This window comes from Macaca nemestrina, chromosome 6 (assembly GCF_043159975.1).
Source record: "Macaca nemestrina isolate mMacNem1 chromosome 6, mMacNem.hap1, whole genome shotgun sequence".
NCBI classification, from domain to species: domain Eukaryota; kingdom Metazoa; phylum Chordata; class Mammalia; order Primates; family Cercopithecidae; genus Macaca; species Macaca nemestrina.
The window spans coordinates 42,368,624-42,938,949 of record NC_092130.1 but is presented as its reverse complement, the minus strand read 5'-3'; the positions used below and the strand labels follow the sequence as shown (position 1 = coordinate 42,938,949).

Below are 570,326 nucleotides of genomic sequence, written 5' to 3'. Positions count from 1 at the left end.
GAGATGCTCTCCTCCCTGTCCCCTCTTCTCCTGGACAGCCTCACTCACCCTTCTGGCCACAACTTCTGCAAGTCCTCAGAAAAGTCATCCCTGACCCTCACAACTTTGCACTCATGACAGCTGCACAATTGCTTGATGTCATCTTCCCACCTGACATTCAGCAGCACAAAGGCAGGCTCCGGGTCTGGGTCTGTCTCATTCGCTGCTGAACCCATAGTGCTGAAAAAAAGGGACGTAAGTACACAATAAATATTGAGTGAATTAATAAATACTCATAGCTCAATGTATTTGTTTCCTTCCCTTCTTCGAAGCAGAGAAGCTCCAAGGTTTATGTTGAATATTTTAACCCCCAAACACCCCTTGGATAGAAAGTAGGGACAGTGAGGGAATTACATGACCTTCCCACTCCCAGGTTCTTCTGCTGTGGTTTGAAGGTGATGTTGGAATAATTCCTCGTCCCAAGAAGAGGATTAATGAAATAAATGCATTTCTTGACACCATTGAAAGCAGCTCACCCAGCAGGGCTTGTAACTTTTGCGAACACGTCGATTTCACCCATTGATTATATGTATTCAGCAGAGCCAGGCTCACTCCATCTCCCTGCGTCCCTCACAGCCGTTTCCCACACCCGCCCCCACCACCAACAGACACACACACACATATGCCTTCTTGCTTTCTTTCCTCTATGCAGAGCCATGGTGTATGGACAACCCACCTTAGGAGGAATTGATTTTAAGCAAATGAATACCTCACAACGAAATGAAAACAAATACCAGAAAACTAATGGCAAAGCAACTACTCAGAAACAGAGAAGAGGATGCCCAAGCCCTGACTACAGAGGAAAAAATTATGAGGCCCACAAGACTAACAACATGGGCTGACATGCATGAGCACTTACGGCATGTCAGACACTATAGTCCTGTGTGTTATCTGATGTAATCCTCCTGACAATCCCCCATGAAATAGGCACTGTGAGAAGCCTCATGTTAAAAACAAAAGCCTGAGTCCCAGAGCTGAGAGATCCCTTATCCCAGATGACTCAGTGAGTAAATGGAAGAAGAGCCGGGGACTGCTTGACGTGAAAGCTCCCACTATGACCCACTACAGCACTCAGGCACACTGCTGCCACCGCCCATGGAACCCACGGCATTTCCCTTGATGTGCAAGCCTTATGCGCTTCATAGTCTGATGGAAAATATGTACACACCTGATCTCTGTTGGCTGAATAACAAGCCATCTGAGACTTGAAGACAGTTTTCTTTTCCTTACTCAGAAAGGCAATCCAGGTTCTTTTTCTTTTTCTTATTAGCTTTGTATTCATTTACAAAGAGAAATGCAACCACATGTTGGCATCAGGCTCCACGCACACTGCGAAGCTCTGGGATAGGCTGGCAGGGCCCTCCTTTCCTCTCAGGGTCAGTGCCAGATGGCTGCCTTTAGAAGGACTGCACAGTGTGGGTGCAATGCGGGCTCACGCCTTGAGGAATAGAAGATGGTGAGTGCTGAGTCAACAGAGTGTGGCTGTGCCCCACAGGACAAGGGTGCTGAAAGAGGCTCCAGCTCACTGAGGATCCCAGGACTGGGAGCAAAATGGAGTTCCTTGAGGAACAAGTGCCCCAAATGGCTTTCAAGCTGGGATGCAAACCAGAGAGCAAAACTGGAGCTGGAGGAGTCCCACACAGCCAGAAGGGCCCGGGAAACACAACGAAATGAACCCAACTTGTTTGCTGCGCCCCCTGAGAAGCCCCATCTCACTGGAGTGTTAACTTACTCAAAAGGGGTTCCAAAACCACCCACTGAGCTGGCATGAAGCAAAACCATACTTCCTGTAAATATTTCCTACCAAAACTTCCAAAACGGAATACAGATGGGTCAGCAAGGTTCTGCACACTAAATTGAACCGGCTCAAGCACCCGGGAATGAACAACACTGGAAAGGCATCAGTATTATTATTATTATTATTATTATTAATGCTAAAAACTCTTAACATGAGACGTACTCCCTTAACAGATTTTTAAGTGTAAAATGCTTAAATATTGTCATTTATAGGCCCAATGTTGTGCAGATTTCTAGAATTTATTCATCTTGCATAACTGAAATGTTATACCTGTTGATTAGCAACTTCCATCTCCCCCTTCCACCTGCCCTTCGCAACTGCCACTCCACTCTCTGCTTTGACGAGTTTGACTATTTTAGATTCCTCATATAAGAAGAATCATGCAGTGTATATATGTGTGTGTGTGTGTGACATATATATATATGTGTCACATTTTCTTTATTTACCTATCCATGAACATTAAGTTGTTTCCACATCTTGTGAATAAGGCTTCAATGAACACAGGAAGGCTAATATCTCTTTGAGACCCTGATTTCAATTCTCTTGGAAAAATACTCAGAAGTGGAATTGCTGGATCATATGGTAGTTCTATTTTCAGTTTTCTGAGAAATCTCCATGCTGTTTTCCACAGCGGCTACACCATTTTGCATTCCCACCAACAGTGTACAGGGGTTTCAGTTTCTCCTCATCCTCACCAACACTTGTCTTTTTTGTTTTTTTTGTAATAGCCATTTTGACAGGTGTAGGATGATATCTCCTTGTGATTTTCATTTGCCTTTCCCTGATGACTGGTGACAATGAGCATCTTTCCATACATCTGTTGGACATTTGTAGGCCTTCTTTGGAGAAACGTCTATTCAAGCAAAGATATGGAATCAACCCAAGTGTTCATCAACAGATGATTAAAGAAAATGTGGTGCATACACACACACACACACACACACACACACACACACACACACAAAATGGAATATTATTCAGCCTTAAAAAGGAATAAAATCATGTCTTTTGAAGCAACATGGATGGAAATGGAGGCCATGATCTTAAGTGAAACAACTCAGAAGCAGAAACTCAAGAACTGCATATTCTCACTTACGGTTGGGAGCTAAACAGGGTGTACACATGGACATAGAGTGCGGAACAATAGTCACTGGAGATTTAGAAGAGTGGGAGGAGCGTAAGGGATGAGAAATTATTTAATGGGTACAAGGTACAAGAATCAGGTGATGGTTACACTAAAAGCCCAGACTTCACCACTATACGATACATACATGTAATAAAACTGTACTTGTACCCCTTAAATTGATAGGATTTCATAATTCCATACCATGTAATTTTTCCTTAAAGTTTCACACATGCGGCTTACACAAGCAGGTTAGTTCACCCCTTTATAGACTGAGAAACTGAGGCTCAGAGAAGACATTTTAACCATTTACACACTCATCTCCACTAGATTTTTCTTAAGGTCAAAGCATTGGAAAGAATTCGCCTGGCTGCACACATATTTGCATAAAATTTACAGATGCCTCCAGCTATGAAAGACATCCTTGGGCAATTTGCAAGTTAAATTTGTATCATTTCACTCAAGGCATGAAGTGAAAAGGGAATTACCAAGCCAGGGAGAACTGCAGGGGAGACAGCAGGGGTCCCCAGAAATTCTCCCAACATCTTCAGTGGGAGTACACTAAATTCAAGAATTTAGCATCTGCTCAACAAAGGAATATTATGCAGGGCATTAAAATGATGGCTATAAAATCCATGAAGCAACATGAAACATAGAGTGAAAGAAAAGCAAGTTACAGAATTGGGTGCACAGAATGACTTTAGCAGGGGGGAAGGGAAGAGGAAAAGAACCGCACCAGGGACAAGCTGTGACTATGTTAGGGCACAACCATGGGGACTGTTCTTTTTCTTCTTCCAAAGGGTTCCTAGCATGGATGACCTCTACACAATTTTCACCCTCTCTGTGCCTCAGTTTCCTTATTTGTAAAGTGGTAATCATAATAGCACATACCTATCAGGGTTTTGAGAAGATTAGATCATATACATAGAGTGCTTTGCACCAAATATGACACATACTAAGTGCACGATTAATGTTGGATTGGCAATAGTGGCTGTTATTCTGTCAACTCTTAGCCCTCACTCTGACAAAGATGGTGGAGGGAGAACTCTGTTGGGAGTCAAGAGGCCTGGCTCAATCAATGCCAGATTTCCCTGGACGTTCCTAGGACTCAGTTTCTTCTCTTGCAAAATGAAGGGACAGGGCCATTGTACTTCTACCCTGTTGTTGCACTCTGTGAAAAGCTGTGTGGTGCCCTTTACATCTAAACTTGAAAGTTCCCTGTACTTTCAATCAATTACCAAAAAAAGGCTCAAAGAAATTAATGAGGGGCCAGGCGCGTTGGCTCACGCCTGTAATCCCAACACTTTGGGAGGCTGAGGTGAGCAGATCACATGAGTTCAGGAGTTCAAGAGCAGCCTGGCCAACATGGGGAAACCTCGTGGCTACTAAAAATACAAAGAATTAGCCCATGCCTATAGTCTCAGCTACTGGGGAGGCTGAGGCAGGAGAACTTCTTGAACTCAATTATAGTGAGCTGAGATCACACCACTGCACTCCAGCCTGGGTGACAGAGTGAGACTCTGTCTCCAAAAAAAAAAAAGATAGAGAAAAAAATTAATGAGGAAAATACGTCAATGGGAAAATGGGCAAAAGTCTTCAATACACAATTCACCAAAGAAATATAAATAACCAAACTGCCCAGTAACCAAAGTAAAACACATTGAGGTAATAAGTCACCAGTCAAATTTGCAGATACTTTTAAAAACCATTATTCTCTGGGCTGGCGAAAATGAAAAAAAGTTGCTGTCTTTGTGGGCTCATAAACTGGTACAGTCCTCTTGGAGGCCAAGGTTCTTGACATTTATGTTAAGAGCCATAAAATGTTTGTGACCCGTGACTTTGTAACTTCACCCATAGGAATTTAACCTGAAAGATAATTAAGAACGTTTACAAAGGCTTAGCAACAATTATGTTCTTCTCTAAATTATTTATAATAGTGAAAGCTCAGGAATAACCTAAATGTCTAGAATCAGATTGGTTCAATAAACTATATTCATATAATAGAACATCATGTGGCCATTAGAAATCTTATTATTTGAGAATATTTAAGAGCTGGGAAAGTATGACATTAATTGAGTAAAAATGACCAATTAGCAATATCCCTCTAGAAGCAGAGCCTGAGACAAGGATTCTTGAGGAAGTGATTGATTGAGAGCATGCTCTGAGAAGGACAGCAAGGGAAGCAGACAAGTTCAGGGGAAGAAAGCCAAGCAAAGGTGTGATCTCTGCTGGAGACCACTTCCATCCGGTCCCCAGGGAGCTCAAAAACACAGAGCTGGTGCCCCTTCTTGGTGCCCTTTGAGGGGTTGGTCTTTTGTTTCCCCCTGGCATTGGCTGATGGCTGCCAGGGTGGAGGGGTATGAGGATGAGCAGGGGTACTCTTTCTTCCACCCCTTGATTCTCTGACTCGTGTATTCTGTCTACTAGGGACACAGCACCATCTAATGTCTATTGGTTTAAGGTGTCTATTCACCCTAAAGGATCCTTTAGCCTTGCCCCATCCTTGCAGAATATCATCTCTAAACTAGTACCTCAGTTATATCTTCAAGAGGCTGTTTCAATCCTTAACCAGGCCAGCAACTTTCAGATGGTATAGTTTTTAAAAAGATCAGTGGATCTCATGGTATGTTCTCTCTGCTATACCTTCCTTGCCATAAAAGGCAATGTAATGTGGTATCCCATGCCAGTAGATCAGACACCGATTTGGTCCCTAGCATAGTGGTGCTGGCTGAGACACTGTGGGCAGGAAAGGCAAATCTGACCCCTGAATACGTGTCAATCCCAGTCAGAACAAAACATTGCACATTCCAAGTTGCAAGAGGTCTGATACACAAGGGCTCAGCAATGGTGTCTGTTTCTGGCAGATGGAACATTCAGCTGTGGCAGTAGCTAAATTAGCCTTAGGATAAGGGAACCCATATTGTTGGGACCATACATAGTTTTTATCTCTGCAACCATGGCCACTCCTTTCATCAAACCATGGTGCAAGAAATATAGATGGTATATATGTACAGATTAGTAAAATCATGTATTTCCTAGCTCTATGGAGAGGGTCTAGAACAAATGCAACCCAGGATCAATAAGAATACCCAGTCCCTAGGTCTTGGTTTCAAAGCACTATTCTATTCTAAGCACTATTCAATTAAAAGAACTAGGGTTCCTTGAAAAGTGCTTGATTTCAGTGCTAGAGCAGGAAAAATATGAGATAAAGCTGGAACACTTTTTGGTGATAGAAAGTCAGAAAATGCTCACAAAGGATGTGGATTTGTCAAAAGAATAAGGTCTAGATAAACAAACTGTGGTATGTCCAAACAATGGAATATTATTCAGTACTGAAAAGAAATGAACTGTCAAGCTGTGAAGAGACATGGAGGAAACTTAAATGCACATTACTAATCAAAAGAAGCCAGGCTGAAACAAGGCTACAGATTGCACGATATTTCAACTATACAAAACCCTGGAAAAGGCAAATCTATGGAAATGGTAAAAAGATCAGTGGTGTCCAGAAAACAGAGGGTAGAGAGGTAAGAATAAGCCGAGCACAGAGCATTTTAGGGCAGAGAAACTACTTTGTATGATACTGTAATGACGGCTACATGTCATTAGACTTTGTCTAAACCCATAGAATGTACTGCACCCACTGAAACATCATGTCTATGGATTTTAGATGATGTCAATGTAGATTCATCAATTGTAACAAACGTACCACTCTGGCAGGGGATGTCGATAACAGGAGAGTCTGTGCATGTGGGGGGACCAGGGAGTAGGTGGGAAGTATCAATGCCTTCTGCTCAATGTTGCTGTTAACTTAAAACTACTCTAAATAAGTGAAGTCTATTGAATAAAGAAATAAAAGAATAGAATCCAAACTAAAGGAGCTCCTAATGGTCAAAGCTAGAAAAATTTTGGAAAAAAAACATAATGATAGTATTGGATTTAACCCACAGAATAAATAAACATACAAATAGCGAAGAAAGGACAGTTCTTCCTTACAGTAGAATTCTAATTAATAAATGTAGAAGGAAAAAGGGAAATAGAAAATCATCATTAGGCAAACACTACAGTAGCTGTTGCAGACAAGATCTATCAATGGATGGTAAAATTAGCAGGTGACAGTTTGAAGAAACACAGGACTTGCATGGTCTCAAAGTATTTCCCCGAAGATATTTGTTAATTATAAAAGGAAGGATAGTAATTTTATTGTGGAGAAACGGTGCAGAAACCACCTTAACCAAGGGATGAAGGTCAAAATCACCAATAATAAGACATGCTGACATCATGAACCTCTTAATACAATTCACAGAGGATACTTCCTTAGTGTTCCTGCCAAAAATGCCCACCTCATTCCAAGCATGAGAAAACATCAGACAAACCCAAACTGGAGGCATTCCGCAAAATAACCGATCAGTATTCTTCAAAAGTGTCAAGATCATAAAAAATAAGACAAACTGAGAAACAGTCAAAAATTGGAGGAGACTAAAGTGAAATAACAACTAAATGTGGGATTATGGAACAGAAAAGGGGCATTGGTAGAAAATGGGTGAAATTCAAATAAAGTCTATAGTTTATAGTGTCGTACCAATGTTAGTTTCTGGCTTTGTACTATGGTTACATATGATGTTAACATTAAGCTAAGCTGAGTGAGGAGTATAAGGAAACTATATTATTTGTACAACTATTACATAAGTCTAAAATTAGTTCAAAATGAAAATTTTTAATCCAAATAATAAAATACACTTCACATTTTGTAAACTAAGGGAAAAAGAAGAAAGTATAGACCCAGATAATGCAAACTCTTTTTAACATTTCCTAAGCCCAAGCAAGACAAATAACTCAGGTAGATAAATAAAAAATCATGTCCACTCCCTAAACCAAACAGAAACTGTATTTAGAGTCTCCACATGCTGTGTTCTTCCATTAGCATGGATAATTGGAAATTGACTGCCTTTAGAAATGATGCCTAGTTTCTCTCTCTGAGTATAACACAAAATAAATTCCCAGGGCAATGGCCTATGTTATTGAATCCAACAGTAATTAGGTTAATGTATCCTATCTTGTGTGTGGAAGTGTAATTCAGGAGGTACAAATCTTTTATTGAACTCAAATTCAATAGTCATCTACAATCCCCCTACTTGTGGTGTGTACAAAGGTTGTAAGAAAATTACAAAAGGTGATACATTATATTTTTATTCTTATGAAGACTGGGTTTATTCACCTGACACAAGCCATTCATGGGGCACCCTTCATTTGCATAAAGGCAAATGTTCAGATGAGTAAATATCAGCACATAATAAATGGAGCAGAGACCTGAGACTTCTGCCTGCCCGGTATTCTTTGCTTTTTCTTCTGCTAAACATGCTCTGATTTTCCTATGAGGGGCCCCTCCTGCCCTCCCTCAGCCCATATGATGCAGGAAGGCAGGTGCCTCCCAAGCTGGACAAATGGCCCAGCCTGCCCAACAAGCATATGATTCTCCTGGCCACAGTCATTGGTTCAGGATGGGCACATGACCCAAGCCAGGCCAGTGTGGCTCAATTATAGGGCTTTCATTGGAATTAGTAGGAAAGAGGTGTCTTTTCACTGATGATGCTAAGATGACAGCCAGGAGTCAAAGGTGGCCATCCTGCCCTTCTTGGAGGAGATGTTGAACAAGGCCAGCAGAGAGAAAATCAGAGCTGAGGGGGAAGGTGAGCAGCCAGGTACATCTGTCAACACATTCCATTTAGTTTGTCTTTGCTTAAGTCAGCTTCAACTGGAGTATATATATACATCTTATTTGCAATCTCAGAACCCAGGTCCATGTCTGAATTCACTCACTCTGTTGTACCATTATAAATAATCCTATCTTTGTCGCTGTTTTAATTATCTTCTCTCCCTCTCTCTCGTGTGTCTAGTCTTCCCTCTCACCTCAGATCTCAACAAGATTTACAAATCACATCTCTTCCCAGAGCCATCAGGTGTCCCACCAGCCCCCTTCCCCAGGCATCACACATTTGAAACCTCTAACTCAGACTTTGAATGTTCTCTCGGCTCTAAAATAAATGGCATTTTTAAAAAGAGAAGAGAAAAATACAGGGAGAAAGACTTGCATCATTCTTCTGGGGTTACAATTGCAGGTTTATTCTAACAGAGGAGGCAGCCAGACTGGAGGTGCCAGGATCTGTGTTTTCAGGCCAGAGCCAACCAGTTCAGTCATCTCGGGCAAGGCCCCTGATGGCACCAGCCTCAAGCGTTTACATGATGAACGCCATGAAATGAAGGGTCAGGCTAGATGGGAAAGAAAGCTTTTTTCACTGATGGTGTTTAAACCAAGTCAGAGCATCTTCTAGAAGGGGAAGTTGCAGGGCCGAACCTATCTTCCAATGCACAAAGACACTAGACAGACCTGCATTTCCATGAGACTGAGTGGCAATGTTATCATTCGACCTTAACATTTACCCACCCTCCCCCATTAACCAGTGTCCTGTAGGGCAGAGACTATCTCCCTACAAAGAAAAATAGCAATAATGACAGCAGACACTGTCTATGCACCTCTCGTGTGCCAGGTGCTATACCAAACGTGCTTCAAATGGGATCTGAAGTCCTCACAGCAACCCTTTCAGGTAGGTCATCTCAGTTTTCTGTGTTAAGCCAGGAAACTGAAGTTGAAAGAGGTTACATAACTTGACTAAGATCCTACAGCTAGGAAACATCAGCACTGTTATTCTACCCCAGGTCTGCCTAGTCACAGAGCCTGTTCCCTTTCCTCTATGTCATGTTCCTCCACAGAAAAACTCCTGCCCTTCATCAGCCTCCACTTCAACCAGAAAAGCCACAAGCAGTAGCACTGTGTCCAGCTGGTGTCATTGGAAGTGGGCCGGGGGTGCTGGGTCAGCCAAGTGGAGAAAGGACACATGACCACCTCCAAGCCTTTCATCCATCAAGCCAAATAAAAAGACAGCATCCCAAACAGTTTATATTTAACAAGGATGAACAAAAAGTACACATTTACAGGGTGTACAAAGGAGCTGGTCACAGCACTATTTATAATGGGGAAAAAAGCCCATAATCATCTACCTGGGGAATGGCTAAGCCAGGTGTCACAAACCATTAGAATGCAGATCATATAGCCCTAAAACATGATATTTGCTGTTGTGCACATGAAACAAGATCAAGCAAAAAAAAATGCAGAAATCAAAAGAATAACATCAATTACAACAAAATAACTTTTTTGATCACCTATCATTTGCAGATGTAGCAACTAGCACATTACATAGATTATCTGATTGAATCCTCAGGTATAACTCTATGAGGGAGGTGTTATTATTTGTCCCCATTTTTCACATGAGGAAACTGAGGTTTAGCTTAAGCAAAATATTCAAAGTAATTAAACTGGAACCCATTTTAGAAACTAGGAAATTTGACTCCAGAGCCTTTTAAGAGTTTATCACTACTGTACGAAATGCACGTATGAACATGCATTCAAGGACTAGGTAGGAATTCCTAGATACACCAGCCCTTGCTAGGGTTCTGGGATACAAAATGAACAAAACAGAGAAGGGTATATTTCTTATGGCGTTTACCTTGTGGTGGAGATGGGAGACAGGTAAATGTGACTGGTGGAGCTAAGGACTGTGAAGAAAATCAAGCAGGGTTGAGGATGGGAGCGAGTGGGGAGGGTGCTAGTTTAAACGTTCAAATAGGGTGGTCTGGAAAGGCCTATTTGAGAAGGTAATATTTGAACAGAGGAAGTGAAGGTGGGACCCTGCCATGCAGCTGGGGTAGGGGAGAAGGTGGAAGTGAAAGTGCCCCAGGGGAGGAGACTTTGAGTACAAAGATGAGAAAGGACACACCTGGGTGTTCCAGAAGCAGCCAGAACACCCGTGTGGCTGCAGGAGAAGCAGGGATGATGGGAGGTGAGTTCAGAAGGGGCAGAGATGATGGGAGGCGAGTTCAGGAGGAGGGGCAGGGATAATGACAGGCAAGTTCAGGAAGGGCAGGGATAATGGGAGGCTAGTACAGGAAGGGTAGGGATGATGGAGGCGAGTTCAGGAGGAAGGGCAGGGATAATGACAGGCGAGTTCAGGAGGGGGGGCAGGGATAATGACAGGCGAGTTCAGGAGGGGCAGGGATAATGACAGGTGAGTTCAGGAGGGGGGGCAGGGATAATGACAGATGAGTTCAGGAGGGGGGGGGCAGGGATAATGACAGCGGAGTTCAAGAGGGGCAGGGGGGCATGGATGACAGGAGGCGAGTTCAGGAGGAAGGGCAGGGATGACGAGAGGCGAGTTCAGGAGAGGCAGGGATGATGGGAGGTGAGCTCAGGAGGGACAGGGATGATGGGATGATGGAGGCAAGTTCAGGAGGGGCAGGAATGATGGAGGTGAGCTCAGGAGGGGCAGGAATGATGGAGGCAGGTTCAGGAGGGACAGGGATAATGGAGATGAGTTCAGAAGAGGCAGGGATGATGGAGGCAAGTTCAGGAGGAGGTGCAGGGATGATGGAGGTGAATTCAGGAGAAGGAGGGATGAGGGGAGGCTAGTTCAGGAGAGGCAAGGATGATGGAGGCGAGCTCAGGAGGGGCAGGGATGATGAAGGCGAGTTCAGGAGGAGGGGCACGGATGATGGAGGTGAGTTCAGGGGGGCAGGGATGATAGAGACGAGTTCACAAGAGGCAGGGATGATGGAGGCACATACAGGAGGGGCAGGGATGATGGAGGCACATTCAGGAGAGGCAGGGATGATGGAGGCACATTCAGGAGAGGCAGGGATGATGGAGGCGAGTTCAGGAGAAGCAGGGATGATGGGAGGCTAGTTCAGGAGAGGCAGGGATGATGGAGGCGAGTTCAGGAGGGGCAGGGATGATGAAGGCAAGTTCAGGAGGAGGGTCAGGGATGAAAAGAGGCTAGTTCAGGGGAGGAAGGGATTATGGAGGCAAGTTCAGGAGAAGCAGAGATGATGGGAGGCAAGTTCAGGAGGGGCAGGGATGACAGAGGCAAGCTCAGGAAAGGCAGGGATGATGGGAGGCGAGTTTGGGAGGCACAAGGATGGAAGGGCCATGCAGCCATGGTAAGGCCTTTGGTTTTATGAAATGCGCAAGACCTTAAGAGAATTTCAAGCTGAGGAATGGCATGATCTGACAGGTTTTAGAAAGACTGTTCCAGCTGCTCTGGGGAGAGCAGACTGGCAAGTCAGGCAAGTGGAAGTGATAAGAATTGATGGGATCCTGGATATATTTTGAAGACCAAGTTGACAGAATTTCCTCATTCTTTGAATGTTGGATATAGGGGGAAAAAAGACAAGTCAAGGATGACTCCAAAAGGAGACCTACTGACAAGGATCCAAAGGAAACATATAAAGAATATTTTAAGGTAAAGGAAATTTTTCTGTAAAATATTTGAATGTATAATGAATTATATATCATTAGAATTTAAACGATAAAAATAATTTTACATAGATTCAGTAAAATGGTGGAGCTCCTGTGGAAAACGGTATGGCATTTCCTCAAAAAATTAAAAATAGAACTACCATATGATCCAGCAATTCCACTTCTGGGTATTCAACCAAAAGAATTGAAATCAGGAACTCAGGGCCAGGCGCAATGGCTCACGTCTGTAATCCCAGCACTTTGGGAGGCCGAAGCAGGCAGATCACTTGAAGCCAGGAGTTCAAGACCAGCCTGGCCAGCATGGCAAAACCCCATCTCTGCTAAAAACACAAAAATGAGCCGGGCATGGTGGAGGGCACCTGTAGTCCCAGCTACTCGGGAGGCTGAGACACGACAGTCCCTTAAACTCAGGAGGCAGAGGTTGCAGTGAGCTATAATCATGCCACTACATTTCAGCCTAAGTGACAGAGTGAGACTCTGCTGAAAGAAAAGAAAAGTAAAAAAGAAAAGAAAAGAAGGAAGGAAGGAGAAGGAAGGAAGGAAGGAAGGAAGGAAGGAAGGAAGGAAGGAAGGAAGGAAGGAAGGAAGGAAGGCAGGCAGGCAGGCAGGCAAGAGGGAAGGAGAGAAAGAAAGAAAGAGAAAGAAAGAATGAAAGAAAGAAAGAAAGAAAGAAAGAAAGAAAGAAAGAAAGAAAGAAAGAAAGAAAGAAAGAAAGAAAGAGAGAGAGAGAGAGAAAGAAAGAAAGAAAGAAAGAAAGAAAGAAAGAAAGAAAGAAAGAAAGAAAGAAAGAAAGAAAGAAAGAAAGAAAGAAAGAAAGAGAAAGAAAGAAAGAAAGAAAGAAGGAAGGAAAGAAGGAAGGAAGGAAAAAAGAAAAGAAAAGAAAACAGGAACTCAGATCCTTGTACACCCACATTCAGGCCATCCTCATTTATTCACAATAACCAAAAGACGGATGCAAACCAAGTATCCATTAACTGAGGAGTGGAGAAACAAAACTAGTCTATACATTGAATAGAATACTGCTCAGCCCTAAAAAAGGAAGGGAATTTTTTTTTTTTTTTTTTTGAGACAGAGTCCCACTCTGTGGCCCAGGCTGGAATGCAGTGGCATGATCTCGGCTCACTCTAACCTCTGCCTCCCAGGTTCAAGCAATTCTCATGCCTCAGCCCCACAAGTAGCTGAGATTACAGCATGTGCCACCACGCCTAGCTAATTTTTTTGTATTTTTCGTAGAGACAGGGTTTCACCACATTGGCCAGGCTGGTCTCAAACACTGACCTCAAGTGATCTGCCCACCTTGGCCTTCCAAAGTGCTGGGATTACAGGCGTGAGCCACCGCGCCCAGCCCAAACAAGAAGAAATTCTGACACACGCTACGACATGGATGAACGTTGAGAACATTATGCTGAGTGAAATAAGCCAGTGAGAGAAGGACAAATTCCACTCTCAACAGGTACCTAAAGTAGCCAGATTCATAGAGACAGAAAGTAAGATGGTGGTTGCTGGGGAGATTGGGGAGAGGAGGGAAGGATGAGTTAATGTTCAAAGGGTATCTAATTTTGGGTTTGCGAGATGAGAAAGTACAGTAGGTGAATGGTGGTGATGGCTGCACAACAATATAAATGTACTTAATCCCACTGAACTGTACCCTTAAAAATGGTTAAGATGGTACATATTTTATTACATGTATTTTACCACAAAACAATCGTTGAAGTCATCACCAACCTCCCCTCACCACAAAAAAATAGAGCCATTGCCCTGTGGAGGAGGGGCAGGACGTCCTAACATCTATTGTTAACAGTCCCAGAAATGGCCAGGGCATTCGGGTGGGGGAAGGTTGAGCGGGGGTAAAGACCTTGGCTTCTTTCTGACTGCTTAGGTATCTCAAAGAGAAACTGTAACAAACAGTGCTAATATATGGTGTGTTGTTTAAGTGTCTATTAGAAGAACAAATGACGGGTTCTATTCCAATTTAATGAGGCAGAGATCATCAAACACACACTTCAGGCTATAAAACATCCCTTCTCATTGCAAACTCCCCAGGGGAGGTTGCAGAATAGATGGGAGTTAATATCTGAAGATTAAATAACACGATAACAGATTCGGAATGTTTGACCTACTTTTTGAGAAATTAACAAAGATTGTTTTTACTCCTCACCTCATAATAAACAACCTAATAGGTCAGTGTTAAGTCCACTATCATGAGGATGGTGGTAAAGGGGGAGATACATGTATTTGCACCCATTTATTATAAGGACCAGATGGAATGTGGGGTCTCAAAAGCAGCTGAACACCCCCAAAGTAGGCTGGCAAGGACCCCAGTGTGTTCTGTGGTTCTCCCTCCAGGCCACAGGGGAGAGGAAATGGCTCCCTGTTTTACCATCCCTCAACTCATAAAAAGAGCCAGAAGTCCCACACACACACACATCTTGCTTCCCTTGGGCCTAAAAAGAGTGTATGTAAGGATGAATTCCATGCTTAAAATATTTGAAGTCTGTGAGGCCTCTCGAGGGCACCTCATCCATCTATAGATAGGCAAATTCATTCCAAAGATGACTGACCCAAGGTCAGACAACATGTGGAAAAGAGCCAGTTCCTTAGACTACCTGTGTGGCCTTGGGGAACGGAAGGGAATGAGAAAAGGAAAGGGGTCTCCACATTGCTCATCAAAACGAATGAGACTGTCGGTCCTCTCCGGCACAAGATCACTGAGGCCTCTGAATCTTAGTGTTTGCATGTAAAGTGGGAATAATAGTTACTTCATGGAGGTTCTTCCTTTTTTTGAGATGGAGTCTTGCTCTGTCACCCAGGCTGGCACAGTCTCAGTTCACTGCAACCTCCACCTCCCAGGTTCAAGCAATTCTCGTGCCTCAGCCTCCCAAGTAGCTGGGGTTACAGGCGCTCGCCTAATTTTTTTTTTTTTTTTTTTAGTAGAGATAGGGTTTTGCCCTGTTGGCCAGGCTGAGCTTCGTCTAAAAAATAAGACATATATGCTTATCCAGGTATGATTATGGATTATTGATTACATCATACTGTGTTCACCCATTTGAGAAATCTTTGCTGGTTCCTGGTTGTCTATGGGATAGAATCTAAATGACTGTCATCCAGACCTCATCTTAAATATGACCACATACTTCACCCAACCTCTCCTGACCCATTTCCTTTCAAGGTCTATAACCCTCACTGCATCCCTAGGCCTTTCTACCACATGTCCCTGTTCTATTCTCTTGATAGTATTACTGATTTTCTTATTTATTCACCTATCTTGCTTACTGCTGTATCCCAGTACTTAAAACCATACCTGTTATGTAGTGTTGTCCTCTGCAGTTGTGGATGACTTGGCTTGAAATTAAAGACCTTCCACAAGACTCTTTTGGGAATGAAATGATTCTCAAGGGACATTGTGACACCCCCTTTTCTACCTGGAATGGTTCAAATGTAATTCTGCCAGGGAGCAAAGAGCTGGAGCAGAAGACCTCTTAAGGCCCATTCTACCTTTTAGAATCGACCTCTCCCCATGTCTATTTGCCACTGGGAAAATCTATCCTTTGCCAGAAGAAACAATGAGACAGCAGCATGTTCCATTTCCCTGCGAAGCCTTAAGCCTGGGCAAAATTGTACAATCTAGTCACGCAGTTGAAACTCAACTCTTGGAAGGGAAGGAAGGAGAGAGCTTTTTATACTCAAGAGCTAAGACTAAAATACATAAAGATAAATAACAATGCTGGCAGTAAGTATAGGCAGCCTCTCTGACAGCGAAATTCAACTTTTAAAAATCAGGCAATTCTTCAAACTACAGCTAGACTTCAGGAAATTAGGGTTTGTGTTCAAGTGGGCACATTACAATTTCATAAAAATTGTCTTAGCTATTTCTCTGCTGTGGACTTTGGAAGATAATGACGCACTCAATGTTTCTGATTATGTTGCTGGGCAAATCAGAGATCATGGAATAATTGGAGATAACAGAGGCTGAAAGGCATTTGGAAAGAAGTAAATCAGAGGCCAACCTGCAAGAATTGTGTCCTCGGTTAATAGGCTGGGCCAGGCCTTCACACCATACCCCTGCCCCGCTCCTACCTCTACTTCAGATCCTTTCAGTCAAGTTCAAACAAAAAGGGCAGAATATCCTAAGTCTATACCTACCAAAATTGTTCTGTTTTGAAATAGGTGATGTTAAAGGGCAAAACCTCCCTGCTGTGTGACAAATGTTGTAATGGGTGAAAACAGCAGGCAGGCCCTTTGAGAGCAAAGGGTCACTGTGCCTTCCAAACCATGATTATTCCAAGCCAAGGATAAGAATGTTTAACAAGAGAATTAGGTTTTGTCTCCTAGCAAGTAGTCTCCACTAGTTTAAGTCCAGAAATGTCTTGCTTTAAGAAAAGCCAGCATAAGAAAATCATATCCTACAAACTTAAAAGTAGATAGAAGGAGGCCCAATGTCAACCTTCTCTCATTTCACCCAAAGGAAACTAAGGCTCCAACACACTGAATTCCATTTCCCAGGGGGTTCACCTGAACTCAGATGGGATCCAAGAAATTTTTACTCCCAATTACAGTGATCAACCATTCTGGTTTTCCCAGAACTGTACCCATTTTAGTATGGCAAGGCCCGTATCTGACTTCCAGTTTCTGATCCGACAGGTAAGGAGTTTGGAAGTCATCACCCTGTCTTAGTAAAAAGCTAAACGAACTGAAAAATTAATCATTCTTCTCAGATTCATCAGAAAAGGGAGGTTCATGGGGAAAACCACTGCCCCAAAAGTTGGACATACAGAGAGGCAGAGACAGAAAATCACAACGTACCAGAGCAGAAGCCCATGAGCAGAAACTTCTGTGGGAACCAGTACTGCAGTAGGACGACCTGAACTGTAATTGATGAATTGCTAGAGGCTCAGGGTGGACAAGCCTGAGAGTTAAAAATTACAGGGGGCCCCAGTTATAGAGAGGCCCTCACACTCCTGTGACTCTTATCTCTAGAAGTCTACCAGTTTCTCACAGGGAAGGCAGGAGAAAAATCCCCTCATGCTTACGGCAGAAAGAGGGGGAAAGCAGCCATTTTGAAATACACCAGGGAATTCTGTCCTTCTTAATAAGGCCTGCCCGCAAGACAAACTATTTTAGCAGAGCTTAACCTATCAGGGTTGTATCAGAGTCCAGGTTAACTGGGGAAAGGAAATACCCAACTGCATCCCACTGTGGCCTTCCTTGTGGGGGAAGGAGAATACACAACTCGGGCCACCTCTAACCATCCTGTCCCGCACAAGGTCAGGGACAGGGAACACTGGAGAACATTATGAAGGTCACAATCCAGGGGCACAGGCTCACTAAAAGACCACAACCCAATTATAGGACTATAGAGCACCTCCCCTAGTCAACACCTCACTACCACACATCTAAATGCCCATTTACCAGAGTTCCCTACATCCAGGTGTGGCTATTAAGAAAAAAATTGCAAGGCACACTAAAAGGCCAAAACCACAATTTGAAGAGATTGAACAAGTGTCAGAACCAAAGTCAGGTGTGGCAGGATGGTTGGAACTATCAGACAAGAGTTTAAGACGACTATGATTTATACAATAAGGATTCTAATGGAAAAAATAGACAATATGCAAGAACAGATGAGTAACATAAGCAGAGAGATGGTAATTCTAGGAAAGAACCAAACAGAAATGCTAGAAATAAATGCATTCTTACTAACAGGCGAGGCACAGGGGAGGGGCTCACACCTGCAATCCCAGCACTTTGGGATGCCGAAGAGGGAGGATTGCTTGAAGCCAGGAGTTCAAGACCAGCCTGGGCAACATAGTGAGACCCTATCTCTACAAAAATGTTTTTAAAATTAGCCAGGCATTGTGGTGTGTGCCAGTAGTCCCAGCTACTTGGGAGGCTAGGCGGGAGGACTGCTTCAGCTCCAGAGTTTGAGGCTGCAGTGAGCTATGACTGCGCCACTGCACTCTAGCCTAGGCTACAGAGCAAGAACCTACCTCTAAAAATAATAAAAAATAAAATAAAAACCACTGTAACAGACATGAAAAATACCTCCCATGGGTTCTTTTGTAGACTGGACATGGCTGAGGAAAGAACCTTTGAGCTTGAGGATATGTCACTAGAAATTTTAAAACTGAAAATCAAAGAGAAAAAAGACTGAAAAAAAGCAATACAGAATATCCAAAAACTGTAGGACAACTACCAATGATGTAATAACACACGTGTGATGAGAATACCAGAAGAAGAAAGAAGGAAAGGGAACAGAAGCAATATTTGAAGCAATAACGACTGAGAATTTCCCCAAAATTACTGTCAGACACCAAACCACAGAGAACACCAAGCAAGACAAATGCCAAAAAAAAAAAAAAAAACCACACTGGACATTTAGTTTCTCTCTTTTATTTTCTTCTTTTTTATTTATTTATTTTTATTTTATTTTATTTTATTTTATTTTATTTTTTGAGGGTCTGTCATCCAGGCTGGGCAATCACCACTCACTGTAGCCTCAACCTCAACCTCCTGGGCTCAAGCAATCCTACCACCTCAGCCTCTTGAGTAGCTGAGCGACAGACACATGCCACCACCCCTGGCTAATTTTTGTCATTTTTGTCTCGATAAACAAATACAAAAATTAGCCAGAGGTTCGCCATGTTGCCCAGGCTAGTCTCAAACTCCTGGGCTCAAGCAATTTTGCCACTTCAGCCTCCCAAAGTGCTGGTATTACAGGCATGAGCCTTAAATTTAAACCGCAGAAAACCAAAGATGAAAAACTCTTAAGAAACCAAAGGAGAAAAAAAAATCCTTACCTATAGAGGAGCAAAGATATGAATTCCATCTGACTCTTCGGAAAACATTCAAGCAAGAAGATAATGGGATGAAATATTTAAAATGTTAAGAAAAAAAAAAACTCACCAACCTAGAGTTCCATATTCTGTGAAATTATCCTTCAAAAGTAAAGGAGAAATAAAGACTTTCTTAGAAAAGCAAAAATTAAGAAAATTCATTACCAGTACACCTGCCTTGTAAGAAATACTAAAACCTCTTCAAAGAAGAAAATTATAAAGACCAGAAACTCAGATTTACATTTAAAAAGAAAGAACATTAGAGAAGGAAAAATTGAAAGTAAATTAAAGTCTCTTATTTTCTCATTCTTAATTGACCTAACAAATAACAGTTTGTTCAAAATAATAATAGCAATCATGTTAGCAAGGATTACAGCTTATGCATAAGTGAAATGAATAACAGCAATGATGCAAGAGATGGGAGGGAAGATATGAGTATTTTGTTATTATAAGGTACTAGCATTACCCGGGAAGCAATATAGTATTATCTGAAAATGAACTTGGATTCATTGTAAATGTATATTGCAAACTATACACCAACCACTTAAAAATTTAAAAGTATACGCTTTTTAGCATATGATGGACATGCTTAAAAAAAGACAGTAGAGTCACATAAAATGCTCAATTAAAACCAAGAAAGGTAGAAAAATAATGGAAGACAAATAGGAACAAAGAACAAAAGGAATAAATAGAAAAACAGTAACAAAAAAATGGTAGATACTTATCCAACTATATCAACAATTACTTTAAATGTCAGTGGTCCAAACACACCAATTAAAAGACATCATGGCTAGGCAAAGTGGCTCATACCTGTAATCTTGGCACTTTGGGAGGCCTAGTGGGGGTGGATCACTTGAGTCCAGGAGTTCAAGACCAGCCTGGCCAACATGATGAAACCCTGTCTCTACTGAATATACAAAAATTAGCCAGGTGCAATGGTGCGTTCCTGTAATCCCAGCTACAAGGGAGGCTGAGGCATGAGGATAGCTTGAACCTGGGAGGCAAAGGTTGCAGTGAGCCAAGATCATACCACCACTGTACTCCAGCCTGGGCAACACAGCAAGACTCTGTCTCAAAAACAAAAACAAAAAAAGACATCGTGCCTAAAGTTAACAATACTGTATTATAGACTTAAGAATTTACTGAGAGGGTAGATTTGATGTTAAGTATTTTTATCATAAATAATAATTATAATAATAAATAAAGAGGGTAGGAAGAAACTTTTGGAGGTGATGCATATATTTATGGCATTGATTGTGGTGATGGTTTCCCATGCGTATGCTTATCTTCAAACCCATCAAGTTTGTATACATTAAATACATATTTTTTGGCCGGGCGCGGTGGCTCACGCCTGTAATCCCAGCACTTTGGGAGGCAGAGACTGGCGGATCACGAGGTCAGGAGATCGAGACCATCCTGGCTAACACAGTGAAACCCTGTCTCTACTAAAAATACAAAAATTAGCCGGGCGTGGTGGCGGGCGCCTGTAGTCCCAGCTACATGGGAGGCTGAGGCAGGAGAATGGCGTGAACCCGGGAGGCGGAGCTTGCAGTGAGTGGAAATCGCGCCACTGCACTCCAGCCTGGGCGACAGAGTGAGACTCCATCTCAAAAAATTAAATTAAATTAAATTAAATTAAATTAAATTAATATATAAATATATATATTCGTATTATCAGAGATCAGTTAACTACATTTATATGGGTCCATATTCTGAGCTCTCCCTTCTGTTCCATTGATCTATTTGTCTGTTCTTCCACCAATACCACACTGTCTTGAATTGAATACTATACCTTTATAGTAAGTCTTGAAGTTAGGCCAGGTCAGTCCTCCAACTTCGTTCTTTCTTTTACTGTATATATTTAAGGTGAACAACATGATGTTTTGATATACAGTCATGTGTCACCTGACAATGGGGACGTGTTCTGAGAAATGCATCATTAGGCGATTTATCATTGTGAGAACATTATAGAGTGTACTTACACAAATCTAAATGGTATAGCCTACTATATACATCTAGGCTCTATGGTATAGCCTATAGCTCCTAGGCTACAAACCTGGATAGCATGTTACTGTACTGAATACTACAGGCAACCATAACATAATGATAAGATTTGTATATCTAAAGATATCCAAACATAAAAATGGTACAGTTAAAAAAAAATTACAAAAGATGAAAACTGGTACAATTGTATAGAGCACAAACCATGAATGGAGCTGCAGGACTGGAATTTGCTCTGGGTGAGTCAATGAGTGACTGGTGAGTGAATGTGAAGGCCTAGGACATTACTATACACTACTGTAGATTTTATCAACACTGTACATTTATGCCACGCTAAATTTATTTTTTAAGTTTTTTCTTTTTTCAATAAATTAACCTTAGCTTACTGTAACATTTTTATTTTATCAACTTTTAAGTTTTTTTCATGTTTTAACTCTTTTGTGATAACAACTTAAAATACAAACACATTTTACAGCCTTATTCTTTTTGTCTTTATTCTATAAGCTTTTTTCTATTTTTAGAATTTTTTAGTTTTTTGTAAACTTTTAAAACTTTTAAACTATGACACAAACATACACAGGGTAATTCCTCCACCATGACCAATATCGCTGTCTTCCACCTGCATATCTTGTCCCACGGAAAGGTCTTCAGAGGCAATAACACACATGGAGCAGCCTTCTCTATGATAACAATGCCTTCTTCTAATATGTCTTGAAGGATCCACCTGAGGCTGTTTTATAGTTAGCTATCTTTTCATAACTGGAAGGAGTACACTAAAATACCAATAAAAAGTATAGTATAGTAAGTACATAAACCACTAACATAGTCATTTATTATCATCATCAAGTATTATATACTGAACCTAACTGTATGTTCCATACTTTTGTACAACTGGCAGCACACAGTAAGTTTGTTTACACTGGCATCACCTAAAACACATAATGTGCTGTGCTACAACTTTATGGTAGCTACAAAGTCAAGGCATTATGACAGCTATGACTTCACTAGGTGATAGGAAGTTTTCAGCTCCATTATAATCTTATGGGACCACTGTTGTATATGTTGTTCACTGTTGACCAAAATGTCATTATACAGCACGTGACTGTAATGATCTTGAGATAGATAGATGATTGATAGCTAGCTAGCTAGATAGATAGATAGATACACATACACACATAGTAAAGTGATTCCTATATTCAAGCAATTTAACATATCCACCATATATCCAAACAGCTTTGTGTATGTCAATCAAACCTCAATAAAGTGGTTACATATACAAAAAAAAAAAAACAACTAAAAAGGTTACCAGGGTGGATGGAGGGGTGGGTTGCAGTCATGGAGGATGAGTAAGTCTAAAAGATGTGGTGTATAACATAAGGACTATAGTTAATAATATTATATTATATACTATATACTGGTAATTTGCCAAGAGAGTAGATTTTAGGCACTCTTAACACACACACAACACACACACACACAGAGAGTAACTATATGGGACAATGAGCATATAATTTGCCTAACCATACTAATTGCTTCACAATGTGTATGTATATCAAGATAACTATATCAAAACATCACATTGTACAGTTTAAATATATGCAATTTAAAAATAACCAAGTTTGGACTTTTTATAAACTTACTATAAAGGTATAGTATTCAAGACAGTGTGGTATTGGTGAAAGATTAGACAAATAGATCAATGGAACAGAGAGAGCTGAAAAATAGGCCCATAGATATATAGTTAACTTATCTTTGACAAAGAGGTAAAGTCAATACAATGGAGAAAATATAGACATTTTAACAAATGTGGATGGAAGAACCAGACATCCACATGCAAAAAAATGAATCTAGACACAGACCTTACAACCTTCACAAAAATTTACTCAGAATGGATCATACACCTAAGTATAAACTGCAAAATTATAAAACTATTTGAAGATAACAGGAGAAAATCTAGATAATCTTGGTAATGACTTTTTGGACACAATACCAAAGGCACAATCTATGAAAGAAATAATTGATAAGCTACATTTCCTTACAATAAAAAATTTCTCTTCTATGAAAGACGTGATCAAGAGAATGAGAAGACAAACCAAACGAGAAAAGTATTTGCAAAAGACGTATCTAATAAAGAACTTTTAATCCAAAATTTACAAAGAACTTGTAAAACTTAGCAGTATGAAAACAAATAACCTGATAAAAAATAAAAAGACCTGAACAGATACCTCACCAAAGATGATACACAGATGGCAAATCAATATATAAAAAGATGCATCAAATGTCACTAGGAAATTGCAAATTAAAACAACAATGAAACACCTCTACACACCTATTAGAATGGCCAAAATTCCAAACACTGACAATACCAAATACTGGTGAGGATATGAAGCCACAAGAATTTTAATTCATTGCCAATGGGAATGCAAAATGTTACAGCCACTTTGGAAGACAGTTCAGCAATTTCTTATATACTGTTACCGTAGGATCCAGCAATCATGCTCAAATGTATTTACTCAAATAAGTTAAAAATTTATGTCTACACAAAAATCTGTACATGGATGTTTATGGCAGCTTTATTCATAATTGCCAAAACTTGGAAACAAACAAGATATCCTTCAGTAGACGAATGTATAAGTAAGCAGTGCAGTGATACATCCAGACAATGGAATATTATTCAGCACTAAAAAGAAATGAGCTTATCAAGCCAGGAAAAGACATAGAGGAAATTTCAATGCCTATTGCTAAGTAAAAGAAGCCAATCTTAAAAGGCTATATACTATACAATTCTAACTATATAACATTCTGGAAAAGGCAAATCCATGGAGACAGTAAAAAGATCACTGGTCGTCAGGGATTTGGGAGAAAGGAGGGAAAAACGGGTGGCACACAGAGGATTGTTAGAGCACTGAAACTATTCTGTATGATACTATAATGGTGGATGCATGTCATTATACATTTGTCCAAAACCATAGAATATACAACACCAACCCTGATGTAAACTGTGGATTTGGGGTGATAATAACATGTCAAAGTAGGTTCATTGATTGTAGCACATGTTCCCTCTGTGGTGATTGTTGATAGTGGAGGAGGCTGTGCATGTGTGGGAAAGGAGGTAATATAGGAGGTCTGTGTACTTTCTGTTCATTTATGCTGGGAACCTAAAACTACTCTAAAAGTATTGTCTATTTTTTAAAGGGTCCTTATCCCAGGAAACCTCTCAGTCACAGACAAGGACAGTTGGTCACCCTATTCCCAAGCTGAGATAAGTTCTGCTTGTGCCTCACTCAGAAATGAGGGCAAAGTGTCTCTGAAACGATCACATTAGTTAATAGAGAAATGTGACTCGGCTTCTAGAAGTTGGAGTTCATGAGAAGTCTTCTGAAATGGGCTTATCATATAAAACAAGACACACCTATTCTCAAAATCCTCATAAAGCAAATATTTGAAAGCGGATTTCTCAAATCATGGGTTAAGATGAATTACATCAGTATCTCTGTCCTCAGGCTGTAAGCCATTCCCCAGGAGAGAGTGTCTCCTAAAATTAGTCTATTCACCTACACACACAAGGATTTATAGATTATTTTCGTACAAACCTTACTGAACAGAGGGAAAAAGATAGACTCACCTTCTAAAATACATGTTTTAAGACTTTTAGAGAAATCACATTCTATCTGTTAAAAAAAATCCATGCACCTGAGGCGCCCCCAGATCCTCTAAGGACTGTAAAATTTGCAATTATTGTATCAGGAGGTGGTGAGAGGAGGTTGGAGAAAGAGAAGAAATATCACAAGGACTCTTGGGTTGTGAAAACTGGTATGAAGAGTCAAATGGTCAACAAGCGAGGATCCCCATTCACCTGCACCTTCGCACTTGCTTTCCCCTGAGGCTGATGCACCTTGTGGGACCTCTGGGGACACCTTTTAGATAATGAGGTGTCTGCCCTTTCCCGTAGAATTTTCCCTAATCCTTTGTTTCACTCTAGCAGACATTCTAAATGAGTGTTCCCAGAAAATTTAAATTAAGCCCATCCCGCAAACACTGACAGTGAGGTGAGCAATTGTACTGATGAGAATGGCACTTCTCAAACTTCAACATGCCTTGAAAACACCTGGGATCTTGTACTGTGCATGTTCTGATGCTGTGGGGTGGGGGGTCTGAACTTCTGCATTTCTGACAAGCTCCCAGGTGATGTCAGTGCAGGAGTAGCAAGTCCCAGGAGTAGCAAGGACTAAAGGGTATCACCCCAGATGAGCCTGGGACTCGCCCTTCCCAGACAAACTGGATTCCACACACCTTTCCACCTAATTGCATTTTTATTCCTTGAGGTTAAGAAACTTTGTCATGAGGCTTTAAGATACCTTCTCTACACAGACAATTCCCAAATTCACATCTCCAGTCTAGATGTCTCCTCTCAGTTTTCAGACTTGTAAATCCCACTGTGTGCTTAATAGCTCCACTTGAATGCCTAACACACTCCAAACTTAATATGTCCAAAACTGAACTCTGGATCTGCTCCACCAAAAAAATAATTTAAACCGTGAATCAATCAAAAATCTGCTCCACCACTGGCCTCCCCCAACCCATAGAAGGAATCCCATCCTTCTAACTTCTCATACCAAAACCTTGGAGTTATCCTTGAATCCTGTCTTTCTCTCACACTCCCCATCCAACCCACCATTTCTCCTGCTATCACTCTGGCCTAAGTCATTAACATCTTCTGCCAGGATTTCTGCAGTAGTGTCCTAACCAATATCCCTACCGCTGCCCTTGCCCCCAGTCATAGGTTGAATGGCCCCAGAAAGATACATCCACATCTAAACCCCTGTAACCTGTGAATATGACCTTATTTGCACAAGACGTTTTTGCAGATATAATTGAGAATCTCAAGATGAGATCATGCTGAATTATCTGAGTGGGCTAAATCCAATGACAAGCATCCCCATAGAAGTAGGGTTGAGGGAGATTTGAGAGAGAGGATGGCATGTGAAGACAGCACCAGAGATTGGAATTATGCAGCCACAAACCAAGGACTATCTGGAGTCACTACTCGCTAGAAAAGGCAAAGAACAAGTTCTCTCCTAGTGATGGTTACTTTTACATGGCAACTTGACTGGGCCAAGGGTGCCCAGGTTTTTGTCAACATTACTCTGTGTGTCTGGTGAGGGTGTTTTGGATGAGAATAACACTTAAATCAGTAGAAGAGTAAAGCAGATTGCTCTCCCTAATGTGAGAGGGTCTCTGTCAATCAATCGAAGGCCTCAATAGAACAAAAAGGCTGACCCTCCCCCAGTAAGAGAACTCCTCCTGCTTGACTGATTGAGCCGAGACACTGGTCTTTTCCTGCCTTTGGACTCAAACAGAAACATTGGCTCTTCCCAATCTCAAGGTTGCCTGCTTTTGGACTGGACCGTACGCCATCAGATCTCCTGGCTTTCAGGCCTTTGGACTGGTGCTGGAGCTACACATTGGCTCTTCTGGGTCTCCAGCTTGCCAACTGCAGATCTTAGGACCTCTCAGCCTCCAAAATTATGTGAACCATTTCCTTATAACAAATCTCTACATATGTGTGTGTGTGCGCGCACGTGCATGTGTGTGTGTGTACACATACATACACAGAGGCTGACTCAATTTGGGCAGAGTTATAACCCAATAAATCCATTGTACATGGAAAATATTGTAAGTCAAAAATGCATGTAAGATACCTAACGTACTGAACATCATAGATTAGCCTAGCCTTCCTTAAATGTGCTCAGAACATTTACATCAGCCTGCTGTTGGGCAAAATCAGCTAACACAAAGACTATTTTATAAAAAAGTATTGAATATCTCATGTGATTTATTGAAAAGATCAAAATTCAAAGTAGGTTTCTACTGAATGTGTGTCACTTTCACACCATTGTGAAGTCAAAAAGTTATTAAGTCAAACCACTGTAAGTCAGGGACTGTCTACGTACATATATAAACACACACACACAAACACACACATACACACACACATACACACACCCTATTAGTTCTGTTTCTCTGGAGAATCCTGACTAATACAGCCCCAGAGGGAGTACACCTCTGCCAACACCTTGACCAGACCCCTAGCCTCCAGAACTGTGAGAATATATTTCTGATGTCTTAAACCACCCCGTTTGTGGTCATTTGTTTTGGCAGCTGCCGAAAACAAATACACGCCCCTATCATCTAATCTCAACTAGCAGGCAGAAGATTCTGTTGAATCAAAAGTCAGATCCACTGCCTTATTCATAATGGAAGCTCCTACAACGTCTTCCCATTTCATTCAGAGTAAAAGACAAAGTATGTGCGAAGCCCTGAGGAATCTGCTCCCACTCTCCCCGTTTCCTCTCTGATTTCCTCCCCCGCTGCTTTCCCTCCTGCCCCTCCACTCCAGCCACACTAGTCTCCTTGCTGTTCCTTGAACACACCAGTGATGACCCCACCTTAGTGCCCTGATCTTCTCCTGAGGTCTGGGTGGCCAATTCCTTCACCTCGTTCTAGTCTTTGGTTAAATTTCACTTTCTCAAGGAGGAGGTCAGGATAGACAGTATAAATGTCTTTTGCAAATAAGGTCATATTCACAGGTTACAGGGGTTTCGATGTGGATATATCTTTTGGGGGGGCATTCAACCTATGACTGGGGGCAAGGGCAGCAGTAGGGAGATTAGTTAGGAGGCTACTGTAGAAATCCTGGCAGGAGATGATAATGGCTTAGGCCGCAGTGATAGCAGGAGAAATGGTGGGGAGCTGAAAAGATTAATGACAGATTGGATGGGGAATGTGAGAGAAAGACAGGATTTAAGGAAAACTACAGGGTTTTGGTATGAGAAGTTAGAAGGATGGGATTCCTTCTACAGGTTGGGGGAGGCCAATGGCAGAGCAGGTATTTTATTGATTCACTGTTTAAGGTCAGGATAGACTACCTCATTGAGAAAGTGAAATTTAATCAAAGACTAAAAGAAGGTGAAGGAATCCTGATTTTTTTCTAAACCGTAAACCTCAGTTTCCAAATATTCTTATCCTGCTCTACTTTCTATTTTTCCATAGTACTAATCATCTTCCAACATATTATATAATTTCCATATTTACTATATTTATTATCTGTCTCCACTGGAAGACTATAAGCTCCCAGGTGGAAGGAATTTTTACTCCTTTGTTCACTAACATATCATAAGTGCCTTAAATAGTGCCTGACACATAGTAGGTATCCAATACACATTGAATGAATAAATGAATGAATGAATGAATGAATGAATGAAGCTTTTTCAAGATCACAGTAAATGGTAGAGTTGAGATTAAAACTTAAGACTGGCTCTAAGACCTATACTATTTCTAATCCATACCACCTCCCTAGATTGTTGTTACAATACTGCCCCTGAATTGCCTGCCTATGGACATCTTTGTAGGTGAAACACTAAGAGGGGACCCTCTTAGAATTCTCATTGTAAACATACTTGAAGAGAGTGCAGGGCAGACTTACCTTAGCCATGGCAGGAGTTACAAATCAGAGTAAGATGTTAGTTCTGTGTGTAAGGAGAGGAGGGTAGGGAATAATAGAGGTGATCATATTTGTTAATCAGAAAATAAACCAAAAGTAACTTAAGTAACTTCACAAGGCAGTGAATCAGAAATGCCCAAAACTGGAGAACAGTCAAAGGCCACTAAGACCAAACACCCACTAAAGGTTGAATTGCCTCTAACTCAATCCCACCAAGAAGGTAGCTCAACTCTTACCTTCAACTAATACCTTAAATTTAACCTTTCTTCCTTTTATTGAGTAAAATATGCCTTCTTAAAATATTCACCATCAACTCCTCTAAATCAGACCTTATTCCCATACATTAGACCTGGGGTCAGCACACTTTCCTTTGAAAAGAATAAGATAGTAAATATTTTAGGTTTTATGGACCATATGGTCTCTCTGGCAACTATTCAACTCTAGTATTGCAGCATGAAAGTACCCATAAGCAATATATAAAATAGCATGGCTGTGCTCCAATAAAACCTTATTTACAAAACCAGGAAGCAGACCATAGCTTGATGACCCCTGCATTAGACCACCCAGAACAAATTAAATCCCTCTTTCATAGGTCAGTCCTGCAGATACTTTACAATAAACTCAACAGCCCTCAATTCTCTGGATCAAATAAGCTCAATGCCTTCCCCCTCATTGGTAGGGTTTCCAGTTCCTCCAAGGGCCTGGACCCTCCTCCAACACACTCCAGTTTTCTGTGCATTCTCACTGGGGGATCCTGACCTGAGTAGGATGCTCCAATGTGTCCATACCACAATGGAAGAGGGCTGTCAGCTCCTCCACTATAGTCAGACCTCTAATGAAGGAGCCAAAGATCACTTTACTTCCCTGCATCCCACATCCCACTGTTGACTTAGAATGTCCTCACAATCACCTACAACCCCAAATCACATCCATACAGGCTAAGTCCTTCCTCCTCCACTCCGTGTTGGTGCCCTTGTTAGTTTAGGCCTTACCTTTTCCCCCTTAGCTTTTGCCTTGTTGAATTCCAGGCTTCAGCTCCCTCTAGTCGAGCTCTCTTTGACCCCTGAACCTGTCATTCAACATACTGGCCATCTCTCCCATCTCTGTTGCTGAGAAGATACTCTCTATCTTCATTCAAGTCCTTGATGAGAAAACTCTAGGAGGACATGTCCACTCTCTCCCATAGTCCCTGGCACTTCCACTGTCCTATGTATCCCCTCTGTGATTCAGTGACACCCAGAGTTATGGCTCCCCTGGTTGCTTTCTCTCTCCTTCAGATGCTGCATCACAGGGGTATAAACACCAGACAGGATAGAACGGATTTGTGTAGAACATGTGCCTGTATGTGTGGCATTCCGAGGAGAGAGGGAAAAAGGGAGACGGGCCTCTGCTGGATTCTGTGGCAAAAGATATGGTCGTTAAACTCCAGCACATTTGAAATCCAAAGATCTACCTGTACCCACTTGCTTGGAAAACAACATGATTGCAGTAATTTCACATGATTATCTCTGATGTGTTATGGAAATGTGTGATATCTCTGATGTGGAGAAAGTCTATATCAGTGGCCTTTCTCTCACTACCACTAAGTTATTGAAAATGGAAGTTTCCCCCATTTTCTAGACTGGCTGGGCTTTTACGAGATTGGGAATTTGTGTTTTTTCTTATTTTTTAAGTATTTTTAAGTGAAAAACAAACTGTTTTTCAATAGCTGTCAATCATTGACTTCTTTGTTTTTAGGTTGTGAACATTTAAGTCCCAGGAGAAAAGCAATTCAGAAGAAATGTTGGTCTCTCCCTTGTCAATATTGATCTCAGATCATCTCCGGTTTCAGGCTGCAAGAGAACCAGACTTTCAAAATCTGAGAGAACAGGACACTTGATTTTGAGGCGGGTGTTTCTGGGCAAAGGCCGGGCTACGACAGCCTCTGTCACTAAAACCCCAAAGTCTCTCAACCTCTAGTTTCCCAAAGCCTGCTTGGTGTCCTGAAGCTTGTTTATTCCCTTCAGCATCCACCACCTACTCTGATTCTCGGCATTTCCTTCAGCATTGATGTCCTCTATCCGCTCTGATTTCCTATCTAAATATAGAGTTGAAGAATTCTTTATTGTAGCCCTAAGAAGCGAGGCTCAAAATTCATTAGCCCTGAGCCGAGATGGGTGGTGGCCTTTATTTCTAGGTGAATAGACAGAGACAAGCTTAGAGTGTGTATATGTGCAAATGTGTGTGTGTTTCCAGCCACTTACCCAAATAGAATTTGGTATTCATGAGTTTTATATTTGTCTGTTTAAGGATGCTCAGACATAAATGGATCTTTAATTACACCGGTCTAAAAATAACCCATCTCCTTGCACACGAATCCCACCTTTCACCAAATTTGTTCCTACTAACATTAGCTTTTCCTGAACTTCCAGAGAAAAGCCTAGGGTGAGTCAGGAAGAAACTCCTGTGTGCAAAGGAAAGACCTCTCCTCAGCAGGGAACCCTCCCCCACTTTTCTGTGAGTTTTCCCCTTTCTAAGAAAAGTGGAGTGAGAGGAGCCAGCAACTGCCTAATTATGGCCTGCCCATCTGCTATTTGTGAATGTCAGTGTTTTTCAGGCTGAGTAGCTTCGCCTTAAAGGAGGGGTTGTCAGTAAGTGCAGAAAGGCTCCCCTCTGCTGCCCTGCATAGAAAGCATCAAACCCGGGTTTGAGGTGGGTTGTCTCTGGGCAAAGGCAGAACCATCAAGGCTCCTGTCACTCAAGCCCCAGGAAAGTCTCTCAGCCTCTGGTTTCCCAACAGCCTGCTTGCTGTGCTGAAGCTTGTTTATTTCCTTCAGCATTGATATCCACCAGCTACTCTGATTCCCTGTTTGAATGTAGAGTTGATTCTGGGCTAATGGAAAGCAGGGGAATTCCACTGTAAATGCCCATTAGATTTGTCACTGAGCTTCTTTCTGGAGATATCCCCAAGGCTTTTCTTCCTCTTCCTGTGCTCCCTGAGAACATGTGAGCACAAAACCGATCCCAGCTTCTATCCACACCATTCTATACTCTTAGCCTAGGCCTTTGAACCCTCTCCTTGCAAGCCTGGCTTCCTTTTCTTTCTTTCCTTATTCAAATCAACTCAGATCACCCAAGAAAGTGAGACAAGATTCCAATTTGTCTCCTTGAGCTTCAAACCTGAGACTTGTTCATTCCTAGAACTGAACGCCCTAATAGCTTGAGTACCATCACAAGCACTCCACGCTGCAGCAGAGGCAATTTGTGCTTCAAAAGTAATAGGGAATAAATTGCAGAAGAAATATTTTATGCAAATTAACCAAGCTTAACATTTTGATAAAGGGCTTTTTTTAAAATGAACCAAGGAATCCAATACTCCACTGCAAGTTTAACAAAAAGAAAATTTCAAATGCCTGAATTTTTAAAGTATGTGACAGCAAGAGAGATTTCGCCTGGTATGTAACACCAAGAGACATTAACCACCCATAAGATGGAACACAGGAGCCTAAGTGCCTAAAACTATTAGTTCAAAACAACATTTATGTGAACTTATGGATTAAGGTTTTTCAATAATTTAAATAACTCTCTCCTTTTCAGTGGACTCATCACTAAGCCAAAACATATTTGCTGTGAGATCAATGCTCAATTTGCATGTGAGCTTGGAACCTGCTATCAAATAGAAGAAGGAAGGAGAGAAGAACAAAGATTTGTTGAGCATGAACTATAGTCAGACCCTGTGCTGGGCAGTTCACATGCTATCTCATTAAAACAGGCATGCTTCCAGTCCCCTGAGAGAAAATGACAAAGGAACAAGGAAAAAGCCATATGCTGATTGTTCTGGGTAAAGACATTCCCTTTTGGAAAGAAAATGAGAAGGGTATAATTAATATCTTTTACACCCACACTCAGGACTCTTGAATAAGATGCTCCTTCATAACTGAAAAAGGTAGGTTGGAGAAAAGTTTTTAAAGGCCTGTGAATACTCCCACTTACACCAAATTCAGGCTTCCTGGAAGCCCCAAATCCACATCCCCACAATTCGCAGCTGAAAGTAGTCCACAGGAAGGGACAGGTTTCAGCAAAGGGAAAATACCTGAGTCTCAGCTCTACCTAGAAAGGTGTGGTTCCCAGGGTGCGTTCCCAAACCTGAAAGGCCTTGAAATTATTACAGGGGATCAAGCATCCTCAGGCACACCAAATTTGTAGACAGAATATGTATTTCACACACAGGTACACCATTTCCCAAAATGTATGTAAGTACTGTGGTGATTATTACAATGCAAATTCATTTTTTAAATATTTTTATTTCAATAGGCTTCTAAGAAACAGGGGTAAGCTATTCAGTGGTGATTTCTGAGATTTTGGTGCACCTATCACTACATTGCACCCAATGTGTCTTCTTTTATCCCTCACCCCACTCCTATGCTTCCCCCCAAGTCCCCAAAGTCCATTGTACCATTCTTAGGCCTTTGCATCCTCATAGCTTAGCTCTCACTTATAAGTGAAAACATAGGTTTCCCATTCCTGAGTTATTTCACTTAGAATAATGGTCTCTAACCTACAAAAAGACTTAGACTCCCACACAATAATAGTGGGAGACTTTAACACCACACTGTCAATATTAGATCAATGAGACAGAAAATTAATAAGGATATTCAAGACTTGAACTCAGCTCTGGACCAAGTGGACCTAATAGACATCTACAGAACTCTCCACCCCAAATCAACAGAATATACATTATTCTCAACACCACATCACACTTATTCTAAAATTGACCACATAATTGGAAGTAAAACACTCCTCAGCAAATACAGAACAGAAATCATACCAAACAGTCTCAGACCACAGTGCAAATTAGAACTCAGAATTAAGAAGCTCACTCAAAACCACACAACTACATGGAAACTGAACAATCTGCTCCTGAATGACTACTGGATAAATAATGAAATTAAGGCAGGAATAAATAAGTTATTTGAAACCGATGAGAATAAAGACACAATGTACCAGAATCTCTGGGACACAGCTAAAGCAGCATTTAGAGGGAAATTTATAGCACTAAATGCCCACAGGAGAAAGTGGGAAAGATCTAAAATCAACACCCTAACATCACAATTAAAAGAACTAGAGAAGCAAGAGCAAACAAATTCAAAAGCTAGCAGAAGACAAGAAATGAATAAGATCAGAGCAGAACTGATGGAGATGGAGACACAAAAGACCCTTCAAAAAATTAATGAGTCCAGGAGCTGATTTCTTGAAAAGATTAAAAAAATAGATAGACCACTAGCCAGACTAATAAAGAAGAAAAGAGAAAAGAATCAAATTACACAATACAAAATGATAAAGGGGATATCACTACTGATCCCACAGAAACACAAACTACCATCAGAGAATACTATAAACACCTCTACGCAAATAAACTAGAAAATCTAGAAAAAAAAATGGATAAATTCCTGGACACCTACACCCTCCCAAGACTAACCCACAAAGAAGTCGAATCCCTGAATAGACCAATAGCAAGTTCTGAAAATGAGGCAGTAATTAATAGCCTACCAGCCAAAAAAAGCACAGTACCAGATGGATTCACAGCTGAATTCTACCAGAGGTACAAAGAGGAGCTGGTACCATTCCTTCTGAAACTATTCCAATCAATAGAAAAAGAGAGAATCCTCCCTAACTCATTTTATGAGGTCAGCATCATCCTGATACCAAAACCTGGCAGAGACACAACAAAAAAAGAAAATTTCAGGCCAATATCCCGGAGGAACATCGAGGCAAAAATCCTCAAGAAAATATTGGCAAACCGAATCCAGCAGCACATCAAAAAGCTTATCCACCACAATCAAGTTGGCTTCGTCCCTGGGATGCAAGGCTGGTTCAACATACACAAATCAATAAATTTAATCCATCACATAAACAGAACCAATGACAAAAACTACATGATTACATTATTATCTCAATAGATGCAGAAAAGGCCTTCAATAAAATTCAACACCCCTTCATGCTAAAAACTCTCAATAAACTAGGTATTGACGGAATGTATCTCAAAATAATAAGATCTATTTATGACAGACCCACAGCCAATATCATACTGAATGGGCAAAAGCTGGAACCACTCCCTTTGAAAACCAGCACAAAACAAGAATGCCCTCACTCCCCACTCCTATTCAACATAGTATTGGAAGTTCTGGCCAGGGCAATCAGGCAAGAGAAAGAAATAAAGAGTATTCAAACAGGAAGAGAGGAAGTCAAATTGTCTCTGTTTGCAGATGACATGACTGTATATTTAGAAAACCCCATCATCTCAGCCCAGAATCTCTTTAAGCTGATAAGCAACTTCAGCAAAGTCTCAGGATACAAAATCAATATTCAGAAATCACAAGCATTCCTATACACCAATAATAGACCAACAGAGAGCTAAATCATGAGTGAATTCCCATTCACAATTGCTACAAAGTGAATAAAATACCTAGGAATACAACTTACAAGGGATATGAAAGACCTCTTCAAGGAGAACTACAAACCACTGCTCAAGGAAATAAGAGAGGACACAAACAAATGGGAAAACATTCCATGCTCATGGACAGGAATAATCAATATTGTGAAAATGCCCAAAGTAATTTATAGATTCAATGCTATCCCCATCAAGCTACCATTGACTTTCTTCACAGAATTGGAAAAAACTACTTTAAATTTCATGTGGAACCAAAAAAGAGCCCGTATAGCCAAGACAATTCTAAGCAAAAAGAACAAAGCTGGAAGCATCATGCTACCTGACTTCAAACTATACTACAAGTAACCAAAACAGCATGGTACTGGTACCAAAACAGATCTATAGACCAATGGAACAGAACAGAGGCCTCAGAAATAACACCACACATCTACAACCATCGGATCTTTGAAAAACCTGACAAAACAAGCAAGGGGGAAAGGATTCCCTATTTAATAAATGGTGTTAGGAAAACTGGCTAGCCATATGCAGAAAACTGAAACTGGACTCCTTCCTTACACCTTATACAAAAATTAACTCAAGAAGGATTAAAGACTTAAACGTAAGATCTAAAACTATAAAAACCCTAGAAGTACCATTCAGGACGTAGGCATAGGCAGTACCATTCAGGACGTAGGCATAGGCGAAGACTTCATGACTAAAACACCAAAAGCAATGTCAACAAAAGCCAAAATTGACAAATGGGATCTAATTAAACTAGAGAGCTTCTGCACAGCAAAAGAAACTATCATCAGAGTGAACAGGCAACCTACAGAATGGGAGAAAATTTTTGCAATCTACCCATCTGACAAAGGGCTAATATCCAGAATCTACAAAGAACTCAAACAAATTTACAAGGAAAAAACAACCCCATCAAAAAGTGGGCAAAGGCTATGAACAGACACTTCTCAAAAGAAGACATTTATGCGGCCAACAAACGTCTGAAAAAAAGCTCATCATCACTGATCATTAGAGAAATGCAAATCAAAACCACAATGAGATACAAGCTTATGCCAGTTAAAATGGTAATCATTTTAAAAAGTCAGGAAACAACAGATGCTGGAGAGGATGTGGAGAAATAGGAATGCTTTCACACTGTTAGTGGGAGTGTAAATTAGTTCAACCATCGTGGAAGACAGTGTAGTGATTCCTTAAGGATCTAGAACCAGAAATACCATTTGACCCAGCAATCCCATTACTGGGTATATACCCAAATGATTATAAATCATTCTACTATAAAGACACATGTACACTTATGTTTATTGCGGCACTTTTCACAATAGCAAAGACTTGGAACCAACCCAAATGCCCATCAATGATAGACTGGATAAAGAAAATGTGGCACATATACACCATAGAATACTATGCAGCCATTAAAAAGATGAGTTCATATCCTTTGCAGGGACGTGGATGAAGCTGGAAACCATCATTCTCAGCAAAGTAATACAGGAACAGAAAACCAAACACTGCATGTTCTCACTCATAAGTGGGGGTCGAATGAGAGAACCCATGGACACAGGGAGGGGAACATCACACACCAGGGCCTGTCAGGGGGTGGGGGCTGGGGAGGGATAGCATTAGGAGAAATACCTAATGTAGGTGACAGGTTGATGAGTGCAGCAAATCACCATGGCACATGTATACCTATTTAACAAATCTGCACGTTCTGCACATGTATCCCAGAACTTAAATTATATTTTTTTAAAAAAGAAAGAAAAGAATAATGGTCTCCAACTCCATCCAGGTTGTTGCAAATGCAACAACAATTATTTTATTCCTTTTTATGGCTGAGTAGTATTCCATTGTATGTATATACAACATTTCCTGTGTCCACTCATTGATTGATGTGCATTTGGGCTGGTTCTATATTTTTGCAATTGTGAATTGTGCTGCTATAAACATGAGTGTGCAAATGTCTTTTTCATATGACTTCTTTTTCTCTGGGTAGATGCCCAGTAGTGGGATTGCTGGATCGAATGGTAAATCTATTTTTAGTTCCTTAAAAAGTCTCCATACTGTTTCCCATAGTGGTTGTACTAGTTTACATTCCCACCAGCAGTGTAAAAGTGTTCCCTTTTTACCACATCCACACCAGCATCTATTTTTTTTTTATTTTTTAAATTATGGCCATTTTTGCAGGAGTGAGGTGGCATTACATTGTGGTTTTGATTTGTATTTCCCTGATCATTAGCGATGCTGAGCATTTTTTCATATGTTTGTTGGCCATCTGTATATCTTGAGAATCATCTGTTCATGTCCTTAGTCCACTTTTGATTAGATTATTTGCTTTTTTCTTGCTGATTTCTTTGAGTTCCTTGTAGATTCTGGATATCAGTCCTTTGTTAGATGCATAGCTTGTGAAGATCTTCTTCTACTCTGTGAGTTGTCTGTTTTCTGATTATTTCTTTTGCTGTGCAGAAGTTTTTTAGTTTAATTAAGTCCCATCTATTTATCTTTGTTTTTGTTGCACTTGCTTTTGGGTTCTTGGTCATGAAGCATTTGACAAAACTCAGCATCCCTTTACCATTAAGACCCTCACAAAAATCTGCATAGAAGGGACATACCTTAAGATACTAAAAGCCATCTATGACAAACCCACAGCCAACATTACATTGAATGAGGAAAACTTGAGAGCACTCTCCTTGAGAATGGGAACAAGACAGGGATGCCCATTTTCACCATTTCTATTCAACATAGTACTGGAAGTCCTAGACAAAGCAATCAGACAAGAGAAAGAAATACAGGGCATCCAAATCAGTGAAGAGGAAGTCAAACCGTTGCTGTTTGCCGATGATATGATTGTATACCTAGAAAGCCCTAAAGACTCCTCCAGAAAGCTCCTAGATCTGATGAATGAATTCAGTAGTTTCAGGATACAAAAATCAATGTACAAAAATCAGTAGCACTGCTATACACTGACAGTGACCAAGCTGAGAATCAAATCAAGAACCCAACCCCTTTTATAATACTTGCAAAACAATAAAATATTTAGGAATATACCTAACCAAGGAGGTGAAAGACTTCTAAAGGAAAACTATGAAATACCACTGAAAGAAATAATAAGTGACACAAAACAAATGGAAACACATCCCATGCTCATGGATGGGTAGAATCAATATTATGAAAATGACCATACTGCCAAAAGCAATATATATTCAATGCAATTCCCATCAAAATACCATTATCATTATTCACAGAATTAGAAAAAACAATCCTAAAATTCATATGGAACCAAAAAAGAGCCTGTATAACCAAAGCAAGACTAAGCAAAAAGAACAAATCAGGAGTCATCACATTACCCTACTTCAAACTATACTATAAGGCCGTAGTCACCAAAACAGCATAGTACTGGTATAAAAATAGGCACACAGACCAATGAATGGACAGAATAGAGAGCCCAGAAATAAAGCCAAATGCTTACAGCCAACTGATCTTTGACAAAGCAAACAAAAACGTAAAGTGGGGAAAGGATATCCTATTTAACAAATGGTGCTGGGATAATTGGCAAGCCACATAAAGAAGAAGGAAACTGGATCCTCATATCTCACCTTATGCAAAAGTCAACTCAAGATGGATCAAAGACTTAAATCTAAGACCTGAAACCATAAAACCTCTAGAAGATAACATCAGAAAAACCCTTCTAGACATTGGCTTAGCAAATTCATTTTTTAAAGCAACTGAATATGTAGGAGTTTTTGAGTCATTATATATTCTCCATCAACAGACCCTAAAAGTATAATCACTATCATATGGAGGCCTACAATTTTTTAACACTAAAAAGAGTATTTCAACACAATAAACTTAGAAAACAATGATCTTGAAAGGGCTTAAACAGTTGTCACCAAACTCACACATACTACTATGTGGGAAAACAAATCACAGTTCTACACTGCAACCTCATTCACTCTTGTTTAAAAAGAAATTTTAAGATACTTGACTAATCCTTTTTCCAAAATTAAAAGTTGCACATTAGGAAGGCAGAAAAACATAAAAGAAATGCTCAACTGATTTAACCTTGCAACTTTTTACAATTCCTGTGTATCACAAATTCTCCATAAAAATTAAAACCATAAACTGGAGGAAAGGTATACAAAATAAACATAAGCATAAGGGTTAATACCCTTAATATGTATATCAGTTTTTTTACCTATTTGATTGATCACAGATGCTCAAAAATTATAAAACTTAATAGCATCAATCTGGTGAGAAGGGATTTACACAGTCCTAGTTGGAATATTAACTACTACTTTCCTAGAAAACAAATGGCCAAATGCAACAATATCTTTTTAAGAACTAGCTTTATCAAAATATAATTGGCATATAATAAACTATACCTAAGTGTATTATTTGATAAATTCTGATATATATATATATGTACCCCTATGAAACCATCACCACAATCCAGATAGCAAACATGTTTATCACTCAAAATATTCCTTGAGCACCGTTGTAAACCCTCTGCACCACTTCTTCCCACTCTTCCATCCCTAGACAACTATTGCTATGCTTTCTGTCACTCTAGATTAGTTTGCATTTTTTGAGCTTTATATAAACAGAATCACACAGTGTATTCTCCTTTTTTGTCTGGTTTCTCTCACCCAGCAAAATGATTTTGGAATTCACCTATGTTGTTGCACATAAAAATAGTTGATTGCTCTTTATTGCTGAGTAGTATTCCATTCTATTAATACATTGCAGTTTATCTATTTATGCATTGATGAAATTTGGGTTTCTTCTAATTTTTGCCTATTACAGTAAAGCTGCTGTTAGCAGTTATGTAAAAGTCTTTCTGAGGACATATATTTCCTCTCTTCTTGGGTTAGTACCTAGGAATGGGTCATATGATAAGCCAACTTTTGGAGACACTGTCAAACTCTTTTCTAAAGAGGTTGTACCATTTTACACTCTCACAAGCAATGTATGAGAAGAGGAGGGATGTTGCTATCAGCAACAATTGGTATGGTCAGTCAGTGAAATTGGGCTTAAAAAAAAAACAAAGCAAAACTCTAGAATGTGATCAAATTAATCTCAAATCTAAGCATCTATCTTTTAAAAAAAATTAAAAATAAGGATAAAATACCCACAAATATTCATCACACATTTAATCAGTTTTAAAAATTCACATTGCCTGAATGTTAAATCATGAGAGATGAGGTAAATTAAAATTGTACATCTTATGATAAAACTCTATTCAATCATTTTGTAAAGTAGCTCAATAATATGAAATATATATTAATATATATTCAGTATGATTGAATTTTCATACATATGTGTAATGAGGAAGGGAGGAGGGAAGAATTAGATGGAAAAATGCTTATTCTTCATACTTGTTTGTACTTTCTTCTCCATATTTGTTTGTATCTTTCTATTTTCTAGGTAAATGTGTTTATTACAATCAGAAAAAAAAAAACCTTTTTTTGAGACGGAGTTTCTCTCTGTTACCCAGTCTAGAGTGCAATGACGTGATCTTGGCTTACTGCAACCTCTGCCTCCCAGGTTCAAGCAATTCTCTGCCTCAGCCTCCCAAGTAGCTGGGATTACAGGTTCCCACCACCATGCCTGGCTAATTTTTTGTATTTTTAGTAGAGATGGGGTTTCACCATCTCGGTTAGGCTTAAACTCCTGACCTCATGATACAATCGGAAAATTTTAAACTTTTTTTTTTTTTTTTTTTGAGACAGAGTCTCACTCTCTCACCCAGGCTATAGTGCAGTGGTATGATCTCGGCTCACTGCAACCTCAGCCTCCTGAGTTCAAGAGATTCTCATGCCTCAGCCCCCCAGGTAGCTGGGACTACAGTGGCATGCCATCATACCCGGCTAATTTCTGTATTTTTAGTAGAGCCAAAGTTTCACCATGTTGGCCAGGCTGGTCTCGAACTCCTGACCTCAAGTGATCCCCCTGTCTCGGCCTCTCAAAGTGCTGGGATTACAGGTGTGAGCCACCGCACTGCACCAACATTTTTTAAAAGAGTAAAAAAGTAAAAATGAGAGGGCAAGGCAAGTAAAAAAGTAAAAATGAGAGGGCACGGGAGGAGAGTAAAAAAGAGCAGGTGCAGAACCAGAAAAGCCCAGCCCCATGGAACACAGATTTTTGGAGGGAGGGAAATACATATGTCTTACCACAGGATTAATAAAAATTGTTCCTACTAATATAATCAATACTCTGATCACAAAGGCAAGGAAGTTTATAATATAATCTTAAAATATTTCCATCCAAAAAGAGTTGTTAAAGTAGAAAAGTTTTTTTCTGTGAAATAAATAAGTTCCTTGACAATGTCAGGTGCATGTAGAATCTATTACCGCTAAGTGGTGGCATTTTACACCATAAAGAAGTTTAGGAAAGATGTGGAATCTAATAGGTGTTACAACAGAAGATGGTCATGTGAGCACCCACTACCACCCAGCAAAGCTCAGGGCCCTGTGGCAACGGGAAATCCGTTTGAAGTCAAGGAGGGTGACAGCAGGGGGTTCTGCCCAGGAGAACTGGGAGACAGGTGTGAGAGTCCCATCAGACACTGGGCACCAGGTATGGTGTGACCAAAAAGAGACAGGAGTAGAGATGGTTGATGGACACAAAAAAAAATAGTTAGAAAGAATGAATAAGACCTAGTATTTGATAGCACAACAGAGTGACTATAGTCAATAATAACTTAATTGCACATTTTTAAATAACCAAAAGAGTATAATTGGATTGTGTGTAACACAAAGGATAAATGCTTGTGGGGATGGATACCCCATTCTCCATGATGTGATTATTATTCATTGCACACTTGTATCAAAACATCTTATGTACCTCATAAATATATACCTACTATGTACCCACAAAATTTAAAAAGTAAATAATTTTTTAACTTTAAAAAACAGAAAATGAAAAAGAGAGAGAGACTGGGACCTGGCAAGCCCATGCCTCATCTCTGGCCTAAAAGCTGAAAACTCTGCCCCCTTGGAACCACATCTTATTCCTCTTTGGGGAAGGTGGGGAATAATCATGGAAGACAATGGAAAGTGAGAACTAGCCTCATGGGTGGGTGACAGCAAAAGGTGGATACACTGAGAGAATGAAAGGGGAGACCCAAGAATCTAGCCACAGGCTCTAAGTTCAGCCCCTGAGTTGTTGGAAATTGGTGACAGTTGTTGAAACACACTCAGTGGATCTCAGAGCTGACCAGGCGGCTCTGCCCAGAAGGCCTTTTGGAGCTCAAGCATCATGTGGTAGGCTGGGAAATGAATGGCCCCTTCTCAACAGAGGGCTTCTAGATATTTCTACCCACAGAGTCACCTTACAAAGGAACACTCACACAAGAGCAAACTGCGAGGTGATGAGGTCCCAAGAGATGGGTCTACAGCAGTGGGCTTGAAAAAACTGGAATTCTAATCAAGAACTTCAGTTCTTTTGATTTGCTGGCTTTTCTTTGCCAAGACCCAGACTGAGATGCAGATTCTTGCTGGAGAGGGTTGGAGAGGGAGGGAAGGAAGGAGGCGGGGGAGAGAGAGAGAGAAAGACCCAAAGGTCTGGCTGATACTGAAAGCTGGGGGAAAAATTATCAGTTGAGTCTACAAACTCTTGAATTGAGTTTCCTTGAATCAAACATTCAGGGAGCTACTTTCATTATCCAAAAATTCCCCAGTCTCTCCAGTCTATAGATGGAAATGAAGGCACGTTGACCTTAAAAACAGATTCCCTACTCTTGTCCTATGCACTTACAAAAGTCCTCCGGTCCTTGGAGATCCTCCATCTCCTTACAGTCCCATGGAGTGTCCCTTGGCTCATAAGCCCATCTATCATCTGTGATCACTATGCAGGATCAGCCATCTTTCCTTTGCCTTATCTACATTCTCCCCTACACTCAACAAGAGAGTCTCATTTCTGTTGCTTCTGATAGTACCCATCACAAATACATCAACATATGCCAACATCCACTCCAGAAGTGCCTCTCCTGGTGTGGCACGGTGGCTCACGCCGGTAATCTCAGCACTTTGGGAAGCCGAGGCAGTTGGATCATCTGAGGTCAGAAGTTTAAGACCAGTCCGGCCAACATGGTGAAACCCCATCTCTACTAAAAGTACAAAAATTAGTGGGCGTGCTGGCTCATGCCTGTAATCCCAGCTACTCGGGAGGCTGAGGCTGAAGAATCACTTTAACCCAGGAGGCAGAGGTTGCAGTGAGCCAAGATTGTGCCATTGCACTCTAGCCTGGGCAACAGAGTGAGACTCTATTTCAAAAAAAAGTGCCTCTCCTGACACCTCCAGTGCTTACAGACTCATTCTGTCTTCTATACCCAAGTGGAAAATCCCCTTGCCCTGACTCTGCATCACTCTGTCGCGTGGGGACAGGGCATCCTTCAGCAGCTCCATGACTTATGGGGTCCTTTGCAAAAATGGCAACTTCAGCTTCTCTCCTTAAGCATTTTCACCATCACATTGAGGGACTGGGCTGAGACAACAGGGCATCCCTTCCGTCACCCTTCCTTCTCCCTCTGCTCCAGGTTCTCCCTCTACCAGAAGCCAGCCCCCTTCTTTTAGTTAAATCCAAAAATCCCCATAAACTGCAACTCATGCAAATAAAGAACTAAATAGGCTCGAAGTGATTATGTTTCTGAGACCTGTATTTTTGCTAGATTTCCGCTAGTCTACCTCTCCTCAAACCCAATAGGAGAAAACTGAATTCTTCCTGCAAACCTCTCCACCACTACCCCTTTTTCTCTTGATCCTCTCTCTCAACTCCACCTCTAGTCACCAAGTCCTAATGGGCTTTTCCTCTTTTCTTCTCTCATCTTCCATCCTCAGCACTGCCAGGCTCACATTGGGACAATGAGACAACCTCTAATTGGGCTCCAGTCTTTCTCTCTGTCTCTCTTTGTGGTCCATTGGACCAACACTCTGTCAGAGCAAGGCTGCTGTCTTAATCCTTTGGGCTGCTGTAACAAAATACCCTAGACTGAGTAATAGGTAAACAACAGAAATGTATTACTCACAGTTCCAGAGGCTGGGGAAGTCCAAGATCAAGGTGCCAGCAGATTTGGTGCTGGGTGAGGAGTCTCCATTGATGGCATCTTCTGTTTCCACACAGCAGAAAGGGCAACCAAGCTCCCCAGCCCTCTTCTATCACGGCAGTAATTCCATTCATGAAGGCTCCACCCTCACGACTTAATCACCTCCCCCAAGGTCTCAGTTCCTAATAACACCACATTGGGAATTAGGTTTCAGCATATGAAGGGGTGGGCAGGTGGGGGGGCCACAAACATTTAGACTACAGCTACTGCTAAAGCACATCTCTGGTTATAGCCCATTACACGCACACACACTCACACATGTGCACGCGTGCACACACACACACAAACAGTGATGCTGGACTAGACAGTCACCCCTGGAGCAGAGAAAGTCACGCTGCATTACCCTGTAAGCATCAGTAATAGTAGCCATTTCCCATGTCCCTGAATCAGGCACTCTAAATATCTTATTTTATCAATCCTTACCCAATTCTGTAAAGTAGTAGCTATTGCTCCATTTTATAGATAAGGAAAATGAGGCTCCAGTACTTACTTTGCTTTTCCTTTACAAACAGGGGTCTAAACATATTTGGGGTCTCAAAACACTGTGAGAATCTAACAATAGCAATGGACCCTGTGAAGGCCATCTGTGTGCCTCCCACTGCTGTGTCTGAGGTTAAGAATCACAGCTTGACTCTACCTTTCACTGTCCCCAGAAGCAGGCCTCTAGGATGTTAATTTTATTTTCACTTAGTGATCTTGGAGGTTTTATTTTCTTTTTACTTTCCAGCACCTTCTGTATCCCTGGAATGGGGTTAAGCATCCAGCACAGAACTCTAAAACATGAGAGAGAGAGAGAGAGAGAGAGAGAGAGAGAGAGAGAGAGAAAGAGAGAGAGAGAGAGAGAGAGAGAGAGAGAGAGAGAGAGAGAGAGACCATTATCCCTGACACTGTCCCTCAACTCCCCACAAAAAGCCAATTCCAGTTTCCCGAAATGTGTAAGAGGCATTTTCTCCTGGACAGCCAATGCACCTTTGAAACAGATGAGCAGAAGAGCGGCTGCAGCTGCATGGAAAGTAACCCACAGGGTCAAGAAACCAAGGACTTCCCTTCAGGAAGATCAGGAATTAATCTGATTGGTGTCAGAAATTCTTCCTCATAGCACCAAAAGAACAAGAGCCCTCCAGCTATATAATCACTAAAAGGCCTCCTCCAGCCCTGGGTTAATAGGCTGTCACTCAGACAGGTTAAGCCAGAAACCATCCACAGCAATGACCAAACAAAGCCTCTTCCTCTCCTTCTCACTCACTCATCCATCCATCTATACTTGCAAACATCTATAGAACACCTATTGTATGCCCGTGGGTTTAGCTGTGTCCCTGTTTTCAATGAGCTCACAGCATAGAGGGACAAATGATTAAATGGATAATTATAGTGCCACATGAATGTGGATAAGTGTACATTATAAGGGATGGATCAATCATGAAACAGCCACACAATAGAGTCCTATATAGCCATTAAAAAGAATAATAGAGCATCATATTCATATCATATTTCCATTGATATGGAAAGATCGCCACGGTATATTAAATGAGGAGAGAGGGGAGCAGATTGCACAAGAGTATTTACAGTACTTTACTCTCTTTAAAATTGTATTTTATACACACACAAATTCTGGAAAGATGTTCACCAAATTACTAGTTAGCTCTGGGTGGTTGGTTTTCGAGGGACTTTTATTTACTGTATTCTTCTTGTCTTTCTGTTTTGTTTATATAATTTAAATTTTTCTAAATGAAATAGCTTTCTACAATAAAAATAAGAGATATTCACCGCAGAAAATCAATGTGCTGAGTTCAGTAACGGAGACACTTGCAGGTGCGTCCTGCCCCCACCCCATCCCACCACTCACTTGGAGGACAAAATTCTCTAAAGATATCTGAAAAGTAAATGAAGATGTCTAGAGTTTTCTTCTGTTTTTGGTTAGCTGACTATTACAGATTAGAGTTTTCAATGCTAAAGATTTTGGAAAATAAGAAATGATACCAAATGGCCCACGATTACCTTCAATGGCAACAATGTATTTATTTCTCAGAAGTGAGTGTACTTGACAACCACAGCAGTTTTCACTGGATTTATTATTATTATTATTATTATTATTATTATTATTATTTTGGATGGAGTCTTGCTCTATGGCCCAGGCTAGCATGCAATGACACACACAGTCTAGGCTCACTGCATCCTTTGCCTCCCGGGTTCACGCCATTCTCCTGCGTCAGCCTCCTGAGTAGCTGGGACTGCAGGCATGTGCCACCACACCTGGCTAATTTATGTGTTTTTAGGAGAGACAGGGTTTCACCATGTTGGCCAGGCTGGTCTCAAATCCTTAACCTTGTGATCCGCCCTCCTCGGCCTCCCAAAGTGCTGGGATTACAGGTGTGAGCCGCCGCGCCCGGCCCACTGGATTCTTTAAGAACAGCAAACCACTCACCAGCACCATGCCTGGGCCCTCACGCCATCCCTCCAGATCCTGTCTGTAAAAGACACAGAAGTGGGTGAAAGGGTATGAACCTGATTCCGGACGACTTCTCCTGCTCTCACACTCATACAAGGTTTGGGTGTTAAGTTCATTTATTTACTTGACAAGTGCTTGTGAGCACCCCCACCCTTTGTATTTGGCGTCTATTAGGAGCCAAGGCATGGGGTAAACAAAACAGCATGCCGCCATCCCTGTCCTCATGGAACTCAGGATCTGGTACGGATAGGGGACTGATACAAAGTGACTCTGGAGTCAAACTCTCTGAGTTCAAATCCTGGCTCCTGCTTACTAGCTGGGTGGCCTGAGCATGTTAGTTATACTTTCTGGCCTTCTGTTTCCCTGTCTTACAAAGAAGCATAATAAACTCACATGGCTGTAACAGAGATTCCATGAGATGATGCACGTGAAATGCTTGGCACAAGGCTTGGCGCAAAGCAGCCCGGCTAAAGGCTAATTAATATTGTCATCAGCACTTACACTTGTAATGAGCTGTTGGAAAAGAAGAGTGTCCAGAGAAGGGACTGGGTGCTCTCAGCAGGGAAATCATTGAGCATCTCCCAGCACCGCTGCCCACCTTTCCCAATAACAGTGGTCCAGTAGGAGGAAAGAACAACTTGATCAGACTTGGCACCATTCCTCTCTCTAATTAAAATCATAGCCATCAGGAACCCACAGGACTGATGCAATTTCCTGACCACAGGGTTTGACTTGGGTAATCCGGAAAGGCATGCAGAGGCAGAATGCTAATACCTCCCATTCTAGGGAAATATATTGCAGGGGCCCCACCATGCTGACCTTTTCCGCATAGAGTATTTTGATTAACTGGCCACTGATTCCTCCCCTGCAGGTCTGGAAGACTATAAACAGAAAAACGGGTGAGTGGTTGGCCAGTCAGATTTTTGGTTCACTGAAAAGGTTAAGAGAGTGCAATAAAGCACAGCGACTGGAGGAGAGAGGAACCTCATCCGAAGTCACGAAAGGAGGAAGCCAGAAGGTGAAGCTGCCCCACACACTCAGCGCTGAAAGAGGCTGACATCTTTCCTTCTGGTCTTGAGCCAGGCTCGGCCTTTCTGCAGGCCAATTAATTCTAGACACAACATCTGCCCTAAATTCTTCAATGTAATTAGCGCATGTTATCAACAGGAAGCTGGTACCCGCGGGCACTTGAGATAATTGTTTCAACACTGGCATTTCTCTGCCTACCGTGAAAGGTCACTGCAGCCAATATAGCTCTGCTATCCCCCATTCCTTTCATTAAATGACAAAAAGCCATTCCTCGTTATTGCAGTTATGTCAACTCACGGGTGCAGGACTCAGGACATCCATGCAAAGGCTTCTTAGCAGTAAGCATGCTGCAAGAGTTTGCAATAATTACTTCCTGTGACTTCTGACATCACCAGTGTCACAACCCCTCATATAGTCCGTATTGCCTGACGTTGTCATATTGCCTGACATCTTTGGGCTGCTGGGGCGGCTGGGGAATGTCTGCACAAGGGATCCTCCTTTTTGCTGCCCCAGTTGCAGGAGACCTTTACAGATGGAGCACATAGAATGACAAACACTGGCTGTTTAGAGCAGTACTGAATGTTTTGCTCTGTCTTGTTACTTGACCTGTGGGTGCCGTTGGCTGAGAAGCACAGCTTAGTTTGCTGTGAATAGGACTTAGTGTGCTCAGGATGACTGCACTGGACAATTGCCACCAAGACTACTCAGGACGCCCCCACACATTCTCCAGGAGAGCAAGGAAAGTGGAAATCTTACAAAGTTTCCTCACCTCACCTTGCACCCATGCTGCAGCCACACTGAATCTCTCTTTACCTTTTTTTTTTTTTTTTGAGATAGTCTTACTCTGTCACCCAGGTTGGAGTGTAGTGCAGAATCTCGGCTCACTGCAACCTCTGCCTCCCAGGTTTAAGCAATTCTTCTGCCTCAGACTCCCAAGTAGCTGCGATTACAGGTGTCTGCCACCATGCCCAGCTAATTTTTTTGCATTTTTAGTAGAGATAGGGTTTCACCATGTTGGTCATGCTGGTCTCAAACTACTAACCTCAGATAATCCACCCACCTTGGCCTCCCAAAGTGCTGGGATTACAGGCATGAGCCTCCGCACCCAGCCTCCCCTTAGTCTTGCACAAGCCCCATTCTCTCACCTCTAGAACTGTCTGATCTTCCTTCTTCTCCAGGAACTCTTCTCTCACCCCTCATTTCACCCGGCTAGTGTGTACTCATTCTTCACCCTAGATAGCATTTCCTCTGGAAACCTTCCCTGAAGCCCCTGAACTAGGAAGGGGCCCTTCACCTTTGGCAATCTTGTTTCATGGTCTGTCTCCCACTAGTAGAAGAGCTGCGTAAGAGCAGGGGTCTTGCCTAACTTGTTCATTCTCCTATCTCCCATGCTTGGCAAGACATTCAATAAATATTCATGGAATGAAGCATGAACACATGGAGGGCATTCCATGCTGCACTGGCTGAGTAACATGAAATTCAGGGGGATATTAGTCCTCAGGGAGACACAATCAACACATTCTTGATTCCACAGCAAACAGGGGCAAGAAAAACCATACTGTGACCTGGCTGTCCCAGCACTAGTTTCCCAGCAGGCAGGAGCATCCTTCCCGGGAAACAGTACCTCTGTGTGGAAAGCTGACTGCACCCACAGGTCACGTAACAAGACAGAGCAAAACATTCAGTGCTGCTCTAAACAGCCGGCGTTTATTTGTCATCTATGTGCTCCATCTGTAAAGGCATCCTGCAACTGGGGCAGCAAAAAGGGGGCATCCCTTGTGCAGACATTCCCCAGCCACCCCAGCAGCCCAAAGATGTCAGCCAATGGCCACACCAAGTCATGGCTTAGGGAAGCTTTAGTGCCTCCCCCATAATCTCTATCAGTTCCCTGACAAGTCACCCCAAAATCTAAACAAAAACAATATTCTTGCTCTGCCTCCCCTCTCCCTCCAAAGAAAGATTCTGGAGATCCCACTACCCTCAGGATAAAGGCCAAAATCCTTCCTGTGGCCAAGCCCTGCTGCCTCTCTAGCCTCCCACACACATCCCCAGCCCTCATTCCCAGGGCTATGGACACACTGGCTTCTGTCCACCCACACCTCCTGGCTCTGGCCTCTCAAGGTTGACTCAGGCCTCTGCATCCTCTAAAGTGTTCCCTCCTTCCAGGACACCCACACAGAGGGGCAGAACCCCCAGGGCACCACACTCCTCCCACACGGGCTCTCTCCTGCTGTGACTCTACACTAAGTGTGTGCTTACTTGGTTTATTGCTTGCCTCCCCCACTAGACTGTCAATGTGAGGAGGGCAGGGCCAAGACTAGGTCGACTTTGGCTCATTTATCCGCCAGTACTCAAGTGGCATGCAACAAAATTCTGTGGAGAGAAGAAATGCATGAACTAACCTAGGTCAACATTACCCAAACTGCCTCTTAATGAAATGCCAATGAGAGCTTGTAAGTAAAAGTTTGAGAAATACGGTGAGCTCTCACCTCACAGTATGCATTTGCATAAGAAAAAAAGAACTCACCGTCCTGCAAGAAAGAAACCTGTTTAACTTTAATGCGATGTTTCCCAGCTTAGCTGAGTGTGAAATCCTGTTCTCCTCTCCTTCAGCATCCTAGAGAGTAGTGTGCCTTAGAACAGCAGTTTGGGAAACACTATCCTAGATCACGTTTCTGTGTTTAAATGTTCTGTTTAAACAAACTGGTAAAGACGCAGTTCTTCAAGATACTCTGAGCCACAGAGCCAGGTGAGGTGGGGCAGGGTCCGAGGTGCCCCTGCTTCCCGCCTGCCCGTCCCTACTCTGCCACGATGGCTTTGGGAAATCATGTTGCTACAGACAGAAAGCCTCACTTCCCTTGGGTTTAGGCCAGAACTAAGAACCAGGCTGGAACTTGGACAGGCATGGAGTAGGCATCTTTTCAGGTTCACAACTCCCTCCCACCACATGCTGGCCACTCAAAACAAGAACAGCAATTGGTATCAGCACTTTTCCAGTCATGGTTACTGATGTGATCCTTTTTGCCTTGAAAGAAACCTAGTAGGTAATTCAGATATAATTTTTCTTATTTAAAAGATTAGAGGAACTAAGACCCACGAGGTTCAAGCAACTTGCTCAAGGTCACTTGGCCCCAGAAGTTGCAGAACTTGAACAAAAGTACAAGAGCTGAGGCTCTTTCTTCTATGCCACAAGGTTATTCTTTCAAACTAAAACTATCCCTAAAGAGGCAGCTGCCGGCCAAGCAGGTCTGCGGGCGTCGAGAGAACTCCTTATGCTGGTGGATAACTTGGACTTATCACTGTGTGATAAGATGCCATAACTGGCCTAATGCATCTATGGCAGCGGCTGCCAACTGGTAGCCTCAGGGCTGGATCTGATGAGTGTGTTTTATTCAGCCACATAGTGGGGTTGTTTTTTAGTTACCCACATTTAAAATTCAAGAAATTTCACCTTACAATCTGGATGAAAACTCGGAGGCCTTCCCCCACCCTCAGCTCTGCGTCCTTGAGATGACCGACAGCTGGCGGGGCAGCAGCTTCCCTTTCCAATATTTGATTACTTGCAGGACCCTATAGCCATTCAAATGTTGCTCCCCTGCTTTGTAGATGATGGCCACTTGTTTCCAAGACCTCCAGACACAGAGGTGTGGCAGAGCAGGACAGAGGGATTGTAGAGAAAGAGGGAGAAACACCAAGAAGAACATCTTCTGAAGTTGGGGATAACAACCTCCACTAAAAATAAAAGCAAGCTTCTGCAACAGTGGGAAATTGCAAACATAAATTTCCTTTAACCAGCAGCCAAACATTTTAATATTTATGCCTAGATTTTCCCAGGCAATTTTAATTCACACTACACTCTTCCTACAGAAAAGAAAAAGGAAGACAGGGGGTACAGAATGTGGAAAAAAAATACTTAAAATGTCATCATTTAAGTGGAATTGAATCCTTTTCAAAACACTGTGTCCAGAGGAGCCGTTGCCTCGAGAGGTGGTTTGTCAGTTCTGTGCACCACTCAAAATCCATTGAAAGCTATAAAAAGCACCTGCCGTCTTCCACAAACTCCAGATTCATTTTCTCCAGGGTTGGATTCTAATGTGGCCCCTTTGCAGCAGAAGCAGAGCTGGGGGCGACAGCTGAGGAACTGCTCAGGCCTGTGACAGGCGAACTTGTTATATTACATTTCAAAGCCACACATTGTTATAAAGAGAGGCAAAGCCATCCAGAGATGCAGCATCTCAAACCCAACTTTGTCAGGCCTGGCTGGCAGCAGGGGGGAGAATACTGATGCAGAAATAGCCAAGCACACTTTTCAAGTTCTTCAGAGTTCAATAGGTCAGGTTGGTTCTTTCTTTCAGCAGATTCACCTCATATTGGCTGTGGAGTTGGCTGGCTGGGTTTTGTATGGGGGATGGAGATTAAGTTCTCCTCATCCCTCATACAAAACTCCCCAACACCCACACAAAAACCCTCAAATCAGCCCTCTCTCCAAATGCAGGTTTACCATTGTCTCCCTGCAAGGTGCCCTCCGCCATCTCTCCAACCCTCCCCACCCTCACTTTCCTCCCAACTGCTGGAGTCTTTGGCCTTTTTTTTTTTTTTTTTTTTTTTTTTTTTTGAGACAGAGTCTCACTCTGTCACCAGGCTGGAGTGCAGTGGCACGACTCAGCTCACTGCAACCTCCAACTCCCTGGCTCAAGCAATTCTCCTGCCTCAGCCTTCCAAGTAGCTGGGATTATAGACATGTGCCACCATGCCCAGCTAATTTTTGTATTTTCAGTAGAGACGGGGTTTCACCCTGTTGGCCAGGATGGTCTTCATCTCCTGACCTCGTGATCCACCCTCCTCAGCCTCCTAAAGTGCTGCGATTACAGGCATGAGCCACCACGCCTAGCCACCTTTGGTCTTTTTAACACATAATCTGCTGCCTGTCCTTTTTACATGTAGAGCTTTGTGACTTGCAGCTACACAGGCTGATCCCTGAGGGCACCGACAAGGCCTCCTGTTTCTCTTTGTAACACACATGGGGTAGGTGCGCAGTGGGAATGGCCACCCCTACGCAGCAGGCAGAGTGGACAGGAGGCTCAGGGCCCCAGTGTGGGAAGAAACAGCAGGAACTCAGACCTAGGGGACCATGTGGCTAGAAGGATGGCAGCTCAGTGGCCAATGGCAGAGGCTTTCCAAGCCGTTGGCACTGCCTGAGGCGAGGCAGTACCCAAGAATGGCTGAGCCCAAGTTTCTGCCAGCCTGGTGGGATGGGGACTCAGATTTACAGAAAATGAGACACATTACACCTCTGAGTTTGTGGCCTGAAACTCCCATCAGCCTCAAATCCAGCTGAAAGGATGACAGAAGGAACAAAGAAAGGAAGTAGAGATTTCGGCCTCAGTGCAGAGGAGGGAGGCATTGAGAACACACGGGAAGAAGGATGCAACACAGTCTCCAGGAACAAGGAGTGGCGTGCAGCTGAGTCCCAGATCTGAGCCTGGTGGTATATGTGCTTACAAAACCACAGTGCCTATTCAGACGTAACTTACATATTGATTTCAGCATGGACGTGGACTCCTATTGTCAGTCCCCCAGGACAAACCACTAAAACCCATCTGGGGCCAGGCGCGGTGGCTCACGCCTGTAATCCCAGCACTTTGGGAGGCCGAGGCAGGCGGATCACAAGGTCAGGAGATTGAGACCATCCTGGCTAACACGGTGAAACCCCGTCTCTACTAAAAATACAAAAAATTAGCTGGGCACTGTGGCGGGCGCTTGTAGTCCAGCTACTCAGGAGGCTGAGGCAGGAGAATGGCATGAACCTGGGAGGCAGAGCTTTCAGTGAGCCAAGATTGCGCCACTGCACTCCAGCCTCGGGCACAGAGCGAGACTCCATCTCAAAAAAAAAAAAAAACCATCTGGAAGCCCCAAGGGAAGTAGGGTGCCTTCTGAGCAAAGTCCCAGCCTGTATTAGTCCATTTTCACACTGCTATAAAGAACTGCCTGAGACTGGGTAATTTATAGAGAAAAGAGATTGAATTGACTCACAGTTCTGCATGCCTGGAGAGGCCTCAGAAAACTTACAATCATGTTGGAAGGGAAAGCAGGCATGTCTTACATGGCGGCAGGTGAGAGCATGTGATGGAGGAACTGTCAAACACTTATAAAACCATCAGGTCTCATGAGAACTCACTCATTATCACAAGAACAGCATGGGGGGAACCACCCCCATGATCCAATCACCTCCCACCGGGTCCCTCCTGTGACACATGGAGATTATAGGGATTACAATTTGAGATGAGATTTGGGTGGGGACCCAGAACCAAACTGTATCACAGCCCCAGGGGAAGATACTTGGGTACAAAACCATGTGGTGTCACACCACAAGTGACTGTCTCCCACAAAAGCCCCAGGACATGAACCAAACTTCCCAAACCTCCTTCACCAGCAAGCACGGTGTTTCACACATGGTTGAATGCAGAATGAATGTGTCAATCCATCAGTGACGCCCACATCTACCATCCATTCATTAAAGAAATATTTATTCAGCACCAGTTGCCTCACGCCACATGCACTGCACATGCACATGTTCCAGCACAAGGGACACAGCAGTGAACGAGGCAGACCTGGACAGACATGGTCCCTGCCTTCATGGATCTCTCCCTCTAGTTGAGGGAAAAGACCACCAAAAACTAACAAATGGATTATATTAGGTAGGGGCCGGGGCAATTGAAGAAAATTAAAGCAAGATGAGAGAGAAAAAGTTCTGGAAGAGGCTGGGCATGGTGGCTCACGCCTGTGATCTCAACACTTTGGGAAGCTAGGAGTTCCACACCAGCCTGGGTAACACAGTGTGTTCGCATTTCTACAAAAAAAAAAAAATTTTTTTTTAATTAGCCAGGCGTGGTGGCATGTACCCTTAGTCTTATCTACTCGGGAGGCTGAAGTGAGAAGATTGCTTGAGCCCAGGAGTTTGAGGCTGCAAGGAACCGTGGACACACCACTGCACTCCAGCCTGGGCAACACAGCAAGGCCCTGACTCAAATTTTTAAAAATTGGAAGAAAAGTCTATCTTGGTGGTCAGAAAAGGCCACCTGCAGGAAGTGTGGCACATGAGTAGAGACGTTTGTGAAGATCTGGGGGAGGACACTTCCAAGCAGAGGGAAGAGCAGAAATGAAACCCCTAAGGCAGGGGTGGGTATGGCAGGAACAGCAAGGGGGCCAGGGTGGCCCAGGTTGGGAGGGGCTAGAGGAGGTGGCTCATGGTGGCTGGTGGTGCCACTCACTCACTACAAGTGTGCTCACAGCAGGTGCTGCCTGTTATTCTTCTTTTATCCCCAGTACATAGCCCAGGAGGGAGATGCAGAGGAAGGTTGTAGCTTGACTTCTCCCACCCCTCATCTGAGCCTCTAGCACCACAAAGGCCCCACAAATCCTGCTGTTAAGAGAGAGCCCACAGAGTGTTCGTCCTTAAATGAGATAAAATGGAGTGTTTTCCAACCTAGAACTTTCTGAACATCCCCATCAGGGCCCAACATTTATGTTTGATATCAGCTCAAAGGAAATTTTCTCTTAAAGCATTAGTTACATCTGTTCTTCTATTTTTGCATCTAGGGGAGCAGGAAGCCCAAAAAAAAAGCCTTCGTTTAAAGAAAGATTCCGGAGGTTTCTTTCCCTCCTGCTTGAGTCATTGAAGTGATGCTGAGCTCCCCAGATGGAGACAGAAAGCGGGTAGAGAGATGAGAGAAAAATGCTATCGAGGTTGTAAATCAAGCCCTTGTGATTGACCGGAGGTACTGTCTGTGCCTTGGCTAGAGACCGAGGGACTTGCCACAGAAAGAGCAATAAGGCAAAGACAGGCCGGGAGCGGTGGCTCATGCCTGTAATCCCAGCACTTTGGGAGGTGGAGGTGGGCGGATCACTTGAAGTCAGAAATTTGAGACCAGCCTGGCCAACATGGTGAAACTCCGTCTCTACTAACAAAATACCAAAATTAGCTGGGTTTGGTGGTGGTCTCCTGTAATCCCAGCTGCTCAGGAGGCTGAGGTAGGAGAATCACTTGAACCTGGAAGGCAGAGGTTGCAGTGAGCCAAGATTATGCCACCACACTCCAATCTGGGTGACAGAGTGAGTCTCTGTCTCAAAAATAATAATAATAATAATAATAATAATGGAAAGATGAGGACAGAGGTCGAGGTCCATCCATCAGCCCCAGTGTCCTCCTGTTGTGTCCCCTCCACTCCTTCCCTAAGCTGCTGCCAGTCACACCTGATCACCTCCCTTGCGGCCATCGCACAGCCACAGCCTGTCTTCCTCCTGCGGGCTGCGCTCTAGGTGAGGGATGGCTCTGAAATGCAGAGGTGACCTTGTTGCTGTCTGTTAAAAACCCTTCAAAGGCTCCTCCCTCTTCTAGGGACAGAGCCCAAGTGCCTTTCACAGCCCAGTCCTCATCACCTCCCCATCACCGCCCAACTCCTGCACTCAGTCCAGCTGAGCCGACATTCCCAGAAGCCTGTGACTGTGCCCAGGGCAAGAGGTACATTTTGCAGGGCCCTGGGCACACACCCACATGCGTTTGTGAAACAAAAGTTTCTGGAAACAGTGATCTTTACTATGTACCGTGTACCCTGATATTTTCAGTTCCATCCATTCTATTTGTTTTTTAAAGCAGGTCATGACATAGTAAATCAGTTTCATGACTCACTAACAAACCATGAACTCCAGTTTTTAAAACCATATACTAAATGAATTTCTACCGTCCCTCTGAATCTTTTCTTCTTGCCCGTCTGAGATTTCATACACAGCACTCTTTCCCGTAGGATTCACTTTCTCTTCCTCATTCCCCCATTGGCTAATTCAGTTGTTTTCCGTCTTAGCTGCACATGAGAATTACAAGCGTGCCTTAAAATTATAACAATGCCTGGGCCCTATCCAACCCACCCCTCAACTCCCACTCCGAGATCCTGATTTAATTGGTCAAGGTGGTCAAGGTGGAACCCTGACTCCCAGGTAGTTCCTCATGGGCAGCCAAGGTTGAGAAGCACTTGGCCTGACTTCTACTTAATCTTCAAAATTTATCTGCAACATTCCCTCCAGGAAACTTCCTCTCCCACCCCCGACACACACACACACACACACACACACACACAAGTCCAGTTTTGATGGCCCTCCCACAAGCTCCTAACCCTCCGTGGTCCAGGCTCTGTAGCATCCACCACATTTTACTGTGTTTGGCGTTCTGTCTCTCTCCTTTAGGTGGTGAATGGCTTGAAGGCAGAGATGTGTCACATCTCATCTCTGTAAACCCACCATGCTTAGCGCACCAAAAGTGCTCAGTAAATATTTGCTGCAAGATCTTTGAGGCAGGTCCTATTTTACAGATAGGAAAATTGACATCCTGAAGGTTAAATAAGTTAGCCAATGCTGTACAGCTAGAAGTGTACAATGGGATTAGAACTCAGATCTGCCCAGTTCTGGGGTCAGAGCTTACTAACCAGCATGGGAGCCTCCTTTCATGCCCTCAACAGACCAGAGTCACAGTGAGTCCACAGACCCAACCCAAGCTGCTCCAGTCCTTAAGGATGAAGGTCCCAAGAAAGCCATTGGCTTTGCCAGCAGAACTATTTTTCCCCTGGCTCTTTCCTGGCTCTGGGTTCACACAGTCACCCCCCGCCCCCATGCAAGGGACTTGGTCCTCATCATCTTGCATTTTCACTCTGCACTCTCCCAACCCAGAGGCGCCAACCCAGCTCCCATACTCCTCATGCTGGTTGGACATTTCCAAATGGACATTCTCTCAAACAATATGACTCATCCCAAACTCAGTCTCTTCCTGCTCTTGTTCCCAAACAGTCTCACATCCCCCGCCCCCTCTCTCTTTTAATCCTTCCAATTATCTAAGTTCAAAATATCCCAACCCTGAATTTTCTACCTGGCCCCCTCCTCCTTACTCCCCTGTGCCATCCTGCTAGGTACCTGGGCTCCTCTATTGCTATTCCCCATACCCTACCCATTAACCTATCAGCCCATGGCCCTCCCATGCCATTCCCATGGTCAGCCTGCTCCCAGTTCATCACCACCGTTCCCTGGACTGAACATCGGTCTCCAGTACATCTCTCTGCTTCCAGGCTCCCCACACCTATCAACACCCCCAAACAGGATGCCTGACAAATCTTCCAAAGCCCAACTCTGGCCAGGTCCTTCCTTTATTCAGAATCCTCCAGTGAGCCCATATTAACCCACATTGGTAAGTAAAACCCAAGTGTCAAAGCCTACTAGTGTGAGCTGGTTGTAAGGGACCTTTCCAGCCATATCCCACCATGACTCTGCAACATGTGCCTGCACTCCCAGCTGATGACTCTGTCAGGCATGCCATTTCTCAGACCTGCCTCCTCTTCCACCCTGGTCCAGGCACCATCATCATCCAGGAGCAGGGCTCAAGGAAAATAACAACATCAGCAGGACCATCCTCACAAGCCGAATGATACAGGCATTAAGCCATTGCTGCCCATGTTAATTCCACGTCATCAAGTCATAAGTTGGGTTCATTCATGAGCTCACAGCAGAAAAAGGTTCTGCAGCCTCCCTTGTCCCTAGGGAGACTCATAACCAGAGCAGAAGTGGGAAGTCACCACCACATTTTCTGATCTACACCAAGTTTCCTAGAGGAAGGATAGGTAGGTAATGGAGTTTCCTACTCTTTTGGGCCCATGGGAGGCCCAAGGGCCATGGGAGTACAGAACCCTTGTCATATTAACTGTGAGAAGAAGGTGGGGAAAGGTTTCTAGTGGAGCCTTGGAGAAGGCAGGTGAGGGTAAGGCAGCACAAAATTGTGGGAGTGGGGAAAGCTGGCAGCCTTGGAGATGACACCAGGTCATGGTGTCCCTGTGGACTACAGAGGATGGAGTTTCTGGCCCCGGATATGCCCTCAAGTGACTTACATTTTCATAAGGGAAGGAAGTTATTCCAGAGTGTCTGTCTGATCTGGAGTAATTAAGGCTTAGAAGTCCAAGGAAATATTCATCAGAAGCACCTTCCCTTGAGCAGGGCTTTCTTTCCTCCTTAAACCTGAGAAGGCTGGGGCCTTCCTTCCCTCTACAGTCCCACCACACATGAGGAATCAATCCCTAGATGTCCCATCCCATGACCAGACCTCTTCAATTCGATGCTTGGGGGTCCCTAAGTCAACCCCTCCCCACCCCATAACCTGTCCCTGTTTCAAGTCTGATCCTCCCTTGCACAGTGAGCTGATTAGAGCTCCTATTTTGGCATTCCAAATGCCTAATTGGGAATAATTACGACTCTTAATTACACTTCAATCATTACGTACCAACACCACAGCTGTTTTTAAGTTTTATATTTCATTAAAGCAATGTTTTCAAGAGCCCATTTAAAAAGGAGGAAAAACTACTGAATAATCATTTATGTTTAAAAGTAAATAAGAGCAAATTATGATCATGTTTGTGAAACAAAACACTCTACCCAATCCAGTTAGTTATTAACCTAAAAATCTTTCTGAGTCACCTGGAGCTTTAGGTTCACGTAATAAGCTCGGTGACTCTGACTCTAAAATTCCAGGCTTCATTTCCAGTGGTAAAATGCTAGACCCCAAAGCTATAGAGTTTCCAACAAGGATGGCAATGACGAAAAAAATGTGGTCAAGGCAGAAGGTCAGGTAATCCAAAGCAAGACTCCCGAAGACAATAATAACAATTTCTTGTATCGATACAGCACTTCCCCCATCTTAGAATGTATATTCAGGTATATTTGTGCATAGGTCCAAGCCTCATTTTCTTTGATTGCTCTTAACCTTTTAAAGGTGTAGTCATGAAAATTATTTTCCCCAGAAAAATGCACATTCTTCAACCAAACACAAGATTTTTCACATAATTTTAAGAGGTTCACAAATTCTTACACAGGGTCATCCATGAATTTCTTAGGATTTGTGATTTACAAAGTCCTCAGTGTTCATTTGTTTTTTCTAGTAAATGATGAAAGCATGGAGGCACCGCAAATTATATGTACTGTGAAATTTCTAGGCATGATTCTTTACTATTCATTCTATAGACATTGACTGAGTGTCTACTGTGTTCCAGGCATTGGGCTGGTTGCCAGAAGAGATTAAAGATGTGGTGATGAATCAAACAGGGTCCCTTAAGGAACTCGCTTAAGTGGGAGAGGCAAGGGAAGGATGTAGGTCATGCTGAGGAGGAAGGAAGAGGAAGTACTGGAAGAATTTTGGTCCCTGGGATGCTGCCAAGCTGGGGCTGGCCTTCCTATAAAAGCTGCAGGCGGAATGGAAAGGCAGGGAAGTGCCCTGGCACCAAACACACAACAATGATATTAACAGCAAGACCTGAGTCCCATACAAGTAATTCCAACCCCTTGAAAGCAAGCTCATAAGCTTAACCCAGCAGCCAGGGAATGTGATAAGTTCATCCGTTAATTTCCAGGGGTGTGCTGAGTGTCTTCTGAAGACCCTACACACTCAGCACAGGAATGAGAATTCATGGCAGAGATATTTGCCGTAAGAAAGGCAAAGACTAAGTGCAAAGTATGTAGCTAATTCCATAGGTGGTGTATTTGTCTGTTCTCATGCTGCTAATAAAGACATACCTGAGACTGAGTAATTTATAAAGAAAAAGGGTTAATGGATTCACAGTTCCACATGTCTGGGGAGGCCTCACAATCATGGCAGAAGGCAAAGGAGGAGCAAAGACACATCTTACATGGTGGCAGGCAAGACAGCATGTGGAGGGAACTGCCCTTTATAAAACCATCAGGTCTCATGAGACTTATTCACTATCACAAGAACAGCAAGGGAAAGACCCACCCCCACGATTCAATTACCTCCCACCAGGTCCGTCTCATGACACATGGGGATTATGGGAGCTACAATTCAAGATGAGATTTGGGTGGGGACACAGCCAAGCTGTATCAGGTGGTTTATTGCACTGACTGCTCCCATGTGACATTCTAGTCCCCTAATTCAAAGCTAGGCTTCTGATGTTTACAACCTGTTATTTTGCCAAGCAAACATTTGTTTGTCTACTAACATCACTATTTTGTGAAAGACATTTCCTTATTATCTAAGAATAAAAAATAAAGGACAGTTTCATAATGAAGTTTCATAATGAATTTCATCACCAGAAAAAAAAGAGTTGGCACTTCACATCATGTGTATATCCACAACGCACACAAATACACAGTTTACATTTCCTTATTTTTCTAATTTTTCTAAAGACCAGAGAAATTTCATCACACCAGTTCACAAAAGGACATTTGGAAACCACCATAAGAATTTGGAAAACAAAGCAAGAGCAAAGTATCTGCAGAGAAATTTGCCTTGCCAGGATCAAAGAGAGAAGGTTTTCAGTGGCGGAACTGTCTGGGCTGGGTGCTGAAGGATGAAAGGAGTTCGAGCTAGTGGGTTGCTGGCGTCCTGTAGACACACTGAAAGTGAAGGCAGATGGGGAGAAGCACAATAGGAAACCTCATTAGTTTTGTCTACTAACAGCCCTTAATGTCCACGTCTAACTTTTGTGTCTTATACATGATCATTTCTAATCTGTTCTTTGTTCTCCAAAGGTAGACTTTCCTAACTAATGGACAAACATTTCAAGTTATTACTGGGTGGCCTTGTTCCCCAAACAGCAGTTCAGTTTTGTTAGCTTTACTATATTTGTGTGTTGTTCCTTATTTTTACCAACTCTATAATATTAGATTATAGGCGGATAAAACCAAAGACCTATTACTAGAGGAAAAACAGCATATAAGCACTGTACAGTTTAGAAAAAGATAAAGTTTATTTGATGATACGAAAGCAGAATAGTACTTGCTGGACCTAACCCAGTCAACTACATGTTTAATTTTGGAAAAAAACAAAAATATTTTTTAAAAATTTGACCACAAGCATTTGTCTCTTCTTCTTCTGAAAATCCCACTAAAATGATAGTAAAATAATTTTTTTTTTTTTTTGAGACTGAGTCTCTCTTGACTATCGTCCAGGCTGGAGTGCATAGGTGGTCTCGACTCACTGCAAGCTCCACCTCCCGGGTTCACGCCCTTCTCCTGCCTCAGCCTCCCGAGTAGCTGGGACCACAGGCGCCCGCCACCTCGCCTGGCTAATTTTTTGTATTTTTAATAGAGATGGGGTTTCACCGTGTTGGCCACGCTGGTCTCAATCCCTGACCTCGTGATCCGCCCGCCTCGGCCTCCCAAAGTGCTGGGATTACAGGCGTGAGCCACCGCGCCCGGCCAGAAAGTAAAATAATTTTAAGTATAAATAACCAAAGGAAAAGAGAGTGAGAGAGGAGATAACAGTGAATGAAAAATTTCTGCAAGGCCGGGCGCGGTGGCTCACGCCTGTAATCCCAGCACTTTGGGAGGCCTAGGCAGGCGAATCACGAGGTCAGGAGATCGAGACCATCCTGGCTAACATGGTGAAGCCCCGTCTCTACTAAAAAATAGAAAAAAATAGCCAGGCATGGTGGCGGATGCCTATAGTCCCAGCTACTCAGGAGGCTGAGACAGGAGAAGAATGGTGTGAACCCAGGAGGCAGAGCTTGCAGTGAGCCGAGATCGTGCCACTGCACTCCAATCTGGCCGACAGTCCAGACAGACTCCATCTAAAAAAAAAAAAAAAAAAAAAAAAAAAAAAAAATATATATATATATATATATATATATATATATATATATATTCTACAAACTAGGAATACAAATAAATGCAGGGTTGGTAACTTACACAGCAGGGCAGAGGAAGCTACTGCCAATGTGCCCACAAAATGGAGATCGCTATAATAAATAAGCTAATTCTTCCCTCGACACCTTCCAGAAAGCCTCAAGACTTAAGTTTCTATATGCAACAACAGACAGAAGGTTGGGAATGGGAGGCACAATGCTGAAAACAGGACTTATCGAAAGTCGACATACAGAAGTGCTATGCCCCAAGATTTCCTCTCCAACTCCACACAGCCCAGTGACTAATTCCATCCACCCTACTCCCAAAGAAACCAAAGGTTTATTCTTTGGAGAAATTAGAGAAGAGAGGCTCTGGACTCAAACCATCAGGCATACTAGAGATAACGGGAGGTTAATTTAAAGCCTGCAGTCCCCATTCCTCTGCTGCACTCCCAGAAAGCTGAGAATCAGGCATTTTTCCCCTAGGCTGCAGACAAGATGATTTTTATCCATAGAAAAGATGGCCAGATTCTTATATTTGCCTGATATTACTACAGTGAAGCCTACTAATTGACCAGTCTCTCTCTCTTACACATACACACATGCACACACATACCTACCTGCCAAAGAGCCTTTAAAAACCATAGTGTTAGATATTAACAGCAAACAGGATCACTTAATATTTGAGGAATCCCTCCAATGTGAAAGAAAAAGCAAAACAGGAAAAAGGGAAAGAATCAGGAAAAAAATGAACTAATAAAGAGAAGTAAATGCCTAAATTTTTAATAAAAAAATAAGATACTACATCCAAGAAACCAGAATAGGATCCTATCTTTTTTAAGGGAACAGAGTTCAGGAAAGAACTTTAAAATTAAAAATAAGATAGCTCAAATAAAAAAATTCAATGGAAGATTTGGAAGACAAAGATAAAGAATTTTTCCTGAAAGTTGTTTTTGCCTAGTTTCCACTTCTCTAGAAAGAGAGACCAAAGAAGAGGTGAGAATTGGACATGGGGTGCAGAAGACAATGGGACACTGCTTTCGAGTGAATGTTTAAACCTGAGATTTTATAACCACCAAAACTATCATTCCCCAGCCCTCTGCAGTTGAGAGTAAATGGAAACATTTCAAACTTGAACAAACTCATAACTTAAGCAGAGAATCTAAAGCAGAAAAGCTACAGTGTTCCCAAGTGATGAAGGCCTAGTGTATTTGTTTGTTTTCATGCTGCTGATTAAGACATACCTGAAACTGGGCAATTTACAAAAGAAAGAGGTTCAACTGAACTTACAGTTCCACATGGCTGGGTAAGCCTCACAATCATGGTGGAAGGCAAGGAGGAGCAAGTCATGTCTTACATGGATGGTGGCAGACAAAGAGAGAGCTTGTGCAGAGAAACTCTTGTTTTTAAATCCATCAGATCTCGTGAGACCCATTCACTATCACAAGAACAGCACAGCAAAGACCCGCCCCCATGATTCAGTCACCTCTCACCAGGTCCCTCCCACAACACATGGGAATAATGGGAGCTACAAGATGAGATTTGGGTAGGGACACACAGCCAATCCATATCAGCTACAGAATAATCAGTACAAGTCAGAAGCAGGAAGATGGAAATTTCCAAGGAGGGGGACTCCAGGAGGAAAACAATAACACAAAATTTGTAGAATATTGATATGTAGTTTGCCAAAAAAATAATTGATAGAAGTGTGACAATGTCTAATGAAAAAAAGGTATGTAAAAAAAGGTCTGGGAGTAAAAAATAGAAAAAGACATTAACTCTAGAAAATAAAAACCAAATAAAAATTCTCAATAAAAACCAAGTAAAAATAAAAAACAAAATAAAAATTCTCAAAGAAAGAAAACAACTGTAGTACTTTACCTGGCTTATCAATGAACAATCGTCATCATACCAATGTAACCATAGACTCCTAATTCAACCAAAATACATTATGTCATTTTACTGGGGAAGAGGCAGTGAGGTAGGGGTAGGTAAATAGAAGGGAGTGTGTGTAAGGATCCTAAACCTACCCATACTCTAATAAGAATTCAATAATGTCCAAAATGAGTGAGTCAAGAAATAGCAATAGTAGCGTATTATTTACAAATATGGAGGTAAGTTTCTAAAGAAATATTAAAGATGTTGAAAGTAGTGGACCCTGGAGAGGACTGAAAAGGATGAGGGTTAGGACTCTTGACTGCTACAGCCCATTGTGAGTTTTTAATGTATGAACATATATTACTTTAATAAAAGTAAGTTTTATTTTTTGAAATAACATACATGGCGCACTACCATACTATTATCAATAATGTTTAAATGCTTAAATATGTTAAATTTTTTGTGATCCTTCCTGTTCTCTGAAAACAGACTCCCTTATAACACATAAGTCTATTGTTCAACTTGGACCTATTTGATTTTCACCTGTACTTTCAGGCACATGTTCTGTACAAAGGCAGTGATTCATCTGTTAACATTTTTCTAGCACTCAGTAGCTAATCGCTCCCCAGCCCTCTGCAGTTCTGAGTCCAGGCTGGCACCTAACAGTTTCACAGTTGGCCCAGCCAGTCTGGCCTACAAGCTAATGAACCATTCATTGTGTCCTATGATAACAGCAGGCTGAGCCATGGTGTTCAACAGCTGGAGCCCTTATCAGCCCACCAGGTCAGGCCAATATTCCTGTCTCTTCAGGAATCCATCTGGCCTTCAGCAGAACCTGGGAAGTTACTGGTGCCAGCTTGCTTTTCTGGCTTAATGCTGAGGACCAAGTCCTCTACCAATACATCCTTCCTGGGAAGATAATGAAAGTGGTATTTTTCAAGGTAATAATTCCATAACTGTAATGATTAATAAACTTCCCAAAATGAGTGTCACATCTCACCAAGAAGCCAGCAGCAATTAGACTCCTACAATCTGTGAAGCCTTCTGGGGCTGGGGACCTGAATATCCACGACACCCGGACCCTCTTTCCTGCAGGTGTCAGAGGCTCTCCTTCTGTCCGACGTGGACACTAGTCTGTGTGATATGATCCTGCCATTGAGCAAACATCAAGAGGGCCAGACTTGACTTGGACAGTCTCTTTCCAAATCCAATCATGTCATAATCAGATTTAATTGAGATTAATAACCTCTCACAACTGGCTCCAGGTATTTCATCAACAGACACCGTGCTAAGAAAACTGTTTTGCCAGCCTCCAATCTGGCCAAACAAGCTCATCCCTCCTCCCTCCCGATACGGGCTCCCAGCCCATCAGACCACCAAACCCTTCAAAGAGAGAAAAAAGTACCAAGGGTACTTCAGGAGTCAAAGGATGAGAAAAGCAAATACAGAACTACTTCTGAGTCAGAAGCATTGAGATCCTGGCATGAACCTCTTTGCTCTGCTCCAATAGTCCCTATTGGGTAGAGGCAGGAAAGTTCTAGAAGCATTGTGGCCATCATTGTTCCTAGGATGGGCCCGACCTAGGCTTGTATGCACTGTAGCTAATGCTTCCCAATTCTGGCCACCTTGGTTGCTACACTGAACTAAGAGTCAACATCTTATTCATTTCCTCAAAGACATATGTTAAGCACCCACTATATGCCAGGCCCTGTACAGGGCACTATAATTTAGTGGCGACTAAGACAGAACAAGGTGCAGCCCGTGTGAGTTTAGAGTCTAGACATGGAGAGTGGCTAAGCCAATAATCTCACACATAAATATGGAAGGACACATTTTAATAAGGGATGTAAGAGTATGGGGATTGATGACAGAGAATAGAAAGGGAACCTAATGTAGATTAGGGGTCAGAGAAGGCCTCCCCACGGCCAGCTAAAAGATGACTAGGAATTAACCTGGTCATGGAAGAAAAGAACCTCCCAGTCAAAGGAACCATCTGTGCTGTGTCACTGGAATGGGATTATGACAAGTGGTTTGTGCAGCTGAAACAGAGCAAGAACGGGGCCAGGAGAGCTAGACGAGGCCACAGAATCCACAGAGGCTGGGCCATGGTAAAGAGGCTGGGCTTTGTCTGAAGCACAGTGAGAAGGTGCTTATGTAGGACAGCTCTTTCAAAGGCTTGGAGATGTGTGGGCATATATCTTAAAGCACAGCTCCTATGCTTCCCTTTTGGGAAACACCTTCCTAGAATAAAGTACATTCATTCATTCATCCAGCAAGAGTGTACCAAGGTAATAAGACAAACACACACCCTGGGTGAATCAGTTTCACATGGTCAATGGTGTAAAGTTTGTCCTAAAGAACTAATGGGTACTCCGCCCAGCAATGTGGAGAAAACACAGGCTCCTGCCCTCTAGGGGCTTGAGGAAAGAGGTAGGTCATCCTGTGATTTCCGCAGAAGAAAAGGCCCTTTCACACTCTTGTTCTAATCCGGTTCTTTTAACCCAGGATGTCAAATGGAAACAACAAAACAAGTTGAAAGAAATTGAACTTGCTCTTTGGAATGAGAATTCTGAAAATGTGCCCAGCAGTCCTTTTCCCATGAACACACACATACATTTGACTCTTGGCCTAGGGCATTCTTTGCTGAGGGGTGGTACAGATAGTCAGTGCTGTAAGAGTTAAGAAGAGGGCCAGGCGTGGTGGCTCACACCTGTAATCCCAGCACTTTAGGAGGCCAAGGTGGGCAGATCTCTTGAGGTCAGGAGTTTGAGACCAGCCTGGCCAACATGGTGAAACCCCGTCTCCGCTAAAAATACAAAAATTAGCTGGGTGTAGTGATGGGCGCCTGTAATCCCAGCTACTTGGGAGGCTGAGGCAGGAGAATCACTTGAACCCAGGAGGCGGAGGTTGCAGTGAGCCAAGATCACACCACTGCACTCCAACCTGAGCAACAGAGCAAGACTCTATCTCAAAAAAAAAAAAAAAAAGGAAAAAAGAGGAGGTGTGGATCAGTTCAGGTTTCAGATGGAAAAGCAAGAAATACCCCATCTAGTTTATCTCAGCCCTATTAACTCATACTTTGCACAGGAGCTATTCAAAAAGGTACTTTGAACACTTCAAAAAACTTCAACACTGAAGATGCTTTTTGATGGGGTTAGAAGGTAATAGCTTTAGTCCCAAGAGACCGCACTGGCACCAACAGTTGATACTGAGTCTTTAAGGTGACCCAACTCTTGGGAACAGCTTTTCAAAAAAATTGGAAATGGGACCCTACCTTATCCATTGCAACATGAATGCTCTGCCTATTACCCAAACTGCCAGGTACGAAAGGAGAGAACATGAGATGGCAGTCCCAGTGAAAGCTGCAATTACCCACGGCTCCAGCTCACCTTTGTCCTTCCAGTCTTGGCTGCTTTTCATCGCATGTTTTTCAAAAGCCATTGAAACTCAAGAGCTGGGCTGGGTTCCTGCCTGTTGCCAGAGCTCTCTTTTCTAAGCCTCCTGGGGAGGCCAGATGCCCCAAATTCTGGTCCTATCTCACTCCTCTTATCCGATGAAACTAGGTGGGGAGTCCAAAACCTCCCCAAAGTTTCCTTTGGAAAGTCAGATCCCAGGGAGCCTCTCTCTTCAGAGTGCGGGAGCACACTTTTTCTTTCTTTTTTTTTTTTTTTGAGATAGAGTCTTGCTCTGTCACCCAGGCTAGAGTGCAGTAGTGCAATCTCAGCTCACTGCAGCCTCTGCCTCCCAGGTTCAAGCAATTCTCCTGGCTCAGCCTCCCAAGTAGCTGGGACTACAGGCATGTGACATGCCTGACTAATTTTTGTACTTTTAGTAGAGACAGGGTTTTGCCATCTTGGCCAAGCTGGCCTTGAACCCCTGACCTCAGATGATCCACCCACCTCAGCCTCCCACAGTGCTGGGATTACAGGTGTGAGCCACCGTGCCCAGCCTGGGAGCACACTTCTATCAGTGGCTTTTCTCAGACTCAGTTCTGACCTGTCACTCCTACATTTAACACTCTTTGGTGACCACCAACTGCCTATTAGAGAGAGCCCAAGCAAGTTCCCTAAGTAGCATACATGGCCTTTTATGATCTGTCACCTGTGACCGCCACTGCCTCGTTTCCTCCCCTTTCTTCTCCTTCCCCACAACTCACATCCTTCCCACCCAGCAGAAATGCACCACTGGGGACAATCCCCGAGAATGTGCCCTAGGGTTTGTATGCCTGTGTCTTTGCACACCCTGTTCTCTCTGCCTGGCATACCTTCTCCAACTGCCTCATCCAGTCATAAAACTTCTTCTCTTGAAAAACTCACTTCATGTTCCCTTCTTTCTGAAGCCTTCTCTGATGACTGACCTCTTCCTCTATTGCCCAGTACGGCTTGTAACACCAAAAGGCAATTGTTAGTTTACAGGTCTGTCTTCCCCACTAGACTAAGTTCCATAAAACACAGACTAAAGGCCAGGCGCAGTGGCTCACGCCTGTAATCCCAGCACTTTGGGAGGCCGAGGTGGGCGGATCACGAGGTCAGGAGATCGAGACCGTCTTGGCTAACACGGTGAAACCGCATCTCTACTAAAAATACAAAAAATTAGCCAGGCATGGTGGCAGGCGCTTGTAGTCCCAGCTACTTGGGAGGCTGAGGCAGGAGAATGGCGTGAACCTGGGAGGCGGAGCTTGCAGTGAGCCAAGATCGCGCCACTGCACTCCAGCCTAGGCGACAAAGCAAGGCTCCGTCTCAAAAAAAAAAAAAAAAAAAAACACACAGATTAAAATTTCATCCTTCCCCAGGCCTTACCCGATACCTAGAATGAAAGGATATTTACAGAGTCCATAGTTAGGTATAACCATTCCCATTTTATAGATGAGAAAACTGGGGCTTAAAGAGAAAGAGTCACAATGCCAATTGGCAGTACATTTGGAACTAGAAATCAGTTTTCTCAACTCCTAATTCAGAGTGTTTTATACTAGGACTTCCTTCCCACATGGGGCAGGATACCTACCTCTACAGAAGATCAGATTCTCAACTTTATGTCCTACTCAGCCAGAGTTACATGACACAAAGGTCTCTGAGGTCAGGGTGTCAAAACCAAAACACAGGGCACCTCCTTGGCTTGCCATGTAACCTCATTGCCTTTTTTCCCCTTTCCAGGGAGCTCACAGACTCCCTGGCAGCAGCTTTGCTCCAGAGAACTAAACTCACCCAGGCTTCTGAGAGTCTATGGAAGACATCACTCTAAGCACTATTTTCCAAGGACTAGAACCTAGTTGGGTTGCCTCAGCCCTCTGTCAAAGGGAGAGGTTCTGCACAGGGACTGAAAACGTCTGTATCACTCACATTATCTTAACCTCCCAGAGTCGTAAGCAGGGAAGGCCATCAGATGGAAGCCTTTAATTACCTGCAGATGATCCCAATTAAGCAGCACTGCCTCCCCAATTAGCAGTCCCTTTCATTGAAAATCATTAGGCTTAATTTCATTTGCCAGGAAACACCTTAATCAAGCAAGCTCTGTCCCCAACTCCTGAGGCAGCCAGACTCCCACTGACGTCAGCCTGACCCTGTCTGGCCTGGATGATGATGCTAAATTGAGCTCTGAGTCAATTTCTCAATTAAATCCATCCCTTTAATTACACTGTTTTCTAACGTATAGCCAGACCAATGATCTGTGTTCCTTAAATTACTTACTAAAGGTAGAGCATGTTCAAAGAAAGCCTATCCCTAAAGGGGATAAATGTGTAAGCACACTCCAAGAAGATACCTCTTATAAAAAGTAAATCTGAAAAACCATAGCATGACAGCCACAAAGCACAGCCTGTGTTCAAAACGCAAGGCAGGAAAGCTGCTGGCGCCTTCACTGTCAAAACGGGAGGAGCTCCAGATTTCTTCTGGCCCTTTTTTCCTTCACTATGCCCCAAAAAGGTGAAAATTGAGGGAGAGAATCTTAGCATGCAAACCCTGCACTACCCTCTGGGGACTGTCACTGATGGTGTGTTTCTGTTCGGTGGGAAGAGTTCTTCCCAGGTGCAGATGCCCATAGGCAGCCATTTACGTTATCAGCCTTTGAATCCTAAACCTTTTACTCAAAAGGTGAGGGAGAGTGACTGCAGGAAGAAGAAAATTCAGAGTTGTGCCACCGGGACCACTATCAATGGAATTGCAGCCTATTACATGTCAGCACTAAAGCCAACTGTTGACCATCAAATTTAGAATTACTGTAGAGAACCTCCTTCTTGTGTCCAACTCTCTTATTCCAAATTCAGAGTGCCCATTCAGGGTTCAGGGTAAACCAAGGGGTCCATTTCCCCTGTCGACAACCAGCCTGAGATCCTTCACACTGTTGTGTTCCCAAAATGGTTTTCCTCCCCATCCTAGCAAGGCTCGCCCTCAGCTGGGCTGGCTTTTTCTTCCTTCTGCTTGATTCTCAGCAGACTTACACCTCCAGGAAACGGGAAAGGGAGGAAGAAAAGTACAAGATGGAATTGGTATAATCATAATTTAGAATCCCTGTAAACTTATCCACTAAAACCCTACAAATACATCTTAATTTTCACACTGAAATAGGTATGAAGTTCAAATCAAATTCTGTTTCCTTTAACTTTTTTCATATCCATGTTAATCACATTCCTGTGAAACTGAAGAGAGAGAAGTCCCCCTCCTTGATACTAAATTTAATATGGAGATGATTAGAAGTGCATTTGTCATTGTTGCCTGGAGAGCTTCATGCATTAGCCCTCCCCAAATCAGATTAACACTTAACCATTCCCTGCTGCTCCCCAAGTCCTCACTGCTATGCCAGGCCTCTACAATAATCACCTTCTATTGATTTTCCCCAAACTATTTATTTTTAAAACTTTATAGTCAGCTCACCTTAATTCATTCGTATTCAACTTTTGGTGAAAAACCCCAAACACTGGGAGACTCTGATCCTATCCCCTCTGGTTGAGATAGATATATGTATTTGTCTGAAGTCAATTGTTTTCTATTGACTTTTACCATTTCTTCCCTCTCTTTCCTAAAGACAAAACTATTTAGATCTGATCAAGCATCTGGCCTGTTAGATGAGCTACCCTTTCTCCTTTATAGAAATCCTGATTGAAAATGTGGCTGCTCTGATAGTGGTCTAGAAACATTTCCCAGGAGCAAGCCACAGTTTGTCACTGCATTCAGTTTCAAAGCATTTTGGTTGGGGAAAATGGATTCTTTAAATTTTCCTTAACAAAGTACCAAGTCACTCCTGAGAGTCCAGATAACCAGTGCCTTGCAGCCAGCACTGCTTGGGTCTCTGTGCTAGCATTAGGGAGTAAGCCAGGTAAAAAGCTTAGTGATAATACCAGAGGTGGCCATACTACTACTACTAGTAGTAATAGCTAACATTTGAGTCCTTACTGTGTTCCAGAAACGTGAAAAGTGTTCTCCCTACAATTGTCTCACCTATACAGTAGATATTATCCACAATTTACAGAAAAGGAAACTGAAATTTAGAAAAGTCAAGTAATTTCCTCAAGAACACACAGCCAGTGAGTGATTGTGCCCAGGATTAAAACCCAGTTTGTTCTATTTCCAAGTTGTCTGATACCTCAGAGTAGGTAAAGGAAGAATTAATATTGAGCTGAGATTAGCACCTATTATATAATAACCCTCTATTCCTGGTTGGCTTAGGTAAGTGCAAATTAATTCAATTTAGATCTGTCCCCGTACTCAGGTTCTGACATCCAGGTGAATTAATTCCCTCTGAGTCTTAGTTTTCTCATCTATGCAATGAAGACATTGGACTGAGTGATACCATGGGACACTCCCAGTTTTTACAGTGTGGGATTCTAGATAAATGTGATATAGACAGAACTATATATAGACATTTAATGCTGGAGAAGCCCTGGAGGTGATCTAATCTAGGTGTGTGAAATGCACAGCATACATGCTGCCTCTTCCCTCTGCTGTGCCCATGGTAGACATCACTAATGGATCACCATCTTCTTTCTTGACGAATCCAGTCATAACTTCAGAATTCTTTCCAGTTCTATGCTAAGTAACTGAATGAGACAACCGCACATAAAATAAACCTAGTTGCCATCCCAACTGTTAATCAACCTGCTCAACTTAAAAATGAGGAAACTGAGACACAGAGACGGTAAGGGATTCAATAAACATCTATTGAGCAATTGATATGTGCCAGATCTTGTGTTAAATTCTGAGAAAGAGATGAATAGTAATAGTCTTACCCTCTAACAACTTTCAGTTTCGTGACAGATGTAGGCTGTTAAACAAGCAGTTACAATACTATGTAATGAGTATTATTTGACCATCTGGGAAATTATCTAACCTGGACTGATTCACAGAAAGCTCCCTACAAGGAGTAGCACTTAAGCTGAGACTTGAATGGGAATAGAATTTTGTCAAATAAATACAGAGTGAGAGGGTCATTCTAAACAGAGAAAGGAGTCCAACAGTTCAAGAGAGCTCAGACTACTTAAAGAGTTGTAAGTTACTAAGGATGGATGGAGCCTTGGAGCATAAAATGCAATGAATTTGTGAATATTGGGCGGAAGGAGATCAGCAGGAGCCAGCCCATGAAGGGCCACACATACCATGCTACAGAGGCCATTCTTTACCCTGAGGGTGGTCAGAAGACATGGCTGCAAATTCCTTGACATTTCTCCCACTGAGAGGTCGTGTCTATATCCCCTCTCCTTGAAACTCAGCAGGCTTGTAACTGCTTCAACCAACAGTGTGGTATGGAAATGGTGCTACATGACTTCTGAGGCTAGGCCATAAAACACCCTGCAGCTTACACTTTGTTCCCTAGAGCTCACACTTGTGGAGCCATGAGCCACCATGCAAAAAGACCAACCACCCTAAGACCACCATGCTGCAGGGGCCACATGTATGAGCTCCAGCTGACAGCCCCAGCTGAGGCTAGCCTTCTGACCGTCCCCACAAAGTGCCACATTTGTGAGTGAAGCCAATTACCAGCTGAATACCACTAACTGACTCTGTTGATGCCCCATGGAACAGAATAGTCACCCAGCTGAGCCCTGCCTAAATTCCTAACCCACAAATTATAAAATATAATAAAATGGTTGTTTTAAGTCACTGAGTTTTAGGGTCTTTTCTTATGTAGCAATAGATAACCGGAAAAGAAAAGGAACATTGAAGGTTTTCAGGAAGGAAGGTGACATGATTAGATTTAGTCTGGAAGGACCACTTAGGCTGCTGTGTGGGGAATGGATTGGGAAGTGGGAAGAATGGAGCAGAACAATTCTTTGGGCTACTGCAGTTGTACATATAAGTGATGACCAGGACAGTGGCAGTAAAGTAAAGAGAAATGTTGACCTGATTAGAGATAAATGTAGAAAGTAGAGGCAACAGAATGCAGTGACTGACTGATGGGTATATGAGAGAGAGAAGAGTCAAGAAAATTCCCAGTTTTCTGGCACAGGTAATTGGGTGGATGGTGGTACCATGTGCTGAGAAGGGCACATGGAGAGGGAGATGAGTTTTCTTTTTGATGTGTTAGGTGAGATAGTGCAGGATGGGGTAGGCAAAAGCTAGGGAACTCAGGAGGTCCATCTGGGCTGGAGACCTGGATCTGAGAGCCATCCACTAAGGGATGGTGATTCATGAGAGGGATAGAATGACCAGGGATCTCACTGGGAGGAATGAGAAGAGGGAAACAGGGCAGAATCTTAGGGAGAGGCTGAGAATGAGCAGGGAAAGAGCACACTCTGATCCCTGAAGTTGTTCTTGGGTGATTCACTTCAAATTGTCTACTATCTTTCTTCTTCTGTCTCCTGTACCCTAGAAACTGTGAGTCTTTGAACATGGCAAACATTGAGGCTAAGGAAACTGTGAGACTAGACTCTCTTCCACTGTCACTCACCAGACTTGCATAAGCCACTCCATGCCAATTTATTTAATTTTAAAATACACTATTTTATTCTCCTCTCTCCATTCCCTCCAGCCTGATTGTTTTCTTTTAAAATGTTCCTCATTTCTCTCTCATTTCATTTTCTTTCATCTGCAACCTGCTATTAAGGTTGTTTTCCCCACAGCTATTTTGACACCAAAGCAGCTTAATCTGTTCTCCTAATTAGCTTGTGATACATACACAGAGTCCAACATCTCCTGTACAATAGCATTCTCTCCAGTCGTCTCCATGGCTCTCCACCTCCCTCTTTCTTCCCTGCTGTTTCATGGGTCCTCCAGCCAGACCTTTCTCTCCGTGTTTCCAAAGGCAGAAAAGCAGAGAAATTGCAGGGATGTGTTCTTACCCTCAGAAGTAATATATCTGTTGCAGGTGGCTGATCTGGGGATATACAATGTCACCAAGAACATGAGTTTTAGACTCTAGTGGACTGGAATTAAAACATACTGGTTTAGCTACTTGCCAGCCACATGGCCCTAGGCAAATAATAAACATCTTTTGAGCTTCTGTTTATTCATCTGTAAAATGAAGATGATATCAATACATAACTCAAAGGATTAAAAGAGAGAACTGTGTTAAGCTCCCAGCACTGAGTATGGCACAAGGGAAGCACTCAATAGCCAGTGGCTGTTAATAATACATTATGCTAAGGAAGCCTCTTATTACATTTGAGCTTTGGGGTTTGGTGCAAGGGTTGTTCTTGAGATGAGAGAACCAGATGCTTTCAGAACTGGTGCTGGGTGGCTTCCATGACCAGCTGCAGTTTCAGGAACCATGTTCACTGTCTGGAAATGTGTTGTGGTGTCTTCAGGCATGCCTCCACCTTCAGATTGCTAAAAGCTGTCAGCGTCCTTCACATAGACCCTTGGTCCACTTTAGGTTCCAAAATTGCCATTTTGAGGTACCATGAGTTGATGAAAATAGACATCAGCAACCATCTAGTCCAAAAATCAACCCTTACATGTGGGGAAAATAAATCATTCAGTTCGATGAACACCCGATCTACCCCATATTCCAGACTATTTCTTCATCCTAAGTGCCTCCTACTCAGCCTCCAGGATGTCAGTGCATTAAGCTGGTCAGCAAATATTTGATGTGCAAGGAAACACGCCAGGCAATGGGAGTAACAATAATCAATCAAGTGGGCAAAAATATCTGATCTCGTGGAACTTACATTCTACTCTGGAAAGACAGACCATCAACAAATGAATGAGTGGTATAGAGAAAAAGCAGATTCAGGCAGAGAGGGAGTGAGAGAAATAGTCTTTCAGTTTCTACAGAGACATCAGAGAAGGCCTTCTTCACAAGGGCTTTGCACAGAGGCCAAGGGAGCATGAAGGAGTACTATCTGGGGAAGATTGATTCCGGGAAGAGGAAGGCAAAAAAGGAAAGACCCCAGGTGGAGATGTGGTTGCAGACCAGCAAGGAAATTAGGGTGTGCAGTGGTATTATCAAAAGTGAAAGTGTAAAAAATGTCAGAGACATAGTAGAAGACCAGATCAGGTAGGAACTTGTAAACCATGGCAGCAAATAGGGCTCTAACTGTGGAAGGATAGGCAGTCAGTGTGGGCCATGACTATGAGAAGACTTAAGCTTTTCAAGGACCACTCTGGACGCTCTACTGAAAATGAATGGCACAGGTAGCAGGGAAAAGCAGGGAGGTCAGTTAGAAGGCTCCTACATTATTATCATTCCAGGAGAGAGAGGATGGTGACTTGGACCAGGAGATGGCAGTGGAGGTGAGAAAGGGGAAACTCAGACCTCACTTGCTACGGGAAGCCTCATCCTCTCTCCTCCTCTGCATTTGCACCACCATAGCACTTTCACCTGTATTTTAAGTGTCTTCTACCTCCACTGATTCTGAGCTCCTTGAAGCAAAGGCCATATTTCATGCATTTCCATCACCTCGGAACTTGACCCGCTGCTTAGTGCATGGAACACGGTCCTAATAAAATGAACAAATAATTGTTTTCCTCCAAACATGCCAGGTACCACAGGGATGAACATGAGTGGCCTGTGGCCCCAGAGAATGTAGCACTGGAAATTTATGAGATCCAAGAGTGACTCTGAAGTCTACGGTTTGTCATTTTGCTGAGGCACAAATTTGAATTATTTGCTTGAAGACTTGTCTGTAAGGAAAAGAGACCTCCCTGGTGATTGAGCCCCAGTGACTACCCAGAAATACACACCTCAATCCAACTTAGTTTTTCTCTCCTTTATTCTTAGTGGTATTTTGCCAGGGGGATGTTTAGTGGGTTCACATATTTCAAGATCCACAAAGATCTCCCACCTGAAAACCAAGAATCAATTTCAAGATGCAGTCTCTACCTTCATCAGGCTCATATTTTAGTTGGGAGGCACACATTACAATAAAATATAAGTGGAATAATAAGATGGAAAATATGGGAAGAAGACAAGAAGGATATTTAATATATGGAAATAATTGATGTATTATACCATATCAACAGAATTAAAAAACAAACACTATACGATTATCTCAATAGATGCAGGAAACGCATTTGGCAACATCCAACAACTTTTCATGATTAAAATGAAAACCTTCAACAAATTATGAATGGAAGGGAAAATCTTCAAAATGCTAAAGGGCATCTCCAAAAAACCCACAGCTAGCCTCATACTTAATGGTACAAGAACTGTATGCTTTCTCCCTAAGACCAGAAACAACAAAAGGGTATCCAGTTTCACCACTTTTGTTCAACATTGTGTCAGATGTCCTAGACAGAGAAATAAGGAAAGAAAGTGAATTAAAAGACATCCAAATTGTAAAGGAAGAACTAAAACTATATTCGCAGATTATATGATCTTAAATGTAGAAAATCCTAAGGAATCCACTAAAAAAAGTCTAGAACTGATAAATGAGTTCTGTAAGGTTGCAGAATATAAAATCAATATAAAAACTTAATTGTATTTCTACACATTAGCAATGAACAGTCCAAAACTGAAATTACAAACAAAATTCCATTTAAAATAGCACTAAGAAGAATAAAATATTTAGGAATAAGTTTAACAAAAGAAGTACAAAACTTATACTCCAAAAACTATAAATCATTGTTGGAAGAAATCAAGATCTAAATAAATGAAAAGATATTCCCAGTTCATGGAGCAGGAGACTTTATGTTGTTAAGATGGCAAGACTCCCACAAATTGATCTACAAATTCAGTGCAATTTTTATCAAACTTACAGATGGCTTCTTTTTAGAAATTGACAACATGATCTTAAAATTCATATATAAGAGACCCAGAATAGTCAAAACCCTCTTGAAAAAGAGGAATGAAATTGGAGGACTCACACTTCTTGATTTCAAAACATACTACAAAGCTACAGTAATCACAATCGTGTATTACTGGCATAAGGACAGACATATATAGATCAATAGAATAGAATTGAGAGTCTAAAAATAAATCCATATGTTTATGATCAATTAGTTTTCAACAAGGATCTGTGACAACTCAATGGGGAAAGAATAATATTTTCAACAAATAGTGCTGGGTCAACCGAATGACCAATGCAAAGTAATGAAGTTGGAGTCTTATTTCACATCATATGCAAAAAATAACTCGAAATGGATCAAATATCTAAATGTGAGAGCCAATACTATAAAATTATTGGAAGAAAACATAGGGGTAAATCTTCATGACATTGGATTAGGCAATGGATTCTTAGATATGACACCAAACGTGCTAGAAATAAAAGAAGAAAAGTTAGGCTAGGCACAGCGGCTCATGCCTGTGATCCCAGCACTTTGGAAAGCCAAGGAGGGAGGATCACTTAAACTCAGGAGTTCAAGACTAGCCCGGGCAACATGGCGAGATGCCATCTCTACAAAAAATTTAAAATTTAGCTGGGCATGGTGGTGCATGCCTGTAGTCCCAGCTACTTGGGAGGCTGAGACAGGAAAACTGCTTGAGCCCAGGGGGTCAAGGCTGCAGTGAGCCGTGATCGTGCCACTGCACTCCAGCCTGAGCTACAGAGCAAGATCCTGTCTCAAAAAATAATAATAATAATAATAGGCATTGGGCTTCTTCAAAAACATTTTTACTTCAGAGGACACTATCAAGAAAGAGAGAGACAACCAACCCATGGAATGGGAGAAAATATTTGCAAACTGTATCTGATGGGAAACTTATATCCAAAATATATAAAAACACATTTAATAATTTTTTAAGAAAACAAATAACTCAGTCAAAATGGGCAAAAATTCTGAATAGATGTTTCTCCAAAGAAGATGGCCAGTCAGCACATTTAAAAAGAAGCGCAGCATTGTTAATCATCAGGTAAATGCAAACTGAAATCGCCATGGGATATCATTTTATACCCAGTTGAACAGCTATAATCAAAAAGTCAGATAATAACAAGGTTGGTGAGGATGTGAAGAAATAAAAACTCCCATATATTTCTGGTGGGAATGTAAGATGGTGCAACCACTATGGAAAACCATCTAGAAGTTTTTCAAAAAGTTAAATGTATGGTTACCATTCCCGTAATTCTACTCCTAGGTATACACCTAATAGAAACTAAAACGTGTGTCCATACAAAAACTTTTACATGAATATTTATAGCAGCATGGCCAAATAGTGGGGGGAAAAACCTATATGCCCATCAACTGATGAATGGATAAACAAAATGTGGCATATCCTTAAAATGGAATAGTATTCAGTCATTAAAAGGAAGGAAGTACTGATACATCCAAACATGGATGAATCTTAAAGACATTATGCTAAGTGAAAGAAGCTGCTCATAAAAGAGCACATATTATATAATTTTATTTATATTAAATGTCCAGAACAGGCAAATATATAAAGACAGAAAGTAGACTGGTGGTTATTTAGGGTTAGGTAAGGTGGGAAATTGGGATATGATAGCTAAAGGACATGAGGTTTCTTTGTTAGGTGATTAAAAGCTCTAAAATTAATTGCCATGATGGTTTTACAACTCTGGACATACTAAGAAACCATCTAATGGTATCCTTTAAAAATTGTATGGTATGTGAATTATACCCCAATAAAATCTATTACAAAAACAAAGAGACAAGGAAGTAGAGTGAAAAAAATCTAACATGTTTAACCAGAGTTCCAAAAGTAGGAAAGAAGAGAAAATGAGTCAGAGGCAAAGTTTGGAGAGGATTTTCCAGAACACATAAAAGACACCAATCCACAGATTCAGGAAGCCCAACAAATCCCAAGAAGAATACGATTTAACACACACACACACACACACATATCTTAAAATGTGATATAGTGAAAGCACAGAACACCAAAGATAAAGGGAAAAAAACATAAAAACACTCAGAGAAATATGACAAAGGGGAATGAGTTCAACAGACAGCTGACTTAGCAACAAGGGAAGCCTGAGCATGGTAGAATTATATGTAAAATATACTGAAATAAAATTGCTACCAATCTAGATATGGATAAAATAAAGACAAATGAAAACTGGATAATTCAATTCTACTAGAAGAAGTTGACAGGGAGCTTTTTAGAGGAATACTTACTACAATGTTTGTGTGTAGTGAAAGAAGAGCTTTAGCACTGGAACCACAGGACCTGAGTCTGCATCCTGCCCATCACTATTGGAGAAAATAAGAATTGGGCAAGTCACAGAACTTCTTGGTAAATCAGTTTTCTTCATCTGTAACACAGAAATGTCTGTCTACTTATGGAACAGGGCTGGTACAAAGCTTGAATAGAATCACATATCCTAAAAGTCTTTGAAATCTGTAAAGAATGGGGCAACTTGATGTGTACTGAAATAAAATTACCTCTAAGACACTTTGTTAATTGAAAAAGAAAGTTGCATTGTGTTAATTGAAAAAGAAAGGGTATACAGTAGGCTATTACTTGTGTACAAAGAGGGAGAAATATGGTAGGTGTACACTTTTATGTGCATAGTATATTAGCATTCATGAAAAATTTATAACTACAGTTACCTCTGGTTAGGAGAAGTAGATGGCTGCAAACAGGAAAGAGAGAGCTACTTGAAATTTTTCATAATAACATTTAAAAATGTAAAACCATAAAAGTGCTAGACAAAGTATATGGCAATATATATTTTTATAATTTTTTGACTTTTATAATCTTAAAGTCAAAGGTTTTTTAAAATGACACAAAAGCAAGATATAAAAGAACAAATTTAACAAATTCAAATAGCCAAAATTAAATGTTCCTGCATGACAATAAAAACATCACAACATCTTTTGCACATTTTAAGTTTTATATTATGTAATTGCATGTATCACACGCCACAAAATAAATAAAATAATATTTAAATACTTCTGAATCTCTAATGTTACATGAACCTCATAAGATCTCTGTCCCTTTCTACATTACTATTAATTCCAGGACCAGATCCTCTGAGCAGCAAAGGATCTCAACCTTCATTCCTCAACAGAGGGCCTCCCCTAATCGTGGCTATTTGGGAAAATGTGCTCTACCCTATTGAATTATCCCTTATTCTAGGTGATGTTCCTGATACTTAGATTATTACTCTCCTAGCTCTGTGACATCCTTTAAACTACATTAGCTAATGGAAGCAAAATAGTGGCAGCCAATTTGCATGTCATTTGCATGTCATTTGATACTCTATTCCTGTGAGAACAAAACGTACCCCAGTTTCTCATCCATAACTCCTATAACTGTCCAGATGTCTCCATCTCAGGCGAGCTGACCAAGACCCCTAGGCAAACCCCTCACTAGTCTCCACTGAGGAATACACAGCCCCAAATCTGGTCCCAAAACTTCCAATCAAAGTCAACTCTGGCTTTTTCTTCCTTCTTAATCTTACCAGCTGTCACAGGATCCTCATTCCCTGCTAACAACTAGCAACTTTCTGACACAAATTTTGTCTGGAGTTGTTAGGCTCCTAGGAATAAAACATTTTCTTTCCTAGAACAACAAGAGACATATTAGTCCACTTTCAGTTCTGTAGCTTCTAAATGAGTATATAAACTTTTTCTACAGGTTTCAGTCTTGCCCTAAGGTGATGCCATTAAATGCGTTTTAATTAAACAGAATGGTGCATCTGGAGAAGCAAGCGTGTGTGTGGTACTGTCCATGGTTCTGGTCCTGCTTGCCAACCACTCCTAACCTGAGAGATCAATGAAAACTGAGCAACCTCTTCCAAGAATTCTAAATATATATAAAAGAAAGGCAGTGGCGGGAGAGAAGGCAAGCAGGAAAAGGTGGAGGAGGAGAAAGAGAGAGAGAGGAAAAAACAGGCTATTTCAAAAGCAGAGACCACTGAAAGATCAATTAGCAAAACGAAAAAGAAGGCTTCTGTTTTATTTTTCAACATAACTGAAATATGAACTACAAAATTGCTGAAGGAAAGTAAAAAGTTTATCAAGGATACTGAGATTTGTTAGTGTTGATACAAGCAAATGAGTTCTTAGGGCTGGATGAGAACAGCAGGTAGGTCAAGATGATAAGATTGAGTTGTACCAGAGTTTTTATAATTTTACTTTTATATCTTGCTGCAAATTAGGACTTATGTGTCACAATTGACATAGCTTCTTTCAGGCTCTTGTAAAAGTCCTCTCACACCTCCAACAGCTACATTGTTTTTCTCTTTGAGAGATTGAGGAGAACTCCTTTCCTTGTCCCCTCCTCCTCTGCTCATACTTCCCTGGGGTCAGCACTGACAGCATACACTGCCCAGAGTCACTCAGCCCTGCAGCTGCTGAACGTTGACAAACTGCCAGTTCTTTCGGCAGATAACAATTCTTCACAGCTTATTTTCAAAACACTTGAACTCTATAATGTATGCTCACTCTGCTACAAAGAATTACAGAAAATGAATACACTCCTCAATCCCAAGAAGCAGAATTATTCTTCTTGGACTGGTTGTTTACGTGCAGCCTGGGCTTCAGGGCACATGAGGAGAAACTGCGAAATTGAGGGCAATGTTCAAGGGGCTTGGAGTATGAGATGGCTGAGAACTGCTCGGAGCCTGGTAGGAACTTTGCTGCAAAGTAATCACAGGCACTGGCATAGAGGTGTCACCACTAGAAATCAAGGCCATCTGGAGTGTTCTGCATGGGAGAGAATTCTATTCAGTTCGCTTTAGTGGCCCTTTTTATTCTCAGCAGAATTTCTCAGTATTCCAGAATGTCAGAGCTAAAATAGTGCTTAAGTCCATTTTTTCCAAGCATGTTTTCCATTTACAAGCAAACAACAACAAAAACAACCCCAAAACAAACCCTGAAACCCAGAGAAGTTGGGTGACTTCCACAGTCACAGAATTAGAAGGAGATAATCGAGGCTGAAATCCAAGTCTCCGTTCCCAATTCAGGGCTTATTCATTACCCGATGATCACTCCAGACCTGCCTCTCACTGTCCATGTGTCCTTGAGTAAGCTAATTGATTACCTTCTCTGTGCCCAAATTCTCTCATCTATTCAAAAAGGAACACAATTAGCACCTCTCTTTTTGGGTTCATATGAGGATCAAATGAGGTAATTTATGTGAAATGCCTAGTCTGGCTCATAGTATTCAATAAATGAGAATTCTCATTATTATTACTAATGTTATTAATTTCCATCTTACCTATGAAGAAACTAGGTATTAGAGCTTCAAGAAGACTTGGCAAGAGAACAAGATTCTAAAATAATTGCTTTTGAATCCTAAACCCTAACTTGTTATAGAGACTGAGACTAGTTCTCTCAGGAACATGCTTCTTGGGATACATGTGTATCGAAGCCAGCAAGATCGCACCTCAGATATCCCCAGTGCCCCAGGCAGTGAGCTGAAAATGCCCCAACAGTCAGGAAGAAAACTGACCTTGAATTGTTCTTCACTCCCAGCTTCTTGATCCCCAGAACCAATGCTGGGCAATGAAGCCATCAGCAGACTGAAATCCTATATTTTGTGATCTGACCTGGCTGTAGCTTTAATTGCTCAAAATCCAAATTTCTGTTCATCCTCTGACCTTACTGATGAAGCACAATAAATGTTTGAGGATTAATACACATATTAATGAGAAAAAAGACATGAATTTACTAAGGATGCCTGGAAGATAAAAGAATAAATGTCATTAGAGGGAAAATATTAAAAGATGCAATTAACTATACATGAGAAAGATACAATTACCATTGCTGTTTTCAAAAAAAAAAAAACCTCATTACATGCATCAGATTAAATTGCCCCTTTTTCCTGTAAATAAGCCAGAGATTTGACTCCTCTGTAATGGAATTCAACCCTTAGTCTTGTGAATTAGGATCAGATTGTAATGCTCTCATCCAGTAAGTCTGGGATTATTTCCAGCCAGTTCAGCAGCTGCTCACTCTTGGTTATATAGATCACCACCAGAAGCAACATACAGGACAGAAGGGCCAGCTTTCATACAAATTAGGAAAAAGGGAAAAGAAAGGGGAAGATAACTTGCAGGTGGGAATCAATTAGACCGGCTCATGACCTGTACATACTTGTAGACTCACTCAAAGAACCAGATCAAACTCCAACTCATACTCCCACGCACAGCTCAATCCTGAAGACCTCGTTCCTCTCGCGGAAAAATCCATGTTAGGGCATGGAAGAGACAACACAGATAAGCAGAAAGGATGGTGCCTTCCACTTTCTGGGCATTTTAGATATTGCAGGCCCTTTAATGTACATGATTTTACCCAAGCTCTGTACCAGCCCTGTGAGGGAAGGGAGCCGATGTTCTCCAGTTAGATGTGGAAGCCAAGTTCCCAAGAAGTCCTGTGATTTGTCCAATTTGAGGATATTTTTCCCCAATAGTACCAAGGCAAGGATTCAAATTTAGGTTTTGTGGTTCCAGGGCTAAAGCTGTCCATTATGCACATATGAAAATGATATTGATACAAAAATTAGCCAGGCGTGGTGGCGTGTGCCTGTGGTCCCAGCTACTCAGGAGGCTGAGGCAAGAGAATCGCTTGAACCCGGGAAGCAAGGCCTACACTGAGCCAATATTGCCCCACTGCACTCCAGCCTGGGTGACAGAGCGAGACTCCATCTCAAAAAATAAAATAAAATAAAAAATAATAAAAATAAATTATATTGGAAATCCCTACAGAAATCTACCTGTCACCTCCATTTGGTAAGAGAAACCTAGCAGAATGTGGGAGTGGCATGCACAGAGGAAGGAAGTGAAATTGCCTGGGCATCTGCTGCAAGCCAAGGACTGCATACATCAAATCCTCACACCAGTCTGCAAAAGAGATGTTCATGTCCCTAGTCTACAGATCAGGAAACTGAGTCACAGCGAAGCAGAATGGCTCGCTTGGGTTTCAGTTTCTTCATGTATGAAATTGTAGGATTGAACTTAATGATCCCTCACTTCCCATTTACCTCTAGGAATCTGTGATTTCAAGAAATGGAAAGAAGCTGCCTCCACCGCACAGTGGAGGGGACCCATGTTCACCTTTATGCCACCCCTACCAGCTCACTCGCTGTTGTGTGGGGCCAAACCCCCTGTCTGAAGCCCTTGGAGACCAAGGAGAGGTGTCTTCTGAGAAGCAAGAAACCTAATGGAAGTTTCTTCTGTCTCTCTCCAAATAAAATATCCCACAGATCTCAGCACACAGCTCAGACCCACTAGCCTGTGGATTCCCATGGAAATGCGGCTCCCAGCCAAGCAGCCCCATATGCTGAGTGGGAGGCCCCCATACACACAACCAGAACAAACTTCCTGAGAGCCCCACAGGGCCACCAGATTTCTGTGTGCCTCTCCACAGCCCACCTGCCTCGGCCCTCCACTCCTCCCAGCAGGAACCCACAGTATCAGAGACCAAGTCACACTGCGGAGAGGATTTATGGAAGTGTTGGCCTGACCAATGTTAATTTCCCTTTCCTGACACTAATAACAGCAGCAGCAGCTACCATCTGTGCACCTTACCATGTGCCAAGCACTGTCCTGAGTGCTTTCCATGGCCTGCCTCTTTCAGTCCTCTCCACAATGCCATGCTTTAAGCACTATTATTATCCCTGTTTTACAGATGAGAAAACTGAGGATGAGAGGTTTTAACTGGCCTAATCTCACACCACTAGTAAGTGATGGATTCAGGAGTCATATCCAGGCTTTTCTGACCTGATAGCTTACACTTGTAACGACTCCCTCCAGGGCCTGGCACTGTGCCTGGTGCTCACCAAAGGCGTGATGAAAAGCCCGTGTGTCCATATGGCAGAAGGACAGGAAACTCTTCAATGGAAGAATGGTGGATCACATTGAGCTCCGGGAGGATATTCACACATGCTTGTGACCATGCTGCAAGAAAAGCAGGGAGGCCTGCACACAACACCGGGAAAAGTAGCACGACCCTTGCCGAGGATCAGAAATGAATAGGGACGTGGGGTGGGTAGTAGTCAACGTGAGCGTCTTCTTTCCTGAGCATCAATTTACTGTACAGTCAAAATTCACAAGGTTCAAAACATACAAGGGAATCATCTCCAGAGAAAGTCCTAACAGGTAGGCTCAATGTAGAGAAAAAAGAGAAACTTCCATTCATTCACTCAGTAAACAATCTTGAGCACCTACTGTGCACCAGTCTCTATGCAAGACATTCTCCCGGAGCCCACAGTCTGTTGGGGAGAGACCCTGCATAAAGCAACTTCAAAATATATGTCATTAATGACTGTGATGGATGCCATGAAGGAAAAGCAAATTGTGAGAGTATTTGATGAAGAAATCTGATTTAGTTTGATGGGGTCATGCAAGGCCTAACTTAAGGCATTTAAGCAGAAACATGAAAGGTGAGTAGGAGTTCATGGAGCCAAGGGAGAGTGGGGGTGAGAAAACATCACAGGGCAGAGGAAGAGCATAGGCAAAGCCCTGAGGTCTGAGTGCTGGAGGAAGGCTGGGGTGGCAGATGGAAGGTTGTTGCAAGGTGGGTAGGAGGAGATGGGCCTAAGAGACACAGGACCTGAGCACAAAGAGCTCTGGGGGCTGTGTTTGGAGTGGTTTTTTTTTTTAATGTGTCAGGTACCATGGCAAGTCACTAAGCTGGCAAGAGACAGGAGCAGTTTTCCATTTTGGAAAGGTCACACTGGCTGTTGTGCAGAGGATGGATGAGGGCTGTGGGAAGCTGGATGCAGAGAGACGAGTTATGAGGCTAATGCTTTCATCCAGGTAGGAGTGGAGGCTGGCCTGGAGAGGATGGTAGATTGAGGTGGTGGTGAGCTATGCAAAAAAGTCTGGTGACATTTTTGGTGGGGATTGGGGAGGGGGAGTAGCAAATAGGACAGAGAAGAGCTGGAGCCCAACACCTTCTCATCTAGACCTTGCATAGCTCTGGGGGCAACGGCCCAACATTGAGTTCTAGGAATGACGTTCCTGAGGCCTCAGCCTCTCCAAACACCACTCCCCTATACTGGAAAAAGCCAAGGGCAGCTCTGGGTGGCTGCTTCCCCAGCTCTCTCCCCGATGTGGGCCCCTTCCCCACTGACAGCTAAGTGGCTGTCCCCAACCAGAGCTCCCTGGGGCAGGGGAAGAAGGTGCACCCCTGAGAGGAAAACAGGTGAAAACAAACCTCCCTCCCTTGGTGGATGGGAAAAGATGTATGTCATCAAAGTGCTTCACAAAAGGGAGAAACAAGATATCAAGAGGCAGGGAAATCCAGCCCAAACCCAGCCCAAATCCCAAATAAATACTTTCTTTCTCTCTTTTTTCTTTTTTTCTTTTTTTTTTTTTTTTTGTTTGTTCTTTAACTTTGTTTAGAATCAGGGGGTTCATAAGCAGGTTTGTTACAAATGCACGATGCTGAGGTTTGGAATATGAATGAACCCATCACCCAGGCAGTGAGCATAGAATCCAGTGGGTAGTTTTTCCACCCTTGTCCCCAACCCCCTCTCTTATATTCCCCAGTGTCTATTGTTCCCATCTTTAGGGAGATGTGAAATCAACCCAGGTGCCCGTCAGTGGTGGATTGGATAAAGAAAATATGTTATATATACACCATGGAATACTATGCGGCCATAAGAATGAAATCCCATCCTTTGCAGCAACATGGACACAACTGGAAACCATTATCCTAAGTGAACTAATGCAGAAGCAAAAAACCAAATACCATATGTTCTCACTTATAAGTGGGAAATAAATGTTTTCTAATTAAATAAAAATCCTGATACTGTCAGAAATATATATCCAGTCATTTCTAAGTGCCATCCTTTATCTCCTCTCAAATCAACTTTTCTAGGCAGGATCCACAAACACATTTGCCCTTATCAAATGCTTGAGTTCAGAAAAGAAAAGGCAGCAATAACTCTACCTACAGAAGGTGCCATGCCCGATGGAGCCAACAGCTGAGGCTAAGCCCTCGTGGCAGCCCCGAGCCCTCCATAAGCGCACCTCCACTCATGCTTCACAGAGCAGCCCCCGGTTCTCTCACCCCCACATCCACCCCAGGCCTACTAATGATGATAACAACTATAATTTATTGAGCAGCTATTGAAAGCCAGAGCAACATTTCAAATAAGCCTTGTACACCAGATGAAGGATCTGAGACTCAGAAAGGTGAAGCAACTCATGAGTGACTCAGTTAGGACTCGAGCCCCAGGTCTGTCTGACTTCTGAGCCACATTCTAGCCACTTTGCTAAGCCTCCTACTGGGCCCCCTGGGCCATCTCTCAGATACTGTTGGCTAAGTCAGCTGAGGGGGGTGGAGGGATGAGGGAAGGGCTGACAGTTCCCTCTTCAGCAATGAGAATGAGAATGATGGTTCTTACTTCTGTCCCTGGCAGACAGCAAGCCTCCTGTTGCCTGCTGGGCTGTAAAACAGAGAGAAACAGCTGCAGAGCTAAAGGTCAAGGGTTCAGGTCCTGGGCCCCTGAGGCCATTGGAGTACAGCTCTCAGAAGGGGAAGACCCTGAGAACCCCGAATCCAGGACTAACGGTGACGGCTCTCCCTTCCCCTCTCCACCTGTCTCTAGGGCAGACTTCATTACCCTCCACTTCAAGTCTCACTGATCCCCAGGTTCCTCTAAGGCACAGAAAGGCAGTGGAGCACCATGTAATCTGGAGTCAGATTACAGCCTTAAGAATCTTGAGAAAAGCACTTCCTGTTTCTGAGTCTGAGTTTTCCCATCTGTGATGTGGAAATCACTGCGTGAGGCTGTTGCAAGGAATGGAGGAGATGATGCATGTAAAGCCTGGCACCCGGCAGGCTGTGTCAGCCGGCATCACACCTTCCACCCTGGAAGATGGTCCATCCATCTGGGAGAACGAAGTTGACCATGTCAGCTCTGCCAGGAGGCCTTTCTGGGGGCAGCTGTACCCACATCCATACGCAGGATGGGGCTAAGCACCATCCCTCCACCTGACCAGTATGGGAGCCTCAGGCCTTCAGGATCACCCTTTCTATGCAACAGACGTGGAAATAGAGTCTCAGAAAGATGAAGTGGCTTACTCAAGGCTACACAGTCAGTGAGGACTGCTCCAGGAATCAAGCCCTGATCCAGCGCATACGCCATTGTTTCACACCCTCTGTGTCTTTCTATATGGAGCGTGCCAGTGAGCACTTTGTCATTCATTTATGAAGTCCATATCTTGGGCCAGAAACTATGCTAGGCTCTGTCCTCAAAGATCTCACAGTCTTCTAGGGACAGACAAGCATGCCATCATGAACAGATGATTGCATTTGAGGGTAGAGGTACCTCACCAAGGGTCGGCACAAGGTCCCTTAGGGACACAAAGGAGGTAGCAATCAACCTTGCTAGGGAAGGAGGGTCAAAAGCAGAGGCTGCCAGGAAGTGGGGCTGCCTAAGCCAGGTAAACGAATGTGTCTGGGAAGGGCATTCCAAACCCAGGAATTTGAGAGCTACTTTGAGGGCAGCTAACTGGAGTGGCCACCTATGCCTTGTGTTCCTGTCTCTATGGGTCTGTAGGGTGCCCTGGTCCACTCTCCTAGGATTCCCCCTGATTAATCCACAGCAGCATTCCCCAGATCTTTCCTCAGACCACCTAATACTCACCTGACCACGAGGCACAGGTTTCCACAAAGTGCCTACCCTCCAGGAGGGCACAAAAGTCTGGGATTGCTCAGCTCCTGATGCTGGCTCAAGAAGCCAATGAGACTCAAGCAGCCTTGGCCTCAGCCTCACTTGGAACCCTCGCTCACCTTGTATTCCCTTCCAGGGCTGCTTCAGGGCTGGAAGCTGGGGACCATGGTGCCACCTGTCCTGATTTCATCAGATTGAGCCCTGCCACTTACCCCTAAGGGGTCTTCTTCTCCAGATCCCAGCTTATCTGGCTGATTTACTATTATCAACAACTACTATTATGATTTTGTAATGCTTCCTAGGCCACAGCAAAATTAAAATGAATATTCTGCCCAGGATCTGCATCTCACGGTAACACGTTACCCCAGAAAGATGGTGGAGTCAATCTCTTTCCTAACCTTCCTTGACCGAAATCTTCAGCTCTTCCTAGCTTGATAATATTTTCCTTTGGAGAAATAAAAGATCCTAAATGCTTCTACTCTGGAAAGCACAGATATTTCAGGATTATTTCAGGGACCAAATGTCTCTGTGGTAACAAGAGACTTTATTCCCCTCCAAATGTGGGCCTGTGATAATGATTAAAAAGATAGACAGGCTAGCTACTTTCCAGCAATCTATAAAGACTGCAGCAATATACCCCAAAGTATCCCCAGAGAAAAAAAGAGTGAGATTAAATAATTTGAAGATAATTTCTTCCGTGAAAAGAATAATGTTGCCATCAAAATGAAAACCCTTGTAATAAAACCAAATTATGCTGAGACTTTGGGAGCACTCTGCCTCTCTCCTACCATTTTGAGGCAGCGCTTCTACAAAAACAATGTGGAATTGTCAGCACAGGGTTTGTATGAGAGGCAGAGATAGTGAGGCAGACGCCCCTGCTGCCAGTCCCATAGTCAGCATGCTCCAACGGGATGGAACACATGGGTGCAGGTCTAATATTATTACATGCCAAGCAAGCAGGCAAAAAAAAAAAAAAAAAAAAAAACACTGCAATTTGCTCCCGGGCCCAGGTCTAATATTATGTGCTAATACTAAGTCTCAAGGTCTAACACTAACAGAAAAAGCCTGGTCAACACCTAAGAAGTCAAAACCAACCTCTCTCAGGGGCCTCAAGGAAATCAGACCACCAGGATCACGAGAAACTGCAGCACTTCTTTCTCTTCTCCAGTAAGGCCCAGTTAGGTGGGATGAAGCTTTCCCATTTGGTTTGGTGTCTGTGCATAGAATAGACCCAGAGGCAAATCCATGTGTGTTGGATCCCGGAAGGCTGAAGGCGGGAAAAGGCAGGAGATGGAACTTGCAGGGGAAGGAGAGAGACAGCTGACAGGGTTCCTCCAGAACCAACTTCTACCAGGCCAGGGATTTGGGCAAATCATCACCAAGGTTCTTCCAAAGAAAATTACATTTCTGTCCCAGCACAACATGTGAAAAGGCTGGAGATATTTTTTCTTTATAGTTAAGGATATGTATGAGATAGTCTGATCTAAAACACAGGGACACATCATAGTGATTGAGCAGCATGAGGTGATGCCTCTTCATCCCAAGCAGTTGAAACCAAAGTACAGCTATTGACACCTGAGGGCCAGACCCTCAGGTAAAATGTTTGCATGAATTGTAAGACACTGCAGACGGAGAAAACACACAGGAATGCTCAGTGTGGGTTCTAAACCAAAAGTCAGGTACACAGACTCCCTGGCTTACAGGATTTGGGTTGTGATGGGCAGCTTCTTACCAGGCAGTGAGTAGCACTTACCTCCTGATACTTCATAATTGATCTGAGCCTCAAAAGGGATAGAGGAAGGGGGTGTTGGTCTTTGCAACTAGCCAAACAGAGGGCAGTGAGAAAAGATGCAGAGCATGGCCTGAAGCTTCAGTATGACCCGGCACCCGAAGGATGCAGCCCCAGAGAGAAGTCTCTTTCCTCACATGCCAGCCTCTCACTCTTCAGCAGCTGCAGGCTTCCGTGTGTACCTGACTTTCTCCCCACTCTACATGTGACTGCTAGAGGCAAGTCTTAGTCATCAAGGGATACCCGAGTCCAGTGAGTAAACAATGAATACATCTCTCAGTCTAAGGCCCGAAGCCGGTGAGGTCAGTGCAACTTGACTTTGTTGCTCCCAGCTCTCCCGTGCCCATTCCTCCCCTGCTCTGCTGAGCTCCCTGCCTCTTTCAAATTTTGCTCTCCAGAAGGGACATTTGCTTACTTCTCAGGCAAATCTCCTTGCTCCAGGACTCCTGCGTTTTAAGCTGGGTGCCTGGGATGAAAGACGTTGTCCCTACCTGAGGGATGCCTAACATTTGCAGACTAGCAGAGGCAGGCAGCAGGTGGGGGGCGTGGAGGGTGCGAAAGAGAGATTGGGATTGAGATTGAAAAGCATCTGATTTAGTGCAAGTAAAACATAGGGAGAAAGCAGGAAAAAAGGCAGAGGAGCATATAAGCCCCAAAACAAAGAGCATCACATCCCCTGAGGGAGAGACCAAGGAGAGGACTAATCAAGGTTCTGATGCCAGACAGACCTGGATTCCAATCCTAACTCCGTTTTTTACTAGCATGCAATTTTGGACAAGTTACTTGACCATTCTGAGCCATTTCATCATGAGCACTATGGGGATGCTAATACCAGGTGCTCGGGACTGTTACGAGGAGTAAGTGAGCTGGTGCAGATAAATTATTCAGGGGAGTGCCTGGCACACAGAAGAAATTCAAGAGCTGGTAGCTGTTAAACTATTTGTACTTCTAAATCAAACAGGGGCCTCTGGTGTGCAAGTAAGGTATTTTCCCATGTTGCAGGGCAGAACTGACTATTAAAATCTTTGAGATCCTCTTTACAGGAAGACAAAAAAGCTTCTAGGATGTCCCTAAGATCTGGAAATAAAGGGGGAAGACGGCTCGAGGGAGGGCACAGATGGCTTGATGTTAGGTCTGCTCACATAACACTACACAGGGTATTATTTTTTAATTTCCAACTTGAAAAAAAATTGCAAATTTTACGCTGTTACAGGGACCAGGGTTGGAGGAAAGAGCCATAACTTGTTTCACTGTTGCATGTAGTCAATTTCATGCACTTAGAACAGGTGTAGCGTATTCCTAGTATACAACATTTCAAACCTCAGCCTCCAACATCTGGAACATCAGCACAATATATCATATTTGCACCAGACAGAAAAACCCAAGGGCAAGTGCTTAAAACTGAAAGGGCTAATCAGTTTCATGCCTGGTGCCAACTCCAACTGACTGGCAGGGGCGGCCTGGTGCCTTGTCTTGCAGGGGTCAGTAAGCCAGTGTCATCGTCGATTAGTGAGTGATGTGTGCCTTAGGCTCAGAATAGGATACCAGAGGCTTCTTGATATGTTTTTTATATCAGTAGAGTCTGTGCCAGTTCTCCAGACACTTAGGAAAACCAGTAATAATAACCACATTCTGCTAAACAGTTGCGACAGCAAAGAGGGTGGCCTGAGGAGAGCACTGAGGTCAGGAGGAGGATGGCCCAATGCTTAGAGCCAATCAGCAGAAGATGGAAAACAGAGTTTGAACAATTGGAATATGATGAAAGCCATCTTAACAAATAGCCACTTTGATCAAGGCAGTCCTTAGAAAAAAAACTTTTTTTTTTTTTTTGAGACAGAGTCTCACTCTGTTGCCCAGGATGGAGTGCAGTGGTGCAATCTCAGCTCACCACAACCTCTGCCTCCCAAGTTCAAGCGAAAAAAACTTTTTTCATCAGCAAATGTGGCAACAGTTTGTGCCTGAGAGAATAAAGAACCATTATCTGACAAATTTCCTAACTCTTTGCCATCCTTGTGAAAAAATTAAGACCAGATGGGGATAAGGAAAAGTGAAAACAGGTCCCTATCAACCTCCCCAAACCTTGATGAGGACTTTGGTTTAATTTCCAAATATTTGGGTTTCTTTTTTTTTTTTTTTAGATATACTATTGCTATTGATTTCCAGTTTAATTCCATTGTGGTCAGAGAAAGTATTCTGTATGACTTCAGCTTTTTAAAATTTATTGAGACTTATTTGATGGCCCCACATATGGTCTGTCTTGTACACACATATTATGGGAGATGGTTAAGATGTCCATTAATTCTTTACCTCCCAATGAAAGATGGAGTCTTTCTCCATACCTTGAGTCTGGGCTGGCCGTGTGGCTTGATTCGGCCAATGGGACAGTAGCAAATGCAACATAAACAAAGGCTCTAAAAGTGTTTCCACATTGGAGCTTGACCCCAAGACTGCCATGTGAAAAAGCCTGAGCTAACCTGCTGGGAGATGAGATGCCCTCTCCAATAACCTGCCAACCACCAGATATTTGAGTGATCCTACATCGTCCAGCCATTAGCTGATGTGCTGGCTGATGACAGATGCATGAGCAAGCCCAGCAGAGATCAACCGAGCCACATCAGACCAAGAGAACTGCCCAGCCAATCCTCAGAATGGTGAGAAATAATCAGTGATTGCTTCAAGCCAGTAAGTTTCGGAGCACTTTGTTATACCACAAAAACCAACAGATATGTGAGTATATATGCATGTTATACAATATACATACACACAGACCTCAATTCCCCTCTTTCTCTCCTTTTTTCTACTTTGCATAGCATATACTATGGTTAATTTCATATTTAGGCTTCAGGTTATATGATATTAAGGCAGAATTGTCACTAAACTAGAGGAGGGATAATGCCACCTACAGATGCAGTGACTGATGACATTTGAAGCTTTCCCTTTGTGGAAGAAGGGTAAGCGCGTTTTAATTTTCACAGAGGATAGCTGTACCAGGCTAGGAAGGAGCCAGTTCTCGCCATGGTTGTTTATGCGCATGGGAAGAAGGGTGTGTGCAGATGTTGAGCAGCCACATGGGAGGAATGTAGCAAACATTGAGGACTGATAGTTCCACAGGCTTTCTACCCCGCTCCTATTACCAAGAGGCTAGAAAGCTAAAAACCACATTTCCAGACTCATTTGCAGCGAGGGTTTCTGAATGCAGTTTAGCTTCTGCTACTCAGATGCATGGAAGCGAAACAGAGAGTGGGCACTGAGGATCTGTGGAGTACCCATGTTCCTAGTGTAGACTGTGGCAAAGGTGGGGACAGGAGCTGTTTCTAGTTCTGCAGGTTCCTGCCTGGGGCAGAGGCGGCACACCCCTGGCACCCTAATTCAGCAGTATAGCTTTGAGAGCCATGGCAGCCTACAAGTGTGTTTCTTTACCTCTCCAACAACTTCATAAGCCACTAAATATCCTGCTATATGTCTCTCTCTCTGCAACTGAGCCCTGACTAGGCAAGAACCAAGTCTACGTTTACCAGATTAGACAAAAATTGAAAAGTTTCCCTTCCCACAAGCCAGTAAGTGGGAAACTTGTGAGACAAATTAGAACACTATTAGAGACTGCATTTTTCTCTGCTCATATGACTATATTTTCATGTATGCCTGCCAAATATGTATTATCTCATTTAATCCTTCCAACAACCCAACAAGGTCAGAACTATTATTACCTCCACTTCAAAGATGAGGTAGCAAACTCAGAGAGACTGTGCCCAGGGTCACACTCAGAGCCAGGCTCATAACTAGACACTGCACTCCCAGAGCCCTCTTTACTACTTTGCTCTTTTGCCCCCCAGTTTTCCCCTCCCTGCTCTCTTGGCTACCACTCAAGTCCTCAGTGCCCTTTGCTTCCCCCACTGTGGAAATGTGCTTGGGCATTCACACCAAGATGGGAATAACCACTGAGGCTGTAACCTGGGCAGCAGGGGTGTTTTCATTTTACTAGCATCAACATCCTCCATGGCTGAGCTCTAAGGATGAAACTTCAGGCGACAGTAAGTAAGCAGAGCAACATGTGTGGGTCCTTCCTTCCTCACATGGGGGCATCTTGAAAATCACCCCCATAGTCCTGTTATCTGAAAAGTGCCTTTCCAGGTGCTCACTCTGTCTCCCTGCTAAACAGCTCCAACCCATGCACCTTCTCCCACCCTCCCTCATATGGAGAAGAATCTACCAAAAGCATCTCAGATGCCCCTGACAACACCCTCTGCTCCCCTACCCCTAGCCAGGGTGTATCCAAAAGGCACCAATATGGGACTTTGGAAAGAGCAGGTCTGACAGGGGAGTGAGTCGGTGGCATATATGTCAAGGATAACATCCTCGATTCTCCATCAGCCACAGTGATGCAGCCTCATGAAGAAGCCTGGGGAAAAGGGCAGTGAAATTGTATCTCCATCAGCCCTGGCTTCAATGATTGAAATCCATAACTCTCCCCAGATTGTCAAGGGAATGTGTTTAGGTGTGGGAACATCTGACAGGAAACTGAAATATTGATGAAGATAAGTTTACAATATTTTTGACAAATAAGATGCCTTCTGATACTAGATTTTAGTAGAAACAAGTTGTCAAAGTCTAAGCAAAAATTTGCATCAAAAAAAGATTAAAAACGAGGAAATGCTGTTTCTTCCATTAATTTTTTCCTGTGGCTTGGGAGAATACTAGCGCCGAACGTTCACAGTGGAACAGCATCTGTAGTAGATGCCAATTAATCTTTCAGGGGAAACAAATCTGTGAATGAGTGAACACAAAGTTGCTCAGAATCATAAGGAACATGGCCTCCAACCTGAGCTAGACACGAGTTCACATTCCTGTCCAAATCGTCACTAGTTGCCAAGCCCCTGTGCAAGCTATTTAACCTCTTGGGGCTTTGATTCACTCATTTAAAGGGGAGATAATAATGCCTGCCTCTTCGGGTTGTCATGGGAGTCACATGCTAAAGCGACAATCTGACTGTGCTACTTCTTCTACCCATAAAGCAGTGGATGCAGTGGTGTGTAACCCACATCCCCAAAGGCACTCACCCCTCTGGCCTGCTTACAGTGTTCATCTGCTAATGCTCACAGATGAGCTCCTCTGCCAAAGGGAGCTGCCTCACCCAGTTATATGACCTGTGGGGTTCGAGGGTGGGGGGATGCACATTCACTGACTGTTTTTTATTTGAGTCGTCATTTCCATGCCATAAAAATGCACCCTTTTAAATTACAATTCCGTGAGTTTGGGTATATTCACAAAGTTGTGCAACTGTCATCACTATCTCCAGAACATTTTCATCACCCCAGAAAGATATCCCAGATACACCAAGCCCATTAGCAGCCACGCCCTATCCCCCTCCCCTCAGCCCCCGGCAACTTCTAATCTACTTGCTCTCTCTGTGGATTTACCTGTTGTGGATTTTCATATAAATGGATGCATGAACCATGTGGCCTCCTGTGTCTGACTTCTTTTACTGAGCATGTTTTCAAGGTTCCCCCTTATGGCAGCATGTATCACAACTTCATTCCTTTTCATGCCAAATAATATTCCACTCTGTAAATATATGACATTTCGTTCATCCGTTCATCAGCTGATGAACATGTAGGGGTTTTCTTTTTTTTCACTTTGGGGCTATGATAGATAATGCTGCTATGAAAGGTCACATACAAGTTTCTGTGTGGTCACGTTTTCAGTTTCCTTGGGTATATACCTAGGAGTGGAATTGCTGCGCCCTATGGTAACTCTACATTTAACTTTTTGCAGAACTGCCAGTCCATTTTCCAAAGAAGGTGCACCATATTATTTTCCCACTAGCAATGTATGAGGATTACAATGCCTCCATATCCTTGCCAATATTTGTTATTGTCTTTTTTATTACAGCCATCCTAAGCGGTGTGAAGTGCCATCTCACTGTAGTTTTCATTTGCATTTTCCTGATGGCTAATGATGTTGAGCCTCTTTTCATGTGCTTATTGGCCATTTGAATATCTTCTTTGGAAATTAAATCCTTTGCCTATTTTAATTGGGTTATTTATCTTTTAACTGTTGCATTGTAAGAATTATTTATATTTATGGATACTACACCCTTATCAGATATATGATTTGCAAATATTTTCTCCCATTCTGTGGGTTTCCTTTTTACTTTATTGATGGTATCGCTTGAAGCACTGAATTTTTTAATTTTGATGAAGTCTAATTTACCTGTTTTTTCTTTGGCTGCCTGGACTTTTGGTGTCAGTCACTAAGTTTGCAAAGACACAAAGGGTTGTCTCCCTTGTGTCAACTCAGAACAACACTGAAAGGCCATCCAACTCCAGAGCTCCCCGTGGGATTTTCTGAGGCCGCTGCTGCAGCTTCTTCACCCTCTGCCCTCTCCTGCTTCCCTCACCCCTTCATGGTGCTATTGCCAAAAGCACTAACCAATAACATTCTGCATGAAAATCTCAGCATCTCAGAGTCTGTTTCTTCGGATACCCAATCTTAGACACTTCTGATGTTCCCTCATTGACCTCAAGACAGAGGGTCACCTCCTCACCATGATTTCAAGTCCTTTTGTGACATGGGCCCTGCCCACTCTCCGGCCGCATCTCTCTCCACATGTTCTCCTCATTCACTACGATTCAGCCACACTGAAGTGTTTGTGCTTTCCCATAAAGGCCGTCTCTCTAGCCACCAGGCCTCTGCACTTGGAATTCCTTCCTCCTTCCTCCCTAACACCTACATCTATCCCCTCACCTGGTAGACACCCATCATCCATCCAAAATTATAACTCAGTTTGTCATCACTGCCACCAGGACACTTGCCCTGACTCTCTCAGTGCTTCCACAGGCCCCTTCACTCCCTAACCCTTATGCTTACCATACCATATTGTAATTCCCTGTTGATGACTTTGTTCCACAACATGACATGAACCCCACGAGGACAGGGATCCTCTCATTTACATCCTATCTCTAGAGCTGGCACAGAGCCCGACACTCATGAAGCACTCAAAAATATGCAGTGCATGCATGACACATGCAAAGTACAGAAGCAGCTCAGAGAAGGCGGCAGCTAGCTAGGGTCTGCTTCAGAAAGGGGGTAGCTCCCGCCCAGGGCTTCACCGTGGACAGGAGTCCCCCAGGCTGGCAGTGGGAGGGCTCCATGACACCACCCCAGAGTTCTGGAGCTCACTTTGGCACCCCGTGATGTATAGCTGGCATTACAGCAAAGCCTCATTCTCTCATTCACCCCACCCATCTCCTCATGGGCCTCCTGGAGCCACCTGGGGCTGGCCCGCCTGCGTTCACAGGCTCCTGGTGCTCTCATTCACCCCACCCATCTCCACATGGGCCTCTGGAGCCACCTGGGGCTGGCCCGCCTGCGTTCACAGGCTCCTGGTGCTCTCATTCACCCCACCCATCTCCACATGGGCCTCCCGGAGCCACCTGGGGCTGGCCCGCCTGCGTTCACAGGCTCCTGGTGCTCTCATTCACCCCACCCATCTCCACATGGGCCTCCCGGAGCCACCTGGGGCTGGCCCGCCTGCGTTCACAGGCTCCTGGTGCTCTCATTCACCCCACCCATCTCCACATGGGCCTCCCAGAGCCACCTGGGGCTGGCCCGCCTGTGTTCACAGGCTCCTGGTGCCTAGCAGTTTCCCAGATCCAGATAGAAAATTTCTGCTAGAAGCTGCTAGAAATCAAACTACCCTTTCTAGGACATGCATAAAGCCTCATCTGGCTGCCTAGAGATGGTTTTATGGGCGTCCTTATCTGGACTCTGCAGCAGTTGCTGGCATCAGGACAGACAGTTCCTTAGTTAATCATTCAAATAGGAGGTCTGGGTTACATTAAAATGATGGATCTGTGGCTGGAAAATATATTTGGAAAGCCCTATGAAGCCTCAGCCTTCGCCTGCACACTCTCACCTCAGATCCAGGCTGCTGCTTGCAGGTGGAGGTGAGGTCCAGAACAAGGGAAAGGCCCACAGGGGGCTGTTAGCTCCCCTAGAGTGCGGGCTTCCTCACCCTTGGAGTGCACTGACTGTGCAGACCTATTTGTCCTGGGAGGGCCTTTTATCACCAGTGTCACACTACTAGTAATTCACAGACAGAGATTCAAATCCACGCTGTCCAATGCAGAGCCCGTGCCCTTAACCATTGTGCCCTATCGTCAAATGATGTTTTGAGACTAGATCTTCCAGTTCTCACTCCACCCTCTCCATGCTGCTTCACATCCTCCTTATGAGATGCAGGGCAAGGCCCAAGCCCCTCCAGCCCAGATATTCCTCCCTCCCTACTCTGTGCCAAGGCTAGCGTCAGGCCTACACCTGGGGGACACAGAGCTGGGAGAGCCCCTTGGCAGCAAGCCTGTTCACATCATTTCTGTGACCTCCTTCAGCTCAGCTCAGCTGAGGACACCACTGGATGGGCTGTCATTAAATGTGAGGACGTGCTGGAGGGCAAGAGGACAAGGGAGTTGGGAAAATTGCCTCCAAGAGGCCAACACCAAATCTCTCCCACCTCCACCCTCCAGTTTGTGGCTCAGAAAGATTAATGGTGCTGCACAGATGGGTCATTCTTGAGATAAAGTTCATAGATCTTGCAGCTGACAGGTCTTTTCAATCAGTGCTTCAGGAAAACTGCCACAGCTGACAAATGAGCCGCCACTAAAGCCTCAGCAATAGGCTCCTAAAGGTCTCCATGGCTTAGGATTTCTCATTTATCCTGCAATAGGGACATCCACTGTTGATGCCAAACAGAGCAAGGAAGAAGACTAGAGTGCAATTGTGAGAGGAAGCCTTCCTTGCCCAGCCCTATTCTGAGCCCCTACTCTGCATCCCCTCCGTAGATGCCAAGTGCACAGGGAGCATCCTTAGCACTCACTGACAAGAAGCCCTGCATACAGTCAGTATCCAGCCAAAATAACCTACAGGGCAGATGCTAGAGAATGGACCAAAAAGACCTGGACTTTTGGATCCAAGAAAGCAAAGTCCAAGCTGAGTGGTGGAAAGGAAGCCACATGGCATTTGGAGACATAAGGCTACAAGGACTTTCCACTGTGGCCTCATTGGTAGTTGCCCAGCTAATGTTCATTCTCCCCTTCTTTCTCCCAAGGCAAACTCGGAGTTTGTTTGGAGCAGCAGCATGCCCAAGTAAAAGTATTCATCTGCCCCAACTCACTTGCAGCTGGAGCACGGTGAGAATGTAAAGGGTGCTCTACTAGGGATTTCTGAAAAGGTTTTGCTTTCCTGTCACAGGCACTGTCCACCTTCCCCTCTCCTTCCTTTTCATCCTGTTGTGGGGATACCAGAATACCTATGGAGCATCTATCTCACAACATGCTAAGGATGGAAGAACAGGAAGACAGCAATACTTGGGCACCAGGGAGCTGCTGTGCTAGCCCTGGAAAACCAGCCTCTGGACCTGTGGTTATGTGAGCAAAGTAGTCCACTCTTTGGTTAAGCCACTGTAGTCATTTTGCTGTCACCTGGAACCAAACACAATCCTGCGTGATAGAATCCAAGCCTGGAGAACTTCATTGACTTCCTTAACGTCTCTTGAGCTTCAGCCTATCTATATAAGGGAATAAGACGATAATATTCATTCCCCCCAGTAAACTACTTACTATGCACAGGCACCACGTGGAGTGTTTGGCGTGTGCCACCCACAAATTGAGAAAGTGACCATTGTATACAACAGGCAGAGACAGTGCACACAATAATATCTGCTAAGGCTACCCCACAGGACTTGTCCATCAGATGAGACCACATGGGAGATTCCTTAGTCATGTCAACACTTACACACATGCTTACCAAAGCCCACATTCCCTGGTGTGCACAGAGTCGAAACCAAGAAGAGGCCCTACTCTGAAAGCAGGAAGTAAGCTCCTGAAACTCATGCCTTCCACCCCCTCCAAGGGAGGAGGAAAGAAAAAGGGATTTCAACACATTGTGCCAAATAGAGAGCAGCTAAGTGGCCACAGGTGAAACCAGGCCCTGCCAGATGGCTCCACTTGGGGCATCCTTCAGAAATGAGGTTCTACTTATCAAAGATCTAATGTTTTTTAAAAAAGAAAAGAGGTCCTAGGTGTATCTCCTGGCCCAGACAAGACCCCGGGACAGAGACCTTCTGTCCACACACACTCCAGTCCCTCGAGCCTACACGCAGTCAGGACATCTCCAGCACCAGCACCCGCCACCAGAGACTCAGAGTGGCTCATGCTGGAGGCCACTTCTGCCAGGCCGTGCCTGACTCCTGGGGCCTGAAGTGGCTGCCTTCTGTTTTAGGGCCTTCTCATGTTCATCTCCACAAGCTCACAGACGTGGTGCATCATCCATATTTTACAGATCAGGGCACTGGCTCTGAGAGGGGAAGAGGCTCCTCAAACCCACGTGATTACCCTTCTTGAGTTCAGACTTGAAGTCTCCTGACTCTAAAGCGTCTGCTGACTCTAAAGCTTTGCATCTGAACCGCCATGCTGACCCGTCCTCTGCCAGGAATGACTCTTGCTCTGTCTTACACTCTCGCCCTCTCATTCTCTCTCTCTGGGTCTCTGCCTCTGTGTTTCCATTTGGATGGTACCTCTTCTTCCCTGGCCGTGTGTGTGTGTGCGTCGTCTTTTTTATGCTTCTGCCACCCTGTGTTTCTGTGTGTCTCCATCTCTCACATTCTGTCTCTTGCTCTGTGTGAGTCTCACCCGCTTTCCCCCGGTCCCTGCATGTCTCTGTCTCTCCTGTTGTTCCCTGTGACTCTCACTCAGGGGCATGTGTTTCCCCTCCTCACCCACTCCTGCCCCCACAGCACCAGACTGTACCTGCGTCTTTACCTGACCATGTTCCGTAGAAATTCAAACTTCCATGTCCACAGGGACCTCCTGTTCTGTTAGCAGTTGCATCTCAAGTTTCCAGCAACACGCAACATAGATAATGGATATATTCTGGTTAAGGGAGTAACTGTTGAACACGCGGAAAAGAGAGAATGAAAGACTCCCAACACTGGGAGGGACAGTGGGGTCTTTCCTAGAGGCAGCTGGGAACTAGGAATGGGAAGGAAAGAAAAACCGAGGAAAGGAAAGAGGTCTAAAGCCAAACTTTCCGGCCTTTAGCTTACAATTAGGAGATTCATCAAAACATTTTCATCATGCATGTTCACTGGCAGGGTCCAGGGTCCTAACAGATTAACAACACGTGCAGCATAGCAGTCAAAAACTACTACCATGGAAGATGTGGGTTCAAATCCTTGTTCCCCTCATCCCTCAGCTCTCTGGACCCCATCTCCTTGCCAGTTACGTAGGAGCAAGAACAGGGCCTGGCGAGTGCAGTAAATGCTCATAAGGACACACGTTCCTTCATTTGACAGATAAGGAACCAGAGAGGGAAAAGGATGTGCTGCAGGTCATACAGCCAAGAACAAGGCCTCCTTCCACCCTGGGCCAGTAGACGCCCCCGACACCTGCGAAGGAGAGTTGCAGCCTCCAGCGACCCTGGGAGCCTGGAGCAGCCTTTGAAGCTAGAGTGGCCACAGAGCAGGAGTCTCAGAGAGACCACCCTGCCATGATGGGGGCCACCCCTCTTCTCTGTTCCACCCCTGAGGGTCATGGGCCTCAGGCCTGCAGTCACTGCCTTTCCTCAGCCCCAGAGCCCCCCCAGAGGCAGGTAGGCAGGCACAGGCCCTGGAGCCTCCACTGGGCTGATGGGAAACCTGGCTCACTTCAGGCACTTGTGTGCAGCTTTGGAGCTGCAAATGATCTAGAGAAAGCCACATCAAAACTACCTAAGAACAAGAGCCAGCTGCCTCTCTACAGCTCCAGCCGCAGTTTCCCCACGTGCAAATACATGGGCTGCATCTGACAATGTCTAAAATCGCAGTCAGGGGCCCCTTCCCATGGGCACTGACCCTGGAGCAGTAGGAGAAGCTGTCTGAGCAGAAAGGGATAGACAATGGGGAATACAGATTCCTATGTGAAAATCACATGAGGCAAACAGAACAGAAGATATTTTTATTAAAGTAAAATAGCTTATTAGGGTCAAAAGACACTATTTGTAAACTATAGAAACATAAGTTGGTAGAAAAACCACCAAATATGAAATTACTCTGAAACTTCTCCTGTAAGGAGAAACCAGGCCAGAAGCATAGTGGGGGAAATATGTGTGCCCTGAGACAAAGCCCTCACTAGCCATCAGCCCCTCGCCAGGCCTCTCCAAGGCCAGCTGAGGCCCAGAGCAGGTTGACCACAGAGGGGGTCTCCAGCCTAGCTCTGGGATCTGCTTCCCTGCCCACCCTTGAGGGCCAGACGCTGGTGACCTCCTAGCTGCAGAATGCACTCATAGGGTATGGCCTCTGGGAGTTGAAGATGGCACAGTTCAGCAAGCAGCTTCAGTAGGAGGAGGGGGCCTGCACCTCTTCTCAAGGGTCTGTTAATTAACTCCGGTAATCCTGTGAATTAGGCAGAGCATCATGTGGTCATTTGCCTCCATGAGGTGTTATGGAGATTAACTGGAATTAAAGCATTCGGCACAGGGCCTGGCACACATCAAATGCAAAATAAATGCCAGCTGCTATGATTATTGAAACAACCGCAGCCTGAACCCTCTTCTCAGGCTGATGCGCAAATTCAATTGTGGGTCAAAAGAGTTAGTAGGTTTCATCCAGGTGTGCTCCACTGCTCACAACACACCCCCAGATAAATGGGTTCACCTTTGTGGGCCTCCTCTGTCCCAGGGGCACACATTCCTGCCCACCTGCTCGGGATCTGTGGGGCTCAAAGAGGCCTGACCTCATTCTTCTGAACAGTCTAACTGCTCGACAGGAGCAGAGGGTGAGTGGTGACAGCTGGGAGAACAGAGGCTCTGGCAAAGGCCAGCCCAGGAGAGGGGAGAGGAGTTGGAGGAAGGAAAGAAACTGCCACCCGAGCCCTACCACGTGCCTTTCTTTGCTCTTCCATCAACTGTTCCTGAGTGCCAGCTGAGCGCCAGCTGAGTGCCAGGCACCAGGAGTGCAGAGTGAGTCAAGCAGGCTGTGCCCCCTTGGAGCTCAAAATTTACTTTCCCAAATATGGGGAGGAATCTGGCTAAGGGTTCCCACTCGTCCCTTGAGTCTCTCCAGCTTGAAGGGAAGTCCAACACCTCTGTGCTGTCCATCTGTCACCTGGTACAGGCCAGAGCTACTGACATCTCAAAAGGCCTGGAACTGCTTTGTTAACTAGAGAGAGAGCTAAGGTCTCTGAGCAGGAGGCTTTGAGAAGTTACAGCTGAGCCAGGGATCCACCCCCCCCCACCCCCCACCCCCCCGCTTCATACAAGGCTCCTCTCCCAAATGGTGATGCCCAGCTGAGCTAGCTGTCTTCCCCACCAAACCTGACTCTCCGTGGTTCCCAGTGATTATCTGGCAGTTGCCCACACCACCTAACACCCCCTGGAGGGACTGTCCTCTCTTGGCCTCATTGAAGAAGGTCTTTGTGGGCCTGGCACTCTGCTGGGGCCAGTGATGGAAACCAAGGAACCCAGATCTTGTCCAGTACATCTTAAAATTTTTTTAATCCAAAGACATACAGGAATAAATCTGTCCTTTTCATGTTTGAGACATAGCAGAGAGAGTGGACTAAACAAATGAAATACTGAGAAAAGTTTGCACAGTTCAACTTTTATTAAAATTAAAGGATGGGAAATTAGAACATGATTCCTGTTAAAATAATACATTTGAGGAAATGTTTCTTCAGCTATCGCTGTAACTGATCAAGCATGTGACAAGTGTTCTTTTACAAGATATACAGTCCCTAACAGCCATGCAGAGAACACCAGATTGAGGATCTTACCTATGCAACATGTTGTACGGGGTGTCAGTGATCAAGTCTGACTGGCTATGACAACCACAGGGACAGAGCACCCACACAGACATACACATTCAGCGTCTTCACTTTTCTTTCAAAGAAAATATTTTACACATAATATGCAAATTAAACAAAAAACACAAGGGTCCTCTATTGCCACTGAAAACGAGGGGAGGGGAGGACAGGGGAGCGAATAATTTACAATCTCATAACCAAACATGGCACTAGGGCAATTTGATGCTGCAAATGCCACAGTCCTGTGCATTCCTGCCATGGCTGATGCTATATCCATGAGTCACTGAGTCCCATGACGAAGGCTGCACAGGGGCTATGAGGCTGCAATTATCCACTACAGAAGTAATCTCTTCCATTCCCAAATGCTGGAAGTGCTGCTGGCTCTCCTGTTTGGTCAGTAGAAACACAGCACAGCTGAACATGAGGGGCTAGGACTCTAAATAGTGCAAATGCTTAAAAAAAAAAATACATTCTAACCTCCTTGCTTCTCCAGGCAAACAGAGCCTTTAAAAACTCCAACTAACTGGAATACGAGTTTGCTCATCCTCCCAACCTGATCCAGCTAGGTGCAAGTGGGGAGCATGGAGGCAATGTAAATGGCACCTGTCCCAACAATAATAATAATAATTAATTTTAAAAATCATGATGCTAATGGCAGATAAATACACAAACCAGAGCCTGGAGTACAGACACAGCTCAGGAAGTAAGTTGTAAGTGTCGTGTGAGCACCTGCAAAGCACATGCTTAACACATGGGGATCATGAGGACTGACCCCTCTTCCAAAGGTCAGAGACAAGATGCTCCCAAAAAGGGCATCATCCAGCAGCAAAGGCCTCAAGCTATTGGAAGCTTCAGATGAACAAGGAGATAGAAGAGAATAAGGAATGGTCGGCTGGACCTAGGACACTATGGGAGTGTGTGCTGGGGGGCAGGCCTTTCCCTGAGGCTTCTCCATGCCACAGGGTGCCAGCTTCAGTGCCTGTCAGTGGGAGCCACCATGAGACAGCCCAGCCTCACCCCCACAGAAAGCAGACTCCAAAAAAAAAACACACACACAATCAATACAGATGGGCAAGAGCTGAGTCGAACACAACATCAGTCCCTAGCAATTCAAGAAACACCAGTGACTGTGTTTTAAAATGCAGCAGACTCCCTTGAATATGGTATTTAAAAAAAAAAAAAAAGGCTCATCTACCTGGCGCTACTGAAAAAGATGCTTCTGGAGGGTGAGAAACAAAAGGAAGAGAGCTACAGGCATGAACTATGTTTGAGAGTGAATGATGCAAAGAACATAACATATTATCATGGGCAATAAAAAGCGATTCAAACATCTTGAAAAAAATATCTTATAAAAATATCTACATTAAAATTTTAGCCTAAAAGCTACAGCTTCAATTTTATAAAAAGGCAATCTTTGAAAGGATCTGGCTCAGAAATATACAAACATTACACAACAGATATCAAAGTAAGACAGCTCAAAAAGCATCTTAGGGGATATTGCAACTGGCTTGTCAGGAAATAGAATTAAGTATTCTTATTGCATAGCAGAAAATGAGGTCACTTTCATTTGCATAATACTGCAACTTTGTAGATGGAGAGATGCCATTGGGTACTTATGAGAAATAACTTTGGAATTCAGAATCTGACTTCTACATTGTTCAAATCAGTATCCAAGTGGCGTCTCGGCTGCTTCTAACCTTGGGCCTCAATTCCATTTCACCACCTCAGTCAGATGACAGATACGCCACTGGCAAAGCTGCATTCACAAGCAGCCGTGGCCACCCTAAGTGGGGCAGTAAGAGGCTTCATCTACCATGTGACCAGCACAAACTCGAAAATAGCCTGCTGTGTCCACTGGGGAAAGAGAATCCTACCTGGTAATGAAGAGATAGCAGGTTTTGGTGGCATCTGTGGGCAGCTGGAGCAGATTGGCTTTGGTGATGACGTACCAGTGTTCTGGTCCCCATGAGAAAGGACACATGAGGGTGAAACAGACACGGCCTCGCCATCACGCCCAGCAGAGGCAGTGCTTTGTAGGGAGGGAGACATGAGGCGAAACCAATTGCAAAAATCCAAAAACAGAAAACATGACTGACTAGCTTTCAGTGGAGGGACCCTTCCCTGGAAGATGACACATAAAAAAATAGCCTCTCCAGCACGAAAGTCTAGCTTCTCAATGGTGGGGGAGGGACGCGGAATTCACCTGTCATCTGAAATTGAGAGCTTCTGTGGACGGCATACATCAGATCCCAACCCCAACCCCATCCCCATTACACAGACACACCAAAACAAGACTCAAAATTTCCTCAGAGAAGGAGAAAGGACATTTCTCATTCCATCAGCTTCCAACCCACAGCCAGGTAGAGTTCTGAAGCCACCGTCATCCCCACTTCATAGTGAGACCACAGTACTCAACTAAAACATGCCTTGCTTCCTTTGGAGACATTTCTTCCAGGTCCCCCAAAGCTGGATATTTTAGCCTCTTCTGAAGGCTTCTACAACTTCTGGGTACCTTGTTGTTCTCCAAGCGTCTTGTTGAAGAAATATGTGCTTAACATCAGAAAGAGAAGTTTTGTCTTTAGGAGAGTTGCACATTTAGGGCACAATAAATATACAGTAAATACACAAAGCGGCCCACTGGCGGGGAAGACTTCGGGGTTTCTGACTGCAGGGGTTGGGGGATGCCAATCTCCTGCAGCACCTGCTTGGAAGTAGCCCAGTCGTATCAGAAGTCCAACATCAGGATTGATAAAGTTCCTTGGCTTCCTGTAGGTGGATTCTCAAAGTAGAGAGTGTCCCAGACTGCAAGGTATGAGACTATTCTCCAGACACAAGACTTCCCCTGCTTATGCCAGAAATTCCAGCATGAGCAATTTGCTAGTTTACGAACAGCACAACTTTAAAGTTTTTTAAAGACAAATTATTCCATGCACCCTCAAATGCTCACTCCTCAAGATGCTTGAAGCTCTATCATTAATCATTTTTGCCTGTGAATTAGCAAAGCTCTTCCCAAGCTCCCTTTTTAAAACGCAAGCACACCTCAGGAGGCCTCAAACCCAGGGCCCACTGACACCTCCTACCTCACAGGGAAAGCAGTAGTGAGGTTCTTGGGGCTTGGGGAGAGGGTGCACACCCTGGAATGGGGGAAAGCACAAGAAAAAGAAGACAAGGACATTAGACAGACTTGACCACTGTCACAAAGCGCCAAGGGCCAGCTCTAGTGGTATATTCCTTTGAAGCCATCCAACGTCCATCTGAATCACACACGACTCCATCCAACACAGGCACAAATCTATATTTGCCTTTGGAGGAGGGTGACCTCTTATTTATCCTCCAAACCAGAACACTTCAGAGAGTAAAACGGGGTGCTGTGAATAATTAAACCCGGATTTTAAGTATAAATGGGGACTGTCCTATCCTGGGAAAACTTAAAAGTAGGACCCTCTCTGAGACCATTACAGGCAGGAACTGAATCCTTACCACTTTGGTTTTCGGTTTTTTGTTTTTTTCCTGGTTTTTGTTTTTGTTTTTTGTTTTTTGTTTTTTTTTTTTTCAGTGTTACCCGAGGCTTCTCTGAAGAGCTAGTTTTCCCAGCTGAAGAGACATAATATCTCCCAGGCCTGGAACCTATGACATCAAAGACCAATGGCCTAAACCTGAAGACTGAGCAGTTCTCATCTGCTTCCTGTAGGAGAACTCAAAGAAAAACAGTGGGCTGAGAAGCGCAGGGAACCCATTTGTCCCTTATTCTAGCACACAGAGGACATGGTGCAGCTTTGAAAATTCTCTAGCTCTTCTGCAGACAAAGTCACAGTAGTTAAAGTACATAAGTGGGTGTGGCCAGGGAACTGCCCCCTCACTGGTTATTTCTGGACATTCCCAGACTGTCCAACTGGACCTTTGGAAGAAAGCAGCTTTAGTAGTCTCAGGGTCCCCATGGGACAAATCCAGAAGAGAGGTCTCTGTGATTTGATTTTTAACACAGCGAAAGGATCAGTAGTAAAGAAATCCAGTAGACTGTCACACACGCTCACCCCCCAAGTTAGAGAAACACCATGTTCTATACACACACACACATTCCAGGGTCTGTATGGTCCCTGTAGAAACACCAAAACAAAGCCCAAAGGTGCTGCCTGGGGCTGTCAGGATCCCATTGCTCAGAGCATAGGCCAGAGCACCTCAGGGGAGCGGGGGTGGGTAATGGTGTCCACACTGCGATGAACAACACCAGTCTGCCAAATCAGAGGACAGCAGTTCTCACAGCAGCACAGACCCTCCTAAGGGAGTTGAATCCAGTCACCAAGGTCCTGCTGTTCAGAGTCACAGGCAGCACCTGCTCCTTCCTCCACCTCCTGGCAGTGGGATTTTGGGTCACAAGGACTTGTGAATCACGGCAACACCTAATAAGAAAGGGGGAGAAAGTTATCATCTTAGCTTCTCCAAAATTACTCAGAGTCCCAGTGAGTTCATGAATCCAAGATATCCTGAGTCACAGCCAAGGGAAATGTGTACAATTTTTATCCTAATATCGAAGTGTCTGTAGACTCAGGCTGCTAGCAGCTGGCCGCTCCCCACTCCAAGAGCCAAGTCCTGGCAAGACACTTGAACCTACGAGCACAGTCCCTCAAACACCGCTGGCTAGTGGCCTCACCGGGTGTCATCACATGGACTCACTGTGGTGACTCCCGTCCCCAGCCCTAGCACCCAGCCCAACAATGCTCAGTGCCCAGGGGCAGCTATGCAGCTCTAAATTTGAATCATTGTAAGAGAAGCGATGGGTGATTCATCTCTACTTTTAGAAGACACTGGAATGAAGTGGAAAGTATAGTAGGCTGCCTTCATGGGAGCAAGAAAGACTGAATTCCAATCCTAACTCTGCCACCAGTCAACCTGCACTATGGCCTTTGGCAAGTTCTTTGACCTCTTTATGCTCAGTTCCCACACGAATGTCATCTAACAGACCCTGCCAATGTGACAATCTCGACTTTGATAAATGCTCTAGACATGTACACTGTGTTACTGTTTTAGTCCGGGTGAACCACGCTCAACACCTAACTATAAATCCACGCATGACCCAGAACCTCACTGTAAGGGACTGAGGCTACATATCAGATAGTACAGGTTGATTCCGTCAACATCCTTCCAACTTGCTGTCCTTGACTACAGCCACCAGCAAGTTGAAAGCTCGGGTTCCCAGACTGCCTGGCAGTTAGATGTGCCATGTGACCCAGTGCTGGCCAATAAGACTATAAAGGCAAGTGTGCCAGTGTTGCAACGCTGGCTTTGTTCTTGTTGTGACTGGAATGCTCACGCAAGGCCAAGGGGAGGCAGCAGCCCTTGATAAAGCTGGCAGAACAGAAAAGAGAAGAGAAACCTGGTTCTTCAATGTCAGTCTGAGCCCCCAGGCCAACCTTGGATTTCTTTCTACTTGAGACAAACACACTCACTTCCTTATTTAGGAAAGTATCTGTCAGGGTTTCTGGTGCCTGTTGCTAAACGAAATCCTAACTTATAGGTGTCTCCAGGCAGGATGGTTACTGGAGCCTTATTTTAACATAGTCCTACAACTATAAAATGTTCTGGTTGAAGATGAGATTGACAGAACATGGCTAAAAGCAAGCCAGGATACCCCACTGGAGATATTCTGCTAAGACATCTATTTCCTGTTTATTCCTGGCTAAAGGTGCAGACATTGAAGCTTCGAGGCAGGCAGAACCTGAGTCCAGGTGCCTGGTCTTGACAGCATCTTACTTGAATCTCAGACATCTCTTTCAGAAGGTAGCTTTTTGTTTTTGAAAGCAGGCTCCTGTGTTGCTTTTTCATATAACCTTTATCTTGATTATAAAAGTAATATATTCTCATTATGGGAAATCTGGAAAATGCAGAACACAAAGAAAAAAGCTTTAATCCCTTCACACAAAGAAAACCACCACTGTCTTTTTGGAATACTTTCTAGCATCTAATAATAATTACAATCATTTACTGCATGGTGTCTACTGCCAGGCAGGCATTGTGCTTAGCTCTTCACAAGTATGACTGCATTTCATTCTCACAGCACCCTAAAAGGCTTAGTCTAATTTTATTCCCATTTTACAAATCAGACAACAGGGGTTCAGTATGATAGGATATCTGGCCCAGAGATTCAGGGCTAGTGGCAGAGCTGGGATTCAAATTCACATCTGACTCCAATATCCATCTGCAGAAGAAGCAGCAGCTATTCAACCCCCACTCCCACTACCAGCAATATAGGACTACATGTGTGAGTTCACAAGGTTCATACAACTTTGCATCCTTTTTTAACCTAACAGGCTATTACAAATGTTTTCTCATAACATTAAAAATCATACACTATATAAATATCCCATAGATTATTAACTATTTCCCTCATGTCAGACATTAAGTTATTCTCAGTTTTTTCCTATCATGAGTAAGGCCCCAATAAATAACTGTCCACAAATCTTTGCATTTTGGAACATTTCCTTAGACTTTAAGATAATAGATTCAGTAAGTGGGTTTGAACATAAAATTGCAGGTTTGCTTGTCTGCTTCCTACCTACTTCTGGAGAGGGCAGGCAATGAAGAAAGGTACATGAAATATTCAGCATATATATGAAATTCTAACCACCCACACTTAACTCTTCCCCTCTCATTAAGGCACGCATGGAGTCAAGGGAAGATCCTCACTTATCTCACTCATCCCAGAACAGAATTACTCCAGGACCAAACTTCTTCTAAAATGTTTTATACTTAGCCAAGAAAAGCATTACAACGTGAAAAAAACTCTAAAGGAAGAAAAAAGTTAAAGTCCATTGCAACAGAAGTCTTACGTTGAAAGACTGTGCTGCAAACTCCTTCAAATCTGCACAGCACAATCTTCCCCTGCAGTCAAACTAGATGGAATGACTGACCTTTATAACGCAAAATGGGAATTGGAAGAATATCCCTGGAGTTGTGGTATGGATTAAAAGAGATAATGACTATCAAATACTTTGGATAATGCCTGGTATGTTCTGTGTGTGCTGGATAAATAATGTTATCTCTATTCCAGGTTCTGGAAAACCAGATACAAGGAACTGAACTACACTATGGATATATATTTGCTCATCTCCCCATAGAGAGAAACACCAACTCTGACGCCACCCCTGCCCCTGCCACTCACCAAACCCCTCACACACACTCCCCAAGAAGAAGCTTCCACACCCGCCTGGTGCCTTACTCTAAGGCTTACCCTGAGCTGGGGTAGCACAAAGGGCATGGACTTAGAACTCTGGGTTTGAACTGACTTTGCCATTTATTAGCTGTGTGGCCTTCAGCAAGTTACTTAAACTCTCCAAACCTCAGTTTCATCATCCATAAAATAAATGGATACAGTCCCATTCAGCCCAAGAGTTGCTGAAAAGATGAAAACAAATGCACACTCTGTTCCTAACACACTGCCCCATGGCACGGGGCCAGCCACCCACTAAAGGACAGCCATTTGTGTGATTGTGATCCAGCCTCAAAGTGTAATTGAGCCTGTCTCCTCCAGGAAGGGTTCCCTGGCTTTGCCAGTTCTCACCAGTCTTTCATGTGCTAAAGCCTGTCTAGTGTATGTCATTTAGAACTTGTATATACATCATCTTGTCTTCCCAGTTGTCCAATTCAACTCTGGACAGCAAGAATTGCATCTTATGCCATCTAGGAGCCTGGCACAAAGTAAACCAGGAATGGCAATGAAATTCTAAAATCTCTTGTGACAACTCAGTTCAGTTGGAGTGGCTCGATGGAACAAACGTTATAAATTCTGAGGCTACCTTCAGATTCACAGGGTCAGGGCAGGGGCAGGGGGTAATAAGTGCTAATTATCAGTATCTGTCATGAGCTCAGAATGAAAGAGTGGTGGCCATGTAACAATTACCTGTCATCCCTAGAGGAGGCACTCAGGCCCAAGTTAAGCAAGCTCACATCCCCTCATCCCACCGGCCCACCCACCCCTCATTCCCCCAGTGTGTTGGAGGCCTCTGGGATGGGCATGGAGATGGCACACACTGACCTGCATAGCTCCGCCCCGTGCTCATGTTGGTTGGAAGCAGTGTCCATTTGTCAGTGACAGGATTGTAGTACTCCACCGAAGCCAAGTTGCAGGATCCATCATCCCCTCCAACCACATACAGGAGCCCATTCACTGCACAGACCCCTGGGAGTCAAACAAAAGCCATAGGAGACATCACAGCAGGCGCACCAAGAGATCAGAATTGATCAAGAGACAAATCCAGAGAGCCTGGGAGGCTCTTTTCCTCCCTTCATGGTAAGACAACGGAGATTTGGCTCCGGAGGTTTGAGTTTGCTAAGTGGAAGAAAATATTGACAACAGCCACTGGGCTCCAAGGATCCTTCTTCCTAACAAGATCATTTCTCTGACCAGGGGGTCTGATTACTTATAACGTGTATGCCCTCCACCACACACATACCTACACTATAAGTATGTAGAGCATATGGGCACAGACCCCTCTCTACTGGAAAGGTGTACACAGACCTCCTGTGCCAGGCCTGAGCTAGAGAATAAAACAATTCAGGGGACTTCATGCATGCTACTACTTCTCTGCTGCTAAGTTTTTCCCGGATAAGCCCTATGGTGTATCCACACTGTGTGATGCTGATGGTTATGTCTGTAATCCCTTTACAAGTCTGGGGTCTACATTCACACACAGCTTCCAGGGATGAGGAACAGCTCCCACCCTGATCTCAGAGTGAGATGGGTTTTGGGCAAGGTCTCATGCAGCAGGGTCTAAGGCGTACGAAAATGTAATTAATTATTGCTCATTAAGACTTTCAAAGGCCATAGTCCAATATGTTGTGTGTTTTTCAAAATTAGATTAAGGGATTGGTGATACTCCAAAAAGTAGCAATTACCAGTGTTGCTGAAGGTACTCTCAAATACTGGTGAGACGATAAAATGGACACCTTCCTGGATGGCATCTAAAATACATGTGCTCCCTCTAATTAAAAAAGTCCACTTCTGGCCAGGCACAGTGGCTCACACCTGTAATCCCAGCACTTTGGGAGGCCAAGGCAGATGGATCACTTGAGCCCAGGAGTTCAAGACCAACCTGGGCAACATGGTGAAACCCTGTCTCTACAAAAAATACAAACATTAGCCAGATGTGATGGCACATACCTGTGGTCCCAAAACTCAGGAGGCTGAGCTGGGAGGATCTCTTGAGCCCAGTAGGCAGAGTTGCAGAGCCAAGATTATGCCACTGCAATCTAGCCTGAGAGGGCGAGACCCTGTCTCAAAAAAAAAAAAAATCCATTTCTGGCCTTTTATTCTAAAGAAATAATTTTAAATGTGTGCACTGATTTAGCTATAAAGACCATTTATAATAACTAAAGTATTACTTATGGTATAGAAAAGATGGAAATAACCTGTGTCCAATAGTAGATTGCTTAAATTATGATATAGTCATTTAAAATAATATCATATAAGTAAGTTTAGTGTTGTAATAAGATATTCATGAGAGATTGTAAAGTGAGTTTTTTTTAAAAAAAAACAGGTTACAAAATAGTGTTATAGTGTAATTCCATTTTTGTTATTAAAAAATAGAAATATCTATGCATGAATTTTATGCAAACACACATTTACATCTAAACTGAATTCCCAGGTTCTAGATAGACTAGCTGCCTTAAGGGTCCTGTAATTCTTTGCTCATGTGGCTTCAAGCCAAATGAGAACTTCTATCACAGCAGGCTTAGACAACGAGTAAATTAATAAACATCCCCTCAGCCCCTGTTTACACTTCCAAGTCAGACACGAATGGGCTTAGCAAACAGGTAATATGAGAATAATGAAAATGGATCTGCCTGAAAGTCACCTGTGTGTCTTTCCAGCCTGGGAAGTTGGGCTAAGCCAACACTGTCCTAGAGCAAAGAGGCATAAAGGTATACCGACACAGTACACAACCCACAAGGTAAAGCTCAAAAAGGAAATAGCTTAAAAGGGGCCTCATACTCCAGGAAATATAAACCTAAATACTCTACAGTAAATCATTCCTACAGGAAGGCATAGGAGACAAGAAGGAAAGGAGAGACAGGAATACAAAGAACGCAATAAGGAAAGGAGAACTGATCAAGGGTCCAACTGTCCCTGCAAGGAAGGAGACTGGTTTCAAGTAGGAAATGAGAGGTTCTCCTAGCCAGGCACTGGCAAAGAAAAGATAGAACCAAGTGCCATTGTCTGGCCCTTGTCCACAGAGCCCTGAGCTTAGCTACCTACAAAGCTGTCGGGCAGGGGGTACTGACGGCAACCAAAGGACTTTTCCAGGTCTGTGCTCATCCGTGTGTGGTAAAAGTCATCACCCTTCAGTGGGGAGGAAGGGGATCCTCTGCATCTAGGTTGCAGGATCTGCAGCTAGCTTTCGGGGTCTCAATTTCTCCCCTCCTCTAACCGAGAGCCCACCTGGAAAATGGACACTCCCTGTTCAGGATATACACTCAGCTCCAGACCCTGGGAATCTCCCTGCTGTTTAGAGCCAGTGTCTTCAGGGAGAAAAGGCACACGACCCCCAAAGGGGAGATGGAGAGAGCAGTCATTACCTGCATTGCGCCGGCACATGTTCATGTCTGCCACTTGCTTCCAGGTATTTGTTCCAGGATCGTAAACCTCAACGCTCTTCCTCACCAAAGGCCCATCATGCCCACCTGTGGCGTACAGCTGTCCGCTAAGCACTCCAACCCCTGAAAGGCAGAGCACAGTGTCCCAGCCTCAGGCTGGCTACAGTAACCAGAAATCAGGAGGCCTGGGGTCCAGTCCTGGACAGCCCTGACCAGCGAGGGGACTTGGGGAGTGCCATTTTGTCTCCCTGGACCTCAGTGTCCTCATCTGTAAAACAAATATAATGACACCCTACCCGCCTCCTCATAAGACTCGCAAGCTCAAAACTTTGAAGTATAAAGCAAATGTGACCCAAATTCTGTTTTGAAAAAACATAAATATATACATACATATATACATACAGGGGACGATGTTCATAAGCAAAGAAAAAAGGACAAAAAATACTGAAAGAAATCCATTAAAATATTAAGAATAATTATTTCTGAGTGGTAAATTACATTCATTTTCCTTTTTTGCCTATCTATATTGCCTAGTTTTCCTACAATGTTGTATTACTTACTCATCCTTATATTAGTTGATTAAAAAGAGTTAAAAATTGAAACTAGCGACACAGCAAAAGTGCTGAAATTATTATTACGGAGGCCTCCCTGCTGGTCATGTAAGCAGAAGCTGACCTTTCTGCCCACTTCTCTCCTCCTGAACTGCAGAGGGCATTATTAGATCACTAACCATGTTGATCGGCCTGAGCTGAGTGCTAGAATTGCTTCGTTTACAAGTTTTAGTATAATCTTTTAAAATCCTTTTATACAACAAGACGATGAAAGCCATAAAGAGGGAAGACAGCACAGTATCTAGAAAGTGCAACTGACCTGGTAGCTAGGACACCTGTGTTCCGGACTTGCCTCTCTGACTTGCTCACTGGGTGACCCTTCCCCTTTCTGGGCCTCAGTTTCCCTATTTGTAAAGGGAAAGAGTTGTACTAGATCAGTAGTTCCCATGGACCACAGACTACTCCACTCCGTGGGCAGGCTGCATCTCAACGGACTGGGAAGCTTTTTACAAGATAGATTCCACACTGGTCAGGAGTCAGAAAAAGTTCCTCAGGTGACTGGGATGTGCAGCCAGGTTTCAGACCCAAGAACCAGACTTGTAAACTATAACTCCATATGGATGAGGACTGTTTTTACCTTGTCCTCGTCTGCTTCCCTGTGCCCCACGGCAGTAGGTTCTCAAGAAATATTGCTTGAATGACAAAAATATAAATTAATAAAATCCCTCCCAGCAATGACGTGGGTATGCTAGTGGCTCCCAGCAGTTGCTCTAAACTAACAGCAGATGGCGCTGTCGTATCAACAATGGCTCTCTCTAACTGACAGGTTTAATACAATTAGTTGAGTTCCAAAGCTGCCTCACCTTCCTTTCCTCCATGCTCAGCAGGAACACGCATTCCCTGAGAGAGGGCCTCTTTTTCCCCTAACCATCTGGTAGCATTGCCCACACCCTGCTGAGGAAGCGAGCTGCCTTCCAGGCACTCAGGCAACTCTGCGTCTGCCCTAGTGCAGCCTCATCCATAAACATTCATGCAGCGGCGTCCTGGACCTAGAGCCACAGGCGCCCCTGGCACCTCAAAGGGCCTCAGGCAGCCAAAGGCCAGGGCCTCTGGTCTCTGGGTCTTCAGCCAACAAGAACACCCACCTTGATAAGTATGTGGGTTCCCAACTCCAGAGGTGAGACTTGCCCAAATCTCACGAAAGTGAAGCACTGAAGAAAGGCTGACCTGGGAGTCGGAGGCCAGGGCTCTGACAGTAACCTCAGGAAAAAGGCTTGGTTTTGATTTCCTAAATCAAGGTCAGTGTGCCTCCCAGGGACACTGCACTCCCAGGCAACAGACGTGTCACCCTCCAGGTCCTCCAGGGTAGGTAAGAGACAGGAATAGGGCCAGGTGATGTCCACCCAGCAATAACCATTGCAGCAGCTTGGCAGAGACAAAGCAGCTGTAGTCTCCAAAGGCGGCTCCCTCCACAGAGACAAGCCTGAGCTTCCTAACGCAGGTCTGCCCTGGCGGCTTCACGCCCGGCTGCCTCCCCAGGCTTTCGGCCCTAGGAGCGGTCACGCATCTCAGGGTGTGCTGCCCCAGGCATGCTGAGCTCTCACCCCTTACGTCACAACAGAGGATTTCTAGGGAGTACGAAAAAGACTCTACCAAAACTTTAGAAACCAAAATTTCCGAAAGAGGTTTACGACAGGAAAAGAATCATGGGATTTGTGGATTGACTTGGTTCTTAGGGAACATCTACTACAGCCCTACAACCCACTCATTTCACATATAAGGAATTAGAGGCCAGAATAAGGGAAGGGATTTGCCCAAGGAAGGTCATATGGCAAATGAGAGCAGACCCAGCACCAAGTCCCGGGCCTCCTGACTTCCAGGCAATGGCTCCACATTCAGGAAGGGCCAACCTGTCAGAATCAGCAGAGACAAAAATTCCCTAAAAATAGCACTCCAAACACAAACACTTCTTAAATGGCATCATGCAGATTTTATTTTTGAAACCAGTGAGCACACAAAGGCTCTTTAAAAATATTAAAATAGCATACTTTTTAAAGAATGCTGAGGAAGTGGTCATATGTTTGGTACTATAAAATGAGATCACAACTCAATCTCCAAAAATACACAAAAAAAAAAGAGAGAGAGAGAGAAAGGAATAACATTGTGGGAATGTGGCTACCCTTCTCAGAAGTCACACAGCCTTCCCGCCAGGATCAGATTGGTAATCAGTCACCACTGACCACAGGAACCAGCAATAAAGAACCAGTGGACTGATGCCTCTGTCTGCCCTCAGACCCTTCCCTTTGGGCCTCTAAGACAATGGATGGGAAGACAAAGCAGGGGAGAAGGGGTTGTTGCTCCGCTTCCTGAAAAATCCCAAAGGACCATAGAGCTTCTGGTTTTCTGACAAGAAGTAGAAGTGGAAACCTTTTGGAAAGTCATTTTCTTCCCATGTTGGGGAATGCATTGAAGTGAGGAAAAGTGGGAGCAGGGGACATAAGTTATCTCCAAACATGAACACTAATAGCTTGGCTTTCAATCCCAGACAGGCAAGCTCAGCTTTGTCAACTGAAGACTTGTCCTACTACTTCAGAGGAATAAGACTGATAATTTAGGGATTTAAAAAACTAACTCTGGAGTCAGCATTACTAATTATATGACCTTGGGCAAATTACTCAACCACTGGCAGCCTTCCTTTCTAAATCTGATAAGTGGAATTCATATTGTATCCACATTGTAGGGCTGTAGTGAGGATTAAATGGATTGAGGCATAAAAAGTATTTGTTAGGACAGTGCCTGGCACATAGTAAGCCTTCACTTTCAAAAGATGTAAACACCTTCATAGAAACATAAGCGATGATGAGGAGCGTATTATCTCATCCATTCTCTAGTGATCCCCCAGGAAAGGTTAACTTATAAGTGCTGTGTCTAGCTGCAAAGGTGCTAGTGGGATTATATACAGCAAAACGAAAGAAGGAGGAGTTAAAATAAAATGTTAGGTTGTTGAACCAATACCCACTTGTGACTGACTAAAGAAATCACAGATTACACAAACAAATGGAAAAACATCCCATACTCATGTATTGGAAGAATCAATGTCATTAAAATGACCATATTCCCTGAAGGAATCTACAGATTCAACACAATTCCTACCAAACTATCAACATCATTCTTCATAGAATTAGAATAAACAATCCTAAAGTTTATACAGAACCAAAAAAGAGCCCGAATAGCCAAAGCCAATCTTAACCAAAAAGAACAAAGCCAGAAGTATCACATTACCTGACTTCAAATTATATTACAAGGCTATAGTAACTAAAACAGCATGGTACTGGTACAAAAATAGACACAGAGATCAATGGAACAGAATAGAGAACCCCGAAACAAAGCCACATACTTAAAACAAGCTGATCTTCAAAAAAGTCGACAAAAATAAAACAATAGGGAAAAGACACTCTATTCAATAAATGGTGCTGTATGTGGCTAGTCACATACACAAGAATGAAACTAGACCTCTGTCTCTCACCATATACAAAAATTAACTGAAGATGGATTAAAGACTTAAATGTAAGACCTGAAACTATAAAAGTCCTAGAAGAAAACCTAGGAAAAACTCTTCAGGGCATTGGCCTAGGCAAAGAATTTATGACTAAGATGCCAACAGCAAGTGCAACAAAAACAAAAATAGACAAATGGAATTTAATTAAACAAACAAACAAAAAGGCTTCTGCACAGCATAAGAAATGATCAACAGAGTAAACAGTCAACCTACAGAATGGGAGAAAATATTTGCAAATTATGCCCCCAACAAAGGACTAATGTCCAGAATATACAAGGAACTCCAACAACTCAACAAGGAAAAAACAACCCCATTAATAAGCAGGCAAAGGATATACATACAGACATTTCTCAAAATAAGGCACTCCAGTGGCCAATAATCATATGAAAAACTGCTTAACATCTGATGATTATCATCAGAAAAAGGAAGATTAAAGCCACAATGAGATATCATCTTATACTTGTCAGATGGCTATTATTAAAAAGTCAAAAAAGGCCGGGTGCAGTGGCTCACACCTGCAATCCCAGCACTTTGGGAGGCTGAGGCAGATGGATCACGAGGTCAGGAGATCGAGACCATCCTGGCTAACACAGTGAAACCCCATCTCCACTACAAATACAAAAAATTAGCTGGGCATGGTGGTGGGTGCCTGTAGTCCCTGCTACTCAGGAGGCTGAGGCAGAAGAATGGTGTGAACCCAGGAGGCGGAGTTTGCAGGGAGGCGGAGCTTGCAGTGAGCCAAGATGGCGCCACTGCACTCCAGCCTGGGCAACAGAGTGAGACTCCATCTCAAAAAAAAAAAAAAAAAAAAGACATTAGCATGGTTGCAGAGAAAAGGGTATGCTTATACACTGTTGTAGAAATATAAATTAATACAACCTCTATGGAAAAACAGTATGGGGATTTCCCAAAGAACTCAAAATATAACTACCATTTGACCCAGCAATCCCACTACTGGGTATCTATGCAAAGGAAAAGAAATCATTATACTAAAAAGACATGTACAGTCGTTACATTTAAAGCAGCACTATTGACAACAGCAAAGTCATATAACCAATCTAAGTATCCATCAATGGCTGATTAAAGAAAATACAGTATGTATACACCATGGAATCTTATGCAGCCAAATAAAGGGTGAAATTATGTCCTTTGCAGCAACATGGATGGAGCTGGAAGCCATAATCCTAAGTGAGATAACCCAGAAACAGAAAATCAAATACCGTATCTTCTCACTTACATGTACAGGCTAAATAATGGGTATACATGGACATAAAGATGAGAACAATAGACACTGGGGATTCCAAAAGGGATGAGGCTGGAAGGAGGGTGAAGGTTGAAAAATTACCCATTAGGTACAATGGTCACTATTTGGGTGATGGGTACACCAGAAGCCCAAACCCGACTGTTATGCAGTATATCCATGTAACAAACCTGCACATGTACCCTCTGAATCTAAAATGAAACAAACAAAAAAAAAAAAATGTAAAGACCCACTTGTGAGCAAATCAGACACAGCCAGCATCCCGAGGTTCTCCCATACCTGCGCCACTGCGACGGGTGCTCATGTCCGCCACATATGTCCACTCATTGGTCGCTGGGTTGTACTGCTCCACAGTGCTCAGACACTGGCGGGAAGCTCCATCATAACCCCCAACAGCATATAGCTTCCCTGCAACACACAAAGTGGCTGAGTGTGGTGCCAGGGACACTGGCATGAAACCAGAGCTCAGCTAAAACCCTATCTGCAACCAACTGGGGCACCCTTACCTCAGAATTCTGTTCCCTCTTTCTCCAGGGGACCACCAACTTACTCCTCAACCAAGCAAAGCATCCTTCACATTTCTTCACATATTCTACTTGCTCTTAAGCCATGAGCTCCTTAGAAGAAAACACTGAACATTCTAAATAAGCACCCCCAAATACCCAGCCCAAAGCTATGGCCTGGCACCACTGGGACTCAACATAATCTTGCTGGTGAATTAGGTTAAATTTTCTCTAGAACAAGGCACCAGCACTGGATAGATGGAAAGCTAGAAGGCCCCCAGCTATACGCAGGCAGACCACCTTTCTGGCTCAAGGCTTGAAATAGCAGATGAAATAAATATGGAAAAATCTTCTTCAATGAGAACCCAAAACCTGTCTTAGCCATTGTCTCTACCCCTTCCACAACCCTGGCAGGTACAGTGTGTGAATGGAGTGTTCTTTGTACATCGTGGGCCAGGGTGGCTGGAATTTTTCTGCAGACTACCCTGTGATCTCTGAGCCATACACAAGAGCCCTGAGGTGCCGTCATCTACTTTTAAATTAAAATACCATTAAGCTGCTACCCAAGAGTATCATTTCCGCCTGGGGCTGAGAGCTGACAGTGAGGCTGGACGCAGGAGGAAACATTTGGCATTTGAGCTATCCCAAAGCAGAAATTCAAACATTTTGGGTTTAAAATTTAGTCTTAAAATGCAGTGGGATGGTCTCTTCTGTGGGAACAGAGGGAGGAGTCACACTAGTTGCAGACTAAATAAACATCGCCAAATGCAAATCCATTTAACAGGATTACTTGGTAGATTTTTTGGTCATATGTGCTTTCTTGATGGATAGACACCAAGAATACTACTAGTATTTGAAAATCCGCAATTATTTTAAGTTAGAAAGATTCTCAGGCTCAAACCTATACTCTGCTACCAGAACTACTGCTGTATTATCAAATGTAAAAATGTTTTTCTTCTATCATCATCGAGCCTGGCTTTATTTTCTGCCCCAGGGTCCTCTCAATTGACCCATCTAGAAGAAACAAACACACCCTCCCCTCAGTTCTGCACGCACCGGAGTGAAAATTTTTTAAAAACCTGACTAAGCAGCCCTTCTATGGTCCAGGCTACTTGTACGGTGTGTGCTGCTTCAGATGCGACAATCTCCATAGCACACTCTCCGTTCTCTTGGGGAGCTTCTGCCTGTACTCTGATCCACACAGTCTTTTCCTAAATAGCTATTCTTCGAGGCAGCCAGTAGCAAATTATTGCGATTTCCTCCATTTTTTTTTTTCAGTGTCATTCAAACTGTATAGCCATGGTAATGAGATGATGAGAGGGAGGAGAGGAAGCCAGACACTGCAGAGAGCTGTCTCTTCAAGGCCACATTGAAGCAGAGTCCACTTAAGTTCCTCCCTCAACATTCTCACCACAGCTGTAAATTGGACTCTGCTGCCCCAGGGTGCCCACAGCCGAAAGAGCTTCAGATTCAGGAGGGGCAGAAGAAACAAATTCCCAGCCTGTCTTCCATGTCAACAGGGTGTGCTACAAGACAGCACTTCTTCCACATACAGAACATGCTCACAAAAGCTTTTGTCAAGGGGAGTATTTTAAATTACCACCATTATGGCACCTCCTCTAACCCCCATCAACCATTCCATCTGCATCAGCTGAAAAAATACACACTCAAGGTTCCTCCTTCAGTCTATTAACAGGGATTTGCTATTTTTAACCCCTACTCTATTGTTTGATATTCCTGGCTAAGGAACAAGAGAAGAAATGAGAAGGTGGCTAGACAAAGCACTTATACTTGGCAGACAAATCAATTTCTGTTCCACCAAGAGAATGAGATTGCAAGACACAATTCACCTTGGAAGGAGGACAAAATCCTTGCCCTCACAAAGATGACTTATTTAGTATGTTAGAATAGTATACCTTTAAACGAAAACTTAAATTACACAATACCAGTGCAGACTGAGAAATACAGTGCGAGAAAAGAATATTTCTATGAATGTCTAACTCGCTGAATGTTACGCTGTCCCCAGGACACATTTGTGTTTGCATGTGTATTCTTGAGTATGTACATGAGAGATGGAATGTCTGCACACATGTCTGAATGAACAGATATTCCATCTAAATTCTCACACTCGCACAGGTTGATGAATCAGTGTTGTCCTGCAAATAACATTTTAGTTCAAGTAATAGTCTATGCTTTGGTACACTGAATTCACACATATTTACAGAACTCCTACCTACTGGCATTTGTCAGCATTCTGAAGGGGCATAGCACAGTGGAAAGAGCACCGGCTTAGGAGTCAGAAGACCTGAGTTCAAGGACAGGCTGTGCTATTTACTGTCATTAGAATGTGGGGCATCTGGAGGATGGAGAAAATCTGAGTCCTGCCTATCTCCTTCACAAGGGTTTTGCAAACAAAACGAGAGACTAGACGTGAGAGTTTTTTTTTTTTTTTTTTTTTTTACAAACGAATGTGTACCATCTGACCAGGCCCGAGACCTCACCACGCCCTCCTGCCTTACCCTACACAGCTTTCCTGACTAGAGCTGGACTCGATCACCAGCCTGCCCTGCAGAGACAGTCATCAGACCTAAGAAGACGTGCCTACCTCACCCACAGTTCTGTTAATGTTCAACATATGAATATGAGGACAAAATTCATTAAACACATTTAATTCTCCCTCCACTACATTATCCTCCTGGGTCACATGCTGACTATAGATTCCCTACTCCCTTCCCCTCCCCAACCTCCAGCAGAGCTATTGACAAGGGGCCAAACCACAGGCCGGCATTTCCCCTCTGGGCTCCTTCTACTCCCCCAGCCCAGCTCCACCACGGGCCAGGAGCTCCACCACCTCTCTGAGTCTCATCTGCTGAATCAGGATAATAGTACCTAACTCAGAGGAGTGATCTCAGGAATAAACCAAGGTAGAGGAAGCACCAAGCAGGATGCTGGACCCAGGACAAGGCCTGTGGGCCAGATAGGCCTGGCCACCGGCCACTGCACCTCCTTACCCTCCACAACGCCCACACCCACACTGCTCCGCCGCGTGTTCATCGGGGCCACAAAGAACCACTCGTTGGTCTTGTAGCTGTAGGCTTCCACCGATGCTAGGCCTGGGAGACAAGAGACTCATGAGACTTCCATGGCACCAGGCCTCACCCTGCTGTGTAAGAAGCAGTGAGGATGGGGGAGGAGTCCAAATGCAGGGGCTGGAAACCTAAATGTATGGCTCGGTGCCACCTCTGAATCACCATGTGGCCTGTGGCGACTCCCTCAAACACATCTGCAGTGTCTACCTGCGGGGACTATTAAGACTTGACCCAGAGAGTGGGCTGTGAAAGGACAGGGGGTGTGTCTGAAATGCATGGCAAACGTAGATCATAAAAACTGCAGAGTGAGATACTTTGATTCCAAGTAGTCACTTGAGGTAGCCTCACTGAACACCTATTCCAATCCCCTTTCCCCCAGCTTCGTCTATCTTAGCAGTGGAAAGCTAAACACTTGCTTTCCAAGACTCCCTCGCAGCTAGGGGTGACCAAGTCAATGAGACCTAAGCAGAAGTCTATGGGGATTTTAGAAACGGCCTTTGCTTTTCTGATATAGATACCATTCTCCCCTGGAACACAAATGTGTTGGCTGGAGGTATAACAGCCATCTCATGATCATGAGAAAAAGGCCAAGAAAATCTAATCTTAAAGAATGGGGTCTCAATGTCCATGAGCCACTGGACCAACTCAGCCACTGCTAACCTCTAGGCTTCTTGTTTCATGAGTAAAGCAAAATCCCTCATGTTTTAAGGCACAGTTTAATCAGGTTCTCTACTTATAGCCAAAAGTAATTTCCAAAAGAAACAATGCACCACTACCCTTTCGTTCTCTGCCCCACTCACTAAAGGCAGCCTCCAGAGGGGCTAAAGCCCTGGAATTATATGAGTGAGGCAAAGAGAAGGCTGAGAAAAATCCCCAAATTGTGAAGACACAAATAAAAATTCAGAGAAGTAAAAAAACACTGCTTTTCCCCTCCCTGGGGGCCAAAGGATATCATATTAGTTTAATAGAGCTACTGTTTACTGAGACACCTACCTGGCAGCATGAGCAGAGATGAGATCACCTCTCTGAGTTTATGTCAACTAATGGTTTCGGGTTGAAATTTTGAAGCTAGATAGAGTCCAGAGGCAAGAAGGCTCACCTATGGTGAAAAAGCCTGGCAAAGCTTCAAGTGGGGTAGTAGAAAGGGCAACAGAAAAAATGGGCAGCCTGGCCCACTGCGTGACCTGAGCCAGGTTTCTTCCAAGTGCTGAACTCAGCTCCCTCATCTGTCTGGCAGAGGATTCAAACTGGAGGCCTGAGGCACCCCCCAGCTAAGCATGCTCTCCTTCTAAGTCTCATCTTCCCAGACACTGAAAAGTAGGAAAGGGACTCTTCTGAGTCCTAGAAAGCCTAGTACATGGGCAGTTACATATTCTGTGTGCAAGAAGGCCTGGCTCTTCCCCTGAAAGCTGGATGAGGCAGAAGGGTGGTATCTCCCTGGGGCAGTAGCTACACATGGACAGAAAGTTGGTCCAGAACTGGCTGAATAAAACAGGGTTTCACGGAGGGTGTGTCCCAGGCTAGGAGGGGTTGGGAACACACCCTGAACCTACCAGTACTGCCATCAAAGCCTCCCACCGCGTAGAGCAAGTCATTGAGCACCGCTGCGCCCAGCGTGCTCCGGCGCTCCTGCATGCTGGCAATGGATGTCCACTGGTCCTTCACGCCGTCATACACATCCACTGTCCGCACCCGCAGTGAGCCATTAAACCCTCCCACGGCATACACGTGGCCAGCCATGAACACCACACCTGAGGCACAGGAAACCGAGACATCAAGGTCAGGTCAGGCGCATGACTGCTCAAGTTGATGGATGACAATGGAGGAGCAAGACAGACACAGGAAAAGTCACCACCGAAGATACTTTAGATATTTGGCAGTCATGGGATTCACTGGATTTCTTTCCTACTTGCTTTTCTAATTTTGTCTGACTCAAGTAAATACTTGAATCAGCTTTAACTCCCCAAGCTCATAAGAACTGACCCCAAAAGAGCCAAAAACTGTGCAAGTGGCCGGGCGTGGTGGCTCATGCCTGTAATCCCAGTACTTTGGGAAGCCAAGGTGGGTGGATCACCTGAGGTCAGGAGTTCAAGACCAGCCTGGCCAACATGGTGAAACCCGTCTCTATTAAAAATGCAAATATTCGCCAAGCATGGTGGTGTGTGCCTGTAATCCCAGCTACTTGGAAGGCTGAGGTGAGAGAATCACTTGAAGCCAGGAGGCGGCAGTTGCAGTAAGCCAAGATCATGACGCTGCACTCCAACCTGGGTGACAGAGCAAGACTGTCTTAAAACAAAAAAAAAAAAAAAAAAAAAAACTGTGCAGGAGGGAAAAGAAAGGGAGCCTGAAATGCACAGATGCTTGAGGAAACAAGGAGTAGCTCACGACTTCTGGCACAGAGTGGGGACCAGCAGGGGAAAAACAGCTTGCAGAACTGGGAGGCTGCTCACCTGCTCTGCATCTTCTGGAGGGAAGCTCAGCAATCTGATCCCACCGGTCCTCCTCGAAATCATAGCACTCCACACTGCGGATTGCCTTGGGTGCCTGGCCGCCAACCACAATCATGACCTCCAGAGAGACAAGTGGACATTAGCGGGGTCTCCCCAAAATCTGGATTTATGGTATCCCTGGTACTTCCACATGGCTTATCACTCAGGGTCTGTGGATGATCCGAGATGCCAGTTTACAGAGCTACATACATGGAGATGCTGCCCCTAGTCACCAACAGGTATGAGTATTCAAGAAAAGTCTAACAAGCATCTTCCCACAGAAACACAATCATAAGTTCTATTTCCCAAATGCCCCACTAGGGGCTATCTTGTGGGTGTGTGAAGCCACGTAGGGCATCATCTGTAATCTCAGTGTCCTCAAGATTGGGAATGGGAGGTGCTAAATCTTATATCAAAACAAACTTGAATATACTTTGAAAAAGAGTGCAGAATTTGGATGCATTTTTTAAAGTATTATTCAAAAGTATTTCTGAATGCCTAGAATGTAGGGTGCACTTTTGCACTGCAGTATAGAAAAAACTTGTGAAAAACTCCTGTGAGGTGGTTATTACAAAAGTTATTAAACTGATGATGTTCTGAAAACTAGTGCTAGCAGTCCTATTTCCACAAGTAAGGTAGTAGCCGCCATTGCCAGGCACTATGTGAAATGTGTTGTCATTTACTCGTCACCACAGCTGTGAGGTAATCATCATCATCCACATTGACAGATAGGAAAGTAAAGCTCAGAGAACACATTAAGCGGCCCAAGGTCACACAGCTAGGAGTGTAGGCAGAGACTGAAATCCAAGTCTATCTGACAGAGGGTGAGGCCAGCCACCCCCGCAACTCCTGCTCTAGAGACAGGATCCAAGCAAACACAGCTGGTTGCATCTGTGTTTGTCAAAACACAGGTCACTTTCCATTAGTAAGTCATGAAATCAATTTAATGGATTATGACCAGCATATATATTTTTAAAAGTACAATAATAAGAATATTATTTCATGAAATATTTGTTTTAGTTGTACACACTTACATGTGTCTTCTGGATAGAAATTTAAATGCATTTTGTATTGCAAGGGCATGGTCAAAAACAATGAAAACTACTGCTCTGGTTAGGTTAATAGAACTGCAGTACTTAATTGTGGTATCACTGCTGTGACTTTGGTCACATGTTATTAATAAATAAATATTAAAGTACCAGTTACCTATAGTTTACATATTTTAATAAGCGTGTGCAAATTCATAGCTGTCCCCACAATGATGTCACTCTCACTCAATGGCATTCCGATATGCTTTCTTGAGTGGAGAGAAAGGGTGGAAGTTACAACCAGCAAATTCATTTGATCATTACCTGTAGCTTGTCTCCTTTACCCAGTGGTTCTCAAACTTGAGCATACATCAGAATCACCTAGAGGACTTGTGAAAACACAAGCTGCTGGGCCCTGTGCCCAGAGTGTGATTCGGTGGATCTGGAGTGGAGCCCAGAGGCTGCCTTTCTAACAAGTTCCCAGGTGCTGCTGCTGCTGCCACTCTAGGGTTCATACTTTGAGAACTACCTTTTTAATCCACACTGTGTAGATTTCCTGATGATATGCCATGAAAAACTTTTGCCATTATGAATTATCATAGGGCTTTTTACTTCCCCATGATGTATTTTTGGGGAGAGAAGTGCCCATCAAACTCTGTGTGAACTCGCAGGAGCACATCCCTCAAATGAACACTTCCCACCATACGGGAGGCAAAACCAGAGCTCACCATTACTACAGATCAATCTTTTATTCCCCAATATTCCAGAAGAGGCTCACCCACTGCCATGTGGGTGGTCACTGGTCATCAGATTTAGTCCACAGCTGTCTGTCACCAAAAGTGGGTGACCAGTGTTCAAAAATTCAGATATCAGTTCTGACTTCTAAAGCATTCCAAAGGAACCCAGGACACAAAGCCCAGCCTCGAGCTGCTGCTGCTGCTGCTTCCAGACAGAAACATTCTGTTCTTGACTTTCCTGGGTGCCTCAGTTCAGAGGGCCCACTGCCCTGTGTCAAGAGTAGCCTTTTTCAGAGTAAAGATGAATTCTACATTACTTCCCATCTGGAATTCTTTGCTTAGACAGGCATCCATGAACAGTTCAAGGGGGATGTTAATGAGCACAGCCCCTTGGCAAACTCCAGACAATGCCTAATCTACTCTTCAAGGGCAGAATTACGTGCTCGTAAATATGCCCAGAACTTGCATTGTCTTTCCGGTTTTGAGTTGGTAAAGCCAAACTGAAGGCAAATATTGCAAGATTTTCTTTGAAATCTGATTTCTGAAGCTGAGTGAGAATAAAAGCAGTTTTAAGTTTTCTTTCTGCAAGGACTTTAGGCACCCCACACCCTCCCACGTGCTGTTCCCTGACTCGAAACCTTCTTCCCAACTCTGAGCGCTCTGCCTTAACACCTGCTTATCTTTCAGGTCTCAGTTTACATGTTATTTCCTACAAATGGACTTCTCTGGCCTCCAAGTCAGAACTACACATCCATCCTCTGAGATTTCACCTGCCCTGTGGGTTCTGCATTGTGCTGGACCATCAGTGACTTGTCTTTTGCGCCTCTAGACGGTGAGCCCTGCCTGGGCAGAAGATGTATCTGCCTCAGTCACCAAGATAACTCCACAAACTTATGTTGCCAGGTAAAAGTGAGGGCTCAAGTATTTGTTTGGAATAAAGAATACATGAATAAAAAGTAAACAGCACATGCAAGGAGTTCAACAACAATACAGAGTTTTTAAAAATGAAAAAAGAAACTAAACTAGAATGCCATTTTCTTTAGTTAAAATATGTTGGAACACCAGATTAAAATTCTGGAGACAGTGAGGAAAAAACAAGCAAAATAAAAAGAGAAAGTGAGAGCTTTTTCCATCTTTTGACTCGACCACCAAAAGAAAGTTTGCTTATTCTTGGCATAAGCTATCCAGCTTCTTTTGTAAATTTAAAAAAAAAAGGGCAAAGTTTTCAGGAACCCTCACCATGCCCCAGAAACTATCTCCCACCAGGGAAGTAGAGGGTACATTCATATTGGAGAAAATCTACCACTCATCTCTGAGAATTTTCACAGAAACAGTGTTACAGAATGCAAATTTTGTAATGTTAAAGTAAAGCCTCAGTAGAAAGACAAAAATGATACACGACAGCTAGGTGCAGTGGCTCACACCTGTAATCCCAGTACTGTAGGTGGCACAGGCGGGTGGATCTCTTGAGTCCAGGAGCTCAAGACCAGCCTGGGCAACACGGTGAAACCCTGTCTCTACAAAAAATACAAAAAACTAGCTGGGTGTGGTGGTGCATTGCCTGTAGCCCCAGCTACTTGGAAGGCTGAGGTAGGAGAATCACCTGAGCCCAGGATTTTGAGGCTGCAGTGAGTTGTGATTGCAGCGCCACTCCACTACAGTCTAGGCAACAGAGTGAGACCCTGTCTCAAAAAAAAAAAAAAAAAAAAATAGGATACAAGATAAGGTTTTCAAAACAAACTTGCCTTTGAGCTCATAAAACCACTGGTAAGAGATGACTTTAAACATACGAAACTTGTACAACTATCTGAGAAAAGGAATTATGAGGTTTTGTGGGATAGGACCATCAGTTTCAGGGGTAGCTCAAGGCAGCGGGAAGAGCAGGTATACATCTGCTTCTCTCACAGGCATAGGAAACTCAATTTTTTTGTTTTATTTTTAGTTGGCATATAATAGGTACACATATTTATGGGGTAGAGTGTGATGTTTGGATATATGCATACATTGGGTAATGATCAAATCAGGGTAATCAGCATATCTACCAGCTCAAACACTTATTATTTCTTTGTGGTGAGAACATTCAAAATCCTCTCTTCTAGCTATTTTGAAATATACAATACATTATTGTTAACTATAGTCACCCTACTGTGTAATAGAACTCCAGAAGGTATTCCTCCTATCTAACTGTAACACAGTATCCATTGATCAGCCCCATCTCCCTTTCCCCATCTCCCCTCCCTCCTCCCTTCCACAGCCTCTGATAACCACTATTCTGCTCTCTACTTCTACAAGTTCGGCTGTTTTAGATTTCATATATAAGTGAAATCATGTGGTGTTTGTCCTTCTATATGCCTGGGTAATTTCACTTAACATAATGTCCTCCAGGTTCATCCACGTTGTCACAAATGACAGGATTTCATCTTTTTATTTATTTATTTATTTTGAGACGGAGTCTCGCTCTGTCACCAAGGCTGGAGTGCAACGGCAGGATCTTGGTTCACTGCGACCTCTACCTCCCGGGTCCAAGCAATTCTCCTGCCTCAGCCTCCCAAGTAGCTAAGATTTCAGGTGCCTACCACCACACCCGGCTAATTTTCTGTATTTTCAGTAAAGACAAGGTTTCACCATGTTGGCCAGGCTGGTCTCAAACTCCTGACCTAAGGTGATCCACTCGCCTCAGCCTCCCAAAGTGCTGGGATTACAAGTGTGAGCCACTGTGCCCAGCCTTTTTATAGTTGAATAGTATATATACCACATTTTAAAATCCATTCATCTGTTGATGGGCACTTAGGTTGATTCTGTATTTTAGCTATTGTAAATACTGCTGAAATAAATATGAGAGTACAGATATCTCTTTGACATGCTGATTTAATTTCTTTGGATACATACCCAGTATTGACTGCAGGGTCATATGGTAGTTCTATTTTTAATTTTTCCTGGACCCATACAACCAACCAATATAGAATCATGAAGAAACAGAAAACTCAAACAGACCAATAACAAGCAACAAGATTGAATCACTAATAAAAAGTCTGCTATCAAAGAAAAGCACAGAACCTGACAGTTTCACTGCTGAATTCTACCAAACATTTAAAGAAGAACTAATACCAGTTATTCTCAAACTATTCTAAAATACTGAAAGGGAGGGAATCCTTCCAAATTCATTCTTTGAAGCCAGCACTCCTCTAATACCAAACTAGACAAGGACACGACAAAAAAGAAAACTATAGACTGATATCCATGATGAACACAGATGCAAAAATCCACAACAAAATACTAGCAAATGAAATTCAACAGCACATTGAAAAGATCATTCACCATGATCAAACGGATTCATCCTAGGGATGCAAGGATGGTTCAACACTACACAAATGAATAAAAATGATACATCACATTAACAGAATCAAAGATGATCATTTCAATAGATGCAGAAAAAGCATTTGATAAAACTCAACATCCCTTCATAATAAAAACTCTCAACAAATTAGAAATAGAAGGAAAGTAACTCAACATAATAAAGGCCATATATGAAAAACACACAGCTAAAATCATACTAGAAAGGGGAAAGTAGAAAGTTTTTCCTCTAAGAACTGGAACAAGACAAGGATGCCCACTTTCTCCACTTCTATCCAACATAGTACTGGAAGTCCTAGCCAGAGCAATCGGGCAAGAGAAAGAAATGAAGTACATTCAAATTGAAAGGAGAAAGTCAAACTGTACCTGCTTGCAGAGAATATGATCTTATATATTAAAAAGCCTAAAGATGCCACCAAAAAACTATTAGAATGAATAAATGAATTCATTTATTCATTATACACTAATAGCGAACTACCTGAAAAAGAAATAAAGAAAAAAAACTCATTAACAGTAGCTACAAAAAAATAAAATACCTAGGAATAAATTTAACCATGGACGTAAAAGATCTCTACAATGAAAACTATAAAACATTGATGAAAGAAATTGAAGAGGACACAAATAAATGGAAAGATATTCCATGATCATGGATTGAAAGAATTAATAAGGTTAAAATGCTTATACTACCTAAAGCAATCTACAGATTCAGTGTAATCCCCATCAAACTACCAATGACATTCTTCACAAAAAAAATAGGAAAAAAAATTCTAAAACTCATATGGGACCACAAAGGATCCTGAATAGCCAAACCATCTAGAGTAAAAGGAACGAAGCTGGCGGCATCATGCTACCTGACTTCAAAATATACAGCAAAGCTAGAGTAACTAAAACATCATGGTACTGGCATAAAAACAGACACATAGATCAATGGAATAAATTAGAGAACCTAGAAATAAATCCACACATTTACAGCCAACTGATTTTTGACAAACGTGCCAAAAGCACACATTTGACAAGGTGTTAGTACCCAAAATGTATAAGGAACTCAAACAACTAAATAACAGAAAAACAGATAATCTGATTCAAAAATAGGCAAAAAGATCTAAATAGATATTTCTCTAAAAAAGATATATGAATGACCAACAAGTGTATGAAAAAAAATGTTCAACATTACTATTCATCTAGGAAATGCAAATGAAAACCACGAGACATCACCTCACCCCAATTAGAATGTCTACTGTAGAAAAGACAAAAGATAACAAATGCTGGCAAGGATGTGGAGAAAAAGGAACTCTTATGCCCTGCTGGTGGGAATGTAAATTAGTACAGCCCAGTATGGTCAAAAGAAATCCAATTTTTACGGTAGGTGTTGCAAGAAGCCATCATACATGGAGCACTATACCCACTATTGTGTTGATCATACAGAGTAAAAAGAATAAATTTCTTATCATGAGTGCTAATGGATACTTGTTTCCATGGATACCTGATGTTAGCAACCAGTTAGGCAAATATAAGTATTTCCCGCAGTCTACACGTATCACATCTTGAAATCACAAACTTCTAGCTACTTAAGAAGACCACAAGATGTCAGAGAAAGAGACGTGAACCATTCTCTCCTATATGCCCTCATTTTATATTTCAGAAACACTCAGGCCCAGGGAGTTCTTTCTTTTCCCAACACTCCTAAACCCCAATATACTTAAGATTAATATGTCTTCATTAGAAATTAATCAAATCAGCCTATTTAATGATCACTATTTTTAACATTTATCTTTCAAGGTAACCCTGAGTAAGAACTATCAGTCATCTAGGAATCACAAACTAAAGAACTGGCTCTAGGTGAACAATTGTGCTAGACTGAACATAATTTAATCACTCTGGTGAACTGCAGCATACGTAGGAGTTTGGCAGGGTGCCTCAGGGTTCTTGATCCCAAGTCTTAACTGTCACTATGTTGAAGGCTGCAGAAGTTCTGGTGAATGGAGGTTCTCTGGTTGACAGATTGAGTGAGCTGAACTCCACTGTAGCAGGAATGGTTATTAGATACCTCCCAAGGAAAACACTCTCATTTTGAAAAGTCAAATAGCCATTTATTTTAGGAAGACTAGTGAGCCCATGGAAAAGACTACCTGATTCCTTAGGAAGGAAATTTTACTCCCAGCATAACATTTTTTTAAATTAATATATAATGCTCTCTTGTTTACATAGATGATTCTGATTCCACCAGCATGACTGTGGGATTGAAGGCATGTTGGTCCCTCCTCACTGAAATCACAACCACCCTGTGTCTGAGAGCCATTAGGTGCCAGAGACTAGCCAGGGAAAGGGACAATCCATGAAGAGTGTAGAGATTTCCAGCCTACGTGTAGATTAAGACCCTAGCCCTGGCCTCAGGACTACATAGGTCATTCAAATTTCCACTCAGTTGAAAGGAACAATCTGGGCTCTACACACTTTTTTCATCGGGCAAGAGTAGAATGTATGTCCAAACTCTCTTCTGTGACCGGTGAGCTGGGCAGGAGGCAGGCCCAGCCAGTCGGTCCCTCGGGCCAGGGCAGGAAGCGAGACTCTCTCTTACCCTGGTGCGTGGGGCCGCAGGGCTAACACCAGCAATTCATCCGAAGGAGCATGTCGAGGTCGAGCCAGAAGACTTGTCCAAGCAGGTTCCTGAGCAACAGTTGCTCTAGGCAAGTACTGATAGCAAGGTGCAGAGACAATGGGGGTCTGAGAACCAGGTAATATGAGGTCAAGGCCCGGTGGAGAGAAGAAGAGTGGAAAAAATGGGCTTTGGAATCAGACACATCCAGGCCCAAATATAGTATCAGCCCAGTCACTATATAACTGTGTGGCTATGAGATGAGCAAGACATTTAACCTTCCTAAGCCTCATTTTCATAACTTGTAATATCAGGATAATAGGATGCTTCCCGTATGGGCGTCAGGAGGCTTAAATGATATGAAGCACTTAGCACAATGCTTGCTAAACAGTAAACACTAAATGTTATCTGATTAACACTAGTGTCATTATTAGCTTCTAAGACAGGTGCTAAAAAACAGATTCCCAATGAAAGGTGGAAAAGGATACAATGAACCTGTGAAGGGAGGGTAAGTACCACTAATTCTAGGGGTGATTATGGGGCTTTTTCAGGACCCCAGGGTGCTTGCCAGGGTGCGGACCAAGGTGGAAAGGGGCAGTGCCCATCCAGGGGCCTGGGCCAAATGAGAGGTCATCCCACCCACCCTGTCAACAGCTTCTTCCAACACCATCTACTGAAAGCAGGACAGCCCAACTCAGGAGCAAGCCACCCACTTCCAATCCAAATGGCGTTTCAGTAGCATTTTTAAAGAGCTGAATAGAGATGCCAACTGAACTGGAATGACAGTGAAAAGTGCCAGGTTCAGTACATTTCCAAAAGGTTCATTTGCATCTTCCTGAAACCTCATTTCCTTGCTGCCATCTGTGGAACAGGGTAACGTAGGAGACTTCTGAGTGGCTGGGAGGCAGCTTCGGGTTGTCCATGGCAACACAGCCTCAGGGAAAGTGCTGGGCGGTGAATGTGTGGGAGCCAAGATGATGCTGTTAGCTGTTCCGGCTGGAATGTGTCAGTATGCTCTGTGCATATATGGCTCAGGAAAAACACCCTTATTAGCCTCTGCAGCTATCTCAAGGCAGAGTCCTGTTCCTCTCAGGGAAGGGACTTGGCTGGCAAACAGAGTTACTGCTGAGAATTACTGAATATAGTGCCAGTCTCTCTCCACCACGTTGTTTTTCAAGTTTGCTCTGCTAGAAAGCCTATCTGGACTGAATTTATGAAAGCCAAAAACAGCCTGCCCTTGGAATTCCCATGCCTGCTTCTCCAACTAGTCCAATTATCTCCTAATTTCTCTCTTCCTCTACTTATTTGGTTGTTCTTATATGTCTATCTTACTTTCTCAGAGAGACTTCTTAAAATTAAAAGTCCCCAAAGGACAGGAATCAGGTTTCTTTCAACACAGCATTCGGCTATAATGCTTTTGTGACATTTGGAAGCAATATAATAAAACAGTTTGGAGCGCAGGGCGTCAGGCCAGTCATCCTAGGCTTAAACCTCAACTCAGCCATTTACTAATTGTGCTTTAAAGACGGGTCACAAATTCTGTGATACTTCTACACTCAGACATGGAACTTAATACCTCTCCCCTTGAGTGTGGGCTAGACTTAGTGACTTGTATCTAGCAAATAAAAGACAGAAGTGATGGGACATGGATTTTGACATTAGGTTATAAAAAGACTACAGCTTCTGTGTTAGGTGTGCGCGCTCATTTTCCTGCTCTAGAATCACTTTCTCTGGAAGAAAGCCAGCATGTCATGAGGACACTCAAGCAGCTTATGGAGAGGCCCACATGGCAAGAAGCAGGCCTGCCAGCAACCACATGAGTGAGCTTAGAATCAGATCCTCCCCAAACAAGCCTTGAAATAACTGCACCCTGACCAACAGCTTGACTGTATGACCCTGGACCAAAAGGACCCAGCTAAGCCACTCCAGGATTCCTGCCCATAGAAACTGTGAGATGACAGATGTTTACTGTGTTAAGCCATCAGAGTTAGGGTAATTTGTAATGCAGAAATAGATAACTAATGCATAATGAGTGGGTGACAGAACCCAAGGTCCAACTTCCTCATCTGCAAAATGGGGATAATTACAGTTATGAAAATCCTATGAGATACAAATATAAGTCACTTAGCCCAGTGGCTGGCACATGACAAGTGCTCAGTAATTGGTATCTGCTGTTATCATTATTGTGGGGATTACTATCATGTAGTGATTAAAAGCCCAGGCTTTGAGTCAGCCAGACCTGGATTCAAGTCCTCACACTGCCACTTAAGAGCTGTAAAACCCTGGGCAAGTCACTCAGTCTTACTCAATCTCACTGAATCTTGGTTTTCTCCAACATTAAAGCCTCCAGAGTTGTAATAAAGACAAAATGAGATAATGGGCATTAAGTACTTAGGCTAACAACACAAAGAAGTTGCTCAGTAATTAGTATTTAAACAATACTACTTGTATTATCAATACCTTCAGTGATGAAGACCAGGACAATGACCCAGAGAAGAAGATGCAAAGTACAAATTATTCTAAGTGGTCACCAGAGGATGTAAACCAGTTTTCTCCTGCAGTCACCTGAACCAGTTTCTGGATGTTCACTCTCACAGACAATTCGCATTTTACCTTGGAGACACAGCTCCTGTCAGCTCCTGCAGAAAGCTTTCCTTAATTCCTTACCCCTCTCTGTGCTCCCAGAGTGTTTTGCCTGTACCCCTATGGGGGCGTTTACTCAATCCATTGTAATTGTCCTTTCACAGCTGTTTCCCCTCCTTCTGGTCTGGGAGTCCCCTGGAGAAGAGACCAGTTCATATCAGCCTTCATGAATCCAGTACTTACCCCAGTGCCTGGCAATTAGTGGTTTCTCTATGGAAGTATGTTGGATGAGTGAATTAAAAAGTAATGAATCGGCCAGGCACAGTGGCTCATGCCTGTAATCCAGCACTTTGGGAGGCTGAGGAGGGCGGATCACCAGAGGTCAGGAGTTCGAGACCAGCCTGACCAACATAGTGAAACCTCATCTCTACTAAAAATACAAAAAATGTAACTGGGCGTGGTGGCAGGCACCTGTAATCCCAGCTACTTGGGAGGCTGAGGCAGGAGAATCGCTTGAACCCGGGAGTCAGAGGTTGCAGTGAGCCAAGGTCGTGCCATTGCACTCCAGTCTGGACAACAAGAGCAAAACTCCATCTCAAAGAAAAGTAATGAATTAATGCATACATGATTGTTTATAGCTGGATTTCAGATTTTGAAAGAAAGAAAGAAAGAAAGAAAGAAAGAAAGAAAGAAAGAAAGAAAGAAAGAAAGAAAGAAAGAAAGAGAAAAGAAAAAGAAAAACAAAGAGCTTTACAACCCTTCTAATCCTCTAGAAACAACAATTGGATTCATTCTAATCTGGACTTGTAGGCTTGAATCAAACTAGGGTCAACCTACATTAGTGATCAAAGGAGGATATAAAGTAGGATATAAATCCTCACTAAAGCCATGTGAAAACACAGGTATGAATGCTGATAAGCCCATCAGGAAAAAATGAGGGGTAATATAAATGGTCAGTATTAAGTATTAATAAATAATGAGGTTATTTCATCTTTAAAAATGTATTTCTTTAATTGAGGTCATGTGCCAAGGACATAGATGAGTAACGCCTGCTGCCATGGAACCTACAGTTGCATTGAGGAGCTAACACTCTAGAAGAGAGCCCAAAATGCATGCCAGAAGCATCAGTCTGGGATACTCAGTAATCTTCTGAAACTACTGTCCTTGTTGTTCAGAAAGCAATGAAGCCATCACCAACCTGACCTCTCCCCCATTAAAAAAGCTTTCTAACCAATTACATTTCTACATATCAGCAATAAACAATTAGAAATTGGAATTTCAAAAGAAAACATTTACAATAGCATCTAAAACTATAAAATACCCAGGGATATATCTAACAAAAGACACATAAGACCCATAAACTGAAAACTATACAACACTGATGAGAGAAATTAAAGAAGACCTGCATAAATGGAGTAATACTGTGTTCATGGATCTAAAGATTTAATATTATTAAGATGGTAGTTCCCCCATTTGATCTAGAGATTTAATACCATTCCAAGCAGAACCCCTACAAGCTTTTTTGTAGATAGACAAGTTGATTCTGAAATTTAATGGAAATGCAAAGGACCCAGATTCACAAAAACAACACCGAAGAACAAAACCGGAGGACTCATACTACCTAATTTCAAGACTTACTAGAAAGGTAGTAATCGAGGCCACATGGTATTGGTGTAAAGGTAGACAAATAGATAAAATGGAACAGAAGAGAGCCCGGAAATAGATGAACACATATACAGTCAATTATTTATAACAAAAGTAACAGGGTAATTCAATGGAGAACAGAGAATCTTCCCAATAAATGGTGTGGAACAACTGGACATTCATATGCAAAACAAATGAGTCTTAGACTCTCACCTCATGCACCATATTAAAACCAAAAAAAATTTCTCAAAATGGATCCATAGGCCTAAATGTAAAACCTAAAACTACTAGAAGAAAGTATGGGAGAAAATCTGTGACTTCAAATTAGGCAAAGATTTTTTTAGATAGAACACAAAATAAACCATAACAGAAAAAAAATTGAAAAACTTAAAACTTATGCTCTTCCAAGTACAGTATAGCCACCATGGAAAACAGTGTGGAACTTGCTCAAAAAAAATAAAAATAGAACTACCATATAATCCAGCAATCCCATTATTGGGTATATATCCAAAGGAAATGAAATCAGTATGTCAGAGCAATACCTACTCTCATGTTCACTGCAGCATTAGTTGCAATAGCCAAGATGTGGAATCAAGCTAAATGTCCATCAACAGATGACTGCATAAAGAAACTGTGGTATACATACTTAGTAGAATACTCTTTAGCCTTAAAAAAGAAGGAAATCCTGTCATCAGTGACAATATGGATGAACCTGGAGGATATTACATTAAGTGAAATAAGCAGGGCACAAAAGGACAAATAACATACAATCTCATTCATCGCGGAATCTAAAAAAGTTAAACCCATAGAAGCAGAGAATAGAACGGTGGTTACCAAGGGATGGGGAAGGGGTTGGCCGGGAAGATGTTGATCAAAGGATACGAAATTTCAGTGAGATGGGAGAAATACCTTTAAGAGATTTATAGTACAACATGGTGACTATAGTTAATAACAATGTATTGTATTCTTGAAAATAGTTAAGAGAATAGATTTTGGCCAGGCGTGGTGGCTCAAGCCTGTAATCCCAGCACTTTGGGAGGCTGAGACGGGCAGATCACGAGGTCAGAAGATCGAGACCATCCTGGCTAACACGGTGAAACCCCATCTCTACTAAAAAAATACAAAAAAACTAGCCGGGTGAGGTGGCAGGCGCCTGTAGTCCCAGCTACTTGGGAGGCTGAGGCAGGAGAAGGGCATAAACCCGGGAGGCGCAGCTTGCAGCGAGCTGAGATCCGGCCACTGCACTCCAGCCTGGGCAACAGAGCGAGACTCCGTCTCAAAAAAAAAAAAGAGTATAGATTTTAAGTGTTCTCACCACAAAAAAAAAAATAAGTATATGAGGTAATACATATGTTAATTAGCTAAATTTAGCCATTCCACAATGTAACTATATTTCAAAACCTCATGTTGTACATGATAAATGCATATAACTTTTGTCAATTAAAAAATTAATTAGTTAAAAAACTATCTTCCAAAGATACTGCTAAGAAAATGAAAATATAAGGCACGGGTTGGGAGAAAATATTTACACAATATATATCTTATTAAAGACTTGTATCCAGAATATATAAAGAACATTTACAACTCAATAAGAAAATAATAACCCAACTTTTCAAATGGGCAAAAGATTTTAACAGACACTTTACCAAAGAAGAAATATGGGTGGCAAATAAGCACATGAGAAAATCTTAACCGCATAGCGATTAGAGAGATGCATATTAAAACCATAGTGATATACCACCACATACCTACTAGAATGGCTAAAATTTTTTTAAAATAGATAATGTCAAGTAGTAGCAGGACTGCAGAATAACTGAAACTCATATATTGCTGGTGGAAATGCATAATAGTACAGTCATTTTAAAAAACAATTTATCAATTTCTTATAAAGTTAAACATATACTTACCATATAACCCAGCAATCCTACTCCTAGGTATTTACCCAAGAGAAATTAAAACATATGTCCACACAAAGATCTGTAAGTGAAATCACAGCAGCTTTATTTGTAACAGCCAAAAACTGGATACCCAAATGTCCACCAACTGGTGAATGAATAAATTATGGTCCATCCATACAATGGAATGTTACTTAGTGATAAAAAGGAATGAGCTCCTGATACATGCAACAACGGGGATGAATCTCAAATGCATTATGGTAAGAAAAAGAAGCCAAGCTCAAAGGACTACATACAGCATGATTCCATTTATATGACACTCTAGAAAAGGCAAAACCGTAGGGACAGAAATCAGATCAGTAGTTGTCAGAGGCTGGGGGTAGAAGAAGAGGATTGACTACAAAGCAGCACATGGAAACTTTTTGTAGTGATTAAAATATTCTATGTTTTGATTGGGATGGTGGTTACATGATGGTGCATTTGTAAAATCTTATCACATATCTCTAAAAAGTGTGAGTTTTACTGCATATAAATTATTATACCTCAACTAATCTAAAAGAAATCTCTTTAAACCGCTACCAAAACCTCAAAGCTGTTTCTCAGGAAGCAGTTTGGTGTAAAAAGAAAAGCATGGATTTTGGAGTGAGACAGACCAAACCCCAGCACTGCACTTAGCCAGTACTTAACTGGGCAAATTTCTTAACCTCTCTGAGTAATCTCAGTAAAGTGGGGATATGAATAGTACAGACCTATTACTGTGATGATTTATTAAGACAATACACGATCTGATAATCCCTAAGTAATCATTTCCCTCAGCATACCCCATTCATTCTTCAAGCCCTCAGTGGGGATCCCCTCACTAATTTAAGTGCTCAAACAATGGTGATGAGAGTATAGTTTAAGAAGCAGGTTAGACAACATAACCTTAAATCATTCAAGGATTGAATACAGGAGAACAATGAGACAAACAGCAGTGATGTCTTCTTTATTTCTTTCTTTAACAGATTCTAAGGAAGTCATGGTTTCAGTTGCCTGCAGAAGGCCCAGGAATCTAAATGTCTTCATTCAGAAAATAAATGTTTCTTAAGGAGTAGGGTAGACAGAAGGATGGCTTTGACCTCCTGAAACAAGGGGTAGACTCTTTCTCAACTACAGATTCAATCCCTAGGATGAAACAGGGGTGATGGTGGAGCAGCTCTCAGCATGCTTCGTCTAGGCTCAGGCACAAACTGGGCTTTAATTTTCAAACTATCTTTTTATGGGTATATGTGGTAAGAGCTAGACATGGAGTCCAGAAAAGGAGAAGTCACTAGGTATGGTTTCTACACAAAAAAGCTGGGCCAGCACTGAACCATTCCCTTAGCTCCAAGCTACACTCCTCAGGCAAAGATGGCATTCATCTGATATTATAGAGGATGAGAACCACAGCTTCCAAAGGGAAATGTCACAGACGGAACACCAGCTGAAAACCCAGGGAAGTAAAAATGCTAAATAAAAAGCAGTGCACTTAGAATCAACATTCTCAAGACATGAAGCTTGTGGAAACTTAGATCATAATAAAGATAGTATTCAAACCAATGGGGGAAAAGGGGAATTAATGAATAAAATAACCTTGAGACAACTGGCTCATCATTTGCAATACAAATAAAACTGAATCCCTGACCTCACTCCTTACACACACAAAATAATTTTAAGTGCATCAAAGATTCAAATGTAAAACAAAAATTATAAAGGTACTTGAAGAAAACATGGGGACATTCTTTAAATCATTTCAGAGTAAAGAAAATATTTCTAAACATGACACAAAACCCAAGCTATAAAGCAAAAGATAGATCAATTTGACTCCTTAAAAACTGGGGTTTTTTGGACTAAAAAATTACTATAAGCAAGAGACAAACTGCAAACTAAGAAAAAACATATTTGAAATATATACATTCAAAGGCCTAACCTCTTTAATGTACAAAGAGCCTTTAAAAACTATAAATAAGGCCAGGCACAGTGGCTCACACCTATAATTCCAGCATTTTGGGAGGCCAACGTGGGTGGATTGCTTGAGCTCAGGAGTTCAAGACCAGCCTAGGCAACATGGCAAAAACCTGTCTCTACAAAAAAATTAAAAGAAAAAAAATTAGCTGGGTGTGGTGGCACACACCTACAGTCCCAGCTACTCGGGAGGCTGAGGTAGGAGGATCGCTTGAGCTTGGAAGGTTGAAGCTGAAGTGAGCTGAGATCACTCCACTGCACTCTGGCCTGGGTACAAGACCAAGACTCTGCCTCAAGAAGAAAACAAAGGAATAAAAAAAATATTAATAAAAAATATACAATCTAACAGAAAAATGAGCTAGGGACATGAACAGAGAATTCTCCAAAATAGAAATACAACTGCCAATAACCATATGAAACCAAGATGAATCTCACTCCCAATGAAAGAAATATGAACTCAAACTTGATGCCATCTTTTAAAGGATACAATTAAAAAAAAAAAAAAAGGAAATTACTGCAAAGCCCATCAGTAGAGGACTGTCTATAACATGTACATAATAGTGCATAAAATTAAGTACCAGGTACTATTACAATTTAAATGCTGATTTCACCTATATGATAATATTAAAAGCAATCTACACCACATGGCTGCATGGGGGGCAAATATTTCAATCTGTGTAGCGATACACTGTACATTTTTATCTATCTGTGAAAAAGTGCACAGAGACATGTCTGAAAGAAAACTTTCCAAATAATAGCAGATTTCTTACCCTAGGAGACATTTCAAGTGACTTTTGCTTAATTTCAAAATTGTAGTATCCTTTTAATAATCTACAATAAGCACATATGTCTATAATTAAAGAAAGCTAAGTTATTTTCATTTTGAAAAATATTGAAGAAGTTTCTATGCAATATTCCAACCAAACAAAAGAAAAGGCATCAACCTGCAGTAAGACCAATGTCCAGCCAGACCAAGGCCTTGCCTTGCAGCTATGCCTACTTCTAACCGGCACTAGGCAACATGAGGCCAGCAGGCAAGTATGCACTCTCAGGTTTACGAAGGTGAAGCCAGGTGCAGGATGGTATGGGTTCAGAAAACAGGTATGGAGAGTGATAAAGACTCAGTTCAAATGCTGATTCTACCACATTAGCTGTGTTGACCTTGGGCAAATAAATTAACTTCTCTGAACCTCAGTTTCCTCCTTTATAAAACTAGGATAACTATCTTTACATTGTAGAGTTGTTGAAAAGATTAAATAAGATACTCAAGTGATAACCTCAGCACTCAATAAAGGTTAGCTGCTTGTATTATTATCTGGGACACTGAGACATTTGTTCACATTGCAACCAATATATTCCCCATGATCCAAGGTCATGGAGCAGAGGGGAAAGAAGGTCCTGCAAACCTCAGAGAATTCCAACACCTGGTCTTGGAAAACAACATGCTTCTCCAGCCACTGTGAAACCTTCCTGGAAGAAGCAGGCAGGGAGGACGGCAGCCAGCTGGAAAGAGGAGGAGGAGGAGGACAAAGCAAGAGCTAAATAATTTCCTGGTGCTGCCTACTGTGTCATCAAGGAGACAGCATGACCCACTCCTCTCCTCCCACCTTTCCTCTTGGGTTGACTGATTCCTTCCCCCAGACATCAGCATGTTAGACTCCTAGAACGACTACTTTGGTGCCAAGCCAGACAGAACTTTAGGGATCAAGTGGAGCATCGTTCATTCTGTAGATAAGGAGCCTGAGGATCAGAGAGGAAAGGAGACTTGCAGGGAACCAAAGCAGCCAGCACACACCATAAACTCTAGATCTCTAGATCATGGGGTCCCCTCCTATGTCTTCCTTCCCTTTCCCTGGTTGCTCCCTCACAAATTCTCATTTCTCCCATTTCCTTCCTCTGCTTCATGACCTGTCGAACTCCTCAATTCGACAGGGTCCTTTTCTCAGAACCCCTTTTCTTCCCTCTGGCAGCCCTAATTGTCCTTTTTGTCCTTCCCTGAAGTGGGGGAAAGAAACAGACTAGGACTATTCTAACTCAAAGAATGGCCTAGAAAGAGGAATACTATGGCCATCACTAAGTGAAACCAACATAGCCATTCCTCTGCTTCCAACAGAAATAGAGTACAAGCCATGGTGTGAAATGAGAAGTCGGGGTGGGGGTGAGAGAGAGCTCTGAGTTATTCTCAAACCTCCCTGATGACACTGGAGGTTACCTTGAAACTCTTAGGAAAGGAAGACCCCAGAAGAGAGAGGTACCAGCAGATTCAAGAGGAACCAGCAGACTCCATCTCCTAGGTTGTAAATGCAACCCAGATGCAGGGCAGCCATGGGTGAGGAAAGACTTGGAGGCAGGAGTGGAAGGCCACTTTCCCAGGGCACACTCCTGACTCTTGGCGGTTACTGGGCTGGGGCTTACCTTGGGAAGGCTGACTGGAGTCCTGGGCTTGGTCCTTGGGTTCTTAATCAATAGCCTCTGATCCAGAGGGAGCAGATGGTATTTCATGGCCTCAATGAGGAAGTCTTTACAGGTGTTGTTATTCTTTATCAAAGTTTCTTCTTCAACCGTCTAGAGGTAATAATCCACAGGTGATCCTGGAACAGAGCTCAGCCACATTTCCCAAGCTTTCACCCTGGGCTCAGTCATTCCTGCACTCCCACACTCATTCACTCCTTCACCACATCATCTCAGAAGCCAAAGAGTTACAACTTACTGCTTACCTCCTGAATTTTAAGAACACAGTGGGATAAGGGATCAAGCTCTGGCATTAGACCAGATCTACTACTTAACATCTCTGATCCTCAGTTTCCTCATCTGTAAAATGGGCATATTAAAGGTATCTACAACCTGACTAGTTTTGTTTGTTTTGAGGCTTAAATGAGTTTATGCAAAACAAAAGACAAGTAGCCATGCTGAAAGCCTCTAACCACATTTCTCCTGATTTGAATGCATTATAATGTTTAGGGCAAACAGATATCTGAGAGGAGGAGTGAGGGGAAAGAGGAAAGGGTGTGGGAGCCATCAGCCAACCTTTGGAGGCATTGAGTAAAATAAGCTTGTCAAGGAGAAACATTCATATTTGTTGTCTTATAGTGAAGGTCTCAGGGCAGAAAATCGGCCAGTGAGCTCTTTCTAACAGAGTAACAACATCAGAGCAGAAAAATTATCCTGCACAAAGTCCCACCTATTGACCTCACCTAGGACTCCATCTAAGCTGGGGCTCTGACTTCTTCACCTCCTATTCCAGCGCTTAGGACCTAAGCAAGTGCTCAGCAAATGTAAGCCTAAAGGTTTCATGAGCAAGACCAAGCATGAAGCCATTCTGGTGCTCTAACTCTCGAATCGCCACATGTTGGCCCAGGTCAGATCACTGTGTGGTATATCTGGAATGGGCAGTGTGGTCTTCTGAGGCTGCTTTGTGTTAGGAAAGATCAATTCTATTCAACAGCTAACACTGATTGAATGTCTCCTGGCTGGGCAGTCCTGTGCTGGTCCCCAAGAAGAAAACTCATAAACAAGACAAAATTTCTGACCCTGAAGACTTCAAGTCCAGTCAGAGAATGAGAAGGGCCTCCCACCTCAATTATCTCAGCCCTCAAGTCAGTGATGTACAAGGCATGACTGAGCCTCTCCTGGGTCCCAATCTGTCACTAGGAATGAAAGCATGGCCAGGGCCATCACCTGCTGGGCAGCATTGGAGCTGGCAGGGAAAAAACAATTGGCAAGAGAAGGCCTATGTGTACCTCTGACCACCTCCCTCCCCAGAGACAGTCCCCAAGAACTGTTTTCCTTGGAAGGTTTTTTTTTTTCCCCCTCCCAGTAAGGAACTGAGCCAGCTTGAGACAAATCATAAACTTCTAGGGTCAATTACAAAATGAAAAGGGTGGGAGATGATGTCTAAAAAAGCTTGGAAGGAAGGAGAAATGCATGAGCAGCTATTTCTCCAGAAGAACTTACTCAGCTTGAATTAAAAGTTCTCTTGGAAAATTAGTGCTTCATGGGTACAAGAGTTTCAACTTTGGGGGTGATGAAAAAGTTTTGGTAATCTTTATAGTAATGGTTGTACTGAATTTGAATGTAATGAATGCCTCTAAATTGTACACTTAAAAATGGTTAAAATAACAGTTTATGTTATATATATTTTATCACAATATATTATATATTTAGTACAATATTTTAAATGCTGAGTAAAAGCCTAATAAATGCTACCTTTTGTGAAAGAAAAAAAAAAAAAAACCTCTCCCAGAAGTCAGGCAGCATTGGTGGAGGTCTGCCCAGGGCTTTCCTTTCCTCCTCCTCCTCCTCCTCCCCATCACCATCAGCCATCCCAGCAATTATACTCATTTGAAGTTTCAAAGTCAAATGAATGTTAATGAAACATCCCCTTCCAGAGGTGTTCACTCTGAGAGACCTGATAAAAGGCATTTCTGAAAAAAGGGCGAAGGGAGGAGGAGTCCCACACAACAGTTCTCATGCCCATTGCCTCCGACCCCCTTCTTTTCCAGATCTAAACTCTACTTTGGCATAATAACCCAAGAACCATTTCCTAATGGTGACATTTAAGTTTCAGTTGTGGATGCCTGATGGGAGTTTGTGACCAAGGGTGTCTAAGGTGCTTTAGCTTTCTCTGGAACCCAGGTCCCCAGGTCGCCAACATTCCCTGTGGAAGCAAGACTATGCTGGAGTCCAGGTGCCTCCTCCACCTCTGGCCAGCTTCCCACAGGACAGTGGGAGGTTTGACTGACATTGGATGCTCAGGCCGGTTCACTCCCTCCGCTTAGGGGACCTTTTCTAAAGGAAAGATATGCTGCCACCAGGTGGCAGTGGTACCACCCAAAGTAGCATGCATGCCCCATTTAAGAGCTTGCAAGCATATCCCTCAGCACCTGAGGAGGCTGAAGTAAGGCAATTCAGGGAACATTTCACTGACCCCTCATACCTGCAATCAACAAGTGTTACCAGCAGAGGAGTTTACACATGCTCATGAGGATACTGTGTCACCTGCTACTAAGAATCACTGCAGTGGTCACAAAAACTACAGAGTAAGATCAGTAACATTCACTGAACACTGTATTATAGGCCTTACATGGATTATCTCATTTTATTGTTTATCCCCAAACAATCCTATAAAGCAAGTGCCATTTTTTCCAGATAAGAAAACTGAGGTTTAAAAAGGTTAAGTATGTACCTGGTATTATATGGCTGGAAAGTAACAAGAGTTGGTCTGCTGGGCTGCTAGGCTGCTAAACCTCCTCTTTATCCTTGCATCACACCTTCCCTTCCTTCCAGAGACTCCTTGGAGACAGCTGAGGGCTAACCTGCTGTCTCAATGTTTTGTTTTGTTCATATATTTTAAGGTTTATTCTCTGCTTATAAAAGTATCTAATGCCATTTACTATATAAAATAAGTCACGTAATGGGTAAGCAGAAAAGAGCGTATCAATGGTGGCAGCTAGCTTAGTGGAAGAACTATGCACTGCAGAGCCAGACTGACATGGAGTTGAATCCTGAGCCTCCCTAAGGATGGAGACCCCTGATAAATCCCAACCTCCACAAGCCTCAAGGCCTACATGTGTAAAAAAGGAGTTACAATCTTTGCCCCTCAGGGTTATTATAAGGATTAAATGAGAAAACATATGGCACCATAAGGGAACCCCATAATTCTTAATTTTTCTTTCCTCTTCAGAGGAAGTGGAAGCACTACGTATTCTAGGCACCCAGTTTTTACAATCTTGAATTTGGCTTCAAGTTGCCTAAAACTAAGACAAAAAGGGAACATAGAAACATTGTGGACATGACCCTTCTTGTTTCAGTCTTCTACAACAAAGGCAGCTAACTTTCATGGAACATTTGTTACCCCAGGCTCCATGCTAAACAGCTGACTTGCATACTCTACTCCTTTAGTCCCTACAACAACCATGCTGGGCTCTACTATAATATCTGTTCTATGGAAGAAAAACTGAGGCTTGAAGAGGTTAAATAAAAATCCAAAACTAATAAGCAGTAGAGCAGAGACTGAAACCTAAGTGTCCTATTTTCAAGCCTATGATCTTCAACTTTACAACACCTAACACTTAACCCAGTGGGTTGGTTCCCTCAGCACATACGGAAACCACCCACTAAACCCCTCAACTACTCCGTCCAACCAGGGTTGCCCACTGCTATTCCTAGAGGCCTGGCTGAACACAGAAGTGCTTGGCTCTTCATACAACACTCACTTGGACTAGGTAGTCCCTAGGTAAGAGAGGAAGCCGGACATGTTCCATCAGCTTTGCCATGTGCTCCAAACGGGTTTCTTTCTCATAATTGATCCATGAAATCACAGCTTCAAACACCTATAAAGAAAAGCAACATGGGCAACTTCAGTAAAGAGATAAAAGCTTTCAAACAACCCCCAATCTATTAAAAAAAAAAAAAAAGGAGAAAAAGTTATGAGTCATCCACACAGGTGTTTAATTAATCTGAGACTCATATTTAAAATAAAAACAGAAAGCGTTGGTTTACTTGCTGGCCTCAGAGAGTGATCACACACACACTCTACACACACAGACACACAGACACACAGACACACACACACACAAGGACAAACCTGCTATCCCAAACGTAGAATCATCATGGTTCATTCTAAAATAAAAACCAGTTCCAATAGTTATTTAAGGGTAAAAATACACAGCAGTAACTGTGAACCAAATTTATAGAGGCTGCTCAGGAAGATCAGACCCTGGGGGCAATGTCATCATCCCCCCATGCCTCCATTTCCTCACTTATGTCCTGTGTAAAGTTAATGCAGAATAAAAACAGTAAGAATGCCCTCTGCCCAAAGCCGGCTGTGATGGTCAATGTGACACTGAATGACAAGGAATGGCAAACATTTCTCCTTGAGGATAGATTTCATTTCTATGCGAATCAAAACTAGAGGGCTTAGAACCAAAAAGGCGGACCTATACTTTGGATGTTCACTCTACTCAAGGATAAGTCCAAATTCAAACCCTGTGCCACCAGACACACACAGGCAGATAAAATTCAACGTTGGAGGGGCCATGGGGAAACCAGCAGTGTCTGTAAAAATTTCATTAATAATGCTTTTTAAGAGGGGAGGGAAGTATTGGCAATATCGATCAAAATTTTAAATGTGCATACTCGTTGACTTTAAAATACCACTTCCGGCCGGACGCAGTGGCTCACGCCTGTAATCCCAGCACTTTGGGAGGCCGAGGTGGGCGGATCATGAGGTCAGGAGATCAAGACCATCCTGGCTAACACGGTGAAACCCCGTCTCTACTAAAAATACAAAAAAATTAGCTAGGCGTGGTGGCGGGCGCCTGTAGTCCCAGCTACTGGGGAGGCTGAGGCAGGAGAATGGCATGAACCTGGGAGGCAGAGCTTGCAGTGAGCCGAGATCATGCCACTGCACTCCAGCCTGGTTGACAGAGCGAGACTCCATCTCAAAATAAAATAAAATAAAATAAAATACCACTTCTAGAGCTCTAGCCTATACTCACATCAGTGTAAGAGAACAGAATATGTGCTCCAAGATCTTTGCTGCAGCATGGTTGTAACGGGATAAAAAAATGAAACCACCTAAAGCCCACTAATGGAGAAATTATTAAAGGAGTATCAATACCATTAGATACACTTATCCCTCAGCATCCTTGGGGCACTGGGTGTTTCTTGTTTGTTTGTTTGTTTTTGTTGTTGTTCTTACTCTGTTGCCCAGGCTGGAGTGGAGTGGCACAATCTGGGCTCACTGCAACCTCCACCTCCTGGGTTCAAGTGATTGTCCCGTCTCAGCCTCCCTAGTAGCTGGGATTACAGGCGTGCACCACCACACCCGGCTAATTTTTGTATTTTTAATAGAGACAGGGTTTCACCATGTTGGCCAGGCTGGTCTTGAACTCCTGACCTCAAGTGATCCGCCTGCCTCAGCCTCCCAAAGTGCTGCGATTACAAGCATGAGCCACCACGGCCAGCCTCAGGGCACTGGTTCTACAACTACCCACAGGTACCAACATCTGCCAATGTTTAAGTCCCTTATATAAAATGGCATGGTATTTGCATATAACCTCCACACATCCTCCCATATACTTTAAATCATCCTCCCATATAATTTAAATACTTTAAATATATATATTTAAAGTATATAAATAATAAATATACTTTAAATAATTATATAAGATTGCTTATAATACCTAATATAACACCCATACATCACTTCGTGCAAGTGGATTTGATGTAGTACTTGGTGTTGCAGCAAATTCAAATTTTGCTTTTCAGAACTTCATGGAATTTTTTTCCTCTGAATATTTTCTTAGTTGAATCCATGGATGTGGAACTCATGGATACAGAATGCCAACTCTATTTTCAGCTATTAAAAAGAATAAAGCAAACATCTTCTTATATGTGATTAGAGAAGACACGTCAAAAAGAGCCAGCTGGATGGGGCTTTCAATGCCAATATTTGGGACAAGTTAAATATCAAAGAGAATAATGAAGAAATCAGATCAGTGCTGCTGCTTTGAGGGGAAGGGGGGTCAGGGAATGACTGAAAAAGGTTCAAAGGAAACTTTTTGTGGTTTAGGGTGGGCATTACATGGGCATATATGTTTGTCAAAACTAATCAAGTTGTGTGTTTAATATCCATATACCTCAATATAAAATATTCTTAATTTTTTAAAAAAAATTATAATATGGCCAGGTATGGTGGCTCACACCTATAATCCCAACATTTTGGGAGGCCAAGGCAGGCAGATCGCTTGAGCCCAGGAGTTCAAGACCAGCCTGGGCAACATGGAAAAATCCTATCACTACAAGATACAAAAATTAGCCAGGCATGGTGATGCATGCCTATAGTCCCAGCTACTAGGGAGGCTGAGGTGGCAGGATTGTTTGAGCCTGGGAGGTCGAGGCTACAGTGTGCCATGAGTATACCACTGCACTCCAACCTGGGAGACGAAGTGAGACCCTGTCTCAAAAAATGATAATAATAATTAAAAAAAAATTTCATGAGCCCATATGGATACTAAAAAAGTGTCAAGAAGGTCTCTTCTATTTAAAAAAAAAAAAATGCCTGAAAAAGGAATGATGGAATTAGAAAAACACCATTTCTGCAATACCACCAATGTAATAACTGATTGAACAAAGATCACCAATGAATGCTAAAATCAAGTTGTTAAAGGCCAGGTGCAGTGGCTTACACCCGTAATCCCAGCACTTTGGGAGGCCAAGGTGGGAGCCCAGGAGTTTGAGACCAGCCTGAGAAACTTAGCAAGACCCCATCTCTACAAAAAAAAAAAAAATCAGTCAGGCATGTTGGCACGTGTCTGTAGTCCCAGCTGCTTGAGAGGCTGAGGCGGGAGGATCACTTGATCCCAGGAGGTTGAAGCTGCAGTGAGATGTAACCATGCCACTGCACTCCAGCCTGGGCAACACAGCAAGAGCCTAGCTTTAAAAAAATAATAATAATGTTGTTGGATGGGGAAACGTTCACAATTCTCAAGGAATCACCCAACAGATTACATATCACGTGGAGGGAAAATATCCTCAAATAGAGAGACCTGATAGACAACACTTTAAACAAAGAACCAAATTTAACACCACCAATAAGAGGACAAGCTTATATTCCTGATTGTGATTTAATGGAAAAGACACAGTATCTCCTAACTACAATTCTTCCTAAAATACTAATATATAACCTGAATTTTACAGTGAGGAGATGATCAGACAACTCTATGTTTGCAACATTCTACAGGATGGCTAGCCTAGATTTTCAAAACTATTAATATTATGGAAGACAAAAAAAGATAGGGAGACAGTTCTAGATTAGAGAGATTTATAGACAAGGTAACTAAATGCAGTGCATAAATCTTAATTAGATTATGGCTCTAAAAGAAATAGCCATAAATGACTTTTGGGGGGCTATAGGAAAATGTGAATAACTACTATATGTTAGATAATATTGCTAGATCAATATTAAATTTCATTGGTATGATAATTGGCTTTATGGCTAGAAAAGAGAATTTTTCTTCATTCTTAAGAGATACATGCTAAAATATTTAGGGGTGAATGTCATAATGTCTGCAATTTACTGTCAAATGATTCAGCAAAATGAAGACTAAATCTAGAGAGATAAAGTAAATGAAGCAAAATGTTAATGGTGAGTTTAGGTAAAGACTACGTGAATGTTCATTCTTTCAAACCTACAAGAGGTTTTTAATTTTTCAGAATAAGAAGTGTAAGGGAGAAGAAAATAAATTCTAAGGGAAAAAACTACAAAATTTACAGGATGGCAGAAAGTTGAAATGAAAGCTTTATCTGCCGGGGAAAAAAGGACTCCAATTTTTCATAACCTAAGGACACTTTTTTGTGTTAATATGCTAATGATGCTTTGCCCCTGTTTCCTAATTATACACTTAAGTCAGGCTGGACATAACTTGAATTTGGCAAGGAAAGGAAAGGGAAGGGGAAAAGAGAAAGGAAAGGAAAGGAAGGGAAGGGAGCAGAAAAGGAAAGGGGTAGTACGTATGTATAGTTTGCTCCTATTTCTATATAAAATAACCTGTATGTGTACAAACATAAGCACATATACCATAGAAATCCTTGTCTAGTTCATTTTTTATTAGGAACTCTCATCGAGCTATGTCCCGCACCCTCACAGCATTGTTTGACTATGTTTCTTCCACTAGCCCTTAAGATCCATGAGAGACCTTGTCTTATTTGCTGGCACATAACACAAACTCAAATATTTTTAAAATGAATGAATGGAAAATGAATTCAGAATAAGCATGGAAGGAGATGTGTGGAAGCTGCCCAGGCTGGAGCACAGAGCAGGGCTGGGGAACAGGCAGTTGGAATCTTGGTAGGTAAGACAGAGTCAAAGGCAGATAAAGTCTGCCTTTGCTGGGTTAGGTGATGGGCAGCCACAACCTCATTCTGCCTTGTATGTGGTTGGTTAGCCACACCTCTTTCTACTCCCCTTTACTAGACCGTGAGCCTATGCAGAGTGAGAAGTATACCAGCTCTGTCTCTGCATGCCATCCCCCAATGCTGCCTAGCACAACACAAGGTAATTGATTGGCAAAGCTTTGCTGAAGAATGAATGACAAGTCCTTTGAGTGGGTAGCATTTATTGGTCACATTCTTCCCCATCAACCAGCTTAATTTTTGTTATAAAAACAAAAAAGCAAGCTGATCTACCAAAGTCGATATTTAGCCTTATCTTTATTTTTGGTTTCACTTGTCTAACTGGTTCCACTTAGTTGCACTGTTTACCTACTCAGCTGTGAAAGCCACAGCATTCGGCAACAACACTGACCTTCTCAGCAGCTAGAGAAGGCCACATATTTTTTTCATTTAGACTTCATGCTTGAAAAATAAACAAGCAAATAAACTTCCAACTTGCTTTAGCTTTCAATGTACCTAAAATGGTTCCCAAAAACCCTTCCCACCAAGAGACTCTCCATAAACAATGCCTCCCCAAATTCTCAAGATAACCCAATTATTAAATACTCTTATGACTTGTTAAATGACTTGCCCAACTCCCAGAACTGAAAAGCAGCAGAGCCGGCTCTGCTTGGTTACATACAGAACCGACTTCAGTGCTCATGCTCTAAACCCATTATTCTTAGCTGACTCTCAAATGTCTAATAGTTCTAATAGCAGGGGGGTTGCAAACTGCTGCCCACAGGCCAAATCCAGCTTGCCACCAGTTTTGGTAAATAAAATTATGTTGGAAGGCAGCCACACTCATCGTTTACGTATTGTCTATGGCTGTTTTCACATTACAGTAGCAGAGTTGAGAAGCCATAACACATAAAGCCTAAAATATTTACTATCTGGCCCTTCCTAGAAAAAGTTTGTCAACCCCTGGTCTATAAAATCTAAGCAGAGACTATAGATTCAATCATAAGACAGGGTGGTATCTACTTAGCTACTACTTTTTGTGATGAAATAATCAGCTGCTCATAGGTACACTTAGGGTTTCACTTTTTAAACAAAGAAATAGCCCCATTTCCTCACTGATTAATGTCCTAGAACCAATTTCTTGTATGCTACAAGACTGTCATGTGGAAAGCAGTTGGAGAAAATCAGATTCCATAGCTCCCAGCTCACCACACTTCAGATGTAAGCACAGGTCTTGGTCAGAGAATACCAGACAAATCCAGTCCTTCCACTCCACCCCTCTGGACAGACAGGCAGCCAAGCTAGGGTGGACTTGCATGTCCCAAGGAAAATGAGGAGTCCTGGGGCACTTTTCCCTGCTTTCAAAATGTGTTTTGAAGATCAAGAAGGACTCGAGTTAAAAAGGCAGGGCACTGACTTGGCAAGGGGAGAAGTTCATTTGGGAGCAATTCTCAGCAAAACATAGGAAGAAGGGAAAGAAGCTAATTTTGACACTATCAGGGGAAAAAAAACTAGGTTCCTATACATGGACCTGATTTGTTATTCGATCTGAGAAGGACTAACTTTATCAATAACAACAAGCACAGTGCTAGGCATTTTAAACATATGATCTCATTGAATCTACCAACAATCTCTGTGAAGTAGGTGTCACTGCTCACATTTTTACAGACGAGGAAACAGCCTCAAAGAGGTTAGCAAGCTGTACAAGGTCACACTGCCAGGAAGAGTAGATCTGATGTGAACTCACCTTTAACTCCAAAAACCCATGCTCAAACATTATGCAATTTGCACCTCAGAGATAAAATTAATTTTTAAAACCTAGGCCGGGCATGGTGGCTCATGCCTATAATCCCAGCACTGTGGGAGGCCGAGGAGGCAGAGATAAGCGGATCATGAAGTCAAGAGATCGAGACCATCCTAGCCAACATGGTGAAACCCCGTCTCCACTGAAAATACAAAAATTAGCTGGGCATGGTGGTGCATGCCTGTAGTCCCCAGCTACTCGGGAGGCTGAGGCAGGAAAATCGCTTGAACCCGGGAGGTGGAAGTTGCAAGTGAGCTGAGCTTGCACCGCTGCACTCCAGCCTGGCGACAGAGAGAGACTCCGTCTCAAAACAAACAAACAAAACAAAAAACAAAACAAACAAACAAACAAAAACCTGGGCAGACTGTTGAGTTGGGAAACTAAGTTCCTAAACCTATAATCCTAATTACAATCCCCCAGCCCTCCTGGGACATCTCCCCTAGGTCTCCTATTCCTTTCCCGGGGATTGAGGCAATACCATTTACCAAATCTCCTGCCACGCTTTTAAATCAAGAAGATAGTGCTTCTAGACAAAAGAATGATTCTGTCGGATTCCTGTTTTCGTTTCTTAAATGAAAGCTTAACAAGAGTTGTGTTAACTCTCTTGTTAACATACTCTCACCTCATTGCCACACACAACTCCAGGGACAACTGGGAGCAGTGGTGTGTGGCAATAGGAGCTCATTGTGCATATCTCTTCCTAACTCCACGTTTAGTGACATTACACTGGTAGTTGAAGTCAGCCTTGATGAAAATATTTACACCATGGAAATCAGCAAATGAATCAACACATGAATCAGGGCTTTTAGAATGTTTTTTAGAGAGTCAGTTAAACATTTACCAGCACACCACTGACTGAGCGATGTCCTGGTCTGAAGGCTCCCTAGAAACCTACCCCGTTGAATTCTCCTTTCTGACCATACCATCACCCTTTCACACAATACTTAAAAGCTCTTTCTTGTAGTCGCTTCATTTCAGATTCACAAGGACCCTGTGAAACTGCTAGCCATTTGCAAAAGGAGAAAGCAAGGCAGAGAGAGACAAAGTCGTTTGCCTGACACTACCCAGCAAATTGGTGAGAAGACAGCAATTAGAACCACTGATTTCAATCCACACTTTCACAGTACACTGCACATTTCCTTCATACCACATCTCTCACTTTGTAGCTATATATTTATTTGTCCACATATTTGATAAAATCTCTCTCCTCTATGTGATTATAAGTTCTGCAAAGGCAGGTATCTTGTTTTTATCTGTTTGCCAGTGTCTCTCCTGTGACTAATACGCTATTTGCCACACAGAGAAATATTTCTTCATAGGATGAATAAATTAATAAAAGCATGAGTGAATGTACGTATGGTTCTCTTCCTACAGCAGTACACTACCAGATATCTGACTTCAGATAACCAAAAATGATGAAAAAATTAAAACAGCAACATCACTCAGCCTGGAAATCGTTCTTCAGCTTTCTATTACTGCCTACAGTCAGTAAAAAAGACTTTCACTATGAGTCCACAAAGAATAAGGAAAGGACTGAAGCATACTGGTTTGATAGGAACGTTTACAAGCTGAGAGACTTCAGTGGAACTAATTCTAACCATGAGTGCAGGATGACATAGGGATGGAGAATGTCTGCCAGTCAATATGGTAGACTGAGCTGCTTTGGAAGGAATCTTTCCCTGTAGCTCCAAACACGTGAAAATGATGTATTACAGAAAAAAAATAAAGATTTGAGCCATACACAAAAGCCAGAAGAAAATGCCTGAGTGTTTTAAATAAGAAGGAATTCAATCCAGGCAGCTGAGTGGAAGTTGAAGCCAAAATGGCTCCCAGAGACAATTCAGATATGGGCTTTAACTGAGGACTGGTGTCCCATTGGGTAGGGTGTCTAGGCCACAGGCTCCTGTGGACAGATTTGCCCCAGCTGTAAAACTAAGACTACATGAACTCTGCCCATGTGCTATGAGTAAGGGGAAGGAAGCTCACCATCTCCTATGGGCTGAGGAATGCAGTGGAGTGGGAGGCAAGCGAAAGGGGCAAGATAGGGAGTAAAAACTACATCTTCAAGAAACCCAAACCCTAGGCTCATGCCACCTACAAATTTAGAGTTTGAACTGATATCACCCAGGTGGTATAGGAAATATCTAAGACAATGTCTAATACAAAACCTTTTTCCTAAACCAGTAAACCTGCCCTATAGGGTCCACAGCCCAGGGAAAACCTAGATTCCCAGGATATGACATCCTCTGAACATGGAGTCACAATCAAAAATTGTAAATCACCAAGGAAATGAACTACCAAAAGACATATCAAAGATACAAAAAATAGTAGAATACCTGGGACAACCAATGAAAGGTGGCTTAAAGACTCTTCTCCATAATGTGTTCCTAAGGATACTAGGTGCAGGAGATATTCTGTAGCAAAGGGGCTCAGGGGCCAAATAAGCCTAGGAAACACATCATACTGTATCCTCAAATACTCCTTGAAGGTTCACAAAGCTCATTACCATATAAAAGCTCTGACAAGTCCTGTAGTAAAGAAACCCGGTTACTCTTTTCAGCCAGTGTCTTCTAAATGTACCTGAGAATGCTTTAAAAACAAAACAAAACAAAACAAAACAAAACAAACCTGGCCAGGCACCGTGGCTCATGCCTGTAATCCCAGCACTTTGGCAGGCCGAGGAGGGCAGATCATGAGGTCAGGAGTTCAAGACCAGCCTGACCAACATGGAGAAAACCCATCTCTACTAAATATACAAAAAAAATAGCCGGGTGTGGTAGTGGGCACCTGTGATCCCAGCTATCCCAGCTACTGGGGAGGCTGAGGCAGGAGAGACGCTTGAACCCGGGAAGCAGAGGTTGTAGTGAGCCAAGATCATGCCACTGCACTCCAGTCTGGGTGACAGAGCAAGACTCCATCTCAAAAACAACAACAACAACAACAACAACAACAACAACAACAAAAACCCAAACACCTATAAACATCTTATAATACTGGTTGGGTGTGGTGGCTCACACCTGTAATCCCAGCACTTTGGGAGGCCGAGACGGGTGGATCACGAGGTCAGGAGATTGAGACCATCCTGGCTAACACGGTAAAACCCCATCTCTACTAAAAATTCAAAAAATTGGCCAGGCGCGGCAGCTCAAGCCTGTAATCCCAGCACTTTGGGAGGCCGAGACGGGCGGATCACGAGGTCAGGAGATCGAGACCATCCTGGCTAACATGGTGAAACTCTGTCTCTACTAAAAAAATACAAAAAACTAGCCAGGCGTGGTGGCGGGCGCCTGTAGTCCCAGCTACTCGGGAGCCTGAGGCAGGAGAATGGCACGAACCTGGGAGGCAGAGCTTGCAGTGAGCCGAGATCACGCCACTGCACTCCAGCCTGGGCAACAGAGTGAGACTGTCTCAAAAAAAAAAAAAAAATCTTGTAATATTGTCTTTATGGGATACAGTTAGGCAAATACTGACTTCAAGAAGAAAGTTCTCATTTCTTAAATCTCTTCACAGACTCCTACCCCATTCCCAGCCTCATCTCCCACCATACCCCATTGAAGATCCTTGATTCTCATCACAGAGGTTACTTTTCTCCCCAAGAACAAACTATTCCAAACTTCCAAGTCTTCAGTAGGAATAGTCCTACTATTCCTCCAACCTAAATGGCTTTCCAAAATTCTACTCTCATTCTCCAAAGTTTAGCTCAAAGATTCTCTTTTCCATGATGTCTTTCCTATCCAACAACCTGGAATAAAATATTCCACGTGCTTTCCTTGAACTATAATTAGAAGCAATTATTTCTCTTGGCCACATACTGTGGACACATGTTTTCAGTATGTCTGCCCACCAGACTATGAGCCCCTGAATAGTAATGACTAGCTGTCACTCATCTCTGTACCCCTCATCAGGGTGGGGATGCATTAATAAGGAGCGGGCCTTGGGAGGCAGACACACACAGCTTCACATCATGGAGTTGTCTACTGTTAATGAGCTGTGTCACCTTTCTGACCCTTAGTTTCTTCCTCTGCAAAATGAAGACAGTAATCTCTGCCTTGCAACTTGTTGTGAGGGTAAGAAATGATGTTCTGAACGTCATGCTGGACAAGAAAAATCAGACACAAAAGCACACATGCACCATTGTTCAGTTTATATAAACTTCCAAAACGGGTAAAACTCATCCAACGGGTGAGAAGCCAAGAAGGTAGGTGCCCTTCCCAGGATAGGGGGTAGTAACTGGAAGGGGGTTCTGGGGTTTGTTTCTTGATCTGGGTGCTAGTTATGTGGGTATTTTACTTCGTATAAAGTTTAGTTGTATACTTTATTTGTTTACTTCTCCATGAACTTACTTCAATACAAGCTTCCTGTTTAAAACAAAAATGATGTGTGAAATGTACTTGGAGAACACTGGTTGGTCATGGTAGATTTGGGGGCACAGTGCTGTGGTATTCTGTGCATGGGTGTCCTTTGGGAGAACACCCATTCTGTGCAAGAGTAACACCAAGGTAGGGCGTTAACAGATCACTGTTGGCAAGCTGAGAAGCTGGCAACTCTGATAACCTCAGAGTAAGGCAGGGCTGCCAACAGCTCGGCCTAGACAGCAGGGTACACCTGCTCAGTCACCTGGCAATGCCTCCACAGCAATCATGTAAGCCCAGGCCACCGGCTGAGGCTCTCCAGCCTGCCTCTCACAGCCTGCCTCCCACAACCACCTGGCTGGAAAGGCAAAGAATTCAGACAGAAGGGCATGGAACACCAATGATCCTGGGAGACAAGGGCCCAGTTGCTCCCAAGAAATAAGATATCAGAATTTGACCTGTAAAATGCAGTTTAAGGAGACAGCAGCACATTTTAAAATGTGATAGTGCAAAGAGAAAGTAACCTGTAGTTCTTATTCCAGAACATACTTAACACTAATTTTTTAAAGAGACTTAATAAATTTCTCCCTGACCGGTATCTAAAATGCAGGCCATTTCCCTGTTAAGTCTCACTCAGAGGTGTCTCTGAAAAGCCTCAATAGTGTTTCATAAGAAGACATGGGATCTTGAGATGGAGAAATATATTTACCAGCTAGGAAAGCCAAGATTCAAAGAAGGCCAGTAAGTTGCTAGGTCCCAGAGCAATTCAACGGCAAAACTGCGCTTGAACTCAGGAGTCATATCTCTTTCCTTAGAGTGGATTTGTCCCAGAAGGTTGTTTACACTGCCCCTGGGTCACTGGTCACTGAGGATGTTCATGGCCAGAGCTGAACTTTGTGTCTCAAAAGGAAATACAATAAACATGCTGTCAGCTTACAGGCTTAGCCCTGACCCCTCAACACCCACCATATGGAAGAATCAGATGCCTTGCTTTAATCTTCTTGGCTTTGCCCTCAGAGTAGTGGAATGTATGATAGATGCACCTGACAGCAATAACTTAAGCATACCCTGAGAATGACTCTATGGTCTACAAAGAATGTGTGTTCAGTGTTCCAAGCTAAGGAATCAAGAACCTGGAGATTCATTCCTTATCTATGAGGAACATCTGAACCCCAGCCCATCCTGGGAAACGCAGGCCATGTCGGGGATTGAGGCCCTTTGTTTTGTGTTAAATGAAGGTTGCCAGGTGAAGGTCACCAGCAGGAGGGTGTTAACTGAAAATGCTATATAAACTGCATGTATTTTACAAGCAGTTGCAATTTCCTGTCCAGCCTGCCACCACTGGACAGCCCGGTATGTAAGTGCCCTCAATAAACCCTAAGTCTTGTTCGCTGCCTCCAGGCCTCTTCTTCAACCTCTTGAACATGGTGCCATCCCTGTTGAAGTCAATAGGGGTCTGGCATGACATGAGGAAGGGGAAGGTCCTACACAATGAACTAGTGATTTTGTGTAACTCCCATCACAACCATTTGACCTCTCTCAATAACAAGAATTCTAAAATAGAAACCACATGAAGGAAAACCAAGAGCAAAAATGGCAAGGATTCATGCCCTCCCCTACCCTCTAATTCCCCTATCTGTCCTTACTCTCTAGAAAACTGTTAAAATTATTCCCATAACCTCAGCTGGCTCAGTGCAGAGTCCAGCCCCAGTGTGCCTCAATCCCTTGGGGAACATCTGCTGAGTCCTTCCGTGGCACCTCCTGGGGCACTGAGTCAGGCACTGTGTGTGATACAAAGATGACTAAGGTACCCTCACAGCCCTCAAGGTGTTTGAGGGCAGTAGAGGAGATAAGGAATGGGAATGAGCAAAAGTAATTGATGTTGGAAGAAGAACAGTCTCTGAGCTCTGGGAGGGGTCCAGGCAGGGCTGGGGACACTGGGGAGCATGAGGTCACAATCACTCTCTGACTCTGCTAGGCACTGGGCCCCAGGTCACGCCAACAGCCCAGACCAAGATGGGCACTGGGAAGACTTCCCCTTAAGAAAGGACCCAGTCAACAGTTATGACTACTACTAGGAGCAGTACTAGTAGTAATAACCATAATAATAGCAGCAATAACAACAGTATCTTACAGTAATGAACAGTTCCTCTATTCTAAGCACTTTTCATATATCATCCCATTTAATCCTCATAACCTTACAAGATAGATACTATGCTACCATTACTCACCTTTTACAGATGAGAAAACTGAGCCATAGGGAGGTTCTTTTATTCATTCTTTCAACAGCTATTTTTTCAGAGTCTACCGTGAACCTGATACCACTCCAGCAGTGACAAGCAGACAGACAAAATTCCTGTCTGTCTACTTGTAGATGGTACATACATTCTTGTGGGAGATAAACAACTTGCCCAGGGTTCTCAGCTTGTTTAAGTAGGGAACTCAAGATTCAAACTCAGCCCCTCTGACTGTACAACTTATACTTGCAAACTCCCAAGATGAAAGCTGCCTGTTACTTATACTCATCATTAATAGTAAAATATTACATTTCCTCTATTTTAAGATGCATGTGTTTTTTACCTGTTAATGTGTGAAATCTGGCTTCATTTTATAATATATGTTCAAAGAAATCTGTGGGCTGCACGCAGAGTAAGTCATAATTGCTGTTATGCTGTTAAGTGTGGATTTAGCAGAACACAAGTTATTTGATTACCAACCCAGTTGAGTTTTCTGCAACTGTTAACATTATATGCCATTGAATTTTAACTTAAGATTCCTAATATTACTTCAAATACATTTTAAAATTCCATTATAAAACAGTATTGAAAGGAAAGGTTATTATGCATGCAAGAGATTGCTTGTCACACACAATGTAATTAAAGGGGGTAGAAATCACTAAATCTCCTGGAGCAGACACAGAATTTTCAAAGCCTAAAGGACTAGCATTAAAATGAAAAACATCCAATTGTCAGAAGCTTCCAGCTATTTAACTTCCAGCAAGACATGATCAATTATGGAGAAATAAAACTAGAGGTTAGCCAAAGAGAAAATGTAGCCCAAGCCCCACTATTCTTTGATAAACCTCAAAATTACACTGCCAACCTTAACGGTACTAAAGGGATCAAGATCATGAAAAGCAGCACATAATTCTGAAGTTACATATAACTTCCAAGAAGCAAATATGAAATAGAACTTCGTTAATGTGAAAAATACCTATACTCCAAATTCTGGCTATACAGAAAGAGCAACTCGTATGTAAGCATATGAATTATTGAGCAACACTGCAAACAATGTTTAAGTGTATACATTTAAAGTCATGTTTCTTTGTTTCTGGAAAGATATAATTAACTCAATGGCATATTTTACCATTATCAATGGCAAAATTGATACCATTATCATTATTAATGGTGCCTAAAAACAGATGATTGTGGCAATTACAATGACAACTGCCATTTATTGAGCACCTGCCAAACACTCTATTTGGTATTTTATATCCATTATCTCTAAGCCTCGTGACAACGCTATAGAGGAGGGACTCAGAATTCCCATTTTAAATTTAAGGAAACTAAGGTTGAAAGAGACTAGTGACTTCTCAAAGTCATATAGCCAGAAAGCAGACACTAGAACCAGGTTTGCCTGTGTCCAAAGCCCAAGTGGTTTTCAGGGCACTATAATGCCTCTCCCTATTAACAATTCACCCCTACTCCCACCCAGACACAGCAAGCACAGATTAGCCTTCATGTGCAGAAAACTTTCTATGATCTCAAGAGCAGGATGGGCCAGCATGAATTCAAAGTAACAGGGTCCCCCACTCTCAACCCACATACCCCAGGATGATTCAAATCCTGCTGTTTATATGAGTGCTTCCATTTTCTCACTCTACACTTAGAACATAATCAAGGGGGCCCCAAATTGACCAACTGTCTCAATATTCACATAGCCAATCAACTGACTGGTTCATTCCTTCCAATTGTGCCAATTTGGTAGCAAAATCAGAGCAGACAGTAAATATGCTTGGTAAGAAGGAAGGGCATCCTCTCAGTTTCTGACCTTAAGGCAGGAAGGGTCCTATGTGCACTTATGCATTCAAGGAAGCTGAGGCCTCCCTGAGCCTAAGGGAGAGTCCAGTTGATTGTGCCAGTCACCTTCTGGGGATCCATTGCTAATCTCAGGGAAGCCCACAGTTTTAACAAACGACTGTTTTTCTTCTTGATCAAACTTTTCCAGGATGGCAGGCAGGGGTTCGTGAATTCTACCCCATTCTCTGGACATGCGAATACAATTTCATCTCGTATATAAAATTCTTGTCAATGTTTCTCCTGAAATATTCCCTCAAGAAAGAGCCTCAAGCTTGGATGCAAAGAGTGAACTAAGACATTCAAAAACCATGTATTGAGCATCTCTGAGGGTACAGAAAGGAATAAGATGTAGTCCCTACCATCAAGGAACTCAGCTGAATGTGGGAGGAGGATCAGCTCAGAACTAACTATGTATAATGAAAAGGAGAACAAGGTGAGTGTTATCCTGAAACACAGAGGAGGAAGGGATTAATTCCAGGTGCAGGGTAAATAATAAACTGGGCTAATGCTGATTGAACACCTACTAGGTACCAAGGATTATACCAGGCATTTTACATATATTATCCCAATTAATTGCCCTGTGGAATATGTTCTAATACTATAATCCTCACTTTACACAATGAGGAAACAAAGAAGAGGCAAAGTACCTCACCCAAGGTCCCATAACTAATTTGTAAATACTGGAGCTGAGATTTGGACCCTGCTGGCCAACACCGAAGCTTATGTTATTTTCACTATAGTAGACTACATCTACCAGCACAGAGACATTTTTCCTGGTAGAAGAGGAATCTGAATTTGCTTCCTCTTCTGTAATGTGGGGACAATAGCAATGCCTGCTTCACCGGGTTATCGTAGAGGGAATGAGCCCAAGAACATAAAGCACTCAGCATAGTGTTTGGCAAACTATAAGTGTTCAGTAAATAGTGACAGCTTTGTCGTCATCGTCATCACTGTCATTTCTTCTCTAAAGAGTCTAGAATGTAGCCGTCATGAGCCAGAAAGTCTTTTTTTTATTATTATTTTTAAAGGGATTTAAAAGAAAAAAAAGCTGTTGTTTTTCTCTGAAAGAAAAGAAAATATTGGCCGGGCGCAGTAGCTCACATCTGTAATCCCAGCATTTTGGGAGGCCAAGGCAGGCGGATTGCCTGAGGTCAGGAGTTTGAGACCAGTCTGGTCAACATGGTGAAACCCTGTCTCTACTGAAAATACAAAAAATTAGCTGGGCGTGGTGGCAGATGCCTATAACCCCAGCTACTCAGGAGGCTGAGTCAGAGGAATCACTTGAACCCGGGAGGCAGAGGTTGCAGTGAGCCAAGATCTCACCATTGCACTCCAGCCTGGGCGACACAGCGAGACTCCATCTCAAAAAAAAAAAAAAGAAAGAAAAGATCTCACCAAACCACAAGTCCTTCCCATGACCACCTGACGAGTGAGGTTCCTGTTTCCCCAATGAGCCACATCATACCTTCTCTTCTGAAGAAACGGTCAGCTTGTCGCTGGATATCAAGCTGCACACCTGGTCCAGACTCAGGCTAAGAAATTCTTCTCCTAGCATCACCTCTGGAAAGTGCTGCTCTGTTCCAAAAAAAAAAAAAGCAGAACAAAACAAAGTTATAACACATTCCTGCCCTTCCAAGACAATCTGTGGGATTCACAGTAGAGTCCTGGAGGGGGCCGGGGGGGGCATGGAGGGAAGGGGAGTGAAACAAAGACAGAGACAGCATGGCTGGAGGGAAACTTGCCTTTTAATTCAGCAGTGATGGCATCCACTATGATCCTCTGTCCTGAACATCAACACAGACGAAAATGGGGCAGACAGATCTGAGTTTGTATTTTTTCCATGCTCCATGAGATTAATAATAGCATTGCAGAAAAGCCTCACTGGGACCTGCCTCCATAATTGAGCTCATTTCCCCTCAGAGTGTAAGCTGGTGGAGTTGCAGACAGTGCACCCTGAAGCTCAGCCAAACAAAAATGGGTCAGAACTGTTGTGTGTCTGAGAGATCTCTGGGGGTTCTTATAGGAAGTCAACATTAGAAGGTCAGAAGACGGGATCATTCTTTCTTGCCCAAAGTCAAGCCTACTATTGTGAGCCTCTGGTTCATGAGGAGGCCCAATTAAGCATTCAGCCAGGTGTGGTGGCAACAAGGTGACCCCACCACCCCTAGAACAGTCGACGGAGCCAGGCCTATGGAACTGTAAGACAGAGGGGAATGTGGTGACAACTAGAATAAGATAAAACCCACAGGCCGAAGGTCCACAGAAGGGAAATGCCAGGAACAATTCCTACCCTGACATTTTTCCAGGTCATCATCCAGCTATTAGAGAATTATATTCACTGAAATGTCATCTACTTCAGAAAGAAGGAGCCTAGGTTCAAACCCTGGCTTTGCCATTTATTATTATGTTTTTGGGCCAACGGCATCATTGCTATATTGCCCAGGTTGGTCATGATCTCCTAGGCTCAAGTGATACTCCTGCCTCAGCCTCCTGAATAGCTGGGACTATAGACACAAGCCACTGCACCTGACTTCATTAACTTCATAAAAATCAAACAAATAATTTAAGATTTAAATCATTTCTTGTGAAAATCATTTTTAACTTTTTATACTGAAATAATTTCAGACCCAAAGAATTCTCACACAAATTTCTACCTTCATCCAGATTCCCTAAACATGAATAGTTTACTCTCAAATACTGAGTTATAAATAATATTTTCCATCTTCCACTGGACAAAAAAGGCTCCCCACTTGCTCCACACCAGCCTATTGATATTACCATGGTCACAACTAAAGGTTGTCCATCTTGAAACTCAGAAATATTTACACATAATAAGACAAATCTGAAAGTCAGTTTCTTTATGAAGGGAACCAACTGTCAACATCAACATGGTAAGAAGCTGGTCTTTGCTTCTCTGTATATCAATACAAAAAAAGTCTTTAATTTTTAAGTGAAACATTCAAAAAACCTTCTTAACTATGGAAATATTTAAGACTAGATAGTATTATTTTTTAAGTGTTCATTGCTAAAGATCTTAAAATAAAAGCAAGAGAGCAATCTTCGTTGGATGGTGAGAATTTATTCTTGGGCTGGAGGCTGGGAAAGTACTGGATTCTCCCTCCATTCCCTTTCTGATCCAAAAAGTCTTTGAACCACAGTCCCCTGTCAATTGGTAACACCCAAGAAACAGCAGATAGAAACAGTAGTCACCACACAAGCCACCACACCATGAGCAAGCACAGGACATTGAGGCTCTCTGGACCAGCCACAGCTGAGCTCAGCAGGACCACATGGTTCTAAGGAGAGTCCCGCAAACCAGCACCAACATCTCTGGCCCAGAGCCACATCTGGCCTTCCCACATGTATCTTTGGCTGACCAAAAACCTGACAGCTGGAGAAGGGAAAAGAACAAGAGGAGGTAAGAAAGTAAAATTCTATGCTGTGAAATAAAAATTTCCTTAGAGCTCATAAGGCTGTAGATAGGCTTCGATTTTAAAAGGGAAGATAAAAGAAGTGCAGTAATGTATATTCTAGGTGATGTGGGGAACAAATTAGAAATCCTTAGAGATAAATCAAGACAGAAAGTAGTCAGCACCCCACCTCCATCTCTCTGTCCCTCCCCTGCTGCAAGGTTTGAATCTAAACCCTTTCTTTCTGAAGTGGGCCGCTTCTCTGCCCATCTGGAAACCTTCCATTGAAATCCCATTCAGAAATCCTCCCAGGAAGCAGTATCTAGTGGGGAAGGGGCAACAAGAGAAATAGCAGGCAGCAGCTTTTCACCCAGGGCTGGCACCCAGGGATCTGTGAGGTTTGTAGGGCATAAGCGGAAAGAGACAAAGAAAAGGATCAAAGAGGAAAATGCCTTCCCTTTTCCATTTAGTCTGAGGAGACAGGGGTAACCCCCAAAGTCTTTGAACTAGGGTCCCCTCTCTGTTAGCAACACTCAAGAAACAACAGGATAGAAAAGACAGAAACAGGATGCTCCAGCTAACTCCATTTCCTGGGAAATAGGATTTCCCCAGAAGACTTTGTATTCCAGTCAGCCCTCTCCACAGCTGCTTCCTGGAAAGAACCCACTTTGCTCCCAGAAGATACCTTCCTGAATCATCTTCTATTTTCAACAATTATTTGGGTTTTTTGTTTTGTTTTGCTTTTAATGTATTAATGGAGAATATAGTAAAGAGCCTTGGCTAAAGGGTCAGAAGACCTGGGCTCACGTCTTATAGTCACTTCTTCCCAGGCTTTGCCATCCATTTTATGAAGGATGAATATTATCAGCCTGTGTTCCCGCTTTCCAAAGTCCGGTTCTGTGAGCAGTAACATTTTTTTTTTTTTTGAGATGGAGTTTCGCTCGTTGCCCAGGGTGGAATGCAATGGCACAATCTTGACTCACCGCAACCTCCGCCTCCCAGCCTCCCGAGTAGCTGAGATTACAGGTGTCCACAACCACACCCAGTTGATCTTTTGTATTTTTAGTAGAGACAAGGTTTCACCATGTTGGTCAGACTGGTCTCGAACTCCTGACCTCAGATGATCCACCCGCCTCAGTCTCCCAAAGTGCTGAGATTACAGGTGTGAGCCACTGCGGCCAGCAGCACCACTCTTTAACAGAAAAGATTTTCTGTATAATCAAGATATCCCTTGGAGCCAGGCACAGTGGCTCACACCTATAATCCTAACACTTTAGAAGCCTGCGCAGGAAGATCATTTGAGGCCAGGGGTTCAAGTCAGGCCTGGTCAATAAAGTGAGGCCCCCTCTCTATTACAAAAAAAAAAAAAAATGTAACACATCCTTTGGGACTGCAGGTCCTATGGGCAAGGCTGTGCACCTGCAAGATCTTAGAGACCAAATTTAATTCTATCGAATTCAGCAAACTGTCCAGTGATATAGGTTATTCAGTTCCTTGAGGCTGCAGGTTTCCCATATATTAAATGGAAATAATAATAGTACATATCTCATAAAGGTGATATGAGCATTAAATAAAGAAATAGATGTAACTCACATTTACTGAGTCCACTGCAGGTGCTAGATAACTCATAATGTATGATGTATCAAATGCAGCATTTCTTCAAAAATGAAGAAACTAGAACTGATGTCTACAAGCAGCCTCACAAGCAAGACAAAACAAGGCACCAATAACTCCATCCCAAAGTCTACCTCTCACATGACTCAGAGAGGTACTTTCAGTACAAACAAAGATAGGGAACAGGAAAATTCAGAGCATGTGTAAAGAACAGTAATAGTGAAGTCTAGCTAGAACCTAGGTGATGTCTTCATTCGTCCAACAAAGGTTTGCTGAGCACTCCCTAAGTATGAGGAGCTCTGCCCGGCTTTTGGAGATGCAACGGAGAGGCAGACAAGGCTAGATTCTGGGGGAAGAATGCATGTGCCAGGGGGCATAGTACCTTTTAACCATGGGCTAGCCCTTGAAGGGTAACTCTCTAATAATAACTAACTTTTCTTATCGTTTTGCGTCTTTTTCTTAAAGAGGAGTGGACACAGAGAAAAATAAGTCAGTTAATTAAGAGTTCTGGTTAAGAGTCCTAGTTAACCAGGCTTTACTATAAGTAACAAATATTGTTTAAGTTCCATATCCTGCTTGGTAAAACACAATGAGTATGTTCCTGTCCATGTGGATGGGAAATTATGGAGAAGAGGAAGAGGCACCATATAACTTTCAGTCTTTTCCCCATCCAAGCAACACAAACATATCTTCCCAATGTTAAAAGGATGATAAAATTTGGGTGATACATTCCCAGGCAAGGGCTTTCTCTGGGGATACAGTTGCATCTTGGAGAAAGTTGAGGCCATTTCCTAATACTAGCTAACACCATTCTAAGCATTTTACATATATTATGTCTCTCAATCCCCACAAAAGCCCTACTAAAGTGAGTATCAACATCCCCATTTTACAGACGGAGAAACAGAAGCTCAGAGAGTCTAAGACATGTGCTTAGGTTTACAGAACAGTAAACCTGGTAGAGTCAGGTTTTGAAAACAAGACTGCCCAATTGTAATAACAAATATTCTGATGAGTATCTTAGGTACCAAGATAAACACCAATCCTGAGCAGTCCACTGGGATAAAATTCAACACAAACATCAGAAAACCTTAAGAATCCCTCTCGGGGTGCTGGACATAGAAAGAGACAGAGAGAGGCATAGACAGAGGATATGCATCTAAAAACCTTTTTTTGGGGAAAAAATAGAATAATCTTAGTCCCTAAATTCCTAACTTCTTGGCATTTTGGAGTCAGTTCTGGGTTCAAATCTCAGACCTAACACCGGAATTAAGATATTTCCCTAATCCCTCCATCCACTAGGCCAGAGGAAATGATAGTCTTTGGGATTCCCAAAGCCCCTCAAACAAGAAATAACAATCATATCCCTAATCACCCTGCTTTATTACATGAATCTTTCTATTCTATTGGGACTGGGAGCCCCATGAGGTCAGGGACCAAGTCTGTGTTATTTGAAGCTGAATTCTCAGTTTCCAGCATAATATCTGTATATATTGAGCTCTAAAATTATTACTGCACTTTCCTGACTGTTCTTCAAGACTGCCTAGGGCTCAGGCAACCTCTCAAGCTAGCCCCAGGACTATTCCTCTCTGTTCATGGAATGAAATAAACCTAAACCTTTGATCTGGTTCATCTAACCTACAAGCTTAGAACAAACGGAATGATGACCCATCTGTGACTTCCTTGACCTGCACAGATGAAATAAACCCCATAAGAGCCATAATTCCCAGGGCCAGCAGCCCCAGGGAACAGGTGTGAGTGCCTCTGAACTGAACCACAGGTCACACCCTCAGGACAGACTGGCTGACACAGGTGGACACACAAACAAAATGGAAACATTTTGGCAGGGTGAAAAAATAAAACCACAGAACTGCCTTAAAACCCTCTCTTCTGCCCCTTATTACTCTGTTTTTAGAGGCCAGAGGCAAGCTTTCTTGAATCAATATTTAGCTTTCCAGGCTCACAGTTTCTCTGCTCTAGGGAAAAGGCTCAGCTCCCACAGGGAAGTAACAGAGACCTACCTTGATCTCTTCTCAGAAGGGTCATGACCACCAGCCCTCAGACTCTAAATATTATTACCTCCACATTCCCTGGGAAGGCAGGAAATAAGCTCTCTTTCCATGTTGCCTTACTCCAGAAATATTATGTGTTGTCCTCTCTCTCCTCTCTCTCTCTCTCTCTCTCTCTCTCTCTCTCTCTCTCTCTCTCTCACACACACACACACAAACACACACACACACGCACACACACACACACGCACACACACACACACACGCGCATGCACACACAGCCAAGGGCCATAACAGTGCTATTGATTCAACAGTGAGGTTCCCCGTAACCCAGAAAATGGAACAAGGGAAGTTTCCTAAAATCCTAACAAAGAGCAAGCAATGAAACCTATCTGTGTCTGCACTACTGCCTTATTTGCCACCTTCAAATTAGATGCAGAAAATCCAAGAGAGGCAAGAGTGAGGCAACCATCATGGAAAATAGGCTGGGCTGGTCTGGGTGGGTGAGAAATAAGTAGCGGGGCTTAGGACACAGACCTCTGCAGTCAGCTGGCCTCCCTCTGGCCCTGCCACTTACAAGCTGTTAATATATGATCTTGGACAAGTTACTAAACCTCTCTGGGGTTTCAGTTTCTTCACCTATAAGCTGAGAAAATAATAACTATCTCTTATACTTAAGTGAACAAAATGAGGCCATGCCTATGAATCATGTAGCACCATTCCTGGCACCTAGCAAGTGTTCAAAACTGATAGAAATGCCCATCATTATCATCATCATTATTTCATGGTGACAAGTTAGCAGCAGCAATTTTAGAAGAGGACTCTCACTGAGTCAGAGATTTATGTTTTTTAATGCTTTTTCAAATTTTTCTGCTGCCCTTAATTTAATTACTTCATTCCATGATCTCAAATGACTCAATCAATCAAAAAAAGGCCATTTCTCTCCATGAGCACGTGAAATCCAATGGCTTTTCCATCCCATGGCTGGAGGTTTTCACTTAGCTTTGGCAGCCTGATGTAAACAACATGTCCAAAGAATTTTAATTGCTACTTCATTAATGAAGTCCCATTAACATCCCTCCGAAACAGCTCTGCTGATGGCCCAGTGCATGGCTGTCCAATTACCAAACAACAAAGTCCCCATAAACCTAAGCCCTGGCCTCTGAGGTTAAAGATTAAGCAGTCCCTGGAAACAACAATAATGAGGTATAAGAAACAGGCTGTGAAAGACACTGGGGTCCATTTCCCAGCTACTAGCTGCCCAGGAAGACTGTGATGCCATTAGCTGAGGCAAGAGTCTGAGCAGTCAGCTTCTAAATGCAGGACCTACCCTCCCTACCTCAGAATAACATATATCATAGCAAAGATCTGGGGGACTTCCCTGAGGGGGAAACTGAATCCAGAGGAAGCAGGAGGGACTGCCACAGCAGGAAGAGACAGGGCCCTTCCAAACAGGAAACGAAATAGGCAGCTGGACATAGAGATGAAGCTTCAGCCCCCACAAAGTTGTGCTCTCCCCGGAAAAGCCAAGGACCTATCAGAAGACAAGAACTGGCTTTAAAATAAAGTCACATTTGTTTAGAGAGCAAGTTGGCAAAATCTATCAAAAAAAATTTTAATGTATACTCTCTTTGATCCAGCAATTATGCTACTAAGATTGCACCCTATAGGTATATTAGCAAGTATACTCCAAAATATTATGTATAAGAATTCTCACTGAAGCATTTTAAATAAAAGAAAAAACTGGAAACATTAATGTCCATCACTAGAAGACTGGTTAAATAAATTATACTCCATCCATGTGATACAGCAGGTTAAAAGAATAAGATATAGCCATACACAAGGGTCTGGAAATAATTGCAAGATTTGTATTGTCAAACAAAAGTACAATGAGTACAGAGTGCTTCTGTTTGTGCAAGTTAAAAAGCATAATATATAAATTCTGTGGGGTTACCAAGGATCTCCCCACTTCAGAAAGACAGCCTGGGAGAAGACTGGCTTTGCATTTTATACCTCTATGTACTGTTTGCATTTTTTGGTCATGAGTATAAATTGCTTTTATTGAATATATTACCTACATTTCTCAAACAATGGTATAGAAATGTATCTGCTAACATGGAAAGACATTCAGAATATACTGCTAACAAGTTTCTTTAAGAGATGGGGTATCTTGCTATGTTCCCCAGGCTGGACTCAAATTCCTGGGCTCAAGCTACGCATGATAGCTTGAGCTATCAACCTCAACCTCCCAAGTAGCTGGGACTACAGGCACCTGCTACTGTACCTGGCTAGAATTTTTTTAAACTGGAAAGCATACATGTACAATGAAAAAGATCTGGAAGGATACACATCAAGGTGCTGCTGGCAGTTCTCTCTGGGTAGGATTGTGGTATATTCTTCCCACCCGTGTGCTTTTTCTGTAATAGTCAGGGATGAGTTTTTATTAAAATAGCAATAACAACAACAATAATAACAACAAAAAAGAAAGCTTTTTAGAGAAGGAAAAGAAAGAGGATTCAGCAGCAAAACTGGAATCTACAGACAAGTGAAGGCAAAGCAATGCTAGCCAGAAACTGGGAAGAGTAGGGGAGGCTGCACAGAACATACCTGCCTGCAGTAGACATCTAGATAAAGAGAAACCAAAACCAGAAGTACTGGAAATCCTTCTTCCCACAAAGTGCATGTGGTCTACAACAGCAGTGACCTGAGGATTCCTGTCTCTCCTGCCTGGACCCAACTCTGAGGCTCCCTCACTGCAGATGATGAGGCTGGGAGGGAGGCTCCACAGCACAGCCCCAGTGGTGTCTACTTCCATAGAATGCTCTCCTCCCCATTCCCCCTGTTCCCCAGATGATCCTGGAAACAGGATAGGATGTGCTACTCTCAGGATAGAGAGGAGAAAATAGGCTCAGGATTATTCAGCTCCAAAGTGTTAGCTGGTCTGATTCCTAGTTCTGATCTGGAAGGTCTCCTTGTAGTTTGTTGGCATGAAGTACCTTCTAACTCAAGGCCTGGGTCCAGGGAGGCCTCTGACCACAGAGACCAATGCTTTCCCGTGTGTGTGACCCTAGTGGGTGCCTGCACCCCTGCACTTACAGTAGAGTGAGGTCACAGGTCTGTCTCAAGAGGCAGCGATGGCAGAGAACCCCAGGCTCCATCTAAAGTCAAGGGTACAAGGAAAAAAGCAGGCCCACATCAGTGGGTGGGTTCAAGTGTGTAAGCATAGATAATCATTTTCTACTTCTTCTCTAAATACTGCAAAATCTAACCTTCATTCCCTTCTTCTAACATCTTTGCATTATAGCCTTATCTTCTGCATTATACTACTTTAAAAATATTACCTCCCTAGTGTGCAGAGCAGAGTGGGCTGCAGAGAAAGCTACCCAGGAGAGGATCACAGGCTCCACAGAAGGCCTACATAACAGGGAGGAGACTCTCAGCCTGAAGATCATGCTGACCCAGCCAGGCAAAGTAGGAGGGCCTACTCACTCATGCAGTGAGGGAACAGGCTCCATGTGTCTGGGAGGAAGTCACCCGACAGGGAACAGAAGCACCCACATGGTGCTTCCTCCATCCCAAGATGACGACATACCCTGTGTCTAGCGGACAGCTGGATGTCTGTCTACACTGTCTGGTTGTTGGGATTTGGTGACTACATTGCACAGGCTTCCAGGAACATGCTTTCAATGGAAAATGCCAACTCTAGCCACATGCACTCCTCAGTTACTGACTCACAGGGCGTCCTTATGTCCAAACTGGGCCTAGAAGCTGTAGAATGTAATAAACACTGGCTCTGGAGTCAGCACTGCCTGGGCTTGAATCCTGCCTTCTGTCCCATCTGTCACGATGTGACCTCAACAAATTACTTCACCTCTCTATGCCCTGGTTTCCTCAGCTATCATATGCATTAAATGGGATGATGCCAATAAAATGCTTAGCATAGGGTATGACCCAAAGGGAGAGCTCAAGAAACACTGGCTAAGAATAATTCATCAGGATGTCTGCATACACACACCCATAATGTGGACAGAACACAATCACTATGACAGCAACAGGACCAAGGAACACCAGAATGATGGATGTGTTCCTAGCTGCATCTGCTGCACTCTCCCACAGATGAGTCTCATCATCATAGAGTGAAAGGGGCAAAGGGAGAAAACATAGACATTGAAAGTTGGGAAAAGACAGGCCAGAAGAGCCTGGGAGCCCTATTAAAGGTGGGGATTCACATTAGAGAAATGCACATCAAAACTACCAAGTGATACCATCTCACACCAGTCAGGATGGCTATTATTAAAATGTCAAAAAACAACAGATGCCGGCAAGGTTGCAGAGAAAAGGGAATGCTTATATACTGCGAGTGGGAATGTAAATTAATTCAGCTACTGTGGAAAACAGTCTTGAGATTTCTCAAAGAACTAAAAATAGAACCACCATTTGACCCAGCAACCCCATTACTGCGTATATACCCAAAGGAGAATAAATTGTTCTACCAAAAGACACATGCACACATACGTTCATTAAGCACTATTCACAATAGCAAAGACATGCAATCAATCTAGGTGTCCATCCACAATGGATTGGATAAAGAAAATGTGGTACATACACACCATGGAATACTATGCAGCCATAAAAAAAAGAACAAAATCATGTCCTTTGCAGGAACAGGTACACAGCTGGAGGTCATTATCCTAAGTTAATTAACACAGAAGCAGAACACCAAATATCATGTTTTCACTTGTAAGTGGGAACTAAACCCCAGGTGCCCATGGACATAAAGATGGGAACAACAGACACTGGGGACTCCAAAAGGAGTAGGGGCAAGGGCTGATAAATTTCCTATTGGGTACTATGTTCACCATCTAAGTAATGGGATCAACAGAAGCCAAAACTCAGCATCACACAATATACAAATGTAACAAACCTGTACAAGTACCTCTTGAATCTAGAATGTAATTTTAAATTTTAAAAAAGGTGGGGATTCAGTATACTCCCCAAACCTCAGACAACCATACCAGCCAATTAGGGCGGGATATGTGCTAGGTGTGCACACACATGTATGCACACACTATGTGGAAGGAGAGGGCTGGCAAGAAGAGATGCAGAAGAAGGAGACAGAGAATTTCTGACATCTAAGCACTCTCCCTTTGCCACTGCACTAGCAAATATTTGTGAAAACAATCTGCAGAGAAAATGTTTGCCTTAGCAAAGAGCTTGGCTCCTGCTAAAGCAAAGCCTTAGCACATCCATCCATCTAGAAAGTGACCTCTTCAAAGGCTTCACTGGGAACCCTCCCCAGGGCTCCCTAAGTGAAGGTGGAAAGGCAGTGGAGAATATGCAGGGAAAAGAGAGCACAGGAACAGCAGAGAGGCAGAAGGGTCAAGGTTCAGAACCAGAAAGAATCAGCAGGACTCAGAATTGAGGCTACTGGGTAATGTCCTTCACAAAAATCATCATATAAAGACTATTTTTACAAGTCTTCAGAAAGAAGACTTGCTTGTGCCTTCAGAAACAGGCTGCAGGGAGACATAAGAGTCTCTGCAGGCTCCTGGGGTCAGGGACTTAATCAGAGAGAAAAAGCATGCCAAGGAACAGAGCAAATGCTTGTTGCTTTGTTGACCAAGAGGCTAGCACAGCACAGGTAGCTAGCTGGCAGGTGAGCAGCCAGTAGGTCCTCAGCTAATTTCCGGACACTGGCTGAACAGGAGACACTGAACAGAATAGCAGCCATGACAGTGCTTGAGCAGGGGGAAGAAGGAGGTGCTTTATTGCAAGGGAAGAAGGTGGCCATGACTGAATTTATCAATTTAAATGATCAGACCTATTTCCTAGTCATTCATCATCTTTCCTCAGGCTGGAACAAGTGGCAATGAAGATTTCTTTCCAGCTAGCTAAATAAACATGGTGGACTGAATATAAATGTTCATTTCTACTCCCTCCCAAAACCCCATTAAAATAATAGAATGACAAGCTCTAGCACAGAGAACATCTCCAAGAAAAATAAGTGAACCAACAGATTATCTGATGCATTGAGGACTGTTCTAACAAGAAGTAGTGGTAGAACCATACACTATGCAAGAGAAAAAGACAATTACTAACTGCCCTTCTGATTAAAGTTTTCTGATTTAAAAAACACTATAATTGTAATAGATGACTTAGTTCAGTTGTGGAAATTATATTTGGACAATAAAGACAGGGATGGCTGCATGTGTATAAGGGGAAAGTCTGCGAAAGCTCAATCTTATTCTTCTGGAGAAGTCAACAAATAATATCTAAAACTAATAAATCAAAGAATAGCAGTTATACATATTATTTTGATAAATGGAGGTGAGTAGTAGATGAAGTAGCTTTTAGCTGGATCAGAACCAGGATTTTAACTCCTAAAGGATTGAAAGTGAGTGGCTCTGGAGCACAAGACTTGGTGTGGAAAGGTGGAGCAGGGCACTCCTCATCATTACAAGCCCTGCAATAGTACGTGACTTTTTTTTTTTTTTTTAAGACACAGTCTCGTTCTGTTGCCCAGGCTGGAGTGCAGTGGCACAGTCTCGGCTCACTGCAAGCTCCGCCTCCCGGGTTCACATCATTCTCCTGCCTCAGCCTCCCAAGTAGCTGGGACTACAGGTGCCCGCCACCACGCCCAGCTAATTTTTTTTTTTTTTGTATTTTGTTTTGTTTTGTTTTGTTTTGTTTTTGAGACGGAGTCTCGCTCTGTCTCCCAGGCACACAGTCTCGTTCTGTTGCCCAGGCTGGAGTGCAGTGGCTGGATCTCAGCTCACTGCAAGCTCCACCTCCCGGGTTCCCGCCATTCTCCTGCCTCAGCCTCCAGAGTAGCTGGGACTACAGGCGCCCGCCACCTCACCCGGCTAGTTTTTTGTATTTTTTTAGTAGAGACGGGGTTTCACCGTGTTCGCCAGGACGGTCTCGATCTCCCGACCTCGTGATCCGCCCGTCTCGGCCTCCCAAAGTGCTGAGATTACAGGCGTGAGCCACCGCGCCCAGCCAGTACGTGACTTTTAAAAGAATGTTCATGGAACACTCAGAAAAAAACAAAAGTTTTCTTAATAATAACAAGACCTAGCTCAAGACCTAGCTCAGTTTGCTCTCCCCACCGCCCAAGTCTTCTTGGATCTCCTTCCTCTACTCTAGTGAAAATTACTGTCTGTACCATCCCCTTGGCAATCAATCATTTTCCACTTGGCAATGAGCTAAACTCTCCTATCATTAATTATCTTTCCACCTGTATCTCTACCTAAATCATAGCTGCTTCACAGCAGAGACCACTTCTCATAATCTCTGAGGAGTCTGCAGAAGACCAGGTGATTAGATCCACAAACTCGGAGGAGGTGCAGCAGTCCAGCTCCCCCTTACCTGCGTAGGCATTGGCCTGCTGCAGAAGGTCAGTGCAGGTGTGCACATCTGCAAACGCACGGATGCCCAGGCAATTGGTGGGATGCAACTGAGACTGCAGGAAGTCACAGCAGTTCTGCCGAACATCCATGAGCTGCAGCAAGCTGGCTGCCGGAAGCAGCACCTGCAAGAGAAAGTGACATTCTCAGACATTGGCTCCTACTGGCAGGGACTCATCCCCTTTTTCCTATCATATCACTTCCATGCTCAAGATCTTTTCATGGCTCTCCACTGCCTGCCCAATAAGTCCAAACTTCCTAGCCTGCTTTCCAGCCTTATTTCCCACTACTCTGCACTTCATGGACCCTAAACACCAGCAGATTCTCTGTATCCCTACAGCCATGCTTCCCAGTCTTTAATTCCCTGGGGATCTCATTAAAATACAGATTCTAACTCATTAGGTCTAGGATGGGATCTGAGAGCCTGCATTTCTAAAAAGAACCCAAGTGATACTTGCAGTTGCTGGTCCACAAACCACACTCTGAGTAACAAAACTCTACACACACACACACACACACACACACACACACACACACACAATATGGTTCTCATGCTGGGCTGCAAACTGGAATTACCTTAAGAGTTTTAAAACTACTGATGCCTGGGTCTTGCCCTAAAAGAATCTAACTTAATAGGTATAGAGTGTGGCCTGGACATTAAGATGGTTTTTAAAGCTCCCCAGGTGCTTCTAATGTGCAGCCACATTTGAGAGCCACTGCCCCACAACCTTCAGTGTACTGTCCTCATTCAGAAAGGTACTTAATGAATTATTAATTACTGAACATCTATGTGCCAGGCACTAGTTTAGGCTCTGGGATTCAGGGGTAAGCAAGAGAAACCAGATCCTATTCTCCTGGAGCTTAGAGTCTACTGGAACAAGATTCATCCCAAATCCCTCAGGACTCAAGCAACGACACTTCATTCTCCCATTGAACAGATACAAAGCAAAGAACATCTTTGGGTACATTCTTAGAGAAAGGATGGCTAAGTTTCCATTTAAAAGGTCACAGGACACATGACTACTTATACTATATGCTGGAAGACAGAAATAGTTCTTGCTCAGGTATATGTGCATGTGTTTTTCCTAAGGGTCAGGGAAGACTGGCTTGAGCAGGCCCGCTGGGTGCTCAGACAGCCAACCTCTGTCAAGTTTCCCTAGGACCTTCCCTCAGCTGCTGAAGCCTGCGTCTAGGTCAAACATACAGGACAAAAGGCCAAAGTCCTGTCCCACTTCAGCTCTGCTACCCTGGCCTTCACCTATGGAAGCAGCAGATAGTCTGAGAATTATTTTCCAAAAAGAAATTTATTTTAAAAACACACTGCAGAATAGCTTGATTTAAGGCTGCTTATCTTGGGGACCCCGGAATCCACTTCACCCCAGAATAATCCCCTTGCCCCAGTCCGTTGCTCTTAGCTGCTGCCCTGGCTCTGAGACAGAGTGACTGAGCCAGCTACACTCTAGCTGTTCCCATCCACAAGCGCTTGCCCAGGAAGATATGGGCTGCAGATGTATTTGTTTTCTTGATTCAGGACACTTAAAAAAGACTCCTTTTTTTTTAAGTGATTTAAATTCTGGACTCTGACTTTCTCCCAAGACAGGTCTGAGTCCTCAGCTCTGACTCTCATCACTTTTATGTACTCAGGCCAAAAACTCTGCCCCACTGCCCATTTGGGGGCTTTGTCCCTCCACTGGGGTTACCAACAGTCCTAGTTTTTCCAGGACTGGGGGGTTTCCCAGGACTTTCAGGGCTAAAAGTGGGACAGTCGGTCACCCTTCATTATCCCTGCCCACAGACAATAACCACCAAGAGCCTCCACTATCAGTGCTCGAACTCCTGAGCCAAATGCCTACGCTCAACAAGGAAAGCTGCTCCTACCCACAGGCTTACACTTCTCCCTCACGACAGCTGAGTTCTAGAAAATGTGCTCCTTTTCCCTTCCTCCACCCTCTCTTCCACTATCCTATATCCCCAGCAGGAAAACAGTAAATTAACACCATGTCTGTGATATTTTCTGAACCACTAATACATTCCTGAGCAAGAAAAAGATAAAATCACCCTCTTCTGAAAGTTTTGGACTATAAATGAACACAGGTAGGATCCAAATCTAATCTAACCACCTGAACTCTCTCCCAACTAAGCAGCCACCATCCCCACTAAGCAGCCACCATCCCCACTAAGCAGACATAAACTGGGAAACTCAATTAACCTGTGAGCTTGCTCAGCCTGGCCGAACAGATTCCAGGACCAGATTAGTCTCTGCCTGCTAGTCAAATGGAGATCCATTAACCATTCTTGCTGAATGCACACCAGGAATAAAAAGTTCTGCCCCCAGTCTCCAAATGACCTCCATGACGCCCCCTGGCCAGTATCAGCTAGAGTTAAGACTGGAGTTAAGGCCATAGGTTGACCAATCATGCTGATTTACCTGGGACTTCGCCATTTTTACCGCTGAAAGTCCCCATTCCAGAAGGCCTCTCACTTCTGGGCAAACTAGGCTAGGTGTTCATCCTAGGGAGAAGTAGCCTCTAACCAGTGACCCTAAGAAGCCCCGGAGGGAGAGGAAGCCATCAAATGTTAGCCAGCACACACCCTACTCAGAGGTGTGGTAAACTCCAAAAGGGCCAGATGTGAGAAGAGGCAGGAATTCAACAGCAACCCTCTCCCCATCACCCACCACCCAAGAGAATTTCTGAGAGTCCAATCTGCCCCCAGACTGCATTCCAGTGAGCTCCCCCACCCTATACACATACACAAGATCATGCCAGTGACACACAGTCCCTTCCCCCTTCCCCTCTTCCAAGGAGACAGCAGCACAGTGTGGTGCTTAAATTCTCAAGCTCATGACAACCAGCCAGAGAAATGAAATAATAAATATTTCCTGAATATACTCCTTAGGTTACAATTTCAATTTTTAAAACCTCCCTGGATAGAGCTATCCACATAGCTTTCAACTTCCCTACTGTTCACAATACCTACTTAGTAGGCAAAAACTATAAGGATTTCTACCACTCCACACACCTTATCCTGTTTGAGTCCTCTCCTACCCAAAAGCCTTCCCAAACTGACTTCCTAAAATGAATTAGGCTTCTGGTTTCTCTAATTGCTCTTTCCCTCTCTTTGACTATGAGACTAGCTTAGAGTCAAAGGCCCTTTTCTTCCTTCTACTTGCTTCATACAGAAAGGTATGGAAAAAAAAGTCAAGGAAATCAGAATACTGAAGGGAAGGCTTGGAGGCTGGAAGATGTATCACTGCTCAGACTCAGTCTCAGGGATAAATTAGGGCCCCATCCAATGGGGTTCTGGGATCTAGACACAAGTACAAAACACATTCCCGGAGGCTCTGAAAGAAAAAAGAGCAACACATCCATGAAATGACTGTCTTCAGTTCCCGCTCCTCACATCAACAGGACTTTGAGAGGACTTCCTTTTATCTTGCCTAAAACTCTACTCCTTCAAAGCAGCAGCAGTGACAAGACTATGAACAAGAGGCCAAGCGTGGGTCCTCAGCTCGGAAGCAAGACCATCCTCATAGAATCACTAAGGCAGTACCGCCTGGTCCCTGGAGGGAGGAGGCTGAGATCAGAGGAGTAGTTGGCCAAAACAACCCATCAGGATGGAAGATTACCCTAAGTCAAAAATCTTCTAGCTTGCCTTTTGCCACCTCAGCATTACAGTTCTTGGAAAACAGGCCCTGAAATGGCCCCCGGCAAAGAGTTTACAGGTTACCCTTCAGCTTGCAATGGCTTCCCCTCCATTTTTCATGTGCAGGCCCCTTTTTTTTTTTTCTCTCTCTCAGATAACATGAAAACATAGCAGAGGATATCCTGCCACAGAGTTTGCTTCCTTTAGTAAAAACAAAAGGAAATGCCCTGCCTCAGAAAGCACCTTCTCCTGGAATTGCAGGGAGGCAGGGCCATGCACAGAGGGAGGGCACCAGCCAGGGGGCCCAGGTTTTGGGGCCACCCAGGGTCTCTGCCCCAACCACACAGTGGGTCTGGCACAGAATCAGTGCCACATAAAGAAAGAAAGGAAAAGGGGTGGGGGGTATATAGATGAACAGGGAAGCTGATAGAACAGCACTGTGATTAAGTGTCATTTTGAATTTTGACTCCTCCACTTACCAGCCATGCAACTGAGGACAAATTACTTAACCTCTCAATGCCTCTGTCTCCTCAAAAATAAAATGAGGACAATAAGGTTTGTTATGAGGATCAAATGAGAAAAATTGAAAGCAGTTAACACAGTGTTTCGTACATAGGAAGTGCTCAGTTGATGTTAGTTTTTATTATTGTAAATCATTATGAGCCAAAGTCAAGGTTCTGATCATTCATTTAATGAGAAACTAGAATTCATCATAGCCACAGAGCACAGTGAGTCAGCGGGGACTGGCTTCAGCTCCCAACTCTACTACTTACTCTCTATGTGACCATGGCAGGTTATTTAACCCCTTTGAGCACCAGTTTCTTCAAGCTGTAAAGGAGGGATCATATTGGTATGGTCCAATGGGTGATTATAAAAATTGAATGGAATAATGCATGTGAATTGATGGGCATATGCTTGCTTATAAAAGTAAGTCAGTTATGACTGCTGGTACCTCCACCATGGAAGGGGAACTTAGGGTCTCTCCAAGGTATATGTGGCTGGGAAGCGACTCGGGGTATAGCTCTCAGCCATTTAACCAAGTCCCAGATCTCTGACCCTTGTTTCTAAGGCTTTCAGGAGAGCCCCAGTGCCTCCATGCTCATCTCCTCAGTGCACCAAATCCTCAATACCTCCTGTCTTCACAGACAACCTGTGAGCAACTGCCTCAGCAGATACATAACAGCATGGAGAAGAATCCACATTTTGATCCAAACTCTCTTCTTCCCAATCTTTTTTTTTCCCCAGAGACAGAGTCTCGCTCTGTCACCCAGGTTAGAGTGCATTGGTGCAATCTTGGCTCACTGCAACCTCCGCCTCCCAGGTTCAAGTGATTCTCCTGCCTCAGCCTCCCAAGTAGCTGGAATTACAGGTACCTGCCACCACGCCTGGCTAGTTTTTGTATTTTCAGTAGAGATGGGGTTTTACCATGTTGGCCAGGCTAGTTTCAAACTCCTGACCTCAGGTGATCTGCCTGCCTCAGCTTCCCAAAGCGCTGGGATTATAGGTGTGAGCCACCATGCCCAGCCCCTTCCCAATCTTTTTTGTTTTTTCTCCAACATCACCCTTGACCTAACCACAGTTTAAAGTGAAGAGGTTAAAAGTCCCTAAACAATGAAGTTCAGAGAATTTTCAGTTTGGTGAAAGCATCCATATGCTGGGAGGGTGACATAACCCAACCTCATAAGACAGAAGCTTCTGGACTCAGGACCTCCAAACAGTGAACATTATGTCCACACAAACTATACCTTGCTTTATGTACCTCTTAATCCTAACCAGGCAATAAGGATCCAGAGTAGAATATCTTCTAATTATCCAAATTTGGAAACACTTTGTATTTTACAGGAAAAAAAAAGTTATTAAATAAATACATGATGAAAGGAGCAAAGAGAGCTGGTCCCAATTATAGAATTCTATTACCTCCCCTCTACTCATTTTATACCAAATTACTTTGCATTTACTGTTCGTACCCAAAAGTTATTGAGCTGTTTGAATTCTGAGATGAGATGATGACCTGGGGAGAAGAGGAGTCACTCAAGCTCCCAGCTTTTCCTTCACAAGATTTTGAACAGACATGAGTTAAAGACTTTCTACTCCCAGGGTCCAGGCTCATTCAGGGATATCATGGCCTAGTGGCTAGGAGCATGGGTGCCCAAGCCAGGAAGGCATGAGTTTGAGGACCAGTTGGCCCACCTCCTGGCCATGTGGCCCAGGGCAGGTCACCTGACCTCCCTGGAGCTTTAGTTTCCTCTTCAGTAACCAACTGAATTGTTGTGAAGGTTAAATAAAATAACACTGTAAAACGGTGGGTCCTGAGTGTGCAATACACTGAGCTATTAGTGAGCCTGAGTTTACCTGGACATTCTCTTCAGTCACCTCGATTTCAGCAGTATAGATGTAGTCAATCAGCTTACTCAGTGTCTGCCCATCCACGTCCTTGATTTCTATCTTTTTGGCTTTACTCTCAGACATGTCACCTAGAGTTTACAACAAAAACAAAAAGGTCATATGGGATATGTTTACCTTCCACATGGCCTCCTGCCCTGTCTTGGAAACATAAAAGCACTACCTGGGCTCCAGGAGGCAGCAGAAGGGATTCAGGCGCAGAAGAGGATAAACCAGGTAATATCAAAGTCACATCAACTTTGGATGTGTGATCACCTACAAACCTAGCCTTAAGTATTCCTTACTCTATCTATTGCCCACTTCCATTTTGAAGGAAAATCTGTGTGCAATCACTCATTTAACCAACATTTACTGTAAACTTCCATATACAAGGCCAGACAAAGTGAACAAGATATGCACCTGTCCTTAAGGAACACAAGTCTAGGCCTGTCCTTAAGGAACACAAGTAAGGCAGATATATAAAAGTGTTTATAAACAGAGGTGACAACAGCTTAGTAGATAGAGTTATACACAAAGTATTGTGATAACAACAACAATAAGTAACATTTCCTGAGAGCTAACTATGGCCATACACTGTGTTAAGCACTTTAAAGTCTTTTAATCCTCGCAACAACCTATGAGGTTTATTACTATTATCACCATTTTACAGATGAAGAAACTGAGCACAGGAGGGTAGGTAATTCATTTTGCCCACAGTCACACACCTAGGAAAGGCCAAGTTGGGTGGAAACCCAGGGAGTCTGACTCTAGAGTCCATACTTGTAACCACCATGTTATACTAAATCCCAAGAACACAGAGGAGGGAGCAACAAATCTCTCCTGGGAACTCCAGTCAGGCATCCTATTAAGAGGTCACATTTGAGTGAGGCATTAGAGGATGAGGAAGAGTTCTACAGGCAGCAAAGGTGAGGAAGGATGAGCTGAATCTGGAATCCATTCGTGCAAAGAGAGGAAAGTACCAAAAGAATAAATTTTGGTAAAATGGCAAGAGGTTGGTGTGGCTGGTACATGGAGTAACAGTAAGAAGAAGGAAGCTGGAGAGGTAAATAGGGCCAGGACCTGACAAGCCCTGTAAGTCACGTAAACAATCTGGGACTTTATCCCAGGTGTAGCACCACTGAGAAGTTTTCAACAGGGAAATGACATCAACAGATGGGCATTTTTGAATGAAATTTTGGATGCAGGGTAGAAGCTAGATTACATGCAGGGAGAACAGCTGGAGGCCCTGATAATAATCCAAGAAAGAAAGAAGGCAGGGCTGTAAATAATGGCAATAGCAGCACCACATTTCCACAGTCCTGAGGCCCCTTGCCTTCAGCCTGCACTCTATATACAACACACGGGTTTATCTAAAGCCAGGCCCATTCAACAAGGGCTGCTGATTTCAGGAAAGACAGGCAACACATGTCTTTGTAGACTAAAATAAAGGGCAACCTGACTGCAAGAAACAAGAGATCCAGAAGCCTTAATGTGAATGTGAATGTGAATGTGAATGTGAAAACAGAGCCTGGGTGGTTGTTTTCTCTCTGTGGAATTCATACACCAGAGCCAAGAAAATAAAGTACAGTACAGCATGTGGGCTGCAGACACCCACCTCCAAGCTGTACGGACTGCACATGATTCCTCCACCAATCCAGAGTCCCATCCTGACACAGTTCTAGAGCTGAATGATTCTGGAACGGAGAGGAAAGTAATGGGGGAGACATTCCAAACCCTGCCTGCTCCCTTAACTGCCAGATCAGGTGGACCTGAGACCCTCCACCCTGGTCTCTCTTCTCTGACTGCCAGTGGAAGCCCGTGAAAGGCCTCAGCACAGTGCCCTGGGGCAGAACGAACAGGTAAAGAAAAACAGGGAAAAATAGTATATTCCTCCTCCACCCATAAGACAGGCTCCACAATCTCTCTCTTGAGTTTATTGAGACACACAAACAAAAACATGCATACACAAGGAAATCAGAAGTTAAGCTATTAAAAAGTTCATTGATGAGGGTCCAGTTGGTAATTATACTGCAAAAGATAATCAAAGATAGCCGATTCTTTTTTTAAGGAGTTAGCCCTCAAAAAATAAGACTAAAAAAATAGAGCAGCCGGACTGTAAGAACCAAGGGATTCAGAAGCCCTCACAGCAGTGTAAATCAGAGCCTGGGCTGACTGTTTTCCACCTGTGGAATTTGTGGTTGAAAGTCAGGTTAGGGTTTTGTAACTTTGGGGTAAATAAATGGAAACTCCTGGAATTGTAAGAAAATATTTTTCTATACGTGCAAAAGTTCACTTTTTCTAGGGGGATGACAGGTCATTTTTATCAGATTCTTACAGGTGTCTATGATTCAGAAAAGTTTAAGACACAGTTTTCTAGACAGTAGGTCTTTAGGAGACTTTTCCTTGCTCCTTTACGTGACTCTCAAATTTCTAATTTTCTATATAAAGTACTTAAAACTTAAACAAGCAAGAAAAAAATGATGTGAAAGAAAAACTAAGGGCTCAAACACACCACTTATTTTCTGAGAAAGCATGTAGAATCCAATCTTATTATCTTTTATGAACCAGCAAAAATGACTACACCAAACTAAGACTTTAGTTTAAATGGGCCCTAAAAATACTCATAGTAATAGTCACTACTGTATACCTGACCTTCTGCTAAGGTACACTAATGTGTATCCGACCCACATTATTTCATTTAACCCTTGAAACAAGTCCAGGAGGTAGACAGTATTACTTCCATTTTACAAATTATAAAACTGGCATTTCTTTTTTTTTTCGAGACGGAGTTTTGTTCTTGTTGCCCAGGCTGGAGTGCAATGGCACAATCTCAGCTCACCGCAACCTCTGCCTCCCGGGTTCAAGTGATTCTCCTGCCTCAGCCTCCCAAGTAGCTGGGATTACAGGCATGCACCACCACACCTGGCTAATTTGTATTTTTTTTTTTTTTTTTAAAGTAGAGACAGAGTTTCTCCATGTTGGTCAGGCTGGTCTCGAACTCCCAACCTCAGATGATCCACCCGCCTCAGACTCCCAAAGTGCTGGGATTACAGGCGTGAGCCACCGCATCTGGCCAAAAATGGCATTTCAAAAGGGATTTACACATAGATACTAAGAGGCAGGACTGAGATTTGAACTTTGGCCTAACTCTAGACCCTGTGTAATTTCTAATACATCCCTCAATAAAATCTCACCCTAACTAATAACCTTAATAAAAGTATTCCCAAACTCAAGGCCTTGATCTTAATTCTGAGGACAAGTTAGTACTTAATATCTAGCAAAAACCAAGCGGCTTATCCTCAACACATAACAAAGTGCTTGGCATAAAAGAAGCACTTAAAAAGTAGTTATTGGAATAGAAAAAAAAAAAAAGAAGGGAGGCTCTCTTGACATATCATAATTCCATGGGCTTCAGTAATTCTAGAGGGGGAAAACCATTAAGGACTTGGTCATTCTTGCTCCTTCACTCATCCCTAATAGCTTGACAAAGTATTTCCAGAAAACAGAAGATGAACCCTGTAAGTCCTTCCATGTTTGTGGTCAGTCCAAGTGCTCTCTTCTGCTAGCTCTTCCCAAGAGGCCCAGACAGCCACCTCAGACTCTGAACTTACAGAGAATGTCTGTCAGCTGCACATCTTTTTACCCTTTCCATCTTCTGCTCACCATCTGCCAACATGCATGTCCTGTTTCTCCAAAGACAACATGATTCTCTCAGGGGCAGATATTTGTTCATTTATTAAATTCAGCAAACATGTATCAGATGTGTCCTCATGTGTCAAGCACTGTGCTAGGCCCAGATAATACAGTGGTTAACAAGTCACAGCCCTGCCCTCATGGAGCTCAGTCTGGTGGAGAGAGAGACAAGAAAACCAACAAATGCAAAAGATGTCAAATGTTAGAAATGGGGACTTAGCTTTAAAGGTCCTCAAGCCAGGGATTCCTGCACCCTAAAGCTGCATGCAAAATGATGAGCACACAAGAGCACAGGTTTGCTCTTCCAGAGATAAAGTCCATTGTTTTCATCAGATTGATGCATAATGGTTAAGAGCCACTGATCTGGAGGAGTCATAGTTATTCAGAAGAGAAGTGAGAATGAGAGAAGAGTATCCCAGACATAAACTTTGTATAGTATATACAAAGGTCTGGAGGTAACAAAGGGTGTGATCTGTCTGGGAACCATAACAAGTTCAGTCTGGCTGGAGCATGTGAGGGAAGAATGATGAGACGGGGCTGTAGATGAAAGCAGGAGCTGGACCATTTGAGGGACTTACAAGCCATGCTAAGGAATTTAGACCCTTCCTAAGGGCAACAGGGAGCCCCTGATAGATTTTAAGCAGGTAAGGGATACATCAGATTTTAATATTGGGAAAATCACTGTAGCCACAGTGTGGAGAATGGGTGGGGAATGGGAAAACAAAACAGGTGGCAGACTGGCCAATTAGAAGACTGCTGCAGAATATCAGGTAAAAGATGATGTTGGCCTGACTGTATCTTGAACTTCTTTAAATACTTAGACCGTTACGGCCTTGCACTTAGCAGCCTCTGAGAACCACAGAGGGCCCAGAAGAGCAAGCAATCCCAGAAGCCTATTAGGTAAAAGCATCTAAGTCTTCATTCTAGATCCTAACAAGCACACTATGTGCACAGCTGAGATATTTTTAGGTGGAAGACTGCCAAAGAAGAGCAAGAGGGAGAAGGATGGACTGGAGGAGTGAAAGGAAAATCTTTCATTATCACAGAAGACTCAAGAGGTCTAGAAAAATCACTAGCTCATCTTCCAGGTCATTGGTATAAAAGCAACCCTATTATTAAGTAAATAAAGTCTTGAGAATGAAAATGTAATAGATTGGTTGGCAGGTCTCTCTGAAGAACACCACAGCTAAACCACCGACCACCTCTACATAGTTATATGTCCTTAAAAACAAGAAAAGGGGGTATTCAAGAGTCCTTATGCCACAGAATACCTTCTTGCTCCTAACTTGAATTAGTACTGTAATTTAGTCTCATGTTCTGGGTAGAGAGAAAACAGGAAAATCCTTATCCTTTGCACAATGATTCTTCATGGGCACTAAGATGGTTATTGAATTTCTTCCCTCCAACCCTCATCCAAGTCCTAAAATCTGGGCTGCCAACCCATTTGGCTAGAGCTGAGCTCTAAGGCCAAAGACATTAACCTCACAGGAGAGAAAGAAATGCTCTGCCATCTCCTTGAATCCTGGCCAACCCTGCTGCAGGTGAGTGGTCTGGGCCATTTGACTGCAGATCAGGGAATGTCCTTAGTTCACAGATCCTTATGTCATATTGGGAGTGAATAGCAGTCTGTATTCCTGGGTGCCACACAGTCCTCTGTTGAACCACAGGTTACCCTATATCACCTGTGAAATAAAGACATTCTCTGTTCTGCCTTTATCCCAAGGCTGTGTGAGAATCAAAGGAGACAATGAGATTGTGAAAGGTGGGACAGCAGGATCCAGCAGAACCACAGTAATAGACACCGCTTCCTCACCCACCCTCCCTGGAATCTCATCCCTCCTCCACCTGGAAATATATTTCTGCTCAACTAGAAGCACAGGAAGCACAAAGTCAGGAAAAAAATGCCTCTGTGTCATTACATAGTGACTACAAAAAAAAAAAAAATCAACCCTATCACCTCCACCCCCGACATCCACAAGAATTTTTAAAACTATGACATACTCTACAATAATAAAAGTAGTCTTTATTAAGTACGCAGTGCTGAGTGCCTTATACCCATTACCTATATTTGTTCCCTAGTTATTGTTATTATTCCAGTCTCTTCAATAAGAAAGCTGAGGATCAGAGAGGAAAGTGAATTCTCCACACACCTATGCAGTTAAGATTGGAATACAGGTCATTATTACTCCAAAGCCCTTTCCAAGATACCACACCATCTCCCAGTGCAAGGTGGCATTACCACACTTGTGTTTAATCTTTAGTAAAGAGGCCTCTCCACATCACCAACTCCAAACCTCTTCTATGAACATTCATAAAATATTCCTTACCAATAGTTTATTTCCAACGATGGTCTCAATTTTAAGGCTGAGCTACTCTAAACCCAAACAAGTCTACTTCAGACCATCTCAGTCAAACCAGTTGCACCTTAATGGAGAAACCACTGGGAGTGAATAGCAGTCTCTATTCCTGACCACCACACCATCCTCTGTTGAACCACAAGCCAAATTCCTGCTCAAAAAACTTGCCATTTCTGCATCAAGGGTAACATTATTAGACAGGACCGCTGGCTCCCTCACCCTCAAATCTTCGTCTCCTGAGCCAGAAAAAGATGCCTGACTTTATTGTGGTATGATAGGGACAGGAAGAAGAAGCCCTATGTCACTGTCACTTAGTCCAAAAGTGACTAACTCTAGAAGATAGTCACATGGAAGGTGAAGCCATTGCTTCTTGATCCCAGGCAGCGTTTCACACCTCCATCCCTTTTTCTCTGAACCATTCTACCTAATCCCTGACTCCTCAGAGGCAAAACTCTCATAAACCAGATGCTATCTACTACCACTATTACTCTGCAACCTCTCTGAAGGTCCACTTTGTCTAAGAAAAGAATTCTATTCCCTAGTTCTCCTTCTCTCATTGTCCATTGCCTTGTATTCAGTTTTGCTGAGCTGCATGTTATGCAGAGCTCTTCAAAGGCATCGATACACCACACAAACACCCGGAACACAGACACGGGCCACAGGCCAGGGCCTGGTAGAGTCTGGCTGGCAGCAAGGGTGAAAAAACAGTTCTATGGAAGGAACTTCATGCCTGGGAAGTGAGTAAGACAGCCAGGCCCTCATGGTTCTGCCTTGTGGACAATTCATGCCTACTCCAAGTCTAAGCCCCTTGTCTCTCACCCCCAGCATATTCCTGAACTCTCCTCCCTATTTCTACTTACCATATATTCAAAGATACCAGTCAAACATCAGCCTAAATCTAATAAAAACTGGACAGTAACTCCTCTTTAAAAAACCAATCTAAATCAGCCACTACATACAGTACAATATGACCAGATGAGTGGGACAGATCACTCCCAGGGCTTCATTTGCGATGGAAGCCCAAGTGTCTTTTAGCCATGATTATGGGCATAAGACCCTGGGCGCATATATTCTGTAGACCTCAGTTTCTTTAACACTATAAAATGGGGGCTGTATCTGAATGACATGTAGGTCAGGGACCCATATGGAGTAACAAATACTACAGTACACAGAAGCCATGGTAAAGGGCATGATAAAAAGAGAGAAACACTGATGAGGAGATTTTGGGAAAATTGCTTCCCTTGGGATGGAGGTGCCAGATGGGGAGGATGGGGAATGAGTCTTAAGTATTTCATCTTTATAGGAAAAAGATGGGCAGAACACAGCACTGCTGGCCTCCCCACTCAAGTTATGCTGAAAGCAGTAAAGGGCAAATAGGTTGACTGCTCACCCCAGATCTTCTCATAGACTGGTTGGATTGGGACACTCTCTGATGGGCACTCAGACCTCAGTTTCACATTTATTCCAAGTTATTGTCCAAAGGACAATGGTCAAGAAGTGTGGGATTGGTATTTGGAACCATCTCAGGACATTTGGGCAACATGAACTCAGAGGACAAAAAAATAAAAACATTTAAGCTTGAGTAAAAGACCGTAATCACACAACTCAAGTCAGAAGAAAGCCATGTGTATTTTACTTTCCTTTTGGCTTTAAACATACTGATAGAAATGGACCTAACAAGAGTCAGCCTCTTACCCCCAGGACACGATGCATTTTACACGTTTTGAAGTTGAACCAGATAATTAGAACAAAATTTTGCAGTGTTACTGGAGTTTTTTAGTACCCACTTACCAAGGTTTAGGCAAAGCCAAGGAGCCTTAAAATATATAAATCTTAGATATATTACTGATGGGAGTATAAGCTGATACAACTGTTCTTTAGATCAATGCGGCACATGTCTCAAAAGTCTTCAAAGTGTGCATACCTTTTAACCAAGTACTTCTTGTTTTAGGAATCTATTCTAGTAAAATAATCAGGAATGTAAATAAAGACTAAGATGCAAGGATGCCCATTATAACATTATTTATAATAATAAAATATTACATAAAACTATAATTTCCAACAAAGAAGGAAATGAATTTTCAATTAGAGTACATATAATGGAATCTTATGAAGGCATTAAAATTAGGTTGTAACTGCAATTTCATTGACATGGAAAGATATTCATTATATATTGCTAAGCTCAATTAAAGAAATTTTTATTGAGCACCTGCTAGATGGAAGACCATGCTAGGTAGCAGAGATGTGGTGGTGAATTTTAAAGGTATAGTTCTTACCCTCATAAAGCTAATGATTGGCCAGGGAAATCAAATATTGAGGAAGTAATAAGATCAGTAGTAATACTAAAGAGAAGCATAAAGTACCATGGGAGTAAGTAGCAAAGGAATTTAACCTAAGCCAGAGAGGTCATAGAAGGCCTTCCTGAGGAAGTGATGCTTAAGCAGTAATGAAGGATGAATGGGAGTCAGCCAGGCCAAGAGACGGAGGACAGAACATTCCAGGAAGATGAATAGTAATTTAAAAAAAAAAAATACATACATCGAAAAAGGCTATTTCGGCTGAGAGCAAAGGCTCACGCCTGCAATCCCAGCACTTTGGGAGCCGAAGCAGGTGGATCACTTGAGGCCAGCAGTTCAAGATTGCTTTGCAACATGGCAAAACGCACTCTCTACTAAAAATACAAAAATTAGCCAGGCATGGTGGCACACACCTGTAGTCCCAGCTTCTCAGGAGGCTGAGGCACAAGAATCACTTGAACCCAGGAGGCGGAGGTGGCAGTGAGTTGAGATTGCACCACTATACTCCAGCCTGAGCAAAAGAGCAAGACTCTGTCTCAAAAAAAAAAAAAAAAAAAAAAGACTATTCTACTGTACACATTAAATGCACTTATTTGTTAAAATATATATTTTATATATGTATACATTCATAAATATAAAATCTAAAAAGACATAAACCATATTCTTACCTAGATGTTGTAGTACACATAATTTTTTACTTTTTGCTTGCCCACAGTTTCTGATTTTTATCTGTAATAAACACATGTGAACAGTATTTGGATGGATGGGTGAATGGATGGGTGGAAGGATGGTTGGTAACCAGGGTTTAATGGAAGGCTTGGGCTGGGCATTGCATTACACTGCTTTCTTCTCTTGATTCTCCCGTCCCTTCAATTCCTAGAATCTAAGAATGCCCCAGAAGCACTTTTTCTTCCAATTTGTAAAATCACTTTGGTTTTGCTATGACACTTCCGCTACTTCAGAGGTAAGTTCATCAGCAAAAAGTGGAGCCAGCATGACAATTCATTGCAATTCCAAACAGATTCCTCTCTCAACACTGAACTTTCCAAACCCCACAAAGAATAACTGGCAGAGGTATTTATTGAAGTTATAGCTAAATAACTTCTACAGACAAGATGAACCATTTTAAAATATAGATGGATGAAGGAAAGGGGGAAAAAAAGGAAATAAAGGCCTTGCAACTAGGGTTTAAGACAACTCAAAAGGGAATGCAGCTCAAAATTTCCAGATACTGAACTTAGCTAGTTTTCCAGGCTACAGTGTGAAATTCCTGGCTCATGGATGAAAGTAAGGTAAGAGTAGCTTGGTCCATTTAGCAGAGGCATGACTCCAAGTTGAGACCAGCTCCTTCACATGACAAGTCAAGGGGGAAACACATGTGACAAACTCTCAATGCACAAGTGCCAAGTCTCTCCCAACAAAACCAGTCTTTCCCAGCTGTGTACCATATTAGGAAAAGAGTTACAGCCCATTCAGCAAAAATATGCCTGCACTCACCCATCATTAGCAAGCTTGTGTTCATTCTTCAGACATTCACTTATTCACTACCTCCTGTGGTGGGCATGGAGGATTCAACAATAACAAGACATGTTCCCCAAGTGCCCAAAGCTCACAGTAAGGTGCAGGTGACACTTCATTCACTCATTTAAAAAATATTTGTGTCCTGCCATGTACCAGGTGCTCAGTATATGGTAACAAACAAGCCCAACAAGGTTCCTGTCCTCATGGGGCTTATATTCTAGTGAGGCAAGACGGGTAAAAAACACATAACGACAAACCAAGATGATTTTCAGATGGTGATAAATGTTATGAAAAGATGAAGTCAAGTTATAGGAAAGAGAGAGGCCTGGTGTGGAACTATGGTCAGAGTGGTGAGAGGGGGCCTGCCTGAGGAGGAGACATTTGCAGGATGGAAAGCAGTCAGTTACATGAGATACAGGGCATGGGCATTATAGATCACAGGAAACAGACAATTATGCAGGGTGACAGTTGCCATACTCAGAGTAGGCACAGGCACTTGGAAAGCATGTAGAAGGAACACCTGACCCAGTCTGGAGGTCTCACCAAGCCCAGATGGCCTCCTTCTGTCAGCAGTGATTTATAGAGCACTGAAAGTACCTGGTTCAGGGGAGGTGCTGAGAGAAACTATAGACAGGAAGATTAGCCCATGGGTTTCAGGTAATTCAATCTCAGAACTAACAGATGGGAAATATTTGGACAAGACTATTGGGCATGCCCAGTAAATAGGGACCCTGGAAAGTTGGCAAAGGTGCTGAAACTGAATGTCAGATATTGATTATACCTATTTCTCATCCCTCTCAAAATCCATCATCATTTTTCCAAATCTCCTCCACTCTGTAAAGACTAGAGGAGGCCCAGGGCCCCTGTCTGGAATGAAGGTCTAGGAAAGGACAATAGGTAGGCCAGCTGGTAAAGCACTGGGCCAGGTGCCAGGAAGCCAAGTCCCACTCATTCACTGTGACCTTGGACAGGTCTCTTCCCTTGTCTCGGCCTCAGTGTCCTCCATCTGCAAAGTGAGAGATCAGAAGGCCTGGCCATGAGCCCAGGAGTCTACAATGTTAACAATCTCCCCCACATGATTATGGTGCAGGCTGAGTTTTGAGAACTAATGGACTATGTGAGTCTACCTTTTTTCCTCATGGTGGACACTGGCAACATGCCCAACTGGCCTGGACTTGGTTCCATCAAGTCCTCCATGGCACAAAGCACAATATCTGGCATAGAGAAGCCCCTCATAGTGGGCTAAGGGCTTTCTCTTTCCTCCCTCCCCTCATGTCACACCCCCAACATTCTCCCATTGGGGCTGCAGCCCCATAACCATGGGTTAATGTTGGCCACTCACCATACCTGTGAACATTGCACAGAAGTAAGGGCTGCAGGCTGCCAGGACCACACGGTGGGCTTCTATCTCGACATCTTCTGCCACAATCATCACGTCACACAATAGCTGTTTACTGTAAGACACCAGTGAGAGGACAGGATGGGTCACAGCATGGACACCTACCCTCATCTTACAAGGGTATTTTTTTCTCCCACCCAGATTTCACACTATCACTATACAAAGCTGTCACAGGGACTTGCTCTATCTTGAGTTAGAGAGGCGGGTGGATTCACTGACTTTTCCAAGTCCCTGAGAAACCTGACATTCATGCTTTCCTAAGGTCCATGGAGAGATCCAACTACTCTCTGGCTGTAAATTCTGGGCTGCTTCATTTATCTTCACCTCTCCGTTCCCCAATTCCATCAGCTCAGATTAAGAATTAGGGGTTTAGTGGCTCAGGGAACAGTGGCAAAAGCTTGGGGCTATCATTCGAGTGACCGAATGAATGCTGAGGAACGTGAGCATACCACTGACTGTATCACCAGCAAGACCAAGTACGATTCCCCACGGGATCCACTGTATATGTAACACCAGTAAGAGGCAAGCCAGCCTTAGGTATTTCTCTTTCCACCCAGATTTAACACTTTCAACAAGAAGACTCTGCCTGCAAACACAGTGCTCCCTAAAGACCCTGTGCAAACTCCAATCACTGAAATTATTAAAAATACTGTAATTACCTTTCTGTTTGTCACCCCCACTGAACTCAGAAAGGGACTTGTCCTATTTAATGTCATATCCTAGACACCTGGCTGCATACCTAGCACATATTAGACCCTAAATTTTTACTGAATAAATAAATTAATGAATGAAATGTAATCAATCCACATTCATAGACAGAATGGAGATCTGACTACTTTAGAGATTGATAGGGTGCCACGAGCTTCCATCAACCCAAGAATTTTTCCTTCATCACTCTCCTAAGCTCTTATCATGACTGTTAACAATATAATAGTTAATATTTATTGAGTTACATGTGCCAGGCACTGTTCTAAGCACTTTTTTACACATACTACTTCTTTTAATCCTCTCTACAACCCCATGAGATAGGGCTAATTGTTATGCCTATATTACAAGTGAAGAAACTGAGGTCCAGAGAAGTAATTTTCCCAAGGCCACACAGAAAAGCAACAGTGGAAACGGGATTTAAATGAAGGCAGCTGAAGCCCAGAACCCATGCTCTTAAGTTGAGTGGTATACTGATCACCACTCATTCCTCCTTGAGATTAAAGCACTGGAGAGAGGAGGAAAGACAAGGAGGACAAACCCACTTCAACTGTAAGCTACTGGTAGTGGTTACTTGGCATGCTACCCTGGTTTGAGAGGGCTGAGGTCATGACTAGATTCTGTGTGAGAATGTTGAGGCCAATTAATGAGTCTGCCATGGTTGACAGATGGAAGAAAAGCTACATATTTGCTATCTCTGGTATAGCACATTAAGTCACTGTCAACTACTAAGATATTTGTTTAGGTTCACGTATCAGAGAAATAGAATCACAGGGCCTGAGAAGGCTGGAGCTGCAAATGCTGTTAGAGATCATCTGGTCTATGAAATTCAGAGAGGTGAAAAGATGCCCAAAGCCACAGAAGCCTAAGTCTTGAATCCAATTCTCCTTACTCCAGATACAGTAGTTTTTCCACAGTACCACAATGCCTCATGATTGGCTGACACTCAGAATGAGAAAAGACAGAAGACAGGTTAGCTCAACAGGGAGAAGTGGTCAGGAAGTAGAATAAGGTATCGTTAAGGAGGCTTCCTGGAAGGGTGAGACCTTTGGCAGCAAGAGGCAAAACCGGGGGATTGAGATCTTACCCTACAATGGACAGCAGACCCTAATCACCAACTATATCAGGATAAACCAGTGCAACCAGGAACAGAACTGGCTCTGCCCCTAACTGGCTATGAGACCATGGGCAAATAAGGTCACCCCAGTTTCTCAGCTGTTTTAGCTGCCTTTGGGACACATATCATGGGGGCCGAATGGGATTACAGGTGCCATCTGAAAACGGCCTTTTAGTCTCATTAAATTTTACTCTAAAAATGTATTTCCAACATGAATAGACTCATTTTGGACATTTTTACTTATATTAACAATTTTAGGAAGAAAATTGAATTATCACTGCCATTTAAGAGTAACCACATTTTGGGAGGCTGAGGTGGGCAGATCACTTGAGGCCAGGAGTTTGAGACCAGCCTTGCCAACATGGTGAGACCCCATCTCTACTAAAAATACAAAAAAAAAAAAAAGAAAAAAAAATTAGCCCAGTTTGGTGGCAGATGCCTGTAATCCCAGTTACTAGGGAGGCTGAGGCATGAGAATTGCTTGAAACCCAGGAGGCAGAGGTTGCAGAGGGCCAAGATCATGCTACTACACTCCAGCCTGGGTGACAGAGCAAGACTCTGTCTAAAAAATAAAAAAATAGAGTAATCGGTCATATTTTTTGGTAACTAATAAGAAAACTGTTGGCAGAGAAGAGTCAGAAATGCTGAGCAAATGTTCAGTGCTAGGAGCTGAACAAACAATGTCAGGGTGTGTTATCTTGCACAAACCCAGGGAGGCTGACAATTTTTGAACAAATGGGAAAGAAACACAAGGGAATGAAGAATAAAGATGGAGAATTCAGTTAAGCAAATAGATGACAGCAGTTCTGATGGGTGGAAAGTGTATCTTAAGGCCAGAGAAATTCTAACCTGGGAAATTGGCCAAAAGAAACTTGCCAAATACTTAAGATGGGCTTTCCCTGGGGGTGGGGAAGTCTGTCTGCACACTGGAGACATCTTTATGTATACGTGCTACATGGAAGAAGGAAGTAGTAGCTCTAAAGCACTGCGTGGCTCACAAGCACTCCTATTCAACTTACCTGGGATCCTATGGGATCCTTTTTTCTGAGCTATCACTACTCCATCTTGAGGAGAGAAAAGTAGGACTAGACACTTTGCCATTTGTGGACAAGTACAGTGTAGCTGTTAGGAAGGAGCTCAGGCTCTCAAATCAAACTTACCTGAGTTCAAGCCTCTCAAACCTCTGCCTCACCACTCTCTAGTGTAGCCAAGTATACAATGTCCCCAGAGTGTCACGGAATTAAGATGTGCTGTAAATCAGGTAATGCATAGTGCTAATAGTAAATATTTAGCAAATGTTAACTTTTCATATTTTGAAAAAAATTATATTTTAAAAAATTGGTTTTTTTCGATTGTCTGCTTCACTTTTCCTCCATATCTTCTTTTTTCCATATAATATTTCATTTAAGATTAGAGGTTAAGTTTTGAACATGTTAAGTTTTGAAGTTAAGTTTTGAACATGTTAAGTTTTGAAGTTAAGTTTTGAACATGTTAAGTTTGAGCTGCCCACTGGATGCGTAACCAAGCAGGCAAGTGGTTACATGGTTCTGGAATTCAGACGTGTGAGATGGTTAAGAGGTTGAAGGGAGGAATAACCAGCAAAAAAAAAAAAAGACAGTGTGTAGCTGGGTGTAGCGGTACATGCCTATAATCCTAGATGCTTGGGAGGCTGCAGCAGGAGGATTACTTGAGCCCAGGAGTTCAAGACCAGCCTGGACAACATAGTGAAACCCCATCTCAAAAAATATGACAGTGTGGTCTAGTATAGGATAGCTATATAGATCAATAAAATAAAATTGAGAGTCCAGAAATAAACCCTCATATTTATGTTCAATTGATTTTTGACAAGGTGGAAAGATCATTCAACTGGGAAAAAATAGTCTTTTCAACAAATCGTGCTGGGACAACTGGATAGCCATATGCAAAATAATGAAGTTGGATCCCTACCTCATGCCATATACAAAAATTTATTTAAAATGGCTCATAGATCTAAAAGTAAGAGCTAAAACTATAAAAACTCTTAGAAGAAAACACAGGGGTAAATCTTCATGACTCCAAATAAGGCAATGGTTTATTAGATATGACACCAAAAGCATAAACAATAAAAGAAACTGATAAATTAGGTATCCAAATTTAAAACACTTGTGCTTCAAAGGATGCCATCAGGATAATGAAAAGACAATCCATAGAATGAGAAACAATTTTTTGCAAATCATCTACCTGATAATTAGCTTGTATCTAGAATATGTGAAGAACTCAAACTGTTACAACTCAATAATAAACAGAAAAATAACCTAATTAAAAATGAACAAGAGATTTGAATAAGCATTTCTCCAAATAAGATATAGAAATAGCCAAAGAGCTCATGAAAAGATGATCAACATCATTAACAATCAGAGAAATGCAAATCAAAACCACAACAAGATATCACCTTACACTCATTAGAATGGCTATAATCAAAAGCACAAACAATAACAAGTGTCAGAGAAGATGTGGAGAAATTAGAAGTTTCACTGCTGATGGAAAGGTAAAATGGTGCAGCTGCTCTGCAAACAGTTTGGCAGTTCCTCCAAAGATTAAAGTTGCCATATGACCCAATAATCCCACTCTCAGACATATACCTAAGAGAAACAAAAACATACATCCACACAAAAACTTGTACATGAATGTTCATAACAGCATTAGTTATAATAGCCAAAAGTCAAATGTGATATATCTATACAATGAAATATTATTTTGCAATAAAAAGGAATGGTGTACTGAGTCATGCTACAACATGAATGAACCTTAAATGCATTATGCTAAATGAAAGAAGCCAGATACAAAAGGCTATATATTGTATGATTTTTAAAACAGGTACATCTATAGAGACATAAAGTAGACTAGTGGTTGCTTAGGGCTGATGGGGAGTGGTGGTAAGGACAGGGTAAACTATGGAGGGGATGACTGCTAAAGAATACAGGGTTTCTATTTAGGGTGATGAAAATATTCTAAGATTGTGCTTGCACAACTCTGTGAATAAACTAAAAGCCATTAAACTGTATACTTTAAACAGGTAAATTGTATGGCATCTGAATTATGTCTTGATAAAGCTGTTACCAAAAGAAAAACAGAAAGCAATATGCTAAGATGGTTCATAACAATAATAAAAGCATAGTGACAGATCATCAAAAAAAAATGAGAGCAGAGAACTGTTTGCAATGGTGAAATGGGAGATTAAAATTGTCAAAATGAGAAAAGAAAGACTGCATGTGGATTCTACTCATTGGTTGTTCCGTTCTCTCTGCCCTCTTCTTTTCAGGCCTGGTTAGGATGTTCTATTCTAAGAAGGCCCACAGTCCCGTTTGCTGGCTGGATGGTAAGTCAGGAGTAAGAGTCACTAGAGCTCTGCCACTCAGAAGCAGCAGCTGTGGTCTGGCCACAGCAGAGCAACGAAGTGCAAAAGGAGGAAGAAGCCTTGGCAGTTACTATGCCAACAGCCATTCTCTACCATGGAGGTAAAAAGAATAGGAAACTCATGAATTTGTGATTCATAAATTGCAAATAACATGTGTGCTTTAACTCAAATAGCTTAAAATTAAGGGAAGGGAATGTGAAAGCAATGCAAGAAAGAATCCCAGATCCCTGGAATATCATGTAACATTTTATTAGCTTAACCCCTGGATGGCAAGATGCTTTAGCCCAGACCTCCATAAGTATACCCAGCCTCTCTCTAGTTCCCATTAAACTCACTCAGATCAATAAAGTATCAATGCAGACCCCCTTCCTCCCTGCCTCCCCTTTCCACTCTAGTTTTCAGAAGTTAGCCATTTAATTACCTTGGAATTTGATGTAGCCTTTCAACAACATGTGAATACAAGCTTCATTAAGGGCAAGATTTTGGTCCTCTCATCTCCTGTGATATTCCCGAACCTAGCACAGTGCTTAGCACATCATCATCCTCATCATCATAGCTAATGCTTACAGAATATTCATTATGTGCCAGGATCTCACAACAGTATCTAAGGAATATTATTATTATTATTATTATTATTATTCTACAGGCTGTTCAAATCAGCAATTCTACTTCTCTTCTATACAAATAATCATGAATGTGCACAAGTATTCAACAACAGTAATATATGTGTTGTCACTGTTTTTAAGCATTTTATTCATTAATCTTCTTAACAAGCCAGCAAGACTGGTACTCTTATTAGCCTCATTTTATAGTTGACAAAAGTGAGATCAGAGAGATTAATTAACTTGGCTAGGGTCACACAATAAGTACTAGAGATAAGATTTGAAACCAGAGTCTATGTTTGTAACCACTATGTTATACGGCTACAAAGACAACCACAGCAGGGGATATTTATATGAGGAACTGGGAAAACCTAGACATCTAACAATAGGGAACTGTTTTTAAAAAATAAATGAAAAATAGAATATCATTGATCCACTTAATATTGTAGAACAGTTAATGACACAGAAAAATGTGTTCAATATAGTGTTAAGTTAGGATGAGACGTAAATTTCATTTTTTTTAATGAGATGGGTCTCACTATGTTGCCCAGGCTGGCCTCAAATTTCTGGGCTCAAGTGATCCTCCTACAAAGCTGGGATTATAGTCACAAACTCCCATGCCCAACTAAGGCACATGTTTGTTTGTTCATTTGTTTGTTTGTTTAAAAGAAGAGGAAACTTTATTTCTTTTAAAGGTTATGGCCTGCAGGGTGGCTATTCTGACAGGCTGGGAAGCACAGCCTCCAGTCAGAAGCCAGAAACAAGATACTTCGAGAGAGTGGCAAAAGAAACAGGAATTTATGCTGATCAAGGTGGCCAAATACACATATTCAATAAGCTATTGAAGGAGCCATGAATATTTATGAAAGGAGAAACATACCCATGTGCAACTGAGGTTCTTGCTCTCCAAGTTCAAAAACTGAGGTGATCAGAGGGCAGAGTTTTCAGTCCTCTGACGTTAAAAAGTGAAGCAGAGGCCATGAAACCCCTTACTGCACATTCTCAAAAAAGACTAGCCAGAACCACTCCTGTGGTCAGTGGTCTCTTATCAGGTAAAAAAGGAAGGGCAGTGTCAGAAAGTTTGTTTATATCAGTGGTGGGGTCTTTTTTGTTAGAACCTTAGGGAGGAAAGCTTAATCACGGTCACCAAGGGAGGGGGTCTGACCACCCTCCCATCCCATCATGGCTGAGAACTCCATTTTCAAAGTTACTCAGGGGTCCCCTTGGCCAAGGGATGGTCTGTTCCAGTCCACTGCGGGGCTTAGAATTATATTTTTAATTTACATTCTCACCCTTTTAGACAAGATCTGCCAGGGGCAGCATTGATGGCCAAACCTTCATTCTGTCCTATCTCTTTGCCAGGGTAGTGTGCCTGCCTGCCCCAGGTCCATCTTGTCCCTTGGTGGGACCCCTATGGCCAAGGACTTAGAGCCAAAAGACTTACAGCCAATTTAAATACTCCCGGTCAGATGGGAACGGAGGTGGGCAGGCACTCATCAAAACCCATAAAACTTTTTAAGCAACATAGCCAAAAACCAAAGCCAAAATGCAAAGTTACTAAATTGACTTATCTGTAAGTTCTATACATTGAACTACTGTAATCTTGGTCTTAGCTAAAGACTTGTAGCCATTAGCTATATAAAACATAAACATTTGGCTGGGCATGGTGGCGGGTGCCTGTAATCCCAGCTACTCAGGAGGCTGAGGCAGGAGAATTGCTTGAACCCGGGAGGCAGAGGTTGTGGTAAGCCGAGATCACACTATTGCACTCCAGCCCGGGCAACAAGAGCAAAACTCTGCCTCAAAAAAATAAAAATAAATAAATATTTTGCCAAAATGATTTATGCTAAGGAACGTAGAGACTTTTATTGTGCCACAGTGTCTTTTGCAATGAGACATATATTCTAAAGAAGAGAGGTATATTGTCCAAAGTATTACAATGGTTACCACTATGTACTAAAATTATAGATGACTTGTTGCTCATCTGTATATTCTAAATGTTCTATAACAAATATATTCCTTTTACAGAACAAAAATTAAAAGAAAAATGATAGGAAAATCTATGCCTAAACCTGAATTAAAATTTTCCCAGCCAGTCAAATATATACAGATTGTGGTCCATTTGAAAAAACACAAAAAGAGGGAGAATAAGATTATTCACTTAAATTTCAGCAAAGGACTATGTCTGGTATTAGAAATGTATTTCCCAAAACAAATTTCACAAAACACTTGGTCTATCTACAACCACCACCAAAGAAGACTCTATAGTCAAATATGTGTGGAAAACCCTCAATCAGACAAATTTAGTGCAGGACTTCTCAGAGCGTTTAATATGCCAGTAGGCATTATGAACCTCAGAGAGGGGTACAGTATATAGCATTCTTCAAACTCATTGGGGCACAGAGCTCTTTTTTCTCACAGAGCATCTTAAGGGAACTAGCATTTCTCAGAACAGAGTTTGACAAATGCCGAATTATACAAAAGAGAAGAAGCAGCAGGACAGTTGGAGATGGCTAAATCTAAGTCAATGCTTTTGAGGAAAGAGAAAAACCTAGTAACTTGTAACAGAAGTAATGAGAACTTAGGATGTCTTTTTAAAAAATTAATTAAGGAAAAGGGAGCTGGGCACAGTGGCTCATGCCCATAATCCCAACATTTTGGGAGGCCACGGTGGGAGGACTGCTTGAGCTCAGTTGTTCAAGGTCACAGTAAGCTGTGACTGGGACATTGCACTCCAGCCTAAGTGACAGACCAAGACTCTGTCTCTTTAAAAAACAAAACAAAACAAACAAACAAAGAAAAGATGCTAGTAAGAGAAAGCAAGGGTGCAGGGAATCTTGTGTACATATCTATTCCTAAATTCTCCCTTTCAGCCATCACTGGAGTTGACTATAATACCAGGCAAAATAAGGCCTGGTGAAAGACTCCTCAATCGGACAAAGGGCACAAGCATACCCAAAAGAACTAAATGAGGAATTTCAATAGTGTCTAGGGAACACAAGACAAATTCTTCAGTTAACAAGAGAACCATGCCCATAAGCATGGACATCAGCACAGCCCAATGCCTAAGACAGCTATGGGCAGAGCTTCCAGGAAATCTGGCAGGAGGCCTACTAAAAATTGAGCAGTGGAGCATAAGGCAAATTTAATTTAACATGGTTATTAATGCCAAAGACTAGGCCCTGTAGAAAGGAGAAATAAGAAAACAAACATAGAATCAGGTAGAACTTTTGTTTAAAAGTAGTTCAACTCCCCACTCAACACACACTTCTTTGGCTATGTGCCATTTTCTCTGCCTGGAAGGCTTCTCCCTATCCCCACTACCCTTCATTTGTCTAACTCTTATTTGTCATTCAAAATTCAGCTCCAGCATCAACCCTCTTCTCCAAAGTTCCCACCTGTCATACTTGCTTCTGTGGCCCTCTTTAAGAAACAAATAATTATTGCGTACCTACCACCTATCAGGCAGTGGATGCATTCCGCCATCATAATACCTATTTGTACTACAGAAGGATTATTTTCATTGACCTATTTCTATTTTTTACTTTGTACCCCACTGACCCATTCTAGGGCCTAGCCAGTGCCTCTGGGCACCTTTGGTGAATCAATAGAAGCTCCTATGAAGTGCCAGGTGCTAGAGATAAAAATTACTCAAAAGTTGCCTCTGCCTTCAGAGAGTTCATGAGCTACACAGAAAAGACGAAATAAACAATTACACCTCATAACAGGATGAAGTATGCAGTAAATAATTGCATGGGCAAAGGAAGCTTCTGAGCTCTCTGGTAAAGAAGAGATCATGTGCACAGGCTTTGTACAGGAAAACACGTACAGAAACACATGTTCAGCGCTCTGAACCTGCCTTACAACAAGCTTGTCAAACATGCACATTGGCCTTACAAACAGCCCGTGTACCCCTCACTATTAGCTCAGAGAGGATGAGTATATTCACATTTCATTTCTCTCTTTACATTTAAGGAGCCAGGTATTCTTCCACCCATGTGGTTGTCTTGCCAACCTAAGTTCAGACCAGTGAAAGAGAGAGTGAAACTAGAAGAAAATACATGACATCCAGTCTTTAATCTGCAATTGTGTGTGGGTGTTGCAATCATTCTATTACTGGTTTCCAAGTAGCTCATTCTGTTAGAAATCAAGTTTATGAACAGACTTACTATAACCATAAAGGATTTTTCCCCTGTGATTAATCATTAAAATGATAGGTGTTAAATACATACAAAGGAAAGACAGTTTTCTGGCAAAGTCATTCTTTCTCAAGCAGAGTTTGAAAAGGGAAACCTGCCAGGCGCGGTGGCTCACAACTGTAATCCCAGCACTTTGGGAGGCTGAAGCAGGTGGATCACAAGGTCAGGAGTTCGAGACCAGCCTGACCAACATGGCGAAACCCCATCTCTACTAAAAATACAAAAATTAGCTGGGCATGGTGGCATGCACCTGTAATCCTAGCTACTCGGGAGGCTGAGGCAGGGGAATTGCTTGAACCCGGGAGGCAGAGGTTGCAGTAAGCCAAGATCACATCACCTGCATTCCAGCCTGGGTGACAGAGTGAGACTCCATTTCAAAAAAAAAAAAAAAAAAAAAGAGAGAGAGAGACAGAGAGAAAGAAAGGGGAAACCAAGTGACTGAGAGTGGGTGGAAAGAGTCAGAATTCCCTAAGTGGTCATATTCTGACTTCTATTCTTAGTCCTTGATGAAGCTCATGGACAAGTTCCTTCTGCAAGGGCATAGACAAGATAGAAAAAGTACCTCCGTAGTTCATTCATAACCTTGAATGCTTTCCCCATATGGGCAGGGTTGACAGTGATCGTCCTCTGGTTCTTCTCATCATCTCCAGCCTGTGTCAGAGTCTGGGAGCTCAGCTTGATGCTGTGAACAGGAAGGAAGAGAGAGGGAAAGAGAATCACTCATTGGTAAACCCGTTCATCCAACTGCCAAAAGCTCATGCATTTACCCACCCACCAGAGGCATCTATCAGCCTGTTCTCACACAGACCCAGTAGGAAAGACAATGTACTGGGAATTTCTTCGTATCTTCCAATGCAAAGTGCATTCCTCTGAGGGAAGGAAAGTCATAGTTCAGCTTCTTCCACCAAGTACTGTGTGATTTTGTGTGAGGTCCTCATTCTCCATCTCTCCATCCTGAAAACTGAAAGGGACTAAGCACTCTATCACTCACTTCACAGGTTTGTTTGTTCATTAAACAGGCATTTACTGGAGGCTACTATGTGCCAGGCACACATTTAGATTTAAGGGAAACAAAACAATAGACAAAGCCACCATCACTACCCTCACAAAGCTTAGAGTTCAGTAGAGGAGAACGCCAAGTAAACATTTAAACATCACATCTTAAGTATTATGATTTGATAGAAGCTACAGAAGCACAGGGGATGGCCAACTCGTCCCAGTGATGACAGGTTGATGGAAAGCTTCCTAGAATCTGAGACCTGAAGAAAGAACAGAAACAAGCCAGGTAAAGAGAAAGAAGATTATTCCAGGCAGAGGAAACAGTATACACATAGACCTGGAGGAGAAAAAGCACAAAGTGTGTTCAAAGTACTGGCAGTTCAGTAAAACTAGAGGAGAGCACAAGAGGGACTATCAAGAGAAAAAACTAGAAGACTGAGCAGCCTTTTAAGTGTCATATAAGCAAAGCTAAGAAGTTTGGATTTCTTTCTGAAATAATGAGAAGCCATCAAAGGGTTTTAAACAGAGAATTGGGACAGAAAGCAGGTAAACAAATCTGTGCTTTAGAAAAATCACATTGGCTACACTCCAAGAAGCAGTGGAACAACAGCAAAAGCTTTTGGGAAACTGTAATCCCATAGAAAGACAAAAGGATTATAAGTATTATGGAAAGAAAGGCTATCTGTGTAGACTGAGTAAGTAAAATCTAGCAAGAGTCAACCATAATCTCAATGCCTTCTCTACTGAAATCAAGAGACAAGGGTATGGTGGCTCATGCCTGTAGTCCCAGCTACTCAGGAGGTTGAAGTAGGAGGACTGCTTGAGCCCAGGAGTTTCATGCCATTGCACCCCAGACTGGGCAACAGAGCAAAACTCTGTCTCTTAAAAAAAGTGAAAGAGAAAGACAAAATAATTCAAATCCCTGTGGGGTGCCAGCTAGTTACCCAACAACTCCTGAGCAACATCTTTCAACTTTATGGAAGCTGGAAAAAAGGAATCAAAAGAATGAGCAAGGAAAGGTGTTTCTCCCCAAATTGGTGAAACCATTCAGCTCCCAGGTCAAGTGTGAGACCTTGGAGTTACCTGTTTGAACCAGGTGAAGCTTTGCTTTGCTACTAGGACAACAGAACCTTCTCCACTTGTGTAGATTCGGGGACCCATAGTTCACTCCAACTCTAGGACAATGATGGTACTCTCCTTTGATTTTCCCTAGTGAGCCTCTATCCATGCTACCACTTAACTTTGCAGACTGGCTAGAGAAAGAGGCTTCTATGATTGAGAGTATATTTCAGAGGCCTGAGAATCCCTATAGATCTCACACTGGAATTCGTAACTACTGGAACATTCAAATACAACCAGCGTGGCAGACCCACAGCTTGTCTGACCATAACAGACTCCTCTTTTGACTCCCTTCCCCACCGTCAGTTCATCATGCAAATGTAAACCATGAATATCTGAACTTTGGGACTGTCTGGATTCTGTGTACAAGGAAGTTAGCTGAGCAGAGGAAGATGTGCACAAAGGAGGATGCTTAGATTGTGTTTAAAGCAAGTGAAGAAAGTCTCAAGCCAGCAAATGTGATCAGAAGGGGAAGCAACCAGCAAAGATGAAAAATTTCTTCAAAAGATGAGAAATTCCATAAGCATAATTTATTTTATGGTGTCTTTCTTTACTACAAAGCTAGAAAAACATTATCTGCTATGTTCTACTAAAGGTTTAACATTTTTGCTTTTAGTATTAAGCCCTTATTTCATCTGATACTGATTTTTTTCTCTTTTTTTGAGATAGTTTCACTCTGACATCCAGACTGGAGTGCAGATCTCAGCTCAACCTCCACCTCCTGGGTTCAAGTGATTCTCGTGCCTTAGCTTCTCAAGTACCTGGGATTACAGGTGTGCACCACCACACCTGGCTAATTTTTGTATTTTTAGTAGAGATGGGGAGTTTCACCATATTGCTCAGACTGTTCTCAAACTCCTGGCCTCAAGTGATCTGCTCACTTCAGCCTCCCAAAGTGCTGCGATTACAGGCGTGAGCCATTGTGCCAGGTCCTAATACCGATATTTATGTCAGGATATGACATAAGGATCTCATTTTCTCCATAAATTCGATGTATTTAAAACTTTTTATTTTTCTCATGCATCTGTCATGCCATCTTAGGTCATATATTAAAGTTCCAGATATAAAGAGATTTATTTCTTGACTTACTAACCTATTCCACTGGTCAGTTTGTCTCTCTCTGTACCAGTACCACATGATTTCTGTAGCTTTATAATAAGGTCTGATATCTGACAGGAAAATTCCCAATCCTATTATTATTTTTGAGAAGTGTCTTGACTAGCTTGTCAAATTCCGTAAAGAACTCGAGTGGGATTTTGATAAAAACTGCATTGAACTTATAGATCAATTTGGATAGAACCATCATTTTTCTGATACTATGCCCTCCTATCCATGAACACAGGATATCTCTCCATTTATTTAAGTCTTCTTTAATGTCACTCAAACTTTTAGATTTTCCTGTATGAAGACCTTACACGTTTGATTAGATTTATTCCTAAGTACTTTATGGTTTTTATTGCTCTTTTGTAATAGAAATGATGTATTTTTAAATTATGTTCTCTGATTGTTACGGTTTATAAAATGCAATTGATTTTTGCAAATTGATCATATATCCAGCCATTGTCAATGTTCCTATTATTCCTATTTGAACATAAATTAGGTGTCCTATGTAGACAGTCATATTATCTGCATATAATGCCAGAGATTTTTCTCCTATCAAATTCTTAGGCCTCTAATTTCTTTTTTGAAAAAAGTTTGCACTGGCTAGGATGGTCACATAATGTCAAACAGAAAGGATGCTAATGAGTAGTATTGTCATATCCCTGCTTTTAAAGATGTTTCTAATGTTTCCCCATTATGTATGTTTGTTACAGGATTTTTGTAAATTTTTTTGTCAGATTAAGAAAATTCCCTTCTATTTTTATTAAGAGTTTTTAAGTCATAAAGTTATGCTAAATTTTATCGAACGTCTTTGTGTATCTAATGAGATGTTCATATGGGTTTTTTCCTTTAATTTTATAATGTGATGAATGACACATATATTTTCTAATACTAAACCATACTTGCATCCTTGGGATAAATCTACAAACTGTAAAATACTCTGTAAGTATTCATTATAAATATTGTCTTCAAACTGTGGAGAGACTTAAAAGCCAGGATGAGAAAGCATAATTTGGTATGGATCAGGGAACCACTGAAGGTTCTTGACAGGGAATTAGTAAGATTAAAGCACAGAAAAGCCTAGTGAACAGATATTATTAGCTTCACTTCAAAGATATGGAACAGGTATAAACTAAAAAGAGCCATTTTAGAAGCACTGACACAATCTCCAGTGTAGCTAGGGAGCAGGAAATCTCACTCTTCTGGTGTGTTGCTCTTTGCACTTTCCAAAATGGTCCAATAACGATGTATCCTTGTTAATACAATGTTGTGTTTACCAAAAGGTCTCAAACACAGATTGCCTATTATCAGAGGATCAGTGTTCAACAAAATATAATTCACACTAGAGCCTCCCTGAAAGAGCAAGTGACTTGCTGATGACCATAGGGCTGGCTAGGGAAAGATACCGGTTTCCCCAAATCCATTCAGAGCCCTTTCCACCCTTGATGCACAGGCAAGGCTTGACATCTGAAGGAACCCAAAGTTCCTTTCTTCCCCTGCTCCTCCATGAAAAGACACAGGGAATTTGGAAGAGATTCTGAGTCCCTGGTCTCTGGAAGGTACAAGCTTCTTGGCAATTCATTAACCTTCCAGAGAACAAGAAATTAAGAAAAGAACATCTGAGGGCCCAGAGACGTTCAAAAAAATATTTACGAGATTGTACAAATAGTAAGTGGTAGAGATGGGATCTGAGTTTAGGTATCCTGTACTTGAAGCTCACAACCTATACCCTCCAGCAATATAGTTCACGCATGTACACAAATGCACATACGTATACATATTTCTCAACCTAAGGTCACATGCCCAAGAACAGAGTTGCTAGATCTTACCATTTCATCCCCTAAACCTTTTTCCCTCCATTCATACCAGATCTTAACTACTTAACCCTCAATAGATTGCCCCATCCCCACGCTATCAAGTCCCAATCCCAAGAATTCTCAGTTCTTGTTCCAAAATAAGGCTAGAGGATCCCCTCTCCTCACCTGTGAAACACAGACCACACTAAGGTATATTCCCACTATCTTGTTCAAGTCTAATACCATACTTTTCACCCTACCCAGACCCAACCAAAATCACACACATGCACACACACAATTTTCCAGGCAGACTCAGCCACAAGATGTTTTCTGTTGAAAAGCATTTCACAGTAAATGCCCTTACTCTAAGCATAAAATGGTTGATTTCACCAAGAGCAAAAACTGGCCCCAGATTCTACTAAAAACCATAGTCAATGTTAATTTATATGTGCCCCTCCCACCAGACCTGCAGCTCAAGCTGCTAACCAAAGGAACTTTCATCTGTATCCCACTGTCCAGGGTTCCAGCAACATTCAAGTTGAGCAGCCATATTTAAGATTCAAATGGGTCAACAATCGTAGATGTAGTGAGAAAGTATGGGCCAGGCAGAATCTTTGCTCTTTGCTGTAGAAATATACAGAAATGATCATCTAAGCCATTTTCGAAATAAGCTGCAGCACAATCAGAACACATAAATCTACTCAACTTTGTCAAAGCATCAGATACCTGGCTCAATACTTTAATTAATTTCCACACTGGCCTGTTACTAGTAAACTTGCTTATATGAACCACTACTGGTGCCATGATGAACCCACTGCAGTGGATGATTCCTTCAACAGTCCACAGAAAGGGTGTCCAAATTGGTTCCGACTTACCTCACACTCACAGATACCCACTGACCCCATTCAAGAAGACATACATGTGAGACAGTCAAGCTTCATGGCCATAAGGATAGACATAGTTGGCCCTTCTTTCCTGGGCTTTCAGCTTCTCTTTTCCCTTGACTTAGACTGTTACAGTGGCCTCCCACCTGCTGTTTCCCACTCTAGATACTCTCCCTCCAAGTACTTCCTGCACACCATTGCCAAACTCATCCTTCTAAAATGTCATCTGACCATGACTTTCAGATCCTCACTGCACACAGGTCTCTTCAGGGGCTATGAGGTTTATGAGCTGAAGCTTCAGTCACAGCCCTCTGCCTCCATTTGTTCTATATGTTGAGTGTCCAAATAAAATTTCCTTTCAAAGGACTCTATAGCTAAACAGCTGAAAAATCATCAGTCTACAGGATAAAGTCATGATTCTTGCCTAGTATTCAAGGACTTCCTTGACCTGGACTGAACCTAAATGCCAGCCTTACCTCTCTCGTTTACTCAAATATTTACTAAGTACCTATTATGTGCCAAGCAGATGAACTATTCACTGCAGACACCTAGATTTCCCTTCTCTTTCCCTGTATCATAATCTAAATACCTGTTATTTGAGGACCAATTAAGCTTTGCCTCCTCTATGAAGCCCTTGGGATACGTCAGTTCTAAATGAGCTCTTCCTTCTCTGAATTCCTGTAGTATTTCTGGCTTGTAACTCAGCTGGCACATAGAATTCTGCCTTGTGCCTGATTACTTCTTCATGGTACAAATCCAACTATCTACCTGCCTCACACTAGATTCAACATACCTGGAGGGCAAGGAACATGTGTCTGAGGACTCTGTGTAGCTTAGCCTGCCCAGCATGAGGCCATGCCCACAGTAGGTCCTCATTACATATTTGTCATCTGAACTCTACGTGAAAACCCTTCACTTGTCTTTACAAGAGTTAGATGATAGAGCAGAAGGGGATAGTCTGACCAACACTTTTATTTTTTAATGAAAATAGAGTTGGCCTTCAGAGTTAAACTATAAATAAATATACATAAAATAGTAATTATAAAAGTTATAGATAAAAATATATAAGCTCTAAAACTTAGGCCCTCTTTCAGCACCACACCTTCCAAAGCCTTCTTTCCTGCCCTCCTCTATCCTCTAAATTCCAGATCCACATATCCAATGTCTTATTTGAGTCCCCTAGATTTTACACGGGTAACTCATACTTAGTCAAAATTTAAGTTCCCTACCCTCCCTTAAGCCTGCTACTCTTTCTGTATTCTCTATCTCAGAGGCATAACCAACCACCCAATCACCTATCTAAGTCAAAAACTGGGGTGTTATCCTTGATATCTTCCTCCCTTTCTCTCTCTCTCTCCTCACATACAGCCATAAATCATTATCAATCCTATGTGTTAATATCCCTGCACCCCATTTCCTTCTCACTTTCACTACCACCACAACCCCATTCCAGGCCATCATTGTTTCTTGCCAGGATTATTCTAATAACCTCCTCCCAGACTCCAGAGGGACCTTTCCAAAGTGTCAATGTGTTCAAGGCATGTTCTACATGAAGCCTCACTGATTCCTCACTGCATTCAGAATAAATCTCAGGCACCTAGCCTGGCCCTTAATCCCATCGTTGCCCTGAAGACTTCTCATTACTGTAATACTAAAATACTTGCAATAGCCAAAATACACTAGGCTCTCTGCCTTGTGAAGTTTTGTCTGACTAGAAAACTGTTCTATCCTATTCCCCACTCACTCTCCCCTGTGTCTAGCTAGTTCCTACCAGCCTTCAAGCCTCTTCCCTGAAGCCTTCCCTCTCTTACTCCACTACTCACTAGATTAGATAAAATCTAGTGGGAAACTAGGTTAGTTTCCCCTCTTCTGCATTCCCACAGTACTCTGTGCTACCTTCTGTATTGTATTCTAATTACCTCTTACTTATCTGTCTGCCCCACACACTGAGTGCTGGTAAATGTTTAATAGTTGGTTGGGAGGAAAGGAGCCCTGATTTGTAACATTTGCCAATTTCCAGAGTGTAAATACTCCCACCATGGCAGATTTTAAGCTACCAACATGATGCCACCAAACATGAGATTTGGGAAGAGATGTGCAACAGCACACCATTATATCACTGTATAGTATTTCTACAGCAAGACGCAATAGACACAACCTCAAAGCCCTAGAAGATTATAGTAAAAATAATTAGAAAGTGATGAGTTTGGGGTACTTTATTACATTCAATTTTAATATAATTTATGTTACATAATTTAATCGTTAATAATGGCAACATTTAATAATTGGCTCACAAAATTCCTGAAAAGTTAACAAACAGCTTTTGCAAGTGGGTGAGTGCTGACTCCAGCACACTGCTGCCCCCTCTAGATTGTGAGCTCCATGAGAACCAAGGCAGTGTCTTAGTTGCCTCTGAATTCTTAGCTTCTGTCACGTGATAGGTGCTCAATAAATGACTATTGCGTAAATTAATTGATAGATAAGTAAATTAGGTTTAACTACTGACCACTGTAGCTTTCCTTACTCCCCTTCATTAAAATACTGATGGCTTTGTCCTCCTCAACCTCCTCTCCATAACCCCTCCACCCCACATTCAGAGAGGAGTACTTTCTTAGGCAGCCCAGTCCCCTGCATTGATGACACGGAATCAGGAGGATGGGGGTGAGAGAAAGCCAGCAACAACTGGAGAAGAGGGAAGAAAGGCAGATGGGTTGCTGCTTACTGTGTCAATTCTTAGAGTCTTTCTATTGCTGAGGAAAATGGAGCAGTGAATGGAAAGCAAAGGATACTAAAAAACATGCTAGAAAGGCAGGAGATAGAAGAGTCTCCAAGCAGGCTGATTGTGTAGCCATGTTTGGGGGAATCTAACAAATGAGGAGCTCCAAATGATGAGAACTCATGGACACAAAGAAGGGAACAACAGACATTAGGGCCTACTTGAGGATGGAGGGTGGGTGGAGGAAGAGGAGCAGAAAAAATAACTATTGGCTACCTCGGTGATGACAGGTACTAATCTGTACAACAAACCTCTGTGACATAAGTTTACCTATATAACAAACCTGCACGTGTACCCCTGAACCTAGAATAAAAGTTAAAAAACAAAAAAAGAAAGAAAAATCAAATGAGGAGCTCCAGAACATCCTGGGTGTGCACGAATGTAGAAGGAAGGAAAGGGGAGTCTGAGAAATGCTGTTAAAGGTTATGATCTGTTTCACCTCTAAAGGTCTCCAAGAGATGCAAATAAAATTCAGAAGTCGTGAGCTGATACTAGCCACATACAAGAGGCAGAAGCACATTATGTTCAAGCTAGAGATGAGATGGAATAAAGAGGCAAAACCACTCAATGAAGGCAAAACAACTCTGAGCCAGGGCAAAGCTGTGCTGAATGCATTAAAAACTCTCAACAAAGAAAGTGTAATTTAGAAAGGAATAACCAAAAACTAAGAATCAGACAGAGAAGAAAGCCCTCGGTCCAACCCATCTCACTCTGTCTAGGAAAGTGATTTAATCACTAGATATCATCAGCTGGTTCAGCCTCAGGTCAGATCCCCATGGTGGAGCTTGAAGCCTATAAATACTCCAATGCCATAACTCAGTCCCTAGTTTACTCTGCAGCGTTTTGACCAGTTTGGCCTCCCCCGTGGTTGTCCTTCAGAGAGCCAGAATGTGGTTGCAGGCCCTCAGGAATATCTTGCCAGTAATATTTTACTGTAAATCAATAAACTGATGACATGTTGACTATTGTACTTTAGGTTCTCATGAGGTCATTGGCATGACTCTGCTTCTCCAACTCTGGGCAGCAATGGGACCCTATCCAGATAGGATTTCTGAGCCCCTGGCACTCTGGTCAAACTGCAGATCTAGTAAGTATCCCAATCCTAAAGTTCAAGACCAAAATGACCAAACTTAGATTGCTACTTCTGGATTAATGAAGAACCTGACTCGTGAAGATGTCCAGCCAGCAGGATTCAGGACTTGGTGGTGCAGTCCTGCCACCACAAAGTACCATTTACACACAGGTTACCAGAGAGCCCCATACTCTTCATCCTCTTTCAGCAGTGCCACCTCAGTTCATAGCATTAGGTTGAACCCCTGTAATAGCCCACATGGATATGCAGAACATATGCATTAGTAAGGTATAGATTGAGTTAACATTTCCTGAAAGTTGAGGGTATGTTAAAGCACCTTACCTCCATTATCTCATTTTATCTTCAGAACAACCCTAGGAAGTAGGCAGTATTATCTCTTAAGGTACAGAGATAAAATTTGTCCAAAAGTCCCACATAACTAGTAAGTGCAGAACTGGCACTGAAACCCAGGCCTATCTGACTCCAAGGCCTGGGCTCTTAATAACAATGTCCACCGACTCAGGATAATGTCCATAGCCCATCAGACCAAGGGAGGCACAACCCCTCATGTCCCACTCTCTGACGTTCTTCCTTGTACGACCAAACCAGGCCAAATGAAAAAAGACTAAATCTCCTAGGACCTGTGATATAGCACTACTTCACTTCTGATTATGGGAAATTGCAGTGTGTACTGGAGTCAGTGTTATTAATTGTACTGAACTTGGAGTTTACACACTGGGGCCTTCACACAAGCCAATCATGATTCACCAAAGATGACCAGCAGCTGCTGTCATTCCTGTAATGTGCTCCTTCACAAACAAGCTCAAGAACAGGTATGTTACTAACCACATTCCTAAAACCCCAACTCACAGACCACTTTCTGCAAAACTCAAGGGGAAAACTCTTAAATGGGCTATGTAAAAATGTAAAACATTTTATACAGACAGATAAAATTAGACAAGAAGAGAGAAAGACTAAAAGAAAACATGCTACTCATTATGTGACATTTTGGAAGCCAAGTTTATGTTTAGTTTGAATAGGAGAGCTAAGCCCTTGCATGTGTGTGATTTTGATAGTGGCTACGATATACTTTCATAAATGAAAATGAAAAGTCCAGGAAAGTTGTGCTAAGACTCCGAAAATCCTCTTAAATGATAAAAAGTTAGATCTCTGACCTGAGAGGCATTGAACTTATTTAACAGAAAAAAAAAAAATCTGGGTTGGGCGCAGTGGCTCACACCTGTAATCCCAGCACTTTGGGAGGCCAAGACGGGTAGATCACGAGGTCAGGAGATCAAGACCATCCTGGCTAACATGGTGAAACCTCGCCTCTACTAAAAATACAAAAAATTAGCTGGGCGTGGTGGCGGGCGCCTGTAGTCCCAGCTACTCTGGAGGCTGAGGCAGGAGAATGGCGTGAACCCGGGAGGCGGAGCTTGCAGTAAGCTGAGATGGCGCCACTGCACTCCAGTCTGGGCGACAGAGCAAAACTCTGTCTCAGAAAAAAACAAAAAAACGAAAAAACCTACCAGCACATGTTCAATCTATTTTTTACATGGTTTATTATTGCTCTATTCCGTTTAACCTAGTTTGAACATTCATCCAGAAAATGAAAAAAAAAAAAGGTTAGTTTGATGATGGCAAATTTCATCAAATAAAGCACTTGCTTTAGGAAAACTCACACAAAAATTATCTTGTCCAGATCTGTCTTACCAATTCAAAACTTAGCAAGCAAAATCCTAAAAATCCAAATCTGGGTGCAGGGAAATCAAGAGGTTTCTTTCCCTGACTTTGTTTTTGCAGTTGAAAACTTTACTTTGCCAAAAAGTATTTCCAAAATGGAAAAATTTGGTTTCAATTATCATGGTTGAAATGCATGCACATCTGCTTCAGGCAGCAGTGATGCCCAAAACTTTTTACAGAATTTTCTATCCCTGACTTCTAAGGTTCGGGGAGGACTAAGTGACTTGCCACTGGGAACAGAAAAAAGGCGAGGTTGCTCAACACTTGCTCTTCCCTGGCTCTTGCCAGCATTTAACCTGACATTAGAAAACTCAACATTTAAAGTATACTGGCTTTCAAAGTCTTATCTCCTCAGAAAATATTCTCTATCTGTCGTTCCTGGATCAAAGGTAAATAGATGAGCTCCTTTGGATCAGAAGTTCCCTGAGGTCCAGGAACAGGCTCTCCTTCGTAAAAACCAGTCAGTAAGAACTATCCTCTGAGGACACCTCACACAAAATCACAGCACAGTGCCCGGTACGTGATGCCCGTCTCAAGCAGGGGCATCGCTGTGCTTCTGATGAAGAAAATAATCATGATTTTAAGAAAAATAGACAATTAACTTCCCCTTTTTATGATGCTTCTTCCAAAGTTGTGCTGCTCTGTAACTCTTGCAGATCTGCCACAGTCTGGGCCTGAATGTTTTTTTTATTGTGGTAAAATAGATGTAATATAAAATTTATAATTTTAACCATTTTTAAGTACAGTCGTACTGTTGTACAACCATCACCACCATCCATCTCCAGGATTCTTTCATCTTCCCAAACTGAAACTCTCTATCCATTAAACAATAACTTCCCCACTCCTCCCTCCCTCCAGCCCCTGGCAACCATTTTACTTTCCGTCTCTATGAATCTGACTAACCATTTATTTTGAAATTTTATTTTAAGCTATCCACAAGGCTGATTTCCAGAACTGAAATAAAATCCCAATTGCAAGGACAACTGCCATTTGTGATACCTATCTTCTCTACATACCCACTCACATGGACACAATTTATCATTGTAATAGCTAACAGCCAGAGACCCTTTCCCTTTGCAAAAGAGAAGACAAAATCACCTTCGTCTGACTGGTCAAGCCACAGTGATTCTCCCACAGAGGGAACTGGGGAAGACTTAGTATCATAAGTTCCAGGAGAGACCTGGAAATCTAGAAAGATACAGCAAAGGTTAGTGCAAATTCACAAGTTCTTCTTGAGATTTTGGCCTGAACAAACATGTATCCAGCCCATGGTTCCAAATCACTGAGGCAACTAGATGCCACAGGTTGTCTATAAAAAGAAAGATTAAGGTAGATCTTGATGAAACCTAAAAGAAGAAATGCCAAGCCCTATGGGGGAACTTACTATACGGAGATAGTTTTAGGTAAGAAGCAAGATGATGGCCTGATAAGCTCCCTCATTTCCTCATGGAAATGGTTCTACTTAATCTGCTTTGGATGATAAACAGAGAGAGGTCCTAAAATATGCCTTGGTTAGTAACCCAGCAGCGAGGTATAGGCTACAACATAGCAATAGGTGGATACCAATGATAATAGCAACTACCATCTACTGAGTACTCACTCAGTGCCTAAAAAACTTTACTAGGTACCTTACACATATTGTATCATTTAATCTTCACAACAGCTCTATGAAGTATAAGTACTGTTATTATTCCCTTTACACAAAAGAGAAAAATTAGTTCTGAAAAGAGTGTGACACACTCAAGGTCACACTGTAAAGTAGATTCACCACTAGGTCTAAGTTACTCCAAAGCCCATGCTTTTAATTAATAGCCTTTCAAGGTACAAAGTATTTTCATACCCTCGTGGCAAAGAAAAAAAATTGTTCATTACCAATCTCTTGGTTGAAATTTTGTAATGCTTAAAAACAGCCCCAATTAAGATTCAGCAGGTTAAGTGTGGAACAAGCACCAGATTCAGGATCCCTCCAGTCTCTAGAGGTTGGACATGTGATCCTAGGCAAGTCACTCAGCTTCTCCAGACCTCAATTTCCCAGGGAACTTGCAAAACAAGGCTACTTCCCTCTGTTTTCCCCCCTACCTCAAAGCATTCCATGGAGTCAGTTACCCGTGCTAAGATAATAAGGCTGATATCCAAAGATGAACCTATTGGCCAAAGGCTTCAGTCTCTTCTCTCACCAACTTTCTTTTTAGTTATCAGAGCCTCACACAAAGGTTATTAGTTAATCAGCTAATAACTATTCAGCACCTGCTATTTGTGTACCCACACAGTAGTCAATGGGCGTATTTAGAAGTACAAGGTACTAGCCTTGCCCTTGAGGACCTGTCTCCAAGTTTGGGGACTGCTAAGATATATGAAATAAAAGCACTAAAAGATCTGATGGGCCTATTATTCAGTGTCCAACTATGAGATGCAAACTAGAGGGATTAGAATTCAGAAGAACATCAGCCAGGACTAGAAAAGCTGAGTTTCCAAGATAAAGTAGAATTTTAGAATAACCTTGATAGATAACTTTTGCAAAATTAGAAGGGAAAGACATCCAGCAAAAGAAACTCTGGGAGCTAAGGATATGAGGCTAGATGAAGTAATGTATAGGATGGGTGATCATGAAAGAGATCAATAGAATTGTTAGTAGGTTTATGAGTGAGCAGTGGGAATGGGAACAGGAGTTGGAGTTCAGAAGACTTGAATGCCTGGCATGGTAAGCTGGGCTTGAGGCAGGAACAAAAGGTATGACCTGGGTGACCTGGTGAACATTGGAAGCTGCTCGGTTTGGATTTCTTGTCTACCATCTGCCTTCAGCAGAGGAAAAGTACAAGAACATGTGCAACCTGGTGTTCCAAAGCCATAGACATCACCCATCCCAGCTGAGAGGCCCCAGGACAGGGGCAGGGACTCATTACATTTCTGAACACAGAACTGGGAACACAGTGCCCCAAACCATTTGATCCGCTGCTAGTAGTCTCACACTGATCTCTCAACCCCAGTTACACCACAGATCAAGCAAATAGGCATGGCCCAGAATCTCTAAACCTTCATCACATCAGCCCCATTCTCTGCCACCTACCAGATCAATGGAACACTGTTTGGGGGACCAAAGACACTGCTCACCTCTGCCCCACACCTAGGAAACAAGCCTTCACATGTTCTGCTGCCCAGCAGGCCACATGCAGTTCAACACTAAACTCCTGTTACAAAGAGCACCCAGAAAGACGATGCACCAGCAGCACAGTCAGTCCCAGGCTCTTCCTGTGGGAGTCATCAAGAACACAATTCCCAGGGCCTCTACGGACAAAAGAATGAGATGACACTCAACCATCATGCCAGTTCTAATAGGGTCTAGAGATGTTCAATGGCATCACTGAGCCCCGTGAGACGCAGAAGTCACAACAACTCATGAAAAGGAAAGTGTTCACTGAGAGATTCTCTAGTGTTGACTTAGTTGAGCCTATTATTGTTAACCAGATAGTTACTGTCTGCATCAAACTGGCAACCTGGAGCAGCAGCCTTCCCCTCAGTGGTGCACTGCCATGGCCGGACCCCTCCCTGCAGTGCTCTCTCCTCGGATAAAATGGCAAGCCCTGTACTCTACCAACTGCAGATCAAAGAATGAAGAGGTTGGCACTCAAGAGATATTTTACTTCATAGACAGAGGAATGTCACCTCTGCACTGCACTGAGTACTTTCACAATGAAAGATTCAGATCTTCAGATAACAATTTAAAAATTTAGATGGGTGTGCCTGCCAGGATCTAACTGCCTCGCTAGTTAGATCCAGCTCAACAAAAGTACTTGAAATCTTTTCTGCTGGTTCGTATTTCAAAAGAAATCCCTGATGGAGGAAGCACAGACCTTCCAGTATAACTCATAAACTTTTCAATACAAATATGAAACTCAGTTCAGAGCAAGTGTCATCTGACTGGATTTCTCTCCTTCATCCCTGAATGTGTGTGTATACAGGCATACACGGCGTGCCTGCGCGCACACACACACACAGCCATCAGCATGGCATGCCTGCTGAAGATTCGAGCACTCCTGCGTGAAAATGCAAGTACACTATGTCAGGCCAGCCCCACTATGACATCAAAAACCCCCCACCAAAGAAAAAACACCCCGGGAAAGTAGCCAGGAAAGGGAAACGCCTCCTTGAAACAGCCTGAGAAAGGCAATCTAATTCAGCCTGTGCTGAAACTATTCCCGAACACCAGCCAGGAAGTCCCTTCTTTCAGGGTGCTCCGCTGCCTAGCAAACCCAGACCTGCCTTTGCGGAAGCCAGATCTCTGGAGATTCAAGCCCTGGAATGGGTGGTTTGGAAAGCGGCTTTCCTGCTCTTGCTCTGCCGCCCTTTGAGATCCATCAGTGGCCAGGTTTTCCAACCCTGCCTAGCCAATGCAAACACAAAAGCTGGTGGCTGTACCGCAAGCACACATTTACTTATATACACACACAACACAGCACATACTTATACATACATACCTTTCACCCTCCATTGTGTGAGGCCCAGTCAGGGTGGTAGCCGCTGAACTGTGTGCATGCACCCGGGGATCCTAGTTCTGTTCTTGATTCTCCCAGCAGACCAGTGGGAGATCTGATCAGCAACAGTGATTCAGCATGGCTGCAAGTGAAGCCTCCTCCCTTCTCAATCCTCCTTCCTCTGACTTACTCGCAGCAGCTTCTACCGCAAAAGCAGCAGCAGCAGAAAATGTCTTACCCAGAGCTCCCTGCAGCCCTTTCAGCTGCTAAAAGCAGCAACCCACTTGCTCCCCCTCCCCCGCAGGCTTGCTGCTCCTTGGTCTCCTAGGAACGGCAGCAGCTCCAGCGACCCAGGTGCACTGCCACCTTTCCAGCTGCCTCTGCATCTGCCCAGGCATCCCCAGCCCAGGCGATTAGCCCGCCCCTGGGGCTCCTGCCTCCTCTGTCTAGGCTGCAAAGAATCAGGCAGTTCGTCACTAGCCCGAGAAATACTGGCCCCTACACCCTCCCCTGCCCCCATAGGCTATGAGTCTGTCAGCCTGGCCAGATTGCTGGAATGAGGAGGCCCCTCTGTGGCCTGCAGTGGAGTTTATCATCCACCTGGGGAAATTCACTTGTAGGTCACAGTTTATGTTCCAAATCCTCCTCCCAAATTCTATAGTAGCTCTGAGTGTCTGATAGATGGGGAGAAGTTAAGGAAAAAGCACCTGACAGAAGTGAGAAGAACACAGAGAGAAATTAAAAGAATACAGAGAGAAATTGGAAAATTAGTCGAAAAAGAGAGGTAGTACAAATAGGTGAAATGGAAACAAACCCTATTTTACTCCAAGAGGCCAAAGACTACTGCAGTAAAGCTATCACAATGAATACTAAAATATCTTAGCACAATCCTAAAATATCTTCCTAAAATCTGTCATATTGGAATTTAACTTAAGCTGTGGCTCCAACTAGTAAGTCTCCCACTGAACCCCCATATCCAGCCAAAGATCTTTCACATCCTGTAATCTCCAGCTGCTAAGCTTCTATTTAGACTAATTTAACTCTCCCTGCCTGGAAAGGCTTCTCCAATCCCAGTCCTTTAGTCTTTCTGGGAGGCTAGTCAAAATCCCATGTCTTCATAACTTCCCGAATCACACCAATGACAGCCAATCACCACCAAAATAGCTACAAACTATACTGTCCTGTATTGTCATCTCACACCTAGCTAATTCATTATTTATAAATCTTCTTTCCCAAACTAAAACATAATCTTGTGGAAGGCAGGAGGCCAGTCTGTATATCCTAGCCACAGAGGCTTAGAGGTAACTGGGGCAATTAGCCACAAAAAGTGGTGCAGAAGCTACCCTAATGCCTCAGAAAAATCAGCTATGAGCATCTCTCTTCTGGGACCCCTGAAGACACTCCTGGGCTTTTCCGAATCTGCACCAGCTCTCACTGGGTGAGTGACTTTCCTGAGTAGTGTTCTCCACACTCTGGACCTCATGCTCAGCTAGTCATTCACAATATAGGGTCAAGACCAGACAGTCTTTAGAGTCCCTTTCAGCTCCAAAATCACAGGATTCTAAAAATGTTTTAAATGGTCTGTTTTTCTTCTCAGAGTAATCTGTATGATTGTTTAAGAAGAAACACTAGGCTCTAATGTTTTGTAGGGGGCTTCAAGGAGGATAACATGATGTAGGTGAAAGTATGAAGAGACGCTTAGTAAATCTATCATTCTTATCATTTTAACCTGATAAATGTCTTCACTACTACAAAGCTCTAAAACCACAGAAGGAAGAGAGAAACACTGGGGTGACAGAAAGTAAAAGTAACTAATACTTTATATAGCCTCCTGAACTCAAACTGGCTACAGGGTTATTCTCAAAGATTACCTCCCCTGGCACCTCAGTGTTCTCTTAGACGAGGCCATTACTCAAACTCACTCTTTCTCAAGTGAGAACAGGCCTGGATAATTTCATTTACACCCCACAGGGCTGTATCTTCACTTCTTCCTTTCACAACAATACCCCTCCTATCTTGTTCCCTCTATGTCCCTTCCTCCTCTAATCAGCCTTGTGGCCCTGCTCCAGATATTTCCTCTTGAGGTCAATCACAGGGACCACAAAAAACTGAACATCACAAATAAGGAAATTGAATCTCGGAATCCATGCCAGAGTTCAGACATCCACCAGGAAGACAACTGGGTGATTCATAAAAGGGACATAAGAAAGAGATGACTCCTTTGCACATACCCACGTTTACATATTCGCCTTACAGGAAGGTGGGGAAATGCCACATCTAATACACCAGACAGAAAGAAAAAAGATCCAAAAAGGAAATATGTAAGGGTTGTGGGTATTCAAGTTTCAAAATACAACTATTAAGAGCCAATATCAAAACCCACAAAATTTCCCTGCAACCCACTTTTGCCATGCTAACCGATATCATTATAATGTATGTGTCAAAACCATACTACTACACCTTCATACTTTATTCACCACTCACGATTCACAGGAAGTAGACAGAATAGAGAATACTCAGAAGACGCCATTTAGAAAAGAAAGCTCATCTTAAGCAAAAAGAACAAAGCTGGAGGCACCACATTAACTGACTTCAAACTATACTACAAGGCTATAATAACCAAATCAGTATGGTATTGGTATAAAAACAGACACATAGACCAATGGAACAGAAAAGAGAACCCAGAAATAAAGCTGTTCACCTACAGCCAACTGATTTTCAACAAAGTCAACAAAAATAAGCAATAGGGAAAGGACTTCCTATTCAATAAATGATATTGGGATAACTGGCTATCCATATGCAGAAGAATGAAACTGGACCCTATCACCATATATAAAAATTAACTCAGCCAGGTGCAGTGGCTCATGCCTGTAATCCCGACACTTTGGGAGGCCAAGGCAGGCAGATCACCTGAGGTCAAGAGTTTGAGACCAGCCTGGCCAACCTGGCAAAACCCCATCTTTACTAAAAATACTAAAATTAGTCAGGTGTGGTGGCATGTGCCTGTAGTCTCAGCTACTTGGGAGCCTGAGGCAGAAGGATCATTTGAACCCAGAGGTTACAGTGAGCTGAGATTGTACCACTGTACTCCAGCCTGGGTGACAGAGTGAGACTCTGTCTCAAAAAATAAAATAAAATAAAATAAACTCAAGATGGAGTAAACAATTAAATGTAAGACCTAAAACTATTAAAATCCCAGGGAAAAAACCTAGGAAATACCCTTCTAGACATTGACCTTGGCAAAGAAGTTACAACTAAGTCCTCAAAAGCAATTGCAGCAAAAGCAAAAATGACCAGTAGGACCTAATAAAACTAAAGAGCTTCTGTATAGCAAAAGAAACTATCAACAGAGTAAACAGTGTACGGAATAGGAGAAAACATTCATAAACTGCATCTGACAAAGGTCTAATATGCAGAATCTATAAGGAATTTAACTCAACAAGCAAAAAACATATAAACCCATTTTGAAAAGTGGGCAATGGACATGAACAGACGTTTCTCAAAAGAAGACATACAAACAGCCAACAAATATGAAAAAATGCTCGTCATCACTACTCACCAGAGAAATGCAAATCAAAACCACAATGAGATACCATCTCATCTCACACCAGTCAAAATGACTGTTACTAAAAAGTCAAAAAATAACAGATGTTGCCAAGGCTGTGGAGGAAAGGGAATGCTTATACACTGCTGGTGAATGTAAATTAGTTCAGCTACTATGGAAGGCAGTCTGGAGATTTCTCAAAGAACTAAAAATAGAACCACCTTTTGACCCAGCAATCCCATTACTACGTATATGCTCAAAAGAAAATAAACCATTCTACTAAAAAGGTACACACACTTGCATGTTCATCACAGCACTACTCAAAATAGCAAAGACAAAAAATCAAGTTAGGTGCCCATCAATGGTGGACTCAATAAAGAATGTGTGGTATATATACGCCATGGAATACTACACGGTCATAAAAAAGAACAAAATCATGTCCTTTGAGGCAACATGAAAGCAGTGAGAGGCCATTATTCTATGTGAATTAATGCAGAAACAGAAAACCAAATGTCACATGTCCTCACTTATAAGTGGGAGCTAAACACTGGGCACATATGGACATGAAGATGGGAACAATAGATACTGGGGACTACTAGAGGATGGAGGGAGGGAAAAGGGGTGATATGATTTGGATGTTGGTAGGATCCAAATCTCATGCTGGAATGTAATCCTCAGTGTTAGAGTTGGAGATAGGGCCTAGTGGGAGGTAATTGGGTCATAGGGGCAGATCACTCATAATAGTTTCACGCTGTCCCCAAAATAATGAGTGAGTTCTCACTCTGAGTTCATTCAAGATCTGGTTGTTTAAAAGTGTGTGGCACCCTCCTCCTCACTCTTGCCTCTGCTCTCATCGTGTGATATACCAGGTCCCCCTTTGCCTTCCACCATGATTGTGAGCTTCCTGAGGCTTCTGCAGAAGCAGATGCCAGCACACTTCCTGTACAGCCTGCAGAGCCATGAGCCAATTAAACCTCTTTTCTTTATAAATTACCTAGCCTCGGGTATTTCTTTATAGCAACACAATAACCACCTAATACAAGGAGCAAGCCTTAAAAGGTAGTTGAAAAGCTACTGGGTACCATGCTCGTTACCTAGGTGACAGGATCATTCATACCCCAAACCGCAGCATCATGCAAGATACCCATGTAACAAACCTGTACATGTACCCCTTGATCTAAAATTAAAGTTGAAATTTTAAAAAAAAAAAAAGGAAGAAAGGTTATCTAGCAAAACCAGGGACAGAGCTGAGTCAGGAAGCAAAGTCTCCAGACTCCTAGCACAAAGTTCCTACCCCCAATATTTTCCAGTTTCAGAGATACATTTTACATTTTCTACCTTATTATCCAAATGTTCTCTGGACCACAGCCTGAACCTGTTTGCTCTAGGCTAATTTTCCTGACTGGACTTCAGATTAAGGACAGTTGCTGTTGGAGTCTTGCAGTAGAGGAGAGTCAAAAGAATGAAACTGGTATCTGTCTGGAGAAAAAGGTACCATCGTCGGATTGCCCAGCAATAATAGTGTCTTAGTCCAGCGGGCCCCAACCTTTTTGGCACCAGGGATCAGTTTCATGGAAGGCAACTTTTCCAAGGATGGGGGTGGGGGGTCAGGGAGGATGATGGTTTCAGGATGAAACTGTTCCACCTTAGATCATCAGGCATTAGATAGCTTTTCAAGGAGTGCACAACCTAGATCCCTTGCATGCACAGTTCACAATAGGATTCATGCTCCTAGGTGAATCTAATGCCACTGCTGAGCTAACAGGAGACAGAGGTCAGGTGGTCATGCTCACCTACCGGCTGCTCACCTCCTGCTGTGCATTCCAGTTCTTAACAGGCCACGGACCAGTACCGGTTGTGACCTGGGGACCCCCGTCTTAGCCTAGTTCTTCCCACACCCCAGCCTTCTTCTACAGCTTATCAAAAGTCCCCAGTGACCCCAGATCTCTACCCCAAAGCAATTTATTCAGTTATCTACACCGACTTTGTTTAGAATCATTCAGCTCTTATGTGGCTTAGGAAGAAACCATGTTGGGAGGAGAAACTTCTTTAAGCTGGGTTTTATCTAGAAAGTTCTCTCTTCCATACTCTATCTCTGTACAGGGAGCCAGTACAGTTTATCTGAAGACAGCTAAGCCAATCATTCTTCCTTGTAAATGCCCTTTTTCTTTTCTCGCTTTTACCCTCCTTCTCCAGGACATCAGTTCCTCACATTGGCAGGCACCATAACACAGTACAATGGTCCCACACCTAGCTGTGCATCAGAAACATCTGCCCAGCTGGTTAAAATGGTAGGTGTCGGATCAATAGGCATGAAGAAAGTTTTAGGGTTATAGAAATGTTCTGTATCTTGACTGTGGTAATACCTGCACAACTGTATACAAGTACTGCATTTCATTAAACTATATACTTAAAAAGGGTTTATTTTATGCAAATTATACCTCAATAAATCTGGAAAAATGAAAAAACACTGCAGGGTCCAGCTCTTCCTCACACCCATAGAATTAGAGCCTGAGGAACAGGAATTTTAAAAAATTTTTTCCTTTAGTTTTAGAGACGGGGTCTCTCTATGTTGCCCAGGCTGGACTCAAACTTCTTGGGCTCAAGCAATGCTCACACCTCAGCCTCCCAAAATGCTGGGATGGACAGGTGTGAGCTACTGCACCCACTGGGAACAGGAATTTTAATGAACTTCATAGGTGACTCTAATGCACAGCTGGATGCAAACATCACCTGAACAATGAAAGGAGCCCAGACCATTAAAATCAGACAGGGCAAGGTTCAAATGTACTTACCAGAAACATGACCCTAGGCAAGTTACAATCTTCGATTTTCTCATTGAAAAAAGGTGAGAACAATAGTACCTACTTCACAGCGTTGTTAGGTTAGAATGTGAAAGTATGTAAAGCACTTAGCTGAGAGCCTGGCCTATAATAAGCACTCAGCAACTACTAGCAGCTATGATTTTCATTGTCTATGCCAATGCTACCAAACTATAGTTCTGTGAGCACTCCGTCCTAGGTTCAAGAAGAAAATTAAACAGGGCCTCTCCTGGAGCTATTTTCACATCTCCACTGGTTACTATTACCAACAAGGACTAGACAAGACCAAAGCTAAATTAAGGTCCACCCACACCTGTATCACCAAAATGCCCTCTTATATTCAGGAGCACTTGCCAAGTGCCCTCAGACAGCCAGGCAGAAATTGAAAAGGAACTTGAGACCCCAAAAAGTCAAAAGATAAACAAAACAGCACCTTATCCAGAGGAATAAGGACTCTTCCTCTGAAGGTAAAAGAATTCACGCCGAGTAGATTCCAGAGTATAATCACTCATGCCATTTGTGTTGCATTTTTAAGCTTACAAAGTGCTTCATATCCATCATCTCCTTTGACTTAAGACAACATCCCCTGAATGGTAATAATAGCTCCCATTCCTTGAATATTTACTCTGGGCCAGAACCTGTATTCCACACTTCACGTGTACCCTTCTCATTTAATTCTCACAACCCTGTGGGACTATTATCTCTCTTTTAAACAAGAGAGAATCGAGGTTCTGAGAGTTAAATAACTTGAACCAAGTCCTCACAGTTAGTAAATGGCAAAGCTGGAATTTGAACCCAGTTCTGCCTGACCTCAGAGGCCACTATTAGCTATACACAGAATGTACTACCCCTATCTTACTATCTCCATTTTAGAGATAAGCTAATTGAGACAGAGAGAAAAGGTAACTGGGTCAAAACTACCTGGAGAGCCAAGCTCAGTGCAGAACCAGACCCTCAGATGCCTGGCCTAATGCCCTTTTCACCTTATCTCTGGATGAGGAAAAACAGCTTTGAACTCCTAAAGATATTACATACAGGCTGGCATCCAAGGCTTCCCAACAGTTACTATACTAAAGTCCTTCCACCTGGATTCCTCTGGGCACCTAGCTTATTGACCAGGACTAGCCAAAGAATGCTCTTGGGGAAAGCTGGAAGAGTACCACCAGACCCCAAGGGAATTAAAAAAAAAAAAAAAAAAAAATGGGCAGCTCTGGGGCAGACCAACTAAAGCAACAAGCAGAGTACTTCACACAGACCAGCACACTGGTCTCTGAGTCTTCCTATGAATCTGCAACCTACAAGTGGTGCCCTCTGCTGGCAAAAGTATACATCTCTTCATAACAAAAGTAAAACCTAATTACTACACCAGTGGCTTAGGAAGGAAAAAAAAAAAAATCTGCTTCCTTCACAGACATTCTCTTCAGGAAAGAACACTATTTCTTACTTACGACTTTCCAATAGGTATATGCAACTTTAAACCGACTGCAATGATCCTCTCCTCTATCTGCTGCCTCTGCCTCACGTCTGCAGTTCTTTCCTTTCTGGATCCAAAGAAAATTGGGCTGTTTCACATTAAAAGATAAAATATAAATAAAGGATGCAAAGCCCCAAAGTCAAGAATACAATGATGTGTATGTGGGTGAGATCGGGTCTGCACATCTAGCAAGTACAGAGAATTGAGGGAGGCACACACTTTAAGTGATATAAAACCCATGGGCAAGTATGCTCAAATATTTTGGTAAATCTCTACTTTCATAAAATAGCATGCTTATAATTCAGTCAACTAAGTCTCACTGAATGTCTACTATGCAGGCTGTACTAGAGAGTGACAGCATAAATCCTATATTAATATAATGCCAAAGAGCATACAAGCTGTTTGAGAAAATTAGACATAGGCATATACAATGGTAAAAAGTATGAGAGTCAAATACAGAAAAGGTATCATGGAAACTCGGTGGAAGAAGAGGCAACTTCCAGTTGGGGAGAGAGAGAGGATGATATGAGAACAGAAATAAATTGAGAACTTAATAATTCTATGGAGTTTTTAAAAGGTATTCATAATTGTAAATATTTGCAAATAAGTAATTTCAATGTCCCATGATTTCATTAAAAAAATTTTTTTGGCCGGGCATGGTGGTTCACACCTGTAATCCCAGCACTTTGGGAGGACAAGGAGAGAGGACCACTTGAGCCCAGTAGTTTTGAGACCAGCCTGGGGAACATAGTGAGACCTCATCTCTACAAAAAAAAACACTTTAAAACTTAACCAGGCATAGTGGTGTGCACCTGTAGTCCTAGCTACTTAGAAGGCACGGGCAGAGGGATCGCCTGAGCCCAGGAGTTTGAGGCTGCAGTGAGCCATGATTGCACCACCACTGTGCTACAGCCTGGGCAACAGGGCAGAAACTCTGTACCCCTTAAACAGTAATTTTAAGAAATTCTGTACCCCTTAAACAGAGTTTAAGAAACTCTGTACCCCTTAAACAGTAATTTTCCATTTTTACCTCTATGAATTTGCCTACCCTAGGTACCTCATATAAGCGCACAGTATGTCCTTTTGTGTCAGGTTTATTTCACTTGGCATATTTTCAAGGTTCCTTCATCTTGTAGCACATACCAGAAATTTATTCTTTCTTATGGCTGAATATTCCATTGTATGTATATACCACATCTTGTTAATTCATTCACCTGATAACACTGAGTTAATATTTCACCTTCTGACAGACCTCAGTTAACATTTCCCTAATATTTGACAGTTTCCAATTTTTTGCCACATTGTAATTTTTATGCAAAGACTGTTTTCCTTTCAATAAATTTTTCAATAAACTATCTGTTAGGTTAAATTCCTAGTAATGGTGTCCCAGAGCATATGAATACTTTAATAGTTCTTAATAAATAAATCCATAATTTTACCCTCATTTGCCATTTTTCATAACCAGATGGACAAATTCCTGTCAGCAATTTGTTACAAATGTATAAAGTGTGACAAAACCAAATGAAGGGAAGCTTTTGGAGAAAAGAAAAGGAATTAACAAAGCAGAAACAGCTCAGAAGAGCTCTCCACTAGACAGAGCTGGCTGACTTCTGTGATAGGTTGCCCAACTGCTTCTTCTATCCACAACCTGATGTTTTCCAATTAACTTGGTGACTCTTAAAAAAAAAAAAAAAAATCTAGCTGTGTCAGAGATCTCCCGGACCAAGCCCATATTCAGAGATTCGATAGAAGGGCTCGCAAAACTCAGCACTAAGTATCATACTCGTGGCTAAAGTTTATTACAGTGCCACAGTAGGTGTACACAGTTGGATCATACAGGAAAAAGACATAAGCAGAATCTGGAGGAATCCACGTGCAATCTTCTTTAGGATCTCTCCCTCCCATGAAGATTCACACAGAGCACATTTTTATATGAGTGATGTTTCTGCCTAGGCACTCAGTATGCAAGGTTTTCACTGGGAGTTTGGTCATATAGACACCCTTTACCTGGCATGTATCAAAATTCCATACTACTAGAAGGAAAGCAGGTATTTAGTATAAATCATCTTGTTTGCACAGTCTAGGTACGGTGAACCACCTTTATTAGTTAGTGAACAGTGGGAATACCCCTAAATCCACATGTTCAGATAAGGGCCAACCATGCAAGTAGGCCATTCTAAAAAATACCAGTCTCAGGCCAGATATAACTTTTTCTGCACACCCCCAATTCAAGATTCATTTTAGCCAAAAAGCAGCATCTCTCAATATATATATGTATATACCTATGTTAGAGTTGAAAAGATTGTGGATCATTCATGCCTTATCCAAGTAGTTCCAATTGCTTTCCTTATAAACCTTCATTGAAAGCAGCTGTATGACAGGAATAGGAATTTTGAGAAATGCAGAATCTTTTAAAATTCAAATCAGATCATGGAACTCCTCTGCTCAAAACTGAAATGGCTCACCATTCATCTAGTAAAAGCCAAAATCCTTACAACAACCTACAAGTCCCTACATGATCTGGCCCCTCTCTGGCCTCATTATTCCTTTTCTCCTCTTCATTCAGGTCCAGCAACCCTGAACAATTTGCGTTTCCTCAGAGGCCAGACACAGTCCTGCCTCAGGGCTTTTGCTCTTCCTAATCCTCTACCTAGAATGCTCTTTCTCTTCCCCTAAATACCTATATTGCTCACTGCCACATTTCCTTCAAGTCTTTGCTCAAATGTCACTTTCTGATAGATCTACCCATACCACCCTATTTTAAAGTATGCTATCCTCACAAACATCCCTTGCAACACTCACCATTCCTCACCCTAATTTTTTCTATACTTTTCATCTTCTAACACACCATATAATTTATTATGTCTTATTGCCTGTCTCTGCCCAGTAAAATATAAGCTCTTTGAGGGCAGGGATTTTTGTCTTTTTCTTCTGTATTTCCAGCAGAATCAAAAAGCAGAAGGGTAACAAATTTTAATTTGACATAGTAAGAAACAGGGAGGCACTGAATTTAGGGGTAGTAACCTAGTGCAAATAGCTAGGTCTTCATGTCTGGTGGTGTTGGAAGATCAAGTCATTAGAAAATGTGAAAGTTTTTTTTCAAATTTCACTGAAGAGATGACCACAGTATATTCAGTTATTGAAGAGTTTTAATAAAAGGAACTATTTACAAGAGTGTGGGCACAGTTAAGGCAAATCAACAAGGTTTGAACCATATTGGGACTAGAGAATCTAGCAAATAGGAGATAGTTACGAGAAGTCAGAAAAGACCTAGAGCCATTGGAGCAGAGCTGTGACCACTGACAATCTCTTGCTAAGTATATGAGAAAGAGCAGGAACAAATATTTCAGCCTCACCTTTGTATCACGGTCCAAACCCACCATGAATAAAGCCAGAAAAGAGAGTATGCAGTTCTTTAGTAGTCAACCTCCCAGGAACACAGAGCAAGAGAGATAAAGATGGAAAGTGGATCAGAAAGGGCAAAAAGAATATCCAGCACAATGGCCATTTTGTAAAGCTATATGCACAAGACACAACGCTTCAATGTGCTACCAGCATCTTTGACTATGTCCAAATCTTCCTTCTAAATCTTCTCTATCACCAGTGGCATCACCATCCTCTCACTCACACAGTAATTTTGATTAATCTACTCCCTCTTCCTCATTCTTCATATATCCAATCATTTGTCAATTATGCTTTCACAATTTACCTCTTCTGTCAGTCTATTTCCAATGCCACCTCTTTGTTCATGCTCTCTCATTCTCTTACCTGGTTAACATCAGTTGTCTTAGCAAACTTCCCACTTTGAAACATCCCCCACTGCCATTTATGTTACTCAATGCTACTGGACTATTCTCTGTGAATTAGTTTCACTACCACTACTGTTGCTCAAAAACCTTTAATGACTTTTACTGCCTACCAGGTAAGTCCAAACTCCTTAGCCTACTACTCAAAGACCTCAGTAATCTGGTTCCACCTTAATTTTCCCAATTTATTTCTCACAAGTCTCTTTTATCTTAGTACAAATTAGTCATTTGTTATCTGGAAGTCAATGAAGCTTAATGAAAGGAGCAAAATGACTAGAATTGGTCAGACTTGGATTCAACTCTCAGTTCTATCATGTCATCAGCTGGGGGTCCTTGGGAGTTATTTTTCTGGCATGAGATTTAGCAACCTTATCTGTGAAGCGGAAGGTTACTAAATGATGCAATGAGAACATCTGTAAATGTACCTAGTGTTGGACATCAATTAGCAAACTTCTCTGAATATGCTCCATGTTTCTGCCTATCTGTCCTCTACCTAAAATGCCCCCTTTCTCCTTCCACCTTCTCTATGAGAACCTTAATCTTTTAAGATTAAATGTTATATGCTCCACAATGCTTTTCTTGATCCTTCTTCCTGCCTGAAGTCACCTCTCAACACTCACATTATTTATACCTTCCTAATATTAACAAATACTTAAAACATTACAGATAGCTAACATGATTCATCTCTCTCCTACTAGAGTTGAAGCAGCAGTGATTTAGATAACTACCACATGGAAGCTCACCCAGCAAGTAAAGAGCAAAGCCTAAAGACCATGCATGTCTCAGGTACTAAGATATAAAATATGCCTTTTGCTAGTCTGTCCCACTTCTTCCTTAGGGGCCAAATAGTAAGATTACTGTGTACCAGAGACTATAGTAAGCCCTTCTTTATATGCATTCTTTCATTGAATCTGCTCAACAATCCTATGCAGTAGGTATTACTATAGCCTATTTTTTACAAATAAGGAAAGTGAGGCTCGGGCCAGTTTGTCCAAGGTCGCAGTGCTATAAAGTGACTGTGTCAGGAATAGAATTTGATCTATTAGATGCCCAAATTTATGTCCTTAAGGGCTATGAAATATTAAACCAGACACCCACTATGAAGCAAATTACATTTGCAACATAAGCATCAAAGACAAAATATACCTTTGATTTCTAAAAAGTAACGAATTAAGAAGAATCTTAATTTTCATCAGAGAATATACATTCAATGACAATGGAACTAACTCCAATTTGGATGATGTGAACAATAAGAGATTGTGACCCAATGCTGTAAAGGAAAAGATGCATCATCTCAAAATAAATTGAATTCCAACAAGAACGCAAGATATGTGAAGAGAGCAACCGCGTTTGTCTCACTGCTGTGAGACATAGAACTGTCTTACACAAAGGTGCCTAACACCCAATGAAATTGAGGATAAACACTGGGAAATAAGCACACTGTTTAAATGGCAAAAGTTTACACTTGAGAACTTTAGAGCAGGAAATGATACCTATTTCAGATAGACTTTTTAAGTAAACCATACAAAGTGGTAAAAGAATCAAAGAGACAAAGAAAGTCTGCCTGAATAGAGAAGGAAGCAGTTAAGAACTACCACCAAAGGTGTCTTCCTGAATCCTTTTCCTCTCTGAAGGTTCAAATCATCTAGCTTCAAATGAAAGTAAAAAAATAGGTGGAAAATAGAGAATTGCCCTTTCTAATCTTCCTAGTTTGGAATTCCTTTTTAAATAGCAGCTTTCAAATATATTTTTTATAATAAATGTTTTATCTTGTAACATTTACATTCTCATTTAAGGCAAATATGAAGTTCACTCAAAAGCAGGGCAGCTAAGGAGTTATTTGATGAGGCAGTCTTTGTTGCTATTTCAAAAGGCCAAAATAAGGCTAAGAGGAGGAAAATTTCCCCAATGATCACCTTAAAGTGATTCGGTAAGTTGGTTAAGATTTAGAAAGACACCCTAAGTGCAAGTGCTGTTTTTTTGGGTAAAATCCATGCAGTCTAGATGCAGTTCTGCTCAAAATCCAACATGCAAATGCCTATCTGCAATCAGCAGACACAGGCAGACAAAATTTAACCTAAAATGCAAATTCTCAAAACTTAAGCACACTTAAAAGGTAAACTAAATAAGCCTACAAATCCAGTAATTGATACTGTCACTTCTGGTTTTGAAGGAAATCATAAAGCAAAATTCTCGAGTATCCTTAATTTTTAGGTTTATTTAAAAACAAAAATTATGAAAATTAGATTTGAATATGAGATGTTCCAAATCACTAACAATGGGTGAATGGGTACAATCAATCAGTATAGTCATTCTGATTTGATAGCTATCACTGTGAATCGTCACTCTGATTTGATAGTTCACTGTGAACCTTAACCATTTGCAAGCTTTTTTTTTTTTTTTTTTTTTTTTTTGGATACAGTAAATCAGTACCAATGAGAGCTTTTTAAATGACCTGAAACACTACAGGTAAGTATTCCAATCAAAAACTCCAAAATGCTCCAAAATCTGAAATTTTTTGAGTGCAGACATGACATTGAAAAGAAATGCTCATTGGAGCATTTTGGATTTTACATTTTTGTATGAGAGCTGCTCAGCTGGTAAATATAATGCAAATATTCAAAAATTGAAAAAAATCCAAACTTAAAACACTTCTGGGCCCAAGAATTTCAGATAAGGGATACTCAACCTGTATCATCTTTAACTGCCTTTCAAACCACTTTCAACTAAAGACTACTGCATTTAGACTTTTAAAAGAATGTAAATGCAAAAATTCTTCACATTAAGATGAAAAATAGGAGGATTAAAAATAGGAGGTTCACTTTTATTTTGCTAATCCGTCAAAATACATTCAAGCATAGCACGAAAATTATATTCAACACTAGGTTCTGTACCACCTGCTCCCATGAACTCTTAAATCTGAATAATGTTCAGATAATTCTCATAGGTGGAAGGGGTCAAAACATACAACCAGTTGTCCGTCCTCCCCAAGTCCCACATGCCAAAATGCTTTTGCATATAAAGTGACAAGAGGAACCCAGAAGTGACTAAATACCACTATGCTTTTTTCTTCACTACAGTTTATAGCAATTTTAAGGGTAGACACATGACAATAAAGTGTTAATATACCATGAACAGGACAGGTTGCCTTCCTAATAAACAGAAAATCCTATTACATAATTCAATTGCAAACTTTAGAAGCCACTATATTCCCATGTTGGGAATATAAAATGACAATAACCTTATTAAACTGAAAACCCTGAGAAAGGTGAACTACTATTCCAATTGATCCAGGTCTTCCCACCAAAACTGAGTAAGTCAAGCAGAGTAGTATTTAACAATTGCAACGAAAAATCTCAGAATCATTTTCTGTATCCTAGAGGCCACTCTACAGCCAACAAAAAGTTGGACCAAATTACCAAATGAAGTAGCCCACATGTAATTTGTATATCACTAGAATTAAAAAAAAGACAGAAATGTATGGAAACTGTAGATTTGAGAGCAAAGGATTTGACTATGTGTTAATCACATCAATGTGCAAAAACATTCACCCCATTTGTCAGAGGATATAACACTATTTGTACCAAGCATCCGCTACCCTTTGTCAAAGTGACTACTGAGCAGACATAACTTAGCCTAATAATCTTAACCTTTCTTCATACTTCTTTAAAAGCCCCGTCAATCAGAGAAAAAAAAAAAATCTGGCAAGAACTAGACCTTTAGGAATTGAACAGTGACAAAAAGTTAAAAAATGGTTCAATATTAAAATATTATTTTATTTTAAAGCCCAATAATCTTTCAGAAAGTTTCTTAGTATAGCTTTGAGCCTTCAACATCAATATTTAAGTCAAATATTTAAGTTAAATATTATCATAACATCAAGTTAAGCACACTAGATTAAAAGGTACTCTGAACCCACCCACCAGGTTATACATACTCTCACTCAATCATGTAAAGAATTGAATTCTTTATTTGTGATATCCATAAACGTTGCTATTCTATATTTCTATTCAGAAAGGCAATTTTCTCCTATTATCAGTTTTTTCTTCTCTTATAAACAACAACTTGAATGCTATTGCATGAAAGGGCTACAAATATACATTTGTTAACCAAGCAGAATACACAGATATTTTGCTTTACAACTTGCACCTAAAATACCAGTATACGTAGCTGGTTCATTAGTTGTCATAGCAATTTAGGGCTATTGCCCAAGCTATGCATAGCAGTTTACATTTTCAAACCTCATATAGAAAGGGCAATTGTGATATGAACTGGCAACTACATTCCTGTGAAGCCCATCTCAGTTACAAGCAAACGTGTAACTTCCAAGTCTGCAAAGAATTCTGATGGCAAAACTTCTATATCTGATGCAATTGTCCTAAGCAAGTTTTTAAACAAATTGTTTCGCAGCTACTCTGCCATTCTGCCAGTAGGTGGTGCTACAAAGATCGGGAAAAGGATTTCCATGAGGACAACAGTTCAGATATAGGGGGGGAAAAAAAAACCGTTTAAACCTGCTCTGAAAGTACAAAAACGCATCTGAGGGTAAAATATAACCCTTATTTTTAACCATTCATTACAGATAAACCAGTAAGAGGGATGAAACTAGGCCATCTGAAAAATTTTAAACAGTTTATATGAATGACATGCTTAACACAAACTATATAGAACTACACAGTACACAGTTTGAAGTAAATTGTCATAGAAATGACCAACCATGTCAAGATGGTAAGCAAATCGCTTAGTACAAGAGATGGATGCACAGAAACTTAAGAGTTTAAAAAGCCACATCCACCACTTCAAAAGTTTTGCCTGTAAGGGATATAATTCAACACGCAACTAGCAGGGCAACGGGGGGTGGGGGGGGGGAACCACAGGACCTCTTAAGTTTCTCTAAGTACACATCAAGAATAAAGAATTAACACGTAAAGTCTTAAACAAATATCCCTTAAAAACGGTACGGAATGGATCCTAGAAAAGAAATGTTAGACATGTACGGTCAAACACAATGATTTATTAAAAATAAAACGTAAAAATGATTTTTGTACATATGCTTCCAAATTTCAGGCATGGGATCCAAGTAGATTTCATAGAAAACGCTGTAGCCAGGTTATCAAGTCCTTACAACAAAGTAAACTACCCCCCACCCCAACCCCCGCCCAGGTTTTGCTACAGAATCAGCAAGTTCACTCCCTCCCTCCCCCCAAAAAACACAAATTAAAACAAGACATTTTGCTAGTATAAAAACGACCAAGGTCCAAGTAATAATAAAAAAATAGAGTCCATCAATGACTGTAACACAAAAATGTGTATGTGGGGCCGAGTCCATCTTCAGAGGGAGAGACAAGAGAGGTGGCAGGCAAATAGAGGAACACCCCCAAGGGTAAGCAGCCTTAGAAGTGGCTCCCCCAAGGGCAAAACAGGGAAGGCGGTGGTGTGGGTGTGAGGGGGTGGGGCTTAGGAGTTGACCCCACTTGGGTTTTTGAAAAGAGCTACCCCAAGAGCCACTCCCAGGCATTTTAAATTTTCTTTTAGAAGGAGCTCCCTCCATAGCCACCCCCACCTCCATAGCCGCCTCTGTAAGGTCCACTATTACTGCGACCGCCCCAGCTGCTGCCTCCGCCGCCGCCGCCGCTCTTCATGGGCCCGTAAGAGGACTGATGCTGACTGTAGCTGCCGAAGCCGCCGAAGCCGTTACCGTAGTCGCTCCCACCGTAGGACGAACCGCCGCCGCCGCCTCCGTAAGCATTGTAGCCGCCGCCACCGCCGCCGCCGTAACCACCGTAGCTGTTGTAACCGCCGCCGCCGCCCTTGGAAAGGCCGTTCTGGTCTCGACCACCGCCGCGCCCCCGGCCGCCTCGGCCGCCCCGGGAGGATCGGGAGCCGCCTCCACCCCCACCGGAGTAGATATCCTCCTTGGGGACTGCCTTCTTCACCTCCACACGATGGCCCTGAATCGGATGGAACTTGACCACCGCGGCCTTGTCTGCCGCGTCGTGATTCTGAAAATACACGAAGCCGAATCCACGCTTCTTGCCGGACTGCTTGTCGGCAATAATCTCGGCCTTTTCCACGGTGCCAAACTGCGAGAAGTGCTCGATCAGGTCGCCCTCAGCCACGTCTCCCTTAAGGCCGCCGACAAAGAGCTTCTTAACCTTGGCGTGGGCACCGGGCCGCGCCGAATCCTCCCGGGACACCGCCCGCTTCAGCTCCACAGTGTTGCCGTCCACGGCATGGGGCGAGGCGGCCATGGCGGCGTCGGCCTCCTCCACATTGGAGTAGGTCACGAAGCCAAAGCAACGGGAGCGCTTGGTCTGGGGATTCACCACCACCACGCAGTCCGTCAGAGTCCCAAAGGCCTCAAAGTGGCCGCGCAGGCCCGACTCACTCGTCTGCACATTGAGGCCGCCGATGAACAGCTTACACAACTGGGAATTCTCCATCTCCAAGGCTCGGGCCTTGCCCCCGCCCTGCGAGCTCCGAGGTTTCGCCGTCGCCGCCGTTATCGTTGGTTAAGGCCTCTACACAGCTTGGGCCCAGCCGTTGCTGGAGCCACCCCCGCCGGTCACCGACAGGGAAGGGAAAAAGGGAAGGGGAGGGAAGGAAGGAAGAAAGGAAGAAAGGAAGGGGGAGGGAAGGGGAGCGGTGCCGGCGAAAGGGCGAGCCGAGGAGACTGGAAGACAACCAAGGCCACCGCTACCGCCGCCGCCACCTCCGCTCCCCTATCTGGGCACCACACAAAGAGGCCGCTGAACGCGCGCGCACCCTCCCCGAGGCGTGCGTCACCGCCGACGTACGGCAGCCTAGGGCTGCCCTCCAATCCCCGCCTCGCTCCCCTTAATCCCGCCTACCGCGCCGCAGCGCCGCTCTAGATCACGGACTCCCCGCCCTCCGCGGTCTATTCAAGCCCGCGGCCTGTGCCGCTCCCGCCTCCCCTTCTGCCAGCCCGCTCTCATTCCCGAGCGCCCTATTGTCCCTTGACATGGGTCCCTCCCTGCCCTCCGCGCACCGCCGCGATTCATTTCCTCCTAGCACTGCGGCTGTTCCCAGTGTTTCTCCCCCTCCCCTTTCCTCATCTCCGCGCCCAACTCCGCAGTGGCGTTCGCGCCAGCCCCTTGAGAGACATGTCAGTTCAGCCAATCACCGTGATCCCCTCGCACCCACTTCCGTTTTCGGCAGCTGTTGGACGGGCGCGCTCCCCGGAGCGCGCTTGCCCCGGCGCCCCCAGCATGCAGAGCCTGTCTGCCACCCCCTCGCCTTCTGCAGCCCAGGGCTTTGCAGGGGAGAGAGCAGGAGGCGCGCTGGGGGCCATTCCCAGCGGATGCGGCCTGGGGCGCCACGCGCGGGCTTTTTGAAAACTTGACGTTGGGGTTGGGGGCCCGGATCTACCCGCCCCCTTTCCGCTTGTCCGCTACACCTGGCGTCCCCGCCCCACCTCCCGCCTGCACAAAGATGGAGGGCAGAGGCCTGGTCCACGAAGGCGGTTATTAACCGTTTACGGTGGGCCGACATGCGGTTAAACTAAAACTTTGCCACGTGGCCCTGCGCAAAAGCGAGCCCGAGGCGGCGGTGTGAAAGACAACGGAACCAAAGAGCTTCAGACATTACGAACCAGACGAGGCGCGACATCCCTGCCACCCTCCCGCCATCCTTGAAGCCCTCCCACGACGCCCTCTCAGAAGGAGGCCTTTTCAGGTCCCCTTGGCATACTCCAAAATTTTCATTTAACCTCAGTGAATGGGTTTTTATGTGTAATTTACATCATCCATGTGTTGCTTTCTTTCAACTAGAATGTTAGTTTTTTGTTTTTGTTTTTTTTTTTGTTTGAGATGAGTTTCACTTTTGTTGCCGAGGCTGGAGTGCAGTGGGGCAATCTCGGCTCAGCAGCCTCCGCCTCCTGGGTTCAAGCTGTTCTCCTGCCTCAGTCTCCTGAGTAGCTGAGATTACAGGCGCCCACCACCATGCCCGGCTGATTTTTGTATTTTAGTAGAGATGGGGTTTCACCATGTTGGTCAGGCTGGTCTGGAACTCCTGACTTCAGGTGATCCATCTGCCTCGGCCTCCCAAAGTGCTGGGTTACAGGCGTTAGCCACCGCGCCTGGCCTAGAATGTTAGCTTTGCTTGTTTTTTGTGTTTTGTTTTGTTTTTTGTTTTTTTGAGACGGAGTCTCGCCCAAGCTGGAGTGCTACGGCACGATCTTGGTTTACTGCAACCTCTGCCTCCCAGGTTCAAGCGATTCTCCTGCCTCAGCCTCCCGAGTAGCTGGGACTACAGGCACGCACCACCACGCCTGACTAATGTGTGTATTTTTTAGTAGAGACAGGGTGAACATGTTGGCCGGACTGGTCTCAAACTCGTGACCTAGTGATCCTCCCGCCTCGGCCTCCTAAAAGTAGAATGTTAGCTTTTTAAAGGTGTTGGTTAGACGAACGTTTTACAGAGAGAAAGAGAGATCATATAGCCCTAAGTCACTGCTTTTAGTGCCCTCACTCAGATGGGAATGGAAGAAAATTACAACGGCTTCCATTTATTGAGCCTTTGTGTGCCAAGCAAGATACATGGGGTGGGACATAGTTAATATGAGGCATTACGTGACCAAAAGCCTCCAAAACTATATGGTAAATACTGAAGAAGTTAAGAGGAATTCCTCACCGTATCCTCAAGTATTCAGGAAAGATTTAGGAAAGAATTGGAAGTTGCACTGAACCTCAGAGCCAAAGACTAGTTAGTATCCTAAACAAATTAAGGCTGGAACAGAAAACCAAATACCACAAGTTCTCACTTATAAGTGGGAGCTACACATTGAGTACATATGGACACAAAAGAAGGGAACATTAGGTCTTTTTTAAGGATGGCGGGTGGGAGGAGGGTGAGGACTGAAAAACTACCTATGAGGTATTATGCTGGTGACTTGGGTGACAAAATTATCTATACACCAAACCCCCAAGACAATTTACCCACATAACAAACCTCCACACGTATCCCTTGAACCTAAAATTAAAAATTGGAAAGGAAAAAAAAAAAGATTTCTATATGGAGTTTACTTGAGCAAAATCCAGAGGGAACATAAGCTTCAAGAGACAGGGAGTGGACCAGTTAGTTTGAGAGGAGCAGGCAGTTTTAGATAGAAAACAGTAAGAGGTAAGACAGGTTGAGGGTCTTTGATACTATGAAATGATACTATGGAATGTGTTGAATCTTAGGTTAAGTAGTTAGGGGGATATTGTAACAAAGGTAAATAGATGGACTAAAGTTTGAGGGTAAACTCGTCTGGTCTATCACTTACCCTGTAACCATCCAGTTATGTGACTTTGGGCAAGTTACTTAACCTTTTTAAAAATGTAATCAGTTTTATTATCTTAAAATGGGAATAGTAAAACATCTTTCTGTTGTAGTGAAAATTAAAGAGATTCTACATGTATACATGCCTGGCACATAGTAAGTGCTCAGTTTGTCCAATTATATGAATCCTATGCCTGGTGGTGGCAATATGGCTGTAAACAACAGACAAAAACCTGTGCCCTCATGATGCTTACATTCTAGTGGGAAGAAGCAGACAATAAACAAGAGTGGTATATGGCATGTTAGATACATTGGAAAAAAAAACGAAAGAGGACAGGAGAAAGCTATTAACCATGTTATTACAAAAAAAAAAAAATTCAAATGTCAGGATTTGCCTATTGATAATAAAGAAAAGGGAAAGTGGGCTGGGCACAGTGGCTCATGCCTGTAATCCCAGCACTGTGGGGGGCTGAGGCAGGCAGATCACTTGAGGTCAGGAGTTCAAGACCAGCATGGCCAACAAATTGAAACCCCATGCGTGGTGGCGCATGCCGTAATCCCAGCTACTTGGGAGGCTGAAGCAGGAGAATTGCTTGAATGCAGGAGGCAGACGCTACTGTTAGCGGAGATGGCACCACTGTTTTAGAGTCATCCAAATCTTAAACCAGTAAAAGATGAACTTCCGAAGGAATAAAGACCATAACTTACGAAAACTGTTACTTTAGGAATTTACAATTTTAGTAGATAGTTTTTGTCTACATTGTTTTTAAATAATAGTTTACCAGCAGTGCCCAACCTTTCTGGCACCAACGGCCTATTTCATGAAAACAATTTTTCCACAGACCAGGATGTGGTTTCAGGATGATTCAAGTGCATTACATTTATTGTGCACTTTATTTCTATTATTATTGCATCATAATATTCAATGAAATATAATAATTATACAACTCACTATAACATAGAATCAGTGGGAGTCTTGAGCTTGTTTTCCTGCAACTAGCCGGTTCCCATCTAGGGGTGACACCCAAAGTGTGTTGCTTATGTCCAGTTTACTCCATGATCTCGTTTTGGTTGCTGTCACTGCAGAAAACCCTGCATCACAAATATAGGATGCTGGAAATGGAAGCAGGCTTTTCAGTGCTTTTGTGGCAATCTCAGGATATTCCACCTTGACTTTAATCCAGAATGTATGGAAATTTGAAGTTGTCTCAAACATACAAGGTCGCCGTCACCTGCAATCTCAAGCAGTTGATCCTCTTCCAGTATGGACAAAGTCGATTCTCCTGGCTTATTCACAAATGGGTGGTGGATCCATTCCTTCCCAGTTCAGGGTTTTTTTGTGGTTGGCAAGTAAAGCTGAAACTCTTTTGAAAGCTGAGCTAGGTGATCATGCACCAGCTGGGAGAAAGAAGGTCCTGGCTCAGCCTCTTTCAAAATCTCTGCTAATGTTTGAAACATGTCAGAAATCCCAATGTTCACTCGTCACCCCCAAAATTCCAGTTTGGTTTTGAATGCAGCCCCTTTATCTGCTGATTTGAACACAGTTGTTGTTCTCCCCTGAAGTGACAGATTGAATTCGTTGAGCAGGCTGAATGTGTCACACAAGTAAACAAGTTTTGCCACCCATTCTGTGTCACTGAAATGTGCTGCCAGTGGTGACTGTTTTTGTAAAAGAAATCTCTGGAGTGGCTCTCATAACTCAAAAACTCTGGCCAGTTATCTACCTTTAGAAAGGCATCTCATTTCTTATACACATCTCACAGAGTTGCACAAATAGACGTGAGTTAAGGGCATGCACTTTAATGTCATTGATAATTTTAATCACATCCTGCAAAACGTTAAGTTTGGGTGATGATTTTCAGCTACCCAGCATTTCTCTATAGATGACACAGTGCATAGACTCACATTCAGAAGTGACCTCTTTGACCTGAGTAGTGAAACCAGAAAGTCATCCAGTCATGTCAGCCACTCTGTGCATATACTGACACAAAATGACCAATTCCGTTTTCCTATATGTAATCATTCGAAGTCTTGAATAGTTCTGCACCTGTGTGTTGGTTGGCAACAAAAGTGCACATAACATATCCCCCTGCACATCCTCCTGAAAAAGATATGGCACAATAACAAGCATTGTTGTCTTGTTATCAACATCGGTAGACTCATTAACCTGGATTGCATACCATTGTGATGCATTAATCCTCTCTAGCAATTGTGCCCCAATATCCTCTGCTATTTCATCAGTTTGTCTAGTTATGGTACTAGCCGAAAAAGGAACACGTGCCACCTTTTGAACTCCAGCCTCTCCTAAAAGTTCATGATAAATGTCCTTAGCAGCAGGCAGGAACAACTCTTCACCAGCGGTAAAGGGCTTCTTAGCTTTAGCAATGCAGTTAGCCGCTAAGAATGATGCTCTCAGTACAGATACATTTGATGAAGTGGTGGCCTTCAATAATTGCTTCTGGTTTTTTGTTTGTTTGTTTTTCAGACAGGGTCTTGCTCTTTCACCCAGGCTGGAGTGCAGTGGCACAATCTTGGCTCACTGCAACCTCTGCCTCCTGGGTTCACGTGATTCTCATGCCTCAGTCTCCCGAGTAGCTGGGACTACAGGTGCACACCACCACACCCAGCTAATTTTTGTATTTTCAGTTGAGACAGGGTTTCGCCATATTAGTCAGGCTGGTCTCAAACTCCTGGCCTCAAGCAACCCACCCACCTCAGCCTCCCAAAGTGCTGGGATTACAGGTGTGAGCCACCGTGCCTGGCCGATTGTTTCTGCTCTTTGTGTTCATTTGAAAAACTTTTGAAAAACTCCAAAGCCTTGACTTTTAATACAAGGTGCTAGGTCTCCATGTGGAGAAGCAGTTTTGAAGGTTTCATGGCTTTGCTGGATAGCCAGTTGCCATATGTTATACAAAGCAGGCTTGTAGAATGTTAATCACCTGTTGCAATGAACCTGTAATTTAAGTAGGACTCTTGGTGTTTTCTTTTAAATGCAGCTTTATTTTTGATGGCAGTCTTAATGTCTTCTGATGTCTCATGATTCGGTCTGTCCCCCTTGACAAAGAAGCTCTCCAGTGACATTTGTTTTTTACTCATTTTGGCTAGGGTTAGCTTGTGGGCTAACAAAACTGTGACTGAGACAAGTGCATAGCGTGGGAAAGAGGCATGGATGGAAGTGGTAAATAAAATAATGGGCAGGCCATGCTCAGACTAAAGTGTCAGATTCTGACAGCCTGCCACCACTTGTAGCTGTACAATTGAAGTACATCAATTCGCTTGCCACTATAAAGCCTACCACCAGCCATGGCTTAATTGTCACTTGCCACTTGCTGATAGGGTTTTGATATGAGTCTGTGATTTATTATGGTCTCTGTGCAGTCAAACCTCCCTGCTAATGTTAATCTGTATTTGCAGCCACTCCCCTGCATTAGCATTACCACCTCAGCTCCATCTCAGATCATCAGGCATTAGATTCTCATAAGAAGTGTACAACCTAAATACCTCGCATGTGCAGTTCACAATAGGGTTCATGCTCCTATGAGAATCTAATGCCACCACTGATGTGACAGTAGGCGGAGATCAGGAGGTAATGTGAGCAATGGGGAGCAGCTGTAAATACAGATGAAGCTTCACTCGCTCACCCAACACTCACCTCCTGCTGTGCGGCCCAGTTCCTAATGGACCATAAACCGATACCAGTCCATGGCCCGGGAGGTGGGATCCCCTGACCTATACCACCTAAATGGGGATCCATTAGGGTTTTCATTTCTATTGACTAATAAAGCTTCATAGAGGCAAATGTCAGGTCTAGACAACTTACATATAGTAGGGTGGAGGGATGATCAGAGACAATACAAGAATGTTGTAGAGACATTAAGAAAGCCAGGATACACGCAGTATGATTGGAATGTTAAGTTTTTTTGTGTCAGTTTGTTTGTTTTTTGAGACAAGAGTCTTACTCTGACACCCAGGCTGGAATGCAGTGGTGCAATCTCAGCTCACTGCAATCTCCACCTCCAGGGTTCAAGCCATTCTCCTGCCTCAGCCTCCTGAGTAGCTGGAATTACAGGCATGTGCCACCATTCTTGGCTAATTTTTGTATATTTAGTAGAGGTGGGGTTTCACAGTGTTGACCAGGCTGGTCTTGAACTCCTGACCTCAGGTGATCCACCTGCCTCTGGCTCCCAAAGTACTGGGATTACAGGCATGAGCCAACACACCAGGCCAGAATGTTAGATTCTTTTTGGAGATTAGATCAGTAAAGGTAGGGACAGTCAATAAAAGGAGTGTTATGTAAATACTTAAATGATGCAGTCAATTTCCTACTCTAGGTCATTAAGGGGGAAAAACTATTTTTTTCTACTTTGCCTTTTAGATCATTGCCTGAGTTTACTTTGTTTCTTTAACTTGCTTACAGGTATCTCAGCCTTCAAAAATAAAACATTTAAAAATATAACTGAAATTTAGACTACCTTTGGCTTCCATCCCTCCTGCAAGCTTGATTACAAAAACCTAATGGAAGGTGATGGTTACACAAGTCATAGAACCACACACTAAAAAGAGTGTGTTTTAATATATCTAAATTATACATAGAAAGAGAAAGAATGAACTGAGAAAGAAAGGAAGGACTATGGCCAGCTATATTTCCAGAAAGCAGCAACTGTGATTTTTTAAAATCAACTTTTTAAAATTACATCCATGTTTATTGTGCAGTGAGGATTCTGCTATGAACTAAATTGTGCACCCCTGGTCCCCACTCTCAAATTCATATATTGAAGTCATAACTCCCAGTACCTCCAAATGTAACCATAATTGAAGATAAGGTTTCGAAAGAGGTGATTACATTAAAATGATGTCATTAGGATGGGGCCCTACTTCAATATGTCTGGTGTCACAAGAAGAGACAACAGGAGCACAAGTGCATAGAGGGACGACCATCTGCAAGCCAAGGAGGAGAGGCCTCAGAAGAACCCCAAAATGCCAGCACTTTATCTTTGACCTCCATCCTCCAGAACTAGGAGAAAATAAATTTCTATTGTTTAAGCCACTCATTCTGTAATATTTTGTTTTGACAGCATTAGCAAACTAGTACAGGTTCCATTTTTATTTATTCAGGGTGAACATTTCAAAAGGGCATTCTTTGCCACTTGTGGTGAAAGTATATTTTTTCTAGTGGACCCTAACAACTCATATTAAAAGCTTTTAAATTTGGCCCATTCTTTTGAACCATCAATTACACTTCCAGAATTATATCACAGTGAAATAATTCAGGACCTATATAAGGATTTAGCTATAAAGATATTTATTTTAATTTGTTTATACTAGAAAAAAAGTTGGAAATGACCTAATAGTCCCAAAATAGCTATCTAATAAATAGGGAAACAATTAAGTGCTCCAGGTAAGAATACTATATTATGAAGTACTAAAATTGATATTACAGAGGAAAAAGTCATGACTTGCATTTAGATATAAATCTCATACCATCAAGATAATGTATAAAAAGTCACACTATTTATTTTGCCAAATCAAATTAAGTCTGACTTAATTTGAACCCCATACTTGTCAGAATGGCAAAAATGTCAACATGTCATTACGGGGGTTCCTTCTACCTTTTTTCATGCAAAGGCACTTGCCTCTCTCTCTTTAATAAAATGCTTTTTGTGGAGGAAAAAAAAAAAAAAAAAAAAAAACCCCAAGAGGAGGATTGTCTTTAAAAGGGTCTCTCCTGAGGTGAGAAAATGAACAGACCATTTTGTTGTGGTGATGTTAATTGTACCTTGTTCTTCTGCCTGTATATTCCCTTGCCTCAAGAGCAAAATCTAGGCTTTTAGACGGGAGAATTGTATTCGTCTCTTCCAGATGGAAGGAAATGTTGAAGGAGAGCTGGGCGCAGTGGCTCATACCTGTAATCCCAGCACTTTGGGAGGTTGAGGCGGGTGGATCACGAGGTCAGGATATTGAGACTATCATGGCTAACACGGTGAAACCCCGTCTCTACTAAAAAATACAAAAAATTAGCTGAGGCAGGAGAATGGCATGAACCCGGGAGGTGGAGCTTGCGGTGAGCCGAGATCGAGCCACTGCACTCCAGCCTGAGTGACAGGGTGAGACTCCGTCTCAAAAAAGAAAAAAAAAAGTTGAAGGAGGAGGGCTTAGTGTGAATAAAAGATAGCTTCCCAAGTCTAGAAGTGACAAGAAGCTTCTGAGTTTTCCCCACTGGAGGAAGCCAGTATACAGCCCCCTCCACCCCCAACTCCACCCCATCCCCCACATCATTGATAACGCTGAAGGCTGAACATTAATTATCTTGAAAGTAAGGTATACCACCTTGGTGTTGGAACCAGATCCACGTAAACCTGGAACTTTTGTATACACAACTCTAGTAATAACAGGGATTGAATTGCCAGCCAGATGGGTAGGAGGTTGAGGTAGATGATCAGAATTAGAGGACTAAACAAATTTAAACATTTCTCAGAATATCTGTTCCCTAAAACACACACACCCAAGTACATACACATGCACAAACTCATACACAGAATATGTACCTTCTAAATTGAAAGTATTTAGAGCTTTCTACTGTCATTTATTTATCATTTCATTTAATTCATTCATGGGCTAGGTGTTGTGAATAAAGAAAAGTCTCTGGCCTCTAGTCTTGGGAGCTCAACAGTCTTGGGAGAAAGAGAAAATCAACAATTAAAATACATATGACAAGTAGTATAACAGAAGTTGTAAACACAGTGTATTAGGATAGAAATGAAGAAACCCAGAGTTCAGTAAATTCTTCAAATGAAAACTGACTTCGGAAGTACGTATAATATTTAGGCCTACAAGAAGGTACAGGAAATGGTGTGTGTACATGCTGTGTTTGGAATTGAAAAGTAACTATCAAAAATGTGATGGTGTGCTTTGCAGACGCCGCCACTGAGGAAAACCCTGTACTACCAGCCATGGTCAACCCCACCATGGTCTTTGGCATTGCCGTCGTCGGTGAGCCCTTGGGCCGCGTCTCCTTCGAGCTGTTTGCAGACAAGTTTCCAAAAACAGCAGAAAATTTTCGTGCTCTGAGCATTGGAGAGAAAGGATTTGGTTATAAGGGTTCCTGCTTTCACAGAATTATTCCAGGGTTTATGTGTCAGGGTGGTGACTTCACACGCCATAATGGCACAAGTCCATCTAAGGGGAGAAATTTGAAGATGAGAACTTCATCCTAAAGCGTACAGGTCCTGGTCCTGACATCTTGTCCATGGCAAATGCTGGACCCAACACAAATGGTTCCCAGGTTTTCACCTGCACTGCCAAGACTGAGTGGTTGGATGGCAAGCATGTCTTTGGCAAAGTGAAAGAAGGCATGAATATTGTGGAGGCCATGGAGCACTTTGGGTCCAGGAATGGCAAGACCAGCAAGAAGATCACCATTGCTGACTGTGGACAACTTGAATAAGTTTGACTTGTGTTTTATCTTAACCACCAGACCATTCCTTCTGTAGCTCAGGAGTGCACCCCTCCACCCCATTTGCTCACAATATCCTAGAATCTTTGTGCTCTCGCTGCAGTTCCCTTTGGGTTCCATGTTTTCCTTGTTCCCTCCCATGCCTGCTGGATTGCAGAGTTAAGTTTATGATTATGAAATAAAAACTAAATAACAAAAAAAAGTGATGGTATATATTAGTTTCCTATTGCTGCTGTAAGAAATTACCAGAAATTTAGTGACTTAAAAAAAACCACACAAATATATTATAGTTCTGTAGGTCAGAATCAAGGTGTTGGCAGGGCTGTGTTTCTTTCTGTGTTTCTTTCTTTCTTTCTGGAGGCTCTATAAGAGAATCTCATTCCCTGCCTTTTCCAGCTTCAAATGCCAGCCTCATATTCCTTGGCTTGTGGTCCTCTTCCATATTCAAAGCCAACAATAAGCCAGTTGAGACTTTCTCACTGACACTAACTCTTCTGTCTCCCAGATAATCCTGGTGCAATGGACTGAATGTGCCCCCCAAAATTAAAATGTTGAAACCCTAATCCCAATGTTACAGTATTTGGAGGTGGGACCCTGAGGAGGTAATTAGGTCATGAAAGTGAAGCCCTCATGAATGGGATTAGTGCCCTTATAAGAAGAGCCCAGAGGGCTAGCTAGCTCTCTTTCTACCAAGTGAGGATACAATGAATGAGAAGTAGGCAGACTGCAACCTGGATGGGGCCCTCACCAGAACCCAACCATGCTGGCACTCTGATCTTGGAGTTGTAGCCTCCAGAACTGTGAGAAATAAATTTTTGTTATTTATAAGCCATTCAGGATATGGTACTTTGTTATAGCAGCCCAAACTAAGACACCAGAATAATCCCTTTATTATAAAGTCAGCTGATTAGCAACCTTAATTCCTCTTTGTCATGTAACATAACACATTCTCAGGTCCCAGGGATTAAAATGTGGACGTGTTTGCAAGACCATTATTCTGTCTACCTAAGGTGGGAACAAGAAAACTAGCCTGATGAATAGAACAGTACCTCACATCTCAATATTAATGCTGAATGTAAATAACCTAAATGCTCCACTTAAAAGATACAGAATGGCAGAATGAATAAAAATCCACCAACCAAGTATCCGCTGTCTTCAAGAGATTTGCCTGATACATAAGGAGTCACATAAACTTAAGGTAAAGAGGTGGAAGAAGATATTCCATGCAAATGGACACCAGAAGCAAGCAGGAGTAGCTATTCTTGTGTCAGATGAAACAGACTTTAAAGTAATAATAGTTTAAAAAGACAAAGAGGGATATTATATAATGATAAAAGGATTAGCCCAACAGGAAAATTTCACAATCCTAAATATATATGCACCTAACACTGGAGCTCCCAAATTTATAAAACAATTACTATTAGACCTAAGAAATGAGATAGACAGCAACACAATAATAGTGGGGGACTTCAATACTCCACTGACAGCACTGGACGGGTCATCAAGACAGAAAGTCAACAAAGAAACAATGGATTTAAACTGTACCCTAGAACAAATGGACTTAACAGATATTTACAGAACATTCTACCCAACAACTGCAGAATATACATTATTTTCATCAGCACATGGAACATTCACCAAGACAGACCATATGATAGGCCACAGAACAAGTCTTCATAAGTTTAAGAAAATCAAAATTATATCAAGTACTCTCTCAGACCAAAGTAAAATAAAATTGGATATTAACTCCAAAAGGAACCCTCAAAATTATACAAATACATGGAAATTGGAAAATAAGTTATCTGCTCCTGAATGACCTTTGGGTCAACAATGAAATCAATATGGAAATTAGAAAATTCTTTGAATGAACAATAATAGTGACACATCCTATCAAAACCTCTGAGATACAGCAAAAGCAGTGCTAAGAGGAAAGTTCATAGCAATAAATGCCAACATCAAAAAGTCTGAAAGATCACAAATAGACAATAAGGTCACACCTCAAGAAACTACCGAAACAAGAACAAACCAAACCCAAACCCAGCAAAAGAAAAGAAATAACAAAGATCAGAGCAGAACAAAATAAAATTGAAACAAAAAAATACAAAAGATAAATGAAACAAAAAGCTAGTTCTTTGAAAAGATAAACAAAATCGATAGATCATTAGCAAGATTAACCAAGAAAAGAAAACAAAAGGTCCAAATAAGTGCAATTAGAAATCAAATGGGAGATATTACAACCAATGCCACAGAAATACAAAAGATCATTCAAGGCTACTAGGAACACCTTTGTGCACAAAAACTAAAAAAACCTAGAGGAGATGGATACATTTCTGGAAATATACAACCCTCCTAGATTAAACCAGGAGGAAATAGAACAGACCAATGACAAGTAGCAATATTGAAACAGTAATTTAAAAAATTGCTAACAAAAAAAAGTCCAGGAGCAGATGGATTAACACTGAATTCTATCAGACATTTAGAGAAGAATTGGTACCAATCCTACTGAAATTATTTCAAAAGATAAAGAGGGAATCCTCCCTAAATCATTCTATGAAGCCGTATTACTCTAATACCAAAACCAAGAAAGGACCTAACAAAAAAAGAAAACTACAGACCAATATCCCTGATGAACAAAGATGCAAAAATCCTCAACAAAATACTAGCTAACCAATCCAACAGCATATCAAAAAGACAATATACCATGATTAAGTGGGTTTCATACCACGGATGCAGGGTTACTTTAAAATATGCAAGTCAATAAATGTGATGCCTAAACAGAATTGAAAACAAAAATCGGCCAGGCACGGTGGCTCACGCCTATAATCCCAGCACTTTGAGAGGCCAAGGTGGGTGGATCACCTGAGGTCAGGAGTTTGAGACCAGCCCAGCCAACAGAACCCCGTCTCTACTAATAATACAAAAATTAGTCAGGTATGGTGGCACACGCCTGTAATCCCAGCTACTTGGGAAGCTGAGGCGGGAGAGTCGCTGGAACCCGGGAGGTTGAGGTTGCAGTAGGCTGAGATTGCACCACTGCATTACAGCCTGGGCAACAAGAGTGAAACTCCATCAGAAAGAAAGAGAGAAAGAGAGGGAAGGAAGGGAAGGAGAAGAGGAAGGAAGGAAGGAAGGAAGGAAGGAAGGAAGGAAGGAAGGAAGGAAGGAAGGAAGGAAGGAAGGAAGGAAGGAAGGAAGGAAAGCAAAGAAGAAGGAAGAAGGAGGAGGAGGAGGAGCAGGAGGAGGAGGAGGAGGAGGAAGAAGAAGAAGAAGAAGAAGAAGAAGAAGGAGGAGGAGGAGGAGGAGGAGGAGGAGAAGAGGAGGAGGAAGAAGAAGAAAAGAAAAAAAAGAAAACAAAAATCATATGACCATCTCAATAGACAGACCAACAGTTGACAAAATTTAGCATCCCTTTATGATTAAAACCCTCAGTGTGATGGTTATTGACTTTTAGTGTTACTCCATTGTAGTCAGAGAAGATGCTTGGTATATTTTCAATTTTTTGTGAATGTTTTAAGACTTGTTTTTGTGACCTAACATATGGTCTGTCCTTGAGAATAATCCATATGTTGGTGAGAAGAATGTATATTCTGCAGCCGTTGGATGAAATGTTCCATAAATATTTCTTAGGTCCATTTGGTCTGTAGTGCAGATTAAGTCTGCATTTAAAAAAATTGAAATAATACCAAGCATCTTCTCTGACTACAATGGAGTAACACTAAAAGTCAATAATGAGAGGCATTTGGAAACTAGACAAACACATGGAAATTAAACAATATGCTCCTGAATGACCAGTGGTCAGTGAAGAAAGAAAAAAAATTGAAAAAATTTTTGAAACAAATGGTAATGGAAACACAACATACCAAAACCTATGGGTGACAGTGAGAGCAGTACTAAGAGGGAATTTTATGGCTACAAGTGTCTACATTGAAGAAGAAGAAGAAAAACTTCAAATAAATAACCTAACAATGTGTACCTCAACATAATAAAACCCACATATAATAGACTCACAGCTAGTATCATACTTAATGGGGAAACCTGAAAATCTTTCCTCTAAGATCTGGAACAGAAAAAGGATGCTCACTACTATACTGAATACTCACTACTATACTGAATACTATACTGTTGAATACTATACTGTTATTCAGTATAGTACTGGAAGTCCTAACTAGAGAGATCAGACAAAAGAAAGAAATAAAGGGCATCTAAATTGTAAATGAAGAAGTCAGATTATCCTTGTTTGCAGATGACATGATCTTATATTTGGAAAAATCTAAAGACTCCACCAAAAAAAACCTGTTGGAACTGATAAAATCATTCATAAAGTTGCAGGATACAAAATCAAAAACAAAAATCAGTATCATTTCTATATGCCAACAGCAAACAATCTGAAAAAGGAATCAATAAAGTAATCCCACTTATAATAGCTACAAATAAAATTAAATACCTAGGAATTAACCAAAGAAGCAAAAGATCTCTACGATGAATACTATAAAACAATGATGCAAGAAATTGAAGAGGACACACACAAAAAAAGGAAAGATAGTCCATGTTCATGGATTGGATGAATCAATATTGTTAAAATATCCATACTACCCAAAGCAATCTACAGAGTCAATGCAATTCCTATCAAAATACAATGACATTCTTCACAGAAATAGGAAATACAATCCTAAAATTTAAATGGAACCACAAAAAACAAAAACAAAAACAGAATAGCCAAAACTATTCTGAGCAAAAAGAACAAAACTGGAGGAATTGCATTACCTGACTTCAAATTATACTACAGAGTCAAGGTAACCAAAACAGCATGGTACTGACATAAAAACAGACACATAGACCAATGGAACAGAAGAAAGAAGCCAAAAACAAATCCATACATCTACAGTGAACTCATTTTCAACATGGATACCAGGAACACACATTGGGGAAAGGATAGAGTATTCAACAAATGTGCTGGGAAAACTGGATATCCATATGCAGAAGAATGAAACTAGACCCCTATCTCTCACCATATACAAAAATCAAAGAAAAATGAATTAAAGATTTAAATCTAAGACTTCAAACTATGAAACTACTGAAAGAGGGCCGGGCACGGTGGCTCAAGCCTGTAATCCCAGCACTTTGGGAGGCCGAGACGGGCGGATCACGAGGTCAGGAGATCGAGACCATCCTGGCTAACACGGTGAAACCCCGTCTCTACTAAAAATACAAAAACTTAGCCGGGCGAGGTGGCGGGCGCCTGTAGTCCCAGCTACTCGGGAGGCTGAGGCAGGAGAATGGCGTGAACCCGGGAGGCGGAGCTTGCAGTGAGCTGAGATCCGGCCACTGCACTCCAGCCTGGGTGACAGAGCGAGACTCCGTCTCAAAAAAAAAAAAAAAAAAAAAAAGAAACTACTGAAAGAAAACATTGTGAAAACTCTCCAGGACATTAGAGTGGGCAAAGATTTCTTGAGTAATACCTCACAAGCACAGGTGAACAAAGTGAAAATGGTCAAATGGGATCACATCAAGTTAAAAAGCTTCTGCATAGCAACGAAAACAATCAACAAAGTAAAGAGACAACACAGAGAATGGGAAAAAATATTTACAAACTACTTATCTGACAAGAGATTAATAACCAGAATATGTAAGGAGCTCAAACAGCTCTAGGAAAAAATCTAACAATCCGATTAATAAATGGATAAAAAATCTCAATAGACATTTCTCAAAAGAAGACATAAAAATGACAAACAGGTATATGAAAAGGTGCTCAACATCCCTGATCGTCAGAGGAATGCAGATCAAAACTACAATGAGATAACTCATTCCATTTAAGATGGCTTTTATCCAAAGACAGGCAATAACAAACGTTGGCAAGGATGTGGAGTAAAGAGAACCCTCGTACACTGTGGATAGAAATGTAAATTAGTACGACCACGATGGAGGTTCTTCAAAAAACTAAAAATAAAGCTACCATAGGATCCAGCAATATCATTATTAGGTATAAACCCAAAAGAAAGAAAATCAGTATATCAAAGAGACATCTGCACTACCATGTTTATTACAGCACTATCCACAATAGCCAAGACCTGGAAGCGACCTAAGTGTCCATCGACAAATGAATGGATACAGAAAATTCATCCATAAAAAAGAATGAGATCCTGTCATTTGCAAAAATATGGATCGAACTGGAGGTCATTATGTTAAGTGAAACAAGCCAGACATAGAAAGACAAACTTTGGATGTTCTCACTTATTTGTAGGAGCTAAAAATTAAAACAATTGAATTCATGGAGATAGAGAGCCTGAGAAAGGTACTAGCGGAGAGGCAGTGAAGATGGCTAAAGGGGCCAGGCGCAGTGGCTCACGCCTGTAATCCCAGCACTTTGGGAGGCCAAGGAGGGCAGATCGCCTGAGGTCAGGAATTTGAGACCAGCCTGACCAATATGGTGAAACCCCGTCTCTACCAAAAATACAAAAATTATATGGGTGTGGTGGCGAGTGCCTGTAATCCCAGCTACTTGGGAGGCTGAGGCATGAGAACCACTTCAACCCGGGAGGCAGACGTTGCAAGCAGTTAATCATGTCTGGAGCCGAGATTGCACCACTGCACTCCAGCCTGCACAACAGAGCAAGACTCCGTCTAAAAAATAAATAAGATGGCTAATGGGTACAAAAAGAGTTAGAATAAGTAAAAGCTAGTATTCGATAGCATAACAGGGTGACTATAGTCAATAATAATTTAATTGTACATTTAAAAATAACTAAAAAAGTGTAATTGGATTGTTTCTAACACAAAGGATAAATGCTTGAGGTGACAGACACCCTATTTACCCTGAGGTGATTATTACCCACTGCATGCTTGTATCAACATATTTCATGTATCCCACAAACATATACACCTAGGTACCCACAAAAAATAAAAATTAAAAAAAATAATCAGCAGAGATTTAAAAAAGAACATTGAACAACACAGGGTATTAACAGAAAAATCTACACACACACACCCATACACATACACACACACACACACACACACACACACACGAGATTAAGCAAATATGGCAAAGTATATATAATTACTGACTCTAGGAGGAAGGTATATGGGTACTCATTGTATTTAACTTTTAACTTTTATATGTTTGAAAATCTTCATAACAAAGAAACACATTATATACCACTGTCAGGAAATATGCCATAATGGTTCAGTGATTCTATCCAGATGGTAGATTTATGGATGACTGTTATTTTCTTCTTTTACTTTGACACATTTTCTATAATGGACATATATTATTTTTATTATCAACAATTAAAGCCTTATTCTATTGAGCACTAAACAATTATCCTATCACATGTGTCTATTGTAATGTGTCCTTTTTGCTAAACTACTTGATAGTATAATAGATATGACAGAGGCCAGCCACCTTTTCTATCCCTCTTCACATTTCTGAGGTCTCCCTCTTACAGGCACAAGTTTAGGGCAATTTGTGTTTGAACTCTGATGTCAGGAAGCATCTTGGGAAAACTTTCTAGACAAGTGGTTGCTTTACTAGTTGGGGTACACCCTCCCTAATGTTGTGCCATCAGTTTTAGGGCCATATAAGTGACCCCCTAGATCAGGGAATGGCACCACCATCCAGCTGAGGTTGCTAGATGTCTTTTCCCTTGACAACCACCCCACCACCAATTCCACTTTCCAGATATGCTTAACTGCTTGCAATTCACCTAAAAGACATGCTCTCTGAGCTCCAGGCCTTTGCACATATGGCACCCTTTGTCTAAATTAATGTTCCACAGCCTTTTTAATGTCATGGTGCACACAGAAAAAAATATTTATATAATACACAGTTGTAAAGTGGAAAGAATGTGGTGTTATTTACAAGGAACTTGCTAAAACATTCGATACAGAAGATATTTAATATTTAAGAAATATCCATATTTAAGATATTTAGATATACTTGATACTTAATGTTATTTTAACAAAAACCTTTAGCTTACTAATTTAAAAATTACTTTTTTCTTTGTAATTTGAAATAATTCCAAACTTACAATAGAGTTGCAACAATAATAGTGCAAATAACATTTTTCCTGAAACAGTAGAGAGTAAATTGCTAACATGATGCCCCAGTACACTAAGACTTTAGTGTATAATTGCAGTGAACAAGGACATTCTCCTACGTAACCACAATATAACCATCACAATTAGGAAATTAACATTGATCCATCACTACCAACGAACCCACAATCTCCATTCAAGTTTTGACAATTGTCCGAATAATGTGAATGGATCTAGTCCAGAATCACGCTCTGCTTTTGGTTGTCATGCCTCTTAAGTCTCCTTGCCTTTGTTGAACCTGACTCTTTTGAAGATTGCAGACTTATAGGTTAGTTACTTTGTATAATGTACCTCAATTTGAATTTGTCTAATATTTCCTCATAATTAGACTAAGATTATATATTTTGACAAGAATGTCACAGAAGTGACAAGGCAACCTATCAGGTAGCACATGATTTCTTTTTGTCCCATTACTGTTAATTTTAATCACTCAATTAAGGCAGTGTCTGCCAGATTTTCCACTCTGAAGTTGCTTTTGTTCCACTTTGTAAGTACTAAATTTGTGTGGAGGTATTTTGAAACTACATAATATCCCTTTCCTTATCAAACTTTCATCCACTAATTTTTAATATTCATTGATGATTCCTGGCTGAATCTACAATCATTTATAAATCCATGATCATTTATAAATGGTGATTTTCCTACTCAAGCATTACATCTACACTTACTAGATCTCTTCTCCCCAATTATTTATTCATTTATTTATATCCATATGGACTTATGAATTCTTGTTTTTATTCCATGGGTTGTAATCTTCTACTCCTATTATTTATTTTGGCACCCAAAGTATGTCAGATTTGGCCACTGAGAATTCATTCAAACTGACTTCTGTGTTCTTTTGACATGTCTCCATAATTCTTTGAGCACGTTTTACTTTCTGGCCTGACAAGATATTTTAGGCTCATCTTGAACTTTCCCTGCTCTATCCTGGAATCAGCAATTTCAAGAAATCTTGGTTCCTTTTAGTGGAGAATGGTACTTAGAAATCAACTATTGGCACTAGATATGGCACACTGCTGTCGGGGTATTGCTGCCCGAAGACAGAGCTGCGGATATATGTATATATACATACCCATGGCACATTATGTATACACAGACATTAATGTATGTAATTCACACATTTACATCTATATTTATTTCTACATCAATCTATTTAACCATGAGTTCACACCAGTACCTCAATTCCAATCCAATACCACAAAGCTTATTCCAGTTTTTTTTCTTTTGCATATTTATAACTCTCTTCTCTGACAGTGGAAAACTTGGCTCCCATTTTCCTCAATATATTTACTTATTGGCTCAGTCTTGCCTATGTATAACCAATTTCCCTTCCTGCTACCACCCCTTCACAAAGATGGCCTGCTTCCCTGCTCAGACTCTCATACACTGCGCTGGCGCATCACTACTGTCACAGGCCTCTCCTATGTAGATGCCTTCCCCACCTTGCTGTGCCTCAATGCCCCATGCCAGGCCACAACCATCCCTCTGCAGAGATTCTCTCTCCACCCCAATCAAGCTCTGACACATGGTGCCAAGCCAGCAAGTATCTTCCTCACCCCACTTAGGCTCTAACATTTATCACTGAGCTACGAACTCCATCCCAAAATCTAGGTGCCTTCCTCACCTGGTTCAAGCCCCAACACCCCGTGCCAGGTTTCTGCTGTTACCACCCTCCTATGTAGAAAACCTCCTCACCTCTCTCAAGTTCCAACCACCACATGGGCTGTAACAACCCTCCCCGTCACAGACCCCTTCCCACTCCACACGGGTTCTGATACCCCATGCCAGGCTGCCCCCAGCACCATCCAATGCATACGTCTATCTTGCTCAGCCCTGCCTAATGGGTTTTTTACTGAATTATTTAGAAAAAAAATGAAAGTAGGAAAGAAAAGAAGGGAAAAGAAAGAAAAGAACAGGTTTCATACTTGCAATGGCCATATACAATTCCTGATCAAAACTTTTTAATGATAGTCTTTTCCATTTTTTATATTCACCATCCACAAGAAGCTTTATTCATAAGTGGTTGAAAACTTAAAACAGTTTTTATAACCATTTTAAAATGAACCACAACTGAAATTTCATTTAAATAATCTAATACCTCTTCCTTTTCTTTCATTGGAAAATGAAAGCATTTCCAATGATGTGATATCTTAAAATTTAAAAGATGACTGGCTGCTATAAGAATTCTGGACTGTAGAATAGAGAGCAGGGTAATCAGTAGGAGTCTACCACAGCAGTTCAAGGAGGCGATAATGATGGCTGGGACCAGGCTGGTAGTAGAAAACAGAAAAAGAAGTGAATGAATTCAAATACACTGGAGGCCGGCGTGGTGGCTCATACTTGTAATCCCACTACTTTGGGAGGCCAAGGCAGGCAGATCACATGAGGTCAGGAGTTTGAGACCAGCCTGGGTGGCAAACATGGCAAAACCCCATCTCTACTAAAAATACAAAAATTAGCCAGGTGTGGTGGCACATGCCTGTAGTCCCAGTTACTCAGGAGGCTAAAGCAGGAATCGCTTGAACCCGGGACATGGAGGTTGCGGTGAGCCAAGATCACACCACTGCACTCCAGCTTGGGTGACAGAGTGAGACTCTGAAAGGCATTAGGGTAGCAGGGTCAAAAGGTATTTTCTGATGGACTTGATATAGGGCGTAAGAGAAAGAGTAATCGAGAATAGCTCACAGCCTTCTTGCTTGTGCAACTGGGTATATAGCAACTCCATTTACCAAAATTTGGAAGACGAAGAGGAGGCAGGTCCATGGTTGAAAACCATGAGTTCTGTTTTGGATATGTTAAATCTGAAATCCCTACTAGATGATCTAAGAAGAGTTGTTAAGTAAACAGTTGGATATCAGGGTTAGGATTAAAAATACAAATTTGGAAGTAATTTTCATGTAATAAAGACATGAGATAATATCACATAGTAAGAGTGTGTAGATAGAAAGATGTTTCCAGACAGAACCCAGGGGCACTCCGACATTTAGAAGTTTGGTGGAAGAAGATAAGAACAAGGAGGAGAAAGAAGAGGAAGATGAGCAGGAAGATGAGGTAAACATACAGATGAGACTCAGACAAAGCAGCAAGTGAGGTAGGAGAAAAACTAGGCGAATGTAACATCTTGGAAGCCAAGGCAAGAAAGTATTTCAGTAATGAGGGAGAGAGGATGGCCAGTAATGAGGGAGAGAGGAAAAAGGCAGACAATAACAAGTGTTAGTGAAGATGTGGGGAAACTGGAACACTCATACATTGCTTGGTGAAAATGTAAAAATGGTATTGCCACTTGGGGTTTTTGGTTTTTGGTTTTACTTTTTCCACTTTTATTTTAGGTTCAGGATGTACATGCAGGTTTGTTACATTGGTAAACTGCCTGTCGCTGGGGTACAATGTACAAATAATTTCATCACCCAGGTAGTGAGCATAGTACCGGATAGGTGGTTTTCAACCCTCACTCTCCTTCCACTCTCCCCATTCAAGTAGGCCCCTTCTTTGTGTTCATGTGTACTTAATGTTTAGGTCCCACTTATAAGGAAGAACAAACAGTATTTGGTTTATGTATCTGCCTAATTTGCTTAGGATAATGGCCTCCAGCTGCATCCATGTTGTTGCAAAGGACATGATTTTGTTGTTATTTTACGGCTGCATAGTATTGCATGGTGTATACACACCACATTTTCTTTATCCAGTCCACCACGGATGGGCATCTAGGTTGATTCCATGTCTTTGCTATTGTGAATAGTTGTGTAGCCACTGTAGAAAACAGTTCGGTAGTTCCTCAAACATTCAGTTACCATATGACCTAGCAACCTCACTCCCAGATATATAGCCAAGAAAAATGAAAACACATGTTCCCACACAAGTATGTATGCAAATGTTCATAGCAGCATTATTCATAATAGCCAAAAAGTGGAAATAACCCAAATGCCTATCAACTAATAAATATGGAATATCATTTGGCAATAAAAGGAATAAAGTATTAATACATGGTACAACATAGGTGAACCTTGAATACATTATGCTAACTGAAAGAAGCTAGTCACAAAAGATCACATATTGTATGATTCCATTTATATGTAATGTCCAAAATAGGGAAATCAATGGAAACGGAAAGTAGATTAATGGTTGCATGGGGTTAGGGGAAGAAAAGGAGGGAGAAATGAGGAGTGATGGTTAATGGGCACAGAGTTCATTTAGGGAGGACAAAAATGTTCTAAAATTAGATTGTAGTGATGGTTGCAAAACCCTGTGAATAAACTAAAAACAATGAACTATACAGTTTAAACAGGTGAATTGTATGGTATGTAAATTATCTCAATAAAGCTGTTTAAAAAAAATAAGGGAGGGATCACCTAGAACAAATACTGCTGAGAGATGAGCTGATTAGAATAGAGACCACTAGATTGGGTAGCATAGAGGTCATTAGTGACCTTGATGAACAAATGTTTAGTGCAGTGATGGAGAAAGGTAATTAGGGTAAGCTAAGAGGGAATGAGAACTGAGGAAGTGGAATCAAACTTTTGTTGTAATTGCAGAGAAATGGGGTACCGGTTACAGAGGCATAAGGAATAAATACAGAGTTTGTTTTTCTAAGATGGGATGAGAATCAATCAATACAGATGGAGAAATTGATAATGCTAGAGAGAAAATGTTTGGTTTTGTTACTTCTCTGTTTTCCCCACTAAATGATAACTTGTGGGGAAACAAACATTATTTAGTGTTTGTTGTCATTTGTCCCCACTTAATTATTAACCTTTTCATGTCAGGGACCATGAATAACCCTGTATGTGATAGGCATTCAATCAATATTTGTAAAATAATCACAAGCTCCTGCATTTAGTCTAGGAAAAATGGAGGGAAAAAGGCAGCTACATAACGTAGAAAAAAAGGAGGGTAAAATAATAGGGTAGATGGGCACTTGATGGTCACAATATAACCTGGAAAGAAGAAATATTAAATTTGCCAAAGAAACAAGTTTATTATCTCTCTACCCCAAGTTCCCTAAGTTTACCACTAGCCCAAAGTCAAGCTAGCTCTGCACTTCTCCCAGTGGAGGTTCCGAACTCATTAACACAAGGTGGAGCTTTGTATCAGTTTTCCACCATTGCCATAACAAATCATCGCAAAACTGGTAAAGTAAAACAAGATTATTTATTATTTTACAGTTCTGTAGGCCAGAAGTCTGACACAGGCTTCAGCGGGTAAAATTAAAATTTCAGCGGGGCTGCATTTCCTTCTGAAGGCTCTCGGGGGGAATCTGTGTCTTTCTAGAGGCCACCCACCTTCCTTGGTTCATGGTCCATTTTCTCGAGCTTCGAAGTCAACAGTCGTGAGTCTAGTTCCTTTCATGCTTCAAATTTCTTCTGCTTTCTTCCATGCGTGTCTGTCTCTCTCTCTCTCTCCCTTCTTCCATTCCTCTCTCCCCTTTCCATCCTTCTCTCCCCACCCCTAATCCCCCACTACAACCAGGAGAGAGATTATATGTTTATATTGTCCAGCCGGGGCGACAGAGCAAGACTCTGTGAAAGAAAGAAGGAAGGAAGGAAGGAAGGAAGGAAGGAAGGAAGGAAGGAAGGAAGGAAGGAAGGAAGGAAGGAAGGAAGGAAGGAAGGAAAGAAGGAAAGAAGGGAGGGAGGGAGGGAGGGAGGGAGGGAAGGAGGGAGGGAGGGAAGAAAGAAAAGAAAGAAAAGAAATACCAGATGGTAAGGCAGGGCAATGAAGGTAGGAGAAGAGTGAGTAAAGAATAAAGAAAATACCACAGACAGACAATTTCTGTGCCCTAAAACTACTGCTGTGGTTTGAGGGTTTCAAAGTTTGGATTCACAAACACACACAACCATAGGTTGCTTCTCTTCATCAAGTTACATATTTTAAAATAGCTCGAATTTCTATTGGAGACTACAAAATGTGGGAAGGTGAAAGGGGGGTGAGGGTTGAAAAATTACCTGTTAGGTACAATGTTCACTATGCCAGTGATGGGTGCACTAAATGCCTAGGCTTCACCACTATGCTATATGTGCATATTTAAAAATCTGCACTTGTCCCCCCAAATAAATAAATTAATTAAAATAAAAAGCTCAGATTCCCTCTTTTCCTTCCAAATGCAGTGTTCCATTCGTTTGCCACCAGATGGCAGAGAAGAGCAGAGAATAAATTCCTAAATATCAAAAGAAAGACTCTGACACCTGGAGAAGTCCAGCCCTCTGGAAGGAAGGCAAACTTAAATCTTTTAAAATAGAAAAGCATCTTATTTTCAAAGGCTTCCAGAGACATCAATTTCACAATTTTCCCCTAACTTATTATTGGGAAACCTGTTAAAAACGCACATCGGTAAAGCACAGCCTAATGGAGCTCAGAATTGTTCGGCAAATTCATAAATCCAGAAAGAGCTAAGAATCACTTTAGCTCAAAAAGGTACCAAAAAATGATTTTAAAAGGAAAACTTGCTGCCCTAGTTCCAAGAGGAAACTTAATGGCTGTCCCTCAAGCACCTCAAATTCAACTTGTCCCAAACAGAACTCAGTACCTTCCTTCCACACTTTTTCTTTTTCCTGTTCCCAAATCAGTTAGGAATAGTATCCCCACCTGGTTGCTAAATCCAGAAAATCTAACATCATCCTTGCTGCATCCCTAATTCTCATCTTGTAAAGAATGAGTATTTTATCATCTCTTTTCCTTCATCTATTGGTTTTGAAATAATATACTGTTTTTATTCTTTTAGTAGTTATATTAGAAATCATCACATGCATATTTATCAAAACTGAAATTAATAAACATCTTTATCCTGACCCTAGATGACACGAGGATCATTTAAAATCCATTTATCCCCCTCTTGGATTATACTGTTGTTGTGCTAAGGATTTTAATTTTTTACACCTACCAGGACATTATGGTCACTGTTTTATACAATAGGTCTTTGTTTAGGTTTACCCATATGTTTTCCACTTTCTCTGCTCTTCTTTCCTTCTTAGATCTCAGCTCTTGCCTCTGGGATCACTTCCCTTCTGTCTGAAGTATGCATCCTTTAGAATTCCCTGAAATGAGCTAGAGATGAATTATCTCAGCTTTTGTTTATCTGAAAAATGTCTCTTTTGCCCTCATTCTTGACAGATATTTTTTGTTTAGTGTAAGTTCTAGATTGGCAGCTATTTTGTCAGCCCTTTTAAAATACCAGTCCATGTCACCTGGCGTCTATTTTTGCCATTAAGCAGCCAAGTGATAATACAACTGTTGCTCTTTTGAAAGTAATCTACTTTTTTCCTCTGGTGTCTCTAATATTTTTCTCTTTGCCTGTTATTTGCTGCAGTTTCTAGAATGTGTCTTGGATAGATTTCTTTTTATTTATCCTACTTGGGGTTATTGGGCTTCTTTAATTCATTCTGAAATATTTGCAACCATTTCATCTTCAAATACTGCCTCTGCCCCATTCTTGCTCTCCTTTCCTTATGTAACTCCAACTAAATGAATGATAAATTCTCTTAGTTTTTCCTTCATATATCTTAATTTATATTCCATAGTTTCCATCCTTTTGTCTCTTTTCAAAGCATTCTGGACAATATCTTCTGAGCTATCCTCTAGTTCTCTAATTCGCCCTTTAGCTCTGCTCAATTTTCTGTCAGATTCTGTACCCTCTCACATACAAATATACTTACCTCCTCCCCAAGGAAAAAAACCTCTAAAGTCCCATAAAGTCACTGACTTGAGCTCTAAATTGAAGATCTAATACCTTAATCTCTACATCAGATCCAGATGAGGTTGATTTTCACCTAGATACCTACAAATTTATAACAAGTTATTTGTTCCACCCACCCTAATACATATACAATATACAATAGTGGAACAGGGTCAGAATAATTCCAATAAACCCTCCCATTTGGAAAAGAGAAGGATGGAAAATGCAATTCTAAAATCTCACTGGGCAGATGATTACAAGGAGTTCCTACTCTGGGGAGGGGGAGTATTTCTTGAATAGCTCTTGGTTTCACTAATACTAATGGACTCCTCAACCCATTGTTAACCATGGCCCTTGGTCTTCTCTCTGGCAGGATGTCATTGCTTTTCAATTATCCTCCTTGGTCGTGCTAAAGAAGGCACTGAAAAATATGCCTTCCTTGAGAACTGAGCAGCTTTCTCTTTATGCTTCCTTCCTGTAGAAATTGGGGGCCAACAGTCATAGACAATTTTAGTCCAGGCTGTGGTATTTTTGAAGTACAGTTCTTTCTCAAAAACGTACTTGACTTTTTATTTATTTTGTTTTAGTCTGCTGCCTGTAGTAATAACCACACCTACAATTCTTTTCAAAACAATTCTCCCTCATTTAAGTTAGTTCAGATACTTAAACCTACCAGGTTTGATGGCATTCTTATTTCCTTTTACTTGACCATTTTGTCAAGCTAAAAGGACTTAATCAACACTACTTTAACTCACCCAGAAGTTTTTAACAATGACTGTATGGTCACATCCTCAAGGGATCCTTGCTTAAGCAGCTAAGCATTTTTATCAGACTTTAATATTCAAAGGCCTCAGTTTTCTCTTTTACCAACTGGAAATGAGAATCATTTGTATCTTCCAAACGTGCAACTACTGAATTTATGTGCTCTCTTAATTTCCTTTCAACTTAAATAATTAAATTCCTTTTCTGCTTGCAAATAAGCCAATTCTTTTTTGAGCTCATCTCTTTATTGCTGTAAATTACCAAATGCAGCCAATAGTAACTAATTCACCCTGCAAGCATTCCGTTTTTCCCGAAAATCTTCCCAAAAGGAAAACTATAGGCCCATTTGGGGTTAAATTTCAACATGTGTTTTGAAGGGGACAATATTCAAACCATAGCACTTGGTTTTTCTTGGAGAAGAAAAACAAGCTAGGAAGACTTAGTCTATGATATCAAGGTTAATAAAATATACTAATTAATATAGTAAGATACTGATGCAAGGGTGGGCAAGAAGACAAGCAGAACAAAACAGCCAGCCAGAAATAGCTGTATACACATTGTTTCAGTCAGTTCAGACGGCTGTAACAAAGTACCACAGGCTTTGGAGGCTGGAAATTTAAAATCAGTGCCAGCTTGGTGGGGCACTCTTCCAGGCGAGGGCCTCTCCTGGTGAGGGCTCTCTTCCAGGTTGCAGTCGCCAGCTTCTCACATGAGGAAAGAAGCTCTCTAGCTCTCGGGCCCCTGCTTTATTTTTTATTATTATTTTTATTTTTTTGTAGAGACAGGATCTTGCTATGTTGCCTAGGCTTGTCTAGAACTCTTGGCTCCAGTGATCCTCCCACCTCAACCTCCCAAAGCACTAAGATTATATAAGCATGAGCCACCATGCCCAGCTTTGGCCTCTTCTTATAAGGGCACTAATCCCATTATTTCATGAGGGCTTCACGCCCATGACCTAATTACTTTCCAAAGGCCCCACCTCCAAATACCATCGCACTGGGAATAGGGTTCCAACACAGGAGTTTTGAGGGAACACAAACATTCAGTCCATTGCACATATACAGATGCTTGATAAATGATGGAGATGGCATGGTGAAGCAGTAGGGCCAAGGACTGTCTTTTCGATAAATGGTAGTAGGACAATCAAATATCTGTGAGAACGAAATGAAGTTATATTTCTAGCTGGTACTAAACCAAAAAGTCAACTTCAAATAGATTATAAACCTAAATGTAAGAATAAAAACTGAAAAGCTTTTAGAGGATTATATAGGAGAAAATCTCATGATCTCAGGATAAAGAAGAATTTCCTAAGAAGCAGAAAAGCACTACATTAATGTTTGTTGAAGATGATGAACTGAGTTATAAAATGTCATTGAAGTAAAAGGTTAGAGGTGCACACCCAAATGAAATAAAATTCCACAAAATAGAAAAGAAGTCATCAAAATAGCAAGAGACAGCCAGAAATAAAGAAAATTAGTGTCATTTACAGTAGTTGTCTCTATAAAGCTGTCGTGAACACTGCACTATCAAATACTGAAGCACTGATCTTAGGGGAAATATAGGGCTAAGTTCCTGGTAAGCCTCTGGTCACAACATGTTCATCAACCAATCAATATATAACTTGTTTTATAAGTGTTTCTGCTTAATGATACTTTACTTAATATACTCATGGCAACAGCACTGTAACTCATGACTGAACACATGCTTTCTCCATAAGACACATCACAGCCTTCAACCATTTAAGAACACTAGAAAGCACTTCAGTACTACACTTGGGGGCCACTTAAACAGTGAAATCACCAACAAAAAGCATAAAGAGGTTAAAAAAACAAAACAAACAAACAAAAAAAAAACAGCGCTAAATCAACCACAGAAAGACAACTGTTTATAGTATGAGAACTGAAGTAAGAAGACAATGTTGCCTTGTTCAACCTCAACTGGGAATGGGTCATCAGGTGACTCAAATTTTGAACCATTATGCACATGTCCACAAATGACCATGCAAGTCCTGAGTATTGATTTTGGAGTTACAAATAAATTTTAGTGAGTAGGTAAATTCGTAAACACAGAATCCTTGAATGAGGCTCAACTGAATATATATACAGTAGTCCCCCCTCCCCCAGGATTTTGCTTTCCATGATTTCAGTTACCTGGGATCAACCATGGTACAAAAATGTTAAACAGAAAATCTAAGAAATACACAATTCGTAAATTTTAAATTGTCATTCCAAGTAGCATAATGAAATTTCTCACCATCCTGCTCCATCCTGCCTAGGGCATGAATCACCTCTTTGTCCAGTATATCCATGCTGCATATGCGACCCATCCATTACTGTCCAGAAAAAAACACTATGTACATAGGGTTCAGCACTATCCACAATTTCAGGCATCCCCTGGGGATTCTGGAACGTATCCCTCAAGGATAAGGGAGGACTACTGTATTCAGTCCTGTGAGGCCTGGACTGTGAGAGAACATACATTTTCAGTTAAGTCAGCAAAGGAATCAGGGTCGTCAGAAAAGCAACATGTGATGCTCTGAACAAAATGGGCAAGATGGTACTGGAGGGGCACAGTGCCTGAATGGGCTTACATTTTGAGGAAAAACCAAAGATGACAGGATGAAAGAACTCTGTACAATTAACTGACTCCAAAATTCCAAATGAAATCCTAGTAAAAGTTATTTCAATGGTTTTTATGCTCTGACATATTTGTCTGCCATGGCATCATAGCATACTGATTAGGTCTGGATATGAAGATGTGTCAGGCACGCTCAAACATCAGTGTACCCCAGACTGTTACTTCCTTAAGAAATGAGTGTGGGCTAATATTTAACAGTGTACCCCAGACTGTTACTTCCTAGAAATGACCACGAAAGTCATTGTTTATAATGCGGTATTTCAAATGGGACTGGAGAACTAGAAACAATCTATGTCCATCAGCAAGAAACCTGTTAAACTATGTTCTATCCAAAAAAAATAGATTTTTATTATAAAAGCAGTAGCATTTTTGAAATATTTTCTAATTTATGTAGCCAATTCCCACCCCTACCTCTACCTTACCCCTTTAAACTTAACCAGCCATCATCAAAGAGTGTTAAGAGAAGGTGGGATCCTATAACAACATAGATATAAAAGTAAGCACTGTCAAAAATAAAATATTTATTTTAGCTGCCATTTAACAATCAAGCTACAGAGTTCTTCCTGTAGAGTGAAGAAGATATCCTGCCTTCTATTAAAACTTCTCCCTAAAACTAACGTTGGGAAGGACTTAATAGATGTGGGGAAGGCGAGAGATATGACAGAAAACTGGAGAGGCAGATATCACATAAGACTTCATAAGGAATAGTAGATAATTTGGATTTTACCACAACTGCAATTAGATACTGTCAACAAGCTTTAGACGAAGAAAAAGCAACATGATCTCATTTATATTTTTTTTCAAAATCTACTCTGATGCAGTGTGGAGAAATGATTGGAAGGAGGTAAAAGAAAATGTAGAGAGACAAGTAACTACACACTATTGCTTTAGTCCAGGTGAGAAATGATGGTGGCTTAAACTAGGATGACTAGAATGGCAATGGAGTTTGAAAAAGGATGAATTAAAGACACATTTTAAAGCAGATAATCCTTTAAAATGCTAAAATTGAGGTATTACAGTGACAATATTAAGATTATTTTTCCCCTCATGGTATTTCCCAAGTTTTTGTTAAACAATGGTACTTACATCTAAAATTTTTAAAACATCACTTACTTTAAAATAATTGAACTCTAAAGCAAACAAATAAGATACTTGTAAGCAAATCCAGGCCTAATATTTGCAAGGTCCACAGCCAGAGTATAAATGAAAGCCCATAGTATATCTCTAAAAATGTAAAAATTATAAAACAATCTGTTAAATAAAATGTTTAATTCATGTGTCTTGATGAAAATTTTAAAATACTAATAAAAGTATGATTTTTTTTTTTTTTGAGACAGAGTCTCACTGTCACCCAGGCTGGAGTGCAGTCGTGCAATTATGGCTCACTGTGGCCTTGACCTCCTGGGCTAAAGGGATCCTCCCACCTCAGCCTCCTGAGTAGCTGGGACCAGAGGTACATGCCAATCATACCTGGTTAAGTTGTTGTGGTTGGTGTTTGTTTGTTTTTTGTAGAGACAGAATTTTGTTATGCTGCCCATGCTTGAACTCCTGGCCTCAAGCAATCCTCCTACCTTGACCTCCCAAAGTGCTGGGATTATAGGTGTGAGCCACCATGCCTAACCTAAAGTTATGATTTTTGTATAACTAAAAGTTGACAGAATATCAAAGACAACTGAATTTAAGCATTATTGCACATGTCTGGATATAATGTTGATGAGCCAGCAGTGTCTAGATAAAAAATAAGATGAAGACATATATAATTTTTAAATTACAATATAGTCCATACAATTTATCTTTCTACCTTAATTTTATCAAATCACTAATCAGGTTATTAACAAGCTTTTCTCAAAATTTGTATCATATTGCCAGTAAGTATCCAAAGGATTAAAAATAAATTCAATTTATTTAGACCATAAAAAATGTTTAATAATAACATATTGGGTACTTAAAAATTGCCAAGACAATAGATTTTAAAAGTTCTCATCACAAAAATATGGTAAGGATGTAAGGTGATGGATATGTTAATTAGCTTGATTTAATCATTCCACATGTATACATATATCAAAACGTCATGTGTACACTATAAATACATATAATTTTCATGTCAATTAAAAAATAAACATTGACATAAGAAAAAAGTGTATAAAATTTAAAGATCACCAAAATTTATATTAAATGTGAAAAATTAAAAATTAAAAGTTTCATATTGGTTTTCAAATGTTATCTTCTTTTTTCTATTTTGAGACAGAGTCTCACTCTGTCATCCAGGCTGCAGTGCAGTGGTGCAATCTCAGCTCACGGCAACCTCTGCCTCCCAGGTTCAAGCAATTCTCATGCGTCAGCCTCCCAAGTAGCTGGGACTACAGGTGGCACCACCACACACCAGCTAAATACAAAAATTTGTATTTTTTGTAGAGACGAGGTTTCACCACGTTGGCCAGGCTGGTCTTGAACTCCTGGGCTCCGCCTTGGCCTTCTTTTTTTTGAGAAAACATTGATGTAATTTTCTTTTTTTCCTTTTTGAGTTCCAACCCCAAAAATATTCCAGGAAAAGATAGGGGGAGGCTGGGCTGGTTCTTCTTCAATGGGCTTTTGCCGTCAAGGAAAACAGTGGACTTGCCCCACATCCAGGCTACCCCCAGCCCACTTCTCCCCTGCTTAGCCCAGGGGGGTGGGAAGAGGAGGTGCAGGGCAGGGAGACAGTAGAGGTGGCAGGGGTAGCCGGGAGGGAGGGGCCAGGGCAGTGATGCTTTTGGGTAAGAAGTTGGGCTGAGGCTGGGGGTACTGGGGAAGAGCTGCCCATCTGCAGTTACCATTGCTCAGTGACAGAGCCTCAAAGCTTGGCCAGAGCTAAAGGTACCACATGGGTATGTGTGAAGCAGGCTAAGCGGGATGGCTGCAGCCAAGGAGCTGGGGGAGGGCAGGGCTGTTGATCTGCCAAGGTCGTCTGTAGCATGTCATGCCAGCCTGGGAGGCCCCTCTGTTGCTGCCCTGATATGCTTTTCTTCCTGCAGCTGGCTGTCTGTGAATTCCCTCTTATGCTCCTGCGCTTTCTTCATAAACCAGTTGGCATCTCCACGGTAGTACCCATCATTCTTGGTCACTGCCAAGCTGCCCAAAGCCATCAGGGTCCTCTGAACTGCTGCCATGTCTTTGCCTTCAAAGAGGTCAACAGTCTGGAACATGTCAGTCTTGGTGACCCCATAGTCCTCAGCTGCCTTCAGGAACTGAGCCACCTGCCCCATCTGCTTGAAGACCATGGAGGGCAGGTTCTCGGGCAGGTTCACTGGCGTGGAGCCATCAGGGTACAGGCTGTTTACCAGCTTGCTCAGAATCACACCATTTTTTTTTTATTATTATTATACTTTAAGTTCTAGGGTACATGTGCATAACGTGCAGGTTTGTTGCATATGTATACATGTGCCATGTTGGTGTGCTGTACCCATTAAATCATCATTTACATTAGGTATATCTCCTAATGCTATCCCTCTCCCCTCCCCCTCCCCACAATAGGACCCGGTGTGTGATGTTCCCCTTCCTGTGTCCAAGTGATCTCATTGCTCAATTCCCACCTGTGAGAGAGAACATGCGGTATTTGGTTTTCTGTTCTTGTGATAGCTTGCTGAGAATGATGGTTTCCAGCTTCATCCATGTCCCTACAAAGGACACGAACTCATCCTTTTTCATGGCTGCATAGTATTCCATGGTGTATATGTGCCACATTTTCTTAATCCATTCTGTCACTGATGGACATTTGGGTTGATCCCAAGTCTTTGCTATTGTGAATAGTGCTACAGTAAACATACGTGTGCATGTGTCTTTATAGCAGCATGACTTATAATCCTTTGGGTATATCCCCAGAAATGGGACGGCTGGGTCAAATGGTATTTCTAGTTCTAGATCCCTGAGGAATCGCCACACTGTTTTCCACAATGGTTGAACTAGTTTACAGTCCCACCAACAGCGTAAAAGTGTTCCTATTTCTCCACATCCTCTCCAGCACCTGTTGTTTCCTGATTTTTTAATGATTGCCATTCTAACTGGTGTGAGATGGTATCTCATTGCAGTTTTGATTTGCATTTCTCTGATGGCAAGTGATGATGAGCATTTTTTCATGTGTCTGTTGGCTGTATGAATGTCTTCTTTTGAGAAGTGTCTGTTCATATCCTTTGCCCACTTTTCGATGGGGTTGTTTGTTTTTTTCTTATAAATTTGTTTGAGTTCTTTGTAGGTTCTGGATATTAGCCCTTTGTCAGATGAGTAGATTGCAAACATTTTCTCCCATTCTGTAGGTTGCCTGTTCACTCTGATGGTAGTTTCTTTTGCTGAATCACACCATTCTTTAGCCAGAGCTGGAAGCCCAGGCGCCCACGGTCTGGGCAGCCCACATCAGGGCCATACTGCACTATGATCCACTCCACCAGCCTTTCCTCCAGTCCCTCGTCGTACTTCTTCTCAATTCTGGACTGAGCTTCGCAGCTCATGCCATAGGAAGGACCCTTATTGGCCATGTCTGGGGAGAGAGGGCTTCCTCGGGCCTCGGGAAGGAGTGAAGACTTTGTCTGGGCTTGGACAGACCTTTTTTTTTTTTTTTTTTTTTTTTAAGAGATGGGGTCTCACTATGTTACCCAAGTTGGACTTAAAACTCCTGGGCTCAAGTGATCCTTTCACCTTAGCCTCCCGAGTAGCTAGGACTACAGATATGTGCCACTGTGCCCAGCTATCATATGTTATCTTTTTTCTAAAATATTCAAAATTATCTATAAAAACTCAAAGACAAAATACAAATTATAATTAACAATTACCAAATGTTAAGTAAATTTATTATAATAAAGTTTAAACTTTAATGTGATTTTTTAAAAAGCTAAGTCCTATTATGTATTTTTACGAATACAGAACTACTCACAATTCTAGAGTTCAAGGCTCATCTACGGCCAATGTCCACAATATCAGCACCTTCACACATAAAATTTAAGAGTAATATGAATTGTTTAACATTGCAAAATATTCTTCAACTGCCATGAGCCACTGTTACAAATATCATCCTAATTTATATCTCCAGAACCACATACTGGAATACAAAGAGAAACAAGAAAATGGATGCTCAGCAGCCCTGCGAAATATTACTTCAATGTGCAAGAATCTACTGCGTTTGTGCTAATTTGTCTTTTCCCTCACCTAAGAACTTATGTCACTCAAATCCTCCCCATACTCCAAAGCAGTGTCCATAACCAGCATCAACAGCCCATAACCTTCATGACATTCACACAGAATCACTTTTTGCTTCAATGGCACACGGCAAGAGATGGAGGAAAGTGTTATCTGGAGCCTGAATGGTGTTAGGTCACTACAGTGGACATTTGGATTACAAATTGTACTATGCCACTTAGTGCTGGATCTTAAATGACACTTATATTTTGAACATTTGTGATATATGCGTCCTTTAAGTAAGATCCAAAGCAGGGGCCCCTGTTGCCCAGGTCTTAAGGTGATACTCTAAACTTTAGTGAATATTTCACCCAGGATCTACTGAAATCTAAGAAAAAAAAAAAAATTCGAGCAGACTGATAACAGCTTTTCTTTTTAAAATGTATATAATGAGAGAGCTGTTAACAAAGTCAGAAGAGTTCTTGACAGAAGTAAAGATGGCTGTAGTGGGGGAGAAAAGAAAACAGGAAACCTTTCTCTACCAAGTTTCTGCAATAATTGACTAATTATAACATGGATGACTGGGAGTTTAGAACCTACTACTTGTATTTTTCAATCTTAACTTTCCCTAATATGGTAAAAACCTGGGTTCAGAAAATCATCTCGTGTCTTAATTCAAGCTTATAAAGGTATATCAGATTAAAGGCAATAAAACATATTTTATAACTAAAAATAAAACACAATATAATGAGACAGCAGAAATCAATGTTACAAAGGCTCTGGAGAGGTAAGAAAAGTCAGATACTCAGTTCTTTCTTTGGATACTTTTATCAACCAAACTGCCTGCTGTATAAGATTACTGGCCTATAAATTAACTTTTGCAATTAAAGCAGAGAATTTTAACTTGAGGCAAACAAAACCCTATTGTTCACTAAGTTTTATCACCAACGATTACAGGACAGAGAGAACTATATCCAACACTGTATGCTTTAAAAGAAACAAAACTTGTTTTTCAATTATGGAAGTAATATATGTTCATTATAAAAAACTTTAAAAACTACAAAAATATAAAATGGTATAAAGTATGAAAGTCACCCATAATCCTAACCCTAAACTATTAACATTGTTATATTTCCCTTATTGTGTATGCTGCCTTGCCTATTTGAGATCATACTGTGAACCATGATTTTATACCATTCATTTTTCATTTAACTTTACATCATAAACATTTCTCATATTATTTTATTATTCCTAAATATCATTTGCAAAGGCTGCATAAGTCATATGCAGACTTATACTCTAATTTGCTTAACCATTCCCCTAATGTTGGAGGTTTAGGTTGATCTTTGGTTTCTTACTACTCTAATAACATTGTGATGAATATCTTTCTTTATAAATCTTTATCTGCATTTCCTAATATTTCCTTAGGGTAGAACTAGACTATGGAAACCAAGAAAATACGTATTTTTTAAATACCTTGAATGTTTGTCACCAGTTTTTTCTAATAAGGTATTCTACATTATATGTCCACCAATAATGTATAAAGTGCCCTTTTCACCCTCCATTATCAGTGTATCAGGTATTCATGACTTTTTTCCAGTATTTGATAATCTGATAAATGAAAATAATTCATTGCTGTTTTGTTTTCTATTTCTCTACTAGTGAAACAGAACCTTTTTTTGCAAATATTTGTTAGTCTTTATTTGCTCTTCTGTTAATTGTCCATACATACTAATAGATACTAATATCTATTTTCTTGGTGATTCATATATATGCTTCATAAAGAAAAATATTGTCTTTTGCATCATATTTATTGTGATTACTTCCATTTTTGTGTCTTAACTTACATATTGAGTTTTTCAAGAAAGTTAAAAAATTTTTAAATAGGCATCTCAAGTTTTCCCCTTGTATTTTCTTCTTTTGATTTTAAGCTTATTCATTCATTCATTCATTCAACAAATATTCACCAAAGACTTGCTATGTGCCAGAAACTATGCAGTAACACTAAAGACACAACAGTAGATAAGACATATTTCTTGCCTTCAAAGGGTTTCTATTTGGCCAGGCAAGGTGGCTCACACCTGCAATGCCAGTGCCTCAGGAGACCAGTTCGGGAGGACTGCTGGAGACCAAGAGTTTGAGACCAGCCTGGCCAACATGGCAAGAACCTCCTTCCATAAATAAAAAATTTAAAATTAAATAGGCAAGGTGGTGCATGCCAGTAGTCCCAGCTACTCAGGAGGCTGAGGCAGGAGGATCGCTTGACCCCAAAAGTGCAGTGGCATGATCTTGGCTCACTGCAACCTCCGCCTCCTGGGTTCAAGTGATTCTCCTGCCTCAGCCTCTCGAGTAGCTGGTAGTATAGGCACATACTACCATACGTGGCTAATATTTGCAATTTTTAGTAGAGACGAAGTTTCACCATGTTGGTCAAGTTGGTCTCAAACTTGGGACCTCAGGTGATCTGCCCTCCTCAGCCTCCCAAAGTGCTAGGATTACAGGCATCAGCCACCTATTTTCTATATTTTCTTGTATTGTCTACTAAAATATTTTTGAGTCTGTCTTCTCAAATTCTTTTGCCTGGAATTTATTGTAGTATACACTACAAAACTAAATTAATATTTTTTCTAAGCAGCTAGTTAACTATTCTGGCAATATTTACTTAATAATTCATTCCTTCCCCAGAAATCCTTACTGCTGGCGGGGAATGGTGGCTCACGCCTGTAATCCCAGCATTTTGAGAGGCCGAGGCGGGCAGATCACTTGAGGCCAGGAGTTCGAGACCAGCCTGGGCAGCATGACAAAACCCCATCTCTACAAAAAATACAAAAATTAGCTGGGTATGGTAGCACATACCTGTAGTCCCAGCTACTCGGGAGGCTGAGGCAGGAGAACTGCTTGAACCCGGGAGACGGAGGTTGCAGTGAGCCAAGATCATGCTATTGCACTCCAGCCTGAGTGACAGAGTGAGACCCAATCTCAAAAAAAAAAAAAAAAAAAAAAAAAAGGCAATCCTCACTGCTTTCATATATTAACATGTTATATATACCAGGGTCTATTTCTGTCTATTCCATTCCTTGATCTGTCTGCTAATTCTTGGCCGAGCATTACATTGATTTAATTATTCACACTTTATAATATTTTAAAATATTTGGTGTTGTTAGTCATGCTTTTCATTTTAATTATTCCATTTTTCAAAGCTATTTGCACTTACGAATCTTTTATAGGTAATTTTTTATAACCCCTCTTGGGATTTTCATTGGAATTGAATTATAAATACAATTTAACTTGGGAAGAAACAAAACCTTTATAATATTCAGTCTTTCCATCTAAACATTCCTTTTTTCCATTTCATCTTTCTTGAAGGCATTAATGTATTCCTGGTGATTCCAGAGAAATCAGAAGTATTAATTAGTAGGCTTCCATTTATATATATACCGTAGTTCCTAAGCACACCCAACCTTGATGACAAAGCAGTGTCTTTGAAAAGGAAAACAAATAAATGGACATTGTGTTAGCCCCTCATCATTTGTTTACACCAGATTATAACAACTTTCTATGTGTACCTAGGTGAGCAAAAATGTTAACAAGAGTGGACCTTCCATCTCAGAACACAGATTTACACCAAACATCCCCTTACAAGTTTTTTAAAAAACGACTCTGGTTTTGTCATTTCTTAATTTTCCACTCATTACAGACTTTCTTTGGAATAATAAACAATAAATTCTGTTATTAACTCAAATTATATGTTTCTACTAAGGGAAATTCTAAACAATAACAACAACAGTAACAACTACTAACTATTGAATATCTACTATGTTCTATCATTAATCTTCAAAATAATCCTGCAGGATAGGTGGCTATATTCACCTCACAGGAAAGGAATCAAAAGCTTAGAAAGCAGAGGAGCAAATCCTTTCCTGCTCTGCGTTCAGCCACCCCCACAATGCTTTAGGCTCCTTTTTTTTATTTGTAACACTTTGGGAAGTTATTAAAGGAAGATCTATTACTTCCTCCTTTTGGGGCAGAACTGGATGGCAAAAAATAAAATTAAATTAAAATTAAAAAGGTTAGAGAGAAGCTCAAGATCACCCAGCTAGGTAATGCTGAAGAATCCAAATTCAGACCTAGCTCTCTCCCACTCAAGCTGACTCTCAAAATCTTCATCATCATCACAAATAACTAAAATGATCTCTTAACATCCACCAAATCTGTGGCACCACTAGCTTTTGCCAATATTCTATGTACGGAAAATGTACTTTTCAATAGCCCTACAATCTTCCAAAGTTTGCTGCTCTCTGTATTTTAAATACAAACAGGTAAATAAGTAATGGGACACTGCTAAAAGCTGACTGGGGAAAGAAATACAAGCCACTAAACTGCTTTGACAGTATCTACTCTTCAAGTTCTTACAGAGGAGGAGATTGGCTTCACGTCCGTAGTACACATCCTGCTCCTACTCTGCCTGCAAGTCCACACAGCCAGTGACCCGGCAGGATTCTATAAAACACAGATACACAATGTCAATGCTGTTGACTACCTGGAAATTTTGACTTTCTTTTGGGTAGTTGGATGTATTTGGGTAGGGAAACAGAATTGAATCACATGGCTTGGTACTAAAATGTGGGGCTCTATCACTGAGTCCTTGGCTTAGGAAATGTAATATTTGAAAATGTTGTGTGCTCATGCACTAGACCATGCCACAAATATTTTCAACTACACTCAATTTTCTACAACCTTGTTTTCAAAAGTCTTCAAACACTCATTATAAGAAAATATTTCTTATATTTAATATAAATCTTACTTTTTGAGTCTTTTATAATGATGAGAAATAGGCCCCTTACAATAATAATTTTTCAAATACAGGAAAAGCGCTTTTTAGTCCCCACTTTCATCTATAGTCTATAAGCAGCTCAGCTGCTGTCAGCTCCGAAGTAGTTGATAAAAATCTTATATTTATAATACATACTTGCCCAGAAACTTGGGGTTAATTTCCATTTTAGAAGTGTTTTTATTAATCTTATAAATTACTGCAAAATCTGGAATAGCACCATCTCTTTTTTTAAACTTTTAAGTTCAGGGGTACAAGTGCAGGTTTGTTACATAGGTAAACTGGTGTCACGGGGGTTTGTTGTACAGATTATTTCATCACCCAGATATTAAGCCTAGTACCCATTATTTATTTTTCCTGATCCTGTCCCTGCTCCTACCTACTACCCTCCGAAAGGCCCCAGTGTGTGTTGTTGCCCTCTATGTGTCCATCCCTTAACTAACAGTAAATGCAGTAAATGCTCTAAGAACCATCATTAATGTTTACTAATAATTTTCCAGGAATATTTATGTTAAATGTCTGATTTTGGCAATGCTAATTTTTAAAAGTATATATATATGCCAGAAAATGTCACAGATTTTCAAGATGCACTCTTATTATCATCTCTACAAGATGACTGAAAGTGACATTTTGAAAATATCTTTTAAACAGCTCCACCTAATGTCACTGCTGCTGAGATTTCTGACTCCTCCCTTCCGGCTCTTCAGTGGCCTTCAGTGCCCACTGGATTCCAAAGCTCACTCCTCTGTGCAATGATTCCAACTGCAGGGATCAGTGTCTGAAATGAAGCTACAGATTGCTAGTGGATAAATAATCCAAGAAAGAATGGGAGATGTTATGACTTTTTGAGAAGAGGCTAACATGTCATAAACTTTAAAAAATAATAATAATAGAAATGAAGAAAGAAAACAACAGAAGATGAAAAGAATAGCAAAAAAGCTGGAAATTTCCGACAGGTAAGAAAATGGGAAACAAACCTCTAAAATGCTTAAGAAAAATATTGCAAATGTGTTTATCCAATGTGTATTTCATGTTAGAATAATCCAGTTTTAAAAATAAGTGAGGATCATTAAAAATTGGAAATATAGTGCTTTTAGGCTAAACTGTACTAGATGCCTTTTTACGTATATGATTTGGAAAAAGCCCTACAGTTGTAGAATGCACTACTGTAAGAAAATTATAAAAAGAAATCACCAAAAGCTAGTATTGGCACAATGGGGTTTTAATTACTTTTGTTTATCTTTTAGTAAATAATCTTAAAAATCTGGTATACTTATTTTCACTGGCAGAGTTGAGATCTCCTTTCTTAATGCACTTAATGTTTTATTATTTTAAAGAACTGAAAACCCCCACATTCCTAAAATGATAAGTTCGGTTATTAACCTTCAAAGAAAATCAAAGTCAATTTAGACAAGCTGTGTTGGCTTGTTTTTAAAAGAGTAGCTTTGAGAAGCGTGTATATTTTCCACTACCACTTTATATGGGTTCAGGCAATGGTCAAATTCGAGGAAAAAAAAAAAACATATAAATCATTTTCAGCAGAGAAAATCAAAGTACATGTAATAAAAGAATGGTTGGGTCAAATGTAATCCTCAAGTCTTAAAAGACAGCACACACTTCTGCAATAGATAGATATGAAATTTGATGTTTGGAATAGGTGAATAGTTGAATAACTTAAGGAGGTTTGCATGATGTTGAATAACCAGGCCAATTATACTTTTTAATAACGCTGTAAGAGATTAGGCATTTGTTTCTTGATGCTTAGTGTGGTTACTTAATGTAGTACTTTGTTCTTAGGGTAAGCTCTAAGATGTACCTTTACAGAGATTCTAGTCTATTTGTTTTCATGGAACACAAATGATTAATTTGACTGATTTTTTAAAAAGTGAAATGACCAAATAAACTAGAAATATTGTTTTGTATATGATTTAGGAAGTAGACGTCTGTTCCTGGCTCTGCAGCTAACTACACAACCATGAGCCAGTCCACTAGATCGTAGTTTCCATGTTTGTAAATCAGAAATAAAGTATCATTCCTATCTAGAGTACAGGGCTACTGTAGAGATCAAGTAAGATAGCAAGCCTTGTCAGCACATGAATTATTGTTGAATTAATCAATGAACAATGCAGTGCTTTAAAAATCATTAAGCCCTGAAGAGTATGAGACATTATCTGTATCAGCACAACCACAGAATCTGTATTCTTAGAGATTTAAGAAAAAGGAGAGAGAATTCTATGAGAGATGCTCACAGTGTGGTCCTACCCTATTTTGGGATCCTCACATATATACTCGGGGTTGGGAGATGTACAAAACTTTACCCAAAGCCATAAACTCTCTGAAGTTACATAACAGAATTTTGTTCACATAAAACAAATAGAAAATGTTCTACTTCTTTGCTTTTAAAATTAAGAACAGGAAATACAGAACTTGTTATAAGAACTATAAAACAGGAGGCAATAGAAAATCATGGAAAGAACACAGAACTCTCTGGAAGCCAGAAGACTTGGGCTCTGGTCCCTGTTCTACTAATATTTAACTGCAATGCTGCAATATCTGCCAAATGGAAGGAATATATTAGCGGACCTTTATAGTCTCTTTCAGATCAAAGCACCATAGCCCCAAATGAAATAGAACAAATAATGTAAAATACAATTTTTCTATGCTATGGACAATTAAGGGAAAGGGGGAAAACAAGAGTAGAGAATAAAACAGATGGACAGAAAGAGAGGAAGAGAATAAATGGTAATGAAAAAAACAGACCAAAAGGCAGACACACACAAACTCTACCCCCAGTTGCCTCCCCCTCAAAAAAAGAATCATATGACTAAAGAGACAGAAGAAAGATACACACTAACAAAATGACACTCAGATGCAGAAATAAATACGCACATAAAAACTTTGGTGGAATTATGCTCTTATTTTGTTCATCTTAAAACTTTAAACACAAAACTACCCAAAAAAATTAACATAATGTTGTACTTTTACATTAAAAGGCATAAACTGAATTAGTTCAAAGCAGGTGCCTCATGAGCTAGACACAATCAAGTTGAAGGTTTAGGATTAATTGCTGCCATATGTTACTAATATTTTTTAGCAAAATGTCGCTTGATAATTTGAGATCTCACTTCCATGGGTCAATTCCAACCAAACAAGCCAAAGATGAACTCTCCTAAAATAGAAATGTATCCCAAGAATTTTTTTTATGAACCAGGGCTTAGTATTTTGCTTCCAGATAGGCAGGATTTAAATATTTTAACTTAATAGTTACCAAGTATGTAAAGTGTAAATCCCACATTGCCATTTAAAGTCTGTATTTGGGCATTTTCCTATTTAATCTTCTCTGTATGGTGTAGAGGGTGCTGGATAATGTAACTCCAGCACTCTCCTTTGATTCCCTCCTAAGATGAGGCCCTTCAGACCTACAGGCTTTTCTGAGCTCCAAACTGAGATAATCCCCATTCACTATGAAGTCAGCCCAGATTGACAAGAATAGGCAACACAAGGGCTCCCGATGTTTATTCTCATCTCTATCTGCTAGGAACACTGCAAAATTATATGAGTTTTCATATCTGTAAAGAGAAAACCTGCAAGATTCATAGGAAGCTTTTCTTTCTTGTAGATAATAAGAGTTGGAAGAAAAAACACACAAGACTTTGCTGGGTTTGTTTGGTTTTAGCTAACTCCTTGGACTTTTGTGTACTTTGGTTTTTCCCTCTATGAAATGGAACTATAACAATCCCACTCCTCCCTAACACAACTGGTGATGGAGAAATAAACAGCATAGCAGATATGAAAGCACTTATAGCTCTTTGGAGGATGAGGGTTGGATCAGTTCAGTCCAAGTGTCTGAGACATTCAACAAGAATAACAACAACGATAATGAGCACTTGGGTTTGAACAGGATTTAACAGTTTATACAATTTTTTTAATTTTTAAAAAACTTTCAAGTTCAGGGGCACATGTGCAGTTTGTTATATAGGTAAACTGCATGTTGGTCAGGTGCAGTGGCTCACGCCTATAATCTCAGCACTTTGGGAGGCCAAGGTGGGCAGATCACAAGGTCAGGAGATGGAGACCATACTGGCCAACATGGTGAGACCCCTGTCTCTACTAAAATACAAAAAAAAATTAGCTGGGTGTGGTGGTGCGTGCCTGTAGTCCCAGCTACTTGGGAGGCTGAGGCAGGGGAATCACTTGAACCCAGGAGGCAGAGGTTGCAGTGAGCCAAGATTATGCCACTGTACTCCAGCCTGGTGACAGAGCAAGACTCCGTCTCAAAAACAAAAAACAAACAACAAAAAAAAGTAAATTGCATGTCATGAGGGTTTGGTGTATGGATTATTTCATCACCCAGGTAACAAGCATACTACCCGATAGGTCATTTTTCAATCCTCTCAAAATGTTTTAAATATATTATTTCATTGGCCTTTATAACAAGGTATGAAGTAGGGAGGCTATTTTTTATTTCATTGGACAGATAGAGAAATTGAGGCCAAGAGGAGAGTGCCTTGCCCAAGATCAAATGGCTAGTAAACAACAGGACACGTCTCCTGACACGAAATATAGTGCTCATTCTAGTTTACCAAACTACATATGCAGTTCATGCCTATTTCTTTTCATTCCTATCCTCCTTCAAGTGAGGCTTGCTTCGCAGGAGGCCTCTAATTAGAAATCAAAGCTTTCTATCTCTCATGTATAGTTCTAATCTATCAACTGTATAGAGAGCTTAAATTTGACTTGAAATTCTCCTTTGGTCAATATCTGTGAACTCTGGGTCTCATGAATCATCCAGGCCTTAAACTTTCCTTTTGAATACCATTATTTGTAAATTTTGCTATTTCACATATTACCACATAGTGTCTGTTAAAGCAAACTAAATATAGCTTGAGAAGGACTCCGTACTTCTACATTTGAGTCCCTGTGGATGAACTGTAACCTAGCTTAATAGGCAGACAAGATTGAAAACCTAACTTAGGAGTATGCGCCTGTAACAATAGCTGAGTCTTGGCCAGTCCCAGCGGTCATACTTCAACCACTCATAGACTGCTAAGCATTCAAACTGTGTTCAAAGAAGGTAAACGTCAACCTGTAACCAATCCAGCTGTTTCTGTACCTCACCTCCAATTTCTGGACATCATTTCCCTTTTTTTTTATCTGTAAGTTTGTTCTGACCACAAGGCATCCCTGGAGTCTCTCTGAATCTGCTGTGATTCTGGGGGCTGCCCAATTCACAAATCGTTCATTGCTCAGTTAAACTCCTTCAAATTTAATTCAGTTGAAGTTTTTCTTTTAACACATCTGAACCACAGATCAGTTCCTTGGATCCTCCCTCCTCGGCCTCCCAAGTAGCTAGGACTACAGGTGCACACCACCATGCCCAGTTAATCTGTGGTATTTTTATGCTGTTCCTCATTGTGTTTTTCATTGTTGAAACCATGACAGACCTAAGTATTCTTAAGGTGATTTCTTTCCAATAAGAAACTGTTAAGCCTTAGATCTCAGAGGGAATGTGAGAACAGGCCATCATAATTTCAAATAGCAAACAAAATTGCATTCCCTTTCATTCCTATTGCTCAGTTCCCTTTATCAACATTATTTATGTTGTTTTCCTCAAACTCCTAAAGAATAAACCAAGATGAGGTTTTTTTCCCCCTTTGCTGTCTTTCCAAGTTTTCTCTTTGGGCCAGAAATCCCAGCACTTTGAATGGCAAGGAATCCTTCAAGCCTGTTGTACATCGTGGTATGAATAATTCTACTGAATATAACCACCCTAAACTATGCTGAGCCATAGAATCAGAGCCTGCTTTTCCTCTGGAAGTTAGAAGAAGGGATCTGCAGGAAGGAAGAACTGGAGGAATGCTTTTTTTTTTTTTCTTTTTTTTTGTTGAGGTGGAGTCTCGCTCTGTCACCCAGGCTGGAGTGCAATGGCCGGATCTCAGCTCACTGCAAGCTCCGCCTGCCGGGTTTACGCCATTCTCCTGCCTCAGCCTCCCGAGTAGCTGGGACTACAGGCGCCCGCCACCTCGCCCGGCTAGGTTTTTTTTTGTATTTTTTAGTAGAGACGGGGTTTCACCGTGTTAACCAGGATGGTCTCGATCTCCTGACCTCGTGATCCGCCCGTCTCGGCCTCCCAAAGTGCTGGGATTACAGGCTTGAGCCACCGCGCCCGGCCTGAAATGCTTTTTAAATGAAGTTAATTCTGGGTAATAGCTCACTAGACACTGGCTGCCTTCCTTGCCTTGATCTCCAAAATCTGAGCAATGTACCCAGAAACTGCCTATGGCTTCAATCCCAGAGAGTGGAAGAAGTGAAAAGAAGAGAAGGCATATGCTATTCCATAGCAGACATGTTCTGTAATTCTGGCTCCCAAACTAAAGGCTGTAGACTGTCTCTGGGCAGTAGAGCTGACAAATTTTATTCAACATACATATACTGAGTACCTACTATGTGCTCTATGTTGGGGCTGAGGGACAAATTCAGATGTGTGTTCTCACTTAATCTTCACAACTACTCAGATAGATAGATATTATCTATCCCTGTTTTACAGATAAGAAAACTGAGGAGGAAGGGTAACTGACCTACATCAAATTCAGACAGATACCAAGAAGTGACGCTCCAACTGGAACCTGTCTTAGTCCACGTGTGATGCTTTAACAAAATAACACAGACAAAATATCACAGAGTTATAAACAATAGAAATTTATTTCTCACAGTTTTGGAGGCTAGGAAGTCCAAGATCAAGGTGCCAACAGGTTCAGTGTCTGGTGAGGGCTCTTCTCTTCCAGAATGGCACCTTGTTGCTGTGTCCTCACATGGCAGAAGGGACAGAAGAGGCGAACTCACTTAGGGCCTCCTAATCCATTCATGAGGGCAGAGCCCTCACGGCCTAGTCACCTCCTAAAGGCCCTACCTCTTAATACTGCTGCACTGGGGATTAAGTTTCAACATGAATTTTGGAGGGAACACAAACATTCAAACAAACCATAACAGAATCCAACTTCAAACACAGTACTCAGGCCTCCACAACACAATCCCTATCCTCCTGACTTTTTATAGTCCATTGAAGCAAGTGGGTGCACAGTCAGGTGACCCTAAAAAAATATAGAAGTTGGCCAGGTGCGGTGGCTCACGCCTGTAATCCCAGTACTTTGGAGGCTGAGGTGGGCAGATCACGAGGTCAGGAGATCGAGACCATCCTGGCTAACATGGTGAAACCCTGCCTCTACTAAAGATACAAAAAATTAGCTGGGCATAGTGGCACGCACCTGTAGTCCCAGTCTCCTGTAGTCCCCATCTCCTGCCTCGGGAGGCTGAGGCAGGAGAATCGCTTGAACCTGGGAGGTGGAGGTTGCAGTGAGCAGAGATCACACCACTGCACTCCAGCCTGGGTGACGGAGCAAGACTCTGTGTCGAAAAAGAAAAAAAAGAAAAACAGAAGTTGATAGGGATAGAAACACATTTGGCTGCTTCTATAGTTAACAAGATGCTGTTACCTTCCTTGCCTCATGAGCTCTAAAGACTAAACTAGCGGGACAAAGAAAGCACCTGAGATGAGATGAGAGGAGAGTAAAGGTACAGAGCGATCCCCTGGATATTTGTTCTCTGTCCTCTCAGGGGCTTTGCTACCCCTAGAGAATTATCCATATTAAGAACTTGCATTAATATTCTGGGTTCTGTTTCATTTTTTAGGGTCTCAAGAGCATGCTCAAGTCATTCACGTATTTCCATCAAATACAGACACAGATCAGGGAAGATTAAACCCTACTAATTTCTCATCAGATGCCTCAGAACAAAGTGCCTTCCAAGAACTAATGGTCAAAATATCCACCCACAAGACAAATAAGCTTATAAAATCTCTTCTTACAATCCTGACATAATGGAAGTTTCCCTAAACCACCCAGCATCTAATACAACCAGCACAAAGAACAACTCAGCATTTTTTTACTTTGAGTCCTGTCAACCCCCTTCTCCAGCTTTACTCCTATTACTTATAGCCTATACTGTGGTCTTAATTGGGGGCCTTTTTGGAAACCTCTCTCTCATCATCATCATCTTTAAGAAGCACAGAAAAGCTCAGAATTTCACCAGCATACTGATTATCAATCTCTCCCTCTCTGATATCTTGGTGTGTGTCATGTGCATCCCTTTTACTATCATCTACACTCTGATGGACCACTAGATATTTGGGGATACCATGTGCAAACTCACATCCTATGTGCAGAGTGTCTCAATCTCTGTGTCCATATTCTCACTTGTACTCATTGCTGTCGAACGATATCAGCTAATTGTGAACCCCCATGGCTGGAAGCCCAGTGTGACTCATGCCTACTGGAGCATCACACTGATTTGGCTGTTTTCCCTTCTGCTGTCTATTCCCTTCTTCCTGTCCTACCACCTCACTGATGAGCCCTTCCGCAACCTAGAACAAACCTCCCCTGTATCTATCAAATTTGAACTGCAGCTTATTTGTATGTTAAAAATGTAACTGTAAGCTGGACTCAGCAACTTACACCTGTCATCCCAGCCCTTTGGGAGGCCAAGGTGGGAGGATCACTTTTGCTCAGAAGTTGAAGACCGGCCTGAGCAACACAGTGAGACTCCATCTCTACTAAAAATACAAAAAATTAGCCAGGTGTGGTCATGCATACCTGTAGTCCCAGCTACTCAGATGAGAGGATCACCTGAGCCTGGGAGATCGAGGCTGCAGTGAGTCATGATCACACCACTGCACTCCAACCTGGGTGACAGAGTGAGACCCTGTCTCAAAAAAAAAAAAAAAAAAAAAGTAACTGTATTTTCTTTTGAATAAAAAGTAATATTTCTGTGAACACCTGTGATTTTTCTATTGTGCTTTTTCTTGCACATTAGCTTTCACATTTTCCTCTCCTGAAAATCTCTTTCTCTCTTCCTCCTTCCCTTCTTCCCTTATTCTCTCTTTATTCATTCTCTTCAGGATTTCTCTTCTCTGTTTTATCATTTTGGAATAAAGAACAACAAAAGCACTGCAGAACACACAAACGAAATAAAATCTAACCATCTCATGGCAGTAGCTGTAAATGTTACTTTACTTACTTGGTAAAGAAATGCCGATTCTAGGCTGGGCATGGTAGCTCACGCCTGTAATCCTAGCACTTTGGGAGGCCAAGGTGGGCAGATCCCTTGAGGTCAGGAGTTCGCACCAGCCTGGCCAAAATGGTGAAACCCCATCTCTACTAAAAATACAAAAATTAGCCACGTGTGGTGGTGAGCACCTGTAATCCCAGCTACTCAGGAGGCTGAGGCAGAAGAATCCCTTGAACTGAGGAGGCAGAGGTTGCAGTGAGTGGACATCGTGCCACTGAACTCCAGCCTGGTCAACAGGGCAAGACTCCATCTCAAAAACAAAAAGAAAAGAAAAGAAATATGATTCTAGTTGCCATTACTAAAATGATTCTGATCAAACCACTTGATGTGGTTTTGATGTGTGTCTCCTCCAAATCTCACGTTGGAAAGTGATCCCCAATGCTGAAGGTGGGGCCTGACGGGAGGTGTTGGATCATGGGGGCAGATCCCTCATGAATGGCTTAGTGCCACTGCCTTAGTGATGAGTGAGTTCTCACTCTGTTAGTTCAGATGAGCTGGTTGTCTACGGAGTCTGGCACCTCCTCCTCTCTCTTGCTTCCTCTCTCGCCATGTCATATGCCAGCTCCCCCTTCACCTTCCACTATGACTGTAAGCTTCTTGAGGCCTCACCAGAAGCTGAGCAGATGCTGGTGCTATGCCTATACAGCCTGCAGAACCACGGGCCAAATAAACCTCTTTTCTTTAAAAATTACCCAGCTTCAGGCCAGGCGTGGTGGCTCAAGCCTGTAATCCCAGCACTTTGGGAGGCCGAGACGGGCAGATCATGAGGTCAGGAGATCGAGACCATCCTGGCTAACCCGGTGAAATCCCATCTCTACTAAAAAATACAAAAAACTAGCCGGGAGAGGTGGCAGACGCCTGTAGTCCCACCTACTTGGGAGGCTGAGGCAGGAGAATGGCGTAAACCCGGGAGGCGGAGCTTGCAGTGAGCTGAGATCCAGCCACTGCACTCCAGTCTGGGGGACAGAGCAAGACTCCATCTCAAAAAAAATAAAAAATAAAAATAAATAAAAATAAAAATTTTTTTTAAAAAGGAATTCAGGTATTCCTTTATAGCAACTCAGAACAAACTAACACACCAGCAAAAGCAGGAAATGGCATCAAATTCTAATATTCCTCCCTCCTCTCACCCACATACATATACCCAGTCTCCTCTAATCCCAACTTGCACCCTGAACACGCAGAAGAGATCTCCTGTATATGACTAAATAGTATGGTGTTCTTTCCTCGGTAAGAGCAATTGTCTTCCATAGAGATGTTTTGTTTTTTCAACTTTTCTTGAGCAAATGGTATAACTATCAATAATAGTCTTTCTTGTGTTTATGTTTACCTCAAAAAAAGTAGTGAATTAAATGTATTTTTAATGCATGCCTTCACCTTTAAGGGGCTTACATTCTGACAGGTGGGTGAACACAAGTCTATAAGCAGCTACTTCGAGAAGAAGGTATAATGGAAACATAAACCAAATATTGTGGATAAAACTCATATATGAGAGGAAACACGGAAAGACTTCAGAAAATCAGCCTTTATTTCCTCTATTTTTGCAGTATCTGTGGATAGTTCACATCAATTTGGTCTATCATTGAGCAAACTGGTGTATGAAACAAGGTCTCACCTCCCTCTCTCCAGTTGCCAGATAAGCCTTTTAGGAGACTAGACTTTCATGTTTGCCAGATAGTCCTGGAAACAGGTTCCTCTAGCCAGCACTCCAAAAACCTCCTATCCCCCAACCTCAAATCATTTTGGATTGAGAATAATTTCTCATATCTTTAAAAGCTTCTAGAAAAGAAGACTATTAGTAGAATGAATAAGTGTTTATGTCCTCAAAGAATTAGTAAACTATCCTGAGTATGTCTGTCCAGTAAACCAGAGCTGAATGAGAAAATGCTAAAACATTCTTGCAACAAGTTCCCTAAGTTTCCTCTCTGCCTGAACAGCATAGTTCATCAGCATAATGAACAGAGTCAATCTCTATTCCTGTAAGCTTTGTTTTTTGTAGAATGATACATCAAGAAAAATATGTTAAGCCCTTACTATATACTTAGCTTTGCATTTGGTATAGAAAAAGTACAAGACACAGCTTTAAAGAATTTACAACCAAGCTGAGGCTTTAAAGCATTTACAATATACCAGGGGAGTAATTCAATGTCTTGGTTTTGAAGTCTTTCCTTCTTTTCTAATTTACTTTTTAAAATTACAGTATAGTTGACAAAAATCATATATATTTATAGTGAACAATGTGTTTTGATATATGTATAATGTTATGAAATGGTTAAATCAAGCTCATGAACATATCCATCATCTCACATACTTATCACTTTCTGTTGTGAAAACATTTAAGATCTACTCTCTTAGCAATTTTCAAGAATCCAATACATTGCTATTAACTGCAGTCACCATGAGAGACAATAGATCTCTTGTACTCATTTCTTCTGTCTGAAATTTGGAAACTTTGACCAGTATCTCCCCAGTTCCACAACCACCCCTCAGCTCCTAGTAACCACCATTCTACTCTCTGCTTCTATGAGTTCGACTTTTTAAGATTCCACATAAAACTAAGATCATGTAGTATTTGTCTTTCTGTGCCTGGCTTATTTCACTTAGCATAATGTCCTCCAGGTTCATCTATATTGTTGCAAATGACAGGATTTCCTTCTTTATAAAGCCAAATAGTATTCCATTGTGTATATAGATATATATCTGTGTATGTGTCTGTGTATGTGTGTCACATTTTTTCATTATCCATTCATCCATTGATGGACATTTAGGTTGATTCCATATCTTGGCTATTATGAATAATACTGCAATGTACATGAGAGTACAGATATATCTCCCTGATATGCTGATTTCAATTTCTTTGGATATATACCCATGAATGGTATTGCTAGAGCACACGGTAGTTCTAATTTTAATTTTCTGAGGAACCTCCACACTGTTTTCCACAATGGCTGTACTAATTTACATTCCCATCAACACGTACACAAGGGTGCCAAAGGCTTCCCTTCAGGCTAGGTTGAAAGCTGACTAAAGGAAAGTTAAGGGTAACTGAAGGCAGAGTTAATATCAAAGGAGGACTCAACTTACCTTTATACCCATAAGTGAGAATATACTGAGAGAAGAGGAAGCATCCTAGATGAAAGGAGAAGAGGGGAGTATTTCAAGATTGATTATTTCCAGGAATCCCTAAAATCCTTCCTGAAGTCACCCACGCAATAAATGTGATCATGCAATAAATTGAAGAAAGAAGAAGACGAATATTTCCAGTTGGATAAGGGAGGCAAGACAGGTCTCTCTCTCCTGTTTCTGCGCCCAAATCAAGCTCCTTGTTAGGCTGGGATAGTGTTTCCCCTGAGGAATGAAAAGATGTGTGATGGGGCCGGACACAGTGGCTCACGCCTGTAATCCCAGCATTTTGGGAGGCCGAGGTGGGCGGATCATGAGGTCAGGAGATCGAGACCATCCTGGCTAACATGGTGAAACCCCGTCTCTACTAAAAATCCAAAAAATTAGCCGGACGTGGTGGTGGGCGCCTGTAGTCCCAGCTATATGGGAGGCTGAGGCAGGAGAATCGCTTGAACCTGGGAGGCGGAGCGTGCAGTGAGCCGAGATCGCGCCACTGCACTCCAGCCTGGGTGACAGAGCGAGACTCCACCTCAAAAAAAAAAAAAAAGAAAGAAAGAAAAGATGTGTGATGTTAGTGACAGAAGCATATCTGTTGCATCTGGTCATTGACTGTTTCCTGCTATTCTCTATTTTAGGTAAATAACCCTGTTCTCAGCTAGACTGTGAACTTTCAAAGACCAGTGCTAGGCATGGAAAAAGAATTTAATACATATAGATCTCGAAAGTTACTTCTTTAAAAACCAAGTTAGGGCCAGGCACAGTGGCTCACACCTGTAATCTCAGCACTTTGGGAGGCCAAGGCAGGAGGATCCCTTGAACCAGGAGTTTGAGATCAGCCTGGACAACAGAGCAAGACCCTGTCTCTACAAAAACAATTTAAAAATTAGCTGGGCATGATGGCATGCACCTAGCTAACCAGGAGACTGAGGCAGGAGGCTGAGGCAGGAGGATTAAGCCCAGGAGTTCGGGATTACAGTGAGCTATGATCATGCCACTGCACTCCAGCCTGGGCAACAGAGCAAGACCCTATCTTTAAAAAAAGAAAACGAAAAACAAGTCAGACAGTCATTACTTACTTATTAAATGCCGGAATGTTTTCAAACCTATGTTCCATTAATTATCGAATGAGAACATAAAGAAATAATCCTAATTACACAGGGATTATAGTACCGTCAATAAGTCATGAAATTCTGAGACTTGAAGATTCCACTTAAACATTTCTCAACAACATTCTCTTAATTCCCCAGGGCTATTAGGATCCCCTAGTCACTGCTCCCACACGCTATGTATACCTACCATGCAGTACCAGGAAGACCTGTTTACATGTGTGCCTTCAAGGAACATGCATTCCTCAAAGGCAGGACTTGTACCTTATTTACTGTAGTAGCTCCAGTGCCAAGTACAGCATCTGACACAAAGTAGGGGAACTCAACAGATACTTGTAAACTGTAGGTGTAGAATAACATCTGGGATGACAAATCTTTGCTTGAAATTGGTGTGTGGATCTGAATAGTAAATGAGGACTATACCCTCTAGATTTAGTATCTGAAGAAGCAGAAAGCTAAATTTCCATCTGAAATATAAGAGCTCAGGATACCTACACTGGCAGGAGGACAAATAAAAACACACATTGGTCACAAGGAAGCTCAAGGGCAAGGTGGACTTTTATAGCTCAAATGTCATTTGCCAATAAGAGTTGTGCCAACAAGATAGCTGAACAAGTCCTAGGACTCGAAGAAAATGCTCTATTAACTTTTAATTAATTGCCTTGACAGGTTCTTGGAACAGCTTTTAGAAACAAAAGGCCTTCCAGGGCAACCAGCCTCCAGGAGAGCAGGCCCCATTATGATTCTATTAGAAGAACCAGATTCTCTCTAAAAGGCCAATGCAGGGCAGAACTTTATCCTTGTCAGTGAGCCAAATCCTTCTCTATTAAGGGAACATACAGCCTAAAAGTAAAAGCTATTGAGTTATTGATTTGGAGGCCATTTTCTACATCCTGGAGTCTCCAAAGATGCTTTCTGCTTTTCCATAGCAGCAGTGTCCCTTTCTTCTGGACACTGTCACTAGATAGCCTGGTTTCCTAATAATTCTAGTTATAAACCCTTCCTATTTTCTATGACATTTCTCAACAACAAAGACAAATATTTTAATTTATGTGTGTGTGCACACGCACGCACATGTGCATAACACTCAGGAAAATGTCTGAAAGAAAGTATCCCAGAGCATTAACAGTGTTTATCCCCAGGTGATGTGATAAGACCTTTGGATAATGTGTCTTTATGTCTTTATTTCTTTCCTACTTGTTCCAGCTTGCTGCCTTTTTTTTTTTTTTTTTTTTTTTTAAGGTAAAACTCAATCAGTACTATTGATTTTCTAATTATTTGTTGCTGGTATATTAAAATACCAGCAATTTTTATGCTGACTTGTATTCTGAGCTCTTGCTAAATTCATTTACTAATTCTAATGATTCACCTGTAGCTTCTTTTGAATTTTCTGTGGACATAATCATGTTGGGTTGTTTGTCGTTTTTTTTGGTTTTTTTTTTTTTTTTTTTTTTTTTTGAGACAGGGTCTCACTTTGTCACCCAGGCTGGAGTGCAGTGGTGCAATCACAGTTCACTAAAGCCTCAACCTTCCAGGACTCTGGTGATCCTCCCACCTCAGCCTCCAGAGTAGCTGGGACTACAAATGTGTGCCACCATGCCCAGCTAATTTTTGAATTTTTGCAGAAATGGGGTTTCACCATGTTGCCCAGGCTGGTCTCAAATTCCTGGGCTCAAGTGATCTGCCCACCTCGGACTCCCAAAGTGCTGGGATTACAGGTGTGAGCCACTGTGCTCGGCCTTGTGTGTGAATAATGACAATTTTATATTCCTTTCCTATACATATAACCTTTTATTTATTATTCTTATCTCATTGCCTAGTAGGGGTAAACAAGCAACTTCTTTGTCTAAAAATGAATGTATGTTTTTTAAATTTTACCTTTAAAGAATATTTTCACCAGATATAGAATTACAGATTGACAGTTATTTATTCCATTATTTTAAAGGTGTTATCCTATTGTCTTCCATAATTTCAGTTGGGAAACAACTCTTTTTTTTTTTTCATTCCTTCTAAGACAATGTGGCTTTTATTCACTAGCTTTAAGATTTTCTTAATATCTTTGCATCGTGGCCAGGCTCTGTGGCTCATGTCTGTAATCCCAGCACTTTGGGAGGCCGAGGCAGGCGGGTCACCTGAGGTCAGGAGTTTGAGACCAGCCTGGCCAACATGGCAAAATCCCGTCTCTACTAAAAATACAAAAAAATTAGTCAGGCATGCTGGTGGGCACCTGTAATCTCAGCTACTTGGGAGGCTGAGGCAGGAGAATTGCTTGAATTCGGGAGGCTGAGGTTGCAGTGAGCCGAGATCACGCCATTGCACTCCAGCCTGGGCAACGGGAGCAAACACCATCTCAAAAAAAAAAAAATCTGCACCGTGCCTTCTAAAGTCCTTCTCTCTTTCTTTTTGTCTCTTTGCTTAACTGTATTTCCTAAATATTCTACTAAGAACATACAATGCTTATATAATTTTTCTTAATGAAGGAGAAAAAAACAAAAACTTTTTTTAAAAACCTGAGAATCCAAAATGCCTGTCCATGAAGCAGTTGTGCTGCAAGGAGTCAAGAGACGTGGAATCTAGCTTGTGCTGTGGGCAAATTACCTATCCTTCCTAAGCCCCTGCTTCATTCAATCAATAAATATTTAATAAATGTCTACTATGTGCTTAAATACAATAGTGAGCAAGACTGACATAATCCCTGCCCTCATGGAGTTTACAGTCTAACAGAGATAATACTTTAAAAGTACTGTGATAAGGCCGGGCGTGGTGGCTCACGCCTGTAATCCCAGCGCTTTGGGAGGCTGAGGCAGGCGGATTACCTGAGGTCAAGAGTTCAAGACCAGCCTGGTCAACATAGTGAAACCCCATCTTTACTAAAAATACAAAAAAAAAAAAAAAAAATAGCCAGGTGTGGCAGTGGCCACCTGTAATCCCAGCTACTTGGGAGGTTGAGGCAGGAGAATCACTTGAACCCAGGAGGCAAAGATTGTGGTGAGCTGAGATCGCGCCATTGCACTCCAGCCTGGGTGGCAAGTGAAACTCCATCTCAGAAAAAAAAAAAAAGAACTGTGACAAGTGCTGTAACAGAGAAACTATAACATTATGAAGGTACTTAGGAGGAATTAACCTACTCAGGGGACAATGGGGACAGGAAGTAGATAAGAAAAACTTCTTGGAAGAAATAATTTTTAAACTGATATCCAAAGGATTAGGACTTAGCCAGGCAGAAATGAGGCTAGTTTTCTCTTAGTTGCTTTGTAATTCTGTGATTCTATGCTCCAACCTTCGTTACTGTTACTGTATCAGAATCCAAAGGAACATCACTTAACAGGTCCCTCCATTCATTAACTTAATCCTAAAAACACTCTTGTAAATAAGTAATGCTATTCCAATCTACAAATTTTAAAACTGTTAATTAAGCAAGTTGCCTGAAGTCACACAGTGGTGAATTCTGATCTGTCCAGCTTCAAATTCCATCCTCTTTCATTCATTGTTCAACTATCATTTACTGAGTACCCGCCAAGTTATCTGCCTGACACTGCGGATAAAGAGAACAGTTAAGATTGGATCCCTGCTCTTGATGAATGCACTTCCTGAGGGGGCAATGTCACTAATCCAGACAATTACAACATGGTTAGGTATTTAGAAAGAGGCAGAGTAGGACTATGCCTTTTCATAAGAATCTAATTCCCTAGCTTCTCCAAAAAATCCAGGAGGTACGTATATGGTCACTGAGAAAGACTAGACAGATTGATAAATTTGCAAACCTATAGCTCAAATCCAGCATCCCTGACTGGCCTTGAGCAACAGTTCTGTCTGCTATCTACCATACCATTAAGCCAGTCTCTTCAGGTGAGGATCTTCCAGAGGAATGGGTATCCAAATGGCATGCAATCATCTTATTACACAGAATAAACAGGCTTTCAGCCTTCCCAAACTGATGAGGAACTTCAGCATTCACCTCACGGACTCTTAGAAAGACATATATAAGCTAATCACGCCTGCCATAACCTTGGAACATTTCATGGACATTTTCAGATAAAGCCCCTCCTCACCCATATGGCTTCAAAAAATACCCTGTCTCTGATTAAAAGGAATTGAGAGACGTATGAAACCAGGATTTCCGAGTTGTTCCCGGAAGAGCTTCAGCCAGGAGCTTTCACTAGCAGATGTTAAATCTGATTTTAGAGCCTAATGAAAATGCTGGGCTTCTAGCTTCGTGGAATGAGTCTGAGATATGATTTCTAAGTCAATAACTGAGTGGAAACTTGATCTACGGTATTATGTGAAGGTTCCTCAATTCTTCTATAGAACAACTAGTGGGAAACAGTTCACATGCTTACGCATCCTTCTGAGAGGCCACGAGGAGCATCCACTTACTCATACATTTAGAACTACAACAAAACTGCCTCTGGCGTTGGAGAGATGGGGACTATCAATGTCTCTGGAAGCCAGGAGTCCAAGGACTCTCATCCCAACTCTTCCCATGGTCTCACTGTGCTGCCCTAAGCATGCCACTTAACCCCTCTGTGTTTCAGCTCTGCCACACTGTCCCTCCAGTCCTTGGGTCCCCTCAGTGCATGTATACAAAGTCTATTCCTGTTGCCCAGCCCTTCTCTAATTCTACATATACCACTCTGCTTCCTGGCCACAAACTTGTTGCTAACAAAACTGTGAGCATCTCACTAGAAGATTCAGGACTTTGTATCTTTTGACTCTCCCTAAGTGTACACTAACAGGCCAAATCTACTTGCTGAGTAAAGAAAAGATTCCTTGAGACTTCTTATTGGTGACAGAAGATTCAACCTTTAAAAATTACCCAAATTCGGGCCCGGTGCGGTGGCTCACATCCGTAATCCCAGCACTCTGGGAGGCCAAGGCGGGCGGATCATGAGGTCAGGAGATCGAGACTACGGTGAAACCCCGTCTCTACTAAAAATACAAAAACTTAGCCGGGCGCAGTGGCGGGTGCCTCTAGTCCCAGCTACTCGGGAGGCTGAGGCAGGAGAATGGCGTGAACCCGGGAGGTGGAGCTTGCAGTGAGCTGAGATCGCGCCATTGCACTCCAGCCTGGGCAACAGAGCGAGACTCTGTCTCAAAAAAACAAAAATTATCCAAATTCCCCAACTCCTAATGTATAAAAGGACTGAGAATCCCTTTGATCTATTCATCTTGCTGGAATAAGGAAATAAAAGATTAACATACAAGAAAGAAAAATAAAACATCTATTACTTATCTTCTCATGACTTCACATACATACAGTATCTGTTTTCTTACAAAGTTGTAAACTGTATCACCATTTACAATTATTAAGACCTCCATAATAATTCATCAAGTAGATATACCATCTTTTACTAACCATTCCTTGGTCAGATGTTTAGAATACCTTAAAACTTTTCCAAATTATAATATAAATAACACTGTGATGAACACCTTTATCCATAAAACTGTGACTGTATTTTGGATTATTTCCTGAGGTTAGATATCCAAAAGTGGATCTGCCAGATCATTGGTAATGAACATTGTTATTACACCTCATATGTATTACAAATTTTATGATTAATTCTTAAATATCTTTCAGCTGCAAGATACAATTCTATTGCTAAAATATGGGATCCTCTTAGTCCAAATGTTTTGTTAAGTAGGCAGGATAGTATAAAAGAAAACAGACTCTAGAATCACACTGTCTGGGTTCAACTCCCAGTTCTATCATTTGGTAGATGTATGGACTTAAACAAGTTACTAAATTTTCCTAAGACAATATACATAAAGCACACGGTCTGGCATATAAAAAGGGGTCAATAAATGTTAATCATTATTATTGCCTTTAGATTACAAAAAAAAAGATAGATCCTATTTTAAAAAGCCAAGAATATCCTCAAATAATGGAGTAAGAATGAACATAAAACAAAAGACAAAATAATACTCTCGTACTTACATCATAAGCAGGTTCATTTATGGTGAATACTATCTACATCACTGTGGTTATTAGTTACATATAAATAAATACCACTTTATTGAGTGTCTACTCTCTTTAAAACCTTTACCTACACTGTCTCATTTAATCCTCTTAACAACCCTCTATGGTGATGATAATAATAACACCAAAAATAACAGCTAATGTTTACCAAGTGCTTATTATATGTCATGCATAGTCATGAAGTAGGACTTTTCATTTGATTATTACCCTCATTATACAGACATAACTGAGTTACACAGAGGCTAAATAGCTTGTCAAAGCTTACACAGCTAACAAGGTAGGTCTTATTACTACCATTTTATAAGAAAACTGGAACCTATGAAAATTACCTGTAAAAGTAAGTAACTGGGGCAGGCTTTGAACCAGCATCTGTTGGACTCTCAAGTCCATATGCTTTTATTTCTGTTACTCTGCCACCTTATGTGGATTATCAACACCAAATAGTTAAGGCTGGCTTCCCTCATTCTCACCTTCCTTTGCCATAAGCCAGTATGTACTGACAATAGTCTCGTTTGAACATTTGCCTCTGAGGAGAATATAATCAGGAAGGCAAGTCTGATGCAAAACTCCATATTCTGAAATGCAACCCTTAACACAATGTACCATGGATTCTCTCTCCTGAGGTGTCTGTTGCACTCCATCTAGCGTACATGCCTTTCAGATACTTGGTGGTTACTAATAAGGTACCCCAATCAGTTTCTTAATCAAGGCAACACTTCAAAAGATTTTCAGATGAATGCTACAGACAGGTTTCCTATTTCCCTCTGTCTCAGAAGGCCCTCAAAATCCCCTCCACTGAAAGAAACAAAGCCGCTTCAAGCCTCTCAAAACATCTTGAAAATACATTTTCAAAAGGACTGCACCCGTAGGAAGAAACCTAAACTGAAGTCTTATTTCTCAAATGAACTAATTGTTTAATATTGCACAAATTATGTCCCTTCTTTGTGCCTCTTCAAAAGTGGAGAAAGTGTCCTGAGATTCTAGTTTAAAAAATGGGGCTCCTGACTGGGTGTGGTGGTTCACGGCTGTAATCCCAGCACTTGGGGAGGCTGAGGCAGGCAGATTAAGAGGTCAGGAGATCGAGACCATCCTGGCTAACATGGTGAAACCCCGTCTCTACTAAAAATACAAAAAATTAGCCGGGCGTGTTGGCAGGCGCCTGTAGTCCCAGCTACTCGGGAGGCTGAGGCAAGACAATGGCGTGAACCTGGGAGGCAGAGCTTGCAGTGAGCCAAGATCTCACTACTGTGCCACTGCACTCCAGCCTGGGCGACAGAGCGAGACTTCGTCTCAAAAAAAAAAGAGATGGGGGAGTCCTTTGGGGAAGTATTTATTATTAACCAGAGGGATTTGGTGGAGTGAGAAATGTAGACAGTAGTAAAGAAATAAATCCACATAACCTTTGCAGGATAGAGCAAAGCAGCATCCAAAGGCCTTTCCTATCTTCTCCAAGATTTATCCTCCACTAAAGACGAGCAAAGATAGGATCCTGCTGCCACCTGGTGGCACTTTAGGCATCACAGAAAGAAGGGCTTACTCAATAGGGTCATGCAACCCAAATCCCCCTCAAGAAACCACAACCTCCTCCTCCTCCCTTACAATTAACTGCACAGAGCTTGACCATTCACAAAACACTTTTAACCCTATTATCTCATTTCATTCTTCCAACAACTATGGGAGGGGAAGGGGGAGGTGTGCGGGGGGAGGGGGCAGAGGGGGCGGGGTGGCAGGACTGGAGGCTAACTCCAACTCTGTTGGAAAAGCCAAAGCTCAGAGAGACTACGTGACTTGCCTAAGGTCACACAGTGAGTAGCTGACAGTACCTGAACCCACATTCCCTGATTCTAAATCAGGTGATTCATTCTCTGCTGTGTAGGGAAACGGGTAAAACTGAGGTTTAGGTATGCTCCAGGTCTAGGAATTTGAAGGAAGGAGGCTTAAGAAGAGAAAAGGCTCAATTTCTTCTGCAGACACAACTAATTGGCCACAGGCCACAACCAGGCCGCTTAGAAAAAGGTCTACATAGTCGACTTGTCTCTAGAAAAAGGTACGTAGATAGCCTCGGTTCCTGTCTTCCTTCTCAGTTTGCACATTCTCAGTTAACATCTCTAGGTCTCTCCAGCTGCTCTCCCTCCCTCTACTTTCCAGCCCTAGCCTACCCATAGGACACAAGGCTGATTTATGGCTAAGTGCTAAACACCAAACGGATCCCAGACAAGGGAGCCACAACATCTAGAAATCAGCAAAAACTACAGGGAGAGCTGCTATGTCCCTGGGTTAGAGCTCATAATATTTGTGGCTCAGCCCAGATTTTCCTGTAAGTTTTGGCAGAAAGCTCAGGTGGCTTGTCCCATATGGATGTCATGCACACTGAAACCCAGTAGGCAATGCTGGAGTTATGACTTACCAACTAGTACATAGGGATAGCCTAAGAATCTGAGAGTTTCCAATTTCCCCAAGGCAACCACAACTTCTTAAAGAATTGCAGCTGGGCACTGTGGCTCACACCTGTAATCCTAGCATTTTGGGAGGCCGAGGTGGAAGGATTGCTTGAGTTAAGAGTTCAAGACCTGCCTGGGCCAAAGAGTGAGATTCCATTTCTACAAAATAGAGAAAATTAGCCAGGTGGGTGACATGCATCTGTAGTCCCAGCTATGGGGGAGGCTAAGAGTGGGGAGGATCACTTGAGCCCAGTAGGTCAAGGATGCAGTGAGCTGTGATCGCACCATTGCACTCAGCCTGGGCAACAGTGAGACCCTGTCTCAAAAATAAATAAATAAAAGAAATGCAAAGCCCAAGTGCCTAAACTTTCTACAACCCACAGATCTCCCTCTCTCCCTCCCTCCCTCACTGCCTCTCTCCCTCTTTCCCTCCCTCCCTCCTTCCTTCCTTCCTTGTGAGTAGAGCACATTCACTAAATGAGTGGAGTATTGTATGGGATAAAGGTGACAAATAAGAAATAATTCCTTTGTGAAATCAGGATCTTGAAGAGATACCTGCATTCCTGTGTTCACTGCAGCATTATTCACAAGGACCAAGATATGGATATGACTTGCATGTCCATTGACAGATGAATGGATAAAGAATATGTGGTATACATGTACAATGGAATATTATTCAGCCTTTAAAAAGAATAAAATCCTGCCATTTGTGACAATATGAATGAACCTGGAGAACATTATGAAATAGGCCAAACATAGAAAGATAAATTTCATTCGCGTCTGTGTGAAGAGACCACCAAACAGGCTTTGTGTGAGCAACAAGGCTGTTTATTTCACCTGGGTACAGGCGGGCTGAGTCCGAAAAGAGAGTCAGCAAAGGGTACTGGGATTATCATTAGTTCTTATAGGTTTTGGGATAGGCAGTGGAGTTAGGAGCAATGTTTTGCGGGCAGGGGGTGGATCTCAAAGTACATTCTCAAGGGTGGGGAGAATTACAAAGAACCTTCTTAAGGGTGGGGGAGATTACAAAATACATTGATCAGTTAGGGTGGGGCAGAAACAAATCACAATGGTGGAATGTCATCATTTAAGGCTATTTTCACTTCTTTTGTGGATCTTCAGTTGCTTCAGGCCATCTGGATGTATACATGCAGGTCACAAGGGATATGATGGCTTAGCTTCGGCTTAGAGGCCTGACATTCCTGTCTTCTTATATTAATAAAAAAAATAATAATGGTAAAGTGTTAGGGCAGCAAAAATTTTTAGGGGTGGTATGGAGAGATAATGGGTGATGTTTCTCAGGGCTGCTTCAAGCAGGATCAGGGGTGACATGCGAACCTAGAGTGGGAGACATTAAGCTGAAAAAAGACTTTGTGGTAAGGGGTGATATTGTGGGGTTGTTAGAAGGAGCATTTGTTGTATAGAATTATTGGTGATGGCCTTGATGAGGTTTTGTATGAATTGAGAAACTAAATGAAAGACACAAGATTCAAATAAAAGAAGGAGAAAAATAGGTATTAAAGGACTAAGAATTGGGAGTACCCAGGACATCCAATTAGAGAGTGTCCAAGGGGGTTCAACATTATTGTTTGCTTGGTTGGTGAGTTTTTGGGCTCCATCCTTGAGTTTATGTTGTCATATACCAGGCCAGATTGATTAAGGTAAGAACAACACTCTCCATTTAAAAATATACAGAGTCCTCTTTTTTTAGCAGTGAGTAAGTCGAGGCCTCGGCAATTTTGGAGGAAAGAGAAATGCAAAGCCAGCAACTGTTTGTTAAAGAAGGATTAGAAATGGCTAGGAGAGAGTGAGATTGATAGTGTGGTGCAGATAGCTGGGGAGAGGTAGAGGGTGGCATAAGAACGGGAACCAGAATAAGAGTGAGTATAAAAGTAAAGAATAGGACTTCATCAGGGTGAAAGTATTGGAGGGTACCTTGCCACTGAAGATCCACTTCAAGAGAGACTTAAGGGTGGCGATTTACATCCAGGAGTCACTAAATACCAAGAGCCTGAGAAACTGCTTGGGTGATTTGACTAATAAAGGCCAGTCCGTTATCAGACTGCATAGAGGTGGGAAGGCCAAACCGAGGAATTACATCTGACAAAAGGGAAGAAATGGCCACAGTGGCCTTCTCAGACCCTGTGGGAAAGGTCTCTACCTATCCAGTGAAAGTGTCTACCCAGACCAAGAGGTATTTTAGTTTCCTGACTCAGGGCATGTGAGTAAAGTCAATTTGTCAGTCCTGGGCAGGGGCAAATCCCCAAGCTTGATGTGTGGGAAGGGAGGGGGCCTGAACAATTCCTGAGTAGTAGTAGAATAGCAGATGGAACAACTGAGAAGTGATTTCCTTGAGGACAGATTTCCACAATGGAAAGGAAATGAGAGGTTCTAAGAGGCAGGCTAGCAGCTTGTAACCTACATGGAAGAGATTATGAAATGACGACAGAATAGAATGGGCCTGTGAGGCTGGAAGGAGATATTTTTCTTGGTCTAAGAACCATTTGCCTTGTGTGGGAAGAGATTGATAGGTGGAAGTTTCAGTGGGGGAGTAAATGGGAGTGACCAGATGAGAAGGAGAAAAACTGCCATGAGGGATAGAAGCTGGAAGCTAGCTGCTTTTTTAGCTACCTTATCAGCATAAGTGTTGCCTTGAGCAGTGGGATCTGATGCCTTTTAATGGCCCTTGCAGTGAATGACTCCAGCTTCCTTTGGAAGTAAAGCGGCCTTGAGAATAGTTTTTATTAAAGAGGCATTAATGATGGAGGACCCTTGCATGGTGAGAAAACCTCTTTCTGCCCATATAACAGCATGGTGGTGCAGGATATGGAAGGCATATTTAGAGTCAGTATAAATATTTAATTTTATTGATGCGTAGTCCCTTTGCAAGAGTGAGGGCCCGAGGCAATGAGTTCAGCTTGCTGAGAGGTAGTGGAGGGCGGCAGAGTGGTAGCCTCAATGATAGATGTGGAAGATACTATAGCATAGACTGCCTTTGCTGGTGTGTGGCAGTTAGGCCTGGTGGAACTGCCATCAATAAACCAAGTATGATCAGGGTGAGGAACAGGAAAGAAGGAAATACAGGGAAATTGAGCGAATGCCAGGTGGATTAGAGAGATACAGTCATGAGGCTCAGGTGTGGTATCAGGAATAATGTGGGGGGCTAGCCTAAAACAGTAAGGTTAAGTTGTTTGGACAGAAAGGCTACAGGACGTAGTCCCGGCTCTTGTGTAAGAATTTTGACTGCACAGCCCTGTACTTTGGCTGTGTGTAATGAAACACACTGGCTTTTCCTTTTTAGGGAAAGCCAGTGTGGGGGCAGCCTCTAGGGCTGTTTTTAAGGAGCAGAAAGAGGAGTGGCAAAAGGATTTAGGATCTATGGGGTCAGCTAGGTTTGTGTTTGTGAGTTTACATAATGGTTTAGTCAGGTTCCAAAGGTGGAAGTACCTAACCACACCTAGGAAGGAAAGGAGTAGTTGTTTTGTAGAAGGGGTTCAGGTTTGGGAGATTAGCTGGACACAATCGGCAGGGAGAGCACGTGTGTTTTCATGAAGAATTATGCCGAGACAGGTAACAGATGAGGAAGAAATTTGGGCTTGACTGAAGTAATGGGGGCTGTCCACGAAGCCTTGCGGTAGTACAGCCCAGGTAATTTGCTCAGCCTGATGGGTGTCAGGGTCAATCCAAGTGAAAGCAAAGAGAGGCCGGGATGAAGGGTACAAAGGAATAGTAAAGAAAGCATGTTTGAGATCCAGAACAGAATAATGGGTTATGGAGGGAGGTACTAGGGATAGGAGAGAATATGCGTTTGGCACCACGGGGTGGATAGGCAAGACAATTTGGTTGATAAGGTGCAGATCCTGAACTAACCTGTAAGGCTTGTCCAGTTTTTGGACAGGTAAGATGGGGGAACTGTAAGGAGACTTTATAGGCTTTAAAAGGCCATGTTGTAACAGGCGAGTGATAACAGGCTTTAATCCTTTTAAAGCGTGCTGCGGGATGGGATATTGGCGTTGAGCGGGGTAAGGGTGATTAGGTTTTAATGGGATAGTAAGGGGTGCATGATCGGTCGCCAAGGAGGGAGTAGAGGCGTCCTATACTGGTGGTTTAAGGTGGGGAGATACAAAGGGAGGATGTGAAGGAGGCTTTCAACTGGGGAAAAAGGTGGCAATGAGGTGTGGTTGTAGCCCAGGAATAGTCAGGGAAGCAAATAATTTAGTTAAAATGCCTGGACCTAATAAGGGAACTGGGCAGGTGGGGATAACTAAAAAGGAGTGCTTAGAAGAGTATTGTCCAAGTTGCCACCAGACTTGGGGAGTTTTAAGGGGTTTAGAAGCCTGGCCATCAACACCCACAACAGTTATGGAGGCAAAGGAAACAGGCCCTTGAAAAGAAGGTAATGTGGAGTGGGTAGCCTCTGTATTGATTAAGAAGGGGACGGACTTACCTTCCACTGTAAGAGTTACCCAAAGCATCTGTGATGGTCCAAGAGGCTTCCAAGATGATCGGGCAGCGTCAGTCTTCAGCTGCTAAGCCAAGAAGATCTGGGAAGGAGTCAGTCAGAGAGCCTTGGGCCGGAGTTCCAGGGGCTCTGGGAGTGGTTGCCAGGTGAGTTGAACAGTCCAATTTTTAGTGGGGTCCTGCACAGATGGGACACGGCTTAGGAGGAATCCCGGGCTGTAGGCATTCCTTGGCCCAGTGGCCAAATTTCCGGCACCTGTAGCAAGCTCCTGGGGGAGGAGGTTCTGGAGGAACCCCTGGCAGCTGCAGTTCAGGCATTTGGAGTTCTTGTGTGCTGGAGATGTGGCTGAGTTCTGTCTCACAGTGGAGGCAAGGAATTGCAACTCAGAAATACATTGCTACTTGACTGCCTCTATTCTATTAGTGTACACCTTGAAGGCGAGGTTAATTAAGTCCTGTTGTGGGGTTTGAGGGCCAGAATTCAATTTTTGGAGCTTTATTTAATGTCGGGAGCAGATTGGGTAATAAAATGCAAATTGAGGATAAGACAGCTTTGTGATCTTTCAGGGTCTAGGGCTGTAAAGCATCTCAGGGTTGCTGCCAAATGGGCTATGAACTGGGCTGGGTTTTTATATTTGATGAAAAAGAGCCTAAACACTAACTGATTTGGGAGATGTTGGACAAAGAAAAAGGAGCATTAACCTTGACTATGCCTTTAGCTCCAGCCACCTTCTTAAGAGGAAATAGCTGGGTAGGTGGGGGAGGGCTAGTCACGGAATGAAACTGTAAGCTGGACCGGGTGTGAGGAGGGGAGGTGATAAAAGGATTATAGGGTAGGGGAGCAGAGGCTGAGGAAAAATTGGGACCTAGCTCAGCCTGGCGAGGAGCAACCTGGGGAGGAGGGGAGAGGTCAGATGGGTCCATAGAAAAGGAAGATTCAAAAGACTCAGAGACGCTTGGGGTTGGGACTGAAGGGACAGGCAGGAGGGAAAGGAGGAGGATTTGGGAGGAATCGCATTGGGAACAGAGACTAGGGAGGGAATGAAGTGTGAAAAATGCCTGGATGTAATGCACCTCAGACCATTTGCCCATTTTACTACAAAAATTATGTAGGTCTTGTAGGATAGAGGAACCGAAAGTGCTGTTTTCTGGCCATTTAGAGCCAATTGTCAAGTTTGTATTGGGGCCAAGCAGAGTTGCAGAAGAAAATAAGGCATTCAGGTTTTAGGTCAGGTGTGAGTTGAAGAGGTTTTAAGTTTTTGAGAACACAGGCTGAGGGAGAAGAGGGAGGAACGGAAGGTTGCCCATAGTGAAGGAGGCAAGCCCAGAGAAAAGAGAGAGTAGAGACAGAGAGAGAAGAGCTTAGGGGGTTCTTGCCCTCCAGAAAAGCGGAGAAGGGCTAGAGACACAGAAAGAAGGGGTCAGGGGGTTCTTGCCCCCCAGAAAAGCGGAGAAGGGATAGAGACCTGGAGAGAAGGGGTCGGGGGGGGTTCTTGCCCCCCCAGAAAAGCAGGGAAGGGGTAGAGACACAGAGAGAAGGGGTTGGGGGGGTTTTGCCCCCCAGAAAATCCGTACTTGCCGCTAAGGGTGAAGGACCAAGGCAGGCATCCCCGCGTGGTCAGACACCTCTGAAATGTGCGTGAATAATCAGGCAGGCATCCCCGCATGATTAAACACCAAAGGAAGACTGTCTTCCCAAGTCCGTGACCAGCGCCAGAATTTTGGGTCCACGGATAAAACGCGTCTCCTTTGTCTCTACCAGAAAAGGAAAGGAACTGAAATTAAGGGAGAGATTGAAGTGTGGCGCCAAGACTGAAAAGAGAAACAGGTTGAGGGATAGTGAGAGAGGTTGGAGAAGAGAGTAAAAAAAGGCCACTTACTGGATTTAAAATTAGTGAGATGTTCCTTGGGCTGGTCGGTCTGAGGACCAGATATGTAGGTGGATCTTTCTCACGGAGCAAAGAGCAGGAGGACAGGGGATTGATCTCCCAAGGGAGGTCCCCAGATCCAAGACACGGCACTAAAATTTCACTTGCATCCATGTGAAGAGACCACCAAATAGGCTTTGTGTGAGCAACAGGCTGTTTATTTCACCTGGGTGCAGGCGGGCTGAGTCCGAAAAAAGAGTCAGCAAAGGGTACTGGGATTATCATTAGTTCTTATAGGTTTTGGGATAGGCAGTGGAGTTAGGAGCAATGTTTTGCGGGCAGGGGGTGGATCTCAAAGTACATTCTCAAGGGTGGGGAGAATTACAAAGAACCTTCTTAAGGGTGGGGGAGATTACAAAGTACATTGATCAGTTAGGGTGGGGCAGAAACAAATCACAGTGGTGGAATGTCATCATTTAAGGCTATTTTCACTTCTTTTGTGGATCTTCAGTTGCTTCAGGCCATCTGGATGTATATGTGCAGGTCACAAGGGATATGATGGCTTAGCTTGGGCTTAGAGGCCTGACAATAAATACTGTATGATGTCACTTATATGTGGAATCTAAAATAGTTAATTCATAGAATTTACCACGGACTGAGGGAAAGAGGATATGAGAACATGTTGGTCAAAAGGTAGAAAGTTTCAGTTATGCAAGATGAATAAATTCTGGAGAGTTAATGTATGGCATGGTGACTATTAGTAACAATGTTACACTATATACTTAAAATTTGTTGTTGATCCTAAGTATTCTCACACAAAAGGTATTCTCACACACACACAAAAGGTAACTATGATGGATTGGTTAATTACCCTGATTGTGGTGATTATTTCACAATATGTATATCAAATCAAGTTGTATAATTTAAATATATATAATTTTTATTATTTTTTTCTTTTGTTATCTTTTTTAAGAGATAGAGTCTCACTCTGTTCACCCAGGCTGGAGTGCAGTGGCTCAATAATAGCTCACTGCAGCCTCAAACTCCTGGGCTCAAGTGATCCTCCCACCTCAATCTCCAGAGTGGGTGGAAGTACAGGCATACATCACCATGCCTGGTTTATACAATTTTTCAAAAAAGAAATAATTCCTTTGATTAAAACTGTGTTGCCTAATGGCAAATGGGGAAATGGGGGGAAAAAAAGTTATAAATGGATGTGAGATATAAACATTAAGTGCTTGGGGGTTAAGAAAAAAAAAAAATAAGATTCCTTCTGGTTTGGGAGTTAGGGGACAAAAGTGAATTTTAAAAAAAGCTATTTCATGGATGTATAACATATAAAACCCTTCGGAAGTCTGCCCTCTACAAACCTTCCCTGCCTTCTCTCCTACTACTACCTTGCCCTCACCCTACCATATTCTGAACACGAGTTTTCTTTAGTAAGTTAAGGATTAAGAGTATATGTTTTGCAATCAGACAGATCTTGGTTCCAATCCTACTTCTGCAATATTAGACAACCTTGGGTAACTTTTGGAATTTCCCCCCACAAAGCCTCAGTTTGCAGATCTGTAAAGTACATATCATAAAGACAGTTATTTAAAAAGGTATTTGTGAGAGTCAATTGAGAGAATGTATGCAAAGCTTTGTGCATGAACCATAGGAAAGACGTAGCAAATAGCAATTGACATTTTTCATTATCTCTGTGTCTTTGATGATGTTTTCTTTGCCCAGTATTCTCTTCACATTCTCAGACTGTTCCACTCCTATTTCTCCTGCAGGCCCATTACAAAAGTCTTTCTTCTTGAGTGCCCTAGGTCTTGCAAACAATTCCCCCACTGAGTGCTCAGAACCTTTGTTCATACCTCCTTTACTGTATTTACATAAACTTGTATTTGTTTGTAGGTCTGTCTTTCAGGAATGTGAGGCTCCAGAGGGCAAGAGTTAGGTCTTACTCATTCTAGCACAGTATATGACCCACGGTACCACTAGAGAAGTGATCGTTAAATAAATAAGATTGTATTTGAGCTAGGCCTTAAATAAATAGGAATTAAAGCAAACCTCTGGATGGCCTTTTAAATGTGAATGTTAACCAATTAGTGTTATACATTAACCCATCAGAAATCTCCAGAATTAATTATCAAGAATTAGCCTTTAAGATGAGATGACAGGCAGGACCAAAGTGAGTCAAAATTTCATTAGGAAAAGCTGGAGGTGGATGCATGGATGAATGAAAGGACCCTGGAGCCCAGGCAAGCAGCTCAGGAAACAGGTACAGGACTTCCTTAGGTTAGCCAGGGGCACCTGGTGGTATGGTGGTGAGGGAAGGGAATCACTTTAAGAGTGAATAAGAGATTCGAGGATAGATAAAAAAGTAAAATAAAAAGACGAGTATCACAAATTTTCCAGACGGTCCTAAGGAGAAAGAAACACACACGTAACACAGAAGGTCACTATGTAGTCTAAAAGGGTTAGTTTATATTATAGCTTTCCGCCTGCTCATGATGAAACTGTTCTCTTTATCGACAGAGAAGCAATCCTGTCTTTCATTACAATAAAAAAAAAGAGGTCTCCAGGTTCTGTTCGGGCACCTGAAAATTTCCCAGCCATTATTTCTTCAAATACTTTTCTGGTGTCCCTGCCCTTCTCCAATTGGAGTTACATGTATATTAGACCATGTGATATTGTTCCACAGCTCACTGATACCCTGTTCATTTTTTTTCATCTTTTTTCTCTGTGCTTTGAGTACTTCCTATTGTTATGCCTTCAAATGTACTAATTTTTTATTCAGCTGTGTCTAGTCTGCTGTTAATCTCATCCAATGTACTTCTCATTTCAAACATTGTATTTTTCATCTCTAGAAATTTGACTTGGGTGTTTTTCGTATATCTTCCATTTCCCTCCTTGTTATGCTCGTGTTTTCCTCTACTTCTTGAACATGTAAAGCATTTTTATCACAGCTTTTTAATATCCTTGTCTCCTAATTTTATGATATGTGTCATTTCTGAATTCTGTTTCTATTAATTAAATGTTATCTGTTGTGGGTTATATTATCCCATTTCTTTGCACGTCCAGTAATTTTTCACTGGATGCCAGACATTACTTATCTTTCTTCAAGAATCACAGTTCTATTATGCCTATTGTCCAATGTCTGAAAACCATTGTTTCATATATCATGTTGGGTTTTTTAGTTAAGTTGAAAGGGTAAATTATATTCTTGATATTTCATCATGGCAGTAAATGGAAGGCCTTGGAATCTCTAATAAATTAATATATCTAGGCATTAAAAATCAATGATTGCTAGGCCAGGAACAGTGGCTCATGCCTGTAATCCTAGCACTTTGGGAAGCCAAGGTGGGTGGATCACTTGAGGTCAGGAGTTCAAGACCAGCCTGGCCAACATGGTGAAACCCCATCTCTACTAAAAATACAAAAATCAGACAGGCATGGTGGTGTGTTCCTATAATCACGCTATGTGGGAGGCTGAGGCAGGACAATCACTTAAACCTAGGAGGCGGAGGTTGCAGGTGAGCCAAGATTGTGCCACTGCCCTCCAGCCTGAGCGAAAGAGACCCTATTTCAAATAATAATAATAATAATAATCAATGATTGCTATTATAAAATCACAAAAAGAAGAGATAACCAGACACTTTGTGCCTCCTGATAAACACAACCCAACATCACCTATGAAGTAGTCTTTCAAAATAAAATATCAAACCTGAATCTGATCAAGCCTCTAGATCCAATAATCAATTTATAGGAAATTCAGAAGACAGAAGAGAAGAACATCTTAAACTACACCACAGGGATACAATCAACAAAATCAAAACTGCAGGAAACTCTACAGGACAAACAACTGGTTTTTTCAACAATCACAAGAATATAAAAATGTTGGAGGGAAAGCTATAGACTGAAAGAGACTAAAAGATATATCTATTGTAATGTGTGAACCTTATTTGGATCCTGGTTCAAGCAAGCAAACTGCAAGAAAAAACTGTGACATTTAGGAGACAACTGGAAATCTGAACGCAGACTAGATCATTGATGGTATTTAGGAGTTATTACTAATTTTTAGGTATGATTATGTTATTATATTTTTCACAAAAACCATCTCTTAGAGAAATATTTTGATTATATTATAGACAAAATATTTTGCTATTTGCTTCAAAATAATATGGTAGGGGGCAAGACAGTAGGGGTACAGAGGAAATAAGATTGATCATGAATACGTAATTATAGGAACTAGGTTATATACAGACATATAGATACACATATATTTGAAATTTTCTATTATAAATAAGGTTTAAAAATTTAAAGAGTCATAAAATTGAGATATGGGTTCTAAAGCTGGCTTTGACATCATTTTTCTCTGTACCTATGGACTAATCACTTCTCTCTAGGCCTCAGTTTCCTCTATAAATAATGAAACATAAAACACATTCTAATATTAATTACACTTTCCACCATATCCACTCATTAGTTATGTGACATGGGAAAGTTACTTAATCTTGTTAAGCTTCAGTTTCCTGAAGCTGAAGGTGATGTAAATAGTAGCTAATTTGTAGGACTTAGGTGATGAAAAAGGTGTAAAAGGTGTAAAAGGTGATGAAAATAGTAGCTAATTTGTAGGACTGCTGGTGGGTTAAACTGGATGCTCTATGTTAGCGCTCTCATCACAGTGCCTGGCACAAAGCACTTAATAAATAATATCTATCGTTATTATCTCTTGCTGCACTAAGAAATACCAATAAAGAATTCTATACTTTATTTTAAAAAATGAGAGGCCTCTATAGTTTAGCCCTTCCTTCCTCCATATCTCCCTTCTTTGGGACAAAGGTAAGAAAATCTGAAACTTCCCCTCTAAAAGTCTGTGGAACAACATGCCCAATAGTACGAGACAGGTTAGGGTTTGGCTCTCCTTCCAAGTGAGAGTCATTGCTGCGGGTCTGGAAAAAACAGAGGTGCTACTTTAGTCATTTTCAGAATATAGTATGCAGCTGTTCTCCTGGAATGCCACACATCCTGAAGTTGCTCCAAGGGCTAAAAACAGAGTTCAGGCGATCAGCCCAATGCAGCCAAGCTCATTCTTTTCAAGGTGGCCCCATTTCAAATAAAATGGGCACTTTGTATGTAACTCCTTTTCTAACCAAGAGTTGGTCTTCCTCACCAGACTGTGAGCCCTTTGAGGGCAAAGCTAGTTGACCTTTATAGCTTACGCTCCCTAGCAAAGCACCTGGGACAGAGCAGGTACCCAATAAATGCTAGTTAAATGAAGGAATTAATGGTCTATTCTTTTGTTTTATTTGGGTTGGAGTAGGAGTGGAAAAAGAACAATGATAGGCAATACAATGAACCAATTGTTGGAAGGATCTTTCTAACAATTTTTCAGGGAGTACAACTTGTTCACAACTTTCCCAAATACACCCTGAATATTTTTTCCTTCTGAGCCTGTACTCATACTCATTCCCTCCACCCATTAATATCTTTCTCTTACTCTCCTTCTCTCACTTCACTCTTGCTGTCACTCTTTCACTCTTAATATCTACATCCTTCAAGACTTGGTTCCTCTTCCATGAAACTTTTCTCAACCACTATTGCTGAAAGGACTCTCTTCATCTTGATTTCCTATAACACTTTATCTTTAGCTTTAGCACTCATAATGTTCTGTCATATGCAGTGGTCAGTTGTATGTTTCATAATTTTTGCGGATTGAAGGCAAGGTCATCTTTTAATTTCTGAGGCACTCAGCATAGCACTTTGTGTAAATCAGACATGTGCATTTATTGGTTAAACTTGGAAGAGTAAGAAATATAATCATTCAACCCAATTTAAAGTATAAAACAAGTGAGGCTTAAAAAGTATGTTTCATCCGGCCGGGCGCGGTGGCTCACGCCTGTAATCCCAGCACTTTGGGAGGCCGAGGTGGGCGGATCACGAGGTCAGGAGATCGAGACCATCCTGTCTAACACGGTGAAACCCCGTCTCTACTAAAAATACAAAAAATTAGCCGTGCGTGGTGGCGGGCGCCTGTAGTCCCAGCTACTCGGGAGGCTGAGGCAGGAGAATGGCGTGAACCCGGGAGGCGGAGCTTGCAGCGAGCCGAGATCCCGCCACGGCACTCCAGCCTGGGAGACAAAGTGAGACTCCTTCTCAAAAAAAAAAAAAGTATGTTTCATCCCTAAGATCTTTTTTTCTAAAAAAGTTAACACAGGAGCCAGGCATGGTGGCACATGCCTGTAGTCCCAGTACTCAGGACATGGAGGCAGGAGGACTGCTTAAGTCCAGGAGTTCAAGGCTGTAGTATGCTGTGATTATACCCATGAATAGCCACTGCTACTGCACTCCAGCCTGGGCAGCATAATGAGACCCTGTCTCGAAAAAAAAAAAAAAAGTTAATGCATTGTTTTGGAAGTTTTTCTACCCTATTATTATGTTTTATTAGGCAATATCCTCTTCTGGAAACCTAAGGGAAAACTGTTGTTAGGTATATATATTCTCTAACCAAGTGAATTTAAAAGAAAAATCAAAACATTAAAAATAATAATTTATATTTTCTTCAAATTTGGAGACAAGACAGGCTGGGCACCAAAAAACTAAGACTGAGAATCACTAGATAATTGTGGAACCTTAGCTAAGCCCTTGGCTTTTCCCAACACTAACCTCCCCAAACTACCTCTCAGCATAGTTGTAGGTACAAATGAGAGGAAAGCATTGAAAAACTATAAAATATTATGTAATTTTAGGGTATAATACTTCTCAAAGGAAAGGGCCAGGATAGAAGTAAATCTTATTTCTTGAAATTAAGGATGAACTGAGGCTTCCTTGTTACTGAGATAATTGCTTTTTTTCTCTTCTAGATGATATATTCTACAACTGCCATCATATAATGACCACTTTGTTGCCTCTCCTCTTTTTTTCATTCCCTAGAGATTAAAAATTAAAATATATAAACCAAGATACCCCTACTACCCCTACCCCAGCAAGCAAGTTCACTGAGCCTTATCAGTGTTATTTCTTCATGTTACCATATTTTATTGCTGAAGCACATTGAGATAATCTAGTCCAACTTTTCCATTTTATAACTAAGCAGTCCAAATCATAGAGAGAGCATATTATTTGTACGAGATCATCCAGCTAGTGTCAGACCCCATAACATAATCTTGTTCTCTTAACTACCAGTTCTCAACATTATACCCAACAAGTATTTGAGCACACATTATCTATTGGCCATAAATATTTGTTGAACTAAAATGAATTTGTTTCTTCTTTGTTTCACAAAATAGCTGGACACCCTGTAGTAACTGCAAGGAAGAAGTAAAAGTGCTGTTCTGAAATCTATGGCTTAAAGCCAATATGATACAGACTCTGGAGCAGACTGCCTAAGTTCTGATCTGGATTCCACTACTGCCTATCTGTAAGACCTTGGGAAAATTGTTTTACATTTCTTAGCCTCAGCTTCCTCATTTGTGAAATGAAGATAATCACAATAACTACCTAAAACAACCCTCAAAGGGTTGTTTAGTCATCGAATACCATTTATTGAACACTTGCTCTGTGGCAGGACTCTTTTAGATGCTCGGGATACCACAAGGGACACAGAAAAAATACTATTTATCCTTAGGGGCTGACATGCTTCTGGGATTAAAGGAGATAATCTATGTAAAACACCTAGTAGAGAGTCTGGTACCAAATAAATGTTTAATAAATGTTAGTTATGGTGGCTGTTGTTATATTTATTTTAAAATGTACCATATGTTGGGCTAGGGCGCAGTGGTTCATGCCTGTAATCCCAGCACTTTGGGAGGCCAGGGCAAGAGGATGGGTTAAGCCAGGAGTTCAAGACCAGCATAGGTAACATAGTGAGACCCTGTCTCTACAAAAAAATATATACAAATTAACTGGGCATGGTGGTGTGTACCTCTAGTCCTAGCTACTCAGGAGGCAGAGGTGGGAGGATTGCTTGAGCATGGGAGGTTGAGGCTTCAATGAGCCATGATCGCACCATTGCACTTTAGCCTGGGTGAGAGAATGAGACCCTGTCTCAAAAAATAAATCAATTAAATAAAATAAAATAGAATGTACTATATATCTCCATTAAAAAAGAAAATCAACAAATCTTACAAAGAGCTCCAAGCAAGATTTTAAGCATAAAACAGCTCACATAGCTGTGTTTCACAAGGACAAATAGTATCACCATAGCAACATTTTTCTGAGTTCTTTAATAGCAGTTGCTTGATACTGCAGAAGATTCAGGAATGGTCTATGAAAATACTGTATAAAGAGTGTCATATAAGAATAAAGATAATCCTCTCCAGTTTGTCTCCAAAAAAGATAATTGTTTTATAGGAATCACTTTAATAAAAGTTAATATATAAAATCTTAAATTAAGAAACACAAATCAGGGAATGATTACTTGTATTATGTGGGAAACACAAATATTTCTTTTTGAAAGCCAGCCTCCCTGATATATTCAAAATATTCCCAAGTATATCCAAAATATGATGCAATGTTCAAAATTCTATGATTAATAAGCTCATGAAAAGATGCTAAACATCATTAGTCGTTAATGAAATGCAAATAAAACCACAATGCAGTACCACTTCACACTCACTAGATGGACATAATTTTCAAAATGGAAAATAACAAGGGTTGGCAAGGATGTGGAAAAACTGGAACCTTCATACATTGCTGACAGGAATGTAAAATAGTTCAACCTCTGTGGAAACAGTGTGGCAGTTCCTCAAAAAATTAAACAGAATTACCCTATGATGCTGCAATTCCATTCCTAGGTTATACACCCCAAATCAGTAAATAGGCCCTCAAACAAGTACATGTACATGCATGTTCATGCCAGCACTATTTATAATAACCAAAAGGTAGGAACAGCCCAGATGTCCATCAGTGGAAGAATGGATAAACAAATTGTGGTATAGACATACAATGGAATTTTATTCACCCCCCAAAAAATGAAGCACTGATCTATAACATGGATAGACCTCCAAACCATTATTATAAGTGAAAGCAGCCAGGCACAAAATGTCACATATTGTATGATAACATTTATATAAAATATCTAGAATAGGAAATTCCAAAGAAACGGAATACAGATTGGTGGTTGCTAGGGGATATAGGGAAGAGGCATGGGGAGAAACTTCTTAATGGATAAGAGGTTTTATTCGGAAGTAATGGGAATGTTTCGGAACTAGATGGAAGTGTGCTTGCAATATATTATGCATGTACTAAATGCCACTGAATCATTCACTTTAAAATGGTTAATTTTATGTTACATGAAATTCACCCTCGATAAAATATTTTTTAAGATGCTACTCATATGATCAATAAACATATGAAAATGTGAGAAAAAATTATAACTGATTGTCTAGCCATTTCAGAAACCCATGTAAATGGTGCTTCTACCTATTCACAGTGAATGAAGTGTTAAATAAAATTTATAGGAGGTCACTGTTTTGGACTAAGCTCCTGTACTAGGCCCCAAAAGACCAAACTAAAATGAAGTCACTCATGCTAAGTATCACAAAGTCAAACTGAAACATTAAGGAAGCAGGTAAAACCCCAAAAGATCAATTTTTCTTGAAAACAGGAGAATCCCAGTAACCAATCAAAAGAGGCGCAGTTAACCAGAGTTGGCATGATAGGGAAGTCCCCTCTGATTAACCCTTATAAGAAAAGTAACTTGAAGTAACTTGATGTTAACCAATATGCTTTTTCAATTTTTGTTTCCTTGTTTCCACCTTCATAAACCAATTGTTCTGACATGCCCTGCAAAGCATCTATTCTATTTTATAGAATGAGATGTTGCTCCAATTTATGAATTGCTAATAAAAGCCGATTGGACATTTACACTACATTTGTTGACTTGTTTATTTAACAAAAAGAACAGGGAACGCTTACTAAAATCTTAGTTTCTTCCTGTTAAAAGATAATGTTTAAGTCAAAATTATGACTGCCATACAAATATAAAATAAACACATTAAAGGTTTCATTTAACTCATTAAAGACAGATCCAGTAAAACGTTAAAAACTGGCACAAGAGGCAGCCAGAAATGCTGAAATGAGTGTGTTAGTAAATGCAAACCCAGCTTCATGTGTTTGAGGAGTGGTAACAATTGCACCTTCACAAGACAAAGTTCATTTGCATTTCTACAGACAAGAGTAATTTGTATTACCCTCAGTTTTCTATAATTTTAAAGGATTTAAAATAGTTCAAAGGCAACGAAAGGTGCAGAGCACTATAGAATCAGATAACCTAGAAGTGTTTACTAGTCAACACCTAGCATTCTGAAGGACATTTGATAATTTTTTTTTTTTTCAAATTTCACAATCTCTCCTGATATTCCTCTGGCAATAACACACTACCATGGCAAATGGCCTCTCTTCTCTGGACTTCAGGTCCTCATTTGTTTAAAAAAAAAAAAAAAAAAAAAAAAAAAACCTGAGGAGTTGGATGACCTGAAGCTCACCTTGAGCTTTGACAGTCTGCTAAGAACCTGCTTCCAGGGGCCAGATGCTGAGTCACAGATTCCTACAGGTTACAAGCCCTCTAAGTCAACAGCACTCATGATCACATCACATAAATTACTTCTCTAATGACAGAACATGCCATCCTTTGATGAAGGAGGCCATGTTTCTAATGAATCATCCTCAAACAATTTGCCTTTTTTTGCACTACTACTGGAAATGGTATAATACTGAGTTCTCCCAGCTTCTGTCATATACAACAAGCATTATTTAGTTTTTAAACAATTGGCTGAAACTAGAAAGAAGTCGTCTGGGGCTACAAAACAAAACAAAATAAAGTAGGTAGTCTATATGAGAGGCTCAAAAAATACTGAGTTGAATGGCTTTTGAAATGTTTACACCATGTTCTATACACTTAAATTACTATTAATGTAGTAGGATTTTTTCTTTTTCTTCCTTTTGTTTGATTTGTTACTCTCCAGCTGCTCCGTACTGGGCAGTACAATAGACCCTCAATCAAAGCCTGCTATTTAATTCTATAATTCATAATAGAGAGTGGAAGTATATTCTTGTCAAAAAATTTTTTCAGCTTATGCATGGTAAGAGGAAGTTTCTCTACACAGGCTGAGCATTCCTAATCCAAAAATTCAAAATCCTCAATATTCCAAAATCCAAAAGTTTTTCAGCACTGACATGACGCTCAAAGGAGCATTTAATTGGCAAATATTCCAAAATCTGAAGGAAAAAAAAAGATCTCAAACCTGAAACAAGCATTTTGGATAAGAGATATTCTTCAGCTTCTATGCTGGACCTAAATTGTTTTTATTGTATTTTAAATACAGCACAATCAAAAGCACATCCACCAACAGTGTATAAAAGTCTTACGTGTCTAAGAAAAAAAAAAAGTCATTTCACAATTTAAAATACTTCTCCATAAAGATCTACAACATTGGATAGATTCTCCACTAAAGCCAATGCTAAGATTAATATTAGATTTCCGAAATCAGTAAAATTGTAATTGTGACTCAAACAACTGTGAGCTATCTGGACTGAAGGGAAGGGCAGCTTGAATTTCCTTTAAACGCCAATACCAACATTCTTTACATTCCAGCTAAAAATGCTTTGCTTACCATGAGACTTTGGCTCTACCCTGCCTTTTATCTCCTCATTCCCATTTAGATTTGATGTACAATTATTAGTGGTTAATTCAGGGTCACATATTTTCTGTCCTGTTGGGAAGATGAGCACTTCCCAAGTATGATAAATTGAAAGCTGGAACTGCATCAACTACAGTAGAATAGGAAGACTCTTCCCCATCCTTTCCGATTTATACGCTAGCCTCCTTGCACACAGCTGTCATTCCAATTTATGCTCCTTCTTGCCAGAGAGCAGGGACCCTCTTCAAACCCAGCTTTGAGAGGCTCTTTCTCTGGGGCAACAGGAGCAGAAAACCAAACAAGACAACGTGGAGGCTGTGAGTATCTTTGAAACGAAGGCTGCTGGTTAGCTGGGTTTTCTCACATCATATTGATCCTAGAGATGAGAAAAATCAAATATTCTTAATTCCTTGGGGACAGGACAGAGAATACAATCCTGATGATTTTAACTTATAGGAAACCAGTATAGTGGCTTCCTATTTCCAGTATCAGGACCAAACACATTCACTCACTCACACACAGATTCATCAATAAAAACTAATATCTATTATTCAAGAACTAAGCAAAATGCAGTAGAGGATTCAAAGATAGACTGGAGCTCAGTATTTCCAGGCTCCGAACATCTGGAGCTGTTAAAGTTCCTGCACTGGGCCAGGCACGATGGCTCACGCCTGTAATCCCAGCACTTCGGGCGCATCACCTGAGGTCAGGAGTTCAAGACCAGCACGGCCAACATAGCGAACTCCCATCTCTACTAAAAAATACAAAATTAGCTGGGCACGCGGTGTGCGCCTGTAATCTCAGCTACTCCGGAGGCTGAGGCAGGAGAATCACTTGAACCCGGGAGGCGGAGGTTGCAGTGAGCCAAGATCACGCCATTGCACTCCCGCCTGGGCGACAAGAGCAAAACTCCGTCTCAAAAAAAAAAAAAGAAAAGAAAAGTTCCTGGACTGCCCAACACTCCTCTTTTTGGTCAGTGTACTTCTGAGAAACCAGTGCCAAGCTGGGTGAGTGGGAGATTAGAAAAAGCAGAAATTTCCATATTTGTCCTTTCATTCTCTTCATTGCTATTGGGGCCCTTGACTCTGCCCTGGGGAGGCCAGGCAGAATCTGCTGCTGACTTTAAGCCTGAAAATGATAAACAGCAGAGAAAGACAAAGAGAAAACATACTGATGTAGCCAGAGGAAAGGAAGAGTGTTGTGTGGAAAAAAAGAGAATGGTAACAAAAGGAGAACAGTTAACAGCTGATCTCTACCAGGGATTATGGAAAGATTCTGACTCACCTTTTAGAGCTCAGCTCTGAAGACTTAGTCAGTACCTACCTATGAAGGATTCCTAGAAGAGGAGACTGAACTTAAATGTCTGTTGTGTGCATTATGCTGAACACAAGGAAAGGGGTGGAGACAGAATAAACATTATTGAATACCTACTGATCTCTCCTTCCATCTCACAGATTCAGTCAAAAAACAGGAAACCCAAGGAATTTGTTTTTGTGTGCTCAGTCTGTGGTTGATTTTTTTCTTCCATATTTCCAAATTTTCTATAATGAGAATGCATATTTTGTACAAATATTTAAATAAACAAACTTTACTTAAACAGACAGAACAAACTTCCCAAACTTTCCCCAGAGAAATGGATCCGACCATTCACTGCTGACTATGTGGACTATGAAATCCCAGAGCTCCCAGGGATCTTAACACCAACTGCTGCCAGTCTCAATCTGCTGGCTTTTCTGAGTCCAGCAGTTAATAAGAGGTTAAGAACATCTGCCTTCCTTACAGGCTTGCCGTGATCACAAGATAAATGTGTGAAAGCATTTTGTGAGCATCAAGGACTTAATCAGTGTGAGACAGTATTATTCCAGTTAAATGCAACTTGCTATAAAACTAAAAGAAAGTAGGTTCAGATATAAAGAAGGTAGGGATTTGCATGAATTTCCTCCCATTTTAGTTCACATGAGATCCATAGGTTAATTCTAACTGTCTAAGGCTTTCTGCTCAGGACATTTGAAGTAATAACAGAAAAGGAATTCAGTGATAAGAATCCTTAACTCCACGTCAGGGAACTTGGATCACTGTGCAATCTTCAGGTCCTAGAGAACTGATTTCCTGAGATGTCTTCCCACATTTCCAACTCTGTTAAAACCTGATCCCTTGGGGGAAACACTGAAACCCAACTGACAGAAGAGAACTAGCAAAAATATATTTGAAGCTAAAAGAGATCAAATGATTTCCCCTGAGATTGACCCTGAGTTTGGTTTTGAGTTCTCACCTTGCTGTACTTAGCTATCTCCTAGAGGAGTTGGATGGACTAATTAACTTAAACCTGGCAACAAGCAGCAACAGGTATATCAGGACAAGGGTTAAGGACTTTTACTGACAATAGTTCATGGCCAAATCTATTTCTCATTCTGGCTCCTATTTATGCAGTGCATTAGGAGAACAGATGATGTCAACACCACCAGGCAGACAAGTTATCTCAATGCTCAATTCCTGGCAGGAGAATTTGTGCCCTGATTTATTTTTAGTGCTTTTCTACCTTAGTAATCCAGTCAGCTGAAGAAAAGCCAGCAATCTATTCTTGGAGCACACACATTTATTTATTCCTTAGCAATTAGCAATACATTTAGTCACCTAGGTAAGAATCTACTAGGAGTTTGGGGTCTCATCATTTGCACACTTACAAAGACCACACAGGATTATTACCCCAACCCAAGTGCAAGTGTGGGCCTCACTATTTCATTAGTAGAAACCTTTTATTCAGGGAGAAAAACAAAGAAAGAGAAGTCGCTAACAAAATCAAGTATGTATAGCCTATCATTTTATCAGCAGGGTGGAGGTTGGGGTGAAAAGTAAGAACTCTACTTCGTCTTTTATAAAATGTTAGACCTTAAGTTAGGGCACACATTTAGCTTATCATAAGCCTCAAACTGGACTGTTGCTATTTTGTGTTTATCACAACGAACAGTTCCTTTTTACCAAGATGCAGAAAGTGAAATACCAAAAGATTAATCAGCCGTTTCCACATCTTTACATTTGGATTTAACCCCAAATATTTAATTTTACTTCAATCTCATACAGCTTGTGAGGACAGATTTATTCAACATCAGCTGTCCTCATATTTCAAAGCTTCACCACAAAGATAAAATTAGAATCAAGTGAGGATCATATTCCTCAGCAAGAATTCTGCTCTATGTCCCACTGATGCCCCCAGCCACAACTGACAAATCAAATACCAGCATAACTGTTGTTTTTCTTAGACACTTCCTAAGTAGCCATAGTATGATAGAAACTGTATAGATAACAAAAAGAGGCATGAGCACTAAACTCATAGAATTATACCCATGGGTATAAATTTATTTCCAAGGTTATTTATCAGCAAAGTGGGAGGAAAGTACGCACTGTTTGGATGGAGCTGGGAGTGACTGGGAAGTCAACTATCACAAACCCCCTTTTTATTGTTGGGGCTTTCCACTTCAGGAATCTTCCAAACTTGCATGAGGCTCAAATTAGACTAAAGACTGGGTAAAGTACAAATGTTCATTAAATCACCAAATGTCATCATCTTGGTATTAGACATTGGTATGACAATGTATTATATTTTAAAAAACGAAAAAGAATCTCAAGATTTTAAACTATTATTTCTTGAACATTCACCTTTAATGGAGTCTAATTATAAAAATGTAGCTGTAAAAACACATCGTTAATGTTCTGTGTTCAATTTGGAGGCATTTTACCAGAGGGGAAAATATTCAGTTCTCAACAGGCATTTTACAAGAAGGGAAAGCAGAAGTAACCAATACACATACAAAAGATGCACAGCCTCACTTATGAGTAAAAATAAAGCAAGTTTAAAAAACAATGGGATACATTTTAGAAGCACTGAGGAAGTTATTCTCAAATAACCACTGAGAATGTACCATTTAACAAAAGGGCAATTTAGCTGTAACTATTAAAATATAAAATGAATATCCTTTTATCCCCTGTAATTCCACTATAGTATGATCCCATTTGTGAAAAAAAAAGTATATACAGAGCTGAATATGCAGATAAATTTTCTGTATAGGTATACAAGAAACTGTTAATAGTAGAAATTGGGGATTTGGAAGGGTCAGTTTTACCTTTCACTTTGTACCTTCACTGCTCTGAATTTTTAGAATTTTTGTCCTTAAGCATTTACTACTTTTATTTTTTAAATATTTTTGCAATAATAGGTTTATTTCAATTTTCAGGAAGATTCATTTGTGTGGATCACCCAAGTCCCTAAAAATGCCTTATGCATCAAAAGAATTAAATTATACTCAGAGTTGTTTTAGCACTGACTGTATTTTGCTATATCCTAAGTTTCTGACATGAATAATTCCTGTATATTCTGTAAAATGAGCCAGAACTCCACTCACTCACTAGGACAGAAAACAAAGAAGGAACTTTTATTTTGAAAGTGAATTTGACCTCCCAGGATGTATTTCTTCATACCTTGGTATCATGTCAATGATTAGAAAAGATTTAATGTCAGGCAATTATAAGTACAATACTCTGAGCACACCAAACTCCTCCAAGACATTCACACCAAATTCCCACAAGACATTCTTCCAAGACCTCTGGCCCCAGATTCAAGAAGGCAAGAATGTAACACTGAGTAAAATGGCAGGCAAGCATATTTTGATATGTGAAAGCCCTATGTAAACTACTGAATGGAACAAAAACTTAGACAGTAGAATGTTAGTATATTTTGTTGGGGCTACTGCCTTACCTGATCTCACCAAGCATCAGACTGGATGGGATAACTATTTGAACTATCTGCATTGTGAAATTATACTAAACAGAAAAGCCCTCCATAGTAGTATAGGCTGATGCAGCGACTTTAATTTCATTCTCCCACTTTTGGCAGACCCTGTAGACAGGACGGACACTCCGATATTACTTTTGAGTGTGTGTTCATGTAGATTTAAAAAAATAGACTTCAGGCCGGGCGCGGTGGCTCAAGCCTGTAATCCCAGCACTTTGGGAGGCCGAGACGGGCGGATCACGAGGTCAGGAGATCAAGACCATCCTGGCTAACACAGTGAAACCCCGTCTCTACTAAAAAAATACAAAAAACTAGCCAGGCGAGGTGGCAGTGTAGTCCCAGCTACTCTGGAGGCTGAGGCAGGAGAATGGCGTAAACCCGGGAGACAGAGCTTGCAGTGAGCTGAGATCCGGCCAGGGTGACAGAGCGAGACTCTGTCTCAAAAAAAAAAAAAAAAAAAATTGACTTCAGGTGCTTAATTAATCATATTTTGTATTATTAACATACATGGTACTCTTCTACTTTATTTACTGGTTCATTTCCTTATTTATTTTTATAATATAACAAATCCAGTGAATCAATTACTCAAACCCAAAAACTAGAACAATAACAATAACTCACATCATCTATTTACTCTTCCCTTATCTCTTCCCCTTACTTTCCCCCAATTGTAACCACTATCCTATATTTTGTGTTTATCATGTCCTTGCTTTTTAAATAGTCTTATCAAGGATATATTGTTGCATCTTAAGCTGAAATAGGAGAATTAAGCAGAATGAATTCCTTCATTCACCATTAACATTACAAGGATCCTTCATTAAATACTCTAGGAAATACACAGATGCCTGAAATAGCAGAGGACTGTATTTGGCACTCAATACATTTTTGATAAATTGGATCTAGCAGAGAAATTTACCATATTTTATGACTGCATCCTTAAATAAGCAAGGGATTTGCAGGGATCTCTTGGAATTTGGGCAGACTAAAGATATTTGTGATCCAAAGAACTCCTTATCCTCACCCAGGGACAGTCTATAAAGCAGGTAGCTTCTCTATTGCCAGTCCCCCCTCCTCTCTCCTTCCTGCAATTTTTTTCTCATTTGGCATTAAGGGCCAGGAATTAGTATTAGGTACTAAATACCTAATATAAAGCTTCCACCACATCTGTCCTATACATGATGACAGATAAATCTCCCTTAAGTACAGGTTCTATCATGTCACTTTCTACCCAGTATAGGAAACTACAATGATTCTTTTACATAGAATATCACCTAAATCCTTACCTTGGCATTCAAGGCTCTTTGAGATCTGATCTTCCCTGTCAAACTGACTTGCTATTCCCTATGCATGCCTTACATTTTAACCAATGCTAAGACTTTATTCAGCTATTTGCCAAAGTGTGGTCTGTGGACCAACAGCATCCATTTTACCTAGGTGTCTGTAAGAAATCCCAGACATACTAAATCAGAATCTGCATTCTTTTTTTTTTTTTTTTTTTGAGACGGAGTCTCGCTCTGTCGCCCAGGCTGGAGTGCAGTGGCCGGATCTCAGCTCACTGCAAACTCCGCCTCCCGGGTTTACGCCATTCTCCTGCCTCAGCCTCCCGAGTAGCTGGGACTACAGGCGCCCACCAACACGCCCGGCTAGTTTTTTTTTTTTTTGTATTTTTTTAGTAGAGACGGGGTTTCACCATGTTAGCCAGGATGGTCTCGATCTCCTGACCTCGTGATCCGCCCGTCTCGGCCTCCCAAAGTGCTGGGATTACAGGCTTGAGCCACCGCGCCCGGCCCAGAATCTGCATTCTAGCAAGATTTTGGAATGATGCATATACATGTTAAATTTTGAGAATCACTGTAAAACAATCAAGTGGTTTTCCATTGTACTTGAGAAACTGTTATTATTATTTCTTTCCCTACTGAATATGTGAGCACTTAGAAAGCAAAAGATTGGCTGGGGCGAAGGGCCTCACACCTGTAACCCCAGCACTTTGGGAGGCCAAGGCAGGCAGATCACAAGGTCAGGAGTTCCAGACCAGCCTGGCCAATATGGTGAAACCCCGTCTCTACTAAAAATATAAAAAAATTAGCCAGGCATGGTGGCACATGCCTGTAATACCAGCTACTCGGGAGGCTGAGGCAGGAGAATTGCTTGAACCCAGGAGGCGGAACTTGCAGTGAGCCGAGATGGTGCCACTGCACTCCAGCCTAGGCGACAAAGCGAGACTCCATCTCAAAAAAAAAAAGAAAGCAAATGGTTATCCAAATTATGTGCCTAAAATGTGCTGTCTACACTCCTGTAATCCCAGCAGGTTGGTAGGCTGAGGCAGGCAGATCACTTGAGCCTAGGAGATGGAGACCAGCCTCAGCAACAGGGCAAAACCCTGTCTCTACAAAAAAAAAATTAGCCAGGTGTTGTGGCGCACGCCTGTAGTCTCAGCTATCCAGGAGGCTGAGGTGGGGAGGATGGCTTGAGTCTGGGAGGTTGAGGCCGCAGTGAGTGACACTGCATTCAAGTCTGGGCAACAGAGTGAGAACCTGTCTCAATAAATAAATAAAATAAAATATCTGTCTGGCCATCAGAAACAAAGGAATACATTGAATGGATACTTCATAAATATCTATAGATTGGCTAATTTTGTTCCTGATTTGCAGCTAAAAAGGTAATTAAAATCACAATCTTTCACTCTATTGTCTGACAAAAGAGGTCCACCATCGACATCACATCCACATAAACACACACAGACAAACACACATACACGGGGTCTTCTACAGATAGAATTTTTAACAGGAAAGCAACTTGCAAAAGAAAGTGATATTAAAGGCTGCCATGAAAATCAAAGCTGTTTTAAATCAACTGGACAAAATCACTTTAAATTCCCTTTAAACTGAAATTGAGGGGCTATATGTACTTGATGGCCTCTGAGGTTATGTGGGACTTTAATATTCAATAATTCTGTGACCTTAGGGAACTTTGCTTCTGCATCATCCCAGAAGTGACTGTAGGGACCAGGGACAGCCCTGAGATTAAGTCTGAACCTATAAAGCCCGACTGCCGATCTCAGTGCTCTCTAAGTCCCAGCTTCTCTATAACCTCCCCAAAATGCTCCTGCTCCTCGCATGTATTTATTATCATGATCACCCGGCCCCCCAGTCCCGTTTCCTCGCACTTCAAACTGCCCCTTGCCTCCATGAGCTTGTCACTGTCCTACTTCTCTCCCCCTCTCTGCCTCAGCTTCTCAGTCTCTCACACAGATCAATACTGCCAAGGTGGCAAGGAGCTAAATTAAACTGTACTAGTGGAAGAGGGTAAGGGAAAAAAGATATAATCCTAACCTGTCCCAATCACGTTCTTCCCCTCCCCTTGTAGAATTCATTTATTTTTCTTTCCCTCTCTTTTTTTTTTTTTTTTTTTTTTTTAAGATTCAGGGGAACATGTTCAGGTTTGTCACATGGATATATTGCCTGATGCTGAGAGAACTGCAGTGAGGTGTCATTACATCATTTTCTGTAGTGAGGCAGCTGGACCTAGTGAGAATTTGCCCTTTGGGTATGGTAAATATCTTTATTTCCTGAACATAGTTTCATTTCTGTCTCTGGCAAGGCCTCTGATGTGAGTCTTGGGGCTTTAACCCAAAGCTATTTCACATCCAAAAAATTGAATCAACACATTTATCAGGCATCTCTCTCATATTTTGTAAACGGCTTTTTATACACTGTCTAGTTCAACTAACTGTAATACACATATATCTTCTTATATATCTAAGCAATAAACATAAACCATTCTCAGAGTTAAGTTTCTGAGGCAGTGTCCTGCATATGAGAAGGTTATTGGTGGAAATCTCTGTTTATATCCTTAAGAGAGTCCTCCCAAACCCAAAGCCTATTTATAAAGTAGAACCACAATGAAATACCATCTCACGCCAGTTAGAATGGCAATCATTAAAAAGTCAGGAAACAACAGATGCTGGAGAGGATGTGGAGAAACAGGAATGCTTTTACACTGTTGGTGGGAGTGTAAATTAGTTCAACCAGTGTGGAAGACAGTGTGGTGATTCCTCAAGGATCTAGCACCAGAAATACCATTTGACCCAGTAATCCCATTACTGGGTATATACCCCAAGGATTATAAATCATTCTACTATAAAGACACGGGCACATGTATGTTTATTGCAGCATTATTCACAATAGCAAAGAATTGGAACCAACCCAAATGCCCATCAATAATAGACTGGATAAAGAAAATGTGGCACATATACACCATGGAATACTATGCAGCCATAAAAAGAATTAGTTCATGTCCTTTGCAGGGACATGGATGAAGCTGGAAACCATCATTCTCAGCAAACTAACACAGGAACAGAAAACCAAACACTGCATGTTCTCACTTATAATTGAGAGTTGAACAATGAGAACACATGGACACAGGGAGGGGAACATTACATACCAGCGCCTGTTGTGGGATGGGGGCTAGGGGAGGGATAGCATTAGGAGAAGTACCTAATGCAGGTGACAGGTTGATGGATACAGCAAACCACCATGACATGTGTATACCTATGTAACAAACCTGCACATTCTGTACATGTATCCCAGAACTTAAAGTATAATTTAAAAAAAGAAGAAGTTTGGACTTTAAGAACATGTGTAAAAATAAAGGTTCATCTAGACAGAAAAATAAATAAATAAAGTAGAACTTCAGGCTTTTCATTACAGCCTAGGTCCCCTTTCCTCCTATTTCCCAAGAAGTACGCATTATGAGATTTACTCACACAGGTCATGGAAGTACTTGAAGGAAGATCTCTCTTCTCTAGAGATGAACTGTGTAGATTTTATTTCTGGCTCCACAGCTTATTAGCCATGTGACTCTGGGCAATTTGTGTAAACCCTCTAAGCTTATGTTTCCTTTCTTCTAAAATGGGAATAATAATATCCCTAGATACTGGAGTTGTTGTGAGGAGTGAATGAGATTACGTATATAAAGTGGTTAGTACAGTGCCTAGGTGATTAACTCCATTTCACAGTTATTAAAAATTAAGGTCAGAGAGGGTTGTTGTGAATGATCTTTTTTTCTTTTTTTTAAATTTGCAAAGCCCACTTAATGCTACAGATTCTCCTCTCTAGGACTCTTCTACTTGCACACATCTCTAGCACATGACACTGTCCATGTGGGAGGTAACCTGACTCCCAGCTAATGACAGTATGGGGTCTTAGCTGTCCTTATGCACACAGTGTTCCTCTGGGCAATAACTGTGTGCATGTATGTATGGCTAACAGAAATGGAATAGCCCCTTTTAAAAATTGGGCATGATTTTATAACACAAAAATGTACTAAACCCAGTAGCATCAAAAAGGACAAATAGGCTGAGCACAGTGGCTCACACATGTAATCCCAACACTCTGAGACGGAGGGATGGGAGGACTGCTTGAACCCAGGAGTTCAAGACCAGCCCAAGCAACATAGCAAAAGTCCATGTCCACAAAAAAAGTTTAAAAATTAGCTGAACATGGTGGCACGCGCCTATAGTCCAGCTACTCGGGAGGCTGAGGAGGGATGATCACTTGAGCCCAGAAGTTCAAGGCAGTGAGTTATATTATTGTAATACTGCACTCCAGCTTGGGCAACAAAGTGAGACCCCGTTTCAAACAAAAACAAAAACAAAAACAAGACAAACATCTTCTTCCTACTTTAGGTGACATGTCAAAGGAAATAAAAGTTTGAGGGTTAAATATCAAAGTCTCTTCTGCATTCAGCAGGATGTAAACGACATCTAATCTCCCCTACCCCTAAGATGATGTCTCTGCTTCAGAATGCCACCACTGGAGAGCGTACCATTGGGGTTAAAGCAATGGCTCTTCCTAAAGACAAATGACGGGGTGAAATGTGTTTATGGAGAAATGGGTGTCTTTGAACCAGTCTATTAGAGATTAGAATAAAACAAGTCAGTTTTGATGTGGGCTTGAGGAAGTGATAGGTTTGCAGGACTAGTTCTAAACAAAGAAAACACTATAATGTGTGTGTAGGAAAGGATTTTGGGGAGGGGCAGACAGAAGAGGTGAGAAGAGCTTGCAAAATATTAACTATGTCAATTAGCAGTTCTGCCAAAAGTCGGATTCAAAGTTGTTTGTTGCTTCCAGGACAGGAAGGCTTTTAACTCTAGGAAACTTTTTTCCTGTCATCTCTCATCAGCATGACCACTACAAGTGTTAGAGAGTGAGACCCAGGAAGCAGTGTAGACTACTCACTTGGCCTATGGGCCCCCCACCATCACTGTTCCTCTCCTTTGCCCTAGGGCTAGTTCAATGTCAACATTTCACCCTCAAATAAGAAAAAAGCTCATAAACACAATTTTTAGCAAAATTTGAAAGTTCCCTAACAAAACAAGTGAAAAGTAGCTTGCCACATCATTCAACTTTTTATCTTAGTATTTGAACCCTAAGGCCTGAATTTTTTATAAAGAATTCTACAAATTGGGTCTTTTAAAGTTAGTTCCTCTATTCTCACAAGAACAATTGGGGAAAGATAATATTTAAGAGATGGTTTTTAGAACATTTTATTTTGGTGCTCTAAGCCTTCATGTGAGAAATCTACTACCAGGAGGTCACTATCCCGTGAGAAGCCCAAGCCACATGGAGATCCCTGAAGGATGGGACACCAAGTTGGGGAGTGGGGTGAACTGATCAAGGTGGCACAAAGGTGCTATACATGTGAGTGAAGAAACCATCTGGGAAATGCATTATCTAGTCCCAGCTGTCAACACTTGGATCAGAGATGAACTGCTCAGCCAGCTCTTCTCAAATTCCTGACCTAAAACATCAAGCCACAGGAGAAAGACCATATGCCCCAGAAGAGCCCTCCAGTGAGTAAGATTTTAAAGATACGTCCCAGTTGTTTCTAATTCCACTAGGATTTCAGTATCAAGGGAAAGAAGTAGTAACATTAATAACTCATGACAGGGATCATATCTTTTGATGGAGAAGCTGTTTGAGAAAGGCCATGAACAATGTGGACTTTGACAACAAGAAAACAAGTACAGTAAAGGTTGAGCTACATAGATATTCAAATAGAAACGCATCTTTTGTAACAACTTCATAGAGTAAATGGTTTTATATAAAAACACAATTTAGATATAGGAACCATGAGAACCAGGACAATAAGCATTTTAATCTAACATGGAGAGACAGATGATTAACAATGACAGGACAGACCTGCTCTTTGGCACTTTGTAAAATAAAAAAATTTGGCCAGGCGCGGTGGCTCAAGCCTGTAATCCCAGCACTTTGGGAGGCCGAGGCAGGCGGATCACAAGGTCAGGAGATCGAGACCACAGTGAAACCCCGTCTCTACTAAAAATACAAAAAATTAGCCGGGCGCGGTGGCGGGCGCCTGTAGTCCCAGCTACTCAGGAGGCTGAGGCAGGAGAATGGCGGGAACCCGGGAGGCGGAGCTTGCAGTGAGCCGAGATCGCGCCACTGCACTCCAGCCTGGGCAACAGCGTGAGACTCCGTCTCAAAAAAAAAAAAAAAAAAAAAAAATTTAACAAAACACTGGGGACGAGACAAAACTCTAAATGTGAAGTAAAATTTCCAGTCATGTAGAAAACAATAGCTCACCCTTGACATCAGTTTAATGTGTTGAAAATTTTTTAAAAGTGATTTCTTTTTCCCAAAAGCAAGCAAGCAAGAAAACAAAAGAAACAGAGACCAATGTGAAGGCTGTATGCTAATACATCAAGAGATATGAAATAATTAAAATCTACTTTGGTTAGAAAATGATCTAGATCAACTGGGGAAGAAATAGTGAGATGCATCTTTAGAATTTCCCATGTATCAAGCTTCCTTAAGAACTTTTCAAAACTACCACCAAAATACTCAGTTGACGTCAAATATCATCATCTTCTTGAGCAGCTTAAGTATGTTCACAAAACAGATGCATTTATTTTTGCAGGGACTAATACTACAGTCACAGTGGTGACTGTGGACTGCCATAGTGGGCCATAGCAGAAGCTGGATTTTTCGGAAAGTGATGGAAACCATCTCATACACACAAAACTCACAACTCCTTTATTGACTTAATTCACGTACCTCTTTCCTCAACTATTTGTTCTCCCTCCAACCCTGTTAGGTGTAATAGAAAATAAAAAATGGCCAGGTGCGGTGGCACACACCTGAAGTCTCAGCTGCTCCAGAGGCTGAGGCGAAGGATTGCCTGAAGCCAGGAGTTTGAGGCTGTAGTGTGCTAGGATCGCCCATGTGAACAGCTACTGCACTCCAGCTTGGGCAACATAGCAAGATCCTGTCTCTTAAAAAATTAATAAATAAATAAATAAAGTAATTAAATTGTTAAAATCTTCCACCATATCTGGTGCTTTATGGACACTTTGAATTAATTATCTTTATGTGAATAAAGGTTACCTAGTATGGCATCTGTTATCAAATAGAAGATAGATAAACATGCAAACACTAAATCTCCAGCCTCTGCTACCCAGCAAAACTCCATTTCTACAAAAAAAAAAAAAAAATTAGCGAGGCATAGTGGCACATGCCAGTAGTCCTAGCTACTGGGGAGGCTGAGGTGGGAGTATCACTTAAGCCCAGGAGTTCAAGGTTGCAGTGACATATGGTCATGCCACTGCACTCCAGACTGGGTGACAGAGTAAGATCCTGTCTCTAAAAACAAAGCGAAACAAAAACACTAAATAATAAAATAGGCAAGCAAAAGAAAGTATATGGAACAGCATAATAAACTCTCCATCAAATCAAAATAACTTAAGAAACATTTTAAAAGAATGCAGAGTTTAGGTTATTGTATGAATTTAAAATATTCTCACTAATGTGACATTTTGATACATTTAAAATACTGTACATTGCTAAACCTGCCTTACCTTACTTCTCTTTCCTCTTTTTTTCCTAATGAAGCTACTGTCAAATTCTACAGTTGTTCACTTTGAAATAGATCTAATGTCCTATTTTTCAGACCACTGAACCTATATAATATCCATGAAGCCAGTATAACTCTGCAGACATCCTAGCTATTCAGGCAATGTTATAAAGGCATCATCATTGTTCATTTGTCTGATCTCTATGTATCTTGTCATCTTTCCAGGGTAAGATTGCCAAGGTCTTGGACTCTTCATTTGGTGGAGTCTAATTCTGTTCTCTTTACAAAGAGCTAGGGTTACACTCAGCAAAGGTTACCATTTACGTGAGACATGAAGCCTGCTAGCATAACTCATCACCAAAGTAAAACCCCTGGCTATTTTTTCCCTCAAGGACATCCCCAGTGCCACATAAAATCATGAGAGAACACTTCAGGATAGGCCACACGTAGGGCCTGCATGTACTATGAACCCACACTTTCATTTTTATATTCTGGAGTGTGATATTTTCAGAACAGTCAAACAAAAGGGTTTTTTTCCTTTTGAAAAATCTCCTTTTCTCTCCCCTAGAGGAAAATACACGAGAATCAAATGTAAGAGACTACAGTGGCTTTAGCAAGAGAAGCCAATATTTAAGGGTGAGCTTTCTTTTTTTTTTTTTTTTTTTTGAGACAGAGTCTTGCTCTGTCGCCCAGGCTGGGGTGCAGTGGCCGGATCTCAGCTCACTGCAAGCTCCGCCTCCCGGGTTTAGACCATTCTCCTGCCTCAGCCTCCCGAGTAGCTGGGACTACAGGCGCCCGCCACCTCGCCCGGCTAGTTTTTTGTATTTTTTAGTAGAGACGGGGTTTCACCGTGTTAGCCAGGATGGTCTCGATCTCCTGACCTCGTGATCCGCCCGTCTCGGCCTCCCAAAGTGCTGGGATTACAGGCTTGAGCCACCGCGCCCAGCCAAGGGTGAGCTTTCTTTTAGAAATTACTCCTTTTTGTGTTTGGCTTTGCTTTATCATTTACTCAAATTAGTTCTGAAATATTTTTAATAAATAAATAATATTTTAAATTGTTTCAGTAATTTCTAAGACTCAGCTTGTTATCTTTCAAACCTCTGCATTCTGAAGTGGCAGTCAAAGCCAGTGCCTTAAGTGCTGACTGCTTTTGCTTTAAGCACCAATGTTCATCTTTCTTTCTCTTATCCTCTGATGGAAATTCATCTACTCTGGTAATTCTGAAAATTAGAGATTTTAAAGCATGATCAAACCTTGAGATTTTTTAAAAATGTTTTAAAATAGCAAATATTAGACCTAGAAGAAACCTCAGGGACCATCTCACTTCTAATATAACTGAGACCCCAAAGGTCTTGTCCAAATCATAACTAATAAACGACAGCCCTAAAACAGAATCTAGATTTCCTTAATCTTGAATTAGTGCTCTCTTTCACCATATTACTTGATCTTTCTATATTTTTATCCATTTCAGACACAGATCATATGACTCAGCAATATACCCAAAGTAAGATTCAGGGCACTTCTTTGTTCCATTAGTAATCACTGTCTTTTTTCATTGGTTGGAAGATCAGGGACAGGAAACAGGAAACTCCTGCTTGGCCTCCCCACCCCATGGATTAAATGGTAGCAGGGGCTGCTGGGTGACTTGCCCATGAAGCTTGACTGTTCATGCTTAGAAGGAGGAGCATCATGAACATTAAGAAGCCAGGTACAAAGACCCTTCTCTTTATAAAGATAGAATTTTCTCTTTTTTGTTTTCATTAGCTTAAGGATATAGAACAATTTCAAGGTGGCAAAAGCCTGAATTCCACACACCACCAAAACTATTCTGCTAATCTTTTCCAGCTATTCCTTTGAGATGTGCCAGAAGCTTAGAGGATGTTTTATCCTCTTGCACCAACTGACCTTACATTTACTTATAAGGTATGTTTCTTCCAAAAAGTTCCAGAAGTTTCATATATACTCTCTCATGTAATCCTTCTCTTCCCACAGGGGGAAGCATTTCATTTTTATCTTTTTGCCGAAGCCAAAGTTTCCCTGGTGTTTCCACGGTTTCTTTCCAGAGTTTGATGCTTAAGGTTTAGACTCTCTGGAAGTCACAAACATTCCCAAATGAAGTCTCAATCAATACTGCCAACAAAGCCAACTTATTCATTCGACAATTACTTATTGAGCATCTCCTGTGTGCCTGGCACTATTCCAGGCACTAGGGATTCAGGAGTGAACAAAACAGACTAAGTCTCCATCCTCATGGAGCTTACATACAAAATAAAAGTACTTTTAAGTCCTTTTAAAAGTAAAGTCCTTCTGGGACTTTAATAGACTGTCTGGTAATGGATGTTCTGGTAATGAACTATTCCCTTACTAAATTCAGAACCATAAACACATTCTAATCTAATAAAAGATTTTAAAAATTACAGTCTCAACTACTCAGAATAATATCCACAGTTTTGAATTTATCGAGTAATAGAGTCCATTTGCTATAAACCTGCAAGGATTGCACTAGAAGACAAGAGATTTAGATTCTAATCCTGACTCTTCTACCAACAGATTGCATGACCTTGGACAAATAACATACTCTCTCTGAACCTTACTTTTGTTCTCCAAAGACGTTAGGCAAGAAGATTTCTCATGTCATCTCCTGGTCTGCAATCATAGGATTGGTTAACCTCACCTAAGATGGCTGGTGTAATACTAGGATTTACTGCCAAGGTCAAAAGAGGAGGAATCCTTCTATATCAATTGCTTTTATTTGTCAGGTGGGGTTGAGGAAAATAGCACAAGGCAACATACACCTCCTAGGAAAATGTAACATCTCCCTGTGCAATAATCTGCGAAATCAACCAACTCCACACCTATGTGTTCAACAGTAGGCCAGACACTTTGGGGATGGGAGACATATTACATATTAAAAGATCCCTGATCTTGAGGAATTTCCAAAGAAAGTACATGATAATAGATTATTTAAAACAAAAGTGTATTATAGAAGTTCTAAGTTCACAAGAAAAGAAATATCAAAGAGGCCTAGATTAGTAACCTCTGAGGAAGGGTAGACTATCCCCTGGATCTCCATATAACAACCATCATCACAATAATAATAGCAGCTAACATTCATTGAGCGCTTGATATTTATCATTTATAAATTACGTGCTTTTGTAAGCTATCTAACCCTAGAAATAAACACTACTATTGTGTCTTTTTAACCGATGGGGATCATGAGACTTAGAGGGAAACCTAACATACCTAATAGTAAATGCAAACAATCTGATCCCAGAGTATTCCACACCATCTAATGGTCATGGGCTGCTTGCCTCACCCTCGAGATAAAGGTACAAGCCACAGTATCTGGCACACAGTTTAATGTTCCGTGAATGTTACTCAGTGCCCTTCCCTATCCATCCCCCACTACCATTCACCCTCAATCCTCATCTCACATACATACCTCATCTTTTCCAATTCTAAACATGCTTCAAAATTCAGTTGAAGGTCCACACTGACCTTAGACCAATCAAGCTTCTGTCTCCTTACTTATTTCTAGCACTTACTTCTCAAAGCCTTCCAGGTGATCATGCACTGTCTTGTGATGTCACTGGCATGATTTAATGTCTTATGACATTAAGGTTTCTTACATCTTATGATATTATTAAGATGAACCTATTATTAATCTTTTGCACTATTGAGCTTTTCATATAATTTAATTGTGTCAGTTAACTCCAAAATCCTTTGTGTTGTTTCTGGAGTCTCAGCAAAAGAGGCCTCAGGAAGCATTCACCAATCCAAGAGTTTGACTGTGAAGTTTTCATTTTTAGAAAAATGATCCAAGTCAAGCAAATGCAGCTAGCACATCAAAGTTTGATTCTACCCTGTTTAGAGAATATGTAGATATAGGCTCTTTCTGTTTGTGCCTAATTTTAGACATAAAGGTAATCTATGCATGTTTATAATACTTTATCTAATGCATATCCATAGAACTGAATTTATCTTCTTCTGAACTACTGAGAATACTATCTGTTCTTTGAAAATGAAAAAACTGGCCAAGCATGATGGCTCACATCTGTAATCCCAGCACTTTGGGAGGCTGAAGCAGGTGGATCACCTGAGGTCAGGAGTTCAAGACCAGCCTGGTCCACTTGTTGAAACCCTGTCTCTACTAAAAATACAAAAAAATTAGCCAGGCATGGTGGCGCGTGCCTGTAATCCCAGTTACTCAGGAGGCTGAGGCAGGAGAATAGTTTGAACCAAGGAGGCAGAGGTTGCAGTGAGCCAAGATCACGCCACTGTACTCCAGCCTGGGCGACAGAGTGAGACACCATCTCAAAAAAAAAAGAAGAAGAAGAAGAAGAAAATGAAAAAACTGACTCTTACAAAAACAAAAAGCAGCTTCGGTTCACAGATTTATTTTAATCTTATGAATTTATTATAAAATACTATATACATAGGAAAGAGTTAATAGAATATATATGTACAGTTTAAATAATAAAAAAAGGTACATTCTGTAGCCACTATCTACCTTAACAAATAAAACATGAAGTAGCATTAATAAATCTTTTTATATCACCTAAATTTTAGTCTAAAGCAAATTAAGCCTGATATAGTAATACAACTTCAAGATGATAAAGGGTTTTTAAAGACTGAAAAGAGCCACCAAGTATTAAGAGATTATATATTGAGATTAGGAGGAGATTAGATAAATCTAGTTCTAATAATAGTAACAAACACTATATATAAAAGACTTTTAAGTGGGAACTAATTTGTTTTCATTAAAGCATTGTTGTGTAATACAAACTTATGGCCTAAATTTTCTCAAATAGTTACAATTTTAGATATTCTATTTCCATAAACCAATGACTTTCTGGAAATTACCATATTTTGTTATTTAGGCTAACCTACATCTTCCAATCAACCTCTCCTACATGGAAATAATATAAAAGTTCTTTGTGGGGCCATGTGACCTAAATGTTGGTTTGAGGAAATAAATCATCATAGATAAAGTGTAAAAAAAGTATCAGGTCACAAGTTTAGGAGATCCTAACTCTAATCTCTGTTGAATTATTGGCTCTATGAGAGCCAAATCATGAATGAAATCCTATTCATGACTGCCACAAAAAGAATAAAATACCTAGGAAGACAACTAATGAGAAGTGAAGGGCCTCTTCAAGGACAACTCCAAACAACTGCTCAAAGAAATCAGAGATGACACAAACAAATGGAAAAATATTCCATTCTCATGGATAGGAAGAATCAATATGTAAAAATGGCCATACTGCCCAAAGCAATTTATAGATTCAATGCTATTCCCATTAAACTACCATTGACGTTCTTCACAGAATTAGAAAAAAAAATATTTAAAAATTCCTATGAAACCCCAAAAGAGCCCAAATACCAAAGACAATCATAAGCAAGAAGAATAAAGCTGAAGGTATCACACTACCCAACTTCAAATTACACTACAAGGCTATGGTAACCAAAACAGCATGGTACTGGTACAAGAACAGACACATACACCAATGGAATGGAATAGAGAACCTGCTGGCGAGGTTGTGGAGAAAAAAGAATGCTTTTACACTGTTGGTGGAAGTGTAAATTGTTCAACCACTGTGGAAGACAGTGTAGCAATTCTTCAAAGACCTAGAGGCAGAAATACCATTTGACTCAGCAATCCCATTACTGGGTATATACCCAAAGGAATATAAATCATTCTATTATAAAGATACATGCACATGTATATTCATTGCAGCACTATTTACAATAGCAAAGACATGGAATCAACATAAATGCCCACCAATAATAGACTGGATAAAGAAAATGTGGTACATATACACCATGGAATACTATGCAGCCATAAAAAGGAACAAGATCATGTCCTTTGCAGGGACATGGATGGAGCTGGAAGCCATTATCCTCAGCAAACTAATGCAGGAACAGAAAACCAAATACCACACGATCTCACTTATAAGTGGAAGCTGAATGATGAGAACACATGGACACATTGAGGGGAACAACACACACTAGGGCCTGTCGAAGAATGAGGGGTGGGAGGAGGCAGAGCATCAGGAAGAATAGTTCATCGATGCTGGGCTTAATATCTAGGTGATGGAACGATCTGTGCAGCAAACCACTATGGCACATGTTTACCTATGTAACAAACCTACACATCTTGCACATGCACCCCAGAACTTAAAATAAAACTTGGAAATAAAAAAAAGAAAATATATTTGAAGAAAATTTTTTGAGGAAAATATAAACGATCGAAGTTTATTCTGGAGACACAGAAAAACTGAATGAACCAGTCACTTTAGAAGATATTGAGAAAGTTTTATTAACCCTTTAGGAAAGCTCATGGTTCAGAATGGTGCCATCTAATAAAAATATACTGCCTATCAGAAAAGAGAACAACAGCCAGGCGTGGTGGCTCACGCCTGTAATCCCAGCACTTTGGGAGGCCGAGGCGGGTAGATCACGATGTCAGGAAATCGAGACCACCCTGGCTAACACGGTGAAACGCTGTCTCTACTGAAAATACAAAAAATTAGCCGGGCATGGTGGCAGGCGCCTGTAGTCCCAGCTACTCGGGAGGCTGAGGCAGGCGAATGGCATGAACCCGGGAGGTGGAGCTTCTTGCAGTGAGCTGAGATCGCGCCACTGCACTCCAGTCTGGGAGACACAGTGAGACTCTGTCTCAAAAAAAAAAAAAAAGAAAAGAGAACAACAAATACATAATTTTAAATTTTCTAATGGTAACACTAAAATTACAAAAAGGAACAGGTAAAATTAATTTTAATAATATGTTTTAAAACAACATACATAAAAGATTATCATTTCAACATGCAATCAATATAAAAATTCATTTTGCAGCCGGGCATAGTGGCTCATGCCTGTAATCCCAGCACTCTGGGAGGCTGAGACAGCAAGATCATTTGAGGTCAGGAGTTCAAGACCAGCCTGGCCAACATGGCGAAACCCCTTCTCTACAAAAAATACAAAAAAAAAAAAAAAAAAAAATTAGCTGGGTGTGGTGGCGCACCTGTAATCCCAGCTACTCAGGATGCTAAGGCAGGAGAATTGCTTGAACCCAAGAGGCAGAGGTTGCAGTGGGCAGAGATCGCATCACTGCACTTCAGTTGGGCAACACAGAGAGACTCCGTCTCAAAAATAATAATAAGAATTTTACCTTTTTGGTACTTAGTCTTTAAAACTGTATTTTGCATTAAAACATTGGAATTTAGTTGCTAAATTTTCATTAGAAATACTTCATGTATTTAAATTGTATGCAATTTATAAAAACTAAATTCATATACCTAGACTGTTCTAAACACACTTAGAAGTTTTCCTAAACTGAAAATGAATCTTTAAATGTAAATTTAAGGAAAATAAAATTTTAAATTAAAAAATTATTGGCTCTGAAGTGAGCTCTAAACTTTCAAGTAGCTAACACAAATAGCAACACAACCAATATTAAGACTAATAGTGTCTATGCGGAAAAATTAAACTAGTATCATGGGAGAAGCTCAATTATTCCTGGTACTAACAATTGAAATACATTTTTCTAGTAAATCATCATGGAGATAATAGGAATACTGACAAGATCTGCTATGGTCCAAATGCTGATGTCCCCCCAAAATTCACATGTTGAAACCTAATATTCAAATGTGATAGCATTAAGAAATGGGGCCTTTGGGAAGTAATTAAGTCATGAGGGCTCCAATCTCATGAATGGGATTAGTATCCTTATAAAAGAGACTTGAGGGAATTCTCTTACCCCTTCTACCATGTGAGGACACAGCAACAAGGCACCATTTATGAAGGAGACAGCTCTCACCAAACACTAAATCTGCTGGTGCCTTGATCTTGGACTTCTCAGCCTCCAGAACTGTGAGCAATAAATTTCTATTGTTTACAAATTACCCAGCAAGGTATTTTAAAGGGTATCACAGCAAGCCTGAACAGACTAAGATAACATCCTTCCTTAGTAAGCATAGCAATGTGTTTCAATATATTTCTTACCATAACAAATATTCTGAAGACTTCAGACCAAAACACACATTCACAGATACTAATTTATGCCCTCTGAAATAATGTTTTGAGAAATGACTCAATACCTCCTCTAGGCACCAGTGCTATAAGTCTATAAAGGCAAACACCTGGATTTCTAAAATGGAGCATACTAAAGTAGTTCCATCCTGAGTTAAGAATTCTGTTGTTCTGGGCTGGGCATGGTGGCTCACACCTATAATCCCAGCCCTTTGGGAGGCTGAGGCAGCAGATCACGTGAGGTCAGGAATTCAAGACCAGCCTGACCAACATGGTGAAACCCCGTCTCTACTAAAAACACAAAAATTAGCCAGACATGGTGGTGCAGCCTGTAGTCTCAGCTGCTCAGGAGGCTCACGTGGGAGGATAGCTTGAACCCGGAAGGTGGAGGTTACAGTGTGCCAGGATCACACCACTGCACTCCAGCCTGGGCAACAAAGCGAGACTCCATCTAAAAAAAAAAAAAAAGAATCCAGATGTTCTGGATTAACCTGTCTGTAACCAACACCTGCTGCTAGTCCGAGTGTAAATACAACACACTGGAACTAAATTGTATTAAAATCCAATGAGATTTAGACCAAATCTATCTTTTCTCTTTCTTGCAGGTGCTCAGGGAAGTAAGGAAAAGTTTTATCTCTGGGATTGAGGTTGAAATGTGCTACAGAAATTTCAGAGTAAGTGCAGAATCTCATGTGGATGCGCATTTGTTGCGTGTGAATATAGTGAAAGTTCCACTTTAAAAAATACCAAAAAAAAAAAAAAAAAAAAAACCTAAGACTTTGCAGAGAAACTTTGAAGTGATTATTTGCTTTACAGGTTATTTCTTCTAGACAACGTAAGTATTTCATAACACCCCCGATTACCAGACTGAAACAAAACAAATTTAAAGTGAAACTATTCAGAACCATAATCCACTAATAATTGGTAAAAAAAAGTATTAAAATTATTATGCAAATATAGAGAAATATAAGGATTATATGTAAAAATATGTGCTACATTCAAATGTGTATACACTGAGGCCTTTCTATCCAAGTTGCCTCTAATCTTTCTTTCACTTGATGGTGTTTGGTTTTGTTTCCCTCACCGGATAAAGAAGAAAACCACTAGAGTTTCTCTGACCATCAGCTCCCCAGCAAATGAAACCTCCAACAACAGATCAAGTTATTCTACCTTAGTTCAACCACTGTATATTAATACCTGGAGGGTAAGTTCAGTTTTAAGCCTTCTGAGAGGGTCCTAGTAATGCAGACATAGGCCCAAGAAAAAGGAGTCAATGCAGTTTTCTTAAGAAGTATACATGAAGAAAGCCTCTAGCCACATGACCTCAAAAGAACAAGAAAGAAAGCCACAGGTTTCAGAAATAACTCCATGGTAGCTCTATGACTTGGCCCTTTCTTTGTGTGCCAGACGATAAGGGACAGTTGGTTTCTAGGAACTTGTTCCCATAAGAGAGTATTCCAACTATCCGAGGAATGAATTCTCTGTTAACTTAAAAAAAAAAGGCGGGGGAGGGAGATGCTTTTTTGAAAACCCAAAAGATCCAAGAAGAACAACTATATGGAGGAAGAAAAAAAAAAGTAAAATTTAAAAGTTTTTTAAAACGTTTAATATATAGTATCTAAATACTTGCCAATATGCATTTCCCAAATACAATTGCCCAGTGTTGTATTTCTCCATCTCAGCTAATGGAATGCTGGAGGATAAAGAAGAAAGTGTAGCACTGGAGCAAACACCCAAACTGACACTGAAATTAGAAGCATCATGCTTTTCATAAAGGAAACTTAAGGTGTGGTCAGTAGCAGCTAGAACTGAGCCCGTTAGTTTTTGGCCACCATGGACCTGAGTTTCAGGGCTTTGACAGTATGAGTGACAGCATCATATTCTCTTTTATTCCTTAAACCAGATGCAGAGTCCCTGCAGCAGCCTGTCAGGATCCACTTGTGTAATACCCTCTGTGTTTACCAAGGTAACTCCTCCATATTGCATGATGGAGTTTAGATTTTATAAATAAGTTCTAGACATTAGTGAAGCAGTGAGAAGGAAAAAAAGAGGAAACCAGAAAGGATTTCAGAGATTATTATCATGTTATACATGAGAAAAATGAGGCTGAAAAGGGGTGAAATGATTTGCTCAGTGTCACAGAGCAATTCATGGTTTACCCTGTGCTCTTTAGACTTCTGCTCTGTGGCAGTCCTCCAGCTCTGGAGGGCAATGCTTAGACTGTCCCCTCTAGGGATACTGCTTTGCCTGACCTCAAAATAGAGTCAAATTCTCTTAACTAGCCATAAAATGCCGTTCTGAAGTCAACAAGCAAAGTAGTAACTGAGTCCTGATTAGGTCACAGCCAGGAATCACTATCTTCCCTCTCACCCACTGGAAATAGCACAATTGAATCACCCAGGTCAAACCAAAACTAGGGCTGAGCCTTCTCTGAGCTCTCTGTCTCCCAATTACCAAACCTGGCAGAATTGGAATAAATGCTCAATGCTGGCTCAAAGTATGAAATGCAGGGCAGGGATTTAATCTGTACCAGATACAGGATGGGAGACAAATGAAACAATGTCATTAAGAGTAAGTGACATTGCTATTGATTCTGGAAGCTCACTTTCAACAGATGCTGTCAGGTACATGTCTGTTACTTCTACAAGTCTCTCCTGCTGCATTCCTTCCCTATAAGATGCCCTGAGACCTCTGGGCATCAAGCCTGAAGGGTTAGGCTGGTCTATCACCTGATAGAAAGACCTCAGATTCCCACTCTCTGGTCTCACAGCCAAGTTATAATCTGAAATATCATTACAGATTCCAGGGTACTCTGGGGGTGCAGGTAGAAGGAGGAGAAAGATCAGGATTTAAGGGGTAAATTTAACGTAAATGCCATCCATTCATTTATACATTGTGATACTAAACTAGCTATAAACCCTTTTTATATATTTGTATAACTCTTATTCTTTATAGGAAGTTTTCAGACCTTTGTGAAATGAGCCTCAAAACCCCACACATTTTGCTAGCCCGATTTCACAGACGAAGAACTTAAGTTCCAGAGAGGTTAATAGTCTTTTCCAAGTTCCTATAACATGCTTCAATCAGCCAGTGGCAGAGTTAACATTTTGGCCCAAGTTCCCTGATTCAGGGCTCTTTAACAAATTACAATATAGTACTCACCTCCTTATCCAGTTTCACTTTCTGTGGTTTCAACAACCCACGGTAAACTGCGGTCTGAAAATAGATGAATAGAGTATAATAAGATATTTTCAGAGAAAGAGAGAGAGATCACATTCACATAACTCTTATTATAGTATATTGGTATAATTGTTCTATTTTATCAGTTATTGTTGTTAATCTCTTACTGTGACTAATTTATAAATTTTATCACAGGTATATATGTATGGGAAAAAACACAGCGTACATAGGTTTCAGTACTATCCATGGTCTCGGGCTTCCACTGGGGGTCTTGGAATGTGTCCCCTGAAGATAAGGGGTGATTACGGTACTGCCCATGCTACTGTGACCAATAATAAAGACTAAATCTGTGATTAGATATGTATTCAACAAAATAGTCAAATATAACAAAAGAAAGAGTATTCAACTAATCTGTTTTCTAATTTGAAAAAAAATGGCTCTTGGTGAAATGAAATAATAACTTTCTCATTAAATATAATTCTATGAAGACAAAAATAATTTACACCTGACTGTAAAGCACATTACAAAGCCCAAAAGAATGCCCAACAGTGCCTTAAGATATAGTCAGCTGTCAATAATTATGATTAAAAAAATGCACTCTTACTGCAAATGGCATATCAAATCATTGTAGATGGTATAACAGTTTCTTCCATCCTCTGAACTCTGTGTTTATTCTTCAGCATCTTCAAGACATCCCTACAATCAGAGATCAGCCAGTCATGTTTGAATGCAGAATCCAGGACACAGCCACAGTTCAAGTTCACTGGTACAGACAGAACGTGCAGATAACCAACTCAGATGACTTACGGATTCTGAGGAAAAGTATCATGATAAGCCTTTCAATTGTTTTTAATTCCAGTTAACCTTGAAGTCTACTTCATATTTTAAAGTTTAATTGCTGATTTTTTAAAGGTTTAAAGATTTGTGCTGTTAAACAATCACTATTTCAAATCCAAATGATTTCTCAACAACCAACAGAGAAAACTGTTTTGATGAAAGAGTAATTTTCATAGCTGTGAAAATATTGGTTTATCGTAAATTAATCTTATTTTCATGAGTTCTTGACATATAAACAAAAAGAAATATGAGAATAAACATTTCTTAAAGGGTAAAACATAAAAAAACTGACATATAACTTTTTACTTTATTGGGTAATTTTCCTACAAGATAATTAATTTGGAGAAGGGTAGTAAGTATAATGATCTATCTTATGCTAAACAATGAGTTTATACTTTATAAACAATTTCTCATTTAATCTTCTCATAACCATTTTGAAATATATGTTATTATCCTAATTTTTAAATAACTAAAATTAGAAATACAAAAAAATCTCGCTCAAGGACACAAGGCTAGTAAATGCTGAAGCCAGTGTTCAAATCCAAGATGGTTCTTATGCCAAATGAAGAAAATATACTCATTTAAATATTAATTCAAAATAACTAAATATTTACACATCACATATAGGAAAAAAATCTTATTACAAAAAGGATATGATATTTCTGTTAAACAACATTTGTTGTATTGTTGAAAATAAAGTAATACAAATTTATAAAAAACCTAGAAAATACATAACACGAAGAAAAAAATTGAAAATAGAGAAAACCATTATTAACCTTTCATATATTTTTCTACGGTAATACTACAGTATTTTTATAATGTAATTTTCCATTTTATTTTAATCAAAGAAATTAGGAAAAAATGATTCTCTTGGGTGAAAAAGGCCATCTCAGTATTAGTGTGTTCAACAGTGTTCATATTCAGAGAAGATATATTCAATCGGTCTAATCTTAGGGATAAAGAAAGTCTGGGTAAGTAAAGCAATTTTCACAAGGTCACAGAACAATTTAGTGGTAGAAGCAGAACTAAAATCAAGTTCTTGTACCCTGCCACTTATCATTCCTTTATGTACCTTTTCTGAGTTTCTGAAGAATTTACTTACTGTCTGGGACTCCAGATTAGTCAATTTTGTATTTGCTTCCAGGTATTTCTCATATACATATGGTCCCTTCTCCCAACTAAATTAATTATCATCACTTAAATTCTCTCTCTTTTTTCTTGTTTTATCTTTTAGAAGTTTATCATCCCTTCCTGGTAACTATAATTTCTTAAAATCTTGATAATTGACTAAATCAACATTAGCATCAGAAGACTTTGTCCCCTAAGTCACTCTTGCCTTCATGAGCTCTTTTGAGGCTCCCCTACACCAACTCTTGAACTGACACAGCAGAAGAAACAAAGTAACTGGGATTTATCGGTGTTTTTATTCATATGTTTATTAATTCAACATAGGTTTACTGAGTATAGACTATGGTTAGTCTCTGTTCTTGGTATTAAAAAGACAGCAATGAACCAGACTGACAAGGTCCCTGCTCTCAAAGAATATGCATTCTCCCTGTAATCCCACTTGGGTTAGGATTTGTGACTCATGAACTTTACACAGAAGCAGTAAGGAGGTGTCCTGACATCAAACATCCAAACTGCTCACTGTCCAAGAAGAAGGTGTGATGACCATCACACTGTGGCCATTAACATTAGGTCTAAGTCTGATGGTAGTGATAATTTCTAGTTCAGTTCAGAGTATGTTTCTATAGGACTAAAGCTACCGAATTCTAGAAATCAAGGAATAAAATGTAATCCCTGCTTTCAAGGATTTCATAGTCTAGTAGAGAAAACAGACATGTCTAAGAGGCAGTTGATAAGAACCATGATGGGATTGTTTTAGATTTTTTTTTTATTTTATTGATATATATTAGATGTACATATTTTCAAGGTATATGTGATAATTTAATACATTCATATAATCAAATCAGGGTAAATGAGATATGCATCGCCTAAATTACTTTTCTTTACACTAGAAACATTCAAATTACTCTCTTCTAGCTATTTTGAAATGTACAATTAATGGGGCTTTTTGTTTTGTTTTCTCTTGTTTTTTTTGAGATGGAGTCTGGCTCTGTCACCCAGTCTGGAATACAGTGGCACGATCTCAGCTCACTATGATCTCCGCCTCCCAGGTTCAAATGATTCTCCTGCCTCAGCCTCCTAATTAGCTGGGATTACAGGTGCCCGCCACCACACCTGGCTAATTTTTGTAATTTTTTAGTAGAGGCAGGGTTTCGCCATGCTGGCCAGGCTGGTCTAAAACTCCTGACCTCAGGTGATCCACTGCCTTGGCCTCCCAAAGTTCTGGGATTACAGGCGTGAGCCACCGCGCCCAGCCAATGGGGTTGTATTTTTAATATTTATCTTTATGAGCCCACTGAAAAGAGAAAATACTGAATCAGATAGATTTTTTTTAACTCTCAGGAATAATCTATTTATTCCTAGTACCTACTCTCCCCAACATCCTCCCACACTATACGTCTGTTTGGGGCATCCAAATACGCTAATCAAGTTGAATTTCTGCTCTTTCCACAGGAAGTCTGCACCTTATCACAGAAGCATTTCCTGAAGACTCTGAGGAGTTCAAGTGTATTGCAGAAAATGAGGCTGGCACTGCAGCTTCTACAGCAAAACTCTTCGTTTCCCCAGGTAATAACTCTTCAAAAATCTCCTTGCTACAATTCAGCCCTGAGTCAAAAGGAAGAATCTTTGTTTCCATCTGAACTCGTGATTAATTATATTTTCCAGAAAGAAAAGTAGTAGAGAAATCAGAGAGTCCTCCCAAGTTATCCATCAGCAAACTTTCTCCAAAACTGGCCTCCTCTCCCTGGAGCACCGAAAGCTACACAAAGGACACGAATCCAGATGATACCACCATAAACTTTACGCCAATTATTCCTGAACCAATCACTCATAATGAACATGAGATCCAGTTTCCAAAGAAGGATTTCTGTACCATCAGTGGAAATACTTTTGAGCTACAAGCACAGTAGTAAGGGGAGACAGGCCCAACATTCATTCATTCAACAAATATTCCTGGTTCTGTAGACAGATCATGACAAAGCTCCTGTCCTCAGGGAGTTTGCATTCTAACATGAGTCACTTTAACTGTGTCGGTCCTCCCTTGCCTTTCAGTGTGCATTTCACCATGGCTGAAATATTAAGCCTGGTGCTTAGATTCACATTTAAGGGTTTGTTACACAGACTTATTGAAAAAAAAAAAATCAGGCCGGGTGCGGTGACTCATGCCTGTAATCTTAGAACTTTGGAGGCTGAGGCAGGTGGATTACTTGAGGTCAGGAGTTCAAGACCAGCCTGGTCAACATGGTGAAACCTTGTCTCTACTAAAAATAAAAAATAAAAAAATTAGTTGGGCATGGTGATGTGCACCTGTAGTCCCAGCTACTTAGGAGACTGAGGCACCAGAATTGCTTGAACCAGAAGATGGAGGTTGCTGTGAGCTGAGATCGTGACACTGCACTCCAGCCTGAGCGACAGAGCAAGACTCTGTCTCCAAAAAAGGAAAAACAAAAAGGAAAAGAAAAATCAATGCTGAAATAACACAAGATTTTGAAGAAGTGGAATCTCTTCCCAAAATAGAATTCAGTGTCCTATCTCAATATAAAAATGTAAAACATTTTGTGATACAGGTTTCTTCTTTATCCATGAAGAAAAACAGACCTTAGAATAAAAACAGAACTGTCCTTCTGTTTGGAAAACAAATGTAGAAAGGTAAAGATAATTGAGTTAAGTGAATTTTCCCACCAGGTTATTTTTAAAACAACACAATCCATCACCATTTGCTACTTCTCCACCCCTCAACACAAACCTCAAATCAAAATATTGTTTAAAAAATAACCTAGGGGCTTGGCATGGTGGCTCACCCCTGTAATCCCAGCACTTTGGGAGGCCGAGGCGGGCAGATCACCTGAGGTCAGGAGTTCAAGACCAGCCTGACCAAGATGGTGAAACCCCATCTCTACTAAAAATACAAAAATTATCTGGGCGTGGTGGCACATGCCTGTAATCCCAGCTACTTGGGAGGCTGAGGCACAAGAATCGCTTGAACCCAAGAGGCAGAGGTTGCAGGGAGCCGAGATCACACCACTGCACTCCAGCCTGGGTGACAAAGCATGCTAGGCTTGCCTTGGGAAGACGGCCAATACTAATTATCTAAATTTTTTCTACATACCTGTGTTTAATAGCAAGCCTTTGGGAGGCTGAGGCAGGTGGATCACGAGGTCAGAAGTCTGAGAACAGCCTAACCAACATGGTGAAACCCCGTCTGTACTAAAAATACAAAAATTAGCCGAGCCGAGCGTGGTGGCACACACCTGTAATCCCAGCTATTCAGGAGGCTTAGGCAGGAGAATCACTTCAACCCGGGAGGCGGAGGTTGCAGTGAGCCGAGATCGCGCCACTGCACTCCAGCCTGGGCAACAGAACGAGACACTGTCTCAAACATACAAACACACACACACACACACACACACACACACACAAATAGTAAGCCTAGGTCAGGCACAGTGGCTTACACCCGTAATCCCAGCACTTTGGCAGCCTGAGGCAGGCGGACTGCTTGAGCCCAGAACTTCTAGACCAGCCTGGGCAACATAGTGAGATCCCATCTCTACAAAAATATGTAAAAATTAGCTGGGTGTGGTGGCTCATGTCTGTAGTCTCAGCTACTTGGGATGCTGAAGTGGGAGGATGGCTTAAGCTGGGGAGGTCAGGCCTGCAGTGAGATGTGATCCCGCCACTGCATTCCAGCCTGGAGGGCAGAGCAAGACCCTGTCTTTAAAAAAAAAAAGAAAGAAAGTGAGCCTTTAAAGCTTTAAAAGGCACAGTGGCTCACACATGTAATCCCAACACTTTGGGAGGCTGTGGCAGGAGGATCACTTGAGCCTAGGAGTTCGAGGCGGCAATAGATATGATCGTGCCACTGCACTTCAACCTCAGAGACCAAGTGGGAACCCATCTTGAAAATAAAAATAAGCAAATAAATAAAACTTTAAAAGACCTTGAATTTATAAGTTAATATCTTTCATAACAAATGACCATCTTCATTAGTAAAATCATCTGTGGAGAAAACTATTGGGTAAATATTCCATAAAAGTTAACAAGTTTTTATTGAGTGTCTACTATGAGCCACAGTGTTAAGCAAGATAAATAAGTAGTAAACAGTCCCTCCCTCAGAAACAATTTAGTTAAGGAGATAAACCCACAGAATGTCCATTATACGACTTCCCATTTCATTTGAGTCTCTCATCAATCATCTGATTTAGGTTGGTAAACCTGGTACTACTTTTTTTTTTTTTTTGGCGGGGGGAGTCTGGGTCCCAGGTCTTGCTGTGTCACCCAGGCTGGAGTGCACTGGTGTGATCATGGTTCCCTGCGCCTCGATCTCTTGGACTCAAGCGATTTTCCCACCTCAGCCTCCCATGTAGCTGGAATGACAGAAATGCACCACCATACCTAGCCTCATTTTTCAATTAGTTATGAAAGCTCAAAGTTTAAGCAACTTGTTTAAGGCTACACAGCATGTATGTGGTGGAGTGGGCGCTCACACTCAGGTCTCCAAAAACAGATAACAAGAGGTAAATATGTCTAGAAAGTTGTAGAGCATTAGCCAAATTAATGTTATCATTTGTATTCTTTTACTCCAAACTCCATGGATTCCATTAATTTCTTGCTTGGGAATAATTAATATAAGATTGAGTCAAATGCTAGACTGGATATTTCAAATTATAAATGCTACAATGGGATTCCCTTTCGTTATATGTCTACACAGAACTTTAATAACCACAGTGAATTTGTGTGAACTAAAATAAAACTTTCTTTACTCTTTAGTTCTTCCATCCTCAATGTGACATATTCCTTTCCAGTTGATATAACAGAAATGAGTTTTGTCACATACATGTGACCTCTGACTTTAGAAGAAGCTCACAGCACCATTTTTTTTTTACAATAGCATATATACCTTATATTTTTGAAAGACAAGAGCTATAAATGAAGAGGGAAGGATGAGTGACAGTTAAATAGCTACCCTGCTTCTGAAACTGATAGACAAGGAATTCCCTTAACATGTAACAGGAAAGGTTTCAGTGAGATAGTAGGAAGTTACTGTGTTTTGTAAGGCATTTGAGTAATTTACTGAAGGCCCTTACTAATAATTTAGAAAAAGAAATGGAAAAGGCTGTCTTTATGAGCAGACTGTAGTAAAAGCTCACCCATCTGGCATTGTAATAATTCTTCCAGTCTTAAGAGTCTATGATTTTTCTCAAATAGGCAATTAAACCATTCAAATAGCCATATTTGTGAGGAAACAAATGACCATTCAAAAAAGCAAATCAAACATTAAAAGGCAGGAACAGATTTAAGTAGATTATTAAATATAGACCCCTGACTACTGAGAATGGTATCGTAAAAGAGGACCTACTTACCTTTCCTAAATCATCTCTTGATCCCCCTATTATAGCAAGAACTTTAGCTTTGATGTACCATGGAGGCTATCACATTTATCACACTGTAACCTGGGTTGTATCTCACAAAGACCTAGAGAAGAGGCAAAGTTTGAAAGACAAAGAGTAAGCAGAACTAAATTCTTCCTCAAGTGTAGTACCCTTAGAACGTGCTGTAGGCAAAATCGGGTATTTAGCAGGTTGTCCTGGATGTCTTCCCTACTTGGCTGGTGAGGTATAGCTCAAACTTTTAGTACAGAGAGACCTCAAATCTATTATTTCCTTTTCCATGCCCTAATCAAACCCTGTTCTCCAGCAGAACCAAATGTCAGTCATATATACCACATTTAAAATGCTTAGAATAGATAGGCTGGGCATATGGTTTATGCCTATAATTCCAGTGCTTTGAGAAGACGATGTGGGAGGATCGCTTGACGTCAGGAGTTCGAGACCAGCTTGAGCAACATAGCGAAACTCTGTCTCTACAAAAAATTGTAAAATTAGCTGGGTATAGTGGTGCATGCCTGTAGCCCTAGCTACTTGAAAGGGTGCAGAGGAAGGATCTCTTGGGCCCAGGAGTTTGAGGCTGCAGTGAGTTCTGATCATATCACTGGACTCCAGCCTGGGTGACAGAGTAAGACCCTGCCTCTGAAAAAAAAAAAACTAATAATAAAATAAAATGCTTGAAGGCGTGTCTTACTCATTATAAATGCTATATACTGGCTATTATTATTCTATCACTTGCATTTGCATTTTAAGTCTCTCTAATTTAGATGGAAAGGCTTTGTCTCTATTAATGGAATTTGAAATATCAGTGAACAGATGTTAAGGAATATTTTGGGAGACTCCTGAAATAAGACTTTGTAGGCAACCACCTACTCACCAAGTCTAGCATGTTTTTTCTACTAAGGGCTGCGCGCCCAGGCAGAAATTATCAAACTTTCTTTGAACACCAAAGAAAGGTACACCTACATGGTCAGCTGTGAAGAATTTTACATGGCTCATATGTGCTTAAACATCTATTTGCTGGACCCTAATGTACATGTTAATTCAATCAAGATTGGGGTATCTACTCATGAGGGAGGGGAACTGAAGCCACCCCATGGAGATAATTCTACTCCATTGGCCGGATCCTCATGCCACCTACCCTACTTCACCACGTTTGTTTATTCAACATTTTATTCTTCTGCAATTATTTACTTCCCTGCACAAAAATGGAAACCTAAATACCATGATGGTCTCCGTGACAAAAAGTGAAAGGAAACTATATAACTCTCAGGAGTAAAGGGAGATGAACATACATTGACAGCCCTAATTATATAGATTGCTTATTTGTTTGGTTGTTTCTTGTTTCAAAACTCTTTTAGAATAAAAGTACTAGGCGAAAGGGGCATATGCCATATGGATTCAGAAAACTTGCTAAAGAAACACAATCATGTTTTTCCACCTCCCTACCTTGCCAGTGACATGTCACTATGACCCTGGTCTCCTGCTTTGCGCAGACTGCCCTCACCTTGGAACAAATTGCTAGTACTCAGAGATCTCAAATCTATTATTGAATCCTACTCTCATTAGGCAAAAGAAAAAAAGACTTCAGATGAAGAATTATGCAATACAAATCAATTTGGAGCCCATCTACCACTGGTCTTATTCCTGGGGAAGTCTTAGTATAATAGATAGATGAACTCCACTCCTGAAATATTATTTCCCTTTTAGTCCTGTCTCTTAAATTGGGAAAATTCAAAGTCCCCACCATAATAAAGAAATAAGAGGGTTTTTTTCTATTTTTCCCATTTCCCTATTCACCGCCCTTCCCTCACATGAGCTTGCTAAAGTTCATAGTCAAAATTCACGTCTAAAATAAAGAGGCTTGCAAAAGAAGCTCATGTAATCCCACTCCTTAAATATCACTAAGACATCTGAGATATTGTTTAGATTGTGGACTCTTACTTTGACATGCCAGCATAGGTAGATGGACAGGCAAGCACATCAGATGTCACTGTTTGGCAGCTGATAAAAGTCAGTGGTGCTATAATACTAAGCACAGAGCCACTAGATTAGTCTGTGAGGGAAGGAGATGCCTCTTCCTTCCCTTCAATAGTGGGTTAAACCCTGCTGGCACCCTCTGGAACTACGGGTAAGTCCCTTCTTTATTCCTACTACACTTTTAGGTCTTGTTTTTGTTTTCTGTCCAAATCAGATGAGTGTATACAAAGATGATTTTCAGATAAAAAGTTTCAAAGCCACAACATTATAATGATATTACATGAAGATTTAAAGAGCAAACGACTCATTCATTTCACTGAGCCTGGAAGGCATTATACAAATGATAGAAGGAAAGACAGCTGCGTCTCATTATTTTTAAATCACCATTTTTCCTTGAAAAGGGACACTTGATCTGATGTAATTGTGGTGATGGCTTATGAATGCAACATATCCTCTATCAGTCCTCTGTGCAAATCTATGCTATATTAGAGATAGACAGGAAAAAAATGTTAAGATTTTTAAAACAGGAGACTGAATACTACTTTATTTATAAAAATATTTGAAATTCATTTAACATTATTTGGAATAAAGTTATACTGTCAAATAACAGAATCTACTATAGAATTGTTGAACAGTAACTACAAACATAAAGAAAAGACTTACAGAATTACCTGTGTAAATGTCTGTATAAAATTTTGTTGACACATGGATAAAATGAAACTTATGAAATAACATATTTTTAATTAGGCTTTTAAAAATATCGCTAATTATTAACAATGTAGGCCAATATCAACATGTACAAGACAGTTGACATTCTGAAAATATATGTAAAGAAAAAAAGGGAACTGCTTTTGGAAAATATCTACTATTTCATAATTGGTTTATTCCTTGCTATCTGAAATGAGCCTCAATAATGTACCTGCCCAGAAAGAAATTTAGGAATCAAACTCTGGATTCAATTCTGCAACAGACTGAATAAACCGATAACTACAAAACTACTTGTCTTGATATAGACTTTTTTTTTAAGATCTACTCAAGGCCCTCCTGCAGGATGTTTTTCCCCAGCAATTTAAAATGCCTAAAGTAGTTCATTTCTAAAATGCATTCTAGTTTAATGTATTTGTGTTCATAAACTTGAAATTAAGGAATATTTAACTTTTTAAGTATTCTTTTTCATTAGCGTCTTTCACTTGGCTGCTTAGTTGCATTTCTGTTTTTTCCTAAAATTGCTAGTTTTAATTTAACTCTAAACTACATAGGCAACCTTGAAATACTATTTTTTGAAAGTATCCTATTATTTACGATGAAACTCTTTGGTCTGGAAAAGTTTCATTAACATTTTATCCAAGACAGTAACTAAAATAATTACAAGACTTCATTTCAATGATGACAAACAATTTGATTAATTTTTCCGTTAAAAGTTTGATTTGTCATTATCTCAGTATTGGCTTATACAATGTGAAACAAAATAGGCAAATGTATTTTGAATCAATTTATCTGATATTTTCAATGAAAACAGGATTAGTGTTAAAACAATTTATAAGGCTAGTCTTTGTGTGTAATGTCTATATATAGTTCTGCTTAGGTTTACCATACTAATGGAAAAAAATCAGAGGCAAATACAATCCTTCAAGGTTGATTTTCATGGCAAATGTTTCATCTAAGAAAAAATGAGGATGTACTGTAGGAAGGCAGGAGGGCCACTACAGAGCTAAGCAGGAGGAATGGCACCTGTCTTTTCTTGGTAAGGTATAGACTAAATTCATACGTGTCTTATTTACTTGTATGCGTCCTGTTTGCCATTTGAAAAGAAAAAGTAAAACAGCAAAAATCAATTTCAAAATTAGTCTATCTGAGATCTCCAAAGGTGTGGCAGAAAAAAAAGAAAAAAAAGACCAAAAACCAAAATTAGTCTAAAATACATACTAAACAAATAATAAAAAGTAAAACTCTAAATAATTAAAAGCACATCAAGACCAACAACTAGAAAGTATAATCTAAAAATAACAGAATTATAGGGTATGATTCTGTTTAAAAATACATAATAAAAACAGAAAAATTTGTAAGTGGCTCTGGAATACAGCCTGTAACATATATTCCACACAAACATATACATACAATCACTCCTTAATTAATATCTAGTTTAGTAATATGGTCAGTTTGGAATCAAGGAGAGAAAAAGCAGCAGTGAATTGTAAGGTTAAAAAGCAATCCACTCAGCTAGGTGCGGTGGTTCATGCCCGTAACCCCAGCACCAAGGGAGGCTGAGGCAGGAAGATTGCTTGAGGCTAGGAGTTTAAGACCAGTCTAGGTAACATAGTGAGACCCTGTCTCTATTAAAGAAAGAAAGGAAAGAAAAGAAAAGAAAAGAAAAGGAAAGGAAAGGAAAGGAAAGGAAAGGAAAGGAAAGGAAAGGAAAGGAAAGGAAAGGAAGAAGGAAGGAAGGAAGGAAGGAAGGAAGGAAGGAAGGAAGGAAGGAAGGAAGGAAGGAAGGAAGGAAGGAAGGAAGGAAGGAAGGAAGGAAGGAAAGGAAGGAGGGAGGGAGGGAGGGAGGGAGGGAGGGAGGGACGGACGGACGGACGGACGGACGGAAAGAAAGAAAGAAAGAAAGAAAGAAAGAAAGAAAGAAAGAAAGAAAGAAAGAAAGAAGGAAGAAAAAAAGAAAAATTAGCCAGGTGTGGTGGCTTATACGTGTAGTCCCTACTCTGGAGGGTGCAGTGGGAGGATGGCTTGTGTCCAGGAGTTGGAGGGGCTGCAGTGAGCTATGATCACCTGGGTGACCAAGCAAGACACACAAAGAAGGAAGGAAAGAAGGAAGGAAGGAAGGAAGGAAGGAAGGAAGGAAGGAAGGAAGGAAGGAAGGAAGGAAGGAAGGAAGGAAGGAAGGAAGGAAGGAAGGAAGGAAGGCAGGCAGGCAGGCAGGCAGGGAGGGAGGGAGGAAGGGAGGGAGGGAAAGCACATAAGATCTGAAAGATGTCACATAAACAATGTTATTGTTTAAGCAAATATTGTAACAATTATTTTCTTCTTTTGAAGGAACAATATTCTTCAAGAGAAGCTCACTCTACCAAAGCCAGGAGCACAGTATTCTCAGGATCTCAACAAGGAAGAGCAGACGAAGGTTGCTTCTGATTCCTTGCAACCTTCTGTAATTCCAGGCTTGTGGCCCCAAATTCAGGGCCCCACCCTTCCAGGAACAAATCATTATAGTAATAACTTGCCTTCATCTTCCACATACCAACTAAGCATGTTTAACTACGAACGTCCAAAACACTTCATCCAGTCCCAAAACCCATGTGGCTCCAGATTGCAGCCTCCTGGACCGGAAACCTCCAGCTTCTCTAGCCAGACCAAACAGTCTTCCATTACCATCCAGCCCCGCCAGTGTACAGAGCAAAGATTTTCCGCCTCCTCAACAGTGAGCTCTCACATCACCATGTCCTCCTCCGCTTTCCCTGCCTCTCCCCAGCAGCCTGCTGGCTCCAACCCAGGCCAAAGGGTTACAACCACCTATAACCAGTCCCCAGCCAGCTTCCTCAGCTCCATATTACCATCACAGCCTGATTACAATAGCAGTAAAATCCCTTCCGCTATGGATTCCAAGTAAGTGAATTTTTATATACCGCATGTATAGTGAAATTATATCTGAGGAGTTTGCATGGGGGTAGGAGTTTTGGGGGTATGCTGCAGTTAATTCTTTACTATTTAAAAAGGCAATGTGACCTTACAGTCTCATTCCATAGTTCTACTAGAACATGCTGAACCAGGGTACTGGCAATAAGAGGTCATCTGACCATTCTCCAGTGTCCAGGCTGAGCTGAATCCAAATTACCTATTACGCCATAATATTATTTACCCATTATTTTCCATCTTGGAAAAAAATAACTTCTCACATACCCAAGAACAATGAACTTTTCCTTTAGTTCTAAGCTAAGCTCCTCATGCTGTAAATTTAATTCCTCTGGTTCTGGGCTCGGCTAAGATGCACACCTGTCTGCTCTTCTTCAGATAGGATTTCCTCTCACATAAGCTGAGGCTATTAAGTTTCTTCTCAGTCTTTTCTTCCTATCCCTTTTCCCCTCTAATCCTGAATATCCACTTGGCTCAAAAATTCTTAAATTAACAAATAAAAAAATCTGGAACTCAGACCCTTGAATATATACATTTTCCTTACTGTGATCAGAAGAAGGAAGGCCTGAATAGATGAAGGCTTATGACCTTAAGGTTTCTTTTGGTAATTAAAACCACACCTTGTTCAAATTAGTTGGGTTGATCTAAATACAAGGACTAATACTGAAGCCTTATGCAAACATGTGCTACTTCAACTACCCTAAGACTGTCCTAGGAGAACCTAGTATGAAAAAGGACATGGTGGTTATGCTTTTTTTAAAACATGAACTGAATACCTTGTGCTTACGCAAACTAAAGGCTATCAGCTTTCCGGTTCCTTGGCTGGCTGGAACATCAGAGAATTAAATCAGAGGCATCTCAAAAATTGTCTGATGGAATATGTTTTGTTGCAGCCTTACTAATACATTACTCAACTCTGATAGTTTCTCGCAATCTTCTCTAGAGGCTAATTTTTCTAGAAACTCCTATTAGTGGTGACAACTTTGGAAATCTAGTTTCCTGCCTATAGCAATTCAACTTGCAAAAAAAAACTTTTCAATATTTAAAAAAATAAAAATCAGGAAAACCAAAAACATTTGTTAGAATCTTAGACACATTAAGTTGAACCATTTGAAATGGCTGATAGTCAACTGTTTTTGACCTACAAAAATGGCATTCTCAAAGGTTTAACCTAATAATTTAAAAGGATGTTTTCAATAACTGAGAGCCCTTTCTTTCTCTTCCCTCCCAAATTCCCTTTATATTCATAATATATAGTAGATCTTTCTTGGTTACATTTACTCAGATGATCATTTTCCATCTAGCTTTCTATTATTTCCATATTTCCTATATTAGCATTTTAAAATCTAAAAGAATTTTTTCTGTTTTTCTTAGTAAAGTCTTTCAATCATATTTCAAATTACTACCCAGAAAAGAAAGTTATCAAAGACTTAAGAAAAGAGAAAGAAAGCCAAAAATATAGTAAGAAATAAAGCCTAGGAGGTCCCCAAACCAGAGATCAAAGATCCACTTTAGCTGTTCCATTTTCAGCAACCACAGATAACTCTTTAATCTTCCCATAGCTACTTGATACCCATTTTGTGTCCAGCTGTACAGAGTGGAAAGCCCTGGTCCTTTGAACATTTGTGCACAACTCCCTCATTGTTATGATGGGCTCCAGTTTGCCCTGACTTCAAAATAATCCCTTGGATTCTGACCTAGAGAAGTTTGAAAGTTTTATTTAGGTTTTCATCAATAAGAAGCTCTTAAACATTTTACCCAGTTGATCAAACCACAGACTGAAAATTGAGGGGAACTCAGTTATTCCTTCCAAAAAGCTTGCTATGTGAAATTCAGCAAGCGCTTTACCTACACAGTGCTTCAGTTTTCTGGTCTGTAGCAATATTAAGGAGTTAGGTAACTAATGATAGAGAAAGAACCTATAAAGCAGCATGCAAAAGTATTATTAGTTTGTAAATAGGAACATTTATCAAGTCATAACACTTAATCCACCTAAACTGGGAATAATGAGGGTATTTAGCGAACAAAGTGACTGAGGTTACGTATACATCAGTGATTCTCAAGATTGGTTTTGATAATCCTTCAGGATTTCTCAGATATATTCAGAATTTCCCAGATATGACATGTCTAAAAACAATTATTTAATGCTAATTCACGTTAACAAATGTGTGACTTATAAAGATGGTAAGCTAGCATTAAAAAAAAAAAAAAAAACAGTAGGCTATGCCAGGTGTGGTGGCTCACACCTATAATCCCACCACTTTGGGAGGCCAAGGTGGACAGATCATCCGAGGTCAGGGATTTGAGACCAGGCTGACCAACATGGTGAAACCCTGTCTCTACTAAAAGAAATACAAAAAAATTAGCAGGGTGTTGTGGCAGGCGCCTGTAACCCCAGCTACTTGGGAGGCTGAGGCATGAGAATCGCTTGAACCTGGGAGACAGAGGGAGGCAGAGGTCGCAGTGAGCCAAGACCATGCCATTGCACTCCAGCCTGGACAACAAGAATGAAACTGTCCCCCACCAAAAAAAAAACAAAAAAAAAAGTGGGCTGTTATAATTTCATATGATTGAAAAAATATGAGATCTATAAGGCCAAAGAGATTTTGCCACTTTGATCTAGGAATTCAATCTTAAAAAAAAGTCACTATTTTAAATAACATTTTGTTTGGCTATTTAATTAACTGAACAAATCAGACTTTAAAGATTTATATAGACAACAATGAAGATCTTAAGACCTAAAATGTCAGGAGAGGAAATGTGTATCATTAGCTTTCAATAGAGTGTCCTGAATACCATGAAAATCACTCATTCACTCAACTGATAGTATCTCCTATACCCATGCTTTATGTTCGTGGATATAAATGATATAATGATAAGAAATAAGACACATTTTTTCTCCAGAATGTTTACAATCTAATGATTACTAACCAAGTCCCCAAAGCCAATAAAAATTAAAACTCTGGCCCTACTTGGAGGAAATACATTTCTACTTAGCTCCACAAGTCCTTTTAATGATCCTTGAGAATATTTGGAAAGGATCATTTCAGAGAATAGACCAAGATTGTCTCATCTGGATGGCCGGAGAACATTTATTATAATAATGGTAAAATACTCATTGAGGGCAGTGGCTAGTTTCCTCACATTAAATAGATTAATAAAGATTAGCCCCTACAGGCCAGGTGTGGTGGCTCAAGCCTATAATCCCAGCACTTTGGGAGGCCCAGGCAGGCAGATTACCAGAGGTCAGGAGTTTGAGACCAGCCTGGCCAACATGGCAAAACTCCGTCTCTACTAAAAATACAAAAATTAGCCTAGCATGGTGGCGGGTGCCTGTAATCCCAGCTACTTGGGAGGCTGAGACAGGAGAATCACCTGAACCCGGGAGGCAGAGGTTGCAGTGAGCCGAGATCACGCCACTGCACTCCAGTCCGGGCAACACAGTGGGACTCTGTCTCAAAAAAATAAATAAAAGTTAAAAATAAAGATTAGCCCCTGCAGGGCTCTAAATGGATAAACTAGGTAAAAACTAAATAAAGCACTGTGATACATGTAAGCTACATAACAGATCTAAAAATACCGGACTCTCTAAATACCACCCTATCCTCTATCAGAATCAACAAGGGAAATATGAGAGGGGCAAGGACATCCTAGAAAAAATTTAGGATCAAAATTTGAAATAAAGACTATTTATTTGCTTTTTTTCCAGTTTACATTTCTTTCTCCTTCCTCGAATCATCCTATTCTTTCTCTAAAAATCACTTCAGCAGTATTGAAGAAACTGTCATTACTTTAGAAGTTATTCACTGTTACATAGTGCCATACTTGGATTTTCTAGAATATGAAATTAACAGGAATTGGAAATTACAGGAAAGTCAATGACTGTGTAAACAGTAGACTCCATTCAAAGCAAGAGATTATTCACTAAAAGCCAGTGGTGTGCTGGTAAATGTCTAACAATCATTGGATGAAAGAGCCATTATTTGTGATATTTACCAATTTCCCTGGTGTAAATATTTCCACCACAACTGATTTCAAACTATAACATGAAATCACAGGAAGCTGGGAAAAGATGTTAAAAATCGGCCCATAGGAAGCAGCTCCAGCACACCACCACTTAATATCTACCCACAAATCAAACAAGAAATTCAGTCATCGTAGCTATAATAAAGAACAAAATTGTGTCCTTTGCAGTAACATGGATGCAGCTTGAGGCCATTATCCTGAGCAAACTAACACAGAAACAGAAAACAAAATAGGGCATGTTCTCATTTATAAATGGGAGCTAAACATTGGGTACATATGAACACAAAGATGCAAAACAATAAACACTAGAGATTCCAAAAGCAGAAAGGGGGGAAGGAGGTGGACAAGGGTTCAAAAACTACCTATAGGGTACTATGTTCACCTCCTGGGTGACGGAATAATTAGAAGGCCAAACCCCAGCATCACACAATATATCCATGTAACAAACCTGCACATGTACTCCCAGAATCTAAAAAAAAAATTTTTTTAAGATATTAGTCATAAGATTGGAAGAGCTCTCAAGCTGCCACTAACTAGACTTACTCTCACATTCCTTAGGGAAGACCTTCAAGGAAGGACATCCTCCTTATGTCTAATCTAAATTCTTCCTCCTGCCACTTAATTTCCATTTGCCAAAAGGAAAAAAAAAAAGATAGTAACCATTCTTATAAAATATTTCTTGACTGTTATTGGGCAATTTGTTTTTAATAATACTAGCAGTACTGAGTGGCAAACTTAACATATCTAAAGGTAACTTGCAAAATGAGGCCAAGACTTTCTTTTTTAAAATCTTTTCTTTTTCCTTTTTACAGCTATCAACAGTTCTCAGCTGGCCAACCTGTAAATGCTAAGCCATCCCAAACTGCAAATGCTAAGCCCACACCAAGAACTCCTGATCATGAAATACAAGGATCAAAAGAAGCTTTGATTCAAGATTTGGAAAGAAAGCTGAAATGCAAGGACACCCTTCTTCATAATGGAAATCAAGTGGGCAAGATGTCTATTTTATACAAAAGGCCACTTAAACCATAAAGTCTAATTTTAATAAGGAAGTTCTATCTCACATATCTATGTCCACATAATCAGCAAGGAATAAGATTATCTAAAAAGAAGGAATATTTGGGCCCTATTCCATTTCTCTCTGCATGAAATCACCTCTTGGTTTACAGTAGTAAAAGAATGAAGCAAATGAAAAATCTATCTGAATGGTTTAATGAAATTTTTCTTTTATTAAATATTACCCTCTCACAAACTATGTCTGATGCCCAAATAACTATTAGGAATTACTGTCAAGTCAACTTAGTGTACTTTGATGTATAATATTGACAGGTAATTATAGCTATAATTCTTATCATGTAGTCCTTATTGTGTATATTATATTAGTAACTTACCTTTAAACAGACTATATGCCTTTAATACAAATACATTTAGCCTATCAGTTGCACTGCTCTCGATCAGAAGTTAATACAATCAAATATTCAGTGCTCACTTAATAAAAGTTACTTCTGGCTGGGCGCAGTGGCTCACGTCTGTAATCCCAGCACCTTGGGAGGCCAAGGCAGGTGGATCACCAAGGTCAGGAGTTTGAGAACAGCCTGACCAATATGGTGAAACCCCATCTCTACTAAAAATACAAAAATTAGCCAGGTGTGATGGCATGCGCCTGTAATCCCAGCTACTTGGGAGGCTGAGAAAGGAGAATTGCTTGAACCCAGGAAGTGTAGGCTGCCTTGAGCCGAGATTCTGCCCCTGCACTCCAGCCTGGGCGACAGAGTGAGACTCTGTCTCAAAAATAAATTAATTAATTAAAATTAAATAAAAATTACTTCTGAATGTGAGGACATGAAGTATTATATTCAAAAATAAAGCTGACTGGAACATGCAGAACAACAGAGGAAAGGGTTGAATTTCCCTTTACTTAGGAGATCCTTATTTAAGGGCAATTATGCTTGCCTGTCACAGGAGCAAAAAGAAAGCCTAAGTGAACCTTTACTGCAAGTGAGGGAAATGGTACTAGAATAGAAGGAAAATGCTTTGAATGGACGAAAATACTTAAAAAAAAAAAAAACATAGAATCAGCTGGGCACGGTGGCTCACACCTGCAATCCCAATACTTGGGGAGGCCAAGGTGGGCGGATCATGAGATCAGGAGATCGAGACCATCCTGGCTAACGCAGTGAAACCCCGCCTCTACTAAAAATATAAAAAATTAACTGGGCGTGGTGGCGCGCGCCTGTAGTCCCAGCTACTCAGGAGGCTGAGGCAGGAGAATGGCGTGAACCCAGGAGGCGGAGGTTGCAGTGAGCCGAGATCGTGCCACTGCACTCCAGCCTGGGTGACAGAGCAAGACTCCATCTCAAAAAAAAAAAAAAAAAAAAAAACATAGAATCTATCATTCAATAGATAGAACTATGCTTCTTTAAAGTTCTGACCTATAGTAGTGGTTTTAAGGTACACCTGTACAAACATCTTTTATTAAATCTAATTACTGTCTCAATAAATTCTTTAAAGCGGCTAACATATGAAGAGAAGATGGCTCGCAGATTGCTAGGACCACAGAATGCAGCTGCCGTGTTTCAAGCTCAGAATGACAGTGGTGCACAAGACTCACAGGTAAATTAAAATGCTCTAAGTGGAGTATTTTTATTCTGTGCGATTTTTAAATGTCTGCTTTTCTAAATGCTTATAAATAGCATCTGAAATAAAAGTCGGTCAGTTCCATCTACCATTGGATACATAAAGAGACCATGATAAACATATATATGTAATTTTACCACATTTTACCCCATTTTCTGGTAGTTCTAATACCTGGATACACAATGTCACAAAAGTCAAAACACCAGAAGTCTAATGGTATTTTTCATCAGAACATTTATGGGTCAGTTAGACCTAGGACTCTCTATAGTGTCTACACGGACAGGGAATATATGGGTTGTGAACCTTCAATAGGACAGAAATTAAGATTCTAAATGAGAGTAACTATAACCGTTCTCACAAGCTGTTTAATATTTCAATGTTTTAAAATATACTTGTGGTACTAATGAAACATCCAATTCTGTTTGTTATATTCCTGTTTTCAAAAAATGCTTTCTGAAAACCAAAAAAAAAAAAAAAAAACACCCTCATGAGCAACTGTTCCAAGATTAACAAATGTATCCTTTCCAAGAAGGGATTAACTTTATGGAGGCATATCCCACAGGTTTGCACCTCATCGATTTTTTTTCTTTTTTTTAGACAGTCTTGCTCTGTCACCCAGGCAGGATGGAGTACAGTGGTGCAACCTCAGCTCACTGCAAACTCCACCTCCCGAGTTCAAATGATTCTCTTGCCTCAGCCTCTCAAGTAGCTGGGATTACAGGTGCACACCACCAGGCCCAGCTAATTTTTGTATTTTTAGTGGAGATGGGGTTTCACCATGTTGGCCAGGCTGGGACACCTCAGCCTCCAAAAGTGCTGGGATTACAGGCGTGAGCCACCACACCTGGCCTCAACTTAACAAGTAAACTTAATCCCAAAGAAAATGTACAGTCGGTGGCTGGGCACGGTGGCTCACACCTGTAATCTCAGCACTTTGGGAAGCCAAGGCGGGTGGATCACAAGGTCAAGAGATTGAGACGATCCTGGCCAACATGGTGAAACCTAGACTCTACTAAAAATATGAAAATTAGCTGGGCTTGGTGGCACGCACCTGTAGTCCCAGCTACTCGGGAGGCTGAGGCAGAAGAATCGCTTGAACTCAGGAAATGGAGATTGCAGTGAACCAAAATTGCTCCACTGTACTCCAGCCTGGGTGACAGAGCGAGACTCCATCTCAAACAAAAAAAGAAAAATGTTCAGTTGGACAGGTAGACTGAATGTTAGCACTCTCTTCCTTCCGTAGTTACCTTTCAATCCCTCCAAAAAGTCCACAAGAAACTGGGAGCCAAAGAGATTAAATTAGGAACACAAGTATTCCTAGCTTCCAAAGGCAGAAAACTGAAATTCAGTTTTTTTTTTTCCAACCTCGGCCTCCCAAGTTCAAGTGATTCTCATGCCTCAGACTCCCGAACAGACAGGACTATAGGTGCGCGCACCATGCTGGCTAATTTTTGTATTTTTAGCAGAGACGGTGATTCACCATGTTACCCACGCTGGTCTCAAACTCCTGAGCTCAACTCATCCACCTAGCTCAGCCTCCCAAAGTGCTGGGATTACAGGCATGAGCCACCACACCCGGCCTTTGAAATTAAGTTTTTTGGTTCTGTTTGATGCAACTACACCTACTAAAAAGGATGGATGAGTGTCTACCAGAGCAAGAACTAGAAACCAAAAAGAGAACTTAAATTTATTTTTGGCTACTAAACAGTTCATGAATTTGTTCATTCAACTAATTTACATGGAGAACCTACTTGTATGTTGGGCTCTGCACTTGGTATGGAAGATTATAGCAAAAATGAGACACAAACTCATCACTATTAGGGGAATTACTCAAAGCAATATTATACTGATGATGTTTTTTGTTTGAGACGGAGTCTCGCTCTGTCGCCCAGGCTGGAGTGCAGCAATGCAATCTCAGCTCACTGCAACCTCTGCCTCCCGGGTTCAAGCGATTCTCCTGCCTCAGCCTCCCAACTAGCTGGGATTATAGGCATGCACCAACATGCCCAGCTAATTTTTTGTATTTTTAGTAGAGATGGGGTTTCACCATGTTGGCCAGGCTGGTCTCAACCTCCTGACCTCAAGTGATCCACCTGCCTTGGCCTCCCAAAATACTGGGATTATAGGCGTTAGCCACCACACCCAGCCTGGATATTTTTAATTGGATTACTTTTACTTTACAAAAAAATTAGTTGATTTGTTTGATCACTGAATTGACCAGCTGTTTGGATATTCTGCTTAGAGAACCTTAAGGCTAGCCAAAAATTGTTACAGATTTGTAAGACTTTTGCCTTAAAAATGACAAAATACATTAGCTAAATAGATTCATCCCAAAGCAAATTATTTGTACTCAGATTTTGTGTGCTCCTACACCGTTTTGGGTAGGCTCTGTATTTTCCACTTTGTATCTTCCACTGTGCTAGGCACAGTGAAATGCAAAATATACACTACTTAATCAATTAGTTCTCTTATAATTTTCATAAATCCCTGATTTCATTCTCAAATAGAAATAATTTTCTGGTGTTCGGATATAAATCCTATAAGATGTTTGCTTAAATATAACTTTATTAAACAGGAATTAATGCTATTTTACAAAGCTTGTTCATAGCTCTACACATACCTTTTGTGAAGTCCATCAGGATTTTGTGCCATGAGCTAAAAAGAGAAGAATTTTCCAGCCTAATATGTGTTTACTGCTGTTGGTGCCACTTTTGAGCAGCAGGCATAATACCCTGTATCTACTGCCAATACAAGTGACTTCATGTCTATTCCTGTTTTACTAAAGGACAATCTGTACTCTGCGCTCTCATTTCAAATGCACCAGGGAGACACATCATCCTTTGTCATAAAATAGTCATCCGAAAAATGAACCACCATCAATTCCAAGTCTAGCTAATTTTCATAAATAATATTTGTTAAATAGTCCTATTAATTCTGGGCTTTCTTGCTAGAGTGGTAGTATATTAGTATACTGTATTTTAAGTGCTTAAAAGATGAATGTATAGAACTTACCAGGGCTGTACAAATACAGCCAAAATAGGAATGTTCCTTTCAACTATACTTAATTCTGCTTCATTCAAGCTAACAATTGCATGTAAACATTCTTACTTTGTTTTAATTTCAAGCAACACAACTCAGAACATGCGCGACTGCAAGTTCCTACATCACAAGTAAGGTAAAAATTTTTTAATTTTAAAGAAATGTACGTTTTCCTACCTAAAATATTTTCAGCTTAAAAATGTAGTATTTCTAAAGCCCTCGAGCCTACTCTATATCTTTTAAAAAATACAATGTGTATTTTCTAATGTCTGAGATGACGACCAAAATTTTGACGTTATCAAAACTATCACAGGGGAATTTTTTAGTGTTTTGGTCAAACAAGCCAGGACCATGCTTCTATATTAAACAATTTTCTCATGACAATGGAGACCCAATTCTAATTATACAATCTTTGGTGGTAAGAATAATCTACTGGGTACTGGGCATTTTAATAGATCATTTCTTCATCAATTGATGGCACTGTAAAAGAGAAACTAAGATGTACAATTTGTACCAGATATTTCTAAATTGCTACCATTTCTAATAGTCATCAAATATGCCACAGGTAAATACAGCCCTATGGCCTCTCTCCATTGTTATTACACTATCAGATCAAATAGTAGATTCTCTGGTTTCAAATTTGATGGCTAGGCTGGACGCGGTGGCTCACGCCTGTAATCCTAGCACTTTGGAAGGCCAAGGTGGGTAGATCACCTGAGGTCAGGAGTTCAAGACCAGGCTGATCAACATAGTGAAACCCCGTCTCTACTAAAAATACAAAATTAGCCAGGTGTAGTGGCACATGCCTGTAATTCCAGCTACTCGGCAGGCTGAGGCAGGAGAACCGCTTGAACCCAAGAGGCGGAGGTTGGCATAACTGAAATACATCTCTGAATATCACCATATACATGTTCACACCACCCCTACAGAAAAATGTCAAAAACTTAATTTGGATTTATTTATTTATTTTTGAGACAGACTCTCACTCTGTTGTCCAGGCTGGAGTGCAGCGACGTGATCTCGGCTCACTGCAACCTCCGCCTCCCAAGTTCAAGCGATTCTCCTGCCTTAGCCTCCCGAGTGAGCTGAGATTGGGCCACTGCACTCCAGCCTGGGCAACAAGAGTGAAACTCCATCGCAAAAAAAGTAAAGTTGATGGCTAAACTATATTTGTGCAAAATGAAAAGCAATGATAATATTTACACATAGTTGTTATCAAAATATTCTTGTAGAAGTAGATCATCCTCAAGGGGAGATGTGAATGATCAGGATGCAATCCAGGAGAAATTTTACCCACCACGTTTCATTCAAGTGCCAGAGAACATGTCGATTGATGAAGGAAGATTCTGCAGAATGGACTTCAAAGTAAGAGAAGAGTTCAAAAGTACTGGGGGAAAATTAACAATGGGATACTGTTTTGAAAAATGTCCTTTTCCTACTTCATAGCTTGCAAAGCACTACGTACAATGTACAATGGACAAGAACACAAATTCTGAAGCCAAACTGATGTGGGTTTGAATTCTGGCTCTGCCACTTTCCAGCTAAGCAACTTTAGACAAGTCATTTAACCTCTCTGTGCTTTTGTCTCCTCATCTGTAAAATGGGATAACAAATACCCCAAAAAGTTATGAGGATTAATCGAGTAAATAGGTATACCTCATAAATACTCTTTATAAGTGAAGCTATCAGAACAATAGAATTTTTAAACTATAATGCCTTTTTCTTTTTTTTTTTTTTTTTTTGAGACAGGGTCTTGCTCTGTCACCCACGCTGGAGTGCAATCTCAGCTCACTGCAACCTGTCTTCCAGGTTCAAGCCATCCTCCCACCTCAGCCTTCCTAGCAGCTGAAACTACAGACACGTGCCACCATGCCCAGCTAGTCTAGAACTCCTGGGTTCAAGGCGATCCACTCACCTTGGCTTCCCAAAGTATTGGGATTACAGGCGTAAGCCACTGTGCTCAGGCTTAACGTATAACGTTTCTCCAATTCTCCTCTATCAAGAAATTCAAGCCACCCTGCTTTCTCTTGCCCTAAAAGAGTCCCTCAGACTAGGAAAGCTCTTTAGAAGAGGTTATATTTTTATTATCCTTATTTTGGAGAACTTTTCGTTATAAAATTTTTTTTCCAGATTCCTTATGAACTAAAGTTAGTGTTAAAGCTTTGGATTTCATTAACAGTTTATGTAAAAACACTTAACAAATTGCCATTTATATGCCAAACTATAGCTCAAGAACACTCTGTTTTAGAAAAATTACTCATTAGATCAGCAAGCCTCATATATATGTGCCTCTGTGACTTCATTTGCAGTCACATTTAGCCAGAAAAGCAATATGACTTCTATATTCCTTATAGAAACCAACGTAACATAAATTAATGTTCTAAGTATAGTAATTAAGAGTTCATAAAGAGACTGAGGTTGCATGTAAAACAGTTATGGTTTGAGATAGTCTAAAAATACTATATTAATTTCAAGGATCTTATTTTCCAATGTTTTGTTTAAAAAAGTATAAATGCCTTTTGAGCCCTTGTTTTGCATTTCAATCACAAACCCACTCAGATACAGGAACTGTTTAAATTCATATATGGACAAATAGGTTTCAGTGATGCAATACTTTAAAATCTGCCATCTCCTTGTGTTTTTCTTTCTAGGTGAGCGGATTGCCAGCTCCTGATGTGTCATGGTATCTAAATGGAAGACCAGTTCAATCAGATGATTTGCACAAAATGATAGTGTCTGAGAAGGGTCTTCATTCACTCATCTTTGAAGTAGTCAGAGCTTCAGATGCAGGGGCTTATGCATGTGTTGCCAGGAATAGAGCAGGAGAAGCCACCTTCACTGTGCAGCTGGATGTCCTTGGTAAGCCTCCAAAAAGACCCTTGAGAATTCCTTAAAATCCAGAAGTACTGAAAAAAAGAAGGTATTTTAAAAGAAAAGCCCAGCAGACTTCATATTTAAGGTTAATGTCTACACAACCTATTGGACTGTCCATTTTTATCTACAAACCACAGGAAAAAATATACATATATATACACACATACACACACCCACACACCCACACATATATATATGTAAAGGAAAATCAGTGAAACTAGAATGATAGATCTATCACCAAAGCTTTTCTGGAAAGAAAATAAGTCATACAATTTTAGACAAACCAAATAAGGAAGCATAAGCATTTCTAGATGTAACTATAGAGTCTCAAAATAAAAATCTTAGTCTAATCATTTCTCTGGTCTTTGTTTCTCCAAAATGAGGATAATAAAAATAATCAATCTGACTCATGATATTATGAAATTATCACAATCTGTCATAATGTTAAATACATAGTTTAAAATTGAAGAGTAGGAAGGGTATAGTGACTCAGGCCTGTAATCCCAACACTTTAAGAGGCGCCAAGGTGGGAGGATCACTTGAGCCAAGGAGTTTGAGACCAGCGGGGTAACAAATAGCAAGACCTTCTTTGTCTCTACAAAAAATAAAAAAAGTTAGCTGGGCATAGTGGTGCCAGCTTCTAGAGAGGCTAAGGTGGGAAGATAACTTGAGCCTGGAGTTTGAGGTTACAGTGAGCTATGATTGCACCATTGCACCACTGTACTCTGGCCTGGGTGACAGAGTAAGACCTTGTTTTAAAAAATTTCTTAAAAAATTAAGAGTAAATATCAACTTTTAATCTTAGACTATGTCCTTTTTACTAGGAAACTAATCTCTAATTATAACCAAAACAGGCCTACTTGCTTTAGAAAACAGGTATGGCTACATTTATGTCTCAAATCTGTCTTAAGTAGGGCAGTTCTTATAAAACTGGTGTCTAGTTTTTAAATTTTACACGTTAAGTGCTTTAAATATACAAGTTGAGTATCCCTAAACCAAAAATCTGAAATCTTTAAGATGCTCCAAAATCGACATGACACACAAAGGAAATGTTCATTAGAGCATTCTGGATTTTCAGATTAAGGATGCTCAACAAGTATAACGCTAATATTCTAAAATTTTTAAAAAATCAGAAATCCAAAACACTTCTGGTCCCAAGCATTTCAGATAATGGATACTCAACCCATACCACATTTTTAATACTTTAAACCATTGTATATTGCATAAGAGATATTTTGTTATAATTCACTGTTTATTATACAAAAGTTTGATCAGGTTAAAGGATAAACTATTTCTTGAGTTTATATTCCACCCAGATCAATACAAAAATCTTTAAGATTATTCCATAATATACCAAAGGACCTCAACCTAAGGGAAAAACTAGTGAGCTGGAAATTTTCAAAAACACATACAATTTAAGTGATTAAAGTTTAGGCAAATCTTATTTGTACCAGTTGCTTCAGAAATACTACAATAGTAGAGCTGAAAGAGATCTTGGCTGCCATCTGTTTAATCTCATCTCTCCTTCAGAAAAATCAGGGTTATGGTACTGAACTATCCTTTCCTCTCTCCCCTCAGGTAGGAAAACAAGGTCATAATAATTACTGATATTCCCATATTCCTTCACAGTTTACAAAGTATCTCTTCGTTTATTATCTCATTTGTTCCTTACAACTATTTTGTGTGGTAGACACAACAGTTACTACTACCTGGATTTTTTTTTTAAACAATAGATAAAACTGAGATTCAGAGAAACTAAACAAAATTTTATCAGTTTTGCATGGCTCGTGGAGCCACTAGGTAATTTGAACCCAAGTTGTCTGATACTCTTTCCATCACTCATGCCGCCTCCCTGTAGATGAGATGATTAAAAAATACAACTTAAATTTGGGCCAGGCACAGTGGCTCATGCCTGTGATCCCAACACTTTACGAAGCTCAGGTGGGCAGATCACTTGAGGCCAGGAGTTAAGAGATCAGCCTGGCTAACATGGCAAAACCCCATGTCCACTAAAAAAATACAAAAATTAGCCGGGTGTGGTGCACGCCTGTAATCCCAGCTACTCAGGAGACTGTGGCAGGAGAATTCCTTGAACCTGGGAGGCGGAGGTTGCAGTGAGCCAAGATCGCACCACTGCGCTCCAGCCTGGGCAAAAGAGCGAGACTTCGCCTCAGAAAAAAAAGAATATGACTTAAGTTTTAATGAAATATAATTATCTGATTATCAATTCAATGAATCATTACATTAGAGTTTAGAATTCTGAACGGTGTAATAAAATAGTATTGCATGTCTTTTTAACTAAAAGTTTCTAATTCTGTTGCTGTTGGTTTTAACATTTTAATATCAACATACAAATTTCATAATGATTTAATACCTTTTTTACAATATTTCAAACACTTGAATTTTTGTATTAATATATAGCAAAAGAACATAAAAGAGCACCAATGTTTATCTACAAACCACAGAGCAAAAAAGTTTTAGAGGGAGACTCAGTGAAACTAGAATGCCAGATCTCGGCTATACCTCCACCGAAGCTTTTCTGGAAAAGAAATAATGAAATGGTACAATTCAACACTGACCGAATAAGGTAGGATATGTATTTCTAGACTTACTATAGTTTATTTGGGCGAATCCAGTTATACTTTTTAACATGCATTATAAATGGCATGCATTTATCTCAATTTGTCTAGTTTTTAAAACACTGAAGAATAATATAATAAAATATATATTAGATAATAAATGTAAGAAAACTTCAGTAAGCCAGATTCCACTAATCGGAAATGTAAGGCATAAAGCAGACTAGGATTTATCTTTTTATCAATGATGATGAAAGATGGCTCAAGGAAATAAATGACATAAACAAGATTAAAGGGGGATCTTTTCTTTTCTTTTCTTTTCCTTTTTTTCTTTACAAAAAGCTTCAGCCTTTATTAAACAAAGGAGAAGGTAGAAGACAGATAAGGGAACAGGTCAGAACCCCTCCGGTTCCCCTATACATACACATAAATACAAACACAGACACACCCAAGCGAATGACAGAGACCATCAGGGATCAGGGGACAGACTGAAGGGCAGAGGGAGACAGCACCCAAGGGGGGATGTTTAATTCAAGAAAACCAATAGCTATTTGGCAATAAATAGATACAGCTTCGGAATTTTCAAATGTTTTTTTCTTCTCAGTCTGACTGTAGGTCAGAGACATCCACTTCCCAGAAATAATTCCTGTACTTTCATTTCTTAAAAATTTTTTTCAGCTTATATCAAGATAACACTGGAAGAGTTACTTTACTGATAAAAGATGTAAACAAGAAAGATGCTGGGTGGTATACTGTGTCAGCAGTTAATGAAGCTGGAGTGACCACATGTAACACAAGATTAGACGTTACGGGTATGTCATACTATTAACCAAAGTATTATAACGGATTTAACTAGGAAGATTTAATAAGAAATGCAAATTCCAGCAGAGTATAAAAGTTGAGAGATTTTCCCTATATATAATCAGCTTTGGTTCTTTTTTCTTTTCCTGTCTGATAATAAATACCTAGGTGTCCAATTTGGTTAGAACAGGTTTTCTGAATCAACTTTTATGTGATCTATTTCAGCACGCCCAAACCAAACTCTTCCAGCTCCTAAGCAGTTACGGGTTCGACCAACATTCAGCAAATATTTAGCACTAAACGGGAGAGGTTTGGATGTAAAACAAGCTTTTAACCCAGAAGGAGAATTTCAGCGTTTGGCAGCTCAATCTGGACTCTATGAAAGTGAAGAACTTTAATAACTTTACCAACATTGGAAAACAGCCAACTACACCATTAGTAATATAATTGATTACATTTTTTGAAATTAATCCATAGCTGTATTAACAGATTATGGTTTTAATTAGGTAATATAGTTAATATATATTTATAATATTATTTATCCTTTGACTCTTGCACATTCTATGTACTCCTCCAATTTGTGAAGCCTACAGGAAATCTGGGTATATGGATTTGTAACTGTAGAAGACCATCTTAAAATACAGGATTTTAACATTTAAGTCATACACATTTAACAATTACAGGTTATAAATTAGTATCAACTTTTTAAACACATCTAATGCTTGTAATAACGTTTATTGGTACTGCTTTCTAAATACTGTTTTACCCGTTTTCTCTTGTAGGAATACTAACATGGTATAGATTATCTGAGTGTTCCACAGTTTTATGTCAAAAGAGAATAAAATTCAAATATTTAAAACGGACTGTCTCCTCTTCACAAAAGTCTAGATCTGTAAAATAAAACTCCACTCAGCAAAACCTATGAATAACAAGTTCCAAAAGAGGAATGTTATATTCTAGAACAGTGTGAAGCTCACTTACAGCTCAGCCAATTCTTCTAGAAAACTGAGCTAGACTTTCCATGGTTTGCACTTCAAAGGCAACCACGATTAACTTAAATCATGACTGAATCTACCGAATTTGTGATTTTGTTTTAACCAAACAGGTCTCTAATTCTTCAGGATTTTTCAGTCTGTTATGCTCAAAGGAATAAGAATAGTCTCTAGAGGTCACCTGCTTAATTCTCATAGTTAATGTAAATTTGACAGCCCTGTAGTCCCAGCTGCTGGGAGAGGTTGAGCTGGGGATCCCTTAAGATCAGGAGTTTGAGGCCATACTGGGAAACATAGGGAGACTCCCTCTCTTAAAAAAAAAAAAAAAAAAAAAAAAACTATTATGTAAATTTGAATACCTATTTATGGGTGTTTTTCCTCCAATAATTTCAATTTCAGATAACCTCTTACTTTAGAAAGCATAATTTTATGAACTGCTGAGAGTCCCAGTACAGGAAAGCCCAAATCCTTTTGTTAAAACTATTCCAAAGCTTTTTTCCCTCTCGGGCCTCTAGTTCACTGGCTGGCAGCCTTTTGCGAGGCCTCTCCTGTTCCTCTCATCAATGGTAGTTTTTGACCCTCACTACTGTGTGGCCCAGTTTTGCTTTTTATCTACACATAAAACAGCATTTATCGACATCATTCTACATCTCTTTCAGGGAAATAACAAAAGTGGCTTTCTGTTTTACTTTCAAAACTGTTTAGTGTTTTCTTTGCAGGTTTCCCTGCGGCCTTTGGACTGGATTCCATTTTATTTTCCTTTTTATCAACACGAGAATCCGTCCTGGTCTTACATCCTGGAGGGTTTTTGGCTGCCTTAATTTACAGCCAAATTAATTTGGCCTTTTCTATAGCTGATTTACCAACCTTCTCCTCTTTGCAAAGCTTCTGGGTCAGATATGGGTCTGGGCTCCTGTTTTGGCCTGCCCTTTTCGCATAATCACCGCAGGATTTTTCATCTATTTTTACATTAGGGGGGCAAGAGAGGGGAAGCTACTTCCAGCAACAGCTCTCGGTTAATAAACAGTTTCTGCAAGTAGCAGCAGCAGCAGCAGCAGCGTGGGGTCACGGTTAGGCATTTGGGCTTGGGCATCCAACAGACTTGGCCCCAACTTTCAGTGAATTATTTCATTTATCAGCGTCTCGGTTTCTTCAGGCCTAAAATGAGGACAAAAATACCTACCTTTCACGGAGGTGGATGTGGAGACTAACAAGGCGATAAATGTTAAAGGTATTCGAGAAAGAGAAGCCCGTGATAATGAATGATACGATTTTTAAGCCCACAGCCAGGTTATTCCCAGAAGTTGGCCCTCCGCACCCGACCCCCGCAGCCCGCAGCCCGCCTCGGGCAAAGGGCCTCCCGGGCCCCTGCGGCGCAGCCGCGCTGAAGACTCCTTGAGTAGCTCGCAGCCCTGGAGGAGCCGGGGGCTCGCGCAGGCGTCAGAGCGGGGCAGCGCGCTCCGCGAGGGCAGCGCGCACCGCGAGGGCAGCGCGCTCCGCGAGAGCAGCGCGCAAGCGCCGCGGCCCCGGGCGAACGGACTGACGGTGTAGTGCAGGTCCACCATGGCTGAGGCGTCACGGTGGCACCGAGGGGGTGAGGGATGCTCTTAAGGAATGGGAGGGACAGGGGCGATTTGGCAGTTCCAGACACCCTGAAAGGAACTCTGCGGCCCCAAATTCAATTCATGTGAGAGATGTGACTGCCGACACCTTTTTTCTTTCTTTTTTTTTTTTTTGAGACGGAGTCTCACTGTCGCCCAGGCTGGAGTGCAGTGGCGCGATCTCGGCTCACTGCAAGCTCCGCCTCCCGGGTTCACGCCATTCTCCTGCCTCAGCCTCCCGAGTAGCTGGGACTACACCACCACGCCCGGCTAATTTTGTAGTGGGGGGGATTTGTTGTTGTTGTTTGTTTTTTGGGGTTTTGTTTTTTATTTTTTTTTAGGAGAGACGGGGTTTCACCGTGTTAGCCAGGATGGTGTCGATCTCCTGATCTCGTGATTCGCCCGCCTCGGCCTCCCAAAGTGCTGGGATTACAGGCGTGAACCACCGCGCCCGACTTGCCGACACCTTTAGCCCTCACAGCCTCCCCTGGAGAAGCGGAGAGGGACAGATGGTCCCATTGCACAGACGGGAAAACTGAAGCCCTGAGCGTCGTGGCGCTCGCCTCTTGCCGAAGGCTCGAGCTGGGCGTTGTCACCTGCTGTCGAGTGACGGTCGGTCACTAGGCTGGTCTCTAAAGTCCTTTGTTGATCTCGGGAGTCGTGACCTTGACAGAATTCAAGCCAGGGTGCTTTCTCCCTCTCCAGCAGAAACCAGCCTTCCCAAGAAGCGGTGTTGAGGGGTGGAGAAAACGGTTAGGACAGATGAGAGGTTTAGCTTGTTTTGTATTTTGCTTTTTCATCTTAGGACTGTTGAGAAGACATCATGATATAAAAAATGTTAGTGGCCGGGCGCAGTGGCTCACGCCTGTAATCCCGATACTTTGGGAGGCCGAGGCGGGCGGATCACGAGGTCAAGAGATCGAGACCATCCTGGCCAACATGGTGAAACCCCATCTCTAATAAAAATACGAAAATTAGCCGGGCGTGGTGGCCGGCGCCTGCAGTTCCAGCTACTCGGGAGGCTGAGGCAGGAGAATCGCTTGAACCCGGGAGACGGAGGTTGCAGTGAGCCGAGATGGCGCCACTGAACTCCAGCCTGGCAGCAGAGCTAGACTCCGTCTCAAAACAAAAAAAAAATTGTTGTTAATAGTATATAGTAAAAAAATTCTCCCCGCCTCGTAAAGCTGAGCATTGAAAAATAGCCATAAGCTATTGGAGCTTTCCTCCCCGCAGTGTAAGGACTAAAAGTGGTTGTGGTTTTTCCATTGTTGTCACTTAATAAACATAAATTACATAATAATGTAAAGAAAAATTTTGTCTTATATCTCACAGGGGCTTCGAAACATAAGCTGCATTACAGAAAGGAAGTAGAAATTACCACCACACTTCAGGAATTGTTACTCTACTTTATTTTTTTAATAAACCTATGTATATGTAAGTACACAGATATAAAGGTGTTGTTTGTTTGAACTAAGAAGTTAAAATGTGGAGATGAAAAATAAAACATAGACTTCGAAACCATAGGCTGTCAGGCTACTAAAACTCAAAATACAGTGACACCGTTTAAACATAATCTTAGATTGATTTAGATTCATTTCATTTAGAAATTGACTATTTCCAGTTCTTAAAAGGCAAAATTTTACATCACAAATGTAAGAAGCTTCCATAGTCAATATTGATTGAATTTTAATGATTCCTTTCATTTGGCAGTTCTGTCTTGAACATAATTCATCCCTTCGGTTGGCAACTGCGATTTGATTTTGTTTAGAGTCATATAGACACATCAGCTGAGTTTCATAAAATCAAAGTACAAATGAGGCCAAAGTTCATCTTGGTGTCTGCCATTAGCATGGTTCTTTTCACTCACCTATTGCAGTTAAAAAAATACGTTTGTGCTGAGTCAATGCAAATAAGGAGGACTGGGAAAGCATCTCAACCTGCATTCCTCCTGCCTGTGGGTCAATAGCATTGGCTTAATATGCAAAGAGGAGTATTAAAGAGCATTTGTCTTTATGGCACCCAACATACAGTAGATGAAAGCTCACTGGCAGCATTTATCTCATGTTGGTACGTGCTACACACTGGCAATTGTATAGCAATTAAATAATTAATTGGTGTTGTAGAGGTGAGTTTGAGTCTGCTCTTGATTGAAAAGACAACTATAAAATTAGCCAGGTGTGGTGGCACACCCCTGTAGTCCTAGCTACTGGGAAGGCTGAGGTGGAAGATTCCTTGAGCACAGGAGGTCAAGGCTGCAGTGAACTGTGATTGCAACGACTGCACTTCAACCTGCGTGACAGGCTGAGACCCTGTCCCAAGAAAAAAAAAAAAAAAGATAACTGTAGGCAACTTTATAAATTAAGGTATCTTAGACGGCTTTATAAAAGCTTAGTTATGAAAACTACATGCTTACTACAGAATATTTGGAAAATATAAAAATATAAGTAAAAAGATCATTTATAATCTCATTATTCAGAGATTTTAAAGAACACTTTTTTAATATAATAAAGCAACCTGAATCTCCATGTATAATGTGATTTTTTTTCTTTTTTTTTTTTTCTTTTTTTTTTTTTTTTTGAGACAGTCTTGCTCTGTCACCCAGGCTGGAGTACAGTGGCTCACTGCAACCTCCACCTCCTGGGTTCAAGCGATTCTCCTGCCTCAGCCTCCAGAGTAGCTGGGATTACAGGCCTGCACCACCACACCTGGCTAATTTTGTACTTTTTTAGTAAAAATGGGGGTTTCACCATGTTGGTCTGCTGGTCTCCAACTCCTGATCTCAGGTGATCCACCCACCTCAGCCTCCCAAAGTGCTGGGATTACAGGTGTGACACCACGCCCCGCCACTAGTTAATATTTTTAAAAACTCATCGTGTGCCAAAACACAGTTTAAAATGTTCTATGTGCATCATCTCACTTCTCACAACAAAACTAGGAGGTAAGAGATACTATCCCTGTGATGGGACTCACACCCTTATCTGTCTGAATTCAAAGTCCGTATAATCTTAATCACTCACAGTACTATACTGCCTTAGTCTCATGTAGAGAAAAAGTCAACTTGCAGAATAGTGTGTATAATGTGTCTTCATTTTTGTAAAGATAAAATTATTTTCTTTATAAGTGTGTATGCATAAAGAAATATCTGAAGAATATTTGCCAAACTAATTCTAGAAACTACATCCTACTTTTTATATTTTTAGTTTAGATTTTTTAAATTATTACTTTTATAATTAGATAAAATAAAGTTTAATTTTCAAAATTAGGAACAAAATATAACATGTTTAATCCTGATAAGCTGAGTTTTTAAATGTAAATTATTAAACAAAAAATTCTTCTCCTTAGTGACTTTTGGGATGGTAAACCCACATATGTATTACTTAAACAAGGTTATGTCATCTCTATTTTTGGACACTTCTGTGCCTGGTGAAGAAAGAACCAACTTTAAGTCTATTCGCAGCATAACTGATTTTTGGAAGGTAAAGTATCTTGTGACTGTGGATGAAGTAGATTTAGGTAGTCCATGAACCCTTGGCATACATAGTGGGCACTCAGTGAATATCTCTTGAAGGAACAAATAAAAATAAATGTCATTTCTTTAAACTATTAGAAACAACCAGCCAGTAAGTGTTTATTGAGAGCCTGTGTTCTCAGTTTGATACTATTCTTGTAATTTTTTAAAAATTGATTTTTTTTGGCCGGGCACGGTGGCTCACGCCTGTAATCCCAGCATTTTGGGAGGCCAAGGTGGGTGGATCACCTGAGGTCAGCAGTTCGAGACCAGCCTGACCAACATAGTGAAACCTCGTATCTACTAAAAAATACAAACATTAGCCGGGCATGGTGACAGCCACCTGTAATCCTGGGAGTTGGAGGTTGTAGTGAGCCAAGATCATGCCATTGCGCTCCAGCCTGGGCAACAGAGCAAGGCTCCATCTCAAAAAAAAAAAAAAATTGATTTTTTTAAACGTTCTCATTTCATTTGTTAAATAGAAGACTTGCATCTTATGTGAGGGTTAGGATCTAGTCTATAATTGTGTATAGTGAAATTTACTTTGAAAAAGTTCTTTAATTGCCCAGAAAGTGTAATATATGTGGTTTTGGCATACAAGCCTTTACTGTGTATATGTGTTATGGTAAGGTACAGTATATAATAAAATGTACATATAAGAATATAATTTCATGGTGTTTTTACTTATGTAAGGGAATCATTCCTTCAGCAGTGGAATAGACTTGCTTTTTCCATTACATTTAACATAGCAACATGCTCACATTATGAGGAAAGAACAGTTAAGGGGACAGCAGTTTCAGCTCTCCCAGGTCACAAAACCTGGCATATGCACATGGGGGCATATAAGGACAAGGCAGAGAAGGCTTCCAGTGGTAATGACAATTTAGTTGCATTTTGAAGCATGAATCAGGGATGGGTATTTTAGGAAGAAGGAACAATATGTTCTGTAAGTAATTCTACATGTGGAGCTATGTTTGGTATTGTGAGCATATGGAAGATGAGGTAGAAAAGGCCAAAGTATGAATTGGACAGAGGTCATATCATGAATGCGGTGCAGGAATTTGAAACTTACCAAGGAGACAGGGTCATTTCCTGAAAGAGGGCAAGTGTGAGATGAGGGCTAAATGATCCTAGATGGTTGGTTTAGGCTAGGTGAAATAGGAAACAATAATAAAAGAAGTGGAGGTCACCCTGCCACTTTGTTACTGTGTTTTCTGAAGCATGTATGTGGACAATGACAGAGAAGACAAAGGGAGGAAGTAAATGAACCCTGGGCTTGGGATCTCTTAGAACGATCAGCAAAGGGCAAAGCCAGGAGTAGCAGGCACCATGGCCAGAGCTGGGGAGGAGGGTTAGGAGGAGGGGTACAGACAACTTTGGAGTGAAGTCATGATGTGTGGCTATGACCAGCTCTGATACTCATGTATTGGAAGAAAATTTTAATTTACTCGTATAAGGAGAGAAGAAGGGCTACGGGATTCAATGAGTTAATGCTTATAAAGTGCTTAGAGCAGTGCCTAGTACACAGTACATGCTTAATGAGTGTTAACCATCCGCGGTAGCTTCATTAGCATTACCATTACCATTAATGGTAGCTTGATCAATAGTTTGATTTTCATACTCAAAATCTCTTATGCATAATGTTATGAATGTAGATTCTATAGACATGAAAATATTTTTCCCATGACATTTGTTTTTCTATATGAAGTTTATGGAAGGACCCCTTTTGGAAGGTCTGTACTGGGATTCATGGTACAATAACCAGCAGCTGTATAATTTAAAGAACAGCAGTCGCATCTACTATGAGAATATTCTTCTAGGAGTCCCCAGAGTTCGTCAACTAAAAGTCCGCAACAACACATGCAAAGTCTATTCATCTTTTCAGTCTTTGATGAGTGAATGTTATGGCAAATATACTTCTGCAAATGAAGACCTCTCTAATTTTGGCCTTCAAATTAATACTGAGTAAGTAGCATAAAATTATACTTTTTCTAGCATTTACCATTGTATCTTTTAGATGTGTGTCTTCCAAGTAACACCAGCTGGGTCCTGGAAGGGTAAGGAGACTGTTTCAACAGTAGTAAAAAAGGAAGATTTGGAGATAGCAGTGTTTAGAAAAGGAAGGGTGAACCTATTATTTTTTGTTTACTTTAGGATGCAAAGTGTTTCTTTTTTCTGACTTTGGTATATGAAGTGCTTAGTCATATTGGACACAGGGCAAAGCATCAATTTTTGCTTCTAAAATGTTCAATTAATCTGCTTTTTTGGCTGTGGCTAGATGCCGACAACACATCCCCAAGACGATCTGGGATCCTTAGTGGGTGTCTTAGTTGTGCTCTGTCACTTTCCTCCTCTCTTACTCTGGCTTCCTTCAGTGATTTTTTTCTGTTGCTGCTCCTACTAAAATGGGGCAGTTATGCTCTACAGGGACTGCATCTGATGATGCTTACCAAAGATGCTATGGCCATTGTGTTTCAAAGTGACTGAGGCTAGTGCTGGTGTAGACTCATGTGTACCCTTTGTATTGAAAATGTGAGGCCAGACATGGTGGCTCACACCTGTAATCACAGCACTTTGGGAAGCCGAGGAAGGAGGATTGCTTGAGGGCAGGAGTTCAAGACTAGTCTGGGCAACATACTGAGACCCAGTCTCTACAGAAAATTTAAAAATTAGCCAGGTGTGATGGGGCTTACCTGAAGTCCAAGGTACTTGGGAGGCTGATCCAGGAGGATCACTTGAGCCCAAGAGGTTGAAGCTGCAGCAAGCTATGATCACACCACTGCACTCCAGCCTGGGCGACAGAGGGAGACCTTGTCCCTAAAAAAAAAAAAAGAAGGAAATGTGCCACTGGCACTAGCTTACCTTGACACAGAAGCTGCTGGTATCAGTGCTACGCACACTTTGTGCTTTTAGAACGTTATGAAAATCATTGGCTCACACCTGTAATCCTAGCAAAGTGCTGAGGCGGGTGGATCATTTGAGGTCAGGAGTTTGAGACCAGCCTGGCCAACATGGCGAAACCCCGTCTCTACTAAAAATAGAAAAATTAGGCAGGTGTGGTAGCAGACACCTATAGTCCCAGCTACTCAGGAGACCGAGGCACAAGAATCACTCGAACCCAGAAGGCAAAGGTTGCGGTGAACCGAGATCACGCCACTGCGCTCTGGCCTGGGCGATAGTGTGAGACTCAGTCTCAAAAAAAAAAGGCCAGGTGCAGTGGCTCACGCCTGTAATCCTAGCACTTTGGAAGGCCGAGGCAGGCGGATCACCTGAGGTCAGGAGTTCAAGACCAGCCTGGCCAACATGGTGAAACCCCATCTCTACTAAAAATACAAAAATTAGCTGGACATGGTGGCACACGCCTGTAATCCCAGTTACTTGGGAGGCTGAGACAGGAAAATCGCTTGAACCCTGGAGGCAGAGGTTGCATTGAGCCAAGATCACGCCACTGTACTCCAGCCTGGGCAAGAAAGAGCAAAACTCCATCCCCCCCTCAAAAAACAAAAATTATAGGAAGAAGAGAATGAACATTTTTTATAATTTAATATTTATTAAAGCAATACGAATATCTACAAAGGTCTACCCTTTCCTACTCATAATTTCCACTCTCCAGAAGCAGCTACTTTCAGCTCTTTTATAGTTGTTTCTTCTGGTATATACTTTTTCTTTCTAAGTTACATCCTCATACTGCTACCTTACACTTGATTTTACAGTTATGTTTTTTTTTTTTTTCTTTAGGGGCAGGATCTCACTGTCTTGCTCAGGCTGGAGTGCAGTGGTGTAATTATAGTTCACTGCAGCTTCAAACTGCTGACTCAGGCAGTCCTCCTGCCTCAGTCTGCTGAGTAGCAGCTAGGACTACAGGAATAAACCACCACACCTGACTAGTTTTTTTTATTTTTTGTAGAAACAGGGTCTTTCTACGTTACCCAGGCTGATCTCAAATTCCTGGTCTCAAGTAATCCTCCCGCCTTGCTCTTCCGAAGAGCTGGGATTACAGGTGTGAGCCGCTGCACCCAACCTCTATTGTTTTTCTATCATGGAAGGCGATCTGTCATATAGCTCTCTTATGCTACCCCCTCTACACACACTCCTCCTGTTCCTCTTAGCATCTCAATATAGTTATATCATAATTATTGTCAATCATTAGTCAATGTTTATATTATAAATATGAATAATGATTATATTTCCTTTCTTGAACAACTTCTCTTTAACTCCCGGGATTAATTATTGCTGGGTTTTTTTTTTTTTTTTAACTTGTTTCTTCTTTGTATGAGTTTTTAGTGTTCTTGAGGACTTGTATGATTCTTATAAATCAAATACATTCATAAGTATGATGATACATTATTATGGCCGGGCGCGGTGGCTCACGCCTGTAATCCCAGCACTTCGGGAGGCCAACGTGGGTGGATCACCTGAGGTCAGCAGTTCGAGACAAGCCTGACCAACATGGTGAAACCCTGTCTCTACTAAATACAAAAAAAAAAAAATTAGCCGGGCATGGTGGTGCATGCCTGTAGTCCCAGCTACTTGGGAGGCTGAGGCAGGAGAACTGCTTGAACCCAGGAGGCGGAGGATGCAGTGAGCCAAGATTGTGCCATTGCACTCCAGCCTGGGCAACAAGAGCAAAATGCTGTCTAAAAAAAAACAAAAAAGAAAAATTATTATTATTATTTTTGAAACAGGGTCTCGCTGTGTCGCCCAAGCTGGAGTGCAGTGAAGATCATAGCTCACTGCAGCCTTAACCTCTGGGGCTCAAGCAATCCTCCCACCTCAGCCTCCCAACTAGCTGGGACTATAGGCACATGGCACCACACCCAGATAATTTTTGTATTTTCTGCCCAAATGGGATATCACCATGTTGCCCAAGCTGGTCTCAAGCTCCTGGGCTCAAGCAATTCACCTGCCTTGGCCTCCCAAAGTGCTGGAATTACAGGTGTGTGCCACCACACCCAGCCCATTCTCTTAACTATTATAGTACTATTTACTTTCTTTCAACCCCAAATTACAAGATAAAGCAATTATTTACACATTATTAATTGGAATCCTAAGACTACTCTTTTAAGTATTTTAATATTCCAAATTCTCATAACAAGTACAAATACTTTATAAAATACCAAAATTAACACTATCAATTAGGTTTATTTTATAATCTCTATACTTTACTGGAATTGTGAATTAATACCTGTTAATCCTCAACAATGAAAAAAGAATCAATTTTGTTTGTCTAAAATGTAAAATTCACTAATTAAAAACAAAACATTGGGCCGGGCGCGGTGGCTCAAGCCTGTAATCCCAGCACTTTGGGAGGCCGAGACGGGTGGATCACGACGTCAGGAGATCGAGACCATCCTGGCTAACACGGTGAAACCCCGTCTCTACTAAAAAATACAAAAAACTAGCCAGGCGAGGTGGCGGGGGCCTGTAGTCCCAGCTACTCGGGAGGCTGAGGCAGGAGAATGGCCCGAACCCGGGAGGCGGAGCTTGCAGTGAGCTGAGATCCGGCCACTGCACTGCAGCCTGGGTGACAGAGCGAGACTCCGTCTCAAAAAAAAAAAAAAACATTGGAAGCTAGGAGAGATCTGGAGATCTGGTGCAACAGATCTTCCTGTTTCCACTTAATAGTCGTGTGTGGAAAACACTCAAAAATACAACTATGGAAGTTTCATTAAAACATAGGTATTTTTTCCTGGTGGTGTCTCTATCCCTCCCTGCTGTAGTGTTAGTAGTAGAACAGGTTTCAGCAGTGCATCTTTGAATAACCTTTCAAATCTGTTTTGGGGGAACTGAATAGAGAGACTGAAATGAGGAATCAAAGCTTTCCTTTTTTGGATATCCTGTAATTAAGTTACAAATTAAAAAGAAGAAACAAAAAAAATTTTTTTTTTCTATTTTTGAGACAGAATCTTACTCTGTCACCCAGACTGGAGTGCAGTGGCACGGTCTTGGCTCACTGCAGCCTCTGCCTCTTGGGTTCAAGAGATTCTCGTGCCTCAGCCTCCCAAATAGCTGGGATAACAGGCATGCACCACCACGCCCAGCTAATTTGTGTGTTTTTAGTAGAGATGGGGTTTCACCACGTTGGCAAGGCTGGTCTCGAACTCCTGGCCTCAAGTGATCCGCCCACCTCAGCCTCCCAAAGTGCTGGGATTACAGGCGTAAGCCACTGCACCCAGTCCAAAATTTAGTTATACACAGTTTACTTTGATTTTTATGTACTTTCATTAAAATATCTACGTAACAACATGGACACTGTAACAAAGTTTTTATTGAGCATTTATAAACAATATATTACATTTACAAGACAGTTATGAAACACCTTTTTTACCCATTTCTGAGCCAAAATTCTTAATAGTTTTGTCCTACTCAAAGACTAAATATCTCATAACAGAAACAACATGTTAAATAAAAAAAACAGTCGTCATTTTCTAGATTCTAAGCTCCCTGAGACAATTCTAAGCTCTGTGAGACAACAGATGGATTTTTTTGTTTTTTTAGAGAGGGGATCTCACCATGTGACCTACACCACAGTGCAGGGACTATTCACAGGCACCATCATCGACACTGCAACCTCAAACTCCTGGCCTCAAGCAGTCCTCTCATCTCAGCCTCCTGGGTAGCTGGGACTACAGGCATATGCCACCACACCTAACAGATGGATTTTTTTTTTTTCTGAGACAGGGTCTCACTTGGTCACCCAGGCTGGAGTGCTGGAGTGCAGTTGTGCAATCATAGCTCAATGCGGCCTTGAACTCTGGGGCTCTCAGTAACGAGGACTACAGGCACATGCTGCTATGCCCAGCAAATTTTTGAAAAATTATGGATTTTTGAAAAATTATCTCATAGCACCTAGTCCAGTGGTGTTGCCCACCATATGCATTAAAAAGTATAAACTACATTAAATCTTAATTAAATCTTAATCCTTTAGTCCTTAATGCATTGTCTTGCTTTAAAATTACTATAATACTTATGAATTTACTAATACTTTTTTTTAAAGTACTACTTTTGTTTTGTTTTTTTGTTTGTTTTTGGTTTTTTTGTTGTTGTTTTGAGACAGGGTCTGGCTCTTTTGCCTGGGCTGGAGTGCAGTGGCATGATCACAGCTCACTGCAGCTCAACCTCCTGGGCCCAAACAATCCTCCTACCTCAGCCTCCTGAGTAGGTGGGACTACAGGCACACGCCACCATGCCTGGCTAGTTTTTGTGTTTTTTGTAGAGATGGGGTTTCACCACATTGCCCAGGCTGGTCTCGAACTCCTGGGCTCAAGGGATCCGCCTACTCGGCCTCCCAAAGTGTTGGGATTACAGGCGTGAGCCACCGCACCCGGCCAAAAAACTACTACTTTTGAACCAAAGATCAATTTAAATTATTAGAATACTTCTCAGTTGGGCTTTCTCATTTCACCATTATTCTTTTCATGTCTAACAGATGGAGATATTCTACTTCTAATACCAACTCCCCTTGGCACTGGGGATTTCTTGGTGTTTACCGAAATGGAGGATATATTTTCACTTTATCAAAATCAAAATCTGAAACCAAAAACAAGTTCATTGACCTTCGACTGAACAGCTGGATCACAAGAGGGACTAGAGTTATTTTTATTGATTTTTCCTTATATAATGCTAACGTAAATCTATTTTGTATTATCAGGTGAGTGACTCAAAACTTTTTTTCATAGACAGTGGTCAGTGGCCTACAAAACTTCTTTATTAGTACAGTTGACCCTTGAACAACATGAGTTTGAACTGTACAGGTCCACTTAGATATGGATTTTTTCAGTAAATATATTGGAAAATTTTTGGACCTTTGTGACAATTTGAAAAAACTCCCAAACCAACCATGTAGCCTAGAAATACTGAAAAAAAAATTAAGAAGAAGTTAGGCATGTCGTGAATGCATGAAATACCTGTAGATACTCATCTATTTTATTGTTTACTATCACACAGTATACACAAATGTATTATAAGAAGTTAAAATTTGCCAAAACTTATGCACATAAACATGTGGCACCATTTGCAGTCAAGAAAAATGTAAACAAAAGATGCAGTACTATATCATAACTGCATAAAATTAGAGTACACACTGCACTAGTGTAAGAATTTCATAGCCATCTCCTGTTGCTATTGCAGTGAACTCTAGTGCTGTATCCATTTAAAGTGTCGTGTGATGCTCACCATCTTCACTTAAGCAGTTTGTCTCTCCAATAAATTGTGTATCTCAGTAAAAAAGTGATCTCTCATAGTTCTCATGTGTTTTTTATCGTATTTAGTGCAATACCATAAACCTTTAATAACACCATGGGACCCATACAAAATGCCACTAGTGATACTGGGGGTGCTCCCACAAAGTAGAGAAATGTCATGACGTTACAAGATAAAATTGAATTACTTGATATGTATCATAAATTGACGTCTGCAGCTGCAGTTGCCCACCGTTTCAAGATAAGTGAATCCAGAGACTAAGGACCATTGCCCTGGAAGCAGGGGGAAGGAAAGGAAATTCATGAAGCCATCACTGCAGCTATGCCGGCAGGTGTGGAAACCTTGCCCTTTTTGCAAAATACCTTTTTATTTCATTGAAAGTGCAGCTTCTATGTGAAATTCATGAAGCCCTTGCTGCAGCTATGCCAGCAGGTGTGGAAACCTTGCCCTTTTTGCAAAATACCTTTTTATCTCATTGAAAATGCAGCTTCTGTGGGAATGCAGGATTGCTATAAGAAAGGCATACCTTTAGATGCTAAATGATTTAAGAAAAGCAAAATCGGCCAGGCGCAGTGGCTCACGCCTGTAATCCCAGCACTTTGGGAGGCCAAGGTGGGCAAATCACCTGAGGTCAGGAGTTTGAGATCAGCCTGACCAACATGGAGAAACCCCGTCTCTACTAAAAATACAAAATCAGCCGGGCGTGGTGGCACAGCCTGTAATCCCAGCTACTCAGGAGCCTGAACCAGGAGAATCACTTGAACCTGGGAGGCGGAGGTTGTGGTGAGCCGAGATTGTGTCATTGCACTTCAGCCTGGGTAACAAGAGCAAAACTCCGTCTCAAAAAAAAAAGAAAGAAAGAAAAGAAAAGTAATCATGTGGCAACTGGTAAAAGGAAAGTGAAGGATCTAAAGTTGGAGAATTTAATGCCAGCAACGGTTGGTTTGATACTTTTAGAAAGAGGTTTCACTTTCAAAAATGTCAAGATAGCAGAAGTAGCTTTTGCCAACCAAGTGGCAGCAGACAATATAGCAGACGTCATTATGAAAATCATTGAGGAGAAAGGATATCTGCCTGAACAGGTTTTTAATGCAGACAATAGTGCCATATTCTGGAAAAAAAAAATGCCATAAAGAACATTTATTAATAAGGAAGAGAAGCAAGCACAAGGATTTAAGGCAGGAAGAAACAGGCTAACTCTACTGTTTTGTGCAAATGAAGTCAGGTTTATCATCTGGACTACCCTTATCTATAAAACTGCTAACCCCCTAACCTTGAAGGGAAAAGATAAAACACCAGCTTCCAGTCTTTTGGTTGTACAACAAGAAGGCCTGGACAATTAGAACTCTTTTTCTAGAATGGTTCCATTGATGCTTTTTCCAGTGGTTTACTTACCCCCAAACACAACGTCTCTAATTCAGCCTCTAGATCAGGGGATCATGAGGACTTTTAAGGCTCATAACACACAGTACTCTTTAGAAAGGATTGTCGATACTACGGAAGAGAACCCCAACAGAGAGAACATCATGAAAGTGTGGAAGGATTGCATTATTGAAGATGCCATCGTTATTAAAAACTGTGAAGCTATCAAACCTGAAACAATAAATACCCGCTGGAAAAAACTGTTCAGATGTGCATGACTTCACAGGATTTATGACAGAGTCAATCAAAGAAATCATGAAAGAGATGTAAATGTGGCAAAAAAAAAAAAAAAAGTGGGAGGGTGAAGGGTTTCAGGATACTGATTTTGGAGAAATCAAGAGCTAATGGACACCACACCAGACGAATTAACAGAAGAGTCCTTGATGGAGATGGGTGCTTCCAAATCAGTGCCAAATGATGAGAAGGAAAACATAGAAACAGAACAGAAAATAAATGGACATTAGACATCTGGAGAAGGGTTCCCATTATTCAAGACTGCTTTTGACTTCTTTTATGACATGGACCCTTCCATGATATAGGCGCAGAAACTAAAGCAAAGGGTTGAAGGACTGGTACTGTGTAGAAACATTTTTAGAAAAATGAAAAAAATGTCAGAGAAAAATTATTATGTAAAATTTGTAAAGTTTCACTGAATGCACTCCTCCACCTCTTCCGCTCTGCCACCCCTGAGACAGCAAGACCCTCCCTTCCTCTTCCCCTCCTCCTCCTCAGCCTACTCAGTATGAAGGCCACTAGGATAAAGATCATTATGAAGACCCACTTAGTGAATAGTAAATATATTTTCTCTTCCTTATGGTTTTTTTTTAAGTCTGAGTCTCACTCTGTCGCCCAGGCTGGAGTGTAGTGAGCTTGGCCTGGCATAAATCAATTAGCATGGTCCATGTTAGGGAGGTGACCTAAGGTAACCCAATTAGACTAACGGGAATAACTTTTTTTTTCTCTTTGGTTGGTGCTATCTCTTTACTGACATCAATGACATATAATCACAGTTGCTGCTTGTACACAATCATCTTGGGGAAGCGTAAGATACTTAGCTAACACAAAGGAGGGCAAAACTGAAGCCATCTCAAAGTAATGGAGCTAGATCTGTGAACTTACCACAAATGGTGTCTGCTGTTATCTCTGAAACTGCTGCTGTGTGACAGAAATAAATTTCTTTATTGTTTAAACCAATTTAAGTTGGGGTTTTTGGTTACAACCAAAAGCCTCCTAAATGATTCAGAGGTAGAGAGCTGAGGCCCAAGTTAGGTCTTGTATCTAGCTTTTCCTAGGGAACAAACCACCTCCAAGTGTAGTAGCTTACAATAAATATTTCTCATGTGTTTAGAGTTCAATTGATCCAGCTGGGCTTGACTGATCTCTGTTAGGCTTGCCAATATAGCTGCTATTTGGCAGGACCCACACATGTGTCTTTGAGTTGGTTCTGCTCTACATGTATCTCATCCTTCTCCTGGGTCCAAGTTAGCCCAGGCATGTCTTTTTCATGGCAATTGTAGAGGTCCCAAAGAGCAAGTTCTAATGTATAAACTCATTTCAAGTTTCTGCTTGCATCATATTTGTTAACATCCCATTGGCCAAAGAAATTCACATGGTCGAGTCCAGCATCAAGGGCTGGGGCAGTACACCCTCTCCTGGGTGACAGGCCAGGCAAAAAGATGTGAAGAACTATAGCTATTTTTGCAATATACCACAGGCTCTAATATTTCTGGGATCCTGGCTGCTATTACTCATTGAAATTTAAATTGTTCATTCTTGAGACAAAAATGAGTAACTTAATAAAGAAGCCATTCTGAAAGGAAACCAACAGATTTTAATGATGTGATTAGAAGAGGAAATTATCAAGACTAAATGATAGCTCTTTGAAGCTGCAGAAAGACAAGAAATGAGACTACATATTCTTAAACAATATAAAACATTGTATGTAATCTCCATGTTCCTAAATAAATTTTGAAATAATAAAACAATGTGGTTACTTTTTCATATTGACAGTAGAACCACATTTTTCATTTTTTTATTTTTAATTTTATTTTATTTTTGAGATGGAGTCTAGCTCTATCGCCCAGGCTGCAGTACAGTGGCATGATCTCAGCACACTGCAACATCCGCCTCCTGGGTTCAAGCGATTCTACTGCCTCAGCCTCCTGAGTAGCTGGGATTACAGGCGTGCACCACCACATCCAGCTAATTTTTGTATTTTTAGTAGAGACAGGGTTTTGCCATGTTGGCCAGGCTGGTTTCGAACTCCTGACCTCAGGTGATCCACCCGCCTCGGCCTCCCAAAGTGCTGGGATTACAGACGTGAGCCACCGTGCCCAGCCTACATTATTTTTATTTTAAACCTTGGGATTTTAATCTCAGCACAAGCATGAACAAAACCCTAATAAGGGTTTATACCTCCTTCATTTGTGGGTTCAGATGATGAGGGCTTCGGATGTTTTTTAAATTCAATGTATAGTTGATCTTCGAACAATATGGGAGTCAGAATCAAGCACTAGAAAAGGATTTGCCCTAGAATCAAACACTTAGTAAAGGATTACCATGACTGGATCTGCCTGGGGATTTAATCAGCTTCCCCTAAGTGATCTGGGATGGGTGGAAGACTGAATATAATTAAGATTCTGTTAGAAAAAATGGGATAATGACTGCTAGAGAGGCAAACAACAGTGTCTACTATACACCATGTAACACTATGCAATAAAAAGAATGAGATCATATCCTTTGCAGGGAAATGGATGGAGCTGGAGGCCATCATCCTTAGCAAACCCACACAGGAACAGAAAACCAAAAGCTACATGTTCTCATAAGTGGGAACTCAATAATGAGAACACATGGACAGAAAAGGGGGAACAACAGACACTGGGGCCTACTTGATGGAGGAGGGTGGGAAGGAGGAGGCTCAGAAACAAACTGTCAGGAAGTATGCTTAGTACCCAGGTGAAAAAATAATCTGTACACCAAACCCCCAAGTCACAAGTTTACCTATATAACAAACCTGCACATGCACCCCTGAACCTAAAATAAAAGTTAAAAAAAATTTAATATCAGTGAGCCACTTTTATCTCATAAGTCTTAACATTTTTTCCTGAGTGGACTATGGAATTGGAGTTTAGGAGATTTTGCTCCCCGTGCAACAGGGAGAGTGAAACACACCATGGCCTTTAAAATATGTAAAAATGAATAAAACAAATGAACTGCCTGAAGCAGCCAATGGATGTTATACCTTTTATTTTAAAGTTCTTTTCTCTCAGAGAATCAGAGCTTTTTACCAACTTCATTCACCCTTTCCAACAGTCCTGATCAGGATAAAGTGAAGAATACAAATTATTTTTATGTCCTAAACAAGAATGGAAGCATTGAGGTAACTGGCTTTAAGACATATGAAGAAGCCCTTGTAATATCAGATTAAGTCCAGATTTCCTCTCTGAAAGTTTTACACTTACTCTGTTACCTTTTAAAACGTTATTTTTTAGAAACTTCAGCAGACTTTGAAACTGTTAACTGGAGTATCTAATCAGTAGTTGTGTAGATGCATATTACTTATACCTTATCTGTTTATTTTCGTTTTTGTACAATTATCAGGCAAATTAAACAGAATATTATTGTTCCTTTTTGATTAGTCTGCACTTCAGATCATAATATTGAGTTTAGTTCACTTCACTCACTACCTAGGATGTGTAAGATGTAAGTTTTATTTGTTAACTGAGGTTTTGTTTTTGTTGTTTTGGGAGCACCTTATAAGAGTACCAATGACATTTGCTAAAATCTTTAGTAGGAATAATTAAATTATAATATTGTGATAGAAATGCTGGTTCCTTAAATTACCACCAATTCTTAATTATCAGAAGTTGTGGAGAACACCAGAGAACCTCAAAATCTTTTTATATGTAGTGTTGGATTTAATTTTTATACTTCTGTCTGCACATAGATTTTTGTATCCAGCATCCAACAGAAAACATTGCTTTAGTAGAATATGTGACCTTGACATTTAGAAGCAAGCATTTCTGATCATCTAAAGAGGGAGAATGTATGTCCTCCCTCTGAAGTATTCAAAAATTATGTATATTGGGGAAAAGTTCTAACTAATAACAGTAACTAATGGTATAGCATTTTCTTGAACATATCATTCTCCTGTGGACATAAATTATATTTCCAGTTATGAACAAGCAAGCTGAACACAAAATAGAATGAATGTCTGAAAAAAAAAATCACAACTTGCTTTCTCATTTACATTGGTCTTTGACCACTGTGAATATTCAGGTATAGAAAAAGTGGAGCCACTGTGAAATAAGTAAATCTAGAAGATGTTTAAATTGAACCCATTTCCCCAAGGAAACATACTTTATAAAAAAAAAAACTGATTATCATTAAAGCATACATAATCATTGATTGAAAATTTCACATTGCGTACTGAAATATAAATGCTTGAAATGAACATTTGCTTTCGCAAACCTGATTTTACAGATTGGTGGCAGAATTCCCTGCAACTGGAGGAATACTTACTTCATGGCAGTTTTACTCTGTGAAGCTCCTCAGATATGTTAGCTACTATGATTATTTTATTGCTTCCTGTGAAATCACATTTTGTATTTTTCTTTTTGTCTTCACAACACAAGAAGTCAAAAAAATAAAAGAATTTAAGTCTGCCTATTTCAAAAGTATTTGGAACTGGCTAGAATTGCTACTTTTGCTGGTGAGTATATATTCATGCGCATGGTTGAAGGGGATCACATCTGAACCTACCAATGAAGGAGGTGTAAAAAGACAGAATCTTCTATTCCATCCAGGACTTATTTTGAAAATTATAAGTATCAAACATAAAATGAACTAGGAATACTACTATTAATGGTGTGCCTCCAAAAGGGAGAGATCTATTTTATTCTGATTTGGTCCTTGGGAGGGTCAGCGTAAACCTACAGGGAAAGGTGATTCCAGAAATATTACGCTTTAATGTGCACAGTAGGTCTCCCTACCCCCACTCAAAAAATGTATTACTTTCAGGGCCTTGAGTTTCACCAGTCACAGGTCTTTGGGGGCAAGGCTGTTTAAAATAATCTGTGTTGCCAAATCTGGTTTTTTCCTCATAATAAATTTTGAAAACATAGACAAAAGACAAGGCTAGGCAGAATACTGACAGGGGTGAGCAGCCAGAGGGGACCTTGTGGGTCCAGAGGGCACCAGGTTTGGAGAAACAGTCCCTGAAAGAAACACCAAAGACCATCAGTTCTAGTCAATGAAATGTACTGAAATAAACAGAGATTTAGGCAGGCCGAGACAAATGTTAAAGGGCTTGGTCTCATGAACAAAGAACCAATGTTTCTAGCTTATACAATTTGATCTTTCACCCTTATTGGCCCTTAATTATAGCCAATCAAGTATTTAAGCCTTGTTTCCCAAAACCAGATTGAAAGTTTCTGAGAGTCAGAAAGTATGCCACCTACCTCTCTGGTAATTCCACTAATATCTTACAAAGGACATAACATTAAATGTTTATCTGAGCATTTCAGGCAAGAATAGTCAAAGGAAAATGTTCATGTCAGTTATAAAGCTCTGATAGCTAAAACAGCCTGGTTCTGAAATACTCTTTTAAAGGGTTGTTAAAAGGTTCCAGAAGGTTTTATTTTTTGTAATTATAAATTGTTTTCTTGTAGTATTACACAGTAGAAAATGTTTAGCTTTTAAGTATTATGTAGAGCAGAAATCCTTATGGCCTCAGAGTTACATAATCATTTTATACATTTGTGCTTTATGACTCAAAGAAATAAAGATTTAGATAGGTTAGGATGGCCAAGCAATTAATATTTTTCAACTTTATAATAATTAGTGCTACCTTAAACTTGCATAAGTTGAGGGTTATTTCCATGTATGTAAAAGCATATGTCGTATCTTTCCTTCCCTTTTTGTTAAACTTTTGGTGAACTTTTTTTGTGTTTCCTCATAGGCTGTAAGATATTTAGAGGTAGAGATATTCTCTAACTTAACCCTTCTTATTTTCCCATTTAGTTGTGTTTTGTGGCTGTTTCCTTCAACACATACTGTAATGTACAAATTTTTCTCTTACTTGGAGAGCTGTTGGAAAGTACTGAACAATATTCAGATTTCTATTTTCTTGCATGCTGGCACATTTATTACAATAATATAATTGCTATTACCATCTTTTTTGCATGGATAAAGGTATTTATATTTTATTATATTAAATAATACAAACAGTGTAATAGCATAATGAAAAATTAAACTAAAAAGTCATGGGGAAAAATATTTTTTCAACTATTAAGTAATTTTAAAAGTAGTTTGGGCCAGGCACAGTGGCTCACACTGTACTCCTAGCACTTTGGAAGGCCAAGGCGGGTAGATTCTTGGCCCCAGGAGTTCGAGACCAGCCTGGGAAATCCAAAGATACCAAAAAATATTAACTGGGTGTGGTGGTGCACACCTGTAGTCCCAGCTACTCTGGAGGCTGAGGTGAAAGGATCCCTTGAGCCCTCGAGGTGGAGGTTACAGAGAGCTGTAATCCCCCACTACACTGCAGCCTGGATGACAGAAAAAAAAAAGTTGGCCAGACGTGGTGGCTCACGCCTGTAATCCCAGGACTTTGGGAAGCCGAGGTGGGTGGATCACCTGAGCTCAGGAGATTGAGACCAGCATGGCCAACATGGTGAAATCCTCTCTACTAAAAATATAAAAAATATTAGCCGGGTGTGGTGGCACATGCCTGTAATCCCAGCTACTAGGGAGGCTGAGGCAGGAGAATCGCTTGAACCTAGGGGGCGGAGGTTGCAGTGAACCGAGATCACGCCACAGCACTCCAGCCTGGGTGACAGAGTGAGACTCCATCTCAAGAAAACAAAAAAAACCCCAAAAGTTTGGCCTTGTAATGATTGCTGGCAAATCCTCAAACACCCGTGATTATCATTAAATATCTCCTTTAATTCGAAGCAGAATTCTTCTGAAATTAATTTATTCTAAGTAATTTCATCTTTGATATTCTCCTATTTCAATTAACTTTGTTCTTTTTCAGATATTCAAATTCATAAGCTTTAACAAGACAATGTCTCAGCTGTCATCAACTTTGTCCCGTTGTATTAAAGACATAGTAGGATTTGCCATCATGTTTTTTATAATATTCTTTGCTTATGCCCAGTTAGGATTTCTTATTTTTGGATCACAAGTTGATGACTTTTCCACTTTTCAGAATTCCATGTAAGCTCTTAGTATAAATGTAATTATATCTTCTATATTTTCTTACAAAAAAATGGAAAGGTCTAACCTTCTATGATAAGTAGTAATATAAGCTTTAATATATTTAAGGTTAGTTTGATTTTTTTTTTTTTTTTTTTTTTAGCTCACTACAGCCTCAAACTTCTGGACTCAAGCTATCCTCAGCCTCCGAAGTAGCTAGGACTACAGGTGTGCACCACCACACCTGATTGATTACATTTTTATTATTTTTTGTAGAGAGGGAGTCTCACCATGTTGCTCAGGGTGGTTTTAAACTTCTGGGTTCAAGTGAACCTCCTGCCTCGGCCTCCCAAAATGCTGGGATTACAGGCATGAGCCACCAGCCTGGCTGATATTTTCATTGATGGCTAAATATCTATCACATTCAAATTAGGGTTTGGCATTGAAGGAGCCAAATGGGTGATGGTGTCCATTTTTAAGGTGTTACTAGGTCAAGTTAGAAAAATAATTTTTCATTTTTCATTGGAAGTGATAATTTTACCTAAAATAATGGAAATTGTCCCCCATGTCTCTATAGTATTTATTCTCTTGGTATTTTGTTTTTTGGACAGGGTCTCCACTCTGTCACCTAGGCTGGCATACAATGGCATTATCACTGCTCATTGCATCCTGAAACTCCTGGGCTCAAGAAATCCTCCCACCTCAGCCTCCTGAGTAGCTGGGTGTGCCACCACATCCAGCCAATTTTTGTATTTTGGAGAGACAAGGTTTAGCCATGTTGCCCAGGCTGGTCTTGAACTCCTGAGTTCAAGCAATCCTCTTGCCTCGGCATCTCAAAAGCACTGGGATTACAGATGTGAGCCACCACACCCAGCCAAAAGAAATCTTAAGTGTTTTCTTTAGAGGGCTCCATCTTAATATTTTTATTGATATTGACCTGATCGTCCTTTGCTAATCTGCCAAACATGTATTTTTAAAATAGCTTGAGGCTGGGCCCCATGGCACCTATAATCCCAGCATTAGGGAGGCCAAGATGGGAGAATCACTGAGGCCAGGAGTTCAAGACCAACCTGGGCAACACAGCAAGACTCCGTTTCTACAAAAATTAAAAAACAACTAGCTGGATGTGGTGGCATATGCTTGTATTCCTAACTACTCAGGAGGCTGAGGCAGGAGGATCACTTGAGCCTGGGAGTTTGAGGTCACAGTGAGCTATGATCGTGCCACTGCACTCCAGCATGGGCAACAGAGGGAGATCCCATCTCTAAAATAATAAAAATAATAATAAAACTTGGTAATAATTGGAATTTAATACAGATGTAATAATTTACAGAGCCTAGGAAATTTGTCTTACCGTGGGTAGTGAAGAAGAAAGGAAAGTATAAAGCACAGAACAGGTAGAGAACTTTGGAATGGGTTAATGAGAGGACGTCTGTTTTTGGTAATGATGTGTTAGGCTATTCAGATCAATCTCCTCTTGAGGACAATTTTAAAAGCTGGATGACATAAAAAACAATGAAAAATTAATAAGAAAGTGAGTAATAACTGGGTCAAAGTCAGAAGGCCACAACCCAGAGAAGTAAGCCCAGCACCCAAAGCTATTTGCCCTGAAGGCATTTTAAGCTCTTTTTTCAAAAATTTTATGGTGATAAAATATATATAACATAAAATTTACCATTTAAACCACTTCTAAGTGTACAGATCAGTGATATTAAGCACATTCATATTGTGCAACCATCACCCCCATCTATCTCCAAATCTCTTCATCTTGGAAAACAAAAACTCTATACCAATTAAAACAATAACTCCCTATTTTCCCCTTCCCCGGCCCGTCAGCCACCATTCTACTTTTTGTTGCTATGATTTTGATTACTCTAGGTACAACATATAAGTGGAATCATATATTATTTGTCTTTTTGTGACTGGATTACTTCATTAGCATAAATGCCCTTAAGTTTCATCCATGTTGTAGCATGTAGTCAGAATTTCCTTCCTTAAAAAGGCTGAATAATATTCTATTATATGTATATTCCACATTTTGCCTATTCATTCATCTGTCAATACACATTTGGGTTGGTTCCACATTTTAGCTATTGTGAATAACAGTGCTGTGAACATGGATGTATAAATATCCATTCAGTTGGATGGATATTTCAGTTCCTTTGGTTATATACCCAGAAGTAGAATTGCTGGATCACATGATCTATTTCCCCCTCCAGACTTATTAAGGTATAATTAAAATTATATATATTTATGCTATAGGTGTGATGTTTTGAAATACGTACACATTGTGAAATGATTAAATCAGGCTATGTTTAACATATCCATCACCTCTCATATTTATCATTTTTTGTGGTAAGAACATTTAAGATCTACTTTCTTAGCAATTTTCAAGTATACATTATTAACTATAGTCACCATGCTATACAGTAGATCTCCAGAACTTATTATTCTGTCTAACTGAAATGTTACACCCATTGACATACATCTCTCAATTTCCCTTGAACTCCACCCCTCCAACCCCTGGCAATTGCCATTCTGCCCTTCGCTTCTATGACTTCAATTTTTTCAGACTCCACATATAAGTGAGATCATGCAGTATTTGTCCTTCTGTGCCTTGCTTATTTCACTTAATATGATGGTCCTCCAATTTCATCCTTGTCACAAATGACAGTATTTCCTCCTTTTCAAAGATTGAATAGTGTTCCATTGTTTATATATGCCATATTTTCTTTATCCATTTAACCATTAATAGACATGTAGGTTGATTCCCTATCTCGGCTAAACAATGCTGCAGTGAACATGGGAGAGCACATATTTCTTTCACATACTGATTTTATTTCCTGTAGATACATATACCAAGAAGTGGATTGCTGGATCATATGTTAGTCCTATTTTTAATTTTCTGAGGAATATCAATACTGTTTGGCATAGTGGCTGTACCATTTTACATTCCCACCAACAGTGTATGAAGTTTTCTTTTTGTCTCCATCCTCGATAACACTTGTTATCTTTTTGATAAGAGCCATTCTAACAGATGTGAGGTGATAGCTCATTTTGTTTTGTTTTTTTGAGATGGAGTCTTGCTCTGTTGCCCAGGCTGGAGTGCAGTGGCGAGGTGATAGCTCATTTTGTTTCGTTTTTTTTTTGAGATGGAGTCTTGCTCTGTTGCCCAGGCCGGAATGCAGTGGCATGATCTCGGTTCACTGTAACCTCCTCTTCCTGGGTTCAAGTGATTCTCCCACCTCAGCCTCCCGAGTAGGTGGCATTACAGGCATGCACCACCACGCCTGGCTACTTTTTGTATTTTTAGTGGAGATGGGGTTTCACCATGTTAGCTAGGTTAGTCTCGAACTCCTGACCTCAAGTGATCCACCTGCCTCAGTCTCCCAAAGTGCTGGGATTACAGGTGTGAGCCACTGTGCCTGGCCTAATTTGCATTTTCCTGATTAGTGATGTTGACCATTTTTTCATATATCTGTTGACCATTTGTGTGTCTTATTTTGAGAAATGTCTATTGAGGTCCTTTGTCCATTTCTAAATTGGATTATTTTCTTTCTTTTCTTTTTTTTTTTTTTTTTTGAGATGGAGTTTGTTCTTGTTGCCCAGGCTGGAGCACAGTGGTATGATCTCAGCTCACTGTAACCTCCGCCTCCCAGGTTCAAGTGATTCTTCTGGCTCAGCCTCCCGAGTAGCTGGGATTACAGGCATGCACCACCATGCCTGGCTAGTTTTGTATTTTCAGTAGAGATGGGGTTTCTCCATGTTGGTCAGGCTGGTCTCGAACTCCTGCCCTCAGGTGATCCACCTGTCTTGGCCTCCCAAAGTGCTGGGATTACAAGCGTTAGCCACCTAGCCCTGTTCACTTTTCTTTTTTCTGTTTCTCAGACTCAATAATGTAAATTATCCTATCTTCAAGTACATCGATTCTTTTTTCTGCCTGCTCAAATCTTCCTTTGAATCCCTTTAGTAAATTTCTCATTTTGGTTATTATTTTTCCATCTTGGAATTTTTTGTTTCTTTTTAGGTTTTCACTTTATTGATATTTCCATTTTGTTCACATTTTCTTGATTTCATCCATGCTTTCCTTTAGTTCTTTCAGCATCTTTAAGACAGTTATTTTAAAGTATTTGTCTAGTAGGCCGTCATCTGGTCTTTCTCAGAGACAGTATCTACTAGCTTGCGTTTTTTTTGGTTTTGGTTTTTTTTTTTCCACTGAATGGCTCATATTTCCCTGTTTGTGTATCTAGTGATTTTTTGGTGAATTTTTAGATTCAAACTTTGTATGTCTTGTGATTTTGTGATTTTTAAAAAATTCAAACCAAGCTGGGTGCGGTGGCTCACATTTTGGTGCCATTGCACTTTGGGAACCTCCTAGCACTTTGGGAGGCCAAGGCAAGTGGATCACTTGGGCCCAGCAGTTTGAGACCAGCCTGGGAAACTAAGGGAGACTATGTCTGTACAAAAAATAAAAAATAATAAAAATTCAAACCAGACATTTGAATCTAATAATGTGTTAACTTTGAAAATCAGATTCTTCCCCTACCCCACAGTTTGCCATTTTTTGTTCTTATTTTTTATTTTTATAGTCTGGCTCCATGCCAAGGATCACCCTGAGTTGCACACTTAAGGTCTTCTCAGGTTTTTCCTCAGCCTGTGCCCTTCCCTGGGAATGCACAATGACTTCCTAACTTTCCCCTGATATGGAGTTGGTTCTGAATGTCCTAGTCTTTAATGTCTGGATCCCAAAAAAGGAAAAGAGAAGAATAAAGTGAGAGGTAGGGGAAGGATAACAGCCCTTTAAATCCCAAGGACATTGCTTCAGCTGAAGGATGGTCTTGCAACAATGGAGATGCAACAATGGCTGCCCACCTCAGTGCCTGCATCTCCACGATCAGAAGCAGCAATCAGCAGTCACCACACAGATCCCCAATTATTGAAAGACATGGTATTTATTCCCCACATGGCTCCCATAAGCTACATGCAAGCTGCTTCACAAACATGTGAATGGATCCCATCTATGAGGCTAATGAGTAGGGGATGCATAGCTATTGAGATAAAAGCTGAAATTGTCCAAAATTAACTGCAATTTACTGTCCAAGCTTTTCCCTGGAAGTTGCAGGCCTTCTTCAACAGACTCTAGAGTTCCAAAGTAGTACATCTGACAGATTCTGTCCATGTAATTATTGTCTAGATGGGGACAGGGAAGAAATAGTTTCCTGTGGTTCTCTTCCACCTTCCAAGAATCTTTTTTTTTTTTTTTTTTTTTTTTTGCTGATCCAGAAGAAATAGTTGAGAAACTGTGTTACTGGCCACCTCTCAGGAAGGAGACAGAGGCAAGGTCCAGGGCCTGCACTGTGTGTGTGTGTGTGTGTGTGTGTGTAGGGAGAAGACTATCTAGTCACCTTTCTATACATCAAAAAGGGAGCTTGAATTGCTACACCCTCAAGTTAAAGATGAATTTCTTGTAGTGACCCAATCAATGACTCCAAGAGAGAGACTGGAAAGTCTTATTAATGACAAATGGCACGTTATTATGAAACAGGCTTTTAGTTATGGTAATTCAATAAGGAAGAACTCTATCTAAAGTTTGCGGGGCATCAGAAAGTTACAAAACAGTATTTTCATTCAATATAACCCTGTATGTTGAGGTGTCATGGTGCTTTCAGCTTGCGAAAAAGAAACAAAATGGATAAACTAAGCTCCGATTAAGAAAAGAGAGACTGTATTTGGAGCCTCCAGTTTCTATGAGATTATAACCATTCAGTAAATGCTTCAGTTTTTGTCATTCTCACTATTACAGAGCAGACGTATCTTAACACTTTCCTGACAGAAAAGGGTTGAATGGAAGCTTTGGTTACTAAGCTAACTTCTGGAGAGGAGAAAAGAATGAGAATGGTTCCTTTATCTTTTTTTTTTTTAACTTAAAGATAAAAAGATAAAAGATCATGGCAGAAACACTAAAACAGAACCTTTTATTCTCCTCTGCCAGAAAAAATATTTGATTTGTGGTGAGACTTAGTTTCCTTCCAATTCAGTATTTTCTCTATCTTATGGAGGAAAGCATTACAAACCAGTATTAAAAGCAAGATAAATACTTTAGGTATGATTTGGTCAGGTCTTAGCTAGGTGCCAAGGATGGAATCTCAGATAACTCTGAGTCCTAGGACTTCATGTAGCCCATTTCTTTGAATGCTTTTTCTTCCTTCATTAAAGCTCTTTGCTCCTTTTATGTGACTGGCAAAAGCAATAAGGGACAAGCAGCCTTTCTCCCTTTTCACTGACCAATTACGCAGAGTTATCAACATAGGATTAAAAATTTCTTTCCACACGCCTGTAATCCCAGCACTTTGAGAGCCCAAGGCGGGTGGATCACCTAAGGTCAGGAATTTGAGACCAACCTGGCCAACGTGGTGAAACCCCATCTCTACTAAAAATACAAAAATTAACCAGGCATGGTGACACGTGCCTGTCATCCCAGCTACTCAGGAGGCTGATGAGGCAGGAGAATCGCTCCAACCGGAGAGATGGAGGTTGCAGTGAGCCAAGATCCCACCACTGCACTCCAACCTGGGTGACAAGAGCGAAACACCGTCTCAAAAAAAAAAAAAAAATTCTTTCCAAATTTCCTCATAGAATAAAGAACACACACACATAATTTAAACTGATATTCCTGATATGTCTAGTGAGACCACTGGAAGTTAATAATGAGAAAATAAGATTTTCAAGTTAGAAAATTCTAATTCTACTTGTTACTACTGTGCTACGCAAAGTCTTAATTTCTTCATTTTTCATCTTTAAAATTAGAAAAAGGAAGGTTTGAAATACTTTAAGTGGTATTTCTTATCAAACCAGGCTATCAAAGAGGGTAAAATAAACCTTAGGATCATGTTGAGTATTATTATCAGCACTTGTTTGAGACTAGCAAGTGACATATTGTTGGCATCCCTATTTTATCAGAATTTAAGAGTTGGTTAAGACAAAAATTCACTTCACTGACATTAGAAAGTTTAGGGCTCTTGGGTCTAAACCTTCTACAAGTTGAAAAATCACTTGAACAAATTCAAAGTTCTAATGTTTAGAAGGGCACAGGCATAGCCGGCCAAGAAGGCCACTGCCAAAACCAGTTAGTAAACAGGTATCTCAGGTTCAAATGTTACAGGTGGGCTGGGTGCAGTGGCTCATGCCTGTAATCCCAGCACTTTGGGAGGCTGAGGTGGGTGGATCACTTAAGGCCAGGAGTTTGAGATCAGCCTGGCCAACATGGTGAGACTGTCTCTACTAAAAATACAAAAAAAGTAGCCGGGCATGGTGATGCACGCCTGTAATCCCAGCTACTTGGGAGGCTGAGGCAGGAGAATCGCCTGAACCTGGGAGACAGAAGTTGCAGTGAGCCGAGATAGCACCACTGCACTCCAGCCTGGGTGGTAAGAGTTTGACTGTCTCAAAAAAAAAAAAAAAAAAGTTATAGATGAACACTGAGTTCACATTCATTAAAGCAGTCATGTCCTACATTACCTATTCGGCTATTGAGGTACTCTAAGTCTTTCTTTAGGGGAATTTTCTACATCCAATTTTACGTAACTCTGTAGTAACATAATTAAAGTCAGAAAGCATATGCCATATGCTGCTAGATATCCTCTTAGAGACATTAGTAACTCCCATCAGTTGTCATGTATGTACATGAAGGTATATGTTTTCTAATATTTTTCTCTCTTAAAGATTTGCACAATTTCGAATTGTTCTTGGAGATTTTAATTTTGCTGGTATTCAGCAAGCCAATCCTATCTTGGGACCCATTTACTTCATCACTTTCATCTTTTTTGTGTTCTTTGTCCTGCTGGTAAGAATGATAATATATATTCCTTACATTTCTTACTTTTTAAAATAAAAAATAAAATTACTCATTTAGAATAAACTATTATTTCTGCTCAGCTGTCAGGGTACTTTACATTTATTAAGAATTGTGTGGATCCCTAGTAATCCAGGTTCACTAGTCCAGTGACTGTTTTCAAGTTGTCCAACGAAGAATGTAATCACAGTAGTTAATTTCTGGGTGTTTTAGATGGGAATGTGCTAAATCCTTCACATAAATAATCTGAATGTCCCAGGTCTCTTCAGTCTGGGACAATGCATGCCATGAGCCATGAATGTGGCCATTAATATTCTGCCCATATTGCAATGGCTTTTGGCCCTTACAGCCAAACACTTAACATGCTGTGGTTTTCAGGAGTTATCAGGATAGATCTCTCACATGCACTCAGAACAAGTCTATTTGGGCTTCCTAACCAAGGAACCTTGCCTTTCTAGTCAAGGCATTGTACTGTCCTCCATGGAAACACTTTTTGTCAGGCACAGAAGTTATCCCCTGGTGACAGACAAGACTCTTAGGGTGACAGAGCTGGGCCACAGTGAAAGGTGGGCTGTTGGGGTAAGAATATCCTTTCTACATTTGTGTTATCTGGACATTAGTAGTTGCAGGAGCTGTAGTAAGACTGTGAATTTAAACAGCTTCATAGATTTAAAAACAACAGTAACAGCAAACACCCTTGGCTGGACACAGTGGCTCACACCTATAATCCTAGCACTTTGGGAGGCAGAGGCAAGCAGATCGCTTGAGCTCAGGAGTTCGAGACCAGCCTGGGCAACATGATGAAATGCTGTCTCTACTAAAAATACAAAAATTAGCCAGGCTTGGTGATGCACACCTATAATCCCAGCTACTTGGGTGGCTGAGGCATGAGAATCGCTTGAACCTGGGAGTGGGAGACTGCAGTGAGCTGAGATCACACAACTGCACCCCAGCCTGGGCAACAGGGTGGGACCCTGTCTCAAAAACAAACAAACAAAAAACACCCTTATGAACACATAATTACATCATGCTAAATTTTCTTCCATTATGTAATATTGCATATATATAACCAGTTCATATGCATTCTTTTACATTCTGCTTTTCTCATTTTCAATAAACATATTTACCCATACCCACACACCACACATTTTCTATTCTACTTATTGTCTGCATAGACATTTCCCCATTTTTGAGCATACGGGTTACTTTTAAAGCTTGATGTTTTGCTTGTTTCTTTTTTATTATTTATTATTATTATTTTTTGAGACAGAGTCTTGCTCTGTTGCCCGGGCTGGAGTGCAGTGGGTGTGATCTTACTCGGCTCACTGCAACCTCCACCTCCTGGGTTCAAGAGATTCTCCTGCCTCAACCTCCTGAGTAGCTGGGACTACAGGTGCACGCCACCATGTCTGGCTAATTTTTGTATTTTTAGTAGAGACGGGGTTTTGCCATGTTGGCCAGGCTGGTCTTGAACTCCTGTCCTCAAGTGATTCACCCACCTTGGCCTCCCAAAGTGCTGGGATTACAGGCGTGAGCCACCATGCCTGGCCTACTTTTAAAATTTAAATGCAATTTTACAAACCTGAAACTTGTTAAAATCACTAACATTTAAACTAAATTTTTATTGAAATAATTTTTTGAATACTTATTCCTAGAATATGTTCTTGGCAATTATTAATGATACCTACTCTGAAGTGAAAGCTGATTATTCAATAGGCAGAAGGCCGGATTTTGAACTTGGTAAAATGATTAAACAGGTAAGTCAAATTTCTTTCCTAATTAGAATTCTAAGACAAATCTCATACAGTTTATCCTCCTGCAGTTTGAATACCACTTAATCCCAAGTGGTCGTGTTCTCCCCACTCCCACCCCCAGAGTTGGTTTTGTGTTTTGATCCAGTGTTACTGATACTCAAATTATTTCATTACTACAGAAATGAGATATGCTCTGGCTTCAAAAATGTAGCCAAAATTATTTCAGAGTGCAATATATCAAATAGTTATTGAGTGATTTCCTAAATGCAAAGCACTGTTGATTATTATAATAAAACCCTCTCTTCCTTCCGGAAAGTTTTTGCTCTGGAAGCTGTTAAATTTCTATCAATCTAAACTCAGAACTCCATGTGTCTTGTCTTCCTCACTTTCCTGTTTCTGTTCATGGCAACACTATCCTCTCAAGTCACTCCTGGCTCAAGAAACTTGAAAATAGTTTGTTTCCTTGTCCCTTATATAGTCTATCGTCATGGCATATGTATAGTTTATCTCTGTAGTTCTTGCTTACATTTGTGGAATACTTTAAATTCTAACTGCCACTAGAGGAGGCTTTCAGTACTTTTTGTACTTGCCTTCACCATGGTAACATTTCCTGACTATTGTAGCCTCTTCCCTGTGCCAGTCCAGATGTGGTTATCAGTTTCCCTAGGCCTGTCAAGTCCGAATTCCTTACCCAAACATTCCAAATCCTCAAGTCTCACAGTCCCAACCTATCTTCATTAACTATAATTTTACTATAGTTTCTACCTTTCTGCCTCTATTTACAACACTGTATGTCCCGGCTCATCTGTTTTGAGCACTGTGCTTTATACCATGCTTGTTCTCACTCTCTCCTCTGAGCCTCTGCTCAAATCATTCTCTGACCCCTGAAATATTCCTACAGCTCTTCTCTCTTGCTATCACTCTATTCTTCTTCAAAAAGTGGAATCTGTCCTGTCCTCCTCTCAATATCTACCTCAGTTTGAGCGTAGCAGAGTTATATGTGTATCAGTCACATCTCCCCTGCCAGTCTGGCCATCTCTGCATATCCCATGTTTCTAAAGCATAGCATTTCACAGAGAAGAGGTCCTAGTAGCTGTGGGGTTAGTGGGGTTTACAAACTTTGCCCAAGAACTAATCTGTAAAACAAACCAAAAAAACTGTTAAGCTATCCCCCAATTAGTTTGCTTTTTTCCCCCATCTTTTATCACTTGAATATGATGTTGGTTATATTCATTAGAAGTGTTAACATCCTTAACGCAATACATGTTAATGCTTTTTAAAGATTTTTGCTTTTTCCAAGTTCCAGAGTAATGCCCCCAACTGAAGAACCCCTTTTGTGTTTTCACCAGCAGGTGTAAACCATATGTAGCAATGAGTTCACGTGAAAGAAGGATAATCATAGTATTTACCTCCACAATTCTTTAGGGTAGCAATCCAGAGGGACAAGCATTACATATTTATTTTACTTTGATAAAACATTAATAATAAAGGATATATTTTGATGAATTTTCAAACTATTTTAAATTATGCCCAGAGTTACAAAAATGTTCTCGAGAAATTCAGACTGAAGAAAGCTCGAAAAGATGAAGACAAGAAAACGTAAGATGACTTTTCTCAAATGTTTAACTTACCATTTTAAAGTTCGACATTACAGGAGAACCTTATAAGGTTGTTTTTTTGTTTTGTTTTGTTTTTAATAGAGACAGGGTTTCCCCATGTTGGTCAGACTGGTCTCAAACTCCTGACCTCAGGTGATCCACCCACTGGGGCCTCCCAAAGTGTTGGGATTACAGGCGTGAGCCACCATGCCTGGCCATGAGTAAGGTTTTAATTGCAAAACCACCAACAACCTATGTGGCGATTCTAAATATACAGTCAGTACACCCAGGAGTGCCTCCTAATTTCTGAGGACACCAGAAATTTTAGCTAATTTAAAATTAATATAATGCCGGCCATTCTACTGAGAAAAAGCTGTAAGAGAAAGCTGGAGGGGACAATAAAGTCCCTCTAAAAAGGTAGGAAACGATTTTAGTCTAAATTAAATGCATTTACTTGGCTATAAAAACATTTACACACAATACTTATGAATAATACTTACACTTACACTATATTTACATTTACATTTATTAAATGACTTTGGTGTCAAAATAATTCCCAAACCCAGAACTCTGGCAGTGGAACATAAACATTTTTTTCAGTTAATGGCATATGATACTCTGAAGAACTTGTTAATGATCACATTTTCCAAATAATTAGCATTATCTGAAATAAATATTATTCAGATCCTTACTACAGATCTGATTGTACGTTATGGTGGCATTTCCTTTTTTATTGTCATTTGCCTCTGATTTTTATTTTATGTTTTCAGTAGCAAAGGCAGCGGAGATTTGGCTGAACAAGCCAGAAGAGAAGGCTTTGACGAAAACGTAAGACTTTAATTTTTTTCATAAACACAAGTGGTAGCTGTATTAGAAATATGCTCACCAAAATGCTCTGGTTAAGAATTGAAATGATTTGCTGTTTTTCAGAACAGTTACTGTCATCTCCAAATAAATCTCCCAGATCTAGATCCTTTCACGTTTAGGACAAACCATTTGGATTTCAGATGCTTCCTCTCTCCTACCTGTACTCTCAGCCAGATACCTAACCCTACAGGTGTACACTCACTGTGTGAATATCACACCGGGTATTCATAGTGAGTACACTTTGTGGAGATGATCTGGGTAACTTTTCTCTTGTAATCACTAATGTGATGAATTACTTTAACACTTTTGTATTTCAAAAATTATAATATGTAACATATATCTGACAATAGCAGAATTTAAGGAACACCTATGTTCCTTAAATATACTATTACCACTACCACTTAAAAAAAAATAGTGAACCATTGCTCTATTTCTGGTCACCACCTCTCCCCCCAAATGCTCAGAAAGAAGACAGCAGGGTCAGGAGACTGTAATAAGCAAGCAAATAAATGTTGAAGTTTCTCATTTTCGGATAAAGGGATTACAAAAATGGAAAGGCTGAAGGTACTGGATTGGAATCTAGATCTACTGTGTACACACACGTATTTTCTAGCTCTGTCCAATCCACTATGAGGGCTAGAAGCGACACCCTACTAGCAATGAGCACAACTAGTACCCAGATCTTGGTTTCCAAATAGCATTCTCCTCTAAAAGGAACTGGGGCTCCTTGGAGGTCTTGCTAATTCCAGGGCTGGAAAGTACAGCTGACTCTTGAACAACACAGGTTTGAACTGCACACGTCCACTTAAATGTGTAATCTTTTTACCTGGATCAAAAATTCAGTATTTGCAGGCTAGGGAGGGTGACTTTTCCCCGTATGTGGGTTCTGCAGGGCCAACTGTGAGACTTGAGTATATGCAGATTTTGGTGTACTAGGGGGTCCTGGAACCAATCCCCCATGTATACCGAAGGACAACTATACAAGATGAGTCTGGAATAGCTTATTGAGGCATAAAGTAAAACTGCTCAAAGAATGATGGAGAATCTGTTAAAAGAATCAGTTTAAGGGGCTCAAGCTGGCCAAATTTGACAATATTTAAGCACTATGATGAATAATGGTTCATAGCCCATTGAATAAAAGGATTCCATGAATGAGACATTTACAGGCCTCTCCACCAAATACTCATTACAAAAAGAAAAGCAGTAATGTTAGGGTGGAGAAGTCTGACAGCACCTTAATCAAGTCAGTGACCACTATCAACACTGAAACAAATGGAAATTATATGCTGCTTGATAGGAGGCCATGAGAATTAGCATCCTTTCTGTGACATCCTTGTCGAAGACATATAATCTTAATCTAAATCATGACAAAATTTAAATTGAGGGACATTCTACAAAATAACTGGCCCGTTCTTCAAAGTGTCAATCATGAAGCCAAGGTAAAGCTGAGGAACTATTCCAGATTAAATGAGATTAAAATGATATGTCAAGTAAATAAAATGCATAATCCTGGACTGGATACTTTTCCTATAAAGGCATCATTGGGATAACTGATAAACTTGAAAGGGAAACACAGACATATCTATGGATTCATAGACATATCTACGAATATTAATTTTTTGATTCTGATGGTTATATTATAATTATAAAAGAGAATGTCCTTATATGGAGGAAATGCAGACTGAAGTATTCAGGGATGATGGAGCCTTCATGTTGGTGGCTTTCAAATACTTCAGAAGGAAAAAATATTTGTATTGTTCTTATAACTTTTATCTAAATTTGATATTTGTGTGATTTTTGTTTTTTTTTTTTTTTTTGAGACCACACCCAGATACTTTTTGTATTTTTAGTAGAGACCGGGTTTCACCATGTTGGCCAGGCTGGTCTCGAACTCCTTACTTCCTGCCCAGCCTAATTTTGATTTTTTTTTTTTTTTTTTTTTTTTTTTTTTTTTTTTTTTGAGACGGAGTCTCGCTCTGTCGCCCAGGCTGGAGTGCAGTGGCGCGATCTTGGCTCACTGCAAGCTCTGCCTCCCGGGCCCACGCCATTCTCCTGCCTCAGCCTCCCGAGTAGCTGGGACCACAGGTGCCCGCCACCACACCCGGCTAATTTTTTGTATTTTTAGTAGAGACGAGGTTTCACCGTGTTAGCCAGGAAGGTCTCGATCTCCTGACCTTGTGATCCACCCGCCTCAGCCTCCCAAAGTGCTGGGATTACAGGCGTGAGCCACCACGCCCGGCTTAATTTTGATATTCTTTTAAAAAAATCAGGCCAGGTGTGGTGGCTCATGCCTGTAATCCCAGCACTTTGCAAGGCGGAGGTAGACCATTCCTGAAATAGAAGGTGACGTGAATTGAAAGACACACTGTGTATGGGGAAACTTTACCTAGAATGGTCAATAAGAGGCTTATCCAAGTAAAATTTGGGTTTACTTAAAGAAAATCAGGTTAGCATAACAACATTCAACACCATAAATCAACAAAAGAACACCTATAATATATTCAAGGAAAGAAAATGTAAATCAAGGAATTTTAAATTCAGCAAAGCTGTGCTTCAAATATAAAGGCTCAAACATGCCTGAAGTCAGGAAATACTATCGTCTTTCTAAGGATTCTACTAGAGGATGAGCATCAGCCAACCAAGAGATGATTGGAGAGACTGGGCAAGGTTGCTAACACCTGTAATCCCAGCACTTTGGGAGGATCACTTGAGACCAGCCCGGGCAACATGGTGAAACCCTGTCTCTACAAAAAGTACAAAAGTAAACTTTTTTTTTTTTAAGTTAAAGAATGTCATTTAGAATAAACCAGTAAGAAACACTAGCATAAAGAAAAAGAAACATTAGCATAAGTGTACAATGGTAAATAATAAGACTTTTATTGATTTAAAAAAAATTTGTTTTGAGACAAGGTTAGCTCTGTTGCCCAGCCTGGAGTGCAGTGGCATGATCACAGCTCACTGCAGCCTCGACCTCCCTGAGCTGAGGTGATCCTCCCACCTCAGCTTCCCAAGTAGCTGGGACTACAGGCATGTGCCATCATACCCAGCTACTTTTTGTGGTTTTTGTACAGATGAGGTTTCACCATGCTACCCAGGCTGGTCTCGAGCTTCCAGGCTCAAGTGATCCATCCGCCTTGGCCTTCCAAAGTCTTGGGATTACAGCTGTGAGCCACTGGGCCCAGGCTTCTTTCTTTCTTTCTTTCTTTAAATTATATAGTGATGGCATCTCACTGTGTTGCCCAGGCTGGCCTTGAACTTCTGGCCTTGAGCGATCCTCCCGCCTTGGCCTCTGAAAGTGCTGGGATTACAGGCATGAGCAACTGTGCCCAGCCCTATTTTATTGATTTTAAAACACTTGTTTTTTCACATTTTAACATCTGTGAAATCAGAATGTGTTTTATAGTTAATGGTCATAGTTTAGTTGACATTTTTTACCTAAGTGGTACATGAAATAATGGTATGTCTTACAAAAGACATCATCTCTCATATACAATGAAAAATAACATTATTGAATATAATTGGGTAGCAGAGGAGAAGAAGATGAAGAAAAATTTACAAGTTAATTTGCTTGTTGATCACAGGAGGGAAACAAAGCAAGAAAGGGAGGACTAAGGACATATAAAAAGATACACAAAGATAGCCGGGTACGGTGGCTTACGCCTGTAATTCCAGCACTTTGGGAGGCTAAGGTGGATCACCTGAGGTCGGGAGTTCAAGACCAGCCTGACCAACATGGAGAAACCCTACCTCTACTAAAAATTAAAAATTAGCTGGGTGTGGTGGCGCATACCTGTAATACCAGCTACTTGGGAGGCTGAGGCAGGAGAATTGCTTGAACCTGGGAGGCGGAGGTTGCAGTGAGCTGAGATTGGGCCATTGCACTCCAGCTTGGGTGACAAGAGCAAAACTCCATCTCAAAAAAAAAATAAAAGATATATGAAGACAAACCAATAGAACAAAAATACACATATTTCTATAGGGCAAAATTACCAAAACAAAACAAAACAAAAACAGATCACATAGTAAAAGACTTAAAATATAAATACAAGACAGTATAACTACAACCAGATATATCTAACATAAATACATGCAAATAAACTTAATTTACTTAAAAAGAAAAATATTTTCATCCAGCAAAGGTATGCTTCAAATATAAAGGCTCAAACATGCAAGAACTCAGGGAATACTATCACCTTTCTAAGGATTCTACTACAGGACAGATGGGGTTTGAATTACAAAACAAACCCAGTTCTATGCCATATCCTAAAATATATACTTAAAGAGATTCCAAAATGTTAAATATAAAAGCATGATCAAAGACCTAAAAGGCAAACAAAAGATAACAGGGGACACAACTGAATATAAATCAAAGGATTCTAGACAAAAAGCTCCAAAGTCTACATGACTGTATGAAGCTAAGATTAATTTTATCAGTTACGAATATCTATGCACCAAACAACAGAGTATCCACTTTCATAAAGATTACTGGATTTTAAAAAGGAGAAATAGGAACACACAAAAAAACAAAGAACAGATCAAGAAAAATAAATGCATTAAAAAACCCAAAACATATTAATAAATATGATCTTACAGTTGTATATTAAGTTCTGTACTCTCATTCATAAAAATTGCTCATCTACTGGGCCACAAAGAAAGCCTCAACACATTCCAAAAGTTAATGCAGAAAAAAATTCTCTAAAAACAACATAATAAAAATATGTAACAAAATCAGAAAATGAAAAAATTCTTTGACTAAAAAATATCAAAACTCTCTATTAAATGACTCGAGTCAAAGAAGAAATACAGGCCGGGCATGGGGGTTCACGCCTGTAATCCCAGCACTTTGGGAGGCCAAGGTGGGCGGATCACGAGGTCAGGAGTTCGAGACCAGCCTGACCAACATGGTGAAACCCCCGTCTCTACTAAAAATACCAAAATTAGCCAGGTGTGGCGGCGCATGCTTATAATCCCAGCTACTCAGGAGGCTGAGGCAGGATAATCACTTGAACACCGGGAGGCGGAGGTTGCAGTGAGCCTAGATCATGCCAGTGCACTCCAGCCTGGGCGACAGAGACTCGGTCTAAAAAAAAAAAAAAAAAAAACAATGAAATCATAGAATTCCAAGAAAACAAAATAATAAAAACCCCATGTAGCAGAATCTATGAGATAAAGTAAAAAAATACCCAGAGGAAAATTGTCTTAAATTTATCAATAAAAATAAAAGAATGTAAAGAAGTGAATGTTAGCATTAATTTTCAAGAAAAGATAAATACCAAGAAAAAAATTATTAAAGTAGAATTAATGAGTTATAAACAAAAGTAGTATAAATAAATCAAAAGGCTAGTTCCTTGCAAACATCAGTGAAAAGAAATCACTAGGTAACTAGTGGAATAAAGGAGAGAAAGCATAAACACGCAAAGTAAGAAATTACAATGGGGGAAATAAGAAACGGAAGGAATTAAAAGATCTCACTAAGAGACTTTGTGTAATTCTATGAAAATAACATTTGAAAAACTGAATGAAATGGGTAATATGTCTATGCAAATAAAATTTATCAGAACTGAGCCCAGAAGATAAAAAGCCTAAACAAATCCATTCTGTAGAAGAAATGAAGTCATCAAACAGCTGTCTCCAAAATCAGATGGTCTTCACAAAGAAATTCTACAAGATTTTAAGGAGCAAACAGTTTCAAGCTATTTAAGCCATTCCTCTTTGCCCTGGCAAAGAGAAAAGAGAAACTCCCAAATTATGTTTATGAAACTACTATATATTGTGCCAAAAACAGAAAATCTCATGTATAAACCTTGAAGCAAAAATCCTAAATATTAGCAGATAGAATCTAACAGCAACAATAATCAAGATTCAGACAGTATTTATTTTAGGCATGAAAAGATGGCTCAAAATTGGGTAATCAACTAATTAACATAATTCATTGCATTAAAAAAGGAAAACTGCATGATCATTTTTCACAAATGCTGGGTATTTTGTAAGTTTCAACACCCAATCTTGAGGGGAAAAATAAAAATCAACGATACTTCCTTAATATGATAAAAACATTAATCTTATCCTCTTCACCTTAATAGGAAAACATTGAACATGTCAGGGACAAGATAGTGATGTATCAGAGGGGTAAAGTCAAAACAATTAGATAAGAGAACTACATTAGAAGTATTTCTAATTGAAAAAAGTAAAACTGCCTTATGATTCTCTTCAATTTTCTAGGTATACAATGATCTGAAAAAAAAAAAAAAAAAAAAAAAGATAATTAGGTAAAATGGTAGGAAAAATAACTTACATAAACATCATATATGCAAATATCAATTGGTTTGTTAAAAATTAACAAATTTTTAATTTTTATTTGTAACAGCAACAAAGTAGAAAATGCCCAGCAATTAACGAAATGTTCAAAACCAAGATAAAACTTTAAATATTCCTTAAAGACACAAAAATACAGCCGGGCATGGTGGTTCACACCTGTAATCCCAGCACTTTGGGAGACTTGAGGCAGGTGGACCACTTGAGGTCAGGAATTTGGTGACCATGGTGAAACCCATCTCTACTAAAAATACAAAATTAGCTGGGCCTGGTGGTGAGCACCTGTAATCCCAGCTACTTGGGAGGCTGAAGCAGGAGAATTGCTTGAACCTGAGAGGTAGAGATTGCAGTGAGCCAAGATCATGCCATTGCACTCCAGCCTGGGCAACAAGAGTGAAACTCTGTCTCAGAAAAAAAAAAAAAAAAAAAAAAGACACAAAAATACACCTGACCAAATGAGAAAATGTACTACATCTATCAGTCAGAGCCCACTCAGGAAGAAACCACAATATGTATTTCAAATAGAGAAAATATACTACAGTGAATTGGTTACTACACAGATATTAAGACAGAAAAAAGTGAAATGACAACACTGAGACAACTCATAAATAATGACTGCAGGAAAAGGTTACCATTCCTAGGGCTAAGACCACAAAAGGTGGTGTTACTAGAACCTACTATCTTAGAGAAGGGGCTTGTGGAGCTGTTGCTCAGTCCTGTGATGAGAAGGTACCTCACTGCTGCTGCTGATAAAGGTTGAGTATTCTTTATCCAAAATGCTTGGGACCCAGAAGTGTTTTAGAGTTCAGATTTTTTTTGGATGTTGGAATATCTGCATTATATGCCTGTATTCCTAATTCAAAAATCTGAAATCCAAAATGCTCCAGTGAGCATTTCCTTTGAGAGTCATGGAGGTGCTAAAGTTTTGGATTTTGAACACTTCAGATTTTTGATTAGGGATACTCAATCTGTACTTCTTGAGTGGGTGTGATGAGGCTGCTTCTGAGTATGCCAAAAGCAGCCAGATGCTACAACTGGAGCCACTGCTGCTGGAGATAACTACCATTGCATAAGCAATGCCAATAGAAACAGAACAAAAAACAAAACAAACAACAAAAAAAACCACCTTTCTCCCCAATATCCTGCAAATACTGGCAGAATATTTATTCTATATTTATTCTAACAGGAATCCAGCTATTAAGAGTTTAGGGAATGAAATTTACAAAGCCTAAAACCCAACATCAGTGTACAAGAGGGTAAATTTTGAGCTGAACAGTTGGTCCATTCCACTCTTGTGGCATACACATTTGCATTTCCATAAAATGACGATTCCAAGCTTCTATCCAGTCAGATCAAACTATCTTTTATACAAATGAAGGTACTTTTACCTTCTCCCTAAAAAGGGAAACGCAAAGTCCCAACAGTAATTGTATCCATCTGTGCATGTTTTATGACCTCTTCTAGTTGAATCACAATTCCTTAAGAATATTTTGCAACCTAATATGTAAACTAGTTAGCCACCACCAGTATTCCTTAGATAAAGGAGAAAGAAAATATATACATAACAAGCAAAGGAGGAAATAGGAATAGGGACTACATTCTGTTTCTGTAACAGATTACAAGGCTATAGTTGGTATTTATAACTTCCTTCTCCTACCCATTCCATATCATTCCCTTTGCCTACAGCCAAGAGCTCAGCTAGCTGCTTTAGGATTAACCTTAGAATCTGAACTCTCAGTGGTCCTGCCTTTAACGGAATGCTGTGGTTTCCCATTACCTTTTACTTTTGGACATGGAATTATTAAGAGGCACCCCAGAGAATCCCTTGGGCACAGTCCACACTGTGCTAGTTTGTAGCAGTAATCCAATTTTCCCTTGGTAATTCGGATCAATCACCTCAATACATAACTAACCACTTCTTTCCCTGCTGGTTCTGTAAGCATGAGGAATCCAAAATGGCCAAGTGGCAGTCTCAAATTCAGTTTAAGTCAACTGTTGTGCCCTTGGTGGAAGTATGCTATCTATGAGGGTCTGTTTCTTTGGGTCTCTCCCGCTACCAATTATTCATCAGTTAAGAGTTGTCAGAAAAACAGAAATCACATTAGGTAGTTCAAAAAGAGGGAGTTTAGTATACAGAATTTGCTTCTGAGATATTACAGAAGTTTAAGGGCCAATATGAACATGAAGATCATTCAGACAACCAACTGCAGGAGGCAGTTACCACAAGGGAAGGAGGAAGGGTGACCAGGACATAGGAGCTTGGAGCAAGGGTCACCGAAGAGTTGGTGCTCAGCTTATGAGGAAAGGTACCACTTCCCTCTGAATGTCAAGGAAGGCTTCACAAAAAGAGTGATGGCTGAGATGGGTTTTTACAATAAGTTTACTATGCTATTCTACCTTTATTACTAACACATCCACTTTATAATTGGCCTGGTCATTTAGAAATGGTTTCAGGGACTACCACTTTTTAGCACATTAAAAGTATTAGTAAATGAGCCAAACCATGGGTGCTGTAATGCGTCCAAAACAAAACTAGGATTGAAAGCCATCCTTTCCTGCTTCGAATATGTTCATTTAAGGCTGGGTGCGGTGGTTCACACCTGTAATCCCAGCACGTTGGGAGGCCGAGGCGGGCAGATCACTTGAGGCTGGGAGTTCAAGACCAGCCTGGCCAACATGGCGAAACCCGTCTCTACTAAAAAGAATACAAAAATTAGCCAGATGTGGTGGTACACACCTGTAATCCCAGCTACTCGGGAGGCTGAGGAAGGAGAATCCTTTGAACCCAAAAGGGGTGGTTAGCATTCAACTTCCACTTTGAATGCTAAGATTGAGCCACTGCACTCCAGCCTGGGTGACAGAGAGGTTGCAGTAAGCCGAGATCATGCCACTGCACTCCAGCCTGGGCGACAGAGTGAGACTGTCTCAAAAAAAAAAAAAAAAAAAGAGTATGTTGGTTTAAAGAAAGGCACTGTCTAAGACAGTTTCTCTGACCAGAAAAGTACACACTTATGAAGCAACCACAGAGTGTACGGCACTAGGCATCACCAACCTCTCTGAGGAAGGTAATCAGAACCCTTATAAAGGGATCCACTTTGCTGCCTGGCATTATTGCTGGTGCAGGGAAGTATCATACCAATTTACTGAGAAGGTTTTGAATCACATCTGGGTGCACTGTCTCCTCTTTCTTCACCTTTTTCTAGCGCTATGGTTATTTTCCACAACACACAGGCCCTTTTTATCTGTAGCTGGGAAAAGGGTATTTGGACACCCTAAGGAAAGCGGGTGGTAGTGAGAACAGTGCACAGAAAGGTTCAGCAACACAATTTTTGGTGGTACAAACGGCTTGTTTTTGGATATGTAGACAGATTGGAGTACACACATTGACTAACCAATGCAGTAATTACAAAGAGGGGGTTTTGAAGTCATCTGGCTGAAAAGCTGCTGGAAAGGCCAAACATACCCACAGATACACTTTGAATCTAATTACTAGTACATTTGCTACACTGAAGAACAGAGGTATGGAAAGAACATCTTACCTTTGACCAAAAGAAAGAGAAAATAATTCAGATGGAGATGCTAAAGGGAAAAGGCAGTGACATGCGAGTAATTTATAATTTGTTTACAAAGCTTCCCTAACTATGCTAGACAGCAATTACACCAATCAAGTCCTCTGAAGTGACTTCGCTGATGCACACCCAGGCAAGACAAAAAGCCAGCAGGGCTTAACATCTGAGGCCTGGAGAGGAGAACAGCTTAAGATCCTCAACCCTGTGATGCTTGTGTGCCAAAAACTTGAAATAGAGAACTAAAGATTGCAGCCTTTACTTGTCCTCTACCCTGACAGGAGATTCAAAAGGCAGAGCAGATGAAAAAATGGAAAGAGAGGCTTGAGAAAAAGTATTATTCCACAGAAATTCAAGATGACTACCAGCCTGTCACTCAAGAAGAATTTCGAGAGTAAGCTTATGTTCTAACCAGAGTATTATGGGATATCATGACATGGGCATTAAGGACATGAGTTAAATACATTATTTTCCTGAACCTAAAACCTCATTCTATCGGGATGCCTTTATTTTCTATCCAATTTTAAAGTTGCATATGACTCCATTTGCTTAAAAGGTGAGAAGCTTTTGATTACATCCCCATATCTCTAAATAACAGAAACTGCCATTTATATTTGATTTGCATAGCAGATACTGTTCTCCACACAGCTTTAGAATATTAGATCTATTACTGGTCACAAGAAGCACGTTTTAGGAGCTTAGAATACTACCTTCCCAAAGTATTTCAAACTAGTAACTTGCTGTCTATACATAAAAGTGTATTACTGGCTCATTTTCTACTTCCTTGTAAATTTTCTAGACTCTTTTTATATGCTGTGGAGCTGGAGAAGGAATTACACTACATCAATTTGAAGCTAAATCAAGTGATGAGAAAGGTTTCAGCTCTCTAGTATTGAGACAAGTGGAGGTAAGAATCTGTGATGCAATCACTGAGCATTTCTTATTCATGTATTACTTCATAAACTTGTACGCGTTTCAGGCACACTTTAAAAAGTACTAACCAATCTATCAAACTATCCTCAGGGTCAGAATTAAGTGCCTCTGACAGGGACTCACTGTACAATCCATGCATATTATGACAAGCCTCCAGTATACACACACTGGTACAAAGGATTTATGAGGTTTCTTATCAAATTCTAGAAAAGTGAAAGAAAAGTACAAGAAAATGCTTCTAGTTCATGGGGCAGGTCTCCAGTAGTTCAGTAAGTAGATAAAGACAGTTTTCTCCAAGTTACAGAGTAGAAAAACTATTGGTGCTATCAAGTGCATCATGTACATGTTATGAATTCCTTTGGCCACAGATGAATCAATAAAGGCTTAGGATTCTGGGAAACCATTATATAAGACCAAAGTAACCTCCCTCCATTCTTTAGAATTTGAAGTCTTCTGGAAAAAGCCAAAGTGTAGAACAAACTCCTCAGCCACCTACAGAAATTTCACTAACATCTTCAAACTGGAAATTTACCTAGACCATTTCTAAGGTGTAATGCATTTAAGGTTTCCCCAAAATAAAATGTAGAGCAGGGTAGGCGTATCAGTGTCATAAGAAGTTATGTTTGGAAAGTGTAAATGAGGTTGCTGTAACAGCCTTATTTGGAGGGTTGGAGAGTTGTGTGTGGCTGGCATTTTGGAAACTGGAGAGAAATTCTTCTAATTTTTCTAGGCTATGTAAGCCCCCCTACAATAACGTTCTCTCAGCCCAAGCAACATCATTTGACCTTAGCACTCAACTTCCACATTGGTGCTCAATAGTCCCTGAATTTTAAAACTCGAATATAAAGACATTTTTAGATTACTACTCACCTTCCTCAGGACAAGCTCTTCTCTTAAGAGACCGTACATCAAATGTTCTTAATGGGATAATTCATTGTAACAAGAAATGCTAACTGTTCTATCTGCGGCTTCTCCCTAGATTTGCACAAGGGAATGAATAACATGGCCCTTCCCTGCCTTACCATTTCCCAGAGTTGTAACCAGCCAAATAGTTTAGTGACCCTGTTGTTCCCTACCACAGCCCCCAGGTGGGATCATTTAAACAAAGCCTAAGGGTGACGGAACACCTGGGGACTTTTTTTTTTAAGCCCAATGGAAAACAAACATACATTTACAATGACTTAGAACTTTCGAGTTCTTTTATTACAAAAGTCTGTACAATGAAGTGCCAGACACAGCAATGCAATTATACTGGTGGACATATATATATCTATATATTATTTGTATATAGATATACAGTTTTTATTTGTACCAAAGTAAAACTATCACCAACTGCCTAATTCTACCAGCTACTGGTCAACTATGACACACAATACCGTCACAGAGCATAAGTGCTGCCATGCCACTTTTACATATTCTACTCACAGCCAAACATTAACATTGAATAACATCATGAAGCAGCTGTTAATTCTAAAATGAAACCAGTCAGGCCACTGACTTATAAAAATATGGTACTCATATAGATTTAGCATTATAAAGAAGGAATATATTATTTAAAACATTTAAATAGTGCATATGGACATTTTTGCATGTGGTATATAAAATAAAACATTCATATAAAATACACAGTGCACACAAAATTAGATGTTTGGATACACTCCTATCTGGAGACTGAAGGAAATTATCTGAAATGTACACTGCATGACGAATTCAAATAAAAATTATACATCTTTTGGCATTTTCAATTTCACTTTTCTAGGTATACATTATGAATAACCTAGTTGTATCAAAAGGAAACCACACAAAAAGGGCAGGATTTAGTGCTTTTCTTTATTCCCCAACTACACATTCACTACTAGGTTTTCCCTCACCCCCCCCCCCCCGCCCCCAAAAAAGGCATTGCACACACGGGTGAAATGTGAAGTACTAGAACTGCTATTTATTATCAAACTACTTCATGTGCTTACTATGTAATAGTGCCAGAAGTCTGAGGTTCATGCTTCCCTCACCTTATTAAAGGATGTTGCAAAATTCCATTTTTATATGGAACAAATTGTTTATATTAGCTAGTTAAGAAAACCATGCATGAGTCATTGCATGCAAAACATGGGTATAGTCAAAGTGAGACAGTCATCAATCCAAAAAAGCACCAGAAAAAAAAGTTAATTGCATGCAAAACATGGATATAGTCAAAGTGAGACAGTCATCAATCCGAAAAAGCACCAGGAAAAAAAAGTTAACACTTAGATTAAGCCTGATCCAAATCTGCTGTTGTACTGTTAGCACAAATGAAGTCACCATTCGGTGACCGGGAGAGTACCTGAAGAAAAGCCATGCAAAGCCAAAGAAAAAATATGCTAAGAGTTTATGACAAGGGGCATACCACTACACATCCTGTAAACAGCTGCTTTAAACAGCATGTGATGATTGACCAAAGGGTGGTTCCTTAAGAGGGCGTTGTTGTTGTTGTTTTGGTATGGATTTTGCTCATTAAAACAGGCGGGGAAAAAAAAGATAACCCCCTGAAGGTACATGTCAAAATGCAGTGGTATAGCCCTTGTTAAGAACAGATTTACCTTAGGCATAAGGATTACTGATTTAGGCCCACTGATTGAACACACAAATCTGAGCACCATCAGAGTTCCTACATACTGACATGGCTATTTTCTCACATTATCTGGAGGTGGGTTGGGGAACAGCGCGGATCTGATCCAGACAAATCACACCATTGCCAGCGGATAAACAGTAACTCAGGAAACAGTAACTGAAGTCCCATAGGCAGCATGTGGTATGATTCAGTTCTGTGTGTGATGTGTGGTATGTGTTTTCAATATACTAAGCAAGGTCACTTTTTGGTCTACCAACTGTTATCTTCATCCAGGAGCTGTGTGACCACTGAATTGCAAAATTTTACTAACATACTACCTGTGAGAAGGTGTCACTTTGGGAATTAAACAGAAAGGTATTCCACAGTAGGACTTGAAATCTCAGTTTGATTTTGGTTTTCTAGGAAAACAGAGAACACAGTTGCATATGTGCACTTTTATAAGTTTTTCTTTCAAATTTTCAGTCATTCTGTAAGAAAAAGGCAACAGAAGAATTCAGTGTGAAGATTTTCCTCCAATTTTCTTCAGTAATGAGAAACAAAAAGTTGGTAATAACAAAAAGTTTGCATTTCCAAAGTTCTTGAAGTTGAAAGAATAAAATTCTAGCCTTTTGCTAAAAGGATGTATTTGTAGTACAAAACAATGAAGGAAACCATGTTTGCTAAAAGTGGAGAGGACAGTCTGTGGTTAATATGGAACATCACTTACGCTCCCTTGAGAGGGCCTACTTACTCTCCCATCATTTGTTTTGTTTACTGGCACCACAACCAAGTACAAAATGAGATTCTCTGAGTGCCTGACAAAATGAATTTAAGTACCAGCCAAGTACCCATGATGATAGCTTCAAGGAATACAACTGACTTTATGATATGAATTTTCAAAGAACGTATTTTATATGGATTTTGAAGAATCTTGCTTGCTTATAAGAACTTCAAGAAGCCTAAGCTTGGCTTTAATTTTCTTGTACTCCCTGTACTCCTCAAGCACTGGAACACGATCCTCTTTCTGGGCATTCCTAGGGGAGAAAATAACATTTGTAATGTTCTAAAGATCATTTGGAAAAAAAGATCCAAAAGTTGTCTTAATATGAGACATACTGTTACTAAATATAAGTTCAAATAAAAAGTTGTTCCGTTTAAAAAAAAAAAAAAAAAGTTATTGGACTAATACCCTCATCCCCAAGGAACATTTCTAAAATTTTTGATGGACTTCTCTACTTATAGATTAAATGATGCTATACTTACAAATAATCAATTTAGATAACTGTAGGAAACCCAATATTTTAGTAGGACATCCAGCACTAGACTCTGCCAGGTCTGTGAATATCTATTAAGTGTTGGAGGCTACACTGAGTCATTTAATACATTTAGTTAACTGTGGCTCCAGTGAATTGAGATGTAAAAGTAAATTATCTTACCTGCAACAAGAACAATTTTCTAACTTTATAGTAATGACCCAATGCAATTCAGTTTAATCACTAGCTAAAGAATCAAACTATTCTAATTATAAGCAAAATTTGCTTCCAATAATACAATGAAATAGAAGACACTTAGAAAAATGCATTTCTGCACTTCAATTTTTTTTTTTTTTTTGAGACGGAGTCTTGCTCTGTCACCCAGGCTGGAGTGCAGTGACGCCATCTCAGCTCACTGCAAGCTCCGCCTCCTGGGTTCACGCCATTCTCCTGCCTCAGCCTCTGGAGTAGCTGAGACTACAGGTGCCCGCCACCACGCCCAGCTAATTTTTTATTTTTCGGTAGAGATGGGGTTTCACTGTGTTAGCCAGGATGGTCTCGATCTCCTGACCTCGTGATCCGCCCGCCTCAGCCTCCCAAAGTGCTGGGATTACAGGCGTGAGCCACTGTGCCCAGCCCACTTCAGATTATTTTTAACCATATGTGCCAACCTATATAGGAGACTCACAAAGCAAAGGGAATTAGAGTACAGATATTTTAGAATTTGTAGTATTAGCTATCAGCTTGGTAAGATAACCCAGCTACTTAGAAAAATGTTTCTCAGGCCTGAGATAACTGAACCCAAACTTCTGGCCACCATCAGAACTGGAATGTATTTTTCTTAGTTTTAAAAGAGCCCTTCCAAGCCATTGTGCATTACCTAGTTAGATAAAGGCACGTGCCATACTGTATTATAGGAGCCACATGCCTGGCACACTGTTACACACCTTGGAAATGGGCAGCCTCAACACACAGTATGAACACAATGGTCTCAGTATAAGATAAAAAATCCAAACTAGTTGAGGATACCACTCCTGTCATGGGATCCTTTCTAAAATAAGAGGTATCTCATTTCACAACCACTCCCAAAAGGGTAAGGATGTAGAATTAAAGAATATAAAATCACTGCAGTACAACCAAGGCACCCTAGGACAATCTGAAAATAGTTAATCAGATTTGTTTACACTAGCTGTGACTATTCCTGGCCATTAAAAGCAGGGCCTCGGAGCATAAAGGAATGTTTTAAAATTTTTCAGTGCTAGCATCCTATATGCACAATTTCTAACCCCACGTATTCCATTATTTCAACATATGGTCAACTTGTGAGTTAGAGGAGAAAGATGACTCAATTTTGTGATGCTCAACAAACCTTCCATTTTGTTGATAAAATGCTTCTTCAAATTCCCGCAACGTTTTGCGTAGTTTCTTTTTTTCAGCTCTGGCTTTCCAAAGTTGTTCCAGTAATTCAGGCCTAGAATTGAAATGGTAAGAAAATACTGAAGGGCACACTTGATTCATTATATTCTTAAGAGAGGTTCTATTTCTGGCTGCAAATTAAAAGCGGCTGGGGAACTCTTAGCTCTACCAATACCTAATCTCCACTGCAAACCAATGAAATCAGAACAGCTGAAGGATTCAAGCATCAGTACTTTAAAATCTTCCCAGTGAAGTCAGGGCTCAGAACCAGTGACATATACCATATCATCCAAAGGTAAAGAAGTGGATATTGAACAAAAAGATCGACTCGCAACTAGTTCCTGTACTTTGTTATAAATCAACTGTAGGATTTTGTTTGTTTGCTTTTTTAGAGACAGAGTCTCACTCTGTCGCCCAGGCTCGAACACAGTGGTGCGACAGTGCCCTCAATATCCTCCAAACAGAGAATCAAGCGATCCTCTTGCCTCAGCCTCCCAAGTAGCTGGGACTACACATGCACGCCACCACCCCTGGCTAATTTTTAAAAATTTTTTATAGAGTCTGGGTCTATGTTGCCCAGGCTGGTCTTCTACTCCTGGCCTCAAGGGAATCCTCCTGCCTCAGCTTCAAAAAGTGCGGGGATTATAAGCATGAGCCACTGTGCCTGGCTAGATTTTTTTTTTTTTAAATTTTTGAAACACAGTGATGTTTTATTTAAAAATGGGAATGACAATAAATATTTGTAAATCACACTTAAAAAGCATGCATCCTTTGATAAATCTTGATTTATCTCCTATTAATTCCTTAATGCTCATTTAACATCAAATTTCTTGGCATATACATTTTATCATAAAAATAGGCTAAAATCACAAATCAGCATACATACATAGAAGCTGCTCGAGAACTTGACAATCGGAGATCCAGAGCCAGTTTTTCTTGATTTTCTTCAACATCAGATTCAGAGTTTTCTAATGAAGACTGTACCTGTACTGCAGTTTTCAAGATATCACTTAACTCAGAGGACAGATTAACACCATCTTCTTCTTCTTCCTAAAAAGATATCCAAACAGAGAATTAAACATGTCTTGTCTTTGAACTTTTCCCTTAGGGAAGGGATTAGATAATTATTTCTTTAAAGGATTACCTTGATTTCTTCAAAAAAATGTGCAGTTTCTCCTTCTATGATTGGCTGTAACATCTGACCCCTTCTCTTGGTGGATGGAGATCCCTATATCAATCAATAATATAAATAGTTTTACATTTTACGTATTCAAAGTGTCAAGTAAAGCTTCACTTCATTATGTTATGAATCTTCTGTTTAATTTTCAAAATCTTAAACATTTGCTTTAAATATTTTTAGGAACTGCTTAAATTTATTTTTGCTTATATTTTTATTTATGCAGAAGGAAGATAATAATTTATGCCTAGAAAAGTCTAAAAGAGCTCATACAACAGATATTTTAAAAATTCTAAATGGGCCGGGCGTGGTGGCTAACGCCTGTAATCCCAACACTTTGGGAGGCCAAGGTAGGCAGATCACAGGTAAGGAGATCGAGACCATCCTGGCTAACACAGTAAAAGCCCGCTTCTACTAAAAATACAAAAAAATTAGCCAGGCGTGGTGGCGGGCACCTGTAGTCCCAGCTACTCAGGAGACTGAGGCAGGAGAATCACTTGAACCCCAGGAAGTGGAGGTTGCAGTGAGCAGAGATTGCGCCACCGCACTCCAGCCTGGGCAACAGAGCAAGACTCCACCTCAAAAAAAAAAAAAAAAAATCTAAATGATAAGAACACATATATAGTTTAATTGGAAGCACTTTTCTTTTTAAAAATAGGTGTCAACTTTTTTGGTTTGAGGACCATTCTATACTTTTTTAAAAACAACTTTATTAAGATATAATTATATATCATAAAATTCACCCTTTTAAAATGTATAATTTGGTGGTTTTCAGTATATTTACCAAGTTTTGCAACTATCTCCACTAATTTCAGAACATTTCATTACCTCAGAAGAAACTCTGTACCCATTAGCTGTCACTCATTTGCCTTCTCCCCCTAGCCCCTGGTAACCACTAATCTAAATTCTGTCTCTATGGTCTTGCCTATTCTAAATCTTTCATAAAGATGGGATCATATAATATGTGCCCCTTTGTGTCAGGCTTCTCTCATTCAGCTTGTTTCCAAGGTTCACTCATGTTGTGGCATCTATCATTATTTCATTGTTTATTATGGCTGAAGAATATTTTGGGTGTATGGGTTACCACATCTTATTTACCCATTCATCTGCTGACATTTGACTCAGCAATCCCATCACTAGGTATATATATCCAAAAGAAAACAAATCATTCTACCAAAAACAACACATGCAGTCACATGGTTATTCATAGCACTATTCACAATAGCAAAGTCATGAAATCAGGTGCCCATCAACAGTGGATTGGATAAAGAAAATGTGGTACATATACACCATAAAATATTACACAGCCATAAAAAAGAACAAAATTGGCAGGGCACAGTGGCTCATGCCTGTAATCCCAGTACTTTGGGAGGCCGAGGGAGATGGATGACAAGGTCAGGAGTTCAAGACTAGCCTGGCCAAGATGGTGAAATCCTGTCTCTACTAAAAAATTAGCTAGGCGTGGTGGAGGGTGCCTGTAATCCCAGCTACTCAGGAGGCTGAGGTTGCAGTGAGCCGAGATTGCACCACTGAACTCCAGCCTGGGTGACAGAGGGAGACTCTCTCTCAAAAACAAAAACAAAAACAAAACAAACAAACAAAATATCATGTCCTTTGGGATAACATGGATGCAGCTGGAGGCCATTATCCTAAGCGAAGTAACAAATGAACAGCAAACCAAATACTGAATGTGCTCATCTATAAGTGGGAGCTAAACATCAGGTACTCATGGACATAAAAAAAGGCAACAATACACAATGTGGACTACTGTGGGGAGGGAAGGGAAGGGGGCAAGGAGTGAAAAACTGTTGTGCACTATGCTCAGTACCTAGGTGACAGGATTATTTGTACCCTAAACCTCAGCATCAAGCAATACACCCAGGTAATAAAACTGCACATATACCCCTTGAATCTAAAATAAAAGTTGGAAAAAAAAAAAAAAAAAAAAAAAGGTCACCAGGCAGTCATCACCTAAAGGAAGCTGCCATGCAAGTAGCTGTCTACATAAAAATAGCCTGAAAGCCACAGCAAACCAGAAGGTTCAGTGAATTAATTCATAGGAAATCATGTAGAATGGGATACATGCTGTTTTCTATTTGAACCCAAGACCAATCTATCTACAGTCATACTATCTAAAGGTTAATTTGAAGACAGCGCTTAATTGCATTTAAATACTACAGTTTTCATTTTTCTTTAAAAATGCACACAAATACCAATAAGCATTATTTTAAGTGACTTTTTCTCATTAAAAAGATTAACTTATTTTAAAAGTCAGCTTATATCATTATGCAAATAAAAGGACATCATCATGGCCACCACAAAACTGATGCATTTTCAAAGACATGAATTTAAATGGAAATAAACTAGACACTCTGACATGAATTTAAATGGAAATAAACTAGAAACTCTGAATGAGTTTCTCATTCTGCTTCTGTCACTTACAAAGTAGATTAGGCACATCACTCACCGCCTAAGCCTCAGTTTCATCACCTCTGAAATGATGCTATCATATTCTACGTGTTGTGATTTTACTTGTCAGGATTTAATGACATAAACATACATAAAAATGCTTACAAAATGCTTACAAAAGTGTCTGGGATATACTAGCAGACATTATTAGTTTCTTACTTTAAAATCAGTAATCTCACCTTACAAGGACAATTATTTCTGTCTTGACTGTGTATTTCTCCAATATACCACAATAATAATTTTTTGGGGGAAGAGTACATCTTGATAAAATGAACTAGAGAATTACTGCTTATTTTACTTACAAGGACAGGAGTGATGCTAGCTCTTGTAAGCATTTGTTTTACAAGCCTGTATCTATCATAGAGAGGTTTAACAATATGCCTTTCTTCCTTGGTCACCTGAAGCAAGAAAAAAAAGAAACTGTCTAGTCATCACAAATCTAAAATGTCCAAAACATTAAACAATGACTTATTCTCCCAATTTCAAATTTATATTAAATACATAGGCAATCCCCCAATTGTAGGAAATAATCCTCAAAAAACAGCCCTGAAGAACGCAGGCCACAGAAGTGATTCATGTTCTTTTTTAAGACATAAAATCAAATCTTTTTAGCAAGAGAGATATTACCGGCCTTCCATGTTGACTTTCATAGTAAAGAAGACTTTTCTGAAGAGAAGCTTTCTCTTCTACCAAATGATCTTTGGTCATTTTCTGGAATTAAACAAAAAAAATAACAAAATACAAAAAAACCCAAAAACAAAAACAAAAACAAAAACTCCACTGGCATCATTAATATTCTCCTCGCTCCCACAATGTAAATAATTAGGTAGAAAGGGCAGACCATCAACAGTCTAGCCCAGGCTAATAAAGCCTTTGCTTGCAGATTTGCAGGCAAATTTTTCAGTCTCCTGTACAATTTGCTCTTGTAATAAGTAGGTACCAACCCCTTTGATGGCTTTACATTTTATCTGAATAGATTATGATTACTGGTTTGGGTAAATTACCTAACCTCTTTGTATTCAATATCCTCATCTGTAAAATGGGAATACTTCGTTCTACCTTAAAGGGCTCTAATGAGGAATAAATGAGTTCTATGTAAAGTATTTGCAACACTGCCTACCTGGCACAGAGTAAACATAAATAACTGCTTGCTATTTCATTTAATGTTGTTGGCATTTTATTGGCATTAAGTGAGCAGGCACGCACGCGCATGCGCATACACACATAGGTTTTACAATACAATATTTATTCTAAACCATTAAGAAAATCTAGAAGCAGTATAGTGGAAAGATCCTGGAAAAAGCTCAACAATGTCCATTTGTGACCTCACACTTCTCTATTACCTCAGTTTTCCTTCATCTGGGTTAGCACATTCTTTACACTGCAATACTCTTCTTACAGCTTTTATAGTCTAATTAGTAGAGTAAGCAATGCTTCCCAAATTTATTTGTCCACAAACAAGCTCCACAGACAAATAAATATGGTAAGCCTTGCATACTCTTACTAATTAAAACAAATTTGTCCCCTTCGTTCTACAGGATCAACTATTAACACCTGAAGGTGCGTTCCACAGAATACCCCTTAACACTAGACCAAATAATCTCTCTACTTATTCCCAGGACTCATTAATACTACCCTGGTCTCTCATGAGAGTAAAATTGAAGATAAAAAAATTCACTGGATAACATCTTGCTATAACAAACGTAACTTTAAAATTATATACATTCAGTAGAGGATAGCTGAGTGTAGTCTATCAAACACTGATTTCAACTTCAAGCTTGAATCAGTCTTAAACCAGGGATAACACAATTGCGTAAAGTTGTTGGGGGGTGGGGGAATATTTATTCTAACATAAAATTTTAAAAGGGCTTGATGCTGTGGTTCACACCTATAATCTCAGCAATTAAGGCCATGAGTTCAAGACCAGTCTGGGCAACATAGTGAGACACGATTTGTACCCCAAAAAAAATTTTTTTTTTTTTGAGACGAGGTCTTGCTGTGTTGCCCAGGCTTGAGTGCGGTGGTGCAATCCTGGCTCACTGCAACCTCCGTCTCCCGGGTTCAATCAATTCTTCTGCCTCAGTCTCTGGAGTAGCTGCATTACAGGCATGTGCCACCACAACCAGCTAATTTTTTTTGTACTTTTAGTAGAGATGGGGTTTCGTCATGTTGGCCAGGCTGGTCTCGAACTCCCGACCTCAGGTGATCCACCCACCCCAGCCTCCCAAAGTGGTGGGATTACAGGCATGAGCCACTGCGCCCGGCCAAAAGAAATTTTTTTTAAGCAAAAGAAATGTTAAGAGGGGAAGAGATAAGAATGACTAATTCAGCTCTATTCAAGGGAAAGAAAGACTCCAATATTTGGATCATGAGACAGGTATACTCTGTTGTCAAAGTAAGAGTTCTGCATCAGGACTATTACTTAGATAAAAGTTCACCTGAGACCATCTACTCTCTCCATTCTCCAAGCAAATCTCATCCAATATAAGAATAGGTTGCCAAGTGCTTTGATCAGGACTGCCCTAGGCACAGGCTTTACTAGGGAAGAATAATGGCTCTTCAAAAAAAAAAAAAAATTCATTTAATCCTCATAACCATATCAATTTAGTATTAATGGACATAATCACGTCCATATACATTATAGGATTGTTGAAGGGGCTGAGTGGCATAATGCATAAAATATAACCACCCAATGTCTGGCATAAGCTAGGAGATCAATACATATAGCTATTAAGACACAAGGACAGGATTCAAGCTGAGGTCTGTAGGTCTGTTTCATGGTTTTTTTTTGTTTTTGAGATAGGGTCTCACTCTGTCACCCAGGCTGGAGGTACAGCTCACTGCAGTCCTGATCTCCGGGGCTCCATCGATCCTCCCACCTCAGCCTTCCAAGTAACTGGAACTACAGGTGCATACCACCACATCCAGCTAATTTTTAAATTTTATTTGCAGAGACAGGGTCTCACTTTGTTGCTGAGGCAGGTCTCGAACTCCTGGGCTCAGGCAATTCTCCTGCCTGGACCTCTGAAATTGCTGGAATTAGAGGCATGAGCTACCTGTTTCGTGCTCTTTATACACTCATCTTGCCAACTGCCTCGAATATAAATGAACTCATCAGCATTCTAGTTTTTTCAGTTTTATTATGATTCAATTCCTGAAGTATTTGGCACTTCTGTTATGCTGATTAAAGCATGTTTCTGAATCTGCAAAGATGGGGAGCAGATTCAGGAAAATCAGACTACCTAGACATCTCTATCCTGCTATAGTAATTATTTTGTTTCAGGAATTCTAAAGGCTAATCTGGGCAAAAATCACAACTCAAGATTACCTTGATATCTTCTGGAAGACATCTCTCAATACGTTTTTCTTTCAGTCTTTTAAGAATAAGCTCAAGGGTTGCTTCTTTAGATGGTTTCTTCTCCTTCTGAATGACCTTCGGTTCATCTTCATTCTCCTCATCTTCATGGTCTAGAGAAGAACCAAAGCTTTTTGGAAGAGTGTTACTACGTGGACGTGTCTGAGGTACAAATTCTCCATCAGAACTTTTGTGTTTTGCATCTACATGTCAGAAATAAGGAGAGATCAATAATAATTGGTTTTAGCTTTGACCAGGTCAAAGAATAAGCAAGATATACAACAAGAAAGTACACATTAAAGCACACAGACTTAGATATTTCAAAGCCAAATAAAACATTTAAGCAAAAAACAGCAAGATAGCTATTCTAGGCCGGGCCTGGTGGCTCACACCTGTAATCCCAGAACTTTGAGAGGCTGAGGCAGAAGGAGTGCTTGAGCCCAGGAGTTTGAGACTAGCCTGGACAACTGAGTGAGACCCCATCTCTACAAAAAATTTTTTAAATTAGCTGAAGCCGGGCATGGTGGCTCACACCTGTATCCCAGCACTTTGGGATGCCGAGGTGGGCGGATCACTTGAGGTCAGGAGCTCGAGACCAGCTCGGTCCACATGGCAAAACCCCGTCTCTAACAAAAATACAAAAGTTAGCCAGGTGTGGTAGCACATGCCTGTACATGGTAGCACACATCTGTAATCTCAAATACTCATGAGGCTGAGGCAGGAGAATCACTTGGACACGGGAGGCGGAGGTTGCAGTAAGCCAATGTCACGCCAATGTACTCCAGCCTGGGTGAGAGAGTGAGACCCTGTCTCAAAAAAAAAAAAAAAAAAAAAAGCTGAGCACGGTGGCACATGCCTGTAAGTCCTAGTTACTTGGGAGGCTGGAGTGGGAAGACCACATTGAGCCTGGGAGGCTCACGCTACAGTAAACTGAGACTGTACCACTGCAATGCAGCCTGGGCAACAGAGTCAGACCTTGTCTTAAAAAAAACACAAAAACATAATAAAAAAAGAGAGAACAAGCTATTAATTTTATATCCATAGACAGCCTACTATTGAATAAAATGCTCTGATGGGCATAGGAGATACAGAAGAAAACAAAACAGACATGGTTCCTGTTCTTGTGGAGCATAAATTCAGGGAACGAAAAACAATAACCAAATACTCAGATTAGTAAAATAACTTTAAAGAATGCTATGATCTATAAATAAAACAGGATGGAGTTGCAGTGCTAAAAGCAGTATAATTTGTGGAGGAACAACTACATTGGATGGGACTGACAAAGAAGACCTCTCTGAATAGTATCATCCTGGTAGAATACGGAATAAGGAGCTCGTCTAGCATAAAGGATTTACTGGAAGGGCATCTGTCCCTAGTGAGGCAATAGCCAGTGTGAAGGTCCTAAAGCTTGGCAAGTTTGAGGAACAGAAAAGAGATGAAAGTGATAAAATCGGCCAAGGGCAGAGTGTGCAAGGCCTTGAAAGCCATGGTCACGAGTTTTGACTTTATTCTAGGTGGAAGCCCACTGAAGGGCTTGAAAAAGAGAGTAACATGACTTTTTATTTTTCTTTTTGAGACAGGGTCTTGCCCTGTCACCCTGGCTGGAGTACAGTGGCACAAACATGGCTCACTGCAGCCTTGACCTCCTGGGCCTAAGTGGTCCTCCTGCCTCAGTCTCCAAAGTAGCTGGGACCCAGGCTAACATGAATTTTTTAAAGATTAATCTAACTACCATGCAGCAAATGGACTACAGGGCAGTAGAAGTGAAAGAAAATGGGAAAATTATGAGGCCAATGCTAGACAATTTAATGGTATCAGTTACTAATAAAATCAAAGTAATAATTTTCACTGATGACTGGAAATTGGCATTAAACACGGAAATCTTTAACAGAAGTACAGGGGAAAATTAAGCGATACTCTAAAGAGGAGTTAAGAGACATTATCTTGGCCGGCCATGGTGTCTCACACCTGTAATCCCAGCACTGTGGGAGGCCAAGGCAGACAGATCGCTTAAGCCCAGGAGTTTGAGACCAGCCTGGGCAACATGGTGCAATGCCATCCCTACTAAGAATACAAAAAAATTAGCTGGGCATAGTGGCATGTGCCTGTAGTCCCAGCTACTCAGGAGGCTGAGGTGGGAGGATCACTTCAGCCTGGGAGGTGGAAGTTGCAATGAGCTAAGATCATGCCACTGCACTCCACTCCTGAGCAACAGAGTAAAACCCTGTCTTAAAAAAAAAAAAAAAAAAAAAAAGAGAGAGCAAGCCAGACTTTATCTTAACCACAAGAATATAAACTCCATGACAGTAGGGACTGTGTCTGTCTTGTTCACTGCTATATCTCTAGTTGTCTACAAAGTACTTAATACTTCAGAAATACTAAACACTTTACTGGGCCAGGCGTGTGGCTCACACTTGTAATCCCAACACTTTGCAAGACCGAGGTGGGAGAATTGCTTAAGGCCAGAAGTTTGAGACCAATCCAGGCAACAAAGCAAGAACCCAACTCTATACAAAATTTTAAAAAATTACTTGGGTGTGGCAGTGCATGCCTGTAGTCCTAGCTACTCTGGAGGCTGAGGTGGAAGGATCACTTGAGCCCATCAGTTCAAGGCTGCAGTGAGCCACGACCTTGCCACTACACTCCAGCCTTGATGACAGAGCAAGATTCTGTCTCAAAAAATAAAAAATACGTATTTTTTTATTTTTATAAGCCAGGTGCAGTGGCTCACACCTGTAATCCCAGCACTTTGGGAGGCTGAGGCAGGTGGATCACTTGAGCCCAAGAGTTCGAGACCAGCCTGGGCAATATGGCAAAACCCTGTCTCTACTAAATATTACAAAAATTAGCTGCGCTTGGTGGCATGCACCTGTAATCCCAGCTACTCGGGAGGCTGAGGCACAAGAATCACTTGAACCCAGGAGGCAGAGGTTGCAGTGAGCTGAGATGGCATCACTAAACTCCAGCCTGGGAAACAGAGTGAGACTCTGTCTCAAAAAAATAAGAAATAAAAATAAAAATAAAAACTTTATTGAGTAAATTTAAATGAATAAACCAAAGTGATGCTCCAGATAATAAACCCCTATTTTGCATAATTTTAAAAGTAATAATTATTAAAATACATACTCACTAAACATCCACAAAGTAAATATACTTCAACAACTACTATACTAGTTTGACACCTAGAAATGCAATGCCTAGTTTATCATTCAAGAGTTACAATTTAGTCTTTGTGGTATAAACAAGTCACTGTGATTAGACTTTCTTAGTCTTAGATGAAAATATCTACCAAAAAATCTTAATGAAATATCCACCACAACTCAAAGCTGCTTAATATTTGAAATATATTTCAGATAAACTTTATAACATCAGTTCACTTACGAATATACAATCTCAGGTATCTTTCAAAAAGACGTTACTAATAAAAACACAAAAAAGACATTTAAAATATAATACAGAACTACTGTACTATAACACAGTACTACAGTATGCAATTTTGACCCTAATAAAAGAAAAAAAGGTAACTTTCATTTTTGTCAAACAGTGCCCAAGATTTAAAATTATCAAATGTTGTAATTCTCAGACATTAATATAAAAAAAAATTTTTAACTGCAAATATATTACAAAATGGCACAAAATGTACCTTTAATTTGCTTCCGCAGTTTTGTAAGCTCTGTCATCCATTTTAATACCTTTGGATTAGCAGCAATATCACTGTAGGAGGGCTGAAAAATTATGGAGCAGAATCACTGACACTTGTGATAAGCAATAGTTATGTTAATTTATGTCCAAATAGTATTTTACAGTTCCCACAGCAAAGACTACTCAATTCTCATTTCATCTTATTTTAATTAGATAGGGCAGGATATTAAGTCAAGTTCTCCCAAGGTAAGGTCTAGTAACTGGCAGAAGCCAGATTTGAATATGGGTCTTCTGACCCCAAGTACAGGACTCTTTCCACTTCACATGTCCTAACTATTAAAACTCTCTTTCCCTCCTCCACTTCATCCCTCACAAACTCCCTCTCCTCCCCATTTGGTACTTGCAGTTTTTGATAAGAGCAGAAATAGCAGTAACATGATTTGTCAATGTAAAAGTATTTGCTTTAAAAATTCTAAAAGCTGCTTTGCCAATGGAAATAAAAAGATGCCACGGTGCAAATGGCAAGAATACTGACCTGGAAGTCAGGAGACTGAGGAGTTATATAATCTCAGATCTACATGATCACTGTTCCTCTGGGCATCTCAGATTTATTACCTTTCTCACACAGATCTAAACTAATGCTCTTGAAAAATACTCCTCTCAGTTCTAATACTAGATTTAGCTCACTCTGGGGAATGCTACAGACCTACCTTGCTATTTCTTTCCCTTTCAAACTGTTCCTCAAATTGTCTGATTTTCTTCTGAAGTTTCTTGACCAACTGATAAGGTGTTCTGTCTTCTCTCTTTTCATCTTTTGAACTAAAGGATGATCTTCGAATTCTGAATTAAAACAAAAGGCCAACAGTTAAATTTTCAAGTACCAACACTGTATCTCTTAATGCCCTGACATAACACTATTAGCAATAAGTAAATCTTAAAGGTAAAAATAAGTCCCTAACACTAAAGGACAGGTAGTATAAAGAAACACTGTAATATTACAGACCACAAATTTAGCTAATACAAGTGGTGATGCAAACAGTTTGGAATCATTTAAAACTGGTTTGGACAAAGGCAGAAAATAAAAGGATACCTAGCAGCTCAGAGCTCTTGTAACTGTTCAAACTGCATAGCAAAGTTTTTGACATTCAGATCCATTTAAAGCTTTGATTAAAAAAAGATTAGGAACTGCTCAGCACCACCTGCTGCTTCCTTTACAGAGCTCTGTATTTCAGCAATGAATACACAAATAAATGAATAATACACCATGAGAAAAGTCTATTTGAGAACAAACTTCAAACACTACACCTCAATGAACTCAGCAGGGTCAAAAAAAAAAAAAAAAAAATTACAAAAACGTGCTCTATAAAATCAGGGAGAAAGCTCTGAATTCTATGTCTAGAAGACTAAATCTTTTTTTTTTTTTTTTGAGATGGAGTGTCACTATTGAAGCCCATGCTGGAAGACTAAATCTCTCAAAAGACTTGGGTATATAATAGGAATTGCCTCTTGTAAGTACATAAAAATCATATACCTAGTAAAAGACAGTGCTTTAGATGAGGAATCCAACTTTTCTGGATCATGCAGGAAACGTTGGCTTTGCCCAAAATCTAAACTGCGGTGTGATAATACTGGAGGACAGTCCTCTTCCAAGGGGTGATGATTCATTCTTCCAGCTTGTGGGGACAGCTGAGCTTCTCCAGACTCAGAGTCCTCCTGCCAAGACTTAAAAGCAGGAAATGGCTCTATAAAAAAACACAAAGAATAGTACCATGGGTCTCTTGATTCCACATGGGAAAAAAGTCACAAAATATCAGCTATGTGTTCCTTAAATCATACCATTACGTAGCGTTTTATATATACATATATGTCTTCATAAAGCCTACTATAGTTTAAAATTATTCAAGCTTCAATTTTTAGCCCAGAGTTCTTTTTTTTTTGTTTTGTTTTGTTTTTTTTGAGATAAGGTCTCGCTCTGCTGCCCAGGCTGGAGTTCAGTGTCATGATGGTGGCTCACTGCAGCCTCGACCTCCTAGGCTCAAACAATCCTCCCACCTCAGCCTCCCGAGCAGCTGGGACTACAGGTGCTTGCTACTATGCCTAATTTTCTTTTTTTGTTGTTGGTAGACACGAGGTCTCACTATGTTGGCCAGGCTGGTCTTGAACTCCTAGGCTCAAGTGATCCTCCCAATGTGCTGGGATTACAGGCATGAGCCACTGTGCCCAACCCAGAGTTCTATTTCCATATAAATTTAAATTTCTGAACCCAGTGGCAAAGCAAGAAAGGACACTGTCAAGCTCTTTAAAACCCAATTTAATTCTAAAGATGTTATTTAATATAATTCTGAACTTTTCTAAAGATGTTTTACTTACAAATGTTACTTTTCAAGTAGGGAAAAACTAGAAACAGCAAGAACTGAAGTTCTTTCTTAGAAATTTAACTTAAAAGCCAAATGATGCATGACCTGTCCCTCACTGTCAAATAGTTACATTAAGAAAAAGTGGGAGCTGCTCCCCATGTTACACAGAACACTCACCAAATGGAGCTCTCTGACTTTAGAAGAATTCTAACATTCCCAAAAGGAGGAGCTGATTCACCTGACAGCACCTGGCCTCTAACATTAAACTGTGACAGTTATCTTCTGTTACAGGATTCCTATGTATAATATATATTTTAATAATACTCATCAGTGTTACTAAGACAAAACTTAATAGCACTAGGCCTTCTTAAGCACATTTACTTTACAGCAGTTATCCTGTATGCCCTCAAATGAAAGCTATGTTAATACGTTCGATGTCTTTGCAAATATAATGTTTGATTACATACAGAACACATACAGATCATACACACAATCCACAAATATACCCCAAATAAGAAATTAAGTACAGGAGGGAAAGAAAAAATTGCCATCTACACATTATCTTTTTATTTATTTTGAGATGGAGTCTCGCTCTGTCACCCAGGCTGGAGTGCAGTGGCATGACCTCGGCTCACTGCAACCTCTGCCTCTTGGGTTCAAGCGATTCTCCTGCCTCAGCCTACCGAGTGGCTGGTATTACAGGCACCGGCTACCATGCTTGGCTAATATTTGTATTTTCAGTTGAGACGGGGTTTCACCATGTTGGCCAGGCTGGTTATGAACTCCTGACCTCAAGTGATCCGCCTGCCTCGGCCTCCCAAAGTGCTAGGATTACAAGCGTGAGCCACCACGCCCGGCAGCTTTTTAAATAACTACACTTAAAAATTTCGATGCTATTGGCTATTAGCAATAGTGAAAATGAATGCAAAGAGGGCTTGACAGTGTCAAAATTCAAGAGTGATGTTTTCTTTTTCCTCACACAGTAGCTAAGATTGCTGCTTTAGTAATTTAACTTTATGCATTAGCAATTTAAAGCATTACCTTTCCTTTCAAAATAATAAAAACATAATTTAGTTTGTTTTTGAAGCCCAGATCAATCTGAGAATTAAAAATTGGGTACAAAGCGTGCGATCCCACAATAAACCCAACAATAAAGTGATTTTCAAAGCAACCCTTGTACCTGTGTCCCAGCAAATAAGTAACTGGTAGTGAACATTTTATGAGAAATATCCTATTTTAAGAAAAGACAAAAGTAACAGCAATTTTTTCTGGGTTGACTTTGAACCCAGAACAGTTTTCCTAAGATATGGGGACAGCAGGAGAAGGGCTTAATAAAAAGACAAACAAAGTGAACCATAAAAAGGCAAAAAAACTAAACTATGGTGAACCATACTTACCCTCCCCATCTCTCTGCAGATGCATTGTTTTGAAATCAATGAGGGGAAAAGTGATAGGGCATGACGCTAATAAAATGGAAAAAATGGCAAAAAATACTAAAGTGAACACACGGCACAGTCAGAACAAACCATACACATAACACAAAGCCAAAGATACCAAAAACATTTCCCTAAAACCAGTTAGGCATTCTGTTCAAAAACTTTATTAAAAGAAATTACTACTAACTAGATTTTAACAAACATAAACATAACATTTCCATTTCAGCAAGCAATGCAAAAAAGGGGGAAAACTCAAAGTAGCGCTATTTTATTAAAACTCAAACATAAAACTGAAGAAATGGAAATTCTTAAGCAGGCATTGTTTGAAGTTTTTCAGTATAAATGATTTCAAAGAAAAAAATCTCCCTTAGTTTGCTCTTTGAAAAAATTCTACTGCATTTCATTCCAGAGTTAGCAGGAGAGAATCTGAAGATGGTATCCACTTCCATTAAAAGTCAAAACTTTGTGAACAGCTGCTACAAATTCATACTGGTGACAGTCATGTGTGCTACCTGCTTGCTAACTACTGCATTCTGCTGACTGTTTTTCTTACCCTTTGAGGAAAAAACAAAACAAAAACCATATACTTAGGAATAGTGACATAGGGCTCTATTTGGAGTCATCCCACTTCTCTACAAAGAGTCACATCAAACAAAGCATGTCTGATTCCAAGGTATCCAGGGTCTAAAGTAAGTTGGTCTCTTAAATAAATAAGACTCTCATTGAGAATATCCTAACTCCTGGCCGGGCATGGTGGCTCATGCCTGTAATCCCAGCACTTTGGGAGGCCAAGGCCGGCAGATCACCTGAGGTCGGGAGTTTGGGACCAGCCTGACCAACATGGAGAAACTCCATCTCTACTAAAATACAAAATTAGCCAGGCATGGTGGTACATGTCTGTAATCCCAGCTACTCGGGAGGCTGAGGCAGGAGAATTGCTTGAACCTGGGAGGCGGAGGTTGCGGTGAGGTGAGATCATGCCATTGCACTGCAGCCTGGGCAACAAGAACAAAACTCTGTCTCAAAAAAAAAAAAAAAAATCCTAACTCCTAATTGTGGAAAATCAATAAATGTTCGCATTAGTGACACAGTTAGAAGAAATAACATGGTCTACAAACAGCCACTCTACAAAGCACATGCACAGTTTATGGCTGGGAAGTTCACTCTGGTGTCTGTAACCATTGGCTTTCTGAAAGTCGCAGACCCCTATTTCTGGAAGAGCAAGTAGGAGACCTACATAGACTTGTTTAGGCTGTTGAACCAGGGCAGCTCAGGCACTGAAAATCAGGCATCAGCAGCCTACAGGTTACCTCCTTTATCTATACCAAGGTATAGGTGCTGAATTCTGACATGGAAAAAAAAGTCCAGTATCAGGTTCTCTTTCAGGGAGACTCAAGAACACTGAAGTTAAGACAGAGAAGGTCCATTCTCTTCAGACAATGAAAAACAATTGTTCTTCTATGTTTAAAATTTAATCAGGACTCCCAGGCCAAAGATCATACAGAACTATTTATCTGCATCTTCTAATAGGAAGAAACAAAAGTGCTTTATCAGAATCCCAGCTGCTTCCTTTGAAGACTCATTTCCTAGCAATGCTCCAAGGGATGCTCTGTCGACCACCATTCCTTTTATTTCAGCCACAATAAATAACAAAAAAGAACATATAATCTTCAACTGCCACCAGTATGCTAACATATCCCCTAACACTGGGAAGCATCTTCATAAATTCCAGATGTCCTGAATAACCCAGAACAAAGCAAATGAAAGACAACTTCCTAATTTAGTCTAAGTTAAAACAGATAATATGCCACTGGGCATGCCAAACATCTAGGCCTATATAAAAAGGAGGGTGGGGAGGAGACAGCAATAAAAATTGGCACAGACAATGACTTGGTTGGGGCTCTTAAAAAAAAATGCCTAGACCTTAAAAAAAAAAAAAAAAAAAAAAGATCCACACACACTCCATTTGCGATCTGCGATCAGGTGAGTACACTTACAGGGCCAAAAGGAGTCCATGGCACTGGCATTACAATTCCTGTTATTGCCAGTGTATGTCAACAGATAACTTGCCAAAGGTGACAAAACCCAGGGATCTTCATCCAAGTGAATGAATATGTAACTCTGCTTAAGATTCTTGAGTTATCTTATTGTCTCTTTTACCAAGGTGTATGATCCAGAAAAACTCCTAGATCCAAATTTATTGCTTGTTTCCCACCCCCACTCAACATTTGAAAGTTTACAAATACATAGAAAATTGAAAGAACTTTACACTGAATATCCATATATCAATCACAGTCTATCATTAACATTCTACTATACTTGCTTTTTAACATTTATCCATCCCATTAACCATCTTATTTTTTTCACGGATTTCAGAGTAAACTGCGGGTATCAGTAAATTTCCCCACAAATACTCCAGCATGCAAATCATCCACTGAAGTTCAGCATTTGTTTACAGTTTTTTATTCTCTTGAAGCAAAAAGAGAACTTTATATACAAAGAAACACACAAATCTATGTATTTGCTGAGTTTTGAGACATACATATACCCATGTTGTTTGCTTGTTAAATTTTAACTTCTCTCCTTTGTGCAAATTTTTAGAGTCCCCTCTACCATACCTTCATAACCGAAGACAGAGATAACAGGAATATGGTACGATATTTGTTTAGAAGTACCCTTGAAGGTCATTTTCAAAAATGTACTGCTGATGATTCTAAGGAAAAGGTAATTATACACCCTCTGTTTAAACTGGTGAGATCCCTAAGCCGTAACATACTAGGCTTTCAAAGACTGGGAGATAGCCCTTAACTATTAACAAAAATGTGTATGCTGGGTGACCTTTTAAAAAAATCAGCTCTAACATCCATTTTCAAAGCTGTTGATGGATCAGATAAGAACTTCTAGTTCATGAGATGCTGCCCCAAAATCTCAGTGTGTTTCACTAAAAACACCCACTTATTTATCTTATATGAAAGGGAGAACAAGATCAAGATGAATAAGGTTATCCAGAAAAGGGCTGTAGTCTTATCATCGCTTAGGGTAATTTCAGTTACAAACAACATTATCAGGAAAATAATGTGTGTGGGTAAAATTACCTTCCCATTTATCACCATCAGAAACATTCTTCAGATCTAAATGTGGAATATTAACACATGCTGCTTCACCTTGAACACCAACACTTTGACCTCCTGGTACTTCTGATTCAGTGTTGGCATTCAAATCACATATCTTGCTACTAGAATCCTGTATTTTAAAATAAAGAATACATTTCACAATGACGGAAGCTTTTCACACCCAGCTTAAACACATCCAGCACATATCCATGTGTAGTCTTCATTAGTTTATTGTGCCTACACAGCCGACTATCCCACTCCCACTGTGCAAACTATTTTCAAAGATAAACACACGGTTTTAGAATATGTCTTATTGGAAGACAAGTTTGGATTCCAAATTCAGGAAAGTGTTTTCATAACCAAGTCTCTTGTAGCCAAAAGTGGCAAATTAAGTTGCTGTTTAACTGTAAAATATTTGATAGGAGTATTTATATTTAAATCTTTAAACCTAGCTAACCCACGTGAAAGACCAGACATAACAGACAGTTTAAACCTAGGCAAGTTTTTAAAGACTAAGATAAAAAATAGTTCTTACCAGAATCAAGTGTGACAATTTATCACTGTCAAATAACAAATATTCTTCCCTAAAAATACAAGTAAAGTTGTTAGTATATTAAGAATAAAAAGCCTACTATCATTATGTATTTCTTACCTAGATTCCTCTACTCCACCACACAGTTAGCATTTACAACGTACGAGGAGAAAATGCCAACTGGACATATGCCCATTCTTTGGAGCCCTATATCTGAAAAATCACACAATACTGAAAAGATCCACAGAATCACTTCAGGTTTAGAAAAATCAAGTAACAATCCCTACTCCACCCCATAAACCACAGCACAAAAGAAAAACCTTTATAAAATGAAAACTAAAATCCACAGTAAGTAGAAACCCAAAAGAATGTATAATAAAGATTTTATAAAATAAATGTTTTAACCAAATAAACAGCTCTATTCTCTCCATTCCTGAGACTTTCAAAGGAGACTTTATTTAAAAAAAAAAAAAAAGATACTATGTCTTTTACTTTAAACCTAACTGTATTCTATCACAAGGTTACTACTTCCAATCAAAGAAGGTTACTACTTCTAAACCTTTCCCTCCTCAAAACATAACAGTAACATACTAAAAGGAAATTTAAAAAATTTCAGTCCACCTTTAATTTCCCCAGAAAAACTAACCCTTATTTAGAACAAGTGTTATAGCAAGCTGTCATAAGTGATCTGTACTTATTTTACCAGTCAAGAGAGCACCTGCTAATATACAGTAGATTATCAATATGCCTACTGGGGAAAAGTTCTTTTCCCCAAAGGCACTGTGGCAATTTACAATGACACATCAAGATGTCACTTCTAACTGGCCATAACAGAGTATGCACTCAGGAGACATGCCTTGATCTAAATATGGCAAGTCATTTTCTCATACAGATAATTACCTTATTCTTGCTGAGCATAAGAAATGAACTAAATGCTCTGATAAGCTTAAAGGCATTCCTTTGCTTAGTGTAGGAGCAAATGGTAGGATGAGTAAATACTACCTTAGCAACCTAAAAGACCTAATCACCTACATTTGAGAAACATGAATGTTAAACAAACAAAATGTAATCCACCTAACCAAGGTACTCTTTGGATCTAAAAACCAGTTTGCTAACTTATACACAGTTGAAGTTGAAGAGGAAAGAGCTTTTAAAAAAACAAAAACAAAAACAAAACAACAACAACAGAAGAATCCTCACTAAATGGCTCCTTATTGTTCTACCAAATCCAGATGTCATCATTCTGGGGGTGCCTGTTAATGCTGTTAATCTTATATCTTCAGCCCATAGCTCCAATACTCCCTGGGCTGGAAGAGGATGATTCCTGCCTCCTGAAAGGAAGCACAAGGAACTGCTATAAGCAGGAAATCTGTGGACCTTCAGAGTATGGGGAGGCTCCAGAGACATGGCTCCAAAGAATTTACTTACCCTTAAAGAATAGGCTTCCTATTTATAATTAAAAGAAACAATGGAATACAAATATGTCTTGGCCAACAGGCTGTCAGCAAATTAGTATGCTATCTGGGATCTCTCAATATTTACAATCTAGTCTGCAACTTCATTACTGAAGTATTTTCAGAATCTCAAGTCACCGTCCTAAGAAAGTTATACTTTCTGGCAGCATCTTGAAGACTGATGCAAAGGGTAACAAGAACCCAAATCTGATTCTGTGACTTAAAACATTCCAGAAAGCTTCTACCCAAAGAGGCTATCTATTGAGACTCCACATTTAGCTGAAATACTCGTTGCCTCCAGTATTTCTCTACCATTATAGCCAGCCAAAGAGGTTAAAAAAGCACCAGCCGCCTAATAGTGTATTGAGACATATTGAGACACACCAAGGATAAATTCAAAGAGGAAGACAAACATCCTACACATATTTGTTGAATCAAATACAATATCTCTCAGTTAGTTATACACAGTTACAAGACCATGAATTAACTCACTGACAGGTATACTCAGAATATCAGTAAATTCCCAATTGTTCCACAATCAACTGAAAGATTTAAATGTCTCCAAAAAGGCTGTTTTTCCCTCTGAATGTTTTCCAAGTTACAACTACTGTCTGTCTGAACCTGCACAAATCCAAATATTTATGGGTATTTAATATCCTTTATGTCTACCATTATAACAAGAAGGCTGTTTAAGATTATCTAAACTATATGTTTATAATGGATATTCATCTAAAAAATTCACCTCAAAAATCTGTGAAGAGCTCCAATTCTCAAAATGATTAATTAGAAACAAGAAAAAATGCTTACCTCTCAAGACAGCCATCTTCACTATCACCATGGTCACTGCATGGCTCTAACAATATACCTACAGACTGACAAAAAGAACACCACCATGTATTAATGGAGCTCCCAATACTCAAGATATAAGAAGAAGTTGCCAATCTAAATTAGGATATTAGAATACAGATTAGTCAAACACCCCTAATTAGCTATCATTTATAATAGTCTGTAGTACTTAGCATCTCTTTTTACAGGGAGTAATTTATCTTCCCTCAAAACCTGGGTCATATGAAGTACAGCAGGTACTCTGCATTTCTCTCTGTTAGGTAATATGTATCACCACTACCATCCTTCTTCCTTAGAATTCTCTCTTCCAAAATGATGGTCTGATCGTGCTTGTCACCTGCTGCTTGCTTTATTTCTCCCCAGCCACAAAGATACAAGTCTGGTGACTTCTTGTAGATAGGAGTCATAGAGGAGTTCACCAGGTTCCTTTGTATATTTGAAGTAATAACTATTTTCCACAAAAATGTCCCCAGATGAGAAAACACTCCCGTTTTCCAACAAGCTTAGTGACATCATCTCACCCCTATTCCTCTCAAACTAAAAACCTACCAAGTCTAATACAAATACCCAGAGAATTACTACAAAATACATGAACGTTTTGGTGTTTTTGACGATCACCTTTCAATTCAACAAAAGGTTCAATACTTCCTAGACTCTCTGATTCTTCTTTAGAAAGTACCACTTGTTCAGTTTTGTTTAGCATGAAAGAAGGTCCGTAAGAATCTGCAAAAAAGCTGTTAAAATACTAGTCCCTTTTCAAACTACACATCTATGAGGCTGTCTCATACACTTCAACAAAACAATGTAACAGCAACAGACTAAATGCGGAAGCATATATGAGAATCCAGCTGTCTTCTGTAGTCAAACAGGTATCAACAATATTTCTAGCTATGTAAAACAATGCCACTCCTCAAACTTAAAAAAATTTATGAAAACAGCTGTCTATTATGGAAAAGAGCAACCTTACTTATGTTACCATAAATGAGTTTATGTTAAAGTAAATTAATGTTTTTTAAATTTCTCAGTTTTAATTCCTAATATGGCAAATCCTGATAGACATACCTATGTAAACAAAAGCTCTTTGGGATCTTCAACATCTTTAAGAGTATAAATAAGTCCCCGAGACCCAAAGTGTGAGAACCACTGATACACAAATCAGACTTCGGTAACCTTTATGATCAATAACAGGTGTCCCCAACCCCCGGACCGCACTGTTAGGAATCAGGCCACACAGCAGGAGGTGAGCAGCCAGGGGAGTGGGGAGTGAGCATTACAGCATGAGCTCCGCCTCCGGTCAGAGATTCTCAGACCGGATTCTCAGAGAGGTGTGAACCCTATTGTGAGCTGTGCATGCGAGGGATCTAGGTTGTGTGTTCCTTATGAGAATCTAACTAATGCTTTGATGATGTGAGGCAGAACAGTTTCATTACGAAACCCCAACCCCCATCCACTGTCTGTGGAAAAAGTATCGTCCACAAAATCAGTCCCTGGTTCCAAAAATGTTGGGGACCACTGCTCTAGAAGATAGCTTTACATTCTGAAGGTTTCTGGGCACATGAAATAACCATTACCCAGACCAAATATTTAATTTTTATTTACTTGAAAAAAAATTTTTTTTGAGACAGTCTCACTCTGTCATCCAGGTCAGAGTGCAGTGGTGCAATTTCGGCTCACTTTTTGAGCCGAATACAAAAATACAAAAATTGTTTTGTATTTTTAGTAGAGATGGGATTTCAGCATGTTGAATAGGGTAATTTTTTTGTAATTTTAGTAGAAGTGAGTTTCAGCATGTTGGCCAGGCTGGTCTCGAACTCCTGACCTCAAGTGATCCACCTGTCTTCAGCCTCCCAAAGTCCTGGGATTACAGGTATGAGCCACTGCACACAGTCAGACCCAATATTTAAAATGAACCTTGGGGCCAGGCACAGTGGCTCACACCTGTAATCCCAGCACTTTGGGAGGCTGTGGCAAGCAAACCACTTGAGACCAGCCTGGCCAACATGGCGAAACCCCATCTCTACTAAAAATACAAAAATTAGCTGGGCATGGTAGCACACATCTGTAGTCTCAGCTACTCGGGAGACTGAGAGAGGAGAATTGCCTGAACTCAGGAAGCAGAGGCTGCAGTGAGTCAAGATTGCACCACTGCACTCCAGTCTGGGAGACAGTATAAGACTCTGTCACAAACAAACAAACAGAACCTTGGTATCTCACTCAAAATAACCAAATTCAAGCCCTAGCTCTGCCTTTCTCGTCACAAATATGAGAATAACAATAATTTACTTGACTACCTTAGAGTTACCATAGAGAATCAAAAGAAACAGCTTATAAGGAAAACCATCTATATAGGCCAGGCACAGAGGCTCACACTTGTAATCCCAACACTTTGGGAGGCCAAGGCAGGTGGATCACTTGAGGTCAGGAGTTCAAGACCAGCCTAGCCAACATGGTGAAATCCCGTCTACTAAAACACAAAAATTAGCCAGGTGCGGTAGTGTGTGCCTGTAATCCCAGCTACTCGGGAGGCTGAGGCACGAGAATCCCTTGAACCCAGTAGGGAGAAGGAGATTGCAGTGAGTGGAGACTGTGCCACTGCACTCCAGCAGCCTGGGCAACAGAGCGAGACTCTGTTTCAAAAAAAATAAGATATATAAATAAAATAAAATAAAATATTAGCGGGCAAAATAACCCGTATCTTCTCCCCACCTCCTCCCATGTAACCTTCCACAAACATTAAGGTCTGCAAAGGAAGGCTAAGGTGCTCTGGTCTCAATTCAGGTAAGTTAGAGAGCTTTGGTGGTGGCGGTGGTTGTGGCAGCAGCAGTAGGTGTAGCAGATACAGCACAGTTATATTAGCAATATCTTAGGAGCTATAGGGGATTACTGCCAAGAGTTAACTAAAACCTGACAGGCATTTCCAGTAATTCCTCTGGTCTCCATCCCTTCCTTAGGGGTCCATAATTGATGCACACACATTGCTTAGTTCTGCATCTTCCCATTTCCACTCACTTACCTTTGGCTCAAGCATGCTAGTTACTTCTATTAAATAGGCTACATATTTCCACTCCATTCTGTACCTTTTATTTGCTGAACACTCAATAAATTGCATATTGATATACTTCTGTCTAGCCTATTCTCTCTCTTCTACTGAATTAACACAATCAATACTGATGAGGTCTTAGACCAGTACAGGTCAAATTTATAGCCTTCTCTTCCTCTTGACTATCTGCTAGAGTTTATAAATACTTCTGGTCTCCACTTCTGAAAGGAGATAAAGCAGTTTCTCAGTGTTTGCAAGGTATGAATAATTCTAAGTTTTGAAGGGGCACCATCAATGAAGGTACCCTGAAATGAATGGATTTTACTGGTGATAAATCCAGGTATTTTGATGTGAGTTCTAATCAGGCTATTCAACTTCATACACTTTTTTTTTTTTTCACCTTCATACACTTTCAACTCCCAAAATATTGATTACTGTACAACTTATACCTATTCAAAATCTACAGTGAATAATCTCTTTCTATCAGATAAAACTCCTAAATATTTACTACAGAATCTAGTACCACATTAAAAAAAAAATTCCAGCCGGGCGCGGTGGCTCAAGCCTGTAATCCCAGCACTTTGGGAGGCCAAGACGGGCGGATCACGAGGTCAGGAGATCGAGACCATCTGGCTAACACAGTGAAACCCCGTCTCTACTAAAAATACAAAAAACTAGCCGGGCGAGGTGGTGGGCACCTGTAGTCCCAGCTACTCGGGAGGCTGAGGCAGGAGAATGGCGTAAACCCGGGAGGCGGAGCTTGCAGTGAGCTGAGATCCGGCCACTGCACTCCAGCCTGGGTAACAGAGCGAGACTCCGTCTCACAAAAAAAAAAAAAAAAAAAAAAAAAAAAAAAATTCTATTTTGGAAAAACCTATTCGATAAACCTATCCAAAATATAGGCCAAGCATGGTGACTCATGCCTGTAATCCCAGCACTTTGGGAGGCCGAGGTGGGCAGATCACCTGAGGTCAGGCATTCAAGACCAGCCTGGCCAACATTGCAAAACCTCGTCCCTACTAAAAATATAAAAATTAGCTGGGTGTGGTGGCGCATGCCTGTAATCCCAGCTATGTGGGAGGCTGAGGCAGGAGAATCGCTTGAACCCAGGAGGCGGAGATTGCGGTGAGCCGAGACTGCACCACTGCCCTTCAACCTTTTGAGACGCTGTCCCAAAAAAAAAAATATATATATATACACACACACACATATATATATAAAAAGATATAGAGAGAGAAACTCTTAAAACTCAATAAGAAAACAATCCAATTAAAAAACAGGCAAAAGACCTGAATAAACACCTCACTAAAGAAGATATACACATAGCATATGAAAAACTCATCATCGTATGTCATTAGGAAACTCAAAATTCAAACAAGATACCATTACACATCTATCAGAATGGCCAAAATCCAAAGCACTAACACTACCAAATACTGGCAAGAATGCGGCACTGTCACTCATTACTGGTGAATGAATGAGAAACACACTGAACTGATTTGAAACAGCACTTTTATTACAAATGTATCCAGGCATTTAGTTTATAATAAAGGCGGCATTTCACATTGGTGGGAAAAAGATAGATTATTCAAAAAATTAAGGTGTTGGGATATCTAGGTAAACATGTAGGAAAAACAGCTGAATCTGCTCTTCACATCTTACACCATGATAAATTCCAAATGGGTCAAATATTCAAAAGTAGAAAATGAAACTATAGAAGCATTTTTTTTTAAAGAAGAAGAAAGTTAGTTTATAATCACAGAACAGGGAAGGCCTTCCCAACTACGGCATTAAAACCTAAAATCTAACAAAAGGAAAAAAAGATGATAAAGTTTAACACCATCAAAAATGACTTTAAATAGTCAAAAGACAAAAAACTGGAAACAAATATTTGTGACTGATCATAAGAAAGGAGGTAGTTTCTTAATAAATAAAAAATATGGCCAGGTGCGGAGGCTCATGTCTGTAATCCCAGCCCTTGGAGAGGCCAAGGCGGGTGGATCACAAGGTCAGGAGTTCAAGACCAGCCTGGCCAAGATGGTGAATCCCGGTCTCTAGAAAAAATACAAAAATTAGCTGGGTGTGGTGGCAGGTGCCTGCAATCCTAGCTACTCGGGAGGCTGAGGCAGAGAATTGCTTGAACCCAAGAGGCAGAGGTTGCAGTGGGCCAAGATCACGCCACTGCACTCCAGCCTGGGCCACAAGTGAGACTCCGTCTCAAAAAAAAGAAAAAAAAAAAAAGGTACAAACCAAAAAGGAAAAATACCAACAACCCAAAAGAAAAATGTGGATGTGAACAATTGGAAACAGAAAAGATGAGACCCATCATGGTGGCTCACACCTGTAATTCCAGTACTTTCAGAGGCTGAAGTGGGAGAAATGTTTGAAGCCAGGAGTTCAAGACCAGCCCAGGCAACAAAGTGAGACTCCTTCTCTACAAAAAATTAAAAATTAGCCGGGTGTGATGGCATGCACCTGTAGTCACAACTGCTTGATAAGGTGAGGTGGGAGGATTGCTTGAGCCTGGGAGGCTGAGAATGCAGTGAGCTGTGATCATGCCACTGCACTGCAGCCTGGGTGACCAAAGTAAGACCCTGTCTCAAAAATAGAATTAAAAAACTTAACATTTCTATAAAAATGTCAGTGTAGGCTGGGTGTGGTGGCTCACACCTGTAATCCCAGCACTTTGGGAGGCTGAGATGGGCGGATCACAAAGTCAGGAGCTCGAGACTAGCCTGATCAACATGGTGAAACCCGTCTCTACTAAAAATGCAAGAATTAGCCGGGGGTGGTGGCGTGTGCCAATAATCCCGGCTACTCGGGAGGCTGAGGCAGGAGAATCACTTGAACCCGGGAGGCAGAGGTTGCAGTGAGCCGAGATCACGCCATTGCACTCCAGCCTGGGCGACAGAGCGAGACTCTGTCTCAAAAAAAAAAAAAAAAAAGTCACAATATAAGTTTCTACTAGAAAAAAAAAGTACAAAAATTAGCTAGGTGTGGTAGCACACACTTGTAATCCCGGCTACTTGGGAGGCTGAGGCATGAGACTCTCTCGAACCTGGGAGGTACAGGTTGCAGCGAGCCGAGATCGTGGCCTGCACTTTAGCCTGGAGACAGAGTAAGACTCTGTCTCAAAAAAAAAAAAGATTCCTTAGGATTAATTTCAGCCTGGCTAACCAATACCTTGTGGGATTGTGGTTTATGTAGCACCTAGTACTCCTAAGTTTATGTGATCAGCTTTGAAATGTTAAAAAGCAATTTGGTTTCCTTACACTGCAAGTCCATTTCAGAGGAAAAAAAACTCCAACATTATCTTTTATATCTAAAATCTTGATCTCCTTACAATAATATTCTAGCCCAGGGGTTAGCGAACTACAGCATACTAGACAAATCCACCCTGTGGCCAGTTTTTGCATGGTCTTTCGGCTAAGAAGGGTTTCTATGTTTTAAATGATTGGGGGGGTAGGAGGGAGAATCAAAAGAATAATGATATTCTGTGAAGTGAAAATGACAAGAAATTCAATTTTAGTGTCCATAAATTAAATTTTATTGCAACACAGCCATGCTCATTTCTTACGGTTTTTTCTGACTGCTTTCATGCTACAATAGCAGAATTAAGTAGTTGTTGCAGAGACTATATACCCACAATGCCTAAAATATTTACTGTCTGGGCCTTTACACAAAAGGTTTGCTGACTCCTACTCTATCTAGCCTTACACTTTCCTAGACACAAGTTACTTTCTACCAAAGCCACTTGAATCATGCCACGCCACAATACACTGGAAACTCGTACATCCTGTCCAACTAACATTCCCCTCTTCTGCAACTTCTTCACCTTACTGTCACCACTTGAAAACTTCATTCTAAATTTCTAATCCACTCAACATGTACTCTGTACCCTGGCTAACTATTTCAAAGCTAATTTGTCAATGCCTTTACCAATGTGGTCTAGTTTATGACCAGCTTTCTGTCCTCCAGACAGCAGATGCTACAAGAAAATGTGTCATTTAACATACCTTCCTAGTTGGCTCACTACAAGTTCATGTCATCAAACTTCAGCTAGACCTCCATTGGTTCTCAAATATCTGGTGACTCAGTTCTATCTGATTTCTCTCCACAGAGACTCTTGCAAAACTTTACCTATTTCTTCAGATCCAAACCCAATTCCTGACTCCTCACCCTCTGCAAATGCATTTCATTTTAAAATGGTCAAAACCATCTGAATTAAGTCCCCAAAACACCTCTCACTTAAAAAATATTCTATATATCCCCTTTTACTGAAGATTAAAAGTAGCTTTTCCTATTTAGGAATAGTCACTCAACTTGCATGCTGAATCACCCTCCTTCCACTTCTCACTCCCAATCCCCTCTATGCAGTGTTCCCCTAACTACCCTGGGTTATTTTTTCTTTCTGACATTTTTCAGTCTCTCCCTATCTAGTGACTGATTCCTACTGACATGCTCAAATCTCCATCCTGTATCAAGAAAGCAGAAGCGGGGGGGCGGGGGGCGATATCTCTTCCACAACCAGACTGCTCAACTTTTCTCTTTCCTTTTTTTTTTTTGAGACAGAGTCTTGCTCTCTTGCCCAGGCTGGAGTGCGGTGGCACGATCTCCTGGGTTCACGCCATTCTCCTGCCTCAGCCTCCTAAGTAGCTGTGACTATAGGCGCCTGCCACCACGCCTGGCTAATTTTTTGTATTCTTAGTAGAGACAGGGTTTCACCATGTTAGCCAGGATGGTCTCGATCTCCTGACTTCGTGATCTGCCCGCCTCGGCCTCCCAAAGTGCTGGGATTACAGGCATGAGCCACTGCTCCCGGCCTTCTCTTCCTTTTAATTTCAAAGCAAAACTTGTCCAAAAGGCATTCCACACACTGCAGCTTCTACCTACTCACCTGATACTCATTCTCAACCATGAAATCCTCTACCTACCAAAGCTCCTCTTTCTTTACCAATAATTTCTATCACTAAATCCAATAAATTTTAATTTGAATTTTTTGCTTAAATTATTTAATTATAAATGAGAGAAACTGTTGGAAACCTAAATATAAGAACATATGAAGAAAAGTAAAATCATCCATAATCTATCAGCCAGAAGGCCACTGTGAATATTCTGACTTGGCCTTTTGACTGTGTGCCACACACACATGCAGTGCATGCACACAAAGAAATTGGGACTGCATTAGCTTTAGTAATCTACACTTGGGTGTTTTTTTTTTTTTCTTCTAAATAACTTTACCTCACAACTATTACCCAGACCTTTAAAATAATTTTAAATGACTCAACAATATCCTAGTATATGGATATACTATAATTTATCTAACCACTTTCCATTTAGGACTTTTTGTGTTTCCCATTTTTTTTTTCCTGCAAATAAACCCCCAATAAGAATTCTAGTAGAAAAATCTTTGCATACACCCCTGATTTGTATGTATTTCCTTAGGACACAGTCTTGGATTTTGAAATTTCTGGATCAAAGGTTTAAGGTCTTTTGTTCTTACTGTTAATGTGTTTTCCAGGAAGTTTATAGCAATTTATACTTCCCATGTCTATTTGAGACCACTTATCTTAACTTACCCTCACCAGCATTAAATGTATTGTTCCTGGGTATTCTTAAGTTTTTTGTTCAACAGCAAAGGCAAAGGAAAAAAAAGCCATTTCATTAGACTTTTAACCCCCCTAGTAAGCAAATAAAATTAAACTTACTCATCTTATTTTTGTACCTTTGCCTCCCACCACCTTTTTTCTCCTTTTACCTCTCTATTTTGACCAACTTTCAGACTCAGGAAAAAATCCCATCCTCTTAGACATTCCCAACTGCTATGGTCATGGCTGCTTTTTTTTCCTCCAAAGTGCTAGAATACAGAGGTTCCCCTAGGGTTTCTTCAATCCCCATTTATTCTCTTATTCAAGTCACTGCATTCACTCACAGACAAAATGAGCCCCCACCACCAGCCACAGCTCAAGGCCTAAACATCTGCTTCATATAAACCACCTTCATATTCCAGTTCTGCAACACTGACCTCTTTTCCAGTCTCTTAGTGTCTGTATTTCTTACCCCAGTTTGCACCTAAATTTAATCATTTTCACCTTTGGAATTTTCTCTATTTTTCCTTCCTTCCCTAGGGCTCACAGTTCAGACTTTTTTTTTTTTTGAGACAGGGTCTTACTCTTTTGCCCAGGCCAGAGTGCAGTGGCATAATCTCGGCTAACTGCAACCCCTCTTTCCGAGTTCAAGAAATTCTCCTGCCTCAGCCTCCCAAGTAGCTGGGACTACAGGCATGTGCCACCACACCCAGCTAATTTTTGTATTTTTTGGTAGAGATGAGGTTTCACCATGTTGGCCAGGCTGGTCTCAAACTCCTGACCTCAGGTGATCCACCCACCTCGGCCTCCCAAAGTGCTGGGATTACAGGCGTGAGCCACCATGCCTGGTTAATTTTTATTTTTTATAGAGAGGGGTTGCACCATGTTGCCCAGGCTGGTCTTGTACTCCTGGGGCTCAAGCAATCCACCTGCCTCAGCCTCCCAAAGTGCTAGGATTACAGGTGTAAGCCACTGCGCCCAGCCTGATACACCAATTTCATTCAACGAATTATTTACCAAGTTGCTTACTAGCTTACTATGTGCCAGATGCTATTCTGGCACGCAGATCACTTGAGGTCAGGAGATCGAGACCAGCCTGGCCAACACCGTGAAACCCCATCTCTACTAAAATTACAAAAATTAGCCTGGCTTGGTGGCGCATGCCTGTAATCCCAGCTACCTGGGAGGCTGAGGCAGGAGAATGGTTTGAACCCAGGGGACAGAGGCTGTACTGTGCCGAGACTGTGCCACCACACTCCAGCCTGGGCAACAAAGGAAGACCCCATCTCGGGGGAAAAAAAAGTGGGGAGGAAAGGGAAGCAGGGAAAAAGGACAAAAAGTTCAGAGACTAGAGTAGGTAGGTAAGTGGGAGGGCCTGCCACAAACACAGAGTGATGAGGAGATTTGGCAAAATTGAGGAAATACCTGCAAGACTAGGTAAGAATGTAAGCTAAGGAGACATCCACAAATAAGCAATCCAGACAGGACTTAAGATTTAGCTGTCTCAATCCTGACTATCACAGCCAATATTCCGTAGTGCCTACAGCTGTATTTTGATACCTAGATGGCACTAGAAGGTTTTAGGAAGAGAAGTGTCATTATCTAATTTTCCTCTTAAAAGGATCATTGTGGTTCTGTGTTGAGAACACACCATCAAGAAACAAAGATGAGATCAATTAGGAGGCAATATTAATCCAGGTGACATGATGGCAGTTTGGACCTGCAGGGTGGCAACAGAAACAGTAAAAAGTGGTCAGACTTCTCTTCTGAAGTCAGTCATAAAACCTTTGGCTGGGTGCGGTGGCTCACGCCTGTAATCCCAGCACTTTGGGAGGCCACGGCAGGCAGGTCACCTGAGGTCAGGAGCTCGAGACCAGCCTGGCCAACATAGTGAAACTCTGTCTCAACTAAAAATACAAAAAATTAGCCTGGCATGGTGGCAGGCGTCTGTAATCCCAGCTACTCAGGAGGCTGAGACAGGAGAATTGCTTGTACACGAGAGGTAGAGGTTGCGGTGAGCTGAGATTGCACCACTGCTGCAGCCTGGGCAAGAAGAGCAAAACTGCATCTCAAAACAAACAAACAAACAAACAAAAAAACCCCTTCATTCCAGAAGTAGCTACCCTATACCTGGACGAAAGGAATGCCCTTATCTCTGAATACACAAGGACACAGAAAAGAATCTCAACAAACAAGGCCTTTGTTAATCAGCCGCCCTTCATTTATCATCCTCTTTGTCTAATTATTCATCCACACCACTGTCCACTTTTCATCAAACCAAAGCATTAAAATACACAGGTGTGTCTGTTTCTTTGGGTCTTGATTTCTGAAGGTGTTCATGTCATGTAAAACTTACATTAAATAAATGTGTACGCTTTTCTCTTATTAATGTCTTCTGTTACAGGTGCCTCAGCTATGAACCTAATGACAGGTAAGGAAAGAAATCTTTCCTACTCAACAGATGCTTGGTAAAGATACACCAGTGGAAATGCTGGGTGCCTAGTTGGATACAGCAATCTAAAATTCCAAAACACGTCTGGACTGGAGATACAAATTTGGGAATCAGTAGCATATAGATGGTAGTTAGAGCCATTAGGCTAAACAAGATTACTGAGGAAGTGAATAAAAATAAGCAATCTGAGAAATGGGCCCTGGGCCATTCCAAATTTAAGAGATTCAGAAGAGGAAGAGCAATCAGCAGAGGGGAATGAGAGAACAGCCAGTGTAGGGGAAAAAAAGAAAAAAGAGAGAGAATGAGCTATCCTGAATGCCAAGTGAAAAAAGTATATCAAGGTAGTGGGAGTAATTAATTGAATCAAACTTTGCTATTAGGTCAAATAAAACATTCAACAGACATCACTGGTGACTTGCAAAAGCTATTTCAGAGGAATGAATGGTCAGAGGAAAGGATAGCTGCAGTGAATTTAGGAGAAAATTGGAGGAAAAGAGTTAAAGAAAAGAGACACAGACAATTCTTCCAGCAATTCTATTTATAAAGGGAAGCAGAGAAATCAGGGTGTATGTAGCTAGAATGGGATGGGGGGAGTCAAGAGAGGGATTTTTCTGAACTTGGAAGAAATAACAGTATAAATGTTTTAAACTGATGGGAATGACTAGGTAGACAGGCAGAAATTGATAATCCAGTGATACTGAACAAAGGCAGAATACAAAGCCTAAGTCTTCTTACTCTAAATTTCTCTTGAGCCCTACTTTAGTGTATGGTTTAGAATGAAAATATACTGAGGAAACCCACCTTATCTATTAATTTAGCATCTTATTTTTAAAAGTAGTATCAAAATTACATTTTGAATGTCTTAGAAAGATGCTGCTTTTTACATTTAATGGCAATTATATTAAAAAAAGTTAACACTAACAAATGTGACAGTGACAATAATTTAGTCATTATTACAACAATGTTCCTGGGTTTTTGCTAATCAAGAAAGGATGCCAACAGTGAGGATTCAGAACATGCCACATCAAATTATTACTCTTTGGCATAAGGATTATTTTTAGTTTATTATTTTCAGAAATAGCAAACACAGGATAATACAGAGAAGTCACCCTTTTATAAAAGGAATTTTCACCTGTAGTAGAAATCTCCGTTTCTACGGGTGTCTCCTCTCTGTACGAGCAAAAGAAATATGACTCCAAATCACTAAAAACTATCAATCTTCAGGGCAAAGATTAACTTTGCTTACAGTGATTTTCCTGGTCATCTCATTACAACTAGGTCTCCCTAACACCCTTTTTTCCTTTGTTTCAGGACATGATGGTATTTAAGCCACCTCTGAGAGATTTACTCACTTCCCCCGAGTATCTCCCATGTGTATATGAGGGATACATGTCTTAAAACTTGTTTTTCTCTTGTTAACCAGTATTTTGTTGCAGAGGTCTATCCCATCCTAAGAACTGTATGAGAATATTATATGTTCTCCCCTATACCATGTTCTTCAGCAAAACTCCTAAGAAATACAGAAGCTGTCTTAAAAATAACAAAAGTCAACCATAATACCACCTAGCTACCTCAGCGGACATCATAATTTCTTTCTAGGAAAATAATTTAAAACAAGTTGAAACTTTTTTTTAGTTTTTTTTTGTTTTTTTTTTTTTGTTTTTTTGAGATGGAGTCTCACTCTGTCGCCCAGGCTAGAGTGCAATGGCACAATCTTGGCTCACGGCAAGCTCTGCCTCCCGGGTTCACACCTTTCTCCTGCCTCAGCCTCCCGGGTAGCCTACCATCACGCCCCGCTAATTTTTTTGTATTTTTAGTAGAGATGGGGTTTTACCGTGTTAGCCAGGATGGTCTCAATCTCCTGACCTTGTGATCTGCCCGCCTTGGCCTCCCAAAGTGCTGGGATTACAGGCGTGAGCCGCCAGTGACACCCAGTCAATAAGTTGTATTATACTTCTCTACCCAGTGATGTTTCCTAAACTCTGAGAGAATGTATATTCTTGGGGATTTATAATTGAGACAATTAAGTGTATCAGCAAAATACTGAACTAAAACTTCTGGCATCAAAGAAACACATGAAGCAATCAAAGTTGTATATCTAACACATATTTTTGACATTCCTTACCTGGTTATTTTCTTCATTATCAAATACACAATCTTGCTGCATAACTTCATTGTCTAAATTAGTGCTAGCCACAGGTTCTGAACAGTCTCTGTTACTTTCACTGGCATTAATAATACCATCAGCAATATCAACCCTAGGGATGAAGTTTAAAAATTAGATCAGGCCAAATGTTGAGTGTGTAATGCCTTTACTTTAAAATAAGTAAATATGAATAATGATCTGAAACTTTTACTTGTTAAAGAAAATGTGAACTTTTCACAAAAATCCATACTTTTGTCTTGCTAAATCAGATTATTAAATCTGCTACATTTTTATCTCCTTGGGATGTTGTGAGGGACCTTGTTATCCCCTCTAAAAATGTTCATAAGCAAATAAATGGCTTTTAAAATAATTTATGTTCCAAAATAATCATTTCCCTTGTAAATGCACACTCTCACATAATAATGACACATCTGTCCTGATCAAATACAAGTCCAGTACTAGTCCAGTACAAGTCCAACACCTTATCAAGTAAAACAGAAATAGTTTCCTACTGCAGAGTTGTCATCTTACACAGTTTAGAATATCCAAAACACTGCTACAGTTTTTGTTTCCAAAGATGATACCACTACCCTCAATAGAACATGTGCTCCCCAAGATAAGACTATCATCTGAGTAATGGGTATAGGTTTGCAGAATCCCTAGCTAAGCTAAGGACAAACTCCAAGAAATCTGCTTACATCCTTTGAAACATTTTCCCATTATTTCTAACTTTTAGATACTGATTTTTTCCTTCATATTCTGCCCAAATACTCCCAATAGATCCAGTTGTATACATGCTTTTTTTTCTTTTTCAATTTTTCTATTTTTCCTCTCTTTCCCCCTCCCACCTTTTCCCAGCTGTATACATTCTAATCATGCCTTCAAAGTACACAAACCAAGGCCATCAAATACAGCTGCACTGCCTGGCAGTGTTATCCATGGTGCTTGCAATTGTACTATATGGTATTCCAAAAATAAACATTTCCACCACTGGTACTCACATCAATTTATATTTTTCATTTTATATTTGATAGCTATTCTAGTTAGCCCTTTTAAAAACTGTCTTTAAAAAAAAAATCACTCCCCAATAATCTTTTTTTTTCCTTTACCTTCCTACAAATCTTCTAGATTTGGGTACATCTTTCTCATCTGTCCCCCTGCAAAAAACTGATATATGAAAAACATGAAATCACTGCACCATGGTCTCTGAGGGAGGCACACAGGTATCCTGAAGTACAGGACTGAAGTAACAGAAAACAAAGAGAGGCTTTCCTTCATTTAAAGGTAACAGGTCAGATGAAGAGTGGAGCAACATCACGCATTACAAGTACTTTTAACTAATACATATTTAAATACAGGTTGAGTATTCCTTGTCGGAAACGCTTGGGACCAGAAGTGTTTCAGATTTGGTTTTTGTTTGTTTTCAGATTTTGGAATATTGCCAGTTAGCAAGCAACTGGCTCATGAATTATTTTAAAAGCCATTCATTTGCTTATGAAAATTTTCAGAGAGCGTAACAACAAAGTCCCTCACAACATCCCAAAGAGAGGTGCCAGACTGGCATTCCTAATCTGAAAATCCAAAATCGAAAATGCTCAAATGAGCATTTCTTCTGAGTATCATGTCAGTGCTCAAAGTTTTGGATTTGGGAGCATGTCAGATTTTGGATTTTTCCACTAGGGATGTTCAACCTGTATTAAGAGCTAACCTAACAAAAGCGTAAGGAGGGGATAGGCTGGTGGCAAGGGATAACTATTTAAATAGAAAGGATGATTCTGCCCACCATTTCACTCAATGATTATATGCATAATAGTGATATCAATCTGCTGCCCCTGCAACTGTCTGTCTAGATCACTCTCTTGCACAGTCTAATTTTTTAAAGTTATTTTTCATACAACATAATTCCTAAAGGTAAGCTTGTTACTTCATTCGATGTTCAGGGAAGAAAAAAAAAACCTGTGTTGAACTTAATAAACATACATTATAAAAAAAGTTATGAGATACTCAGTGTTAATTATGGATGTATATACAAGTATATATACAAAGTCACTTTTCACAATGACTTTCAGAAATCTCCAAGAAAGATGAGATCCTGTTATTTAAGTAGAATTAGTTTTAAGATAAAACAATTTTATAACATTTAATAAACAACAATAAAGCATTTCTTACTGGTTATTAGATCCTTCCCCATCACAATGAATACTTTCTGCTTCGTTATTACACACCACACTTTGCTGTTGTAAATTCTTAAGATCATGATCTATGCTGCTCTGCAGATCAAAAAGGTGCTGTTCCACAGCTGCTCTAATTGTTCTTTCTAAAATACTACAAAACATAATACATTTTAGTAAGAAGCAGTCACTCTAACTGGGCATCTGGTGACACAGACATAAATGCTAAAACCTATGACCAGTAAAACTATTATGGTACTTAAATGGGTAAACCGAAGTGTAAAAAGAAATACATAAAAGGAATACATGATACTGGCTTAAGTTTTAAAAGTGAAATTTACCCAAACAATCATATACAAATCAACCATAATGTCACTATTACTACTGAGATGGGAATGATCAGTTGTCCCTATAATTCACTCCTCACTATACAGAAAACCACTCATTAAGGCTTTTCAAAGCTATTCTTATAAAGCAAAATAATCTACTAACATCTAAACGAAAGAAACTATGAGTATTGCTCACACTTTTTATGTAAAGTCTACTTTTTAAAAACATATTCTATGAACATTTTTCAATTATTTCAGAGGATTCAAAAGAATCATCTGAAGAAAGCTCATCTTTATTTTGTATATTAATGCAATGGGTTTCTTCTTCATTTGTTCCTATCACAGTACATAAAAAACTAGTTTACTGCCTGTGTACAGTCTTTCCTCTAAAGTCAGCACAATAAATACATTATTTTCATTTCTACAGCTTAGTAGTATCTTAAAATCTTAAAAATGTCTTCTATAAATACACTACTTACTCTGTAGACGCTGGTAGGATGCTGATGGGAGATATATGGGTGCTGTAATCAAAGAAAGAAATTAGCTATAAAAACGTTCAATAATCAGTACTACAAAATGTGCTGAATCTGCCACATTTGCACTACCTTGACACAACCAGGAGAGCACATACTAAGTGTTGTATTCTTGGTTACGTATCAAGTTGGAAATATTTTCTAAATTTGGTTAGTAAAGCTTTCAAATATTAACCAAAGAAAATAAATTTGGAAAAACGTATCACTAACAAGACCAAAATTTAAAAGTTAGAATTCATTATGAGCTAGGAGCATTACAAGCATTTATCTCTCATTTAATAACTTTCAGTACCCGAGGAGTTACAATTATTTCCCCCTTTCCACAAAAGTGAAGCTCAAAGATGTTAATTAACTTGGCCAAATGCATATGGCCCTGGGTTGGGTACCCCAAAGACCCTGCTATTAACAAAGATGCTCTACTGTCTTCTATAACAGAAAAGTGACTAAAAACAAAAATACACACACCACAGCATGAGCACCTCTTACAGAAGATGAATCTAATTTTCTAAATAAACTATTTTTCACACAAAAAGACCCCCAAATATATATACTTGTGGTGGTGAGAGTGGGACAACTACTTTCTCTGGTGCTCAGTTGGAGGAAAACTGATCGATTTCCAAAGCTGGAGGGAAAATTAGTTGTACTGGATTTAAGTGAACAGTAGTATTAGCTGTTCGTGAATACAGGTAATTTTTAAAAGATCATTTATCAGATAAAAGATAAGGTATGTTTAAATGGCACTGTGTGCCTAAGGACATCATCACAGTCAATACTTAGCCATAGAGAGGAGTGACCCTGCCTTCTTGACCTGAACACCACATCTGTAGCTACCTCGTCATTTTTTAAATGGAAATTAGTTTTATGAAGATCCTCCAAAATGTGGCAATACAATCTCTAACCAACATGCAGAACAAACGATATCAAGTTAGTATTGTCAGGATCCACTGCAGGAAACCAAATGAGTATCATTTACCATTCATTCACTGAGCAATCTTCATGTCTCTCAGTAGCAAAGTGAACAAATGCTTTATCAGACAACAGTAAGCCCTCTTGGTCTGACACACATAACCCCTCCTATGTATAAAAATATTTTTGTTAACTGTCAGTATCATGCTAGTTTCCAATGAATTATTTTTAGTTCTAAAGGCCTTCATGCTGATCGTCTCCAGGGAAGTGTTTACCAATATTCACACTTAAAGATTTTTCTGGCTAGGTGTGATGGCTCATGCCTGTAATCCCAGCACTATGGGAGACCAAAGCTGGAGGTTCACTTGAAACCAGGAGTTCGAGACCAGCCTGGGCAACATAGCGAGATCCCATCTCTTTAAAAATCAGCCAGGCATGATGATGGCACATGCCTGTAGTCCTAGCTACTTGGGAGGCTGAGGCAGGAGGATCACTTGAGCCCAGGGAAGTTGCAGTGAGCTGTGATTGTGCCACTGCACTCCTGCCTGGGTGACAGAAAGACATCCTGTCTCAAAAAAAAGAAAGAAAAATAAAACAACTAAAGTTTTTTGGAACTTCATTTCTGAAATCCAAAAAAGCTGGGGAGAAAAACCCCAAAACATGGCACAAAGAAGAGTGTAGCCATCATCAGTTTATTTCTAGTAGTTTCCTGTGAGCTAAAAGTTAAATAATTATTGACTTCTGTAGAAAAAAACAGAAAGTAAAAAGATAAATAAGGCCTTCCCTAAAGAGTCTTAACGTCAACTAGGATATTAGATCTTTTTCTGATATTTTGCTCTAATAAACTATTGCTTATATTTTTACATTTTGGTTATCAGCTGTTATTAAATTATAAAAATTAAATCTTTATGTGGTACAATCTGTTTTATTTTCCTTGGTAATATTTGCAATCTCTACTAAGATGATTCCTTGCCCACTGAAAAATATTCATTTTATTTTTAATATCTAATTATAAACCACTGACAATGTGGCATATTGAATGGTGTGGGGAACTATAAATTGAACACTCTTAATCATTTAATTTGTGATCTCTGGTGAGCTTTTGCTGTATCTTATACCAAATTCTGAAGAAGCTCTCTAATTCCCAACTACTTACTTCATCAGTCTGTTACTAAAGTTTTATATGTTTTAATTCTTGGTAGGGCTTATATCTTCTCTGTTCTTTCTCAGATTTGCCCTTGTTAGTCATCTGCTCATTTTCCCAGAGGAATTTTCTCACCCTTTTTTGTCAGATTAGATTATCAATAAAATGCTAGCAGGTAAACGGATACAAGATATTTCATAAAGAATTAACCAAAAAGAAAAATAATCAACCTAACTAGATATACAAGTTTAAAATAAGGATTATAGAGTCAAGTGCCAATGGCTCATGCCTCAAGCCCCAGCTACTCAGGAGGCTGAATCAGGAGGATCACTTGAGCCCAGGAGTTTGAGGCCAGCCTGAGCAACATAGCAAGACCCCCATCTCAAAAAAAATAAACAAGGATTAGAATAAAATTTATATTTCTGCTGATGTCAATATTGATAAAGGCTATGAAACTGACATGCATGTTGCTAGTGGGAAGGTTAACAAGTAAAAATTTCTTACAGAAATCTATTTAGTAATGCATTTCAAAGAGCTCTAAAAATGTGTATGCACTTTGACTCAGAAAGTCTGAGACTCTATCAAAAAGGGTTTATCAAATCTACCACAATCCATCGTAGATACAAAAGGGGAGGATGGATTTTATACCATAAAGTATTCTCTGTACCATTTTTCCAATATTATAAAAATTCTCAAAAATACAGAAAAGTGAAAATAAACTGTGTAAGAACACCTACAGCCCCAACATTTAGAGTCTATAATTAACATTTTACTATATTTGCAGAATTATAAGGAAGAAATATCAGCAAATGAATATATAAAATGGACCAGGATACATACAATGGACCATTGTGAAATCATTGGTGCTCATTAAGATTAGAAAATACCAGAAATTGTTTTTATATGTGCAAGCATGAACAATGTGTGCAACTATGTATCAAAATAGCTCCATTTAATAATGTGTTTTTACAACTATAAACAAAGGCATATATACTAAGCTAGAATTTGGGAGCTCTCTTATGGAGATGCTCTAGAGCATCTCTAGAGCAGGGATGTCATCCATGGACCACTTGTATCAGAATCTGCTGAAGTGACAGTGTTATTTTGTTGGAGATCTGTACTTTATCCCAAACCTCAAATACCATAAAGCCAAAGTAAATAAAATACTATGGTACTCAAACAAAAAAACAGGCAGACAGAAAAAAACAATCATCATACACACTTGATTTAGAACAAAAGGTGGTATACAGAAAGCAGGGAAATGGCAGTGTTTTCAAACATGAATGCTGATACAATTTGGTATCCATATGGAAAAAGTTAACTCGGCCCTGATCTCACACATGAGAGAGAAAATCAATTCTGGGTAGACTGTAGATCTAAACATGAAAGGTAAAATAATAAAGCTGTAAGAAGATAATGTGGAAATGTTTATTTAGGAAAAGATTTCTTAAACATGACACAAAAAGCATTAACCACAGAAGGAAAAGAGTGATACATTTGATTAAAATTAGAAACTTTTTTTTGAGACAGGCTCTCACTTTGTCACCCAGGCTAGAGTGCAGTGGCACAAACAAAGCTCACTACAGCCTCCATCTCCCCATCTCAAGGGATTCTCCTGCTTCAGTTGGCCAAGTAGGTGGGACTACAGGCACATGCCTAGCTAACTTTTGTATTTTTTGTAGAGGCAGGGTTTGCCCCAGCTGGTCTCAAACTCCAGAGCTCAAGTGATCCTCCCACCTCAGCCTCCCCAAGTGCTAAGATTACAGGTGTGAGCCATCATGCTCAGCCAGGAACTATTTTTTACATAATGAAAAATAATAAAATTTTAAAAACCTATTTTTAATATAATATATATTTTTTAAGTCTCCTGACAAATAAAAAAAAAAAAAAAGGCCAGGTGCAGTGGCTCATGCCTGTAATCCCAGCACTTTGGGAGGCCGAGGGGGGGGGCAGATCACCTGAGGTTGGGAGTTCGAGGCCAGCCTGACCAACATGGAGAAACCCCATCTCTACCAAAAATACAAAAATTAGCCAGGCGTGGTGGCACATGCCTGTAATCCCAGCTACTTGGGAGGCTGAAGCAGGGGAATCACTTGAAACCGGGAGGAAGAGGTTGTGGTGAGTCAAGATCATGCCATTGCACTCCAGCCTGGGCAACGAGAGCGAAATTCTGTCTCAAAAAAAAAAAAAAAAAAAAAAAAAAAAAGCCTTCAATGAACGACTAAAGTTCACAAAAGTAGGAATCAGCCAAAACACATATGAAAAAGGGGAGGGCTCTTATTAAAGTGACAATGAAATACTGTTATATGCTCACAAGATAAGTTAACGCCAGTGTTGGCAAGGATGTGAAGCAACTGTCACATACTGTTAGTAGGGATGTAAACTGGAATAAGTACTTTGAATAATTAAGGAATACTTACTAAAACTGAAGACAGGTGTTATGTCTTCCTCTGCATGCACATGAAGATGTGTATAAGAACATATATAATACTACTATTAATAATAGTCACAAAGTAAAAACAATTGAATTGTCCACCAACAGTAAAATGGATAATTGTGGCGTAATCATACAAGAGGATACTTTACAACAATGATATGAGCCATAGTGACATGCAGCAGCGTGGATAAATCTCAAACTTACGCAGTGAAAAAAAACAGTGTTCAGTGAAAGAAACCAGACCAAGAATTTACATATAATCTGATTTCATTTTCATAAAGCTCTAAGACATACAAGGAAGTGATTGCTATAATGTCCACATAGTAATCACCTTCGTAGGGAGGGAGGGGATCAGGATTTTGAGAGCTACTAGGGTGGTGTCACAGTTTATTTACAGGTGTGTGTGGGTACAAGGATATTTGCCTCTAACTTGTGTTGCTATACATTTACTTTATGCCCATTTCTATAGTATGATTTATTTTCCAATACAAAATGAGGCCAGCCATGGCAGCTCATGCCTGTAATCCCAACACTTCAGGAGGCCAGGGCAGAGGATAACTTGAGGCCAGCCTGGGCAACATAGCAAAACCCCATCTAATTTTTTAATTAAAAAATTAATTTTTAAAAAAAGCAAAGAGGCTGAGCATGGTAGCTCATGCCTATAATCCAGCACTTTGGGAGGCCGAAGTGGGCAGATCACTTGAGGTCAAGAGTTCGAGAGCAGCCAGGCCTATGTGGTGAAACCCCTTATCTACTAAAAAAAAATTTAAAAATTAGCTAGGCGTGATGGCGCATGCCTGTAGTCCCAGCTAGTTGGGAAGCTGAGGCAGGAGAATCGCTTGAACCCGGGAGGCGGAGGTTACAGTGAGCTGAGATCGCGCCACTGCATTCCAGCCTGGGTGACAGAGCAAGACTCCGTCTCAAAATAAATAAATAAATAGAATAAAATAAAACAAAGAAAAAAGCTTTTTAAAAGGCAGATTCCAAGGTCCCACTCCGAATCTCTAAAGTAGGGCCCAAGAGTCTACATTTTTAACAAATGCCAATGATGATTCTTATCCATAGTAGTAAGTTTGAGAAACATTGGCCTAGATCTATATCTAGCCTCCAAAAAGAATAAAGTTTAATAAAATTTCCAGTTATTCAAAGGAGCCAAAAAGAGGCAAAAGTTCCAGTGGTCTTAAATTGAATAGATCACAAGGTAGTTGATCTTTTTTGCTTCCTATCTCTTTTAATTGCTACTGAAAACTAAAAGTATATATAAAAGTAGTGATAAGCAAGCTCGATTATTAACGCAAGAGTAAAGATTCTTCAGTCCTGAAGAATATGCTGGGACAATCAAATAAACAGCTCCTTTTAAGAAGCCTCCCACCAGCCTTAGTAAACAAATCAAATAAATAGATTTTGCACTTTAAGAGTCAGGTTGTCACCCACAAGGCTATATACAAAATGAATTGTACAACTTTGTTCTCTGAGCTTCTGAAGGACAAAAAGGACTGACTTAGCTTTCAGATTTCACAGATTTTAATTATTCTTTATTTTCATACTTTAGTCAAATCCTGTGGGTAAAAAGCCCTCAGGTATAAGCCAGGGCTCACACACACCAATAGATATAAAAAAGATTTATCAATATAGTTATGCATCTGCAGCTAAAATGTATAGATATCACAGGGATGTGAGAGCTAAAATAAAGACATAAGAGAAATAATTGCTGAGAAATTTCAGGTCACATTACATAGGTACTATAGGCAGATGCCATAAAGACCACCTAAAATGCTAATTGTATTCATTAAACCCCTAGACAAGGAAGACTTGACTAGAAAGACAAACAATAAATGACAGGGGACACATATATCGTAAAGTCATCAGTCAAACATAATATTGAAGACTATAGTCATTCCCTGACATTTTATCCCCTCTGCTATTAACTCTATTTTCATATCTGCCTACAATGATATAATCATCTTGAGAACATAAGATCAATCTTGCAACCACTTATTCCAGTCACTAATATTTTGTATCCAAATAAAATAAGAAACTACTATTATTTTCATTTCCCAATGGTAAATATTTAATGCTACAAACAATATTTCAATAAAAGTACTACAGTTGAGTCTCAGCTAACTCTGGTAAAGATCACTTTACCTGTGCAACAGAGCCTTGTAAACCATTCTGAATACCCTGGCATCTTCCAACAAAAACATCAGGTAAAGACTTCATTAAAAGCACAGTAAAGGAAGGTGATGGGCTTATAAAAACTGCTGAGCAATTACTAGTGCTGAGTCCTCCTACACACAGTAGAGCTGTGCTACACTCTGCAGTTTAAACGGAAGCAGACTGCAACATGAGGTCACTACTGACAAGGAGGTACCCAATCAAGAGTCTACACTTTTTTTCCTCTTCACTTTGCAACTTTTTAGGAGGTGGACAAAGAGAAACAAAATTTTGAATCCAGCTAGACTTCTCTCAAAAATATACAAGCCTAATCCAGTATAAGTGGAGAAACCAATCTGTTTTCATTAATCAAACTACTACATCCAGGGACATAAATTATAAATATGAAATTACTAAACTATGCAAAATAGGTAGCGTGCTATTATTCAATTATCCAATTTGAGAAAAGCATTTATGGTTAATTTTTCAAGTCTAAAACTTGGATAGCTTCCAGATAAGTCATGCTAGAACTATGCCAAAATTACCATTTAAAAAACTATGGTTTCGAAAAATAAACATATAAAACAAAACAAAAATAATAATCTCATGCTCCTTTAAAACCAAAAGTAAAAATCCTTTCCTTACTTTCCCCATCAACTTAGGAGTACTTTATAACTATGACAAGAGTACACCAAAAGATTTCTCACTGTTACAAAGTTAGTCAATAAGTTATATATAACAAGTCATTAAAATATCAAATGCATCATTTATAGGAGAGGGAAAAGAGGGAGAGAACCTGTCAATATTATCATATGCTAGCACTTAAAACATTTTTTTAACTCTAATAAAACTTCCTCATGACCCAGAGGATAAATTCTACTTGTTACTGCCCAACATTTCTGGTACTTCCACCCAAGTATGACTTCCTTTTTACACTCAAGTAGAACCTGGATACCGAAAATGTGAACTGATAAAATCTGTCAACTGAAATATTTTGCAAACTATATGACTCAATGATGAAAGAGAAGACAAAAGATACCACTACAGTTCGCATACACCTTTAGTCAACTGAAGGCACATTTTCTCAATAATAGGGGACCCACAGAATGAAGTGGCCACTGTGCCCAGCCCAATTTTTCATCTTTCTAAATTGACTTTTAGGAAGGCATCAGAAGCACAACTTTAAATGAACTTTATAACATGAAGTAATTGTTTTTTGGTTTGTGGTTTCTTAAGCATAAGCATAAATTAAAAATCACCTAAACCTCAAGTCAAAATAAACTTCCCCAAAACAACACAGGAAAAAGATTATAAAGCACAGTCTTAGGTAAAAGCTCTTTTAGAACTCTCCTTCCTCTCTTCACATTTTTTAAAGGTAAAAATTTCCCTAAAATTTGTACATTTAAATATAAAGCTAAATGAGGCCGGGTACTGTGGTTCACACCTGTAATCCCAGCACTTTGGGAAGCCGAGGCCGGTGAATCACGAGGCCAGGAGTTCAAGGCAAGCCTGGCCAACATGGTGAAACTCCGTCTCTACTAAAGTTACAAAAAGTTAGCTGGGCATGGTGGCAGACACCTGTAATCCCAGCTACTTGGGAGGCTGAGGCAGGAGAATCACTTGAACCCAGGAGTCGGAGATTGCGGTGAGCTGAGATTGTGCCACTGCACTCCAGCCTAGACAACAAGAGCAAAACTCCGTCTCAAAATATATATATATATGTATATATAAAGCTAAATGATAAACATGTGGATATAAAACAACAATTTAGAAACAATCTTGAGATTTCCATGGACTTCACGGATAAGACTGAACCTCAGGATCAAACAAACTGCTTTTTCATGCACCCTAGGCTGCTTTCACCTCAAACTCTACCATTTTTTCCACTCTGAAGACAGCTTAAATCTTAACAAAACATAGCTAATGACAACTGCAGAAATAACAGATGCATGAACAGACCAATCAATACAACTCACACACAAACATTTAAACCACTGGTTCTCAAAATGAGGTCTGTAAACCTGAGAGTCTTCGAAACACTTTCTATGAAAGAGTGAGAAGTACCTTCACACTGTATGCCTTTTTCACTGCGCTGACATTTGCATATTTTCAAAAATTTTTAATTGGGAGCCCATCAGGCTGAGATGGCTCCAGTGCCTTGGCTTCCTACATGAGTGAACTGAAACCCAATGTCAACAGTAAGATGACTAATCAAAACCCGCCAACTAACCTCTAACTAGGAACTTTCCACTGTATCATATCCAAATAAGGCAAATGCCTACCCAATCAAGTTATTTCTTTACTTCTGCGTTTAGCCTATAAAAGCCCCAATGCTCAGGCTGCTAAAGTGGAGCACTCTGAACCTCCTCTGGTTTTGACTGCTGCCTGATTCATGAATCCTTTAATGCTCAAATAAACTTAAAATTGTTGTCTAAAGTTTTCAACAATGATGATGCAAAATCAATGGCAGAAAAAGCTGCTTGGGGTAATCTTAGCATAAGTCCAGGCAAGTAATACTGTGGCCACTGCATTCTTCCTTACCAGCCACTTGAAATTTTTTAAAAAGGGGCCAGTCTATGATAGACAAGCAGAAAACAATGATTAATTTCGTCTTATTCCATGAGTACATTTCTTTAATATTCAGTGTAAATGGGAAGTACTCATAAAGCACTTCTGCTGCATAGCTTATCTTGTTTGAGAGCTAAACTAATCACTTCTATTAAGGAATACCATTTTTACTTGAAAGATAGACTCAAATCTAAACCATGGTTATTAGGACTTGAACACTGGCAGACATTTTCTCAAAAATGACCAAGACTCTACCTTTAAGAAAAACTGACAATATAAAATTTGAATTTTCAAGCGAAAATCAAAATTCTGGAAAACCTGTATCCTCCTCCATAAGCTCAAAGGCATCTAAATACTTAAAGATGCTTCTGATGCAATCAATAGTGATATTAAAGAATGTGAACTTTAACAAATGTGCCAACATCTGAAGATCTACAGAACTCAGGGAAGCAATCTTTTCCAAATGACCAATATACCATATCCCATCCCCATCATGGTCCTCTTCCCTGGGTCACAGGGGCAGCCCCATCCTTTGAATGGTGGACGTAGCCACACCCCTACGACTTACGCACTCTGTGCTGTGGTAGAGATGGTGCTGCCCATTATCACACCAGAGCCATACCTAAAGTGGCAGAAGAGTATGGTGCCAGGCATAATGGAATCTTGCCAAGGTCCCCAAGGTCCCCCATCATTGGTGGCCCCTCCTTTGCATTTAGGGCCTCCCCATAGGCCCTTGCACTCAAGGCCTGTAATTGATTTCTAAATTGCCTTCAGGGTCTTTTTTTTTTTTTTTTTTTTTGAGACAAGGTGCCACTTAGTTGCCCAGGCTGGATGCAGTGGCACGATCGTGGCTCACTATAGCCTGGACCTCCCATGCTCAAGCAATCCTCCCACCTCAGCCTCTTGATTCACTGGGACTACAAGCACATGACACTATGCCCAGCTCATTTAAAAAATTTTTTTGGCCACGCATGGTCGCTCATGCCTGTAATCCCAGCACTTTGGGAGGCTGAAGTGCGTGTATCACGAGGTCAGGAGTTCAAGACTAGCCTGGCCAACATGGTGAAACTCTATCTCTACTAAAAATACAAACATTAGCCAGGTATGGTGGCGTGCACCTGTAGTCCCAGCTACTCGGGAGGCTGAGGCAGAAGAATCGCCTGAACCCAGGAGGTGGAGGCTGCAGTGAGCCGAGATCACACCACTGCACTCCAGCCTGGACGACAGAGCAAGACCTTCCAGCCTCTACCCATTACCCAGTTCCAAAGCAACTTCCATATTTTAGGTATTTGTTACAGCAGCACCCACTCCTCAGCACCAATTTTCTGTCTTGGTCCATTCAGGTTACTGTAACAAAATGCCATACACTGAGGAAACAACAGAAATTTATTTCTCATAGTTCTAGAGGCTGAGAAGTCCGAGATCAAGGCGGCAGCGGATTGAGTGTCTGGTGAGGGCCCATTGATAGACTTTTCACTGTGTTACCATTGAGTGAAAGGGGTAAGGAGTTTTCTCTCAGGCTTTTTATAAGGGTTCTAGTCTAATTCATGAGGACCCCACCCCCATGGCCTAATAACCTCCCAAAGGCCCCACTTCCTAATACCAAAACTTCCAGATCATAGCAGCAACAGATTTCATGCAGAAGAAAATGTAAGAATCCTTCACCATAGAAATTCAAGAGATTTGCAAAAATGTAAAACATTGCCACTAAAAAAGTTTAGGGAATTAGAAAACACAATTACTTTTCATTAAAAAAAAAAATTATACTAACATGTGATAGGTTTATTGTTACTTTAAAAAACTAAACAAGGCCCAGTAATCCCAGCACTTTAAGGAGACCAAGGCTGGAGAATCACTTGTGCCCGGGAGCTTGAGACTGGCCTACGCAACATAATGAGACCTTGTATTTACAAAAAATATAAAATATTAATCAGGCGTGGTGTTGCATGCCTGTAGTCCCAGTTATTCATCAAGCTGAGGTGGGAGGACTGCTTGAGCCTGAAAGGTCAAGGCTGTAGTAAGCCATGATCATGCCACTGCACTCCAGCCTGGGCGACACAGCAAGACCCTGTCTCAAAAAAATAAAAAATTAAATAATTTTTTCTCAGTTTTAATTCCTAATATCATAAACACCAATAGATATAACATCTGAAACAGAAGTTCTTTAGGGTGCCCAATAATTTTTAAGTGTGTAAGGGGATTGTATAACCAAAATATCTGAGAAGCACTAACTTAAAACTAATAAAGGAGAAAGAATTTATTAATAAAAATCCAAGAGGTCATAAATAGTTACCTTTTAGCTACAAATAGAAGCACCCAGGCCAGGTGTGGTGGCTTATGCCTATAGTCAATCCCAACACTTTGGGAGGCTGAAGTAGACAGATTACTTGAAGCTAGGAGTTCTAGACCAGCCTGGCCAACATAGTGAAACCCCATCTCTATTAAAATTACAAAAATTAGTCAGGTGTGGTGGCACACATCTGTATTCCCAGCTACTTGGGTGGCTGAGGCACGATAATCCCTTGAACCCTGAAAGCAGAGGTTGCAGTGAGCCAAGATTGTGCCACTGCACTCCAGCCTGGGTGACAGAGCAAGACACTGTCTCAAAAAAAAAAAAAAAAAAAAAAAAAAGCTTCCTTCCAAACTACAACTTGGCAAAGAAATACTCCCTGTAGTTAAATATTCTCAGTTTTTATTTCTAACATGGTAAATACCAACAAGTACAGTACACATTAACATAAGCTTATTGGAGTCCTCAATAACTTTTTATAAGGGTACTAATGTTTGAGACCAAAAGTTTGAGAACTGGTAACTTAAACCATCTCCCAAGTGTTTATTTCTCTTAGGATTCCAACATACTTTCCTAGGCTACTTCTGAAGAGAAACACAAAGCAGGCTACCTAATATTTCCAATAAATGTTTGCAACTACTTCATAGGAATACTCAAAAAGATGACATGTTAATTACTAAAAGTTCAATCTCCAGTTTCAAATTCATTAAGAGCTCACTATATACTAGGCCCTACGCATTCTAGGGAAATTTCTCCTCCTTTCATCCAAGGTAGATAATCAAACAATGTATTTTATATTTCTTCTGTCTCAGAACACTGACACATTTGCTGTACATGTAATTTTAATCATATTAAGTTGAACATTCAAGAACATTCCATCTTGCTTCTAAAGCTCCATTTATTCAACATGTAATACTTTACTGAGTGCCTATTCTGTAGCAGGCACTATCCTAAGTGTTATAAATACGTGAGTAAAGAAAATCCTGCTGTCTCATGGTTTACTTTCTAGTGCTGGAAGATAGACAATAACAATAATAAACATATGTTAGATGGTTATAACAGTTACGGACAAAATAGAACAGGGTAAGGGAGATCAAGAATGGGGGATGAGGAGGTTATCACCGAGAAAGTGACATTTGAGCAAAGAAAGGAACATACTGAGAGAACCATGCAGCTATCTAGGGGCACATCTATCCAGACAGAAGGAACAGTCCAGTGCAAAGGTTCAAATAGAACATGACTGGTGAATTAAGGAATTCTGTTATGGCCAAAGGAGAATGAGCAAAGAGAGAGCAGGCAAGAGATAAAGGAAAAAAGGTGCAGCAGTTAGGGGTGGGATGGGGCAGACTGTGTATATAGAATCCTACAGGCCATTTAAGAATTTTGGCTCCTTCAATAGAGAGACATTAAAGGGATTTAACCAAAGGAATGAAACACTCTTACCTCTCTGAAGAGTTCAGAGAAAAATAATATAATAAATGATCTTAGTTTTTTAAAACAATGAACATGTTATACTAATGAAATCAGCTAGATTCAGCAAAGTACTTCTATAATTTATAAGAAACAAGAATAAGAAGCTTAGTGGATTGCTGGGGATTAGAAATAATATACTTCAATGGGGGCTCGGTGCAGTGGCTCACACCTGTTATCCCAATACTTTGAAAGGCCAAGACGGGTGGATCACTAGGGGTCAGGAGTTCAAAAGACCAGCCTGGCCAACGTGGTGAAACCTCTTCTCTACTAAAAATACAAAAATTAGCCAGGCATGGTGGTGGGCGCCTGTAATCCCAGCTACTCAGGAGACTGAGGCAGGAAAGTCAAGAACCCAGGAGGCAGAGGTTGCAGTGAGCCGAGATCACGCTACTGCACTCCAGCCCAGCCTGGGCGACAGAGAGAAACTCCATGTGAAAACAAACAAAAAACAAACGGATATCCTTGTTTAGCAGAGAGACATGCAAAAATAAATATCTCTAAAAATATACAAAAAACCCTAATCGCTCTTTCTGAAAGGCTCCTGTTCCCTCTTTTTTTTTTTTTTTTGAGACAGAGTCTCGCTCTGTAGCCAGGCTGGAGTGCAGTGGCGCACTGCAAGCTCCACCTCCCGGGTTCACACCATTCTCCTGCCTCAGCCTCCGGAGTAGCTGGGACTACAGGTGCCCACCACCGTGCCCAGCTAATTTTTTTTTGTTTTGTTTTTAGTGGAGATGGGGTTTCACCGTATTAGCCAGAATGGTCTCGCTCTCCTGACCTCGTAATCCACCCACCTCAGCCTCCCAAAGTGCTGGGATTACAGGTGTGAGCCACCGTGCCCAGCCTGTTCCCTCTAACTAGCTGTATGCTTCATTCCACTTCAGTTTTTCATTTGCTTATCTCTTATTAAGCACTTATGAAATGGCATGCATTTTGATTTACTTTTAATTTCATAGAGGACACATCTATAAACAACTTCAATCTTGAGCCTCTTCTCAAGCAGTAATAACATCCGTAAAACTAAATTGCCATTAAAATAAATGTAAAAATAGGTAATTTATAAAAAATTTTAATATGAGCATCTTTAATAACAAATAGAATAAAAACTGAACATAGTCTGAAGGTACTACGTACTGTGGATATTTTTACTTTCAAGAGAAGAGTTAAATTATTAACATTTTCATAAATAAAATAAATGTTAACTAAAAAAACAGCAGGTACCTCTACTCTGATGACATGTAAAGGGTTTTATTTACCTGAAAAGCACTATAATGAAGCAATAGATACCACCAAAAAAGTAATCATGGGTACTTTTTAATCTTTATACATTTTATCAGCCAAAACTAAAATAAAAGGGAAATGCATAGATATCAACTGAAACACATAAAAATCACTAAATCTAGAAGACCACAATGGTAGACATACCTGTTTCTGCTGCCTAATATCCCTACCCCAACATTTTGGTAATCGCCCTATTTTCCTGTGGGAAACTAGCTCCTCCCTCCATCCCACACAGTCCTCAGATACACATAAATCACAATGACCAGTTCTACACTGGCCATGGGAATAGACACGCAACTAAATTTAGGGCAGACCCTCTCCCCACCACCCCACAGCTATCTGCTCCAGAGCAGAATAACAGACAGAAGCCGTCAGAACTCTCACAGCAACAGCCACATGGGGAAGAGGTTATTCCATGCCTCCGTGTTTCTAAATTTCCCAGAGCTGCCCATGTTCTGATCTTTGCATTTCCATTTGACTGTAGCCCAGAATCCTTCTTACGAATAAATTGCTTTTTCTATACTTTAACTAGAATCTATTTCTAGGAGCTGCAATTAAAGAATCCTAACAACTGGCCAGGCATGGTGGCTCATGCCTGTAATCCCAGCACTTTGGGAGGCCAAGGTGGGCAGATCACCTGAAGTCAGGAGTTCGAGACCAGCCTGGCCAACATGGTGAAATCCCGTCTCTACCAAAAATACAAAAATTAGCCAGGCATGGTGGTGTGGGCCTGTAATCCCAGCTAATCGGGAGGCTGAGGCCAGAGAATCGCTTGAACTCAGGAGGTGGAGGATGCAGTTAGCCGAGATCATACCACTGCACTCCAGCCTGCGTAACAGAATGAAAACATCTCAAAAAAAAAAAAAAAAAAAATCCTAACAACCACTAAATCTCCAAGGAATCCTTCTAAAATGACTGTGTTGGAGCAAAGGGACTGTGTTGGAGCAAAGGAGGATCCTCTACAAAACCAGACAGATGATCAAAGAGAAGCTATTAGTAATACATAGTATTTGAAACAATACTTAGCCTTGCTGTTAATTATATAAATAAACACACTTAATGAATTCACTTGTCTAAATCAGCACTGTCCAAAACAAATTTCTGCAATGATAGAAATGTTCTATATCTGCACTGTCCAACATGACAGTCACTTGCCACACGTGTGGCTACTGAGCACTTGAAATGTAGGTGGCACAAATATGGAAGGAATTTAAAATTTTTATTTAATTTTAGTTCGTTTAAGTTTACATTTAAATACACACAAGTGGCAGGGCACAGTGGCTCACACCTGTAAGCCCAGGAGCTCAAGGCCAGCTTGGGCGACATGCTGAAACCCCACCTCTACAAAACATACAAAAACTAGCTGGGCATGGTAGTGAGCACCTGTGGTCTCAGCTACACAGGAGGCTGAGGCAGGAGGACTGCTTGAGCCCAGGAGGTAGAAGCTATACATGAGCTGTGATTGTGCCACTGCACTCCGGACTGGATGACAGAGTGAGAGACCCTATCATTAAATAATAATAAAAACACAGAAGGAACTAGTGGCCACCTTATTGGAGAGTAGAGCTCTAAATTAACAAAATTAATGGCTGGGCACAGTGGCTCACTCCTGTAATCCCAGCACTTTGGAGGCCGAGGCAAGCAGATCACTTGAGGCCAGGAGTTTGAGACCAGCCTGGCCAACATGGTGAAACCCTGTCTCTCCTAAAATACAAAAGTTAGCTGGGCATGGTGATGCACGTCCATAGTCCCAGCTACTTGGGAAGCTGAAGCATGAGAATCGTTTGAACCCAGGAGGCAGAGGTTGCAGTGAGCCGAGATTGTGCCAGTGCACTCCAGCCTGGGTGACAGAGTGAGACTCTGGTCTCAAAAAATAATAATAAATTAATTAACAAAATTTAAAACACCCATTTAAATCTATTGCTGTAAGGTCCTCAAGAAAATACTGCTAATGACAGTGTAAACTGGGTCACGTCCTTTAAGCAGTCTGGAAATATTTGCCAAAAGCCAGAGAAACGTTCACTCTAAAATTCCAGTAAATTTATCCAAATAATTTAGAAGAAAGAAAAAAGAGCCAAACAACAAAGGTGGTTTTTTTATAGCAGCAGTACAGTACTGACAAGCCAGCTAAAACAACTCAAAATATCAAGAAAAAAGAATGATAGGATATAGTTAAATATCTGAACATACAAATAATATTTTAACATACAATTAAAATACAGTTAAGAGACCATCAAAAAAATAAATTAGGAGGTCATGTAAACACACATAAAAGCAAAAACAGAATGTTAAATCCAGCAAAAGAGAAAATAAACACGTTAACAAAACAGAATTATGATCATGTTTGAAGAAACCATACATAATATAAAGATCCAAAGGCCTATGGAGAAATGTAATAATTGTATTTAGCAGCAGACATTTTAAATTACTTCATAGTTTTCCTGAATGGCAATAGATAGCTCTTCCCTTAGGTATTACCAGTTACTTTTAAATGACATTTTGCTTTCTCACTCAAATTATTATTTCCTCTTCTTTTTAACCACCATTCCACTGAACACAAATTAAATTAAAAAAATCTAGTGGACTAAATATACAGCTGTATCCTCCTAATTAGAAAGCGTTAGTAAACAATGGAGCTTTAGAGAGAACTAGCATAGAATTTAGCAGACCTAAAGATATATATGGGGAGTATGACAATGTAAACTGGCTCACGTCCTTTAAGTAGTCTGGAAATATTTATCAAAAGCCATAGAAAGGTTCACTCTTTCTCTTGAGTTCTCTAAAGCTTCCTAAATAGTGTGCCCAATGGTCCCAGCTATGTGCTGGGTGGGATAGGGCCTTCAGCCTACCACATTTATCGAATTTACCCAGTATGCCATGTAAATATTATCATTTTATACATGAAAAGAATTGGAAAGCACTATCTTTTTTTTTTTTTTTTTTTTTGAGACAGAGTCTTGCTCTGTCGCCCAGGCTGGAGTGCAGTGGCACGATCTCGGCTCACTGCAAGCTCCGCCTCCCGGGTTCAAACCATTCTCCTGCCTCAGCCTCCTGAGTAGCTGGGACTACAGGTGCCCGCCACCGCGCCCGGCTAATTTTTTGTATTTTTAGTAGAGACGGGGTTTCACCATGGTCTCGATCTCCCGACCTTGTGATCCGCCCGCCTCGGCCTCCCAAAGTGCTGGGATTACAGGCATGAGCCACCGTGCCTGGCCTTGGAAAGCACTATCTTAATGGATGAGAGTTCCATCCTTACAGCCTAGATAAAACTAATTGTAGCCTGCAAGCAGGATATACAAGTCAATTCAGCCACTGTATCCTTCTCTAACAATGCTACTTCCACAGGTTCTGAAATTTTATCCAGCCCAATTAATAAGCTAATACAAAACAAACTTTAAGAATAAATTTGTGGCCGGGCACGGTGGCTCAAGCCTGTAATCCCAGCACTTTGGGAGGCCGAGACGGGCGGATCACGAGGTCAGGAGATCGAGACCAGCCTGGCTAACACAATGAAACCCCGTCTCTACTAAAAATACAAAAAACTAGCCGGGCGAGGTGGCAGGCGCCTGTAGTCCCAGCTATTTGGGAGGCTGAGGCAGGAGAATGGCGTAAACCTGGGAGGCAGAGCTTGTAGTGAGCTGAGATCCGGCCACTGCACTCCAGCCTGGGTGACAGAGCGAGACTCTGTCTCAAAAAAAAAAAAAAAAAAAAAAAAGAATAAATTTGTAAGAGGTTACGTTTTTGAAAAAAAGGTATTAACACTAGTAACTGAAAATTCCTTAGCAAGACTGCATCTTGAAATTTTACTTCTTGCTCTTTTTCACAGACAAATGCCAAACTTTCACATAGTTTGTGTTCCTGAGTGCTTGAGTGAGTCTACACTTAGAATGAAATACTCAAAAGCTAAAGTTCACTCAACTGAGCTATTACCTTGTTGATGCCGTAACACTATTTGATTCCAGGATGTTTTCAGTCATCCTTAATTGTACCACCTCTGGCATGTCATTTGATTTTTCTGCACCCTCTTCTGGAAGTTCTTCAATATGTTCCAGCTTCTCATCTTCCTCTTCTTCCTCAGAAAGTTCATTAACCTATATAAATAAAAGGAAATTCAGAATTAAAATGTGATGAAACTGTTAACACATCTAAGACATACTAGTCTATGAAAATTTTAAACACAAACAACTCATTTTTATTTCCTCATTTCCTAAGATCAATCTCTCTTATGGAGTAACTGTCAACTTTCTCATATCAAAATAAAATTGCAACCAGACAAATGTAACATTTTGAAGCTAGATTAGTGTATCACTAGTTGCAAATTAGTATATTAGTATATACTAATTTTACAATTAGTATATCTAGGAATATAAGTAAGCCTATAAGGTATAGTTAACATTAAGAAAACTTAATTTTCTAACTAGGTTTGTAAATGTAACACTTACAACAGACTTTTAATTGATCTGATTTCCAGGTGCCTTAAACAAGTCATTTTAATACAGTAAGTGTGAAAAACGAAGGGCAAAAAAATGTTGCCTTAAGATGTTAGCTACATTTTAGAAAATGTCAGCTAACTTCTAAGTGATTCAGATTGAATTATTCATGAAGAGATGGGATCCTACAACAAGGAAGAACTCATATTTTGACCAGTAAGCACAAGTCAAGGTTATAATTATCTTGCTAGCAGCAGCTCTAAAATGTCCTCCATTATCAAACTGGCTACGTACGTAATCACTCTAATAAAAAGATACTGAAATATTAGAGAAAGAAAACCAGCGAAATACTTTCAAATGAGTTTTTAAGTTATCCCAAAGAAGAAACTATCTATAGAATGGCTTAATATAAACTAATACTAGTCATTAAAGACTCTGGGCCGGGCGCGGTGGCTCAAGCCTGTAATCCCAGCACTTTGGGAGGCCGAGACGGGCGGATCACGAGGTCAGGAGATCGAGACCATCCTGGCTAACACGGTGAAACCCCGTCTCTACTAAAAAATACAAAAAACTAGCCGGGCGAGGTGGCGGGCGCCTGTAGTCCCAGCTACTCGGGAGGCTGAGGCAGGAGAATGGCGTAAACCCGGGAGGCGGAGCTTGCAGTGAGCCGAGATCGCGCCACTGCACTCCAGCCTGGGTGACAGAGCCAGACTCCGTCTCAAAAAAAAAAAAAAAAAAAGACTCTGAGCAATAAAAGTACGCTTTTTCTCCGTTCTAGAAAAATGCAATAGAAATACCTAGAATATATGTGTTTACTACTACATGTAACAGTGGTGTTTTTTCTGATGGACAAATACAGTTACTAGAATACTATCAGAAAGTAAAACTACAACCAAAAGAAAGTTAATTACACTGTGATATTCTATCACACTCCTAATCAACAAGTACAGAGTGCCTATTTTAATGTGTAATACAGGCTGGGTACAGTGCCTCACACCTATAATCCCAGCACTTTTGAGAGGCTGAGGGGGTTGGAACACTTGAACCCAGGAGTTCCAGACCAGCCTGGGCAACATGGTGAAACCTTGTCTCTACAAAAAATACAAAAATTAGCAGGCATGGTGGCATGTGCTTGTAGTCTCAGCTACCACTTGGGAGACTGAGGTAGGAGAATCACTTGGGCCCAGGAGGTCGGGGCTGAAGAGAGCCATGATTGTGATGCTGCACTCCAACCTGGGTGACAGAGTAAGATTCAGTTTCAAAATTGAATAAAGTATAATACAGTAGTTAAAAGCTAGGCCTCAGAGGCAGAAATATCTATATTCACACATCCCTACTTGCCCCTAACTTTCTCTGGCAGCTTACTTAACTTGACCAAGTCTTAAGTATAAAATGGAGATGCTATACTAACTACCTCACAGAGCTGGTTGAAAGGATTAATATACATAACCTCTTCAGCAATGTCTATACATAATAAGCAATAATGCCTATCATTATAACTGAAATTGCTGTCATTTCTTTAACAGCATAGATCCTAGTTTCTACATGTAACATCATTTTTTATATCAATGAAGACAGTATCCACCATCCAAACTACCTAAAGCAGGAGGTCTCAACCACAGGTCTATCGAGGTCACTAGTCAGATAGGTCACTAAAAAGTCATTATTAACAATAGTTAGGCCAGGCACGGTGGCCCATGCCTGTAATCCCAGAACTTTCGGAGGCCAAAGGGTGGATCACTTGAGGCCAGAAGATCGAGACCAGCCTGGACAACATGGTGAAATCCAACCTATACTAAACATACAAAAATTAGCCAGATGTGGTGGCGTGTGCCTGTAATCCCAGCTACTCGGAAGGCTGAGACAGAATTGCCTGAACCCAGGAGGGAGAGGTTGCAATGAGCCAAGATCGCACACTGCACTCCAGCCTGGGCAACAGAGCAAGACTTTGTCTCAAAAATAAAAACAAAACAGTTAGTGAACCATTTAGTTCACATGTAAAGTACATGCAGCAGATTCTGTGTAATTCGTTGTGTTTATAAATATCTTTCCTAGTCCATCCCACATTATGTTGATGAAAAGGACTGAAAAATCATTGGCTTAAGTGATTAACTGAGAGGTAAGATTTCAACACAAAGGTGAAAATCTCAAATGATAGATCAGGTTTTAAAGTAGATCAAATGAGAAATTATCCTCTTTCCCCATCTATGTATTTAATTAACTAGTGAAGGTTGAGAGGATGTACTTAATATCCATTTCATAATCTAAGCAAGGAAACACTGGCCAAAAAAAAAAAAAAAAAAAATGTTTTCAGAAGTATAAAAGGGGGCCAGGCGCGGTGGCTCATGCTTATAACCCCAGCACTTTGGGAGGCAGAGGTGGGCGAATCACCTGAGGGCTGGAGTTCGAGACCTGTCTGGCCAACATGGCGAAAGCCCGTCTCTACTAAAAATACAAAAATTAGCCAGGCATGGTGGCAAGTGCCTGTCATCCCAGGCTGGGGCAGGAGAATTGCTTGAATCTGGGAGATGGGGGTTGCAGTAAGCCAAGATCACACCATTGCACTCCAGCCTGGGTGACAGAGCAAGACTGTCTCAAAATAAAAAAAGGTGGGGTGGGGGGCAGGGACTTATTGTGGTTGATTAATAAAAGCTTGGGCACAACAGCAAAATATAAAAAAAAAAAATTTAAGAAGGCTTTTAAAACAGAATAAAAAATTACTCAGTTACACCTTTTTGGTATAGAGATACTATTATTTTAACATATTTTTGTTTGGTTTTGAGACACAGTCTTGCTCTGTCGGTCAGGCTGAAGTGCAGTGGTACGATCTTGGCTCACTGCAACCTCCGCCTCCCAGGTTCAAGCAATTCTCCTGCCTCAGCCTCCTGAGTAGCTGGGATTACAGGCATACACCCCTACGCCTGGCTAATTTTCATATTTTCAGTACAGACAGTGTTTCACCATGTTGGCCGGGCTGGTCTCAAACCCTTGAACTCAGGTGATCCACCCACCACAGCTTTCCACAGTGCTGGGATTACAGGTGTGAGCCACCATGGCTGGCCTATTTTAACATGTTATATCACACTTTTTAAAATCATTTTATGGGGCCAGGTGTGGTGGCTCACACCTATAATACCAACATTTTGGAAGGCCAAGGCAGGAGGATTGCTTGAGGCCAAGAGTTCAAGACCAACCTGGGCAACATAGTGAAACTCTATCTCCACAAAAAATTTTAAAAATTAGCCAAGCATTGTAGCACATGCCTGTAGTCCCAACTACTCAAGAAGCTGAGGCAGGAGGATCATGAGCCCAGAAGTTCAAGGTTACAGTAAGTTATGACCATGCCACTGCACTCCAGCCTGGGCAACACAGTGAGACCCTCTCAAAAAAATAATAAAATCATTTCGTGTCTAAAGTCAATAGCTCCGAGGAACTATGAAAGCATTATATTTGAATATATCGAATATATTCAATTCAATAAGCTTTATAGAAATTGACAGTCTCTAGTATTTTCAACAATAATCATCAACTAAAATATGACATGAACAATTAATTACCCTGTGGGTTTTTTTTCTCTCCCCTCTCAAGGCCTCCCAAAGTAACTTCCTGCACTAAGAACTGACTCAATTATTTTGAGCTAAACTAAGCATTAAAGACTTGGATTAAAATGCTGTCTTACCCCACACTAATATTCGAAGTTCTTCTTGATCCTCTCCTTGTCAACCTGACCTTCTGCTTATCAACACTATTTTGTTCAGAAGTTATTTTGAACTTGCTCTATGTATGCAGCAGCCTCAACTCCACTTATGGAAAACCTCATCCATACTTACATGTCTTCTTTCTTTGACTGCTATAATTCCCTTCTCTAGGGCCTCGTGAAATGCCTGCTCTCCAGACTCCAGTTTGTGGAGAACGCTGCTACCTGTCTTCTCAAATGTATAAAGAAACATCATTATCACCTCCATCTTCAAACCATTCTATTGGATTCTCATTCATTTAAGGATCCATACGAAATCCATTTGACTCTGCATCATCCTTGAAGCACTCCCTGTTCATCATCTCCAGCCACCTATCTCTCTCATATTATTAATAAAAATATCTACTACCTGGAAAAGATTCTAATAGTCAAATATTTGCATTAATGGGATGAAACTATAAAAGAATTAAGTGCTGGATAAACTTTGCTTCCTTCAAATATTAAAATCAGGAGAAAAATCAAAGCACTGCCAAGACGGGCCAGGTCTACCCACATCTTTAAATATATAGACAAGAAACTGAAAATATTTAAGAACACAATCAAGTTGTGCTGAGTTTGAGGATATTTATGTCTGCTTAAATACCTTATCAATTCTGCCTCACAAATCAAACTAAAGTTATCAAATCCACTTACAAAAAAACCTCATAAATCTGTAATTTTGTTACTTGTAAATCACATTCCAGAAACATAATAAAAATTGATAAGAAAATAGATTCTGAGACAGAATTGATAAAAAAAAATTGGTAAGAAAATAATTAGCAACATGGGACAAGATAATTAAATCTACAGCATGTCTCTCAGGACCCACTGCACTACTCCATTTATTAAGCTTAATTATACTAACATCCTTTTCTCTTTTTTTCTTTTTTTTTTTTTGGAGACAAGGTCTCACTCTGTCACCAAGGCTGAAGTGCAGTGGCATGATCTCGACTCATTGCAACCTCTGCCTCCTGGGTTCAGGCGACTCCTGTGCCTCAGGGTCCAGAGTAGCTAGGACTACAGGTGTGTGCCACCACAGCCAGATAATTTTTGTATTTTTAGTAGAGATGGGGTTTTGCCCTGTTCATCAGGTTGATCTGAAATTCCTGGCCTCAAGCGATCTACCCATCTCAGCCTCCCAAAGTGCTGGGACTACAGGTGTGAGCTACCGCACCTGGCCTAATGTCCTTTTTTCTATCCATGGGCAAACATGCAGAATTCAACACTACCTTATGGTGCCTCACCATTCTATTTAATGTAAGGCACAATGTATTTTAAGTCAATTTTTCTAGTGCAAAAAAAAATACAAAACTACTGATGCAATACATGTGAGATAGAGACATTTCAGCATACATCAGAAAACCATGGAAGAAAAGAAATATTGAATTATAGCAAAATATAAAACATAAGGCATATCCTGCAGACTTTAGAGAAGTCAAGATATAAATATTAAGTTGACATTACCAGTTCTTAGAAGTCAAATCATCTTAAAAATGTAAAAAATAAACGACACAAACATTATGTATATTATTTCATTTTTATCTGCCATTACGTACATTTTTGAAAATCACTGAACTGAAATATAAACAAAATAGGCCAGGTGCAGTGGCTCATGCCTATAATCTCAGCACTCTGGGAGGCCAAGGCAGGCAGATCACTTGATGTCAGGAGTTCGAGATCAGCCTGGCCAAAACGATAAAACCCAGTGTCTACCAAAGTGACTGTAGTCCCAGCTACTTAGGAGGCGAAGCACAAGAATCGCTTCAACTCAGGAAGTGGAGGCTGCAGTAAGCCAAGATTGTACCACTGCACTCCAGCCTGGGCAACCAGAGCAAGACTCCGTCTCAGGACAGGATGGAAGGACGGAAGGAAGGAAGGAAATAAAGGTGGCATGCAGAACTCCCCAAGAGGTAGATTTCTTTTGAGCATCAAAAGACATTAAAGGTTTAAGGCATACCTATCTACTTATCCTCTTCTTGTCATTTTGCTTCAAGCAAGAATAATTTAGAGATCTATCAGTTCCTTAAACCAAGTTTTTAAGTCAAGAACTGTGTATGATAACTGGAACCCCTCAAAAAATGTGCCAAGAGTTCTATGCATCACTAATTCAGGCTACAAATTCTACCCTTTATTTATTACATATACACACAGACACAGGTTTCATCCTCAGTCTACACACTGCAAGCTCTAATCTGGCATCTATTACTGTTCCTTTAAAGTTCCTGATATTTGGATAGGAAGAAAAAGAAATGAGAAAAAAGAGAAGGAGAGAAAGGGAAAGAGGGAAGAAGGGAGAGAGGGAGGGAAAGCCAAAGATAAAAATGCTTACATGGCTAGGCGCAGTGGCTCACGCCTGTAATCCCAGCACTTTGAGAGGCCAAGGTGGGTGGATCACCTGAGATCAGTCAGGAGTTCAAGACCAGCCTGGCAAACATGGTGAAATCCTGTCTCTACTAAAAATACAAAATTAGCCAGGCATGGCAGTAGCTGCCTGTAATCCCAGCTACTCAGGAGGCTGAGGCAGGAGAATCGCTTGAACCTGGGAGGTGGAAGTTGCAGTGAGCCTAGATCACACCACTGCACTCCAGCCTGGGTGACAGTGAGACTCCGTCTCAAGAAAAAAAAAAAAAAAAAGAAAGAAAAAAAAACCTTTACATAAAGAAAAGCTGAAGTATAAACTCCAAATATTAAAAAGTATTAGTCATAAAAGTTCACAAAAGCATCAAAACTCTTTTAAAGTTAGGCTGCCCGGAAAATAAAACTCTGAATCCACATAATGATATACAAGAACTATCAGGACTAATGAAAATCTGTTATGATCGACGACCTCTCAAAAGATGATGCTTTGTAATCTCACAGCAAATGAAGGGAAGCAACCATGCAAACCTGAATACATCTAAGAGTGACAGGGAAGCTTGTAAATATTACACCAGAAGCAGACAGATACCAAGATTATTCTGAGAAAACCAGAATGTACCACCCTCTTTCTAAGTGGGGACTGATACTATAAATCAAATAAATTTTAAGGTTCTACCCACACAATAGGAAACTACACAGGTGTAAAAAAAAAAATAAAAACGTGCTCTCTATATTCTAATAAGATCTTCAAAACAAGGGGCAGAACAGTGTGGATAGTATCCTACTTTCTTGTAGAAAAAAACTGTTAGAAAATATTTACTTGTATTTGCTTTTAAAAACTGGAAAAACAAAAAGCCAAGGGGAGGAAAGAAAGAAGGAAAAGGTGAGTATGGATGACAGCAAGACATTTTACCATATATTCTACCATTTTTAAGAAACAGGTGAATTATTATCCATTAAAAAAAGAAGTATCAGCCCCAACTAACACTCAAAATATAGGTGACTTCATAAGGTTTTAACGTTAATAAAAGTTTGATGGCAAGCCACTTCACGTAAGTGCAGAAGAAAAACTTCTACACAGACCTAAATCACAAATTTTAAACCTGAGAAGACTGGACTAACATGGCTTTACAATAAACTGTTAATTATTCAGCTTCAATATTCCCATTTCATAAAGGAGAAAGTTAAGTATGAGCCTTGTATAGTCTCAACCATCAAGATTATAAGTGGCTGGACGTAGTGGCGCATGCCTATAATCCCAACGCTTTCAGAGGCCAAGGCAGGGGGCTTGCATGAGGCCAGGAGTTCAAGACCAGCCTGGGCAACATAACAAGACCCTGTCTCTATAAAAAATAAAACAATTGTGTAAAAGATTATAAGGTAACCTCAGAAAGAGATTTTAATATTCTAGAGTCACCAGAATTTAAAAATTACCTGCCACTTAAACTATTAATATCCAGAGGCTTTCCATTAGTGATAATTATACTATTGTGTTGATTTGCTATATTACTGAAGAAAAACTTCAAATTTTTAAAAATGTATACCTAATCTTTCCCTCTACTTTAAATTTCTCACCCCTTGCCTATATTCCTCTATGCTAGCAGTTCCTCTGCAAAAAACCAAAACACAGCATTATCCTTACAAAATAAACAATAGTTAGAAAAAAACAAAAACAAAAAATCTCTACTGTATACTCTGATTTTAATGCCTTTTCCTTATTAATCGAATTATGGAGGACAGGATGTTGTTCAGGGGAAAAAAAAAATCATGAATGTGCCACCTACTGATTACATGTAATAATCAAGATAATTACTTCCAAGTCAGTACTTAAATTCCACTTATGCCTATGGCAAGTCTTTAAGAGCATATTATTCTTAAAAAAAAAAAAAAAAAAAGAAAGAAATTATCCCTCCAAATAGAATATTCTCACCTGTTCAGTAATTGAACTCAAATCATTAGATGAAAAATCTTCCTCTTCATTCTCAAAAAACTCATAGTAGTTTTCCAGAAGTCCAGCCATTATCCTGCTCACTATTTCTTGCTCTTTCATATCTTCCACATCTGTGTAAATGCTAAGAATAAAAGTCCAAATTGAGAGTTCTTAAATCAATCACTGGTAAAGGTAGAAGACAACCAATGAGACACTTTATGAACACAGGCAATTTATGTCACCATTCTGTGCTTCCATTCTCCCATCTGTAAAATCTACCTAATTTGTAGCCTGTTCACAAAAATGTTGTAAGAATTAATTATATCTACTATAAAAAATAATTGTTCATCAAGCAACCTACAATCCTTGGGAGACAATATAATGATTCCATTTCACATATCTAATTTTTAAAAATTAAAAAAAAATTTTTGAAACAACTTACTGGAAGACATCTGGACCAAAGACAGCAGCCAAAGAATTTGCAGACCAAATTTCTTCATGATGTGATGCTACATTGGCTAAAAATCTACACAGAAACTTTAACAAACTGTAATTAACAGGTGGAAGCTGTTGCAAGAGGAACCTCAACTTTCTTCCAAATTCATCTTCATTATTATAATCTATAAAACAATAATGATAGGGTTTTTTTAAATAAAGGAAAAAGCAAAGCTCTGATATTTTGCCAGGTTCACATTACTCTACCCACATCACCTTTTTACTACAACAATTCAAAACCTCTTCACTTCCTCTACTGGGGCCAAATGCCTTAGGGCTTTCCATTTCACTTATGAAACAGAGAAGAGGTGGAGAAGGGGAGCTGGAAAAAAGGAACTCAACCCCTTAATTGCTGGAGGATGTTTTCTTCATCTATTACTCATTGGCCCCAATTCTCTACTTTTGTTTTTTTGTTTTGATTTTTTTTTAATTCTCATCCTACTGTCTCCAGCATGACCGTACCTGTGTTTCCACACTAGTGCCAACTATAAAAGGTCAAAATGCACTGGCCATGCCAGACAATACAAACTACTAGTGAGCAAAGCAGAGATGCAATTTGAGGGGCTAATAGTATCAGCGATACCTTTCAGCTTGGAAAGGAAAAACAAGGAAAGAACAAAGTAACAGTGTGATTTTCTTCTCCTGGCTTCCCAAATAAACAATTAACTTCAGCAATATCAGTAGAACTAAATTAAAAGGTCTTTCATTTCTCGTCTGTTTTTCTCCTCTAAATTTATGCTGGTTTCTGCTTATCAAGTAAACTTTATCACACAAGTTAGGCCTTGTATTTATCGTGTCAATGAGTTTTCACTAGCAGAAACTAGATCTGTATTAATTCCATTGACTGGTGAGGATCCCATTTGGGAGAAAAAAGTGCTCAGAGGTTCTCTCAAAATAAAGTGATTTATTGCTTCATGAGTAAAAACCAATTCAATTATGTTTCATTTTGTATTTTTATGCAGGTTCTTAAAATTATTTTACTGAAAAACTTTTGGTAAAAGGTTATGGTCATGATATTAGCCATCTCTGCAAAATAATACTAGTCTAAAAAGTTTATCAGGAAATAGGACTCCAGTACTATGTTGATTAAAAAAAATTCTTTTGGGCCTGGTACAGTGGCTCACGCCTGTAATCCCAGCACTTTGCTGAGGCAGGCACATCGCCTGAGCTCAGGAGTTTGAGACCAGCCTGGGCAACATGGCGAAACCCTGTTCTACCAAAAATACAAAAATTAGCCGAGTGTACTGGCATACACATATGGTCCCAGCTACTCAGGAGGCTGAGGTGAGACAATGGCTTGAGCCTAGGAGGCACTGGTTGCAGTGAGCTGAGATCGTGCCACTGCACTTCAGCCTGGGTGACAGAGTGAGACCCTGTCTCAAAAATTAAAAAAAAAAAAAAAAAACAAAATTTTTAAGTTTATCAGGAAAGGCTATAGTCACATGAGTTTTACTTAAAATTTAAAATGCAACCAATAACAACTCTTCTATACTTTGTAATATTACCAGCTGTCCATTCAAAAGTACTAGTACTTCAATTTTAAAATCAGATGGAATAGTTCCTGGATTAATGTTTAAATCACTGTACCTATAACTGATGAGAAATTTTAACAACCTAAGCATTCAACAGAAAAGGATTATTTTAGAAAATCACGTACCAAAAATGCAAGCATTATCAATATAATGAAGACACCAACACTGACAAATTCTACCTAACATTCTCTCCAGCTCTGTGGCACTTAATGCCTAGCATACCTATCCATATGTTTATTTTTATCATCTATTTATCCATCCTCCCTTTATCCTCTATAGCATTTCAGTTCTGTGAGGGCAGAGATTTTTTTTTCTTTGAGACAGGCTGTCGCTCCAGGGTGGAGTGCAGTGGCATGCTCACTGAGGCCCACCGCAGCCTCAACCTCCCAGGCCCAAGCGATCCTCCCACATCTACTTCCTAGGTAGCTAGAACCACAAGCAAATGCCACCACAGCTGGCTATTTTTTGAAGTTTTCGTAGTGACAGGGTCTCCCTATGTGTTCCAGACTGGTCTAGAACTCCTAGGCTCAAGTGATCCTCCCACCTCAGCCTCCCAAAGTGCTGGAATTACAGGTGTGAGTCACCACACCCAGCCATGAGGGCAGAGATTTTCACCTAGTTTTTTTCAGTGCTGAATTCTCAGTATCTGGAGCAAAGGTCCACAGCCGGGGCTGAGGACCAGTCTGTGGCCTGTTAGGAACTGGGCCATACAGCAGGAGGTGAGCAGCGAGTCAGATCAGCAGCAGCATTAGGTTCTCATAGAAGCAAGAACGCTACTGTGAACTGTGCATGCAAGGGATCTAGATTGTACATTCTTTATGAGAATCTAATGCCTAATGATCTGAGTTAGAACAGCTTCATCCCAAAACCATTCCTCCTCCCCATCAGTGGAAAAACTGTCTTCCACAAAACCAGTCCCTGGTGTCAAAAAGGTTGAGGACTGCTGGTCTAGAGCAATGCCTAGCATATAGCAGATGTTCAATACACATTAGTTGAATTCACTGAATGAATACACAGTAACTGAAAAAAGACGTTGAACATACTACACCATTTGACTTGATGGTGTGGTAAGCTTGTGGGCAATACTGTTTTTATTTGAAATACTATCAACATTATCCAAAGTTTTGTTGGGTACATTTCTTCTACACATTTATACCTATACTGGCCTGTTTCTGAAGTCTTCAAATAAGGCACAGAAGCACTTCAAAATACATTAAATATATACATACTTGCTTAAATTTCTTTCCTTTGGAGTCTACTTTCTAGTTAAATCATATCCAGGGAAAATAATGTATGTTATCAGAGAAGTTTCCCCTAACAATTCCTTCAAGTACTGTAATATTTTCTGGAAATGTTCTAACTAATCCACAAAACTGCTAGCTATGTTTTCTACCAAAACACAACGGATAAGCAGTTGAACTAACCATTATGGTCTAAACCAGAAGTTGTCAACATCTGACAAATGAACGGCTGTCATGACTTTGGGGAAGACAGTGCCTATGGTAAAGCTAAACATCCTACAGTACACAACCCCCATCACAAAAAATTATCAAGCCCAAAATTAACAGTACCAAGGCTGTGAAACCCTAGTCTAAATGAAAAGTTTAACCACACCAGTGAATGCACTGTCCTGCTACCACAGAGAAATGAAACCACTTTTTAAAAACAAAAGCTGAAATGCAACTGCAACAGTGCTTCTTTCATGGTCTTAAAAGCAATAACTGTCATGTATTTGTGAACATTAAAATATTATCATATTATTTATCTACAGCTGGGTGCCATGGCTCATGCCTGTAATTCCAGCACTCTGGGAGGCCAAGGTGGGTGGATCACTTGAGGTCAGGAGCTCGAGATCAGCCTGACCAACATGGTGAAACCCCATCTCTACTAAAAATACAAAAATCAGCTGGGTATGGTAGCATACACCTGTAGTCCCAGCTACTCAGGAGGCTGAAGCACGAGAATCACTTAAACCTGCAGAGGTTGCAGTGCACTGCAGAGGTTGCAGGAAGCCAAGATGGTCCCACTGCACTCCAGCCTAGGCGACAGAGCAAGACTCTGTCTCAAAAAATAAAAGAAACAAACAAAATTATCTGCAGTAAACAAAGAGAGGAACCTTTGTTCAGAGATCTAGACATCTTCCCAAAAGAATAACTAAATGAATGAATGAAAAGATGATATTACAACATAAATGCAAATATCACCTCAACTACTACCACACCTAGCAGAATAGCTATTAAAGAAATGGGTGTATATGTGAGTATATGTGCACACATATATATACATGCCAATGATTATGTATGTGTAAGTGGAAAATAGAAGAAAACAGTGAATTTCTCATATTAAACATGAAAGCACTTATGGACCATAAGTATTTCTGCATGTCTTAAATTCCTTCACAAGTCAATGTTAGCATAAGAATAATTAATGAGATGTGTATTGTAATTCCATGAATGTCAACATGGTACATGGTGCTATCATAATTTTAAATGAAAACCAGGCCTTGGCTAAGACTGATACTTTTTCAAATAGGGTAAATGCGCGATTTTTGAAAGAAAAGAAGGGGTAGGATTGGTTTACAATTTATCATCAGAAAGTTGAGTCTTTGAAGAGGAACTTAGTTGTCCCAACAGTACATGATGCTGTCATAATTTTAAATGAAAACCAGGCCAGGTACAACGGCTCACTCCTATAATCCCAGTGCTTTGGGAAACTGAGACAAGAGGATCACTTGAGCTCAGGAGTTCAAGACCTGCCTGGGCAACATAGCAAGATCTTGTCTCTCCAAAAAAATAAAAAATTTTAAAAAATTAGCCAGGCGGCCGGGCGCGGTGGCTCAAGCCTGTAATCCCAGCACTTTGGGAGGCCGAGACGGGCGGATCACGAGGTCAGGAGATCGAGACCATCCCGGCTAACACGGTGAAACCCCGTCTCTACTAAAAAATACAAAAAAACTAGCCGGGCGAGGTGGCGGGCGCCTGTAGTCCCAGCTACTCAGGAGGCTGAGACAGGAGAATGGCCCGAACCCGGGAGGCGGAGCTTGCAGTGAGCTGAGATCCGGCCACTGCACTCCAGCCTGGGCGACAGAGCGAGACTCCGTCTCAAAAAAAAAAAAAAAAAAAAAAAAAAAAATTAGCCAGGCAAGGTGGTGCGCCCCTGTAGTCCCAGCTACTCAGGAGGCTGAGGCAGGAGGATCACTTGAGCCCTGGAGATCAAGGCTGTAGTGAGCTAGGATCACACCACTGCACTCCAGCCTGGCCGACAGCAAGAACATTTTAAAAAACAAAACAAAACAAAAACAAAAACAAAAAACAACAAATAAATGAAAACCAATTGAAATGACGATCCTAGTGAAAAATAAATAGTTTCTGATAGATACTACCCGTGAGTCAATGACTTTGCTTCCATTAAATCTCATTGCAATTATTAATTTATAAATTTTCATTCAGGACTGAAAGATTATCTGAATCTTGCAACTTTAAATACATGTCTGCAATTCAGCTAACAGAGGGAACATGGAAACCTATCACTATAAAGAGAATGGCTCTAGAGTTATCTAAAAAGGCTCAAAAAACCTTTATCATACTGGTTTCAGTTCATATTTAATAAATGCAAAATGCTTATTAGGTATCTCAACATAAACATTTGAAAACATTCCTGTAATAATAAAATGAATTCAAAAACTCAAAACAAAAAACCGTAATTTTGGGGGGAGAAAAATTAAAGTGATGAATTGAAAAAAGGGGAGCCTTACTAATAACATTTCACTTTAAAACCTGTTTTTTGATCCAGATTATATAGTAAAAGAACAGAACTGAATCAGGTTACCCATTCCTGAATATAGCAAGTTCAAAGTGAGCCTTATGATTTAGCTGTACAGAAAACATGTGTAAGAGGGTCACAGAACATCTCTGCATTGACCTTTATACATAAATCAAAGACACCTAACTAACTTAGGCTCACAGTTTAAAATTTAAGAAAAAGACAGATAAACATTTTCAAAAGAAAATACACTTTCTCTGACAACATAATACTTAAGGATATATACACACATATTATAGAATGCCCAGCTGTGATAGAGATAGGCACAAAGGAAGTAGTTATAATTTCTTAGCATAACTGAATTTCTTTAGAAGCCCCGATTCAAACAATAAATGAACTCCATAATACCAAAAAAGCCTGAAAAGGTATAAAATTCAAGAAATATATAATGTTATATGCCAACTTTATACATTTTCCTATATAATGAAGCATGTCCCTCCATTACAAATATATGAATACCATTTGGCTCTAGGAACAGAAGCATTTCCTCACTTCTTGGTTCTTTGACCTTTCTGCTGCCTCTACCCCTATTTTTCCCGTTCCTATTCCACTCTAGCTAAGCACTACTTTTTAGTCACCACCAAAAAAAAACCTAACAAAGATAAATCTTTTTTTGTTTCTTTGGCTTAGAGTCTGATGTTCAATTTGATATTCATTTCCTTTAGGTAAGCGTCCAAGAACAAGTTTTAGGTATATTCCAAGACTAGAATCAAAGTTATCTTCTTGCTTTTGCTAGGAAATTCTATCAAATCAGGGATAAGAAACCCTAATAGTGGTAATATCTCCACTAAGCAACACCTTTGGCTGCTATTGGACATTGTGCCACCACACATATTACCTCACATAAATTTCTCTTCTTTTTCATGACCCCTCCTACTCCTTGTTCTTGTCTCCTCCCTTTCCTCTTCTTCACCTTGTATCTTACACTAATAAGACCAATAACAAAAAGCAAGCAGTACTAGAGGGATCCAGGAAGTTGCCTTTCCTTTGACAAGATCATACAGCCCCAAAAAGCAAAAGAGAAAATAACAAATTAAACTCTAAAATACTATACTTACTGCTTACATGTCAAGATTTCTAAAAGGTAAAGACTAGGAAATTAACAACAAATGACTGATTGATAAGTATCAAATTATGTTACCTTGAGAAAGCTGCATCAAGTGAATATGTAAACTGCCAGGGATAACAGGTTCAGGAAGTTCTTGAAGAAAAAATCTAAGAAGGCTAATAGCTGAAGGAATATCTGCTTCCTTAACCAAATCCACCTCTTCTCCGCTGTCGTATCTCTGCCGAAGCCACTCCACGGTCTCAGCATTTCCATTGACTTGAAAAAGTCCTTGTTGCTCCAGACCTCCTACATTAGTTCAAGGCAATCATTCAATAAGCTGCAAAGTCAACTGCTTGACCATATATATTCATTCTCCTATTAACTTAAAATACTCATACTTTTGGAAAGCCTTTCTTGGCTCCCATGACTTGACTAAAAACCTTCAAATTATACATCTAGAAACATACTATCTCTGTTCTAAGGGATATTCCATTTTATCCCACCCCTTATATCCATTAAAAATATTCCTATCACCCCCACTAAAACTTGTTCTAGGCTGGGCAACTGTCATTTCTAAGTATATGAATTTAAGTAAAAATCACACTAAAATATTAAAAAGAATTTCTAGTTTTTCCTGTTTTGGACATTTCATACAAAAAAAAAAAAAATTAAAAATCCAAGGTCAAAAAGGGGTAAGTTGTGTTTATTAAAACAAAAGCTAGCCCTCAAAGTAAGGAAATGTATACCATGTTCCTCAATATAGTCCACAACGTGGCGGACTATGAATGGAACCTCATTGTCTGGATGTCCTCCCTGCTGCAGCTCATCAAGTGGAATTCCAAATATTTTGTTAGCAAGAACGGAGTTGCAGTTACTCAAGGAAGGGGAGGAGCTCTTCCTCATATCTTTTTTGCAGCCAGAAATCAAAGCTGTCTTTTCTGCCAAATGAAAGACAAAAAAAAAAAAAGACTATAATGATTAACAGGTGGCAATATGACTAGATACATTAAAGAAAAATGCTTTACACCTGAATGTGTTCTCATCTATTTAAATATGTTCCAGTTAGCAGGCCCATAGTGTGTTCTACAGATGAAGTTCAGTACAATTATCTAAATATATTCCCTATTACAAAGAGTTAGTGCTGAATGTTCCCTTTAGTGCTTGCATACTTATCAAACAATAGCAAAGTTAATCATCAAAGATATAGCAAGAAGCACTAATGTCCCAAAGACAAATTAAGGACCAAATTTGGCTCCAAGAAAACCTTTACTAAACAAGCTTATTAATGACACAGGTAAATCCAAACCCATTCTGGACTGTGCCATATAAAGCTCATCTAACCCCTCAATTCATAAGTCCAAACGGGAGAGAATCCTTTTTAGAAAGTGATGATCTAATAACCACTTTTTATAAATGATGGGCTAATAAGAACAAGATTAATGAGTTCTTATTTCTACATGATAGAGCAGCTGTAATATATATATATATATTTTTTGAGATGGAGTGGAGTCTCACTCTATTGCCCAGGCTGGAGTACAGTGGCCTGATCTCGACTCACTGCAAGCTCCACCTCCTGGGTTCATGCCATTCTCCTGCCTCAGCCTCCAGAGTAACTGGGACTACAGGCGTCTGCCACCACACCTGGCTAATTTTTTTGTATTTGTAGTAGAGACAGGGTTTCACCGTGTTAGCCAGGATGGTCTCCATCTCCTGATCTCGTGATCTGCCCGTCTCGGCCTCCCAAAGTGCTGGGATTACAGGCGCCCAGCCTGTAATACATTTTTGTAAAAAAGAAATTTTTCATTTCTCAACATCAACTTTCAATAAGAGATGTCCTCTTATCAACACTGTTATTTCATTTTTTGACACGGAGTTTCACTCTTTTTGCCCAGGTTGGAATGCAATAGTGCAATCTCAGCTCACTGCAACCTCCACCTCCTGGGTTCAGGCAATTCTCCTGCCTCAGCCTCCCATGTAGCTGGGATTACAGGTGTGCGCCACCACGCCCAGCTAATTTTGCATTTTTAGTAGAGACAAGTTTCACCATGTTGGCCGGGCTGGTCTTGAACTCCTGACCTTAGGTGATCTGCCCACCTCAGCCTCCCAAAGCACTGGGATTATAGGCACACATCGTCGCACCTGGACTTAATAGTGTTATTTCATAATTATCCATAATAAAAAGTTTCAGAACCATCTAGTTCAGAAGAAACAGTTATTTGTCCTAATTTTGTAGGAATTGTGATCAGTAAAGAAGTGGGAGAAAACAATGTCTCAGATGGCCATTTCCAGTATCTGACACATAAGAGAACAAGTAATCCCAAGAAAAATTTATTTTCTAAAATAAACACATTACACATTTATTACTTTATGTAGGAAAAGAGTATTTGTAAAAGAAAGAAAAACTCAAAGGTTGATAATGAACAACATGACACCAGCTGGTCTTTTTTCCATCACCCCAGAAAAACAATTTCTTTCACACTGCAAGAGAAAGATAGCAAATCACAAAGATAAGTCTACTAAAATTCATAAGTTTACAAAAATAAGGTCCACTGGATCAAGTGTATACCCACTGGATCAAGAATGTCACAACATGACTAGGAAACAATGCAGCCAACTTAAAAGAAAAGAAAAAATTAACTTAAGATAGCAAAATACCATATATTTACATAGTCTCAAACAAGCAACATCCATTCTTCGACGTATCTGGTGCCAGCTAAGAACTATAAAACCTCACGTTAAATCAAATAGCAGCCACAGGGGCAAGTTTCAAAACCTCTATGGATTTATAGAGCAGGAGATAGTTATCATTTTGAAAACTTACCTTTCAGGACTTAAATACCTAAGTTTAAAAAATGGCTTCTGCACCAGCTACCCTCACTGAGCAAGCATTCTTTTGTCATTTATGGCTGTTTGAGATTATGGCAGAAGATCAGCCTGTAGTTCCTCATTGAAGAAATGCAGAACTCGATCAGTACTTCAGCAGTTAATCTACAAGATAAAAACAATTACTTCAATTTCCCACATCTTTAACTGTCAAAAGAGACTATTAATAGAAGCAGCAGTAAAGTCCTCTTAAGACATTACCTATATTGAAAGTTATTCTTCTGTCTGAAAAATGTATTTGTAACCTAAAGGCAATACCTTGCAAAGGTTACAGATGATGATGGAAAACTGGAGAAGAATCTTTCTGCTGAAGATAAATAAATAAACGAATTGCAAAGGAGGATGTGACAGGACACATCTTCAAGGACTACACCATTCAAATAATCCATTTTCCTCAATTATGTGCAGACACCCTACCCCATCCCATTCCTTACTCATTTCCTCACATACTGAGAACTAAACATGGAAGTATTTTCAAAAGATCAAAGAATCAAAGATATGATTTAAGCTTGCTATTATACTTAAGTACTTTCTTCCTTTTTTGTATACAACATAGTGGTTGTCTGAGTTCCCTAATTTAGAGAAGCAATAGCATATGTTGGAAAAGAGCAAAAAGAACAGACCCAGAAAGGTTTAGATTCAAATACTAACTCCATCATTTTGTAGATACATGATGGTGAACAACTTCCATGTCTCTGAGCCTAGGTTTCTGTATATAAAATAAGAAACTACCTGTACAGGCCAGGTGCATTGGCTCATGGCTATAATCCCAGCACTTTGAAAGGCCAAGGTGGGAAGATCACTTGAGCCCAGGAGTCTGAGACCAGCCTGGGCAATACAGTGAGACCCCATCTCTACAAAAAAAATTTAGATATTAGCCAGGTATAGTATTGCCTGTAGTCCCAGCTACTTGGAAGGTTGAGGTGGGAGGATCACTTCTGCCAGGAGGTGGAGGCTGCAATGGCCTGTGTTTACACCACTGCACTCCAGCCTGGGCAACAAAGTGAGACCCTGTTTCAAAAAAAAAAAAAAGAATAATACCTGTACAGCTGTTAAGTTTAACTGAGATAACAAGAGAACTAGTCTCCTCTCTCTTCTTTGCATAATGCTAAAAGACCAGCAATTAGACTAGGGAGAGAGAGGGGAACTTGTTTGGTAAAGTGTTTAATACTTAATCTCATCATCCTCTGTGAATTCTAATGGTATTATTATCCTCTGTGAATTCTAGTCATCTATTAACAAATCTTTTAATAAGCTCAGTAAACTACACTGCAGGACTCTGACCAAGAAACTTCAGGTAAGCAGAAGAGTAATATCAATCAGTGTGGTTTTCAAAGAAGTGTTATTAGTAACATACACCTCCAGGAGGAACATTAAAAACTAAAGGTAAGGAAAACCATAATCCCACAACAAATCTTTTAGTGGATAATTACTTGCAAAACATCCTGAAATGCTTGCTAAAACATGTAGTTAATCTACCTATCTATCCATTTGAAAACAACTTCAAAGTTAACTTCAGCGATAAGGTATTTAACAGACTTACATTAAAAGTCAAGCTGATACCCTCATGACATAAAGGGGGATGAAAACTCACTACAAAAGTCTGTCAGGGAGCAAGTTCTATACATCACTAAAATGGCTACTCAGTGTTTAGAATGCCTTGTTAATGAAACCAAGAACCTATTTTCTTTCTTCTTTTCTTTTTTTTTTTTTTTCTTTTTTTGAGACAGGGTCTCACTCTGTCACCCAGGCTGGAGTGCAGTGGTGCAATTATGGCTCACTGCAGCCTCAAACTCCTGGACCCAAGCAATCTCCTGCCTCAATCTCCCAAATTGCTGGGCCTACAGGCACACACCACCACGCCCAGCTGTATTTTTAGTAGAGAGGAAGTCTTCTGTTTCCCATGCTGGTCTCAAACTCCTGGCCTCAAGGAATCTCTCCCACCTTGCTGGGATTACAGGCATTAAGCCACTGCTCCCAGTCAGGAGCCTGTTATCTCATCTCATGTCCTCTACTACCCCCAACCTCTAACTGGACAACCTGAAAGCACATTTTCCTAAGTTGAGGGTAGGTAGGAATCTATGAATTCATCAGTAAAAATTTACCCTCAACAGTAGGAAAACAATCGAAGGCATCAATCTTTCTGACAACTAGCTTCTCCCTCTCCTGAGGATGATGATGGATATAGCAGCAACAAACATTAAATGAGCAGTTATTATATGCCAGGCAGTTTCATGAACTTTACATGTATTAAGGTATTCTTTAACCCTTAGACATTGCAGAGGCTCACCAATTTACTCACAGTCCACCCAAATAATAAGGGTCAGAGGCAGAATATGAAACCAGAGAATGTGATTCTCAAAGTTCTTGAGTTCTTAATCACTATACTATCTTTCCACGTAAATTATCACAATTTATAGTATGATAGAATGTCATAATCTGGTGCTCAAACTGGCCACAGTCTTTTTTCTTTTTTTTGAGACAGGCTGGAGTGCAGTGGCGTGATCACAGCTCACTGCAGCCTCAACCTCCCGGGCCTACGTGATCCTCCTACCTCAGCCTCGAGTAGCTAGGACTACAGGCATGGGCCACCACACCCAGCTAATTTTTATAATTTTTGTAAAAATGAGGTTTCACCACATTGCCCAGGCTGGTCTTGAACTCCTGGGCTCAGGCAATCTACCCACCTCAGCCTCCCAAGGTCCCGGGATTACAGGCATGATCCACCATGCCTGGCCTTATAGTCTTACATACATTTTAGGTCATCACTTATTTCTAGCTTGCGAACAGGTACTTCCAGAGGGCAGGCCTATGGTCTAAGCCCCAGCAGCTAATCTTTCACTTGGGACTTGTATCTAGAGCACACTGCTAAGAACTCTCAGACTGGAGAGTGGCCCAAGGTAACATTTCTGCAAACTGCAAAGTAGTTGACATTATTTAGTCCTGTTTCCTACCCCCTTTCAGAGCTTAAATCATGTAAACACTCCCTTCACATCTGTGGTGGGTTGAATAGTGTTTCCTGCAAACCTCATGTCCACCCAGAACCTCATAATGTGACTTTATCTGGAAATAAGGTCTTTGCAGGTATAATTAGTTAAGGATCTCAAGAGGAAATCATCCTAGATTTAGGGCAGGCCCTAAATCCAATGACTCGTGTCCTTATAATAAGAGGACAAGATACACAGAGACACACAGAGAGAAAGAAGAGCATGTGAAGACAGGGAGAAACTGGAGTTATGCTGCCAGAAGCCAAGAAATGCCAGGAATCACCAGAAGCTGGAAGAGGCAAAGAAAGATTCTCCCCTAGAATCTGCCCTGTGGACACTTCGTTTTGGGCTTCTACCCTCCTGAACTGTGAGAGAAAACTTCCTATTATTTTAGAGCCACCTAGTTTGTAGTAATTTGTCATGAAAGTCCTAGAAAATGAATGCAACACCTAAACTACAATATTACATTCTAAAAAAGAAAAAGGAAAACAGCAGCAGGCACCATACGAAAATATCCCAAAGAACTCTAATAAAATGTCCTAGCAGATAGAATCAATAAAATGCAAAGAAAGCAGTTCAATAAAAGGACTGACACAAGAGAATACAATGTGTGGACTTTAAAAATAACCAAGTATTTCCAAAAGCATACTGTTATAAATCCAAACAGCAAAATTATACACACACACACATATATATATATACAAAGAGAGAGAGAAAGGAGAGAGAGAGGGTTTTTTGGTTTTTTTTTTTTTTTTGAGACTGAGTCTGGCTCTGTCGCCCAGGCTGGAGTGCAGTGGCGGGATCTCAGCTCACTGCAAGCTCCGCCTCCCGGGTTTACGCCATTCTCCTGCCTCAGCCTCCAGAGTAGCTGGGACCACAGGCGCTCGCCACTTCGCCCGGCTAGTTTTTTGTATTTTTTTAGTAGAGATGGGGTTTCACCGTGTTAGCCAGGATGGTCTCGATCTCCTGACCTCGTGATCCGCCCGTCTCGGCCTCCCAAAGTGCTGGGATTACAGGCTTGAGCCACCGCGCCCGGCCGGTTTTTTGTTTCTTTTGAGATAAGAGTCTTACTCTGTCACCCAGGATGGAGTGCAGCGACACGATCTCAGCTCACTGCAACCTTTGTCTCCTGGGCTCAAGCAATTCTCATGCCTCAGCCTCCTGAGTAGCAGAGATTATAGGCACGTGACACCATGCACAGCTAATTTTTTTGTATTTTTTGGTAGAGATGGGGTTTCGCAATGTTGGCCAGGCTAGTATCGAATTCCTGACCTCAGGTGATCTGCACACCTCGGCATTACAGGCATGAGCCACCACTCCCAGCCCCAAACAGCAAAATTATTTTAAATACAAGTGACAGTTGCCTAGCATGGTGTTGTTGACGAGGAATAGGAAATGACATTGAATTTTACATCATATACCTCACCATGAGATAACGGTGATTACAAAGGTCTATATATATACACATATATATACATACATATTTTCTTTGAGTCGAGGTCTCACCCTGTTGCCCAGGCTGGAGTACAGTGGCCCAATCATGGCTCAGTGCAGCCTCAAACTCCTGGGCTCAAGCAAATCTCCCATCTCAGCCTCCTAAATCACTGGGATTACAGGCATGAGCCACTACTCCTGGCCCAGAAACCATGCAATTAAACACCAATTATCAACAAAGTTGGGTAACATTCAAGCAAGCGTACCTTCATACACCAGCTATCAACCTAAGTTCCACAGGGACTCAAGGTACTTTTGCATTCCATTCAATTTCATTTACATATGCAAATATACACATACATAATACCAGCAAACATACCCCTTTTTCACCCCATGGGCTGAAAAATTTAATATTGTTGAAATATCCATACAAACCAAAGTGGTCTACAGAGTCAATGCACTCCCCATCAAAATTCCAACAACATTCTTCAAAGAAACAGAAAAAACAACCCTAAATTTTGTACAAAAACATAAAAACCCTGACTAACACAAACAATCCTGAAGAAAATGAACAGAGCTGGAGACATCACACTAGCCAACTTCCAAATATACTACAGAGCTATATTAACCAAAACAGCATCTACAATCAACTGATTTTTGACAAATGAAACATACCTTTCTTGACAGCACAGAATCTTTACACTTTAAATATCCACTAAAAACAGTAGTGGGGGCCTTTAAAAAGGGGTAGAGCACCAATATCAATACTATAGATAATAACAGCAGACAGTATTTGCCTGTTTCCCCTTTCACTATGATTATAAGTTTCCTGGGGCCTACCCAACCATGCAGAACTGTGAAACAATTAAACCTCTTTTCTTTATTCTGGCAGTTCTTTATAGCAGTGGGAGAATGGACTAACACAATCAGGAAAATACCAAATCAATTAAATCTGTTATTAAGTTCATAGTCACTTTGCCATTAAGTAATTTATCAGATACAAAGTATAACTAACACAGAATTCAGGACTAGAAAGTTTTTAAATTAAAGAGGGCTCTATTGCTCAAAAGGGTGGGAATTTCACTGCCTTAAAAAATAAAACCAAAAAAGAGTATAATCTATTTCTTGCAATAATGTGGGAAATATTAATATACCTATTCCTAAGAATCTGTTCATCTATGTGCACTTTAACATATTACTTGAAGGAACAATCCTCCATGGTGATTCCACAAAAGTACAAGGAAAATGGAATCAAGCATATTTTGTAGGACTACAGTTGTCAAATTGTGGTACTAGATATAGCACATATATTTCACAGGTTACAATCACTATACCTAACACATTTCACCCATAGATGGCTCATTATTCCTCTCTTATTCAAAGTATTCAGATAAAAAGTGGTTACTCCTGGAGATAATCTATTGGTAAACAGCTTGGCTAATTTTGAGAAACTCTCAAAAGGGTTTCATGGACACAGTCAATTATCTTATAACCTCCAATCATGATGTCAAGCTATTCAAATCAGAACAAAAGTAACAAAGTCCCATAAACGGATAAAAATCACTTGTGACTAAATCCTCTCATCTATCTTTCTAACTGATCTCCTTATTCTAAAATCTAATCGACATTCCCCCTGCATAAATAAATCATCTACACTAGAGTTTTTTAGAAAGGGTCCATCATTGGCTGATCCTTGAGGAAGAGCTAATTTAGCAGATACTCACTTTGACTTAATAGAAAATCATGCAGATTAGTGGGCCAGTGACTTTGGAGTGCATTTGGGAAAGGGAACCTGTTGGCAGCCATCTTGCTCTAGCTCATTACAAGCTTCTTTTTTTTGGGGGGGGGGCAGGGACAGAGTCTTACTCTGTCACCAAGCTGAAGTGGAGTGCAGTAGTGCAATCTCGGCTCACTGCAACCTCCACCTCCCGGGTTCAAGTGATTCTCCTGCCTCAGCCTCCAGAGTAGCTGGGACTACAGGTGCCCGCCACCCACGCCCGGCTAATTTCACCATGTTGGCCAGGATGGTCTCCATCTTTTGACTTCGTGATCCGGCCGCCTCGGCCTCCCAAAGTGCTGGGATTACAGGCATGAGCCACTGCGCCCGGCCCACAAGCTAATTCTTTACTCAGGAGACAAGCATTTAAAGTGTCACCTTTCCTCATACCTTCCTAAGTAGGATTAAACATTCCTCTACCACTCTTCTCTGTTTTTTAAATGCTGATGTGTGAACCATATACAACTCTAGAAATGACTACTGGCAGCTATTTCAAGAGGTAATCCTTGGGGAAGTTTCTTCAACTGTCTAAACACAGATACCTCATGGTCTCCCTGGCACTCCAAAGTCACTAGTCCACTAATTTGCATGATTTTCTATTAAGTCAAAGTGACTATTCACTAAATCAGCGCCTCCCCAAAGTATCAGCACAATGATGGACTCTTTCTAAAAAACACTGTAACTTAGATGATATAAAATATCTAAAAAAGGTCCGGCGCAGTGGCTCACACCTGTAACCTCAGCACTTTGGGAGGCCAAGGCAGGTTGATCATTTGAGGTCAGAAGTTCGAGACCAGCCTGGTGAAACCCGTCTCTATTAAAAACACAAAAAAATTAACCGGGTGTGGTGGTACACACCTGTAGTCCCAGCTACTCAGGAGGCTGAGGGAAGAGAATCCCTTGAATCCAGAAGGTGGAGGCTTCAGTGAGCCGAGATTGCATCACTGCACTCCAGGCTGGGTGACAGAGCAAGACTCCATCTCAAATAAATAAAATATATGTATTAGATAATGCATGTTCTAGTCAGTTGTGTGTGCATATCATCTCAGTTTTGACAAATTTTGATTCTTCAAGACTCCTCCACTCTAGTAACCTTTCACCTTTTCTCCACAGAAAACATACACAGGCAAGGCCTACCAGACTGATAGGAGTAAGAAGACTAGCTTATCATTTTTCATAGCTCGTTAATACAAAACTACAATACACTTCATTTTTTTCAGGTAAGGGGTATTATGAGTAATTCTACAATTTGGTCTAGCCAAATAGGTCTCCTGAGATTAAAACTTTTTTTTTTTTTGCACAGACTTGTATAAAAACTGGAAAAAATAAATAAATAAATAAGGGAAGCTGGTACATGAACAAAAAAGCAGTGGTTAAACTTTGTTTCTATATCTTCCCCACTAGATTGTGAACTTTAACCATAAAATATGCAAAAAACGGCCAAGTGCTATGGCTCACACCTATAATCCCAACACTTTGGGAGGCTGAGGTGGGCAGATCGCCAAAGGGCAGGAGTTCAAGACCAGCCTGGCCAACATGGTGAAACCCCATTTCTACTAAAAATACAAAATTAGGCTGGGCGCAGTGGCTTACGCCTATAATCCCAGCACTTTGAGAGGCCAATGTAGGCGGATCACCTGAGGTCAGGAATTCGAGACCAGCCTGGTCAACATGGTGAAACCCCATCTTTACAAAAAATACAAAAATTAGCCAGGCATGGGCCGGGTGCGGAGGCTCACGCCTGTAATCCCAGCACTTTGGGAGGCGGAGGCATAAAAGACTTGCAATATTTCCTTCTCTAGTAGAAATCTAGTAAATGTCATTATCTTGTCAGTGTACCACATTTTCCTCAACCTAGGTCTTTTATACTTGCTAGTTCACTGACCTGAAACACTCTCCCAAGCTTCCTCCTTCCCATAATCAGCTCAAGTCCCAGCCCTGGAGAGGCTTTCTTCAACCCACTCAATTTAATGGTCTCACCTATTAATTTATCTAGGCTGTAGCATTCCTTGGCTCCAAAATATTCATCACAAGTTTTTTGTTTTGTTTTTTGAGACAGGGTCTCACTCTGTACCCCAGGCTGGAATATAATGGCACGACCATAGCTCACTGCAGCCTCAAACTCCTGAGCTCAAGCAATCCTCCTGCCTCAGCCCCCTGAGTAGCTGGGACTACAGGAGCATGCCACCATGTCTGGCCTTTTTTTTTTTTGTAAAGAGAGAGTGTCCCTATGTTGCTCAGGCTGGCCTCAAACTCCTAAGCTCAAGTGATCCTCCACCCTTGGCCTCCCAAAGTGCTGGGATTATAGGTGTGAGCCACTGTGAGCCTTGCCTACCACAAGTTTTATTACATATTCATTTCGTGTTTGTTTAATGGCTGTTTCTACCAACAGAGTACAAGCTCACTACAAGTCCACCAGTGGGCTTTTTTTAAAAAATAGGTTTATTAATGTATAATTTACACACTAAAATTCACCAGATTCAAGTGTTCAATGACTTTTACTAAATTTACTGTTATGCAACCATTAGCCACATGACTACTTGGGTTTTGCTCCTCAATGTATTTCTGGCACTTAGGAGCTAAATAAATATCTGATTAATAATCTGATAATAAGTTATTCTCTTTGTTTGTTGTTGTTTTTTTCTGGCAGGATCTCACTCCATCGCCCAGGCAGGAGTGCAGTGGCACAATCTCGGCTTCGCCGCAGCCCCAGCTTCACCACAATCTCGATTTCCCAGGGTCAAGATCCTCCCACCTCAGCCTCCCAAGTAGCTGGGACTACAAGCGTGCACCACCATGCCTGGCTAATTTTTGTGGTTTTTATAGAGACAGAGTTTCACCATGTGGCCCAGGCTGGTCTGGAACTCAGTCTTGAACTTAAGCGATCCACCTGTATCAGCCTCCCTAAGTGCTGGGATTACAGGTGTGAGCCACTACGCCCAGCTGACAATTCTTGTAAATTCAATACTACTATCTATTTAGTGTAATGTGTGAAATGAGTTGGTACATTAAAATAGCCTTTATTAGGCCAGGCACGGTGGCTCACGCCTGTAATCCCAGCACTTCGGGAGGCTGAGGCGGGCAGATCACGAGGTCAGGAGATTGAGACCATCCTGGCTAACACGGTGAAACCCGTCTCTACTAAAAATACAAAAAATTAGCCAGGCGTGGTGGTGGCGGGCACCTGTAGTCCCAGCTACTGGGGAGGCTGAGGCAGGAGAATGGCGTGAACCCAGGAGGCGGAGCTTGCAGTGAGCTGAGATCGCACCACTGCACTCCAGCCTGGGCAACAGAGCAAGACTCCGTCCCACAAAATAAAGAAAACAAGCAAACAGACAAACAAAAAAAAAAAAAACAGCCTTTATTACATTACATTCCAAATACCCTTTATTATTTCCATTTTGAATCAAAGTTGGCTACTCACATATTAACCTACTGCCTCTCTTATAGAAACCCCTAACCTTTCTACGGCTTGGCGAACACCGACTGTGGTCAGGTTCATATACACATACCATACTTCCCTTTTCCTTTTTTTTTTTTTTTTTTGAGACGGAGTCTCGCTCTGTCGCCCAGCCCAGGCTGGAGTGCAGTGGCGCGATCTCAGCTCACTGCAAGCTCCGCCTCCCGGGTTCACGCCATTCTCCTGCCTCAGCCTCCCGAGTAGCTGGGACTACAGGCGCCCACAACCGCGCCCGGCTAATTTTTTGTATTTTTAGTAGAGACGGGGTTTCACCGTGGTCTCGATCTCCTGACCTTGTGATCCGCCCGCCTCGGCCTCCCAAAGTGCTGGGATTACAGGCGTGAGCCACCGCGCCCGGCCACTTCCCTTTTCTTAATCAAGTAACCCCCTCCTCCACTCCTAGCCATGTTACAAAACACTTTATAAACAAAGGAAAGTTCTTTCATAAGAATATATTCATTAGCCTGCTACGGTGGCTCTTGTCTGTAATCCCAACACCTTGAGAGGCTAAAGTAGGAGGATCATTTGAGCCCAGGAGACTCCATCTCTATTTAAAAACAAACAAACAAACAAAAAAACCAGGTACAGTGGGCTCATGCCTGTAATCCCAGCATTCTGAGAAGCTGAGGTGGGCGAATCATCTGAGGTCAGGGGTTCAAAACCAACCTGGCCAACATGGCGAAACCCTGTCTCTACTAAAAATACAAAAATCAGCTGGGCGTGATGATGGGTGCCGGTAATCCCAGCTACTTGGGAGGCTGAGGCAGGAGAATCACTTGAATTCGGGAGGCGGAGGTTGCAGTGAGCCAAGATCACATGCCATTGCATTCCAGCTTGAGCGACAGAGCAAGACTCTGTCTCAAAAAAAAAAAAAAAAAAAAAAAAAGGAATGACTTCATTGATGAAAATATAGTCTTCACTTAATGTATGCACCTTCCTAACACTGATGTGATGGAAATAAGTTCTTGGTACAATATATTTCTAGTCAAGACCTAAATATAGATCTATTAACACTAAGTAACTGAAAACGATTTTCAGATATAAAAGCAGCCTCTTCACTGTGTCAAATTTAATTTAGCCTAAAGCTGCTTCCGTATTTTAAATTCGGCCCAAAAGTTTCTCATACCTAGTAAACTGTAACCTAACTGGATGTGTAGAGACTGTAACCTACTCTTACACCAATCACAGAGTTTTAGTCAAAGGTGGGCAACTGTCAAATCATGTTCAGATAAGGCAAATGCTGAGCTGTAACCAATCCAGTTTGTTTCTGTACCTCACTTCTATTTTCTGTATGTCACTTTCCTTTTTCTGTTCATAATTATTATCCAACCACATGGCAAACCTGAAGTCCCTCTGAACATATTCTAGGTTGGGAAGGGTGCCCAATTTGTGTATCATTCTTTGCTCAATTAAACTCTGTTAAATTTAAGAAGGCTTTTTAAAATTTTTTTCTTTCTTTTAGAGACAACGTCTTACTATATTGCCCAGGCTAGCCTCAAACTCCTGGGTTCATCCTCTCACCTCGGCCTCTCAAGTACAAGGGTCTACAGGTGTGCACCACCACACCTGGTCAGGTAAATTTTTCTTTTAACAACTGGATGGATAACCTGTAAAACAGAAATGTTCTACTTCTAATACTCTGAAAATCGAGTATTCATTTTCAGAAATGCTAGGTCTTTTAACTCATTTAGAAAATAAATTCAAAAACAATAGCTACACCTACAACTCAACAACAAAAAAAAAAACCCAATTCAAAAATGGGCAATGGGTCTGAATAGACATTTCTCTAAAGAAGACAAACAAAAGGTCAATAAGCAGAAGTCTGTCACTAGACTTCAGAAAAATGCAAATCAAAACCACAATAAAATCCAAAAAGGTTATTGTCAAACAAACCAACCAGCAAACAATAACAACTGTTGGCAAGGATGTGGAGAAAATGGAACCCTTGTGCACTGCTAGTGGTAACATAAAATGGTACAGGTGCTGTGGAGTAAGGCAGGTCCTCAAAAAATTGAATGTACCCGGCGCAGTGGCTCACGCCTGTAATCCCAGCACTTTGGGAGGCTGAGGTGGACGGATCACCTGAGTTCGAGACCAGCCTGACCAATATGGAGAAACCCCGTATCTACTAAAAATACAAAATTAGCCGGGCGTGGTGATACATGCCTGTAATCCTAGCTACTCAGGAGGCTGAGGCAGCAGAATCGCTTGAACCGGGGAGGCGAAGGTTGCGGTGAGCTGAGATAGTGCCATTGCACTCCAGCCTGGGCAAAAGGAACGAAACTCCATCCCCCCCCAAAAAAAAAAAAATTGAACGTAAGGCTGGGCAAGGTGGCTCACGCCTGTAATCCCAACACTTTGGGAGGCAGAAGCAGGGAGATTATCTGAGGTCAGGAGTTTGAGACCAGCCTGGGCAACACGGCAAAACTCCGTCTCTACAAAAAATACAAAAATCAGTCGGGCGCAGTGGCAAGCACCTGTAGTCCCAGCTACTCGGGAGGCTGAGTCAGAAGAATCGTTTGAACCTGGAGGGCAGAGGTTGCAGTGAGCTGGGATTGCACCACTGCACTCCAGCCTGGGCGACAGTGATACTCTGTCTCAAAAAAAACAAACAAACAAACAAACAAAAAACAGTAATTTATACTATTATAGTCCCCAAGTTTAAAATTTGTATACGATGATGGAGGAGCTATGCAGCGATGGATTGAGGTTATTAATAAATGATTATAAAAGCAGTTATTTTATTGGTGGGGAAACATTGACAAGTTAACAGATTCATTTCAGCCATTTTCTGTCCTAAAACAATGACATTCTAATAAAAAACACACTAACATTTACACCACCCAATGAATTATGCCACTGCAATACGCCCTTCTACATTTTCCAAGAACGTAAGCTGTGTCACACAGGTGTCTAAATTAGTAATAATATTAAATTGGAGAAACTATTACTCCAACTTTAAAAGCAGCACGGATTAAAAAAGTAAGAAGGGGGCAAGGCACGTTGACTCGCCTGTAATCCCAGAACTCTGGGAGGCTGAGGCAGGCGGATCACTTGAGGTCAGAAGTTCGAGACCAGCCTGGCCAACATAGTGAAACCTCGTCTCTACCAAAAACACAAAAATTAGCCGGGCGTGGTAGCGGGCGCCTGTAGCCCCAGCTACTCAGGAGGCTGAGGCAGGAGAATCGCTTGAACCCGGGAGGAGGAGGTTGCAGTGAACCAAGATCGCTCCACTGCACTTCAGCCTGTGCGACAGAGCGAAACGCTGTCTCAAGGAGAAAAAAAAAAAGAAGGGGCTCCCAGTGGATATACAAATTATTATCAGTTCATTCAATTCCATCAACAAGCACTTAGTAAATGCACAGTACCTGTGAGAAAACCAGGCCAACAAGCATTTCAAGGTTACCAAAAAAGGAGAGTTGAAAATAGCCTCACACTAATCCAGCTCTAAAAAGACAAATAATTCAAAACCACCCTTTAATGTCTGTCTCTCTAAACAGGTGCACCCCAGTTAATATTAATAGTCTGCATTACTATTGGTAATGATTCTGGCTACCATTTTAGATCATAAGATCCTTCAAAGTAAATGCCCAACTTTTTTCATTGATTAGAAGGCGAAACGGGGAACCAAATGAAATAATCCACCATCTTTCTAAAAGTCAGTTTGATTTCAACTGATTACAAACAAAAAGGGCTTAACAATTTCCCACTGCGCACATGTGCCAACCGATTCCATTTCCTACAACCTCATCTAGGAAACCAGGCGTGCCACGTGAACCCTAATGTTATACAAAGTGTCCCCCTCCAGCCTGGCCTATGCAGAGCGCATTCTAGACAAGGCCCCTAGTGCACCAACAGCCCAATTTTGGCTATATTCTCTGAGCGATTTAAGGAAGTCTGCAACCACTCATCTCACGTGACCTTAAAAAGGGGCGCAGTTGAGCCCAGAATAAACCACACTCCTTTTTCTTCTATATCAACTTCACTGCCCAGTATGAAGGAAGTGGGCGGGGAAGAGGCGCAGCGCCAGCGGGCAGGATAGGTCAGCAAAGAAACGTGGGGTGTCGCGCCATCTACTCTGGAGGGGCTGGAGGTGAGGGGCACGCCCGCTCACGGCACTGCAGCCGCTGCAAATCCAAGGCTGCCACACCCCCCCGGCACGGCTTCATCTTCCTCTTTCTCCAGTGGAAAGGGGGCCCTCTCCACGGAACGCCCCACCTGCTGTAGTCCTCCACACCCCGAAACGCAACGCCCGGGAGCAGGCGCGGGTGGGAGGCGGTGCTGGGGGGCAACAGGCGGCGAAGGGCCTCGGCGACCTGCAACCCGCGCATGCGCAGATCCGGGTACCCGCCCGTTTACCTACCGTTGGAACCGCGATGCCCCGTTCCCTGGCCGCGGCCGCTTCTCCAGGACCCGCGGGGACCGCAAGAGGGCGAGAACTGAGGCCCCAAGTGGCTCCGCGGCCGGGAAGCCTCTTCCTGGGGCGGCCGCTGACAGGAGGTTAAAGCTACGGCTGTGGCGCGAGGCCAGCCCGGTAAGCGACCCCCGGATATCCCCGGCGGTGGTGGCGGCGGAGACGCGGAAGAGGGGGCCGGAGTGGCGACAGAGGCGACGGCTGAGGTGCAGAGCCTCCCTAACGGCGAGCGGGAGGAGAGCGGCTGGCGGGCGGAGGCCGGGCCGGACGTGACGTGCGTGGGAGGGGGCGGGGCGGGCCGCTGGCGGGGGCGGGGCGGCGAGGGTCCCCACCCCCACAGCATTCCGGGCCGCGGCCCTGGGTCCTGCAGGCTTGAGGACCGCGGTTCCTCTCCCACCATTTGGGCTCCTGAGTTAGGATGCGAGCAGCCAGGCGCGGGCCCAGGGCGGGTTGTGGGATCCTCGATTTGGGAGATTGGGAAGCAGAGAGGACACTGGGGAGAGGAAGTAGGAAAGATAAAGGGAAAATCCGGAACACAGAGATCGCTTCTGGTCTCTGCAGAGGAAGCCATGCCCCTCCCTGCAGGCGGCCAGAAAAACCCGGGGCCCCCATATCCAGGTGAGGAGCACAGAGACCTGAACCGAAAACCGCAGGGAGAGGCCTAAGCGGTGACTCCCGTTCCCATTCCCAGAGATGTGAGTTAGGTCCGGTACCACGGGGCTGCACCTGCGTCCTGCCTGCCCCCACCCTACCCCTTCACCTAAGGACCTGACCTAGACTCCAGAAAGAACTGTAAGGCTTCGGTACCTTGACAGTCTGGGACTGTGGAAGTCGACAGGCTGCGGGCTCACTTGGAGCTTCGTATACTAAAATCAGCCAGCTCCGGAGGCAGAGCTGAAAGGAGGCAGAAAGAATGAGCTCTCTGAACTTGAGAGTTGGTACTTACTTGTATAGCTACCCAGACCAACCCTACAACTCCCTTGAGCTCACAAAGGTATGAATATTCAGCCAATCTCTTATTTGCTATAGTCTGTTAAGGGCTTTGAGATCTTCCATTTGGCCTCCTTGACGGCGGGTAGATCAACACCTGCACAAAAAATAGCAGCCACCACAATTCAGTTGTCCCTTACCTGCCTGAGCTGGAAGTCGGTAACCTGAAAAATGTAAAACAAGAACCCTCATAGAACTTGGGACAAGATTTGAAAAAAATAAAGTCAACCTATGAAATGATATGTAAATGGGCTACAGAGGCCAGAGTGTCTCCCACATTTCATCAGAGAGACTAACCCACCTGTAACCTAAGTGTCACATACCCAGTTGATGCCGTCATAACCGAAGGGTGGGGTCCATAAAGAGTCTAAAACCAGAAGAATCTGAATAAGAATGTTCTATGAGGTTCCCAGGAACTCTGTCCAGGAATGAGTCAACTGATTCTAATGACCAGAACCAACACTTACTCTCAGGGCAGTTAAATCTGAATTCAGATTCACTCACTCATTCAACAGATACTTAGTGAATGCTTACTATGTTCTAGTCTCTTAAGACACATCAGTAAATCCCTGCTTTCGTGGAGTTTATATCCTAGTAAACCTACATTCTGGATCTCCTTTAAGAGCATACAAAGGCCCATACTCTGATTCCAAACTCAGCCAGTAGCCTTTCCATCATTCTGGGAGTCTCTCGAATAAATCTGCATACCCAATAAGAAGCGATTGTCCAAGGCATATGACTAGGACTAGTTATACTAGCTGTACAGTTTTTGTCAATAAATTCATATCATGGTTTACAAATCGGACACTGTTCACTGGGTTGAATTGTTTTATCCAAGTTAATTTATCGGAGCCTGATTAAACTTGAGTGAAGTGAAATAAAACTTTCCAAATCTGCCAAACAGGATCAACAGAGCCTGATTTCAGAGCAGCCCAGTGAAGGTGCAGCCTGTGCATTTAGCCTTGTATCTCTCTTTAAATATCTTAAATGAAAGCTTTACCTGTGATTCCATGCTTGGAGAAGAGAAGCAATATGATTGCTTCAAAAGCTTTATCATAAGTGAGTAAAAGTCTTGAGAGTAAATCCAAAGAGAGTTAAAAATTTCCTCAGCCTGCCCTACATATGCAACACAGGCTCTTGTTGACATAACTGACTGTAATAAATACTTTGCTCTGAGTATGAAACCTAAGATGTAAGCTCCCAGAGGGAAGGATTCCCTTGCCTTTTTGTGTGTATGTGTGTGTGAGACAAGGTCTTGCTCTGTCACTCAGGCTAGGGTGCAGTGTCTGGATTATGGCTCAATGCAGCCTCAACTTCCTGACCTCCAGCAGCATTCCTACCCTAGTCTCCTGAGTAGCTGGGACTACAGGGACATGCCACCATGCCCAGCTACTTTATTATTTTTTTAGAGATGGGTTTCCCTATGTTGCCCAGGACTGTCTTGAACTCCTGGCCTCAAGTGGTCCTCCCACCTCAGCCTCCCAAAGTGCTGTGATTACAGGCATGAGCCACCGTCCCTGGCATCCCTTGCATTTTTATACCCTACCCACAAAGTATGGGATCTTAAAAAACAAATGAATTGATCAGTGACCATTTTCCCCCTCAAGAACTCCAGAACATATCCTTGGAAGATATATTCTTTAGATCCCACTTGATAATATAAAAACAGTATGTTCAACATAGGGAGCACATGGGCTATAATTCAAAACAAACTTTTATTTTGTGTCTTTTGCCATGCCTTTCAATTTGTGCAGTGGGAGTAGATCTGTCATGTACCTAATTGAAAACTCAGGCAGGTTCCATGAGTTTTTAGGGGTTCTGTGGTCTCCTTAGGAATAGAGTCCTATTGTCATTGAGTCACGAAGAGTGAAATGTTTTCCTCTTTTTCAGCTGGGAACAGTTGTCTCATTGCTTGCCCCAAAGAGGGGACCATAGTCATCTTTAACCTGCCTAGTCTTTCTCCTCCCAGCTTAACTAACCATAACCAAATCTGGGGAACACAGGGAGAAAAAGGAGCAGGAAAGTTGTTAACTTTGTATGATGGTTTGACATTCCCTGGGCAAGGTAGATGCTTAAAGCTGACCTTTTTTTCATGGATACCTCAGAGGCCACCACCATCCCCCTTCTCTGATGGTTTCTCCCCCATAATTCTATTGGTCTAAGTGTAAAGCTATTTTGGTAGTTCTTTACTTCTTTCCACACACCTCCAACTACTTGTCTGTTGAAACCTGGGCATCTCTGTAAAGGCCCTGTCAGATAGGACCTGAGATGACTCACACTCCTCCATTTGCAAGCGACCCTTTATTGTGGGACAAGGTTGTGCACTCCGTACCCTAGGGGGTGCCATTCACATCATCCTCACTGTAGTTTTGTATGTTATTTATTTTGATGTTTTTCCAGCAGGTGGCAGTAAAGTATTTTGTCCAAACTAAATTACAACGACTACTTCCCAATAGATGGAAGCAAAGAATCTGGACGAAGGAGAGCTTTTTTCTCAAGGTGCTGCTGTGTTAGCCTAGTGGCAGCTCTGTATGGTTCACACCTGGTCCACAGGAAGCTCTCATGCACCTCTTGCCCGAACAAACTTGAGAGTACAGGCTAATTCCAGTGCATATTCAACATTCCTCCACTCTGCTGCCAAAACAGCCACCAGCCTATGGGAGTCAGACACAGGCCCACAGTGCCCCTCGGACTGCAAGAGGCACAGGTCAAGTGCTCTGAGCAGTTCGATTGAAGGCCCACTGCCTCAACTTGAGGTAAAAGGTAGGCAGGCACCTGTGGTAAGAATCACAGCTCACCAGCAACAGTCTCCAAAGACATTGTCCTCAATAATTCTGATTTGGCCATTTATAACTAAATAACTGTGAGTATTTAATCTACCTGCTTTGTCTAAATCCTCTGAAATTTCTAGAGGGGGTCTATCTCAGAACACTTTAGTTTTTTGGTGGATGGGGGGAAGAAGATGATTTCTTTTGTAATATCTTGTTGCTTCAGTTAAAACAGTGGTTTCTCAACTGTGACAATTTTGGGGGACCATGTGTGCAGACATTTTTGGGTTTTTTTAAACATTTTTTTTCCTTCTGAATTCAGGATCTGTTGAATGCAGACATTTTTGATTGTCACCACTGGAGACAATCAGCTATTGGCTGGTGGGTGAAGGTCATGGATGCTGGTAAACATGCTTTATGGCACAGGACAGCCCCTACAGCAAAGAACAGCAATTCTGTTTGTTACAGAGACGAGAAAATACCTCACTAAAAGAATACTTCAAAATTACATCACTTTGTCTTTTTTCCTACAAATTCTTCACCTGTAGATGGAAACGTCACATTTCAATATATCAATAGAGTCAAAAATAGCGTTTGTGATAGCTATTTGGCCAGGATGAGAAGTGACTGGTATAGACTAAGCTTTTGTGTTTCTAAGACTCCCTCTGGAGATGAGGCCATGCCAGGAAAATTGCTGCTTAAGATAAGATTGTTATTTATTTGCAAGATGACTTTTAAGCCTAGAAAACAAGCATTCTATCCAGCTCATCTGAACAGGGACATTATGCCTCTCAGAAGTAAGGTCGTGAGTCACATCACCGTAGAAGGAATGTATCTTTGCTACAACCTGGACTGCATTCTAGATGCCAGAGAGGACCTCAGCATATCTGTCTCCCCAAGGTCACCAGTGTCACTGGAATGAGACTTGAAGTCGGGAAGTAGCTCTCTGTCTCTGCGGTTACTTTACAGATGGCTAATAATGCCCTCATTATTCACAGAGAATGTAAATGGCTTCTTCCCTCCTTTACATGAGTTTGACTGAATTCAGCTCTTCCAGATGTAGCAGGATGTTGAGCCCATCCCTTGCACCATCAGTAAGGAAACTTTTAATCAGGTGTCCTCCTTACCCTTACTGATCTCCCTGAGCAAGGCTGTTTGAGTACTAGGATAAGGATTAACTTGTGTTCAGTCAAGACTGCCTTGTCTTTCTTAATACAATGTTAATAAGAAACTGGAGCCACCCTAGCCAGAAAAGCCAAAAAGATATATTCTGTCCCCACCAATTATATCATTTAAAAGTAAAATAGATACAACAAACATTCCAAGCTCTGTTACTAGCCTTGTGACTCTAGTCAAGTTACTTAACTTAGTTGTACCTTAGAGTCCCCATCAGTCAAATAGGGAAACTAAGACTTAAATAAATTGGTATGCATAAAAGTGCTTTATTAGCCATATACTATAATTTTTTCGGTTCCCTCTCCTATACTGCATTCAGAGGCCTCAAGAACAATCTGAAAATGTCTTGCTTTCATATCTGGATTTTTATTGCTAGGAATGAGGCCCGGTGTGAAAACCTTTCTTGACAGAAGTTGCCAAATCTTTGTCTATCTATTTGTAAATGAAAACCAAGAACCACTAAGAATTCCCCCAAACTCTCGGTGCTGGTTTTAAGATCTTCTGAGCCTTGTAAGTTACAATAAATACAAGCACACCTCTTCCCCAATTAGAAGCATATTTATACTGCCCATTTGTAGAACAAGACATGACTATAAATACAGATAGGAAGCCATCATTACATGCAATCTTGTGTACAGGGAAAAACAAGTGCAAATGGAGATGAGATTGTGACTACTCTTGATCCTCACAGAGCAGTAAAATGCTATCAAATTCAGTCAAACTCAGCTAATTAATTTCCTCCTTGAGGTAGTCTCCTCTACTGGGAATTAAGGAAGGACTAAAAACACATCAAATTTAAATCCTCTGATAAAAGAGAAGCAACTCACCATTAGAGAGATGTATTGCTGGCTCTGGCTCTTCCAAGAAATGGAGTGGAAATCTTTCTGTGCCACTTTGCCCAGGACCATTGTGCCAGTGTGCAAGAATGTGTGTTTTTCATAAACAGAAAAATATCACTAGCTGCAAAGAGAAGAAACTGTTCCAGGGTGTACAAATCCCACGCCAACCTCCAAAATAATGGCAAATACTGTTCTGATCTTAGTAACCCAGAATAACCTTTGTGCCACTTACTTATTCAACACATTCTTCTTGGGCAGCTATTATGGGTCAGGCACTGTGCTAGGGTACATGATCACGATCTCTGCCCTGGAAAAGCTTCATCTCATGTATCTCTGGAATAAAATCTTTTGGTGGAATAGAGCCAAAGTTAACATAATGTGGATTTCAGCTTCTATATTCACTCATATGGCCACTGGTGCCAGTCACATCCAGTTTGGAGAGCTGGAACAATTGACAGTAAGTCTCATCTTTGCCAAGTCCACATATTTGGCCTGATAACTTAGAATTCAGTGTATGACAATAATGTAAGCCAATACTATCATCAGCTATAAGACTAATTTGTTTTGGCTTCTTTATTAAATTCCTATAATCAGCTAAATATTTTTTCCACAGTCAGAACTTTTATTGTTAAAAATAAATGCATAACAAAGAATAAATATCCCTTTCTCTTCTTCCCTCTGCCTGTGTCCATATAGGGGAAAGAAAAAAGTGCTCAGAGATTCAGTGAGATTATGACCTTCACAAAATTATGAACTTTCTGCTGCCTTTTTAACCAGAAATCTAGGCAGGAGGGTCTCACCATTTTTTATACCCTCCCTGTTCCTTAGAGGCTCTAGGCTTTTGAGCCTTCCTATCATTTGACCAGCTAGGTTGCTTCTCAACACCTTTTTTTCCCCCTTTGAGTCAGGGTCTTGCTTTGTCTCCCAGGTTGGGGTCCAGTGGCCCAATTATAGCTCACTGCAGCCTCAATATCCCAGGTTCAAGCAATCCTCCCACCTCAGCCTCCCAAGTAGCTGGGACTACAAGCATGCACCATCATGCCCAGCTATATATATATATATTTTGTAGAGACGTATTATCACTACGTTGCCCAGGCTGGTCTCTTAACTCCTGGGCTCAAGATATCCTCCCACCTTGGCCTCCCAAAGTGCTGGGATTACAGGCGTGAGCCACCATGCCCAGCCTTCAGGCACCTTTCATTCAGACCACATTTTCTGTGGCAATGTTTACAGATTGTGGTCTAACTACAGCTGTATGTTTTGCCAAACATTTACACCTAACTGCTCTTTTCCACTAAAGTAGATAACAATTTACAGAAGCATTTAATGTTTTCTGAATCCCCAAGTTCATCATCAGAGAAGCTCCAAAACATGAAGGTGTACATCCCTATTTTAGGCCTTCATAGAAAGAAACCAACCTGGCTGGGTGCGGTGGTTCAAGCCTGTAATCCCAGCACTTTGGGAGGCCAAGGCAGGTGGATCACGAGGTCAGGAATTCAAGACCAGCCTGACCAACATGGTGAAACCCCATCTCTACTAAAAATACAAAGTTAGCCAGGCATGGTGGCACATGACTGTAATCCCAGCTACTGGGGAGGCTGAGGCAGGAGAATCGTTTGAACCCAGGAGACAGAGGTTGCAGTGAGCCGAGATTGCGCCACTGCACTCCAGCCTAGTGACAGAGCGAGACTTCGTCTAAAAAAAAAAAAAAAAAAAAGGCCGCACGCAGTGGCTCACACCTGTAATCCCAGCACTTTCGGAACTTTGGGAAGCTGAGGCAGGAGGATCACAAGGTCTGGAGTTCCAGACCAGCCTGGCCAATATGGTGAAACCCTGTCTCTACTAAAAATACAAATAAAAAATCAGCTGGGCATGGTGGTGCATGCCTGTAATCCCAGCTACTCAGGAGGCTGAGGCAGGAGAATTGCTTGAATTTGGGAGGCAGAGGTTGCAGTGAGCCAAGATCGCGCCACAGCACTCCAGCCTGGGCGACAGAGGGAGACTCCATCTCAAAAAAAAAAAAAAAAAAAAGAGATAATAGAATGGAGGGAAGACAATATTCAAAGAATAGTGGCTGAACATTTTCCAGAATTGAAGGTAAATATCCTAAATTCTGGAAGACTAAAACTTGCCATGCTGGAAAGTATAAAATGCACACATAGTTAAAGTTTAGTACCCAGAGAGAAAGGGGATCTTAAAATTAGGCAGCAAGAAAAGACATTAGGCCAGGTACAGTGGCTCACGCCTGTAATCCCAGCACTCTGGGAGGCCAAGGTGAGCGGATTGCCTGAGGTCAAGAGTTTGACACCAGCCTGGCCAACATGACAAAACCCTGCCTCTACTAACAATACAAAAATTAGCCAGGTGTGGTGGCACACGCCTGTAATCCCAGCTACTCAAGAGGCTAAGGCAGGAGAATCGCTTGAACGTGGGAGGCAGAAGTTGCATTGAGCTGAGATTGCGCCATTGCACTCCAGCCTGGGTGACAGAGCAAGACTCCATCTCAAAAAAAAAAAAAAGAAAAGAAAAGACACTAATCTTCAAAGAAAAGATAATTTGGCTGACAACAGACCTTTCAATATTAACAACAGAAGCCAAATGATACTGCAGTATATCTTCAAAATGTTAAGAGAAAATTACCATCTTCCAGAAGGAAGATTCAAAATGCGAGAAGTAATGGTGAACAAAGAAAATCGTTTGCATGTTTGCTGTAAATCTAAACACTATCCAAAATAATGGCAACAATGTCTAAATTCTACTATTGTTCAATAATTTTACATGTGCTATTGTGAGAGGGTAAATGAAAGTATTAGAAGGCTTTGTATTGTTTAAGAGTAGGCTAAATAAGTTTATAATTTGTTGAGTTAAATATATATGTTAAAATTTCTACATAATCACTACAAGAAATTAAACAGTATATATAACTTCCAGTTTATTAGGGGGATAAAATAAAATGGGAAGATCTTAATTTTAAAAATGGATAAAAAATTTTAAAGGAGGACAAATAGTAAAACATTAGATAGCAGAAATAAATTCAAATATGAGTAATTACAATCAGTGTAAATATATTAATTCCTAATTAAAAGTAAAAGAGCTGGGCAATGTGGTTCACACCCATAATCCCAGCACTTTGGGAGGCCAAGGCAGGAGAATTGCTTAAGCCCAAGAGTTTGAAACCAGCCTGGGCCACATAGCAAGACCCCATCTCTTAAAAAAAAAAATTTTGGTCGGGGATGGCACTGAGACGGGAGAATCACTTGGGCCTGGGAATTCAAGCCTGCAGTAAGCACCACTGCACTCCAGCCTGGGCAGCAGAGAAAGACCCTGTCTCAAAAAAAAAAAAATTAATAGCCAGGGATAGTGCTTTGCACCTGTAATCCCAGCTAGTCAGGAGGCTGAGGCAGAAGGATCATTTGAGCCCGGAAGTTTCAAGGTTACAGTGAGCTATGCTCGCACCACTGCACTCCAGCCTGCGCAACAGGGGAAGACCCTGAAGTTCATAGCTGCATTTTTTATATTGGCGAAAAAAAATGGAAACTCAAGCTCAGGTAGTTATCAATGATAGAATGATGAATGATTAATACAGTATGGTATCTTCATACCATGTAAACAATGAAAATGAACAAACTACAGCTGCAAACAATATGATGAATCACAAAAATAAATGAAAGAAGCCAGACACAAACACATATTGTATGAATCCATTAAAAACAGTTCAAAAGCAGAGAAAACTAAACTATCATTTTAGAAGTCAGAATTGTGTTTAAGGAGGGAAGTCTTTTTGAGGAAGGAAGAAATCAATAATAAGGAAGGGTCATGAGAAGATATTCCATTTCTTAACCTAGGAGGAAGTTGCATGGATATGTTCACCCAGGGACAATTCAGTGAGCTGTACTCATGATCTGTATACTTCTCCATATATATTTTGTATTTCAAAAAGTTTAAAAATAAAAACTAGCTCCTTAAGTTTTTAAGTTTTTTCTTTAATTGAAATTAAATATAACAGTGTTTCCCCAAAAAAGCAAAACTAAATCATCGTGTTTAGGGATACAAATTAGGGGAAAAACTTAAAAAAAAAAAAAAAACCAGGAAGTGACTAACATAGACATCATGATGCTGGTTCTGGTTCTTTTGGGAATGAGGGGCAAGAGTGCCTGGAGACACAAAAATAAGAATGCTCTTATTCTTGATATGAGCAGTGGTGGTTACATGGGTGTTTGCTTTGTATTAAATTGACCAGGGGCCAAGCACAGTGGCTCACACCTGTAATTCCAGCACTTTGGGAGGCTGAGGAGGGTGGACCACCTGAAGCCAAGAGTTGGAGACCAGCCTGGCTAACATGGTGAAAGCCTGTCTCTACTAAAAATACAAAAAGTAGCCAGGCGTGATGGCGCAGGCTTGTAGTCCCAGCTACTTGGGAGGCTGAGGCAGGAGAATCACTCGAACCCGGGGAGTGGAGGTTACAGTGAGCTGAGATTGTGCCACTTCATCCCAGCCTGAGCAACAGAGCCAGACTCTGTCTCAAAAAAAAAAAAAAAAGAACAAAAACAATAAAAGAAATTGACCAGGCCAGCAAGAATCACTTGAGGCCAGGAATTGGAGACCAGCCTGGGCACCATAGTGAGACCCCATCTCTATAAAAATTAAAATTAAAAATTAGCCAGGCATGGTAACACATCTGTAGTCCCAGCTACTCAGGAGGCCGAGGTGGGAGGATTGCTTGAGACCAGGAGGTCAAAGCTGCAGTGATCCATGATTGTGCCACTGCACTCCACCCTGGGTGACACAGAGAGACCCTGTCTCAAAAAATAATAATAAATAAGAATAAATTATTGACCTGTGTTTACCTTGTTTGGGCATTATTCTTTTTTTCTTTGAGACTGAGTCTTGCTCTGTCACCAGGCTGAAGTGCAGTGGCACAATCTTGGCTCACTGCAACCTCCACCTCCCGGGTTCAAGCGATTCCCCTGCCTCAGCCTCCCAAGTAGCTGGGATTACAGGCGTGCGCCACCACATCTGGCTAATTTTTTATATTTTAGTAGAGACAGGGTTTTACCATGTTGGTCAGGCTGGTCTCGAACTCCTGACTTCATGATCTGCCCGCCTTGGCCTCCCAAAGTGCTGGAATTACAGGCGTCAGCCACCGCACCCAGCCTCTTTTCTTCTTTTTCTTTTCTTTTTTTTTTTTAACAGAAATGGGATCTCTCTCCGTTGCCCAGGCTGGTCTCAAACTCCTGGGCTCAAGCAATCTTTTTGCCTCACCTTCCCAAAGTGCTGGGATTACAGGTGTGAGCCACCATACCCAGCCAGGACATTTTGTATATGAATATTGCACTTTTATAAAAAGGGGGTATTTTGGTATTTTTATTAGAGAAAGTATCTCACTCCATCTCCAGGCTGGAGTACAGTGGCTCCATTATAGCTCATTGTAGCCCAGAACTCCTGGGCTCAAGTGATCCTCCCACCTCAACCTCCTGTGTAGCTGGAACTATAGGCACATGCTGTCATGCCCAGGTGGTTTTTTGTTGTTGTTGTTTTTGTTTGTTTGTTTGTTTTGGTAGAGACAAAGTCTTGCTGTGTTGCCCAGGCTGGTCTTGAACTCCTGGCCTCAACAGATCCTCCAACCTCAGCCTCCCAAAGTGCTAGGATTACAAGCATGAGCCACTGCACCAGCCTAAAAAAGATACTTTAAAGCAAGCTTTTAGAAAAAGATAATAGGCCGGGCGCTGTGGCTCACACCTGTATTCCCAGCACTTTGGGAGGCCAAGGTGGGCAGATCATCTGAGGTCAAGGGTTCGAGACCAGGCTGACCAATATGGTGAAACCCTGCCTCTACTAAAAATACAAAAATTAGCCAGGCATGGTGGCACACGCCTGTAATCCCAGCTATTCAGGAGGCTGAGGCAGGAGAATCGCTTGAACCCAGGGGGCGGAGGTTGCAGTGACCTGAGATCGCACCATTGCACTCCAGCCTGGGCGACAAAGCAAGACTCTGTCTCAAAAAAAAAAAAAAAAAAAAAAAAAAAAAACATAATAAAAGACAATGTCTTCATGATTCTTAAATAAAACACAACCTTTTCATGGTAAAGTAAGGATTGATAAATTCAGCTATTTTACATTTGACACTATTAAAAAAGTGAAAATTCAAGCCAAAAGACTGGAAAAGTTAGCTATAAAACATTCAACCCCAAAAAGGACTACTATCCACATGATATAAAGAACTTCTGGAAATAAATTTTAAATTTTTTAAAAAGACAATCTAATATGAAATTACAAAAATATACTTTTTTATAGGGGTTGCACATAAAAGGAAATCCAAATGGCCAACACATGTATGAAAAATACTCAACCACATTACTAATCAGGGAAACGCATACTAAAAGATACAACTTTACATCCACCATAATAAACTCACCAGCATGGCCAAAATTAGTAAGTCTGATAGCATCAAGTGATGCAGAACAACAGAATCTTTTTCACTGCTAGTAGCATGTAAATTCTAAAATTGAAAACATAACTCTAGAACTAAACAATTCCACTCCTGAGTATATACCCTGGAGATCTGTGTGCACAAAGGTAGCAGAATATAGGTACAAAAATGTTCACATCTGCATTAATTCTAATAGTCCAAAAATGGAAACAAAACACTCCAGCCACAGAAGGATAGACCATACAAGGAAATATATATAACAATAAAAAAAGAATGAGACCAGGCATGGTGGCTCATGCCTGTAATCATAGCCCTGTGGGAGGCTGAGGCGGGCAGATCACTTGAGCTCAGGAGTTTGAGATGAGCCTGGGTAACGTGGCAAAACCCTATCTCTACAAAAAATACAAACATTAGCCAAGTGCAGTGGCACACACCTGTAATCACAGCTCCTCAGGAGGCTGAGGTGGGAGGATGGTTTGAGCCTAGGAGGCGGAGGCTGCAGTAAGCCAAGACCCTATCATTGCACTTCAGCCTGGGCAACAGAGCCAGACCCCATCTCAAAAAGAAAAAAAGAAAAAAAAAAAAGAATGAATAAACTTAGACCTACAGGTAACTGCATGGTTGAATCATAGCAATAAAGAAAGTAAATAAAATACAAAAGAAACCTACAGAATGGCTCTTTTAATAAAGTTCAAAATCAGACAAAACTAGTCAGAGGTACATACACAGGTGGTAAAATTACAAAGAGTGGCCAGGTATGGTGGCTCACACCTGTAATCCCAACAATTTGGGAGGCTGAGGAGGGTGGATCACCTGAGGTCAGGAGTTCGAGACCAGCCTGACTAACATGGTGAAACCCCATTTCTACTAAAAATACAAAAAATTAGCTGGGCATAGTGGCAGGTGCTTGTAATCTCAGCTACTCAGGAGGCTGAGGCAGGAGAACAGCTTGAACCCAGGGGGCAGAGGTTGCAGTGAGCCAAGATAGCACCACTGCACTCCAGCTTGAGCAACAAGAGTGAAACTCCATCTCAAAAAAAAAATTACAAAGACTATGATATGGTTTGGCTGTGTCCCCACCCAAATCTCATCTTGAATTCTCACATATTGTGGGAGGGATGCAGTGGGAAGTAATTGAATCATGGGGGCAGGTCTTTCCCATGCTGTTCTCGTGATAGTGAATAAGTCTCACAAGATCTGGAGGCTTTCTAAGGCGGAGTTTCCCTGCACAAGCTCCCTCTTTGCCTGCTGCCATCCACGTAAGATGTGACTTGCTCCTCCTTCCTTCAGCCATGATTGTGATGCCTCCCCAGCCATGTGGAACTGTAAGTCAAATAAACCCGTTTCTTTTGTAAATTTTCCAGTCTCAGGTATGTCTTTATCAGCAGCATGAAAATATACTAACACAGACTAGTAACTGCCAAGCAACTGATTACTGTAAAAGTCAGGATGGTGGTTTATCTCTAAGAAGAGACAGGCGGTATGTGACAGACAAGAGCCACAAGGCGAGCTTTGAGGAAGGGACATGGTCTATTTTCTCTTTCCCTAATTGTGTGGTGGCTACACAGGTGTTTCCTTTAGAATTTTTCTTTTTATGCATTTCTGTTTTCTGCCTTTCTTGTATGTGTTTTCATTTTGGAATTGTGAAAGTTGGAAACAATAGGGAATGTAAGTGGTAGTCTCTGAATGGCCTTAGTTTGCTCCTGAAACTCAATTTGGAGCTATTGATAAATGCTGAGTTAATGTCCAGAAAATACATTTAATTCAGTAGTTTAATACTATTATGAGACATTATTATTATATCAGAATAAGGGTATTTCTTCTTTTCTTTCTTTTTTTGAAATGGAGTCTCACTCTGTCACCTAGGCTGGAGTGCAGTGGCACAATCTCAGCTCACTGCAACCTCTGCCTCCCAGGTTCAAGGAATTCTCTGCCTCAGCCTCCCAAGTAGCTGGGATTACAGGCACCCACCACCACACCCGGCTAATTTTTGTATTTTTAGTAGAGACGGGGTTTCACCATCTTGGCCAGCTGGTCTTGAACTCCTGACCTCATGATCCACCTGCCTTGGCCTCCCAAAGTGCTGGGATTACAGGTGTGAGCCACCATGCCTGACCACTTCTTTTCACTTGCTCAGAAAGCAACTCAAAGTTGACAGATATGGAGTGAGCTATCTGTAGAAAAGAAACAAAAGAACAATAATTTTTAGTTGGGGGCAGAACAAGCATGTGGAAAAGTACTACGTAAAGATGGCTAGTGCAGGCAGAATAATGATGTCCCAAAGATGTCCACATTCAGGCTGGGCGCGGTGGCTCATACCTGTAATCCCAGCACTTTGGGAGGCCGAGGCGGGCAGATCATGAGGTCAGGAGATCAAGACCATCCTGGCTAACAGGGTGAAACCCCGTCTCTACTAAAATATATATATATATATTAGTAGGGCGTGGTGGCACACACCTGTAGTCCCAGCTACTTGGGAGGCTGAGGCAGGAGAATTGCTTGAGCCCAGGAGGCAGAGGTTGCAGTGAGCCAAGATCGTGCCACTGCACTCCAGCCTGGTGACAGAGCAAGACTCCGTCTCAAAAACAAACAAACAAAAAATGTCCATATTTTATTCCCTAGAACCTGTGAATATGTTAGGGCACATAACAAATGGGAATAAAGGTTATAGGCAAGAATTAAAGTTGCTCAACTGACCCAGGGATGGGGAAATTATCCCAGATTTTCTGGGTAGGCCCAATGTAATCACACGGGCCTTTATAAATGGAAGAGGAAGGCAGAAGACACTGGAGTGATGGATATGAGAATAACTCAATTTGCCATTGCTGGCTTTGAAAATGAATGGAGGCCATGAACCAGGGAATGTGGACTACCTCTAGAAGCTAGGAAAGGCAAGCAAGCAGACTCTTTGCTATAGACCCCTAGATATTCCTCTAAGGGCCTGATTTTAGCCCAGTGAGACCCATGTCAGACTTCTGACCTACAGAACTATAATACATTTGTATTGTATTTTTAAAATTTTTAAATAACCTTTTTATTTTAGAGTAACTTTAGGTTTACAGAAAAGTTGCAAAATTTAGTACAGAGAGTTCCAAGCTTCCCCTAATGCTGGTACCTAATGCCTTTTAAAAAAAAAAAAAAGAAAGAAAGAAAAAGAAAGGAAGAAATCCAAAAAAACAAAAAACAGAACTCTAGAGCAGCTTTAGGTTTACAGCAAAATGAAGCAGAAAGTACGATTTCCCATATACCCACTGCCCGCCACATACAAATCTGTGTGTTTGAGCCACTAAGTTTGTGGTAATTTGTTATAGCAATTAAAAAAAAAAAAAAAAAAAAAACGCTAATACAATGCCAAATGGCACTTTGGAGTAGAGGGAAAGAGAGGTAGATAATTTCCACATGCATATGGACATGGTAAAACACTAAAGAAAAATAATAATCCAAAATTCAATATAATTGTTACTTACAGTGGAAGGTACAGAACTTGTAGGTGTGACCCTGTACCCCTAGAACACAGTACACTTGCCAAAAGAGGCCTCTATGTGAACTAGAAAAAACAATTGTTTTCTGAGCAGAGAATTAGAAAAACGACATATCCACTGGGTAGGAACCAGCCCATGGACCCTCAGCCTAGCAGCAGATGGTTTCTTTGTACCCAAGGAAGAAGCTCCATTCTTTAGGGGGCAAATCCCTCTCCCCTTGGCACGTCGTCTTTGTGCAGTGGCCAAATTGTACCAGCATGTTGGCTGACCCCCTAGGACCTTCAGAGCTTTTGTAATATTCTAGTTCTCAAGCCAAGTAGAAGGTATATGGGGTTTGTTTTTCATAATTATTTTTCAAATTGTATGTATGCATTACATGCTCTCTCTCATATATTCACAATATTTTAAAAAGTATTTAGCAATGTGATGAAATATAGTATCATTGTACCCCATGCAGACCTTTGCCACTACCTCAATGCCCGTCTCCTTCTGACTACAACATAAAAATCAGAGAATTCTGAAGGATATTAGAGTGATACATTTCTTTTTTTTTTTTTTTTTGGCAGAGTCACTCCTTCACTCAGGCTGGACTGCAGTGGTGAGATCTTGGCTCACTGCAATCTCTGCCTCCCAGGTTCAAGTGATTCTCATGCCTCAGCCACCCGACTAGCTGGAATTATAGGCATGCGCCACCATGTCCGACTAATTTTTGTATTTTTAATAGAAACGGTATTTCACCATGTTGGCCAGGCTGGTCTCGAATTCCTGGCCTTAAGTGATCTGCCCACCTCAGCGTCCCAAAGTGCTGGGATTACAGGCACGAGCCACTGTGTCCGGCTTCAGAGTGATACATTTCTTGTTTTTTGTTTTTGTTTTTGTTTTTTCCTTGAGACGGAGTTTTGTGCTCTTGTTGCCTAGGCTGGAGTGCAATGGTGCGATCTCAGCTCACTACAATCTCCGCCTCCTGGGTTCAAGCGATTCTCCTGCCTCAGCCTCCCGAGTAGCTGGGATTACAGGCATGGGCCACTATGCCCAGCTAATTTTGTATTTTTAGTAGAGACAGGGTTTCACCATGTTGGTCAGGCTGGTCTTGAACTCCTGACCTCAGATGATCCACCCACCTCTGCCTCCCAAAGTGCTGGGATGACGGGCGTGAGCCACCACGCCCAGCCTAGAGTGATACATTTCTTAACTCCATGAAACCTCTTTTCATTTGGAGTAAGTTACCCAGGAAAACAGGACTTTCCATCTGTCAGCCTCCATTCCTATCTTCAATAAGAAGTTTTGTCTGTTTTCTCACTCAGATATTGTCCACAGTGCTGGGAGCTAAATGTGCAAACTACAAAAAGTTTGTGGGCACTTATAACCCGAGAAAGCTTCGTAAAACCTAAAGAAAATTTTCATTATTAGGGATCCAGAATATCTAATAAAATCTGACATGCTGGGCCAGGCACAGTGGCTCATGTCTATAATCTCAGCACTTTAGGAGGCTGAGGTGGAAGGATTGCCTGAGGCTAGGAGTTCAAGACCAACCTGGGCAACAAAGTGAGCCCTTTTCTCTACAAAAATAAAATAAAATAAATTTAAACATTGGCCTGGTGTGGTGGTATGTGCCCATAGTCCCAGCTTCTGGGAGGCTTAGGTGAGGGGATCGCTTGAGTCCATGAGTTCAAGGCCACAGTAAGCTCTGATCACTCAACTATACTCCAGCCTGGGTGACAGAGTGGAGACCCTGCCTCAAAACAAATAAAAACAGGGCCGGGCACATGGCTCATGCCTGTAATCCCAGCACTTTGAGAGGTCGAGGTGGACAGATCATCTGAGGTTGGGAGTTCAAGATCAGCCTGACCAACATGGAGAAACCCCGTCTCTACAAAAAATACAAAATTAGCTGGCCGTGGTGGCGCATCCCTATAATCCCAGCTACTCGGGAGGCTGAGGCAAGAGAATCACTTGAACCCGGGAGGTGGAGGTTGTAGCGAGCTGAGATTGGGCCACTGCACTCCAGCTTAGGCAACAAGAGCGAAACTCCGTGTCAAAAAAACAAACAAATAAACAAAAAATCTGACATGTCAACTGAAAGGAAGCAAAGAGGCAGAAAGAACTTGGAAGGTTCTATGCCAGCCCCACCATCTTGGACTTGGACATACTGCAACTCAGAGACTGCCTTGCCTCTTCCAAAGAAGCCCAAGACCTTTCTTTTTTAAAAATAGAGGACCTTGGATAGGACAACACTACAGAAACACCTGTTAACCTCTCCCATACTGTCTACTGTCTTCAGAAGGGGTCACTTGGGTTTATTGGTCCAAAAATCCAAGCCCCAAACCATGAAGTGGAAGTTTTGCTTCTTAAATATAAGCTCTTCCCACCCTTCCAGATCCAAGAACTGTCTCTACCCAACCATGATGTTGAGTCTAGCAAGTACTTACAGAGGACCTTACAGATAGTCTAAATTCACATCTTCACCCTTTTGTTAAATTGTTTTTACAAATACAAAAATAATACATATTTGTTCCTGATTTTTGGCACCAAAAATTATAATACATAGTCATTAGGAAAATTCAAAGATTTAGAAGAATAAAGAAAAGCATATGTAGCATATTAATGGGGGGATAAAAGAATGAAAAGCAAAACTCTCACTTCACCCTAATCTTACTCTACTTCCCCCAAAAGTAAACCTTGTGAAATATATCCTCTCAGACCTCTTTTCATACATTTATAAAATGTACACCCACAATTATCTTTTCCTTAACATAAATAGGATCATAGTATAATACTCTAATATGCTTTTTACACATATTATTCTTTAAAAATATATCCATATTAGTAAATTTGTTCATAGTTTTCACTATGAAAAACAGTACTACAATATGTTTGTATACTCATGTATATTTGTGTAGAACAGATTCCTGGAAACAAAATTGTTGAATTAAAGAATAACACAGTTAAAATTTAATATATTTTACCAAACCTACCTCCAAAGAGGCTTCATAAAAATATATGAGAATGACTATTTGCTTAAACTTTCACCAAAAATTGACTTTATGTATATTTTTAGCCAATCTAATGAGCAAAAACAATGGCACACATTATTGAACTTGCATTTCTCTAATTACAAGTACAGTTGAGTGTTACGCTTCCTGGCCAGTTGTATTACTTAGTCAGTGAATTCTCTGTCCATTTCCATTGCCTATTTTTCTGATTGCAACATCTTCATTTTCATCAAAAAGTAGCAACTATGTATTGAGCACCTGACGGTGCTGGTCCCTACACTATGTATTTTTAAATAAAGTATTTCTTAAACCATTTTGCAAATGAGAAATGTGAGAACCATATAGAGAGGAAATTCAAACCCTGGTCTATTTTACTCTAAAACCTGCACATTCCCCACTATATCACTATACCAAAAAGCTTCATTTTACCTAAATGTGATAGGACCAAAGGAAAGTGACTCACCCAAACACTCAGCCCTGTAGATGCCCCTTTCAGTTGGCAAGAGTGGTAGGCTTTTTACCACCCTCTTCTTCCCCTCCAGAAAACAAGGTTGGAAACTGCCAAAAAGTCTGTTCAGGCAAACTTGGCTGCCTATTATCTGTGTCCTTAGAGATAACAGCCTTCAGTACAAGGGTCGAAGATAAAGAAAGTAGAAACACCAAGAAACATGGAGACCTTGGCCCCATTCCATCCATATCACAGTCAAGGCAGCAGGCTGATGGCCTGACCAGTCACAGCCAGGGTTTCCAGGCACCTCCCAACACCCTCCTGCTGTGCTATAATTAAAACAAAAAAAACCCTTAGGCATGGCGAACTTTTAATCACAGGCATGAGTAACAAAGTTTAAGGTCTGGGTTTTTATCACATCAAAATGATGGCTGGACACGGTGGCTCACACCTGTAATCCAGCACTTTGGGAGGCTGAGGTGGACGGATCACGAGGTCAGGAGATGGAGACCATCCTGGCTAACACGGTGAAACCCCGTCTCTACTGAAAATACAAGAACAAAATTAGCCGGGCGAGGTGGCAGGCACCTGTAGTCCCAGCTACTCGGGAGGCTGAGGCAGGAGAATGGCATGAACCCAGGAGGCGGAGCTTGCAGTGAGCCAAGATCACGCCACTGCACTCCAGCCTGGGCGACAGAGCAAGACTCCAAAAAAAAAAAAAAAAAAAACCAAAATGATTATTTTATAATCCTTTTACTATGTAGTTCAGATTGAAAGGTGTTCCTAAGAATATCACTTTTGGCCAGGCGTGGTGACTCAAGCCTGTAATTCCAGCACTTTGGGAGGCTGAGGTGGGTGGATCGCTTGAGCCCAGAAGTTCAAGACCAGCCTGGGCAATATAGTGAAACCCTCATCTCTACCCAAAAAAAATACAAAAATTAGTCGGGCATGTTGACACACACCTGTAGTCCCAGCTACGCAGGAGGCTGAGTTGAGAGGATCATTTGAGTGTGGGGAGTCAAGGCTTCAGTGAGCCATGACTATGGCACTGCACTCCAGCCTCGGCAACAGAGTGAGACCCTATCTCAAAAAAAAGAATTTCTGTTCAGTTACAGTGGCTCATGCCTGTAATCCCAGCACCTTTGGGAGGTCAAAGCGGGTGGATCACCTGAGGTCAGGAGTTCAAGGCCAGCCTGACCAACATGGTGAAACTCTGTCTCTACTAGAAATGCAAAATTAGCTGGGCATAGTAGCACATGCCTGTAATCCCAGCTACTCAGGAGGCTGAGGCAGGAGAATCGCTTGAACCCAGGAGGCAGAGGTTGCAGTGAGCCGGGGTCGTGCCATTGCACCCCAGCCTGGGTGACAAGAGCAAAACTCCATCTCAAAAAAAAAAGATTTTCACTTTTGTTTTTCTCAAATGTGATTAACCTAATGTAAAGTACAGGAAATGTGATTTTTCTAATTTATTGTTCATGTTGATCATAATCTTCCCAAGAAAGAAAGATGGGGTAAATTATGTCTAAGAAACTGCCAAACTCCCTTCTTTTCTTCCCAAAACATTAAGCACCTATGTGATGGGTTGATAATAGTCTGAAGCTGGGAGATGGATATATGGAGTCACATTAAACTATTCTTTCTACCTTCATATAATTAAAATTTCCCACCAGCTGGGCACAGTGGCTCAAGCCTGGCCTGTAATCCCAACACTTTGGCCAGGAGAATCACTTGAGTCCAGCAATTGAAGACCAGCCTGGGCAACACAGTGAGACCCTGTCTCTAAAAAAAAAAAAAAAAAAAATCCAATAAAAAATCACCCCCAAAAAAGTGCCAGGCACTGGGGTAGAACACAATGAGTAAAACAGTTTATATCCTTTTGAGGAGCATAATCCATTTTGTTTTCATGGTAACAGCTTACAAAGCACTTTCTCAAATGTATTAACTGATCATCCTGTAAGTACATATTATGATTCCACGTTGATGTGGAAGCCTCCTACTTTTTACTATGCCCTTTCTTCCTGGTCTTTCTTGTTTTCTGTGATAAATATAATCTAGGGAGGGTCAGATCCCTGTCATTTGGGGGTGGGAGGGGTAGAGCGAGACCAGGATAGAAAGAAGACCTTTATCCTGTGGGTGGAGGCCTGAATGGGGTTAGTTTCAGGAAATTTCAGACAATGTCATCAGAATCTTAAATGCCGTCGCCAACCTTTTAAACACGTAAAGTGAGCCTTTCACTTACAGATTCTTCCTTTGAATTCAGGGTGTTTTTTTTTATTTTTAGACAGTTAAACTGGGTCACAGAAAAAGAGCTCCTTTCCCAGAATTACACAGTAAAATAGCATAAAATGTTATTCCCTTTGACTCCCAGAATCTCATTCTGTGAAGTTCAACCATGAAAAGCAGGACTGATGCTTACAGCTAAATTTTGTTTCAAATCGGTTTGATCATATACTCTACAGAGTAACCCAGGCAGCCCGTTCACCTCTGCAATGCCATCTCCCTCAGCTTTCAGAGCCCACAGAATCTGTTCTGCTTCAGTTCTCTCTTAGAAGCCTCTACTAACTTTCCCGCATGTGGTTGTAAAGTCTCATTCATATGTACAATGTCCACTTCTTCTTTGCAAGTCAGCCCTGAAAAACTTCAGAGAGTTTAACCATACTGAATATACCCTGTTGCTTCTTTGTTGTCTAATTCTCAAGTGTGTAAAAAGAAGCATGAGTTTATGGCCAAAAATTAGGCTGGTTGTCAGAGACAAGCACTTGTCTATTATCCCCACTTCATCCACAATTACTTCATCCTCCCAGCCTCAGTTTCCCTGTTTACACACAGCCTAGAATCTGGTGCTTTCTCCCTCCTTGCCAGGAAGTTGATACAGATCTTGTTGTAAGAGCAAGGCCAAAAAAAAAAAAAAAAGAAAAAAAGCAGGGATGAGGGTTCTCCAAGTTCTTTCAGAAACATGGTAAACAGTTGTTTGCTTGTCAAAGGACCTATATGTGCCACTACAGTGCAGACAACACAATTTCCCAGAATGGAGGTAAGCAAAATAGAAGACCATGGATAGAGGAAAGATGGCTGGAAGGAAGCCCTAGTTTTCCTCATGACCCCTCGAGCTTTGTAGGGGAGGTGTAGAGGCAGTCAGCCTGACTCACAGCTGCTGCTCCCCCGTCAAAGAGGGTTCAGAAATGAAGGGCTGCTGGATCCCAAGGTCCTAGGCTGACAAACGTAATGGGACGTATTCATCCGAGGACTGGCAGGCTTTCCTTCTGGCTCCGGCTCCTCAGGGTATAAGTCAACTTCCCCTCACTCATGTTCTCATTGTTGAGAACCCTGGGAGCTGACAGAGGAATGGGGATAAGGGCCAGACTAGGAGATGCCCTTACAGCCCCAGGTGGAAGAACTGGCTCAAGATGCAGGACATCTGAGAAGAGGAAACAGATTTTCGTGGCTCCAAGCATTTCTGTAAGCACCACCTGTACCTGTCACGAGGAAAAAACTCCTATTAGCGCTACAACTAGCCCTCCCCACTTCTCAGCCTCCGAGAGAACGCCAAGTAATGAGAAGGGCAACCAATGAAACATGAGTTGAAAGCATTACCTCATCAGGGTGAACCCCCATTGGCTGCAATGACTCTGGACAAGGCTTGCTCGCTAGTAAATTAACCCTTGTCAGGAACATAGACCTCCATGTGGGACCCCTTCCCTCCCCCGACTGCTCCTTGTTTTCAAATTAGGAAAAGGGGTAGGTGGGGAACAATAGACCTTTCCCTAACATTTTTCTTAGGCATGGTAGCTATTCAGTGGTTATGAGGAAGTTTGTATCTCCTCTCCCCAAAATTGTTCAGTGCCTTTTGAACTAAAAATGGAGCCACTGCAACAGACTGATAAATATGGGTTAGGTAGGAAGAGGCAGAGTGAATTATCCATCGTTTTCTAAACCTACCATGGAATTGTCAGAGGGGCAAAGACCAAAAAGAATAATAAAAATTAAAACATCTTGGGAAAGATTGGCAATAAATTGATCTTGTTTTTTGCAACTTATTTTTTAAGGTTATCCTCATAGCTACACTATTTTTAATGCAAACTGCCAAAAGATATGCTGATTTATTTTAAAAAGGCAAATAGCAGACAAAAGTTTGAGTTTATTACTTGAATTGCTTCATGAATAAAGTGTTCAATAAACCTGTCTTCCTGCTATCAAAATTCTGTATTTGACAGAACCAAGACAAAAGATTGTTTTAAAGTATGCTTCAAAAACTATGCAGCAGGCATGGTGGCTCACACCTGTAATCCCAACACTTTGAGAGGCCAAGACTGGAAGATGGCTTGAACTCAGGAGTTCGAGACCAGCCTGGGCAACATGGCAAAACTCTGTCTCTACAAAAAAAACAAAACAATTAGCTGTGTGTGGTGGCACACACCTGTAGTCCCAGCTATCTGGGAGGCTGAGGCAGGAGGATCACCTGAGGCCAGGAAATTGAGGCTGCAGTGAGCTGTGACTGCCCCACTACACTCCAACCTGGGTGACAGAGTGAGACCCTTTCTCAAAAAAAAAAAAAATTGCACTTAGTGACTAAAGTCAAGGGAGGGAAGACATCTAAGACTGACTTGTTTCCCTCAAGTAAAAGTTATTAGCTCTGAGCTAAGAGCTAATTTGCAAATAAGGCGTGAAGATAACTGTAGTTGTGAATATTGAGAGCTGAGTATTTGAGAAAGAGGTCCTATCTGCATACTATAGGCAGAGGCTTTCTGGGAACATTATATCTTTTATTCTAAATTGATTTAAACTTAAAATTGACCAAAATATTGTGGGGTGGTGGGGGTTGTGGTTTGTTGTTAGTGGTAATTTTTTAAAAGCTTAAAATCACCTTTTTTTTTTGAAACGGAGTTTTGCTCTTGTTGCCCTGGGTGGAGTGCAATGACCCAACCTCAGCTCACTGCAACCGCCACCTCCTTGGGTTCAAGAGATTCTCCTGCCTCAGCCTCCCAAGTAGCTGGAATTACAGTTGCATACCACCACGTCCAGCTAATTTGTTGGATTTTTTAGTAGACATGGGGTTTCAACATGTTGGCCAGGTTGGTCTCAAACTCTTGACCTCAGGTTTTTTTTTTTTTTTTTTTTTTTTTGGAGTCTCGCTCTGTCGCCCAGGTTGGAGTGCAGTGGCGCAATCTCAGCTCACTGCAAGCTCTGCCTCCCAACTTCACGCCATTCTCCTGCCTCAGCCTCCTGAGTAGCTGGGACTACAGGTGCCCGCCACCGCGCCTGGCTAATATTTTTGTATTCTTAGTAGAGACGGGGTTTCACCATGTTAGCCAGGATGGTCTCTATCTCCTGACCTTGTGATCTGCCCGCCTCAACCTCCCAAAGTGCTGGGATTACAGGCGTGAGCCACCGTGTGTGGCCTGTTTTGTTTTGTTTTTTCAGTGAAGTACAGTAAGTCCTCACTTAACATCAGTGATAGGTTCTTGGAAACTGTGACTTTAAGTGAAATGATGTATAACGAAACCAATTTTACCACAGGCTAATTGGTATAAACAAGAGTTGAGGCTGGGCACTTGGGCTCATGCCTGTAATCCCAACACTTTGGGAGGCTGAGGCTGGAAGATCACTTGAGCCCAGGAGTTCAAGACCAGCCTGGGCAACATAGTGAAACCCCAGCTCTTCAAAAAAATTAGCCAGCCTTGGTGGTGCACACCTATAGCACCAGCTACTTCAGAGGCTGAGGTGGGAAGATTGCTTGAGCCTGGGAGGTCAAGGCTACAGTGAGCCATGGTTGTGCTACTGCACTGAAGCCTGGGTGACAGAGGAAGAACCTGTCTAAAAAAAAATAAAAAAGAGGTAAGTTCCTGTGGCATATTTCTTGTCACAAAAATATCACCAAACTTCTAAATAAAAACACTTCCAATATAAAAAATTAAGACAGGCTGGGAATGGTGGCTCATGCCTGTAATCCCAGAACTTTGGGAGGCCAAGGCAAGTGGATCACTTGAGGTCAGGAGTTCGAGACCAGCCTGGCCAACATGGAGAAACCCAGTCTCTACTAAAAATACAAAAATTAGCCAGGTGTGGTGGCGCATGCCTGTAGTCCCAGCTACTCGGGAGGCTGAGGCAGGAGAATCGCTTGAACCCGGGAGGCAGAAGTTGCAGTGAGCTGAGATCACACCACTCCATTCCAGCCTGGGTGACTGAGCAAGACTCCATCTCAAAAAAAAAAAAAGGAAGAAAAAGAAAAATTAAGATAAATGTGAGCTCTACCTACATTTAAGATAGATTCATCAAAACAAGTGAGATAATTATTACCCAATTATTTGAGTTCAAGGTCTTAAGTAACCAGAGCCTATCCTGGCAGCTCAGGGCACCAGGCAGGAAGCAGCTCTGGACAGGATGCCATCCTATTGCATGGTACATTCACACACACGCTGATACTCACGCAGACTGGGTCTATGAACCTAACAGGCATGTCTTTGAGATGTAGGTAGAGACTGAGCACCTGGGAAAAACCCACACAGACATGGGGAGAATGAGCAGACTCCACACAGACAATGGCCCTGGCTGGGAACCAACTTTTTTTCCCATCAACGGTAAAGGAAACAACATGAAAGGAAATGACATTCTGTGAGGACCCGCTGTAGATTTAGACAATGACTGATTCACTTTTGCTATAGTGAAAGTCACACACAAGTGGCCGGGTGCAATGGCTCACGCCTGTAATCCCAGCACTTTGGGAGGCCGAGGCGGGTGGATCACAAGGTCAGGAATTTGAGACCAGCCTGACCAACATGGAGAAACCCCGTGTCTACTAAAAATACAAAAATTAGCCGGGCGTGGTGGTATGCGCCTGTAATCCCAACTACCCAGGAGGCTAAGGCAAGAGAATTGCTTGAACCTGGGAGGCGGAGGTTGCAGTGAGCCAAGATCATGTCACTGCACTCCAGCCTGGGCTATAGAGTGAGACTCCATCTCAAAAAAATAAAAAAGAAAAAAAGAAAGTCACACTTAAGACTCCTTTCACTTTGTGGTCAGGGCTGTTTTAAGCCCAGCCCAGACTGCAACTAGTAGATTCCAAACCTGTTGGAGGTGTGGTAAACTCTTCCAACTGGAATTCTGCAACAGAGTAATTCAATGACATTAAAACAGGACTGAAGACCAAAATCCTCTGGAAAGAACAGATTCTGACTTGAGGATAATCTTGGGATACCGTGCAGCATATAGACCATAAGAAAGAGACAAAGGGGCTGGGCACAGTGGCTCACGCCTGTAATCCCATCTCTTTGGGAGGTTGAGGCGGGTGGATCACCTGAGGTTGGGAGTTCAAGACCAGCCTGACCAACATGGAGAAACCCCATTTCTACTAAAAATACAAAATCAGCCAGGCATGGTGGCACATGCCTGTAATCCCAGCTACTCAGGAGGCTGAGGCAGGAGAATCGCTTGAACCTAGGAGGCGGATGTTGTGATGAGCAGAGATCACACCATTACACTCCACCCCCCTGGGCAACAAGAGTGAAACTCTGTCTCAAAGAAGAACAAAAAGAAAGAAAAAGACAAAGGGACCCTGGAAAAGTGATTATTTAGTTTGGCGGTCGCATCCCAGGTGATCTCAGCTCTCAGGTTCAAGCGATTCTCCTGACTCAGCCTCCTGAGTAACTGGGGCTACAGGCGTGTGCCACCACACCCGGCTAATTTTTGTATTTTTAGTAGAGATGGGGTTTTGCCATGTTGGTCAGGCTCGTCTCGAACTCCTGACCTCGTGATCCACCCACCTCAGCCTCCCAAAGTGCTGGGATTACAGGCGTGAGCCACTGCGCCCGGCTGCCCTAGTTACTTATTAATGAGATGTGTGCACCTATTACACACTGCTCAACTTCTTAAACCTTGGAATTAGATTGGACACCACCACCCTCGCTTTCTGTTCCATCTCAATTTTTACAAGGTACTTGCCTTTTGTCACATCAAAACCCTGGCTTTTTGAAGATACAACATCAGGGCATAAAGGAATATAGCACAATCTAACATTGAATTGAAATACGTTTGGTACTCAACATGTGTCACTGTGGTTCCCTCAAAATTTTGAAATATGCCATGGTTGTACTCATGTAAGTTCCTTGCCAAGTCTCAGGGTGCCTCGACACACAATTTGGGAAACAGGGACATGCACTTTCATTTCATCCTCATGACAGACCTGCATTGTAGGTAGTACACCAATTTTTTTTTTTTTTTTTTTTTTTTTTTGAGACAGAGTTTCATTCTTGTTGCCCAGGCTGGAGTGCAAGGGCACAATCTTAGCTCACTACAAACTCTGCCTCCCAGATTCAAGCGATTCTCCTGCCTCAGCCTCCCAAGTAGCTGGAATTACAGGCATGTGCCATCATGCCTGGCTAATTTTGTATTTTTAGTAGAGATGGGGTTTCTCCATGTTGGTCAGGCTGGTCTTGAACTCCCGATCTCGGGTGATCTGCCCGCCTTGGCCTCCCAAAGTGCTGGGATTATAGGTGTGAGCCACCATGCCCGGCAAGTACTACACCAATTTTATAGATCTGGGAATTCAGGCTGAGACCAGTGAAATAACTGTCACAGTTCACATACCTAGTAAGAGCTGGCACTGGATGTAAACTCAGGTCTGCCTGACTCAGCACCCGCATGCTCCTTTTGGTAGCCATGCAACTTCTTACACCACTTTTTCAGGATATTAGACTCACAGAGTGTCAAAGCTGGAAGGGATCTCGGGGATGATCTAGTCCCAGCAATCTGGTTTGACAGAATAAAAAAAAAAAAAAAGATGCGTGAGAAGGGAAATTATTTGACCAAGACATGCAACTGTTTAAAGGCAGAGCTGAGCCTGGGCCTCCAGACTCCTGGTCTAGATCGCTTTCCCTTCTACCAGGCTGATTCCCTATTAAATGAGAATAAGAGGAGACAGAAAGTGTTCCCCCGAAGTTTCTGCTCCTTAGATGTTTTCGTGTTAGGGTTCATGTGGTTCTCAGAGGCAAATGATAGCTGTCCTCGAAGATCAGAGGCTGTCCTCAAAGATCAGAGGCTGTCCTCAAAGATCAGAGGCTGTCCTCAAAGATCAGAGGCTGTCCTCGGCACAACGGGTGACTCTGCTGTCCTCCCTGTAGCATCTTCCACTTGGAACCAGCTCTCTCCAAACCAACCACATTCCCACTACTGTTCTTGAGCATCTTGTCTCCATCAGGTAAAGCCCTTTCCCGTCCTGAGTCCTCTCTCCTTTTAACCTTTACCCACTAGTCCAAGGCAGGGTGTTTAAAACACCTAGGAGAGGTCAGGTGCGGTGGCTCATGCCTGTAATCCCAGCACTTTGGGAGGCCAAGGCGGGTGGATCACCTGAGGTCAGGAGTTTGAGACCAACCTGGCCAACAAGGCAAAACCCTGTCTCTACTAAAAATACAAAAATTAGCCAGGCATGGTGTCGGGCACCTGTAATCCCAGCTACTCGGGAGGCTGAGGCAGGAGAATCACTTGAACCGGGGAGGCAGAGGTTGCAGCAAGCCAAGGGTACACCACTGCACTCCAGGCTGGGCAACAGAGTGAAATTCTGTCTCAAAAAAAATAAATAAAATAAACACCTAGGAGAATGATAGCTATTCTTCTCATTGGTCTTCCTTGCGATACTGTTGCAATAAGGAATCATTTATGCAATAAGTATATCCACATTTTCAACATCACTGAGAACAAGCAAACTGTCAACACATTAGGCCATGCAAAGCTACATACGAAATTTCTTTTTTTTTTTTTTTGAGACAGAGTCATGCTCTGTCACCCAGGCTGGAGTGCAGTGGCGCAATCTTGGCTCACTGCAACCTCCACCTCCTGGGTTCAAGCAATTCTCGTGCCTCAGCTTCCTGAGTAGCTGGGATTATAGGCACACGCCACCTCGGCCTCCCAAAGTGCCAGGATTACAGGTGTGAGCCACCACGCCCAGATTCTACATCTGAAATTTCAAAAAGAATTTCATAGTTACAAGTTCTCATGAGAACAGTAGCCCCCAGAAAACACCTTCCTTGGTTCCAGGTTTACACTGAAGTTGTTTTGTTTTGTTTTGTTTTTTGGTTTTTTTTTGTTTTGTTTTGTTTCATTTCACAACACAGATTCTAGGATACACTGAAGTATTAAGAAAAATCAGGCCGGGCTCAGTGGCTCATGCCTGTAATCTCAGCACTTTGGGAGGCTGAGGCAGGTGGATCACCAGAAGTCAGGCATTCAAGACCACCCTGGCCAACGTGGCGAAACCCCGTCTCTACTAAAAATACAAAAATTAGCCGGGCGTACTGGCCAGGGCCTGTAATCCCAGCTACTCGGGAGGCCGAGGCAGGAGAATCACTTGAACCCAGAAGGCGGGGAGGTTGCAGTGAGCCAAGATCGTGCCACTGCGCTTCAGCTTGGGCAGCAGAGCGAGTCTCCATCTCAAAAAAAAAAAGAAAAGAAAAGAAAAATCAGCTTCAGGCTAGATGCAGTGGCTCACACCTGTAATCCCAGCACTTTGGGAGGCTGAGGTGGGAGGATCACTTGAACTCAGGAGCAACATTGTGAGAACTCATCTTTACTAAAAATAAAAAATTAGCGCCGGGCCCGGTGGCTCAAGCCTGTAATCCCAGCACTTTGGGAGGCCGAGACGGGCGGATCACGAGGTCAGGAGATCGAGACCATCCTGGCTAACACAGTGAAACCCCGTCTCTACTAAAAATACAAAAACTTAGCCGGGCGAGGTGGCAGGTGCCTGTAGTCCCAGCTACTCGGGAGGCTGAGGCAGGAGAATGGTGTGAACCCGGGAGGCGGAGCTTGCAGTGAGCTGAGATCCGGCCAATGCACTCCAGCCTGGGTGACAGAGCGAGACTCCGTCTCAAAAAAAAAAATAAAATAAAATAAAAAAATAAAATAAAATAAAAAATAAAATAAAATAAAATAAAATAAAAAATTAGCCAGGTACAGTGGATCATGCCTGTAGTCCTAGCTACTCAGGAGGCTGAGGTGGGAGTATTGCTTGAGCCCAGGGGATGGAGGCTGCAGTAAACCTGATCACACCACTGCACTCCAGCCTGGAGTGCAGAACAAGACCCTGTCCCCTCAACCAAGGAAAAAAAAAATCAACACGTAAGAAAGGAGACATAGGATAGCAGATTTTCCCATCCTACCACTCACTTGGCAGCAATAAAAGAACTAGAGAAAATAGAAAATAGAAAATGTCTTCCTTTTCTTTCTGGTGGTGATATGTGTTCAGAACGGGAAGCTCTGGATTCAATTTTTTTTGTCAGTGCAAACATAAAACTATTTCCTGGCCAAGAATTAATCCTTCCCCTTTTGCTACTCTAGAATATATTCTGCTACTCTAGAATACATCTCACACGATTCTTAAAGAGGCCTACATTGAAACCAAGAGCTGAAAGCACTTATTCAACAGTGGATGGCAGGCTGGGCATGGTGGCTCACACCTGTAATCCCAGCGCTTTGGGAGGCTAAGGTGGGCAGATCACTTGAGGCCAGGAATTCAAGACCAGCCTGGCCAACATGGTAAAACCCTGTATCTACTAAAAATACAAAAATTAGCCAGGCATGGTGGCAGGCACCTATAGTCCCAGCTACTTGGGAGGCTGAGGCATGAGAATCACTTAAGCCCTGGAGGCGGAGGTTGCAGTGAGCCGAGATAGCACCATGATGTCAGGATCTGGAAGATGGAGAGGAGGAGGAGGAGGTGGAGGAGCAGAATATTCAAATAATGCTTACTGAACATGTGCTATATGTCAGGCCAGGCACTGTGTTGAGGGCTTTCCATTTGTTATTTATTTTATTTGAATTTATGTTAAAAATAATTTATGTAACAATATATGCACAGAAAACAGAATGTGTGTTTATGTATACATGTGTGTATATATATATATAGAGAGAGAGGAAGTTACAAATAGTTATACAGCAAACATTCATATTTCAAAACAAACTCAGATCACAAAACAAAACATTGCCAGCACCTCAGAAGCTCCTGCCCCATTACAGTCCACACCTCCTTTTTAGAGGTTAACTGTATCCTGACTTTTAAATCACTTTTTCATTTTTCTTTATAATTTCACTATTGATATAAACACTTTATGGCTGAAACAGGAGACACCTTCCCTCCAGGGCCCTCCAGCCTCCGTTTCAGGCTCCCTGCTGCTGTCAGGGCTGCTGCTCACACTTCCCTGCGACCTTCCTGGCAGATCCTCTGCTTTCTGGATCCCTTGCTCAATTACTTCTTGAGAAACAGGGCATGGAAAGTAAAAAGAAAAAGAAGTCAAAACTGCATCTCTGAAATGTCTTTATTGTATCCTCACATTGATTGATAGTTTGGCTCAGAATAGAATTCTAGGTTAGAAATCACTTTCCATGGGAATTTTGAAGGCATTTCTCTATTGCCTTTTAGCTTCCAAAGGTGCTTGTGAGAATTCTGATGTCATTCTTATTCCTGTCCGTTTGTGCATGCTCTGTTTATCCCCTCTGGAGGTTTTCAGGATCGGTTCTTTCTTCCTGGTTCTGGAGCTTCGGAGTGATGGCGGCTGTGCTGCACTACCCATCCCCCTTTGGGAACACGGGACTTATTCCCCCAGCTTCTGTAAAGGCTGCTGTAACCCGCAGCTGGCAACCCTCTTTAGAGAATGCCTTGGCTGGAGAAAACTTCCAGAGCCAGCAGCATCCAGCTACCAGCAGCATGCAGACATGAAGGCCCAGCTCCCTCACCTCAACTGGCAAAAACTCTGAGGGGTCCTCCTTGCTCTAGAGCTCCCCCTGGGAGGCGGGCTGCGATCCCCCACTGGGCCTGCATCACAGCCCAACTTTTTCCTCTGCTCAGACCTGTTCCCATCCCCTTTCTTACACACGTGATTGTCCCAAGGGCACTTTCTTATAAATGTCCTGCCTGCTGCTCTCCAGCTTGAGTCTGCCTCCCGGAGAATCCAACCTGCAACTTACAACGTGCCTTGCTGGGGTCTTGTTTGTGTGCATCATGTGGGCAACCACTAGGCTTCGTACTATTGCTAACGTTTACCTCCACTGTGAGTGTGGTGGCATTACGTCCATTTCATTAGATATAGAAACTGAGGCTATCAAAGAGAATAACTGGCATAACAAGGTCACACAGTAAGTAGCTGAAATAGGATTTGAAACAAGTTCTCTCTTACTACAAAACAAGTACAGTGTTCATTTCTGGAGTGGCAATGGGAGTTCTGACCACACACCGAGTCCCAGGCTTCCCGAGGAAGGGAAGAAGAGCAGGCAGCAGAATAAGTAAAAACACAGGAGTCAAGGCCACAGCACGAACACAGTTCTCCACATTCTCTCAGTGCAAGCCACTTTGTTCCCAGCAGAGGAAACGGCTGCTGCTGCAATGGATGTTGTCCCTTCAGATACCATGGCATCCACTGAAATGCAAGCTGAGTTTACTACATGAGAAGTTCAGAAAAACATTGGGACAGGAGCAACTGGGTAAGAAAAGAAAGAAAGAATGAATGAAAGAAAGAAAGAGAGAGAGAGAGAAAGAAAGGAAAGAAAGAAAAAGAAAGAAAGAAAGAAAGAAAGAAAGAAAGAAAGAAAGAAAGAAAGAAAGAAAGAAAGAAAGAAAGAAGGGAGGGAGGGAGGGAGGGAGGGAGGGAGGGAAGGAAGGAAGGAACGAAAAAGAGAAAAAAAAGAGAAAAGAGAAAAGGAAAGGAAAGAAAAAAGAAAAGAAAAGAAAAGGATACTCACCCGGCGTGGTGGCTCAGGCCTGTAATCCTAGCACTTTAAGAGGCCGAGGAGGGTGGATCATCTGAGGTCAGGAGACAGAGATCAGCCTGGCCAACATAGTGAAACGCTGTCTCTATAAAATACAAAAATTAGCTGGGCATAGTGGCGTGCACCTATAATCCCAGCTACTCGTGAGGCTGAAGCAGGAGAATCACTTGAACCTGGGAGGCGGCAGTTGCAGTGAGCGAAGACAGGCCATTGCACTACAGCCTGGGTGACAAGAGCAAAACTCTGTCTCAAAAAGAAAAAGAAAAAGAAAAGAAAGAAAGAAAAGAAAAAGATAAAATACAGAAGCAGAGGTTCTGTCTAGAGCTTTTATCTTCTGACAAATATTTGATATGTAATTTTATTGTCAGCAAAGCTCATGGGATATTGGAAAGATTCCTTCTCTGTGGGTCTCCAATTTTCCTTTATAAAAATAAAAATGTTAGATAAATCCTATGGGCTTTAAAAACATCACAAATAATGACATATTGCATTGAACCTCTATTCCCAAGTCACAGACCTTTTTTTTTTTTTTTTTTTTTTTTTGAGACAAGGTCTTGCTCTGTCACCCAGGCTGGAGTGCAGTGGCATGATCTAGGTTGCTCACTGCAACCTCTGCCTCCTGGGTTCAAACGATTCTCATGTCTCAGCCTCCCAAGGAGCAGGAATTACAGGCATGCACCACCACACCCAGCTAATTTTTGTATTTTTAGTAGAGACGGGGTTTCACCGTGTTGACCAGGCTGGTTTCAAACTGCTGACCTCAAGTGATCTACCTGCCTTGGCCTCCCAAAATGCGAGGATTACAGTCATAAGCCACCACACCTGACCCAAAAACTTCTTATATGAGCAATTTAGAAGGGAGTAAAGATATCGCTTCTCAACCTTTTGGCTAAGGTCAAGTGTAGAAGGGAGCAAAGATCACCTGGTGACCATCCAGCAGGCTATCCCGTGGCAAAACTCCTTATCTGGGGAATTTAGAGGTAATCAAACTTCCCTAGTACCTAAAGTCAACATCTGATTCTAGGTCTCTTCCAACATGTATAAGTAATTAAAATTTCTATACATTTCTGGAACGCCATGCTGAAACTAATTTGACAACCCTAAGCTCCCACCTTAAGGTCCATAAATGCCCCAAATCCACCATGCATGCTCAGTCCTCTCGCTGAGGCACCACGCTACACCCTTTTGCAGCGTTCTTCCTTTCGAATGAACTTTCCCTTTTCAAACCTATACTGTTCTTTACTAACCCGCGAGTCAACCACTTCCAGTGCCAGAGCTCTGGAACCTCGCCTGACAATCTGCATTTTACAGAGAAAGACACAGACACACAGAAACGTTAAATCATTAATGAAACAGAGCTGAGACGTGAAGCTAGGCAGTCTTGCTTCAGATTCACTCTGGGAAAGTGCAATGGAACAACTTTCCAAATTTGTTGGTTTTGATATTCTTGCCAAAAGATGGAGGCCTTATAAAACTGGCAAAAAAGCACACTTTTGGAACAGTGTGTACTTAGGATTTGCAATAGAGAGAAACATTTTCTATTTGATGTTAATAGAAATCAAGAGATGGAAATCCTTCCTCTGGAATCCAAGTAAAATTCTTTTTTTTTTTCCTTTTTTTTTGGAGACTGAGTCTCGCTTTGTCGCCTAGGCTGGAGTCAGTGGCGCAATCTCGGCTCACTGCAACCTCCTTCTCCCAGGTTCAAGCGATTCTCCTGCCTCAGCCTCCCAGATAGCTGGGACTACAGGTGCTTGCCACCATGCCCGGCTAATTTTTGTATTTTTTAGTAGAGGCAGGGTTTCGCCATGTTGGTCAGGCTGATCTCCAACTCCTGACCTCAGGTGATCCGCCCACTTCGCCCTCCCAAAGTGCTGGGATTACAGGTGTGAGCCACCAGGCCTGGCACAAGTAAAATTCTAAATAGAAATGATAACCACGTATCATTCCAATATGACTGTATAATTAAATGGATATAATGCCAGCTGGGAGCATTGTGAAATTTTTTTTTTCTACATTTCTTATTTTTGGTTTACATACTCCTTGAAACAATCTGACAACTAGGAATAATCATCTTCACTCTATTTTGTAGTGACAACTAATGATTATAATACACTGTTTGCTGGTATTAACTACGTCACTCACAGGAATCAGTAACAGCGGAGGGTCTGTATGGGAAAATATGCAGGCCCCTGAACCTTCAGGTGCGTCCCCTGGTGATGAGATTGGTTCTGCCCACGCTCATGGCAAGTTCCTTGAGGGCTTCTGGATGTTAGGGCAGCCAGGGCAAATTTCCATTTGGAAGTACCCTTAGTTATCATCTTGTCCAGGTATACTACTTTACAATTGAGGAGGAAACTCAGGCTGTGAAGGGAAGGGAGTCAATGGCAGATGCAGAGCTAAAGACCAGCCTCCTGATGGGGTGACAGCCATCCCAGTTTGCCTGGAACACAGGACTTTGTCCAGGGGAAAACAGGATGAGCTGGTCACTCTGCCTGTTGGCTCTGGTTGTTCAGTGCTCTTTTAAATGTCTCCAGGGAGTTGCATGGTCCCAGGTTTGGGAAGAACCTTTGTCTGTTTCCCATGACTTTCAAAATTTACACTTAAGAAGCTTCATAAATTTGCACATCATCCTTATGCAGGGTTATGCTAATCTCTATATCATTTCAGTTTTAGTATATGCACTGTCACAACAAGCACTCCTTACAGGATTATTAAGTGTGCCTACTGCCCATTTCCCTGCATCCTCTCTCTCTTGTTTTCTCCGGGAAAGCTGAGTTTGCAGGGGAAGGCAGGGTGATAATCACTTAGGAGTTAAGAGGGAATGTCCTCAGTTCTGGAAAACCAAGAACTCCTGCTTCCGTTTCTGAATATGCTGAAAACGATATCCAGAGAGTGAAGCAGTATCCCTCACATCACATGGAAGGTCAGAGCTGGCCTCTGAGGTGGACAGCTCCTAAAAAGAGGTGATTTCAGGGATGGCCCTGACTGCCCCTCTACACCAAACCCCTCCTCTTCCTACTGACTCAAGCCAATGATTCCATCATCAGAGTTTCATTCCTGCAGCTTAAATCAAACAAAGGCTATACTTTTATTAAATGTAAATTATCTGAGAAAAGATTAAGAAGTTTTCCATCTCTCTGAATGAATGACTTTCTCAGAAACTCTGACCACTTCCCTGCCTCTGCAGTGCATTCATTCTAGTCTGGGGTTCATAGCTGAGGCTCACAGAGTGTTGGAGACCTAGCTCTTCAACACTCTGCATTTCCTCTGCATACCCCCCTTCCATGTCATCCGCAGGCTGAGGACATCTCTCCATCCGCTCCCATCAGAGAGCCACATGAGTGCAGTGTCTCACAGGGTAGTGTCTAAACTCCTCTGCTTACTCAGGAAGACCTTCTATTGCCTGATTTGCTAAATGATATGCTCTGGAGGGCAGGGTGCTGGTCAGCCGGTTAATAGATGTATTCCCAGCATCTAACCTGGTGCCTGGTACCTGGTACTTAAAATATATTTTTTTTGGCCGGGCGTGGTGGCTGGTACCTGTAATCTCAGTACTCTGGGAGGCTGAGGTGGACAGATCACTTGAGGTCAGGTGTTCAAGATCAGCCTGGCCAACATGGTGAAACCCTGTCTCTACTAAAAATACAAAAATGAGTTGAGTGCGATGGCGGGTGCCTGTAATCCCAGCTACTTGGGAGGCTGAGGCAGGAGAATCACTTGAACCCAGGAGGCAGAGGTTGCAGTGAGTCAAGACCATGCCATTGCACTCCAGTCAACAAGAGCAAAACTCCATCCCAAATAATAATAATAATAATAAATAATAATGATATTGTTATCTTTTTTATTTTCATTTTTCTAATGATTAGTGACATTGAACATCTTTTCATATGCTTGTTGGTCATTTGTACATCACCTTTGGAGAGATGTCTAGTCAAGTCCTTGCCCATTTTTAAATTGTATTATTTGTTTTTTGTTGTTGTTGTTGAGCTAGAGGAGTAATTCCTCTATTATATAAACTGTTCTAGATCATAGAAGAAAATTGAAAATGTACCTTTCAGTTTATGGGACTAGCAAAATCCTTTTACTAAAACCTGACAAAACTAGTTTGAAGAGGAAAAAAAGCATAGACCAATCTCACTTGTGAGTAAGAAGCATAAAACCTAAATCGGATATTAGCAAAGAGAATCTAAAAATATATTAAAGGAAAAACACACAATCCATTAGGGTTTAGCTCAAGATTCAAAGATTTTTCAATCTTAGGAAATGTATTAATTCATTACATTGCTGGCATTAATGGCAATAACCAGCTAGAAAATCAATCAGAAATAAAGGTTCTTTATATGAAAAAGACTATAAAGGTTTTCTGAAAGACATAGAAAAACAATCTGAGGCCGGGCGCGGTGGCTCAAGCCTGTAATCCCAGCACTTTGGGAGGCCGAGACGGGCGGATCACGAGGTCAGGAGATCGAGACCAACCTGGCTAACACGGTGAAACCCTGTCTCTACTAAAAAATACAAAAAATTAGCCGGGCGTGGTGGCGGGCGCCTGTAGTCCCAGTCACTTAGGAGGCTGAGGCAGGAGAATGGCGTAAACCCGGGAGGCAGAGGTTGCAGTGAGCTGAGATCCGGCCATTGCACTCCAGCTCCGGGGACAGAGCAAGACTCCGTCTCAAAAAAAAAAAAAAAAAAAAACAATCTGAATAAAGGGAAAGCCTACTGTGCTACTGGATGGAAAGATTAAATGGTATAAAAACGTCAATTTTCTCCTCAAATTTATCAATAAATTTAGAATAATTACAATTAAAATCTCAATGATTTTTATTTGACAATTTGATTATAAAGTTTTTCTAAAAGATATAAATGTATTATACAAGAAAATTCTTGAAAAGAATAAGGAGGAGGCGGCCGGGCGCGGTGGCTCAAGCCTGTAATCCCAGCACTTTGGGAGGCCGAGACGGGCGGATCACGAGGTCAGGAGATCAAGACCATCCTGGCTAACACGGTGAAACCCCGTCTCTACTAAAAATACAAAAACTTAGCCGGGCGAGGTGGCAGGCGCCTGTAGTCCCAGCTACTCGGAGGCTGAGGCGGGAGAATGGCGTGAACCCGGGAGGCGGAGCTTGCAGTGAGCCGAGATCGCGCCACTGCACTCCAGCCTGGGAGACACAGCGAGACTCCATCTCAAAAAAAAAAAAAAAGAATAAGGAGGAGGCACTTGTTTTATTAAATATTAAAATATGCTATGACAAAAAAGCAAAAAAAATGCTATGATTACATAGTAATAACATGTGAATTATTATTGTTTTTATTTTTTTGTTTTTGAGATAGAGTCTCACTCTGTCATCCAGCCACTGGAGTGCTCAGTCTCGGCTCACAGCAACCTCTGCCACCTGGGTTCAAGCGATTCTCCTGCCTCAGCCTCCCAAGTAGCTGGGATTACAGATGCCTGCCACCACGCCTGGCTAGTTTTTGTAATTTTAGTAGAGACAGGGTTCACCATCTTGGCCAGGCTGCTCTTGAACTCCTGACCTTGTAATCCACTCACCTCAGCCTCCCAAAGTGCTGGGATTATAGGCGTGAGCCACCGCACCCGGCCTATTATTGTTATTGTTGTTTTTTTTTTGAAAGAGAGTCTCACTCAGTTGCCCTGGTTGGAGTGCAGTGGCACGATCTCTGCTCACTGCAACCTCCACCTCCCAAGTTCAACGATTCTCATGCCTCAGCCTCCCAAGTAGCTGTGATTACAGGCATGCACACCCCCAGCATGCCTGGCTAACTTTTTGCGTTTTTAGTAGAAATGGGGTTTCACCATGTTGGCTAGGCCGGTCTCGAACTCCAGGCCTCAAGTGATCCACCCACCTCAACTTTCCGAAGTCTTGGGATTATAAGTGCTGGGTGAGCCACCGAGCCCAGCAAAAGTGTATTATTAGCAAAAGAAAAGACAAAGATATATGAAATAGAATAGCAATTCCGTGGCTAAATCTATGGATGTATGGGAATTTAGCAGGTGGCCTTTCTCATTTAAAAAAATTTTTTTTAATTCTTTTTTTTTTTTTTAATAGAGATGAGGCACAGTGGCTCACACCTATAATCCCAGCACCTTGGGAGGCCGAGACAGGCAGATCATGAGGTCAGGAGTTCGAGACCAGCCTGGCCAACATGGTGAAACCCCATCTCTACTAAAAATACAAAAACTAGTTGGTCGTGGTGGTACGTGTCTGTAATCCCAGCTACTCAGGAGGCTGAGGCAGGAGAATGGCTTGAACTCAGGAGGCGAAGGTTGCAGTAAGCTGAACTGTGCCACTGCACTCCAGCCTGAGTGACAAAGCAAGACTCCATCTCAAAAAAAAAAAGTAACAAACCTGCACGTTATGCACATGTACCCTAGAACTTAAAGTATAATAATAATAAGAAGAAAAGAAAAAAAAAGTAGACATGAGGTCTCATTATGTTGACCAGGCTGGTCTCGAACTCCTGGCCTCAAGCGATCCTCCCAGCTCCACCTCTTAAAGCGCTGGGATTACAGGTGTGAGCAACCATGCCCGGTCTGTAGGTAGCATTTCAAATCAGTGGGGAAATTATAAATTATTTAATAAATTGAGGGGCAATTGCCTGCCTATATGAGGTACGGGGGATAGATGAAAGGCAAGCCCCATATAATATACAAAAGTTAGTTACATATATAAAAAGTCTATAATTAGAAAATAAAATCACAACAAAAGAAAAAGAAAATACAGAACATTTTTATCATATTTAAATGAGGCAGTTTGTTCTATTAATTACTCAAAACCTAGAATACTTAAAGGAATAAGTTGACCAAAACAGAAAAAAAAAATTTTAATTTTTTTTTTTTTTTTTTTTTTTTTTTTTTTTTGAGACGGAGTCTCGCTCTGTCGCCCAGGCTGGAGTGCAGTGGCCGGATCTCAGCTCACTGCAAGCTCCGCCTCCTGGGTTCACGCCATTCTCCTGCCTCAGCCTCCCAAGTAGCTGGGACTACAGGCGCCCACCACCTCGCCCGGCTAATTTTTTGTATTTTTTAGTAGAGACGGGGTTTCACCGTGTTAGCCAGCATGGTCTCGATCTCCTGACCTCGTGATCCGCCCATCTCGGCCTCCCAAAGTGCTGGGATTACAGGCTTGAGCCACCGCGCCCGGCCAAAAATTTAATTTCTTTAGGGAAAAAGACAACATATTCAAAATTAAAAGTTGGGCTGGATACAGTGACTCATGACTGTAATACCAGCACTTTGGGAGTCTGAGGCAGGAGGATCACTTAAACTCAGGAATTTGAGATCAGCGTTGGCAACATAGTGAGACCCTATATCTAAAAATTAGGCAGGTGTGGCCAGGTGCCGTGGCTCAAGCCTGTAATCCCAGCACTTTGGGAGGCCGAGGTGGGCAGATCACGAGGTCAGGAGATCGAGACCATCCTGGCTAACATGGTGAAACCCCATCTCTATTAAAAATACAAAAAAAAAAAAAAAAAATTAGCCGGGCGTGGTGGCGGGCACCTGTAGTCCCAGCTACTCAGGAGGCTGAGGCAGGAGAATGGCATGAACCCGGGGAGGCAGAGCTTGCAGTGAGCCGAGATTGCGCCACTGCACTCCAGCCTAGTCGACAGAGCAAGACTCCGTCTCAAAAAAAAATTAGCCGGGTGTAGTGGCATATGCCTATAATCCCACCAACTTGGGAGGTTAAAGTGGGAAGATTCCTTGAGCCTATGAGCTCGAGGCTACAGTGAGCTATGATCACACCACTGCACTCCAGCCAAGGTGACAGAGCATGACTCTGCCTCCAAAAAAAGAAAAAAAAAAGGCAAACAACAAAAAGGAAAACAATTTTTGCAACATATTATATGTTAATAATTGGATTCCATAAATCTGTAAGAAAAATGAGTGCAAAATAGAAGTAGTCAAAAAAAGTGTCCAGAATCATTTCATAGAATAAGAAATCTAAACAGATAATTAACATGTAAAAAGGTGCTCCACCTCACTAATAATAAAAAATACAAGTTAAAATGAAATATTTTGGCAGGGCATGGTGGCTCACGCCTGTAATCCCAGCACTTTGGGAGGCTGAGGTGGGCAAATCACAAGGTCAGGAGATAGAGACCATCCTGACTAACATGGTGAAACTCCATCTCTACTAAAAATACAAAAAAAAATTAGCCAGGTGTGGTGGCGGGCGCCTGTAGTCCCAGCTACTCAGGAGGCTGAGGCAGGAGAATGGCATGAACCTGGGAGTCGGAGCTTACAGTGAGCCGAGATCGCGCCACTGCACTCCAGCCTGGGCAACAGAGCAAGACTGTCTCCAAAAAATAAAAAAATAAAAAAGAAAGAAAGAAAGATTTTTCACCTATTGAGTTATAGACTCAATAGGTCTATAACTCAATAGGTTATAAAAGACCTCTCTGGCAAAACTAACTGACCCTAGAAAAAAGACTTAAAGATACTGATGCTTGGGATTCCCCAGTGAATTAGCTAGGAGCTATCTTATCTCTCTGGAGTGAAGCACACTATTCAACAAGCCCCATCCAGATACAAAAAGCTTTTAGCCCCTCATTGTTAAGCATGAATGGACAGCCAAGCATCACTAGACTTTTGAGAAAAGGCTCTAAGATTATAGATAAAAAGGAATTTGGAAGAAGAAATAAAACAGGAAACAAAAGTTTTGAAAATTGTATCCTTACAGATTTAAGAGAAGATATTGCAATCATGAAACAAGAACAGAGTATGATAAAAAAAGAAATATTCAGGCCAGGTAAGGTGGTTCACACCTGTAATCCCAGTACTTTGGGAGGCCAAGGTAGGCAGATCACCTGAGGTCAGGAGTTCGAGAGCAGCCTGGGCAACATGGCGAAACCCCGTCTCTACTAAAAATACAAAAACTAGCCAGGTGTGGTGGTGCAGGCCTGTAATCCCAGCTACTTGGGAGGCTGAGGCAGGAGAATCGCTTGAACCCACGAGGCAGAAGTTGCAGTGAACCAAGATTGCACCACCACATTCCAGCCTGGGCGACAGAATGAGACTCCGTCTCAAAAAAAAAAAAGAAAGGAATATTCAGAGAGTAAGGGAAAAGGCTTAGGTACTGAGTATTTGATACAGAAATTTTTAGAATTTCAACATAATGGTGGGAAGATAAAATTGAGGCACTCTCCTAAACAATACAACAAAAAAATGGAAAACAGGAAATAAAAGATAAGAAAATGAGAAAATTAGTGCAGGAGATCCAATATCCCTTCCCCCTTTCACATCCAGAAATAATTGTAGAAAAAGAGAACATAGAAAATTAAGGCCGCCGGGCGCGGTGGCTCAAGCCTGTAATCCCAGCACTTTGGGAGGCCGAGACGGGCGGATCACGAGGTCAGGAGATCGAGAGACGATCCCGGCTAACACGGTGAAACCCCGTCTCTACTAAAAAATACAAAAAAAATAGCCGGGCGAGGTGGCGGGCGCCTGTAGTCCCAGCTACTCGGGAGGCTGAGGCAGGAGAATGGCGTAAACCCGGGAGGCGGAGCTTGCAGTGAGCTGAGATCCGGCCACTGCACTCCAGCCTGGGTGACAGAGCAAGACTCCGTCTCAAAAAAAAAAAAAAAAGAAAAAAAAAAAAAAAAAGAAAATTAAGGCCAGCCATGGTGGCTCATGCCTGTAATCTCAGCACTTTGAGAGGCCAAGGCGGGTGGATCACTTGAGGTCAGGAGTTCAAGACGAGCTAGGCCAACATGGTAAAACCCCGTCTCTACTAAAAATACAAAAAATCAGCCGAGCATAGTAGCAGGGTCCTGTAATCCCAGCTACTCAAGAGGCTGAGGCACAAGAATTGCTGGAACCCGGGAGGTGGAGGTTGCAGTGAGCCAAGATCGTGCCACTGCACTCCAGCCTGGGTGACAGAGCAAGACCCCATCTCAAATAATAAAATATATTAATATGTATATAGCTTGGCACACTGGTGCATACCTGGAGTCCTAGCTATTCAGAAGGCTGAGGTGAGAAGATTGCTTGAGCCCAGGAGTTTGAAGCCAGCCTGAGCAACATAGCAAGACCCCATCTTTAAAAAGAAAAAAAATTACATATGTATATATAAACATTTATATATGCAGAGAAAAAAAAAATCCACACTAGGCCGGGCGCGGTGGCTCAAGCCTGTAATCCCAGCACTTTGGGAGGCCGAGACGGGCGGATCACGAGGTCAGGAGATCGAGACCATCCTGGCTAATACGGTGAAACCCCGTCTCTACTAAAAAAATACAAAAAACTAGCCGGGTGGCCGGGCGTGGTGGCTCACGCCTGTAATCCCAGCACTTTGGGAGGCCGAGGTGGGCGGATCACAAGGTCAGGAGATCGAGACCACGGTGAAACCCCGTCTCTACTAAAAATACAAAAAATTAGCCGGGCGCGGTGGCGGGCGCCTGTAGTCCCATCTACTCGGGAGGCTGAGGCAGGAGAATGGCGTGAACCCGGGAGGCGGAGCTTGCAGTGAGCCGAGATCGCGCCACTGCACTCCAGCCTGGGAGACAGAGCAAGACTCCGTCTCAAAAAAAAAAAAAAAACTAGCCGGGCGAGGTGGCGGGCGCCTGTGGTCCCAGCTACTCGGGAGGCTGAGGCAGGAGAATGGCGGGAACCCGGGAGGCGGAGCTTGCAGTGAGCTGAGGTCCGGCCACTGCACTCCAGCCCGGGCGACAGAGCGAGACTCCGTCTCAAAAAAAAAAAAAAAAAAAAAAAAAATCCACACTAAACTGTACATAATTATTACTTACAGGGAGTTGGATGTCAGAGAGTCCTATTTTTTACGTTACATATTTCCATGTTTTATTTAATTTTTTTGGTAACAAGCATGAATTACATGCTTTTTTTTTTTTTCTCAAGACAGAGTCTTGCTCTGTCACCCAGGCTGGAGTGCACTGGTATGATCTTGGCTCACTGCAACCTCTGCCTCCTCAGTTCAAGCAATTCTCCTGCCTTAGCCTTCTGAGTAGCTGGGATTACAGGTGGGCGCCACCACGCCTGGCTAATTTTTTGTATTTTTAGTAAAGACAGGGTTTCATCATGTTGGCCAGGCTGGTCTCGAACTCCTGACCTCATGTTCCTCCTGCCTCAGCCTCCCAAAGTGCTGGGATTACAGGGCTGAGCCACCGTGCCTGGCCTATGCTTTTTTTAAAAGCATATTTTTTGTGTGTGCATATTCAAATATCTGTTGCTTGGTTGATTGACAACTTTTTCAATTATATCTTACATCCATAAGCATGGTACAAGTTTTTCAAAGACAAAAATCCCTTTACAAGGTTCACAGCTCAGTGCCAATCACTGGACTGGCTATCCATTAGGCAGGTACTGGATAATGGCTAGAATTCCAGTACTGAACCCATATTATGGCAACAAAAGAGCTTGTTGTACCGTTCACTGCCAGCAGATGGCAGGTTTTCATCAGAAGTCCCTTCTATGGCATTTCCTTATTTATCCCCATTTCCTTGCATCCTTCCAACATTTCCAACATTCCTTATTTCACTTTAAGTTATTAAAAATAACTTAAACTTCTCTCTCTCTCAGACCAGAATGAGAGCTTCTAGATGAAAATACCTCCTAATTCATCTTGGACTCATAAGTATTGAGTACTAGCCTGAACTGAGTAGGTACATATTTTTGGAATGAATAAATGCATATTTCTCTGAAAACTGGTAAAATCCTACAACCAGTTCCAAACCTTCTTCTTCAACAATTAATCAAGAAACATTAATTGAGAACTTCTGTGTCCTATCCAGAGATGGATAGGACAGAGATGGAGGTTTAAAACAAAGAGGGAATAAAAAACAAGAGGTTTTAGCCAACTGAAACCTTGTGTTGGGTGAGCCCCTCCAACTCTAACTCTTCCGAGGCTAGTGGTGAAGATGAGGCCTCTGCCATTTGGGTACCTCAGTCTGATGGGAGAAACACGTCCCTATCCTTGGGCGATCACTGTGTGGGTGGGATTGGCAGGGCACAGCCTTAAGCAGCTCCCAGATTGATGAAGGAAACATACTTGCCAACACGAAACAGATCAAGTCATGGCTTTCAGACTGATCCCCCCTAATATGCCCTTGTCCTTACAGGCCCATGCATCCAATAGACCACCAACTGATCCCATTTTCACACAGGAGGGCCTCATTTCCCTCCTGACACCTGGAACCCTGAATCTGAAAGGGAAAACAGAAGTATTCCACTTTTTTTCCCAGACCATATTGTTGGGGAACTTGGCAAGTCACTGAGGCTAAATTGAAGGGGCCAAAGGGAGGGTCAGGAGCTCAAGCAGCTGTGGCATTTGGACTGGGAGTCAAGGATCCCCAGGGGGTGAGAAGCTTCCAGGGAGGAGGGCTGGAGACCAGGGATAGAAAAATCCCTAAACTCTGCTCCCTGTCACAGCTCAGAAGAATATGCATGGAGGCTCATTCTCCCCCATCCCAATCCTTTATCTAATTAGCAGAGAAGTGTAAAAAGTCAGAAATCCTATCTCTTTGTCTTTTGGCATTCTCCAGTCACCTCCACCCCCTCTCTGCTCAGCTCTTTTGCAACTTGCTCCTACAGTCTAATCAGCCCCTGTAGGCTCAGAGCCCTGCAAGGAGCCTGGGAAAGAAATGTTGGGGATCGAAGGATTTGGGAAGTTCAGTGAAAGTGCACTTTTAGAAAGAAGCACTGGCCTAGGATGCATACCTTTGCTGTTGGGTGACCAGCTATCCTGGTTTGCTCAAGACTGTCCTGGCTTTAACATTGAAAGCCTCAAACTATAGGAGACCTCTCGGTCCTGGGCAAACCAGGATGCTGGAATCCAGGCTCTCTTGGGCCCAAAACACTGTGAAACCCTCAATAAGTTCTCTCTCTATGGGTCTCAGTTGCATCCTTGTCAAATGGAACTCTCTAGCTCAGACACTCTAAGGTTCCACGAACAGCCTCTGAATTTCCTGAAGCTGGGCACAGCTAGGGTGACGTTGGTATATCCTTTATTGATTATAGTCCTCAGTGCTTCCCTAGGACTCCTGGAATCTCATCATCCTGGAACATTAGAGGCGGAAGGGGCCTTCAGATTACCTGGTAATACCTTTCCAGAAGTGTGAATGCTTATTCATCAAATCTATTCACATGTTCTACTGACATTATAGATAGATACATACCTTGTCTCCTGTTACTAGACAGTAAGCTCCATGAAGGCGGGTAGTAAGAGGAAAAATTAAAGCCCTGCACATAACTGAAACAATTATTGGGTGTTCAATTCCACAATTTCCACTTTTTCTCCCCGTGGCCTAGAGGGAGGACACTGGGCTTCAGTGCCAGTGGTGTGCTGAAGGCAGCTTATACCCACTCCTGAGAGCGGTTGTTGCATTTTTAAGAATTTTGCAAACTGGTTGTTAAATACAGCCAATATTTAAAATTAAATTATATAAACATAATTATATTAAAAACAAAGGTAACAAATACTCAAAATTCATCACTTCCTAATTAGTTTGCTAAATTTCACTATCATTTATGCTGAAGGTTATTTATACCCATTATACCTATATGACAGAAATATTATATAATGATATACTACATCTCTTCCCAAGTCCACGTTGGCAGTTTGCAGTTCACCATGCTCTAGTATTTATACCATGAAAATGAACAAACATTACCAATCAGGCTCCTGCCACACCCAATCCAGTTGCTAACCATTTACCAGCACACCAGGGCTTCAGATTCAATCTATCTTGTCAAGGCTCATCTGTTCCCACCATCGTCTTCTGCTCTAGTCTTCAGCTCTAGATTTCCATTCCTGCAAGAGAGAAACCAAGAGTTGGATCATTACTTAAAAGCTAATGAGACAACAGAGCTGGGATTAAGGAAATTGATGCACAGGTTGACTGGAAATGATTTGTAGACTTGATGCGGAATGCCTGTCGCTATTCTCTCCAGGAAAGCTCTGTCTGCAGTGAAAAATTCAGTCAGTCCAGCACAGGGGTCTTATGTAGACACACCCCAAAGGACTCTGAAGAAGGCACTGGTTATCCTCCAGGTATTCATCTTAAAGGTTCATCTAATCATTATAAGATAATTCTGGCCAGGCACAGTGGCTCATATCTGTAATCCCAGCACTTTGGGAGGCTGAGGTGGGCAAATTCCTTGAGGCCAGGAGTTTGAGACCATCCTGGCCAACATGGTGAAACCCCATCTCTACTAAAAATACAAAAATTAGCCAAGCGTGGAGGCGAGCACCTGTAATCCCAGCTACTTGGATGGCTGAGGCATGAGAATGGCTTTGAATCCAGGAGGCGGAGGTTGTGGTGAGCTGAGATTGCACCACTGCACTCTAGCCTGGGTGACAGAGACTCCTTCTCAAAACAAACAAACAAAGATAATTCCAATGCTCTCAACTGAAGAAGATAAGATTTCTGTCCTACAATCACCTCTGGGATTAATAAACTCTGTAAATCTTTTTTTTTTTTTTTGGCTAATTTTTTTATTTTTATTAGAGATGGGGTTCCACCATGTTGGCCAGGCTGGTCTCAAACTCCTAAACTCAGGTGATTTGCCTGCCTTGGCCTCCCAAAGTGCTGGGATTACAGGAGTGAGCCCTGGCCTTTTTTTTTTAGAGACGGGGTCTCATTCTGCCACCTAGGCTAGAGTACAGTGGCACAATCATGGCTCACTGTAGCCTCAAAGTCCTGGGCTCAGGCGATCCTCCCCGCTCAGCCTTCCAAAGGGCTGGGATTATAGACGTGAGCTACCATGCCCAGCCCAGCTGGGAAAGTCTCTAGTGGTCATTCAACCTTCAACATTTTCCCCACTCCCTCATTTTAGAGATGAAGAATCTGAGTCCAAACAGTGGTAAACAGCTTGCCCAAGGTCACACAGCAAATTAGTGGCCAAAGCCCAGGATTCCTGGTACCTGGAGCAGAGGCCTCTCTATAAATTCTCACTTCCATTCAGAAAAACTATATGATCTTTATAGAATCTGAGCAGCAGAGAGCACAGTTTGCACACAAAAAACTGTCTTCCCCTCTGCTGCCTAGAAAATAAAAGAGTATTTTTTGTAGAGTACCAATTAAATGCCAGGTGCAGTGGGGAACACAGAAGCATAAGACCCAGTCACTCACACACAGGAAGCGAATGTGGAGTCACTCCTAAAACTCTTTCGAGGTGGCAGGGGACTTCCTGGGAGCTATCACTAACCCTGTTCTGACCCCACGGTGAGTGCCATAGAAATCAACCCTGCTGTCTTAACAAGTGAAAGTTAAATGACATTCTTGATTGGGAAAAGTAGGAGACAGAGAAAAGGCCGCTGAGGCTAACTCAGTGGGCTTTTCTCACGTAACTCAAGTCTGGGATACCTATTTTCCCCAAGCAGAGAAGCCCACAAGCAATCAAAGGAAGACAGCTTGCTGGGGGCTAGGAGGCAGAGCTTCAGTCCATTAGGACTTTCTGTCCTCATCCTTCCAGAGAAATGAAACAAAAAACTACATACAAAATAGGAGCCCAAATTTCCTCTTAGGTTTAGCATATCTAAAATTGCTCCAAATTGCTATAAAAATTTCTAAACATATATTTTTTGTAATTATCTTATGTCAGAAGGACAACAGTCAGTTTGCAGACTGATGCCAAGACTGGCCCATACTTGGAGTATGCCCTAAAGACACCTGGGGACTCTTTGGCCCCTGGAATTCCTTTGGTGGGGGGATCTCTGAGCTCCACTTCCCACCCAAACCAGGTCCAGGGTTCTGGGAAGTGATCTGGATGCTGTAATGGTCACAGGATAGAGTCAGAACTGTGACTTTCCATCTATGCTTTCCTCTGAACTTCTCTAGACCTTCTTCTCCAGCCTTAGGAAAGAGCTTCAGCAGCCAACAAGGACTTCCCCCCCCTTTATTCTAGTCCCCAACCATACCTAATGGTGCCCACTAGGGGTTACAGGTTCTTTCATTCGATCATCCAGATGCCTTCTTAAGCACTAAGAACCCAAAGTGAACCTAAAAGACATTCCTGGCTGGGTGCGGTGGCTCACGCCTGTAATTCCAGCGCTTTAGGAGGCCAAAGGTGTGCGGGTCACCTGAGGTCAGGAGTTTGAGACCAGCCTGGCCAACCCCGTCTCCACTAAAAATACAAAATTAGCTGGGCATGGTGGCACACACCTGTAATCCCAGCTACTCTGGAGGCTGAGGCAGGATAATTGCTCGATCCCGGGAGGTAGAGGTTGCAGTGAGCCGAGATCACAACACTGCACTCCAGCCTGGTGACAGAGTGAGACTCCATCTCAAAATAAATAAATAAATAAATAAATAAATAAATAAATAAATAAATAAAATAAAATAAAAGACAGATTCCTGCCTAAGGAGCTTAAGTCCTAGTAACAAAATGGTATCAGAAAGAAAGGCATCAGGGCCATGCACAGTGGCTCATGCCTATAATCCCAGCATTTTGGGAGACCAAGGCAGGCAGATCACTTGAGCCCAGGAGTTCAAGACCAGGCTGGCCAACATGGTGAAACCCTTTCTCTACTAAAAATACAAAAATTAGCCGGGCGTGGTGGCTGGCACCTGTAGTCTCAGATACTTGGGAGGCTGAGGTAGGAGAATCGCTTGAACCCAGGAGATGGAGGTTGCAGTGAGCTGAGATTGCACCACTGCACTCCAGCCTGGGCGGCAGAGCGAGAGACTCTGTCTCAAAAAAAGAAAGAAAAAAGGAAGGCATCAGTCTTCCCAAATATAGCCCTGGGTGACCCTATGGTTGGTTCTCAGATATATAAAAAATCAACTAACTGCAGTTGTAACCTTCAGATATAAAAGGACAGATTTGCTAGGAATGAAGGAAATTTCCCAGCACTTACTTTGCTAGAATGTGGTAGAAGGGACTGTTGCAGAGATGGACTCTGAAGTGTTCCTGCTGCATAGTCCCACAGCTCCATCACCTCACAGACCTGAAGGAAGTGGTAGGGATGGCCCAGTCACTGGTTCAGGTAAATGAGTAGGCAGGGGCTCCAGATGGAGTTGCTTTCTGATTGTTAACACCTGGGGGAGGATGGCAGGGCAGAGAGGGGGCTCTCACTGACAGAGGACACTGTAGCTCCAAGAATAGGTGACCTGCCTTCAGGGTTAAGGACCCAGCCTGCTCTGGCCTACATGATTCTGAGAAATGGGCCAAAGAAGCAGGAAGAGACAAAATTGACATATAGAAGAAAGAAATCTCAAGGATAGGAGAAAAGCTTCAGCCTCTTTCTCAGTCTGGGAGGAAAAAGGGCTGGAGGGGCTGGGCAGGGCGGGGCTTTCCGCGAAAACTGAGTCCCTCCTCCCAGATCCCCCACTGGGTCAGTGGCTCCTGCAGCCCTGCCAGTCAAGAACAAATGAGAAGAGCTGCTGATTTCCCCCCTTGGACATTCAGAATCTTCTCACATAAATACTGAGGAAGACCCTGCCCTCTGCTCACTTCTCTGGACTTGGCCCTGAGCTGGACCTGGTCCGCGGGGGTAGGCAGGGCGATGGGGAACCTGTCTATGCTCTGGGCAGCTGTGGGCATATGCTGTGCTGCACTCAGTGCCTCTGCCTGGTAAGTCCTTTCCCACCCTCACTCCCTGCCAAGGAAGCCCCATTGTCTCATCCCCATTCACCTCTGCCTCACTTTTTCTCTTCTTGGTAGGTCAGTGAACAATTTCCTGATAACAGGTCCCAAGGTAGGATGATCTCCAGCTTCTGTTTTTACCCACTGAGGGCCCTAAGGGGACTCTTCTGGAGAAAAGAGGGGAGGGGACAGTGCCAGAGCCCCTCACCCAGAGGAACCCATGGTTGATTCTCAATGGAGAGCTGGCCCATCTGAGTCCTGCCTGCTTCTCCTATCCCAGATCACCCATACCAGGCAGAAGCTCACAGCCCTCTTCCCTTTGCCAGGCCTATCTGACCTACACGACTAGCGTGGCCTTGGGTGCCCAGAGTGGCATCGAGGAATGCAAGTTCCAGTTTGCTTGGGAACGCTGGAACTGCCCTGAAAATGCTCTTCAGCTCTCCACCCACAATAGGCTGAGAAGTGGTAAGTTTGTGTGGAACTCACCTGTACAAGGGGTATATATGGGAATGGAGGGGCGCCTGCAGTATGTGTATATGTGTGACATGTATTGCACAGTGAAATGAAAATGCTACCAGTGACCTGCTGACCTGCTATTTCCTTGCTATGTGGCCTTGAGTAAATTACCTCCCCTCTCTCAACCTCAGATTTGTGATTTGGGTCAGTAAGGCCAGTTCTGTTTAGTTCATCAGAAGTATCCCATGGATTTGAATGAGGTGGATATGAGGTGTCTCTATGTATGAGACAAATGTAGGAAATTACTCTTTTTTTTTTTTTTTTTTTTGAGACGAAGTCTCACTTTGTTGCCCAGGCTGGAGCGCAATGGCACAATCTCGGCTCACCGCAACTTCTGCCTCCCGAGTTCAAATGATTCTCCTGCCTCAGCCTCCTGAGTAGCTGGGATTACAGGCATGCACCACGCCTGGCTAATTTTTTGTATTTTTAGTAGAGATGGGGTTTCACCATGTTAGCCAGGCTGGTCTCAAACTCCTGACCTCAGGTGATCCACCCACCTCAGCCTCCAAAAGTTCTGGAATTACAGGCGTGAGCCACAGTGCTCAGCAGAAATCACTCTATTTTTTAAATGCATGCTTATATTTGTGTGTTTGTACACACTGATCTTGCACTGAGTTGCATGAAATAAAAATCGGGTGTTTGCAGCTCCTGAGGAAGTTTCACATGGCTAACTGCCATAAAATCTCAACAACAGAAAAACTGAGACGTCACATTGAGTTGTGCCTCAGGTGGGGTGTGTGTGTGTGTGTGTATGGGTGTGCACGTGCACCCATTTGTAACTGTGTGCTGTAGTTTGCGTGTCATTTTTGAAGATAACATTCACCATTCACCTGAGAATAGTTAGGGGAAAGAGTAAAGAAGACGGAGAAAGTGGCTAAGCACGTGTTGGGACCATGCCTATAATCCCAGCACTTTGGAAGGCTAAGGCAGGAGGATCGCTTGAGTTCAGGAGTTCAAGACCAGCCTGGGCAACATAGCAAGAGCTCTTTCTACTAAAAATAGAAGTAAAAATATTAGCCGGCATGGTAGCATGTGCCTGTAGTCCCAGCTACCTGGAAGGCTGAGTTGGGAGGATTTCTGGAACCCAGGAGTTCAAGAATATAGTGAGCTATGATCACACCACTACACTCCTGCCTGGGTGACAGAGCAAGACCTTGTCTCAAAAAAAAGAGATGAGGCTCGAAAGAAATGTCTCCCCATGGGGTATACAGATAGAATAGGGAGTACATAGAAATGAAATGTGACAATGTTTGTAAAGAGTTTAGTAAGATAAGAGCTCAGTAGGTGGCAGTCATGATTGTTATGATTATTACATGACCCAAGCTTCCCAGTCAGAAGCAGCAAAGGTCCTCCTCTCTCTCCTAGGCCAGCATCGAGCCCTGAGTCTCACTGCCTAAGGACTAGCAGCAGTGGCTAGTGGACAGAGGTCTAGGCTGGACTCTAAGAGGGCAAGGTCCTGATCCCAAACCACAACTGGAAAGTGGTCTTGTTCTCATCATTCTTTTTTTTTTTGAGACAGGGTTTCACTTTGCTACCCAGGCTGGATTGCAGTGGCATAATCTCGGCTCACTGCAGACTCTGCCTCCCAGGCTCAAGCAATTCTCACACCTCAGTCTCCTGAGTAGCTGGGACTACAGGCATGCACCCCCATGCCCGGCTAATTTTTGTATTTTTTATAGAGACAGGTTTTCATCATGTTGCCTAGGTTGGTCTCGAACTCCTGAGCTCAAGCGATCCACCCACCTTAGCCTCCCAAAGTGCTGGGATTACATTGGTCTCATCATTCTATCTCTAGTTTTTACTTTCCCCACTGGTAACATGGGGATGTTCATTCCTGCCTGGATGAAGTAAGGAGGCTGAAAAGATATGCATTGTTCTTTCAAACAGAAGAGCATTGGCTGGATGCAGTGGCTCGCATCTGTAATCCCAGCATTTTGGGAGGCTGAGACGGGAGGATTACTTGTGCCCAGGAGTTCGAGTCCAGCCTGGGTAACATAATGAGACCCTATTTCTTTTTTTTTTTTTTTTGAGACGGAGTCTCACGCTGTTGCCCAGGCTGGAGTGCAGTGGCGCGATCTCGGCTCACTGCAAGCTCCGCCTCCTGGGTTCACGCCATTCTCCTGCCTCAGCCTCCTGAGTAGCTAGGACTACAGGCGCCCGCCACCGCGCCCGGCTAATTTTTTGTATTTTTAGTAGAGATGGGGTTTCACTGTGGATGAGACCCTATTTCTAATACAATAATAATAGGTCAGGTGTGGTGGCTCATGCATGTAATCCCAGCACTTTGGGAGACCAAGGTGAGTGGATCACTTGAGCCCAGGAGTTCTAGACCACTCTGGCCAATATGGTGAAACCCCATATGGTACTAAAAACTAAAAAAAAATTTAAAATAGCCAGGTGTGGTAGCAGGCACCTATAGTCCCAGCTACTCAGGAGGCTGAGGCACGAGAATTGCTTGAATCCAGAAGGTGGAGGTTATAGTGAGCCGAGATCATGTACTGCACTCCAACCTGGGCAAGAGTGAGACCTTGTCTCAAAAAATATAACAATAATTAAAAAAAAATAGGCCAGGCACAGTGGCTCACACCTGTAATCCCAACACTCTGGGAGGCCAGGCGGGTGGGTCACCTGAGGTCAGGAGTTCAAGACCAGCCTGGCCAACATGGTGAAACCCCATCTCTACTAAAAATAAAAAATTAGCCAGGCATGGTGGCACATACCTGCTACTCAGGAGGCTGAGGCAGGAGAATTGCTTGAATCTGGGAGGCAGAGTTTGCAAAGAGCCAAGATCGTGCCACTGCACCCCAGCCTGGGCAACAGAGTGAGACTCTGTCTCAAAAAAAAAAAAAAAAAAAAAAAAAAGGCCAGCCACAGTGGTTCATGCCTGTAATCCCAGCACTATGGGAGGCCGAGGAGGGCAGATCATGAGGTCAAGAGATCAAGACCATCCTGGTCAACATGGTGAAACTCTGTCTCTACTAGAAATACAAAAATTAGCTGGGCATGGTGGCATGCGCCTGTAGTCCCAGCTACTCAGGAGGCTTGGGCAGGAGAATCGCTTGAACCTGGGAGGCAGAGGTTGCAGTGAGCCAAGATCACACCACTGCACTCCAGCCTGGTGACAGAGCAAGTCTCAAAAAAAAAAAAGAAAAAAGAAAAGAAAAGCATCTTCTTAAACCCAAAGGAAGTAGGGGATAAGGGAGAGAAACAATATTACTTTTCCAAAGCCTCTGCTTTGGGTCATCAGAGTCCAAGTTCCAGTCAGTTCCCTCTCTCTCTCCAAAGCCACCAGAGAGACTTCCTTCATACATGCTATCAGCTCTGCCGGAGTCATGCACACCATCACCAAGAACTGTAGCATGGGTGACTTCGAAAACTGTGGCTGTGATGGGTCAAAAAATGGAAAAACAGGTAAGTTGAGCTTTCCAATGGGGGTGGGAAGAGGTGAGGGGCTACAGAGCTGAGTGCAGGCTAAAGTCTTCCAGGGAAAGGCTGAGGGACACAGCTCCCTTAAACCTCAAGACTCCAGCAACTCCTTCAATTGTAGAATCTCCTAGCCTTACACTCTCAGAGTTGAGCCTGGGTCCATAAGTCCAGGTATAGGCAAGTAGCTCTACAAGCAACAAGGCAATTAGAAATGAGAAGGTTGAAGTGAGTTAAAGCTAGCCCTGGTATTTCAGGCTTGGAATGGCTCATCCATAATCTAGAGCTACTCAGCAATTTGCAGACTACCTAAGACACTTACTCAGATTTATCACTAATGAAGGAGGTAGTAACCTTTACGAGATAATTGTAGAATAATGGTGCAGAATTCCAGAATGTTTGAGCTGCAGTGAACCTTTGAGAGCATCTAAGTTAGCCCCAGTGTGCCTACTTTTACTGTGGGTATAGAAGACTAATTGCTTATGGCTGGGAAGTGTCTGAAGGGTGGGCAGTTGGCTTTGGCAATCGGACTCCTACCCACCCACCCCATGCACCTCCATTTCCCTGTCTCACCTTCAGCCATAGCTTTACACTCTAGGGCTCTTGGGGATGGTTTGGCGGGTGACTGGGACTGAGCACGGAGCTACATGGAGAACTTATTCTTTCCTTATGTATAGGAGGCCATGGCTGGATCTGGGGAGGCTGCAGCGACAATGTGGAATTTGGGGAAAGGATCTCCAAACTCTTTGTGGACAGTTTGGAGAAGGGGAAGGATGCCAGAGCCCTGATGAATCTTCACAACAACAGGGCCGGCAGACTGGTGGGTATAGGAGTTGTGGCCAGTATTTCAACAGCTTCACATCTGCACAGCCCTTCACAATTTACCAAGAGCTGTCTTCTACATTCTTTCCTCATGCTACCCAGCCAGACTGAGATGGCTACCTGCATTCTCTGGATGACAAAACCAATTAAGTCTGAGCCAAGTGGCTTGTCCAAGGCAACTAATAACTGTCAGAGACAGGCAGTAAACTCAGATCTTCTCACTGAGTCCTCTTGTCATTGTATGTTCTGCTCTGCCCCTCCACAGGCGGGCTTCTGAGAACACAGAATCAAGGCCTTGCTTCTATGACTTAAATTTTTATCACTTCAACTGCATGTTCTAGTAAATTAACAGGGCCTTGTTGTCCAGCCTTGTGTCCTAAAGTCTGTCTGAGCTATGGGGAATTGGGATTGATCTAGGCTTCTCTGAAGTGTCTAACTCTCCCCCAAGACTTCTAGTGGGGTGGCAATCTCTGGAGTATTCGGAACACAAATCGGGAAACAAGTTGGATTTAGAGCCAAAAGTGTAGAAATTTCCTGTGAACATACACCTAGATATCCTGGGTGCCCAGGGAAACGGGGAAAGGGGGAAAGGGTTTTTGGGTTTTGGGGGCTTTTTTTGAGACAGGGTCTTATTCTGTCACCCAGGCTGAAGTGCAGTAGTGCCATCTCGGCTCACTGCAGCCTCCACCTCCCAGGCTGAAGCCATCCTCCCACCTCAGCCTTCTGAGAACCTGGAACTACAGGCACTTGCCACTATGCCTGGCTAATTTTTGTGGGTTTTGTAGAGATGAAGTTTCCCCATATTGCCCAGGCTGGTCTTGGCCTCCTGAGCTCAAGCAATCCTCTTGCCTCGGCCTCCCAACATCTTGGGATTACAGGCATGAGCCACCACCTTACAGGCATGAGCCACCACCGTGTCCAGCCAGGAAGAGGTTTTTTAAGCAAGTACAACCATGGGTAATTCATTGCCTTGGGGGTATAAGTGTTCAGACTCAAGGAGCTCCCTCCCCTCTCAGAGAAGACCCAGAGGACAAATCCAAACCCCCCAAAATATTCTTACCCCCACCCTCAAGACAATAACTGTGGCAATTATCATAGTTTCCTTTAAAATTTACAGAGTACTTCCTTGGTCATTATTATATTCAATTCTTATTCCAGCTGGGCAGATAGAGAAAAGCTTGACAAGTGATTGAGTTGAGCCTGGAGCAGAGGTTTCTGGACTCTAGTAACCTTCCCAGCTCTTGCCTGGCTCTCCATCAGAATCACCCAGGGAAGCTTTAAAATCACCAGTACCAGCCCCTTCCCCACTGAATATCCTCATTGAGAAGATCTGAGGTAGGGCCCAGGAATAAATATTCTTCACGAGCTTCCCCAATAATTCTGATGCTCCTTTAAATTCAAGAAACGCAGCTCTAAAACATTACCTTTAATCACTAACCTTTGGTCTTCCCTACTCAGAGCCATTCTCTTTTGTGTTCTCTCTGTGAAGGCAGTGAGAGCCACCATGAAAAGGACCTGCAAATGTCATGGCATCTCTGGGAGCTGCAGCATACAGACGTGCTGGCTGCAGCTGGCTGACTTCCGAGAGATGGGAGACTACCTAAAGGCCAAGTATGACCAGGCGCTGAAAATTGAAATGGATAAGCAGCAGCTGAGAGCTGGGAACAGCGCCGAGGGCCACTGGGCGCCTGCTGAGGCCTTCCTTCCTAGCGCAGAGGCGGAACTGATCTTTTTAGAGGAATCACCAGATTACTGTACCTGCAATTCCAGCCTGGGCATCTATGGCACAGAGGGTCGTGAGTGCCTACAGAACAGCCACAACACATCCAGGTGGGAGCGACGTAGCTGTGGGCGCCTATGCACTGAATGTGGGCTGCAGGTGGAAGAGAGGAAAACTGAGGTCATAATCAGCTGTAACTGCAAATTCCAGTGGTGCTGTAAGGTCAAGTGTGACCAGTGTACGCATGTGGTGAGCAAGTATTACTGCACACGCTCCTCAGGCAGTGCCCAGTCCCTGAGTGAGGGCAGTGCCTGATAATACCCCACACAAGTTCACTTGATTAATTGCATCAGTGGAAGGGGATGTAGCTTCTCTCTTAGAGAGAACAGATTGGAAAGCAATTGGAAAATTGCAGTGTTGGTCTGTAGTCCTCATGATATCTGCTATCGGTGGGGAAATGGAGGCCCAAGATTCCACAGCATATTCCTGGCAGGGCTGAAATTGGAATCTGGGCCTCCTGATTTTGGCAGACCCCCATTTCATCTTTCCTGCAAGCTACTTTCCCATCTCTGTGCCTGTACTTATGCAGCTTCCTACAGGGAGAGTTTGGTTTGGGGTCCATATCTAGAGGGACCTTCAAAGTATTTGTTCCTTTAAATTTCAGACCATGTCCAACCTAGCTGTGCTGCTGGGAATCAGGAGAACAGAAGCAAAAAATGAAAGAGTTCTGTTCAGACTCCTGAAGAGCAGCCTGTGACTACAAATCCATGCTGATAAATGGGATAAAGACCACATATCTGCCTACTGGGAAGTTTTAGAATGTTAGATTTCTTTCCCTCCAAGTATGCACTTTTGAGAAGTTCTTCCTCCAGCCTGGACAACATAGGAAGACACCATCTCTACACAAAATTTAAAAATTAACCAGGTGTAGTGCCACTTGCCTGTAGTCCTAGATACTTGGAAGGCTGAGGCGACAGGATCATTGGAGCCAGGAGATCGAGACTACAGTGAGGTGTGATTGTGCCGTTGCACTCCAGCCTGGGCAACAAAACTGAGACCCTGTCTCAAAAAAAAAAAAAGAAAGAGAAAAGAAAATAAATTCTTCCCACCCACACCTGGGGAAACCAGCACCCTGTATAACCTGGGGGTTTTTGGAGTTCCTAAACCATCTCTGCAGCCATGGAAAGGGAATCGTGGCAATAAGTGGACAGGTGACTATGACCTACCCAGACAAGGTCCCACAAGAGTGATGCTCCTCAGAGAGCTGGGGACTCCTTTGTTATTTTCCTAGATTGAGAACTCAACTTTATTTTGCAATAAATCCTTCCAAGATATATCCAGCTGGGACTTCTATTACTCCCTTTGGAAACCTTAAGATCAAAAAGGGAAACCCTGCTTCTGTATCCCAATAATCCACCAGGAAAAAGGGGAAACTAGAAATATCCAACTCTCTTGATTTCAGTGTTTGTCAGGTAATGAAAAATTGAGACCCAGACACTGGTCAACAGCAAAACAATACAGACTCCCAGAATTAGAAAGTGTTATTTTAATGCAACCTAAGTAACTTGGGGAGTAAGGAAGCCCTTTGAACCTGGACCATATTCAAAGTGTGTTTGCTCTCTTAACTTGGGCGTCCTGGGGTGTCTGTACACCAAGACCTGGGCCCCAGGGCAAGAGACAAAAAGAGTTGTGGATTCTGCCTGCCTGCATTTGCACTTCCACATCTTCCAGTGATAATCTTTGGAGGAGGGGTCGTTTCCCATAAAGAGAGCCCTGGGAGCTTAGCCGCTGGTTTCCTAAATCTGAATATCTCAGCCTTGGGAATCTCTGCTGTCTGCACAGGCTTGCACCCTGCCTGGAGGAGATATTTTGAATATGTTGAATAAAAAGTAAAAATGATCACCAAAAATGGGAAAACACCCCTAGCTTATTGTTTTAAATTAGAAAACAATTTAAGTGTTCAAAGTAGGATAAACAAGTAAATCATGACCTTACAGTAGACTGTTAACCACTAAAATATTCTTGAGAAATACTTAGTAACATGGAAAACATGCATGATAGAATTAAGTGAACAAAGTTGATTGCAAAATGGCATGTTCAGGATGAATCCAATTTTGTTTTTGTGGCAATGTGCAAATATTTGCCACTATGTGATACCAAAATAGAGTGGTTTGTTTTCCTTTTGTGTTTTTCTGTATTTTTACGTTTGCCTACAATAAATCTTTTTTGTCATCAGAAAGAGTTAATGTGTTATTTGTTTTAATGCCAAAAAGGAATAACCAATTTTGTTTTTTAGTGAAAAGGAAGGTGAAATGTTCATGAAGGAAGTTGGCATCTCAAGAGAAACATTTAAAACTACCACAGATGTCAGAGAACAGATACAAGGACAGATACATAAAAGCGAAGCCTATGTCAAGGAAGTGACAGATTTCCTCTCTGTCCCTCCTTCAATGGAAAGTTCAAAAGCACACTGCAGCAGTGACAGAGAAACAAAGTGTGTGTGGTGTGTGCTGCTTGGTGGTCATGGAAGGAGGAATGGAAATAGGCAACCAAAAGATTATTTCCCTGAGGCCCAGAGTAAAAGCAAAAATAAAATTATCCAGCACAGAGGTTAAACCCTCAATAAATATAGACGTCAAAGCACCTCCCCTGAAACCCGAGTTGTGACCCTGTGCTAGAGAAATGAACACAC

General features: G+C 41.3%; 7 protein-coding genes, 1 long non-coding RNA gene, 1 other non-coding gene and 2 pseudogenes across 39 annotated transcripts; 5 read left to right on the top strand and 6 right to left on the bottom strand.

The window, feature by feature from the left end:
* Nucleotides 1-104,498: 104,498 nt before the first annotated feature.
* Nucleotides 104,499-374,844, bottom strand: LOC105467094 (kelch like family member 3). Of its 14 annotated transcripts, none has more exons than XM_071098385.1 (18): nucleotides 365,796-367,447; nucleotides 350,879-350,990; nucleotides 344,158-344,316; nucleotides 343,536-343,589; nucleotides 206,026-206,145; nucleotides 195,392-195,498; nucleotides 184,147-184,268; nucleotides 178,112-178,274; nucleotides 165,179-165,288; nucleotides 148,798-148,914; nucleotides 144,998-145,147; nucleotides 126,724-126,841; nucleotides 125,827-126,024; nucleotides 124,196-124,297; nucleotides 120,961-121,089; nucleotides 115,293-115,433; nucleotides 112,753-112,896; nucleotides 104,499-109,120 (listed from the first exon to the last, which is right to left on the bottom strand). In XM_071098385.1, exons 5-18 carry the CDS (start codon nucleotides 206,061-206,063, stop codon nucleotides 109,092-109,094), a joined length of 1,668 nt encoding a protein of 555 aa, XP_070954486.1. In that variant the 5' UTR covers nucleotides 206,064-206,145; nucleotides 343,536-343,589; nucleotides 344,158-344,316; nucleotides 350,879-350,990; nucleotides 365,796-367,447; the 3' UTR covers nucleotides 104,499-109,091. The 14 variants fall into 14 exon arrangements, 12 of the variants coding, with proteins under 12 accessions (XP_070954486.1, XP_070954488.1, XP_070954490.1 ...); XM_071098387.1 differs by having other exon boundaries at nucleotides 344,158-344,249; XM_071098389.1 differs by lacking the exons at nucleotides 350,879-350,990; nucleotides 365,796-367,447 and adding an exon at nucleotides 374,641-374,844.
* On the bottom strand, nucleotides 237,024-239,853 carry LOC105467096 (heterogeneous nuclear ribonucleoprotein A0). The gene has a single exon (XM_011716480.3). It carries the CDS (start codon nucleotides 239,512-239,514, stop codon nucleotides 238,603-238,605), a length of 912 nt encoding a protein of 303 aa, XP_011714782.1. The 5' UTR covers nucleotides 239,515-239,853; the 3' UTR covers nucleotides 237,024-238,602.
* On the top strand, nucleotides 239,962-348,305 carry LOC105467099 (palladin-like). The gene is made up of 8 exons (XM_071098395.1): nucleotides 239,962-240,766; nucleotides 279,599-279,903; nucleotides 340,979-341,047; nucleotides 341,467-341,577; nucleotides 342,277-342,339; nucleotides 344,234-344,375; nucleotides 346,971-347,084; nucleotides 347,184-348,305. The coding sequence occupies exons 3-8, from the start codon at nucleotides 341,027-341,029 to the stop codon at nucleotides 347,426-347,428; spliced, it is 696 nt and encodes a 231-aa protein (XP_070954496.1). The 5' UTR covers nucleotides 239,962-240,766; nucleotides 279,599-279,903; nucleotides 340,979-341,026; the 3' UTR covers nucleotides 347,429-348,305.
* On the top strand, nucleotides 249,277-250,016 carry LOC105467097 (peptidyl-prolyl cis-trans isomerase A pseudogene; annotated as a pseudogene).
* Nucleotides 271,696-273,724, bottom strand: LOC105467098 (transgelin-like; annotated as a pseudogene).
* On the top strand, nucleotides 352,928-373,328 carry LOC105467254 (myotilin). Its single transcript, XM_071098394.1, has 10 exons — nucleotides 352,928-353,033; nucleotides 355,919-356,485; nucleotides 361,351-361,525; nucleotides 363,050-363,151; nucleotides 366,301-366,350; nucleotides 367,447-367,579; nucleotides 368,866-369,073; nucleotides 371,510-371,675; nucleotides 372,343-372,476; nucleotides 372,691-373,328. Exons 2-10 carry the CDS (start codon nucleotides 356,130-356,132, stop codon nucleotides 372,861-372,863), a joined length of 1,497 nt encoding a protein of 498 aa, XP_070954495.1. The 5' UTR covers nucleotides 352,928-353,033; nucleotides 355,919-356,129; the 3' UTR covers nucleotides 372,864-373,328.
* A 103-nt stretch (nucleotides 374,845-374,947) lies between the features above and the next one.
* Nucleotides 374,948-440,650, top strand: LOC105467091 (polycystin 2 like 2, transient receptor potential cation channel). 5 transcript variants are annotated; one of them, XM_071098381.1, is made up of 15 exons: nucleotides 374,948-375,051; nucleotides 376,391-376,492; nucleotides 378,401-378,534; nucleotides 380,275-380,531; nucleotides 385,996-386,217; nucleotides 392,673-392,901; nucleotides 394,212-394,382; nucleotides 395,227-395,408; nucleotides 403,110-403,230; nucleotides 404,895-404,996; nucleotides 406,528-406,592; nucleotides 407,362-407,419; nucleotides 417,621-417,733; nucleotides 418,139-418,246; nucleotides 440,566-440,650. In XM_071098381.1, the coding sequence occupies exons 1-14, from the start codon at nucleotides 375,021-375,023 to the stop codon at nucleotides 418,227-418,229; spliced, it is 1,878 nt and encodes a 625-aa protein (XP_070954482.1). In that variant the 5' UTR covers nucleotides 374,948-375,020; the 3' UTR covers nucleotides 418,230-418,246; nucleotides 440,566-440,650. The 5 variants fall into 5 exon arrangements, with proteins under 5 accessions (XP_070954482.1, XP_024643936.2, XP_070954480.1 ...); XM_024788168.2 differs by lacking the exon at nucleotides 440,566-440,650 and adding an exon at nucleotides 421,343-421,479 and having other exon boundaries at nucleotides 407,365-407,419; XM_071098379.1 differs by lacking the exon at nucleotides 440,566-440,650 and adding an exon at nucleotides 421,343-421,479.
* On the bottom strand, nucleotides 420,192-516,648 carry LOC105467092 (family with sequence similarity 13 member B). Of its 14 annotated transcripts, none has more exons than XM_071098371.1 (25): nucleotides 516,486-516,648; nucleotides 496,591-496,757; nucleotides 494,516-494,707; nucleotides 493,863-494,075; nucleotides 487,315-487,492; nucleotides 486,873-487,014; nucleotides 482,679-482,774; nucleotides 478,349-478,509; nucleotides 460,115-460,156; nucleotides 459,305-459,460; nucleotides 457,115-457,247; nucleotides 443,871-443,935; nucleotides 441,613-441,661; nucleotides 441,060-441,207; nucleotides 437,926-437,991; nucleotides 435,703-435,913; nucleotides 434,882-435,011; nucleotides 434,173-434,254; nucleotides 430,503-430,732; nucleotides 427,802-427,885; nucleotides 427,477-427,572; nucleotides 424,673-424,756; nucleotides 424,415-424,578; nucleotides 423,482-423,583; nucleotides 420,192-421,893 (listed from the first exon to the last, which is right to left on the bottom strand). In XM_071098371.1, exons 3-25 carry the CDS (start codon nucleotides 494,670-494,672, stop codon nucleotides 421,770-421,772), a joined length of 2,913 nt encoding a protein of 970 aa, XP_070954472.1. In that variant the 5' UTR covers nucleotides 494,673-494,707; nucleotides 496,591-496,757; nucleotides 516,486-516,648; the 3' UTR covers nucleotides 420,192-421,769. The 14 variants fall into 14 exon arrangements, with proteins under 14 accessions (XP_070954472.1, XP_070954473.1, XP_070954471.1 ...); XM_071098372.1 differs by lacking the exon at nucleotides 516,486-516,648 and adding an exon at nucleotides 512,715-512,733; XM_071098370.1 differs by lacking the exon at nucleotides 516,486-516,648 and adding an exon at nucleotides 511,855-512,080.
* A 14,985-nt stretch (nucleotides 516,649-531,633) lies between these two features.
* On the bottom strand, nucleotides 531,634-561,173 carry LOC105467083 (uncharacterized). Its single transcript, XR_011624656.1, has 6 exons — nucleotides 560,426-561,173; nucleotides 557,282-557,377; nucleotides 543,576-543,687; nucleotides 541,969-543,313; nucleotides 538,434-538,595; nucleotides 531,634-533,326 (listed from the first exon to the last, which is right to left on the bottom strand). It is a non-coding gene; the product is annotated as an uncharacterized lncRNA (long non-coding RNA).
* Nucleotides 546,197-546,299, bottom strand: LOC112424131 (U6 spliceosomal RNA). Its single transcript, XR_003014802.1, has one exon. It is a non-coding gene; the product is annotated as a U6 spliceosomal RNA (small nuclear RNA).
* LOC105467084 (Wnt family member 8A) lies at nucleotides 561,074-568,279 on the top strand. The gene is made up of 6 exons (XM_011716449.3): nucleotides 561,074-561,141; nucleotides 561,232-561,265; nucleotides 561,480-561,618; nucleotides 564,955-565,080; nucleotides 565,770-565,912; nucleotides 567,404-568,279. Exons 1-6 carry the CDS (start codon nucleotides 561,074-561,076, stop codon nucleotides 567,947-567,949), a joined length of 1,056 nt encoding a protein of 351 aa, XP_011714751.1. The 3' UTR covers nucleotides 567,950-568,279.
* The last annotated feature ends 2,047 nt before the right edge of the window (nucleotides 568,280-570,326 follow it).

Excerpts from the sequence above, each read along its gene's own strand:
- LOC105467094 (XM_011716477.3), bottom strand. The coding sequence starts at position 206,351 with ATGACTTTCCTTCCCTCAGAGGAATGCACTTTGCATTGGAAGATACGA. Across the intron at positions 184,269-195,391 it reads CTTCTGTGCAATGTTCACAG|GTGACATGTCTGAGAGTAAA; the intron begins GTATGGTGAGTG and ends TGTAAACTCTAG. Across the intron at positions 112,897-115,292 it reads CATGTGCCGGCGCAATGCAG|GGGTCTGTGCAGTGAATGGG; the intron begins GTAATGACTGCT and ends TTTGACTCCCAG.
- LOC105467096 (XM_011716480.3), bottom strand. The coding sequence starts at position 239,514 with ATGGAGAATTCCCAGTTGTGTAAGCTGTTCATCGGCGGCCTCAATGTG.
- LOC105467099 (XM_071098395.1), top strand. The coding sequence starts at position 341,027 with ATGTGCTACAGAAATTTCAGA. Across the intron at positions 342,340-344,233 it reads TACCCTCTGTGTTTACCAAG|CATCTTCAAGACATCCCTAC; the intron begins GTAACTCCTCCA and ends TTTATTCTTCAG. Across the intron at positions 344,376-346,970 it reads CTTACGGATTCTGAGGAAAA|GAAGTCTGCACCTTATCACA; the intron begins GTATCATGATAA and ends CTCTTTCCACAG.
- LOC105467254 (XM_071098394.1), top strand. The coding sequence starts at position 356,130 with ATGTTTAACTACGAACGTCCAAAACACTTCATCCAGTCCCAAAACCCA. Across the intron at positions 366,351-367,446 it reads GTTCCTACATCACAAGTAAG|AAGTAGATCATCCTCAAGGG; the intron begins GTAAAAATTTTT and ends ATATTCTTGTAG. Across the intron at positions 367,580-368,865 it reads TCTGCAGAATGGACTTCAAA|GTGAGCGGATTGCCAGCTCC; the intron begins GTAAGAGAAGAG and ends TTTTCTTTCTAG.
- LOC105467091 (XM_071098381.1), top strand. The coding sequence starts at position 375,021 with ATGGCTGAGGCGTCACGGTGGCACCGAGGGG. Across the intron at positions 404,997-406,527 it reads TTGGTAAAATGATTAAACAG|AGTTACAAAAATGTTCTCGA; the intron begins GTAAGTCAAATT and ends AATTATGCCCAG. Across the intron at positions 407,420-417,620 it reads GAGAAGGCTTTGACGAAAAC|GAGATTCAAAAGGCAGAGCA; the intron begins GTAAGACTTTAA and ends CTACCCTGACAG.
- LOC105467092 (XM_071098371.1), bottom strand. The coding sequence starts at position 494,672 with ATGAGGAAGAGCTCCTCCCCTTCCTTGAGTAACTGCAACTCCGTTCTT. Across the intron at positions 487,015-487,314 it reads TTTGGTCCAGATGTCTTCCA|CATTTACACAGATGTGGAAG; the intron begins GTAAGTTGTTTC and ends TTTTATTCTTAG. Across the intron at positions 424,757-427,476 it reads CTAGCATCACTCCTGTCCTT|GGATCTCCATCCACCAAGAG; the intron begins GTAAGTAAAATA and ends TGATTGATATAG.
- LOC105467084 (XM_011716449.3), top strand. The coding sequence starts at position 561,074 with ATGGGGAACCTGTCTATGCTCTGGGCAGCTGTGGGCATATGCTGTGCT. Across the intron at positions 561,142-561,231 it reads GCACTCAGTGCCTCTGCCTG|GTCAGTGAACAATTTCCTGA; the intron begins GTAAGTCCTTTC and ends TCTTCTTGGTAG. Across the intron at positions 565,081-565,769 it reads GTCAAAAAATGGAAAAACAG|GAGGCCATGGCTGGATCTGG; the intron begins GTAAGTTGAGCT and ends CCTTATGTATAG.